The sequence below is a fragment of the Alligator mississippiensis genome, chromosome 3, assembly GCF_030867095.1.
Source record: "Alligator mississippiensis isolate rAllMis1 chromosome 3, rAllMis1, whole genome shotgun sequence".
In the NCBI taxonomy this organism is placed as follows: Eukaryota; Metazoa; Chordata; order Crocodylia; family Alligatoridae; genus Alligator; species Alligator mississippiensis.
The window spans coordinates 300947977-301509388 of NC_081826.1; the positions used below are offsets into that span (position 1 = coordinate 300947977).

The 561412-nt window shown below is 53.2% G+C and overlaps 8 protein-coding genes and 1 long non-coding RNA gene across 31 annotated transcripts in view; 5 read left to right on the forward strand and 4 right to left on the reverse strand.

Moving 5' to 3' along the window:
- Positions 1-484: 484 nt before the first annotated feature.
- PIGO (phosphatidylinositol glycan anchor biosynthesis class O) lies at positions 485-14112 on the reverse strand. Of its 2 annotated transcripts, XM_059725347.1 has the most exons (11): positions 13858-14112; positions 12933-13408; positions 11591-11734; positions 10862-10985; positions 10131-10290; positions 9543-9716; positions 7253-8807; positions 5898-6101; positions 5402-5595; positions 4923-4993; positions 485-4501 (listed from the first exon to the last, which is right to left on the reverse strand). In XM_059725347.1, the coding sequence occupies exons 1-11, from the start codon at positions 14097-14099 to the stop codon at positions 4381-4383; spliced, it is 3465 nt and encodes a 1154-aa protein (XP_059581330.1). In that variant the 5' UTR covers positions 14100-14112; the 3' UTR covers positions 485-4380. The 2 variants fall into 2 exon arrangements, with proteins under 2 accessions (XP_059581330.1, XP_059581331.1); XM_059725348.1 differs by lacking the exons at positions 485-4501; positions 4923-4993 and having other exon boundaries at positions 5462-5599.
- Positions 14113-14172: 60 nt separating this feature from the next.
- On the reverse strand, positions 14173-20876 carry STOML2 (stomatin like 2). Its single transcript, XM_006277840.4, has 10 exons — positions 20743-20876; positions 20503-20625; positions 19359-19458; positions 18100-18158; positions 17258-17359; positions 16393-16527; positions 15680-15824; positions 15190-15269; positions 14719-14847; positions 14173-14396 (listed from the first exon to the last, which is right to left on the reverse strand). Exons 1-10 carry the CDS (start codon positions 20785-20787, stop codon positions 14265-14267), a joined length of 1050 nt encoding a protein of 349 aa, XP_006277902.2. The 5' UTR covers positions 20788-20876; the 3' UTR covers positions 14173-14264.
- A 611-nt stretch (positions 20877-21487) lies between these two features.
- Positions 21488-58514, reverse strand: ATOSB (atos homolog B). Of its 6 annotated transcripts, none has more exons than XM_059725354.1 (11): positions 58458-58514; positions 57683-57709; positions 32973-33070; positions 32152-32353; positions 28876-30189; positions 28012-28070; positions 27648-27753; positions 27288-27446; positions 25504-25572; positions 24906-25111; positions 21488-23824 (listed from the first exon to the last, which is right to left on the reverse strand). In XM_059725354.1, the coding sequence occupies exons 5-11, from the start codon at positions 30022-30024 to the stop codon at positions 23671-23673; spliced, it is 1902 nt and encodes a 633-aa protein (XP_059581337.1). In that variant the 5' UTR covers positions 30025-30189; positions 32152-32353; positions 32973-33070; positions 57683-57709; positions 58458-58514; the 3' UTR covers positions 21488-23670. The 6 variants fall into 6 exon arrangements, with proteins under 6 accessions (XP_059581337.1, XP_059581332.1, XP_059581334.1 ...); XM_059725349.1 differs by having other exon boundaries at positions 27648-27756; XM_059725351.1 differs by lacking the exon at positions 58458-58514 and adding an exon at positions 58371-58448 and having other exon boundaries at positions 27648-27756.
- Positions 58515-86877: 28363 nt separating this feature from the next.
- Positions 86878-387557, forward strand: UNC13B (unc-13 homolog B). 3 transcript variants are annotated; one of them, XM_059725356.1, is made up of 40 exons: positions 86878-86993; positions 134914-134943; positions 138614-138713; positions 142936-143053; positions 144716-144839; positions 156878-156951; positions 160679-160736; positions 189483-189705; positions 193273-193398; positions 208848-209183; positions 210327-210417; positions 265141-265187; positions 271348-271426; positions 273593-273667; positions 274191-274410; positions 289711-289938; positions 290089-290230; positions 301597-301766; positions 306975-307090; positions 309241-309404; positions 312644-312794; positions 314103-314171; positions 316215-316304; positions 319980-320114; positions 321001-321134; positions 321974-322059; positions 334133-334259; positions 341274-341370; positions 342747-342890; positions 343081-343158; positions 343442-343519; positions 351218-351306; positions 356795-356947; positions 360340-360463; positions 372531-372587; positions 375885-375965; positions 376514-376661; positions 381041-381133; positions 384209-384368; positions 385630-387557. In XM_059725356.1, exons 1-40 carry the CDS (start codon positions 86972-86974, stop codon positions 385913-385915), a joined length of 4923 nt encoding a protein of 1640 aa, XP_059581339.1. In that variant the 5' UTR covers positions 86878-86971; the 3' UTR covers positions 385916-387557. The 3 variants fall into 3 exon arrangements, with proteins under 3 accessions (XP_059581339.1, XP_059581340.1, XP_059581341.1); XM_059725357.1 differs by lacking the exon at positions 372531-372587; XM_059725358.1 differs by lacking the exon at positions 193273-193398.
- A 1639-nt stretch (positions 387558-389196) lies between these two features.
- On the forward strand, positions 389197-390589 carry LOC109283741 (uncharacterized). 3 transcript variants are annotated; one of them, XR_002091009.2, is made up of 3 exons: positions 389197-389272; positions 389649-390004; positions 390425-390589. It is a non-coding gene; the product is annotated as an uncharacterized LOC109283741 (long non-coding RNA). The 3 variants fall into 3 exon arrangements; XR_002091011.2 differs by having other exon boundaries at positions 389218-389300; XR_002091012.1 differs by lacking the exon at positions 389197-389272 and adding an exon at positions 389312-389414.
- An 18186-nt stretch (positions 390590-408775) lies between these two features.
- On the forward strand, positions 408776-480349 carry LOC102571860 (phospholipid-transporting ATPase ID). Of its 7 annotated transcripts, none has more exons than XM_059725370.1 (28): positions 408776-409004; positions 422987-423065; positions 431123-431181; positions 436521-436634; positions 441067-441165; positions 441614-441675; positions 442905-442977; positions 443120-443190; positions 445118-445200; positions 448482-448640; positions 449199-449287; positions 454283-454479; positions 455163-455371; positions 457183-457226; positions 458818-458983; positions 459796-459984; positions 461747-461862; positions 463547-463711; positions 464068-464179; positions 464594-464699; positions 465074-465221; positions 465957-466140; positions 468201-468424; positions 470755-470838; positions 472674-472919; positions 473734-473872; positions 477838-477968; positions 478968-480349. In XM_059725370.1, exons 2-28 carry the CDS (start codon positions 423023-423025, stop codon positions 479181-479183), a joined length of 3528 nt encoding a protein of 1175 aa, XP_059581353.1. In that variant the 5' UTR covers positions 408776-409004; positions 422987-423022; the 3' UTR covers positions 479184-480349. The 7 variants fall into 7 exon arrangements, with proteins under 7 accessions (XP_059581353.1, XP_059581355.1, XP_059581348.1 ...); XM_059725372.1 differs by lacking the exon at positions 408776-409004 and adding an exon at positions 410940-411039; XM_059725365.1 differs by lacking the exon at positions 408776-409004 and adding an exon at positions 412933-413072.
- A 3137-nt stretch (positions 480350-483486) lies between these two features.
- On the forward strand, positions 483487-522114 carry RUSC2 (RUN and SH3 domain containing 2). 6 transcript variants are annotated; one of them, XM_059725359.1, is made up of 12 exons: positions 483487-483602; positions 510355-512276; positions 513048-513788; positions 514272-514430; positions 515300-515443; positions 515810-515886; positions 517573-517747; positions 518138-518243; positions 518860-518906; positions 519637-520510; positions 520879-521046; positions 521280-522114. In XM_059725359.1, exons 2-12 carry the CDS (start codon positions 510455-510457, stop codon positions 521458-521460), a joined length of 4494 nt encoding a protein of 1497 aa, XP_059581342.1. In that variant the 5' UTR covers positions 483487-483602; positions 510355-510454; the 3' UTR covers positions 521461-522114. The 6 variants fall into 6 exon arrangements, with proteins under 6 accessions (XP_059581342.1, XP_059581346.1, XP_059581347.1 ...); XM_059725361.1 differs by lacking the exon at positions 483487-483602 and adding an exon at positions 484563-484688; XM_059725360.1 differs by lacking the exon at positions 483487-483602 and adding an exon at positions 493016-493317.
- Positions 522115-522533: 419 nt separating this feature from the next.
- CIMIP2B (ciliary microtubule inner protein 2B) lies at positions 522534-543643 on the reverse strand. Of its 2 annotated transcripts, XM_059725374.1 has the most exons (8): positions 543557-543643; positions 535027-535159; positions 526022-528246; positions 524942-525183; positions 524178-524335; positions 523727-523868; positions 523414-523623; positions 522534-523069 (listed from the first exon to the last, which is right to left on the reverse strand). In XM_059725374.1, exons 3-8 carry the CDS (start codon positions 526087-526089, stop codon positions 522981-522983), a joined length of 909 nt encoding a protein of 302 aa, XP_059581357.1. In that variant the 5' UTR covers positions 526090-528246; positions 535027-535159; positions 543557-543643; the 3' UTR covers positions 522534-522980. The 2 variants fall into 2 exon arrangements, with proteins under 2 accessions (XP_059581357.1, XP_019346543.2); XM_019490998.2 differs by lacking the exons at positions 526022-528246; positions 535027-535159; positions 543557-543643 and having other exon boundaries at positions 524178-525028.
- A 64-nt stretch (positions 543644-543707) lies between these two features.
- The window catches only part of LOC102575206 (receptor-type tyrosine-protein phosphatase kappa), a 78847-nt gene continuing 61142 nt past the window's right edge, over positions 543708-561412 (forward strand). The window contains exons 1-2 of the mRNA XM_059725373.1: positions 543708-543796; positions 544537-547472. Of these exons, the coding sequence (XP_059581356.1) occupies positions 547361-547472 (112 nt within the window). The 5' untranslated portion in view covers positions 543708-543796; positions 544537-547360. The remainder of the gene's footprint in view (positions 543797-544536; positions 547473-561412) is intronic.

The following is a 561412-nucleotide window of genomic DNA, read 5'->3' on the forward strand; positions in this document are numbered from 1 at the left end:
CTGACACGTCCCTTCTCCAGGCTCTGCAACCTGCTCAGTGTGTCAGACAGGAGCAGCCAGGCACCGAGTCTGGCCTGTGCGGCACAGACCCCGTGAGCAGGGGCTAACCCAGGCCAGAGCCCCTTCGCCTGCCACAGTTGGAGCCAAGCTGCAGTAAGGAGCCTTTTCACAATCCCGTCACGGTTCTTCTACTGTAAATGCAGTTGTGGGGGCAGTTAGGTTGGGGGCAGCAGGCTGTGCAGCCTCAGGGGAGCCCCTCTTCCCCCAAGAGCGCCCACAGCCATGCTCCTGGCCCCCTCACTCCCTGCTGTCTCCCCCCCTCCAAGCAACACAGGACCTTTGTGCATGCAGCTGCATTGGTGAGGCGACCGCTGCACACCCTTCCCTTCACCTCCTTTGGACTGTGCCCCCTCCCCGCGAATAACGCCTTGGCCCCCTGATGGGCAGCTCCCAGCAGACCCAGTAGGAAGATGCCGAGTCTCCCTGCTTTTGATCTCACGTTTTATTTGCAACGATTGAGTTTGCAGCAGCACGGACCCAGGCTCACTCGGTTACCTCTGCTCCTGCTGGAGGGCAGGTCACAAGTGGGGGCCCAGCTGCGGGGAGCCAGGCCCCAGAACCATGCGTTACCCAACCTGGATCCGTGTAGGAGATAGCAACAGTCAAATGCCTTAAGCAAACTTTCCCCACCACTGACTAAATTATTCGGGAAAAATTAAATAACCTTAGTGATAATTACCCTTCTCCAACCCCATCTGCGAGGATCTCCATGCATTTTACAGACGATTCTGCCTGACGGCACCCCTTGTGAGGTAGGTCAGTAGTATCCCCATTTTACAGAGAGGCAAAACTGAGGCACGAGAGGTGAAACGACTTGCAGGGGGTCACAGTGACTCAGTTGCAGAGCTGGGAATGGAGCAGGGCCTACCAATGTCCCACCCCTCCATCCAGAGCACAAGCCAAAGGGCTCTGGAGGATGGAAGCAGCCCAGGGGGAAGCCCGGATGGGGCAGGTTGCAGCCACCTCGCCCAGCCAGGACCCTCTCATTGGCAGACACAGGAATCACCTCCCCCTAGGGGGTTTGGTCACCGCAGGAGCAAAGGAAGGGACAAGCGGATACTGAGAGCTGCCCGGGAAAGCGCAGCCCCTCGGCAGCCAGCTGCATGCAGAGCTCTCAAAGTGCGGCAGAGCAACAGGGAACTCGAGGCACGCAAAGGCAGAAGCAGGTGCCCTGTGCTGCTCCCCAGCCAGGAGACGAGGTGACTCCTGGTCCCTAGCTGTGGACTTTGCGCACTGGCCTGCCTGGCTTCTCCCTGGGGCAGCAGCGGCCAGGCGAGCACTTTGCAAAGATGGTCAAACCATTTCGCAGAAAGAAATGAGCAGAAGGGAAGGGGCTGAGTGCTGAGATCCGCCACCCCGGGGAATCAGTGCAAATCTCAGGCCTTGGTGCCATGAGCCGGGCAGGACAGAGGCCTGGGGTTAGTCCTATTTGGCACGGATCCCAGGCCTGCAGGGGAGCGGGATCCCTGCAGATTTGCAGGCTGTACAAACTAGGCACGCACCAAGACCGCCCAGCCATCCCTGCTGGCAGCTGGGCATGCACCGGGGAGGGGCTGCGATGGAGTCATTCCTGTGCAGATGGACAGAGCCCGCCATGGCCAGGCAGGGTCACTGCCAAGGAGCATCCGGCCACCCACTACCAGAGCAAAGCGGGCAGCAGTGGCTGGGCCAGGACTGGCCCTATTCTGCAGACACCGGCAAGTAGCAAACTGAGGATGTGAAAAGACCCTTCCAGCATCACCGAACGGGCTGAGGAATGCACTGAAATGCATCATCTAGCCGCGACTGCAGGATCCAGTACAAGCCCAGCCCATCTGGAGAGCCCAGGACAGGCTGTCCCTGCACCCCAAAAACAGGGGGTCTCTGCGAGCGGTGCCTTGGGGGACAGCACACAAACACCCACAAGGAAACTGGGCCTTGCCCCGAGTCCCCACCCACTGCCACCCCTGCCTGGGGGCAAGCCTGGCTCTGCTTGGGGGTCTCTGCAGGGAGTTCTCCCCGTTTCAGGGACAGGTGAAAGGTGGCAGTAGGACAGCAGCAGCACGATGCTCTGGGGGATGCTCAGCCCTGCCTGTGGCTGGCCCACTGCCCCCCTCCTCTGCATGTCAGCCCCAGAGCTTAAATCAGCAGCGCAGCCAATTTCACGGCAGCAATTGGCACCCTGTGCCCCCAGGCTCAGCGGAGACTGTCTGTGGTCTCCCAAGGCAGCCAGCAGGCTCAGGGGGAGGCTAGGCAATAGCACGAGCAACGAGTGCAGCCTTGGCTCCTGGTGTGCTGCACAACCACCGGGCTTTAAGGCCTTTGGTGTGGAAGCCTAGTCCGCCTCTCAGGAGGGACTGGCTCAACCCCATTCAGCTGGGGGCTTCTTGGCACGACTGCAGGGTCTAAGGAGCCCTCTCTGGTGAGGGGTCCCATTACATTGATGGGGAAACTGGGGAGCCTGAGCTCCCATGTCAGTGCTCATACCCCTAAAGAGCCTAAATGTAACATGGAGTTTAAGAGTCCAGGTCAGTTGTACAGGACTCTCCCCCAAGCCAGGGGCGTCGAGAGAGCCTGGGACATGGCACCTGCTAGCAAAGCGGTGGGGACAAGAACAGGGTCTTGTGGAGCCAGGACTTCTGGGTTCAGCCACTGTTTCCTTATGTGGCTGTGCCCAAGTCGCAGCTACGCATGCCCTGGGTGTGGGGTAATCCAGCCCTGATGGGAGCAGGCGCGCTGGGGGCAGTGCTCGCTCACATGTGCCAGGTGCCCCGAGGTCCCAGACCCAGGCCGCAGAGGGCTTGGCCGTCTAATGAAAGCCTTAATGAACAGGGCTCCGAGTTGTGCTGGGAAGGGGAGAGCACAGCACAGTCCCGGCAGCAGCAGGGATGTCAGGCCAGCTACAGCCTCAGAGCTCCCAGTACCGTCTGCTGAGGCTGGGCAGAGGTCAGGCAGCAGCTGCACATAATGACAGGAGCTCCCACACTGCAGAGGAAGATGCTCAGAGCAGCCCCTGCTCACCCCATGCAAGGGCTGAAGGAGCAGCTGGGCACCGCAGAGAACAGCCCCGTAGCAGGTGAGCCTGTGCATTGCCTGCCAGAGGTCAAGTGCAGAGCTCAACCCCCTTGCGAAGAGCTGAGCACTGTGGCCACGGCAAGAGGGGCCCCTTGGCTGCACCACGCTCGTGGGCACAGCTGTGGAGCTGAAGCCAGACCTGGCTGGTCTCCCCAGCAGTGTCAGCAAGTCGTGTGCAGGGTGGGCCAAGTGGGCAACTCCATGGGTCCCGCCAGCAGAGACAGCCCCTTCCAAGCCCTGTCCTGCCCTGTGCAGCTTCCAGGATCGTTTCCCCACTACAGGGGGAGATGACCAGGGCCAAGAGCACCGAGGAGCTGTTGCAGGGCTAAGCGGAGAGCAAAGTGCCACCTCTGGGGGTAACAGCATTAGCAGGCAAAGGGAAGGGGTCTGGGGGAGTTGTCTGGGCACGGGGGTAACAGCCTAGCTTCACAGCACCCAGGAGCTCCCTCTGCTCTGACAGACCAGGCCAAGCCCTGCCAGAGAAGACCCCAGCCCACCGCTGCCTTACTCAGGCGGATATGACTTATCAGACAGCCCCGCTGGGGGCTCTAGAGCTGGGGGTTGGGGCTGGTTTGGGATCTGAGGAGGTGGAGAAGGGGTCGCTGGTTCAAAAAGGGCCTTGCCCAGGGCACACTGGCCTCGACCCGGCTGTCCCCTCCCCCACCAACTGAGCTGCATCTCAAGAAGCAGCGCCACACAGACCATGGTTGGGCCCTGCCACCCTGTGCCTCCTCCAGCTACAAACCCATGCACACACCCATGCACACAGACCCAGGGGTGCACACATGCAGAGCCCTTCCACGGGCTGAGGAAGACAAGGAGGAAAGGGGCTGGTGGGGGCAGAGCTCAGCCCGGGCAGCAGACAGGGGTGGCAGTCTCATAGGAGCAGCTGCTGCCCAGGCTGGGGAAGCAGTTCCCAAGCTGCATGCGCTGCACAGGTCCCCCTCTTCAAAAGTCTGGCCGGTCCATGGCGGCCACTGCAGGCTGCACTGCCCCTCACTGATCAGCTCAGGGACAGGCTTGATGTGTCCTTCCCCCACCCAGCTGGCCCCTCAATCACCAGGGCAGACAGCTGGCCTCCAGCCCCAGTGCAGGGGGCAAAGACACCCAGCTCCATGTTCGCGGACTCTGCGAGCGAAAGCCGGCCTGCAGCCCCCCACGGCAGGGAGGCAGGAGCAGCCAAGGCTGCCAAGTCCCTGCAGGCCGCACACGGCAGGGAGAGGACAGATGCACTGGGCTCCCTGCTCCCTCCCGGCAGCTCAGCTGCTACCTGGGCTCGAGCTGCCTGTACCAGGCACTGACGGCACAGTCCACGCGCAGCACCAGGGAGATGCCCAGCAGGAGGCAGACGTAGCTCACCACGAAGCCCAGCGCCTCGAAGAGGAACCTGTAGGCAGGATGGGGACAGAGATGGCATTGCAGCCGGGACCCTGTGGGGGACATGGCCTCCCCGGCTCCCTCCACCTTGGGGGCACGCAGCCCTCTAGCACCCAGAAGCATGCAGCCCCCCAGCCCCACGGACGATGGGAGTGCAGCCAGGGATGCAAGACTATAGGAGCCCTACCAGCTGCCCCACCCTGCAGGCCACGGCCCTCAAGGGCTCATGGAGAGGTCACTGCTCAGCCCTTGTCAGTGAGCAGCAAGCGCACCTGGGAGCTGTTCCATAAGGGTCACTCGTTTCCTCCCCAGCACTTCTCCCCTGATGGGGAGACATTCCCCCACCGGAGCTATGGCTTGCAAGTGTTCACCTCCCACCCCCTCCAGAACAAGGGACCGACCCCCTGCCCAGAGCAGCCTCGGGGACTCACTTGGGAGCAAAGACCTTCCAGACCATGAGATGCCTCCTGAGGATCATGGCGGTGCAGACACAGGCCAGGAGCTGCCGGAGGAGAGGGAGAGGTGGTCACATGGAGGAGCCTGTCTCAGCCACATCTCTGCCAACCGTGCAGAGCCCTGGCTGCCCAGAGCCATTTCGGATGGGTCACGAGGAGAGCCCGGAGCCAGGCTGGGCTTGAAGCAGTGGCAGGAGAATCCCCCTGCCGAGGTCAGGAGCTCAGCACTACCCGAGCACTCCTTCCGCCGCTCCCACCCTGTAGTCTACCACAGCTGCCATGCCTCCAGGAGGTATACCACGGCTCCCCCGTGTCCTTGGGCCCCAGACAGGCTCACAACCACCTCATGTGCAGGCAGGCAGCAGGTCACTAACTCTCTGGACCCCACCACTTGGAGACTGCCTTCCTCCCTGACTGCCCCCTGCCCAGTGAGTGGGGCTTGGCCCTGCCGATACCTGCATGCCAAGGACAAAGAGGTACTTGAGCCCCAGCTGCAGCAGCATGGCCGAGAACCTCTCCGGGGCTTCCCGCAGCCTCATCTCCATGAGCGGCTCCTGCTCCTCATCCTGAGGGTCCTTCTTCAGCCTCTTCCGCCGGGAGCCGGGCGTCTCACACAGGAACGGCCAGAGCAGGAGCAGGGGGCAGCCAACTACCTCAAGGACAAAGACACAGGGAGTTGGCAGGAGCCCCGGCAACATAGGGGTCTGCAGGCCAGGGCTGCCGTCCACCACTACCAGGGTCTGATGGCACCTCGGACACCAGCCCCTCCCAGGACAGCAGCGATGTGCAGCTCTCCAGTTAATCTGCAGACTCCTGCTGGGGGCCCAAGAGGACCGTGCCCCCGCCACGTCCCGAGCTGCGTCCTGCAGCACTGAGCCCAACAGCCTACCTGGGAGGCTGGGAAAGAGGCTGAGGTCCTGCTCCCCAGCGCCCAAGAAGAAATCCACTTACCTGCAAAGAGGATGTGGGAAGCAAAGGTGTTGGCAGCCACCAGCAGGGCAGGTACCAGGTGGGTGGCATGGTCCTCATGGAAGCCCACGAAAGCCGCGTTCCAGTGGATGGTGGGGAAGATGGGCTGGTGGCCTGTGGAATAGAAGAACTGGGCGGTGGCAAGGACCCAGGCGATCACTGCGTTCCAGGGGACCACGAAGGGCTCTGAGAGAGAGAGAGAGAGAGAGAACAGGGTGAGGAGCAGGCCTCGTGATGCTTCCCCAGGACCCCCTAGCCCAGACAAGGCACGTGCTAACCCCTTGCCTCACTGCCAAGGGCTTCATTGGAAAAGGCATTAGCACCGTCCTCGATCGCTGCACACGCAGCTCACATAAAGGCTCTGCGGAAAGCAGATCTCGCTGAGCAGAACTGGGCACTGCCCCACGTTGCTACATGCACTAGATTAAAAGGCACTGGGAAAACCAGGCTGGGCGGGCTTCTCCCAAGGCTAATGGGTCAGGAAGCCTAGTAAGACTGGCCTGGACCCCAAAAAATAAAAGCTGCCATGTGCTGGGTCAATCCCTAAGTCCAATTTGCCCCACCTCCTGTGTCACACAGCAGCAGAAAGAGGAGGCTGGAAGGGAAAGACCAGGGTCTGACCAGGGTTTTCCCATTTCTCTCTCCCTTGCAGCCTCCGGCACTGAAAGTCTGGGAAGCTCTGATGCAGAGCCCATGCCCCTCACTCCTGGGCTCAACAGCAAAGGAGGGCTGGGATGTACCAGAATTAAAGTGACATGGTCAGCACGTTTTCCTATGCAGTGGGAACGTCTTATCTTGTGGTGGGAACACGGATGACTGTGGAGACAGGTGACAGCTGCATAAAGGAGGGACTGAGGCCCCTGGATCCCGGGGCCTTACGACACTGGCTGTGTGTATTATAAGGGGCTCTGGGGGTAATAACCCTAGCTGAGCTTGTGCCACTAAGCAGTGGGCCTAGGGCCGTAGCAGGAGTCTTCCAGGACCAGGCACTGGTACAGCATCCTGGCATGATGTATAGATGACCCAGACAAGGGGAGTGACACCACAGTCCCTCTGCTCACCTCTCCTTCAAGAAAGGAGATGAGTCCAGCCCAGGGCATCCAGGGCCCCCCAGTGGTCCCTAGCCACCCAGTCAAGGGGCTATAAAGCTCTCCACAGCCTGGGAGGCCTGACCCACGCTGGGGCTGCTCTCACAGCCACAGGACCCAGCTCAGCACAGCTGGGGCTCCCCTTCCCTGCCTGGGAAGAGGGGACTGCTGACACCACCTGCCTGGAGTGGAGCCCTCCTCGATTCCCAAGAAAGGCAGCTGCCTGGGCGATCCCAGCACCTGACTCACCCGCCTCGCCGGCCAAGCTCATGGCAGACACATGGAGCCGTAGCAGTACGAAGGCCTCCAGGAAGAGGAGCAGGAAGGAGAGGCTCATGCGCTCGCTGTGCAGCAGCAGCAGGAAGAAGCCCAGCAGCGTGAGGGTGATGACCAGAGCGGCTGAATACACGCTGCCCAGCCCATAGGCAGCCACTGCTGCCCACCGACTCCCACCCTCCAGCCGGCTATTCAGGGACTCCTGCATCCTCCGGTAGATCTGTGAGATGACGTGCAGCAGGTCGGCTTCGGAGCTGGGTGCCCCCTGGTAGGGGGTCACGATGGGTCCAGCTGTGGCCCGATTGTCCTGGGCGAACACCGTCACCGGCTTCCACAGCACCAGCAGCAGCCCAGCAGCCACCAGCCCGTAGACGGCACGAGGGAAGGCGACCAGCGCGACCTGCACCAGCTCCTGCAGCTTGCCCAGCGTGTCCTCAGTGCCCGAGGTGACGGCCCAGTAGCAGGCAATGCAGAAGGCCGTCAGCGGGAAGCCCCAGCGTACAAAGAGCACCAGGGGGCTGGTGCTGTTGAGGTTGCCGTAGTGGCGCAGCCAGCGCCGTACTGCATACACCAGCCCGACCAGCGAGGCTACGCACAGGAGGTAGCAGAGGTTCTTGGCCTGGGGGCTGCGCAGGCTGGATAGCGGCGCCAAGCAGGGCGAGGGCTGGCAGTACGGCACCTCGTCGCGGCACTGGTGGAAGAGGCTCGAGAGGCGCAAGCAAACCAGCAGGGCAGCCAGGAGGCCTAGCAGGGGCCAGCTCTCCTTGTGGCAGGAGAGGGAGCCTGGGGGCTGCTTGGGGGCATCTGAGGGGGTGCTCAGCTGGCCGTCCCAGTGGAGCTTCCCCACCCACAGCATGGCCAGGGAGGCCAGCAGGAAAGGGACCACCCGGGACTCGGCTATCACAAAGCTGTCTGAAAACATAGCGCCGCAGCGGAGGGCCAGGATGCCCAGAGGCAAGGCCGGCCCCAGCCATGCTCGCAGCCTCTGCCACAGCCCCATGCTGGCCACCGGTGGCCGGACACTTGCCCGATGGATTCGCCGCGGCCGCTGGCTCCACCAGTGCCAAAAGAAGCCCAGCTGGGAGGCTGCGGCTACCCATGACACCACCAAGACGGGGTCCAGGTCCACGCGGGCCCATCCCAGTAGAGCAGCTGCCAGCAGGCCCCCAAACAGCGAGTAGAAGCAGTGGTGGTAGAAGTCCAGGGCGTTGGCCAGCTCAGAGGCGACGTAGCAAAGCAGGCAGGAGGCGGCAATGAGGGCACAGCCGGCCACCATGCGGAAGGGGTGGAAGCGGGCCCAGGACGCCGTGCAGACAGCCCGTGCCTCCCGCAGGTAGCGCTGGAAGTGGCCGCGCAGCCGCCCCAGCTGGGCCTCCAGCTCTGGTGACGCCAGCAGCCCCTCCTGCACCTGGGCCAGCAGCTGGGCATGTTCCTCTGCTGCTGCGGTGAACAGCTCCTTCAGCTGCTGCAGCCGGTCCCCAGGCAGGTCCTGGGCGGCCAGTGCATAGGAGTCCAGGAAGCGGTCCACCTGGGGAGATGGGGTCTGTCAGCACAGTCGCAGGGGCACTGGCTCCCTCCTGCCTCCCCCAGGCACTGTACTGCACCCGATGCATCATCAGCACCTGCCCCTCAGCTGCCCAACCTGTCCCTATGCAGTCCCATGGAAGCTGGATCCAGCTTGGCACAAGCATCCTGCTCCCTTCCAAGCCCCAGCCTGTAGGTGCAGGACACATCTTGTTCCCAGGCACAGGGAAGCACACATTTGAGTGAGCCCGGCTGCCTCCTCTTTATTGCCCTACCAAGCCCTGCGCCAGCCACATGCTCCGCTGGCAGCCATTAGCTGTTTCCTTCTAGGTCACCGATGACATCCCCAAGCAGCGTCAGGTCTCACACCCACCCCTGCGGGACCTGCTGGAAACTCCCCATGCCAACAGCAATGCCCCAGTGATATCACTGGCCAGTTGGTCTACCAGCTCTCAGCCCCTTGGACATGGGCTCTGGGGATATTTTACAGTCTAACTACCAAGCACGTCTGAGGCAGGCACCTTCCAAAAGGTGCTCCTAACAGCGCGGGGTCCAAAAGTCTCCTCCCAGCAGAAAGCGAGAGGAGCCACCTAGGACCATAATAAGAGCAGGCGCCAGGATACCTGGGTTCCAGCGCTGCTGCTGCCTCAGTGACCGTGGGCAGGTCTGCGTGCCTGTCACCCAGGCACTGGGGTGGGGAGAACAGCGGGTGCACGATGCAAGATGATCCCTGCCCTACCTGCTTGGCATTGACATGATATGCTGCAAGCTGGCTGAGCGCAGCGGTGACAGCGTCCCCGTCCCCCTCGAACAGGTCAGCCATCACCTCCCCGATGCTGCTGTAGGGAATAGGCACACCCAGCAGCAGGGCCAGCGTGGGCACCAGGTTCACCTGTGGGACAGTTTCCGGCTCCTGAGGCAACAAGAGAAGGGCATGGCTGCTGAGCACGTCCACGGGCTGAGGGTGCTGGTGGTAGGTTCATGCTCAGCATCCCGAGCTGGGACACCCCTGATGCCCATGGTGCTGCACCTGCGGGTCCACACCGGTGGCTGGCAGGGCCTCAGGGCAGCTCCCCCCTGCACAGGGCAGATGCGGGGCAGCTGGAGAGCAGCAGAGGGGCTCAATCCCTGGAGATGCTCCAGAGGGGGAGTGAGAGTCACAGCCAACACATACCTCCCTTCCCCTCCCAAATCATCCCCTGCAGCCTGTGTGCGGAGACAGGCTGTGCTACCTGTAACAGCTCCATGACCCAGGGCCACAGCCCTGCTGGACACTGCCTGGCAGGGCTGGGGGCCTCAGGGTGTATGGATGCTGCCCTGCTCTCACCTCTGGCGGGCCAGCTCGGAAGAGCGGCGTTTTGCTGTACACGAAGAGCGCCGCGTTCACCTCCTTCTCACTGTCTCCCCCGTGGTCCCCAGTGTCTGTCATGCCGTGGTCGCCTGCCACCAGCAGCAGTGTGTCGTTCTCCAGATGATCCACCAGCGAGCTGTATGGGAGAGCAATGAGCCATCACCACTTCCCACGGGAACAGCGCCATGGGTCCCCAGACCCCAACAGGGCCCCAGGACCCCTGGGTTCTCTCTCTGCCGTCAGCCTCTGCACCAGCTGTTGCACCCGCTAGCACCGGCTCCACAATGCTTGTGCTTTCTGGGGGCCGCTCCCACTGCAGGCATGGAGAAGCCAACTCCATACACCCTCCCGCAGGCTCCAGTTCAGACCTACAGCTCTAGCGCAGCCCCCTCCCCTGGGCAGGGTCCTGGGACAGCAGGCCAGGACTGACTCAATCCCCTGTGATTTAAGAGCATGCGGCTGACTGAGACCCCGTTAGAGGCAACCCCAGGGCTGTGTGTATTGCCATCGGGGGTTCTCTGCTGCAGCACGTGCTCCCTTCTCCTCAGCCCACAAAGGCCACCCAGGCTCCCCATGAGACCACCAGCTGCCTCGTGCAGGCTCCATGAAATGGGCTGGGGATGCAGAGACCCTGTATCCCCATCTGAAAATCAGGGTCCTGAAGGCACCAGGGTGAGCTGGCACCCCCTCCCCTGGCCTCTGGTCACCTGATCATCTCGTTCATCTGGGTCAGCTTCTTGGCCATTTCCGGGTGGTCAGGCCCGTGCTTGTGCCCACAGTGGTCCACGCCCAGGAAGTGGGCGATTAGCAGGTCCCAGTCACCTCCATCCACTACAAAACGAGAGAGGGGGGCATGTGAGGTGGGGGGCGACCCTCTCCCACCAGCTGGGCGCCCCCTGTCACCCCCAGGCTCTTGGGACAGGGGCAGGACACCCAGTGTTCCCCACTGAAGGGGACACCCACGGGTGCTGCGGCTCTGGCTGGTGCCTGGGCACCTTTGCCCGGTCTCTCTTTGCTGCCGAGAGCTCTCCAAGGACGCTGTGACCCCTGCTCTGCATTCAGGGAGTGCTTGGCGCCTTGTGGGAGCTACCGCAAGCCCCACAGCAGCAGAGGCAGCCCCCACCCCACTCCTTTCTCTTTCCTCCTCCAGCGTCAGGAAGGGAGATCGTTTTAAAGACAAACTCAATCTCCCTCTTCCTGCAAGGAGCAGGCACCCAGGCCCCTCGGGCCATCACGTCACGCAGGTGCAGAAGGAACTGCCCCCTCCAAGCCCAGCTGCAGGCCTCTCCCAAGCCGGGAGCAGCACATCCCTCTCAGAAGAACACGGCAGCCCCCGGCCCCCATAACAGACTCTGGGCAGGTGGGTCACCCCCAACCCGGGCCAGGCTCGTCACCCCACGCGGGCACAGCCCCAGCCCCAAGGAAGAGGCGCTCACCTGTGGTGTAGAGGTGCTGCAGGATGCCGTTGTCCACGGTGTGCAGGTCCTTCACGTTGAAGGACGGGAAGAAGTAGGAGCGAGAGAACATCTTGGGGAAGAGCCCGTCCCACGTGTCGTCCCCCATGAACACCACTCTCCTCCCTGCGGAAAGGGGCAAGAGTTAGCGCTGTGACCTGCAGGGCGCTGGGACGCTCCCCACCCTCCCGTGCTGATCCCAGGAGTCTGGAGAGGCCCAGATCCGGACAGGGACCCCATCCCCGCCCCAGCCCGGGCTCAAGGTCAGCAGCACCCGAGCTGTTCTCCAGGCCTACGTGCAGCCAGCTGGGAGAGCTCAGCCCTGTTGGGCGCACGCCCAGTGCAGCACAAAGGGTCCCTCTTATGGGCCATCTCTGCAAGAGGCCACAGACTGAACACACCAACGGACACCCGTGATTTATGTAGTTGTAACGAGGCAGCTGCTGGGCTCAGCGCTGTGACAGGCCGGGCCAGACCCTGCCCCAAGCATCAGGTGAGAGATAACAGAGAGATGGGAGCACCGAACAGAACCAGGGGCCTCCCCCAGGCTCTGGGGGTCTCCAATGCTCCTCTCAGGGAACTTCCCGGGGGCCCCCGGCCCCTTACCCAGCCGCAGCAGCGTCTCTGCACGGTCACAGCCTAACGCGGGGTCACCACCCTGCGGCCCTGGCTGCACCCGACTGCCCCAACACGAGGCCGTGCGCCTGGGGCAGAACCTGTCTGTGGCACGAACCCCGCCACGAACGCATGCGGAGCCTGAACGTGGCTGCTGCAGCAAGTCACGCCTGAACTAAAGCACTGACGGCCAGACCCCGCGAGACACTCAAGTGTGACCCCATTGCACCCTGCTCGGGCCCCTGGAAGTATCGAGGGGGGTATCTCCCCCTGGCTCCTGTCCCTGATTTCATCTCCCGGCTCAGAGGTCGGGGTGGGAGGGACCAAACCTATGAGCCCATCACGCAGGGGGAAAGGACTGCACCTTGACGACTAACAGCAGCAGAAGTGTGCCAGCAAAGCAGCTTTCTCCCAGACAGGGCACGCAGCCATGCATACACGTGTGTACAGATATGCACATGTGCATGCATGCATGTGCACACACACGCATCTGTACACGCACATGTGGCTATGCGTGCCTGCATATGAACGTACGCATGCATGTGTATGCACACACGTACCTATGTACAGCAATACGTGCCCGTACGCGCGCACACACGTGCATGCACGCACGCATTGACACACGAACGCGCGCGCGCGTGCAGATGGGCGTGTGGTTCGCACAAGCGCCTAGGCTGGCGGGCGGCTGCCCTCGCGGCTGCACACCCACCGTTGCGCACGAGCTGGGCCAGCAGGTTGTCCTCGCGGATGGCGTAGGAGGCGAAGTTGCTGCCGACATCGACGAAGGTGGGCAGGGAGCCGGTGGTGAGGCCCTTGATGCGCTGCATGGTGGTGGTGGGCGGGTCGGCGCGGAAGCGGTAGAGCCGGGCGTGGCGGGGCCGGGAGGCCGCCAGGCGGTGCAGGGCGCCCAGCTTGTTCTGGTAGGGCCGCGGGCGCGGGCGCGCCGCCTCGAAGCGAGCGAACTCGAAGGCCAGCGCGTCCACCAGCACCAGCACGGCCCGCGCGAAGCGCCGCGGCAGCCAGCACGAGCCCGCGGCCGGGGCGGGGGCGGGCGAGGGGGCGCAGGCGCTGCGCTGGGGCAGCTCCACCCGCAGCAGCAGGAACCCGCTGGCGAAGAGCCACAGGCCGGCCAGGAACAGGCAGCCGGCCCAGGCCAGGAACAGCAGCACTGGGCAGCGCCTCATCCTGGGGGAGGGGGCGGGGGTCAGCGCCCTGTTCTCGCAGCAGCGCACCCCCAACCGCAACTGCCCCTCCTGACAGGCTCCTCCCTCCAGGCCCCGCCCTGTCCCCAAGCCCCGCCCCTCGCCCTCCAGGCCGTCCTGCCCCTCCCCCCCTCAGACCCTTTCCGTCCCCCAAGCCCCGCCCCTCCCTCCAAGCCCCGCCCCTCGCCCTCCAGGCCCTGCTCTTCCCCCGTCCTGCCCCCTCCTCCTTCAGACCGTTCTTCCCCAGTCCCCCAACAAGCCCCGCCCCCTCCCTCCAGGCCCCGCCCCTCGCCCTCTCAGCCCTGCTCTGCCCCCGTCCTGCCCCTCCCCCTTCAGACCCTACTCTTTCCCAGTCCCCCCCAACAAGCCCCACCCCCTCCCTCCGGGCCCCGCCCCCCGCGGGGCTCCGCCGGAGCAGACCCCCCCCCTCACCCCGGCACCCGCGGGCGCAGCGGCGCCACCCGGAAGCGCCGCCGGTCACGTGGCGCCGCGACGAGTCGCCCCCCGCTCCGACAAGAGCGGCGCCCGCGGAGCCCCCGCGCCCCCTGGCGGCCGCGCCTGGCGCTGCAGCGCGGGAGGACCCGGCGCGCCGCCACGTGGGGCCGAGCCCGGCCGCGGGCAGCTCCGGTTCCTTCCCGTGGCTTGTCGGGGACAAGCAGCTCGGGCTGCAGCATCCAAGCGCGCGCCCAGCATTGCCGGGGCAGAGGCAGGGCTTGAGGGCAGGCAGACAAGGACACCGACCCCAGCTCCGCTGCCACTTCCTTTATTACATGATTCAATCCAAAAAAAAAAGTCAGGAAGGAAACACAAGAGAGTGTTTGAGGGGAGGGCGGGTGCTGCTAGCTGGCCTGGCGCTGCTGGGACTCGGGTAGCTCCTGGCTGGGGGGCTCCGGGACGTCGGAGGCAGGCAGCGTTGCTTCCGGGGCCTTCACAGCGTGCGGCTTGGTCAAGGCACCGTAGATGCCCAGAGCCTAGGGAGAGGGAAACAGCCGTCGGGGCAGAAATGAGTCCCGAGGAGAGGCCTGGCTACCCCTCGCTCGGGCATCTGTGGTCCAGGAAGGCCCAGCCTCGTGCCTGGGGCAGGGCAGCAGCACGGGCCTGGTGCCCAGCACGCCCCAGAGCCTGCAGCTGGGAGTCCACGCGGCGGCAGCTGAGCCAGGCCGTGGCGACTCCCACCCAGAAGCCTCCTGCTCCGAGCCTCGGGCTAGCTCGTTCCCCACGAGGATGCGAGGCGCCGCGTTCCCACAGCTTCCCTCCTTCCCCACCCACGTGCCGAGGCTCGGCCGCGCTGACCTGGGTGACCATGCTGGTGATGTCGCCGGTGTTGGCGGGCAGCAGGATGGTGTTGGTGTCCTTGGCCAGGTGGGAGAAGGCGTTCACGTACTGCTCGGCCACCGACAGGGAGGCGGCCGCGTTGCCGTTCTGCAAGGGAAGCAGGGCAGGGTCATGTTCTGGGGAAAAGCAGCTCCTCCGACGAGGGCGTGAGGTGCTGGCCAGCCATGCTGCAGGACCAGCGCTCCTTGCTCTGCCCCAGTCGCAGCGCACGGGAAGGTGAAGCCCCCACGTGACTTCGCTGCATGGATGAGGGGGGCATGGCCGAGTGGCTGGGAAGCCGCAGGCTCGGGATTCCTAGGCCAAGGAGGGCAAAGGGACCCGGAAAGGGAAAGCCGGGTAACCCCCAGCCGATATTAGCAGCCTCTATGGACCCAGCACGGCAGCAGCCCCCAACTTCCTCACCTCCCTCCACCAAAAACACACACTCACGTGTTTTGTCAGTGCAGCCGCCAGGAGTTCAATTGCCTCAGCCTTGGCCTTGGCTCTGACCAGAATGGCGCTGGCCTCTCCTGGGAAGGGAACAGGACAGAGGGGGAATCAGCAGGGGAGGAAGCACCGGCGCAGGGAGAGCCCTGACACCCCTGGAGCCACTGGCAGGTGGCTGGGCCCTGCCCTGCAGAAGGGCAGCATCCGGCTCGAGCCAAAGGAAAGCCCAGGCCACAGCAAGGTGAGGTGCCCGCTCCGTGTCTCAGCAGCACCAGCCATGCACAGGCTGCATGCCCTGTGACACCAGGCTCCAGTAAGGCAGGGGCTTGGGGTGGTGCCTGCCAGGGACCCCGGCTCCATCCCCACCCAGGCATGTGGGAGAACCTGTTGCTGCAGGGAGCAGGTCTGAGCTCCCCCACCCTCGATGGGGCAGCCCCGTAGGCTGCCCAGGGTATTATAGAGCCCCTGCTACACTTCCAGCCTACGCCATTACCAGAGGCTTTGTTGATTTGCTCGGCCTTCTGGGCCTCGGAGGCCAGGATCTGCGCCTGCTTGTGTCCCTCAGCCACGTTGATAGCAGACTCCCGCGTCCCCTCCGATTCCAGCACCGTCGCCCGCTTCCGCCGCTCTGCCTCCACCTGCGAGGAAGTGCTGGGGTTGGTGGCTGCAGGAAGCGCGGCTCCCCCTTCTTGGGGGAGGCAGGGGTTGTCTCCCTGCAGAGACCTGCCGCAAGCAAGGCGCAGGAGGCAACCCTGGGAGGGACCTGGGAAGCCCTGGGCAGGCCAGCCTGACAGCCCAGGCACTGCAGTGAGGAGCAGCCGAGCCACTGGCGCAGCGCTTGCTGTCCAGCTCAGCCTCGCTGCTGTATTCTCACCTCATGCAGTGGAGAGTGAGCAGGCAGCTCATGCTGTAGGCTGCACCCGTGATTTCAGGCTGGGTAGCACAGGGCTCTGCAAGGGATCAGGGGGCAGCTTCCTGCTGCCCTCGAGGGCTGCTCCTGGCACACTGCCAGCCTTCTGCCACCAAGGGGTGCTGGCAGGCACTCACGGCACCAAAAGCCACATGGCAGCAAGCAGAGCCACTGCTGGTTTGCTGGGACCAGTCAGAGCTGTGAGGGCCCACTTCCCCAGCCCTCAGGGAACAGAAGGTGCGGTCGTGGGAGCAGAGCTAGCTCTGGCTCCAGCACCTACGTGCGCAGGGGCTGACCTGCATTTGCATGGACTCCTTCACGCGGGGCGGCACGTGGATGTTCTTGATCTCGTAGCGCAAGCACTGGATGCCCCAGTCATCTGCAGCCTGGTTGATGGCATCCACGATGCCGGCATTGAGGGATTCCCGTTCCTGGGGTTGCAGGGGCAGGCAGGGAAAGCCAGGTGAGAGGGGCAGGGGGAACCCTCCAAACTGTCTCCCAGAGGCCAAACACAGCCCTGAGGGGGAAGGGGAGGGGATCAGAGGCAGGACTGACTGCACCTTCCAGATGTCTCCCATGGGGCCAAGGCCTCACTTACAGAGGGGCTGGACAGTGCTCAGCAGAGGTACCACTAGACATAAATGAGTCCAGGCCTGGACATGAAGAGCCCAGGGCTGAGACAGGCATGCCTTGCAGTTTTGCCACCACAGCCCGGCGGGGCCCCCAGCTGAACATCAAGAATGGCACCCACTGCACAGGAGCCCCCATGGCTGGGCCCTGCCAGGGCACACAGACTAGCTGGAAGGGCCCCAGGGAAGCAAGTTTTGATGCTGGATGTGGAGGGGCTTGGGCGCCTTCCACCTCCACTGGCCCTAAGAACACTGTTGGGCTCTGCCTCACTTCCCTGGGACCAGATCCCTCCTCCCAGCAGGACAAATCACCACCAGGGACACTTAGGGGCCCAGCCTGCAGCAGATGGGTGCAGCTGTTTCTGCTGCCTCCATACAGACCATCCCTGCCCCACTGCCACCTCTCTCCAGCCTCACAGGCCAATGGGTCTCAAGTGCACACTGCAGCTGGGCTGGAGGCCGTCATTCAGGACTTAGGGACACTATCCAGCTCCCTCCCACCCCTGGGCCCAAGCCCCAGCCCCCAACTCACCCGGAAGACTTTGTCGAGGGAGATCTTGCCCAGCTCAGACCGCATGGTGGTCTGGGCCAGCTGTGTCACAGCATACTCAGGGTCCTCCACCCCATAGCTAGCCTGGAACGGGAAGGCACAGCACTCAGTAAGACCTTGCAGGGAGGGGTGTTCTTAGGGCCCGCCTCTCCCCAGCAAAGGCAAATGGTCATGCCAGGGCATGGCAGGGAGATGAATGCAGCAGTGCTCAGACAAGTACGGGAAACAGGCAGCCCCAGGAAGGCATATGGCAGAGCCCTGGCCCCAGAGCGGGTGTCTACTGGACTCACAGCAGCAATACCCAGCTCTGCCAGCCCCCTCCATGCACAGCGAGTGTGGGCTGTCCCCAAGAGCAGAGCAGCAGGGATGGCAAACACTGCCCGCTCTCCTGACCTCTACTAGCTGCTGAGGGCCCACAGATGGCTCAGTGCAGCACTGGCCAGCCCATGCAGAGGGCTTGGACCGTTCCCCAGCCCAGCAGGGAGCGTGGCTGCTGCTTCCAGGCTAGGGCAGGAGATCTGGTCCAGGACATAAGGGGCAGGGGACACTGGCCCCAGGTAGAGTCCCCACAGAAGATGAGGAGAGGAGCATGTGTGGCCCCCCTTCCCCATGCAGGAAGCTGGGAACAGCAGCAGATTGGGTGGGGGCCTGGCCCCAGCCTTCCCTCCCCTACTCCAGGCCTGGCTCCTTCCATGACCTCAGTCCCCCTTGCAGTCCTTTGCACAAGGAGCTACAGCAGTGCAGAACAGGAGGCACAAAGGAACTCCCCCAGGCCCAGAGCTGGCTACGTGGCCAGGCCGACCCCACAGGAACAGGGCAGGTACCTTGTAAGGGTCCATGATGCGCAGGTAGAGCACACCATCGATCTGCAGCGTGACGTTATCTGCAGGGAGAGAGGGAAGCAAGTGGTTACTGGAGCAGGCGATCTTCTGACACAGTCACACATTCATCAGGGTTACACACTTCTCTTCCCTGAACCGGCTAGGGGCAGCTTGCAGTAAAGGGCCAAGTATCTTATAAACACGGATAGAAGGTTAAAATAAGCTCTTTATGGTGTGTAACAAAACCTGCTCCCATATGTCTTTCCCCCGTCATGTTTCTCCCTCCCCCTGCAGCTCCGGCTCTGGCTGGGGCCCTACTCCAGCTGGGGCAGGGAGCATGGAGCACAGGCTGCCTCTGGATCTAGCTCAACTACACAGCAGTGGTGGCAGCTCTGGCTCTGGGGCCAGGGCTGAAGCTGCCACCAACGCAACAGCTGCTGTGTGACCAGGCTGGAGGCTGCACATGCTTTGTGCTTCTGCCCCCGGCTGCAGCAGGGGCTGGAGTTGCAAGGGGAAAGTAACTGGTGGTGGGGGAGGGGGGGATGTGGGGAGAAGGCAGCAGCAGGAGCCAAACAGGGGGGAGGCAGTGGGGGGCTCAGCAAGTGCTGGTGTCTGAGTATGCAGGCACCGTGGGGAGGGACAGACATCAAAGAGCACAGGCATGGCAGAGCAGGTGGGAATGAGGACAACTGGCGTGGAGGGCAAGGAGAGAGGCAGGGGCCAGAGGTGCCCTGCCAGCAGGTACTGGGGGGACGAGGTGCCAAGGGAAATAGGAGACAAGGGGCAGGGCTCAGGCCCAGCAACAATAAGCCTTGGGAGTTTTTCGCTACTGACTCCAGGTTGTCCTTTCTACATCGCACCTGGACGCCAGAAGGCTGACCGCTGGCCCCAGCCTCCCAGCAGCCTGAACCCTGCACCAGGCACCTGAAAACATGTCCTCAAAACAGTGCCATGCTTCGCAGGCCCTTGGTGGGTGAGTGCTGGAGATGCCGGCTCACCTCCCAGGGACCAGTGGGGAGGAGTGCTCTGAAAGGTCAAGAGCTCGTGGAGAAGAGTAGGCTGAGCGCTAGGGAGGATCCAGCAAGGTGACAGCTGGAGATGGGAGCCCAAAGGGCCGTGCTGTTCTCTGCACCTTGAGCTCTACAAGGTCAGATTCAGACGTGCAAGGGTGGAGCAGCCTGGACTTGCCAAGGATACACCAACCTCCCCCCCCACCACTCCCTTGGCCCTGGAGAGGGGAGGGGAGGGCCGGTGCTGCTCACCCAGGGTGACAGCCGACTGCTCCGGGACATCGATGACGATTTCCTTGAGGCTCTGCACGTAGCAGATCTTATCCAGCACCGGGATGAGGAAATTCAAGCCCTGGAAGGGAGCGGGGAAGTGGCAGTTAGAGCCTGGACCGCAGCGTCAGGGCAGACGGTGACACACTTCGGAGCCAGGGATCATCGGGGGTCGTGATCTGTTGAGGTCCCTTCCGACCCTAGTGTCTATGAATCTCCATCGCCACCCGCAGCTGCACAGCAGGGCAGACTCCAGCGTGGGCAAAGCACCTGCCCCAGGCACGAGGCTGCAGGCTGGGCTCAGCTTCCCACCTGCTGCCTCTCAACCCTTACGTCCCCTACTGAGAAGTCACTCCTGTGCTGCTGAGACCACGAGGAGCCCAGAGGCTGAGGACTCGGTTTAACCAGCGGGCAGCGGGCACAGCGGAGGGCAGGCAGCCGGCAGCAAGCGGCGAGACGAGACGAGACTAAACCAGGTGTCAGCAGAGAGAAGCGCAGCGAGATCGGGAGCGCAGGCAGGAAGCGCGACGCCCCACAACTGACCTGGCTTGCACAAGCAGCTAATGTTAATACCGTGCAAAGCGCACGGATGCGTTAGCACAAGCTTCACCCACAAACAGGGTGGGGATGGGGGGGGAAGCCGATTCCGCCCCGATCGGTGCTGATCGCGCACGGTCCTGGGGTCGGGAACGAAGCGCGGCCTGCCCGGCAAGATCCCGGTGCAACCGGGCTGCGGTAAGGGAGCTGCAGGGAGGGGAGGCCGCAGCAGACGGGGTCTCTCCCTGGCCAAAAATCCACCCCGGAGGGAATGGGGAGCCCTGGACGGACGGGACCTGGACGACAACCAGGCACCCTCCACGGGGCAAGGGCTGGGCCGCATGCAGAGCGCAGGATGCGGCCCCCCCGGCCAGCGCAGGCGAGGGGGGCTGGCCTCTGCTCCTGTGGCAGCAGCCCCGCATCCCAGCCCCGTCCTGGGCACCGAGACGCGTGCGAGGATCCCTCCCGAGGCAGCAGGAAGCCTCAGGGCCGGCGGCGGCGAGGAGGGGCGAGCGGCAGCAGGAGCCCGAGCCCGAGCTCGGCTGGCGGGGGGCGGACACCGCAGGTCCCGGGCAAACCGGCTGCTTACGGGGTCCAGGATGCGGTGGAAGCGGCCCATGCGCTCCACCACCCAGGCCTCCTGCTGCGGCACGAACAGCACCACCGTGTTGAAGGGCAGCGCCGACATCGAGGACACCGCCCGCCGCGGGCTCTGCACGGGGGGAGGAAGGAGACGGTGCCACGGTCAGGCTGGGTAGGACCTCCGCCACGACCCCCACCCCCACCCCCACCAACCCCTCTGCCCCTCCCCCACAGCCCCACCCCTCACCCTCAGCAGGAGCCGCCCGGCCCCGAGCGCGCCCCGCGCCAGCATCGCCGCCTCCCCGCGGGCGCTTGCGACCAACGAGACAGCGCCTAGAGCGACTCCCGCGCGCGCGCGTCGGAGCAACGTGCCCCCCGCACACACTTCCTGTCCGCGCCGGAAGGACGGAGCCGGCAAGACCGCGGTCGGTCCGTCCCCGAAATGTGTCCCCCTCCCCCTCCCCCCGGGCACTTCCGGTTCCCCTGGTGCGACCGTAATATTCGTCCCCCCCCACCGTGAAATAAGTCGCTGGTTAGGCGTTCCGCGGCCGCGCGGTAGCGAGCAGCCGGATTGGGCGGGGGGCGGAGCCAGGACGCCGGGGCGTTTCCCCGCGCCCAGCTGCAGCCTCAGTCTTCCCATCTGTGTAATGGGCACAATGAGCCTGTCCTGTGTACGCGGGGGCGGTTAATCCAGCCCTGCGGGGCAATGGAGCAGCTGCACACAAGGCCAGCGTGCATAGTGGCAAGACAGGGGAGGCGGCGGTGCCGCATGGGACAGACGCCGGGATGGAGGGACTCCGCGGCTGGGGGCAGCGATGCCCGTGCTCCGCTACGGGCACTGCCCAGGTTTCGGGGGCAGCTGCATCAGGGGCAGCCCCACGCTCCGCTCTCTCCGCTGCAGCACCCCGTCCTCAGCCCCTCCGCACCCCTGAGGCCGGGAGGGCGCACGACGCGCTCAGCCCCCCGCTCGCAAGCACGACGAGGCGGCCGGGCTGTTTCCAAACGACCGTTTATTAAATTAGAAAAGAAGGAGGACCGGGGACAACGTGACTTTTTTATTTGGGGGGGAGGGGGGGGTTGGGTTTTTTTTATTATGTTCAAGTTTCTGCAACCGGTTGTTCCCCCACCCCGGGCGTGAGACGGCGAGCGCCGAGCGCCGTGGCGAGCGGGAGGGTGGGGGCGGCCGTGGCAGCCTCCCCGTGAAATGTGGACAGCAGCTCTGCACTGAGGTAGCTGGGACGGAGCCGCTCCCGCCCTCCATGGGTGGGTGCTGGGCCCGGCGGCTTCCTTGACACGCGCCCCATTGCTTGGGGAGGCAGTGGACGTGGGGGGACGCGGTGGCCGACGGGCGGGTGCTGGTCATGCTGGGTTAAAAGCACCGCTCCGCTCTCCCCCCGCAGCAGCGGGACTGGGGGGCGAGGCGGGGACCGCCTGCATCGACCCCGCGGCACGGGGGTGCAACGCTGGCCCAGTGGGGCGCGAGAGCTGTGGCCGAAGCGTGGAGGGACGGAAGGAACGACTTCTCTGCGCTTCCCACCTCCACCCAGGGCTGCAGGAGCTCCCACCCCCGGCCCCGCTGGGGAAGGGACCCTTCCCCTTCCCCTTCTCCCCCTGCAAACACCCCCGAGCCCTGCGAGGGGACCGCCGCTCTTGCATCTCTGCAAGCCCACGGGTCAGCCGCTCCCACCCCCTGCACACTCGTGCCCCTGGCACGCGGGGGCAGGACAGGCCTCGGCAGCGCTCGGCGGGTCGGTCGGTACTGCCGCAAAGCCCGCTCCTCCAAGAGGCCCCAGCGCTGCACCCCAGCCTGCTGCCAGCCTCCATGCGTCTCTCCTCGCTCCAGGTCCCGGGGGGCTGCACTAAGGTCCCCGGGTCGGCCTCCTCCCGCCAGCTTGCCCCACAGGGCAGCACGGGTCCGGGAGGGTCCGTCTGACCAGGGATTCGCTCGGCTCCCTGCAGAACGGGCCAGGCCAGACGCTTCCCCGCCAGACCAAGGGGAAACCTCACCCCTGGGCAGAGGGAGCAGCGCAGCTGCCTGGCCCCTGGCGGGGCAGACACCCGTGTGTCCTTGCCCCTCCACCAGCCCACCTCCCACCCCCTGACCCGTCCTAGCAGCTGCTGCCCAGGGGCCAGGCCTGCCCTGACCGCTCCATCTCATCTGTGCACCGCGCCCGGCTCTGTGGGTCTCGCGCTGCAATAACCAGCAATGCCCCTGCCCCAGCTCCTGGCCTGCTCCGTTCAACCTGCAGCAAACGCTCACTCCAAAGCCAGCGGCGCCTGGCATGCCCTGCCCGGGGCAGCCCATCCCCTCCGTGCCCTGGAGATGGTGTCCTGTGGGGACAGAGCCAAGGACTCCAGCCCAGCAGCACCGTGCACGCCCCTTCTCCCCACTCCTTCCGGCCTGCTCCTGCCCTGCCCTTCTGGTCTGGACTCAGCCCCAGCTGCCTCAGCATGGCCCAGACCCGTCAAGACAGGGCCCAGCAGCTCTCGGCCACTGGAGGGGCTTCTGCTCCAGCCCCTGCAGCCTCCCTGTTTCCCGTAACAGGACCAGGGCTCAGGAGCGCTGCAGGCAGCGAGGCAGGAGAGGCCCCCTGCCTTCTTCTGAGACGCCTCAGCCGCGATGCCACCCCGACAGCCCAGCGCTGGCTCCCCGCACCCTGGTGCTGAAGGGGCCGTGCCCCATGCCCCCAGCTCCCTCCCTCGTGGCACTACAAGGCCCCTCTGGGACCACCTGTCTCCTCGCACCTGTGACAGCCTGGGCCCAGAGCTGCCTCCCCTGCAACAATAAATACTAATAAATACTGCACCCCAGCTCCCCGCACTGCCCCTTCCTCCCCACAGCGGAGAGTCTGGCCTGGTCCGAGCCCCCCATCCCAGCAGGGCATGGCGTTGCGAGAGACCTGGGGATGTCTCCAGCACTGGCAGGGTGAGGAAGGCAGCACCCTGGCAGCCATCTGCACTCTCCCACGTCACCCTGACCCCTCCATGCTCACCACCGTGCAAAGCCCTGGGGTCACTGGCAGCCAGAGACCGCTGCCAAGGCTTGCTACCCCCACAGCTCGGTGGGGCGGGGGTGAAAGCTCCAGGGCTGAGGCTGAAGAGCCGTCTCTGCTCTTGCCCTTTACTGGTCTCTACAAGGTGCCGGGCACAGAGGCCCGGGCTGGCCCTGCCCCATTCAGGCCCGAGGAGAGTAGCAGGGGTTCCTTGGCATCTCAGTGAAGGATTTCAGTTCGTAGGGGATGCCGGAGTCGACCTCGATGGACTTGCGGGAGAAGAGCAGCCGGATGTCGTCGTGCAGGTAGATCTTCCCTGACTTGGAGCTGTGAAACCTATGGGGAAAGACGGGTTGAATATGCTGAGCAGGAGCCAGCAGTGTGCCCTTTGTTGCCCAGAAGGCTACCGGCATCCTGGGCTGCATTGGCAGGAGCGCTGCCAGCAGGTCAAGTGCAGTAATTCTTTCCCTCTATTCGGCACTGGGGAGGCCACATCTGGAGTCCCGTGTCCAGCTGTGGGCCCCACTACAGTCAGGAGGTGGACACATTGGAGAGAGTCCAGTGGAGGGCAATGAAAATGGTTGTGGGGCTGGGGGACAGGACTGGTGAGGAGAGGCTAAGAGAAATGGGCTGACTGAGTCTGCAGAAGAGAAGAGCGAGGGGGATTGAATAGCAGCCTTCACCTCCCTGCCGGGGGGCTGCAAAGAGGATGGAGCTGGGCTGCTCTCAGTGGGGGCAGACGACAGGACAAGGAGCAATGGGCTCAAGCTGCAGCAAGGGAAGTCGAGGTTGGATATTAGGAAAAACTTCCTCACTAGGAGGGCAGTAAAGCACTGGACCAGGCTCCCCAGAGAGGTGGTGGACTCTCCATCCTTGGAGGTTTTGAAGACCCGGGTAGACAAATTCCTGGTTGGGATGATGCAGTTGGGGCTGGTCCTGCTTGGAGCAGGGGGTTGCACTAGAAGACCCCTGAGGTCCCTTCAACCTTCATGGTCTATGATTTTATGACAAGACCCGGCATGGGCAGGCCCGACCCCGCCGTGCAAGGTGTGGGGGCAGATGCTTCCACTCAGCTGCCTCGCAGGGCAATGGCAAAGCTGGGCCCCCCGTTTTGACTGGACTTGACAGCAAGACAGGGTCTCACAGCTGGGACCCCTCATCTCCTCGTGGCACGCTGCTTTCCCACTAACCTGCGCCATTCTTCAAGCCAGCCACTACAGACGCCAACCCCCGCCCCAGGCAGCATGCCTACAGCCTCAGGGGAGATGGCCACCCCCTGATTGACAGCCGGGCGGTAGGGGAGGCTGTGGGGAGCAGAAGGTGGTGGGGAGCAAGGCGAGATGCTGGACCCTGCTCCTGGAAGTGCTGGGAGGCAAGGGTGGCCATCCCTCCCACCACCCCCATCCCCGCCCCTTACCTCAGGTGCATCAGGTAGCAGAGGACCCTGCGGGGGGGGTGGGCGCAAGCTGGGTCGCTGGGCACCGCACCAGCCCCCTCGTCCTCCCCCACGGGCACCAGGAAGATGCGGTGGCGCAGGAAGGTCATGTGATGGGCCGGCATGTCCTGGAAGTCGTACGTCACCAGGAACATTTTCACCACAGTCTTGTTAGGGTTAAATAAGGTCTGGAAAAAAAAAGTGTGTGTGAGGGGGAGAAGGTCAGGCAAGGTTGGGGGCGCGGGGGGCAGGGAGTCAGGGGCGGGGGGGGTCTGGGCCCCTGGGGTGAAGAGCGGGGAGTGCCGGGCTGCTGGGCAAAGGGGCACGGGCGTGTGAGCAGGTGCCTGGCTTCGAGGGGCACGGAGCAAGGGACGCAGCTGCAGGGCAGAGGCTGCAATGGGGCCTGCTCCGCACCGGGGCGGGAGGGAAAGAGGCTGGGCTGCCAAGGGCTACCCGAACCTCAGCACCATGCCCAGAGAGGCTCAGCTCGAGGCCCGAGCTCTGGCCACGCGCCAGGCCAGACTCAGCCTGGCAGGGGGATGGGATGCGGCCGGTCTGACCCCCCGACGCCCAAGCTCACCACTTGGATGGTTCCAGCTTTGGGCACGCTGTAACCCTTCTTTCCCAAGGCTTCCAAGTCGATCACTCCCTGGAACGACAGAGCGGGGAAGATGGGGAGGGAGTGCCGGGCCGGCAGCCTGGCCCCGACATGCAGCCGACGACAAGGGGCAGGTGGGAAGAGGCGGCGCTCAGTCCCCGCCGCATCCCTGCAGCCAGGCCCCCACCTTCCCATGCAGGGCAGCACCATCGCTGCACGTGCCGCCTTGCTCAGCACAGCACAAGTAAGGGATGCCCCCTGTCCCGGCAGGAGCCGCCTGCCCGGGCGGTGCCTTGGCCAGCCGTGTGTCACCTGCCAGGGCAGCGGGACTCCAGTGACACCCCGGAGAGGAGAGCAGGCAGACACACTCCCCCAGGCCTCCCTATTACAGAGCACTCTCCCCACAGAGACCCTGCTCGGGTGTCTGGACCTCTCCCTGCCGAGAGCCAACAGCTTCTCCTGCCATCTCGGAGGACCTGCTGGCTCCTAAAGCTGAAGGGGAACCCCGCGTCTCTGAGTCTCGGCGTGCCTTGCTCCAGCTGGCTGGTGCCCAGATACCCAGACTGGCCAGAGGATGAGACAAGCCCAGCCCAACAGGACCATGGACCAGCCTGGCTGGCAGGGCCCTCGGGAGGGCAGGGCTACTCTGAGTCCCTGCTCCAGGCAGGATCTGCACCGGTGTGTCTGATGCATCTTTAAACACCTCCAGGGCTGGAGACTCCCAGCCTCCCTGGGTATCTGCCAGGGGGAGAAGGCTCCCCTTCATCGACAGCCTGCATCTCCCCTGCTGCAGCGTAAAACCCTGTGGTTTCTATCCTCTGCGTAACCTCCCTGCAGGGATTTGCAGCCTGGTCTCAAATCCCCCCAGAGCCTTCTCTTCTGCACGCTCAGTCACCCGCGTCTGCCTGCCTCTCCCTGTATATTGGGCTTCCCAGGCCTCTAGTCACCTTGGTCCAGTCCACTTGATCAGTCTCTGCTGGACTCGTTCTCTGGCCTCACTAGCCTCATGCTCGAGGGAAATCTACCTCTCAGCTTAAAAAGGTGAACTTGGGAACAACAGTTCGTAAGCTGGCTAAACACTGAGAACTGAGGATAAACAGACATGGGATTTATGGTCCATTATATTTTACCCAACTCTTGACCCTCCTCCCTTCGGAGAGGCCTTGATCTCCCAGCAAGCAGCTTCTTTGCTTCTGCTAACCGTGTGCGTGCTACCCCTGGGCATTTCTCTCACCCCTTCCCCTCTGCTGTTTCACTCCACTGTGATCACAGACCCGCGGAGGAACGCCTGGCATTTGAAAGTTGGTCTGACTTTAACCCAGCGATGGAGCTGATCCAATAAAAGTCACCACCCTCCAAAATCCCTGCCTCTGGTGTAATTTCTGGACCGCCACACCTACAACGTCACTCTTATATTGCAATTGGGTCAAGTCTTTCTTGCGACAGGTGCCCCAAGCTGGATTCAGGGCTGCAGGCTCAGCGCAGGGACTGGACCCCTCCTGACAGCCGTGTGAAGCCTCTCCCCTAGCTTTGCAACACAGCCAGAACATGAATGACTCCTGGCCAAGGAACGAATCCCACAACTGCAGGCGCTTCCCTGGGGGTAGCCGGGAGGGAGCGGAGTCTGCTGAGACAGGCAGGTGTGCTTGGCCGTGCCTTCACGTTCCCCAGAGCCGGGCTCCATCTCTCAGGCCTGCAGGACCTGGCTCTGTCCCAGCCGATTCCTTCAGTACCTGCCTGACCCAGCCCCAGCCTCGGCAACATACCAGGAAAGGCGAGGGCGCGCTGTGCTCCGAGATGTCGAAGTAGGTGACGTCGACGGGCAAGGTGGCGTGCTGGGGGCAGTATGAGCCACTGGCCCCGATCTCCGCCGTGAACCCTTCGATGCGGCCCGACGGTGCAAAGCGTCCCTTCAGGATGGACTCCTGCAGGGTGGGGGGACACAGGCAGCCCTGAGCCCCTGCAGCCTGAGAGCTGCCCGCTACGAACCCCAGGCCACGGTGGAGACGCCTACGCCAGAGGCTGCCAGCCCCAGATGGCTCTGATGCCCCTGCCAGGAGCCCTCTTGCCCTGCCCCATCCCCAGCCAGGGGCCTGTCGGGTGTCAGAGCCTGCCGGTGCACTTACCTCAAAGTTGCCCAGCAGGGCCCGGCTGATGGAGGTGGCGGCCCAGGCAGTAGGGGAGGGCCGGGCACCCACGGGCCCCTTCCGGAGGCTGCTGCGGAGGTGTCTCCTGCTGAAGATGAGGCAGCGTCAGAGCCAGTCCCTTGCCAGCCGGCAGCTACGGGGTCCCGCGGGCGTGGGCAGGGGGTCTCCTGTGCTCTCACCAGCCCCGCATCCCCTTCTCTCCTGCGTGTAAGAACCACCCGCCCGGCTACCAAAGGGGTCCCTGTCTTGGGAGCCCCAGCAGCCCAGGTGCTGGGACCCCCTGCTTCCCCCTGCCCGGCTCGGGGAGCTTGTGCAGGGGGAGGAGGCGGCTTGGGGCACTCACGATTTCAGGCGCAGCCTGCTCTTCACCCGCCGCCCGACCGTAGTGCAATCTGCAGAGCTCTAGAGACGAGAGACCATGGGGCTGCATTAGGGGCAGCGTGTGCCAGTGTCAGGGGGGCATCTCCAGGACAGCCTGGCCTGTGCCCTCGCAGCCAGCTCCCACCCAGCCCTGCCTGACTGCTCCTGGCACAGGAAACCCTTTCCCCAGAGAAGAAAAGCACACGTGTGTACACGCATGCATACGCACTCCGCACCGACACAGATTCGCATGTGCGTTCACGCACAGAGTGACACCTACCCAGAGGCTCCCAGCCTGGATGCTCCCCAGTCCCGCGGGGTCCATATTGAGCCCCGCTGATGCCCGCTGGACCCGGGGCTATGGCGCTGTGCCCACCTGCCCCCATGGCTGCGGCCCCAGGGGCTGGTGAGGGGGCAGGACGGGGGCTGCCGGTGTCCCCTGCACAAAGGGCACTTGTCCTTTCAGGCCTTTTCCCCTTCTGGAAGCCACACAAAAGGGGCAGCACAAAGCAGAGCAGGGAGCAGCCGCGTGACAGGGGTGAAGCTTCTGGGTGGCCGACAATGGACCGGGGCAGGGGCCGGGGCCAGGGCTGTGAAGGGGTCATGTCAGGACGCACTGCAGCACGGAAGAGCCCTTGGAAGGGGCAGGTGCACCCCGACTTGGGTGCTGGGGAGCCCAAGCTGGCAGCGAGCAACCCCAGGGAAGTGCAGTGCGGAGAGCTCCACACGCCTCCCCTCCCCACTGCCGCCCTGACACCAGACAGCTAAAAAGCCCTAGGCAGGAGAAGGGTCTCCCCCACCTCCCATCACCGTCCCCTTCCGAGTCCCTCCCTTGCAGCCCACTCACCTTGGCCCCGGGCAGCAGGTGATTCCAGAAAGGGGCACCCTTGGCATCGGTGCTGCGGCCGGAGGCCGGGACCGGCGGGCAGAGCGGGGCCCGCTTCTTCCGTGCCGGCGGGGACAGTGCTTCGTCCTCCGAGCACGAGTCGGCTGCGCCCTCGCCAGCCGGCAGCAGCTTCCGCTTAGCCGCGCAGCTGCCCCCGCCCAGCCGCCCGCCCGGCGTCTTCTCCGCCGAGCCCAGCCCGTTGTTCGCGGGGCCTGGGGCTACCGGAGGGGTGCCAGGCTCCTTGTGCCCGTTGGCCGCGGCCGGCGGCTCCCCTTCTGAGCCGGCCCCGTTGCTGCAGGCAGGGCTGCTCCCTGGCTCCTCTTTCTTGCCGCTGCCGGTGTCCACCCAGGGCTTTTGTGCAATACGGTGCAGGTCAACGTCAAGTAGGGTTTGGCTGCTGGCTCTGTCTGCCCGCGGGGCCCCATTCTCCTCCGCCGGCTGCTCTCTGGCTCCGGCTGGGCGCGGGGGCTCGCTGCTCCCCGCAGAGCCACAGTCCCTGGGGGCTGGGCAGCCGTCTCTCATGTGCAAAGTGCTGCGAGTGATGTGCGGTGGCTGGGAGGCGGTGGCAGCCTCCCGCCGTCTGTCCTCTGGGCAGGCCCGGGAGCCGCTCTCCCGGCACCCGCTGCGGCCAGAACTGCCTTCGCCCCTGTGCTCCACCACGCGCAAGCCGCTGTGGGAGAAGTGCTGTGCCGAGCCGCAGAGCGACAGCTCCTCCACCAGCAGCCCATCCTCAAAGGCATCGTCCTCCAGCGTGTCCTGGCTGGGCCGCAGCTCACCAGGGACCCCGTCCCGCCTGCCCTCTGTCCCCGCGGCCCCCCATTGCGCCCGCTTGGGGTCCCGCGTGCTCTCCGGAGCCCGTGGCTCTGTGTACCCCCTCTTGACAGCTGCCCGCCCGCCGGCCGGCTCAGAGGCACTGGAGAGGTGTGAGAAGATGGAGACCTGGTAGACCTTCTGGCGCTTAATCTCCGTCTCATTGTAGCCCATCAGGAGGCCGCGGCGCGGGCGGCGCTCGGGGGCTGGCTCCAAGCCCGCTTCGCCACCTGCCCGCGACAGCCCCGCGTCCTGGCTGCGCTCTGGGGGAAGGGGCGTCTCCGCGTGGATGTGCCGCATGGAGCCTCACTGGGCCGGGCGCCGCACTGCGCCGGACACAGGAAAGCCCATAAAGCAGCAGGGAAGGGGTGGTAAAGTGCCACGAGGTCACGGGGGCCTCAGACCACCCCCGGCTCAGCAAGTCCGGATGAGGCTTTGGTTACGGAGCACGCTGCAACACCGCATCTATTGGGGGAGAGAGGGGAGAGTTAGCTCCTGAGATCCCAGGTCATCTGCTTCAGGCTGTCACTGGGGAACCGAGCAGGATGCAGCCCCCAGCCCTGGTGCCAACCGGCGCCCCAGCCCCCTCTCCCTGGGAGAAGCAGGGCAGGCCTAGAAGCAGGGAGCCATCCACCCGGGGAAGGGGAACGCAGAGGGAGAAGGGCAGGGTGCAGGGATCCCACCTCCAGGGTCCGTGTTGCATCCTTGGCCAGAGCCCTGAGAGCCAGGAAGAGGTGCGGAGCACCTTGCAAGGCCGAGGCCTCAGGGGACGAGCCCGGACATGCAGGGGGAAGGGACCAGGTCTCCAAGAGGGAAACGCAAACAGGACGTGCCCAGGCTGGCCCTGGGAGGAGGTGGGCGAGACTGCCCCAGGGGCGTAGGGATGCCCTCTCCCAGGGCAGGCGGGCACGTTCCCCAGGTAGCAAGACCCTGGGAGCTGGTGAAAGGAAGTGCGCCGGGAGGATCCGGGCCATCGACTCCAACCACAGGCTGCAGAATGAGCGCGTGGACGGACAGACAGCCGCCTGGGCTTCTCTGTCATTGCCACCCCGGCCTCAGCCCCTGGCTCTGAGCAGCCTCGGGGTTTCCGGGCACAGTGCATTTTCCACAGCTCTGCCCAGCCCCGCATGAGCTGTCTCCAGCAGCGCGTCACCCCCGCCCTGCCCTGGAAGGGTTGCACAGCCAGCCTGCTCGTGCTACATGGCTGAACCCGCCCTGCCCTGAGCATCAGCCTGCTCCAGCCTAGATACCTGGGTGCCTGCCCTGCAACTCTGTCCTGGCAGCCATGCCCTGGCCTCCCCATCAGGGTAGAGTGGCTTTCTCCTGGCCCCATCCCTATCCCCTGAATGGACCCTTTTAGCCACCTCTTCCTGCAGGGAGGTGTCTGGGATGGAACAGAACGAGCCGTTCCACGTCACCCCAGAGGAAAAGCCCTCTGCTCCGCTCAGCAGGCAGCTCTGGGTGCCTGACGCCGTGCCAGCCTCTGCCCCAGGCTGCCCTGCCAACCCGAGGAAGGAGAAGCACAGCGATGCAGCCACATAGAAATGATGATGACCACACATGACCTAGGAAGAAGCCTGTGCGCGGCTCACATCTGCCCTGCAGGCAGGCGGGCGGTATGCACGGAGCTGCCGGGAAGCAAGGGCCGAGTGGGGAGGATTTGGGTGCTGGGCCCAGGCTCTGCAGAGCCCAGCTCTGGTCCTGCCCCTCTTCTGCCAGGAGCTGGCGAGGTGGGCAGGCAGCTTGCGGTTTGAAGCCAGAGCCCTGGCAGCGTGCGGGAAAATGCCAGGGAAGCGGCTCGGAGTTAGTGGAGGAGCTGAAGCAGCGGGGATGGCACTTGGTCCAGTCGGCCTGCATAGGGAAGGGAGGCTGAGGTGGCCACTACGCCACGCTCCCCACCTGTGCCGTAACAGGATGCCCGACAGCTCTGTGCTGGGGGACCTGGTGCATGGCACTGCAGGAGCCGTGCGGGAGATGCCCGGTGCTTGTGAGAGGCGCCGGGCTCCCAGCGCTGCATCTCTGGCTGGGAGAAGGCCTGGAAACCCGAGCTCTGAGAGGAAAGGAGGCGGCTTCTGCTGCATACGGAGAAAACCCACCAGGCAATCTCGGAAGGGCAGAGCACTGGGAAAAGCCCAGCCCTGGCACTCCTGACTCCTGCCTGATAGTGGTGGGTTTCTCAGCAGGTCCCAGGGGCCGCAGGGCTCCGTCTACAGGCAAGCTCCAGCCAGGGCGAGACCAGAGGGGCAGAGTCATGGGAAATCAGCAGTCACGGCTTCTGGCTCGTGTCCCTCTGCCCTGTCCCTTGCCCGGGGCAGGCCCCGAGGCTTTGTCCGTAGTGTGCAATGAAAGGTTCGAGCAAGCGTCTGAAGAGAGGGCGGCACCGGCCCCCAAGCCTCTGCTCCCGGGGACGGAGGGCTGGGTACTCACCACTCCGCAGCCGACCCCCTCGCCGAGCCAGGTAGCCCTGGTGGCCCCGCAGCACACGGTCGTTGGCACAGCTCGCCGGAGACACCTGCCACCCCGGCACCCCCCAGAAGCGGCGTGGCTGTCGGGGAATGGCTCCCACCATCCCGGGGTTTGCGGTCAGGCTCCTCGAGGCTGTCGCTGGCTGTCTGGCCTGCTCTGCGTGCTTGTGGGGAGGAGAGAGAGGAAGGGAGGTGAAAGAGGGCCGATGGCGCTCTGCACCCGGCGGCGCTAGGAGAGGAGCAGGAGACACAACCCCTGGCTGGACCAGCAGCCGCTCGCAACGTCAACACCCAGACCCGTGGGCAGCCCCCAGCCCTGCTCACCGGTAATGGCAGCCTTGACCCCTGGAGGCGATATCCTCCTCCCAAGGCTTCAGCTGGGATTCATGGCCACTTCCTTCCTTAAGCTTAATCCTGGAGCCCGCGCTAGCCAGCTCCCTCCCCACGCCCGCCCCACGGCAGGTCCACAGCCCCAGGCTGGAGGGACCCAGGAGGCAGGGAACCAGGATGGGAGGATCACCAGCAGCCTCGCCAGGATCTCCGTGTCCCCAGGCAGGGGGCCGGGCTGGAGACCTGCCACGAAGCGCTTCTTGGCTGGCACGCCGCACCCCCAGGACAGAGCCTCAAGGGTCAGGGGACTGCCTGTCACAAGAGATCCTGTTGCCAACACCGAGGCAGGCAGAGACAAGAAGCCTCTTGGTGCAGAGGCCCGGCAGCCCCGCTGTGACAGATCCCTCCCGGCTCCAGCCGGGGCCAAGACAATAGTCCTTTGTGAGCGCTCACCTGCTTACGGGTGCCCTTCACGTGCCGGCGCCGCACGCAGCATCCCCCCAGCGACGGCTCATGCGATCATGATCCCACTGGCATGTCAGACGTGGCACCTGCGGAGAAGGACGGCAGAGTCAGGCCCATCCGGCAGCTCCTTGCTAGGCAGGGGATGACCAGAGCGCTGCCACTACCCACACCCCAAGGATGCCCTAGGGTCCAGCTGGTGAACCGCCCTTGCCAGGCTGGTGTCCTGACGTCACCTTCCACCCTTGCCGGTAGGCCGAGGGGTAGGGAGGAGAGTTATCCTGCCTCCTGCAAACCTCAACTCGCACGCGAGGCCCAGCCAGCCTGGCGTACATACACGCCTACCTCTAGCCACCTCCCCCGGGGGCCCTGGCACGCACAATTTCAGACGGGATGGGCGCACCTGCATGGTGCCCTGCCCAGCCGGCAGGCAGGCGAGGAGCGAGAGCTGCACCCCGGCCTGTGCTGGCGACGGTCTGGCTCTGACCCCTGCTCCGCACAGCCCCCGGAAGCCGTGAGAACCGGCCTCCCACCTGCAGCAGGGCCAGGGGCTGGACTGGGCCAGGCCACTGCAATGGTGTGAGCCTGGTGAAGGCGGCACGTTATGGTTGCAATAGGGGCAGCCTGCTTGTGAGCGCCGGCTTCTGTGGGCAGCATCCTGGGGCTGTCAGGCCCCTGCAGGATGTGTCTGGAGGGCAACACCAGCCCCCACGCGCTGCCCCTGGGGCCTGTCCCTTCCCAGCTGCGGCTCTCGCGTGGCACCGTCAGAGCCGTGGCTCTTTCTCCTGCCGAAGCCACGCAGGGGGCTGCTCCCTCGCGAGCACAACCTGCCCGGAGGGGCACCGTCTTCAGGCACACGACAAAACCCCCGTGCTGGGCACGACCAGGGAGGCTCACCTGCCTGGCACAGTGGTTCCCCGGGGGCTCCTGCAGAGGAGGGATAAGGCTCCAGGACGCAGGCATGGAGCTCCCAGCACCCTGCAACGTGACTCCTGCCCCCTCCGGCTGTCCTGGGGGGCTGGGGTTTGGCTCCGGGGGTTTCCTTTTCTCAGCAAGGAGTCTCCCCCGGGGGCTGCCTCTCCCCCCAGCGACCCTGCCATGGCACTTGGCTTTTTACGGCACCCGGCTCCTCCCCGCAGCAGCCTGTAACCCTTATATAGCGAGCGCGGCGGGGCTGGACACGGGCTCCGGGGGCTCCCACACTCCAGCTGCCCTGACAGGCAGGCAGGGGCTGGGAGAAGGCGGCCAGGACTCCCCTCCCCTCCCCTCCCCTCCCGAGACAGGTCTGCTCTGAGACCCGAAGCTGGAGCCGGACCCGGACAGACGCCGGCCCACCCCCAGCACCTGGACGGATGCCAGCCCACCCCCAGTGCCACGGGGAAGAGCTGGCAGGTAGCGCCCCGCCAGCTGGCTCTCCTGCACCCCCAGCGATCCAGGGCTGGGGGGAGCGAAGCCCTGCGTCAGCCCCAGCTCGCAGGTGTCACGATTTCATGGGGGGCGAGTCTCGGCTGTTGCCCAGCTCGGGGGTCCGGACTAGGGACAGGACTCCTTGGAGTCGGGGTTGAGGGGAGAGGACGGTTCACTGGTCCAACGCTAAGGGGCCGGCGGTGGGGCCGGAGCAGATGCCCTGTGAGGACGTTCGCGACCCTACGGCTCTAAACGGGACGAGACGGGGAGCGAGAGCCCGTGGTGTCAGGGCAGCAGCCTCGAGGGGCTGGCAGGCCCCAGGACAGGTGAGCTCGCGAAATCCAGACCCAGGCTCACCTGGTTTCTCCTCCTGGCACAAGACGCTGAGCATGGGGGGGAGCAGGGCCCACGGGACCTCGGCCGTCCAGGAGTCCAGCCCGAGATACCCCGCGGCACGGGAACAGGAGGGTCCGACACCCAACGCGCGAGGTCCTGTGACTCCGCAGCTACTGGACGCGGCCGCCGGCACCGGAGGTCAGAGCACCCTGCATGCCCGGGCTCCCGGCGTCTAGCTCCCGGCTCGGCCCCGTGCAAACCCCCTCCTGCAAAGCCCACCTGCAGCAGGGAGGGCTTCTGACCCGAGCTTGGAGAGGGCACTTTGCACATGTTATGCTGCAACGCGGGGGGAGCCGCTCTTTCCTTCCAGCCAAAAACACCCCGTGCCCCCCCTGCCCGTGCCCTCCCCCTTCCCCCACCCTGCTCCTGAGCCCCTGCCCCGTCTCCGCGTCCAAGCCCACCAGTTTACAGGCCCCGGGAAAGAGCAGTCAGAGAACGGAAAGCAGTTTCAAGTCCTTCAGGACGACCAGCCCTTTTTGAGAAGCAGCCAGCTCCCCCCCACACCCGGCCGAGCCCTGCCAGCTCAAACCCAGACCAGGAACCCGAGAAACCTGCAACACGTAAGCAAGGGAGAGGGGGAAAGAAATCACGCTCGGCAGCCGCTGGCGGAGGGGACCGCCCCAGCTGGGGACAGACCTTTGTCTCCGCTTTCCTGTCTGCAGCTCGCTGGGTCTTGCCTGGCGGAGGAAGAGGAGGGCCGTGGGGGACAGCGAGCAAAGATAACACCCCTAGCAGGCATGTCGCGGCCAGGCGAAGCACTTGGGAGCCCAGCCGGCGTGAGCGCTGCAAAACACGGGAGGCAAAGGGAGACGCGGAGAGTCGGAGCCTTTCGCTGGAGCGCGGCCGCGGACCCTGCACGGGAATCTGGCGCTCGCGAAAGTGGGAGTGCGACCGCGCTGCACGCGGCGAGAGCACGGCGCAGCCCGGCTGCCCCCGGTCTCCGCTCCACCCCTCTCCGGACGAGTCCCGGACCTCTCTCTGGCACCGCTGAGCCGCGATGGAGACCCTGCACTGGCCCCTCGTGCCAAGGGACGGCGGTCAGAGGGAGCCGGTGACCCTCGCGGTCCGGCCACGCCAGAAGGGCTGAATGTGGACGGGGAGCGGTGAGACGCCGGCTGTTTCAGGGGAGAGAGGCGACTCCCCCGGCTTGCTAGCGCTGCAGATCACACACACGTGCACACATGCACATGCACACACACACACACGTACTCCCCCGAGCGGGTTGCTGGTCCTGGGCTGACATGCGAAGGGATGGGAGTCTTCTGTCAGAAAACAAAGAGGCAGCCAAGCTGGGGGTGGGGAGGACTCTCCCTGCAGCTCGCTGCACGCTGCAGGATGCTGGGGGTCTCCGGTCCGGCCACCTTCCCCATCGGGGCAAGTCCTGGCCGCGAGCTCCCCGTGGGACGCCGCGCAGGGTACACCCCGCGGTCCCCGACCCGGCGCAGAACGGGTGCTGGAGGAGGAGATTTGGGCCTAGGACAACAAGGGAAATGAGCACGGGCACGGTTCCACCCCCGGCCTCCTTTCTCCGGGCTGGTCTTTGTTGCTAAATGAAAGAAAAAGCTGCCTCTTCCCCCTCAGAGCGCTGCGCCAGCCAGGCCGATGCAAGGATCTCGCCAAGGTCAGGCTGGCGCTGCCTGGCAGGGACCCTGGCAAGCTCTCCCTGGCAATGCCCTGTCTCCGCTGCATTTCCACCCCCGGGGCCGGCGGGCGGGCAGGCGCGGGATGAAGCCCTGCACCACGGGTGCGAGCCCCGCGCCAACGGGCTTGGAAAAGCTTCCCGGCGAACACCTGCTGGGGGTCACAGCCACACACCTGCACACGCGGGACTAGCCGTGACAGCCCCCTTCGCGTGGGGTGCAGCCCCGCTGCCTGGCCGGACCCTCGGGGTGGCTGGGGCGTGAGGGCAGGGGGCCGCCAACCTCCCCTGCCCCTGCCCTCCTCCTTCCATCAGATGCCCCCCGCCAGCCAGGACCGCAGCCACCCCCCATCGACGCACGCTCCCGTTTCACCCCACGTCACTCCATCGGCGCCCGTGTCCCCCGACCTGTCAGCCCCAGCAATTCCCAGCACTCCCCGCAGAGCCGCTGCACTGCCCCAGGCTGCGTCGCTTCTCCGGCGCCCGGGATGCAGCAGCGCGAAGAGCAGGCCCCGAGCCCTGGATGCAGGAGCAAGCCAAGGGTAAAAAGGCTCATGCACATGGCATCGGCCCCGTGGGAACCGTCTGCCGTTCCTGCAACCTGTGCCGTCGCAGCCCGCTTCCTCTTCCTGCGACAGGCTTCAGGCGAGGCCCTGGGTGCCTGCCGTCAGGCCAGCAGCGCTGCCCGGCAAGGCTGCAGCCTGCAGATAAGGCTGCCGCGGCTGCAAGGACGGCTGCAGGGACGTCCGCGTCTCACCCGCCCCCTGCCCGTGCGACACGGGGGAGGGATGTGCCCAGCACTGGCAGGCACACCGCGCCTCCCTGCCTGCTGCAGCTTGGCAAGCCTGGCTCTCGCCGAGCCCAGCGCCACGACGCTGGGTGGGCAGGAGCCCCGTCTGTGCCTGCCTGTACCCACTCTGCACCTGCCCAAGGAAGGGGCTTTCTGCTGCCATGAGCTATGCAGCCAGGAGGACAGGGCCTCCCCCCTGCAGCCTGCGGGACCCGAACCTCCCTGCCGTCCCCATCCTTTGGCTAGTGGGAAACCCACCGGCGAGGCACGTGGGCCCAGGCCCGGCAGGAAGACGGGAGCCTGGAACTGCAGCTAGCAGGGGGTCTCCATGCACTGGCCACGCTGCTCTGGCCGCCCCAGCAGAGGCAGGGCCCAAAACGGCTCGAACGCGTGTCCCCTCCACCCCCAAACCGCAGAGACGAACGCAGCCTGGACGCGCCTCCGCAGCAGCCCGGGTCCCATCCAGCGCCCAGACTCAGCAACACCGCTGGGGGGGCGCCCAGCTCCGACCACTGGACCTGCTGTCGCGAGTGATGCAACGGGGACGCGCGAGTCACGCAACCGATGCCCAGAAAGAGGGTTAGGTAACAGCCCGGAAGGGGAAGGAGAGGAAGCAAAGAGCCCGCACGGACCCGGGAAGAGACGGCCCGGCTGCTGGGAAGAACAGGTGCCTGCAATTGCGAGATGCTGAGTACGGGACGGACGGTCAGGGCTCTGCAGCCACAAGACCGGGGGTCACACCGAGACTCACCCCAGTGCACCCACTGCTGGGCCTGGAGGGAGGGCAGAGCGATGGGCAAGGCTGGCAGGGAAGCGGAGACAGCCAGAAGCCAGCGTGTCCTTGTCCACCTGGGCTGGCCAGGCCACGGGTGGAAGACGCGCCAGCTGGGGGGATCCGGGGAGGGAGCAAGCCCAGAGCCCCCTGCACGCAGGGCTGGGTGCAAGCTCCTCCCTGGCCCCGCGGCCCAGGGCTGGGATTCCCTGCCCACCACCCCCGGGCAGCTAGCATCACCCCCAGCCTCTGCCTCCTCCCACGCGGTGGCATCCATCCACCCAGGAAACGGCCCCGTGGCTGCAGACGTCGGAGATGCCTTCCCTGCGGAGGCGGGAGTGCTTTCCCTGCAGCCTGAGCCCACGCTCCCCCAGCCCGGGCATCCTGCACCTCCCGGCCCCCATCGGCCAGCTCCTCCCCGAGCCTCGCCACCCCCAGCCGTCCCCCACGTCCCCCGCTGACTCACCCACCGCCTGCCTGAGTCACTGCCTGCGTCACCTGCCCTGACCACAAACCGGGGTGTGCCGCACGGCCAGGGCAAAGCCACCGGCTCCAGCTGGCAGGCGGCGCCGGATCCCCCCTCGTTCAAAAGGAGCCGGGGTGGCCCCAGGCAGAGGATGCCCCTGGCTCGAGTCCTGGCCCGGTGCTGGAGGACTGCAGGGAGAAGGCCCAGCGCGGCGGGGGGAATGGGGGAGGCAGGGCTCCCGGCACCCTCCAGGCCCAGAGCAGGGGCTCAGCTTGCTCTGCCTCCCTGATGGGCACAGACCGCAGCGGGTGCTGGAAGCGCCGAGCTGTTTGCTGGGCGAGATGGAGAGGCCCCACTGGGCAAGGGACAACGTGGGGGCTCAGACTGAGCTTGGGTCTTTGCACCAGCCGCAGCTCCCGCGCAAACGCAGGGCCGGGAGCTGGAAAGTGCCACGCTCCAAGCCTGACGGCGCAAAGTGGGGCAGACACAGACCCGTGAGGTGGGGGGGGTCCTGCGGGGGGAGAGGGGCATGAGGCATACGCCGAATGGAGCTGTGAGCTTGCACCCGTGCGCTTTGCTTCTCGTCCTCCCAGGGACGTGGATGAAGCAGGGTCTGCCCCATTCCCCAGCCTCCCCTGCCCCACGCACAACAGCGGGGGACCCTGCAGCACAGCTGCTTCTTGACCACGGGACGGGTCCAAAGTAGGCCTCACAGTCAGCAGCCAGGCCCTGCGCGTACAGCAGCTTCCTTCCCTGCCGAGGAGAGGGAGCCGGCTTCGGTCAAGCATAGACAAGAGGGGCTGGAAGGGAGCTCAGGAGGTCACATCCAGTCCAACCCCTGCTCCAAGCAGGACTAGCCCCAACTACATCCTCCCAGCCAAGGTTTGTCTAGCCAGGGCATCAACACCTCCAAGGATGGAGGTGCCACCGCCTCTCTGCAGAGCCTGTTCTAGTGCTTCACCACCTCTTCGTAAGAAAGTTCTTCCTAATATCCAACCTCAGCTTCCCTTGCTGCAGCTTGAGCCCATTGCTCCTTGTCCTGTATCTGCCCCCACTGAGACCAGCCCAGCTCCATCCTCTTTGCAGCCCCCCTGCAGGGAGGTGAAGGCTGCTGTTCAATCCCCCTCGGTCTTCTCTTCTGCAGACTCAATCAGTCCAGGTCCCTCAGCCTCTCCTCACCAGTCCTGTCCCCCAGCCCCACAGCCATTTCCATTGCCCTCCACTGGACTCTCTCCAACGTGCCCACATCCTTGCTGTAGTGGCGGGGACACAGCTGGACACAGGGCTCCAGATGTGGGTCTGTGCAGCACATTTGGGGATGGCACATGCTGCACTTCTAGCTTTCTCCTGGGTAAAGAATCTGCATTCCCACAAAAGCACCAACTTGCCATTGATCACTACAGAGATCTGCCAGGAAGAGGACAAGGGGCACAGCCACGGCCAGCTAACGCACCGACAAAGGCTGGAGGCATGGCTGGGGTCACTAGGACAGACACGGGCCCCAAATACCGCTCATCACATCCCACGAGACCGCAGGGGACAACAGATCGGGCTGCAAAAGTCATGGTAGCAAAGCGCCAACAAACACTAACCCACAAAGCCAGAAGAAGCCCGCTGCCTTTACCGACGTGCGCTGCCTGGTGCTCGAGGCAATCGGTGGAGCCAGGCACTTCCTTCGTTTGGAGGAAGAAGATCTGTTTCCCTCCTCCATTCCCAGGTCAGCAGCAGCGCCGTGATGTGCCGCAGACCTCGTGTCCTGGCTGGTTGCATTCGCCCGTGCACCACCGAACGTGCAGATTGAGCTGGGGTGTGAACACCAAGCACAGCAGCAGTTTGGGGGCACTCCCTGCGTAGACATGCAGGCATCCCGGGATCCGAGCGCTTGCACTTCGAGCTTATTCCAGAATAACTCCTGGCACGAACAGGCCCGTGGGCTGCTACCGGGGGGACAGAGGCACAGACAAGAGACTTGACCATGGTCACACTGAGCGTAAGTGTCACGACCAGATCGAATGCCAAATGCACTCTGAGGAGCACTCATAACCTGGCCAGGGAAGGACAGACAAGATGGACCAACAGCTCCCAGACTGGGGAAGGGCAAAAGATAGTTCCCTGCTAAAATGCAGGGTAAGGAGGTGGCACCAGGACTCCTGGCTTTCAGTCCAGGATCTAACTCGAGCATTTTGAAGGGATCCGGCCTCATGTCCCCAGGAGGGAGAGTGGCATCACCCTGCAGGCATTTCCCAGCAGGAAAAGCCAGAGCCCACGAGACAGAGATGGGCTCAGGTCATGCACAGACCATGGAAACTCATCATGTCACCACAGGGCTGTCCCTCGTGCCCAAATCCTAACCCGGGACCCTTTGGCTCCTGGGACACAGCTTGGGCAGCGCCAGCCAGACCCCACGTGCTTGGAAATCACAGGCTTCAAGCTGCAGCGGTTAGACACAGCCAACTGCAGGGGAAACCCTGCGTGTTTTCTTCCCCTCTTAGATTGGCACATGTGCAGGTCTCAGCATGTTGCTTGCGCTACGGAGGCTGCTGCCAACAGACGAGGGGCGGAGGTCTAGGGGACAGACGAGGCTGCCGATGCCGGGGAAGGAGCTGAGGAGCGCAGGTGAGGCGGGTTAGCAGGACACTTCTCCCGAACCGCTCGGCAGTCGACGGTGCTGCCGCGCCGATCGTTAGGTTCCAGAGTCAACACCCACTAGGATGAACGGGGACGCGATGGTTTCACGCCGAGCCTCTGGGCTGGCTCTCCTTTTGCTCCGTTCCTGCTGGAGACGCCCCGGTCTTCCCTGTGCTTTTGGTCTACCCGATTCCTAGCAAAGCTGTGCAGCCTGGAGGCTGCTCTAGCGTGTGTCCTGGTGGCTGTCCAGAAATGCAAGGCAGCTAGAGAGCGGCGTGTCCCTGCCATCCTCTGCCAGGGACGCGGGGCTGGAGAGGCAGAGCAAGGCCAAGGCAGCAGCTACCCCTGGTCCAGGAAGTCCCCGTCCACCGAGGGTGTTCCTGGAAGACCATCTCCGCCTCCTGGGCAGGGCCCCGGCCGAGAGGCACCCTGCTGCCCTCCTCAGTCTGCACGCAGCCCCCGCCCAAGGTACGTGCACGGCTATTTTTGCAGCAGCCGGGGCTGGAAATGCAATTTCTTTGTGTGAAAGCCCAGAGGGGGAGCAGAGCTCTGCGGCAGGGAGAGAAACTGCCGGCCTGGGAGCCCTGTCAGCCGGACTGCCAGCTCCTCTCTGGCCAGCAACAAGCCCAAATCCATGTGTGCTAAGAGGAGGCACTAGAAGCTCTGCCTTCACAGGGGCACGTCTGCCAGCGAACCCCCTGCACCAAAAACCCCAGGCACCCCGATGTCCTGGCCCGCACCAGCTGAGCTGGACGGCAGAAGGCCACTCGGCCTTGCTCCTTGGCTGGCTACATCGCCGGTGCCCACCCGCCAGCTGTGCCCCACGTGGCACTCCCAAGCGCAGGCACACGCACAAGTGGTCACACGAAAGCGACGGGAATTTTCCTTTCCTGCCCGACGGCCGCGTGCGACGTCCCTGGAGTCTCCCCCCACGGCCTCTGCTTGGGTTCCCCGCTCGGTCCCCCTCCCACGAGCTGCCTGGCCGGGCGGGAGGTGGCCCCAAGTCGGGTGCTGCCTAGAGAAGGACGTGCCCCCCCACCCCAGACCGGGCCTGCTGCATCCGGCTCCACTGCTCCTCTTCAAGGTGATGCCAGGGTCAGAGCCGCTTGCTGCGGTGGAGACACCAGCTCGGATGCAAGCCTCGCACGTGGGGCTGAGGGCCCACGGCCGACACCACGTGCCTGGGTTTTCTCCTCCAGAAGCCCGCCCGCCCCGCTCCCCGGGTCACCCAGCGCCTGGCTCCTGCCGCCCTCAGGCCCTAGGAACACAGGTCGCTGCTGCACTTGTGCCACGACACCCTCCCTCCTCTGGCTCCGGCCCAGGGTTCGAGTCCCACCTCCTGCCCTGTGCTCAGTGCACCTCTTCCGCCAGCCTGCTGATCTGGAAGCGTGCCAGCGACGCCGCCCTGCCCCGCTGACTCACCAGCCCCTCTCCGGCACGTCAGGCCTTGCTTCCCCTTCGTGCCGTGCCCTGCAAACCAGCCCAAGAGCTCCCACCACTGGGAAGGAGAAGGGGAAGGGGAAGCAAAGAACAGCGATGCCCCATGCGTCTGCCCAGGGCAGATCGGTCCAGCCGGGAACCCGACTCCTGGCTCCCAGCCTGCTGCCCAGGTGTTGTCCCAACCCTCCCCTTCGTGTCGGGGTCTGGCACCAGTCTACCCCAGACTTCCCAGGAGCATTTCCCAATGGACTATGCCGATGTCCTCTCTCCCCACACCAGGTCCTGGAAGCCTTGTCCCCCACTTTCCCCCTGGAGCGTGGCCTTCTCTGCAACGGACAGCGGGACATCCCCGCTGCCTGCCACAACAGCACCGCTACGGCCAGGCTCGCCAGCCAACTCCAGACCCCAAAAGCCCTCCCGTCGTGGACCACAGCCATGTCATTTAACTCTTTACGGACCTGCATGCACAAGGCTATACAGAAGCAAGCAGGGCTACAACACCTGCAGCCTCCACGCACCGCGCCACTCTTCCAGTGCCAAGCTGGTTTGCAGGATGAAGGGTTGAGCGGGGCGCTCTGGCCTGCTCCGGCCACCCCCAATCGCGCTCGGCCGGAGAATGCACCCCAGCGAAGGAAGCCAGAGGGCGAGAGGCCGGTCCGCCGCCCACCCGCAGCATCGCGGTGAGGGCCCCAGGTACAGCCCTGGCTCAGCGCACATGTGCAGAGCGAAGACAATGAGGAGGGAGGCACCGGAGCTCGCACGGCAGCTCAGGGAGGCGAAAGCTCTCCCAACCCCTTCCCCAGGGCCCGGGCAGAGCACGGCAAGCTCGCGCCGGTCCGAGAAGGTGGGGAACGGGTCATGTATCAGTGCCCTGCGGGGCACGTGGGGGCCGTGCCCTAGCCGGTCCCAGGGTCTTCCCCAAAGACTCTGCAGTGCTGGGAGGACTGGAGCGCAGGCAGGGATTTCCCCACACCCCACGGTGGGCGTCAGCCCGCGAGGCACAGCTCCCTGCCCCCTGCCTGGCTTCGACTGCCCGGTGCTGGCAAGGTGGGCACAGCGGGGGGTACCCCACGGCGACACGGGGGGCAGGCGGAGAGGCTGGCACACAGCCACAACCTGCCAGCCCTGGGGAAGGGAGCCCCCATCCACCCACCCACCCACCCCCCTGGCCAGGCTGGGGCAGACAAAGCCGGGCTGGGCTGGGGTGGGGGGCACGGCTGTCACCAGGATCCGGCCTGGAGCCCCTGCGGTGGCTCAGCCCTGCAGGGAGCGGGGAGAGGGCAGAGACCTGCGGCAGCCTGGCAGCGCCCGGGGCCCGCACTTACCCGGCAGGGGGGCGCGGGGCTGGCAAGCGCGCAGTGGTGGTAGTGGTGGCACTGGCCCTGGGGGAGCCCTGTGCCCGGCTTGCGGGTGCTGCTGCAGCCCAGGCCCTGGGCCACCCGCCGGCCACCTCCCTCTGCTCCTCGGTGCCTGCGGCCCATTTCCTCCCAGCTGATGGAGCCGGCTCCCCGCCCGCCTCCACCCATTGGTGCCGGGCGCCCGCTCCTCCCCTCCGCCCGCCCCCTTGCACAAAGTCCGGCCCCGGCTGGGGGAGGAGGTTGTGCAAACGGGGAAACTGAGGCAGGGGGGGAGGGGGAGGAGCGCTGCCCGCAGCTGCTGGGCCAGCAGGGCAGGGGGGCTTGCAAAGGGTTAGGCAGCTTTCTTGCAAGCACAAGGACCTCCTGCACGTGCCCCCTTCCCCACCTATCTGCTGCCCCTCACTGCTGGGGGGGCGCTGGGGCAGAATCGGGGCCTGGCACTGGGCGGCACCCAGCTGGGAGTGCGCCGCCAGCACCGGGGTCCTGCAGGGATGGGCATGCCATGCCAGGAAAGCAGCAGGACCCCCACGCCTGGGGGACCTCGCATTGACCGGCTGCAACACGCCGGCACACGGAGCCCTGCAGCACCCCAGCTCCCCGGGGCCAGGCCTGCTCTACCCACTGCTGCGGCAGAGCTGCCTGCAGGTGCCGGACCATTGCCGGCCTCGGGCAGGGGCAGGAGGAAGAGCTGAGACCGCGGCCCCGCACAACCCGCTCCACTGGGAGCAGCAGGGAAGGAACAGCGGGTCCTGGGTGCCCCTACGTGGCTTGGCATTACCAGGTGCCCAGTCCTGGGGCAGCCCGCCGCCTTGGGGGCTAAGGGAGGGGACGTGAAGCCTTTTGCTTGGAGGTCACAGGTCGGGATACGGCTACGGACTGCTAGCGGCCAGCAGCGGTTCGGCAGCCCCCGTGCAAAGCCACGCAGGGCTGCCCGTGCAGCTCCTTGCACAAGAGCGATGGGTTGTTGCTGATCCCATGGGGCGCTCGCACCACGGGCTAGACCCCACGCGGCCTCTCTCGGGGCAGGGCCCTGCCAGCCATGTGATGCAGCCGCTGCATCGTGTCCACTTCTCCAATCTCCACTCCTGCGCCCTCGCGGACCGCGGAGGGGCATCAGGCGCGATCCCTGGCACCATCACGGCAGTGGCGATGGCTGCTGGGGCCTGGCTGCGCTTTGGCGGCGGCGGAAAACGCTGCAGCGTGCCGAGAACTGAAAGCAGGGGATGGGGGCGAACCCGAGGCCTCTACCTAGAGAAGCCAGGCGCTGCGAGCGTGCGAGGCGTGTCCTCACATGAAACTTCCTCTCCGCCACCAAGCAGAGTGTTTGCCACAGCACAGCACGTGAGACCTGCCGTTCCCTGGGTCGGAGCACAGGTCCGTCGTGCCCGGTCCCCCGGCGGCAGAGAGCGGAGGCTGGAAGGGAGAGCAACCGGGTCTGAGCCGGGTTTTCCCCCGTTCCTCTCTCCCTTGCAGCCTCCAGCATCGAGGGTCCGGGCAGTTGTGATGCAGAGGCCGTGCCCCTCGCTCCCTGCTCCGCAGTGACCGATGCCCCTTTCCTCCAAGCACGTGTCCAACCCTTCGGTGGATCAGCTCCCACCACATCTGGTGGCCGCCAGTCCCACGCTTCGATGACACGCTGTGGGAAGAACTTCCTGGGGTTAGTTTTAAACGGACTGCTGCTGGGGTCATGCTGTGACCCGCGGTTCTCGTCTGGTGGGAGACGTCGGTAATAAATCCTTCAAGCATTTCTTTTCTAAACTGACCGGGCCTGGTCTCGAGTCTCTCCTTGTGTAGAAGCCCCTCCGTAGCCCTCAGCATCCTTGCCGCCTCCCTCCAGACCTCCTCCACTTCTTCTAGATCCTCAGTCCAGGAAGCAAGGGCCACACGATGAGCTCAGCGCCCCGTTCAGTCAGGGCTGAGTTGCCGCCTGCAGCACACGCAGGGCCCCATGCCCCTGGATGCTCACGCCAGCACTTTAATGCAATATTCTGCTTGCTGCCAGCTTAGCCCATGACAGGCTGCTCTGGAAAGCCTCCTTGCCCTGCAGGGCTGGCACGGGAAGCGCGTCATCCTGGACTCTAACCTCCAAGGCTCGTGCATCAGGAGGGACAAGGTCCCACTTCTTCCAGCCAATGTTGGTGCAACCAGCCAGCGTCCCGTGGGCCACAGCCAGGATCACACGGGGGCTTGTTGGTGGAAGCTCCGCAGTGAGCAAGGCACCCAGAGGCGAGGAGAGAGTGGCACGCCCACCTGTCCCTCAGTACCCAGCTCCAGAGACCTCGGTCTTGCTCCGTTCGGTGTCTGCAGGCCCGGCAGGAGACGCTTTGCACCTGACGTCGCTGGAAACCGCACCACCTCCCGTCGGGCTGAATCCGTCCTGCTCAGCCTGTCAGGTGCATGGCGCGGGCTGCGTGTGCCCCAGGTGAGGCGCGATGCAGCACGACCAAGCCCAGCAACGCACAAGAAGCAATCCCAGCGGAGCAGCGGTCAAGAGAACCACGTCCCAGCAGCCGGCAGGGGTTGGGATTCCCAGGTTCCCTGCCAAGAGCAGGGCAGGGCCGTGACTAAGCAGAGAGAGTCCACCAGCCGTGGCCAGCTTCACGGACCCCTTATAGTCAATCAGTAATCAAAGCTTATGAGGCAGAAAGGTCCCCCACCTTGAGAAGCTGCTGCCCACCCAAGTGTCCTGGCATCTTCCCCCGACGTCAGACCTGACGGCTGCAGGGCACTGCTCTTCCCCCCGCCTCTCTCTGCGAACGGTCCTTTCCGTTGCCCGTGATGGAAAACCCCATTAGCACCATGCGGAGACACCGTGTCACTGGCAATACGCAGTCCCAGCTGTATTTCCCAGGGCACGCCACATTGGATTATGTTCATTATCCTTGTCACTCGATATGCAGCCTTTTCATTTCCTTCCTAATGGATGTTGGAGGCCTACCAGATTCCCAATTGGCCCAGTTCAACCGAGTCCCCTGGTCCTAGGAAAAGCCACAGAAGCCAGAACAACGTCATCCCTTCTTGGGAGTTGAGTGGCAAAGACTCCCCCATGGATAGGCACAGCCTAGGACAGAAAGGGACCCCTTGCCCTGGGCAGCCCGTCACGCTGGCCTTGCCTTTGCTCAGATCTGGGGGTGCAACGTCTACCATCACTATTGCCTCTGGAACTGCTCTGGCCTCAGCAACTCTGGGAGCCTTGGCTTTGGGGCAAATAAACCCTCGCCTGCCCCCAAAACCATTCCCTAGAAACCCCCTGCCTTGCCCCCAGCCAGATACCCATGTTAGCAGCATCCTGGGGGTCCAGGAAGCATCGCTGTTTGGGCGGATTGTGTCACCAGCATCATGCTATAAAGGCAGAGCTCAAGGAGTGATGGTTTCCACAGTACGTGGCTCCTACTGGACATCCCGACAGGCAGGCTCACAGGAAGGAGACAGAGGGGCTATCTCCTCCATCCTTCCAGAAAGGCTTGCTGCACAGACAGGAGAGAGGAAACATCCCCTGGGAACGAGCCCATCAGGCCCCAGAGAGTGGGAGCACTTGCAAAGACGAGCAGGAGCGCTGGAGGATGTGCTGGCACCTCGAAAGCTGGGCCCCAAAGAGCCGGCGGGTCTCAGCCCCGCTCCTCTAGGACCAGTCTGCATCACAGGAGCCAGCGGCACTGCTGCCACCCCCACGCAGTCTCAGCGGGCCGCAGAGTGAATGAACTGCCCCTGCACGTGCCCTCAGACCCTCCCCCTCGAGTGCCCCATCCTGACCTAGACACGAGGCTAGGGATTTCATCTCCCTGGTCGCGCTCCCTGTTTTGTCCTAGGGAGCCGAGACCAACGGGCAAAAAAGCCGTAGTGTGGAAAGGGCCTGAGAAACGCTCTCTCCGGACGTGGAGGGGAGACCCACAAAGCCAAGACCGGGGGGAAGTCTGCGTTCCTCCCGTCTGCGATTAAACCAGCCTACACACAACACCTCCGGACCCCACAATCTCTCCCCCGGTCCCCAGCTCAGCGGGGAACGCAGGGGCAGACGTTACAGGTGTGCTGCCGGATGCACCCGCCAAACGCGCGGCACGTTTCCTCGTGCAGGTACCAGCCCCCGGCCCATCTCCGCCATCCCCCCACCTTGCGGCTGCGTTGCTGTCGAGGCAGGCGTGATGGGAGCTGCCCCCTCGCCGTTCTCCCCAGGGCGGATGTCAAGCTGTTCTTCCCGACGACGGAGGATAACCTGGTGCCCCGCATCTGACGGTACGTGTAAATACCGGCGCTCCAGAAGCGGGATGGGGAGGCACATACCCTACATCACCAACGCGTCCCAAGCTTGCCAGGGCTGCTATGATCTAACCCACTCCCAGGTGGGACTCTGCTGCTTGCCTCTCCCCAGATGCTTATTCCAGCACCGAGCGTCCAATTCCTCCTCAGGTTTTTATTACGGCATCGCCCAGGGGCCCCGGCCCAGATAGCGTTTCCGTTGTGCCGGGACACAAGACCACCCGAAGACCTAAGAGCTCAAGCACACAGGAGAGAAAGAGGGCAGGAGAGGGCAGAGGCACAGACAGGGGACGCAGCTTGCCAGGGGTCAGGTTATCATCGCTGCTCGTATTGCCGTCAGGCCTCAGAGTCACAGACCAGGACCCTGCCGTGCTAGGTGCTGCACACGCAGGGGGAGCGGTGGGGGTCTCTGGAGGGTTTCAGGCAGAGGCTAGATGGTGTCCGCCGTGGGTCAGGAACGGCGCAGTCTCAGCAGACTGCAATAGCTAGCCCGTGAGGTCCCTTCTCAGCCTGGGATTCAATAAAAATTCAGAGTTGTTTTAAAAAGGATGGAGGGTTTTGAGCCTGCGAGAGCTGCAAGGCCGAGCCAGCTCAGGGTCAGGGTTGACGGTAGTTTTACTGAGAGACGGGACAATGGGTTTGTCCGGGCCGGTTTGCACAGGGCTGATCCTGCCTCAGGCGGGGGTTAGACTAGACGTGACCTGTGCAGCTCCCGTCCAGCCCCATCGCTCTAGGATTTCTATGGTCGGCAGCTTTGGCAGGTTGCAAAGCCGCCCGGACCTGGGGTAGCCGTGCAAACCGAGCCAGACTGTTCCCAGAGCACATTTGCAAGGACATCCCTGCTGCTTTGCACCCCAGCTTCGTGGCAGGGACCCAGCGCAGCCACGAGCCCCCGGCAGGGCCAGCCACGCAGAAGAGAGCACGCCACGCGGCCCGTGCAGGCGCTCCCTTGCGCTCCTCCTCCGGCTCAACCCCGGGCACGGGCGAGAGGACAACGTGCGCTCCATCCCACAACGGTCCCACCCTGCTGCAGCTGCCCATGCCTGGAGGGCTCCGGGCGGGTGTGCTAGCTCCTTCCCACGCCTGGTTGAGCCGGGCGCGGGGCGACAGCACCCAGCCCGCTGGATCCTTCTGATCCCACCGCAAGGTGCTGCCCTTTTGCCAGGTGCCGTAGGGGACAGGTCTGCAGCAGGTGTGTCGGCAGGCCCGGGGCAGGCAGGGAGCTGCGCGGTCCATTCCCCTGGGCTCACGTCCAAGGCGTTAGTCAGATTACAGGAGGCAGCGCCGGCCCCTACAATCACGACCGTGGTGAAACTCTGACCCGGTGCTATTTGTGGCATGGGCAGGCCTGGCTCGGGCTCTACCCAGCCGGAGCCCTGGAAATATTTAACCCTGTCTGCTGATGCCGGGGCAGATTGTGCGCTGCAGCCGGGGCAGCAGGGGCAGGGCGATTTGGGGCACCGAGCCTCCATCGAATTGTAGCATCCGAGAGCAAGGAGTGCTGCTCCGGAGGCCACGTCCAGTCCAAGCCTTGCCTAAGGCAGGATCAGCTCCGTCCAAACCAGCCCGGACAAACCCACTGTCCGGCCTCCGAGCAACACGACACGACCCCAGGCATTACACCCGATCCTGCAGCAGGGAAAGCAGGGGGGCCGCGGCTGCCAACCTCCTGCTGCTGCAAAGGTTATTCATGTGCACTCAGCAGATCCCAGGCAGAGGAAGACAAACCCCCAGTCCAAACCCATCTGAGAGGGGGGGGAAATTCCTTCCTGACCCCAAATACGACAGGCGCCAGGTGCCTAAGAAATGGGAGCACCAGGCACTGCTCGAGGAATTGCACGCTGCCAGCTTTTCCCAGGGTTTGCGCAGGGGTGAGGGCACGCAGGGGACGGGCTTCATTCTGCCCGAGGCTGATCTCCGAGCAGGCCTGGCAGGTGGCAGTCCCACTGGAGCCAGACAGCCACAGGCCACTGGCAGTGGAGCGCGAGGCTCCCCTCGGCCTCCTTGCCGTGTCCGGCCGCAGACGCCCTGCGAGTCCAGCCCGCGCCGTCCCCTGGGGTGAGCAGAGGGGCCGAGCCCTGGCAAGGAACGAAGTGCCAGGACGGGGGGCGTGCCGTCCGCGCTGCCGCGGCCCCGGCGAGTCGTGGGCAGCGCTGCCCTGGGAGCACGCTCACGCTCGCCCTGGCCGCTCGTCTCGCATCGGAGACTGCAGGAACAAGGGATCCTCCGGCGGTCCGCAATGCGTTGCTGTAGCAACCCGCCAATGCCGAGCTGCCTCCCTCCTTTGTCTCGGCCGCCAGCCCCTCCGCGTGCCCCTCCGCGCCGCCATCGCTCGCCCGCCGGAGAGGAACGGTTGGGATGCGGTCCCCTCCTGCCCCTTCGCAGGTGCTGCCCGAAGCAGCGCATAGGGGTGCTGCTGCTCCCGCCAGGGCATCGGGGCTAGCTCAGCCCTGACACGCGGCAGGGCACCCAGCACTTTGCAAATGCCCTCGTGGGCAGCGGCTCAGATAGCTCAACCTGACGGTTCCTACAGCACGTGCCAAGGTGCCCCCCTCTCCGAGTCCTCCTGCACGTCCCAGGAGAGACGGGTGCCCCTCAAAACCGCGCTGCAGCCTGTTAAACAGCTCCTACGTCCCGCTCCGGAGGCAGCTGCACATCGGCGGGGAGCTCACCGAATCCCACGTGCGATGCCGGAGCAGCGGGTCTGTCCGACAGCCCGCAGCAAAGCATCCCGCACGGCCTCTGGCGCGTGAGCTCAACGGGAAGAGTTTGTGCGGTGACCAGCTTCGCTCCCCCTTCCTCCTCGCAAGCCCGTCAGGCGAGATGCCTGACCCCATCGCAAAGGCTTGATGGTCACAACCGAGGCCTGGGAAGCCTGGGGCCTGACCCAGGATGGGCCGCTGACCTCCAGCGGGTCACACGACGCCGTCAGCCACGCTCCGTAACAGGCTGGGGCTTGGGACTACAACGCCGGCTGGGCTGCGGGTTCGGTTTGGACCCAGCCCCACCGAAAAGCAGCAGCGCAGCAAAACCTCGGAGCTGACAGAGGGAAACCTTGGTTTGCGGCACGCTCCACAGCTAGCAGAAATCCCCGAGGCAGTGCACTGCTAAGTGTTGCAGGCCTGGGGCTTAGTCATGTTTCCTGGAGGCCTCATCCTGCCTCAGTCTGCGGTAAAGCATCTGCACCCGATCCCCCGAGCTGGTCAGAGCGGCCTTCGTGCCTTCCTGGCCCCTGGGTCTCAGCACCCAGGCAGCCTCCCGACACACAGCTCCATGCACGCTGCACACAGGGCTGCTTTCAGCCTAGACTGCGGTCCTCGTTGCACCCAAATCCCAAGCCCATTAAATTCCTTTGTGCATTGCCAAGAGCCCCTGGCATCCAGCGCTGAGCATGGGGCCCCGGATCTGCATTCAAGCAAGAGCCTGGAGGCCTAAAATTAGGCCCAGCAGATGATCCACGAGGATTCAGTCGTCCCACCGGTCTGGAGAACAGGGCTTGCCAACACCCAGCCCCCCAGGCAGGGCAGGGCAGGGCAGGGCCGGACGGGGTGGGAACCCCGGCACCTTGGCGCTGCAGAAGGGGATGGTGCTTTCCTAGCTCCTCTCATGGGAAGCAGAGGCCTTGCTGGATGTCTGAGTGAGGGAATGGCAGACAGAAAGCCTGTTTTTCCAGGGAGGTGCCTGAAAGCAGGAGTGAGACAAGCTGCCTTCTGAGCCACACATGCCCACGCAGTCACGTGGTCCTACGAGGGAAGAGGGGGCTGGAGAACATCACCGCACTGGGCATGCAGCAGGGCCTCGGGCAGGGGTGGCCAAGCCCTCCCCGGACAGCCCAGGAGGGGAACGGCCGTCAGCCCCTCTTTGCTGACGTGACTGGCCAGCCCCTCCGGCACCAGGTAGAGCCTCACGTGCCTCCCCAGCATGGCTGCGGACGAGTCTTTTCTTCTTGTGCCCCGTCACCGTGCTCCCAAAACAGGCACAAGCAAGCTAGAACAAATGAGGGAGATGGAGAGACCGAGCCAGGCGTGCAAGCGCTGCAATGCTGGGCAGCAGCACACAGCGCCCAGACACAGAGGGGTGACCAACCCTAAGTCAAGCAGGGCTCTCTTGCAGGGTCCAACGGGGCGCAGAACAAGGGTTCGATCAGGTCCTAGCAGCTCGCCCCTTCTTGCCCCTGCTCCAGGTATCCCTCACCATGAATCAGGGAGCCCTGGAAAGAGAAGGACCGGGGCCCCAGTGCCAGGCAAAGGGGAGAGAAGGTGTGGGGAGAGAAGCAGAGGCATCCTCCAGCCCACAAAGAGCAGCAGTGATGGGAGCTGATGCAAAAGCCAGGGCAGAAGGCTTTGGGGTGGGGAAGGTGGTGACAGGGCTGTGTCAGCAGGTGTGCATGGTAAGGGGAGCTCTGCCATCCCACAAGCACGTGCCAGCATGCGTGCCCACGTCCCTGGACACGTGGGGGACCTGGGAGGAGCCATGCCTTCACCCCGGGGAAGGCCGCGGTGCCGTGCTGTGCTCCGGCATCACGCCAGAGACTGCGGACGGGTCCCTGAGCCAGCAAGACGTCCCTCACCTTGCTCGGGGAGGGCTAAAGGGGACGAGGGTGCCCTCACTGGCCCCACCTGGGCGGTGGGGCAAGGTGTCAGGGCAGCAGAGACCTGGAGGGTGGAACTCCCTCCTGTCCCTGCTGGACCGGCAGGAGCATGGAGCCGAGAGGCTGGCACCAGGCCTCACCTTGGGTTCCCGAGAAGCCAAAAGCTGGAGTGGATGCGCTGGATGATGGGTCCTAGGCAGCAAAACCCGGCCTCCGGCTGGTTGTCAGCCGCAAAGGGGAAACCCAGCAGCAGCCGGAGCCGGCCTGTCACAGCTGCCTCCTCGGGCTCCTCCCTTCCTGGCTGTAACTGCAGCTTGGTGTGGACTTGCCTTTGCAGGAGCTGCCTTGCTGGACTTGAGGGTCAGGGGGATCCATCTCTCCCCCCTTCCTCTGGCGTCCCCTTGATGGTCCTGCCCCTTCTCCCCTGCCTGGCCTCCAGGGCTGAAGGCTGAAAACTGCCTCCGAGATGCTTCAGAGGCCTCGTTCCAGCGAAGCACGCAGGTTGCACAGCTGGGGGCCTCCCCAACCGGCAGTCCCCGGTCTATCCATCGCGCGGCAGGACTGCTCCCGTCCCGCCAGCTGGCTCCTGGTTAGGCTGGTGGTCACTGGAGTTGCTCCCTGAAGGCGTCCACAGAGGCTCCGAGCAAAGCTGCCATCATCCAAGCAGCTGGTGAGCACTCACCTCCTCACACCGCTCACCTCTACGTGCCCCGTGTGCCCCTGAGACCCAACCAGCTGAGGCTGCCAGTCGCCAAGCAGACCATGCTTGCATGGGAAGCTGGACATGTCCCAGCAGCCAGAGAAAGCCCATGGGGGTATCAATCCCTGGCCTGCTGCGGGGCTTCCCATGAAAGCAGCCCATAGCGTGCCTTAACACACCAGGGCCAAAACTGCAATGCTTTGGGACAGGAAGTGAAGGAAAATCTCTCCCGACAGGGATGGCTGGAGAATCGCTCGCAGGAAGAACGTGATTACCCCAGCTGGAGTTTGCTCAGGAAATCCGGGGTGAGGCATCACCTCTTGCCTAAATACTACCGCCTCATCCATAATTGCCGGCCAGGACCCTGAGGCTGGACTGAAGGCAGCAATTTGCTGCTGAGAGGTGTTACCCGCTGAGTCACCGGCACCCCTCCCGGCACCACCAGCGTCCGCGCTGCAGGTCTCCCACCCGCGTATGGATCCGACACGGACCTGCTTAGCTTGGGAGCGGTGCCAGGGCCCCAGCACAAGGCAGCAGGACAGTTGTGAGGATGCCCAGGGAAGGGCAGCGCATGCAAGGTCAGCCACTTCCCACCCTGGAACATCAAAACCAAAAGAAGCCGAGAGAAAGAAGCCGATGCCCGTGGACCACTTGGTAATGGCAAGGCTGCCGGCCTGCTACGACGGCTAGCAATGACCCCCATCTGCACACATTGGTCATGTCCGGTCTTAGAGAGTAAGCCCCTTGGGGCAGGGACTGTCCTTGGATGCTGCCTAGCACAGCGTGGTCCTGGCATGACCAGGCCTCCCGGGCACTACGTTAATACATGTTATAAATAGCAAGAGCTACCAGCCCTCATGATGCAGCAAGAACCAGGGGGGGAGGGGAAGGGACTGCAGAGGCAGAAGCCGAGCTCAGCCCTGCGCGTCTTGGACCAAGCACCAAGAGGAAGTGGGCTCCAGCTGTCCAGCTGGTAGTCAAGGAAGAGACTGGAGCCAAAGAGCACCAGCTGTCCCTTCTCTGGAGCAGAGCAAACAATATCCCTTGACCCAGCACCCAGACGTCAGAAGCGCCTGGATGGCTTGGAGAAGACAGCGATAGCAGTGCAGCCTGCCGGACCCACACAGGGCAGAGAAAGCACCGGGAGAGAAGCAGAAGCAGCCTGAGAAGCAAAGGAAGGAAGCACGTGGTGAAGCCGCTGCAATAGCATCACTACGAGGATGCCAGGAGCCACGTGAGAAACAGAAGGCAAAGGGCTGCGACAGGAATAGGCCAGGGGGACCTGGCCAGTTTCATGCAGCTGGGGAGGGGGACACAGGGCAGGTGCAGCGTGCCATCCTCCAACAGCAGAGCCCACGTGGGAGTCTGGCACAGAGCAGGGAAAGCCAGAGAGCTGATATGCCATCCTCCTCACCGACAGGCCTTAGCACAGCAGTCATACCCCAGGGTTCACAGGATCCTGGAGCAATGGGGCTGGAAGGGAGCTCTGGAGGTCACGTCTAGTCCAAGCCCTGCCTGAGGCAGGATCAGCCCTGTGCAAACCAGCCCAGACACATCCACTGTCCGACCTCCGAGCAACACAACAGAGTCCCCCTGACAGCACCAGGCATCACACCTGACCTTGCCACAAGGAAAGCAGGGGGGGCATGGCCACCACCATCCCACTGCAGCAAAGCGGGGGTCATAAACAATCCAGAGACCCCAGGCAGGGCCGTGTCCCCGCTGCAGAGGAAGGCAAAACCCCCCAGTCTGGACCAGTCTGAGCAGGGGGGTAAAACTCCTTCCTCCCCCCAGTGCAGCATCAGTCTGACCTTCAGCAGAGGAGCAAGACTGTCTAGCCACGACCCTCCGGCTTTGATCCCAGCAGGAGCACTCGCACAGCCTGATCTCAATCTCTTTGGCTGCAGGCCCCAATTCCCACAAGCCCCTGCAACTGTCCTGAATGCTCACAATTAAGGGGTCTCATTGCACCTCAGCTGATGCACGATAATCACCCCTATGCTCACTCCTGCTCCACCACGAGAGCTAAGCCAAGGCCCCTCTGCTCCAGTCCAGGCAGGGGTAAGCTGCTCTGGTTTCTCTCTCCCTGCAGACTCAGGCATTACAGGTCTGCCAGCAGCCGGAAGGTGTCTGGGAACTGCAGGCTCAGAGCAGCGCTCCCATGACAGCGGGAAAGGAGCCTCCCTGAAAGGGGAAGAGAAACAAGCTGAGTCAGCGACAAGCTGCAACGCAGCCGCAACCGGGCCCTGGACAAAGCAGGCACCGGGGAGAAGCTCCAGCTGACGGGTTTGTGCAGCAGCGCAGGCTCTGGCGTGTGCCAGAGCCAGGATGGGCCAGGCCAGGAGGTTTCTGAGAGCAGGCCAAGCACGGGGAGGCATCTCCCCTGACCCCGCACCCTTCTTAGCTTCACAGAGGCATGGATGGATGTGGCACTGTGCTCCCCATCCAGATGGAGCAAAACCAGCTGCTTTTGCTGGTCTGTCCGCAGCCCTGTGGGGCGACTGGATGCCGTCCACTCTCTGAGGCCGGGCCAGGAAGAGGAGAGCTGCCAGACCTTCGACTGCACGTCGTCCCTGCTGGAACGGAGCAGTGCTCTGACCCCCCAGCTCCTCGCACAATGGGGGGCTGCCCTCCCCTTAGGGTGGAACTGTGGCTTGCAAGGCACTACAGGTCCCAGCATGCAACGGTGCCTGGGCCAGCTGCTCAAATACAGGGGAGCAGCATTGCATGCTGGGACTGGTAGTTTTCCACAGGGCCTCTTGCAAGACACAGGGCCCTGCTACAACAGACCTAGCTTTGCTGCTGTCCTGCGAGCTGGAACGAGGCTGAAAAACCTCATTTCCATCATGAGCCGCCTTAATCCTCCCGACCCAAAGCCCTTTATAACGCACCACATTAGAGCCTGGCAACATGGGAGCCAAACAGGCAAATGGCTCCTGTCTAGCTCCAGCGAGGAAACCCTGAGCACAGCGTTCCAGGACCCCAGCCCAGGTTCAATGGCGCAGGCAAAGGCTGGCACCTTAGCGCCCCTGGATCTGGAACATGCTCTCCTCAGCTTGCCACAACCCAGGCTGCTCCCTTTCTGCACACGCACAAGCTGACAATCCCCAGGGGCTCAGCCCCTCTCCGCATTCAGGGTTTCCTCCTGACACAGCTGGCCCCCACATTTCACTGCCTCTTCGTCCCCAAGGACAGCGCAGGCTCAGTCAAATATGTTAAAAGCAGACCCAGGTCTGCACTGCAGTTCTCAGCAGGGTGCACTGGAAAGGCATCACCAGTGATATCTTTACATATTTAAAAAGGTGCTATGATAAAAAATACACATACACACAATATATATACATACACACACACGTGACTGATACAGTAGTGTCCAAATACGAGAGGCTGTGTATACACATACACACACGCATATATAAAACCTCTCACATTTGGACACTACTGTATCAGTCACACACACACGGCAGGGGACAGAATGATGCATCTCCCGCTCCTGAAACTCGGGTCTCACGAGTTAAGTCAAGTCCTACGGGAAATGGGACCCACTGGATTTTTCCAGCCCAATTTTAACAAGGTATTTAGGCACTTACAGTGATTTTCAAAGACCCCCCAGGTGCCCCAGCCCCACTGAGTTACTCAGGGCACTGGGAACCTATTTAGGAGCTTCTGAAGAGTCCACAAAGCATTTATCGGCGCTACTACCTGTATAAATAGCTTTACAGAACTGAGCTTCTGGGTGAAGAAGAGCACTTTGTGCCCAAAAGCCGGTGCAGTATCCCTCCAAACCACTGCTTCTTGTGCATTTCCTGGATCGCCACAGTCCAACCCTGCTTAAAAGCCTGCCCCTTCAGTGCTACCATTCCAGCCCCCGGGGGCGTCGATGCACACGTCCCCCCCGCAGCAGTTTCCCGTGGCAGGGGTGGGGGCCGAAGAGCCCGGCAGCCTGGAGGATGTTATCTACCAAGACAAACTTCCCGGTGCACTCTTGCCCTGAGCCTGTCTGGAGCGCCCCGCTTCAAGGGCCTGGCGCAGCCTCCACAGGCCCCTCGGAAATCACCAGGGGACACATTTCCACGTCCTGGTTCCAATCACCGCTCAGCTGGTGACAGCTCCACGGCACCACCAGCCGAAGCAGAGTCTGAACGCGTGACCTGGAGGAGAAAGATCCCACCTCCCCACCAGTACAGGCAGTTTCGGCTGGCTGGGCCAGCCCCAGCCCGACAGACCCACATAGTTAAAGGCAAGTCCTGCTCTTACCTGCAGGAATCAGATCCGCAGACAGCGCTGGAAAGAGAAGGAAAAGGATGGCAGAGGCAGGAAACACCGGCAAAGTCCTTCCCACACCCACACCCACACCCACCACAGCCTCGGCTCCCTCCTGCCCCCAAACTCCCCGGCAGGCGCGGCACCCCCGGATCCGCCCCACGGCCCGCGGGAGCAGGGGGAAGGGGCTTGGGGGGCACCGCGGCGCACGCCTCTCTCAGACCGTGCCCGGGGGCACCGTAACCACCCACGCTGACGTTCAACCCTCAACGCTGCCGACTCCCGGGGGGGGCGGGGGGGGCTGGGCGTCTCTGCAGGGTGCAAAGAGACGGGCAGGGCAACGCAGCGCACAAGCACCAGCCCCGGGTCGGGGCGTCGGGGAAAGGGGGCACCGCTCCAGTCATGCAAGTGCGGGAGAGGGGCCCGGCGCCCCGGAGGGAGAGCTCAGGGCACGAAACCCGGGAGAAGCGCCGGGGGGGGGGGGGGGGGGGGGGGGGTTGGGACCCCATGGAGCCCGGCAGCCCGTGGACTACAAGTCCCAGCGTGCACCGCGGCGCGCGCCGGCTGCTGCAAGGCAGGGGAGGCGCGATGCATGCTGGGACTGGTAGTTCCCCGTCCCCGGGGGCTCTGCCGCGGCCCCCCACTCGAACGCGCACCCCGAAGGGAGACCCCCGCGGCATACGTCACATCCATGACGCCACAGACGTCACGGGGCACGGCCATACAAGCGGCCGCGCAGCCACACGGGGCGGGCCCCGCCGGCACCCACCGGCGCCCGCAGCCGCTCGCCACCTCCTGCCGCCGCTTCCGGGTCCGCCTCCCGCCGCGGCCCCGCCCCCTGCCGCTCATTGGCGGGCCGGTGAGGCCGCAGCCAATGGGGGGAGAGCGCCGGCCCGCCCCCTCCACGTGCGGCTGTGTGATGACAGCGCGGAGGGGCGGGGCCCAGGGGCGGCGGCCGCTGATTGGCTGCATGGAGGGGAGGGGCGGGGCCGAGGTGGCCGCAGAGGACCCCGAGTTTCAACGTGACCCTTCACCTCTGACCCCTCCCCCCATGCATCTGTCTGTATCTCTGCATGGGGGTACACACGGCGATATAGAGATACAGATCAATTATATTGAATAAAATACACATCAAATACATAAAGGTAGATATAAAATATAGAATATATATATTTATATATACTATATACCTACAGATGATACATTATACATATGTAATATGATATTTCTATGTCATGTATATCATCACTAGCGCTACAGATGATTATACATCTACCTTTATCATCTCCAGCGCCACGTCTCTGTCTCTGTCCCTATATATGAGTATATACCTACCTACCTACCCACCTATATCATTGATATATGGCCTCCAGCTCCATCTAGGCCTCAGCGCTAGATAGCTCTGTATCTCTACACGCACCTGCAGAGGTGGAGACGGCATAGCCAGGTAGGTGCACAGTCGCCTATAGACGTACAGAGATGATGTCGATTCATAAACAGTCACAGGGATGCAGAGGTGGAGGTACCGAGAGACAGATAAATAGATCGATCGATCGATTCGATTAAGGCGAGGTTGCCTTCTGGGCTCTTCACAGCCCTGTAGGGAGGTAAGCGGCTCCAGGGAGCTGGCCTGCAGCAAACGAGGCGCTGCCTCCCCTCCCCTGCCCTCCCCTCCCCTGTACAGATAAGAATAAAACATTGTTCAGCAAAACTACCCTCACCCCTGACACAGCCCCATCACCCCCGACCCTGCCCCAGGGAAAACAGGGGGGCCACCGCCTCCAATGTCCTGCTGCTGCAAAGGGGTTCATAGATGCTCCAGAGACCCCCACTGCAAAAGAAGACAACCCCCCAGTCTGTACCATTGTGACCAGCGGGGGAAATTCCTTCCTGACCCAAATGTGGTGTCGGCGGGTGCATTGCATGTGCAATTAGCAGAAATAAACTGGGGTGCAGTTCACACCAGAGTCAGCCGCTCCTAGGTACGCCGTCTGCACGTGTGCCGGGGACCGCAGCAGTTTGAGCCAGGGCGAGCAGCCCTAGGCTGGCAGGGGGTCCGTGGGGCGAGCTGTGGGTGGCAGCAGCGGGCAGCGGAGGGGCTGGCTGGGGCACAAGGGTGCTATGGTGGGGGCTAGACGCCAGTCAGCTCCCACACTGTAGCACCCCGATGCCCCCGCCAACCCCGGTCACCGTCTACACGTGCATGCAGGTGAAGTAAATTACTCCACTGTAGGATAGTGCTCGTCCTGGACGGTACTATCCCACGGCGGAGTGGATTGCTTTCGTGCATCCTAATCGTGGCGCACGTGTAGATGGTGACGCTTTACCGCGGAGATCTATATACACGGTGTGTATGTATCTCTGTACTAGCCAATTGCCCATCAGGAATGACGGGGGAGGGAGGTCAGGGTTGGAGCGCTGCCACCCACCACCCCGCACCGCTGCTGTCTCCCAGGAGCCGGCGGATTAGCTTGCCCCGCCGTCCCCCTCCGCCCCCTCGGCCAGCACCCCATGCCGCCACCGCCTGTAGGGAGCAGGGCTGGGGGGGGGGGCGGTGCCCCCAATCCAGCTGCTCTGTCCCTGCTGTCATCGGCGCTCCGCCGCACCGCCACCTCCTGTCCGGAACACTCTTGGAGCACTCTGATTGGTTGTTTCAGACAACCAATCAGAGTGCGAATAAAGCGTTATGGACAGACAGACAGACTAAGGCTTTTATAATATTAGACTATATGAATATGGATTTAAATATAGGTTTCCCTCGCCAAACGCTGGGCTTAAGTTTCTGAAAGTTCCCGTGGTTGGCAAGACAAAAGGCTTATGGGAGAAATGGCAGGCGGCGGGCTGATGCGCAGCCACAGAAAACCGTGGTTACTCCAAACTGTATACCGTGGTTGCCAAAATGGTATCTAGAATATTAACTGTGGATACTCAAAACCTGTATGAGTAGGAAGGAAACCTGTATCTGAAGCTGGCTGTGTGTGGAGTCTTCCTTTTCTTGGACCCTTGCACGTCCGTGTCTACTCCTTATCTGTATTCTGTATCTATACATGGTTATAGATACAGATACAGACACGCTTTGGTTCACCTACAAGGTGCACATCTGCCCTGCTTTCTGCTGCGAGTAGCTGCCGTATGGAGCCCATGAGGGAGGGCGTCGTCCTCGCCTAGACATTGGGACCCCTGTGTCCATCGCAGCCCAGCCCGCTGGGGGACCCAAGCATGTCTCCGTCCTCCCCTGCAGCAGCCCGTGGCTGTTTGCTGCGTGGGCAGGGGAGGGTGTGCGACACCCGCCGCAAGTGGCCTCGGTGCTGCTGGGGCTGGTGGACGCTGGGATGCGCTGGCGTGGCGCTGCTCCGTGGCACTGCCAGCTGCTCTGTCCAACAAAGCAGGGCTGGGGCACCGGGATGTGATGGCCCCTCTGCAGACCACCTCCCCGCTTTGTCTTAGAGCTGTTGTTTCCCCGTCCCTGAGTGCAGGGTGGCGGCTGGACATGTGCTGCCTACTACGAGGCACCCATGTGGGGCTTGCAAACCTCTGGGAGGGAGCCCAGGAAGGGGAGGGGGCATGGCATAAAGCCTCACAGCAGCTCCAGAGGGGTAGCTGCACGGACCCCAGGAGTGTCCCCTTGCAAACGGGGGCGTGGGCTGGTGACGTGGCCTGTTTCTGGGCTGCGTGGCCCTTGGGGCTTCCCTCGGACGGGCACGTTTGGCTGGCTGCCCCAGCAAGGTCACCCCGGGGTGAGTGTGAGCACGCGCAGGGAGCTGCCGCGGCCTCTCCTTGGGGTGGGGCACGAGCTGCTCAGCCAGTTTTGCAGCTTGCCCTCCTCCCTGGATGCAGTGGCCCACGAGACGTGGGGCAAGAGGGCTGCCGAGAAGCACTTGACCACGAGCTGTAAAGAGGGCAGAGCCCACCGTGGCCTGTCCCTTCGGCCTGGCCTCCTGCTGCCGATGTGCCGGTTAAATAAACCCCCTGGGTTGGGGTTGGTCCATGGGTAGCACCCTACCACGGGCAGGAGCACTGGTATAAAGGAGCTGCGGGCACAAGCAATGCCCCGCCAGGCACTCTCCCATCCGCGTCGTGCTCGCACCCCCTTGCTCCAGTTCCAGGCTCACTGAAGTCTGGGTCTTATCCCTCCCCGAGGGGAGAAGGGATGCAGCTGCCTCACTTCTCTCCATCTTCTTCTCCGCAGCGTTGTCCACAAGGGAACAGGCTGCTTTCCCGCGAGGTCTCCAGCACTGGAACGACTCCGCCGCACGCTCGGACAAAGCGCAGAGCCACCTGCGTGGCTCGGACACACCTGGAGAGAGAGAAGGGCAGCCCCCGGGCCCCGGTTTCCCTCCCTGAGCTGGAGGGCAAGGCGCTGGGGCTGGAGCCTGCCTCCTGCTTGCTTTGCCTGTTTGGCTGCAGCGCTTTTATGGTGAACCCAGGCCGTCCCCGCCCTGCCCAGTGCCGCACTCCCAGGTGTGACGACCTGCAGCTCGTAGGGGGACACTTGGTCCTTGCAGTCTGGCCACCCCTGGAGTACGATTCGTGTCACGGTCCGTAGCTGCTCATGCAATGCTGCGCTGTCCCGTACTGTCTGGACGCTCTCTGGAGACGGATGTATTGCAGTGCATTGATAGAGTCCGTCTCTGGCTGTGCAGAGCTGCACGGGGAGCGCTCTGGAAGGCAAGCCCTGCTCGGGGAACGTGCCCCTCGCGGTGACTTCCCTGGGCAGCACCTGATGCTCGTGTCATAGCACCGAGCACCAGGGGCTGGGATCTGTGTCCCCTTGGGCGGGTGCTGGGGCTGGGGGTCCCTGCATCTGCACAGGGACAGTGGCAGCAGCCCCTGGCAGGCCCCGGGGCAGTGGGCTATCGTTGCCCCAGGTCTGCACCGAGCAGGGGTGCCTGGATTTGCTCCTGGGAAGGGAGGGGGAAGCTCGTCCTCAGCTCTGTGGGGGCCTCTGGGGCAGGTGTGAGCTGGCTGCAGCCCCTTCCCTGCCCTGCGTTTGCTCCTCAGGGTCTGGCCCATCTCTGAAGAGCCCCTGCCTGTGAATCGCAGCACCCCACGCTATCCGCAGACCTCCGGGCACCTCGCTTAGCAGGTCAGCATCGTTTTCACAGAGGGGGAAACTGAGGCACCCAGGAGCAGTGACGTCCTCGAAAGCCTCCCCACTGTCAGCTCAAGTCCCAGGGTGGTGCTCTACCCTCTGGAGCACGCTGCCTCCTCGATCCTGCCCCAGGCACCCTACAGAAGGGGGCTGGGAAGCCAGACCCAGGGCCTGGCTGGGCGCAGGGCTCAGGGGTTAAGCCCCAGGCGACTGGCTTTAAGGATCTCCCCTCTGCGCACGCAGCTTGGCAGCGCTTAGCCCACGCAGGGAAGAGACCTGCTGCCCTCCTGTGCCCAAGCAGCAGAAGCACACATTTTTTTTCCACGTTCCAGGTCAAATCAGCCAAATCATCTCCAAATCATACTGGATCGCTCCACGAACCGCACCGGCCGAGCAGGCAGACCTCAGCTGTTCTCAACACCATGCACGGTGCTACACCTGGCGAGCATCCTTCGTCCCAAGGTCTCACCCTGGGACCGAAATCCACGGGCAGGCATCCTACGTGCAGGCTCGACCTCACCTTGCACCTTGGCTCTGACCCAGGGCAAATGCTGGTGCCTGAGAGGGCAAACCCTTGGCTGGGGAGCTCTGTCCTGTTTCCAATTCCCAGGGTCCAGCCTGGATGTCTTGGGACTACTCTGATGCCCACTGATGATAAACAGCTTTGGGTTCCCACTGTGGGGGGTCTGTCGGGATCGCTGCCCCAGAGGTGATCCCCTCGCTGCTCCTTCTGTGCAAGGAAGGAGCTGTGGGAGAGCCCCTCGTTGCAGGTCATTGTCCCTGCAGTCTCCCAGGGGAGAGGAGGTCAGTGACCTGCTAAGGGCGATTCCTTGCTAGAAAGCAGGTGTGCCCTGGCCCAGGGGAGCTGAGACTCGGTGAGGTGCTGGTGCAGACAAAGCTGTTTGCAGCATTCGCTGCACGAGTGGGACGAGGTCAGGACTGGGGGAGCCCAGGCTTGGACCTGACCTGCTCACCCAAGTCACAGCAGCCGCCAGCACCAGGTGCGAGTCACCACTGCTACGCCTGTGCCAGGTGACGATGCTCCTTTCCCTCCTGGGCAAGACCGAGCTGCTGCAGCCAAGCGGAGCAGCTGGGGAGCGAGGGGCCTGGGGACGGGACCTGGAGCAGCGTCCACGTGGCTGAAGAGCGACGCATGGGGCGATTGCAAGGGCAGCGAGGGGACAGCGTTGGGCCTCCTCTACCCTCGGAGCGGTGCTGCTGCGGGTTTGCGCTGCCGGCCTTGCCCAGGCTGTTCTGGAGGAGCTGCCGGGTCACCAGCCACTGGCCTCAATAGCTGATGCATTTGGGCCAAACTCTTGCTGCAGAATCTCCCGGAGTGGGGGAAGAAGGCAGGGCAGGGTGGCACCTTAGAGACTAATAGGTTCACGAGTCGAGCCCCCACCCCAGGGTGCCCGATGAGCACAGCTGCAGACTTGCAGCTGCTGGCTGATGTGAGATGGCCTGGGGGGCAGGATCTCAGTCTGGTTCGTGTGGACAGGTGTCTGCACCAGACAGTTGTAGCGTCACAGAGCCGTGGGGCTGGCGGGGAGCTCCAGAGGTCACAGCTACTCCAAGCCCTGCCTGAGGCAGGATCAGCCCTGTGCAAACCAGCCCAGACAAACCCAGTGTCCGACCTCTGAGCAAAACTACTGCCAACGCTGACACAACACCAGACATCACCCCCGACCCTGCCACAGAGAAAGCAGGGGGTTGCAGTTGCCAACGTCCTGCTGCGCAAAAGGGTTCATAGATGCTCCAGAGACCCCCACTGCAAAGGAAGACAACCCCCCACCAAATCTGTACCATTGTGACCAGCGAGGGAAATTCCTTCCTGACCCAAATATGGTGTCGGCGGGTGCATCTGCATGTGCAATTAGCAGAAATAAACTGGGGTGCAGTTCACACCAGAGTCAGCCGCTCCTAGGTACGCCGTCTGCACGTGTGCCGGGGACCGCAGCAGTTTGAGCCAGGGCGAGCAGCCCTAGGCTGGCAGGGGGTCCGTGGGGCGAGCTGTGGGTGGCAGCATCGGGCAGTGGAGGGGCTGGCTGGGGCACAAGGGTGCTATGGTGGGGGCTAGACGCCAGTCAGCTCCCACACTGTAGCACCCCGATGCCCCCGCCAACCCCGGTCACCGTCTACACATGCATGCAGGTGAAGTAAATTACTCCACTGTAGGATAGTGCTCGTCCTGGACGGTACTATCCCACGGCAGAGTGGATTGCTTTTGTGCATCCTAATCGTGGCGCACGTGTAGATGGTGACGCTTTACTGCAGAGCTAGTTAGCCAACTCTGCAGCAAAGCACCCGTGTCGTGCACCCAGACCCAGAGTACAGGCCACTCCTCTCTCCTGGGGAGCCAGCAGCAGGGCGGCTGCCTTTCCCCTGGAAGGGGTGGGGTTGGCCTTCCTACCTGCTGTTGAAAATAAACGAAAGGAGCTGATAAGGGTGGGTTATGACCTGAGATAGCACCTGCCAGCTGGCAAGGGGAGCCACGTGGGGCTGGGTACTTATGTCTCCACCTGTGCGAGCCCCACCCGGCAGCCCCAGGTGAAGCCAGGTGCGGGCAGGCATTGTGCATGGGACAGCAGCGTGCAGCAAACATCTGCGTGACGTCAGCCCGGCCCTGGGGTGAAGGAGGGTTGGCAGACAGAGGCCACACGTTGGCAGGCAGACTTGGCAGGAATGCCTCGCGGCGCACGGGGCTGTACCCTGCTTCCCTTCCAGGATGCAGCTGGGCTCGTCTCACGGTTGCCTGGCCCCGGGGTCCTGCTGCTGTTTGCCCGTGGTACTTCCAGCCAGCTTGTCTCCAGCCACCGCTGCCTGCTCCCCCTTGTGCTGCTTCTGAGGCCAAGCCCGGGTGCTTAGCATCCACCTCCACGGCCCCCGCTCTGCAGAAGCTGGAGGCAACGTGCTCTCCGCCACGGTGGGGATGACGGATGGGTGGAGATGGACAAGGCTGAGCCAGGGCCGCGGCTTTTTGTGGCATCGGCCAGGACTTGCCTGTTGCAATAGCCGAAAAGGAGGGATTCCAGGCACGGGAGAGTGGCTGAGCTGGGTGTGGGGGTAGAGAAGGGCCTGGCCCCGTGTCTGTAATCAGTCAGCCCAGCACTGGGGTACCCGCCTCACCTCCCAAATCAACCTGCAGCTGTGGCGGTGTCGGCTGCAGAGCCCAGCCAGGTGAGGTCTTGTCTTTGTGCAGGGCGGCTGGGGGACGGCTGGTGACTTTGGCTGCACAAGGGGCTGTTGCTCTCACCAGCTCTTCGGCACTCCTGGCACCGTCCTGCGTCCTCCCAGACGGATGCACAATGTGACAAAGCCACAGAGCCCTACTCCTGCATCCACTGCCTGTGGGGCCCACCGGCTGGGTCCTTCCAAGCACCTGGCACCTTGCCGGAGAGCAGAGCCTCAGGGCTGGGCTCAGGCCCTTCTCCCTGGCCATGCCCCTGCGCCGTGCGGTGCTACTGCCTGCCAGCGGCAGGTGGCAGCAGGCTCCAGTGGATGGTCCCCATGCTGCGGCTCGGGGACGGCTCTGCTCCGGATGGTTTCCTTGCCTGGCTCAGTTCACCTGCAGCCCAGCACGGAGCCCCCCTGCGTGTGAGCAGGGGTGCACACAGGACCGGTGGGGAGCTCCCTCTCCCCTGGCCAGGCTGGTCCAGATGCCCTCAGTCCCTGCGGCCCCCCACTTCACATGACTCCCCTGTGCAACCCCAGTGCTTCACCTGAGCCAGATCTCCCTGCTGGGCCCAGAGAAGGGCCCCATGCACTGCTGGCCACGTGCCACGATCTCTTCACCACGTCGGGGAGATTACCCGGAGGTGTCTTATCTGCAGACATTGTCCTGCTTCTTCCCATGCCCAGGAGGAGACAGCCCCTGGTCTTTCAGTCTGATGTGTGATGGGACATGTATGCCTGCCTACGCAGCTGCCCTGGCACAGGTCCGAGCTGAAGGATGATGAAGGATGTGACGGTGGCAGGGGGCCAGAGCCCCCCAGTGCAGAGCCAGGACTGCGCTCTGAGGGCCCATTGCCATCACAGCCTTGCTGCAAAGACAGCAGCCGAGGCTGGGGAACAGGCTGGAGCTGCTCCCTCTCCTTCCCATCCCAGTGCGACCTGCTGCCTGCCCTTGCAGATGCCTTTTTCCCCCATGTGCAGGGGCTGTGAATAGGCACCAGCCCCACCCTCAGGAGGAGGCCATAGGGAGAAGCACCAGAGCCTTCAACTTGCTGCATGTTCCTAGCGGGGAAGAAACCCAGGACAGCGGGAGCTGCTGAGGGAGGTGGAGAGGGCAGGAGGCAAGGAGGGGCTGAGCCAGCTACCGCTAGCAATAGGGGTTTGGTCCTGGGGTCTCCCCAGCAGAGGAGTGATTGAGTCTCATCACCCCTTGTGCAGGGCAGGCATGCTGTATGTAGCAGGGCTGGGCAGAGAAACTACCTTTCCATGCACACGGCTACATGAGCACGTATGCCTGTGCTAGGGTTAGCAAGCTGGTCACCTGACCGCATATTTCTGACCTGTCAAAGGTTATAGCAATTTTACAAAAAAATTACACTTTTTGTAGTTTTCTTGACAGAAATACGATTTCTTACTGGTTTTTGACACATTTAATGCAAAAATTGTGCTTTTTCTGTGTATTATTTGCACCTATGGACAATTTATTGCAATTTTTGACTGATATTTGACTGGTCTATTGACTGAACTTTATTTGACCAGTCAAATACCCAACCCTAGCCTGTGCAAACACTGACATGCATGCACACCCAAGCATGCATGCGCATGTGAATACTTACATATGAATCAGCCTATGTGTGCTCACACGCTACAGTGGAGACCAGGGGGCTTATGAAACACGGGGTCTCATTATGGGTCTCAACCACGTGATCCATTTTACCTTCTCTGTCTGGGCACCGGTGCTCTGCCGGCTCCGCTCCAGCCTTTGCTTCCAAGTTGTAGCTGCCCGGGCCCTCTGGTTCTTGCAGCTCCCTTGCACAACGCTGCTGCTCGCGGTACCTGACACATCCCTGTGAAGGCTGCTCCCTGCAATGCAGTGCCACAGAGGGGCTCTGGATGGGGCAAGGCAAGCCCCTCTTCTTGGATGCTTTGGTGCTGGTGCCCGGCTTGGCAGAGGTGCCCACGTGATTGCTCTGCTCTTCAGCCAACACGCTCAATCCCCTGCTTGGCTCCAGAGAGGACTGAGGATTAAACCTTGCAGAAATCCCTGCCAGCTGTGGGGCAGGGGCTTCCTATGCAGAGTGGGTGCCCAGGAGAGTGGGGTCGTGGGGATGGGGCTCAGACATTCCCCTCACAGCCCTGGTGCATTGGCAGGCTATGCAAAGCCCCCTCCCAGCATGAAGCCAAGCCAGCCCTGTGCAATGCTGAACAGGTCAACAGGTCCTGGGAGCTCACACTGGGGCAGACTGGGGAGGTTTGGGCTCTCTTCCTGTTGCTGCTGCTGCAACGTGCTGTGCTACCCCATTAGGCATGGAGGCAGGGTGCAGTGGGGGGCACAACGTGCTGACAACACTGGTATAGAGCCCCGTTTCCAGTGCCAGGTTGTGCCCCTGAGGCAGAAACAACTTCAGGCAGAAAACTAGAGCTGTGGGGCTGGAGGGGAGCTCCAGGGGTCACATCTAGTCGAACCCCTGTCTGAGACGGCATCAGCCCTGTGCAAACCAGCCCAGGCAAATCCATCATCTAAACTCTTAGTAGAAGTACTGTCAGCCCTGACACATTGCCAGACATCACACCTGAACCTGCCTCAGGTAAAACAGGGGGATCAAGAGATCTCAGGTGGAGGGCAAAACCATCCTTAGAGGAAAGCAACCTCCGCCCGCCCCAATCTGTACCAATGTGACCGGGGGGGAAATTCCTTCCTGACCCCAATACAACATCGGTCTGACTGAGCTGGGCAGCAAACCCCCAGCTTTAGTCCCAGTAGGCTCAGCCGGGTCACGATCCCCAGCCTCGGCTGCACCCAAGCCCCAGCTGGGTCTGAGCTGCATGGTGCAGGTGGTATCATCACATCCAGTGTGGGAAAGTCACGTCCTTAACTCAAGGAGAGCAGGACTGGCTGCATCACGGTGGGGGCAAGCCAAGGAAGATGACCCCTGCTAGGGATGTGGGTGCCCAGGGGAAACTCAGCCCGGGGAAAGTCCTGCAGCACCTCTACAGGGAACCAGGGAGCAAGGTAGAGCCTCTAAGAGAGCTCCATGAATGGTGCCAAGAGAAGGCAGCTCCCGGGACGCCCCCCAGGAACATCTCGGGATGCCAGCGCTCCCAACCAGCGTCAGGGGTGCTGTAGCCAGACACCAAGGTTAGGGAGTGACCGACCTCTCCAAGGGCATGTTCTGGCTGTCAGGAAGTCACAGGAACCCAGGAGAGGCGAGCGCTGTGGGCCACCCTGCCCTGCCCTGCGCTGGGCTGAAGCAACCGGTCCAAGGTCAGTCCTTCTCCCCCCAGACTCAGCAGAACAGGCTCTGCTTCCTGGCAAGCTGTGGAGCCCCGGCTGCTGCTGGGCGCTGGTGAGGGCAGAATGCGTCCTGCATCCGAGCCCTGGAAACGCGGGGGCAAAGCTGTCTACGGAGTGCCCTGCAGCTGCCTTCAGGCACGCAGACACCATGGCCTTGAGAGCAGCCACATAGGGCACCCCTGGGGTGCCTCGCTCCTGGGTTTGGTGAGGGCAAGTGGAAGAGGTAGATGGGGCCTGTGCAGGAGCAGCCCCCCGGCACTGCTGAGGGACCAGGTCTAAGGGCTCATCTACACCACCGCAGCAGAGGGGCTGAGCACACCCTACCGAGCCGTGTCTGCAGGTGAGCTCCATGCCCAGAAGCGCGTGCCGGGCTCATCCCTGTGTGCCTGCGCTCAAGCCCCCCGCCCCGACGCTGCTCCCTTCCAGTGCCAAACAGAGTCCAGGGTTGGGAAGCAGGCTCATCCCACCAATGCTAATGGTCCTGGGATTTCAGCTATAATCATCTCTTCCCGTTTCTAGGTTCTTCCAGCTTGAAGCCAAGCCAGACCTCGACTCCAGCAGGAACCCTTATCACAGTTCCTTGAATATAAACAGTCCCGTACGTTCCCGTCAAGTTGGCTCCAACTTTTGCTGACGTTGATAAAGTTTTCCTAACAGCTGAGTCACGCTTTTGTACAGAGCAGAGGCCTCCAAACATCTTGTGCCCTTCTCGCTCTCCTTTGTCCTGCTTTATCATTAAGAAACATGGCCTGGGAGGCCAGGGTGCTTTCCTCGTTAGCTTTGTCTACCCTCCTTTTCCTGGATGGCTCCGTAAGGCTGAAGAGCTCTGTCTGTTATACTAGCAAGAATACAAGTGGCGATGACTCTGGGGAAGTGGGAGTTGTTAGGTGCACTGTAAATCTGTGCTTTTTATTTGCTTGTTTAAATCTCGCTTTCCCTCAGAGGTCCAGCAAGAGTGGAATTCATCCTGTGTAGTCGTCTTTCAGGAAGCTAATCAGAAACATCCTGATGAAGAGTTCATGAGTTTCTCTTCTTTTAATGCTTCCCTGGGCTGCGTCTCCGACTTACCGATCGACGTACTGGGAGAAATCCCTCAGGTGTGCAGAGGCTGGTGCAATGGCATCATGGATACAGAGGTGCTGTGTGAAGAAACCACAGGCTCCTGCATGCAATGCCCCACTTTCTTCTGAGGAGCATGTGGCACACATCTCTGCTGGCTGCATCCCACTGCTGAAGAAGGTGATACCTGCATCTGCTCCCTTATATAGAAATGAGCTGTGCCCCTTGACTCCCAGGTGGATTATTGTATGGCCACATTTGGACAACATTATGCCAAACAATGTGGCAGGCTATGAAAATGCTCTTCATAATTACTGATTTCTTATGTTAGGGCAGCACCAAGAAGCTGAGCCCCACTGGGCCAGGCATTGTGCAGACATGTGCTGATGTTTGTTTCCAGGAGAGGATTAGTAACCGACTGGATAACGTGCTTTGGTTCCAGAGACATGAGCTGGCTCCACAACTGTGCTGAAGGCTGTTCCCGGTGAATGGATATCAGACCATTTGGGCTGGGGAGGTAAAAGTGGCCGGATGCAATTCTTTGCTAGCCACCTTGGTCCTTGTCTGCTGTTGGCTACAGAAACTGGCCCAACGGGCTGTTAAGTTTGGACTAACATTTGACCCTTTCTTTTGGACTCGTTTCAGAGATGTTACCATCCAAGGGTACTTCCAAGGGAAGTGGTGATGGCTCCTACCCTGGGGGTCTTTAAGGGGAGGCTTGATCTCTACCTCATTTTAGCCCAGTTTTCTCTCCTGCCTATGCAGGGGGTCGGACTTGATGATCTATAAGGTCCCTTCCGACCCTACTTCTGTGAATCTATGAATCCACGCATAAGACCAGAGACAACATGTGATTGCAACAGACAGGGGCACCAGGTAGTACCGGAGAGACTTCTGTGATCAACAGGACAGGGTGTCGTCACGGCACACCAGCTGCTGAATCACCCCTGACCTCGTATTTAGGAATCTGGCATCAGGAATAGTTTGCGATGGGCTTGTTATTTTGCTCTTGTCCCAAATATGGAATCCAACTTGGCTTGGAGATAAAGATAGATAGATAGATAGATAGATAGATAGATAGATAGATAGATAGATAGATAGATAGATAGATAGATAGATAGATAGATGAGGCACCTACTCAGGCTCCCATATCCCAGGATGAGTCCTGACACTCAGCAAAGTTCTCCGCGCTCAGGTTGACCCCATCCTGCCTGAAGGCAGATTTCATATACAGCTGGGCTCAACCCCCAGGACTTTATGGTACAATTTGGTTGGAAGCTCAGCTAACCTGTTTGGACGCAGGAGGTAAGACGGCTGGTCTCTTCCAGGAGGTTAGAGGGGCGCATCGACTTCAGGAAGTTTAGATACTCTAAGAAGTCTCAGCAGTATCTTGAATGATTTATTAACCTGGGAAGTAATTGTATAGGAGCTCAAGTTTTATAAAATCTTCTACTAACACAAATGCAGTATAACAAAGCACAGTTACCAAGCTATGATTTATCACCCTATTAACCACCATCAAGATGTCGTGTGCACTCCTGTGATCTTATTGATGCATTGGGTCTGCTAGTAAGCTTTCAGATAGTTTTGTAGCTCAGTTTAGTATTTCCCCAAGCAAAGAATGGGATACAGGAGACATAGATTCATAGATGCTAGGGTCAGAAGGGACCTCAATAGGTCATCGAGTCCGACCCGCTGCATAGGCAGGAAAGAGTGCTGGGTCTAGATGACCACAGCTAGATGCCTATCTAACCTCCTCTTGAAGACCCCCAGGGTAGGGGAGAGCACCACCTCCCTTGGGAGCCCGTTCCAGACCTTGGCCACTCGAACTGTGAAGAAGTTCTTCCTAATGTCCAGTCTAAATCTGCTCTCTGCTAGCTTGTGGCCATTATTTCTTGTAACCCCCGGGGGCGCCTTGGTGAATAAATCCTCACCAATTCCCTTCTGTGCCCCCGTGATGAACTTAAAGGCAGCCACAAGGTCGCCTCTCAACCTTTTCTTGCGGAGGCTGAAAAGGTCCAGGTTCTCTAGTCTCTCCTCGTAGGGCTTGGTCTGCAGGCCCTTAACCATATGAGTGGCCCTTCTCTGGACCCTCTCCAGGTTATCCGCATCCCTCTTGAAGTGTGGCGCCCAGAATTGCACGCAGTACTCCAACTGCGGTCTGACCAGCGCCCTATAGAGGGGAAGTATCACCTCCTTGGACCTATTTGTCATGCATCTGCTGATGCACGATAAAGTGCCATTGGCTTTTTTGATGGCTTCATCACACTGCCAGCTCATGTTCATCTTGGAGTCCGCTAGGACTCCAACATCCCTTTCCACCTCTGTGCCACCCAGCAGGTCATTCCCTAGGCTGTAGGTGTGCTGGACATTTTTCCTCCCTAGGTGCAGCACTTTGCATTTCTCCTTGTTGAACTGCATCCTGTTGTTTTCTGCCCACTTGTCCAACCTATCCAGGTCTGCTTGCAGCTGTTCCCTGCCCTCCGGCGTGTCCACTTCTCCCCATAGCTTTGTGTCATCTGCAAACTTGGACAGAGTACACTTCACTCCCTCGTCCAAGTCACTGATGAAGACATTAAAGAGTATCGGTCCAAGGAGCGAGCCCTGCGGGACCCCACTGCCCACACCCTTCCAGGTCGAGACCGACCCATCTACCACGACTCTTTGGGTGCGACCCTCCAGCCAATTCGCCACCCACCGGACTGTGCAGTCATCCAAGTCACAGCCTCTTAACTTGTTCACCAGTATGAGGTGGGATACCGTATCGAAGGCCTTCCTGAAGTCTAAGTATACGACGTCAACCCCTACTCCTGCGTCCAGGCGTTTTGTAACCTGGTCATAAAAAGAGACTAGATTAGTCAGGCATGATCTACCTACTACGAACCCGTGCTGGTTTCCCCTCAGAATAATTTTTCCTGCCACATGTTAAAACCGTGGAGATTCTCCTAATGTTTTCAGATACCTGAAGTTAGTTAGCTGTCGAGAGTTCAGCTGCAGAAGAAAGGTTTGGATGGCAGTTCTGGAATGAAGCAGAGCGAGAGCGAGCAGTACTTACAGGTAATCCCATCTCCCTTAAGCTAATGCTAATAGATTTCTTCGCTGAGAGTCAGAAGGTAACTCTGGTGACGTATCCTGGTCCTGGATGAGTGGATGCTCTCTGAGACGAAACCTTGCTGCGGTCTCACTGTTCTCTGTGCTCAGGCTCCATTGCTTTGTTCTGTGTCTGCGGTAACTTGTCTTTTAGCTTTGATGCATGCTTTTTTGCAATGACTGAAAATTACAGACACAAAGGAAAAAACATCCATGCTGGCTGCTCAGTTGAGACACCACTTTCTGGTCTCCTCCAATATTCCTGGTTCATATGAACAGAATAAAAAATAGGAGCATAGGAAGAAGGCAGGATCCAAGCACAACTATTGCATGGGCCCCCAGACTCTGCGTTGTTGAAGGCTGCATTTGCCAAAAAGCTTAAGGACATACCTAATGGGTTTACATTTGAATAGACTGAGGCCTTTTTCATCTTTTTATGGGGAGGAATGGCGGGGAGAGATTAGCACTCTCAACATCCTACAACCCACCCTAACAGACGGTCAAGGGGCTGTCGTACTAGAACTGATCATCTCCACAGGCCACACATCCTGACTGTAGGCATCCAAGGTAGGAAATGGTGCCTTTAACCTTTGTGTACTGGATAGCAGGTACTTACTGAGGGTAAGGGTTGTAATGTAGGCTTGTGAATTACAGCTGGTTTAGATATGCAATTCAGCCTGTTGCTCCAGGGCTGTAGTCCTGCTGTACCTACAGAAAGGGCTGTCCAGGATACACTGTGGGTCTAAAATACACCAAATGCATGGACAGGCCCAAGATACATGGATGCACACGAGTCTAAGACAGCTGCTATTTCAGGGCATCCACATACCAGCCAGAAACTTGGACATACTGGCTGCATCTGGTTAGTAAGAAGCAGGGCAGTTTGCAGCTGCCTTCACTCATAGCTTGATGATCTATTGAGGTCCCTTCCGACCCTAACATCTATGAATCTATGAATCTATGTAGCCTGAGACTGCCAATTGCAGCATGCAACGAGCCCCAGGCTTGTTGGTTCGCAATAGAAAGTCCCATGCTGGGATCTGTAATTTGCACACACTGCACCTCATGGGCTTGTCCTGTGGTTTGTAGGTCGTGTATGGACTGCAAACTGCCCTTGGGTAACCACTGGGTCTGTATACTTCACACTTTGCTGCATGCTCAATGACAGGATCTCCAGCAGGGAATAAGCGGGCCCGTGCTTGCAGCAATCAGGCTGGCTGCATCACAAAAGGGTCAAATGCTATTGACTCCAACCTGAATAGCTGGAAGTCTTTCCTCTCCCAGCAGTCGTAATGGAAAGGTCAGCTCCCACAGAAGCTGTTATGCAAAGGGCCTTTGCCAGGATGAGAGGAGCTGCTCTCACTCCCCCAGCCACCGTGCAGGGGGACCAGCAGTCTAAAAGCAGGCAGGCATCTCGGTGCCGTCTGCATACCTTAGATACCTGTGCAGCCACACTTGAAAGCAGCCTACCTTGCAACATGCTTGTCGGTCCAGCACCCCCGCAAGGAAAGGTAGTGCTGTTATCTTTATTTTACAGGTGAAGAAATGAGGTATGAAAGGCAGATCCAGGTTGGTCCTGCCAGCTTCTCCCCTTTGGCATTATAACTCCTATACAAGTTGGGTGCCTGAGCCCAGGACATGTAGTCTAGTGGTCAGAGCTCTCAGATGAGGACTGTCCCTTGCTCTCAGAGTGCCTCTGTTTCTTGTCCAATGACTAATGTAAAACAGAGACACAGGGGGTCTTCCCAGCCCTGTGCCTCTGGCCCCATGCTTGGCTTCCCAGCAGCTCATCTTCTTCCACATGACTATTTTAGAGCCTAGTGGTTAGGGAACACACATCTGGGAAGTGGACAATGTGGTTTCAATCCCCTCAGGCTGAGATATGCCTAGCATCTGAGCCTTTCTCTTCCTGAGCAAGCCCCTTAACTCGCAGGCTTCACGGCAGAAGGTGGGCAAAGCAGAGCCCAGTGCAGTTGGCATGTGACGGGCATGCACTGAGGATGCCTAACAGATCAGACCCCTCCAGGGACTTGGGCAGTTTAGGTGTCACTTCAGCACCAGTCTGGATCATGATGCAACTTAGGCAGGAACCAGGTACCTAGGATTGCCTAGGAGCACGGTGAGAAGCCCAGCATCAGCACGTAGAGAACTGAGGAGTCCAAAGGGTGGGGGCTGAACGAATGCAGATGCCTGACATGCTTTGTGGCTGCTGGAGTGGAGTTCACCTGGATTATTCTGCAGCCTAGACACCTAAAATCCACCTCAGTCCCATTCAGGTACTTCCAGAACAAATCTGGATCCAGCCCAAAGGGACCAAGTGATTCCAATCGCTCTTTGGCAGAGCAGGGAATTGATTACAGGCCTGGTGCTGTGACTGATGGACCACCCCTTTCTTCCATCCGTCCTAAGTTGTCAGGCCTGAAAACATCTATGTGAGAGCTCTGGAAGGACAAAATCTAGGCCACTATCAGAAGTCTAGCTGGTCTGTCAGCCAGGACTGCTCTCTCATTCGGGCCTACTACTATAAGGATTTCACAGTGTCCTCTGCAAAGAGCTGCCTCTTAAATCCAGTCTTCTGCTCCAGTTCCAGGGGTGGTAATTACAATCTGCCCCCCAGCTGTTCCAGGTGTGCACACTATCCTCCACGACCTGTGCTGAGCTGTTACACAGGTGCCATTTGCTACCTGCCGTGATCTGCCCCAGAGGAAGCTGCACTTCAGGGGTTGGTGGAGTGGTCCCTATGGTGGAAGAGCTGGGGTGTATAAGGCCTTTGGCTGTTGTAGAAATGTAATATTTTATTATTGAACAAGGGAGTAAAAATACCAGAAAAGCATGCTTATTATCTCCTTCTTTAAAGTTTACTGTCACGGTTGTTTCCTAAGATTTCTCTTATCCTAGTTGGAGTTTAGTCTACCTTCCGCATTCAATCCCTGCCAAGTTTTATTTGGTAAATATTTTTTTTTTTAACTTAGAACTTAATAAATAAAACTGCAAAGCACCCACCAGGTCTGAAACAACCTTCTTGTCAACTGTACAACAGGAAAATGGTTTAGCCAATCTAAACACTTTTTGATTTAAACTTTTGCTTTATATTACATGCCAGGTTTCGGCTTGAACCGTTTTGTAATGATAGAAATTATAAACCACCAAACAGGGAGGAACAGGAGACTGAGGAAGTTGACCTCAACCCTAATATAGCTGTGTTACTGCTCTGTTAATGGAGAAACGTCATAATTATGTAGCTATAAAGCAGCTGGTAAATGGAGTGCATGGAAGTCACCTATTTATAACCGTCGTGCTCAGCAACAGCTGATTCCATAGCAATGGCAGGAGTCTGGCTGGCCAGAGATAACTCATTTTTGGTCCATAAAGAAAGTGAATCAGACTTTGCTCTGGGCTTGGTATCAGTAAAGAGCCTCATGATTAAGGCCAATCAGGTTGGGGGTTTTGTACCGTGTGCTTTGCAGTTTGTAAGTGAAGGGCGAAATTAAACACTCAGTGTAAGCAAGAGCAGCTTATCTGTTCCTAAAGCACATCTGGATTTGGTCTCTCTCATTCAGGGCCCAGCATAATAACAGCTATGAGGTGAGGCTTCTTGCGTGATCCATCCCTGGCTGCAGGATGGAGCTTCATAGCCTAAGCTGTCTTATAAAGCAGCATTCATGCTAGTCGTTATGGTTGCAAAGAAATAAAATGGATATGAAATATATAAGAAATGAACGTACAAACCAAACATACATTATCTGTGATTGCATTCCTGAGTCTGCACAGACCTCATAGCTATAGCTTCCAGTGGTGTGAGCTGCCTGCCTCCCCTCAGTGCGGGTGTTAATTTTGAAATGTAAAGATAACAGTTAAGCATCTCCTCCTTACCTGTTTCACAGCTGATCACTTCGGCAGAAACATCCAGCCAACCTGTTCCCCTCTTCACCAGCCATCTCAAGCTGCTTCTCGTTCCATCCCACATGCCAAAAACCCCAGCTGAGCTGACTTCCAGCTTCCCCCCCATGAACCTTACAGTGCAACTAAGACACAGCGATAACTGAACATATGGGCGAGCATAAAACAAATTGCATCTTATTTCAACTTGCTGAGGGGTGGTAGACCAAAGAGTATTATATTTTAGTATTTAATTCAGTAAAAATCCTCCATTTTATAATGCATATAAACCAGCTACACAGGATTCCAGCCTTGTGCAACAGAGGACTCTGAAAACTGCAGAATTTAGGTTTAGTTTGTTTCAGCTGAATAAACAGGGCTTTGCTCATAGCTAAGTGGTTATGGAGCATGGCTTATCTCTCAGTGGATGTACGGATCAAGAGTGGGAAAGATTTCAATTACGTAAGAGGTGCTTCCAAGCTGGGGAAAAGTCCTCCCAGAAGAAACCCTTGCTTCCTCGATAGCAGATTTGTGTTACTATATCCCATCAAGGCTAAGCTGGGATATTATTTAGGGTTTGGTTGTTTGTTTGGTTTTTGGTTTTTTTTTGGGGGGGGGGGTTGCTATATAGTTTATCTTAACACTGTACTGGCTTTTATAAATAGTTTTTCCTGTTTTCTTTTGTTTACTTGTTTTACAAGTTATTTTTGCTCTCTTCTGTAAGCTGCCCTGAGTCTTTGTTTGGACAGGTGGCACATAAATCTAATAAATACACCGATCACTCTAATTTGTATGAGAACAAATGCCAGGAAGAGAACTGAAAACCGCATTAGAACACGATGCATTTTGGAAGCAAATATTAAATAGACAGGTAAAGCATCAAGAAGGTAACACTAGGGCATGAGCATTACTTCCAGCTCCCCAAACTGCTCCTCAGTACTGCTTTGACCCCTCTTTCAAAACCCGTGCTATGCAGAGGCTGGGGGAGAAGAATGGTCTTTGGACAATGCGTAAGCATTGGAATGAAGAGCCCGTTTGAAGCCCTGATGCGTTTGGTATCCTCTGCACAGATAAAAATGAATCCGCATAGTGCTGTTGCGTCTAAATGGACCTTGTAATTGCCTGGAATTTATAGCAGCTATCATAATCCCAGTTACAGCTGTTACTGCTGGTGGTGATGAACGTAGACCGTGACATCGCCTCATTACAGAGCGGTTGTACTGCAGCGCGGTGGTGATTAGTACAGTGCTAGCAGGACAGCATCCGGCTGCTGTTTATTTGTAGGACAGAAGCTCCCTGTGCTCGGCACTGCACAAACCCAGCAAACGACAAGCCCTGTCCTACAGTATCTACAGTTCAAGTTGTGGCAAGGCCCAGCTGGGTCCAGCAAAGCAGGGGAGAGGGGAGGGCAGTGCTAGCAGGACGGTGGGGCTATGCAGACAGGTCGTGTGCTCAGGGTTTTCTTTTTCAGCAAAGCAGGAAAGGCAGAATGGAAAAAGCACCTTGGGTCCCACCCCCCACTCTCTCCCCACAGCCTCCTGCAGCAGGCCACCAAGCCACCACCACACCAGCCACTTCAAAGGAGTTCAGCTGACGGCAGAGGCAGAGGATCTGGCTCCTTGCCTCTACCACAGGCAGGGGCCAGGTCACAAAGGCCATTGCTGAATCATAACTCCCACTGCATCTGGAAGTTAATTGAAACTCAGTGTCTCATACAGCTCCCTGATGGACTCTGCCGTGATTATGTGCAGCTGAAGAGGAGGGTTTAGTGCAGCTGGAACTCAGCCTTCCCCATGCTACAGCCTGCTACCGCCTACTACTACATCTAATAATATAATTTAAATCACCACAAGGTCATCTGCTGTCACTGGGAGAGCTCTGTGTGCACTGAGTGTAGTGTGGGAGCAGAGGGGCGCTCCCTCTCCCAGCTGCCCTGACATTAGCACATACTGCTGGTGCCGTGGGTACTGAGCCCAAGTGCGTACATAAGACAGCCGAAGTTCCCCATCCTTTTTAGGTGCCTCTGATAATGGCACTGGCTCCTTTTACCCCACCTTGCTTGCTGGGCCAGCAGGGACTCTCACCTACACCTTTTCCCTTAGAAGTGCAATTACAATTGCTGCGTTGTCACAGCCGGCACGGTTCTGTCCAGCAAGCACAGTGACAGTGAAGGATAATCTAAAACAGTGTCTTGAGATCCTCTCAAGGGCACACAATGTTAGCATTTGATGTGTGCAAATGTGATTCACAAGATAAACTCAAATATTTCCAATAGCAGACAAGGTTCTTTGGGTAAATCCAATATCTTTTATTAGACCAACTAAAATAGTTGGGAAAATTCTTCTTTGCAAGCTTTTGGGTACATTTTCCAATAGGAATCTGTAGTGTTAAAAGTCTTCTGACTGGTTGTGATTCTCCTGAGTTCTTTTCAACAGAAGGATTGCTCTATTTTTTTCTGTAGTGAAAAAAAATGAGTGAAAACTAAGAACTGGCATTTTCTGAGGGATGCTTGAGTCTGAAAAATTGAGAACTACTAAAGTATGGGATCAGTAACTTCCTTTCCACGAGTTACTCTTTTTTTTCAAGAGTTTGGGGTGGGTTTTTTTTTAACAGTTCAGCTTTTAGGTTGTTCCTGTGTGCATGAAGTCAGATACTGTTTGTGTTTGCTTACATGATTTTAACTATTAAATGAAAGGGATTTATGTTCCTAAATCAAAGCTTGAAAAACGAAGACATTTGTTGCTGCTTAGATCTCTCATTCTGAACAAAAAACAGTGTGCCGAGCTGCGGTTATTAATAATGTTGGAGTCTCTCTATCAGTCTGTGGCTCACGACTGTGGCTTCTGCAACACACTTGAGTTCGGTTTAAGTGAAGCCAGAAGTATCGCTGCAACAACACAGACCCAGGGCTGCCCATGTTTTTATCCAGACTTTTGCATGGGTTTTCCAGGCTGTGTTGAGCCCTATACTGCCACAGCTACCCTGAGGTGGCTAGATTCAAGCTTGCTGGGATGTGTCTAGACAAGCTGTAGTCACACCTTTACTGCAGCATAGATCTTCCCTTAGGATGATGATAACCCAGAGCTGTAATGTCACAGTGATCAGTGCAGTATGAATTACAGGTACAAAAATACACGCAGGATGTTGTGTATGAATACTCCAACAATATCTTCTGCGGCCTTCTCACAATGGCAGACTCCTGTTTTTGCTGTTCCCACATCAGAAAGAGTTCCCTTCCCTTTCATTCTGGGCACTGTCATATCTCAGGTGTCCGTGCACGTGGACATTGCGGATTGGCATTGCTTCAGTGCCAGGTTGACTTTGTACACCTCGCCCGTTCATCAGCGAAGTAAATACAAATTAAAAAACTGTTTAGTTAAGAAAATACCCAGGTGGGCAGGTAGCATGGGCTTTCCAACAGATTCTTCTACAGCTTTCTCACAGTGTCAGGAGGACTTGTATCGCCCTGCAAGTATGTTTAACTAAGCAGCTTAATATCATAGGTTCACCAAAACATTACCACTTTGCTTGATTTCTCAGCCTCACCGCTGCATTAATTCTAGCTTTGGCTACACTGAGCACACACATTATGTTTTGCTCTTTTTTAATACTCCAGGATCTGGAGCTAGGGTTTTCTCTTAACTCAGAAACCAAGTGGAACTGGCCTAACACAAGCCTAGAGTGCTGCAGTAAAAGCATGGGGCACTCTTTCTTTTGATGCATATTCTCAGCATCGTGCACGGTGTCACAGATGTCACTTGGGGTTATGGATGACCTTAGGGCACTTTTTCACATAGGCTGGGGTAGAAGGCAGGATAGGATAGCACCTTAGAGACTAATTGGTTCAGAGAGGCATATGCTTTCACAAGCAACAGCCTACTTCCTCAGATACTCTAAGCTGGGGTGGTAAAGCTGGTAGAGAGCTCAAATTCTGTTGTGGGTGATCAGTAGAGATGTGCCACACCTGCTGGTTTAACGTGGTTGGTGTCATATCTTTGGGCTTTAAAAAACCTTTGACCTGGTGTCCCATGATATCCTCATGGAAAAATTGGGCAACTGTGGCCTCAACTACTCCGCAGTCCGATGGCTAGGGAACTGGCTCCGAGGCTGGACTCAGAGGGTGGTAATTGAGGCACCCAGTGACTAGTGTTGTCCCCCAAGGCTCCGTTCTTGGACCTGCACTCTTTAATGTCTTCATAAACGCCCTGGACACTGGTGTCCAAAGCGGACTGGCCAAGTTCACTGACAGCGCTAAACTCTGGGGAAGAGTGTCCACATTTGAGGATAGGTTGGTGATCCAGGCCAACCTTGATAGGCTTGCAAGGTGGGCAGATGAAAACCTGATGGCATTCAATACGGGGAAATGCAAAGTGCTCCACCTCAGGAATAAAAACCTGCACCACAGTTATAGGCTTGGCAATGCTACACTCACTAGACGATGACCGAAAGGGGCTAGGGGGCCATGACTGACCACAAGACGAACATGAACCACCAATGCAATACCGCGGCCGGCAAAGCGAACAAGACTCTGACTTGCATCTACCTGTGCATCTCGAGCAAGACCCAGGATGTCATCCTCCCACTATACTCCAGCTCGGTGAGGCCGCAGCTGGAGTACCACATCCAATTCTGGGCTCCACAATTGAGGAAGGATGTGGAGAAGCTAGAGAGAGTCCAGAGGAGAGCCACGTGCATGATCTGAGGGCAAGAGAACAGGCCTTCTGAATAGAGGCTGAGAGCCATGGGACTCTTCAGCCTGGAGAAGTGCAGGCTCAGGGGGGACCTGGTGGCCACCTATAAGTACATCAGGGGTGTGCATCAGGATGTGGGGGAACACCTGTTCACTAGGGCACCCCAAGGGATGACAAGGTCCAACGGTCACAAACTCCTCCAAGACCGTTTCAGGCTGGACATAAGAAAAAACTTCTTTACGGTCCGAGACCCCAAGGCCTAGAACAGACTGCCCCCAAAGGTGGTGCAAGCACCTACTCTGGATACTTTCAAGACACATTTGGATGCTTATCTTGGTGGGATCCTTTGACCCCAGCTGACTTCCTGCCCATGGGGCAGGGGGCTGGACTCGATGATCTTACGAGGTCCCTTCCAGACCTGATGTCTATGAGATGTATGCAGTTCACGTAAATCTTGTGAACTTTAACCGTTAAACCTTCCACTCCTTTGGCTTTGGGATTGTTTGAAATTCAAACCTCAGACAGAATTTCACTATAACATTGGATTTCAGTAGTAGGAGCTGTACTAGTCATTGTCTCTGGTCATATTCACAGCCAAGAACTACCTTCCCTGTGAAGTTCATGTAGATGTGTTAGGGTTTGATTAATATGTTGCCTTTGTTTTGTTGACCTCTGATTTTTAATTGCTTTTCTAATTTGAGGATACAAAGATACAGTGAAAGGTAAACAGCAGCAGACGGCAAGACAGATTAAATATACAAAGCCCCTGCCTGTTCCCACTGAAGTGAATGGAGATTTGGCTTTTAAGTAGGAGCAGAATGAAGCCCACCTGATACGCTCTTGCAGCTGGAAAGCTTGTTAGTTCTGTGCATGTATTAGCACAATCCTCTCACAAAAGAACACAATAGAAATATAATCTGTACACAATGTGTTTTCAGCAGAGATGGGGAAGCATTAGTGCTGGTGTACAAGGCACTGGTGATATCTCATTTGGAGTCCTGTTTACCACTCTGGCTGCCCACGTTGAAAATGCGTGACTTCCAACAGCAATAGGTGCACGCAGGAGCTGCTGGAGTGGTTAGGGAAATGGAGAGACTATCTTACAAGAAAAGAATAAGAGAGCTCAGCTTGTTTAATCAAGGAATACAAAGCTGAGAGGGGAAATGATTGCTCTCTATAAATGCGTAGCAGGAAACAGGAAGGAAAGAATAAGAAAGATTAAAGCTAAAGGGCAGCTTTGGCAGAAGAACACTTGGGACTAACCAAGCCATGAATACATTTCATCTGGATATTACAGCAAGGTTTCTAACCATTAGAACAGCCTCCCAATAAGAGTTATGGCGGCAAAGAAACCGAGACCCCCCCCATGGCTGGTTTGAAGGTGGAACTTGGTGGGTGTATGCAAGATTACATAACATGGTTGCTGGCAAGAGCAGGAGGTTGGACTCGATGACCCAGGAAGTCTCTTCCAGTGCTATGATCCTATAATAGCATTATCATAAAAATAAGCCATCCCTGGTATGTTAGAGGCACCCTTGGTAGAGATCCTCAAAGTCAGATTGGAGAAATACCCATTTGAACTATATTGAAGCAGCTCACCGCTGCTTTCAGCTAGCCACAATAATCCCATCTTACCTCTTACCTCCTTCTAGCCTCTATCTAGCACCTTGCCCCCAGAAGGATCCTAAAACTGTTCCTAAAACTGTTTGCTTTTTGCTATTTCAATTTCCTTGTTACAAATTTTCTGTTTCCAAAATGCAGGTGCGTACTTAAAGCCCTGTTCTCATCAGTGGATGTAGTTAGGAGTGATTCAGTACCTTCGTTTTGTAACAAAGCTTCTCCGCTCCCTGCCATTGGCATCCTTTACTTTCTGCTAGTAAAAAGATCCTTCTCTGTTATCAGATATGTGCATGCATACTTGTGAACTTGATGTCTGCAGCCAGTTGGGAGCAATGTACTTAACAAACAGTTACCATTTCACTATTAATAACTACAGAACTGTTCATGTGACGGGTTTGTGGTCTGTGTATACACACTACCCATTGCCTGTACTATTCCAGTTGCCACAACACAGTGGCCCCAAGACAGTAGTGTTGGTAAGAAAGAGCAATGCCACGGGACTATTTCCATGTAACTCTTGCGTTGGGAATGTAGTTGTTGTAGCATTTCCACATTATTTGCTCGGTGTTGCTGACATGAAATCAGGCCAGAATGAAAGGCCATGATTCTTCACTGCTGGCTGTGCATCGTGCATAGCCAGTCACACCTGTTCGAAGCAGATGTAAAATGCTGTCATTCAGACCTGGAAGCACTTTGATCCTGCCTGCTTTTAAATAATGATGCAACGGACAAGGCCATGGAAAAATCATACCTATAAAGTTTTGAGGGCTATGCCTGTCCCCTCCTCACAGTAATAGGTATGTAGACTTATCTCCATACCTGGAGGCACAGAAACTGCTGAATACAGGTTTAAAACAGGGATGGGGGAATGGATGATCAGTGCCCCCAGCTTCTGTAAGAAACAACGCAGCAGAGCTACCGTGTAAAGCCTGTGGAAGGTGTGATTAACTGGGAGAAGGTGTCTATGGTATGGTGTAAAGTATGATGTGAAATGCGGAGTTTCCCTGTCTGGTTTTGCATCTCTGCCTGTCTAAATACATAGCACTAAATTAAAGGAGGCTCTAAAGGGGGGTAAACAATGGAGCGTGAAAGACCACGACACAGAAAAGACAGTCTCAGATGCGTTGCTTCGATGGAAATTAAGATATCACTGGCTGAGGTGCCAGTGGGAAAAGTTCCCTGCTTGTCACCATCCCAGGTCTGAGCCTGGCATCAAAGGAGGCCTTAGAAAAAGGGAAGGGGGGTGGTGAGCTAAGTAATACCATACGTATAGGCTGTTTATTGTTTGTACATGTTGCTCTGCGTGCTTTGTACCTTGTAGGGATGAATCAACAGCGCTTTGCGTTGAAGATATCAATTCCTTGTTCCTCCCAACTAATGCTGTCACGAGGTGTGAACAAACAAAAACTTCAAGCTGCTTTAAAAGGGCTAAGAGGACTTGCTGTTCAGGAGTGCACATCAGCCACCACGTCCGTCCACTCCTATTCCAGTTTAAGCATGCTAAACAGCTGTCGCTTTAAAGGGGTGCAAGGCAGGTTTAAAGTTAGGGCGGTTTTGTTCCACTGACGCCCGTGTGTACATAGACAGACACGCGGTTTAGACAGCCACGTCACGGTGATGAGTGACTGTCCACACTTACCAGCTCCCGAAGGGAAACTTCTGTAGGGTTCGGTCCCCAGTTGGACCAGCTGAAGAAGTAAGGCTGGTGCCAGGCGCTGTGCCCTGGTCCTGGTGTGAGGTTGGTGGAAGGGTGCACAGCCAAGCCAGAGGAGGTAAAGAGCCAGTGGTTGGGGCAGTGGGGTCATTTCCTACGGGGCTAACCTGCTCCTCATGGTGCTGGGAACCTTTATGTGGGGGGACGCGGGGCTCTCTGTGGCAGAGAGGGAAGGGACAGTCCCCCTTTGAGGATGGGGGATGTCCCTCGGACAGGGTGGGGCCTGGGGCATTTCCAGGGGCAGGCTGCGATGTTTACCGCGGGGGCAAAGGCAGGGACGGATCTGCGGACGGGGCGGGCTGCAGTTGCACCCTTGGTCCTATAAAAAGGTATCACCCCAAGAGATCCTCGCCTCTGGCTCAACGACTCATTGCAATCTACCCGATTCCTCCTAAACTCTTCATTGCGCAGGCGGTAACGACCATCGCGCCCTTGTTCGTAATGGTTGGACGTGCCCCTCCTCAAGCGTCCTTTCTGCTGCGGGCCAGCGAGCGCCCCCGGGCGCCCGGGCAGGATGCACCCGCGGGGCCTCAGCCACGGCCGCTCTTCCCTGCTTGGAGGAATTGAAAATGAGGGATGAAGGGAGCTCAGGAGGCCACTTCTATCCAGCCCCTGCTCCAAGCAGCACCAGCCCCAGCTCCCTCACCCCGGGCAAGGCTTGGTCTACCCTGCGCTTCAACCCCTGCACCAATGGAGACTGCCCCGCCGCTCCGCTGGGGGGGGGCAGCTGTACCACCTTCTAGTGGGGGGGTAGGGGGCACTTCCCTGGGGGAAGGGCGCTGGGGGGGGGTTCCTCCAGGGGAGCAGGTCAGGGGGCATTCCTCTGGGGGGTATTTCCCTGGGGGGGTCAGGAGGGGCATTCCTGAGGGGAGGGGGCTGGGGGGGGGTTCCTGGGGGGGCGGGGTCAGGGTCAATGGGGGGGGGGTAGTGCCTGTGGGGGTCGGGGTCAGCGGGTCACTCCCATGGAGGGGGCCGTTCCCGGGGGCACGGTGTCAAGATCATTCCGGGGGGGGCGGGGTCAGGGTCCCTGGCGGGCGTGGATTGGCGGTGCCCGGGGGGGCGGGGTCAGGGTCACGCCGGGGGGCGGTGCCTGTGGGGGGCGGGGTCAAGGTCCCTGGCGGGCGGGGATTGGCGGTGCCCGGGGGGCGGGGTTAGGGTCACGCCGGGGGGCGGTGCCTGTGGGGGCGGGGTCAGGGTCCCTGGCGGCCGGGGATTGGCAGTACCGGGTAGAGGGCGAGGTGAGGGTCCCTGGCGGGCGGGGATCGGCGGTTCCTGAGGGGGCGGGGTCACTGGTGGGGGGGCAGTACCGGGTGGGGGGCGGGGTCAGGGTCCCTGGCGGGCGGGGATCGGCGGTGCCCGGGGGGGCGGGGTCAGGGTCACGCCGGGGGGGCGGTGCCTGTGGGGGGCGGGGTGAGGATCTCCGGCGGGCGGGTATCGGCGGTGCCCGGGGGGGCGGAGTCAGGGTCAGTCCGAGGGGGCGGTGCCTGTGTTGGCGGGGGCGGGGTCAGGGTCCCCGGCGGGCGGGGATTGGCGGTGCCGGGGGGGGGCGGTGCCCGGGGGCTCCTCCCCGCGGTGCCGGTGATGGCGGCGCCGCCTCCCGCCCGGCCGACCCGCGCTGCTCCGTGAGGCGGGTCCGGGCCGGGCCGGGCCGGGGTTGCCGGGCGGCGCCGCCATGTCCCTGCTGTGCGTGCGCGGTGAGTGCGCGGGGCCGGGCCGGGCCGGGCCGGGCCGGGCCGGGGTGCGGGGCTCGTGTGGTGTTCGGGGCGGGCGGGCGGTGCGCGGGGAGCGGTGCCGGGCTGCGGGCGGGCGGGCGGGCGAGGTGTCCCCCCCGGTGCCGACCACCGGGAGCCGCCGAGCGGTGCGATGCGGTGCGGTGCGGGGAGGCGAGGCGAGGCGAGCGGGCACCTCGGCGCCACGCTTCCTCGCCGGCCGGCCGGGCGGGCGGGCGGGCGGCGGTGTGCCCACTTCCGCGTGCGTGCCGCACACCCGCCGCTAGCTGCGATCCTGCCCGAGCCGAGACGCTGGAGAGGCGCGCGTGTAACTGGCACGAGGACCGGAGCCGCTTGCCCGGTGCCAGCATCGCCGCGGCGACCACAGCCTCTCGAGTACCAGCGTGTCAGCCCTCGTGGCAGACGTGACATCTCCCAGTTATTTGCCAAAGAAAACTAAATCCCGACTTGCCCGCGAGTGTGCCCGTGTGAGCGTGTGGCTGGCGTCGCGGCCGTGCCCGTTGTGCCCCCGCGGCTCCGCACCGTTGCGCTGGCTGCCCGTCCGAGCTGGAGCAGGGAGGCCCTCGCTGCCGGGCAGGAGGCTCGTGTCTTTGTGAATGAACCGGCCGGCGCGTGCTTTCCCGCTGAAGCGGCCCCCGAGGGGCAGTAAAACACTCGCGTCTCCAAATCGCGGGTTGTACTAAGCTCTCTCGACAGCCCCTTTGATTTACACGCTGTGTAGGACGCTCTCCTGACGGCCAGTCGCTTCCCAGCCGAAACGCGCAGCTCCTACCACATTTCACCGCGATAAAACCTGATCTGGCCTGTCTGATGCGGTCAGGCAGCATAAATAAAGATTAAAATGGGAAGAATAAAGGTGCTCAACAGCGGTATAAAATCCCTGGGCGTTCATGCAGCCTTTATTTGCAAGCCTGCACACGAGTGTGCACACGTGAGCGTGCAGCTGGCATCGCGGCGGTGACCGTTCGGTCTCCGCGCCGCGACGTTGGCCCTGTTGCTCTGACTCCTGCGAGCCCCGAGACGAGGGGTTTTGCAGTAATTGGAGCAAAGGGTCGGATGTAGTGTGGAAATCCACAGAAAAGCCCAGTTTTGCATTTGCTTAAGCGCGTGCGTAACTGTTTGAGGATCAAAGCCTTAAATTGTACCGTTGAGGTCATGTTGGCCTCTGGGCTGTTTAAAGGTGTGAGAGGTTTGCCAGGCATGAAAATGTGGGTAAGGACAGGAAAAAAACCCAAAACAGGTGTGGCCAGGCTGTTTTGGGGTAAATCATGAATTTCCCTTTGTTTCAAATGTGTGCTGTTGTAGGAGGCGGCTATCTTAATTTGTACCCGGCTGATTTAATTGCTGGAAAGCAGTGTTCCTCGTAAGGACCGTTTAGTATCATTAACTTCAGTTTTGCAGCTACAGTTCAGAACGTGGATTTGGCTGTAATAATTGGTGTTCTTTCCAAGGACGTCTCTCGTTAGCGGGTCATCTTCACGTTAAATCGTGTTGTTTCATGTTCAGTTGTAACTGTTTTCTCCTCTCGGAGAACAAACTATGCAGATTTCTCTCAGATTTCCATCTCCAGTTTCTAATTTTATGCTCCTTTGTGCCAGGTAGAGATGCCGTCTGCCAGAATCCCTTCTCCTGGGTCTTGCCTTTCTAGGAACAAGGCTGGATCTCCTGTTGTGTTTAGTGTCCCAGCCTGAAGATGGAGGTGGAAGTGGGGCTGGGTTGGAGTTTTCCTGAGTGTTGCCGGCTGTCCGCTGCAGGTCACAAATATTGTTGTAACCTCCTCGCTCATTCGTCACGGCTGGCAAAGAAGTTCCTTTTGTGCTGCGCTGCTGTCACTTAAGCTCTTCATTAGATTATATCCCTTGAATGTAGCCCCTCTGCCAGCTGTTTCCGAGGTTTTCGTAAACTGAGGCATTTGCTTTGGTGTATTGAATATATGTTTGTTAGCAGTTTGGAGCACCACTCCTGTGGCCCATAATGTTTCCTCGGGTCTCTCTTCCAGGGGTGTTTTCTTGACTGGACTGAGTCTGTCATAATTGTGGTGCTTACGTAGGAATCGGGCGTGATGTGCAAATCCTGTAAGTTGCAGTAGACACTAAAAAGTCCTGGGCAATCCTCTAGAAATACTTGAGGAACATGCCTTCTAGGGACCAGTTTGAAGCTGGCCTGGAGTTCGTTAAAAATAAATATCCTTGCGGAAGCCTGAGGTGGATGAGATGAGAGCCCCAGTTCACCGCTGGATGGCTGTTTCTCTCTGTTAAGTCCAAGGAGCAGGTTTTCAACGCAGGTGGTGCTGTCCACCCAGCACCTCTCCGTGAGAACTCTTCTAAGCATCGCATCCCCAATTCGGGACTCGGCGCTAAACTTTGTGGTACCAGCCTCTGGCCCGTCTGGAAGGTCCCACACAAAGACCTGAGGTGCTGGGGGGATGCCAAGGGTACAAGTACATTTTTCCGTCTCCCTTTAAAGTCCCTGATTACAGGGTTTTTCTCCTCCTGTTTTGCATACCAGAAGCAGAGAGACGGATTCTGGGGACCAGTGTATGCTTGGTGGCTATCCTAACTTTGAGGCACCCCTCCTGCCCTTTCATCAACAGATATTGAATTTTTGCTGTAGCTGGAGTACAGTGTACTCTGCTTGTATGCATGCTAGGTAAATGCATAATTTGCTTAATCACATAACACAAAGCTATTCCCATTTTTTTTCTTATTGCTGTGTAGTAACAAACGTCGATTATCTGCAGAAACCATTTATTGCACGGCATCTTTCAGCTCTGCTGTCTGCTTTGTAAGTTGTACTTTGCAGTCGGTTAGTTTAGAAGCTAGCTAAATGTGAAGTTTACAACTAATTGTGCTCGTTTTAATTGGGTCTGAAACGGCACGGGGAAGCAGCTGGCAGAGGGCTGCTCTTGGAAGCCTTGAGGAGCGTTAGACCTTTTGGGGGGAAATGGTCCGGTGCGATAAACAAGGCTGGCTGAGTACACAGTGTTGTTTGTACTGCCTGCATGGGTATTGTTTGCCTTGCCTCTGGCAAATGCATGCTCCAGGTACATGTGTAGCCTTGCTCCTAGTCCTGAGACTGTCAGTGGTTCCCAACCTTTTTAGGCTTCAGGTACCCTTTGGAAAGTGCCAATTCTTAGTTTTCACTCTTTTTCTTCCCTCTTTTTCAGTAAAAAAAAAAAAAAATTAATAGAGCTGTTTATCTGTTGCAAAGAACTCAAAGACCACTACTGTGGGTTTCTGTTGGAAATTTTGGGTTTATTCTGTTTTCCATGTTTGTAAACCTAACATTGGCTAGTACTAGCATGTAGCACCCAACAGCACCCTTTAAAGGGCCTCAGGGCACCCCGGGGTGTTGTGGTGCCCTGGTGGAGAGTCGCTGGGCTATGCACATAAGCACAGTATGTTGTGCTTTGTGTTGAAATGCTTGCTGAGGTTGGCACTACCAGTGGCGTGGTGCACTAGCCTAGGTGGCAGTGCCTTACTACATGCTTTCCATACCAACATATCCAGCCCCTGTCAATAGCTGTATCTTCTGAAGCTGCGTTGCTGCACCAGGTCCCTGCATCTCAGCCCCTTATGGCATATGTATGCTGCAGTCGAGTGCCTGATTACACACGGACATACCAGGCTAGCTTTAAACCAGCTGGCTGGAGTAACCGTTGTAGTGAAGATGCTGGCACAAATGGGGATTAGCTGCCTCAGTACTAGGTTGGGTCCTGGGACCTGTGTGTTTTGTTTCTTGCTAGCTCAGCTTTACCTGCATGTGTGCTACAGTTTTGTAGGCTCAGAAACGAGTGGGAAAAACGGCTTCTAATTTGCTAACTCTCTGAGTTCATTTAACTCTTTCCTCCAAGAGCAGCCTATCATGGGCCAGCTGAAGTTGAGACCAAAGTCTTGGCAGTCCTTTGTACAATTTATCTGGAGCTTGAGGCAATTTAATGTCTTTTTTTTAATAACCCTCACCCATTCTGGGAAATTCTGTTATAATCCTGCCAAGTGGATGAAAGCTCCTTTTCAGTTGCTCTGTTTCTGTGATTGTAAGGTCACTCCCTGGTGAGCTTCAGATACTAGTGCCCAGTCTTGTGCTAGGTTTCTCAAGGATAAGGTGCTATTCCATACCCTTCGGATTCCTCTGCAAGATGGTTTTGTAATATCATACACTGGTGACCGTGCATCTACGGGCCCTTTCCATATGTCCTGTAGCTTGCCCCTAACGTTCTTGGCCTGCCCAACACTGTATCCTAAGACTTCAGTTTGTTAAGAAATGCAGTTAACAAAAGGAGTCTGTCCAAATGATGTCCAGTTACAGCTTATGCTATTATGACTTGGCTGCCTGAGATGAAAGCCACATCAAGGCTCATTTGGGTAAAGCCAAGATTGCCATCACTGCCCATCTTGGATGATTCTATTCTACGCACGTGGAAATGTTTCCATGTTGCTGCATAATGTTTTATGAAGTATTATTGTTCAGCTTCGTCTCCTTGAGCAAATCATAAAATCATAGAAAATGAGGGTTGGAAGGGACCTCGGGAGTCATCTAATGCAGCCCCCTGCTCCAAGCAGGACCAGCCCCAACTACATCATCCCAGCCAAGGCCTTGTCTACCCAGGTCTTAAAAACCTACAAGGATGGAGACTCCACCACCTCTCTGGGTAACTTGTTCCAGTGCTTCACCATCCTAGTGAGAAAACCTTCCCTACTATCCAACCTCAACTTCCCTTGCTGCAGCTTGAGCCCATTGCTCCTTGTCCTGCCATCTGCCCCCGCTGAGAACAGCCCAGCTCCATCCTCTTTGCAGCCCCCCCGCAGGGAGGTGAAGGCTGCTATTCAAATACCTCCCTAAATCTGCCCAGTGCCCTCGGCCTCTCCTCTCCCCGAAGTCCTTCCAGGCCATGCATGCTCCAGGTCTCATTTCCAGTAGGGGAGACCTACCCTTATGGAAGTTAGTTTAATTTTGGGATGTCTGTTGTTCCAGATTGGATGATCAAGTTTCTTAGATGCTGTTGGAGTAATTTCTTGTGGAAGTGTTTGCTCTTGAACGTCCAGTCATATGTTAGGCAGACAAGTTCTTTGGGTGAATCTGATATCTTTTATTAGACCAACTTAAATAATAATAATAGAAGATATCAGATTCACCCAAAGACCCTTGTCTGCCTATGTCCTTAGACCAACACGGCTACAACTTACACCCCAGTCATATCTTAGTTTTTTCCATGCATGCAGCCCCTTTCAGATCCCTTCGTGTTCTCCTGATTGGCATTGACCTTATTTACTCAAATGCAACAAAATTTAACTTAATTTGAAACCAAAGCCTATATTTTAGAGCATTTAGATGTTGAATTTTCCCAGTGAATATAGGGCCTTTAACCTGCTGGTGACAAGTAGCTGCGAGATTAATGGAGTGTCTGATGGCAGATGTCCAAGACCAGCGTTCCTAAAGACTTTTCCCTGGATAGCTTGATTACCTTCTCTGTTTCTCCTGAGAAAAATAAAACCCTTTATGATTTAGTGGTTTTAGTGGTTTTTCATTTTCCCTTGAAAGGAACTGAGGTTAAAGTTTATAGAGGGAGCTGAGGTACCAGCAGCTATTAAACGTGGATGCAGGGGCGTTCTGCCAGAGAGCTGTCATAAAGTAAAAGAAATCTGAGACCCACCTGAGATCTTGGCCTCTTTGCGACCTGAATGGCACATGCAAGAATGGAGAGCTTGTGAGATGAATGCTTGAACAAACGTCTGCAAGTGAGGCATTTCCTTCACATTGCCATTCACTAGTGCTTATCTGGCAGTGCTGGGGGTTCAGGTTTAGACTGAATTGCACTTTTTCCTATAAAAGTGTCTCGGGTAGGGGGCAGGGGGTGTGTGATGCTTAGTGCAGCGGGTTTGATCCCGGTGGGCATCGTCAGGGGACTATTGTAATGCAAATAGTAATTGGTACGTGTGCCTTTAACCCCCTGACAATTGCATCATGTAGTCGGTGTGTACCAAACAGTATGCAGAGTGGTTTCACGTAATTGTTTGTCTGAAATGCTGGCATTTTAAAGAGAATTTCACCACGTCCTTGTCAAGCAGCAGACATGGAAAACAGCTGAGGCCCTGCCATACATACCACTGAAATTAGTTGGCATGGGGTGTGTTTAGGTACGACTAGCATGTCAAAATGAAAGGTGGAGTTGAGAAGAAAGTTGTGGCTCGCTGGAATTACAGTAAATTGCTTAATTATGCTGAAGGAGAATTGATGACTAAGAAAAGCTGGGTGGGAAGGGCCTTCATCTTACTGAAACCCCTGCTCAAGACAGGATCATTCCTGAGATGGTTCAACCATCCCATCCAGTTACTGGTCTAACCTGCACGTAAACTCCTGAGGATAGAGGTCCCACGGACTTTGGGTGGTTGGTTTTAGTGCTTAACCAACCTCGGAGTGAATGTTCTTCCGTATCCCATCTTCATTTGTCATGTGGAAATGTAAGGCTGTTACCCTTGTTTGATCCTGTGAGTGCATCACTCGCCCACCTTCCTTATTCAGGCCAGATAGGTCTGTCCTGGGTTTCTGGCCAGTTTATTTTTTGTGGGGCAAACTTATCCCCACAAGAAAAAAAACCCAGGCAAACGTGCAAAGGAACAAATAAACACGTGGGCCAAAACCTGCAGTCTTTCCTCAGAGCCTGAGAGAGCGGCCCAGGCGCTGTGCTTCTCCCGAGCACCACGGCCTTCCCCCTCCTCTCTTCCACCCTGCTCCTGGAGCTGTTAAGCCTCTTGGTGGTCCCCCCCCACCCCAAATTGCAGCTGCTGTCAGACTTCCAGCCAGGCGGACTATTGACTGCTGACGACCTGCACCTGGGTCTCGGGCTTAGCACCTCTTTACACACCCCTGTGATCAGACAGAATAGCCTATTGCCATCCTCTTGGTAGCCCCCAGTTGGGTATTTGAAGACTAATGAAATCCCTCCTCAGCTGTATTCTTTCTGGACATTTTTAATCTCACTTCTCCCAACCTCTTCTTGCAAATCATCTTTCTTAAACCTCTGCTGTCTGCTGGGCTCTTCCTAGTTTCTCCTTATTCTTCTTGAAATAAAGTGTCCCCAACTGGATATGGTACTTCCCTTGGCTTGAAGCAAACACTCCTGAGCATTCGTGAACTGTAGTAAGGGAGGAGTTGTAAATGCGATGTGTACATGCAGACCGCCCAACCAGAGTATGGTAGTGGAAGGGCAAGTGCTTGAAGATATCCGTGAACGTCAAAAGCAAATTGGAATCATTTGAGGCTTTAGCTACTGATTTGTGCTTTTGACTTTTGAAGATACTCTTGATCCATAGACTATGAAGACACCTTTATTTAAAAACACTGAAAGACGATGCTTTTTGTTTCGGACTCATTCTGTAAAGAATGAGTGGTACAGATCTGAAGTTAAGGAAATGGAGAGTTTCGGACTAAACTTGATCCCGTCGTTGAGGGTCACAGTAATGATTAGCTAAATGTCTCTTTCAATTCTTAAAATATTTGTGCGAATGAATGAACTGTATAGAACTGAATTATTAGCTGGGATGAAGGAAGAGGAAGTTCAGAAGCTGGCGTACAAGAGTCCAAAATTTAGCATTTTTATTAAACTTGGAAAAGCAGACTTTTTAAAAAAGCCATCCAACTGAAAAGATGGGAAGTAGTAAGAGAAAATAACCAGAGTGGTGTGCGGCAGCGGTTACAACCAACATTGTGAAATTGGAGGTAACTGAAACAGATCCGTGTGCTGAGAGCAGAAACAGAGGGGCCAGGCGGGTGAAGCATCAAATGGCCAACATGTTTAAAATGACGTTTTAACTTCTTTTTTGGCCTTTTTTCTTTTCACTGAGAAGTGAGTGAGCTTTGTGTAGAAAGGAATGGAACCGGTAAACAAGAAATGGAAAAGCCACAAGCAAGGGATTAAAAGTAGTGAGCATATAAGGCTAGATTAAAAAATCCTTGATGAAATGCACCCGAGATAAGAACTAAAGGAAACTTGAGGAATCTGGAAGCTTTTCATAAACCGTAATTTAGAAGTGACTGAGTAAAGGAAAATTGTAGTATCCAAAGGACTGGAAGGAACGACCAGGTGACAATGAACTAGAGCCTGGTACCTGGCAAAACTCCTGAAAATACAGTAAGGGGATGTGTGTGATTCTTAAAAGAAAGGTCTAATTACTCGTGTATTAAATAACTTTTCAGGCAAATCTGATGGCTTTGGTTTAATTCCTAAATGTAGTCTCTCAAGTTGTAGTCTCTCAGGGTTGTGCTGTTTGGTTGTTCAAAGGATGGTTTCTGTGAAGTCACTCGGGGTGCGTAGAGATGTTCAGGGGGTTAGGTTGTGTTTAAAAAGGGCCGCCTGTCGAACATGGTTCCCCCACGTGCGGACCTTACACTTGAATCCCCACTTAGGTCTATCGAAGTGTGAACGGTACAGAAGTTCCAGGAAGGTTAGACTGGTCAAAAAATGGGCGACCTGATCTAATTTACCTGTGCCTCAGGGGTGCATTAAGTTAGACTGGGTACGGCTAGACTGATCTAACTGAACTTCTGTACACGTTCCCAGCGCAGCCTGGGGGCTGAGAGCGCCCAGCCACTGGCCCCAGCCCCAGGGCTGTACTTTTCCTCTCCCTGCTGGACCCCCCCCCAGCACTGGGCTATTTTTAACCCCATCCCTCCAAAAATAGCTTCTGATGGGATGGAGCCCCCACGAAGCTGCCAGCCCCCCATCTTCCTGCCGCCTCCCCAATATCTATACGAAGCCTCAACAGAAATATCTGCTTACTACTTCCTTGCTTCCTGAATTAGGTGCCTCCATAAACTGGCATGCTAGTATTTGGTGGGGGTGGTGTGTGTGATATGATTAAACATTTTTGTTCCGCGCATCTAACTTCTAGGAACTCTGAATATTAGGGGAGATTGGAGGGGTGCTTGGTTCATCCGCAGGCACCTGTGGGGTGTTTTTAATGAGATAAGGGTAGAAGCTGTTTCTAACCGAAACAAATAATTTAAATCTTTTCATGCATCTTGCTCAGTACTGAAGTGATTAGTTGCAATTGAGGAGAAACAAATCCTCCTGGCTTTTTACAAATAGTATTTCCATAGAAGAGTTTCATATTTCTACTGAGTTTTTACTGTTTAAATACAAAAGGTCTTGTACTCTCCCACTGAGAGCGTTGTGCCTATGTGTTAGGTTTAGTCTTCCCTTGGTGTACTTTTTTTGTACTAGCTTCTGCTGTATCATATTTGTGAATGTTGAATGCAGTGGATTAAATGTTTTTAATCCCAGTGAGGTCTCCTGGATGTCTTGCTAGCAACTCAGTCTTGTCTAAACTGAACATACTTCCTCCTGTCCTCTTCCCCTAGTGACAATGCCCCAAAGCAGCCCCAGTTTTTCCCATTTGAAATTTTTTCTTCCTTTTTACTCCACATGAACATATTTTGTAAATTCCTGTTGCGGCTTCCTCGGGAACATCACCAAAACTCATCTTCTCACAGATCTGAATTCTTATCCTGAGCAAGTGTTCAGAACGTGATCTCGTCACAAACTCCTTATTCTGCCAAAGCAACAAATGAAGACGTTGTGGATGCACCCCTGTTTGAAATGCTCGCACCTGATTGACTATGCTGTAGTGTGTGCCCCATGGGACCTTTGCTAGTCCTAGCCCTGGTGACTGCTGGGTGGATCAGTTGGATCAATTCCATTCTGCCCACTTCTTTCACCCCATAAAGATGTAAGCAAAGGAAGAAACCAAGTAAGAAGGTAAATATACTGTAGAGTGGTTGAAAGATGCCACCAAAAGTAGTCATCTCCTGCAGTGCCTCATAGATTCATAGATTCATAGATGTTAGGGTCGGAAGGGACCTCAATAGATCATCGAGTCCGACCCCCTGCATAAGCAGGAAAGAGTGCTGGGTCTAGATGACTCCAGCTAGATACTCGTCTAACCTCCTCTTGAAGACCCCCAGGGTAGGGGAGAGCACCACCTCCCTTGGGAGCCCATTCCAGACCTTGGCCACTCGAACTGTGAAGAAGTTCTTCCTAATGTCCAATCTAAATCTGCTCTCTGCTAGCTTGTGGCCATTGTTTCTTGTAACCCCCGGGGGCGCCTTGGTGAATAAATCCTCACCAATTCCCTTCTGTGCCCCCGTGATGAACTTATAGGCAGCTACAAGGTCGCCTCTCAACCTTCTCTTGCGGAGGCTGAAAAGGTCCAGTTTCTCTAGTCTCTCCTCGTAGGGCTTGGTCTGCAGGCCCTTGACCATACGAGCTGCCCTTCTCTGGACCCTCTCCAGGTTATCCGCATCCTTCTTGAAGTGTGGCGCCCAGAATTGCACGCAGTACTCCAACTGCGGTCTGACCAGCGCCCGATAGAGGGGAAGTATCACCTCCCTGGACCTATTTGTCATGCATCTGCTGATGCACGATAAAGTGCCATTGGCTTTTCTGATGGCTTCGTCACACTGCCGGCTCATGTGCATCTTGGAGTCCACTAGGACTCCAAGATCCCTTTCCACCTCCGTGCCACCCAGCAGGTCATTCCCTAGGCTGTAGGTGTGCTGGACATTTTTCCTCCCTAGGTGCAGCACTTTGCATTTCTCCTTGTTGAACTGCATCCTGTTGTTTTCTGCCCATTTGTCCAGCCTATCCAGGTCTGCCTGCAGCTGTTCCCTGCCCTCCGGCGTGTCCACTTCTCCCCATAGCTTTGTGTCATCTGCAAACTTGGACAGAGTACATTTCACTCCCACGTCCAAGTCGCTGATGAAGACATTAAAGAGTATCGGTCCAAGGACCGAGCCCTGCGGGACCCCACTGCCCACACCCTTCCAGGTCGAGACCGACCCATCTACCACGACTCTTTGGGTGCGACCCTCTAGCCAATTCGCCACCCACCGGACTGTGCAGTCATCCAAGTCACAGCCTCTTAACTTGTTCACCAGTATGGGGTGGGATACCGTATCGAAGGCCTTCCTGAAGTCCAGGTATACGACATCCACCCCTCCTCCTGTGTCCAGGCGTTTCGTAACCTGGTCATAGAAAGAGACTAGGTTGGTCAGGCACGATCTGCCTGCCACAAACCCATGCTGGTTTCCCCTCAGCATAATTTGTCCTGCCGGGCTCTCACAAATGTGAGCCTTGATAATTTTTTCAAATACTTTACCAAGGATGGAGGTGAGACTGACTGGCCTATAGTTGCCCGGGTCCTCCTTCCTCCCCTTTTTGAAAATGGGGACCACGTTAGCCCTTTTCCAGTCCTCTGGGACTTGGCCCGTGCGCCACGAGCATTCGAATATTCCCGCCAGTGGCTCTGCAATGACGTCGGCCAGTGCCTTCAGCACCCTCGGATGGAGCTCATCCGGGCCTGCCGACTTAAAGGCATCCAGTTCTTCCAAGTGACTCTGCACCATCTCAGGGTCTACGCATGGCAGTCTGGCGCCTTGCTGCTGCCTCTCTACAACCCCAGTGAGAGACTTGTCGTGCCCCTCGCTAAGGCACTGAGGCAAAGAACTCGTTGAGGAGTTCAGCCTTGTCCCCCCGTCTGTCACCAATTGTTTCTGCCCATTTAGCAGTGGTCCTATTCCTCCCTGGGCCTTCCTTTTACTCCCTATGTATCTAAAAAACAATTTCTTGTTGTCCTTTACTTGGGTTGCCATCCTCAGCTCCATGGTAGCTTTGGCCCGCCTAACTGCCTCCCTACAAGCACGAGCAGAGGAGGTATATTCATCTTTAGTGATCTCACCCTGTTTCCACTTTTTATGTGCTCCCCTTTTGGCCCTTAGGCTGCCCTGGATTTCTCTGGTCAGCCATGGAAGCCTCCTGGCCCCTTTCCCTCTTTTGCCTCGCTCGGGGATCGTCTTGGTTTGTGCCCAAAGGATCGTTTCCTTTAGGCACAGCCACCCTTCTTGGGCTCCCATCACTTCAAAACTCCTACTCTGCAGTGCTTCCTTGACTAATCGCCTGAGTGCAATGAGATCAGCTTTCCTAAAGTCTAGCACTTTCACCCTACTAGTTACCTTACCCACTCGCCGTCTTATGTTGTATTCTATTATTAGGTGATCACTGTCTCCCAAATGGCTACCGATCTGGAGGTCCCCTATCATGTCATCCCCTGTTGCCAATACCAGATCCAGTATGGCATTCCCCCTAGTGGGACCATGCACCTCCTGTGTCAGGTGGAGGTCCTGTACACAAGTTAGAAACCTGCGTGAGCGATGGGACCTTGCTGTCTGCGTCTCCCAGCAGATGTCCGGGTAGTTTAGGTCCCCCATGACTACCGCCTCTTTAGCTTTTATGGTCTCCGAGAGTTGCCTCAGGAGCCCCGCATCTATTTCTTCCCCTTGGTGTGGGGGTCTGTAACAGACCCCTACCACCAAATCCCTTTCTCCTTGCCCCCCCTCAGTATAAATTGGCATCTTTTTCATTCCTTGGCCAAGTGTTATGGTGGCTTAAGATATGGAGAGGAGGGTAGTCTTTTTTTTCTTTTTTTTGGGTGTCTCTTACACTGCCAAAGACCTTCATGACTTGTACTTGATCGTTCTGTTGTCCTCCTCCAAGCGTTGGAATGCAAGTCAGATACACTGCAATGAAACCTACTTATTAAACCAGTCAAATAATTACTCTCTTGGTCTTCTCAGCTGCTTCTTCCAAAGAGAGCAGGGATCTGAGCCAGTGTGTACTTGTGGCATCCTAACTCTACCTCTAGCTTGCTTTACTTGGATAGGTTTGGCCTGTGTCCTGTCCACAGTTTGGGGCTCACTTTAGCCAGAGAAGAGAAGGGGAGGGGGAAATGGGGTAAGCTGCAGTCCAGCAGGAAGAAAATGGTAAAGCTGTCCTGCTTTGCTGCTCCTCTGAAGTTTGAAAAGAAAATGGGAGCAACAGGAAAGAACTTCCAAGCTACCTATAATCTGGGCTTTTCCCTGTAATAAGGATTCAGGTCTCTATTTGATTTCCCTCCTTCCTCCTGCCTTGCATAGAATATAAGGCCAAAAGGAACTATTGGATCCCATAGTCCAGTGGAGACTAACCTTTTGGGCGGGCACACCATAAAATAGCTCTGCACTCCCCACCCTGAATGCCCCTTTGATCCGTTCCCTGTGCCTGATCTGCTGCTTTGCTTTCTGCTTCCTTACCTGTGGTCCATGCCTGATGCTACTTAGCTTTTTGCTCCATGCTCCATCTGCTGCATGCCCTGCTTTGCTGTGTCCCACGTGCAGAGGTTGCCCATACCACTTGTAGCACTCATGCTGCTGGCTGGCCACCCCTGCCCTAATCTCCAGTATTACCCAGGCCACTTCCTTAAATCACTTCCTTAATTTGTTTGTTCAAAGAAATCTTCCACAAAAGCATCCAGTTTGGGTTCGAAGACATCCAAAAAAAAAAAAAAAAAAAAAAAAGAGCGTTGGGGGGAAAAAGTATGCCATTTCTCTTGGGGAATGTGATCCAATGGCATATCACCCTTACTACTGAAACACTGTATTTTTTTAATTTCTAATTTGAATTTGTTTGGTTTCAACTTCAAGCTATTGGTTCTTGGTAGAGGTACTTCGGTTCGTATTATATCAGCACCAATAAAAGGAAAATTGACATTATCAGCAATTGGCTTTTTTTGGCGGATGTGGCTGATAATGTTGCCGATAAATGCCGTGCACACGCGCTCAGCCGCAGCATGCACATGGCCAGGAGCACAGCTGGCAGCTAGGAGAGCAGAGTCCGGCTGGTAAGTCTGTGTGGGGGAAGGAGCATGGGGGGAGCGCAGATTGAGGCCCGCATGATTAGTGAGGAACTGGGGCAGCGGCAGGCGCTGCACAGCCGGGGCAGGGTGGGGCATGGGATGTCAGATGAAGCCACGGGTGGCTTGGCTGGGGGCAGGGGAGGGGGAGGAGGCTCCCGCTGCTGCACACACCCTCAGGGGAGGTAGGGGGGTATGTGCCCCCCCAGATTTGTGGACAGAACGAGGGTGGGGTGGGGTGGTGCTGGGCTCTTCCTGGCAGGGGGTGCTGGACTGGGGCTGCAGTCAGCGTGGGTGGTGGTGGAACTGGGAGGAGGGCTATGGTGGAGGGGGACTACAGCTACCCCAAAATTCACCATAGCCCCCTGTAGTCCCTCTCCTAGTGCTGCTGCCACCCACCCGGAGTGCAGCCCCAGTCCCGTGCCCCCCACCAGGAAGAGCCTGGCGCTGCCCCCAGCTCTGAGCGGGCAGTGGCAGCCTGTCCTCGCCCTGTGCACAAGTCCAGAGGGAACATGCCCCCTATATCTCCTCTGGGATTACACACAGCAGCGGGATCTGCCTTTGGTCCCCCCTCCTCCCGTGCTCCCCGGACGATCTGTGCATAGCTCCATCTTGTGCCCTACCCCTCCCCTTCCTGGCTGGGCAGCCCCTGCCCCAGCCTGACTCCCTCCTTCACCGTGGGGGCCTCATCTTCCCCTCCCCTCCGCCCGTTTCCCCTCAACAGACTGACCAGCCGGATAACAAGCCGCTGGGCTGCATATTGGCAATTGGATTGGTATTGGCTGATGTGGCTCGTTCATCGGTATTGACCCAAAAAATCTTCATTGGTGCACCCCTAGTTCTTGTTTATGAATTTTCCCACCAGACTGAAGAGCTCTTCAGTACATGGTATTTCCTTCTTTTTAAAAGTATTTGAAGGTGGTGCGAATCAAGTCGAACTCTGCATTACTTAGTGCAAGATATGTTCTTCAGCCTGTGAATAACTTTTTGTGGCTCTCGGCTGTTTTTGTTTTTCACATCCTGTGTAAAATATGGACACCAGACCTGGTATCAGTGGTCTAGCCTTGGTCTCAGCTGGAGTGTGCACACGCATGTGCACATGCATGCACCTCTCTTGTAGGTATTGCCTGTGCTCCTCCTTGATGTATATACAACCTTGTGGTTGGCTGTATTTAAAATGCATTTTGCCAAGTCATCCAGGTTGTTCAAGACTGCCTTGTCCCCATTGTTTACCATGCCACCAATCTTGGTAATACTCACAGAATTTTTTTTAAGTGGCAAATTTAGTTGCATTCAACATGCATCTGGAAGTAACAGGCTTAGCCCTGCTTCTGTGCAACTGTACTAGAAACGCCCTTGCCTCCCCACCCCAATTGATGGGTAATTAAACGTCTCTATTATCTGGTTCTTCTTCTTTTCAGAGTAAGGTTTGTTAATATTATACGGTGCAAAACTTAATTTTTTTAACTTTATTTTTCATCAGCATATCGGGGTGCCAAGTGCAACAACTTCCTACAATCCATTGCGCTTACTACTATGGTATAGCATCAGCCTGATGCCATAGTGATCTCGGTGATCCTTCCCCTATCCAGTCTAATTATGGTGTCCTCCAGGAGGTGAGGCATAGTCTGCACCTGGTCAGATCAGCTCTTCAGACTGTTCCCAAATCCCCACGTGTCTGCTGGTAACTCGCTGTGGAAATGGCTTGTGTTGTGTCTTGTCTTGTGTGTCAGGGTCGACAGTAGTTTTGCTTAGAGGTTAGATCATGGATTTGTGTAAGATGGTTTGTTTAAAGATGGTCCTGCCTCAGGAAGGGGTTTGGACTAGATGACGTCTAGGGGTCCTTTCCAGTCCTACTTGTCTATGAATCTCGGAGTGTGATGGGTGGAAAGGAGCTCAGGAGGTCACATCTATCCAACCCCTGCTCCAAGCAGGACCAGCCCCAACTGCATCATCCCATCCAAGGCCTGGTCTACCTGGGGATTCAAAACCTCCAAGGATGGAGAGTCCACCACCTCTGGGTAACTATGATTGTTACGATTGTATAGGGTCCAAAGGTGACAAACCATAGGTCAAAACTTGATTGCAGAATACTAGGCAACAGAAGATGGCTAGTCACTGCTGGTGGGCCCACGTTTTCTGCCATAATGTGGTGAAGCAGACCACCGGAGATTTGGGGTAAGCTCGATGGGAGTCAACACAATGCGGTGCAGCAAGAGGGGAGGGGAACTCTTGACTCACTACCGCTTCGGCTGAATTGAATCACAGTGAATTTGTGGCATCATTAGAAACTGAGCCACATTGCTCATTTTGGGAGCCACAGAACAGCTGGAGGCTGGTCGAGTCCCCGAGACAAACGCATGGGTTGTGCACGGTTGCGTGTCAACCATTCCAGTGTGAGACGGATGCGCCCAGGCTGGAGAACAGTTTTCTGTTACCAAGCAGCAGAGAGCTGAGGGCAAGTAGCCAAAAAAAAAGAAGTATTGGATTCCTAAGTAGATTCAGCAAGCTTGCCAAGCAGGTTGTTGTGGGTCTTGGTTTTTGGCAGCCGATTTTTATCAGCGAGGCAGGGTGTGAATGTCATCTCAGTAGGTATCCACCGAGGGAGACATTCAGTTTCCGAGTTGCAGAGACATTGCAAGGATGGAAGGAGCATACAGCTGATATCAGTGTTCAGCTGAAGGTGCCCGTTATGGCCATAGTGGGATATAACTGCCACACCAGAATTTAAGGTGCCCTTGGTGTTGGAAAAGACCTGGGACGGGGCACCTCGGTGTAGACGAGCCGACGGGTTAGCGTTTCAGGCAGATCATTGATGCCTATCTTGAGAAGAGCTGGCACGAGAGCCAGACCTCGAGGCCTGCCATAGACTCGGGGTTTCCAGCAACTGCTCGAGTCGAGCCCGTACCAGCAGCAACTGCATAAAAAAAAATTACACAATGTGAATGAATCTGCTGAAGAGTGCTTTAGATCCGGAGTGCTCAACCTCTGGCCTGTGGAGCCATCACATCAGCATGGGTTGCCAATGTGAGACCTCAATCATAAGTACCATGACTGATAGGCAAGTAGCTTGTCTGGGCAACTGGTAGCTACTGTTGGCAAGACCTGTTGGGGGGATTGAATATTCCCCTACGTCTGAGCAAACCCTGAACCATGACATGGGGTGACAGAGGGTTGCACGATGCAAATCTTTGCTTGGTTTTAACAGGGCGCTCATTGTTGATGGGTGTCCCAGTTTTGGGAATGCTCCCTTGTGACGTATTCTTGTGTAAAACTGCGTGAGCCAGGCTCAGGCGTGAGGACCAAGATGCTCCAGGGACTCGGGTGGAATATCATGCTTTGGGGCAGTACCAGTTTTCATCCAGTCAAGTTTGTGCACTTCCAGCTTGGTGGAAGTGCTGCCGTTTGTCGTGCGCTTGTCGCTTCGTGCCCTCATCCAAGGGGCCTTTCTGACTTCAGTAGAGAAGCTGTGGCCTTGTTAGATGGGATTACAAAGAGACTTTGCGAGTTGGAGGTCCCTGGATGACTCTCAGGGAACAAGTAAGAGGACTGTTTTTCCAGCTTGGTCTGTTTCCAGCGCATGTAAAGTTTTTAGATAACTTTACTACTTCCCAAAAGATGTGAAAGGTGTTGCTTAGAAACTCTACCAGTGGGGTCTGTTATGTCTGGATCCAAGACTTTGGATCTACTGGTGGAGCAGCATCATGCACTGTGTCTTCATGCAGGGAATATACATTGAATAGAGTCCAGGTTGAATGGACACGTGCAGCTGGAAGCAAAGCATTGTGCACCGACTGCAAGCTTCTGCTGTGGGAGTCAAATGAGGAGGGATCACAGTGCTGCTGCCTTCTGCAGCGACAAAGCAGGCCTCAACCATTTCAGCTGGGCTTCGAGACACTTGGAACATGCATCATACACCCTAAAATTTGGGCAGGGCAGGCGAAATGTTATACATATGATATTGAAACTAGAACAGGCTGCGAGCAGTTGCACATTAAAGGTTTAATATTGCCTCTGACCTGCACAGCTCTGATTTGCCTCTGGAGGGCTGATAAGGCATAAGTTTGAAATGCTCGTAGCTCCCTTAGCTCATCTCTTCCCACCTTTAACACGTGGACACTTTAGTCTTAAGTGTGTTTAACGTGTGGGAAGGGTAACATCTATCACCATGCTTAATTAATGGGTGGAGGTCAGTATGGATTAATGATGTTTGGTGCGGAGTATGGGGAAATAATCAAGGATGATGAGGCTGGCTAAGGAGAGCTTTCATCTTGCACAACAGAAATCAGCGGAGGAATTGTGCAGCCATCTAGCTGACCGAGATGTGTTTCTCTACCTGAATTCATGGAGAACTACCAGCTTGTTACATAAGGTCCAGACAGAGACTCTCTATATCAAGTCTTGATTTAAGCACATCCTTTCTCCCTGTGGTAGGGGTTGAAGTTGCCAACCTGTGCTGCCGAGTGATTCGAGCCCCTAGGGCTTGCTTGAGGGCCTATACATATAAGTGATCCAGAGATGAATGATTTGCATAGGGTTGCAGAAAGTGGAAACTTTAAGGTGACAGCAGTGATTTCAAGCATTGCCATGCCATTTGAAGGGTAAAACCTACTATTTAAAACCTCTCAGTGCCAAACAGTTGACTCAATGGCCTTGTCCAACTGCTCCTTGTCCCTGGCGAATGCCTGTGCCACACACATGCTCCAGCGCATGTCGGGTTACCCCAGGTGGGATAGGGGAGCCTGGGGCCAGCAACTGTGCTGGACCCAGCAGCCTTACCCGGAGTCCTGGGGGCCAGGGAAGCTGGTGCCGCGGCACTTCTGCAGCTGGGAGCTTGGCCGGCTCCGGTTTTGGGCAATGCACGTTGCCGTCATGTGTGCCGTCCCACTTATTTTTCCGTGCAGGCTTTTTTGACCCTGGGTTTTCCCGGGGTCCCCACATCAAACTCTTTGTGTTCCATGGAAGAATAGGTTATCTGACAGTGTGGTGTTGGAAAAAGCCAGTGTACACCAAATGTGGAAGCAGTAATTAATGCCCATTCTCTGGCCTGAGTAGGCCATGTTTGTTTGCCAGATGCTAGAGTACCGAGTGTGAGTTTTAAAATGCAACTTCCATATAGGAGCAAGGCCATGTAGAAGACAATAACTAGACTATAAGGATGCCATTACAAGAGATGTGAAAGGGGAATGGGATCTCAGCTGAGGACTTGAAGCAGGAACCAACTCCTGGCAAGGCCCTCCCTCGGGAGGTCGCATCTAGTCCAGCCTCCTGCCCAATGCAGGGTCATCCCCCGCTAAACCATCCTAGAGAAGGTTTTGTCTAACCTGTTCTTAAAAACTGCACAAGCAACGCTTTTGCACAGCTACCAGGCATAATGCCTGAATATCAAAAACACCCTAACTTGGCCGAGGGAAAGCAGGAGGCTGTGGGCACTGCCGGCATCCTCACACCGCAGGAGTGAGAACAGTTGAAATTAAGCTCAAGAGAAACAGCTTCTCTGAATAAATTGGACTAATCTTATACCAGTGAATTCTCCCCCTGTGATCCTCCTCCATTCAACTGTTGTTTAGATATACCTCAGCTATTGCTGGGAATGAATTCCCAATGACAGTCCTGTATTAGCTCGACTACTGTTTTTTGCCCAGAATCAGTTTTAGGTTTACTAATATATAGTTATTTAGGGTCATCTCAGGCTTTTAAAATATTGTTGGAACAGTGTTTTATAAGTGTTCTGAAATCTCTCTTTTCTTTTGGGTATTTTGATATTGATTATAAATTATATATCCTTGGGCAAGGGATCTCTAGCTAACTTCTTTAAGTCTTTTGGGTGAAAGTTGTCTCGGTCTGCTGACTTAAAAATGCTTGTTGTTAGTAGATATTTAACTTCCTCCTTAGCTACTAATGTAGTGCTCCACCATCCTCATGATATAAGCACATCATCCTGCTGCTTTCCACATACTGGACAAATATTTATTGAACACTTCTGACATTTCTGCATCATTTAACAACCTCTAGTTACTAACTGATAGCATTTTGGAAACAAAAGAGGTGTTTTTCTTTTCTTGACCCTGCGAGCTGTGGATAAAACGGGATACACACCCCAAAGTGAATTGTGGTGCACGTTCCAGTACAAAAGGGGAAAAAAAACAACCAACCCCTCTGCAGTGCCTTGTGTAGGACAGATTTCCAATAAGGTGGCACTGGTATAAGTCCTTATGGAGGTACTTTATCTAACAACGTGTGACACTTCTGCAAAGAGCTGCAGATGGCAGCTTGACAAGCTGCATGGTGAGTGAGTATCATCGGAGTCACTAATCCTGTTCTTTTGGCTTGACTGCTGATAGATAACAGACATCTCAGCAGTACCCCAGCCTGTGTAGGTGCATTGATCCACATGCATTCGAGACCCTCCACTTCTGAGTCATAATGAAATGGACCTTGTGCTCTTAGCTGTTCCCTTTCATGTCAGGCCTCTTCACCTGGCTTTTTATATATATTATTTCTGTGTCCAGATATATATATATATTCTCTTCACCTGGCTTTTATATATATATAAAAAAAAATAAAATAAAATGCAAACACAGATAATCTTGCCGGGGAAGCTGAGAAAGCAAGTCCTGCTTGCAAATGGAAAATCTTCCATCCTTAAATATGCTGGATATTGCAAGTGTCTGCTAACAATGGAAGGTGCATTTTTCTTGTTTCAGTGATAGTGAAGCAGGTAGGTGCCCTGGCAAACATTCAGGGTGTTGGGGCAGGGCTTTCAAGGGGGAAGCCAGAGGGGTTGAACACTGCAGTGTATTGGATGTTGGACTCCCCTGTTTTAACTCTGACAATCCCAGCCTCCATTTTCTAGTCTTTCAGCATGCTGTATCCTTCCTTGTTCTGCCAGCTTGCTTCTTGTTTAGTCTGTTCATTGAATCTCTGGGTTTTCTTTCACAAGAAAGAGGTTTATCCTTCTGTGTCATCTCCATTTCCACTGGAGAACATGATATTGTGGGGCTGGTTTTATTTTGGAGGTTCCCCCGATTCATGTAGGTCTCTTACAATTCCTGCAGTTCGGCAAGAAGCTTTATACGGAGTGGGCCAAGCTGCTTGGGGCAAGGTTTTCATTGACATGAGTTGCATTCTAGTGGAGAGAAACTGGAACAAGTTTGGAAAGCTAGCCAGGAAATCCTTTCTTTGTTCTCTGCTGTTACCTGTCAGTTCATTCACTGCCCTAAAATGGTTCTGAGCTTTCATAGGCAAGTCTTTGTCAGACACGAGCAATGGACTGGCAGACAGACGTTTCTGCTGGTCCATTCCTAGCGCTGATGAAGTAGGTTGTTGCCTTTGCAAGTTCATGCATCTCTTAACCAGTTAGCTTCTAAGGTGCCGCGCTGCCCAGCCCTCTGCCTGACGTCAAACGAAGACAACTAATCACCTCTACGTTACATTAAAATGTTATTAACCCAGATGTGAGAAGCAAGAATTGTTGTGGGTGACCTCTTTTAGTAGACCAGCTGCACAGTTGGGATGGACATAGATGAACCTTCAGCTATCACAGGACCCTTCCCTTATTGGGTGAGTAACTTGAAATGATCATGGATGTATAAATGGAGATACGCTGGAAGACCTAGTGCCACAGGTGTGTGCTCCCTCAAGCACTGGATAGAAGTTGTGGCAAAGCTTGTCCTCTTCTGTTTGTCAGCCTTTCCATTGCCATTGGCCGTCTCCATTGGCATTGCCTTTCCTATGCTCGGTGTAGCTGTATTGTCCAGGGATCACCTGGGCTCTGGTGCTCTCCGTAAGTTTGGATTTTGCAGCAGGGGAGCTGCAATGAATGCTGCCACCACTCCCCAGCCACTAAATTTTTGGATCGGTGAGGAGAGCCATGGGCTGGATGACATGGTTTTGCAGGCTGGAGGTTGTGACCACAGCTCTAAAGCTCTAGTGTCGCTGTAGCAGCTGCCACCAAGCACTAGAGAGAGTCCCCTGGCATGTAAAGGAGAGGAATAGGATGGTGCATCCACCCCTTCTGTCATGCCGCACAATCTCCGTGCTTGTCAGAAGACAGCACATTGCCTGGCAGTCTTGCTGCTCGACTGCCTGCCACTTCCAGCAGAGCAGGCTGGACCCTTTCCAATGAAACGGGTACTTTGAGGAATGCTGTTTTGTTGACCATGAAACATTTTGCTTGAAGCGTCTTGAGCTTCATGCACTTACTTTGAATTAGGATTAGCAAGTCAGTCAATTGACCATTCAAATATTATCAATTGACTGCATATTTTTTTGCCTGGTCAAACATTATAGCAATTTTACAAAAACTACACTTTTTTTTTTGTTTGTTTGTAGCTCTTTTGAAAGAAATATTTTTTAAATAGTTTTTTGACACATTTCTTAATGGAGACTGTGTTCTTTCTGTATATTATTTGGACCTTTTGGCAATTTATTTATTTATTTATTTATTTTTACAATTTGTGACTGGTCAATCGACCAAACTTTATTTGACCAGTCAAATAACCAACCTTACTTTGAACTGTAGGCAGGGCTGTGGTGGGAGTCTGTGAGGTTTGATTCAGTCCTGGGGATCCTTGAAGCCCCATGCAGCTGCTCACTCAACCTGACTCTGCTTAGGTGGCTTTAGGGTCCAGGACACTTTTTTGCTTTGATGGGGGGAAGCTTTAATTTGAACTGGATCAAAACCAAATTTAAAAGGAACTAAAGTTCCTGTGACCTAAACCCCTGTGTGTTTGGCCAGATCTGTTCCCATCATCTGGTTACGTGTGTTGTAATGCACTAAAGTGGTGGTTGCTCAACTTTTTTGCCCGGCCAACTGGATGGGCGATGCCCAGTCTCTCTTTGCAGGCCAGATCTGTTTAGTGGGGGCAATGGGGGCCCCATCCAGCTGTGCTGGGGGGGTATTTTGGCCCTATTCCAGATGCACAGTGGGGTGTGGAGAGAGTGGGGATGACCAGGTCCTGGTCCAGCTGCATGGGGGGGAAGGGGGCATGGCCTGACCCCCTGGGGAGAAGGGAGCATAGCCCAAAGGCACGTGTCAAAGGGAATCCCCGGGACCAGGATGAAAAGGTGTTTAGCACCTAGCACTGTCCCACATTGTCCTGTCGTGCATCATATCCGTGACACAGTGCTTTCCACCAAAAGTGTACGGGATTTGCACCTGGGTGGGAGAGCTGCTGGCATTGGAGCCACACTTCTGGGGTCTGAACTTTTCAAAACTGTGTGAGCGTGCCAGTTCCACGCTCCCCTCCTGTTCACGTCTGGAAAAAAAAAAAGTTTGCAACACGAGTTGTGACAGCTTGGTGGTGTTTTACCAGGCTTGGACACTCCAGCATTTGGACCCCAATAAACTGAAATTTGTTGTGCCTTAGTCGCACTCGAGTCTGTGATCTCTCTATGGATGTTTAAAAGATCAAGGGAAAAAAATCAGATATAAAAAATTAAGTTTGTTTCAGTAGTTACCATTCCACCATAATTTATGATATGCCATCACTATGTTGTGAGAAGACAGGGGAGTGCTGTGAACTCCTTGCAAGCAGCACTCCTCAAGGATAGGTCTTGGGACTAATCCTGTTTAATAAGTTGAGGAGCCTGGCTGGCACTGAAAGTAGGAGAGAGCTGCTGACACTTACTGATGGCATCACCAGTATGGAGGGGGAATCGGGGCATTGCACAGGGAGTGTGAGACTGCAGTAATAGAGGTGGGATGGGGTTCACCTGCACAAATTGCAAGGCCGTGCGTGTAGAGACTCGTAACGAGAATTTCTGCTGTCAGCGGGGAACATGTCAGCTAGAAACATCGGGGCTGGAGAGAGACTTCGTTGTAGTAATTGGCCACAGGGTGACATGAGCCACTAGAGCAGTGCATCTGTGGAGGGTGGGAAGCAAATGTGGTCCTAGGATGCATCAGATGAAGTATTTCCAGCGGAGGGATGGAAATGTTAATGCCCGTGCCTGCACACGGCGCTCGGGGCACGGTCACCTGTATCAAAGAAAGATGGATTGAGACTGGGACAAAGGCAGAGCAAAGCTGCAGGGGATCTTCTGGGGGCTGGAAGTCTGTCTCACGAGAGGAAACTAAAAGTTTAGCAAGCGAAGCCTGAGAGGGCACGTGCCTGCTATCTGGAAATCTTTCCGGGAGCTGGGGGGGATTGTGTGTAAATGATAAGAATGGGAAAAAGGGTGTTTAAAAGGACAATACTAGTGTAAGGAAGGACAGCCTGTACCTAAAGGAACCATGACTACATTTAGGCTGGTAATTCAACTAAGGTGTCTAAGGTATTGTATGACGTGGGTCCTGTGATAAGGGGACTGGACTCGAGTGACACGCAAGGCTCCTCCAGTCCTACAATTTTTAGAAGCTTTAAAACCAAATCAGTGAAACCGTCTGTGTGGTTTCTATAGCACAGTCAAATGCGAATTGCCTTGGGCAGGAGTTTGCCAGACAATTAATTTAATAACGGGAGAAATACTTGCCTTGGCTTCTGGTTTAGGTGTAAAGTTTATTAATAAACATCCTGAGGTCTGCAGACAAAGCCTGCAGAGATGTGTTTGTTCTGGTTAGTCATTGATTTTATTGCTAGGCCAAATGGGGTTTGACGTAAGTGCAGTTGTCCTTTCTTGTTATAAGGAGGATTTATTGTACCAGGGAGCTCAACAGGTTTTGGAGGGCAGTCTCGGCTGCCTTTTTCCTGGTACTGAGATTCAGTTATAACTCGCTAGGCTGCAGCCGTGCAGGGCTGAAAGGCAGCCAGGGGATCGGAAGATGAAGTGAACGGGAAACGCCGCGTGACCCACGAACAAAAGGCTGTTGAAAGCACTTGTGAAATGGTTCAGATGCTTTTGTGAAGGATTTGCTGGAGAAGTGCAGTTTGGAGAGGTGTTTCTAGCTGAAGTGGCACCGCTCTTCCGTTGCGAGGCGTGTGCGACGTCTCTCTTGTGCTTGTGCATCGCTGTGAAGTCAGATTCCCTCCCGAGAGGGGGTGGCCTCCTGGTTCGGCGTGGATGTTTCTATAGCCAGTGGCCCACGAGGCGGCGACGTGGCTGCCTGTCCCTTTCTCTGTCTGAAGGGACTCAGCACACGTTTTATAGCAGCGTCCCCCCGCAATGGCTTGAGCCACCGTCCAGCGCCCCGCTGTGCACTGTAATGAAAGGCTGTACGTGTGTCAACGCACGCTGCCCTGGTCAGCACGTCACGTGGCTATGATGCACGGTGTGCGTGCATAATGTATTTGTATACAGTGTGCACACATCAGAGGGGGAAGTTCTGTCACGTAAGCCAGAGAGAGAGATGCAGGCAGTCATTGCTAATCGTTCCTTCAAGCGGGGATAAAGTTTTGCTGCATCATAGGTTCAGGTTTAAAAAAACAAAACCCTTCAGTTTATCTTGTGTGACCCCCCCCATATCACACAGGCCATTAAATAGCCCGGCTATCCTTGTTGCACCCGAGAGCTAGTACTTGGTGAATGCATATCTTCTGGGAAGCAAAGTCAGTCTTGATTCCGAGATGACAGAGAAGTGAGCTTGGTCACCTCCTTTGGTTTGCTCTAACGGGGTGCTGTTCTGTACATTTAAGAGCCTGTCCTTTTTATTTCTCACCTGACTGATTTATTTACTTATTTTTGGCCTGGCCTGCTTTCAGGTGTTGGCTCCTAGGATGTCTCTGCATTAAAAAGCTCCCTAAATATCTCGCCTTTTCACCCCATGAAAGTCTTGGATACTAATTAAGTCACCTCTCAGTCTGCTTTTTGTCTTTCACTGAAAGGCTTCTTTTTTTTCCCCAACCCTTGACTTTATCACCACTTTCAAGGCTCTTCTCTGCAGTCTCAATCTTTTCAACATCCTTTTTTACATGTGGCCACCAGCACGGGATGCGGTGCTCCAGGGCTTGTCGCCAGTGCTGTGTATAGGTATAACATTGCCGGTCTACTCCAGGTTGCTACCTACCCCCAGAGCAAGGATCACATTACCCCATTTCGGCTCTGCATCGCACAAGCGTGCAGCCTTCTCCATCTCTCCTGCGGCTTCTGCGGTCCAACTCACTCAGTCAGCCTGTTTTCTGGTCTTTGTTTGCAAAACTACCTCATTTAGAAGGGCAATATTGAGTCTGAACATGCCAAAGGGGCATTAGGGGTTTGGGTTGTAGCCGTGTTGGTCTAAGGACATAGGCAGACAAGGGGCATTAGCTCACTTCAGAGGAAAAAACTTGTTCTGATTTGTAGACTTAGACTTCTCTCTCTTCGTTTTGTGAGAAGCAAGCGTTTTTGATGTGATCTTTCATTGCACCAACTGTATAGTTGGGAGAGATGTTTAGACCAGCTTTTGGGCATCAAGTGTCATCCTTCCTTTGGGCCAGGGGAAGGGTAGCTTACCTGAAAGCTTGTTTTATGTCTCTCACACTAGACATTTTGTCCGATTAAAAGTGATCGCCAAAGAAACCCCTTGCTGCTTCTATCTTTCCTGGACCAAAACAACCCCAATGCTACTTTGCCAGCATGGTACATCACCCCTATCTTGATCATGAGGGCTTCAGTAAGAGATGATCAGATGCTATTTTTCTCGTGGTTGTGCCTAGGCGCTCAGTACGGGGGCACGTCCCGCTGTACTCGGCAACACGCAAACGAGGTAGTGCCTGCTCCAAAGAACCCGCCATTGAAATGCAAGTTGGGAGAGCAGATGGGTCAATGACTGATGAGAAGAGCACAAGGAAACCATGCTGATGGCCATGAAGTTGTCAGGAAATGGCGGCGGCACATCCATCTCCCGTGTTAAATTTCCTGCAGGTGCCCCGGTCAGGGGAAGTGAGGTGGCTTGGGCCTAAAGCAGGTTCCTGGTGTGCTTGGAGCGCCGTAAAGGTGTGTTGGGAGGAGCGCCGTTCTGAGTCCATTCGGCGCTAATCCCGTGTTTCATGGGCCAAATCCAGCAGCCGTTTGAGAGAACAGCTCCCCAGTCTTCATTTCAGCAACTGGGTCCCAGCCACCAGCCGGTGGGATATTATAGCTGGTTAGTCAGCTGAGCGTGGGGGAGGGCTCGTTAGGACGATTTCTGTGATGGAGGAAGGTTTCTCACCTGTCCTTCTGAGCAGGGTTTTTTCAGTACACCTGCACGAAGCCACATTTCCCCATTCCTGCGATGCCTTGACAAGAAGCAGGAGCAATCGTGGCCGAGCGCCTTTATCAATATTTACTAAATACCTGGCTTTACAAGAGAGCCTGGAGTCATCCAAAGGCCATTTCTAGGTGGCTTTTGAACTGCTGGGTCTGTGATCTGTGCCGGGAGAGCTCCAGCTCCGCACTGGTGACCTGTCGTTCATTTGTGCTCGAGCCCCCGTGCTAGCTGTAACGCTCTGTGTTTTATTATAGTCAAGCTGACTGCCGAGGTAGTTTCCCAGCACGGATGTGTTGTGCTTCAGGAGAACCAGAACAATTAATATGAGCCTCCCAGAAGACTTGAAGTATTGTGGCATTGTTTTCTGCTGGATTTTCTTGCGTCCTTTCGTCTGCGAGAGGCGGTGGAGATTGCAGCCTGTGACGTCGGTGGTTTGCAGGGTCTCGCGTGACCGAGATTTGCGTGATCCTTGGCAGTGGTTCCAACGCATGAGTCATGGTTGGGTGGTTCGGGAACTGCTTGCTTCCTACGGACTTTTCCCTTCAAGCTTTTGGAGCCAATTCCTGTCGTGGACGTTGATGCCCAGGTGGAGACCATGATGTCACTTGTTCTGACGCTTGCCAAGGTTTCTCATTGGTCAGGATCAATTCCAAATACCTTCATATCTTGCTTGCGTGCGTCTTTGTAGCAAAGGCACGTCCTGTTGGGCTTGTTCCTGATGACGTTATAATTTAGACTAGGCTGCTACTATCGGTCTTTCTGCTTATCCCCTGTTCATTGGAGGCAGGGGGATGTGCAGATGCAGTTTTCTCCCCGTGAGTTTTTCATAATAAATAAAAATAAAGGTGTTGTGTGTACTCTGGCGGGTTCATTCATATTTACTGGAGGAGCTTAAAAGTTTGCATGTTTGTAGTGGTGTATTGAAAAGAAAATGCACGCCGCGAGGTGAGATACGGTACCTATGTGGCTTAGGAAGGCGGGGAGAGGCCCTCGGCACTCTGGCTCTGCTCTGGAGCCATGTGCTCAGTGCTGTGAAAGACTCCAGATTGCAGGCATAAAAGTGAAGGAAAGCCTATGTATGTGTTCCTCTGGTCTCCTGCTCTTTTTGCTGCCCTAGGGGAGGGATGGTTATATTGGCTTGACATCTTGGTGCTGCTCTGCTTTAGCAAGCATCCATTGGTCTCGGTGTTCTCCATGAGACCTGTCTAACAATGGGTTTCAGCATGGCTCTATATGGGATTACTACCCTTCTCCTACACTGGGAGCTCACAGCAGCTTTGTGGTTGCCAGATCTCAGAAATCATTCTCATTGCAAAGGGGTGAATTGAATTGAAGAGAAGCGTTTGAGGACTCCATAACTTTGTCAAAGGCCCCTATGCCATTTGACCAATTACTTTTTAATGCTGAAATGAGTCTTTATTCCATTTGTCTTGCATTATGCTGGTTGTTGGTTTGTTTTTGCATACTGGCTTTCCCTAGAGGTTAGTTAACGTGATACCTAATCTTTGCACTGGAAGACCAAACGAAGACCAAAGCTGTGGCCATTGGTAGGCTGCAATGGCATCTCTTCAGCGGTCTGTGGACAGCTATGTGCTTCAGCCCATGTGTGTATGTGCTGTAGAAAAGGAAGGGGGAAAGATATAGTTTAGATTCCTCTCAATTATTTTTCTAGTCTAGCATGCATGCTTGCCTGTTACAGAGATACTGGGAAAGATGTGCCAATATATTGCCTGTGGTAGCTGTGACTGCCAGAATGGGTGTAGGTTTGGGGCAGTCCCGACGGTTTGGCTGGACCGGGCGCCCAGGGACAAGGAGAAGATACCAGGACTAGCTGTGCAAGGGGACCAAGACAAGGAAACCAATAAATAGGGTAGGGACTTGAAGGTCTGGAGCAGAATATTTTGGCTATGCAGAGCTCTGTGCTGCTGTGGTGAGAGCGCTCCTGGGACCAGAGCTGGCTCATTGAATGGGGTTTGCTTTTGGGGCACAGAACTGTCCAAAACAAATGGATTTAGAGAGAGCCAGATGTAGAGCTCTCCTGAGAAGGTTGTAGAGCACAAGAAACGACTCATTTTGGATATGAACAAATTCTGGGACAGCCAGACTTTGCCATCCCAGCCGTCCTTTGTACAAATAATAACTCATGGTATTTGGGGACCGTTGCACACTTCCACAGGATGTTGCACACCCTATTGTTCAAATTCACCTTTTGTGTTTGGGCAGCCGGGTCACCTCGTCTAGCGGTCTGCCTGTGTTCCCAGCGTCTGGAGGATTAATGTCTCATCATCTCAGTGATTGCATTAGATTTTGTTCCTGTCCTCACGACTCGGTTCAAAGCAGAAACTCCTGGAGCGAAATGCATCAGTCGAGACTCGATCTCGACCCCGCAGGAAGAAACGCAGAACTCGTCTAGATCTGCTTTTCTCACTTGTTCTGAAACTTTCACATATTGGAAATGAGCATTTCAGTTTGATAATATAGGTCATCTAGAGTGCAGTGAATTGAGTAGGTGGAGCGGAGCTACTGCTGTATGGGAACCGGGCAAGCCTGCTGTTGTATTATTCACACAATCATAGAGAAATAATGCTGGCAGGGCCCTCAGGAAGTCATCTAGCCCAGTGAGGGCCAATCTTTTTGGCCGGTGTGCCAGAAATAAGTCCTGGACCTTCCCTGTGTGCCCCTCTGATTCCCTTCCCCTGCTCCATCTGCTGCTCTTCTTTCTGCTCCCTGCCCCATCTGCTACCGTGTTGCTTGTCCCATTTCCGACCTGCCGTATGCTACACAGAGGCTGCCCATGCCGCTTGGTACCCGTGCTGCAAGTTGGCTGCCCCTGCTTGAGGCAGTACCAGTGGTGGGCAATGATTTGGGCTTGCAGGCCACGTAGGGAGTTTTAGGGAGCTAGTTCTTTCATTCTGTCCTCATCAATCGTGCTTTGCTGGGCAATAACCATTTTCTAATTCGTCCACCTCTTTCTAGAAGCAAGGGGTCCAAAACTGAACCCGGCACTCCAGGGGAGGCCTTCCTGGTGCTGAATGGAGAATTAGGACTTTTTATTCTTTGATAAAAGGAAAGGGTGGGCACATGGCTTTAACGTGTGGGTGTACATTTGCTTCCTCAGCTCCAACTCCCATCTATCCCCTCTTCTCCCTCCTCCTGCAAAAAAGGTGAAAACACCTGGGTGAAGTTCTCTTGTCCGTGCATCATCTTGAACGTCAGTCTAGATTTCATAGATGATTGACTGTCTTTCTAGCCTTAAAATGCATTAGTAGAAATCTCACCAACTGGTTGGTGCTTATTGGCCAAAGTCGTGTAAAAAGTCAGGCTTGGAAAAAGCTAGTTCATGATCCAGCAAAATGCATAGCGGGGTTTTCTCGAGTGGTCATGGAGTAATCAATCACTTAATAAAGATTTTATTCTAATAGCATAACTAGTACACATGTGCAATGTAAACTATTTGGCTTCCCTTCCAAACCTCTGTATAACCTCCCTTTTATTTGGTGAATGATCCTGACTTTCATTGCCTACCAGTTTGTTTGGAAAGTTGAACGCCTTTGTGATTTCCCTCCCCATGTGGTGCTCGGGTTTGGGAAGAGCTGCTTATAACGTATCCCCACGGATACATTATCGTCTCAAATCCCTCCCTGAAGTGCTTTTGTTCCCTGCAAAACCTTGAAGACTTGATGTGCCCTGCCTAGCCGCCTGCCAGTTTTCACTGGTTTTATAATTGGATTGTAAGCTCTCTGGGCAGGGACCCTCCTGTGTTTGTCGTGGCTAGCCATGGCAGGAGCTCCCGAGAGCTCCCTGGTAATACATTTGATAAATATCGACATCGGTGATGTATCTTGACACAGCCTTGCTTTTATGAGTCATTTTGTTCTCTGGTTTGTTATTTTGCTTTTACTGTAATGTGAGCTACCCTGAGCCTTTCTTGGCAAGGGCAGCATAGATAGATAGCTGCAGAGATGAACCAATAAACCTGAGTAGCAAAAATTCTGTACGAGGGCACTGCTGTGGAGCCTGAACCAGAAGCATTGACGCTCTTTAATCCGTCAGCTTTATTTTTTGTAAATACATTTTGAGCTGGTCCTTGGAGGGGAAGAGGGAAAGGACCCTCTGCCCCAGGGAATCGGAGTGAGCGCTTGTGTCATCCTAATCCTTGCAGCCCTGAAGAGGTTGCAAATCATATGAGACCCGGCTGATGAAATGGTACTTGAATTTGGGGTTAGTTTTTTAGCCTGTGTTTAGATATTAGGCATGTGATAGACTTGGGGTGGGCAACTGTTTTGGCTGGGCGCTGCTTCATGAATTTTGATGAGCTGTTGAGGGCGGCACACACAAAATTAATGGTGAAGATATCATTTTAACAAATGATAGATAAACAAAGTTTATGCTTACAATGGAACATCTGCTATAAAATATTCTAATTTTATTTCAAAAAATAATTTTTGTCCTGATTTTGTTTTTTGAGTAGGGTATTGCATAGGAGATCCAAATAAAGTCTCTTCCCCAAGGAACTAAAACCAGCCAGCAGGACACTCGGCCAGAGGAGGACGCGCTCTGCCACCTCCCAAATTGTAGGGGAGCTCCTGCCTCGGCCTGCACCCTGACATACCCCTCGAGAGCCTCCTGCACCCCAAACCTGGTCCCCCCACCTGTTCCTGTCCGCACGTAACCCTACACAGCCTGGGGAAATCCAGCAGCTCCCTCCAGCCTGCCTTAGCTCCCCAGCAGGGCCATGCATGCTGCACCCACCCCAGCTCGGAGGTCCCCCTTCCCCCCAGGAGGAGCCCCAGCCTCAGGGCTTTGGGGGCAGCCGCAGCTGGAGGGAGGAGATGGGAGCCAGGCTGGCTGCAGTTGGGAGGGGCCAGGTGTCTGCGGGCCAGATAAAATCGGTGAGCCAGATCCTGGACCGTGGGCTGTGTTTTGCCCACCCCTGCACCAGACAGACATCCCCCTGCCCTGGCTTTCCACAGCTGTATTGGCTAAGCCTCGCTTGGTGCTGGTCGAGTCCAGCTGTCCCAGGATAATGCTGCTGGAGAGACTTGGCAGTCTGGTTTCTCATATCGTTTGTGGGAAAGCAGTTATTCAACCACTACACGTGCATACTTTTCCTTTTCCCTTCTTTCCTCTTCCCCTCCTGATCCTGTTTGACGAGTAGCCGGGGGACTCCAGTTCCACCGCGCTTCTGTTGCACGCACACCTGCTTCTGGTCTGCTTTTGTGTTCAGTTCCTGTTTCCTTCGGTGCTATGAACTAGTCACTTATCTTCTTCTAGATCACATTTTCTCCACGTGTGTAATCCTACTTCCTAGCCCAGTGCATTAGCTGTCACGTAAATGAATGTAATGCAGAATTTCCTATCGCAGTATTACTAACAGAAGCATTTTTCTGCAGAGGAAATCCTACTTCTCATTTGGCTTAATGACCGATCCAGAGAGATCCTGGGGTATTTTTAGAAGGGTTTTGGGGATGTATATGGGTGAAATTGCAATTATCAGTTGTAAGTAGTAAAACAGGTTCCTAAATGGATCTCTAGTGTCCTCCCAGCTTTCTTCTTTGTAGAAGAACTGTTTTTAAATAAGCCAATTTACCATATGCTGCAATGATGAGAGCCTACAGACACTTCCTGAGAAACCTTATCAGTTTTGCACCGAGCAGTGCTTGAATAGTGGGAATAACAGCAAGATTCACTGATATGTTCTCCTGGTTAATTTAACCAGCAGAAGGCTTCAGTTACATAAGTGATGGGCAGGAGAGTTACTAGATCAATTGTTTTAGGCCTCAGCACCCCTGAGAATACGCTAGCTCTTAGTCTTCACTCTTTTAACTACAGAAAAAATAGTGTTTTTTTCTGTTGCAATGAGTTTGAAGACTACAGTAGGTCACAGTGTTTTTGGCACTATGGGTTCTTATTTTGAAATCTTCGGTTCATTTTGTGAATCCTGTTTGCAAGCCTAACAGTGCTAACATTGTGTGATACCCTTGAAAGCTGAGAATCACCATACTAGATCTTTCTCTGCAAACGACTTTTAATCTGTCTTTGATATTGAGAAGAAATTGTTGCCTCCATTTCAGAACCTGGAATCAGCAGCAATCAGTGACGAAGAAGTAATTAAGCACAACTTATTTGTTAACAAAGTTGTGTTTGTCTGATACCAACTATGCAGAATACCACCTTTTTTGTAGGACCCTTAACCTATGCACAGCTTATTTCATGGTTTCCATTTCTTGCTTTTTATTTTTATTTTATTTACTTAGTCTCTTTTCCAGTCTTGTCAACACGCAGCATTCAGAAATTGAGTGCTGCCCCCCTCCCAGTCTTAAGATTTGTCTAAAATAAGATTAATCGGGCAATGAACAGTGGCTGTTCCCTATAACTTGTCTTCTGCTTTTTGAACTTCTGGAGCAATCCTGTTTTTCTTTGCAGCTACAAGGGCTGGAAACTTACTTATTAAAATAAAAGCTGAAGTTCTTGCTTGATAATTCTTGGAGCAAGGTATTGTGCGGTTCAATGATAATGTCGCTTTGCCTGTGTTGGTCACTGGTGTTTCTGCGTGGGAAAAGCTGGGCCCGGACAGAGATGCTAGTTCTCTTTCGAGCATCTTTTCTAGGAGTGGAGATGGCAGCGCGTGCTATACCCGAGATGATTGACTGCATGTCCTTAGTCCCGGGCAGCTTTTAAACTCTCTGAATGGAGAACGTCTTTCTGTGTGCCTACGAATCCGTGATTTACAACATGCGTGGCATTGACACCTTTTTGCCATGAGGCATTTGCTGAAAAATAGGAGTATTTGCTTTAAAATTTATTTCAAAGTAATAAAAGGTGTGCTATTCATAATGGCTAATTAACACCAACAATAGAAGGACGACAATGTACCTTGCAACATGTGTGAGGAGACACCTTCAAAACAAAATGGAAATATAATTAACAAGGAAGTTACTTGATCCATTTGGGCTTATCGGGGAAAATTGCTTTTAAACATGTTCTTGTAAAGACGAGAGCTGAAGGGGTATCCTGACCTACTACCATCCCAAGGAGCCTTTTTCAGCCCTCTAAAGGTTAATCTTTTCAAGAAGAAATGTTCTAGGTGTTCTTGGGGCTGGAGCCTGAGATTTGAGATTTGCTTCCAGTAGCAAAACTAGACACTCATGGGAGTTTCACATAGACTTTTGGGCCAATTTTGAAAAGCTCTTGTGCTGTCCAAAGTACGCAGCACTGTCCAAAACTAAATAAATTGGAGGAAGGGTGTAGGGTGGCAATAGATAAATAATTTCATTGCCGGTGGACATGAAAAATGAGATGCTGTGCCTTCTGAGCAGACTGTGGGGGAGAGGTGATTTATTTTTTCTTTTTGTTTGGAAATTCATCACTCAAGTACAAAGTCTGTTCTGTTCAAAAAGTTGTGTTTTTTCCTAGCTGAGAATTTCTAAACCTTGACTTTCTGGGAGTTTAAACATTTTGACAGTGCTCAGAGCAAGCAAGTTTTTTATCATAAGATCTTTGTGCTAGTAGGGTGCCAGGACTTCCGTTTCTTGCTACACGGGTTCCTGTTAGTCCAGGGTCTTGGTTTGATACCCAGCCTCTTCAACACTGGGACACATCTGTTCAAATTTTAAACCAGTTTCTTTGACCATTCTCCATGTTTTTAATGCTATTTGAAAAAAAACCCCGTATAATATACAGTATTAGAGTGATGTTGTAGCTGCAATGGTCAAGGAACTATGCAAGAGGGAAGAATTTGCTAGGGTTATATTTTTTTTATGGGGCCAACTGCATAGTTGAGAGAGAGTTAGACAAGCTTTCAAATGCAAGACTTTCTTTTTCCGGTCGGCCGAAGGGATGTGAAGGGTCCTGAAGAAGAAGGTCTTGCATTTGAAAGCTTGTCTAACTCTCTTCCAACTATACAGGTCGCCCAGTAAAAGGTATTGCTCTAGGAAATCATGCCCTCTTTAATATACAGTAAATTGGTACGGTCTGTGTGCACTGAAGAGAACTGATGGAGCTGAAATTCCCAGACGCAAGCATCTTAAATGAAGGGAGAGGAAGAAAGGAAAAAGGAAATGCATTCAGTGTGGAAGATGGAGTGTGGTAGTGTTACTGGTGGGTGTATGTATGCGGGGTGTGTGTATTTTCAACAGGTGCCACTACTGGAACTGCCTTACAGGGAAGTGCTCATTATGGAGAATATGCTCAGAAGGGGTTCCCTGCTGCCTGTTGAAATGCTCCTTGCACTGCTCTGCAGTCTGCATTTTTGGATAGTGTGTTTTGGTGGCTGCGCGTCTGGACATAAGCATTGCTCTTAGCTAAGGAAAGCCAGTGGAGGGAAGCCTGATGCTTATAGGAGTAGCGATGACATTGCAGATGGAGTGAAATCCAGATCTAAATTACTGCAGTGTGCGTGTGTGTGTGTGTGTGTGTGTGTGTGCAGCAAGAGATACGTGACCAGGCTTTCATGCTGGTGCCCTGTGTAAAAGCATTATTATTTTTGGGGAAGAAGGGAATTTGTGCAGAGCTTCAAGGTTTGAATAAAAACTGATCCCAAAAACACTTTTTCTGGTGCTTTGGTTCATGTTTTTTCTTGGCTTTATTTGAGACCACCCATGAAACTAGGTATCTGCCCTCCTGCTCCCCAGTACCCACTCCTGATTTTTAGGTACGTTGTCGTCTTTCGTATGACAGACATAGGTTTTGCTGTGCCGTGGGGTGAGTGACCAGCTCCATAATCGTGTGCTGGATTTATTTAGAGTGTAATCTTTTGGCCATCTGCTCGTGCTCCTTCGGTATTTGCAGCCTCGTATTCTGCAAAGCAAATGCTGAGGATGAGCTTCCACCTGAAAACCATCTGAACAAAAAGCCTGTTTTCCATTTAGCTGAATAAGAACATATTCCTGATCAGAGGCCACAATTATGTAAAGAAAAAAAATGCAGTTTTGAAGGTGAGGTTAAGAATAATTCAAAATTAATGGAGCTGGCCTCCAATCTTCTTGACATGATGACTCAGAATACTTTCAACATGTTCTTCTGCATGCCTGATGGAGTAAGACCTGAGGTGGGGGCTTTTAAGACCTTGTTCAAACCACTTTTTGTTAACTTTTTGTCTTGTATCAATAGACCTCTTGGCTGTTGGACTCAGGAAGGTTTCTAAAGCCTGTGAAAGCTTTCAGCAGACTCTTCACATTGGCTCGAGTTGTACAGCCTCTGGAATACCTTGTTTAGGAAGCTTAAGTGTTTGACAGGGTTTTAACTCTGTCATCATCTTTGGCGTTTGAAGAGGCTGAAAAGGGCACTCCAGTTAATATTTCTGGAGGGGGATGTTGAGGGGCTGCACTTACTGCTGGTTTTGCCAGCTCCTAGGGCCTCGCTTGGCACAAATCTATTGTCTTGCGAGACAGACAGGTGCCTATTTAGGGTAGCGTCCATTTTTCAGTCCCCGTGTCCTTCCTCCTCTATCAGTGTTGCAGGAGACGTTATGATTATCCTTGAAAATGTAACTTGGCTAGGTGCATTTCTTGTAAGCGAGCCACGCTGAGTGACCACGTACAGGCATTGGGTTTCCACCGGGAGAATCGCTGTGGTCCAGGTAGAAAGTACGAGCATGGGAGGGCGTTCGTTCAGTGTCTCCTGGAAGGGGTCCTGTTAGATCTTCCCGTCGGACAGCTGAAAGATCTCACCTGCGAAAGAAACTCTCTCGCAAGAAGCAACGCAGCTAGAAACAATTTCCTGTTCAGGACTAGTACATTTGCAGTCCCTGGGACTGAATGCTGCATGGTCTCGGCAGTAACCCTGCGGGAGGCATGTGCGCGTCTGTCTAGATAATACCCAGATCTTCCACACAGCAGTGCAAAGCCCTTTCTAGGCCACAATTTCTGCTTTCATTTTCTATAATTTATTTTCATCTCTCCCCTTCCCCCATCCCCGGACGGAGCGTTGCAGCAGCATCGGATTATTGACATTCAGTGAGATTTAACGTTTTCTCTGCCATTCAGGAGATGTCTGTGCTGCCAAGTTTGCTGGGAGCAGCCCTTTGAAAACTAATAGGATTTAACCATTCCAATTAGTTTCAAAACACTGCTTCCTGAGAGCTCAGAAATGACTCCTGGGTAAACGACTCTTTTATGCCCAAGCAGGGAAACGATGGATTTTGGTTTGGTTTCTAATGGATTTATTGTACCTGTAGTGCTCTAGGAGCAGTCAGGGAAGTCTGCTCATTAAAGCTCTAAAAACTCTTTAAAAATGCATATGGGAGTGCTTTTTTTGTTGTGGCATAAATTGAAATCGCTGAGCTGTGCCATTGCAGGGGTCTGCCCTTCAACGCCAGCATCAAGCTAGGAGCAGCAATTCTTCTTATTCTTGCAACAACACAACAGGTGCCCAAGTTTGGGGTCTATGTTTAAAATTCCTTTGTGGTTTCTAAGTCTTTGCTGCATCATAATTTTTTTTTCCTCTTCTGCCTACATTTTTGTTAGGTATTTAGTGATTCAGTGGCTTCCCAGAGAGGCAGAATGAGGGAGGCCACATCTGGGGTCCTGTGTCCAGCTGTGGGCCCCGCTACAGAAAGGATGTGGACGCATGGAAGAGAGTGCAGGGGAGGGCAATGAAAATGGTTTGGGGGTTGGGGCACATGACTGGTGAGGAGAGGCTGAGGAAACTGGGCTGATTGAGTCTGCAGAAGAGAAGACCGAGGGGGATTGAATAGCAGCCGTCACCACCCTGCAGGGGGGTGCAAAGAGGATGGAGCTGGGCTGTTCTCAGTGGGGGCAGATGGCAGGACAAGGAGCAATGGGCTCAGGCTGCAGCAAGGGAAGATGAGGTTGGATAGTAGGAAAAACTTTCTCATTAGGAGGGAGGTGAAGCACTGGAACAGGTTACCCAGAGAGGTGGGTGGACTCTCCATCCTTGGAGGTTTTGAAGATCCAGCTAGACAAAGCCCTGGCTGGGATGATGTAGTTGGGACTGGTCCTGCTTGGAGCAGGGGTTGGACTAGATGTGACCTCCTGAGCTCCTGTCCACCCTCATTCTATGAGCAGGTTGATATGGAAACAGGAATAATGAGAGAGGCTACAATCCTAGCAGAGGAGTGATTTTAAAGGTCGTTTACTCTCCTCTCTGAAGCATTCGGTGATTACCCGAAATGAGTTGTCCTCCAGCGGATGAGCAATGCCTGCTGTGTTGGGACTGGTTGATGGATTGTCAGCAGTTCAAGCTGATTGGGTTTTGAAAGTGTCCAGTCCCCATTTCCAGTCCTGGCCTCCACTCCTGGGGACCTGACCGCGCGACATGGCATGTTCTTGCAGACCTGTAACCAGGGCTGACATCCCAAAGCCTCGCATGCTATCTGTGCACACTTCCCTCCAGCATTTCCCCTCTTTGGGGGCACACTCATATTGTTTCCCTCCTTGGAGAGCGTGTCATAGTTGAAGTGGGTGATGTGGGGCTCTGAGTGAGGTCGTATTAAACCCATGCCTGCTCATAGATGGTGCAAAATTACATATTTAAGCAACGTTTTAAGATCCTCTTGTTCTATTTTCAGTGTCCTGGTGATTTGCTTAGGGTCAGGGGGGAAAGGGTCTTTGCTGTTCCTCCTCCTCCTCCATCTCTCATCTCTTTCTGATGGTGACATGGTTCCTGGTTCGCAGAACCCCTCTGCCTTATAAACAGACTGTTGAGCCCCAGGGTGAAACCACAGGACCTGGTCATGTGCACTACACGGATATCTCATGAGATGTGGGTACAAGTGACTGGCAAGTCAGAAGTCCTGAGGTTCATAGGTGTTAGGGCTGGAAGGGACCTCGAAGATCATCGAGTCCAGCCCCCTGCCCCAGGGGCAGGAAGTCAGCTGGGGTCAAAGGACCCCAGCAAGGTTAGCAACCAAGCATTTCTTGAATAAGTCCGGAGTAGGTGCCTGCACCACCTCTGGAGGGAGTCTATTCCAGGTCTTGGGGGCTCGGACACTAAAGACACTTTTTCTTACGGCCAGCCTAAAATGGTCTTGTAGGAGTTTATGACCATCAGTCCTTGTTTTTCCTTGGGGTGCTCTGGTGAACAGGCGTTCCCCCAGATCCTGATGCACACCCCTTACGTACTTATAGGCAGCTACCAGCCCCCTGCACTTCTGACACCAATGTCCACATCGTTGATAAAGATGTTAAAGAGAACCGGTGCAAGGACAGAGCCTTGGGGGATGCCACTGGCCACGGAGCGCCATAGTGATTCGCTGCCATCAACCAATTCCCCAGCCATCGGACTGTGGTGTAGCCGAGGCCACAGTTAGCCAATTTTTCCATGAGGAGGTCATGGGACACCAGAACGAAGGCTTTTTTAAAGTCCAGGTGTATGACATCAATCTCTTCTCCCTTGTCCAGGTGATACTTCACCTAGTCATAGAAGGAGATGAGATCGGTCCAACAAGACCTACCTGCAAAAAACCCATGCTGGCTATCCCTCAGGATGCTGCCCTCGGCCAGCTTCTCCAGAAGGGACTCCTTGATACTTTTCTTGAGAATCTTACTGCGGATTGAGGTCAAGCTGACCGGCCTGTAATTCCCGGGATTTACTTTCCGCCCTTTCTTGAAGATGGGTGTCACATTGGCCTTCTTCCAGTCTTCAGGTACTTCACCTGAGCGCCACGGATTTTTGAATATTTTTGCCAGTGGTTGAGCTATGACTCCTGCCAACTCCTTGAGTACCCTAGGGTGTAGTCTGTCAGGACCAGCTGACTTGAAGGTGTCCGGCCTCTCAAGGTGATCCTTTACGAGATCAGCACTGATGCTGGGTATAAATACACCCTCACCCTGGCCGTCCCACGTCTTGCTAGGCAGGGCGGACCCACTGGACTGATGAAAGACTGACACGAAGTACCCATTAAGCTGATTGGCCTTTTCCTGGGTGTTGGTTATCAGCTGTCCCATTTGGTTCAGCAGGGGTCCAATGTTACCCTTGCTTCTTTTCTGACTGCCTCCCTACCTATCTGAAAATGGACTTTTTGTTATCCTTGATATGTGAAGCCAGATGGAGCTCGGTTGCAGTTTTGGCTTTGCTGGCTTGCTCCCTGCAGGTACGGACCAGTGCTGAGTACTCCTCCTTGGTGGTAATTGCATCCTTCCATCCTTTATAAGCCTCTCTCTTGAGGCATAGGGGGTCCTCGAGTTCCCTGCTGAGCCAAGGGGTTGCTGTGCCCTTCTGCTATCCTTCCTCTGAGACGGGGTGGCCATCCGTTGTGCTGTCAGGATTGCTCCCTTGAGCAGCAACCACTCCTCTTGGGCTCCTCTTCCAGTCGAGTCATGGTCCCTTAGGGCCTCGACAATGAGCCTCCTGAGCTTGTCAGAGTCAGCTTTCCTGAAGTCAAGGACTTCTGCTTTGCTGACTGACTTGCCAGCTTTTCAATGGATAGTAAAGGTGGTTAGCTCATGGTCACTATTACCCAACTTCCCATCAATTCTTAAGTCACTGACTATGTCATCTCCTGTGGCCAGTACCAAGTCCAACAACGCTTTGCCTCTTGTCAGCCCATAGGCTTCTTGAGTTGGGTAGAGCTTGTCCACGCACGTAAGAAAGCTTTGCAACCGATTGGATTTGGCCGAGTGCAGTTCCCATGAGATGACCCAGTAGTTGAAGTCCACCGAGAGCGTGGAGCCTCGGCCAGTTCCCTGGCGAACTCCTGGTCCAGCTCTTGTTTCTGGTTAGGAGGTCTGTACTAGACTCCTATCATGGTGTCCCATGAGCCATGTTCTCCATATATTTTGACCCAGAGAGACTCCAGTCATCCCTCCTGGGTGCCAATGTCAATTTGGAGGGACGTGTAGCTGTCCTTGACATAGAGAGCTACACCCCCACCCCTTTTTATCTGCACGATCACACCTGTACAGGGTATAGCCATCTATACCTGTAGGCCAGTCATGGGTGGAGTTCTACCAGGTCTCCGTGATCCCTATGAGATCATAGTTATTCTTGTTTAGCAGGAGGACCAGTTCCTCTTGTTTATTCCCCAAGCTCCTGGCATTGGTGTACAGGCAGGCAAGTGTCCCATTGGGGGCCCCTGCCTTCCCCACAGATAGATCCAGGGCTGGGGTAGGGGTGGGCTCCCTTAAGTGCCTTGGCCTGTTGGATTTAAAAGGGTTGCTCAGCGGGCCAGCAGTGGCGGTAGTCCCCCCTTTCCCCCGGTGGAGCAGGTCAGCTCGCCTGGCTGAGAAGAGCCTCCTCCCCAGGGGAGAGAGGTGAAGACCGTCCCTCCCCAGCAGACCACCACCTCTCTCACCAAAGAGCAGGCTGTGATCGTGGAAGCCGAAGCCTTCCCCATGACACCAGCGTTGCAGCCTTTGGTTGAGTTCCTCGACCCGTCTCTCCCTCCTCAGCCCATGACCCACAACCGAGCTGAGCAGACGGCATGGATGACGTTTCCCGTGTTAACCCTCCACAAAGAGAATTGCCGCTTCCTTGATCTTACACGTAACAAACCAACTACACGCGTGCCAGTTCGTACTGCCTTTTGCTGCATGCAGAGCAAGGTCAGGTGCAAAACGGGAATTCCTACAAATGATGGAGTGAACTTTTTACCACGGAAGAGAGCAACCCTGCCAAAGTCCCTGCCTTTCCAGAAGTTGGGCAGATTTTCCTTACCTAGACTTGAAATAGTAGAACCAAATTCTTGTCTTGGGCTTTCCAGGAGTCCCTGCAGGGAGTTATCTTGATTCCTTGGCCCGGCATGCTGCATATTGGTTGGTACCGGTTGTTTCCCAGCATCAGCATCCAGGTTCTCCCTCCAGTGAGCAACATGGGTTTTCTATCGGACACCGTAAACACGCGGCTCTTGCAGGCTGTAGTTGTCAGTAGGCCCGTTCCAGCTTCTCTTGGGACATGTCCCTGCTGTCTACCTGGAAGGTGAGGTGCAATGAGGCATATAGCCATCCTGTCCACATTACAGGCATTTCTTGTTTTTATTTTTTTTGCTTGTAATGTAAATTGTGTGTGTTTTTGTTTTTTTTTCAAGTGGTGAGCTGAATCTCTGGCATCCCACCCTTATTTTATAAAACCATAGCGGGGAAAAAAGCCTGGAAGGAACTGCTGGAGGTCACGTCCAGCCCTTTGCTCAAGATGGGATCAGTCTGGTCTAAATCAGACCAGTCAAGTGTTTGTCTAACCTGCTCTTAAAAATGTCCAAGGATGGAGACTCCACAACCTCTCTAGGCAATCTCTTCCACCGCAGACACAAGTTACAGAAGATGCTGTGTTTGAAATGTCTTCAGCTGAGCCCTCATGCAATGAGGGTTCAGATTGTCGCACAACTGGCTGTTTTTGAAGTGGTCTGCAGCTGCGCACTTTTGTGTTTGGTCACAGCTGTAGACCACTTCCTGTGGCCAGATCGGGCGAAAATGGTCACTTCTGTTTGCGCCTTTCTAGTGCTTGATCACTCTCATGGTGCAAGTTCTTTCTGATATCCAACCTATATTTCCCTTCTTGCAATTTAAGCCTTGCTACTTCTTGTCTTGTCCCCTGTGGCCGAAGAGAATAGGTTTTCATTATCCTTTTCAAACACTCTTCTGGTATTTGAAAACTGTTATCAAATATCCTCTTGGCTTTATTTTCTCCGGGAACTGTAATGCCTGGTCTTCCAACTCATTCTCCTAAGTGTTTTTTCTAGACTTCTAATCACTTTTGTTGCTCTTCATTGGATTTTTTTCCAGTCTGTCCACTTCTCTTTTGAGGTATAGTACCCGAGACTAGACACAGTAGTGCAGGAGAGGCCTCACCAATGGTGAACACAGCAGAAAAATTGCTTCCTGCGACTTGCAGGTGACATTTCTATTGAATACAACTCAACGTGCTATTGGCTTGTATTGCAAAACAGAGTGCCCTTTCGGCTTGTATCTGGCTCATGGTCTACTGTAATCTCCCGGCTCTTTTCTGCAGTATTGCAGCCTGGTCAGCTGTTCCCCAGTCTGCATTTGTGCATGCACCTCTTGCATCCCAAGTGCAGGACGTTGCATTGGTCCTCACTGACTTTATTTGATTATGCGTGGCTGTTTGCAAAAGTACCAAGAATCCTCTGATTGTCCTTTAGACAGGTGTTTCTTGAAGGGTGGTGGTTGTGGTCTTTTGGCACAAGTGAAAAGGTCTTCCCTCCTTCATTTCTCAAGCCATTTTGACTCTTTCCTCCTCCCTCCCCCCAGCTTGTTAGATATGTTTTCTTGTATGTGCTATATGGCATTTCCACTGGGAAAGCTAATGGGAGCCTGGAGATGTTCTATCTCAGCACTTATGCTCTGTAATGTTGTTAAGCACATAAGCCTGCTAATGTATAATGTAAACACAACTCCATCTAGTTAGTGAGCCCTTTTCTACTGGAGAAATAACTTTTGGGCGCTGTCCATTTGATTGATGGACCTAGCTGAATGGATCGTTGCTTTGACTGCTGTTCTTTAAATCGCATCCATTAGACAGATTACCTGTTTCTTCAAGTTCACCCTTGTATTTTTATATGTTGCTTTGACAAACGAAATCACCTCCAAAGAAAGCGAGCAAGAAACTCAGTTCTTCCAGACTTACACGTCCCCAAACAAAGGCAGCATTTGAACATCAGCTTCCAAATAGGCAGGTTTCACATCAGTGGATTTACATTTTGGCTTTGAAATAAGGACTTGGAGAACCATCAGATGTACCATGCTGATATGGTTGAAAAGGTATTGGGATTTTCCCAGTGGAGGAAAAGACTAGGGGGGTCATGAAGAACACGTGCGTTGCCATAAGCAAAAAGAAACTAAGGAAGCTGAATCTCCTCAACGGTAATGGGCAGGAGGAAGTTTAACGACCGGAGAGAATATAAAAACAGATAAACTGGTATAAATAACATTAGGCAAGAGAACTCAAATGATCGTAAGTTGATAGATGACTTTTGGAAAGTGAACTGGCAGCCAAAATGATGTCTGTGGACTCTGTACCAGTCTACAAGCAGGCATGCAGGTGACTGTTGGCAGCTACAGGGGGACCAATAAAGGCAGAGCATCCTCGCCGCTCCTGATGAACGAAGGATGAGATTGCACAGATACATACGTACTCTTGCGTCAGGCCAAGGCCGGTTTTTGTGTATAAAAGTCAGCTTTGACAACGTAAGTAAGATGGAAGGGCATGAAATTAATTGTGATGAGATCATGTTATGACAAGTTAAAGCACCTGCCAACCAACTGAAGGAAGCAGGCCAAGATAAATGAGTATAAATCTGCTCAAAGCAAGTGGCAAAGAGACCTTAATAAATGATAGCAATATTTTCAGGTGAACATGGGAATGGCTGCAATCTCCAAACAGGAATTAATAGACTGGATATTATCAGTAGAGGTGGACATGGATGGGTCCTCTCCCATTTTTACTTGGTGCTGTCATTGACTTTGTGGTGTGCCAGACCTTTGGCACAGAGACCGGGATTGCTTCGGTAGGCAGAACAGTTGGAAATCCAGATTTCACTGATATGTCTCCTTAACGCATCGTTAAATTATGTGCAGCAGAAGGCCGACGGCTGAGACAGCTGGTTGCAATCAACAAGTCGGCCAGGCTTGGTTATGGAAGTCGATAGCATCGGGGGGGATTTTGCGGTTTACATATTTGAAGACGTCTCATTTTGGTCTTCTCTTTGCTGCACACCCAGTTCTTGAATGGTTTCCTCCTCGGTTGTGGTTTCTAGACATCCGATCACTTTAGTTATCCTATTGCTGCTCTTCAGTTGGCTCGCGTTGTCCTGCGGTGGGATGCCCAATACTACGTGGCTCTCCAGCTAAGGTCTTGCCGTGCTGAATAAACAGAAGGATTATTTTTCATGTTTTACATCCAATACTCCTGTTTGCACACTGAAGGTGTGCCGCTGGCTTTTGCACAGCAATATGACACTGATACACGATCAGCTTGTGTTTATAACCCTCAGGCCCCTGCACAACTGCCGTCAGTCGGTGCTTGTTCTGCGTTCGGTGCGGGTGACCGTTCCTACTGAAGAGTGGTGCTTGCCCTGGTTGAATTTTGTTCTGCTGTTTCAGATTCATCCTTCAATTTGTCAAGCTTCGTTTTAAATCATAACCCTGTGCTCAAAGGGCTTGCAGGCTTTCCAGCTTGGCATTGTTTGCAGACTTAATAAGTGTACTAATCTCTAGTTTATCGTCCAGATAATTAATGTAAATAGTGCTGGGCCCAGGACAAAGCTCTGTGGATCCCCTCTTGATGGGAGCAGTTGTGCAGTGGCTCGCTGGAGTATGGTTTAGTTGTGTTATTCCCCTTTAGACCAGGGCTTGGCAATATTTTCTGGCAGGAATGGCACAGCTCGGGTCTGGGATGGGCCAGCACTAGGGCACGGCAGCCTCCATCGTTTCTCCTTGCCACCTGGCTGAGGTGCAGCGTGGCATGGGCATATCTTCCCCAGTTCCCCCTCCAGTGATGCCCCTGCTTTAGAGCCCAGCTGTGACATGGCAGGGGTATAGCCCACCCTCCCTGTCCCCCAGTGACAGCATGGCGCCGGGAGGACCCCCATCGCAGGGCGGCATGGGCAGAGATGCCCGCGCTGCCAGGCTGCTGTTGAAGCCATGGCTGTGCAAGTCTGATCCAGCCCAGGGGGTGTAGGTTGCCAACCTCCTACTGAAATGTAGGTATGCCGCGTCTGCCGAGCTTTCTGTACCATAGGGCCTGTTCTTTTACACCAGTGTGTCCTGAGTTTTTTTGGTCTCTTCCACGGTGCATGCTGCTTTCCCGTTTTTTTGTCCTCACAAGACCAGATTTTGCCGCTGTCCACTCCTGGCTTCTCTTCCCCCTGGTGCCAGCTGGTTTCTGCAGTCCACCGTAGTGAAACATGTGGTCTGTCTTGCTCTTTTGTGTGGAGGTAATCTCTGCCGGGCTGACTAGTTATGCACTTTTTCTAGCTGCATCAACAAGCAGCCCATGCCCTGTCCTGGGAGCTGGGGGTGACTGTAGACATGGTACAACCAAGTAGGAATAGTGAGCACTATGTGACTAGGCATCTCTATGGGCCGCATCTGTGGGGGATGTCTGGGAAAAGACAGCTATTTTTTTTTTAAGTCTAGTTTTGTGCCTGGACCAGACTAAACCTTCAGGATTGTGTTTTTGAGAAAAAGATTGGTGAATGCTGTTTAGAAATAACTGGAGCATCCTGTAGACCTCCAGTCTTCCCACTGAGCCTGCCTCCAAACTTTTAATATGCCGCTTCATCAAAACCTTAAATGGGAGGTTTCATCAGAACGGGCATCAATACATGTATCCTGGGATGGGGGGCTTTTAATTGCAGCAGCTCTCCAAGCTTCTCTAATTAATGTGCCCGCAGCGTCATGTGTATTCGGTGTCCTGCCTTTCAAAATAGCTCGTTCGAGCTTTAGTTCAAGCACCCCCACCAGCATTTTGAAGCACGGGGATGCTGAATACACGTGACACAGAGGCTGGAGTGTGCTAATTAGCACCCTCCAGCAGACTCCATTTAATCGAGTCGGCGCCGATGTGTGCTAATTAGCGCGCGTCATACCAGCGGTCCATCACGTGCATAGGTGTGCGGTGTTCTGACCGGCTCTACCGTGAGTATCCCTGCAGTTTGAGAAGTGCTGTATTGGACACGAAACGTTGCTTTTCTTCAAGGAAATCGGCTCAGAACAACAGAATGAGTTTGCCTGGGTTCAGGTCCCCGAGCAGGTACCAGCGAGGTTGCCGCTCGCCTCGCAGCATGGGCGCGTTTCATTCAGACCGAGCGAGAAATGAGATTCGGCTCGGCAGGCTGCAGCATTTTGATGCGTTAAGGCTTTTCAGTACACAGTTTGCTTGTTAGTTTTTACCGCGTTCCTTGTCGGACCTTTCCACTGTTCCCGGGTTTGTGTAGCCTACGTGTTTGATGGAGAATACCGAAATGGCAGACTGTAAAGCAGAAATGGGAATGGCGCTTGGTTTGCAGAAATCTGACGTCTGACTGTTGCATTTTCAGGTTTTCCGTCGTGGTCTGCCTGCAGTGAGTTGGACTGGTGACTTGCAGAGTCTTTCCTTGGGGCTCGCTGGGGGCTGTTCGGCAGTGGCATAGGGAAAATAGTGGAGTGGGGGGTGTGGAAAATAAGTATTTTGTGTGTGTGTTGGGTTAAGTAGGGGAGCATCTTACATTGGGGTGGAGGGTACAAGTGGGGGTGGGATGCATGGTGCCAGGTTGCCTGATCCAGCTTCATGCACTTTTTTTCTTTCACTCTTTGTGTTGGGGTCCTTGGGAATCGGTTTAACATTTGTTGAGGGGAGGGGGAGGAGTTGGTGTTTTTGGGGTGAGGGGACTGGCGGCCACAGCCCCTCGGTCGGTAGGGGAGGGCGTGCAGGCTTGTTGGGGGCCAGGAGGAAGAGTCTTGTGTCTTGATGCCAGCGGTGGAGTTGGCAGGAGGGTTTGCTTGTGTGGGGGTTTGGGCAGGGAGGTGGTGCTTGGAGGAGTGGGATAGGGGGCTGGTCTCTGGGGTGCGTTTGGGGGAATCCCGTCTGTGGGTTGGTTGTGTCGTAAGATGCTCTGAGCCTTTCAGACGAGGCAGGATATAAATCAAATAAAATGTTAATGTTAAAGCTCTTGACAAGAGGGCTGAAGTTACGTTATCACCATGATGGTCTAGGGAATGAGAGAAGCAAATCTCTTTGCTAATAACTTTTGCTGGATCAACTATGCAGGTGGGAAAAATGTGAGACGAACTTCTGGGCACAAGGTGCCCTTCCTCAGGTCTGTACCTGCCAGCTTGGGTAACATTTCTGCCAGCTATACGGTTGGTCCAATAAGGTATTACCAAAAACCCCTTGCTGCTTGCTAAGTTCTTTACAGACATTAAATAATCCTCCCCAAACCTCTCTGTTGATATCCTCTATGTGCAGAGGCAATCAGGGGCTTGAAAGCATGCATCTCTCCAGGTGCGGTACGTTGTGAAAGGTGAGATTTGGGACACGAGGATTCCTGGATCCCAGTTCCGTGCTGTGAATGCAGACCGCTCACGGCAGTGCAGTTCTTGCAGTAAACCTGTACCAGGGCACAGTCGCTAAATGACTTCTTTTTTTTTCTTTACAGTAAAAAAAGCCAAGCTCCATGGACCCCCAGGTGAGTCAGATTTTTTTTTCCTGGCCTCAAGCAATCCCCATTAGCATGTGGCCATCCCCACTTTTATTTTTAAGGCTGTTTAATAGTCTGTTCTGCTCACCGTGCATGAAGGTAAACATTACAGTACCGAGTGTTTCCTTTTTACTTTAATGTCTTTGTCAAAGGTTGTACCCGCAAACTGCATATTCTTTTCATCTTTGGGGAGAGAGGACACTTCAAAGCTATTTCACTGTTGTACTAGCGGGGAAATTAAATGGATGAAAAGCTTGAGCTAACATATATGGAACTAGGATTGTTTTTTGGTGCAGCATTTGTTAACTGTCCAAGGTATCTGTATGTGCTCCCTTTCTTCCCATAGTCTCCTCCACGTTCCTGATCTGATTTGGATTTCTCAAACTCTTGTTTTCGGATAGTTGGCATGCCCAGGGCAGTGTGCGTGCACTCATCTTCCTGGCTTGTTGCTTGGATCATGTCAACCCCCTCTGGCTTCCTCTTTTTATTGCCCAGCTTCTTGTCATTATCTCATTGACAAGGGCCTATCAAGGGCCTTATTTGTCTGCTTTGTAAACATTTTGACAGCTGCTCTGCGTGGTCACCGTCGGGGCTGCCAATCAAGGACAATTTTTTTTTTTTTGTCAGTTTACAAACTTTTTACTGATGACAGCTTTTTTTTTTTATTGAAACGCGTTACATAATGTAAATGTAACCCATCTATTCAGGCCTGGGACAAAGACCAGGTTCAAAATTAGGGTTCAATACCAACTGTGGTATAAAAAAAAAAAATTAAAAGGGTTGTCAGTAAAAAGTTTGCAGATTTATTAGTAAAAAAAAAAAAATGTTCTTTGGTTGGTAGCCTTGCTTGATTTTTGTAGCAGTGTTTATTTGCATCATGCGGCCCCCACCACAGAGGTCCATTACTTGCTTGCACATCCTGTTGCCCCCAACTGTTCTGCCCCCTTTCCAGCAGCCTTACCCCTGCTGGCCCTGCCCGGGCACGGATCCCCTAAGAAGGACTGCTGTCTGTCTACCTACCTGTGACACAACCGTTGCAGGCAGGCCACGGGATGCAGCAGCACGTGGCTGGGGCCTGAATGCTCCTGTTCAGACAGCAGATAGTACAACCTGCTTTGTCTGTCCTTCAGTGTTTGTCTCTGAGAGACCTTCAAGCAAGGTCCAGGTTGCTTAGGTTATTTTTTTAAGGACAGGGCAGTGCTTTTACAGAGATCAGGCAGGCATTTTTAGCCATGTCTTCGTTAAAAAAAAACCCCAAAACAGACGGTCCATACATTTGAGGACAGTTCTACCATCTTGATCCTCATTCAGTTCCTCACCAAGCCCCTCTTCTCCCTTGATGCCTGCCAGACTGTGTGATGACTGTGGCAGAGTAGGTGATGAGCTTTGGCTGTTCTTCTTCCTTCCTTTTATTAGCTGTACACCACTCCCATCAGTCCCCCTCACCCTTCCTCTGCCTCAGTTGCCAACAAAACCTAAATCACTAGCCTAACAAAATTATCACTGTCACGTGTGTGTTGCAGCCCATCCCCAGCCCTTTGTGTGTCTGTAGTGTGTCGACTCTCCACACGGGGCTGCCTCTACATACAAAACCCATTGCAAGGGGGCCCTGACCCTGCTTGCTGCCCTTGGGTGCTGCTGTAGAAATGTGTAATTCCTCCGACATGCCAGCACTTGGGACCACTGACTGAGGGCCAGGCTACTGTTGTGCCGAGCCCTGCATACACGGTGCTAAACTGCCCGGTGCCCCAAGAGTTTCCATAGTCCGCAGGCACCAGAAACTTAGAACCACAGAAAATGAGGGTGGAAGGGAGCTCAGGAGGTCACACCCAGTCCAACCCCTGCTCCAAGCTGGACCAGCCCCAACTACATCATCCCAGACAAGCCTTTGTCTACCCGGGTCTTCAACGCCTCCAAGGATGAAGACTCCACCTCCCTGTGCTTCACCACCCTCCTGGTGAAGGAGTTTTTCCTAATATCCAACCTCAACTTCCCTTGCTGCAGCTGGAGCCATTGCTCCTTGTTCTGTCGTCTGCCCCAAAGAGACCAGTGCCTTGGATGAACAGTCCATTCATCCAACCTGTACTTCCTTAGCTTGTTTAACGTCCCCACCCAAAGAAGGTTCCTAGTTGTAAGTGCTTCCACCTGCTGTAATCAAGCAGCAGCAGCACCACGCTGCTCGTGACATGGCTGTCCTGTGAGCCCACACCTGGTCAGGGACGTGCTGATGCCTTTGTCCCAGTCCTGATGCAGAATGGACCATGCTGCTGTTCCTGCTGCAGGGCATCCATGTGTCCTGTAGCCCACTGCTTCAGGATGCCCCTTGCAGTCTGCTGGGTCCTGGAGCTTGGTGAGATGGTTCCCCCCCACGGCTCCAAAAAATAAAAACCAAAAACAACCTGAGCGTGGGAGGCCAGATCTGGCTCGTTTAGTCCTGTGTTATCTTGAGCTATCTGACAGCTTGTTTTCCACAAGCAGGAGTTCCTGTTCATCGCTGACTGCAGCTTGCTGAGATGTTTGGCTGGATTCTGGCTCTGCTAGTGTAGCTGGGAGTGCCAGCCTGCAGTTTTGTTATGAATCTGAACAAACACGCTATGCTCAAATTTCCTCCGTGAGCAGATGTAGTGGGGACACTTGCTTAAATCAGGGCTGTTGTCCAAGTGCATAGCCTTTGGGCTGGGTGAACCTGCAAAAGGTTAAATCGAATCCCTTGGGCTCTTGCTTGGATGCCTCACCCCAACCTCCCCTCCACAGAGCCTCCAGAGCACCAGGGAGTCCCAGGCACTCGGTGCAGCAGTGGCGGGGAGGTCTGTGGGATGGGCTGGAGCTTGCCCTGGTGCAGCCCCTGCACCACGTGGCCCTAGGCTGCTTGGAAGTTGGACAACCCTGGCTGAAATGTCTCCTTTCTTTTGAAAGAATACGTGTCTCGTGTGAAGCTTGGCATGCCCGATGGGAGTGCCCGAGACCTTCGTTCTCCGATTGCTGGATGTTTAAACTTTTCTATCTGCCTACACCCAAGCTTCCTTCCTCTGTTACTAGTAAAGAATAACTAGCACCTTTAGAAAAAAGGAGTGGTTCGAACTCAGGCTGGGGGGAAATAGAGCAAGGTAAAATTACCAAGTTCTTTGACATTTTTTTTTTAAACACCCAAACTATCACAAGATGACAATGTAGCTTTTAGTTCAGCTGCCTTACCTTACTTCACTGACGATTTTTCTTTCTTTTTTTTTTGCTAATTTTGCTGTCAGTCATAGGTGGTGATCTTGGTCCAGAAAGTGCAGGCTGTCTCATTCCTTGTGTGCACCTTTATTTATTGCATCTATTTAAGGGTTGGACAATGGTCCTCTTCTTTGACTCTTTCTTCCCCACCTGTCTTTGTACAGGAAGTCACTTGTTCTGGTTTGCTCTTCAGGATTTAATATATATATCTATTACATTGCTGTAAATTGATAAGTAGTTATTCTCACTTTTAGATGGGAAGAATTGTTGTTTGCTCACCTGTGTATCTTGCACCCGAAGAAATTGGGGATAGCCAAATAATGCACCTGCTGGCTGCATTTCTAAGTGTACTGTATATTAAGTCAGGGTTTTATAGTGTTGCTCTTGTGAAATATGGTGATCAGTACCACCAAGTAATATTTGCCCTTTGTTTGTTTAGATAAATTTAATACATACGTGACCCTGAAAGTACAAAATGTGAAGAGTACGACAGTGGCAGTGCGAGGGGACCAGCCTTGCTGGGAGCAAGACTTCATGTTGTAAGTACAGTGTTAACCAGCAACTAAATGTGTATGAAACACTACTGTGATTTAGTGGTTGCGTGTACAGACCTGGCTGTAGCATCCTTCTAAAGCTGGGAAATTGAGCACTTTGAGCCAGGACCTGTTAAATGAAGTCTGTAAGCGCCTTATGCGTCTGTTCAGATGCACGTGCTACAGCAGACTTGTTTATTGCATAGGCTGTATAATCTAGATTTTTTTTTCTGTGAAGCAGTCTGTAAAATGACAGACCAGCAGGTTGTCTGCTCTAGGACAGAAGTTCTCTTTGCATCTGGGGAGGGCAAATCCATGGACTAATCTGCTTGACAGGTACCAGGCTGACTGTCTAAGTTTCTGATCTTGGGTTTTTTCCCCAAACTAAGCCAAGCAGGAGTTCTCCGAGCCCTCAGTTTTTTCACACCATCTGTAGGTGAACTATGTTTTGAGACTAACCTACCAGTGCTTTAGGATCTGGGAACAGGTTGTTTTGTGTCCTTCCTTGGTGGAGTCAGCAAAGGAACTGTTAGAATAAACTACAAATCTGTTCCAGCATCTGTCATTTTGGAGAACTTGGCTCTTTAGCTTGGGACAGCATTACACCTTAACCTTGTGCCCCAGCGTCCTAACGTGTAGGATGGAGCTGGTGTGAGCTGTTCCCTGTGTGTGATCTGTCTGCAGCATGAGGCTTTACCAGTATAACCACACAGACTACATTAAGAAAGATTGGTCAAGTTGTATGTAGCCTCTCTGATCCCCAGGGAATGGAACCCCGTTTCCCAAATCGCATGCCCTCACTCTAAGTACCTCCCTTGCTGCCTTGTGGATGGGAGAGCCTGGGTGGATGGACTCAGTTCCCAGCCTGGCCAGGAGCTGGGGAGAATATTCAGGTGTCAGTTTTGGGAGTAGTTTAGGGCACCTTCACTTTGGACAAACAGCTTTGCCTCTTGCCAATCCCACTCTCTCTTTGCTTGTGATCACTACCAGCGCTGTCTTTGTGCAGCTGGGAGCCGAGACGGGGCTGTTATGCCACTCCATCATTAGTTGCTAGGGACTAGGATCAGCTACCATTCTGCTTTCATCTCTGTGCTTACTGAGCAACCTTGCCAAGATGTTCCCAGCCTCACCTAGGTGACAGAACAGAGGGTCTGATGTAGGTTTTTAATGAGTGTATCCCACGTAGCATAAAGCAAGAGCATTGCACTAGCCACTGTATGCAAGGCTGACCCAAGAGAAAAACCTTCTGTTTGCATACCTGTATTGCTGTTTACCAGCCCAGCGTCTCTAATTTTCTGAAGCTGGGTGAAGTGTATTATCAACACTGTAGCTGCATGTCCCAAGGGGAGGCCGCCTGCAAAGCTGTATATGCAGTGTTTACTTAAACAAAAGATATAATAAGGGGTAAAAAGCAAAAAATCAAAGGTACTTTTTTGGCTGGTAGATTTAGTCTGAGCTTTTAATAGTTTGTGCTGCTGTACAGCTCCTTGCAAATGGCAGAGCAAGTCAGCCTCCAGTAAGCTCGTGCGTGGGATGTTTGAGAGGTGTTTATTTCCCAGACACATTATAGCACTTCCACTTGGGTTGCGGGAAGCATCCTCGAGCTCTGAAGCAGCTTTAAACTACTGGATCTCTTCAACACAGCAGAAACTGTTCTAGGACTACAAATGTTTAATACAATTATCAACTAAAACCAAAATCTTCTTATTAGCCCTAAAACAGGCTTTCCAATTTTGAGTTAAAGGTTATAAGAAGAAAACAGTTCCTATTGGTTTAAGGAGAGAGAATATTTTTTGGTCTGCTTTCTGGTTTGAAGCAATTCTTCTTCTAACCAGAAGGTGGAGAAAGGGAGATGCAGATGAAACCATCCGCACATCCGCGGCGGCAGAAACTTCTCGTTAAGATAATTCATGTATCGGTGCTTCTCCAAATTCTGAACACACCTGCAGGGAGGGTTTGCATTGGATAAAAACTCTCTGAAGAGGCTCAGAGAAGTAGAAGAGCCACCTGTAGCTTGGAAGCCATGATCTGAGCATTGCTGTAGGGAAGCTTTCTTGTTCTTCAAATGCTCAAAGGTGCAGCAAGCTTTCTCTTTGTGCTGGGAAGCCCTTGATGTAGGACAGGGAGCCTCCCCACAAACGTTCCCGGGTGCAGCGTACCTCCCAGGAGAGGTGCATGCAATTCTCCACAGGTCGCATGTGAAGCTGTAGGACAGAATCAGCTCTAGATGCTAACTTCTCAAGAAGGCAAGGCAGAAGATGGCTTGAACTAAGGATATGAGTTTGGGCAGGAAGAAGATTAATTATGAGATTTATTCCTTTATTCACTGGAAGGAGGTCGTAGAAATCTTATCTGTACCATTGATCGCAGAGGTCTTGGCTTGGCTCAGTGGGCAAATATGACACAACTTTCATCACTGCAGTAGCGAGCTATTGACCAAAATGCCGCAGCACCCTGGGGTGCCCCGAGATCCTTTCATGGGTGTTGCAGGGTGCCATACAGTGTTGACACTGTTAGGTTTACAAGTGATGTGTAAAGTAAGCCCAGAGATTTCAAACAGAAATCCATAGTTGTGTCTTTGAGTTTTTGCAACAGAAAAACTTCCCTATTTTTCTGTAATCAAAAGAAGAGTGAAAACGAAGAGTTGGCATTTTCCATGGGGGCCTCAAGTCTGTCCAGGCATGCCTCGGGTCTCAAAGGGTTGAGAACCACTGCCGTCCTGGCTGAGAGGCACGTGTCTCCTCACTTTGAGAGGAGTGAATGGAGCTGATTCAGGTATGCTGGGAGGCTGACTATAGTCATGTCACCCTCTCCTCTATACTTGGCTGCTGCCGCCACCAGAACGTCCCGTCACAGGGATGCTGTCAGATCATACGCACATTTGCAGGGTGCCTGATGGCTCCCCAGAAGCTTCCTTTTGCTCAGACAGGGGCCTCTGCTGGCAAACAGAAGGGCTTCTCCTGCTGTGGCAGGGGTCTGAATGTGGACATGCTTGCTGGGCTTCTGCTGGCAGAATTGTATAGTGGAGCCCAGACCTTTATCCCAGCTCAGGATCCCTTTCTGGCTAGGAACAGACCTTGCATTTGTGCTGAGGGTAAGTTGTGCCTGTGGCTATAAACAGATGTCACCACGTGAAGCAAATTGTCTGTGCCAGGATGTGTCCAAGCACAGCTGATCTGCTTCACTGGGAGATACAGATGTGATGCTGGGCCCCTTTCGCTCCCCGGCTCCAGGGACCCATGCTGTGGGACAGCTGCAGACAGGGGAGCTCTGGGTTCACCGCTTGCAGACATGCTGTCTGGGAATACACTAGCAGTGTTCCCCCCCTTTGTAGAGGCGTACCCTGAGTCGGGGCACGGCAGCATGCTATAGGTGCTGAGGGTATCCCCTGCTGGGGGATTCCCAGGGGCTGCCTCTGCAAACAGGTGGACCTGGGCAGGCACTTCCAGGGCTTCAGGGGCCTGATCCTGCATGCCCAGGAATGGACACTCCTAGGCTAAGCCAGTTTGGGCCCCTGAAGCTCCAGGAGCGCCTGCCTGGGACAGCTGGAGAGTACATAGCTCTCGGTTGTGTGAGCTTTCCTGCCGTAAAGCAACCAGAAGTGTGCTGCACAAAAAGGCACAATTTTGTACTGCTTGTGTCGCAGCCATAAATTTGGGGCATCAATTTTGTGGTGCAGCAAGGGACACAGGCCTCTTTGCTTGGGACTGGCATGTACACACATCACCCATCCAGTCAGGGCTTTGCAAGTGGCTGAATGCACAGTGCTTCCCTGCCATTGTTTCAATCCTGGTTCAACCATTCAGATGGACTTTGATATCCCATGACAAACTGTTAAGACTTTATCCTGTGAACCTTTTTGGATTTATCCTGGCATAATGAATGTGGCTGTCTGAATGATTACGCTTTGTCCTGGGTTATGTAGCCTCTGTGGGCATGGCTTCTGGGTCATGTGGAAGTTACCAGATGGTATCTCAGGTTTACCAGACAACGACTGGATTTCAGCTGGAAGAAATTTTCCAGTCTTGTGTGGAAAAAGTGCAGGTACATAACTTCTTCCAAGTGTGTTACCATTCCTACATTTTTTAAATGAATATGGCTGTAACTAAAGGCTATTTTCCCCAGTGGAGTGGTTCATTTGCATGTGAATGGTTGTCCTTCAGAGTAAAAATTGAAGTTTCCAGCTGCTTCCTAGTTTTTCCTCAAGTTGGTTGTTTTCTCCTTGCAGTGAGATCAACCGGCTGGACCTGGGCCTCATTGTTGAAGTGTGGAACAAAGGGCTGATCTGGGACACAATGGTTGGGACTCGGTGGATTCCACTGAAGACCATTCAGCAATCGGACGAGGTGAGCAGGCACTTAACACCGACATGGCATTTCAGATCTCTAGCATAATATTTTTCTCTCCTAGCCATGTCAGTCACATAACTACTCTATATTGGAGGCTTCTCTGAGAAGCTGGGGAGAGCATGAGGACCTATATTCTTGGACTGCAAAGGCCACTGACAAACAATATTGTATCCCTTTAGCTGTGTTTGACAGAAGCAAGCATATAAAAATGACTTAATGTCTGGAAAAAAGGCTCTTTGGGTACCTGTACATATCGCAAGGTTTAATCCTCATTAAATTAAATAGATTTATCACATTTTAATTTTGTTTATTTTGGAGCATTGCATCAGTGTTTGCACGCACTAGGTTTTTGAATGAATTGAACCTGGTCCCCAGCTGGCACCTCAGGAGAGCGGGATGGTCCCATGCTTCATCCTCCTGCCCTGGGTCCCCCACCTCATGGCCTGCCACGTTGCTGTGGGAGCAGGGAGCTGGCACATGGCACAAGGAGAGAGAGAGAGAGGAAAAAAAAAAAGCGGCAGCAATTTGAAGGGGTGAACTACAAAAAAGTCAGTGCTGTGTGGTGGACAAAGAGGTTTATTTACATGTCTTTGAATGCCTTTGTGTTTGCACACAATGAATCCATGGGCAGGACACTTTAATTTGCGGCGGGCCAAACTAAACTATGTCCGAGGCGTTTTAGTTTCATGCACAAGAGACTTTTAAAGCATCCAGAAAACCCGCTCGTGCAAACTGTTACGCTGTTGCAGTGCAAGAAAGGGCAAAAAAACATGGTGTGTACAAATGTCTTTTGAGAGCTGACTTACAGGCCACTCAAATACTGGCTCCTTACAGTTAAAAATATTGCAGCCTACCTTGGTGATGTCTAAAAGCCTTTGTACTAAAGATAGGGTTATTATGGCCCTTTTAACAGAGATGCATTAAGTTTTCAGTCCCTGGCTTGAGGACTCAGCCACTTAATATTGCTTTTACTATACTATTGTTAGTAGTGGGCACCCAAGTTTCTTTAAATAAAACTACACAACATAGTCATGGTGATTTGGAAGATATGGGAATTCACAAACTCTTAACTACTGAAGTCAGAAGTTCTCAAGGCTGGATTGATCCTGCTTATTCATTTTTATATATCCCATTTTAATGTTTCTGGATATTATTTAAAATGCAGCGATGACTGAGTTAGACCTTATAAAGCAGGAAGCAGGCATTAACTTTGTCAGGCAAATTAAATATCCACAAGGAGATGGGAGGGAAACCAGATCTCTGGCCTCGCAAATTGGTTCTGGCTAAATTCTCTCGGGAGTCCTGACTGGTTGTTTTGAATACTTCACGCGAACTTCCAGCCAGCGGTGAATAGTTTCACTTCCGTTCCAGTTTTAATTTTCCATTTCCTGATTTTGGCGGAGGTCTGGAAATGATCCTGTAGAATCCGTTTATGCAAAGCTCCAGAAATGTATTGGTGATGGGAATAGTGAAGAGAATAACAATGGGCCTCTTTTAGGAGTCAAGGCTTACTAGATTGTCTTGCTAATCTTATTGCTCCTGTTGGGTTGTCCTGGGACTCGTTTCGCTAACAAATGTCTAACAGAATTCACTGTGAGGACGGCTACCTGGGTGTAGGAACAGGCCCAGAGGGTTTTATATATGGCTTATGACTTGCAGGAGGGCCCTGGGGAGTGGTCTACGCTGGAGGCAGAGGTGGTGATGAAGCACGATGAGATCTGTGGGACCAGAAAACCAACTCTACATAAAATTTTGTTGGACGCAAGATTTGAATTACCTTTTGGTGAGTGTTTTTGCTGAAAGCTACAGTGGGAGGGAAAACACTTGGTCTCATTAGTCTCTTCCTGAAATACTTCAGTGCAGGTGAAACTGGAGTTATGACTGTTTCCGTGTTAATCCTTCCTTACCTAGATAGCTAACCTAAGGGGGATTGAATAGTTAACCTAAGAGGCATTGAGGGTCTCTGTGCTGGCAATCCTTAGCTTTGCATCTGCTACTGTGAGCAGAAGTGCCAGACGTTTCAGGAGTACGTGACAAGGTATTTCTGAAGCAGGGAATAGTCATTTCAAATCAAGTTTTTTTTCATTCTGAATGTTTCAGAGAATTCAAAGAGATGTTACACCATTTTACCCTAGCAGCAGCCAGTCATTTAGGGTCTTCAGGCTCATTCCCGTTAGGAGGAGGAATTGTCAGTGGAGTCAGATGTTTCGGGTTTGGTTTTTCTGCAGTCCTGTTGACTCGCGGTGAACGTACAAAACCCTGTTTCCCAGAACACAGCAGAAATGTAACGAGAGCAGTGTCTTATCTCAGAGAGATGAACTCCTCCTCTGTTCAGCACTTAACTCCCAAAACTTAGCTTTCCCTCCTAGCCTTGCTTCCAAATGCTTGCTATGAACCTTACTTTCTGCCCTTTTTTCCTCTGCTTTTCTGGATCTTTTTGCCTGTTTGGCCCCTGGCACATATTCATTTATAAGTGCAATGGGATATGATCCCCAGTCCCAACAATCCACACCTGCATGGCAGAAGTGATTTTTTTTTTTTTGGGCAGATCAGGATTAGATCCTAATTGCCTGTGCAGGGGGACCCTGAGATCATGATCCTGTCCCCCTCCCCTCCCCTGGCAAGATGAAAGCTGGGTGCCTGCAGGGCTGGGGCTGGGGCCAAGGCTAACAATCAGCTCTGGTCAGGCACCGAATGGTCTCCAACTGACCCTGGTGCAGTCCAGCGAGATCCTGGTGCAGTCCCAGGCCAGAGCCAACTATTGGTTGAAAGTTGGTCCCGACCCCAGCCTGCTTCTCTTTCAGTCTTAAGGCACCACACAAATCAGCTATAAAAACGTTTTACATCCTATGTAAATGGATTGTGTTGAATCGGTTTATTTTGAGGAACTACCCCAGTTGTAAAGCTGTTACTGTACGCTGACACAGAAAAACTAGCTTAGGAAAGGCTCAGTCACTTAAGTGGCCAAAATACACTTGGGACTTTCACTACCTCCTTCTCAAACCTTTTAGCAGCTCTCGGGAAGTCTAGGGGCTTGGAGCTGCCATTTGCATCTTTGGTTAATCAATTCGACTGCTAAGCATTTTAAACAAATGCATTTGTGTAGAAGCTGATCTTTGCGTTTCTAGTTTTACATACCTCTGCTGCAGCGAGCTCCCCGCTGGTCTGAGCAGCCCCCCTCTTACAGTCAGAGCGGTTGTGCAATCTGTGCGGGCCCGTGGGGCGCCTGGCTCTTCAGTGGAACGCCAAACCTGGAAAAATTGCTGGCCAGGTTAGGCCGAATGTTATTTCATGTCCCTCCCTAGTGTGTAAGCAGGATGTAAGATTTGGCCCCGAGTTTAAGAACCATGTAAATGCTATTTTTGGTTCTGAAAGCCATATCAGAGTCACTTGATTGTGTGCAGATAGCTGGATGATGCAAAGCAGACTGAACACAGTGTTTTGAAATTTTGCAGTCGGCATTATGCTCTGATTTGGGAATCCCAAGTGAGGCTGATGAGACCTGCCCATCTTCTTCATCTAGTAGTAGCTTCTCTATGTGTGAGGTTGAGCCAGGAAGGAGTCTGTCCTTTTCCTATTAAAAACTCATCCAGAGACTCACTTCTGCCAGTTCCGGCAAGAGAAAATGTGTTGCTTAAAACAGCCTTGTAAATAGTAGCCACGTCCATTGATCTTCAACCTGATCATCCTGCTTGTATCTTGTATCCCTTATCCATGCCTCAAGACACAGGCGAGTTAAACGGGGATCTCCAGGCCTGTGTTTGGGAAGTGTGTGGCAGAATGAGGGCACTGCTGCGACGTCGGACCAATTGCATTAAACTTTGTGGGATAAATTAATCTTGTTTCAACAGAAATGTTGAAGACAACAGTAGAGAGAGACTCGGTTTCCCTTGGAAAAATCATAGCCTTCTCTAAGGAACGTGAATTTAAAAATATGTCAGTTGAGGCTGTTCCCCTCTGGTTAGGTTTTTTCCCCTTTTGTCTTGTTAGTCTTGCCATGGGTGATTAGAAAAGGGTGCCAAGGGGGGAGCTACGTTTGGTGCAGGGCACAAGTCATTTGCTAGGAGATGGTTAAAACGATCTCTGCTGTGGCATAGCACTGTCTAGTTGTCCAGACTTTTGGCTTCTGTTTTTCTCCCCCCTCAAGCTCCCACATAGCCAGGAGGAGAGGGAGGACTAAACCAACTCACCGCGGCAGTCCCTATGTTTGCAGCTTTCTTTGCAGAGAATACCGCGATTCTGAGAACAGCTCCATGTTTCCAAGCGTTATTTAGGAATCTGTATATCGCATTTCCTTCCCCAGGTGAAGACCTCCCGAATAGGATAAAATGGACAAGATGGGTGTGGTACGTGTGTGTGTCCACGTGTGGTTTTAGCATGCTTGCTTTCTGAGTGTAATGCAGTAGAATTTGAACAAAGCCGCTGGTTAGCGATTTCCAAGGACAGAAGATGGAGTGTGCTGTGCTTTTGTTGGGCAATGCTTTCTTCCTTTTCCGTCACTTCTGCTCCATTCCCCATCAGCTGCGTTTAGAAACTGCACATGAACCAAAGAGGCTTGACTCCACGCACCCTGCACACTGCTGGGTCTTCCTTTCAGTATTATGGAAACGCTGCCTTTGCTTAACACAGAAGGAATGCCCTCTTTCCCCTTCCTCCGTCCCCCAACAAACGTGTGAGCCGCTGCTGTACACAAGATGTTTTCCATGGTTCGTCTCCACTCTCTCGCACTGCCATTCAAACGCTTCGCCCTTCCTCCTGTGCATGCTGTACCCCGGCGCCCATGCCTGCTGTGCACATGAAGTAACAGCTTTTTGCTTTTGTCCTCTCAGGCAGGGCTCGGGCTATCTTTGCTCAGTTCTATTTTGAGCACTATTTGAGCACTTTTCTGCAGGTTGGCCTATAAGGCCATTGCTGAATTTGCCTAGAAATGGTTTCCTGGCTTGTGAGTGCCCCATTGCCACCTCTGTTGCACCAAAGTCACCCTGGTTGAAATGCTGCCGCTCAAGTCTGACTCTGCTTTCTTGAAAGCGAATGAAGACGAGCATACACAGTCTGGCACTGACTTGCCCGCAGACACTGTTGGAGGAGGAAAGCTACACCCCCAGTTATCAGCTGTTTTGAGACTTGGCAAATTTGTCAGGATCTGGCCTTTCAGGACTACGTTATGCTCTGTGACAACTTTCCCACTGCAAAGGAAAGATAGGCCACACAGCGAGGAAACCATTATGGCTGCATCAGGAGCTCTTCAATGAGCTGCAAATAATCATAAGAAAAAAGGTATAAAAACCAGACTAAGAGAAAATGAATAAAGATGCGTATAAAGGAAAAGCACAAGCAGGGAGAGAGAATCAGAAAGGCTAAGGTGTAAAATAAGTTTCAATTATAAGGGACATAAAAGGCAATATAGAAAGGCTCTAGGAATATGTTAGAAGTAAGAGGAAGATGAAAGAAAGTGTAGTTTATTGCAAAATGGGAAAGGAGAGCAAATAATAGATAATGCAGGGGAGACATATATTTAATGTCTCCTTTGCATGAAAAAGGCTAATTGTGACCAGATCCTTGCATCCATTTTAACAATGAGAAAATGGCAAGCCAAAATATGAGGACAAAAATGGGTAAAAGAGATCTGTAAAAGTTTAAATATGTTTAAGTTGTCAGGGCCTGACCAAACTCGCCCTAGAGAGCATAAGGAATAACCAGAGTAATTGCTGAATGGTCAGTGCTTTTTCTAGAGGACGGGGTGATTCCAGAGATTGTCTGGAAGAAATCATTAGACAATCACTTCGAGGGTTTCTATTAATTTATCTTAAGGCTACAGCTGACCTTGGTATGCTGTTCCTGACAAACTCATTGCATTTTTTTCTTATGGGGTAATTGGCCTAGTGCATAAGGGGAAGGAGATGTGAGATATTGTGATTTTTAATAAGGCTTTTGCTACTGCACCAGCCAGTCTCATAAGCAAGCTAAGGAAATGAGGCCGATATCTAATCATCACATGGTGCATGCAGAAGTGGTTGAAAATGATAGTCAAGAGTAGAGAGAGGTAGTTAGCTGAGTTAGTCTGAAGTCCGGGTAGAGAGATGCACTTTTTACAGACCAACTAAAGTAGACCAATTAAACAAGCTTGTGCTCTGTTTACACACGCTCTCTCACACTCAAAGAGTAGCCGTTGATGGTTTACAATCAGATTGGGAAGGCATTTCAAGTGGGGTCCTGTGGGGGTCTGTTCTAGTCTATATTTGCATGGTGAAACAGCAGGTACGCTTGGATAACTTGCTGATGGCACCAACTTGGCATGGCTTGCAAGTCTTCTGGACGACAGCCTCAGAACTCAAAATGGTCTTGACGTTTGTGACCCAGCCTGAAGTCATCTGCACAGAAGTCAAAGCCAGATGCAAAGTGCTGTACTTACGAGAAATTTTAAATGCAAATTAAAAGTCCAAACACCAATTAATTGACAAGGCAGAAGGATTGCAGAAGAGTATCTGGAGGTTAAAATTTGAGTCATGGTGATGTGGTAGGAAAAGGTGTTGAATCTCATCTAGGATGTATTAACAGAAGGGTTTATATGTAGACACGGGAGGTAATTTTATTTTGCCAGCTGGAGAGTCCTTGGGTGGAGTATTGTTTAGTCTGGCCCCCAAGCTTTCAAAAAGACCAACGGGAAAGTCGAGCAGAGCAACAGGAGCGATACTGTTGGGAAACGTGACGTGGGGAAAGGTTGAAGAAATTGGATTTCTTCATGAGAAAAAGAGCAGCTGTGGGGAACGAGGGACACCATAAGCCTGATGACATAACCATTTGATGGAGCATAATGATCGCTTGCTCTCCATGAGCCCGGCAGGAGGAGGTAGGCAAGTGCAATTTGCAGAAGGGGAGGTTTAATTTGCATATGGGGGGGAAAAAACTTTTGAACTATTAGAAATGAGACTTCTCTGGGAATATTTTTTCATTGGACCAGCTGCAGAGTTGACAGAGATATTAGACAAGCTTTTTGGCACAGTGTCCTTCCTTAGGCCTGGGGGAGCACACATGTAGCTTCAGCTAAATACCAGGTAGAACAATTGCTCTCGTTTTAATCCTGTTCTATTAATGAAAGTGAGCACTTCCCAGGAAGTGGGGAAAGAAGCTCTGGAGCAAGGAGAAGTTATCAGAAGTAGTTAAGAAACACTTACTCGAGATATGTCTAGGTATGTAAAAGTATACGGTCGTTCAAAAAGGAAGGGGCTGTTTAACTCTGTAGCAAAGGGGAGTAGCTTAAAGGATAATGAGCTAAAAAACTAAAATCTGAAAACTGCCTTTACCCAGCAAGGCGAAAGATTTATATGCAGTGAAGAGAAACCCAACAAGGACAGTCCACCAAAGAGACTATCTTTGGACGAGCCCCTGAGTGCCCTGCACAAATCTCCTGCACCACTAAAGGAAGATAGATCCCCACTGACTGCAGACCTGCTATGCTCTAAAATGAGCTCTCAAAGAAAAGACAGCTATAAAACAGAAGGAAAAAAAAAGAAGTCCTAACATTTGTTTTAAAAAGGGTAAGATTTGATTAGTATATAATTTGATAATAAACTAGTGGATTATTTTTTCAATATGTTAAGATTTCTTACTTGGTTTCAGCCCATTATTAAAGGAACTGCTGTCATCAGTTCAGATCAGAAAAGATTAAAAAAATAAAACTAATTCAATTCTAGATCAAATCAGCACTCAATGTCCCTGACTCGGGCAAAAATGGAGAAGCGATCCATTAGTTTCATAAATAGGCTGACATTTTTACAGAGTGCCAGGATGCAAACCAGGCGGCCCCCCGCGCCACCAGAACTACTTTTACCTAATGTATTCTGTACACTAATGGATGCAACTCCCTCTGCAGATTGTAGGTGGAAATGAACAAGATGAAAGTCTCTTCTCTCTTGCTCCTTATTTACCGCAAAGTCATAATTGTTGCCAATAAGTCTCGTGGGCATTCAGAGCTTCTACTTACCTGGGCAGCTAGTTCAGCTGTGGTACATTAGGTGACTCACTTTGATGGCCATGCTATTTCTGATAAAGGCATTAATATTTTACCAGGGCAGATTAGTTCATCCCCCTCAGACCTAATTATATTGGAGTGCAGTTTTTTGACTCTGAGTACACCAAAGACAGGTCACAGAGACAGTCCCACTTTTTTTTTCCTCTGTTATATATGCAGTATCTTACAAAGGAACCAAGTTGGCTAGAGTTGCAAACACTCTGCAGGGAACAACTAGGATCAAGAGTGACCTAGATAGCCTGGAAGAATGGTTTGCAATCATGACGTCTAACAAAGACCAGTGCAAAGTTCGGCACTTCACAGAATAATGGCATGCACAAATATAGACTGGAGAATGAGTGGCTAGACTGCAGGGAAGAACTTGGGCTGTCACAGTACACCATCGTAAGCTGAATATGAGCCAATAATGTGCCCTATCTGGAAGAAGAAAAAAAAAGCTAGCAGCATAATGGCTTGTATGAAGATGTGTTGCTTGCAAATCAAAGGGAGTGATTCTTCTGCTCTATTCACAGAATCATAGAAAATGAGGGTTGAAGGGACCTCAGGCAGTCATGTCTAGTTCAACCCCCTGCTCCGAGCAGGACCAGACCCAACTGCATCATCCCAGCCAAGGCTTTGTCTACCTGGGGCTTAAACCTCCAAGGATGGAGAGTCCACCACCTTTCTAGGCAACCCATCCCAGTGCCTAACTACCCTCCCTCTTAGTGAGAGAGTTGTTTCTAACATCCAACCTATAAGTCAGCACTGGTAAGGTCTCACCTGGAGTCCTGGGTTCAGTGTTGGGCCCTGCACTTCAAGAAGGAAGTGGACAATTAGAGTCCAATGCAGAGAGACCAAAACGATTAAGGGCCTGTGAGGCAAGATCAGTGAGGAAAGACTGAAAGGGTGGGGGTTATTTAGTCTGAAGAAGAGAAGACTTGGGGGAGGGGGGAGGGGCAGGAAATTTGATAAGTCTTTAACTTCCTGAAGGGCAATTATAGAGAGGATGGAGATGGGTTTTTCTCTGTGGCCATAGGGAACAGGACCAGGAGCAAAGACTTCAAGCTGCATTAGGGGAAATGAAGTAATGGAGTTGGAGATGAGGAGGGACTTTCTGACTAGGATGGTGGTCAAGCACTAGAACAGGCTGGCTCCCTAGAGAAGCTGTGAATCTCCATCCTTTAAAATTTTCAAGAGCAGGTTGGGCAGACACTTATCTGGGACAGTTTATAGATTTCATAGACATTAGGGGCTGGAAGGGACCTCATGAGATCGTCGGGTCCAGCCCCCCACCATAGGCAGTAAGTCAGGTGGGATCAAGTGACCCCAGCAAGAAATAAATCCAGCTGTTTTTTGAAGGAGTCCAGAGTAGGTGCTTGCGCTACCTCGGGGGGGTTTGCTTCAGACCCTGGACATGCACACCGTAAAGAACTGTTTTTCTTATGTCCAGTCTAAATCAGCCTTCCTGGAGTTTATGACCATTAGACCCTGTTATCCCTTGGGGAGCTCTGGTGAACAGCTGTTTTCCCAGGTCCTGATGTACCCCTCTTATGAAGTTGTAGGATGCCACCAAGTTCCCCCCGAGCCTTCTCTTCTCCAGACTGAAGAGTCCCAGGTCCCGCAGCCTCTCCTTGTACAGCCTGCCCTCCAGGCCTTGGATCATATGAATAGCTCTCCTCTGGACTGTCTCAAGCTTTGTCACATCCCTCCTGAAGTGGGGAGCCCAATACTGGATGTAGTACTCCAGCTGTGGTCTCACCAGGGCCGAGTAAAGCAGGATGATGACACGGGGAGCTAGGTCAAAGGCCTTCTTGAAGTCCAGATAAATGATGTCCACATCATCTCGCTTGTCCAGGGCACATGTTACCTGGTCATAGAAGGAGATGAGGTTGGTCAGGCAAGGCCTGTCAGTCACAAAGCCATGTTGGCTGGCATTCAGAAGCTTGCCTTCTGTCAGTCTGGTGTTGATGGATCCCTTGACAACTTTCTCAAGGATTTTTCCAGGGATGGACTTAAGACTGATTGGTCTGTAGTTCCCCGCGTCATCGCTCCTCCCTTTCTTGTAGATAAGGACCACATTGGCTCTTTTCCAGTCATCTGGGACCTTGCCCAAGTGCCATGATTTTTCAAATATCTCTGCCAAGGGGGATGCAATGATGTCTGCCAGCTCTTTCAAGACCCTCAGGTGCATTCCGTCTAGGCCCGCAGACTTTTGAATGTCGGTTCTCAAGGTGTTCCCTCACCTGATCCACGTCAGTTTTGGGCCCAACACCAGCTCCCAAATTGGTTTGTGCCATTTCTGGTAGTGTGATCCTCCTGGGAGGGTGAAAAACCGATACAAAAAAGTCATTTAGGAGGTTGGGCCTTTCTTGGGCATCTGATGTCAGTTGCCCCATTGGATCTCTCAGGTGCCCAATACTGTCTTTGTTCTTTTTCCTACTTCCCACATATCTGAAGAAGGACTTTTTGTTGTTCTTGATCCCCGTAGCTAGCCTAAGTTTGGTTTGTGCCTTGGCATTTCTCGACTGCTCTCTGCAGGTGAGGGCTAGTGCAGAGTAATCCTCTTTGGTAATGCTTCCTGTTTTCCAGCTGGTATAGGCTACTTTTTTGAGCTTAATGAGGTCCAACAGTTCCTTATTCAGCCATGGGGGCTTCCTTGTGCATTGACTGTATTTCTTGCGAGAAGGGATGACTTTGCCCTGTGCTTCAAGGATTATGTTTTTGAGCGATGACCATTCCTCATGTACTCCCTCTTCTTGGGGGGGGTGGGGGTGTACGGCCTCTGATTGCCTGACTGACCAGTTCTCTCAGCTTGCAGAAGTTGGCTTTTCCAAAGTTAAGGACTTCTGTTTTACTGAGGGGTTTGCCTGCTCTTTGGTGAACTAAGAAGGTGACTGATTCATGGTTGCTGTCACCAAGCTTCCCCTCGATCTGCAGATCACTCACCAGGTCCTCCCCTTTGGCCAGGACGAGATCCAGCAATGCCTCTTCCCCTAGGCAGTCCGAAGACCTCATGTGTTAGGTAGAGGTCACTGATGTACGTGAGAAAACTATGCGACCTGTCAGACTTGGCCATGTGCTCATCCCAAGAGATGTCAGCAAAGTTGAAGTCCCTCATGACGATCAAGCATCAGGAGTGTGAGGCTTCGACCAGTTCCGTATTGAATTCCTGATCTAAGTCTTCCTCTTTTTGAGGGCGTCTGTTGTATACTCCTACAAGTAAGTCACCCTCCCCACGTTCTCCTCGTATCTTGACCCAGAGGGTCTCAAGACACCCTCCCTGGTTTGGAAACTCAATCTGCAGGGAGGTGAGCTGATCTTTGATGTAAAGAGCCACACCCCCACCCCTCTTCCCCACACGGTCTCTCCTATACCAGGTGTAACCCTCTACTGCCACCGATCAATCATAGGTGGAGTCCCACCAGGTCTCCGTAGTTCCTACAAAGTCATAGTCATTATCATAGGAGAAAGGGAAGTTCCTCATGCTTGTTTCCCAAGCTCCTGGCATTTGTGTACAGGCAGTTGAGTCTGCCATGTGAAGCCCAATGCTTCCCTGAGGGGTTAAGAGGGACCTTTCCTTGGGCTGCTTTAGTCGAGGATGTTCCTGCCTTGATCATGAACTAGACCTTGTGAGGCCCCTCCCAACCCTATGTTTCTGTGATCCTATATTGGAGAATTCTGGTTTGTCTCAGGTCTGAGTCACAGATCATATAATTGGATTCCTATATGCTTGATCATTCAAGCAAGTGATGCCCTCCAGCCAGATTTCATTTAAATACTAGTCCAAATGCCTGTGGAGATAATTTAGGAAACTGAACTTATCCTGAATAAGCAGCCTTGACTGGCTTTATGGAATTCCAGGCCTTGTGGAAGGCATGCTGATGTCTTGCCTTCTGACAGGAACATGTCTTCTAAACAGATTTTGACAAGAGGGCAGCAATGCAGCAAATATCAGAAGAAGCATCTACCTTTTGTATGTATTTATTATTATTAGAGAGCAGTGATACTTATTGACGTGTTTCCCAAGGAAGAGAAAGCAGGCTCTGGTTCTCCCTCATAATGCAGAATGAATGAGAATGTCCTGGGAGACGGTATCAAAAGCCTTGCTAAAGTTGCGGTATGTCACCTACTGCTCTCACCCCACCTCCAAAACCTAAGCCACTGATGTGGAAGCAGAAAATGAAGTTTGTTAAGCATACCTTTTATCTGATAAATCAATGTTACCTGTTCCTTATTACCTTGTCTTCTAGGTGCCCTGATATGCTCCAGTATCTTTTTGGGTATGGCCTATCTGTAATAACTTGGTTTCCCTTTTTTTTCCCGTTTTTAAAAGATAGGCGTTGTTGTTGCCCTTTTTTGGTCTTCTGAGACCTCAAATGACTTTCACAAGTTCCCAATGATAATAGCTGATGGCTCCGCAATTCCTTCAGGCAATTTTTTGAGTCCTTTCTAAGTTGACTGTCATCTGGTCCCACATGAAAATGTCTGCTGACACTGGATTTATGACCTAGATACCTTGTTCCAGGCAGACTCAAACCCTCATACCAGCCATGCCCCCTCCATTCAATAATAGGCAATTTTTATTGATATACAATGATAGCACATAAGAACCATGCAGGCAAGACCAACAAAATAACCTCCCTAATTATATCTACCAGGCCTAGAGCTGTCACAGAGGGAAGGTATATCTGGCCAATACGTGGCCAATGTCAGATGTTGGCACCCTGGAGGCTGAGGACCAAGTCCCTTCCCCCCACCGGTGGGGTGGGTGAGATGGGCTGGTGGTGTGCCCTTTGTCCACAGTGTTTGGGTTCCCCCATTGGGGACCTTTTGCTGCTCTGAAATCTCTCCTTTTATATCCTTTTGTCCTTTCTGATGACCCTTTATCTCTGGATATCATTGATTGGTCTCCCTGTGGTTGTCATACTGTCCACGTTCTGTCCTGTCAGCACGTGCCTGTGTTCCAACAAGCCCATCACATGTGCATATCTTCATTTGGGAGTTTCTGGTCTCTTAATTTGGTCTGTCCACCAGAACCCAAAATCCCAAGGGCTCTGCAGTTGGGCACTGTGACCTGGTGTCAATGCTGCAGAGCCCCTTGTATCTGTTTGGGTACACTGTTCACATTATGAAACAGCATGGTACATGTCTTCAATTTCCCAGCCGGTGTGTCTGCTGGCTTCAGACACAGTGGTCCTTGAAGGAATCTTTGTTACAAACAGGCTTTTAGAAACCAGTTAACCTCTGCTGTTGCCCTGGACCATTATTCTAATGCAATATCTACTTTACCTACAACCCAATTCCCAAAAGCAAACCTCCTAAATATTATTTTCTAGTCATCAATATCTGAAGGTGTTCTTTCGGAAAGGGAGAGTTCAAGTCACTGTTTTCTGGAAGTCGTACCGCTAGAGCAGAGGCCCTTGTTTTCCTCAGGTTGTGTTACCAAGTGTGTAGTTTGTTCATGATTTTAGTGTCCTTTCTAGACTACTTGAGCTCAGTACAAACTGGGTCAGATTCTCCTTTTCCTCTCTGGTCTGTGTGTTTGGTTAACTAGATATGAACTAGAAGTAATGTTCTCCTCTCAGGCAAGCTAGATCTGCTGTTCAGAACTTGTGTTTTACATTTGATTCTGGTATCAAGCATTCGCTGAGTCTTTCAAAATTAAATTCTGCCTGGCTTTGTGGTGTGCTCTAAAATTGTTCTTTTGGTCTGTTGTCACTGCTAAAGTTTGTATTAATAGTAAATTATCTCCAAGTCTTGCTTTATAACTAAATCAATGCCAGTAAGTCATGCTTTTGCTGTTCTTCTAGATATCCCTGAGGAGGAAGCCAGATACTGGACCAAAAAATTAGAACAGATTAATTCCATGGGAGATCATGATGAAGTAAGTATTGTACTTGAAAGATGTTGGTCACTGAAGTAGGAGTCTAGCCTAAAATTTCCCAGAACATAATATAGTGCTACTCTGAATTTCTATAACAAGTAATTTTAGGTAAAAATTTCCTTCAGTATTCATTGCACTATCCTTCTGAACCATTCCCTTTAATTTTGTGGTGTTAATGCTAACAAAAGCATGAAGCTTTTCATCGTTAGATGCATTGGAGTGTGACAATTCTGAACGGAGATTCTTTTTTGTGTACATAAATTTTAAATTAAAGACGCATCACTGCCTACTTGTCGTCGGAGCGAGGCAGCTCCTGGCAGCAGGGCTTCATTAGGTTCTGTTTATTTAAATCCTGAAAGAAGTATTTTCAGTTTCTTAGCTTGTGTGCAATGCAGAGTGAGGAGACTTTGGCCTGTTGTTCTGGAGCTAAAGGAGTTTATTGGATCATGGTTTTAGTGGCTTGTTATAATTTCATTAAAAACTTCTCAGATTCTTCTGCTTTCCTGTTTTGTCTGGTAGTGGGGAGGGGGGAAAGCCCCTTGTTTTGGATTTGAGTACAAGGTGGTGGTGGGGGGAGGTGGGGACAAGCAGCTGCTGTGACATTGGTTGCAATTGTGGCAAGTGGTAATGTGGGGGCCAAGGTGAGGCTGCCTGACTCCCCAGCCATGCTATCCTCATTACAGTGGCGACAGTGGGGAAGAGCACCCTCCAACACTTAAATTATGTGCATGGAAAATTAAGAAACTTATACATTGTTCATATATAGAATCTAATTATTGGCAGGGGGAGGCGGGGGTTGTCTTAAATTTCATGTAGTCTTGCATTTGGGTAAAAATATGGTACCTTCACCGAGTTGTGAAATGAAGTCTGTCTGGCTCCCTGAAGGTGATAGTCATGTTCTTAGGTGAAGGCTTGCATTTCTTGCTCTTAAACTTTGTAACCTAAGCCAGGGGAATGTGAATACAGTGTTAACCAGAAGCATAATAAAGCCCCTTTCTTCACCAGTATAGTATTAGTTTTAAGTAGTGCTTATGGTATGAGAAGGGTTTTGAAGTGTTGGAGCAGCATGTACTTCTAACAGAGTAATTATTAATCAGGGTGCTGCAGCAATCTTTTTAAGGATGTTGTGGGGTGCTACACAGTGTTAGCACAAGGGCAAACCCAGAGAGAGTTTCATAGTTGGTCGGGTCAGAAGGGACCTGAGCAGATCATTAAGTCCAACCCCCTGCCATGGCAGGAAAGAGCACTGGGGTCAAACAACCCCGGCTAGGTGTCTATCTAGCCTCCTTCTGAAGACCCCCAGGGTAGGAGCCAGCACCACTTCTCTTGGAAGTTGGTTCCAGGTCCTAGCTGCCCTGACAGTGAAGTCGCGCCTCCTGATGTCTAGTCTGAATCTACCCTCTGCCAGCTTGTGACCGGTATTTCTAGTCACTCCTGGCAGTGCTCGGGGGAACAGGGACTCCCACATTGCCTGCTGGTCCCCCCTGACTAGTTTGTAACAGGCCACCAGATGCCCCCTCAGCCTTCTCTTGTGGAGGCTGAACAGGTTCAGGTCCCGTCGCCTCTCCTCGTAGGGCCTGCCCTGCTGCCCCTGACCATGCAAGTGGCCTCCTCTGGCCCCTCTCCATGCTGTCCACACCCCTCCTGAAGTGTGGCGCCCAGAACTGGACGCAGTACTCCAACTGCGGTCTGACCAGTGTCACGTAGAAGGGGAGGATCACCTCCTTGGACCTGCTCGAGATGCACCTTTTGGATGCACGACAAGGCGCGGTTGCCCTTCCTAACTGCGTCCCCACACTGTCGGCCCATGTTCATTGTGGCATCAATGATGACTCCAAGATCCTTTTCTGCCTCTGCGCTGACGAGAAGGGAGTTCCCCAGCCTGTAGGTCTGCTGCTGGGTCTTCCTCCCCAGGTGCAGCACCTTGCACTGGTCAGTGTTGAACACATCCTGTTCTCATCCGCCCACCCCTGTAACCTGTCTAGGTCCGATTGCAGCCTATTCCTCCCTTCTAGCATGCCCACTTCCCTCCACATCTTAGTGTCGTCTGTGAATTTGAATAGGGTGCTTCTTACCCCCTTGTCCAAGTTGCTGATGAAGATGTTGAACAGTGCGGACCTGAGGACCGAGCCCTGGGGGACCCCACTGCCCACATCCCTCCAGGTCAAAAACTCTCTGGGTGCGGCCCTCCAGCCAGGTAGTGACCCATCTGACTGTGTAGGCATTGACACCGCAGCCCCCTAGTTTTTTAATGAGAATGGGGTGAGAGACAGTGTTGAAGGCCTTCCTAAAGTCCAGGAAGACTACGTCCACTGCTACCCCTGCGTCCAAGGATGTCATGACCTGGTTGTAGAAGGCACCAGGTTGGTCTGACAGGACCTGCCTCGAATGAACCTGTGTTGATTTCAAATAGGGATTCAGAGTGTTAAATCATTCTGACCTGTTGTGATCTTTGTGGGGTTTTTGCAACACAAGAATCTTTCTCTTTTTTTCTATGGTCAAAAATCAAGGATGTTCTGAGGGGTGCTTTGAGTCTAAAAAGCTCGAGACCTGCTGCTCTAACCTACCTGTGAATTGTCAGTCATTCACCTTGCAAATGGACAAAGCCAAGGCAGATGTTTGTATCAGGAGCTGTTTGACCCAATCACAGAGCAGTATTTACCTGGAGTAAAATGGCTTGAGTTGCAGCCTCTTCTGACTTCAGGCAACATTTCCTGCAAAAGCTTTCAATCCTCTTTAATATCTGTGGATCAGGTGGAAGTCAAACCGCGCTGCTTGACTTGTCAGTGGTAGTGCTGGGATGAGCGCCTGCTTCTGGATGTAGGTCCAAAGTTGTGGGCTTCAGCCCTCGATTTCTGGTGCCATATGCTGATGTAGTGTGTAGGTGTCCTTTGGTGCTTCGTCCTCACAATTGTTTCTTGATGCAAGAGCAGCCATGAATTCGGAAGAAACCGTCCGGGTCTTCCAGATGTCTTGCTCACTCATCCAGTGGGCTGATAATCTCTGTTCCTTTGCTTCTCAGCTGAAAGCGTCCTGTGTGTTCAGTGCCCCCTGCACTCTGAATTAACGAAGCATCAAGGTTTCAAAGTTTGCATCTCCTGTACTGCTGAGGGTGTGGGTTGGTATCATTTTGCCTGTTAGGATTAGTTCTTATTCTTCCATCTCAACCCTTGAACAGACCCCGGGGTCATTTTGTAGGATTGCAGACTGGTACAGAAAATCAAACTCACTTTCTCTGAGAAGTACTGCTGCAGTCTGCAGGCCAACACTTTCAACCCTGGGCTTGGCACTGAAATTCATGCTCCAAAATCCAAATTCAGGAACTTTTTAAATGGCTTTATTTTGAGGGTGTTGCATGCACCCACACTCCACTGAAGCCATTGGGAGCTGCCGGTGCTAAGGACCTCTGAAAATCAAACCTTTTATGACTCAGGCAACTAATTTTAGGCCCCCAGGTTTGAAAATATTTGTGTTTTGAGCTTTGAAAGTGGAGCAGACTTTATCTAGGCCAGGTGTGCAGCAATTAATAGCTATACTGGCATGCAACAAAGTGAGATTTTTTTTTTTTTCCTGGTTCCTTTTTCGGGAGCTATTAACTTCTGCTTTGAAAAAAACGACACCTGTAAATACTGCCGAACTGTAGGCTTGTTGCCGCGTTTTGGAAATTCTGTTTCATGAAGTTGTGTTCAAGTCTCATCAGCGTGTGCTTTCTCTTGTGTTCCCGCAGTATTGCTTTACGGAAGAAGTCCAGAAGAAACCATTGCCCTCTGCTGCCTCCCAGTGTTGTAAGTAAGATTTTCTCTCATTTAGGGCTCTCTTAGTTCTCATTTCCTTCTTGAGTTAACCCTGGCTGGTGCATCTGGACAGTTTTTTTCCTGTTAGCGCTGCAATTAAGAAAAGGCAGCCTGGGTGCAGAGGGTAACAGTTAGGTCTGATTCAAACCTCGCAGTCTTCGTAAGCGAAGAACTCAAAACACGGGCTTGTTCCCTAGAGAGCTCTCTCTATGGTTTAAGCCTTATGAGATTAAAGAGTGAAGTCTGATGCAGCCTCTAATCCATCCCTGCTACCAGTGCATTAGGTACGTGAGGTCCCAATGACCTTATGTCAAGACTTCTGCAGTACTTGTGAGTCCTGGGAAAATTGGAGGCTTTATGGAGCACATTTCAGCCTTTGTGCTGGGTCTTCCTCTGTGTGTATAGCTCAGTCGGACAGTTGATAGTTGAAAAAATGTGACTTTTATGGCTTGTAAATGGTCTTTTAAAAAAGAGAACACCTGGAGCCCAAAGTTGCCATATGCCTGTTAAATTGTAGCCAAATTTTCTGTGTCATTCCGAGCGTTTTATTTATTCTCAACAATATTTTTAACGCAGATGCAGAAAAAGTCATTCAGTTATATTCAGCTTGTGCCTTAATGTGTTGTTTTGCATCTTTCTTTACATTTATAAAAGATTGGATGAGAGAAAGTTGAACTCACCTTGTATATTAATCGTTTGCAAAACATTGCACTAAAAACCGTGTTTAAAAACGTGGAAGGGAGGGGATGTCTGTCTGCAGTAATTACGTTGAGGTGACAGCTGAGTGATGCATCCTCGTATGGTCTCACCTGGTTTTTTGGCAGCACGTAATAATCTTCAAGCTGCAAAATTTGAACAAATCTGCTGTTCTCAGCTTTTAAAATGCTATGATGAGTGTTATACCTTTTATAGGTCATTTATATACTAGGCTGATTATAGGATCGCTACAAAGCTGTTGACATCAGCAAAATGATAATTGCTATTTACCTTTTTTTGGACAGGAGAATTATCTGTGTGTGGCTTAATCATTTTATCTTTCACATCTCTGGGAGACTTTGAACACTGAGCGGTTAGTCAGCTTTTCCCAGGTACTGGAAGACTTCTGGGAGGATGTACAGAAATGTCCCAGCAGCGGTGCCCAGAATATTACCAAGCGCACCTCTTTAAAAAATGAAACCAATTCTGAGGCATACAGGCAGGAAAACACTTCTGAAAATGGCTGCAGAGATGGAAGGGGGCAATTAAAATGTAAAGCCAACTGAACAGACATTGGAGACACTAAAATATTTGTGTTATGCTAGGGTGACTCAGCCACAGGGCTCCAAACGTCAAAGGATCAAAGAGAAGCAGTACGAGTGTAAATGGCTGAAGGATAAATGTTCTTCCAGTTCTTTATTGCTCACTCTGTGCAGCCAGAAAAGTCATATCAAAGAAGTTTCGTGGTGGTTGTGAAAGGCTCATTTTTTTTTTTTTTTGGTGTTCCTGGTCGATCTCTGTGTGCGAGTGAATGAGGAGGAATATTGTCCGTCCAGGAAATAGCAGCACCTGTTTCTACAGCACCGGGTCCCCAAATCTTAAAGGCCTAAGGGCAAGCAGCCCCTGCTTGTTGTAAACTCGGGTTGTGTAAATCAAAGTTATAACAAATGAAAGTGAAAGCGTTCTTCCTGGCACTCCTGCTAGCAGCTCTAGGAACTCCTCTTTTTGCTAGAAGGCGGCTTTATTTTGTGTGACAGTTCATGAGAGGGTTTGATGTTCGGTTGCAAATTGTTTTCCATCTTATTTAAACAGAAAAATAAGCTGAGTTATGTAACATGTCGTTTTTCCTTTTTCCCTTGAAATGATGGTGTCTGGCTGCCTACTGGCCATCTTGCAGCATCAAAGGAAGTATGTGCTAACAATCTCTAAAGGTCAAATGGTTTTATATTGCACGAGCATTAATTTTGATTTGGTTTGGTCATAAAAAGGATTCGTTAGAGATGTGGCAATTATAAATTGGATTACAGCAAGTGGCTACTCTTTCTGAACTAACAGTAAATTTTCTGTGGCATCCCCATGTACTCTGGCACCCACGAGCACTCGGTCTCTGAAAGCCAGGCGAGTTATGTGGCTAAATATTGGGATGAAGCAGTAAGGTAGAAAAGGCGATGATGCGCTTGTCTCCAGTGAGGCGGTGGCTGTGGTGCTGTTCCTGGAGTACGGGGAGTTTGATTTGCACGCAGGGCTCCTGCGCAGCTCGGGACTTCCTGAAATGTTCTCAGGCACCCAGACGAACACTGAGTATTGCGTGAAGACCAGGGATCCAATTCCCTTATGAAAAGGGCCTTCCTGAATTTGTGGATTTTGCAGATTCCACAAATTCCTGGCATTGCCTGTAAAATCTGAGGAATTTGTGAAATCCATGGTGGGGGAACTCGCCGAGTCTGCGGCAGTGTCCTGGAGCGGGGAAGGGGAAGAGAGAGGGGGTTGCCCACTTAAAGGGCTACTGGCAAGGTGGCTGCTGCTCCTTGCCACTGATTGGCTGTGAGGGCTGCCTGTCGTGTGGCCCTGCCCCAATCTCCAATTGGCGGTGAGGAGCAGGGTGAGCGATGGACAGTGGTAAGGGGTGGGGCCCAGACAGCCACTCAGTGGTGGGGGCGGAGTCACTGGGGCCCCTCAACCATTCAGAGGCACGGGGGACCGGGCGCGCTCCACTCGTGCAATGGCTGGCCAGGTCTGCGTTGTGCCCATGAAATCAGGGGTGCCAGCCCCCCTGAACTAGGTAGGTCTCTATATGTATAATACGGGATACCTTCTCTGAAGTTACGTCACTTAACATGTAGAATGCATATTCTTATAATTTAAAAATATATCTAATTATTTTGAAATGAATCTAATAAAAAGAGCCCACAAAATTTAGCACTCAGACTTCTTTATCCTGAGTGAACTCCGTGATAAAACTGGAGTCTCTTGTGCTTTGTAAGGATGTAGGGGTCGCCATACCGGATCAGACCAATCATCCATCCAGGTCGGTATCCAGTCTCTGAGGATCGGTGGCGGCAATCTCTCGATTCAAGCATGATCTCTTCCACAGTTCACGGTCGGATCTTGAGGTAACTGAAGAGTCCAGTCCTTGAGCCACAGACCAGTCCCCACGTTGCAGGTCTGTGCACAGGGAAGCGTAGGCGGTATGTTGGGATTTCTCTCCGCTTCCTTCCGCTATACTCTTTGAGGACAAGGCACTTCACCTCGAAGTGGGCTCCTGCTTGCTTGAGGTTGCAGCACCATTGGAGTGGGTTAGCAGCCAGCCCAACCCGCCCTTGCAGCGTTTCTTCTGGTTCCCACGAGATTTTGGCCTGCAACTAAGCTGGGAGTAGAATACTTGCTTTGGGAGTCAAGAGCTCGGCATTTGTACGGCAATCTTGCCATTTGACGTGGAAGATTTTCCAGGGGCCTTGTTGGTGTTGCCTCTGCAGGCTCTCGATGCCGATGGTTAGGTTACCCACATTTTGCATCTGTAGAGGAGAGTGGGGATGAGCACTGCGTTGTAAACCTGTATCTTAGTGTTTTTTCCAGAGATTGCAATCAATTAAAAAAAACCAACACAAAAACACCATGCCAAAGCATTTTCCCAAAGGAGGTGCTTGTGCACCAGATCCCGCGCTGGGTCTCCTGATCTGAGAGTAGCCAGCACCAAATGCTTTAAAGGTTAGGGTCAGGATATTCACAGTAGGCACAATGATCCACTTCAGCAGTGTCATTCCTCATATTTACGACACTTGTTTTGGGCATTGAAGCTTCCATAGAACGAAAGCTTACTGACAGCTCTTGCACGGTTCACATTGGAAATAACAGTAGTTAGATGTAGCTGCGTCAATGATAGCTAGGCTGTCGAAAATAATTTAACCACTCGTCGTACTTCCTCTCCAATTAATTTGCAGGTTGCAAGTCTCTTGGTTGCAATGCGCGTGGGGTGATCAGAGTTGTAGGCTTGTTTCCACAGAGGTTTCCTTTACCCCTTTTACTGCTCTCTAAAGGCTACATACAGTTGCATGCAGCTTTCTCTGCTCTGGCGTGGGGGAGCTTCTCTCCAGTTCACCGCATTGGTGTGAGGATGCCTCAGAGCTGCAGGTAGTACCTCCGGGTAACAGCGGCCTTTTCCCGTTACTAGGGTCACCATGTTCCCAGTTTTTTAAAAAAGGGGACACCTGTGTTTGGCGAGGGGGGGATTGTAGTATGTGATTCACAGTTGTAGGGTCCGAAGGGACCTTAGCAGATCATTGAATCCGACCCCCTGCCTGGGCAGGAACGAGCGCTGGTGTCAGACAACCCCAGTCAGGTGCTTGTCCAGCCTCCTCTTGAAGACCCCCCGGGTAGGGGAGAGCACCACCTCCCTTGGAGCCCGTTCCAGATTCTGGCATCCCTTCCCATAAAGAAGTTCTTCCTGATGTCTAACTTGAATCTGCTCTCCGTCAGTTTGTGGCCGTCGTTCCTAGTTACTCCAAGGGGTGTCCCAGTAAATAGGAGATGCTCTATTCCTTGCTGTTCCCTTCAATGGATTAGTAGGTGGCCACCAGATCGTCTCTCAGCCTCCTCTTGCTCATTGTGATTGTGGGGGGGCAGTGATATGCCAGTGCCCTGCCCATGCCGTTGCCCCTCACTCCTGACCCACAGCCCCTTGCTCCCCCCAGCTTGCCCCTGCGAGCAAGGCCACTGGCCCCTGTGCTGCCAGCCTGGCCACACAGCTTCCCCGTTGCCCCTAAAGGACCCCTGCCACCTCCTTCCCCTGCTGGAGGGGTGGGCTCCTCTTCGCCTCCCTGCCCCAGCCCTGCTGCAGCCCCAGTGCCCAGACAGCTTCCCCAGCACCAGCAGGTTCCTGCTTCCCCACCCCATCCCCTACACACACGCGCACACACACACACACGCGCGCGTGCGCACACACCCCCCCCCCCGGACAGTCTCCAGGCCCTGGCCCTCCAGTCCCCGCTCCCCATAAACTTACCTGCATCCAGCTGCGGCAGCCGCTCCCACCACACTGCCCTGCTTCATGCTGGCCACGTGTGCCTGCGTGCACACATGCATGTGGCATCCCGTCTCCAGTTGCCTTCCCCCTACTCCCCCCAGCAGCTCCTTGCTAGGGCAGGCCTGGAAGTGCTGGGAAAAACTTGGATGCTGAGCAGAGCACGTTCCCGGACATTTGTTTATAATTTAACAAGCTGCCTCAACAGATTGGAGGACCCAAAAAGGGGACATGTCTGGGAAAGCCCAGAGGTATGGTAACTCTACCTGTTACTGGAGTGATGCCAGAGCAGCGCGGCAAAGGGCAGGCCGGAGCATCCTGCAGGTAGAGAGAGAAGCTGTGAATCGCAGGCTGCTGATAATTAGGCAAATGAACAGCCCCTGTTAATGAGAGTAGGGACAGGCAGCAGAGCTAAGTGGCTGCGAGAGAGCAGCTGGCTTGGCTGCCAGACAGTGCAGAGGGGTAGCTTATACAGAGGCAGAGCTGGGAGACGGGAGCGGGAGAAGGGAGGCTTGCACAGCGGTAAGAGAAGCCGCCCTCCATGCCTGGTTCTGAGGAGCAGGGACCAGAAGTGGTGGCTGGAGCTAGCAGGTATACAATATGTACCGAGCTCTTGGGCTAGAGAGTCGCTGTGGCTCTGGTCTTGCTCGGGGAAGGAGCTCTGCAAAGATCCACAGTGCGCTGAGGTACTCCAGGGAGCTAGTGAGAGCTAGCTGGTAGGCATGGGGGTGGGGAGGATATGCTTTGTGGTGAACGTACCCAAATGAGGGTTAGTGTTTTACTCGAGTGTTGTGTTTTTGGTCAACCCATGAGGTCTGGGCATGGTTGAAGGGGAGGAAGGAGCCTACATGGAGGTATTCTGGCTTGAGCTGCAGGCGGCCCTGGTGTAGACAGATTAGGAGAGCACATTGGCCAAGACCAGTAGGGAAGAGCAGTCTAAAGAAAGACTGGATCAGATGTTGAGCAGGGCACAGTGAGGCACCTAAGCAGCCTCCCAAATGCATATTTTTTTCACCAACAGGCATGGCAAGAAGAGACGGAGGTAGCTGGAGAGCCAGGGCGGGTGAAGGCAGGATTACGGTGTCTTCCAGGGGTGCTGTAGCCATCCTGCTGCACAACCCCACAGTTTCCATCTATCACCGATCACCTTGTGCATGGCCATTCCCCATTCCTCGTCCTCCCCAGCACGCTGCTTTCTGGTAGGGAGTGCGTGCTGCTGTCTGGATCCGAGACGGCAGGAGCTGGGCTGGGTGAGGGAGCACTAAGCAAAGCTGGGCACAGACACCATCTTATTGGGCCCAAGCATTATAGTGTCTGCAAACCTGGGTTTCCTTCAACTGTTTCTTTTAAAGAAGTGGGTTGTTTTTTTGTGTTTTTGTTTTTTTTCGGTCCTATTTTCCTTGCAGCAGAGTTCAGCTTGTTCCTGTATTTCCAGACTTTATTGACTTGGGCTAAATTTGAAGAAACCCAAGCTCTCAATTTCCTAGCACTTCAGTGAGGATAAATGCAGTGCCCATGTTCTGTTTTTTTTACCAATAAGCTGAAATTGCCAGTACAGATCAGTAAGTGAACGTAGCCTTTGGTGTCTGGGGACGCACTGTGTTTAAGCACAGTAGCGTGCATGGGACTTTTTGTTGATTACTTTAAAGTTTATTGAATCATTGGAAGCCAAACTCATTTAGTGTATTAGAAGACTAGGATTTATTCTCCATGTATATCCAAAATTGCTGTGAGCAGTGCCAATTCCCATTATAATCCATCAGTGAGTCATTCTATAAGTGCTTCCATGCTGTCTGTTTCCAGTCAGAATCATAATGCAAACAGGCACTGGAAAGGCACTGCGCAGTTCTTTAGAAAAAGGATTTGGCTTTTTCCATTTAAAAATAAATAATATCTGTGTCCAGGGAGCTCATGAGATGAAGTTCAACCTGCATTTTGCAGCATGGGTCTTGCCAAAGCAAGCTAAATGCTGCCCAGTAGCAGGTCTGGGAACAGGGCAGGGGTGCAACCCTCTCATACCTATTTCTGCTGTGCCAGGGAGCAGGGGAAAGAGGGGGGCCCAGTGTTTGTGGCAGCGTTTACCCCCTGGGCTGTGGAGCTGCATGAAAGCAGGGACCCTGGCCATGCCCCTGCATCACAGCCAGACTGAGGTCACCCCGCTGGGACACCCCCTTTGATGTTGCTGGGTCACACGGTGACTTCTGTCCCTTTCAATCTCAAGACTTGGTGGTCACGGCTGATATCATTATTTGGAGGGTGCTCGTTCTTCTCTCTGCTCCGGGTCCTCGTCTAGTTGGCATGACTTTGACGGGGCCTGCAGCTCCCGCATGCATTTCTTGCCGTGTGCTTGGGCCATGGTCCGAACTGTAGGTCCGTCACTCGCAAACTCGAAATAATTAAAATAACACACCCTCCGTCTCCCTCGGGCAGACGTTTTTGAGGCAGTTCAGCGTAGGGGTCTGTTAATGTCCGCACAAGATCCCACCTCTTGGGCCGTTCTCCCTTACGCCAGGATGCCCTGCGGATCCACATCCCACTACTGTCCTTCTCTGCTGGGGGTGTCCCTCGGAGAAGGGGGGACTTCTGGACCTGAGCTGGTATAACTGGACGCGATGCTTCTTGTGACTGCTGCCGCTTTTCCAAGAAGAAGCCAGGCCAGCCTCTTCCTACCCCCGCAGCAGTCAGCGTTTAAAACCAGCTACGGGAAACTTTTAGTTTTTCCTGCCTGTATTTTTTTTTAACTATGTTTTTCTCTCTGGAAAATTTCTGTAGTTAGTTGAATTTGGATTATTGCTTTAAAGTACTCATGGCTAAAGTGTTGCTAATTTAAATTGGCCCAATATTTTGAATGTTACCTTCTTGCTGCTGACTGGTATCCAGCCCACATGAATTTGATTATGCTGATCTTCTTGAGAGACTTTAGTGGGGGGAAAAAAGTGTGTTTTGCAGAAAGCACAAGAAGGAGTCTTATCTATGTCTTCTCTCTGCATAATGTTTTTTTTCAAAAGGCCGTTAAGTCCTTTATTTTAAAGTCCCAACAATTTAAGTAATTGGTTTCCTAAGTGCCTTACATCACTTCTAAAAATGGGGTTTAAGCTCCTAAAACTGTTGCAAATGCTTTTGACAGTGTTATCCATAGGGCATAAGAATATGTTTTAGTGGCCTCTGAGTAATTGGAGAGGAAGAGAAATGGAAAATGTGATAAAATGCACTGTAGGTTTACCAAAGAGAGGTCATGCCAGACTAATCCGACCTATCTCTGATTACTGCACCTCCTCTGTCCAGAAAAACACTGATCTCATCTTGCCGGACTTCATCCAAACATTTGATACAGGGACACACACAAAATTACAAGTCTACCTTCACCAGTAAATTGGGTAGGAACTGGGTAAGGGGAGCTGGTGACCTGTAGGTGAAGTAGTCCTGTATTCAACTCGCAGTAGCTATCAAATGCTCTGATCCATCTTGATCCACATAGTTCATTGTCAAGGATCGCTCCCCATTACATGGGGAAAGTGATCTGGTAGACTGGAAACCGTGTGGCGAGCCACAAGCATTCAGCACATGGATGCTCTCGGAGGTCCCACGAGCTTCTCCACAGTTTTCGTGGCTCTGCCTGGAGACCCAGGGAAGTCTGGCTTTCACCAGAGCTGTCAGGGCTTCTGCGCTTGTTGATGAGTCCTTGTTGAAGTGAGGCTCCCAGGGCTTGCATACTTCCAGCTCTGAAAGCAAGCCTCAAACTCTTGCTGCCCAGAAGCTGCAGATCATGCAAGCCCCAGAGTCCTGGTGATGAGTCTGTCCTAGCGCTGTAGACCCTGCAAGTACTGGGTGCCTCCCTCACCCCGCCGGGGATCCACAATGGGGGCTTTGGGAACCTGGCCGTTCGCTTGTCAAAAGTTCATCAAACCCTGCTCAGTGTTAGAGGTGTCTGTCTTGGAGGGGACTAACCTACCTCTGAACACTTTTACGTAAGGCCACACTGTGGTCAGTCAATTATTCACAGAGCTGCTAAAGCACTGGGCAATCCTGTAATGTGCCGTAGTTGCTGGAAGATGGCATTGCTCTCCCTGCTGCAGAAAGCCTTTGACTCCAGAAGCATGCAAGCCAATTCAAGGATATGTTGGCGTCTTGGGGTAGGTCTGCAGCGCAGCGTAGAGAAACCTGAGCTAGCTAGCTAGCTCAAGGATCAGTGGCAATCTAGCCACAGCAGCACAGAGCTCAGCATGAGCTTACATTTACCCTGCTTTTCAGGTGACCTTAGTGTGGGTAGCACCTAACAAACAGGCTGCAAACATGTATTTTGTGGTGGGATGAGCTGTGCCGGGATGTGACCCTGGGCGCACATCTTCAAGCATGGAGCAGGGAAGCCTGGTCCTCTGTGCTGTGCCTGCAGACACCTGGCCCGGGAATTCCCCTGCAGGCGTGGAGCAGGAAAGCCAGGGGAGTTCCCACCCCCATGCCTACGGATGCACTCCCTGCGTTGGGGCCTAGCACCGCAGCATTGGACCCCTGAAGCCCTGGGAGCACCTACCTGGGGCGGTGGAAGAGTGCAGACAGCCTTGGGCTCTCCATATTCTCATGCCATTAGCAAACAGATGTCTGTGGCAAAAAAGTGACTGGAAGGGGCCATCTGGGCCAGGAAGTTCAGCCCCAGGATTCCCCCAAATCACTGCTGCAACCTTTTGCATGATTACCAGGCAGAGGTGGTTAGCTGTATTAGCCTGAAGTCCGGCAGAAGGCAGGCTGGGGCGGCCCCTTAGAGACTCCCTGGTTCAGGGAAGTATGAGCTTTCATAGGCAGCAGCCTGTCTCATCACATGCTAGGAATGGACGAGAAGGCCCCAAGTGGGAGATTAAAGACACTGTCGGTGCATTTACGTTCAGATGGTCCTAAGAACCACATCAAAGTAGTGTTTAATTGCAGAAGTAGTTAACCTTAAAGATGCCTAAAGTGGTGCAGGTGGAGCCAGGCTGGGATGTCATTGAGCGGCCATGGAGCATAAGCAGAACCCTGAACTTGGCTTTGATCATCTGAGCAACGGAGCGACTCTCCTCCCAAGGTTGGTTTCCCAAGTGCATGCCAGTGAAAGTTTGCACGCGTGGAAACTCCACACTGAACGTTTAATAATCCTGCTCAGCAAGCTGCCGACATGAGAGCATTAAGTATTCTACCGAGAGATTGTACGTTGAATCTGCTGGCATGATCGTAGATCACGTTGTCGGATGCTTGGCTCCAAGGAAGGCTAGAGCCATTGTACTACTTCTGGTGCTTCATGCCCGAAGAAGGGCGTTTGTGCCCGAAAGCTTGCAAAGAATGTTTTTTCTAACTATTTAGTCTAATAAAAGATAGCACATCTACTCAAAGAGCCTTGTCTGCCCGTGGCCTTCGACCAACACAGCTACAACCAACAACCCTCAGATTTAATTTGTCAGCTGAGAAGCAAGTTCTGCTTTTACAAATCCTTGGATTCAGGCAAACCCCGCTTAGTGCTTTTAATTGGGACCTGAAAAACTGAGTGTGAAGCAAAATGAGCATTAAGCAAAAGCAGAAGTTTTTGACAACCCAAGATAGTAACCGCAAGTGTTTTTAATGACCCACAATGGTGACCACGAGCATTATAATGAAATTTGCCGAGTGCTAAGTGGAATCGGGCATTAATTTAAAATGAGCGTTATAGCGAAATAGTGCTAAGCGAAACAGTGGTAAGTGGGGGTTGCCTTTGTAGACTGAGAAAAAGAATTGAAGATTCAAGGCTTTAAAGAGCCCCATGCAGCCTACTTATAGTCCTCCTCTGCAAAACATTGAGAGGCACGTGGATGAAAGGGGAGATGGAAAAGAGGCAGATGATTATGAACACGCCGAGATAACAAATCAAATGCTTGGAAACTGAATTTCTGCCCTGCAAACGTGATTTTTTTTAAAGGACATTTAAAGCCAATATTTCCAACTGTTTTGTGAAGTGGGAGCTCTGCAAAACTTCTGTTTTCAGGAGTGCAGGACTGCTCTGCTGTGGGGGACTCTGACATTTCTAAAACAATGTTCTCCGAGTCACCTGTAAAGTGACCGCTGACCCCTCGGGGGCCATGGAGGGTGACACAACCATCTGGGTGGTAGGTGCTGATGACTGGAAGACCCTTGGGGGCTAGGTGGAGCGGCGAGACGTCTGGCAGGTCACGAGCCTAGCCTGCCTGCTTGGCTTCTGGCTCAACTTGTCGTGGAATTGAGACTTTCCCGAGGAACGTTCTGGTTCTGGTGGAGCTACAACTTGTGCAGGAAAACTTTTTTTTGACAGAAAAGAGCCGAAAGCCCAGAATCGCAGGACGATGTGTTGCGGTTTGTGACATCAGTAGTTTTGTGGAGGAACTTTGATATCCTGAATCATCATCTCTGATGCAAGTTGTTGTTATAAATGAAAGCAAGAACAGGCGATGTGTGGAAGAACTAGCTCTCTAACAAGATGCAACGCAGGATTATATTCGTGACTAGAGTTGGACAAACTCAGGGGAATGATTCACCACTCCATTTTCTGAATAAAACCCTTAGAGGCCCATTGCTGGTATTTTTGTTCCCTTCTTATTAGCCTGCTTATGATCATTCAGGTGACGGAGCTGTTCAGAGGGATGTTGTTGGAAAGCCAAGGCAGCAGGGATGTTAGCACGAGTGACCGCTCAGATCGGGCATTTTGGAAAGCTCGTTTTCTTCGATACCCTGAAATCGTGCACGTTTGTGGATGTTTGCAAGCTGAGAAAGTGATTCCTTCTATTTGTAAGGCTTCCCTTCCATAGTTGGGGTAAACCCACCCCCTGATGGCACACAATCGGACAGGTGCCGCTCTTGTCCAGAGGGCTAGTGATGGGGTGGGCAGATGCTTGTCACCGGGCTCTGTCTATTATCAGCCGTGCTGCTGCGTTTCTGTAGGCCAGCCTAGTCTGATGTCTTGGTACCATCTTTCTTGGGGGGGGCCCTATTCTTCTTTCCTGGCCCGCAGTCTCTTGTTACGGACCTTTCTACGCAGTTTCCTTCTCTTGTTAGAATGTTCCTATGGTATTTTCCATCAATTCGGGCCTACTTCTTATCTTCTGAAGCATCCCTTCATTGAATCTTTCGGTGCTCAAGGGAACAGTGTTCTTCTGTAGCTCATCCTGAAAGCAATTTTTGCTCCAACTCCTTTGCAAATGTCTAGGTTTTACAGCTCTATGTTGCTATTGGCTAAGTCAATGCTCTTAATAACTCTGGTGACATGCATAGCTCGTCAAACTGCGCAATAAACAGATACTCATAGGTGCCATTTTGCAAACAAATTGCAAGCTAAAACCTGTTCTTAAAACTTCTGCAAATGAAATATTTTTCTCTTTTAAACACATGCTTGTGAACAGAAACAAGACTCGGCTGTGACTAAATTGCTTACACGTAGCACTAGACAGTGTATTAATGCATATTGCCCTCCTGGTTCTTTCTGCTGGGCTTTCGGGTTAGCGTGTTGTTTGGAGGATTCGGAAACTGGTCTTCGGGCAAGTATAAAAGAATGGGTTTATATTTTTTTTTTTGTGCCGGTAATTGAATTTAATTGCTCTTTATTTTCTTACCAGTCTAAATTATACTGATGTTAATGAATTGCTGCTAACATTTAAACACAAGAGCCATAAGCATGATTTTCCAGGTTTTTGTCTTGCCAGTCTGTTGCAGTTAAAAATGAAGAGACCAAATTTCATAGACGTCGATACTTCTACCGTTGTAGATCTTCTTTCTTTTATACGTAAAGACTAGCAGACTAATATATAATGATCTGCTGTAGTAAAAATGGCATCTTTCAGCTCAATAAAACCCTGTATTACTTGTTAATTGACCGGATAGCCCAGGAGTTGGGGAGGCAGATGACGTTAGTGCTGTTATGAGCATTACCGGCATTCTGTTGTCATGGAGAAAAATTAATTGATTTAAGCTACTGATTTTTATTTGTACTTGGGGTTTCGTGGGCTCGGAATATTTTTAAAGGGTATTCCTGACAGTTTGGCAATCGTCATTGGCAGTCGCTCGATTCGAGGATGATCTCTACCACAACTCATGGATGGGCCTCGAGGGGACTGAAGAGCCCAACCCTTGAGCCCCAGAGCCGTCTGCGGAAGTCGCGGGTCTTTCTGCAGAGAATTGCAGGCTTCAGGCTGGGATTCCTCCCCTCTTCCTTCCTCCATTCTCTCTTCTTAAAAAGAAGAAAAAAAATCATTTGCTGGATGCAGTTATGCAGTCCGGAGCGGATAAAACAGCCTCGGTTTAGAGCGCCTTTCCTAGCCCCTTCCCCGTGTGAAGTGAGCAAAGGGGACCCTGACTAGTACCGCTCAGTGGTGGTAGCAGCTGCTGAACTGCGCCGGGGTCTCAACTCGGGGGCAAGACGACCATCAGGGTGCCACCACTTGCGTGCAGATCAGATTCGCTGGTCCGTCACCATCGGGCTTTTGGAGGTTGGGGTAGAAGCGTGTCGCTTCCTGTGTGCGACTCGGTTTGACGGGAGGAGGCTGGTGCATGGACACAGCGACCACCTGGTCATGGCAAGGTGGAGATCTGGGTTCATTGGCAAGGGAAAGCCCTAGATAACAAGAGACCTCTCTCTTGCTGCTGCCGCCTTCTGTCTTTGCAGCCGTTGAGATCCGGACTTCATCTTCTGCCTGATCTGCTGCTGAGGATTTGGGGTTGGAGCCTGGTTTGTCTGGACTGTCCTCTCAAGCCTGTTCATCACAGGTGACTCTGCCAGGAGTGTGGGACTCCGGGCAGCCGCTCTCCATCATTGGGATGCACAAGCCTCTCCATTACTGTGAGGTCTCGGTCCTTGGAGAGGAGTTTGGTGATAACTGTTCCCCGGCTTGAGACTCCCCAGTGTTTGGGCATTGGGCTTATTCGGGTCAGGGTAATGCAGTTAGGAAGGGCCCCTAAATTTATGCTGAAAGCATGTTCACACTTCAGATGAAAAGGTTAGGCTACCCCCTGCCCCTACCCAAAAGATAGGCCAGACCGTCAAACTGCAGAGCAGTTAGTAAACTACCCAAAACAGCCCCTCCACCTCTCCTTGGCCGCTTCTTCCCTTCCCTTGCCCTCGTCTGCTCTGGCCACTGCTGCTTTTCCTCCTCGTGACTTGGCGAGGCTCTCGGCCCTTCACGCGGGGTGCTTGGGTGTTGGTGCAGCCGTGATGCTTTAGGGGAAACCATGGAAATAAGGAGGGATCTGATGGTGTTTTTTCTCCTTCCTTCTGCAGGAGGGAAGTGAGGCCTGTGGAAAAGAAAGTGCGAAGTTAGTCTGTTGGCTTTAAGCCTTTCTCCTCTCTAGATACAGGGGCACGCTCCATCACTTGAGCCTATGGCCAACGTGTCGTGGTGGCTGTTTTTAGGAAGCAATAATACCGGTGGGCAGAGTGCAGGTGTTTCCCTTCATGGAGAACATGTGCATGGTACTTCTCTTCCTTGTGAAACCTTTGCCTTGGGAGTCATTATTCCACCGTGGTCTAGACTCAGGGGCTTGGGTTTGGCAGTGCTGAGCATCATCCTGTCGAACACTCAGGCGTCGCCTGTAGATTCACACACCTGAGTGTGACACGCACGTTCCCTCCGCAGTGCATGGGGACTGGGCTTCCTAGGGGCAGGGGTGTGTAGCAGGGGGAAAAGCGAGGGCAGCTGGGAAGAAGTGCCAAAGGGGGGGTGTCTGACGTCCTGCCTCTCTCCGGGGTGTCATGTCGCCGTCTGGGAGCCCTTCCTTGACCTGGGCACCGGAGTTGCCCTTTTGGGGACAGACTGACCGGCTCTCGCTTCTTGGTTGGTGCTGCCCACCGCTTTTGTCAGCGGTCTCCAAACATCGCTGGCCCTTGGGCAGCAATACCAAGCAGCCTGCGGGACCTCCTACGTGGCTCCTGCCGTCGGCCTGAAGAGCCACGTCTGTAGGAAGCCGGATTTCTAGTGACCACGAGCAATGTTGCCTGCAAACTGCTGGTAGGAGATGCCGATGGATGTGATTACGTAGGGTTTGAAGCGCTTCTTCAGCTGCGCCCTCCTTCACTTGAGCAGCCTTAAATCGACTTCTCCCAGGAGCTGGCCCTAACCACCAGGCTGGATACTCGCTTTCCACCCCTCTTTTTGAAAGCTCTTCTGTTGTGGGGTCAAGGACATAAGATCCACGAGTTGTGCGAGAGAGCAAGACTAGCCCAGCCACGAGGACGCTCCTCTGGAAAGGAGTCTGTGATTCTTGTCCTTGTTCTGGGGGTTACTTGCTGCATTTTGTATTAGTCCCCGGATAAAATGCACAAGCCGTGTTGGGAGCAAGGACTGGAATAACCTGTAACTGGCTTGAACTTGATGGGATCGACTTGTCTAGTTGATGAAAGCGCGCGTGGAAGGCATTTCATTTTTTGAAAGGGAGGAAGGGGGTGTGAGGTGTGAAAGCCTGGCGGAGATGTAGAGAAATGTGCCAAACTTTGCTTTCTGCAGGGTGGCATTTTACAACACCACCCAGCGTGTTATGACTCCTGTGCCCACACCGTACTTGTCGTCTTGATCAAGCAGTGTCTGCTTGTCGCTCCGGCGTGCGGCGTAGCCCTCGCACAAGGGTTTGAATGATTTGGTAGTTTGGGCATAAACGTGGACCGCAGTCAGCGGCGACTTCCCGGCAGAGCGGAGTGTAACCCAGCTACTTCCATACGCCTGTAAATAGTCATGAAATGCAATGCAATGCTGAGTGGCACTTCAAATTAGGCTGCTTTAAGTCGTCGCATCTTCTGCTGCCTTCCTGGGTGTCTCTGCTGATCGTGCTCTACTGATCCGTGCCTGACAGTGTGAAACCGTAGGAGAGATTTTCCCCTGAATAGTTACATAATTGAGACACAAAGCAAGCATATGTTGTGCTCGGCAAACTGTGGGAAGCTAGATATATTTTATAAAATGTGTTGGTGACAGAAATGCTATAGCTTTCAAGACACTAGACTCCTGGCATTGCCTAGTCCTTAATTGGAGGGTTATATTGAACTTCATTTGTAGAAGAACTGCAGTTTTCTCCAAAATTACGTGATAATCTAAATGCACGTTGTTGGGTGGTTTTTTTAATTAAAGCCTACACCGTAGCTGGCCTGTTTGATTGGTCTGTGTTACCTGTTTCAGTATTCAATATGTGTTTTTGTTATAATATATTTCACCTTAAGATTACTTTCATCTGGTGTTCGCATGTTTTTCTGAGTTGTAATTGTATATCTTCTTTGTGTCTTTGTCTTTGTACATCCTCTTCATGTCTAACCGGCTTCAAAGACAGTGATGTTGCATTTTAGCAAATTTCTAACCTGTTAAATAGAGCTCAGAAATGTGTCAATTCAAAGGTGCCTTGCGAGGCATTCATCTCTTTCAGGACGAGATGTTGCGCTCAGTTTTGTTGCATTATAATATATAAAAGGACATGCAAAGACTTTAATATTTTTCTGCTATCATTAACCTGCAAAATATCAAGAATGTCAACCTGGGTCGTCTCTGATTATGCCAAAGGACCCAGCTGTCTGAAGTTGTCTCTTGCATCTTAATCAGAGCAGCAGATGTGTTGAATCCTTACCAGACTCGTCTTTTTATGCAGAGAGTTCAGCATTGACGCGAAGTTGGGTTTTAGCAAAAATAAACAAAAGCAAAGATGAATAGAGTCTGGATAACAGCCCCTTCCTTTCTCACCTCCTCATTATCTGTTGTTGGCTTCTGCAGTATTGTGTTTGCTAGTTCTCCATTGTTACAGCATGTCTAGGAGAGGCAGGACCTGAATTTTTATGCTGGAAAACAGAAGAAAAACTACCTTTTCACATTTTGAAAAGCACACAAGCCAATTAGGCCATTATGCATTGGAAAGAAGCAATGTTAAAGTGCTTCTGGAAATGCCTAGCGTAGTGCTTCTCAACCAAGGTGTCGTGGCACCCTAGGGGTATCACTGTGTGCTGTGCAACGTTAGCTCTGCTAGGTGTGCAAACACGTCACAAGTCAAACCCAAAGATACCCGTTGTGGCCTTTCCGAGGTCTTTGCAACAAAATAATTGCTCTATTTTTCTGTAGTTCAAAAGAGGAGTGAAAGCTAAAAGCTGGCATTTTCCAAGGAGCACGCCTGGAGATTGGGGGCGGGAGGTGCTTTGATTCTAGGAAGGCTGAGAGCCGATGGTGTAACACGCACAAGACTATGTATTGTATAAGGACTTGTGCCAAGATGCGATGGAGATGCTAACAGCGGGGTTGGGACATCCCATGCACAATGCTCCGGGGCCGTGTCTATGGCAGCTGGCAATACCTACTGCCCAAGAAAGCACCCTGCCCGTCTAGCACTTCTGGGCAGTGGCCCTTGCTGTTTGGTTTTTAAAGCTGCAAATAATATAGACCCTTCCTATCCAGGGCAACTACTGTAACAGCTGCTTGCAGTGGGGGTAAACTGCTGACTGTTCAAGCTAGTTTCAAGAGTCTTTCAAAGCTATTCTTCTTTCACCCCCTCCCATGTAGGCCAGGTTCAATGAACAGCCTCATTTTGAGGAAAGAATGGTACCAAATTTGGGGGCTTGCTGGGGCTTATTTCAGCAGGCTCCCAGGGATTTTACCTGCATGTTCCAGTTTGCTTTTTGTAATTCTGTGCATGCGGTTTGCCGTCAGATGCCCCACATCTTTCGGATTGGTCCCAGGAATTAATTTGTTAATAATGTACGCGTGGATCTGGTCTTAGACTGGATTAGCAGCCGGCACGCTGAGTGCAGTGATGCTGGGTACAGCAAGCGGTTCACAGGTCCTCTATTATTTTAGCAACCTTCCTTTCTGCAGACGCCTGCCTGCCCATGTGCTTGGGTCACTGCCCATTGATTTGTGACAGACTGAGCCACACGAACCTTTCTTTCTAGCGGCACAGATTTATTTTTTCCTGACAATATTTAACCAATAACTAGGGCCTGCCTCATTAAGCTGCTAGGATTCAGGACTTCTGGGTTTTATCCCCAACTGCTCTGTGGCAGACTGCCAGTTTATGAGCTGGCTCTCAGATTTATAAGGAGACATCATTACCCTGCAGCGGTAGAAACCCTCCTTTACAAAAGAAGAAATACCTGTCTCGGCTCTGCCTGTTTCTCGGTCTTTTCCTTTTTGTGTATTTCCTCCTCTTGGGCTTTCTGTTCCTTTTTTTGTGCCTCTGCTTGGGTACAGATGGACATGTATCTGTATTATTGGATGTAATAGTTTAAGCTGTTGTGCTTGAGCATCAGTAATGGTGTTTCATTCCGGGTTAAAATGATTTAGCCAATTTATTGCTACAGGAGCATTCAGAGGTAACAGTTATTGGAGCAGGTGATGTATACATACCCCATGTCGCAGGCCTCCCTCCCCTTTCAAAGTGGTGGAAAAGTATGTTTGTCCATAGCCTGTCATTGAACCACAGACCATGAGGGTGGAAGGGAGTGCAGGAGGTCACATCCAGTCCAACCCCTGCTAAAAGCAGGACCAGCCCCAGCTACATCATCCCAGCCAAGGCTTTGTCTACCCGGCTCTTCCAAACCTCCAAGGATGGAGAATCCACCACCTCTGTGGGGAGCTTGTTCCAGTGCTTTGCCACCCTCCTACTGAAAGAGTTTTCCCTAATATCCAACCTCAGCTTCCCTTGCTGCAGCTTGAGCCCATTGCTCCTTGTCCTGCCATCTGCCCCCACGGAGACCAGTCCAGATCCGTCCTCTTTCATTCACTTTCCCTTCATTCAGTTCATTCTCCTTTTTTCTTTTCCCCTCTTATCTTTTTGTCTCGCCTTGCTATTTGACTTCCTTCTGCTATGCCCCACTGCTTTCTTCTCCGATGCTCCTTTATACTCTATCCTTTCTTTTCCCTTTCCCCAGGAATAGGCTCGCATACCCATTAAATGTGCCGATGAGGCCACGTCTGTCTGTCCTGGGAGCAGGCTGGATGACGGTGGTGGCACATTTTCCTCTCTGGGCCTGTGATCAGGGACGTGTGACGAGTGGGGGTACAATTTGGCTGCCCTTAGCTTGCTGCCATGATTCGGTTAGTAGAGGACCATCGCTCCCGGGACAGATGGTCAGCCTGACTACCAGTGGCCAGAGCAGGTCACTTTCTCTGACCCTTAGATTCAGATCTGTTACCGGCCAAAGAGACTCTGAGCGCAGATCTTAATTATAGGATCCGTCTTTTAGCAGGTATAACATTGGTTTGTAATATTCCCTGCATCTGCCCAGCAGTTCATGTTCACAAACAGACACAGTAAAATTTAAAAGCAGAACTAGGGTGAGGTGCGTGGAGCGCCAGCCCCTCGCGGGGATGGAGAAGGGGTGCCAGCACATCTGGCTTGATGGCTGTCTGGTGCCGGACAGTCTCTGTCCGTGGGGCCAAGCTGATGTCTCTGGTAATGTGATGGTAAAACATGGTACCGTGCTCAGTGTGTATTCAGTCAGTCGTGTACTTGGTAACAAAACCCAGTGTGCATGGATTGCTTTCAACCCCGGAGAGATGAGGAGGAAGTGAGCTGGTCCTCCTCAAGCAGTAACAGCCGTCGATGAAGCTTTAGGTGGCTTTACCTGTTGAAAATAAAGGGTGTCATTAGGGGACTAATCTGAAGATATTCAGGTTGTTCAGATGTACTTGAGTGGTTAATTTTGGCCTGCAAAACTTGAGCAACTGATGGGCAAGGGGGAGAGAGCCCAGTTTCACTGTTTGGGTCCGTGTACAAGTTTGTACACAAATACCAGAAGACGAATAAAAGCGCACTTACATAAATCAGTTGTTCTCAAGTTTTTTATGGACTCGAGGCATGCCTCATTAGACCTGCCACGTCCCTCTGTAGATTTTATGAATCGAGTGGCACCAATTAAAAAATAATGTGTATGTATATTATATATTTTTACAAATTATAAAATATTTATGACCTAAGAAGTGCAGTATTTAGTGCTGCTACAAAGCGGTTAGGTTATAATCAAGTTGCCACTCCGATCATAGAAACATGGTAGTTTAATCAGCGCGTGTGTGTGTGCATTACAGTGCTTGCCCCATTGCAGAGGGGCTTGGTTTGGCTTTGGCGGTGGGGGATCATTCAGGCAGGGGTCAGCTTGTGCCTGGGTTGATCTATTTAACTCATCTGCTCATCTCCGTATACATTGTGCCACCACTCACGGGATCTGAGGCACTCCAACACCCTGGTTGTGAATCGCTGGTGTCGATGCAAGGTTTTTGTCAACACTGATTTTGGATGAAATGGTTAATGTTCTGGTTGGTCTCTTCATTGTTTAGATAAAAATCAGTAAAGAGTCTCTACAAAAGCTTGTTCCTAAATCACACCGTCTGCTTGAATTCCTGTAGTTGTGGTGGTTTGGTACACCACTGCCTTTGGATGCCGTCCAGTTTTTGGGGCAGATGAGGGAAGTGAGGAGGAAGGATCTTAATTTTCAGCTGAGCACATGTGACCTGGAAATAACTGACAACTTCAGAACAACTTAATTGGTTTGCACCGCACCACTGCCCATTCATTTCTGTAAATGTTAGCCTTGGATTTTGGACTGCAGGGTGTGCGCGCGATTCACACGTTGCTGCGAGGCATGGACAGTTGTCAGGTCACATACCTGTAGTTGTCAGTAGGTTCATCACATGCTGACCTCTGGTAGCAGCGTGGTTTGGAGGAAAGAGCACAAAGCTGGGAAGTCGGGGTTGTTATCCTGCTTGACCAAGACTGTAGACGTCGAGACTTAAGTCTCTTTTACTCTCTGCCGTGGTTCAGCCATTCTGAAGTGGAGACGCTTGTGTGTCTGGGTAGAGACCATGACCTGGGTTGTTCCTGTTGTATTGTGTTTGCACGTATGAAGTGCTGTTTCATAATAACTTGACTCATTACAATAAAATGGAGACAAGATGCTGCTCAATATAGTTTGCAAGCAGAGAAGCAGTTCTTTATGAATCTTGTGTATGTGGCACTTTCACCTGCAGATCTCAGACCTTTTATGCATCTTTTAACTTCCTTTATAAATGGGAGAGGGAAGTGGAAGCACTGGGCGCCTTGGGGAGACCCAGATCCAGCACCTTTTGCCTTCCACCTGTGTCACTGCTCCATCAAATGTCATGGAAGCTGTGGCTGGATTCCTGGTTTTGTGCCCGGGATGTAGGAAGCACAATATTTAGTGCTGCTACGAAGCAGTTAGCTTATAATCAAGTTGCTGCTCCGCTCATACAAATGTGGTAGTTTAATCAGCCTAAATGCATCGTGACCCGAAGAGTGGCTTATGAAGACACTGGAGAGGTAGGCCAGGAAAGATATGGAAAGTGATAACGATAAAAGCTGCCTTTGTTTTCAAGCCTTGCAGAATCTAAGCCAAGTACATGACAGATGCTTCCTCGGTTTATTTTTTTAAGCCTTCTCCTTCCATTCCTCCTCTTTGCTGCCGTTTGTGTTGCTCGCAGGCACCTGGAGCTATTTCGGATGGGGAGAGCAGCCGAGTATGTAACCGTTTAACTTCATGCGAGTTTGGTGGTCCTGTAGCACAGCAGCGTACTCCAACAAGGGGAGAAGAGGAATATTCATGCATATAGGGGATCTCTTCTCTTCTCTTCTCTTCTCTTCTCTTCTCTTCCTCTTCTCTTCTCTTCTCTTCTCTTCTCTTCTCTTCTCTTCTCTTCTCTTCTCTTCTCTTCTCTTCTCTTCTCTTCTCTTCTCTTCTCTTCTCTTCTCTTCTCTTCTCTTCTCTTCTCTTCTCTTCTCTTCTCTTCTCTTCTCTTCTCTTCTCTTCTCTTTCTGTCTGTGTTGATGAGATCTTCATGTTCCTGTGTGTCTTGTCAGCCTATTCTGTCTGTGGTTTCTTCTTGGCTCTCTTGCTGTGGCCAGGTGTTGTGCAGTCTCTTCTTATTCAGGAGTATCAGCCACAGACTTGGACTATACTTATGGTCTGCCTGTCCACCCTGTTAAGTTAGCCACCACCCTCAATAGATGGACGGACGCCTGTTAGAGAGCTGGTAAATGGAAATGACCGCGCTGGATGGAGCCGAGTACAGACAAGTGCCAAATCCAGCCGGAGAAGTCAAATGCGCACATACAAAAACGAGAGCTGTTACAGCACAAAGGTGTCTGGGCTTGGGGGTTTTAGCAGACCGCAGAACAAAGGAGTCGACAGTGGTATTCCTGCAAAAAAGACCAGTCTCGTTCTGGGTGGGTTGTATTAACAGCGGTGTTTGCATGCAGGACATGGGAGGTCGTTATTTTGCTCCGCATGTTGCTGAGAGACTAGAAAGGCAGGGTGAAAGACCTGGGTTTGTTTCATTTAGAAAAGACCGAGGAGATACAATTTTCAATAAGAAAAGGTTAAAGACGGTGGGCACTTGTCTTGCAAGTCAGCATGGAGCCTTGTTGTCTTATGATTTACTGACCTGCCATTTCTTTAAGCTAGCGACATCCTTCTGAATCTGTTTCAAGCAGGACAGAAAAGCACTGGCCTTCGTTAAAAAGCCCGTTCTTGTCAATGGATATCAGAGTGGTATTTCGTTTTCTAGACATGATGGAAAACAGCTGTGTTGTCAGTGCTGGCGTTATCTGCCGATGTCTGCGTTCATGTGTTTATCCAGCAGAAGGAAATTTATGGGACTTAGCACCAGATATTGCAAAGAGCAGCTCAGGATGGACAAGAAGGACAGAGGCTTATTTATGCTTCAGGTAGCGCCTGATGGTCTGGGAAGGGGTCAGCTTTGGATGCTGCTGCCTGAGTGCTACGCTCTGTTTTAATACTTTCCCTGTTTTTGTAATGAAGATGTTCGGTGAACACGCAGGCTCCCCTCGGGCCAGACCCTGTCATTCTGAAGTGAGTGGTGGAAAGGGCTTGCTTGTCCGTGAAGTGGAGGGCTAGGAAGGGGCAGTCACAGAGACGGTGAATGCCACGAGCAAAAGCATCAGGTAGGATCACAACAGACAGACTGGTTCTTGTGGACTGCTGCCCCTTTAGCAACAAGGAGAAATACATATATTTCTCCTTGTTCCTGCAGGCAGGTGTGTATATGTGTGTATATATACACATGTACGAGGCCCCAGGTGATGCTAAATATATATTTCTATAGATATATCTATCTCTCTAGATAGATCTCAATCTCCTGCCAGTTTAACATGCTGCCCTTTGCAAGGCAGGATCCAGCTCGTAAGACGGATCTCAGCCCTGACCCTCGAGAGGCTACAGCAGTCAGTGCTGTGTGCATCTACATCTATATCTATAGGACACACCGCACTGACTGCTGCACACATATACACACACATACAGCACCGACTGCTGTAGCCTCTCGAGGGTCAGGGCTGAGATCCGTCTTAGGAGCCGGATCCTGCCTTTCGAAGGGCAGCATATTAACCTGGCAGTGATCCCCCAGGTGATGCTAAATCAGTGTGAACTTCTGGGAAAAGCCCCCATTCTTGCAGGCTGACCTGGCCTGAGCCCTGCGAGGAGATGGGATAAACCTTCAATCAGAAGAGCGTGCTGATTAGTGCATCACTGTCCTCCGTGGACGTGGATCGAAGGAGCGATGGCCTTAGCTCGCAGCAAGGGTGCTGTGGGCTGGATGTGGGCAGGACCTCCTTGGTTCTGAGATGATGGAGCTGTGCTGGGACATGGATCTCGAGTGAGGACAAGGGACTTCCTCCACGGGACAGCTTCAAGTGCAGGTTAGACGGACATTTGTCTGGGATGGTTTAGACAGGGACGCTCCCGTCTTGAGCAGGGCTCGGACTAAGTGACCTCCTCAGGGCCCTTCCAGCATTGTTCTGTTTCTGTGAATTTTTTTTGTAGCCAGCTCTGTCCTCATGAGCTGTAACGGTGGTGCTGTTGACCCTCCAGAAGTTAAGGTTTGTAAAGCAATGCTTGCCCAGACGTGGACCTGACTAATAGGGCAGCAGGGGCAATAATGACCTGGAAAACCACTTTGAGACCAGCGTATGAGGAGCTCTGGTAGTCTGCCCCGTGGCACACATGGCCCCAGGGCTTTTTGGGCTGCAGTTGGTTCAGCAGGCCCGTCCCTCCAACGTGTGTGCACGCTCTGCTGTCTCCTGTCTTGCCTTTGTCACTCTGGAGTCCTTTTCTGTTTGTAAAACCTTACTGTGTGATGTGACTTTGTCCATCGCTTTACCGTTGTATGTTGACTGTATGCATGAATATTCAGTTCTCTAACCGAGGAGAGCATGCTTTTGCCCTTTTCCTGCAGTGTGATCTCCTTGATCTACATAGCAAGAGACTGTTTTTATCCCCTGAGACCTTTTCTGGTGTATATGGAGTTTCCTAAACCAGGGGATAAAACAGTGGGTTAGTCTTTTTACCAGTGCATGGTATTCTGTTTGGTGTACTGACTTTCCAAGATCAGATGAAAATACAGCTTTCCTCTTTAGAGGCCATAGTATATCATCTGCTTGCAGAAGGCCAGCGCTTTGTTACCCCGTTCCTGTGTGTGTGTGTGTGTGTGTGTGTGTGAGGGCTATCGTGCTGCAGTAGAAGTATTAATATTTGTCCCCTTCTGTTGAAGCGATAGTGCATCTCCAGAGCTGCTTCTGCAAGGTGTTGTCAGTCTCCTCTTGTGATGAACTGCATTTTGTTTCTAATATATCCAGATCTAATACACTTGTGTCACCACTACACACTGTTAAAAGCACTCTAGTCATTTTTTCTGGGGCTGTAATGCATACTATAACCCCTGGGAAAGCCTGGTTGTGGTACCTATCCTCAGAGCGAATAGTACCTTTCTCATCGAGTCGTTTCACTGATTAAAGAGGGACTGTTTTGTGGAGTGCTATTCTACATGAGAAAGTACCTAAATGTGGCCAAAAGATATTGGTATGCCTGCTACCATGGTTAATACCTACTGGCATATGGCAAGTGCTCAGGAGGCTCGTCCAAGATGCAGTGTTTTTGGTTTTTGGCCCAATGTTCCCTGTAAAGTAGGGACTGCTTCTTTAAAGATGTCATCCATTAAAGCATGTTAAAAGTTGGCATCTGAGAGGTCGTTCCCATGCTATGCATTAGTGAAAAGTTTCAAGAAATCCTGCCATCGGGATTTATAATGACTTATGTAAATGCACGTGATTCATAATTTTCAACTACAATTTTAGAAAAACATAATTTATAATGCCCAAATTCCAGCTATGGCTTTTTGTGAAAGTAAAACATAAAAAACAAGCCACAGTGAGGCCTGCTGTTACTGCGGACAAACCCAGAGCGGGCTTTGGGAGACGTGTAGGCAGAGTAAGCTTTACCTGCCCGCGATTGTCGGCGTAGGGTCCCAAATACTGGTGGCATGGGCTCCTCATCACTGGGGGGCACTTGCGAGGGTTATGCCACGTTAAACCAAATTTGCATTCAGAAAATGGTGGGGGCAGGGGATTTGTTGTGAAAAGAAACCCCCTACTCAACATGAAATTAGATCTGAGTGAAGTATAGAAGTGTTTCCGTAATCGAAGCTATTGCATGTGGAACCACTTGTTTTGGCGTGAAAACCGTGGACAGTGGCAGCACGCAGTCTGTGGTGGTGACACGCACCGTCAGGACAGCCCCTCGTTATCCTTCGGGGCTGGTTCCCACTGGGCTCGATCTGCTGTGGGAGCCACCGGCGATGCTTCAGGCCCCAAGGGTTTGAGGCAGGACTTCAGAGGCTCCTGCACCTCTGCAAATCGAAATATTTTTTTCATGCAGTGCTGCAGCAATGGAAAACCTGCTAGCCGTGCAGTATTTTTTTTTTGAGCAAAATCATATAAATTTATTTTATATAAAATAAATGTTATCAGTATAACTTTTGTTTAATGCCTGGAGACCAACAAAACCTGCACAGCGTTAGACTCCCAAGAAGCAGGAGACTGTACACTATCTTCAGCACGGACAATCAAATTGACGTGATGGCACTTGAGGGGTGGAAGCCCGACCGGATGAGGATTTCGGCTACGTGCATGGACACGTTCTCCAGTGGAGCTGGTTTGATCCTTAGGCTATTGCTATGACTTTATATCATAGCAGAGGGGGCCCGCACGGTTTCATTACTGGCCAAACTATCATGTGCTAAAAACAGCTGAAATAAAAAGGGGAAAAAAAAAGCTTCATTGGGAAGCATGACCTGCACCTAATATTTTTTGCTGGAATTAAATTTGCACAGAAAACGAGCAGCGTTTGCACTGCGTTCGTGTTCGGTCCCAGTCGACCTGGGCTGTGCCGCGTGGGGATGATTGAGGCGTTCGGGAAGTATTGGTCCCACTCCTCAGACAGCGCTATAATTTGATTGTCCTTCCTAGACGGGCTCGCGGTGCTGGTGGTGGGCATGGTGAATAATGGCTGATGACGATGATGACGTGTTTTCTTTTCCATCGAGCGCGTTAGCCGTGCACCTCACCTCCCTCCTCGCTGCTCTTACTTATCGACTGGAAACTTGCAGAGATCAATGGCCAGTCTGCGTAGCCTCGCAAAAGCTTCGCTGCTTAGGCTGTGAGCAGACCGAAGGGGAAGGTGCCACCACGACTTCTCTTTGGGAAGGGTCTTTCATGGGGGAAGCGCTATACGGGAAGGGGTGCTGCTTTCATTGCCAGGGCCTTTACAGGACCGTCAGCCATCTATGTTCACTTCTTAATGTGTCTAAATTTTAATCATCCACTGTAGTTAGTGACACGTGTTCAATGTAGGAATTAGCGCAATACGAAGCAGTAATGTCCAGAGACGAGCAGAGCTGGGTGGTTAGCTAGCTGATCTTGACTTTCTTTACTAGCCAGTGTATTATCACTTCTCAAAAACCTCTGTAATGGGGGCCTCGACCCCCAGTTATTTTTGAGGAGCGAGACAGCTGAGTGGCTCTTTAGCTCACGGCGCTAATTAACACCAAGGTCACAGGTTTTATCTCTGGTCAAACTAGATGATCTTGTGCGGGTTTTCCAGCCTTCTCTAGGATTGGGGGCCAGCTGAGAGTGAAACAGGAGCAGAACCACAGCCAAGGAGGGTGGCAGGGAGCTCAGGAGGTCACATCCAGTCCAACCCCTGCTCCAAGCAGGACCAGCCCCGACTACAGCATCCCAGCCAAGGCTTTGTCTGCCCGGGTCTTCAACACCTCCAGTGATGGAGACTGCACCACCTCTCTGGGGAGCCTGGTCCAGTGCTTCACCACCCTCCTCGTGAGAGAGTTTTTCCCAATATCCAACCTCAACCTTCCCTTGCTGCAGCTTGAGCCCATTGCTCTTTGACCTGTCATCTGCCCCCACTGAGACCAGTCCAGCTCCATCCTCTTTGCAACCCCTTGCAGGGAGGTGACGGCTGCTATTCAATCCCCCTCGGTCTTCTCTCCTCCAGACTGTCAGCCCACTTCCCTCAGCCTCCCTTCACCAGTCCTGTCCCTCAGCCTCCCAACCATTTTCGTTGCCCTCCACTGGACTCTCTCCAATGTGTCCACATCCTTTCTGTAGTGGGGCCCACAGCTGGACACAGGACTCCAGATGTGGCCTCCCCAGTGCAGAATAGAGAGGAAGAATCACTGCCCTCCATCTGCTGGCAACGCTCCTCCCAATGCAGCCCAGGACGCTGGTAGCCTTCTTGGCACCAAGGCCACACTGCTGGCTCCTGTCCAGCTTCTTGTCCCCTGTCCCCCCCCAGGTCCTTTCTGCAGAGTAGTAGCTCTATGAGAAAGCTGTAAGCCACTTGCCTAGAAGCAAGCTGGGAAAAGAGAGATACTGAGGGCTGGTCTTCCAGGGGAAAGGGGTCAAAGAAGAGCTTCAGCCAAGCCAAGCAGGCTGTTGCAACCTCCCCTGCTGAGAGTAGGGCCAGACAGCAGACCTAAGGGGCTTGTAAGACTTCAAAGGGCAGCTTACAAAACGGCTGTCTTGGCTGCAAGGCCGTGCAGAGCCTGCTGGATTAAGAGAAGTCAGCCACCGAACTGCGATTCTGCTTGGCAGCGGACAGACAGCGGTGTTAGTTTGAAGCCAGGTTAGATTTGCACCGTATAGACTAACCAAAGTTAGTTTATATAACACATGAGCTTTCGGGGGCTGGAACTCGCTTCATCAGATGTTGGGAAAGGATGTGCAGAAAGCATGGTGGAAGGAGAGAGCACTTACTGGAGGCTGGTGACAGGGAGAAGCCCAGATTGACTAATGGAGACCCCGGTGCCGGGCTACTAGAGCAGGGACCAGGCGATGCAAGGGGAAGGAGCTGTCCTAGAGGTCGGCAATGTCACCCTCTTGTAGAGAAATGAAAAGTTTTCTCGTACAGGTCAAGTATTTTGCAGTGCCTAAGCCGGCGCTGCTATGCAGCAGAGGGAAGCACATTAAATGCTTATGTTAATGATCTTTTCTGCTCCTCGGTGAGTACCGTGCGTGGTTTCTTTTCATCAGACATTAAATGAGAGAGAGAGAAAATAACCCCCTGTAGACAGACTTGTCCTTGCTTTGGCGAGCCTGCTTTTCTGATGGCTAGGTTTCCATTACAGTTTTTTGCCAACAGCAGTAATGAATCCAAGAAAGTCTCTTACAATGAAGATGATGTTAATCTCCTCTTTGGTAGCAAGACTTGGAGAGTAAAATAAGCAAACCATCTTTTTCAGGGAGGTAGGGAATGACAGTGAGAAAGTAAGGTAATCATGGCTATGTAGGATATGAATTGGGAGGCCTGTTCGGACCACGGATTAGGAAAGGTGCCTTATTTTAAGGGCTTTGTGCTTAGAAGTGGAATGGTCTCCGAACCCATCCAGATGGATCGGGGGGCTGTGCTCTTAATGGCTTTTGTTTCTCAGCCTTTGAAGACCCTGACAGTGCCGTGGACGATCGAGACAGCGACTACCGCAGCGAGACGAGCAACACCCTCCCTCCTCCGTATCACACGACTTCCCAGCCCAACGCCTCCGTGCACCAGTTCACCGTGCCGTCCCGCCTGCAGCAGCAGGGCGTCTTGCGGGATTTCTGCCACGACTCCGTGCAGAGCTACGACCTGGATTATCGGGAATGTGAGGCCATCAGGTGGGTGCTGTTTTCAGAACAACAGTAACTGCCTCTTTTTTCACTAAACTTTCCCAGTTGAGCCTGAAGGTGTTATGGAAATGAATGAGGAGCAGCCTGGAGACTGAGTGCCTTGAAGGAAGCACTTGTGAGGTGTCCTCACCCACGTTCTGTACTTTTCTCCTTGCAATATCCACTTGCAAACCCAAATGAAGCAATAAAAGCAGATGTCATGAAAGGGAAAAAAAGAAGGGGCGGGGAGGAGGCAGAACGCTTCCAGTTGTGATGCTCTGACAGTCGGGTCATGTTGTGTTTCAGAAGGAAAAGAAATGGCAGAATTATCCTCTTGTGACTTCTTTCATTGGAGGCAAGTTCATCTTGTTTCCGATTAGCTGTAGTTCCTCTATCAGGCCTGCACACGCAGAGCATTCACGAAGGAAGCCTTTGATCAGTTTGTTCTAGCTGTTATACAACACTGCTGTGTAAGACGGGCTTTTCCCCTGTCAGCTCTAGGACAAGAAGGGTTTATTCACTTCATTGTTTTTTTTTTCAAGATCTTTTTTCTGTATCAGTTTGTGATTGTTTCTGCGTCACAGTAGAGCATAATAGTCTCCCTGTGGGATTTGACAATAAGTCAGCAGTTTTAAAATTACTTCCACCCTCTTTACGTAATCGAATGAACAACATTAAGTGATGCAGTAGTAACTTGCTAGGAGCCCCGGCTCTGGATCATGGCCCGTTGTGTTGGATGCCGTTAAACACGTAACGAGAATACGGTTCCATGGGTTAAATGCATCTAAAATAAAGATGAGACGATGGATAACTAAATATAGTAGATGAGCAGAGGTGGAGTACAAGAAAAACACTGAAATGGTACTGGATAGCTTGATAAGCAGGGTCCTGGAGATCTAGGGTGCGACATTTTGGTGCATGTTGGGACAGCCCGAGATGGGAGGGTAGTCACTCAAACATCTCTCCAGAAGGGAGGCAGAGGCACTGTGTCTGTCCCACTCCTTCTACTTCCAACCCCTGATCTGAAACTGCGAATACCAGTAGTTTCAAGTCTAGCTATGACCTCAGTTTGTTGCTGGTAAATGGCAAGTTTTCTTTAACTTTCTTGGCTTTAATATGGTCAGTCCACATCTGAAACCTTTGTCGTGTATGAATTTTTTTACGGCCAGGTCTAATTCAGCTTGCATTCCTCACTGGACTTTCTGGGGTATGCATTTTTAGTGGCACAGCTGCATCACTAGCCATGCGGTGTACTATTTTTAATGCTTTCTAAGCCATTAAACATACTGACTAATTTTTTACTATTATCTCCTGCATCCTATTCAGTAGCTGAATTGTACAGATGGGGCTCCCTTCTCAGTTACTGCAAACTTTTATTGGCATCTGTCCCCATACAGATATGTCAGTAAGGCAAAGCTCTGCATATGCTCATTTTGTGTGTACACTAACAAATCAACTGATTTTAATGTGTTAGGTGCTCACAAGTAGGTTTTTTGCTTATGCTAGATTGATTAGATTGCACTTCGCTCCACGAGCTGTTAATGCTGGAGGCTGCAAGTGAGAAGAACAGCGGGGGAAAAAACCCTGGGCAGATCCAGTATACCCAGTTCACTCTCCCTTTCAGCCTCTGCTCTCTGGCTCTGTGTGGCATGGGATACTGGGCATGATACACCCATGGTCTGACCCAGAGAACAGCAGTTTTTAAGGTCTCAGAGCATACGTTCTTATATTCTTTGTAGACCCTTGGCTACTAAACGTGAGCCTTGATAAAGAATGCCATTATCAGTCATTTCTCCCCTTGCTGTACTTATTGTATGCTTACAATTTTTTTGTTTCCAAACCAAGTGATGCACTTTTATAAAATAGGTTGCTTTTATCTTCCTTGACGTGCTAACCTAGGGATGTGATGGATTCTCCATCGCTTTTAATTTATGCAAGTCAAGATATGCTGCTGCTCAAACAAATAATGGGCATGGTGCAGATGTTATCAGGTGAGGGAATTACGCTTACCTTCTTACATCTGTATAGCCTCGTTGCTATAGAAATCACAAGTGAAAGACAAGCCCTGTTTCTTTCATTTATGAAGTATAGTTTCTGCTGCCCGTGTAAAGATCTGGTTTTTGCAAAATCCAGTCCATTTAAGCCGTTGTGGGTAGAGATGAATTCAAGATTTGTTTCCTTGTTTGCACATCCTGGGTATCCACCACTTCTCCCCACTGCTATCTGTCCCCCTGCTGCCCTCCCCGGCTTTGTGGGCCAGATCTGGCACGCAGGCTATAGGTTGCCAACCCCAGGGTCAGACCAGTTGGTCCATCCAGCCCAGTATCCGGTCTCAGAGGGTGGAAATAGATGTCACCTTTCTGCCACCGTAAACATTTTCATGGTGGCACAAAGGCCAAGCAAACAGATATCCATACCCCTTGCCACACCACAAATGCTCAAACTTTGTGGCCATGACGCTGTGACAAAGGTGGTATCAATTTGTGTGGCTCTGTCGCAGCAAACCTCTGTTAAGGTTATGGCAGGAGAGTGCAGTCAGCCCGGAGCTGCCCGTGCTCTCCAGCTTCAGCCCAATGCTATGCACCCATTACTGCTCTCAGGATCAGGCCCCTGAAACCTCAGGGTCCCCTGTTTTGGGTCCTGGGGCGCCTGTGACGTCCTGGAGCTGGGTCTGCCAGTCAGCCGATTTGTGATCCCAGCCCTGGCATCGCAGCACGTGTCCGGCTCGCGTTGGTGCAGCCTCTGCAAGCAGGGAATGCGTTTGCCTGTTGTTCTGCAAGATCAACCGGCAGGACAGTGTGTTTAGCAAAAGGACGTGGATGAGCTGTGCTGTAATGCATCCTGGCTCAGTTGATTCACTTTATCTGGCGACATCTATTTCTAGCCAGACAGCGGCAATAATGCAGTTGTAGAAGGCATGCACGTGATCAGGGCACATCTCAAAGTTCAGCGGCCAAAGTTGCTTTCGTTTCAAGAGATCCAAACCCTGGTCAGTCTGACCGCTCTTTCTGCCATGCAGTCCACCCTATTTTCTAACTGACTTGTTCTCAAATTGGCAAGAACATCGGCTTCATGGAGCAGGGCAGGATCCCTGGCTCAACAGCCGAGCTGCCAGGCAGACCGCCCAGAGCCTTTGACCCTGCTCTTCTGGGTCCTTGGGTCCCCGACAGATCTGCGAGGACACACGGGGAAGGTTTGCTGGACCCCCTGTCCCTTTGGTTCAGTGGAAATTCAAACTAGAAGAGTTTCAGATGAAACGCTTTGGGTTCAACAAACTGGGATATTCCATCAAAACTTTGACTAGAACATTTCCTTTCCCCTCCCAATGTTGACCTTTGTGAGGGTGATTCCTGTAGGGTGCGGATGTGGATCTTATCTACCTAGTGTGTTGTTTGTTCCCCCCGCCCCCTAAGGCTAGCCATTAGCCAACATCATCTTCCCAATAGCCAGGCCAGCTTCATGAAGTAGCCTACCTCTTCTTGTGTATTTTTGAATTTATTTGCAGTATTTGGTTTGGAAGCATTATGTAACTATGTTCTCCATGTCTCCCTCCTCCTTCCTTTCTTTATTTCCAAGGCGATATGATAGTCTAGACTCCACTGTGAGTGGCCGAACTGACCTAGAGTCTTCATCTGAGTCTAGTCAAGTGACAAGTCGCCAGCACTCGCTGGGGAGCAGGCAGTCTCTAGATTTGTCTGATAGGTGGGTTAACTGCTTTACAGCTTAAGTGTCTACTTTCCTTAACCTTGGTGCTGTGAAGTGGTCTTGTGATCCGTTTCAGCTGACTTTCACTGTTTGCATGCCCTTGCTGTGTTTTAGCTATATGGTGGTTTAACGCCGGCCTTGATAGCCTTACTTCTGTTCTGTTCCAGGTGCTGTACTTGATTACTTTCTCCTAAAAAAAAAAAAAAGTACTGAAGTTTTTGTGAAGTACCGGGCGGGGGGGAATGCTCCTTCTCTGGGCGTTTTGCTTGCATGTAAACACGTGTTGATGTTGGTCTGTTCCAATCATTCCTGAAGTTTGCAGCCCGTGGCTCTTCACACATTCAGATGGCACCCTTGCCTTCAACTGAGGCTTGTGTGCATCGAATCCAAAGGCTGGGGCTGGCCAGACACAAGCTCCCAAGCTGCTATCTTTTGTAAAGACGCCCTGTGTCTGTTACTGGCTTTACGTTGCGGTTAGAAAATAGCTGCTGTACTTCTGATCCAGCCTACGCAGCAGGGCTCACTTCAGACACGAGGCTCTTTCAGCCTGAGATCGGTTCATGTACGATTTATGAAGAGTGCAGGTCTTGATGACACGGTGGCAATGCAATTGCCTCTTCTCCTTCCTTCAAGTGCTTGTCATAGGTATGTCTTGCGGGGGTTGTGCACGCCTCCCTTGCTCTCCAGCAAAGGAGACTCCTTGTCTGCGCGAGTGTATGTGCATGAAATGCTAGCGTGTCCTGCTCCTCGGTAGTCTATCCTAATTGCTCCTCAGTCCTCTCGACTAACTTTGCCTTTGGCTTCAGACAGCTCCTTCTGCCACAGATTCTGAGAAACACTCAGATTTATCTCCCGCACCGCTTAAAATGGGATAATTCCTGCCTCAGATACCCAGACAAATGTTTAATCTGGTGCTGGTCAGTCTTTTGGCCCTGTGCTACTGGATCTGGTCCTGTGATGCCTCTGTGTGGCTCCACGTCTGACCTAGCCTAGAGGGTTATGCCGTCCAGCCCATTCCTGTGCCAAGGTTTTGGACCTTTGGGCAGCCCCTTAGGCCGGGTGACATGGCTTTGTGTGCCAGATCTGACCTGTGGCTGGGGGTTGAGCATCCCTAGTATAAACTTCAGCCCGTGACTTCTGGTGCTGGCCTGTACGGACACAGAGAACAATTGATCGCCATCCTCTTTGTACAAGCTCTCTCTGTATGTGCACACGGTTCTCAAACCCCGCACTTACCTGTCCCTTCTGTAGGTTACATTATCCCAATTCTTCCAGCCTTTCTTTGTGTGTCATCGCTCCAAGGCCTCTAATCATCTGTGTTGCCCTCCTCTGGACTCTTTCCAAACTGTCTACATCTTCCTTGAAGTGAGGGGCTGTGAACTGAAGATGGTACACCGGGAAGGCCTCGCCTGTGCTGAAGGGTGGAAGCATTGCTCCTGGTGACTTGCAGGCAACGTTCCCATTAATGCAACCCAGGTTGCTGTTAACTTCTTTGCCACAGTGCTGCGCTGGCTCCAAGTGAACTTGCTGTTCTCCGGACCCCGCCAGGCCTTGATAGCAATACTGCAGCTGAGCCAGGCGCTCTCTGTTTTGCATTTGTGTATTTGATTGTTCTTTCAGAAGTGGAACAATTTTGCACTTGCGCTCCAGCAAAAGTGGAACAAGTTTGCACTTCTTCTCAGTGAATTTCACCTGTTTTTCAGACTATTCCCCCCCTATTTTTTCAAGGTCCATTTGAATCTTATCCCCCTGCCAAAGTATCTGGGACCCCTCCCAGATTGGCACAACGTGCAGATTTCCTAAGGGCACTGCTCCACTCCATCCTTCAGGTCATTCACGAAGATGTTGAACAGTAACAGGCCCAGGACGTCCTTGGGGGGACTCCCCGTGATGCCTCCTTCCAGTTAAATGTTGAGCTACTCACCACTACTTTTTGAGCATGACGATTCAACCAGATGTGCATTTGTCTCGCAGTAGTTTGATATCCATTCTGCTTCCTTAGCTGACTTATCACCAGGGGTCTTAGTCCACAGGCAGAACAAAGCAGAAAATCTCCATGTAAAAGACACAAAAACTTGCATTTTTCCATGACCGGCTGAAAGCACAGCAGCTTCCCACTGCGGGCGGTGCTATTTCTGCTTTCGTTGTATTAGGTTGTGCAAAAATGCAGTTTTCCAGGGTGAATGGAAAACTAGGATCTCTGCTTCTCCTGTATCCACGGGACAGTTTCATACGGCTCATGAAGCCAAGGTTGCATTGCATCCATTGCTCTCCTGCTCCCATCCATACGGCCCACCACCTGTCAGAGAAAGCAAGCAGCTGGGTTATGAACAGCTCACTCTCGATGCATCCGTTTTGGCCATTATCTTTTGCCTTGTAGTCATCCAGGTGCATAACGAGCGATTCCTTGATGAAATGTACTGGTGTCTTATTGAGATTTGAGCGGCTGGTCCAGATCCATAGCTGCCTTGCCTCCGCCCGCCTTTTTCTTCTCTTTTTTTTGTTTTTTAAGATGGGTCCTGTGTTTGCTGTCTTCCTCTCTTCTGGACCTCCCTGGACCCTCACAGACAACATCTCTGCAAGAACTTCAGCCAATTCCTCGAGTACCTGCGAATGAATCTCGTTAGGCCCTGCTGATATGAAATCATCCACTTTATCCAAGTCATTTTTAACCTGTTCTTTTCCCACAGGCACAGCTCCCACCCACTGTCCTCGATGCCAAATGTGCTTGTCCTGTGCCAGGTGCCTCTTTTTGTGAAGACTGAAGCTTTTATTTAAAAAAAGAAAAATGGTATTAAATGTTTCTCTGCATCCTCCATTATCAGCCTCGCAGCCTTTTTCTGCCCATTATTTGTTTGGAAGGTTACTAATGACTTTCTAGCAGTCTCCTCCCCCCACTTTTCTTGGGTCATCTTATGCCAAGAAAATAAATCAGAGTTCAGATTGGGCCTTGGCCATGCATCTTCCAAGAGGTTAGTGAGGTTTTGAGCTTTTTGCCACAAAGTTTCAGTAGAGTATCTCCGGGCTTCTTTCTGCAGAGAGCCACGTCTGCTTTTTAGGCACTTGCATGAGCTATTTGTTGCCATAGAGCAGGTCTGTGCTTCAGACGAAGTGGATCTCCGATTGCCCAGGGTCCCCCATTGGTCAAAGCACTCCTCATTATGGCTCGGGCACTCTCTCAAGATTTTGTCTCCATTCCCAGACACCTGCAAAGCTGTACCTGGAACTCCAGTCTGGTCCTTATCAAACACTAAACCACTGTTGATGCTTCCAGCTTAGCCGGTGCATTTGGGAATGGGGTCTTGCAGTGTGTTACCTAGAGCTCCAAGGTCCCGGCTCATTGAATCATAGACAGTGAGGGCTGGAAGGGAGCTCAGGAGGTCACATCTCGTTCAACCTCTTACTCCAAGCAGGACCAGCCCCAACTACATCATCCCAGCCAAGGTTTGTCTGCCCGCGTCTTCGAAACCTCCAAGGACTCTGAACTGTGTGCTGCTGTGTGCACACAATGACGTGTGCACGTGGACAGGTGCTCAAAGGAGAAGGAGAAGGACCTTGGTTTCCAGGCACTGGAGCCCTTTGCAAGTGTTATCCAGGTGCACGCGCCATGCCCTGCACCCGTCCTTCCCTGTAGGGTTCTCCGCGTTTTACAGAGAGGTGAAACTGTGGAGGGAAAGGTTTGCCCCGTTGCTTATGTCCACAGCGTGGAGCAAAAGGAGGAGCAGGGCATGTATTGCAAGGTCCAGGTAGTGCTAAGGCAGAAAGTCTCCAGGCTCCCGTGCACAAGGCGCCTGCCTATCTACTGTGGAGTCATGCATGTTAGCACCCACGCAGCAAACATCTGCTCCATAATTATTATTTTTTAAATATTGTGACTTTTATGGCACATTGTGATCCATGCCACTTCTTGTCCTTTGATTTTAAGAAACGTTGGGAAACGATGACCCTGCAGTTTGTTTTTATCAGTACCATTTGAATGTCTTTTCTGTTCTGTATTTTTTCTATGCATGCTTGCTGCTGTTCCTGTTTTCTCACTGAAAAATGTTTTCAAACTTTTTCTTCCCTCTCATTCCCTCCTTTTTCTTTTTCCTCTTTCCCCGTTTTATTTTCTCTCACGGTCGTCTCAGTCAAGGATCTCTAGTTAGAAATGAAAAAGTCAGGATCATTCCATTTAATTCGGAAGTGGCAGAAGAAGAGCGGGAGAGTAACTATGAGGAGTTAGGAAAACTGCTAATAGAGGACTTCTTAGAAAAGAGTCACAAAAACTGGCAGGAGACCAATGTAAAGAGCTCCCGTCCTCTCTCAAAAAGAGAGAATTTCAGCCTTCACGAAAGATCACCATATTGCCAGAATGTGTTCTTGGAGCCAGGAATTTTAGATATTCCTAGATATCCTCAGGAATATGACACAATAGATAGGAGAAGGAAAAAAAACCTAAAATACAGCACTTTAGAAAAGAGCGAGCAAATCAGCCTTCACAACGATGGAAGGTTGGAGTTTCCTGAGGACGAAGCCGTCTCTTTGAATGGGGAGGCGCCTACGCCTGAACCTGATGATGTCTTCTCAACTTATGATCAAAGTGCAAAATATAATGGCAGCAGTGAGAGCACGGAGCTGTTACCGGGATATCCAATTTTGCGTCCGTACAAGAATGGCTTATTGGTCAAGAGTGGCAAGTGTGTCAGCAAGCAGGTGGCAGACGGTGACTGCGCTGGCCCAGCGCACTTGGGTCGCTGTGAAGAAGCGAGACGTCCAGAGCAGCCAGACAATACTTTTGTACCGTTGGATGTGCTGGAAGAGCTGGACAGCAGCGCTTCTGATGAGTTTCAGTATTCCTCGGTTTCGGATGACGAAGCGGAGGACTTAGCTGTGCTGTCACAGACGTGGTGCGAGTTGGGCCCTTCTCCTGCAAAAGGCTTACCCGACGACTGTGCTGCACATCCTGCCTCTCGGTTGCAAAGGGGCGGCTGTGGCAAAAACCATAAGACCAAAGGAGGCAAGCATAGCTACTCCATGCAAGACCTGACGCTTTCTCCTGTCGAGGAGCCAAGCGAGGAGTATGTCGATGCAATGGATGAGCTGCAGTGTCTGGTGGAAACGGTATCTGAATACTTGGCTGAAAAGGAGGAAGAGATGAGTAAATTTGGTACCCTTCCGAAAACGAAGAAGCCTGCGGAGAGTGCATCGCTCAAACTGCATAACGTTGCTAATCTGATAGAGGCGAACGTGTCCCCTGAACAGGCGAAACCTCTTTGTACGGAGGACAGCAAAGAGAGCAGCAAGAACAAATCGGAGTCTCTCCCAGACCTGACGAGTGTCAAGAATACAGTCAATTCCTTGTTCAGCTCCTTTACGGAGAAGGTCGGCTCGGGCACAAAGCACCTCACAGCCTCTGTGGAAAAGCTTGTTTCCTCGGGACCAGAGAAATCAGAAACTTTAAATCACCCTGAGGGTGGCATCTCAAGGATATTTTCTAGCAAACCTAAATCTGACAATGCATCTGCAGAAGCGAAGGGAGAAAACAAAACTGATGTCAGTGCTTCAGTCTGCTCCCAGATGAGCAACGACCAAGGGGCGAATCATGAAAATCACCGAAACCGAGAAACCACCGCAAAAGATAAAGTTTCCATAGGTCTTCATGAGTCATTCGAGCATACTGCCGGGGGCCAGCAGTCCTCATCACAGAGTCACAATTCAGTGGTGAATTCAGTGTTGGGGATGCTGAATCCTTTAAAGATCTTCTCAGAAAAAGAGCTTCCTAAAAGAGAGGAGCAAGCCAAAGAGGAAAGTCATTTTGCAAGAGCTTGCGAGGCAAACAGGAGTGAAAGGTCTGAAGAGCCTGCCCGTGCCACCAGGAACAACCTCGTTCCCGAAGCAAACTGCAGCAAAACCAAGAGCGAGGCAGAAGAAGAGCACTCAAGTAGCAATTCGGTGTCCTCAATCTTTGGTAAATTTACCAACTCGGTTAGTTCCTTCAGCTTGAAAGCAAATTTTGACAGTCTGGTAGCTCCCAAGCATCCAGGTGAGGTGCAGAAATCGTCAGACTTGCACCACGTTGCCCATCAGCCTGACACGCCTGTACAAGAGTGTACAAACCCCCCAGGAGACCCGCGTCCTATGCAAGGTGAATCGGAGAGCGGAGAAAGTAGAAGTAGACCACGTCCTGCAGATGAGGGCAATACATCCAGTCATTTTTTCAGTCCACTGAAAAAATCCTTCAGCCAGTTGTTGCTTCCGTCTGCTGAATCAGTGCAAAAAGAAACCGTGCTGGGACTTGCACACGAGCACGTCTCCAAAGATGACACCCCACGCCCCGGTTCATCCGGCGACGAACACGCTTTCTCTTTCCCTGGGAAGCTGCAGATTCCTTTTCTTAGCGGTTTTGGGTTTTCAGACGATCCAAAAGAAGGAGAAGGCATGCTTCCTTCCCTGCTCAAGGTGTCTTCTGCAGATCACCCAGCAACTTCAGATCTAACCAGTCAGCGGGGGTTTCGTGATATGCCGCCTTCAGCTATTAGTGGTAAACACACGAGTAGTAATTCAGCAAATGCCTTCTCACGAAAGTCTAACTCGGGTCTAGGTATGCCAGAGCGTAAAGGGGAATCTGTACAAGTAACTGGCCCTAAGGCCAGTCGTTCAGACATGCAAGGGTCTGGGAGCAGACCTCCAGAAAGTGCCTCGGTCGGTCTTAATGTTACACACGTGCAGCGTGGACCTAGGGGTGCTCGGGAAGCGCACAGAAACATAACGCAACATCGGATGTTGTCGGCAGGGCTGAACTCCTCAGACTTAAATGCCACTTCACCTCAAGGGGTGGATTGGAGAGAGGTTAAAATCAGAGATGAGCTGCAGAAGGAAAACACACAACAAGGTTTACTTTCGGGGCTTTTTCGGTTTTCTTCTTCTGAGCACTTGCCCGGTAGTCAAGAGCTGAATGTCAAAGATGAAAGTGACAGCCAGAGGAACCATTCATCGAGGTTATTTTCTGGGTTATTTAAGTTTGCATCACATGAAGATGTGTCTGATTGTAAGCAGGATAAGACCAAATCAAACATGCTAGGCCTCATGAAGTTTTTTGATAGAAATGAGGATTCTAGCTTAGAAAAAAAATCCAGTAGCTCAGATGCAACGTCTGGTGCTCAAAGTAGCACGATGGAAAAGCAAGAAACTTCTGGCTTCTTTAAAAGTTTCATGTCCAAACCGAAAGAGAAACCGGACGATGTGAAAGCAACTGATTCTTCCAAGACCAGTGACCATTTGCCCAACACAAAAATAAGCAGAATGGATGAACAACACCTTCCTTGCTGCGGGCAGTCTGGATCTTGGGATCCTCTACGTTTGCAAGAGAAGGTCCAGGACTTATCTGGGAAAACTATCATTGGTAGGAACGACCCTTACCATGATACGAGATCGAAAATGTACCAGACTCCCTTCAGTGAAAGAGCCATTGAATTTCTTAATTACTCTTTACTAAATGGTGACGCCCAGAACATATTGGAGCAGCTCCCGACTTGCGAGGAAACCAGAAGTCGCTCCGGCTTTGAATGGGAGTACGATGTGGAAGGATTTTCTGTGGATGTCGGTGAAGCACCGTTGCCAGTTTATTACGTCTTGAACCAGAATCCTGTTCCACCCGCTCAGGTTTGGCACTGGCCCGAATCTAGCGACACGGTGATGAATCTGTGTAAAAAGGATGGCAACGCAAACGTGATGGACTGGACCACCAGTGCAAATTTTGACAGGCAGAGTTCAGATTTAAGTGTAATGTCATACGAGTCATTTGACCAGTTAATGTTTCAAGAAGTCTATTCAGAAGAAAATGATGTGTGGGCAGCCAGTTCTCTCAATGGAAATTATAGTCAACTTCCAGCTTTTCAAATGGACTGCAGCTACTCGGAAGAGCTGCCTATGGACTTAAGCTGCTCATCCGGCGGTGATGGGAACATGTGGACCTTGATTGACCAAGAGTCTCTGAGCGTGGAAGACAACTTTGTCTATTCATCGTACAGTCAGGAGTACCAGAACTGGTTGACGTTGCTTGAGCGTGGTGTATGGTGGCCATCAGAAGATGGTGACTGTGGGTATTACATGTACAGCGATGGTCAGTACGTCTATTCATTGCTCACTGATCCTACTGGACAATGCGTCTACGTGTGTGCCCCCGAAGCCTACTGCTACCAAGAATACTGGGACTCTGAGTTTCAGGTGGGCTCCATCCCAAGCTCTGTGTTAGAAGACAATACAATTGCTGTTTGTGGGTTTAAAGTCCCTCTTGACAATGAAGACGAACTCTTTTGGTTTGCTGAAGAACAACCGCTAGATAATTATCAGACAAATAAACCTCTGGATTTGTCTGTAGCTTTGCAAAGAAGTGATCAGCTAATGAACATGAACTTGGAAACCTTCTCACAAATGTTTGAAGAGTCGATTTATTACCAGAGAGAGCAGCCATTAGATTTTTCAGGTTATAAACTTCAAAAACTCAAAGTAGACTTCGGACCTGAAAAGGAAACTGAGTATTTTTCGGAGGAACTGCCCCTAACCCTGGATCTCAGAACACGTTCAAAAGTGTCGCCGTCTTGGTTGCTGAATGAAGAGGTCCAGACTAAAGAAACGGTCAAAACCATCCCTGTTACAATGGCTGGGAGTGGCTTAGGATTTTTTGGCTTCCATAGTCTCAAGTCCTCTTCTAAAACAGTTGAGCCTTTTGTACGTGCTGAGTGTGCAACAGAAGTTGACAAGATTGAAGAAGACAAAAAGCCAGCCATGAACAAAGTCGCCTCTTTATTTTCTACTTTGGGTGGTCTGATTGGAAAGGCGGCTGGTTCTGACATTGAGTCGTTGGACGATTCTGCCAATAAGAAAATGGATGCGCAGTCAAAATTATTGGGACAGAAAAGTGATGTTTCACTGACATCAAATAGAAAATTAGTGGATGATGCACACACCGGGCAGAAGTTTCCAATTAAGTCTGAATGGGGGAGAAATGCTGCATCAGAACTTGGTAACTTGGAGTCTCTTAGAAATGAAAAGCCTGAATTTACTCAGAATAGAAATATCCAAATGAAAAAGCAAGGATTAGCAACATCATCTTCTCAGTTAAGCCAAGTGGCTCCTGAAAGCAAGCTCCACCAAGCTGATAATGCCATTAAAATGACTGCAGTTTCAAGTCCTCTCAGACCCCAAGTAGGCAGTGATGCGCTCAAGAAGCCCGAGGCAAATCGGACCCAGTCTGGCACCGAATCGGAGGACACGCTATTTAAAAGTGCTCTGAAACTCTTTAGTCTGGGAGAAGACTCTTCTTCGAGCTCAACGCCCGATAACGCTCAGACAGCGGGGTTTTTTGATTTCTTTAAAACGCAGGTGAGCAAAGCACCACAGCCCCCTCCACATTTGGAAAAGAAGGAAAACATCCCTAAAACTGAAAAAGTACTTCAGGAGCCAAAGGAAACTTCAGGCATTTCATCGTTATTTGGGTCCCTGGGGGATCTCTTTAAAGGAGATGCTGCCTCTTCTCAACCAGCAGCAAATGCTGCAGCTCCACCGAAAGACAGGGGAGCTCCCGCTGAGTTGAGAGAGAAATTTGGGAAGTCCGGCAGGCAGGCCAGCACCAGCATGCCATGTCTGTCATCCTCTGCGGAAGAGGTGAGAGCACGAGGTCTGAACAAGAAGCTCTCTGCTAGTTATAGCACCCAAATGGGTGGGGAAAATGCCGAGAGTCCACACACGCTTCCTGAAAACACGGCCCAAAAATCGGCATACGCCGGTCCCAGAATTGGTCCACAAAGTCAGCCCCCTGCACAGGACAGTGCACCAGTTGGCACACCAAAGCACCAAGAAGACCATTTTAAGGGTGACGTGCTTGATGAAGCAAAATCAGGGAAGCCAGATCAGACACCCAGAGAATCAGGATTTAGTTTGCCTTTTGGGCTGTCCAGTACCACCACCTCCAAACCGCAGCAAGGACAGTCGGCTAGCAGGAGCATATTTTCATTCTTTGCTGGATCGGACACGCAGGCACCTGCTGATCATCTCCCCAGCACCAAGCAGCAAGACACAGAAGGGCTATTTCAGCTTCCCTCCTTCTTTTCAAATAGCTCGACCGCCAAGAAAAATACACCTCAGAGCAGTTCCAGCTTTAGCCTCTTCAGTTTGACATCGTTTCTGGATGAAAAGCCACAAACCACGCCAGAAAAAAGCACTGAAAAACCTATTCAGCAACCAAATGCAAAGCCACTTATGAATGAAGGTGTTTCCATTGACTCTGATAGCAGAGTTGCCAGACAAAAAGGCACAGACCATAAGAAAGAGGTTGCTGATATCGTGACAGCAGTGACCGGCGGACAAGAGACCTCTAATTGCCCTAGGAGCGGCAACGAATTTGCTCTTCCTGTAGCAGAGCAAACCGAGTATTTGCTCGGGGTGGGAAGCGCCGACGAGCCTGCGAGAGCTGCAGTAACTCGTTCGGGTTTTCGTGATCCCTGCTTTCAAGGTCCAGAGCTGCAGGAAAGTGGGGGGTCTCCTTCCCCAGGGCAGAAGCAGCATCTCCCGGACAGCACAGGGCAGGACCGGTACGCTGCGCCTCCCTCTGACGGGAGAGAGCGTTCCTGTGCCGAGGAGCAGGCCTCTGCAAAGGCTTATGATGGTCTAGTCTTGAATGGCAAAAGCGACTCCTCAAATCTGAATGACTCGACTGTTACTAGCCATTCATGCAAGGTGGCAGTCTGCGAAGAAACAACAAATGTGCCTGAGCCGAAGTTACCGAGGCAGACCCATGGGGCTAAGTTGCAACAGGTCCAAGAGAAAAAGCCTTTCCCCAAAACACCGGATGCACCTCTTTTCCCAAATAAGCCTAAGGAGCCTGAGAGCGACAAGTCGGTCCTGGATTCTCCAGCTGAAATGTTTTCAAGCTTCATGTCGAAAATGAAACCTCCAAAATCCCTTTCTGGTTTCTTCTCCCAGCCTCCGGCTCCAGCTGCGCCCAGCGCTGAGCAGAGGAGCTCCTCGTTTTTTGGTTTCTCCTCTCTCCCGAGCGGGCCAGCTCCATCGTTCACTGGTGATCTCTTTGGCATCTTTAAAGGCACAAAGGAAGCACCTAGAGAAGATGTGCATCTTAAACCTGCTGCCAGAGCTCAAGAAAGCACCATGGAGTTGATTCCTGCCGAAGATTTGCAAAAGCCAGAAGAAATACCCCCCGCCCAGTTGTCTGATGTAAATACCAGCGCTTCTCCGAAGCAAACTCATGCTCGCTGCTTAGGAGAAGAGAGCCTCGACCTTTATTTGACTGAAGAAAACGAGGGGCTTGCAACCAGTCCAGAGCAGCCTCAAATGCAAGCTTCAGAAATGTTGGTTTCAGGAGAACATCACACCCCGGAAATTGTGCAGTTGAACGCACATGCACAGCTCTCTGAGGAGGAGCCTGGGCATGCCGACTTGTGCCCTCCACATCTGGATCATGCAGTTGGCATGGAAGAAGCAATGCCAGCTGACCAGATGGAGCTCAGTTTGCACCAGTTAGATACAGCCCTTGCAAACGTTACAGAAAACCAAATTGCTTCTACTCACGAAGCAGATGCCAGCTCCTCTCTAGCTGAGCACACAAGTAGGATGCAGCTCGAACCTGCAGCTTTCACTGGTGAAGCAGATACAGACTTGTGCCAGCTGGATCCAAGGAGCGCACGCGACACACAACAGGTCACCCCAGAGAGTCGGGGGGATGCTAATGTGACTAGCACCCTTGAACCAGAGCTTAGTGCTCCAGGTGAGTGGGGTGCTCGTTTCCTGCCTCCAGATGTGGCGAGGTTTCCTGCCGAGGAGAGGGAGCACATACCCATTCGTGACGTGGCTGCAGAAGGAGCCGGCTCCAAATGCAGCCGGCAGGAACCGAGCAAACCAGCCGCCGCTCCTACACATGGAAGCGGCAGCAAACCTGTGTTCGAAATACCCGCTATACCTAGTTTACCAAAATTTAGTTTCATGTCATCGGCTGATGGTGGAAAGCCATTTGGGGCCTTTTTCTCACAGCCGCCACCTTCTGCAACTAAACCGGGGGCTGAGCCAGGTCTCGTGTCCAGTTTTAAGAAGTTTTCCTCAACCTTGTTTGAGGGAGGTGTTGAAGAGAGAGCGAGTAGGCCAGACGGTGTCCAAGGAGCTCTCTTTGGCAAGCGGCTCGATTTTTCTTTCCCTTGGCAAAAAGACAGCAAGGAGGCTGGCGTGAAGAGGGACACCGAGGTGCTACCGCAGGCTTCATCGAGACCAGACGCCGCGGTGCCAGGAAGAGTCGGTGCAGAAGAGAATTGGGAGCCTGTTCTCCCAGCTCCACTGATGGATCCAGATGTGGGCTTGGGCTTGTCTTTCAAGCAGGCTGGGACAGCGACCCAGGAACGGTGCGAAGAGCCGCGCGGACCCGGCACTGCTGAGGAGTCGAGCGCAGAGCGGGGGGACGATGGTGCTGGGGAGTCTGCAGAGCAGCAGAGCAGAGTTTCCAATCAATCCCCTGCTCCTCCAGAGGGAAACCAGCCGGAAGAGTTGACACGCGAGCAGGGCCAATCAGTACAAAACGAGAGTGATTTTGTCTTTTGTCCGAACGCAGCAGCCCTCGGCTCTGGAACGCAGCCAGCCGATCTGAATAGCATGGGACCGCTGAATGAGAACAGGCCAGTTACAAAAGAAGCATAATAAATGGTTTCAAGCAATGGACCATTTATAATGCACGTCTCCCAGCAGTAGCTATCCGGTTTGGTGCTACTGTTCCTAGTCCAATCCTACCCCTAATTATTAGCAGTGGTTTGTAGCGTTCCTAGTAGTTGACATTAGAGGATGTTAGTAATTTGTAGACACTAGATTACACAGCCAGCCCTAGTATCATTTTCTCAACTTCCTCAGCTCTGCTTTGTCTTTCTAAGAATGTAATTAGCTTCCCTGTGCACTCGTTCTGCTCTGTCTCTGTGAAAGACTTGCTTTGAGCGCTGCTTTCAATTGTCTTTCACAATTTAATTCTGTGTGTGATAAACGTCTGGGTTTGCTTCCTTCGTTTTGCTTCCTTGTTTAGTGATGATCGCATTGTATTTTCTTTTTAAAAAGTAACACTTGATAATACATCGGGGAAAATACTGAAATTATCTTTTAAAGCAGAAGTTAGGCCTTTTAATCATATGAGAGAAGCGTAATTAGGCATTGGAATAGCTATTACTGAAATAGATAAGCTGCTTTCAGGTCACTTCAAGCTTTCAAATGTTCCCAGAGGTGGCAATGAAGGTATTACAGGTTAATGTTTTAATACGTCAGCCTCGGTGAAGCCTGAACACAGGCAGCGCCGGGCGGTGCAGGTTGCTGCTAAATGAGGTTTGCAGTAATTTGTGAATCCCCACTTTTCCCCGTGCATTCACCAAATTAATGATGCCTTAATTTCTCAAGATTAGAGATCTGCTCAGCTTGTGCCAGGGGGCCGTAAAAGGGAACTCGCCCTCCTCGTGTCCTGTATTTACCTGCGCTGCGGAGAGGACATCGGACTCCGAGGCTGCTCATTCAGTACCAAAGTCTTGTGAACAGTTTAGCCTGTCTGAGATGTCCTTGGTTAGCTTCCAGCTGCCCAGTTCAGGTGTTTGGACCAGTGATTGCCAACCAGGGTGCTGCCAGGGGAGTGTGTGTGTGGTGGGGGGCGCTTTAATTGGAGCGGCCCCAAGAGCCTCGCTAATTAAAGGGCCCAGAGCATCTTGTGTATCGGCGTCCCTGTGAGCTTTAGACAAAGCGCCCCCGCCACCTTTTTTTAATGTGGGGGCACTGATGCACGAGACGCCGAGCGCAGTAATTGCCATGCTCCAGCAGACGCGATTCACTGGATCTGCTCTCCTGGGCTACAGTGACGGCGTTGGAGCAGCCGCGCTGCCCGTGCACAGGCATCCACTGTGTTTTCAGACACGGCTCCCAAGATAAACCCAGAGACTTCAAACAAATCCATAGTTGTGTCTTTTTGAGTCCATTGCACTAGAAACGCGTCTCTATTTTTTCTGTAGGCAAAAAAGAGGGAAAACTGAGCTGATGTTTTTGAGTCTGTCTGGGGGACAGGCTAGAGAGCCACTGGGTTAAATAAGGTTTTGTCTGGGTTGGACAGGGGACGGAGAGAGCCTTGCTTGGACACCTGCAGGGTGCTGCCCTAGATGACCTGTTGAATGCCATTCCAGCCATAATTTTCTTTGAGGCCATGACCATGATTCGTGAGCCCAAATCACTTCCCACAGTGAATAACTGATGTTTTGTCCACCATATTGAGGCCAAAATATCCTTGCCCTAGAGCAATAATTCTCAACCTTTTTGGACTCGAGGCATCCTTGGAAAATGCCAGCTCTTCGTTTTCACTCCTGAGTGCAGAAACAGAATAGAGCAATTCTTCTTTTGCAAAGAACTCGGAAAGATCGCAGCAGGCCAGGATACTTTTGCCAGTATGAACTCCCATTTGAAATCTCTGGCTTAGTCTTGTGAATCATGTTTACACACCTAAGCACGCTCGTTGTGCAGCACCCTGTGGCACCCTTGGAAGGATCTCTGGGCACCCCGAGGTGCTGCGGCGCCTGCTTGGGAATCTCTGCTCTGGAGGGCGGAGCAGAGCCGTACACGCAGGTGCAAGGCACTTACTAATGGTTTCTGCAGGAGAGCTTGACCCTGAAATTTCCACCACAGCACTTCTTTTTTTTCCTGTGTAAACTTTAAGAACGTAAGACTGGAATGGGCCTCTTACTTCCTTGCTGGGTTTTTTGTTTGTTTTTTTTTTGACGGAGGCACAGCTCTTCAAATAATGGCATTAGACTCAGATCTAGGAGCTACTTTGACTAAGAATGGTTGTCCTTCTACACATGGCAAGGGGCAGCAGTCTTGCCCAGCTGGTATTAATGATAAAAAATGACTGTACTTTTTGCAGCAGCAGCCAAGTGTAAAAAGGCTGCGTGACAAAACCTGCCAGCAGGAAAAATAATAATGAAGCAAAGAGCATCCAGAATAGCGGAAGATGAGCACTTATTGATAATTCCCGTGTTTACGTTTCTGCTTCTATCCAGCAATTCAAATACCTTCATTGTCAACTTCTGGCTGAATTTCTGTAGGAGAGGGGAATATTATATTGCTTGGATGACTGCTGCTACAATTCAATGTATGGTGGGTGGATTATTGTATGCAGTGTACGGGTAGGCAGTGCATTTATATTCCTGCTCTTGTAGTCTTCAGCAGCCCCTCGCAGTCCAGGGGTTCTCGTAGGGCTTCTAGATAACTCAGTAGGTCAGGTGTCGTTCCAACTAGCTCAGGGATTTCAGCTGTTTGATATCGGGATTTGATAACAAACTAGAACATCAGTGAGGTTTGGTCTAGGTTCGTCGTGGTGATAACGTCTGTACAGCATCACGCTTACTGTTTTCAGGGTTTTTCTGACATGTTCATCTCCCACTCTCTCACAGTCCTGCCGGCAGTAGTAGGTATGGCTCCTCGTGCAGCGTTAGCCAGGGCAGCTCTCACCTCAGCGAGCCGGACCCCTGCCAGGAGAGCGCCCACGGCTCTGAGCAAGAAGAGGAGCCCCGGGAGCCGGAGTCGAACCCTTCCTACCGCAGTCCTGGCACTTACCAGAAGGATGGCCAGGAGTGGCACAACGGGCAGGAGGAGCCCAAGCAATTTGACAGCCAAGCAGAGAAGGAAAAAGTTTGCGAGAAGGAAGAGAAAGTTAAGGACCCTTCCACACCCAAGTTACCTCCCGAGCTTGAGAAACCCCAAGCTGCCAGTGCAGGACTTGCCGAGAGGTAAGTGGTGAATGCAGAATGGCAGTAGCACTTTTTCCACCAGTCCCATGTACTTGCTAAACTCTTTTTTAAGTCCTTTGTCTCCTAGGGCATGCCTGTTAGATAATTGCACTGGCTTCTTCCTCCTAGATCAGCAATTTGCTTTTCTCAGAATAATTGACCTATACTTTTTTTTTTTTTAATTCTGACTGATAAGTCCTATGTTGTCTAGTGTCCAGCACTTCACAGGCCGGTAAAGACGAGGCACTTGAGCCAAACGTTCGTTCTCTTTAGAAACTCAGGAGGTCCTTTTTTTCACATGGTAGCTGTTTCATGCTCTTGCCCCTTATCCCGAGCTGCACTATGTAGGCCTCTCTCTTACCAGAGCTTGTTTGGGACTGTTAATTGTCTCCTGGAAATTTGTAAGCATCCTCAGCTGAACCTGCATTGTGCTGCATCAGGAAGGCTACCGGCATCCCGGGCTGCGTTGGTAGGAGTGCTGCCACAGATGGAGGGCAGTGATCCTTCCCTTCGATTCAGCACTGGGGAGGCCACATCTGGAGTCCTGTGTCCAGCTGTGCACCCCCCACTACAGAAAGGATGTGGACACATTGGAGAGAGTCCAGCGGAGGGCAATGGAAATGGTTGTGGAGCTGGGGGATAGGACTGGCAAGGAGAGGCCGAGGGAACTGGGCTGACTGAGTCTGCAGAAGAGAAGACCAAGGGGGATTGAATAGCAGCTTTCACCTCCCTGCAGGGGGGCTGCAAAGAGGATGGACCTGGGTTGTTCTCAGTGGGGGCAGATGGCAGGACAAGGAGCAATGGGCTCAAGCTGCAGCAGGGGAAGATGAGGTTGGATAGTAGGAAAAACTTTCTCCCAAGGAGGGTGGTGAAGCACTGGAACAAGTTACCTAGAGAGGTGGTGGACTCTCCATCCTTGGAGGTTTTTAGGACCCAGGTAGACAAAGGCTTGCCTGGGATGATGTAGCTGGGGCTGGTCCTGCTTGGAGCAGGGGGTTGGACTAGATGACTAGATGAGGTCCCTTCCAGTCTCATTTTCTATGGTTCCAGTTCCTTTCCAGTAACTACAGGTTTTGTGCAAATCTTTTTCACCTTGTACTTTGCTGTTTCAAAAGTTTGTTTTCTTGTTCTTCATTTTTAAAGGTACCTTGATGAAAATGAAGCCCCACTTTTCCCTCCAGCACGAGCTTACTGGATTCGAGCCATTAATAAAGTGCGAGTGCAGCTTCAGGAGGTAGGGGCACAATGGTGTTTTGTTTCTCACTTTTTCTGTTCTTGATAACTTTTAGTGCTTTGTCTGAAAGCTTAATTTATCGTCACTCTTGAGATGCACCTGTATTGGTTTCATTTCCACAGCCAGGTACGTGTACTGTAGGAAGCAGAAACCTGTGTGCAGTATTGATGATCCTGCGTCAGTAGCTCAACACTCCAGATGGTGTTTAACGTGGGCCTGGAGCTGAATAACCAGGAAAAAGTTTCAGGAACAGTAAAACTACTGGCTCATTTGTATAACGCATTTGAAACGGATGGGTGGACACGGCTCTAGCTGGCTTGGAATCAGTCATTTTAAACTCTTTCAAATTCATACTGGTTTTCAAACCAATGTGTCAATCTTTTGTTAGCCTCTGTCAGAGTTGATGATTTATTTTATAGCGTGAAATTGTTCTTTGAGAAGCTTTTAGTCAAATGCATTGTAACTGTTTACTGAAACAAGGATTTAGAAGGGGGTTTGTGACCTACGGCGTGTGGGCTCCACGTGGGGACAAGCCAGCCCAAGGTGGCAGGGGTCAGCTTCAGGGGCAGTCTCTCTTTGGCCTGTGCCATGTATTTGTCGCATGCGGCTGAACCCTTACGCAGTGTCCCGCAGGCAGCCGCCCAGGGCTGTTCTCCCATCCCATTACTGCAGCCTGCACTTCCCTGTAGTGCAGAATTTGGGGCTACCAATTGCTATTGGTGATGGAAATTCCCTGAAATCGGTGCAGTGGTAAGTGGAGGCTCCAATAGGGAGGCATCGGAGAAGATTTTGGCACAGAGCTGGGGGAGCTGTGTAGGGGATCGGATGGTCACAGCGGCAGCTGGGTCTTTAAGGTTGCCAACCCCTGGTGTAGAAGTAGTGAAGTATTCTGACATCTCTGAAAATGTGAGCTTTCTAAACCTTGTTACTTGGCAGTGTAAAAGGAAGAGACTGCACATGTTCTTTGTCTATAATACTTTAGTTTGAATAAATTACTCAAGTGTCTGAAGTGTGCCGAACCAGTTTGCAGGAAGACTTGCAGGCTTTTGTGGATCTGGGTTTCTGCACACCCAGGGGACGTGGTGCGTTTTCTTTTCTGTAAGTGGTAACCTGCTGCCTGAGGATGCATGCATGCACGCCATGTCTTCCCCGTACGTATGATACCCTTCTCGGTGCCCGCTAGATGTTACAGTTGCTTCCACCCGCCTGAAGGCTTTGACTGCTCTGCAGTAACATCTCGTGTAGGATATAGACCAGTTGCAGACCTCCTTGTTTTGTGCCTCTTCAGCTGTGGCAGTACAGGCCCATGTCACTAGAGGGGCCATTTCTGCCATGTGCTTCAGAGCTTTTTCTTTAGTGGGTCTTGGACATAACTAGGATTCCTTCCTCACCGAATAATATTTGCCATCTGCATGAGCTTTTGCTATGTAAGGTCAGAGAAAAAGGATCACTTGGGGTTAGATAAACTCCATTTTTAAGCAGGACGGGCTTCAGGCTGTTGGGCATGTTTAAAACTCCTAACGCATATGGGCATGCACACAAGATTGAATTCATACCTTGTTTTTTCTGCTGATGTGGTCTGCAGACGTCTAGGGGTGCTGACTCCAACGCTGGTTTTGGTAACGTAGTAGTGTGTATGTTGGGCATTGATCTGAGCTGGCAAATTCATTTCACATAAACTGCTGAGCTAGGTGTAGGGACTTCTGCTAATGGTCTAGGTAGGAATTTTTACCAATGATAGAGACAGAAAGCTCCTTAGTGCTTATAAATCCCTCGAGCCATCTAGCCTCCCACCTGAGAAGGGATTAGCACTCGTGCAAGTATTATGCATGGATCCTACAGTATCATGAGTCAGTGAAAGAGTAACATTTTAATTTAAGATTTGATCAATTAAAAGTAATGACTAAGTATGCACGTTATAGAAAGAAAAATGCCTTCTGGCAGCAGAGGTTTTTGTCTCTGGTTGTTGGCATTAGATGCATTTGAATAGGGGCACAGATAAATAAAAAAATTGTGATTTGTTCCATCATTTGTTAGCTGATTGGTCTCTGCAATATTGCAGCCATCTCACGAGAATGAAGCTTAATTGCCTCTGGGATCAAACTAGGATTTTGAGTCTTGAAGGGGCTGTGAATGACTCACTGAACCATCATCCTCATATACTTTCCCTCTGCAGAAGATTAATTGCAGTAGGTTATGCCACAGGAGCTTTGTGTGGTGGGCAGGGACAAGAGCGTCCATTAACAATAGCTCTTGCACATTAAATTCACGCTCTGCTTAAATCCAAAATAATTTTCAAGTGTGGGCAAGTCTAAGTGAGTTTTGAGTTAATGAAAGCTGAGCCCAATTTCTTTTCCCCCCTTTCTGTGCTAGTCTGTACATCTAGCAAAGTTGTTGTGCAGCTTTTCTATTTATTGTATAATACAGAACAGCCATTTCATACTTGTAGATTTTACTCGAGTGCCAAAAGCGCTGTTCAGAGTCCTGGACGTGGATCTTCAGATCCTGAATCTCTGTCCATTTTTCTAGAGCTGCAACTTTTGGTAGGAAGCTGTAATGTGAAATTTTCTTCTCATTTTTTATATACAAGGTTTACATTGATTTATTTGCTTTTTATTCATACCCAAAGGAATTTAAGTAACTTTTCCTTTGAATTTTTTGTGTGTGTGATGCAGTTTTCTACAAAATAGACTGGCTTTGAAATCTTCATCTCGGAAATTAAATAGTCGCATTTCTGTTCCGTCCTGTTCAGTAGTCCAGGAACAAGAAGGGTTGTTTAGCTTGGAGCTGTCCAGCTCCGGAGCAGCTGCAGGCTTCCCGGGCCCTCGGGGCTGGCGGCAGGTCATGGGAGCTGGAGGAAGGAGGGGACCCTGGAGACTTCGGCAGAGCGACGTGGGGAGGGACATTTGGACTGGGAGCCTCGAGTCAACGCCTCCGGCAGCCCACAGCCTGCCAACTGGACAGTCGCTTAAATAGCATGAGTCCCCTCTTGGATGCATCTCTGTGCCCATCACCGTTGTCCTGAAGGTGATTAGTGACCGTTCTTCTTTGGCCTTCTTGGGATCAGCCTTATCCTCAGTCTTGTTCAGACTCTTACAGGGTATTTATAATTTTTGAAAATTAGGCCTCTTTTCAGGGTACTCATGATAAAGATTTGAGATTCTAACTTTAGGCACTCATATTTTTTTTAAGTCTTGATGTGAATAAACAGCTGGAACTCATCATCCGTTAAAACGGGAATCTTCTTTCCCCCTCATATTTTGGTTTCATGTATACCGTGGAATTAAACACCTTCCTGCCCTATGGATTGAAGCTGCCATCTCAACAGGTCATCGACTCCGTCCTTCCTCCTGCGCCTGAGGCAGGATGAGTATATCGTAGACCATCTCTGGCAGATGTTTTTAAAAACCTCCAATGAAAGGGAGTCCATGGCCTTGCTGGTCAGAGAGCTTGCTCCATGTGGTTTAACCATCTTTAGAGTTAGGTATTTCTAGTATTTAATTTAAAGGGTCTTTGCTTCAGAGTAAGCTGGTTGCTTTCACTCTTCCCCCTGGAGTTTTTCAGACTAATGAAACTAAAACCTTTCAATTTTCAAACTGTTGAAAACTGCTCTTCTGTTGTGCACCCCCGTCCGGAGATGTCATCTAGACCCTATTTCCCCTCTTAACTCTTTTGTCCCCCTCCCTCTTCCCCTACTTGCTTTATGCCTCTCCCATGGATCATAATCTTGGTGCGGTGCAGAGGCCTGTCTGCTCCCAGGGACCACGAGAGCGATGCTGTCTGCAGGGCTGTACTCCTAGTAGGGTCACCCTTGGTGGCAAGGTTGAGAGCAGACTAACAGCAATCCAAGAACAAGTCGTCGAAGGCAGAGCAGGCAGATGAAGAAAGCATATGTCACGGTGTCTGCAGAGGTGTACGCAGGCTGCCGTGGAATAGAAACCTCTGGTTGTCTAGGTTTCCCTGGCCATTGGATTAAGGTTTCTTTTCCCTGCAGTCTCACGTGGTTGCTGATGCTGTGTCCCCAAGTTAAAAGAAGGCACAAGCAGACATTTTTCTTTAATAGGCGGTCTTGTGGCGATTGGCGAGTGGCAGTGGGGCCAGGTGCTGGTGATTTCTGGTGGCCCCAATCATGGCTGTACCCGGAGGTGATGATTGTGGGGTGGTCATTTGCACTTGGAATTAGAGACAAACGTGCAATTCGGCAGCAGAGTCGTGACTGAGCAGGCCTGTTTAGGATCCGCTGTGCTCACCTCGTATGGGGAGGGGGCTAGAAAAGGTGCCCTAAGCGGTCTACTCCCTTCCTCCATCTATATTGCAGTATTTCGTATCTTATGCTTTAATCTAGAGTCAGCATCCACTGTTGTATGGATGGGGATCTCTGTACCATCAACCAGTTGTCTTTTAGATCCAGGATAACTAACCCCTCCATTACTGATCTTGAATCCACTGATCGGTATGTCATGCGTGCCCGCTCAATTGAAGAGCACCAGGTTACTCTGATTTGCTTCTGTGAGGTGTAGGACGTGCTTGGACTCACTGTGCACGCCTGCATGTACATTCATGTGCCGTAGTTACTGCACGTTACGTTTAGTACCTGTAATAACTCCATGCACTGTGACTAACTGGTGCTACTATGCAGAACATGCCTTTTTAGTGATGTCATTGTGCAGTAGACTAAGTCTGCTGTACATTAGCACGGCTTGTGCACGGTGCCCTAATGCACGGTAGAATTAGTTTACTGCACATTTAGCATCTCGTGTAGATGCACCTGCTGCCACCTTCACACAAACCAAGATCCTTTACCAACCTATCCTGAGCCACCCAGCTTCTCCACATATTGCAGTCAGTGGGCAGCCCTTGGGGAATATTGAGCATTTCCCCTACCTGGGTAGCAGGTTTTCCCCAAAAAGTCTAGGAAGCCGAAGTAGATGAGCAGTCCCCCAAAAAGTATGTGATGTGCCAACAGCTTTGCTTTGCTAGCAACCTGTACTGAAGTTTTTTAACGGGTCACCTGGAAGTGAGGAATTCCCTAGCTCATTCCTAATCCACTGACTCTTCATAGTACAGTGACTGATGGTTTTAAGCTTGGCGCCTGTGTGATGTTTAGCTCCTCTTTAACAAAAAAAAAAAAAAAAAAAAAATGGCAAATGTCTTTTGCCAATGCCATGAAGATGAGTAAGCTGTGCATTTCTGAAGCATCCCACACATCAGCAGAGAAATTAAATTAATTTCAGTTCTGAGAGCGTGCTTTTTCAGAGGGTTGCTATAACGTTCTTGTTCACGTGAAGGATTTCATTACCAGCCAGCAGACCTTGTTCTTTGCAAGGCACCGTATCCAGGAGGGTTTCCTCCAGTCTTGAGAAATCTCGCTGATCAGATTATGCCGCGCTGGGATGACGGTCTGTCGAGCGTTCCTCTACTTTACCTTTGTCAAAGATGCAGCCGGTCCAGTGGAGAGAACAGCTTGGTCTTATGCCTAAAACACAAGACCAGGGCTCTAGTTCACACTGCCTGTATGGCCTTGGCAATTGCATATGTCATTGGTTGTTCTACATCTTAATTTTTGTGCATTTCAAATACTTACCTCCCAAATGAAGATCTTAGTGTTATTCTTCACAAGCACACTGTGATGAATGCTTAGGAGGCACTTGGAAACCAAAATAAGCAAGTATCTAGGCTTATCAATCCTGATCATACTCACCAGATCACGTTCACGCTTAGGTGTTTTCTAGTCTTCGGTGCAGCCTCTAGCATGCAGTTATTTTGCAAAGGGACGTGAGTAACCTGTATCCATTATTTCTTTTCTTTTTGCTGGCTGTTCATGCTTCTTGGGATTAAATTATTGAGGTGCTCCACTTGGAGGAGGAGATCAGCTTTGTCTCATCTCTTGGCTCTTACCAGCAAGCACAAATAACAGCGTTGTCCTATAGGAATAGAAAAATGTATTTATTCAGTTTTTGTCTTTAAGCTCTTTGAGTACCTACCTTTTGCTTATCTGCCTTAACTGAACTTCAGCACCAGCAAAAGGATGATTTTCTGCATGGAGATGTGGGTGATGTTTCTGTTGGTGAGAACAGTGGGACCATGAATCGCGTTGCCTGGGGAAGTGGTGGGACCTCCTTCTTTGGATAGGCATCTGCCTAGGATGGTTTAGATGTGTCCTGCATCAGTGCAGGGGGTTGGATGGGAATCCAGAAGATCCTTGAGGTCCCTTTAATTCATGTGGTTTTGTGCATACAACTAATGCTGTCATGAGCTTGCGCAGCTTTGGATGAATTCGTCTCTGAGCAAAAGTGGAATTGAAAAGTAAGCATCTTCCTAGAGTAGCCTTCTGCCCAATAGCCTCTTATCTGGACTAGTCAAGCAGAAACCTGCTTAATTGGTAGGAGGATTTTCCGTAAGCTTCTAGAAGTGTATTAATGCACCAGCAGTTGCTTCTGATTTCCTTTGATTTTTCTTACTTGGGACAGAAAACATTGAACATCAGCATTGAAATGATGGTTCTGAACATCTTGGCCCAGTGTCTTTCATAGTCACGGAGGATTATATTTTACCATGTGTTATTTGTTAGAACGATGTACGTTGGATGAATTCTTGCACTGAAATATTTTTGCTTTTCTTGGTGAAAATGCTGCGTATAACTGTCTTTCGGGGGAAACGTGCTGATGAGTCTCAGAGCAGGACAGCCTCTTTTGCATAATTGTCCAGGTACGTGCTCTAACTTGTGGGCATGTCTGATTCTCCTGAGCTTTCACTGGAAGGCTTTTTGAGGACGTGCTACGTGGAGAGTGCACTTCTGCCCTGCTTTCCTTGTGCCACCACCCAAGGGGATAAAGGGCAGTGCTCCTCAGTCGGCCTCACCACTTGGCTAGAGGCAGTGCTACGGACGGCCTCCTGGCCTTGAGTCTTAAGAAGCCTGCTGAACCCGTATAGTTTGCCGTCTTTTCTGTCCTTGCTCTCTCAAATACTTTTGCCTTCCCAGGAAGTGTGTTTCGAGAGTGCTTTTTTCTCTCTGCAGTAGCCCATAGCCTTTCAGGGTGGCATGGTGCCTTGACCTGATGCCAGGCCCCTCCGTCTCCTTCATGATGATGTCCCAAAGGGCTTCTATTTTGTGTCTTGTGGGCAAAGCTTTTGGCTGCCTGTCCCGCTTCTCTCTGTTTGAACTCGCCATTTTTTTCCCTTATACTTTAGTGGATGCTAGAAGCATCTTTTTTTCTTTAATCAATGGCCTTGCCTAAAGCCACCCATTTTCTGGGCTTCTGGATTTGCTGTTTGCATAATGGTCTGAGGCCAGCTTCTGACAGCTATACGCAGCGTTTTCTGCCCGGGGGAATCCCATATCCTTCACAGCTGCTCAGGCTGTCAGTTCTTCAAGTTCAACACCAGAAAAGGCTGAGACTATGCTTGAGATATTTCTGCACAGCCAGTCGCTTGGTTCTGTGTCTGACCTGAGGGCAAGTTCTTGTCTAGCCACCAGACGCCCCTAGCACTCGGAGCAGAAACGCCTCCTTTTTGGATGCAACCAAGACCATACGGCAAACTCCTGCATCTTGGCACCCCACGGTCAGGATGCTAGATATTGCTGTCTGCTTGCTTCAGGTCTACCTAGCAGGCGTCTCCAGTCCTTCCCCACAGTGTTGGAAGGTCAGCAGGCATCTTCTCACCTGACAGCCCTAAGGCCTGTCTGGTCTGTCCCCAAGCGAGGGGTCCAGGTCCACAATGGGATCTGAATCTTGTCCTCACGTTGCTAACGAGATCATCCTTTGAGCCTACAGAAGCACATTTCCACCTCCATCTCCCCGTGAAAATGGCCTTTCTGGTAGTGATTACACTGGCCAGAAGGGTGGGCGAGATCCTAACCCCTCCGTCTCTATACCACATTTTTTCCAAATAAGATAACTTTAACAATTCAGCTAAAGTTTCTTCCTGAGGTTGTCAAAGACTTTGATTTGGAGTCAAATGAAAGTCTGTGTTAACCTCAGGCAGGAACGTGGCTCGAGCCCCGCTAGCCGACGTGGCTCGAGCCCCGCTAGCCGACGTGGCTCGAGCCCCGCTAGCCGACGTGGCTCGAGCCCCGCTAGCCGACGTGGCTCGAGCCCCGCTAGCCGACGTGGCTCGAGCCCCGCTAGCCGACGTGGCTCGAGCCCCGCTAGCCGACGTGGCTCGAGCCCCGCTAGCCGACGTGGCTCGAGCCCCGCTAGCCGACGTGGCTCGAGCCCCGCTAGCCGACTTGCTGATGGTATTGCCCACCCCACGCCCCCTCCCGAAGTCCCACTCATGAACAAAAGCTTTGCCACAGGCTGGATGTTGAAAGCTTTGCCCTATTACCTGCATAGGACCAAACTGTTCAGCAGGTCACCAGAGCTCTTTGCATTGGTGACAGATCTTAAGGTACAGAGACATCAGCCCAGAGGTGGTCTGGACCTTGGGTGTTAATAAATGTATGCTATGAGACTGCCCAGATGGATCTGCCACCGGGGATGTGGGCATCTTCCCTCAGAGCCTGTGGTATTTCCGTGGCATCCCAGTGTGACTTCGTTCCCCATGAATGACATCTGCAGAGCAGCCATTTCCAGGTCCACACACCTCTTCACGAAGTATTGCTGTCCTGTGCAAGTCTCTGGGACAGACGATACAACTGCAAACAGCTACTGTAGGACTGCTTTGCCAAAGGCAAGTCTGAGACCCGCTTCCAGGTACATGTGAGCGCTGTTTAGGTGTCACCCAGTAGAGAGAAACTGTTTACTCAAGAGAGAAAATGAAGCTCCCCACCAGTTACTGGGGGTCCTAGAGATGCAACTTCTTCCCACACGTTCGGATCCCATCCTCCTGGCCCTGTTCCCGGGCTGGTGTAATACAGGACTCTGCATTTGAGAGGGAACACGTGAACAGGAAGTGTGTACCGCCCGTCATCCCCTTTGCATGGGGTATTTGGAGGGGAAGGGCTAGCGTGCGGTCTGGTAGCGCTGCAAAGGCAGGACGTCTGCAATCAAAGCTCGGGGTGAGACGCATCCACAAGTGAGAATGGTGGTTGTGGTCCGTGCATCTGGAAGGACTTCAGTTCCTGGTAAGTTAACTTAATTTTCCTGTTAGGCTACTGCGTCTTCGGTTCCTAGCTTCCTGTCTGATGGCAAGGTAAACAGTGGCTACCTTTCTTCTCTAAGACTGGAGTTATTCAGCATCACAGCTTTACTACACCATTTTCACATGTGTGAAACATTATACATCTGCTATGCCAAAAATAACAGCTGTTTAACTTGAGCGCAGCAGTTCAGATCATGCACCTGGTGCGCGCTTTATGTCCTCGTGTTGTTTTGTGTGTGGCTGAGAACAGTTGTCCAAACTTTCACATGATGACACTGTTGTAACAGAACTGACCGTGCACATGCGCGCGCGCACACACACACACACACACACACACACGCTTTTGTGCTTGGTTGTGTCACACTTTGTCTTATTACCATCCAAGGACAATTGGGTTGTATCGCAGTAAATGTCTCTTTTTACCTCTGGCTTTAAGGAGACTATTTCTTCCCTCCTTCTAGCTCCTTCTGGAGGTGCCAAATGTACGAACTGCTACTCCAGAAAGGACACGAGTGACTCAGCCTGCCCTGGTCTGGGTAGATTTGTGACGGAAGTACAGATGGCACATGTCTGCAGTCACTTGTGCTGCCGCTTCTCAGTTTGCAGTAGTGCCATGATGAAAGGTGTTTGTGCCCGAAAGCTTGCAATTAAAGACTTTTTTTTGCAAAAATCTTTCTGGTCTAATAAAGGATATCATCTCTACTATGAGTCCTGATTGCCTTTTCCTTTAGACCAATACGGCTACCACCTGGATACCTGACAGTGGTTTCATAGTCATTTCTTTGTTCACTATTGGTACTGATACAGAAGTCTTTGTTGGGAAAATATAAAAACTTGATGTCTCTGGAGGCTCCTTCAGAGCAGCAGTTCAGACTGGTGGATTTGTCTCTCTTTAGAGCAAACTCCAAGCTGTAGAAGCCCACCCGAAATACTGGAAAAGGCAACCTGCAGTATCCTTTCTCTTTGATTTTTACAGTCTTCAGAAGGGAGCAGACTCAGGTGCCCGGGGACAGCTACAGTCTCGAGCAGGGGTTGAGCTCTCACCTCTGGAGCAGCAGCGAGACATCGTAGGTGCTCTGCCACCACACGCCTGCTCTTGGGGTACGAAAGCCCAGTTAAACCAGGGGCGACTGCAACTCCGGAAAGGCTGAAGTGTCCCGATATCTGCGCACCAGGGAATTCAGATGGATCCATCTGTGGCTGGAATAAATCAGGCTCAGAACTGGGGTGCAGCGAGAGATGTAGGCGGGGACTCCTACTTACAACATAACCCAGCTCTTAAAAATAGAGTTGGCTCTCGGGAGAGCCAGACTTCACACTTATTTTTAGGGCTCTGCGTGGGAGTAGGGGAACTTTCCCAGTTTTGCATATTGCCGAAGCAGTCTGTGCGAGGGGATGGCACTGTGCTGATAGCAGCGGGCCTTGGGTTTCTGAGCATGAGGCTCCGAGAGAGACAAGCTAACGAGGAGCATTTGAGAGCGTCGGGGAAGAAGCATTCGCAGTTAACGTGCTAACAGACGCTCGAAATAATGTCATGCTTATAGGTTCAGATGAAGCCTGTAGCTAAAGCAAAAAACTGCTTGAACATATGCTGCCTTTTTGTCAGTTAGTGCCATCTCTTTCCTTTTTTTGCTGTTTTCTATAGTTATATCTGGAATATCACTGCTGACATGTTTTATGTGTAGGGGGACATCACACGTGCATTTCTCCCAGTCCTGCACAGATTTCTGATTTGATCAGGAGCCGGTTGGGTACTTCTGGTACTGTGCATCTTGGACTTAAATAGTTAGGAGAAGAGTGACTTTTTTCCCCCTTCATTATTTATTGCAAAAGTTGCAGCTGGAGAACAGGAAATGATTAATAATCATGTTGAATGTGGGAGTGCCGAGGCTAGGGTCCCTCTGTGCTAGAGTCTGTCGATGCACAGAGCAAACTCACAGGAGCTTACAGTTTAAATAGCTCAGAAAGGCCAAAGGGTGGTGGCTAGGGTTGGGGAGAGGAGATGCAATATAAAAGCAGATTGCTCCAAGTGATGGTGGCACTGGGCTGGGGGTGGAGACAGAGGATGTGGGAGTAAATTAGGAGGACATTAGCTTCAAGAGGCAGGGACAGAGAGGAGTGAAACATTGGGAAGAGAAGGGAAGGAGGGAAAGTTTTGGGGTGAGGCTAAATTGGAGAGACTGATGGAGGGCGGCAGAGGGTTGGGGCAGGTGGCAGGGATGGAGAAAATGCAATCAAAGCCATGTAAATACGTACCCTTTAGTCCTGGTGGAGTTGCTGCTGTAGCTGCTCTGCCAGCTTCTTGAGCATCCCGCTGGTGCCTCCCTGCTTTGTCTTTCGGAGGATCGGTGTGGCCCACGGAGGGAGAAGAGACCAGCTCATGGCTCCTAGTCCTGGAGGCATTGGGTGAACCGTGTGACCCTGGCTGCAGAGAGAGGTTAGTGTGTGCAATTAAAGTCTGCCATTTTAGCAATGCTAAATCTGGATAGGTCCATATACAGGGTTTTCATAAAGTCCTTGAGCACTTTTAAACTTTAACTTCGGTTGTCCACGAGGACCTTATGAAGACCCTGTATCCATCCCGCAGTTTGAGAGTTTGTTAAAGAGGACTGCTCCTTTTACTGCACTGAATAGAGTGAAAATCCTGACTTGCGATTACCTACATAGCAACAGAAGTATCATCACTTTTTATACAGGGACCTAAATTTGTACGGTTTAACGGAAGTAAATAGCATGGTCTGTGCCACAAAGACATTACACAAATTGCAATCAAATACACGGATGTGACAGCAACAGCAGGTGACGGGCCAAGAATAAGTCAGCAAGATGTAAAACACTGCAGATGTTGCCAGCAGGAAACCTTCCAACCAAAATGGGTCCATTCATGTGGGATAGATGACATCTGGATCCACTACCCTGAGACTGAAATGCTGTCTGTCTTTGATAAGGCAACTGATCTTCTCAACAAAGGTCTACTCTAGATCCCTTCTATCTAGGTGTAAAGTGGGAAATTCTTTGTTAAAATGGAAAAGGTTACTAGAAGAATTGTAATAGATTCCTTCAAGGGTTGGTATTGGGGTCATTCCTATTTATAGGTCCGTTAATCACCTTGGCGCAGGAAGCCGACCCTACTGGTTAAGTTTGCTGGTGAGACAAAGTTAAGAGTTTGGTTTCTGTGGATGAGAACTAGGATCCCAAAGAGGAGGAGCTGGAAGACTTTGAGGGCCGGAGCAATGGAAACAGGTTTAAATTCAACAGCACAAAATGCAAGATTGTGCTCTTGGGGAACCAGTAAGGGGAGCTCTGGCTACAAGCTGGCACGTGCAATTGGAAATGAGTTGGAGAAAGACCTGGGTGTCCTGGTCTGTCACAGGATGGTGGTACAGCTATGCACGAGACAGTGCCCCGGAAGAAGGAAATGAGATGCCATGTGGTATCAGGTGATGCATTTCCAGTCGACGCTGTTGATCGTTAGCCAGAAATGCACCAAATTCATTGAGCTGCATCTGGCTCCAGGGACCTGCCTCAAGCAAGCATCACTGGAGATCTGCAAAGCAGCGAGATGGAGCTCTCCTCCCTCTGTCCTCAGGACGATGGACTTGGCAATGCGCTCGTATTTATTCTGGAGAGTCGGTGCCTTGAAGTCCTGACTGGTCCTGTGCTTCTCGCATGCAGCGCATCCTGGATTTGGATAGACACCTTGTTTTTGGAAGTCGGGATGAAGGAGAGAAGATCTTTCCTCGTAGTAACGGAGCAGCAGCCTGCTCGTTCTGCTCCCCCTGCATTGTGCGCTCAGGGTTACCTACACTTTTGCGTGCAAAAAGCTTCAGTGGCAGGAACTGGTGTTACTTTATTTCTTCACTTATAACACTCCCCCTTCATTTCCAGTAGCTGTTTTTTGGGGGGGAAATGGTGTGTTATATTTGGGGAAACATGGTAGCACTCTGTGACAGCAAGTTTTGCTGAATCCCCACTTGTGGCAATTCACAGAGGCCCTTGAGAAGGGTTACTAGCAGTCACTGGCTGTCTTATGGTGGGGACAGACGTTACCTTTGTCCCAGGGAAAGTCCCAGGATTGCACAGACATACTTGGCTGTTATCTCACTCCAAGTCCCTCTGAAGTGTGCCAGATACAATGCACTAGGATTTCCCCCAGGATATCCTGTTGTCTGTCTGTACAGTGCTTGCAGGTCATTCCCGGGACAAGGCGGTCCGACTGCTCTGCTCTCGCTGGCTGCCTCCTGGTGAAAGAGCAGCGATGCAGCGTGGACGGAGCACAGGACTGTGCTGCACCGGTTTTAATCCGAGTCAGATCCGGGGACAGTCAGTCCCTGGTCAGGTGAGACGCCTGTTTACAGGCTCACTTGCCTCTGTACGTTCGTACTATCTACTTGTCTTCTTCTGCTTCATCCCTCTCGTCTTTGGAGAAGGAAGAGAGACGGGTGGGATGTGTGCCCGTACACAGAGGAGGCTGACTTTGTTATAGTGCCAACGTGGTAATGCATCCTCTGCAGGACTTGGCTTTTGGATGCAGTTCTGCAACCTGATGCTAGAGATGCCCGATCCCGCAAGTGGCCATGCGTGGTGGCACTCACAGAGAGCAGTAATTATTAGTAAGGAATATCTTTTTTTTTTTTTGGAAGGGAATAGTCAGCAGGAACAGACGAGCCCTTGATAGAAATAAAGACCATGTTTTCTGGCAGATGTCCAGGTGGTAAAGATCTCAGAAAACAGAGTCTAGCGTGTAACAGGTTTCTTTTGCAATGCGATGATTTTTTCATGGTTTCCGAGTGGACTTCAGTTGCCTGTTCAGCAAAATATTTGCACCTGAATTTACATGAATTAAGTTTCTGGTCTTAATTCATGGAAAATGTTTTTTTTGGGGGTGGGTTGGTTGGTTGTTTTTAAGAGGGTTTGAAGGGGCTAGCATAGACGGTCACACCAGTGCTGATGTGGTAATACTAGAGCTAGCCAAGCAGAAGGGCACTTGGGGACTTGGACTGAACCAGTCAGTCTCACCTCCATCCTTGGCAAAATCTTTGAAAAAATTATCAAGGCTCACATTTGCGAGAGCCCGGCAGGACAAATTATGCTGAGGGGAAATCAGCACGGGTTCGTGGCAGGCAGATCGTGCCTGACCAACCTAGTCTCTTTCTATGACCAGGTTACGAAACGCCTGGACACAGGAGTAGGGGTGGATGTCGTATACTTAGACTTCAGGAAGGCCTTCGATACGGTATCCCACCCCATACTGGTGAACAAGTTAAGAGGCTGTGACTGGGATGACTACACAGTCCGGTGGGTGGCGAATTGGCTAGAGGGTTGCACCCAAAGAGTCGTGGTGGATGGGTCGGTCTCGACCTGGAAGGGTGTGGGCAGTGGGGTCCCGCAGGGCTCGGTCCTTGGACCGATACTCTTTAATGTCTTCATCAGTGACTTGGACGAGGGAGTGAAGTGTACGCTGTCCAAGTTTGCAGATGACACAAAGCTATGGGGAGAAGTGGACACGCCGGAGGGCAGGGAACAGCTGCAGGCAGACCTGGACAGGTTGGACAAGTGGGCAGAAAACAACAGGATGCAGTTCAACAAGGAGAAATGCAAAGTGCTGCACCTAGGGAGGAAAAATGTCCAGCACACCTACAGCCTAGGGAATGACCTGCTGGGTGGCACAGAGGTGGAAAGGGATCTTGGAGTCCTAGTGGACTCCAAGATGAACATGAGCCGGCAGTGTGATGAAGCCATCAGAAAAGCCAATGGCACTTTATCGTGCATCAGCAGATGCATGACGAATAGGTCCAGGGAGGTGATACTTCCCCTCTATCGGGCGCTGGTCAGACCGCAGTTGGAGTACTGCGTGCAATTCTGGGCGCCGCACTTCAAGAGGGATGCGGATAACCTGGAGAGGGTCCAGAGAAGGGCCACTCGTATGGTCAAGGGCTTGCAGTCCAAGCCCTACGAGGAGAGACTAGAGAAACTGGACCTCTTCAGCCTCCGCAAGAGAAGGTTGAGAGGCGACCTTGTGGCTGCCTATAAGTTCATCACGGGGGCACAGAAGGGAATTGGTGAGTATTTATTCACCAAGGCGCCCCCGGGGGTTACAAGAAACAATGGCCACAAGCTAGCAGAGAGCAGATTTAGATTGGACATTAGGAAGAACTTCTTCACAGTTCGAGTGGCCAAGGTGTGGAATGGGCTCCCAAGGGAGGTGGTGCTCTCCCCTGCCCTGGGGGTCTTCAAGAGGAGGTTAGATAACCATCTAGCTGGGGTCATCTAGACCCAGCACTCTTTCCTGCCTATGCAGGGGGTCGGACTCGATGATCTATTGAGGTCCCTTCCGACCCTAGCATCTATGAATCTATGAATTGTTTTATCTGTTTATTCTCATAGCATGTTTTTTAACTTATTTTTTGTAATTTACTTCTGCAGCCTGCACAGAAAACAGATTACCTTATAAAAATGATTGCCCATCTCTGCAAACATGTCTCCATACTTCTCATCCTTCTTTGTTAATTCAGATTTATTTTCCTTCCGTATTAACACCAGTTAATATCCAGTTTTGTTGCTTTAGTTTTGTATGCGTCCTTATGAAACAGCCGATGTTTACCAGGACCATGTTAAACTTTATTCCAAATTATTTGAATCATACATTTTTAATTTGATCTCCTTGTTTTCATCATAGCAAATTTGAAACACATGCCCGTGTTTTTAAAAGGATGCGTCTAGTGGGGATGCGCAGGACTCTCAAGTGTTTGTAGGCAAGCTGGTGTACTGTGTCTGAAATTTTTGCTATGCCTGATTCAGATGGTAAGCCCTTTAAAACAGGGCTCCATGTCTCCTGCGTGTTGTATGTCCGTAAATACACAACTGTTTTGACTTATTGTAACAGAAACCCCTGCTCCAGGGTCATAATCGTAATAACCATTTTATGCACTAGCTACTAGGAGCATTACTCCTTCCATTTTATATGCCAGGGAGGTGGACGTATTCAATGACTTGATAATATCAGAATAGATTCAATTTACTAAGTAGGGAATAAGGCAGGGATGTTTCAGTATGCGTGTCCTAATCTGCGTGCATTTAGGTGAACCATGCTTGTTTTGCTATCTGCAGAATTGCCCAAGGGACTAATCAACTCCTTTCACTTATTTATTTCATTTAGTTCAGCTGTTTAATCAGAATCAGGTACGGAAAATTGTCATGCATCACCTGCTAGTGTTGGGTGCCTGCCTGCATTTTATGAAGTAGTTTTCATTGCTTTTTTCAGGAGCAGACCGTTGCATTTTTCATATTACCGGTAGATTATATCCTGTTCTGGGAAGTAGTTGGGCTGGTTTGCAAAATTAATGTTGACCGGCAGTGTGAGACTCGGGTCCATTTGATGGAGCTTGTCAAATCCCTGTCCTTGAAGTGTGAAAGCTGTGTCTGGGTTCGGTATTATTGGTGTGATAGTTGGAAGTGGCTCTGTTTTAATGTGACGCTGCATGCGCCCTCCTTGTTTTAGTGCATGCTTTAACACGATCCATAGAGAGAGAGATGCAGAGAAATGTGTCCGAGTGTCCTTTGCATGATTAACTTTCACCAGGTGCCATCTTCCAGTGCATCTGCCCTCCCCATGAAACCATTTCGTCCTACACCAAGGGCCAAGAGTGTCTCAACACAACGCTAGAGCCTGTAGGGATGTCATTCAAGGAGGCTGTTGGCCCCTGCCTTGTTCTTGCAGATGTATGTCTGTAGCAAACTAGGCAAGAAGCTGCAAGGGAGAGAAAACAGTTCGGCAAAGAGCTGAACATTGCTCTGGAGCCTTGCTTGTTTGTGTCATGCTGGGTCGGTCGCTTGAACCCAGTTCTTCATTGGTGAGCACTGACATCCCTGGGTTCCCAACTGGGGACCTGGGGTTCGAGCATGTGTAGCATCAGCTGAAGTCACTGGGAGCCAGGCTTTGAACATGCCGAGCACTATACAATAATAATAGAGATGTAGAGGAACAGGGCTGGAAGGGAGCTCCAGAGGTCATGTCTAGTCCAACCCCGTCTGACAGAGGATCAGCCCCATCCACACCATCCTATGCAATCTGTTGTCCAACTTTTTAGCAAAGCTACAGTCGATCCTGATGCAACGCAAGACATCACGTCCGAACCTGCCTGGGGTAAAGCAGAGGGACTCCGGAGCCAAGGTCTTGCTGCTGCGAAGGTTGTTAATAGACACTTGAGAGAGCCCAGGAACAGGCCACCCCACCTCCCCACCCTGTCTGCACGTATCGGACTGTGGAGTAAACTTCCTTCCGGACCCGAAATGCAGCATTGGTCTGATCCTGATAGGGGGCAAGATGCTCTGGCTGTAAGTCCCAGCAGGAGCATTGGCACAGCCCAGGCCTTGTCCCCATCTCCAGCCTGGGCTGCAGCCAGCATCCGATGCCTCTGAAGAAGGCTTAAAACCCCCCTGATGCAAGTAGCAGCCACGAGGCAACCAAGCCCTCAATATCCTGAATCGTTGGGCATTTCTGACATTGAATCTGTGTGTCGGTTCCTGGGGGACAGTGATGTTCCCTCATCTTCCCGGAGTGTTGCAAAAAACAATATCAGTAGAGTTTGGAGCACATGGGTATAGGGCTGAGTGCCATCAAAATCCCATGAACTAATGACTGTTTTTGGAGTAGGACTTGAATCTTGTACGCTAAAGCTGAAGGCCCTGCATCGAACCAGAACATGGAACGGCTTCGCATGCATTGAGCATCGGCACCGACCGCTTGAAACCAAAGCGGTCTTACAGATGCATTGGCTGGCTCAAAGATCGGGTGCAGAGAGAGATGTTGGTGATTCTCTCTATCTCACCTAATGCTTGCACGGCTCCAGACTAGATATGAGGAGCCTTTCTTTGTTTTCTTAAAAAATGTTTTCTCTCTTTCCCATCTAAACTTCTTGTTTTTAGGTCGGCCTCTGTGCGGCTGTGAGGGATCTTCATGCAAGCCTTTCCTGAAACAGCCGTCAGCCTTGTTAGATGAGAGCAGTGGTTCCCAACCTCCTCAAACTCAAGGCGCCCAAGGAAAATGCTAGCTCTTAGCTTTCACTGATTTGTTTTTCGACTATGGCAAAATAATAGAGCAGTTCTTTTGTTGCAGAGAACTCGGGTTTACCTCGTGAGTCATGCGTAGGTGTTTCACACCTACCTGTGCTATTATTGCAGAGCACCCTGGTTGAGAATCACTGGATTAGATGCATTTGGAGATCCAAGGGTGACCGGCAACACGCTGTTAAACACAACAGCTTTGGCAACACTAAGTGCTAAGCTGTAGGTTTATAAAATGTAGTTCATTTTCCTAGCCGAGTCCTATTCTAAGATTTTAAGCTTCGAGGGGAGGGTGTCTGTAGCATCCCCTGCCTGAGCTCCTTGATCTTGGGAGCAGCATACATGACTTATTTTACCACATCTTGTCCTGTGGCCGCCGTAACCCGCTGTGAAAACATGGGTGGCGGCGATTCACCCTGACCTTGTCCAGTCACCTCTTCGAAGTGGAGTGTAATTCAGTCTTTATTTTTTTTTTCTCGTGCTCATCTCTGCATATGTACTCAGAATTTAGCTGCTTGTACTTCATACGGCGAGGTTGATTGCATAATTAGACGTGTCGTTGAGATGTTAATTGCAACGTTCTGATCTCGTGAGCCATCACTTCGGATGTCCCTAAAAGCGAGGTGTAATTTGAACGAGGAAGCAGCAGAGGGAGAGTGTTCTCTGCAGTAAATGCTTCCTTGCTGCTCGTGAGCCTGAAGCCATGCAAACCGGGTCTAATTGAAAAGTCGTTACTGGATTCAGGCTCTCTCAACAGGTAAACTACATGGGGTGGGGGTAGGTGAGCAGAAGGCAGCGGGGGAACGTGCTAGTGCCAGTCCGCTGGGGAAGGGATCTGGGCAACAGTGATGCAGAGAGGCACCGTGTTGGTGTCGGGTCAAGCGGGGAGCGATGTGTGCTCTGCAGGGTCCGTCTCCGTGTAAAGCGATGGGGCTCACGCTGCACGGTACCCGACTACCTGTTTCTGTCCAATAATAGGAAACAACCTGCTAGCCCCCCGTGTTGAGACCTGTTCGCACAAGGGGAGAAAATGTGATATCCGAGGCTCTATCCCATTTCAGGATTTTTCTCCGAACAACAGACCGAAGGGGGCTGAGCTGCGGGGGGCACAGACTCTGCCTTCCCATCCCGTCTGAGGAGGAGCTGAGCATGCTGGGCAGCAAAGCCAGCGTTGAAGGCGTCTGGGTCATTCACATGCACAATGTAGAATAAAACCGGCCTGTTGGCGCAGTGCAACGGAGACACCGTTTTACTTCTGGTAAAAGCAGTGGAAGCGTCTGAACGCTGCAGGGGACCAAGAAGATGGATTGAGTAATTAAAATTCAATAATGCTTTATTAAAAAGGATGCTGTAGGAGTTTGCATATTAGCAGTTGTGCTTCTCCCTTTCAGGACTCGTGAGCACCCTGGACTAGCTCCCTGGTCTGCCTCGGTGGGTAACCTCTCCTCAGCCTCGAAGTAGCTCAGATGCTCTGAAGGAAAGGGCAGGAAAGCCCACAAGAGCATTTGCGGGATAATCGCATCTGATCCCTATTAATTAGAGGTGTGGTTAAGACACGAAGCAGAAGGTTTTCTGTCCCTCGCAGAATTTGTTAACATGACCTATGTTAGCTCTGCATAGTGTTATCCATCAGAGACATGATGGTATGGTCTGTGCCCTACTATTAGGAACAGCTGTGGGTGGGGAGGGGGAATATCAGTGTGACCTGAACGTGGGGGCTAACACAGCAGCTTTTGGGTATGGTAACCCTCTTGCACCCCTCCACGGCAGCCACCGCTGCTGCTCGCCCCGCGCCCCTGCCCCGAGTGCTGCGCTCAGCAGTGAGAGGCGCAGGATCTTGGGGGGACCTCCACTCACTTTAAATCAGCACTTTGAGCTTGTGGCCCTCTTGGCCATGCCCAGTTATAGGAGCACAGAGAAATAGGGCTGGAAGGGATCTGCAGGGGTGTAAAATTCCTTCCCGACCCCAGATATGGTGGTCGGTCTGACCCAGACCAGAGGGGCAAGACCCTCTAGATGGGACCCTCTGGGTTTAAGTCCCAGCCCAAAGCGGGTGTCCCCTGTGTGCTGGCCACACTGACACAGCCACAGCAGTTCCCAGAAGCACAATACTACTGGCAAACCGTGGCCCAGGGCACAAGCCATACCAGTCATGTCTCTGGTGGATAGTGAAAAAGTCCAGAGCTAAAATAGTTGCCACTTCCACGTGCCCAGGGGGTGATGCTCAGGAGCAGGGAGCATCCCGCTTCCCAGTTGCGCGTGTCCCCAGGCCATGCTGGTAGCCAGCAGTCGTGCAACCGGGGTCTGAGAAATGTTACGCCTCTTCCCCTAATTGCACCACCAGCCGTGCACGGTTGACGTGGCAGGTCACGCCATTTGGGGAACGGGGCATAATATTCAATTGCACGATGGCCTTGACGTCTGCCGGCAGCCTGTGATGCCCATTAAATGTTTCTCCCCTTTTGAACAGTGCTAAATCCTTTGCCTCAGCGGTGTCCTGGGAAAAGGAGTTTCATAGCTGAATTGCGTGTCGTGAGGTCTTCCCTTGTATTGGCTTTGATTTCGCTATCTTTGGTTTCAGCAAATGTCCTCATCCTAGTAGCAAGGCACTGGGAGGCCAAAAAGCTCCTCCTCTGCCTTGTCTGCACCATTCGCTTCCATTCGATTATTGTCTTGTACCTTTGTAACCGTGTCCTTTTGCAAGTGAACCATCCCTGTCCTTTCACTCTCTCCACATACATTTTCCATACCCCTCCATCGCTCTTGCTGGGCTTCTCTTAGCCCCTGTTTAGTCGTTGACTCAGATTCCCCTTCTCTTTAGTTAGGTAGAACAAGCATTTTTTTTAAAGGAAAGGCCCATCAGAAGGTCATTTCTTCCTTTCCCAGATCTCTCTAAAGCTTCAAACGCTGTCTCTTGCCAGCCTGCGTGGTTGTCGCTGGGTACCCGTTCCTCGTTTTCCATTTCCAGCCTGCACGCCGACGTCGGCTCTCTCCTGCCCCAAGATGAAACAGGAGCTGGTGCTTCGCGCGATGCCTTTGTGGTGCTTAAAACACACCTGAGTCTTTTATTCGACAGTGACCCCCCGAGGTGCCGACAGAAATCCAGGTGGTTGTGGAGCTATTGAATGGCGGTAATGAAAAAGCTGTAGTCTCGATGACTTCCATTCGTTCAACGGGAGAGGGCGGCGTGCCAGTTTAAGTCTCTGGTGTTTTCGGCTGTCCTCCCTGGGGCGTGACGTTGCACGTGACCTCGGACCACTGCGTTCTCCTGCTCACACTCATGGTGGAAATGAGGTTTAACCGGTCCAACAGCCAGGTGTTTTCTGGGGCAGGCCAGAGATGGCTGAGGCTGCTTCTCCTCCCCTCCCCTCCCGTTCCTCATGGACATCCCCGAGGAGAAAGCACCGAGCAGGATGAAGGATTGCCCGGCACGCTCTGTCTGTCTCCTTGGCCAGGATCCCTTGCAAGCGAGGATTGCCGTGCATGCGTGTGGCTTATTGTCTATTCACATCGGGCAGGGGGAGGTTCTCGTGTGCCGCCGAGGGCTCTGTTGGCAGGGACTCAACCCGCCGGTGATAAGTTGCACATCAATTATATATAGCTATGCTGAAGTCGTACTTAATGCAGGGCCAGGCTGCTTTGAGCCTCCACGTGCTGCTCGCTATCTCGCCTTGACCCATTTTTTTTTTCTTCTCCCTTTGTTCCCCCTTTACTGATCCCTTAGTTTCTCCATCACCTCTCACTTGGGAGCACAGGGCTAGAGATGCGCTTGTCTCCCATCCTTTAGAGAAGAGGTGTGTGCACAGCAGCTCTCCTTGAGGCTTGTCCGTCTCCCCATGGCTAATCCACTCGGGCGCTTCCCGGGGACCGCCGGCCTTTATAGTTTTATCAGCAGTTCAGTGCTTCGTGCCGTAGGAAGTTTGGAACGAAGCAGAAAGATAACGAGGATTTTTGTTTAACCAAAAAAAAAAACACCCCCCGAGAATAATGCGTACCTCAGACTTCAAAGCATTTGCCCTGTATTGCTGAGCTCTGCTTTATCAGTTTTAATAATTCCCTACTGGCTCAGCCTAAAATTAAAATCTATCGGTGAATTAAAGAACACTGTCAGAGGTGTTTAATTTTGTAAGTGCAAGTTTTATTGCTCTTCTGGAAGGCAGATCACTGAGCGCTCCCAGGCTGGTGGGTCACATCCGAGTTGCTGCTAACGTTTTGTGTCTGGGAAGCTATCCACCGTGTCTAAGGGGGTGCGGGAGAGACGTAAACCCCTAAACCAACTGATAAAGGAGCCAGCCTGGCTATCGGCAAAGCAGCTTTATGTGATCTGGGAGAAGCAGTCTCTCCGGCTGCCCAGGCACTTTCTCCTCTGTTATTTCATAGCCACTTTTACTGCTGAGGCTGCTTCTGTCTCAGTTTTTCGTTGAGCTGTTTTTAGGGCTCGGTGTTTGCTAACTCTCGGTGTTCGCTAACTCTCATTTCTCAGTTCCTTGCAGGTACTATTGTGTCCCTTGTACTCTTGCTTGCGGTTACCTGAATGCACCTGCTGGCTCGATCCATGAGCAGCGCTGCTGTTTTAAGACAGTTGGGAGGTCATGGAGACCACATTTCACGTGCCTGCACTTGAGGATTTAGATTGTAGACGCCATTCTTCTGCTTACCCCCGTCCCCTTCGTATCTCACGAGCCCTGCAGGGAAGGGATCCCTGCTGTTGTCTCCCCGCTGCACTTCAGAGCCAAACACACTTTTATGTAGGGAATATAGGGAATGAGGACCCAAATCTGAACTGAACTTGAGTTGATGCGAGTGACCGTATGCTACTGGGACCTGTGCTCTTTGTGCCATAAGAATAAAGAAATTGTATATCTATAAGCTGAAGCATTTAGAAAATACAGGTAAGACAGGTGCTGGACAGGTCTGCTGATAGTCAGGTTGCTCAATTATGATCTATCATGCTGCTGGAGAGAGCTGCTTTCATCCCGTCCTCGATTTATGTATGCAGAGCTTCGACGAGGTGAACAGTTGCAACGCCTGGGTTGTATCTTTACTGGGTAGTTTTGACTGTGATGTGGATACCTTGATTTGGCACTTCAGTGCAATCCCACGTCTTGTAATCAAAGCCCTTGGTAGCGATTGTTCCCCTTGCAACCGGACTCGGGAGAGCCCCGGAGGCATCGGGGCCTTGTTTCTTGGTGCTGCATGAACATGTAGCAAAAGACACTGGGCCAGATTTGTCAAAACATTGAGAACAGGAGCGGGACGCTGAAATGCTATAAGATGTGACACGGCGCTACAGCCCCGTCCCCAAATTTGCATTTAAGCACCACAAATAGGAACAGAAAGGGTGTTGGAGACTATGGATATGGGTAACTGCATTAGGAGCACGTACGTGGCTGCTTAGCCTGGGCTTGTGCAGGATCTGTGCGTTATCAGAATAAACCACGATGATGTTGATGTCAGGTAGCCAACAGGCTTCCTAACATGGCCATTATCGGCTGGCAGATTGCTGCAGGCACGGCGGTAGGGAGTAGGCGTTGTGAAGGACTTGGCAGGAGATCAGAGCAGGGCTTAGTCTGGTAGGTCTGTGTATGGGAAGGAGCCAACAGAAAGGAGCACAAAGGTCCTCTTGGGAAGGGCGGTGAAACGGATGCTCGTAGTGCCAGGGCTTCAGGAAGGGGCAGCGGTTCTGGGTATGGGAGAAAAACAAGCAGCAGGCGGATGAGCGAGCGAGAGAGCTTCAAGGAAGTGGGGTCTCACGAGTGCCAAAGCGACTTGGACACCTCGCAGCTTTGACTCGTAATTGTGACACGTTTCCAAAGGCGGGCAATGGGCAAGATCGTTCCGATCACAACTGAGGCTAACGGGGAAATTTGCACAGCTCCTTAATGCGCCCAGCTCCAGAAGGTGTTGCTTAGGGGGAGTGCCAGAAGTTCATAGAGGCTGAGCTGGGGCAGGCATTTATGTGGGCTGGAGGGCCGCTTAGGGAGGTTTGGTGAGGTCCCCCGTCGCCCTGCCCGCAGAACCGGTGCCCGGCGCAGGGACGTGTTGGCAGCGTGTCCTGGCTCTGCCCTGGACCCCAGCCCCATGCTGTCTCCAGCCCACGTGCCACAGTTTGCCCACCGCGGGGCTAAAAGCACAGGTAGGAGCCTGCGTGGGATGCGGGAGGTGGGGCATCTGGTGGAAGAGCAGATATGTAGAAGTTGCGGGGAATGGGCCTGGCAGTGGGCGAGGGAGGCAATTCAGCAGCGGTGCTTTGAACGGACCTGACAGGTGTGTGGTTGGAAAGGAGGACTTCTTAAATGGGGCGCTCCTGCCTGCTCCCGGCGTGAAGGCCTGCCCGTCCGTGGCGCAGCAGGGAGTAACGTCTCCGCGTTTCCAAGTCGGTCAGCCGTGGCTCCTTGCTCTCCCGTAGTATTTATTAACAACACGCAACTTCTTTGAAAACGGGAGACGGCAAACATGCGTCTGAGATGCTGAATTATGACTTCCGACATAATTGATGCACGGTCTTGTACGGGAGCCTGGAGATGCTTTGTGCGACTGAGCAAGGGTGACATTGCATCCTGCAGCTAAAGTCTGGGTGGGTGGAAGATGGATCATTAAAATAAAAAAACTCGGGGGAGGGGTGGAGAATTTTCTTGGAATTAGATAATTGCCGTTAGCCCCAGGCGTGCGTCTGTCCCTCCTCCCTCCAGTTTCCCGGAGCTGCCACGGGCTGAGCCGGCGAGCGCTTCCAATGCATATCAGCCCGCCGCGCTGTGCAGCCTGCTCCCACGGTGCCAGAGGAGCGCGTTTGTTTTCCGTCGGACTGGAGCCTTCGCTTTTTATTTCCCTCTGCACGGATAATAAAGTGAAGAATCGTTTCGAGTCCAGGAGTGTTGGTGTGTGAGCGAGGGAGCGTGCGTGCGTGCGTGCATGTGTGTGTGTGTGTGTGAGGCTTTAGGCAGGGAGCAGCTGAAGAGGAGGAGTAGAAGGAGCAATAGCTGCACAGCTTTCTCTCTCTGCCTCCTAAGTACAATATTTTCTGTTGAGTCACAACTGAAGAGACAGGTGAAGTTCAGCCGTGCTCGGGACCGGCTGGAAAAGGGAAGGATGAATGATGCTGGAGAGCAGAGCAGCTTCTGCTGAAGAAACCTGGGAGCCGACAGGATCCGCCGGGTTTCTGGCTCGTGCGTTCGTTGCCTTCTGCTGCGTTTCACTCTGGATTTGGAGCAGCTGTGTGCATTTACAAAAATGCCTTCAACTTGCCCTCGTTCCTCCTCTCGGCATCGCTGTGGAACAGGATATTCCAGCCGCTTTTGACGACCACCTCCTTCGCACAGCCTGTGATGGGGCACCGAGAATAAGTTAATCACCTGCCTTGCCAAAGTTCGTTATCCAGCGAACCGGGGACGAGAGCAAGGCTCCTTCAGGACCTCGGAGAGCGAGCTGTTGTGTTCTGTAGTTGTCTGTTTCTAATGCAATGCATTTCCTTTTCCTTTTCACTTTTTATTTGGGTTTGAAGCAGAAAGGTAAGTGATTGGAAGGGGTGACGATGCTAAGGAGAAACTGCAAGTCGTCAGAAGGCAGTGAAACGTGTGGGGTCTGAAGGGAACGGGCAGTATTTGGGGGTAATATAATTTGGGAAAGCTCGTGGGATGCAACACCTGTGCACGAGCAGGAGCATTCGCTGCGGTGCGTGCACTTGTATTTGAGTTTCTACACGCCCATCTCCCAGACCTGTTTGCTCTAGCACTGCTGTAGTTGAGGTTGTCAGCATTTACCCTGCGTACTTCTGAGTTAGGAGGGTTTTTATCTCAGCTGGAACTTGGCACCTAAGGTTTTTAGTGTATTTATAATGGGAATTTGTTTTAGGATATTTTAAATTTGATCACTTGAGAAGTATATGGTTTGACAATAATGCACATCGTGGTGCAAATACCGTTAATAAAAAAGGCTCCTTTTGCTCTGAAAATGTTGATGCCATTGGCCTGGTTTTGTGCTGAGTAGCTTGCGAGCTGGCAGGATGAAATGACTGGCATGTAGGAAGCAGCAAGGATGCCACGCAGGCTTATGAATAAGAGCAGATGGTGTGACAGTTTCAGATATCTTCTCACTTTCTCGTTCTGTCCCTTGTTAATTTGGGCAGCTCCCTGCTGCGAGTGTAGAAGGCCTTTGAGGGACTTGGGAAGCGACGGCAGTGCTTTCTGCCTGCCAGCCATGAAGGGCAAAGCCTTTTGAATGAAGTCTGAAGCGAATCCCACTTTTTGGAGTCAGTGTTCTTGGCTCCGCTTCTGTGGCATCAGCTCGAACATCTCTCAGCTCCTCGTGTTACCTTTTTCTTTTTTCCCTAGCTCATCCAAATGCCACCGAGTGTTTGCTTTCTTAAACCGACAGGCAGTGCCAACGGGGGATGTCTTTGCCCAGCCCGGCCCCTGTAATGAAGAGCACATTGCAGCTCCCCTTGCAGAAGAGCGGCCGTGCTGGGTCAGGGACTCTCCGACATAACCTGCAGTGCTCCTAGTGCTGCCTCGATGCCCAAGTTCGCATCTCCGACTTGCCTCACCTGGGGCTAAACAGCATTGCACGTCGCTTCCAACTGCAGTGCCTGTCCTTACTGAAAACCAGTTCCCCCCATCTTGTCAGCGAGCTACTCCAGTTCATCCCTTTCTGGTGGCTGGTTTCAGCAGTGCAGAAACCCAAACTGTTCCCCTCCATTCCCTGCATTGCAACTTGGATTAAAAGTGGGAGGAAAGATATGGTATGCCATGCTTCAGTTGCTCATTTTCCTCGAACCCTTCTGTAGCTGTGCCTGCATCTCTCATTGAAGAGGTACCTAGTGCATTCAGCGGCACGGCACGTGCACGGTACCCCGGTTGTAACTGGGACGTTCAGAAGCGGCTTGAACGACCTCTAATTTCGGCACCCCAAATCTCAAAGCCAGACACCTCTTTGGTCCGTTTTCAGTGTCATTTCCTATCACCAGAAAAGTTAGCTCTTGCTTCTGGCTTGTCAGCCTCTCGGCAGGAGTGGTTGGTCACTAGGGTTTTGATCCAAGTAAATCTGCTTGGAAGGAAAATGCTCCAATCTGGTTATGTGACAGTGCACCTAGGTTGCCATTTGGATTATTTGAGATGCAGTCCAGCTGTGTGTAATATTCAGTGCCACGTAGCACGGAGGTCCTGGCAGGAAGTCGGGTGATGAGCTTAGTGCCCCCCATGACTCCGCTGCCGGAGCTCAACACTTGCTGCTACGCGGCGCAGCGGTTGCATCGGGGAGCAGGAATAAATGACCCAGACCTCTCTCCTGTCCTAGGGCAGCCGGCTCTCCCTCCTGCCTTGCCACAGCACAGGGTCTTCTCACGGGTGCTGTCCTGCCTGGGGTGTCGTTCACTCGCAACTGGAGCTGAGCAACCAGGCTTGCGTTTTACTGTGGCACTTCCGAGCAGCCCCCAAATCATTCCTGCTTTCCAAGTGCCAGAAAACCCATTTCTCTGACTCGGTGTCCAGATGCTTTGCTTTCAGCTCCCAGCAAGCTGGGGAGTACATCTAGTGTTTTGCCATTCCAGTGTTTGCTCCTTCCAGCCTTGAATGTGCAAAAAGTGATGGTAAAAGCACATGTGTGCAGAGCTAAGGGCTCCAGAGCGAGGAACTATCGGAGGAAAGATGATCAAGTGGTTATGCAGCGTTTTTCGTACCAGTGTTTCTTAATTACATGAGAAATGGGATGAAGTTAAATAGTGCAACTTTGTAATAGTGCTTTTATCAGGCTTAGCATAACTTCATTGCCACTTTGGTGCAGGTACGCAGAGGAGACTCTTGCATAGCACGGGGGTGTTGGTGCCTGAAGAAGGGCGTTTGTGCCCGAAAGCTTGCAAAGAACAATTTTTCCAACTGTTTAGCTGGTCTAATAAAAGATATCACATTTACCCAAAGAACGTGGTCTGCCTACTATAGCACCGGACTCTGCGCCCAGTAAATGAACATATGCAGGAGACCTGAGGTTTTTTTGGAGGTGTGCAACTCAACAGCAAATGAGCTTTTATCGATCTTTTTCTCCTCAGTGAGAGCCATTTACCTGCCACATCTCATCTATCATATGCTTCGTATTTGCCTGTGAAACTGCTCCAAAAAATTCTTCAGCATCTATTATTAAAATTGGGCAGGGAGGAGGAGGGGGAAATCCTTTTTTTCCCCTCTCCATTGACCCCCAAACACAAAAACCTTTGGAACCACTTTGTGTCTCACCACAGCTAATTCATCCCTTGACCAAATGCCCGGTACGTCGGTGCTGTGAGCAGGGAAAGTTTTAAAGTTCTTGGCGAGTGCACGCGAGGGTTCAAATGGGACCAGTCTTGTACATCTGACCATACCAGTTGCTGTAGCTCTTGCGGTGGAGCAGAAACTCCGATTATTAAAAAGGAGCCCATGTGTGCATAACCAAACTGTGCATCACGGTCCCGGACTTGTGGCACGGCTGTTTCCATGCTTTGTGTGCAATTGTCCGTTGTCCTGGTTTAGCTTCGATTGGAAGGACTCGGGGCACGTTCCCTTTTTAATACATCTGTGAAGTGCAGCGTGCATCACCTTAGAAATAGGAGCATCTGTGGCTGGGGGTTCAGGTTATGTTCGGTCTTTTAATCAGAGAGCTGCTGCTGCTGCCGCGGGTCCAGGCTCACTCGGCGGTGCAAGTTTCTCGAGTACTTCGTATTACAGCGCCGGAGTGGCCATTTCAGCTAATCATCGGTAATAGGGTTTGGGAAGGGGAGCATTTGCAGCAACAAGCAAGGTGTCCGACGATGCCTCCCTCAAGCGCCGTCTGACCGAAAGCTAAACCTATTCTTGTTGATTAAAATGCAGCCCGCCGATCTCCGGAGGCGGTGCTGCCGAAGCTGCTGCCTGCGACTTCCCCGTCGCTCGCTCCGGCGCTGCAGTTGGCTTCCTTTACTGAAATCTCCAGTAATTAATGTACTTAAGGTGCTGCAGAAATTCTCGGGAAGGATCAATGTTGCAGCATGTAGAAGAATGTCGAGGGCAGTTGCTATGGCAGCCTTAACTGCGAATTTCTCTCCTCTTGTTTTAATGTCAAAACCCCCCGGTTCCCATCGCCTGCCTTGCAGCTTCTGGTGTTTCTTTCACATCTGGAATTGAAAGCCAACTTTCTCGGCCGCTTCTCTCCAGGGCTGTTCTTTTGTCAGTGCTAGGACGGGCATGGATGGATGGACCGGAGGGGTGCAGCCAAAGCAACATGTGAGCGCAGGTTGCAGCCAGCTGTTCTCCCCTTGGAGAGCGCTAGGCCTGTGCTGTGGTGCAAATTCATTGAGGATGAATTGAATCGCTGTCTGTATTCTTGCTTCCAGAATTACCGCGCTCTTGTTTCCCACTCCACTGTGCTCAGTGCTGGTGTCCCCGGTTTCCAGCCCTCACCCTGCCGTTGCTGCTCCCCGGGAATACACACACACACATTCGGGGAGTCTTTCACAGCTGCAGATGGGAACCGCTTTCACTTGCTTCATGCGCATTACCTTGCTTAGCTTCCCACGGTTTTCCTGGTGGGTGTTGTGGGCCTCTTCACACAGCAGTGCGTGTGCTCCCTTTGCTTGACCTGTGCAAACAGGAGGTATCGCTGAGTGGGTTTTGCAGCCTGAACACCCCCAAAAAGCAGCCACTATTGGAGTCCGGTTGAGTTTAAGAATGAAATGCAGCTTTTCTTCCAAGAAAAAACAATGCATAAGGATGTCTCGGCCTCATTGAGAGAGGCCTCCAGAACTTACTGAAGTAGGAAGGTGCAAGTCCTTTCTTCCTGGAGACTGGGAGCCAGATCCAGAACGGCCTCACTGGTGCATCGTGTAAGGCTTCTGCGCAGCTGAGCAACAGGCTCCTTCATCCCGGTAGGTGAGGTCAGGTTCCTGTCCAGTGGACGGAGAGAGGCGGGCACCTCCGAAGGGTGATCCAGAGCATGGAGGTGCTGAGTGGGGAGCTGCTTAGAGCGACCCAGCGACAGTGCTGGGCACAGGCTGTTTCTGAACCCTTGCTCCCACGCGGAGCTGTGCATTGGGTGTGTCTGCCATCTTCCCGTCCCGAGAGCCTGATGATCGCTGAACAGAGCGGGATGCTCACCCTATAGTAACACCACTGAATTTGGTAGGATGCATAGCATCCTTGGCTGCTGTCCCTCAAACGTGAGGGCACCGACACAGGTGCTGCCCGTTTCCTTTGCACCGGGTTGTCTTGGGAGGTGATGTCGTCTGTTGAGTAAAATGCTCAGCTAGAAATGAATTACCCCCGACCTTCTGTTCAGTGAGCTGCAAGGGTGCTGCAGCTACAGACTAATGAACTGACAGCAAATTTCAGCTTGCTTTGATTTTTTGGACCTCAAAAAGTAGTCAGTAAGTCAGCACGGCCATCGTACAGTGAAAGCAAAATGTCTCTTTACAAACATGTGCAAAGATTCTTCTCGCAGCCTTTAGGGCAGGGGCGGGCAATTCTTTCAGCGGGAGGGTGGCTTAACGAGTTTTGGGGAGCTGTCCAGGGCGGCAAGGGTAGCCCCATGCCCTGGTCGCCATCTCAGGACTGAAAGTCCCTGCCCTTGCCCCCAGAAGTACTCCTTTTGGGACGGGGGTTTGCCATCTTGGAACCGGAAAAGAACATGTGATGTACTAAAAATCAAACCTTGACAATAACACATTTTAATTTTATTTAAAAAAAAACAAAACAATTTGTCTTGATTTGTGCATTTGCATCGCGTATATATAGAGGTGACTGCATAATAGCTCAAAATGAGGTTTTATTCTTGTATATTGCTGGGACTCACCCCACCACCACCCCACACCCACTCCGGACTCGCCACGGCCCTGACCCCAGCCTGCCCCGGACCGCCTGCCTGTGACGTGTCCTCTGCCCCCTGGGCACGCAGCCGGGCTGGGGCATCTCTGTAGCTGGACTGCCTTTTTGTAGGCAGCCCAGGCAGCCGTGGCTCCTTCCAGCTGCCCCAGCCCCACGGTACCAGTGGGGACCTGCACGCACTGCCCGACCCGGCGTGCCCTGCACCTGCTGCAGACTCGCCTGTGCCAAGCAGCGGTGGTGACTGGACAGAAACATGCTCAGCACAGGGGAAAAGTGCAACCCCACCCCCCTTATCGCTGCAGGGCCCTTCCTGCTGCAGCCGCTCGGAGCCCGCGCTGGGCTGCCCTGTGTCTCCCCCGCCGCCGCCGCCACCACCTCCAGGCTGCTCAGCAGGGTCGTAATGTGGAGCAGCCGCAGGGCAGCCCAGCCGCTTTCCTCCCATGCTGAGCAGTGGTTTCTGTCTGGCTGCTGCTGCTGAGTCTGGACGAGCGAGTCCGGAGCGGGTGCGGGCACGGGGCGGGCTAGTTTGGGGCTGTGCACTTGGGTCCCCACCGGTACCGCGGGGCTGGGGCTTGCGGTGGTGGCAGCCAGAAGAAGTTGCTGTCACGTGGGCTGCCTAGAAAGGCAGTCCAGCTGCGGAGCCACCCCAGCCCCGCGGCATGCCCAGGGGACGGCAGGACTCACTATGGTTGGACGGTGCCTGGGAAAAGCCCCTTTGCGGGGCGAATCTGGTCCACGGGCTGTTTTGCCCTGCTTTATGGGCAGGCAGCTTTACATGTCCCAAAATACATGGAGTTCACATCTGTACCTGTTCATGGCATCTGGGTTTTGCACCCAGGAAGCCACAACTATCTTGATTTCTAGCTTTCTTCCTACCTACAGAGAGGGTGCCAGTCTATACAGCGTCTCACTCCTTGGTGAATTAAAACTGCCTTTAACACCAAAGGCAACTTAGTCTTTACTCAAGGGACTTGAGGTAACTCTAAGTCCTGGACAAATACAACCTGAACACATGCTATTTCTTAGGGCAGAATCATAGACCGTGAGGGTGGAAGGGAACTCAGGGGGTCACATGTAGTGCAACCCCCTGCTCCAAGCAGGACCAGCCCCAACTGCATCATCCCAGACAAGGCTTTGTCTACCCGGGGCTTCAACACCTCCAAGGACAGAGACTGCACCACCTCTCTGGGGAGCCTGCTCCACTATTTTACTACCCTCCTCATGAGAAAGCTTTTCCTAATATCCAACCTCAACTTCCCTTGCTGCAGCTTGAGCCCATTGCTCCTTGTCCTGCCATCTGCCCCCACTGAGACCAGCCCAGCTCCATCCTCTTTGCAGCCCCCCTGCAGGGAGGTGAAGGCTGCTATTCAACCCCCCTCGCTCTTCTCTTCTGCAGACTCGGTCTGCCCATTTCCCTCAGCCGCTCCTCACAAGTCGTGCTCACCTTGGGGAGCAATTACAGAGCAAAGGGATGAAAGTCTCGCTTTGAACGGACCAATGGCCTAAACACTTTCATTTGATTAAACTGGAACCACATTTTCCCCCAAGAAAGGAGTAGAAAGATTTGCAATGGGGGAATAGCATTTCAATGCTTCTAATAAGTGCCGGATGGGTAGTCTGTTGGAAGGCACGTGCTACATTTTTGGTATGGACGCGAAGTTGAGGTGCCAAGTTCCACCTTTACCATAACGGGATTTGTACATTGAAATGGTGATGCAACCTTTAATTATGACATGCTAAAGCTGTCTGAGTAATAGCAAGATGAGTGTTTGCAAGCACCGCTTTGTCCAGATAAAGGAATACTTCCCAGTGTAATTAAATGGGAGGTTATGCACAAAAACAAGGCAGTCTCATTGGAAGTATTAGAAGGTGGCTAATAAAAATGTGGAGAATACTGCCTGAGAAGTAACCAGTGCAGTTAAGGCAGATGTGCTTTGAGACCGTGTATTAGGACTGTGGTAGCCTGGGTGCAGCGCATCTTACAGAGCTTTGGATAGTTGCTCTGTAAATGCAAATAACCATTCAGCTTTTTAAAGAGATGCCTATTGAATATTTCAGTGAACCTTGGGTCTGGCCCTTGCATCCTTGCAAAGGCTGCCGGGGAGTTCAATATACCTTTGATGAGACTCTTCTTATCCTGTTGCATAGTTGCACAGTGAGAACTGTCTGGCCCCCGGTCCTGGTCCTGGGATGCTTGCACGCTCGGCTCTGGGAGCTGTGGAGATGTAGCACACGCTAGTCTCCAGAGAGGTCTGGGGGTGTTGTGCTGCAAACGCCTTCTTAGAAATTTGGGATGCAAGAACTACTGATCACACTATGCAAGCTGTTTTATCTAACCCTGCTCAGCCTAAATTAAAGGTCAGATTAAACCAGGGATCGAGTCCCTCGATGTGGACTGAATCGTACAAATGCCAGGGACCAGAATAACTTTGTGCTGAGCTCTCTGGATGGTGGCTTGCTGCTTGAGTTAAGGTGTTGAGCAGCTTGAGTTCACTCTGAGGGTGGAAAAGGTTTCTGACTTTACCTCCCCTGGCTTTTGCTGAAGAGTTTGAGATTATCCATGCACCCATGCCATTACGGTAAGCCTTTGTGTTCAAAATCAGCGTTAGTCCTAAAGCTGCGTCACAAAGGCTTTGTATGTGATAAAATTTCCAATAATTAGGCTGTACGCAGTGCTTATTTCAGTGCATCATGGATTTATTTGTGTCTAAAATATTTTAGACTCGGGACTGCATAACTATTAGCAAATGAAAGGCAGGTGGTGTAATGCATCCCCTGCAAGCAAGCTCTGTCCCGGCAGTCCTGGTTACAGCACACGTCTGTGCGAGGTGAGGGTCCGGGCTGAAGCACTGTGCTCTGCCGGGTGCTGAGGACGTGCTCTGCCGCTTGTGCACCGCTCGGCAATAGCCAGCAGAGTCTCGACCATATCGTGCGGAGCCTGTTTCCCTGTTTGGTGGGAAGGTTCAATCCTGGATATCTGGAAGACTGGAATAAAAATGGCACTCAGATCTCCACCCCACCGGCTCAGCCTGTAGATGTGCTGCGTGCCGCATGCATTAAACATGGGTTAACTAGGCAGCTTGTTAGTTTTGAGAGCTGCTTTAGTGTTCGTTTCTAAATATTAAGATGAAAATATCCAAATCATGAAAAGGTTTTACACTCTGCTCTGACATCCAGCCTTGCTGCCACTTTATATCACTCTCTGCAATTCCCATAGGATTGCTGATAGCGAGCCAATTTATCCTTGATTTTTGCTTCGCTTTGAAGCAAGAAAGGAGGAATCGCATGGCTCTGGGGGTGGGGGGTGGGACTGCGGAGAGAGAATACTTAATATTTCATGTCAGAATCTGTATTCAAAGGGGATAATTGCAGAGAGCATCACTATTGAGAGCTCAGATTAGACGGCATTGCAATTCTGGTAGTGGAAAGGCAGTGGTCACACATTGACTGATCCCAGGGGGTCGTTTTTATTCAGTATTTTACTCCCCGATGGAGAGAGAGTTGGGGGTGAGGAGGGACTAAGCTGCTTTAACAGAGAATGATTGATCCAGAACTGGTTTTCAAGGTAAAATAGGTGGATTGGGACAGGGACTTTCAAAAGAGCAGGTCCTCTTTCTGCCTGGTGTCAATATTTAGATTTCTTTTTTTTTTTTGGTTACCTGCTTTAAATGAACTCTTTCTCTCTCTCTCTCTTTCTGACCAGAATTCAATATTCTCCCTCTTTGGGTAACTGCTTCATGAAAAGAATAAGCCCGGGATGTGCGGGTGCGCTGGGCAGTGATAGATGTATGCTTGTGCTGCTATATGGCACTATGAAAAGACACAGGTGTAGCTGCTGATGATGTTTGCTAGAAGTAGATTGAAAAAGCCAGGAAATGAGAGTGCTCTCCTGCACCGGAAATCTGTTGTAAAACTCTTGGCCAGGAAGCAGTTCAAGAAGCAAAGGCTCCAGTTCTGTCTGACGGGGAAAATTAAAAGGCTTCTTCAAAGCCAAGTCGACGAGATCACGATGAGTCGGGGCCGCCACCACCACCACCAGCTTTCTCCCGTGGAAATTGAGACGGACGTGGTCGTCTGTGGGATCAAGAGGAAATCCACAGGTCCTGAATTTCCTGCTCCTGGAGGGGGCTTTTCCCAGGACAGGAGAAAAGGGCCCGGGGAGGTGAGCGACGTCTGCATCGGCGAGGTGGAACTCAATTGGGATGGCTACGTAAAAATCCCGTGCTCTGTTCAACAGCATCAGCAGGATTCGGAGGGCAAATCCTCTGCGGGTACTCTTCAGCCTGTTAGCCAGAGCAAGGGGCTGATATCAGAAGGGCAGGACATTTCTGCTCTCAGCATCACCATGAGCTGGAGGGAGATCGCGGAGAGAGACGGGTTCTATCCCCAGGACCAGCCTCCTGCGTACTATAGGAAGAGCCGGCTGGCACGAGACTGCTCTGTAGATGTGGTCGAGTACATCGTGAAAGAGCTGCAGGGGATCAGCCGCATCCAGACGGAGATTGCAGAGCTCCGAGAGCACCTGACCTTGATAAAAGGCTCCGTGGATGAAGTTTCCAGCTGTGTCGATACCGTCTTGAGCGAGATCGAAGGCTTGCAGGGTGGCTCTGCTGCCAAAACCTCTCTTGCTGCACAAGCCAGGGAGCCATCCAGGGATGCACGCAAGGAAGAGCCAGTTCTCTATTTCTTTGGCATCCCAGAGCAAGATGGTGAAGACACAGCAGAGCTCATCTACAGCTTCTTGTCCGAGTACCATTGCTTCAATGGGATCCAGTGCAGCAAGTTCATAAAAGATGCTTACCGGTCAGAGTCGGCAGCAGGCAGACAGGTAACACCACGACCAGCAGTCGTCGAACTTGCCAACTCTGAGCATAGAGACTTTATTTTGCAGAAGTCAGTTGTCTTGCATAGTGCGGGGGTCAGGATTGCTACCACCGAGGAGCAAAGTCAGCAGCCTAGTCAAAGAGGCCATGGAGCAGATTTGGTCCCGTTGCAGACGGGTGTCAAGAGAAATCATCGGACCTCAGTGAACCTCGAGGAAGAGACTCAAAGACCAGGTGGAGATGGATCCCATCAGGGCAGGTATAAAAATACAAGTAAGAGAGCGCAGTGCGCAGCGGAGAGGCTTGGCTTTGCACCAAAGTCGAACTTCACTAAGAAAAGCAACTTGGTTTCTGAATGCGAGAAGACAACGGAGCAGGTCGTACAAGTGCTGAACTGTAGTGATGCATCTTCCCAAAAGGATGACTCCTCTCCGCCCGTTCCTCCTGCTCCTCGGGAAACTCCTCAGGTAACTAGCTTGCCCAAATTGAGTGAAGGACCTTGCTTACACTCCTCAGAGTCCTCCACCCACGGACATACTTCATGTGATGGAAAAGAGCTTCAGCTCGACTTTGAAAGTGCAGCGAAAAACTGCTCTTCCCCTTTAGAGGAAAACAAAGCCGGGGGGAGAACTGCGGGAGGAGGGGAAACGAACAGCGGTGCCGTGCACGAGTTGATCCGCACGGAGCAACTAAATCTTGTGTTGGAAAATCGCTCTAGCGGAGTCGTGGCCGTAAGCCAGGTTCACGCTGTGGATAAGTTGGCTGACAGCAGTGACAGTCTGAAAGATCTGGTCCAAATTGATCTGAACGACCAGGATCAAACCGATCAGGTCTTTAGGGACGTCTTGGAAAACTCCCAGTATTTCCTTGAACATTCCCGGGAAAACCTTGATCTTGTGGACGTGAAATTTTACACCAATAAGCTTGGGAAAGCCATTAATCACTTTAGATCTGCCCTACAAGTGGTTTTTAACAAGCTGGAGACGAGCGACTCTGATGTCCTTCTGGAGAACGACAGCGGCTACCAGATGGAAGATGACCCCACGCTGATGCTGGACAGCACCGGCACCTGTGGAAGTTCAGATATCTTTGCCGAAAGCCCCCCCAGTCAGTCCTCGGAGAGCCAGACCAACATCGCCGCGAACAGTGAACCTGTTGTTCAGATGCAGTTTGTTCCTTCCAGTCTTCCCCCTGCCCCTCGCGAGTCTCCTGCCTCCCCTCCGGCGCTGGGTTCAGACGCGGAGGGCTGTGCCGGACAGACGCTACCTTCTGGGGAAGCGGGCCTAGATGTTGCTCTTCCACCTGAGCAAGCAAAAGAGTTCAGGCCTATGAGCCTCGAAAAGGTGTGTGCGGAGACCATCTACCTGAACAAGTGCATCAACAACTTCAAGAACGTGCTGAGGGAGAAGAGGCAGATGCGCAGGAAACTTATAAAGGAGCTGGCACAGGACGCGAGCTGGACTTCCACCGAGGAGATGAACTCAGGTACCTTGAAAGGTCTTTTGTGTTGAAAGCAATTGTCTCGAGTATCTTCTTGCTTTGTCTGGATAGATAACGGCCCACGGAGTGGGGTTGAGAGAAATGCCGCACGGACCCCTGAGTAAATGGTTACAGGTGCAAAGGGTGCACATGATACTGGGTGGGGGGGAACAGACCCCAAAACAGCATCCAACACGTGCAGTCTCTGCAATACTGTCTTACTGGAATTGCTGGAAAAAGCATAACACAAATTAGCAGGCTTCACATCTTTCTGAGAGCTTTGTCACGTCTCTCCAAAATAGCTGGTGTTAATTCTTTTGTCAGTTGTGATCTGCTTCTTTCCCAAGCTACAGGAGTTACAAAATCTGATAGAAAGGTGGGTTTGTTTTTTGTTTTTTAAGCTGTAAGTAGCTAGACTTGCCCAACTCAGGAGTGAAGCTTTTGAGGACTGAATGAATGCACGCTTCTACACGTGTCTCCATCAGTGAAAAGTGGAATAAAAACACTTAATGAACTCGTAGGCTGCTGTACTAATAGTCGAATCATAAATGAAGTCGAGCCCACGTTAATGTGTGATATGACTTTGCACTTCTTAATGCTTTTGAGAGAGATTCATCTATGAAATGAGGCCCAAGGGAAACTTTCCACTGTTGCCAATGAGTTCAGCTCATCTACGCTAGCGGTGCTGGGAACCCTACTGCGGACCGATCACTGAACATAGCAAACGCCGTAATGTTGTTTGATTTGCTTTGATGCAGTGTTAATGCCACGGATAGCTGCCAGCCACGAGTCTCTGTGAAGGGCTTGCTGCAGCTGAACTGGTAGTAGTGATCAGAATTAGCATGAAAATTCGTTATATAAAAAGCCTTGATGATTTTTTTTTTCTTTCTGCTTAAGATTTTAAATATAAGCTAGTAGCAAAGTGTTGAATAATTAGAAAGGGTCTTTAATCATAGTGCCCCCTTCGCATTTGCAGAAATAAGCAGCCACATTTGCATAAATCACTAAACGGTGCTCAAACCTTGCAACGCACGGTGGGTGGATCTACATGTTCATTAATGCACAGGAACTGGGGTGCATTAAGTTTAGTACCTGTAATAACAGGTACTAATTTAGTTCACTGTAATTATGGTGCATGAAGTTTAGTACCTGGAATAGCAGGTACTAAATGTGCCAGAATCAGCACTACTGTACATCAGAGCAAATGAATCTACTGCGCGTTAGCACGACTTTTGCCAGCTGTGCTAATGCCCAGTAGAATTAGGCCAATGGGCAGTAAGCGTCTTGTGTAGATGCACCCGCTGTGTCCAAGTCTCTGCTTTTTACACGTGGCCTTTCATTTCAAATGGCTCTGCAGCTACGGGCGTGTTGGTGAACTGCGGAGCAAAGGTGTCTCTTTGTTCCAGAGGCTGGTGAAAGCAGAGTGTTTCGGAAGAAAATTGTGCCGTGCCTTTTTGTTTCCTCTCTGAAAGTCTCATAATTCAGCTGCACTCGTTTAATTTTCTTTCCATTTGTGGAAAGTCATAAAAGCTATTCAGAATAATCAGTATGGAAATTAATGCCATTTCTCCACCAGACGTGTTCTCATCTTTTTTAGTGCGTGTCTGTTGAGCTGTGTTTTCCTAGATAGAGACAGGTCTAGAACTGCAGAAAAACAGCACCCGAAGGGCCTCAAAAATCGAGTCCGGTCCCATGGCCGAGGCAGGGCCATCCCAGCTATGCATCTTAAAAAGTTTGAATGATGGAGATCTCCCAAGCGGTCTAGGTAATCTAACCCACCCTCGGAAAGTTCTTTCTAATGCAGTATTGAACCTATATCTCCTGTTCCCTGTGGACCAAAAGCACTCGACTGCCATCCTTTTCATGACCGCTCTTTTTGTATTCAGAGGCTTCTAATCTGCTCTCGTCCAAAATAAATCAACTTCCAGGTTCTTCCAGGCTTCTCACGTGTCACGTTCCCAGACCTTTCATCACTTGTGTTGCTCTCCATTGGACCCTTTCCAGTTTGTCCGTGGTGTAACTAAAGCTGGGTGACCTGGGCAGCATCCCCAGGCGCTGGCGTGGCGGTGCATGGATGAACTCTTGCTGCTGCGGCCACACAATCCCTCTGGGCAGCATGGTGATAGCTGGAAGTTGCAGCTGCCGATGGTGTCCAGATTACTTATTACGCCTTTTCAGTTTGTCCGCACGCTTTTTGAAGTGCAGTGGCCAAAACTGAATGCAGGTGATGCTCATTAACGTCCACTATAATCCCGGGGCCTTTTTGGCAGCATTGCAGCCTAGCCAGTCGCTGCCCTTTGGGAGTTTGTGTGTTTGATTAATGGTCCTTTCTGAAATGGTCTTTTTGCACTTGTCCTTGCTGAAATGCACCCAGTTTATTTTAGCCCACTTCTCCGGTTTATCCAAGGGCATTTTGAATCCTAATTCTTTTCCCCAGCATCTGCTAGTCCGTCGAGCTTGGTATCATTTGTAGTTTAACTGGGTGCACATTCATTTGTATCCTTCGGGTCATTAATGACGGTATCAAAGAGGTCCAGACCCAGGGCAGACCTCTGAGCAACTCCATTTCATAACTCCTCCTAATTAGACACTGAGCTGTTGCCTCGCTGCTCTTTGAGCTTGCCGACATAACTAGTTATGTGCCCCCCTTGCAGTGGTTCCCGCTAAATGAAATATCTGAGTTCATTTTATGAGTATTTTGTTGGCGACAGTATCAAAAGCCTTGTTAAATTCCAGGTATATCACAGCTGCTGCCCTTCCTCTATCGACAAAACTCATCAACTTACCATGAAAGGAGATCATGTTTGCAGGTATGATTTCCTCTTGACAAATCCATCTTGGCTTTTGCTTATCACTGTGTTTTTCTAAGTGCTTACACATTGATGCTAAGCCCAATATCTTTATTGAAGTTTGACTGGCCTGTAATTCTCTGGAATCTCTGATTTGCCCTTTTAAAAAGATTGCAGCTCATTGCCGTTTTCCGTTCTTCTGAGATCTTGCCAGAGTCCCACGAGTTGTGGGTCGGTATTTGCTTTCTGTGTTAAATACCTGTCTCCAGGATGCAAAAGCCAGGGTAGGGTTGTACCTTAGAGACTAACTAATTCAGAAAGGCATAAGCTTTTGTAGGCAAGTCGGATGTTGCTTACAAACGGTTATGCTTCTCTAACCAGTTATTCTCCTAAGGGTGAAGTTACATGTTACTCTTGGACCATCCGAAGTGCATTCAAAACCTGAGCATCTGCACATTGAAGTGCGTTAGCTCATGCTAAATGCCCTTTGAGCTCTCAGAGTGATATCACTTCAGGAGAGGGTTAACTGGGCCGTGCTGCCTAGCTCATATTAGCGTAGCTTCAGACCTCTCCACAGAAATAAAATGAGCAATTTGTAGTCCTCCAGCATCCCAGGATACACCACTCCCATCCTCCTCTTCCAAATAAGGGTTGAAGGGACCTCAAGGGGTTGCATCTAGTGCAACCCCTGCTCCAAGCAGGACCAGCCCCGACTACATCATCCCAGACAAGGCTTTGTCTACCTGGGGCTTCAACACCTCCAAGGATGCAGACTCCACCACCTCTCTGGGGAGCCTGGTCCAGTGCTTCACCACCTCCTCATGAGAGAGTTCTTCCTAATATCCAACCTCAACTTCCCTTGCTGCAGCTTGGGTAGAGCCCAGGTGCCCTGGCTCTTAGCCATGCCCCTACTCGCCAGCTCTTTCGTGGCAAGTCAGAAGTGTAAAAGCAAGGAACGGTGCTAACCCTCAACGTGCGACTGCTCACAGCACGTCCTAGCTTTAACACTGCTTCACACGCCACAGCTTTAGTGTGGGAAACGTGTAGCGTGCGGTTTCACCCCAGTAGTGCCCCCCGCCCCCTCTTCTGCGCGGCTTCAGACTAACATGGACAACTCCTCCTCTTTTCCAGTGATGCAAAACAGGCTGATTTTTATATTGAGAACAATTCACTGGCTGTAGAATTAATTCAAACAAAACTTAGTAAATTGTATTAGATTAAAACATTAGAATATTTCTAATGTGCCCTGGACAGGTAGTGTTTAATACATCGTTAAAGGGTGCGCTCGGTAGTTGTTGGAAGATGATCAGCAATATCTGCTTGAAAAAAATATATACAACTTTTAGTGCCTTGAGAAATTTTTCATTTCTCTCTTACTTTTCTGGATATTTCTGAGGCACAGCTTCCTCAGACTCTGAAAGCGCAGTGCTGGGAGTGCATCATCTATTTTTTTATTTTATTATATCTAATTTTAGGTCATGACTAAAACAATCTTCAGCTCCCCTAGTTTTACAATGTGCAGCCATATAACTGAAACACCCAAATGGTTTCTGAAGTGCTAAGAAACACATAAGGACGCAGTGTGCATCTCATAGGAGCGTGGCAGGATTACAGGCACAGCAGAACATCATATAGTCGAAAGGGAGCAGAGAACCGTAGTCATAAAATCGTGGAGAAGTTGGGCTGGAAGGGACCTGCAGATGCCTGCGGCAGAGTCGCAACCATGCCATACACATCCATTGTCCAACCTCTTAGTAAAACTGTCAACCCGGACACAACACAAGGCATCACGTCCGAACCTGCCACAGGGAAAGCAGGGGGACCACAGCAATCGATGTCTTGCTTCTATATAAGGTTGTTAATAGATGCTCAAGAGATCCCAGATAAAGGGTGATGCCCCCAGCAGGTAGAGAGGAAGGCAGCTCCCCCTCCCCAATCTATACCAGTTTGACCACGGGATAAAATTCCTTCTTGACCCCAAATTTGACAGTTGGTCATGGAGGGGGAAGACCCCCCAGCCAGGACCCTCCAGGTTTGAGTCCCAGCAGGAGCATTGGCACAGCCCAGCCCCATCCCCAGCGCCTCGGGGGGAGGCTTCAAAACCCCCTGATGCATGGAGCAGAAAAGGGGTGTGGGGGGGCAACCAGCACAGCCCAGAAGCCTGGGAAATCCTCATCACAGATTACAGGCATCGCTACACCCAGATCATCCCCGACCGGCGGCTGCCCAACCTCTTCTTGACACCTCCAGCACTGGAGAGTCCCCCTTCCCTAGACGGTTATTCCTCTGCCTCGCTGCTCTAACAGTGAAGTGTTTTCCTGATCTCCAATCTCAACCTACTTTTCTGCAACTTTAAGCCACTGGTCTACTCTCTGCAGCAAGAGAGAAAAGGTGCAAATCGAATCGGAGCTCCTGGGCCCTGCGCTGGTCCTGATGCTGCATAGTTTCCACTCTTCTCTGGTGCAGTTTCTTTATCTGTAACATGCAAATACAAGGGGGGTCGTACACGGTGAAGGGGTGTCAGTATTTACACTGCCGTTGTCCTTTCATTGCCCTTTTCCTCCAAAACTGTTAGGTCAAGAGTCCGCCTGAGCCTGGAGGCCTGTTAGGTTAGTGTAGTTAAGGCACCAGCTTCTGTAGCTGGGGCACGCTAGGGAATGATTTGACACCCCACCTGAACATCAGTGCAGCTTGGCGGGTCGGATCCAGCCTCCAGGCTGTAGGTTGCCGTCCCCTGGTCTAGCGCCTAAGGGCAAAGCTTAGCCTTAATGCAACACAGCAGAGAAAGCCAGTGCAGGGGTAGGCTTACTCGAAATGGAGCTGGGGTGGGGGAGTGGGTCCATCTCTAGTACTTACATTTAGGCTAGGCACGAATGGATCAAGGAAGCGGCGAGGAAGCAACATTGGCTTTTGTAGTCGCAGAAGCAATAAGGAAGTTACTGCCCAGGGCTCCAGAGGTAGGATGAGGACAACATTAATTGTTAAACCCATCATTAATGTAATTTTTAATTTAAAATGAGGCTCATCTGGCATTTATTTCCCAAGAAGTGTTGTGAGGTAGCTGCTTAGAGATGCTTTGGTGGGATTTTTTTATCTTTGTTTTGCTCTGTTATATTTAGAATAGATTTCTGGGTGAGACCCTCATCATATTCCAAGTGCAGTGAAATTTGCTTTTCCACCTGAAGATGCCTGTTGACATCTTATTTTAAAAATAAAATGCATTTTTGCAGCCTTTCAGTTTGTGGGTCAGCTCCAGCAGTAACCTAATTTTTCCTGCCTGCCTCTGCCCTTGAATAATATTTGGTGATCTCCTAGGTTGAGTTCACAATACTTAATAAAAACATTTGGCAACTCCGTGACAAAGGGCCGCATAAATAATCTGGAAAGCATGCATTCATCTGTGTCCTCTCATGAAGGAAGAATTGGTACAAAGGTTTAAATTATTTATAGTTGTATACAAATGTAAATTGCCTGAACAAGAGAAAGTGTGACAGATGTACCTGAATAATTACCGTATTTAAACTGAATTAGAAGGAAAATAAGAGGGTTTTTTACAGCGTGTCCTTCTAGGTGTGGCTGGTAGCATTGCCCTATCCCAAGGTTTGCTGACACTGCTTGTTGCAAACCCCACTTTTCAGTTGCCTATAGATTTGCCAGACTTTAATCATTAGGGTTGACACTTTCTAAACTAGGAGCAGACTTTTGGAGAATCAAAGCCAGACTGTTTAGACAATTTTTAAAGAATGAAGCCAGTGGAAGACACTGGTGTTGGTGGGCTAAAAGATTTGGGCATCCTTACTTTTGAAAAACCGGACTACCTGGCGAGTCAGAGCTGGTGTTTGAAATGTTTTGGAAGAAAGAGGGCAGCAGACGTGTGTGTGCAAATTTAACTGGGTGTAAGGCGTTCTGCGTGCCCAGTAGAGACTTGTTAGGTTTTAGCTGCTAAGTGAGCTAAAGATTGTGTCCACGAAGCGTATTCTAGCCTAAATTCATACTTCATATGTGGTTCTGAGTTGCACCAGAGCTAGTTTGAGCTGCTGAACCCAGTGCAAAGAGTCAGTCCATTGCGTTCTCAGTAAGTCTGTGCTGGGCTCAGGCATCCTGGAGGAAGAAGCCATTTAATCTGAGCACAGTGGGGACGAGAGCCAGATCTGGGGGAGAGGGGAGGGGAATTGGGTGGGAGAAGGATCTGTGAGGCCTGAAAACTAAGCCTGGCAGCTTTTGGGATGGGGCAAGTAGTAAGGCAGAGGAGGTGGGACAAAGCTTGGGTCTCGAGACTGAAGCAGAACCAGTGGAGGAGAGGTGGATGCAAAGAGCCAGGCGGAGGGGGAGGACTGGGGTTGGCTGGGCAGACCGAGGCGAGGAGTTTGAGGAGGGATAGGGAGACTGGATAAGGGGCCTAGATAAAGCAGGTAGGGAGCCAGCTAGTTTGGAAGGGGAGAGTAGGACTTGCTGAGCCTGGAGACTCAGGACAGCTGAGGAGAATGAGACTGATGGAGACAGGACAGGGTGGATGGGGAGGGCACAATGTGTGAGTTTGGAGGGAGGCGGAAGATGTCTCAGCCATTAGGCTGCACCTGGATCGAGAGCTTGGCACGGAGCCCTGAGCCTCGTCGTTCCTCTGCTCTGTCTGCAAGGGGCTATGAAACCCAAGGGCGATAGTAGTCTCTTTCCACCGTAATGCTTGTGCAACTAGAAGGCAGCAACCCAGTGTGGCTGCTTGCTCTGTTCAAGGTGGAGAGATCCATGCAGTGGATTTAAAGGTCCCAGCATGCCTGACACTGCAGGATGGGGGTATATGTATTCTTTGTCTTCAATTGGCTTGTTTTAAAATGTGGAAAATGGCCCATGCAGGCAGGAGCACACAGTGAAGGGACATCAAGCTTGAAAAGGGAAGTGCTTGAAAGTTTGGACATGTGAGAATTCAAATTGTCCATGCAACCTTAATTCTGCCCTCCCCATCCTTGACCCTTGCGTTTGCAGCATGTGCACTGGGGCACGGCCATTAGTTGCATGACCACATGCTGCTGTTCCACAGGACTCCAGTCTCATTTGTTTTACAGGACAGACCTATTTTGGGCATTAATCAGGTTTGAGTAGTGAAGGGGACTGTTGCCGGTAAGACCCCTGCCTCAGTTCTTGCAGGGAAGGTGTGTGTTGCATGAAGCATGGGACTGCAGGAAGAGAAAGGAGGTTTCATGGTCAAGGCAGTTGAAAAACAAGATTCTGTCACTGTCTCTGCCACAGAGTTCCCATGTTGATGGTGAACAGATCATTTAAACCCTACTTTTTACATGTGGTCACTGGTTGCATGTTCCTCATTCCAGTTTCCTGATGTGAGCTCTTGAGGTCTGAGTTTTCCAGAAGTGCTGAGCATTGTGAGCTCCAGGTGATCTAACTGGGGAGCTGCACTTTCAGCATCCCAAGTGTTACCTTTGATTAAGCATAGTGAAAAATTGGTTCCTACTTATCTTGGATTGGGCACCCACAATTAGTGGATACTTTTGACCTTAATTTTTGGTTCTCTGCTCTCCACCTGTAAATTAGGGTAATACTTCTCAGCTCAGTCAGTGATAAATGGTTGTGGAGCACTCTGATATACGTGATGAGGTAAGCACTGCAGAGCAGCTTGCGAGGAAATTATGTACAATAAGATGGCACATGCATTGAACAGTAAGCGAGGAAAATATTGCATAGGTGCTCATTAAAGATGCACACACAAATTCAAATAATCTGGAAGAATTCTTCCAGATTTGTTCTCATGGTAGAAAAATGTACCCAGAGCCACATGTACAGACATTTGAATGCTGAAGCAGTGAAAAGTGGAGACCTTGCAGTGCTGACATTGTGCAGATGGGGCAGGGGACACCCTGTGCACACATCTCAGTATGCTCTGCCGGCTCCCTTAGTCTGCCTGGCAATAGATGGCAGCAGTATATAAGGCAGATCCAGAATCCCCAATAAGTCTTAGATTTTGTTGCGATTCTACTTGTCACTTGCATGAAATGATTTGACTTTTTAAACGACTGAGTTAAAGTAGCTTGTCTGTTCTCATAATATCTTAGTGAGCGCAGATGTATAATTATCCCTATAGAGAGTAATCTCATGTATTGGTTTAATGACTCAACTGAACAGCTCTAGTTGCTATGAGGACTTGACTTGAACACGATTCTGTCAGACCGGTACAGGCGTCTCCATTAGAAGAGCTGTGAAACATCTGAGTAGCTAGCATTTTCAGGGTGATCGTGTTAACCAGAATTGCATGCAACTGCTAAGAGTTGGGGTGACGCTTGCAATAACTGCATAACGGAATGGCCTTTCATTATAATCACTTTTATTTTCTTTTGGGGATATGAGCTTTTACTGTAGGAAACCTTTAGATTTTTTTCCATGAAGTAGAGTACCTGGGTTTGCCAAATCCAGAAATGGCCTTTAGAATAGCGGTGGAAAAGACCAGATGCACACCATGGAGGCAGGCATTTTTCTGGGAAGAAGCAAGAAGGTAAGGGGAGGGAATAAGGAAGACTGGTTTGTTCAAATCCCGTGTTGTCTGGGACACGTATGGAGGGAGCAGAATTCAGATGCACCTTTCTGTGATGACGAGTGCAAGGTGTCCTTGCCTGCGTGAAATTCTTGCACTCTGTGATAAATGAGGCAGAAAAATGGTGTCCACCCAGAAGTTGTCAACTTTTTGATAACGTTAAAAGAGAGAGGGTACCACAGCTGAGCTTTAAGCCCACCATTATGTGGACATGGGAATATCGCACCCCAACATCATAACCTTTTCCCATCCTACCTCTTTTGGGAAGAGTCTTACCCCTTTTTGGATAGTAGCTGCTATCTCTGCCTAGGGACACACTGCTTTGCTGCAGATTCTGAGTTCTGTGACGTTTCCAATGCATGAAACGTCCCCAAAATATACCGGTTGCTCAGACTGAGCTTCCTTCTGGGAAGCACGCGGCCCTTGCTGCACGCCTCGCTGGACATGCGAGTAGGGACTGACGCTCTGTTCCTAGTAGCCCTGTGAGGTAAGTGTCCCTGGTTATTGGAGCTTGCTAGCATTGTTTTCGGGAGAGGGGGACAGGACGAGGGGGTGGGAGAAACGCAAGTAGGAATTGTTGGGGCAGGCTTGGAAAGAAAGATGCTGCAGCACTCGCACAGGTGCGCCTTCATGCGTGTTGGTTAGCCGGCTGGCCCCTGTCCTGGGTTGTTCCAGATGGAGTAGATTTGCCAAAGTCTGGCAGAAGCAGCTAATGTCTCCCGTTGAAACATGGTCCTCATGGAAATAAGGAGGTCCAGCCATAGCTAAATCAAGGAGGCTTTGTAGTGCCACTGCAGCCAGAACCCAGTAAGTAACCTGATATCGGGGGGGGGGGGGGGAGAGCAAACCCGGAAAGCATTCAGTACATCATTTATAAATGGGGCAGGTTTCCCCCGTCTTGTTTTCTCAGTATTTGGCTTTCTGTAGAATGGCCGACCCCAGAAGTCATCCTCATCCTAGAAGTACGTTGTTTGCAGAATAAGGGCTTTGGGACCCTTGCCGAGGGTGCCCTGCTCCGGGTTCGCCTGGCCGGCACGCCTGCAAAGCGCAATAGTCTAATTGTGAGGAGAAATCGAGACTCTGAAAAGCGCACGAAGGGCGAACCAGAAGCCTTTCTCTTAGTGAAACGACTCTCGCGCGCGCGAGCCCCTATGCTATAGCTGTAACAGAAACAGATCCTAATTTAGGTAAACAGATCTTAATTTGCAAACTTTCCAGGTCCCTAAAACCTCCCTGCCCCACGAACCCTTCTTGGAGTCTCCACAAAGGTTTGCTCCGTTTTCACCAAGTTGATGGTTGAAATCTGCTCTGTTAACGATGTTCCTCTCCTTCCTCTTTTTCTTTTTCTTTGCAGAAGGAAGTAGAGGAGAACTTCAGGTTGTGCATATATACCTCCTAACGACGTGTCTCCTTCCCCGACGCCCCAGTGTGTTGTGTGTGCATGCCCCGTCCACCTCTACCAAGCTGCTTGGGCCGAGGCTTGAGATCCTTCCTGAGTTTAGCATGTTCTGTTTTTCGGAGGAATTGCTAATACTGTGTATGAGTTACGAAGAGTCTGTTCAGTGCGGGTTAGCTTTCAGCAAGGAAAAAAAAATCCCATTTTGAGCAGTTTCTCTTTTCCCCTCCCTTCGGTGCTCTGTGATCTCTCTGTGCGAGTGCAAGTGCCACATTAGCAAAGGGTAAGTGTGTTTGATGTAAAAATGGTTTATCTCGTGTTTTCAAGCACTCCACTTACGTTCTTCTCTCCTTCATTAACAAAATGCTTTTGGTCTCCAGTATTTCCACTGGTAGCTTTTTCTTTTCTGTTCGTTTCTTAATTATTTTCTGCATAACCGTTGCATTTGGAGTTGAAACGATTATGAGGAACTACGGTATTTGGGTCAGGCGATGCTCCAAGAGCTAGAAGACGAGTTTGCTGTAGATCCCTAAGCTCATTCCTTAACGGCAGCATTATTTTCTGTGGAGTTGTAAGGAGTGTGAACAAGACAGATCTGCCGTTGTGACCTGGATGTGTGCGCTGACGTGAAGGAGTTTGTTCTCCCGGCATGGCACCTACCCCAAATCTGCATTGTTGCTTGTACTTCGATCACATGGACTGTCTGGTGTTAGTGGTGTCATATGTCCTTGAGAAATGTTCCCCTGCCCTGGGCATTTATAGTCTTTCATTGAGTGAAATGGTAATATCGTGGTTTGCGTTTTGAAACTCATCCAGTGTGAAGGAATTCTGGCTCATTCGCTTCTCACTTTTTCTCGAGTCTGTGAACTACCTGGTTGTTGCTTTGCGTGAGTTTATCTGGAGTGAAATCAGCTTCCGGTAGTACTGTGCTGTGAACCCGTGAACCTCGTGTTTTGTTGTTTCGGCTTGAAGGTGGGACCAGCTGACTACGACGGCACGGTTTCACAAATTGCGATGTGAGCTTCAAGCCGTAGCTCAGTGACACATCAAGGTAGTTCACGCACATGGCTTTTAAATGCAGATGTCTCTCCAATGACATTCTCTCTGAAATTACAAGCGTGTTCATGATCTGTGCTGAATCCTGTCATCTTCATCTTTCCGTGCACACACGTGTCCTGCCTGTTACACTACTTTGTCTGCCACGTGGAAACTTTAATTGCCTGAATTTGAGGTGTTCAGTGATGGCCCCTCGGATGGGAAACCTTTTACTTGGTTGCTTCATCTGATTCTATTTTTCTTCATTACAGTTGGGTTTTATTGCAAACCCAGTGGGCCTGTAGGAATTAATTGTCTTTGGCTTGATGCAGCTTTGGACATGATGAAATGTAATGTGCTCAGATCACTAGATCATGATTCCTGCCTAGTATAATTATTTAGCTCCGTTGGAGTCTTCCCGTGCCTCTGAAACATCAGTTCTCGTTGGGTCTGCTCGGAAGTTTAGTGCAAGTATTGCTAGACGCTCTTTTCTTATCAGCTTGGTCCAGATTTGTATGAAAACAAAATTGGATATTACAGTTTCTTTCAGTTTTAACCATCTGTCATGGCATTTGCACTTGAGTGGGGACACTTCTTTTTTTTAGGGTTGTTTATTTTGGTGCCTCTTAAATAATTACATGATATTTTAAGCTTTATGCCTAGATACCTGCTTTCCATTTAAGCTGATAACATGTCCAACACGCATTTTTTACAAAAAATAAAATGGTTTTAAAAAGCACTTTCCCCTTCACCCTGGTCGCTCTGTGGTTTTATATATATATATATTTTTTTTTTAACTTTTCATTTGTTCTACACTTGATGTTTTTGGCAGCTATATATACATTTATTTCTTTCACATGAAATTTAGCTCTTTGTACAAAAGCACATAAATGTTCCTTTTATCTTGCCATTGAAACAGCTCTTTTTATTTGTTTGAAATAATTTGCAATCTAGCATGAAATGCTGTCGGATTATTTTGGAATAGCCATGTCACGTGAGTGGTAATCCCAGTCCTTGCCACACCCAAGGTATGTTCCAAGGTCCCCGGGGCTTTTTGGGTAGGTTTCCGTGAGCCTTTGGCCCATGCTAAGACTGATACTAAATTTGAAGTACGGGGCTCTGTTAGCTTTGCTTCATTATTCCAAAATATGACCTGTGTTTTTGTGTGGTCATTGAAGTTCTTCGTTAATGGTGGTTCTTGGTTAGTAGGAAAATCACTGAATTATGCCTCAGACCTTCGCTAAACCCTCCTGGGAGCAATGCGGGCTGCCCGCTTCATAGTAAGCACTGCTACTACCGTGATAGTAAGTGTTTTGCTGGACGGTTTCCAAGCTTGTAAAATTATCGCTGCCAGCACTGGAAGTATGTACCCAAATAGGGCTGTGACACTTTGAGTTTCCTTTCCTGCAATAACAACCACTAATGGGGCACTGGATATGGTTTTGCACATGAATACAAATGTGCAAAATCAGTGTTAGCTCAGCACAGGTAGGGCACGATGCCAGCTTCTGGGCTGCATGGTCCATACTCCCTGTGCAACCCAAGGAGCTACAGGAATGGTCTCTCGTGCCTTACTGGGACAGTTAAAGGAGCAACCTGCTCCCCAGTTATTTTGTTTGGATGCCTGGATTGAGGTTAGTGTAGGGCTTTCTCTTTGCCTGTCTTCCCTGCTCACGTTGGCAGAGCGATGGCGAAAACATCAGCTGTCACCCTGAACGCTTTCTGCATCCGTCTCTCGGTTAATCTGATGTGCCAGCGTGACGCATCCTGGACTGGGAGTTGGACCTGGCTAACTGCAGTCTGTTCTCTGAGCTAACCGTGCTATCTGCACACCCTGCGAGCTCTGCGCTGGCCCAAGGAGCATCGCCCGGGCCCATCGTCTGCTGCTGAATGCTCTCGTTTCGTGATGTGCAGAGCAGGGGAAGCTCTCCTCTGTGCTAGCAGCATGCCTGTCTGGCATCCCTTCTCTCTATGGCAGGATACAAGATGTCCTGGGGCTGCACCGTGTTTACAGTCCTTCTGTCTTCTGCTGATTCCCAATGTGGGCATCGTAATTTATGGAGCCCCAGGCTTCTTGAATGCACATGGAAGTGGTACGTGGGTCGCAGGTCCAGCACTATATCGAATAATACCATTCATAAACTGATCCAGCTCCAACTTGAACCACGTTAGCTTCTTGCCCTCTCCCCTCCCCTTTGAGGGGGTGGGCGTATGTTATGAACCGTCTTGTAATTTCCAGTTTAAATGTATCCATAGCCAATTTGCACCCATTGCTTTTGGACCACCGCAGTGGTTCTTGTATGAGGACACATCCAGTCTGAAATTTTCTTTCCTGAACATGTGTGATAGCAATTAGACATGCCACTCCAGTTGAGGTCTCAGCAGTGCCCTGGACAGGGTCATTAATGCTTCCCTGTCTCTACTGGAAATACCTTGCATGATGCATCCTTGGATCATATCTGCCTCTTCATGGCCACATTATTTGGTAGCTTATAGTCCTCATCACTGCAAATATTCATAGGCCGTTGTCTCCTCCCTTGTTTTCAGCTCCTGGTTTACAGAGGAAACACTGGTTAGTCCCCAAGAACGTGACCTTGAACGCTGTGCTATTAAATGCCATCCCTCTTCTACCTTTCCAGTCCTTGAGGTCATCTATTTCTTCCTGTACATTATCTTGGTCCTCTCCTATATTGGCAGTGCCTGCCAGCTTTGGTTTATCAGCACATGCCAACTTCTTCTGCTGAGGGTAATAATTAACACGTTAAAAAGCACAGTCCCACAAACGATCCTAGTGCTAATAGCAAGAACTCTGCTAACGGCCCTTCTCCTTTTGGAGCTGACTCGTCTTTTCCCTTCTACCTAGCTGTTTGCCCTCCTCCAAATGTTCGTACGAATCTCAATCTTCCCCACTTTAACTCGTGCCCCAGGAGGCATTTTACTGATGTCCAGCGAGATGAGTGTTGATAGGTGCTGCGTTCCCTGTTCTTCCGTCGTATTGCACAAATTTCCAGCTTGATGAACTCACTAAAGGGACTTGTTATGCGGCTTGTGGTTTTCATGCCCGGCTCTTTCCGAGCCCTCGGGTGGGGATTAGCTGCTCCCTGGACTTGAGCCCATCAGTCTCTCGAGTTGTGCTTTCCCCGGGATTGGGTTCATTGCCATTTCCGTCAACTCGTTCTCATTATCTGCCTTTGCCTCCATGTTCGACAGCATCGTCCTTATTGAGGACTTGGGCAAAGCAGGTGTTTAGATTTGGGGCCACATCTGGGTGGTTTTTAACCACTGCTGCCTCCTTGCTGGTGCACCGCTCCTCTTTCCGTTCGGTGTTTGCATTAGTCTGCCCGAGGAGCCTTTTGCTTGTTTTAATTCCCGTTGTGGTGCCTGGCCTAAACTGACTTCTGGCATCTCTTGCTTTCTCGCTACACTGTTTTTCGACCTTCAAGACGGATCTTTCTTTGCAGATCAATCCTCTTATTTCCACTCCTGGCAGGCACCCTGCTTATTCCCAATATCTTTTCTGGAAGTGCTTAGTCATCTGAATGGCTCTGAAATCCCTCCGAGTGTCGTTCAGAGGCTTTTCCTCTTGCTTGTAAATATGTTTAGGGAAGTATCAAGATTCTGGACAACAGTTAATTGGGCATGTTAATTTTGTGAAGATGAAGCATTTAATTTGGGGCATCTCCAGCAAACCAAGCAAATCACTTTCACAGAAAAGTACGCTAAGAAGTAGTTACCCTCAGTGATAAACCAGGGCTGGTTTGTATTTAATATCTTCAGCCACTTATTCCAGTGGAAGAAGCTGCTTTTCTTTCCCTGTGTTACTGCAATCAATGTTTTATAAATTCAGCTGGGTGTGACATTTTATAATTATCTTCTTTTTATCCCCGTCTCTGGATGCTAAAAGGAAAGGTTAGAGACTTCTTCCCTTCACTTCTGGACTCAGACTTGTTCTTCCAAAGGAAAGGCCATTTTTCACTGTTCCCACGGTCTCCCATCCCATATGTCCCTGTTTTTTCTTGCTTAGCGCGGAGGGGCAGGGGGACGCCGGGCTCCGACGAGGAGGTGCTGGTAGTACAGCTTCACATGGGATGCTCAGTGACCCGTGCAGAGGACAGGAGGACGGTCTTCCATGTGTATGGATACCTGAGGACATGGGAGAAAACCTAATATTTTCTAATACCCTTGTATATCTAGACTTCTGAGGTGCTGAAAGGTCGTGCCCACCTCCTGCTGTCTCTGGTCCTCAACACAACTGCCCAGATACTCGCCCAAGCCCAAGCAGGACTGTAGCTAGCTCAGTCCGTAACAGATGAGACTTGCCTTTTTCTTTTTTTCTGCTGTCCTCTGTAGTTTTCCATCCATTGTTAGACTGACAAGTATTCACTGGCAGATGCCCCTTACATTTGGTATAGGAGTCCTGGAGTGGATACTTGTCTGTAGGGAAAAAAAGTTGATTTATATTTGCCTCTAATTGGAGACCTCAAATGGTAGGGGAAAAACCCTAAATGCGGTAACTTTGTTCAAATTGGACTCTTGACTCTCTACAAATGCAAGGATGCTAGTCGAGATGAGCCTACTCTTGGATGTCCCGATCTCGTTCCCATACCTCAGAGTGGCTGCAGGAACGAATACATGAGCCACGGGAGTTGGGATAGAAATCCCAGAGATCTTCTGGTTATCGGTAGAGTGTAAACCGTTTCTTCTTTTTTGCACAACCAACTTGTTGCCTCCTGAAGGGACAGAGTAACTATGTAAATCCTAAGTCTCAGGCTGTTCCATTCATCAGATAAATACATTTCCATTTCAGAAAATCTTCCAAGTCAAATGCAGTTTTGCACACGGATGTCTGACTAGCCATGTGTAAGAGTGTGGCGTGGCATGACGCGTGTCAGAGAGTTGTGAGGTCCTTCCCGGGTGCTGAGGCATTGCAGCTCTCCTGGCGCCGTGCAGGGCATCCCAGACCAGTGGGTATCCCGGCATATGGTTACAATGCCTTTCTGATGGGCACGAATAAAGGCCAGCACCTCGATAGATCACTTTGCAAAGTAAAGGGAGTTCACTCTGCCTGTGACCTCACATCTGCCCTTTGTTCGTTCAGTTCTTACAGCTGGATTCTGTATTTATAGCGTTAAGCACGTAAGTGTGGTCATGATGGGCTAACACAGGGGTGGCCAGCCCGTGGCTTGCATCCCGTAAGTGGCACGGGCAGCCTGTGTGGTATGTGGCAGAATGGGGAGGGGGCAGGTTGGCCAGGGAGCAGAAAGCAGAGCCGGCAAGGGCAGGGGAGTAAAGTGGCCCTTGAGGAGGGTGCGGAGTTCATTTGTGGCACACCTCACAAATTTGTTCGTTTGTGGCCCACGCTGGTCTCCGGTGCGATAAGGGCTTCCCTGGTTGGATAGAGAAGGCCGGTCCGTCACCCGAGACTCGTTTGGAAAGGGGAGGTGCACTGAACAGGCTCTTCTGTTCCTGCTCCGAGGTGTTGGACGAGCTCCTGTCCGCCGCGCGCGGCCCCACGAGCTGTTCTGCCGTCTTGCAGTCGTCTGAGGTTCTGCTAGAAATGGCGTGTGTGTGTGCATCTACCCGCATGATGTGTACTTCGTTTGGTTGATCTTTCTCCCAAACCATGTCCCGCCGACCTATTTCTGGTCGTCTTATTCTGGAAACTAACTTTGCCTTTTGTCTGTTTAAGGTTCAAGATGATGGAGATCCATCAAAGCAACCTTGGCTCAAAGGAGGGTAAGTAGGGAGCTCGAAACTTTTTCCTTCTCCAAGTACTTGTTGCGCTGTATTGTATCTTACTTCACGTGAAGTTGGAATCACTTTGCAGGTTGTGGGTTGCTCACAGCGTTTCTCTTCAAACGGATCCATTGGATAGTAAAATGACTAGATCTCCCCCAAGTATGGTGTGCTCATGTGTTTCACAACATCCTTTAAATTGAGAGAGCTGATCAAGGCAGAGTGTACCGAGCAGCTATTCAGGAGAGCTGAGATCAAGAGCAGCACTGGAAATGCTGTTCCTGATACCCAACGTGCCAGATATAAGCATATATAATAATCGTCATTAAGAATCCATGCTATGCTGTAGCGTGGTTTCATACCGAGATCCTCGGTGAAGACTTTGTATGCCGTCTCATTCTCCAAGTCAGCCAGTCAGCTGGCAGAAGGGGAAAGGAAAAAGCAAGAGCTCAGAATAAATGCTGAGCTTCGCTTTTGGTTTAGATTCTTTTTTTTTCTCACGGCTGGAAAAAATGGAGTTAAAGAAGTTGGGGAAAGTCTCCTGTCGTTGAAGTAATTATGGCCAATACAGCATGTGAACAAAACCAGGGGAACTCTGCAGGCCGTGCCGTGTTGTCTTGTAAAACAGTGATCACAGCACCCCTTTGGTAATCGGTCAGCACGAGATGACGTGCCATTTCCGCGTCTGGTGCTGCTCTAGCTGCAGCCACCGGAGCCGACAAATCCCCGTTTACATGTCAAGTCAGCACGATACTTTGCATAACGTATGTCAACACTGTGGCTTCTTCTAAACACATTCAAGTTTCTTTGGAACAAAAAGGAGGATGCATTTGATGTGCCATTGATTTTGTGCCCTGTATCTGATTAGGGCCGTGTTGGCTGCGCTTGGTTGTGTTTGAACGCCACTGGCTCTTGGCGCTTGTGCGCGGTGCACAATAGGCGCTGGTCCGTAGCAGTAGTTGTTGTCCTGAAATCTCAGCGTGCCATTGCATCTCCACCTGTATAGATGAGATCTCATAAAGGAGATTCCCAAATTGAACATGAAGTTAAACGGAAGGCAGCTTCATTTCATGGCTCTCTGCATTTTAGTAATTTGGTCGTGTCGGCAGTGCTGCGCAGAGCTTCCTGCCACACCTGCGGATACCTCGTGCTGCCTAGCAACACCACGCTTCCCGCGGGCGCTCACGGGCTGCTGGAGAACTGGCAATTAGCAGCAGCAGAAGATAGCAATTTGTTCGAGCTGTAAACAACACCTTCTAGTCCCTTTTTTAACAAGGAGTTAGTATAATGAATGTATCGGTTCACACACGCACGAGATGATTTACTGGCCTGACAGATGAGTAGAACGATATTTTTAAATGGTGACTTATTTAAAAATAATGTTCATGGCAAACTTATTTGCTCTGTTCTACAAAAACTTGTGTTTGCTTCAAAGGGGGAAAAAAGATCATTTATTTTTTTTTCACTACGTGAAACGCAAGAGTGTGGTTCATTGGATGAGATTTAATTGAACGGTTAATACTTTAAGATAAGTTGAAAATACATTATTTTCAGTATTGGTAGCCCCACACCAGATATTATGCAGCTCGTTATATTGAAGTGCAACCAGCCTTAAGTGTTCAGTTGGAAAAGCAAAGTTACAGTATCCTATCCGCTGCTTGCTAGCATGTTAATTTGATTAGTCATTACCATTGCAATCAGTTATCATCCACTCAACCTGCATTTTGCTCTCTCAACTCTTATTTAAGACATGAGGTGCACCTCATCATGAGGCTTGCACTAATAGGTAGACATACATTCTTCCTACGCGAGGATATTTCCACCGTAATATAGCCATTTACTGCAAATGCTTAAAAATAGTACTTCATTTCAGAATCTGGTTCATCTACAGCACAGCATAACAGGCAGTTTTAATGCAGATAATCAGACACCCCAGTTCTGATCCCCTCTGCCAGCCCCTCACTCTGTAATAGCGCCACCCAAATTGCATTCAGTCCTATTGTGTGTGAACCTACTGTGTGCACCTTGGGCCTTGGACACACGTTACTTGTGTAGTGCAATCTGTGCCCGTACAACACTCCAGAAAGGGAGCGTGCACACGTTCAGGCTGTTTGTAGCGCTGCCTATATTTTTGTCTGAGCAATGGGCATTTGGTGAGCTGGTGAGAACTGGAACAACAGTGCAATAAGTCCCACTACTGGGTGGGCAAAGCACTTCGTTTCAAGTCTGAACTTGCCTAGCATCACCTTCCTGCTGTCAATCCTAGGCCAAGGAGCCCTTCGTGAGCAAGCTTCTGTTCCTCACAGAGGTATTTAGAGGTGACTTTATCAGTCTTTTCTGATGAAGCAAAGAGACTGAGCTTCTCAGTCCCCTCCCTCGGTGTTTTTGCCAGCGCCCATCTCTTTTTTCCTTCTCTTTATAGTGTGGATGCCAGAACTGGACCCAGGGGTTTAGAGCAGGGGTGCCCAACTCCTGGCCCAAGGGCCAGATCTGGCTTGGAGTGCTACTGGCTGGCCCGTGGGGCTCCCCCGGGTCCGGAAACTTGCCGGCCGGGGAATGGTGGCGTAGTCCCTCTCTTGTGTAGCTTTGGTCTCTGTCCCTTGTCCCTCCCCAGATCCGTGGGGACCTCCGAGCCCGGTGCGCCAGATCAGGAGCCCGGCCCCACTGTGCAGGACTGAGCGGGGCTGCGTCGGGCCCCAGGACTCAATCCAGCCTGTGGCCTGGCTCCGCACCACTCAACTGGCCACGGGGCTTGAGCACTGCTGTTCTGGGACCTGTTTGGTCAGTTCTCAATTTGTAGGTGAAAATCACGCCCTGCTTCTATTCACTGCTCCCTGGTTACACAGCTAAAGAGTCTGTTGGCCTTTTTTATCACAAATATGACACCAAGTGTTGGCGTTCGGTTGCTTATCCTCTGGCCCCCAGACACTGCTCAGGGTACAGTCCCTCTCTGCTGTAGCGCTGGTCTCCATCCCTTGCTCCTTGCCCCGCTATCTTTGTGTTCAGTCGTACGTAGTGAAGGGCTGTGCAAACAGGCCCAGCTTCCCAAGGGATGCAGACTTCCCTGGCTCCTTATTTACCATTCTGCCAACCCGTGTGTTGCGTGCAAGCTTTCAGCATTCATTTTCTTGTTACTTCCAGATCATTGATGAAAACATTGAGTAGGGTTAGGCCTAGATTTGGTCTCTCTAGCACCTCACTAGGAACACCGGCATTCAGTGATGGTTTCCTATTGCCAACTGCTGGTTGAGATCTTTCATCCAGGTCTTAATCCATCCAGCATGTGCTTTGATGCTCGCTAGCGCTAATCATTTGAGGGCAGGACAAGGAGCAATGGGCTCAAGTTGCAGCAAGGGAAGTTGAAGTTGAATATTAGGGAAAACTTTCTCACGGGGAGGGTAGTAAAATGCTGAATAAGTTACCCAGAGAGGCGGTGGACTCTCCGTCCTTGCGGGTTTTGAAGACCCAGGTAGACAAAGCTTGGCTGGGATGATGTGGTTGGGGCTGCTCCTGCTTGGAGCAGGGGGCTAGACTAGATGATGGCCTCCTGAGGTCCCTTCCAACCCTCATTTTCTATTACTTCTGTGATTTAATTGAAATGCTGTGAAGTTCAAGATGCTTGCCTGGGATGGTTTAGTTGGGGCTAATCCTGCCTTGAGCAGGGCGCTAGACTAGATGACCTTGAAGTCTTTTCCAGTCCTACTTTCCTACGATCCAAAGTTAAATTCTTTCCAGAAGTCTATTAGATCTATTTAATTACACTTCTCAGCTAAATTTTGTGATCTCATCAAGAATGATGGCAGTGCCGTTTCAGGACACTTTGGAAGAAAAGTCAAGTAAGTATGGGGCTGTGGGGTATCACTTACTCATTGTCCGTGGAGGCTTGTTGGTCCACCCTAGATTTTCTCTGTGGAGAGAAGTGGAGCATTCACTTAAAAGTACTGGCTTTACATGAAATTTGGTGAAAGCACATTGAAGCTGAACGACTGCGTGCTTATATCTTTCAAAGTTAACATACTGCCTTCACCCTGGGTTTTAGCCGATGATTGCAGTGAATTTACTGAGCCATTTAACTATCAGTCACAAACCGGTCTTTGAGCACAAACTTACATTTGCCTAACGCTATCACTTGAGAGGATGACCCAAATAGATTTCTTGCGACTGTTTTCTGCATCAAGGGAAATGGACTATAATGTTTAATTCTGCGAGCTCTAAGTGTTGCCAAGGAAATGGCCCTGGTCTCCATGGAAGGAATTCAGTCATTCACTCCATTACCAACTTTACTAATGGCTGGCTGGCACTTAAGTCAGGGGGGGTCTGTCATGTTTTTAGCTATTTCTGGAAAACAGATTTTTTTTCCCCCAACTACTCCTAACCAGGTTTAAGATGGAGCTGGACATATCTGTTAAAGGATGCAGGCCGTGTGGTTGCACGTTGCCTGCAATCGCAGAGAACTGGACTCAGTGACCCAGGGGGTCCTTTCCAGCCTTGTGTTTCCATTTAGAATTACAGACATGATCAAGGCATGCCTTCTGTTGATTAAAGGAAGTCCGTATGCCAACGGGTATCAAAGTTCATTTTCACAGAGGAAAATCTTTTATATTTTGCTTTGAAATAAAATCTTTGCATCTCTTCCGGGTGCTGTTAATTAAACACCTTCTATATTTTGAGCTGCTGCTGCTGCTGCTTCGGCAGTCCCTCGCAGTTGAGGATGATTGTTTTCCACACAGTCTCATCTGCCTGTCCAAAGGTGGCTGATGAGGCCAGTCCGGGATTGACAGACTCTACTGCAGCTCAGACGTGTGTTTCTGTGTGGGCTGGGTGGCACTGGACTCTTGACTTTGTTTGCCAGTATCCTGGTTGGCATGACTCTCCGTGACCCCAGCGGCCCCATGTTTGCTAGGTCATGGTAATAAAATCAAGTCTTCCCAAGGCTGCTGCTAATGTTCGGACTCTGGGCAGCATAAACAAGCGCCCACCTGAAGAGGGTATTAAATCTCTTCTCTTGTATCCCCCAATTCGGATTGCGTTGCAAAAATGACGTGGCCCAAGGCCTAAGACTAAGTCTTCTCTTAGATTCAAGGGAGTGGCAGTGCATTAAGACCCGCAGTCTGATCCTACCCCTCTTTCGATGTTTTCTCATCTTTCATCTTGTAGTCGCAATGTAGCACGGTTCTTGTCCACTCGTTACCAGCAAATAAACAATTCCTCATTAAAACTGACTTCTTTGAGGAATATTGAGAAGAGCACATTCTCCAGGTTTCCAAAGGGGCTTCACGACATAAAGCATGCTAGAGGGAAATTGTAGATTTAACTTCATCAAAAGGAGGCAGCGTGCATCAGATTGTGTGCATAGACGAACCAGGTGCCCTAAATTGAAGTGGTGATTTTTTTAAAACACCGCTTCAATATAGGGTGAAGTAAACCCCGTGTCATGTATGCCCTTGTCTTACGTGCTTCTCCAGCGGCAGGGAGGGAGAGCTGCCGGCAGGCGGAGCAGTCCCTGGGCAGCACCCACCTGCAGGCACCTGGCTTGGGCGGTCCCAGGGGGTACCGTAGCCACGGAGGGAAGGACCAGGTCCCCGTGCAGCTCATGCAGGCAGGCAGGCTCCAGGGAGGAAAAAAAGATCAGGCTCACCGCGCTTTTTTTTTTTTCTTTTATCTTCGGTGGAGCCTGCCTTCCCGGGCTGCTGCCAGGCTGCCTGCAAGGGCTGTACGGCAGCAAACTAAAGCTCCTCAGAGGTGTTTTAGTTTGCTGCGCCTCAAAGTCATTTAAGGCGCATTACACCGCCAAATGTGCTGAAGCGGCTGGAATGAATGCGTAGTACGCTGCCAACGTGTGCAAACACCAACACCATTAAAGCGGTACAAAAGCTTTTAACCCACTTTAAAGTGTTGTGCATACATGCCCCTCATTTAGTCTACACACGCCCCAAATAGTCAGCACTGATACATTCCTTGTGCTAGGGCCTCACGTTTTCTGTAGGTTATTGAGTTTAGGATTCATATATCAGTTCATTTAGCTTCATATGCGTTAATTTAAGTTTAGTGATGGGTTTGCAGAAGGCAGAGTTTGGTTTCTGTTGGATTGCAGGTGTCGGACTGACACACTTGTGTCATTCCTATGACTTTGCTGACGTTTTCCCTCCTGTACTTCCAGGCCTGCGGGTGGTCTCTACGGCATTGACAGCATGCCCGATCTACGCAAAAAGAAACCGGTTCCGCTTGTCAGTGACTTGGTAAGAGGTTTTCTTTCCCCATGAGTACAGTAATTGCTGTAATGATTTTTTTCCCCTTGGGGTGCAGTGATGTTCATTGTTACTTAAAGTGATTGTAGGTCTCCTATTAATTTAAATAAGCTCGTATGATGATTTTATCAAACTGGCAGAAGTTACTCCTGATTAATTGTGATTAGAAAATCAATGGCTTGTAATTCAGCTACACGTCTATCTGTATAAACACTGAATTATCTTTTTCTGAACACAAAACATTAACACTTTCTGTTAGGAGTGAACATGGAAGTGGTTTGCTTCTCACCAATCACTTTTTTTGAAAGCCAGCTTTTTCGTAGCATGTGCCCATGTATACTTTATTTTTAAATCCATATTTGAAACCCTGGTATTTGGGCCTGCATTCTGGTATTTAGCTCATTACTGCACAGAGTCCCAGCAACCTTGCTGTGAGCAGAATGTGTTAAAAATTAACATTTTGCTTTGAAAAATCTTGATCAGAATGAAGCCTGGCTTTGCAGGCACTTTCTTGTTTTAATTTATTCAAGGTAATTTATTGCAGTAATCTTTTTGATTAAAAATTAGGTCGGCTTTTTTCCCCACTGTTGCTCTACTGGCTCTAAATTATGGTGACAAAAGTAAAAATGCTGATGATAATATTTGGGTGATATAACTGGGTGATAAGGAAATAGTAGAAGAAAATAAATGTGCCTTCTGTGTCAGACTCTCTGCACAGGCATGGATGGGCAACTCAGTTTTTTTTTTTAATTTCTATCATTGTGACCCCTTAATTTAGCATTAAATGTTCCAACAGCGACCATTAACTAGTGTAATCAGCTTTCTTGCGTTGACATAATGGCACGTGAGTTTAACTTAAGTCCACTGTGTTGGCTTTGTATTGCTTCGGTCTACCTACCTGTCTTCCTACCTACCTGTCACGGTCCAACTTAGAAATTGTGTCTAAAGAAGGTTGCTTAAGAAGTTGCCAAACTGTATGCATTCTTATGGGAAGACCAGATTTAATTGTCCGCTCATTTGAGAAGTGTCGTGTATGACTTACCAACTGCTTGTATCCCTGAAATCTTTGTAGTCACAAAATTAACCTGTCACACTTCTTTTGTATTCCTTCTCTTTCTCTATCTGCAGGCCATGGTAAGTGGAGATTTAAGTTGTCCACCAAGTCATCACCAAAGCCTTTTGTTTCTATTTTTAAAACCATAGGCTCCTTCTGCTATTGTGTTGGGTTTTTTTTATTTGCAGTTCTGTAGAGCCACCGTGCGAGTGCAAACAGAGCTCTGCCCCGTCAACCACATCACTGACCGAATGAACCTTTTCAATCCCGTCTCAAACAGCATAAATCGGAGCAAGGCATGTCTCCTGAGAGGGTTTGCTGGCTTCAGGAGAGCCAGCAATGTTGCCTTTCATTTCCTTATGACTTCATGCAGCTGGAGTCACTGGCTGAAGGCTATAAGCTGCTCTTTTAGCCTTCCAGATATCACTTAATGCCAGTGGTATGTGCTGAAAGAGCAGTAGCCTAAGACTGCAGACCTTTTGCTCAAGGTGTGGAGGAACTACTCTGAGAGAAGCGTTCATTATGATCAGTGATGGCTGCTGAATGTGGCACGCAGATGCATTCAAACACATGCTGCCCTTCCCACCTCGCCCAGCCCATTTATTTTAATCCCTCCCTTCCCAGTCTTGTCCCCATCCAGCTGTCCCTTCTTGGGTTCCTTGTATGTTATGAAGTGGATCATTGAATTTCCTTTTCAATGAATGAACTTACACGTAGAAGCTGGGGCAGGAGTTGAGAACATTGTATGTTGTGAATGGTAATGTTTACTATCTGCTGTCTGGTGCAAGGTTGAAGGAGAGTCCAGTTTTCACCTGTGGTTCCTAGATGGAAAATAATAGAAATGATGCCGGAGCCAGGTGCATTGAGGCAGACCGAAACAAGACGGGGAAACAGGCATTTAGGCTTTAAAAGGACACATCATGCCTCTTGCTGGGGTAGAAGAGATGACTTTTAAGTCAATGAAACAGAGGGCTGGTGACTTCTGTTCACTACTGGCCTGACAGTGCCTTCCCTCTTGCACGTGTACAAGTGTGTGGCATGAGTGGAACTGTATATAAGAGATGCTAAATAACAGCTTGGTATTTTTTTCCATCTCCTCTCAGTCACTGGTTCAGTCCCGGAAGGCTGGAATTACCTCGGCAATGGCCACGAGATCATCTCTCAAGGATGAGGAGCTGGTAAGTAGAGTGGCTGGTTTTCCAGGGACTGCGGTGACATGGGTTTTGGTCCTGCTTTTTCTGGAGTCTGCGCCCAGTGTTGCAAGTCTCTGCATGGATGCGTGGCTGCAAGGCACCCTGCATTACCTGCTTTACAAACCAACACACAAACAAAGCTGCCATGTCCCAGGTTAGAGCGTGATGATGGTATTTAAGGGGCTGAGTTGTGAAGTACTAAGAGACGATAGGTAGAACTTGGTGCTGCAATGTGCCTGTTACCTACACACCTGGTTATGATTATGGTTTATATGCAAAGCTGATTTGAAAAGCTGTTTTCGTGCTGGTGCTGGGTCCTTGAGTGAGCAGGCCTAGCTACCTCACGCATAGCTCCATCTTCATCGCATGACAAGCTGTAATTTTTTTGGTTTAACAGTAATATGTTCCCTGTCAAAAGCGGTTCCTTCCTCCCAGGAGAAAACAGTTGTCTTGCAGGTTTATTATCTCACCCTCAGATGCTGATTTGTGTGTGTTTTTTGTCTTTCAGAAATCTCATGTATATAAGAAGACACTGCAAGCCTTAATTTACCCCATCTCCTGTACAACCCCTCACAACTTTGAGGTGTGGACAGCCACCACCCCCACGTACTGTTACGAGTGCGAGGGGCTCCTATGGGGCATTGCACGGCAGGGCATGCGCTGCACTGAATGTGGGGTCAAGTGTCACGAGAAGTGCCAAGACCTGCTCAATGCTGACTGCTTACAGAGTGAGTGGCTTTTTGCTGTAACCTGTCGATAGCAGGAAGGTGCAATTGCTTTTAAATGTTTTCACCAGGCAACTCAGGCTGAAGCCTTTTCATGGTCAGTTTGCTTAGATCGGTGATAAGCTTGGGATTTAAATCTCTGTGTCTACTAATAACACTTCACGGTTGCTGATTATAAGTGAGACTTCTGAAACGGTGCTCTGCGTTGCTACTGGGCGACTACCAGGCTCCTGCTTCCACCTGCTTCCATCTTTTAGGTGTATTCTCTTTCCCAGAAGACTGATGCTTGGGTATGTGTGCACAGCTTGGGAAGGCCATTTCCTCTCTCTGCCTCCGTCCCAGACTTGCAGATTGGGGAGTGGGGTTTGAGGATGAAACTGCATATGTGGAAAGACTTCAGGATCGAGTGCAGAGAGCCCCGTGCTGCGGTCTGGGTGTGTTCTGACTCACTCGCTCCCCCTTTGCCCCACCAGACAAGTCACGGCTGCTCTCCGCCTGTTTCCTTTCTCATCTTTAGCTCACCTTGTTTCGACTGTCAGCTCCTCTGGAGTGGCTGTTAGCTCCTCTGCTGTGTACACGGCGCAACAGGGCCTCAAGTCTTACAGTCCAGATCCACAGAGGTATTTAGTGACCAAACTTGAAGTGAATGCCTGAAATGGTAGTACCCTACAGCAATAGGTGCCATGTAGGTTGTGAAGGCTCAGAGTCACAGACCACGAAGGCTGGAAGGGACCTCAGGAGGTCGCATCTAGTCCAGCCCCCTGCTCCAAGCAGGACCAGCCCCAACTACAGCATCCCAGACAAGGCTTTGTCTACCTGGGTCTTCAAAACCTCCAAGGATGGAGAGTCCACCACCTCTCTGGGGAGCCTGCTCCAGTGCTTCGCCACCTCCTCGTGAGGAAGTTCTTCCTAATATCCACCCTCAACTTCCCTTGCTGCAGCTTGAGCCCATTGCTCCTTCTGTCATCTGCCCCCACTGAGAACAGCTCAGGTCCATCTTCTTTGCAGCCCCCCTGCAGGGAGGTGAAGGCTGCTATTCAATCCCCCTCCATCTTTTCTTCTCTAGACTAAATAAGCCTGTTGTATCTCAGTTTATTTCTGCAGTATTGCATGTCTGAACAACCTTTTCAGACCAATAAACAGGGCCAGGAGCTGATAATGTAAATGGGACCTAATATGAGCAAAGGACATGTTTAAAGGGAATGAAAATAATCCGATTCTTTGCATTTGGTGAACTCCAATTATTGTTTTTATTACTCTCTATAAATTATTTCTCAGGATGATTTGTAATTTGGAAAAACTAATTTAGATTGACAGTAAGATGCCTTCAAAAGGAAATGGGGTGAAAGTGTTGCTGATCTCTAGGGGGGCTGGGCCCTGTGAGAGGAGAGGGGGGTTACTTGAATACAGTTTCTATTCACTCTGGGTTTCCCTGGTTCAGTTTGTTGCTGTTCCAATTTTTCTGCAGTTTACCATGCAGCACTGATAATCAGGCAGATGGTCCTTAGTATTAGAGAAGGAAAACCATTAAACTCCTTGCACCGTTAAACCTTGCGCACTCCAGTATACATTACAATGCATAAACATGCTTCTTGTAGTATTTTATTGCAATGCTAAGGAGAGTCAGGAGGAAAATAGGTACCAGACACAGGGATATGGAGAAGATTGAGCAGTGCCACTGTGGGGCATTGGGACTAAAATCCATAAGAGGAAGCCTGGATCTAAGAAATGTCTAGTTCTTAATGGAGCAGAGGAGAAACTTCCTCATGGCATTGGTGCTACCAGTCACCCACTGAAAGCTGAACGCTCCTGTGGTCTGTGGCTTTATTTTCAAGCTGTGCAGTGGTATGAGGGGAAAATGCGTTGCAAGGGGACAGCAACATCTGACAAGACAGTCGGGAGAGAAATGTAGAGGGCGATTTCCTGCTGAGAACAGGGAACAATTGACTGTACAGACTGAGAGAAGGCAGAGCAAGGAGGAGGCACCCCAGAGAAATCAGTTTGTGGCTCTCAGTGCTTTGCTGTGTAGATGGGCTGCAATGAGTGTGCGCATTTCCACTGGAAGCCTATGGAAGGGCATTGGCCAGCCCCGGGGAGGTATTTTCTACCCTTGCAGATTTCAGCCTGGAAGAGAAGAAGAAGATCAAGTGCATTTAAAAGGGATATATATTTCTGAACCTTGGAAAGGAATTTAGGTGAAGCTTTTAAGGAATGAGCAAAGGTCCCAGCTGGTTCATTCGCTTCAGATCCACATGTGCAATTCCTGGAAGAAAAGCAATAGTTTGTATCGCTATTGGCTAGAAAATGATATTTGGAGATTTGCTTTCAGGAATTGGCTTGTAGGTAGAGTAGATATTGCATTAGAACAACAGTCTAGGGCAATGGCAAGGGCTAATTGGTTTCTAAAAGCCTGTATGTGACAGTTTTACAGCCTTCAAGGCGGACTCCGTGTCCGAGGCCAACGGACAAACAGGCTAGGAAATCTGCACAGTGTTTCCTGAAAACTCATAATAAAGATCGGCTTGCCACGTTGGAGCCAGGTCACAGTGCCCAGCTGCAGAGCCCACGGGATTTCCAGTCTTGGTGGACAGACTAAATTAGGCAGTTGGGGTTGCCCAAATGAAGACACTGGAAAATGACCAAATTAAGATGTGTGCATGTGATTGGTTTGTGGAAACAAAGGAATATGCTGACAGGGCAGAAGGTGGACAGTATGATGACCACAGGGAGACCAGTCCAGTCAACCATACTTGGAAATGAAGAGTCGTCAGGAGGAGAAAAGCGTACAGGAGGAGGGATTTTGGAGCAGCGGGTGGTCCCCAAGGTGGGATCCCAAGGCCACCATGGACAGGGGGCATGCCACCAGCCTATTTCGCCCACCCCACTGGGACCGGTCCTGCTTTGAGCAGGGGGTTGGACTAGATGTGACTTCCCGACATCCCTTCGAACCCTCATTGTCTGTTATGTTGTCTGCCTCGCCTGCATTACTTTTCTCTGCTGTCACTGTGTACCAATAAAAATAGCCTATTTTCAAATGGAAGAGGATTTGGTCTGAGGATTTGGGTCTGCCCAGAACAAGGTATGTAGTGTCAACACCCATCAAGTACATCTGAGACTTTGTACGTCCCTAGGTGCCTTAAACTCCAAAAGAGTAGGTTTTCCTCTGAGCGGGGGGTGTTTTCCTGTCAGTTTAGAGGAGCCCGCTCGCCAATGTAGTAGTTCCACTTCAGTCCACACGAGTCTTCAGGGGAAAGTTGTATTTGTGTAAAATGAATTTGCAGTGATCAGGATCACAGCACCGATTCCATCGTTAGGCTTCAGATGCTACCTTCAAATTGTGAGTTGCCGTTTGGGGTTTTGTTCTTGTGAACCAGACTGTTCTATTTACGTTGGTTGTGTACTCGAGTGCTTTTCTCCATAGAGTAGCGCAGTCTTTATTCTCGAGTCTATTTTAGAGTTGATTAAATTTAGTTATTTTCCTCCACTGAGACTTTCTCACTCTAGCTTCTAGGAAGCTGAATATTTGGTACAATGAGCAGATGCGGTTTGCACCTAATCAGTGAATAAAATTTAGTACACTTTGCAGCTCTGTTGTAATGATGAAAATTGAACATAGCCCTTGATATAATAACTGGCATTATTTCCACACAAGAGATGAGTGAGCCAGAAAATAGGTTATCAATTTATATTTATGAGATCGCTCTAAATGCTTCTCAAACAGCAGTTTGAAAACACAGATGCACATAGCTGCTGCCTTGAAGATGCATTACCTAAGATGACAAATGATGTACAGGAGATAAGGGAGAAGAGAAATACCATCATACTTAAAGGGTTATTTATTTAATCTGCCATTAACCTTTAAAAAAAATCCTCTTGAGTCAAAACATTACAGATGAGCTGGCTTCTTGAAGGCATTGTGGTAAGTGAGGTAGTAGTTGGAGACTAAGGGGACAGTCTGAGTAACGATATTTATGGGTCAGTGTAGAGGGGACATTCAGATGGAGTTAAAAGATGATGAGCACAAGACAAAATGAAGGTTGAAGGGACCTTAGGAGGTCACATCTAGTCCAGCCCCCGGCTCCAAGCAGGACCAGCCCCAACTGCATCGTCCCGGCCAAAGCTTTGTTTACCCGGGTCTTCAAAAACCACCAAAGATGAAGACTGCACCACCTCTCTGGGGAGCCTGCTCCAGTACTTCACCACCCTCCTCGTGAGACAGTTTTCCCTAATATCCAACCTCAACTTCCCTTGCTGCAGCCTGAGCCCATTGCTCCTTGTCCTGTCATCTGCCCCCACTGAGACCAGCCCAGCTCCATCCTCTTTGCAGCCCCCCTGCAGGGAGGTGAAGGCTGCTATTCAATCCCTCTCGGCCTTCTCTTCTGCAGATTCAATCAGCCAGTTTCATAGTTGGTTGGGTCAGAAGGGACCTGAGCAGATAGATTTCATAGACATTAGGGCTGGAAGGGACCTCGGAAGATCGAGTCCAGCCCCCTGCCCTTGTACAGAAACGACAGGTTGGGGAAGAAAGGGGGGGGTGTTGCACTTTGTCAGTGAGCAATATACATCAACCCTCATCAAGACAGAATCCGAGGCTGAGGAAGTAGAAGGATGGTGGGTTAGGCTACATGGGGGGCAAGGAGAAAGGGATTTGGTGGTAGGGGTCTGTTACAGACCCCCACACCAAGGGGAAGAAATAGATGCGGGGCTCCTGAGGCAACTCTCGGAGACCATAAAAGCTAAGGAGGCGGTAGTCATGGGGGACCTAAACTACCCGGACATCTGCTGGGAGACGCAGACAGCAAGGTCCCATTGCTCACGCAGGTTTCTAACCTGTGTACAGGACCTCCACCTGACACAGGAGGTGCATGGTCCCACTAGGGGGAATGCCATACTGGATCTGGTATTGGCAACAGGGGATGACATGATAGGGGACCTCCAGATCGGTAGCCATTTGGGAGACAGTGATCACCTAATAATAGAATACAACATAAGACGGCGAGTGGGTAAGGTAACTAGTAGGGTGAAAGTGCTAGACTTTAGGAAACTTGATCTCAATGCACTCAGGCGATTAGTCAAGGACGCACTGCAGAGTAGGAGTTTTGATGGGATGGGTGCCCAAGAAGGGTGGCTGTACCTTAAGGAAACGATCCTTCGGGCACAAAGCAAGACGATCCCTGAGCGAGGCAAAAAAGGGAAAGGGGCCAGGAGGCTTCCCTGGCTGACCAGAGAAATCCAGGGCAGCCTAAGGGCCAAAAGGGGAGCACATAAAAAGTGGAAACAAGGTGAGATCACTAAAGATGAATATACCTCCTCTGCTCGTGCTTGTAGGGAGGCAGTTAGATGGGCCAAAGCTACCATGGAGCTGAGGATGGCAACCCAAGTAAAAGACAACAAGAAATTGTTTTTTAGATATATTGGGAGTAAAAGGAAGGCCCAGGGAGGAATAGGACCACTGCTAAATGGGCAGAAACAATTGGTGACAGACAGGGGGGACAAGGCTGAACTCCTCAACGAGTTCTTTGCCTCGGTGTTCCTAAGTGAGGGGCACGACAAGTCTCTCACTGGGGTTGTAGAGAGGCAGCAGCAAGGCCCCAGACTTCCATGCGTAGATCCTGAGGTGGTGCAGAGTCATTTGGAAGAACTGGATGCCTTTAAGTCGGCAGGCCCGGATGGGCTCCATCCGAGGGTGCTGAAGGCACTGGCTGACGTCATTGCAGAGCCACTGGCGGGAATATTCGAATGCTCGTGGCGCACGGGCCAAGTCCCGGAGGACTGGAAAAGGGCTAACGTGGTCCCCATTTTCAAAAAGGGAAGGAAGGAGGACCCGGGCAACTATAGGCCAGTCAGTCTCACCTCCATCCTTGGTAAAGTCTTTGAAAAAATTATCAAGGCTTACATTTGTGAGAGCCTGGCAGGACAAATTATGCTGAGGGGAAATCAGCACGGGTTCGTGGCAGGCAGATCGTGCCTGACCAACCTAGTCTCTTTCTATGACCAGGTTACGAAACGCCTGGACACAGGAGGAGGGGTGGATGTCGTATACTTAGACTTCAGGAAGGCCTTCAATACGGTATCCCACCCCATACTGGTGAACAAGTTAAGAGGCTGTGACTTGGATGACTACACAGTCCGGTGGGTGGCGAATTGGCTGGAGGGTCGCACCCAGAGAGTCGTGGTAGATGGGTCGGTCTCGACCTGGAAGGGTGTGGGCAGTGGGGTCCCGCAGGGCTCGGTCCTTGGACCGATACTCTTTAATGTCTTCATCAGCGACTTGGACGAGGGAGTCAAATGTACTCTCTCCAAGTTTGCAGATGACACAAAGCTATAGGGAGAAGTGGACACGCCGGAGGGCAGGGAACAGCTGCAGTCAGACCTGGATAGGTTGGACAAGTGGGCAGAAAACAACAGGATGCAGTTCAACAAGGAGAAATGCAAAGTGCTGCACCTAGGGAGGAAAAATGTCCAGCACACCTACAGCCTAGGGAATGGCCTGCTGGGTGGCACAGAGGTGGAAAGGGATCTTGGAGTCCTAGTGGACTCCAAGATGCACATGAGCCGGCAGTGTGACTAAGCCATCAGAAAAGCCAATGGCACTTTATCGTGCATCAGCAGATACATGACGAATAGGTCCAAGGAGGTGATACTTCCCCTCTATCGGGCGCTGGTCAGACCGCAGTTGGAGTACTGCGTGCAATTCTGGGCGCCGCACTTCAAGAGGGATGCGGATAACCTGGAGAGGGTACAGAGAAGGGCAGCTCGTATGGTCAAGGGCCTGCAAGCCAAGCCCTACGAGGAGAGACTAGTGAAACTGGACCTTTTCAGCCTCCGCAAGAGAAGGTTGAGAGGCGACCTTGTGGCTGCCTATAAGTTCATCACGGGGGCACAGAAGGGAATTGGTGAGGATTTATTCACCAAGGCGCCCCCGGGGGTTACAAGAATCAATGGCCACAAGCTAGCAGAGAGCCGATTTAGACTGGACATTAGGAAGAACTTCTTCACAGTTAGAGTGGCCAAGGTCTGGAACGGGCTCCCAAGGGAGGTGGTGCTCTCCCCTACCCTGGGGGGTCTTCAAGAGGAGGTTAGATAGGCATCTAGCTGGGGTCATCTAAATCCAGCACTCTTTCCTGCCTATGCAGGGGGTCGGACTCGATGATCTATTGAGGTCCCTTCCGACCCTAACATCTATGAATCTATGAATCAAAGGGCAGGAAGTCAGCTGGGGTCATAGGATCCCAGCAAGATAAGCATCCAATTTGCTCTTGAAGATGTTCAATGTAGGCGCTTGAACCACCTCCGGTGGCAGGCTGTTCCAGACCTTGGGGGCTCGGACAGTAAAGAAATTCTTCCTTATGTCCAGCCTGAATCGGTTGTGGTAGTAGTTTATAACTGTTCGACTTCGTCATCCCCTGGGGCGCTCTGGTGAACAAACATTCCCCCAGATCCTGGTGGTCACCCCCGATAAACTTATAGGTAGTCACCAGATCACCCCTGAGCCTGCGCTTTTCCAGGATAAGGAGCCCCAGGGCTCTCAGTCTGTCATCGTAAGGTCTGTTTTCCTGACCTCTGATCATGCGCGTGGCTCTTCTCTGGACTCTCTCAAGCTTCTCCACATCCTTTTTGAATTGTGGAGCCCAAAATTGGACGCAGTACTCCAGCTGCGGTCTCTCCAAGGCTGAGTACAAGGGGAGAATGATGTCCTGGGATTTGCTTGAGAAGCATCTATGGATGCAAGCCAGTGTTTTGCTCACTTTACTGGCTGCAGCATCACATTGCAGGCTCATGTTCATCTTGTGGTCAGTCATGACCCCCAAGTCCCTTTAATCCATAGTGCTAGCCAGCGTAGCACTGCCGAGCCTTTTAGCTTGCTGCAGGTTTTACTCCCAAGATGGAGAACTTTGCATTTTTCAGTGTTAAACACCATCAGGTTCTTGTCTGCCCATTTGCTGAGCCCGTCCAGGTCAGCATGGATCGCCCTCCTGTCCTCAGGTGTGGATGCTTTGCCCCAAAGTTTGGTGTCATCGACAAAATTGGCCTGTCCGCTTCTGACTCCAGTGTCCACATCATTAATAAAGATTTTGAACAGTATGGGTCCAAGGAGAGAGCCCTGGGGGACCCCACTGGTCACGGCACCATGACAATTGACTTCTGTCAACCACCACCCTCTGGGTCCTGCTGTGGAGCCAATTTTCCAGCCAGTGGATTGTGGAGGACCCAAGGTGACAATTGGCCAGTTTCGCCAAGAGGTGATCATGGGATACCAGATCGAAGGCTTTTTTGAAGTCAAGATATATGACATCAATCTCTTCTCTCTTGTCCAGGTGATAGGTCACCTGGTCGTAGAAGGAAACGAGATTGGTCAAGCAAGACCTACCCGCAACAAACCCGTGCTGGCTATCCCTTAAGATGTTGGCGTCGGCCAGTCCATTAAGGATGGCCTCTTTAATAAACTTTTCTAAGGCCTTCCCTGGGATAGAAGTCAGGCTGATTGGACTATAGTTAGCCGGATCCACTTTCCTCCCTTTCTTGAAGATAGGCACCACATTGGCCTTCTTCCAGTCTTCGGGCACTACATCAGAGCGCCAAGAGTTTTCAAAGATCCGCGCTAGAGGCTGGGCTATGATGCTCGCCAGCTCCTTGAGTACCCTGGGGTGAAGATTGTCAGGGCCGGCTGACTTGAAGGTATCCAGATGTTCCTTCACGAAGTCAGCATCAATGGAGGGCAGGGGATCACCCTCAACCGGACTTCCCGGCCCTGTAGCAGGCATGGGCGTCCCATGGGACTGATGAAAGACTGACGCAAAGTACCTATTTAATAGGTTGGCTTGTTCCTGGGCGTCAGTTGTCAGTTGCCCCATCTGGTTCAGCAGGGGTCCAACGTTGCCCCTGCTTTTCCTCCGGCTCCCCACATATCTGAAAAAGGACTTTTTATTGTCCTTGATGCTCAAAGCTAGCTGGAGTTCAGTTGCAGCCTTGGCTTTCCTGGTCAGCTCCCTACAGGACCGGACCAGTGCAGAATAATCCTCCTTGGAGGTGACTCCCATCCTCCATCCTTTGTAGGCCTTTCTTTTTAGCCTCAGGAGGTCTGCTAGGTCCCTGGAGAGCCAGGGGGGCTGCTGTGCCCTCTTGCTGCCTTTCCTCCGAGATGGAGATCATCAAGTCCGACCCCCTGCCGTGGCAGGAAAAAGTACTGGGGTCAAACGACCCCAGCAAGGTGTTTGTCTAACCTCCTCTTAAAGACCCCCAGGGCAGGAGCCAGCACCACTTCACTTGGAAGTTGGTTCCAGATCCTAGCCACCCTGACAGTGAAGTAGTGTCTCCTGATGTCTAGTCTGAATCTACCCTCTGCCAGCTTGTGACTGGTATTTCTACTCACTCCGAGCAGGGCTTGGGGGAACAGGGACTCCCCCAATACCTGCTGGTCCCCCCTGACTAGTTTGTAACAGGCCACCAAATCCCCTCTCTGCCTTCTCTTGTGGAGGCTGAACAGGTTCAGGTCCCATCACCTCTCCTCGTAGGGCCTGCCCTGCTGCCCCCGATCATGCGGGTGGCCTCCTCTGGACCCTCTCCATGCTGCCCACATCCCTCCTGAAGTGCGGCGCCCAGACCTGGACACAGTACTCCACCTGCGGCCTGACCAGGGTCGCGTAGAGGGGGAGGATCACCTCCTTGGCCCTGCTCGAGATGCATCTGTGGATGCACGACAAGGTGCGGTTGCCCTTCCTGACCGCGTCCCCACACTGTCGGCCCATGTTCATTTTGGCATCAATAATGACTCCAAGATCCTTTTCTGCCTCCGCACTGACGAGAAGGGAGTTCCCAGCCTGTAGGTCTGCTGCTGGCTCTTCCTCCCCAGGTGCAGCACCTTGCACTTCTCAGTGTTGAAACCCATCCTGTTCTCATCCGCCCACCCCTCTAACCTGTCTGGGTCTGATTGCAGCCTAATCCTCCCTTCTAGCATGCCCACTTCCCCCCACATCTTACTGTCATCTGCGAATTTGGACAAGGTGCTTTTCACCCCCTTGTCCAAGTCGCTGATGAAGATGTTGAACAGCGTGGACCCGAGGACCGAGCCCTGGGGGACCCCACTGCCCACGTCCCTCCAGGTCGAATAAGACCCGTCCACCACCACTCTCTGGGTGCGGCCCTCCAACCAGGTAGTGACCCGCCTGACTGTGTAGGTGTTGATGCCACATTCCCCTAGTTTTTTAATGAGAATGGGGTGAGAGACAGTGTTGAAGGCCTTCCTGAAGTCCAGAAAGACTGCGCCCACGGCTACCCCTGCGTCTAAGGATTTTGTGACCTGGTCGTAGAAGGCACAAGGTTGGTCTGACAGGACCTGCCTCGAATGAACCCGCATTGGTTGCCCCTAAGCATGATCTTCCGGGCCGGCCCCTCGTGGACATGTGCCAGGATAACTCTCTCAAAAAGCTTCCCCAGGACCGAGGTAAGACTAACTGGCCTACAGTTTCCTGGGTCCTCTTTCCTCCCCTTTTTGAAAATGGGGACCACATTGGCCCTTTTCCAATCCTCCAGCACCTCGCCAGAGCACCACGAGTGCTCATAAAGCCGTACTGGGGTCCCGCAATGACCTCTGCTAATTCCCTCAGCACCCAGGGGTGGAGATCGTCAGGACCTGCTGATTTGAATGTGTGCAGCCCCTCCAGAAGTTCCCTGACTAGATCCTCACTGACCCTGGGCCTGGGTGCACCTCCCCCAGGGCCTGAGGGGGTCCTAGTTGGGGGGATGACCAGGTCCCCACTCAGGGCCAAGAAGGGACCAGGTCCCTTCTTGGCACCAAGGGCACACTGCTGGCTCCCGTTCAGCTTATTGCCCACAGTCTCCCCCAGGTCCTTTTCTGCAGAGCTGCTCAGCCCGTCACCTCCAGCCTGCACCGGTGCATGGGGTTGCTCCATCCTAAGTGCAGGACTTTGCACTTGTCCTTGTTGAACCTCATGAGATTTCTTTTGGCCCAATCCTTCAGTTTGTCTAGGTCTGTCTGAATCCTAGCCCTACCCTCCAGCATATCTACTACTCCCTGCAGCTCAGTGTCATCTGCAGACTTGCGGAGGGCGTGCTGCATCCCATCTACCAGGTCCTTGATGAAGATATTGAAGAAAAGCAGCCCCAGGACTTCACTTGGTACTGGCTGCCAAGTAGACATTGAGCCATTGATTACTACCATCTGAGCCTAGCAATCCAGCCAGTTTTCTATCCAACAGATGGTCCCTACTTCCTCAGCTTACTTGCAAGGATGCTGTGGGAGACCGTATCAAAAGCCTTGCTAAAATCAAGGTCCACATCCACCAATCTCCCCACATCCCCAGAGCCAGTCATCTCATCATAGAAGGCAATCAGGCTGGTCAGGGATGACTTGCCCCCGGTGAATCCTTGTGGGCTCTTCCTGATCACCTTCTCCCAGTGCTTAGAAATGGATTAGAAAGGGCACTAGCTTTGCCCTTTTCCAATCATCTGGGACCTCTCCCAGTCGCCAGAAGTTTTCAAAGGTTACAGCCAGCAGCTCTGCAGTCACATCAGCCACCTTCCTCTGCACCCTCGGGTGCATCGTGTCTGGCCCCATTTATGACCAGGACTCTTGGTATCTGAGCGGATGGCACCGTGCCCAAGTCAGCTGTAGGACGGCTGCACGCATTTCGGGTTTCTAGCACTGCTTTGCCTCCCAGAGCTTAAACTAACTTTCAGAGTCCTCCAGATTTTTTTGTTTTGTTTTGTTTCCAGACTGGAAGCCAAGACTGTTGTTTCTGAAGAAGCAGCTTCTAAGACTTTGATAATGTTACAGCCCCAGAAGCTGGCTCTGAGGATGGATTGTTTAATGTGATGGATATGTTTGCAGCATGACAAATGTTTCGGTTCCCATGCTGAGTGGTGGTTATAGCACTACAAGCTGAGCACACACTCGCTTCCAGAATTTGGTATTGGGAAATATTTGCACCGAATGAGTAAAGATCTCTGTATTTTAGACTTGAATGTCTATTTTAAGTTCCAAGAACAAATAATATCGAAGCATTATCCTCCCACCGAACAGCTGTCTTGTACACTGTCAGTACTGCATTCTTCATTTTTTCCTTATTTAACTGCCAATATCCTTAATGTGTTATGAGTCTGCGGTGATCTTGGTTCCAGGATGGTGAATCATCATCATAGCTAGATTATTTTTTTTATTCCTCTCCTGCATCCACTCACACAGTGACCAGTGCCATGATTCATTTCAAGAGGCAAGGATTTCTTAAGGCGAGATCTTTTTTTGGACCAACTGCATAGTCGGGGTAGAGTTGGCCAAGCTTTCGAAAGGAGACATCCCTTGTCGGGTGTCTGATGAGGTCAGAGATGGTTTTCAGTACTGATGAGAGAGGATGTCTTGCATTCAGAAGCTCATTTCACCCTACCCCAACTATGCTGTCGGGCCAGTAAAAGATCTCACTCTCAGAAATCGTTGCCTCTCGCATAATTTCTGGACCATCGTGGCTACACCATCACTTCGTAGCTGTGTGCTGCATGGTCAGGGATTGCCTCTGAAAACCCCGGTGAAGCTGCTTTCGCTTGTGCCCCCGGCGCCTGAAAGTTTGCAGTTTGTTCCGACCTTCCATGAAGTCAGCAGGCTGTCGGTTCACGTTAGGTTTCAAGACCCCAAACAGTTGTGATTGAAAACACGGTCCAATTCTGTGTTTTGCAGCTACCCAAGACCTTTGTGTAGGCGCACGTAGGGGATAGAGAGTACGTCTCAGGGCTGAGTCTTGTTATGCTGCGGTAGTGCTTTGTGTTTGAAGTTCAAAGCATTGCCCTAAGGACCACTTCCACTTCACTCCCGTTTGGTAAATGCTAGGTCTGTAGTGGGACAATTGGCTGATACGAGACATCGCTTTGGGAGGAATGTGAAAAAATGCTGGTTCTTCACCAATGAGGTGGAGACAGCTGGGATTGCATAATTAATTCACACTTTATTTAATTTAATCTGCAACCAGTGATTGGATGCTCTGAGGCTCTGTCTCAGTAAAGTCTTTCTTGTACTAAATAAAATGCAGGAGAATAAGCCTCTAGGAAGTACAATGAAAAATAATTAACAGGTATTGGAAAAGTACGGTCTGTTTTAGAGCAAGTCTCACTCTGAGAATATGCCTCAGTATGCGGCGTCCTTAACGAACCCTTGCAACTCCGTGGATTGCAATCTATTCCAAGGAAATACATTTTTTATTCTTCGTAGGACTGGGGAAGTTATGAGTTTCATGTTTTTACTGCAGTGAATTTCAGGTGTTCACCTGACAGCTCTGGGAGCCAAAGCGTCTCTAGTCCATTAGTCAGTCGCCTTCCTGCTGAGATTGCTGGGTTTTTATGTGCGCACATTCCTATTGTTCATCTCCGTCCCCAGCCTCTGAAAGTTTTACGTGATCCAGAATACCCGTGTTATATCAAGATCATCACCTGTTTGCTTCAAGAAGAGCTTGGCTAAGTTTCACATTAACAGGTGTCCTTGTCACCCGCTGGCTTTCTCCAGGCGTGCACCAGCATCGATTTAGCTAAACGAACATTTTAAAGCAATTTAGTTAAAAGCACAGGATTTTGCACAGATAACGTACCTAAGGTTGAGTGGCTTATTGCTGCTTAAGCAAATCCAGTAAAAACGAAGCAAGCTAAAGCAATCTGGCTCTCAGATGGATCTGAATGCCCACAGAGGGTGTTGTGGTGATCTGACTGCATCTTGTAAAAACATGTCCCCAGTTGAACCTCTGCAAATGTTAAGTCTAGACAAAGGCTTGGATCCACTTACTTGCTGCCTTATATCACAGACTCATAGAAAATGAGGGTTGAAGGGACTTCAGGAGGTCACATCCAGTCCAACCCCTGCTCAAAGCAGGATCAGCCCCTACTAGATCATCCCAGACAAGGCTTTGTCTACCCGGGTCTTCAACTCCTCCAAGGATGGAGACTGCACCACCTCTTCCAGTGCTTCACCACTCTCCTCGTGAGATTTTTCCTCCTAATATCTAACCTCAACTTCCCTTGCTGCCCATTGCTCCTTGTTCTGTCGTCTGCCTTAAGGTATACTAGCTTGTTAATCACATTTTTTGTATTTGTTCCCCAAATCCAATGTTAAAACTGGGCACTGAATTTTCATGAGCCTTTGGCATGACTAAGAAAAGGTAGTTGGATGCGGTAATTCCCGGGAGCATTGCCACCCTCGTGTGCTTATAGGAAGCTTTTGGTTTGCAGGTCCGATCTCCGGTTGCACTAGGTGATCTCTTGGGGTCCCTTCCAGCCTCACTTCTCTATGAAATAGGTTTGTGGAGGTGTACAGATGTGTGCAATGTGCCTGCTTTCCCAGTGTAGATGGGTACCTTCAAAGATTTTGTTCTCATGCTGGCGCCATGCATTTGTGACCGGTGCGCGGTATGCACTACACTGGCGCCCTTCTCTCTTGTGGGTTTAGGTATCTCCCCTTCAGTTTCGTTTACTGCCTTTCAAATAGGAATTGCTATAGCAACCTATGTCTCAGAGGGAGGTTTTGGAAAGTTTAGGCGGTTTGCATGAACTTAAAAATAAAAAGTGAAATGTACCTGTTTTGAACGATGGGACGTTGGAAAACAGGCTTGCTTCATTGCAAATCTCATCATAAGTTTTGGATCACACGTGAAATCCCACGCGGAAAGTGTCTAAAGGGGGATGAAGTTGCAAATTGGATTTAGAGCAGAAAGCGTTTCTCTGCAGAGGAAACGCATTTCCTATCCATCTCTCTTGTGCCTTAGTGGCAAAATTAAAATGTTTTCTGGAATCCAGGGCTACAGCGTTTGCTACTTGAAGGCGGTGTCTGACTGCACTCGTGCAGCCTTGCTGTAAGTTATTTGCATTACCCGAGAGCCTCGGCCGTTTTTTAGGATGGTATTGTGCCGAGCACTGTGTGCACACAGAGCAGACAGTGCCTACCCCAGATCTGGCAGTGCAGGGTGAAGGCGAAACGGCAGATGGAAGCGAGACAAAACTGGCTCGCACAGTGGAGGTTCACCGCACCAGGCACCTAACCGTGTCAAGTATTTTCATAGAGTTCACACAAGTTGAGTTTTAAGGAGGGCAGCGAGGAATTTCTACAGATGTGGCCCTGCTTAGCTGTGACCTTGTTAGTGGTTGAAATGGGATGTACATGAGTGAAAACTTCAGTCCGTTCAGTGGGAAGAAGCTTTGTACTAGGGAAGCTAGTTTTACAATGACAGGGTTGAGTGTCACTTAACTTTTATATGATTGCCTCTGTGTTTGCAAACTTTTGATAACTCATTCATACCTTGCTACACCCAGGAGCGGCAGAGAAGAGCTCTAAACATGGAGCCGAGGATCGAACCCAAAACATCATCATGGCCATGAAGGATCGGATGAAGATTCGGGAGCGGAACAAGCCAGAAATCTTTGACTTGATCAGAGATGTCTTTTGTGAGAGCAAATTAGCCCATGCCCAGCAAATGAAGACTGTGAAACAGAGCGTGCTCGATGGCACCTCCAAATGGTTGGCTAAGATCACTATCACTGGTAGGCGGGCTGCTCTTGGGGTGAAATGGAGGCTGTAATTGGGGTAGCATCCTGGTTTTGCAGCATAATGCATCCCGCTGCTCTCGCACAGTAAAGACGTGCAGTCTTTTAGCACAGCGGGCTTACAAAACATTTCTTTTTCCCCTGCAGTGGTTTGTGCTCAGGGTCTGCAGGCCAAGGACAAAACCGGATCTAGTGATCCATATGTGACTGTTCAAGTTGGCAAGACAAAGAGGAGAACGAAAACCATTTATGGCAACCTGAATCCTGTTTGGGAGGAGAAATTCCACTTGTAAGTGCTCACTGAATGCTTTTATCCACCCTTCTCTCTTTCTTTACAATATATTTTATTTCTGTCTATTTTACTTCCTTTGCCAATGCATGTCACTGTGCCCAGTATTGTAACATCCATTCCTCTGTTTTTCTTCTACATGGAGTATGTTCCTGTTTAGGGGAGTCTTAATTATGATGACATGCATGCCACCCACAGCCGTGTTCCCACAACCTTATCTTCGCTGCTTCTTTAGCCTGTCTATCGAGTCTCTACTTTAGCAAGTTTTGCGTAGAGCGTTATTATATAGACATTCACAGTGGGAAAAGAAATGCCTTAATCTGAAGGTCTTTCAGGTGCTGAAGGCGACACAGAAAACACAGCTCAAATATGTTTTTGGGGGCAAAAGCTCAGGAAGTTTTATTGTCGTCGGGCAGTGCAGCAGTTGGTTTGATTAACAGCCAGTCTAACTTGGTGAAGTTTGCCCTGGACAGGGAGCGACGCCATATGTTGTTCACACTCCCCGAGGTCTCTACAAGGGACAGGCCTCCCAACTCCTGTATTTATACTTGTGGACCCCGTCTCATGCCCACTCTTTCTCTCTGTCTCAAGATGTTCATCTTAATCTGTTTTGTTTGCCAAGTTGAAGCACCTGTACTTCCATTAGTAAGTTCTGCCTTTTTACGTGTGTAGCTGCTCCCTTTTTGCTCACCGGTACACTTTTTTTTTTCTTTTCCTTTTTTTACTGGCACATCCAGTGGTCAGGAGGCCCCTTTCTCCCAAACTGCTTTTCGGCACCATAGCTTAGCATAACCGTGGCCTGGCACAACCAGAATGCCTACCGTCACTTCTTGCAGCTGCACCTTAACAAGGTTGTAGCTCACTGCGGTAGTAGCTTGTCACTTAGTTGTACAGCTATCTGTACCAGGGAACTCCTCGACTGGTAACTTGAGGGATTATCTCTTTACAAGATAAGCAACCTATTTTAGGCAAATCCAAAATAAAGGCTTCAGGCACAGTGGCTTATATAGCAAATAAGGTCCAAAAGCTGAGGAATTTATTAGACTAGGAGTAAGTCATTGAGTTAATGAGAGACACCCTCAAGTGATCGCTGTGCTCATTGTAACTGATGGGAAAGGACTAAAAAAATAGTGGATTGTAAAGATCCTGGAAGTTTTTTTTTAAACCAAAAGCTGGTTTCCTTCCGACCGGTGTCCCACCGGCTGGTCTCTCTCCACTCCCTTTTTCCTCCTTTTTTACCTTCCTCCCTGCTCGTCCCCATCCGAGCCTCTGCATGCTGTGACTTGGTCTTTATGTTGTATTTCAAAACCGAATACGTGTGCACCAGAGCTTTTGCTACCTACCGTGTGCGATAAGATTTGTTTTTTTTCCGAAATAATTAAAATATTGCAGTGCTCCCTGTTATCGTGATAAAATCTTTAATTTTTGTCCAGGCTCCTCAGTCTGAGTTTAATTAAGTTTACAACTATTGCCTGGAAGTAAACCCAAGTTAGCGTTGTAATAGCTTCATAATCAAAACAGCAATAAGTCTGCTTATTCACGTGGGAGTCCTTAAAGCCTTGGCTCACCACACCTAAGCAGTTACCATGGTAGTTGCAGTGCATGCCACCCCGGGTTTAAGAAATACAACACATACAGCACTAGAGAGAGACAGCGCAGTCGGATAAATGTCAAGATTTTATTGATGCTACTCTGCAGTTTTATGAAAAGACCCGTGATTCAGCAAACGCCATGAAAATTGATCTCAGTGTTGACTTGACTTTAAGTAGTCAATTGAGAAGGTACCAAAAGCTATGGAGAGTTTTGCAAGAAGCCGAAGAAAATAGAACGTAACCAGGGAAGATAGCAGGATTTAAAGGTGCAGAAAATGAACCGTGCCAAGGTCAAGGTGCCATGGTCTGGGTGTCGCCTTGGATGGCAGAAGAGACGTTTTGCTTTGCTTGGCACAAAGGCACCGGCCCTTCCTCCAGTTGTTATATGAATCACAGATATGTGCTCTTTCTGTTCAAAGTTCATGGTGACTCTGAGACTGCTGACTTTTTTTCGGGCTGTCTGGCATTGAAGAGAGGGTAGCAAAGCTACTGGACTTACCTCCAGATAACTTGGCCAAAAATAGCCTTTACTGAGAAATCTCTGTCCAGGAGAAGCTGGCTTGGAGAGAGAGCGTTTTAGTTGGTTTTTAAGAAATAACCTTATTATCCAGGTGACAAAAGCTGCTCGTGGCTGTTGTTTTTAGGTAACCCCTCACAGTCCTGTCCTAAAAGGCGGTGGGTCTGAGAGACCAAAAGGCCTTAGTGGAAGAAATCAAAGAAGATGGAGAAGCCAGGTCAAAGTTGGCACCTGGTTGGTGGCTGCACTTTCATATTGGTTTTTGCTTTCTGCTTGACACATGACACGAGCTCTGTCTAGCTGTCCTAGGTGGCTAGCGGTCATTAGCTGGCTGACTTTTCAAAGGCCTCTTCATTCAACATGATCACAAATTGAATGCCCATTTAAAGAGTTGTGATAAAGCCAGATGTCTATTTATATCAGAGGTGAATCAGTTAGCCATGAGGGTACAGTGCTAGGAAGCATGTCTAATGACTTGTAGTGCTGTTCACAGCTACTGGCACTATAAAGCTCATGAATGTGTTTAGAAATGCAATTGTGAAAGCTGTTTTTAAGACTGCAGTAGCCATTCCCAACACGGTTTCTTCAGGCTTCTTAGGTGGAGGGAAGGAAACATGCATTAGATGAAACCTTTCTCTTTAAAGGTGACCTTGCTGCTTACCTGCATGTTTCCTTTTCTTTGAAACTGCGCCTGGCAATTAAAGCCCAGTGTGGCAATCCAGGTTTGGGACCATATTCCTAGAAGAAACCCTAGCAAGCATTTTGAGTCTGTATTAGCAAAGCAGCTACATTACCACGTACTAGTGGTTAGGTTCATGCAGTGCATTTGCAGTTGCGTGAGCAAGCTGTTTTGCAAAGCATTCGCAGTCAGCATGTCCGGTTGTTGCCTAATGGAAACCTGCTCTCGCTACCTTCGGTAGTGTCCTAGAGAAGTGGGGCTGGAGGGGAGCCGCAGAGGTCCAGCCTCTGCCTGAGGCAGGCTCAGCCCTGTGCAAACCATCCTGTACAGCCACAATCTAAACTCTACCTAAGACGGCCCTCGGCCTTGACGCAACATAGACCTAACACCCTCATCTGCCACGGGGAAAGCAGGGGACCCGCAGCAGTCGTGACACGTTGTCAGTATACACACCAGAGGTCCTGGGTCGAGGGCCATGCCGCCCAGTGCAGAGGAAGACGAACCTCCCCGCTCCCAGTCCTTTCCAGTCTGACTATGGGGTAAAATGCCTTCCTGACCCCAGATATGGCAATTGGTCTGATCCTGAGCAGAGGGGCAAGACCCTGTAGCAGGAACCTGTGGCTTTGGTTCCAGCAGGAGAATCATTGCACCCCAGTTGAAGTCCCCAGCTTTAGTTGTAGCCAACACCTAATGCCTCTGGGGATGCTTAAAAATGCTATGACACACATCGCAGGAAAAAAGTCCGGGGTGGAAGCCACCAACAAAGCTCAGAAGCCTGGAAAATCCCCAAGGTAGAATATAGGCATTGCTACACCTGGATCATCCTTGACCGGTGGCTCTCCAACTTGTCCTTGAACGCCTCTGGTGATGGAGAGTCCTCAACTTTTATTCAGATCATCTATTCCACTGCCTCGCTATTCACACAGTAAAGAAGTTTTTCCAGTTCTCCAATCTAAATTTACTTTGCTGCAACTTCAAGCCATTGGTCTGCATCCTTCTCTCTGCAGTGAGAGGAAAGGTGCTTTCCCTCTTCTCTATGGCAGCCCTTCCAGTGTTTGCAGGCTGCTCTCATGGCCCCTTTTAAGCACTTTTTCCACGAGCTGAACATGCCCTGCTCCTTCAGCCTCTCCTTTTATGACTTGCCTTTCAAGCCCTTGAGCATCTTTGTTACCCACCTCTGGACCCTCTCCAACTCTCCCACATCCTTTTTAAAATGTGGAGTCTGGAACTGCACCCAGTATGCAGGCAGGCCTAACCAGTGCCAAACGGAGAGTCCCATGGCATGCACCGATTGCTTCGATGGGTGCAGCCCAAAACTGCATTCACTTTGTGTGCAGCTGCATCACGCTGCGGGCTCCTATTGAATCTGTGATCTGCCGAGACTTCCCAGTCCTGGGGTCAGCCAGCTGTCCCTCGTTCTGTATTTTGTGGTTTTGATTTACTCTCCCCAAGATGCAGCACCTCTCTTTTGACCAGATTGAACTGCACCCTGTTAACTCCAGCCCAACTTTCCAATCTGTCATGGTCTTTCTGAATTGCACTTGCATCCTTCAGTGTGCTCACATCTTTCCTAGGTAAAAGTCCTGTGCAATTTAAATTGGTATTTAGCAAGTTGTATTTTAATGGAAATAGAAGGCCTGTAAGGATTGCTCTCCTCCTTTCTGCACAATTCATTTGACTGCAGATCTTTGGGGGTAGGGGACTTCCTTTTTATGTGCACAGTGCCTGCCACAAGGAAGCCTGACTGGGACCTTGGGCCCCTTCTACAATCCAAATACAAGTGGGGTTTTTGTTTCATCCAGTGCAGTCTGAGGCAGGGCTCTAGTTCTCTTCCATATTACATCTGTTGGCTTAAAACTCTCCAGGAGAAAATACAAATTTCCCAATGAATTCCTTTTTGCAAGGGCTGTGGCCAAACACTCACCTCTCTAAGCCACAGTAGCACCAGCATAAGTTAGGGGAGATAAGTATGCAGGTAAGAAGAAAGAGGCTTGGGCTTGTCAAGATGCTTTAAATTGTGGGTTGAGACTAGATCTCAGGAAAACTCCCTGCTAGAGCAATGAGGCAGGGGCGCACCGCCTGCGCGGAGAGCGGGGCAATCTCCAAGAAGAGGATGGATAAGCATTGGGCAGGGGTGGTTTGGGAGCAGCACTCCTGTATTTGAGCAGGACAGCCCCTGAGGTCCTCCCAGGCCTACGATTCTGCCAACCCCAGGCTGGGAGAAGTTCATGCCCGTTAGGGATGGGCTCTCTAGAAGACGGCCCTTATCCAGCCTGGCTGCCCTGCATTTCCTGGCCTCGAAGTGAAGCGAACCGTTGCTGTAGAAGAGAGGTTTTCCATGGAGGCTGCATTGTCCTGCCCAGCTGTTGGAGGCTGAATGATGGGTGTGAAATCATTCTGCCTGGAACAGATGACATTGTCGCTGGACACTTCGTACGACGAGTGTTTGTTCCCTCCGTGCAGAAGGGTAGCTGAGTTAGAATAAATGCAGTGCCTCCTTCCAGCAGCTAATCAATATTATACTTGGACGCACGCAGCCACAAATAATACGGTTCATTAATGCTAATCCTTTGGGAACAGCACTACTGGGTAGCTAACGACGGTGGTGTCACTCGACAGCTTCCGTTCAGTTCCCTAATCTTCCTTTCAGCAGCCGGGGCTATTATCACGCTCAGCGTCTCTCAATAAGCTCTGTAGTTACGTGCGATTGTTCTCCCGAGTTATCCCCTTCTGAGACGATTGCATCTGGAAATGTCAGCGGCGCTCTGATGTCTGCCTGGTTTCTGTCGTTCGGCTGCATCTTTGATGGCTCTGGAGCCTTTCGGTTTTGCTGGCTTATCCCCATCTGCCCGGGTCTCTGGGCTGCGCGCGCTGAAGCTGGCAGTACCGTGAAATCGCACTTGCTTTCCCGGCTCAGTGACCAATGTGTAGCCTGGATCTGAACAGCGAGGTGGATGCCACACAGCGAATGCCCGGGAGGGATCTGGGATCGTGTCCTTGAAGATTCAAGTGATTCTGACCATTTGCTTCTGCCCTCGTACTTTGGGAGGCTGCAAGAGTCGCTTGTATAAGCATGTTGCGGGGGCGGGGAGCGGCCCAATGGTCTCACTTGCTCCTCCGCGCCGCGGATCTGCTTTCATGGCTCGAACGGGGGGTTTCTCTAGGTTCTGGTTGAATAAGCAGCTGCTCAGGAGGCGACGGCAAATGCTGGCTGGACCCCAGAGCCACCGCAATCCTTCCCCAGGTCGTCCACCTCTCTGGTCTTTCCTTCAGCATCGCTGTTTGAGGCGTGCTCTTCCTCTCCTCATGCGTCTCTCTTCTTTATATACCTCCTTTCCAGGGACCACGTCCTCCTGCTCAGTTCAAATTGCCAGGATGACTTGCTGAAGAGCCAGCTTTGCCTTCGCCTGGGGTGTCTCCAGCCAGTCCCATGTTCCAGGGTGTCTCTGTAGCCTTCCCTTTCTGCCCTCCCCATCATTGCTGACATCTAGACTAGTTAGTTGGCCTCTGCCATGCGGAGACCTGGTGCTTCGGGCTGTGTCCCAGCCCTCCTGCTTCTTCCTCTAGCGCTCTTCCTAACTGTGTGCACGTCATCACCACTTTGGCCCAGGCCCTCATCAATGATCTTCCAAGGTCCCTTCCAGCCCTAATGTCTATGAGAAACCTTGCATCTTAGTCGAGAGAGACGCACTGCAGCTGCTCACTTTCCGATCCTCCGGACAACTGCCGCTGCCCCTCGGAGCCATTCAAAACGGCTGCAAAGATCATTTTCTTGCTCATTTGCCTTTCTGATTTCTGTCATCACCACGCCCCCTGTGCTCCATCGGCAATGCCCGTCTTCATCGTTTGCTTCTCGTGCAAGCACTTCTCCCTTCCTTCTGCACTGCCTCCGTCTGCAACATGGTCTCTGGACTAGACACTAAAGCTAGTACCAGTTCTCCTTCAAATCCCTCCTTGCACTGGGATGCCTGAGGGAAACTGTTGCTGGAGGGCAGCTGTCAAAATGCTTGCTAGGCACTTCTGATATTTATTTTTGGTTTTTTTTTTTTAACTTAAAAACATTTGAAAGACATCTAGCTGCCCTGTTTGAGTCCGTGAAAGTACTGCTGGTTCTTTGGTCCTTCCCCCCTGGCTCCCGTGTTTGCTATGCATGCTTGGTGACTCCTGTGTTTAGGAGATGCCAGCTCTCCATAGCCGGGGTTGCATCTTCCTCTGTTTTGTAGGGTCTTGAGCCCAAAGTGATCCTAATTCTCTATTACTGAGCTTCAGATTACAAAGAAAGGATAAGCATTTCCTTCATTTATCAGGCTTTTGATTTGAAGGTTGGGGTTTAGCTGATTTCTGAGCAACTTGCTAGCAAGTCCAATACAAGGTAGAGTTGCACACTACAGCTACCCTGCCTTTCAGTGGGGTTAGCTTGTGTGTGTCACCTTTCCTGGGGGGTTTGTCTGGGGAGGGGGGACATCATGACATCCCTGTTCTGAATTTGGCTGCCCAAAAGTAAAAGCACTGCGGTTGTCCCTGCAGACTCGGGCAGAAGCAAAGCCTCCTGGACCAACTGAAAGAGATCTTGAAACTTGTGCTCTGCAAGCTTCTGCCTTTAATCTCAATTGTGAGTCACTTTGCAGTCATTTGTGAGCTGCCAAACACATAGGGTGCAGCAACGTGTGTGTGGCAGCAGTTCTGCAAAATGATGTTAGCATCCCACTTGGCTCCGGAGTTGGTTTTATGGCTTCGTTTTGCTCAACTCTATTTGCAGTTTAGAGTTCGTCTGTTAGTCATGTTAGATGCTCAGTCAGGGGCTTAATGGTTACAGGAAAACAAACCAAATGCGATTGTTGCTGCTGCTACCTGATGGAGTGTCTTACCGTCCCGCCAGCTAGAGAGCTTTTCCTTAGGAAGCAGGGTTAGGATCATAGAAAATGAGGGTGGCAGGGAGCTCAGGAGGTCACATCCAGTCCTGCCCCCTGCTCCAAGCAGGACCAGCCCCAACTACATCATCCCAGACAAGCCTTTGTCTAGCCAAATCTTCAAAACCTCCAAGGATGGAGACTGCACCGCCTCTTTAGGCAACCTGTTCCAGTGGTTGCTTTTTCTCTTCTCTCATTGAATGTTTTCCCCTGTCTGGGTTTTTGTAGCCACTTTTTATTGACTTTTTCTTTTAATTCAATCATACAATCGATATGTTATTTCACATCTGCCACTAATAAAAACTCAACAAATTTATGTCGTCTATAAAATAGAGTGGTTGGGGGGGAGAGGGGACGAACCCAGTGGTGACCAAATTGTTAGCAGGTGTTCAGTGGCTGGAGAGTGTATTTAGAGATGAGCTACTTCTGCATGGAGAGGGTCTTGGATGCCAGTAGAACATATTAATTAAATGTTCATAGGATTGGGTTATGATGTTTAAATTGCAAAAGCTAACGTTGTCCTTCAGAAACGTGGTTGAATCTCAAAGTTTTGGCCGTTCCAGCGTGGTGGTTTCTGTGGCAGGCATTGTGATGCTGGCTTTTAGTTTTGGACGGAGAAACAATTTGCCACGTGATCAGCAAGGGTGTAAATTTGACACATAAGTCACTCCGTACTAGCTGACTGTGCACTCTCTTATGCAATGGTGAGTACAAGGTAACTTACCCCGTAGTGAGAGTAGGGCACGTTACCTTGCATTTATCATGTATTAAATGTAGGGTAGATATTGCAGAGTGGCTGCTGTATTGCAAATCTGCACCCTCACTTCCTTATGATGATGCAAAGGTGAATGCGGTAGCCTTGAGCCATATCTTGGGCTGTTTGTTGGGTGCCTTCCCTAGCCTCAGGAGCTGAGCTCTGCTTTGCACAAGCAGCAGAGGACGTGTGAAGTGCAGGGAGCTGCACAACCCTCCCTCAGAGACGTTAGTTAGTTGGAACAGAGACGGGTGGTCCAGTGGTGCCACTGACACTTCCCCACGTAGCCGCGTCGTGTCCTAGCCAAGGGAAGACGTGCTGCCGTTAGCTGCTCCAGAAAAGTGGGGCGCTACACTTTGGAGGTTCAAAAGGCACCAGTGGGTCACGCTAGGTCTGAGCAGCTTGAGTAGTTGCCAAATGAAGGCAGGACCTCTGAGCAGTGGGAGCGTGGGGCCAGGATTGAGAATCCGTTTCACACGGGGCTTGGCCCCAAACAGTGTTTCCAGTGGGAGTTGGCTCTGAACATGCTTGCAGGTGCTTTGGTAAATCCTGCTCCCACCTGTTGGCATCTGTAGTCACCTAAAAACCCTTGAATGTCCAGGGCTGTGGGCAATGCAAGGGTATTTGCTATTCTAGTACTTCTTTTATGATGACTCTTTCATTCGGTGCTTCTTCTAAGGCCTCCAGATAAGACATCACAGACAATCAGGGTGGGAAGGGAGCTCAGGAAGTCACATCCAGTCCAACCCCCTGCTCCAAGCAGGACCAGCCCCAGCTACACCATCCCAGACAAGCCTTTGTCTACCTGGGTCCTAAAAACCTTCAAGGATGGAGACTCCCACCTCTCTAGGTAACTTGTTCCAGTGCTTCACCACCCTCCTAGTGAGAAAGTTTTTCCTAATATCCAACCTCAACATCCCTTGCTGCAGCTTGAGCCCATTGCTCCTTGCCCTGTCGTCTGCCCCCACTGAGACCAGCCCAGCTCCATCCTCTTTGCAGCCTCTTTGCAGGGAGGTGAAGGCTGCTATTCAGTCCCCCTTGGTCTTCTCTTCTGCAGGCTCAACCAACCCATTTTCCCCAGCCTCTCTTCACCAGTCCTGTCCCCCAGCCCCACAACCATTTTTGTTCACCTCTGCTGTACTCTCCAATGTGTCCACATCCTTTCTGTAACTGGACACAGGACTCCAGATGTGGCCTCCCCAGTGCCCAGATAATGCCGCGCACCAGAGGAAGAACCTGTAACATCTCTATAGCGGACATTTCTAAATACAGGCCCAGGCTTGGGCTGAAGGAAAAATAAAAATAGAAGAGCATTGACAGTGTTTTCTGCAATCCAAATGGGACCTGGCTTCAATAGAGGGGAAAAAAAAGATCATGGCTTGTGGCTTTTTTATCAGAACAGTAATATACCGAGCAACCTAAAATTGCCGTTACATCTTTGCCGTGCTTGGTTTTAATTCCCCATTAGCTCCTGGGTGTGCGTATGCCGTTTGCAGGGATGTACAGGTGCCTCGTAACCCACCCTAAGCCAGGGGATGGGAACGGGGGGACGGATGGATTCGGGGTAGGCCACGAGTCAATGCCACGGTGACTGCCACGCCGTAGTGACTGGCTTAGCAGATCTCGTCTGACCCATTTCTTCGTTTGTGCCCTGTTGCCTAGCAACAGATGCAGCATCTTTAAACAGCCTCGAAAAGAGGCCTTCAGCAAGAGTTGCCATGTTTTCATATTTTTTTCCAGCGAGGCCGGGCGTTTGTCGCCGTTACGATGAGCAATCGCCCTTGTCGTGGTTTCACGAGAGCAGTCGGATTGCGGGATCATGTCACGGGTCCTACAAATGAGCAAGGCTCTTGTAACGAGAGAGCTCATCTCGAACGGTTTCTAAACCAAGAGCCCTTTTATGTCCCTGCCTTCATTTAATTGTTGCGCAGGCCACTTTCCTGTCTCGCCGTTAGGATAGGCAAGACTTCTGCCCCCGCAGGGCCCTGACCGTCCCCGAGTTGTTTTCAGAGGAGATGTCTGCAGTGACCCGCCTGCCGCACGGCGTAGCTCTTGGTAGGAGCTGAATAATAGACGTACTCAACTCTAATAATTAAATACTGGCTTCATTAGATCTACTGTATCCCACCCCGGCCTCCCACACACAGGCAGCACGATAACATCTATCTGATTGCTCTGCTTTGTACATTAATACACTGTTATTTTTCTGGTGACATGAAAGCCTCAAAACTAAGCTAATTGCCTCTGCTTGAGCTATTTTTAATTGTTTGCCTTGCCACAGCGCATCGTGGACCTGCATCTCCTTGCACTAGGCGCTGTGCGATGAAGAGCGCCTGCCCTGCGGGGCTTGTAGTTTGGGACTAGCGAGGGGTACGAACCGATGGCAGAGTCCCAGGAAACCTCGGGCACTTTGGTGGCCGGGGGGCTCAGCCTGCCGGGAAATTGAACCCTTGCTGCAGTTCTTGCAGGCACCCGGCACAGCAGGGATTGGAAGGAGAGCACGAGGGGTTTGGGCAGCTCCTGAGCAAGAGGAGCAGAGCGCGTGACGAGGTTTTAACAGACGAGAGCCGGAGCCCGGGTCCCAGTTGGGGTCCTGCTCAACTTGCGTCTCGGCCTCTGAATTGCTGCTTGTAACCACATTGCCAGCCCACGTGCAGTCCCTGCTAGCAACCCTGGCACGAGCCAAGGCCCCTATTTCTATGGTTAAATTGTAGTAGAACGCATTAAAAAGTTCTCCAGTTGGGCACGAAACATTGTGAGCATCGCGCACCCTTTCCCCATCGTCTGCCAGTGTGAATAAGCTTCTATCAGACGAATAGAAAGGGAATTATCCCCTTGACTTGCCTGTTGTGTTGTGTTGCTCTTTGGATACTGTGCCTGGCTCCTCATCTGATTGCTCCTGTCTTGTCCCCAGCGAGTGCCATAACTCTTCAGATCGCATCAAAGTGCGGGTCTGGGATGAGGACGACGACATCAAGTCCCGGGTCAAGCAGAGGCTGAAACGCGAGTCGGATGACTTCCTGGGGCAGACCATCATCGAGGTGCGCACGCTGAGCGGAGAGATGGACGTGTGGTACAATCTGGGTGAGTAGCTTTCCAGCGGTCTCGTTGGGCTTCCCGGGGCCCGTTCGAAATCGGAGAGCTCTTCACCGGTGTCTCCGGTGTAGTTTGCAGAGTGGGTGTGCCCGTGCGTGAGGAGGGCTCTGCTTAGTAGGGGGTTGTGGGGTTGCATGTTCTCCGGTGGAAAAATCCCGTGTTGCACCATAAAGGCAAAGCTGTCTCTCTTCACTTGCATTGTGAAGTCCTGGGGAACAGTGTCTGCTGCAGGGAGCAATGCAGGAAAGGGTGTGGGGGACTTGACCCATTCTGCAGAGCTTCCTGCCTGTCCGATGTGTGCTCGTTCGTATGCTGGCACAAGCGCTCCATGATGTACCAGGACGTGCGAGGGCATGGCATCAGGCCGTTTCTTTGTCCCAATCCTTGATATCACACTGCGCAGGGAGGAGCGATAAGCAGCTGTGCAATGCTGAATCGGCAGACGTGATAGTAACTTCAGGAGGATAGCAGCCTTTTTTTTTTCTTCCATCGATGGTTGCACAGGCAACTCTTCAGCTGCAGGGCAACACTGCCATGGAGAGAATTACAGCCCTCCCCACAATTGCAGCTAGCTACCCCTCGCTGGTCCCACTCTTGTATGGAGGTGGGGCCCTATGGAGAGCGCAGCTCTGCAGAGCGCAGAGGCGTGTTGCATGCCGGGGCGCGGATGCTCCACCACTGGCTTTATCCTGGAAGGAAAGGTGAAGCAGGCTGTATTTGGCCAGCCTCGTGGCAGGTGGCCCAGTGTGGGGACCCCGGGGAGGTGTGATGGCCCCTGACTGGTGGCCTTGCAGCCTGTTTTGAGCTCGTGCCCCAGGCATCCTGTTGGTTTGGTCAGATCAGTACTTTTGTTGTGTTTTCAGTGGGATGGAAGCGGTGGCAGCATCCTCCAACCGGGGGGTGCAATGGGAGGTTGCTGGGCCTCTGGCATCCCTCGTTGCTTCATACCACCCCTGTCTGCTCTCTGGCTTGCTCGGCTGAACCCGGAGGTTGGAGACAGCCGAGGCGATCTGCAATCTCTGTTGTTATGCTGGTGCTGCCAGCTCTCAAGGCACCCAGTGTGGGAGCCGGGTCTCCGGAGAGGCCGTGGGAGGAACAGCTGGTTACTTGGCTTTGCAGGTGAGGGAGGGGCAATCCTTGGGACTCTCCTCTTGGTTGAAGTTTTCTTCTGGGTTGCCCCTGCACGCCCGAGTTGATCACTGTTCTTTATAGCTTTGTGGGAGATGTCGGTGCGATTCCTCACCCTAGACCCACTCCTCTGTCCTGTTGTGGAGCTGATGCACTTGCAGGTGAGAGGTTTTCACGTGGCTGAGCATGGGGGCAGGCAGAATATCTGGGGCATGGGCTAACGTGGCCTTTGGCCTGTCAGTCATCTCTTGGGATTCACCCCAAAACCAAAAACTTCAGTCATTTATAGAATTGTCCTTGGCCTGTAAGCAAAGCGGGTGCGTTTCCATCCCGATCTGAGTAGCTGTGGCTGGAATGAGCTGATTTGTTTGTCTCGGAGGAGCGAGCTCCTTTGCAATCCCAGGAGCAGCAGCCGGAGGCAGGTGCTTCCCCAGCCGGCTGGACCCGTGTCGGGACTAAACGCAGGCTCTCCATCTCTGCAGCTGATAAATGAGCATCTGCTCCCAAGCCAAAAGGAAGCAGGGAATCTTTAAGGCTCACGCAAGGACTCGGGCAACCTTGAGAAGGGACCACTCGCACAAGGGCAGATGTCGTAAAGCAAAGCTTTGAGGAGTCGGTAACCTGGTAGAGATGCCAGTTTCCCACATAGCCTGTCGAGAACGGCAGGAAACGCTGGCAGAGAAGACGCAGGCGCTGACCGAAAGCTGCCCGCAGCCCGGACGCTGCAGACTTCCACTTGCCCTCGTTTTAACAGTCAATTAATCGAGCAGGATGGGGGGAAAGGTTCATGCCAGAACAATCTGCGGGGGTGGAGAGAAATGAAACGGTTCGTTCGGTTACATAAGTCGGTGTGAAAGCCGCTCCTAATGGGCTCTGACAGAAGAGGAGTTGGAGGGGATTGCGGCCGCTCCGCTGTCAACGTTGGGAATCTACAACGGCACCTCGCGCGTCGCGGCCTGAGCAACGCCAGCGTGGGGAGGATGCTTCGGTCCTTGCCTGGTCCAGCCTGGAGATGCAGACAGGTCTGGGTGATGGGTTGCTGAGGCCAGAGCAGACTTTGCGTTGGGTCTGCAAAAGGCAGGCAACCGCTCTGGGTCACCTTGCTCGCTCGGAGCCCGTTTGCAGCCTGGAAGACTTGAGCGGGGGCATGTTACCTCCAGCTACACGACAGCGACGAAGATGGCAGTGACTTGGGAGCGATGCCCTTGCCCACGAGCACGATGTGCTTCCGTGCTTAAGCATTTAAAGACATCTCTAATTTTAGCCTTGCTTAATTTTAGTCTTCTGCTTGTGCAGCAGTATTGGAGGAACGTTCCTGCTTTGTTTTGAGGGAGAGAAAAGCCTCCGTCAGACACAGCGGTTCTGTCGCAAAGCTCTGGGCGTGTGTCTGCGCTTGGGATGGGCTAGCTTGCCAGCCAAGTATGTCTGATGCTCCGCTAATTTGTAGTCGGGAACACTTCATCCTTCCCTTTCTCGGCTCTAGTACTGGAGCGGTGCCAGCGGCGTAGAGCTTGTTTGCCTGAATCCATGGAGTTACGTGAATCCGCGAGTTCCCCGTCCATCGACGTGGGGCTGCGTTACTCAAAGCACTTGCCGCCCTACATTAAGACAGTAACTATAATAAAATCACATGCTTCAGATGACTGGGTGAAGCTCTGTAGGAGCAGGGGCTGGGAAGGAGGGTTGGTTTGGGGTTTTGTTTTTTGCTCCTTGGGCAATTGCAAGATGCTTTCTGTGCAGTTTTCCACCTTCCTGTGAAATGCTAGGAATTGGTCATGGCTGGAGACGGGATGCCAGAGGGGTGATGGCTGAAACAGGATAATGGGAACCGACAGCTTGAAGTTGCGGCGAAGTAGGTTTAGGTTGGAGATCAGGAAGTACTTCTTGCTCTTAGCGCGGGGAGGCAGTAGACTTAGACGCCCGGGGAATTTGGGGGCTCTCCATCGCTGGAGGTGTCCAAGAAGAGGTTGGACTGTCACTGGTAGAGGATGATCTGCCGGGGCTTTAAAGCTCGAGGTTTCTGGCTAGAAGGTCTTGCTCCTCTGCTCGGGGTCAAACCAGCACTGCTTTGGCGGCAGGAAGGCATTTTACCCCCTGGTCACATTCCAACGGGCCGTGCAAGTTGTCGTCTCCCTCAATAGAGGGGCGGGACCCTCGACCTGGCACCCCGAAACATATATTAACAACATGTTTACAGAAGTAGGTAGCTGGCTCTCGTGGTCCCCTCCCTTACCTGCGGCCTGTTTGGGTGCGATGTCTCGTGTTGCGTCAGGCTTGATGGTAGTTTCACTTCCGACCCTAACATCTATGAATCTATAAGAGGTTAGATTGTGGATTTGCATAGGATGGTTTGGATAGGAACCATCCTGCCTCAGGCAGGGGTTGCACTAAATGACCTCCCCGAGGCCCCTTCCAGCCCCATTTCTATAACATTTCTATGAACCTGTGCTAAAACGAAGCTACCATTGGAGTTCCTCAGGCTTTGATCATCTAACAAGTCTTCATTAGTGGTGCAAGAGGAAGGAGTGGGAGTGTGCTGACAAACATTTTCTGTGGACGTAAAGTTGGGAGGCACTGATAATATGGAGGAGAGCCAGAATATTGTCCAGGAAGAACTAGATGACCTTGAGGACTTACAGTAGAGAGAAAATTAATGGCATAATAATAGGTTCTTGGAAACGATTCCTGCTATAAGATGATGGACGTATTTGGAAATAACAGGGCAGCAGAAAGACCAAGGGTGTATTATTCAATTATAGGATAATTGAGAGCCACCGATGTAATGCTACTGAGAAAAAGGCGCATGCAATTTTAGGTTGTTTAAGGAGCTATATGTCCAACAGAGCTAGAGAAGTATTAATTCTCCCGGTAGGACCTCACCTGGAGCGTGCCGTACAATTCAGACCACCTGCGCTCAAGAAAGGATCAATCCTGACTGGACTGGGTGCAGAGATGGGCTACAAGGGTCATCTGGAAAAGAGAGAGACTATTTTACCAGGAGAGATTAGAAGATCTGTGCTTGTTAGTGTGTGTGTGTGTGTGTGTGTGGTTATTATTATTTATGATATGCCAAGGGTTTAAATATCAGGGGTGAAAGAGAGCTGCTGAAGTGAATGGAGAGCATTAATACAAAACCTAATGGGTGTGAACTGGTCTGGACTAAATGTAGGTTGGTTTTTAGGAGGGGATTTCTGAATATCAGAACAGCGAGGTTCTGGAACAGCATCTCTGTACGAGTACCGGGGGCAAAACGTAACTTGTTTTATGGGGAGCTCGATAGCTGGAGAACAGAATATTGCATTTGCGACAGGGTTGCCTGTAGACGGGGTTTTATCATGTGATGCCTGATGGCAGGGAATTGGATCCAAGGCAGGAGGTGCTTTCCAGGCCTGTGCTCGGGCGCTATGCAGTAGACCTCCTCTCGAGTACAGAGGTATCATCTGCGAGGTTGCAATGTGAAAGGACTTCTTTACGCAACCACCACCGGCTCCTGTGCTGGGATGTGTAGCCCCCACAGGCCACACATTTGTGGGCTTGGATGTGTTTGGCTTTCAGCTGAGACCTTGGCTTTCGTTACCCCTGGATCTACCCACCGCTCTCCCGTTAACCTGGAGCTCCCCAGCTCTTTGCTCGTTGCATGCATTCACCGTCAGACCTGCAGACTTGAAAAGGAAGGGGGTCTGCTCCTTCCCTGCCTGTCCTGCTCTGACTTCCTGCGTGGCAGCGGAGCGACTCTGCTGTGCCAGCATGGCTGGAGGCTGGGCTTTGCAGGGTGGTTGTGAGCTGAGTTGTGTGCTCCTGATGTTTGCACAGGGGTCTGCCACTGGTGTGTGCTGCAGTGCAAACGCACCCCAACCCTTGTGCCCACTTGGCAAATGCAGCTTTGCATATCATTTTATATTTAAAATGTTGTATTCAAGGGGTTTTAAAGCATGTAGCTGGCTTCACATTCGGCCTTAATTTTCAAGGGTGTTGTTTCTTTCAGCAGGTTGTCATTCTATCGTTGCAATGGCTGGCTTCCATGTCTAGTAGAATACATCTTTAATTGCTGCTTGTTTTTCCTTCTAGAGAAAAGAACTGATAAATCTGCGGTGTCTGGTGCTATCCGGTTGCAAATCAGCGTGGAGATAAAAGGAGAAGAGAAAGTGGCCCCATATCACGTTCAGTACACCTGCCTTCATGAAGTAAGTATGCCGGAGCTGGGTGACAGCATTGCACTTCTCCCGGTGGAGGAAGGACTGGTGCACCGCCGCTCCTCTTTCCACGTGATCCCGTATGGCTGTGCTAAGCCATAGGGTCAGTAATGCTCTACCTCTCCTAGTTTAAGCAGGAGGAAATTACTGCTATACTGTCTTATTAAGTAGAGCAAAATTAGTTCTGGCAGATGGCAGGGCCAGGAGCAATGGGCTCAAGCTGCAGCAAGGGAAGTTGAGGTTGGATATTAGGAAAAACTCTCACTCAGAGGGTAGTAAAGCACTGGAGCAGGCTCCCCAGAGAGGTGGTGCAGTCTCCATCCTTGGAGGTTTTGAGGACCCGGGTAGACAAAGCCATGGCTGGGATGATGTAGTTGGGGCTGGTCCTGCTTGGAGCAGGGCTTGGATAGATGTGACCTCCTGAGCTCCCTTATTTTCTGTGATTCTTTGATTCTATACATTTTTCTTTCCCTGGGATTTTTATGCAGAGTAGCAACAAATCTGCCAGCCAAAGAGTGCCACAGATTCATCTCTAAACGCTCTGTCAGGGTCTTGCTTTTCGCTGTTGCTCAGCCTGCATTATGTGAAGCCTGGGTGCTTTTATGTACAAACTTTAATCTGTCCAGCTGTAACTATAAGCATGTTAAGGGATATCAAGATGTACTGAGCGTGACCTGCTTTCAGAAGCCAGAAAAACTGTGCCCATGTGATGGGTCATATGTGGCACGTAAGGTGATTTGCAACTAAATTTTCTTCTTGAATGTCTTCAGCGTTGTGTCCTTGGAAGTGAAGCCGCTAGGTGCCATGCAGGCTCTGGCTATTTAAAGCTTGCCCCACACTGCTGCACTGATGTATGGCTAGGGGCCGCCTCGAGATCGGAGGATATCCAGTGTCCACAGATGTAAAGTCCGTGGTTTGTGTTGATACAGGAAAAAGTGTCCAACTCTATGAATTTTTGGAGAAAAGTCATGAGAGTGACTGAACGATAATACAATATGTAGCAAGAGTCTCAAGGAGCTTGGTCTATTTAGCTTGTCAAAGAGACGGTGAAGGGGACCCAAATTTCACGGGTCCCTCAGTCTCGCAGGTAAAGGTGCAGCATGGTCCAATGGCTGGAAGCTGAAGCTAGATGAGTTCACATAAGAAATAAGGTGCACTTAATGAAGCCCTGGCACATTAAGAGATCAGATAACGTGTTTTCATAATGTTTTCTGGCCCCATCTATTAATCCTAAGGCCATGGCAGGACAAGGATGTGAGATGAACCATCCGACTTCAATGGACTGCTGAGCGGGTGCTAGGATCATGCCCTTGGGTGTTAGGCTTTTTTGTTCATTGACAGCTCCTTGCCTGCTGAATGCGGTAGGTCATCCTGTTCTTCACTTTTCCAAGGCTGCTGCTTTTAATCATTTCCTCTCTTCCATTCCCTGATTCTGGGGACCACAGACAAAACAGGAGATGATTTACACACACAGTGATTAGATCAAGATAAATCATTGGTTAAAGCTGAAAGGTCTGTGACTCGTAATTAAATCATAAGATTTTTTTACGTCACTTGCTTCACTTACCAAGGAAGTGACTGTCCCTGAAGACTTCTGTGTCTGGATGAGAGGTGAATTGGAGAACTGCTCAGAAGAACTGAGCGTGTGCTGGTTCCTGCACTCCAGCTGTGCAAAGAAACCTTCCCGGTGTGGCTGGATGAGGTTAGGAGGCATGGATGGGCGATTGTCATCTTAGAAATCATTCCCTTTTTAAGATTAAAATCATCACAGGGTTGGTCAACAACAAATACACAAACAAACCTGTTACCTGTGCTAGTTTATCAACCTTGTCCATTTTTATCCTTGCCCCGATGTACATGTTTGAAGAGACCAATAAGTTTGAGACTGCACTGGTGCAAGAAAATTCTTCTTTTGCATCGCTTACCTGCTCCTTACTCCGAGAGTGACGGGCGTGACAGTGAAGGGATCCTGTCAAGGATGCTTGGAAAGAAAACTGAGTCGAGCAAAAAAAATAAAATAAAATAAAGATGCATTATAGAGGATGCGTGTTATAAACTTTTTCTCTAGGATGGTTCCAAGCCAGTCAACTCTGCATTTTTGGAAATCTTAAAGCTGAAGTTCATTTATGTTTGCATTTCAGAACCTCTTCCACCATCTCACTGATATCCAGGGGAATGGAGTAGTGAAGATACCTGATGCCAAAGGAGATGATGCCTGGAAGGTGTACTTTGATGAGACAGCCCAAGAGATAGTGGATGAATTTGCAATGCGTTACGGCATAGAGTCGATATACCAGGCTATGACGTAAGATCCCCTTCACATCTCCCCGATCCTGAACTTCTGTGCTCACTAACTGATTTCTTCTCCTGGGCCTAGTAGATAAGACCCTGGCTACCTTGCATGTGAAGTGGGGACCTGTTCCCCACCTGGGGTGGCAGGGACTCTCTGGTTTTTGGACTAGAAAGCCGCTGAAAATCCTTCCAACCCTATGATTCAGTTCAAGAGTTCCTCCTCTGTTGGTTATTCAGTATTGCTGACTGTCCTGGCTCAAGATTTCCCCACTGGCTGTTACATTTTGGGGTTCTTGTGTGTAGGAAGGGCAGTCTCTCTCTGAGACATCATCTTCCTCAAAGGCTTGAAATCAATGTGTGAGGACCTCCAGGAGAACCATAACTAATAGACAGCCCTTTCTACTGGGGCTTTAATCTGAACAGCTGTATCTGTGCTGTTGATGTAGATAAGCATGAACTTGATTCCCATCAGTGAATCACTGCTGCAAGATGTTCACTTTTCCTGGTCATTGCACAGGGAGGTGTTCAGCTTGCCCACTCACCCAAATGAAAATGCCTGGGGAGTGAGAGGAGACCGTGGGGAATGAAAGCATTTGTGACTCAGACTTAACACCTCTGCTCTGTCACTGCCATGAGAAACTCCTGCAAGGTTGCGCCTGGCCAGGACGAGCAGTTTACGTAGGAGGGTTTGACACGGGAGACGGCCTGGGTTGTCCTGTTCGGTCCTGTCTGGCTGAAGGCCTTCCCTAGCTCCTAAACTCTGCCAGGGGTTTGTAATGAACTCATTTTTTTCCAGCAGGGAACCTATTGTACTGCATTTGCTTTCTGTTTTTAGTGAAATATTGAAAGAGGCAGATTAGCTTGAAGAAATTCACCTTTGAAGTTGGAGTTTCATTTCGGGGGCTTCCCGAAGCCCTTGAAGGGAATGTAATCTCCATGCAGATATCTTCGCTGTCAGCTGTGCCTCAAAAACCAAAGCAGGAGGGAATTACTGACATGAGAGAGGCACTGGTCAGGTCACGGGCGCTCGTGGCTGGTGTGCGATATCCAAGGATTAGTGGGAGCGTCTGCATTTCATAAGTTGTGCTGCCTCTTGAGAAGTGACAGAAATTCACATCAAGCCCAGACAGCATCTCTCCAGGGACTGCTTTTGGGTTTCATGTATTTATTTTATTTTTTAGGAAGAGTGGAAATAGTTTAAGGGGTAGGGGGGGGCATTCTTCAATAAACGCACCTGCGAAGGGCCCAGATGAAGCGAGGCAGGTGATTATGTGGTGTGTCTGTCTAGATTTTCAAGCTGTGGCATCCAAGTGTCTAAGCTGCCTGACAGCCTGATAGCTCATGCTGTGGCATTTGTTTACTGGCTTTTTTTTTTTAAGTATTCCCTGTAAAGCTCTCAGCGAAGGAGAGCGGGCATCTATAATGCAGGTAATATGGGAGTTAGTGATGCTGTTCCCTGGGGAGGGCGAGGGCGAGGATCTGCTTTCTGCTTAAGGAAGCTCTTTGGAGTTTAGCTCGCAAGTTCCAGGAAGCTTCTTGCACAAGGGAACTTGAAACATTGCCCAACTTTTCAGTGTCTTCCTCTATTTGTTGGAATTAGCCTTTTTTGTCATGCAAAATATTGTCCGCCTTAAGCAATGATTTCCCTTATTTATAACAGATTTTCTTTGATTGTTTAATCACTCCGCCAGCCCAAATGCTGCTGGAATAGCATTCGGATTTCCTGCAGGAGGTTTCCTTGCACATTCATGAGAGCAATTAAATGAGAAAATGCAAATGAGACCAGGCACTTCCTGCAGGATGGCAGGATTAGCCCCAAAGAATTAAAGGAGAGAGTGATCTGTACAGCACAAAGATACTGGGATACAGATCCTGCTGCGCTTGGGAGAGGGCCTTGGCGTGTTGCTTAGGAAGGTGCTGCCAGCCATTGGGGGGAACAGTGGAGTTTCTTTCTATCAGATATTGCTTCCCAGAATTGTGCCCTGGAGCAAGGGGATAATCTTGGGTTCAGACTTGCTGGCAATACACTGCCGAGTTGAGAGGCTCTTCTTTAGCTGGAAGGATTTATTTTGTTGTCATCTGTTCAAGTACCATATTTACTTGAATTCAAGATGACCTTCCTCCCCCTTAATATGGTGGGGGGACACCCCTCTTCTTGGATTCGAGTATGAGGTGATTGGGGTGGGGGTGGCAGCTGCTGTGCCTCCAGCCCTGATCCAGGGTTGGAACTGGAGCTACAGCTGCTGCCTCTACCTCCTCCCTGCAGCCTTTGCTCCCCTGCTTGCCCCCCACCCCTGCCTCTTGCCCCCTGCCCCGTCTTCCCACACCAAAGGCTGGAGCAGGGCTGCAGCCAGAGCAAGGGTAAGCAGCAGGGGAGCAGCTTAAGGGAGGGAAGCGGGGTGAGAGGTTGCAGGGGGGCGGGCAGGCACAGGGAGGGGGGAAGGGGTGGGGACAAGGTGCAAGGGGGCAAGCCCCGCTAGCTTCTTCCCTGCCACCGCTTTCCATGCTGCAGCAGTGGGGGGGAGAAGGGAGGGGGGAAGATGAATTAAAGATGATCTTCCAATAGTTGGATTCTACACTTGGAAAATTATAACATTCATACATGTTATAGAATCTAATTTTGGGGGGTTAGTCTTAAATTCAAGGTCATCTTGGATTTGGGTAAATACGGTATTTTTGCAGAAAGGCTTAGTATAGAAGGAGGTTCCCCTATGCTATTTAGTGTAAAATCCCCCTGTATAGGTAAAATTCTGGATGAACTGTATAGCCACAATCGCTGTGGTCCTTAGAGGCATGCATTGCTTCTGTTACGGGTCGCCCTGTCCCTGGGGCCCAGCAATAACCTTGTAAGCTGTACGCCTCGCTTGTAGGGGCTGCGTAAATCATGGAGAAACTAAATAATTTTCATGGGTTGGTCGCGGCATAAATCGCGAATTCCGTGGATATTTCCTGGATGTGCTCAGTGGCCCCTCCCCCTGGTGCTGATTGGTGGAGAGGCCCTGCGGGGGGAGGAGGGACGAGGAGATGGCTGCCATCTTGTCTACTGCCCTTCATGCCGCCCTGCCAGCTGGCACTGTGCCCCCTGGGCGGGCTGCGGGGCTGGGCCGCAGCGACAGTGCAGACCAGTGCCTCCCACTGGGGAGCCAGCATTTTATTTTTATTAAGTTTTTTCAAGTTGGATTCCCGAAATCCGTGGAATCGCAGATTGATTGAGTCGACCCTTACTTGTGTCTTTTATCTGCGTCTGTCCAGGCATTTTGCATGTCTCTCCTCCAAGTACATGTGCCCTGGCGTGCCGGCTGTGATGAGCACCTTACTGGCCAATATCAACGCGTACTATGCGCACACGACTGCCTCCACCAACGTGTCTGCTTCTGACCGCTTCTCAGCCTCCAACTTCGGGGTATGTTCAATGGTAGCTGCTCTACACTGCAGTTATAGCCAAACTCACTTGATTTACTTGTTTTTCGTTGGCATCTGACTTCCAATAAATCGCTCATCCTGGTTAAGGAGCATTGTGTCCAAGAGCTGTTTTGAGCCAGGGAATGCATATTCATGAAGCTGGAAAACAGTCGTTGTCATCTTACTCGCGTATGTCGGATATTAATCAGTGTAAAGCATTGTGATGGTGGCACTCTGTTCCAATAGCACCAGAGCCCAGATGGTATGGAAATGAGCACGTTATATTAAACTCGGTGTGCTTATGCTGTTGATGATATACACTGCGTGAAGGAACGGTTTCAGAACTCGGGTTGAAAACAAAAGAGCTTTTTTTTTCCAGTCCCGTGCTTGGCGCTTGTGTAACTCGGTTTCCACTCGAGCTTTGCACTGGCTTAGTAAGACATGAATGAAACTGTCCAGACCCCACTCCCCCTCCCATTCAGTTGTTTTCACTGTGATATGCAGCACTCTTTGGGACTTTGAGGACTAGCAGAGTAGACTTTGGTATAGCCCAGGCTCTACTATATGCTCCGTCCCATGTGGCTGAGTGGGAGAGAGTGCAGTCACGAATGAACCCAGCACAGATTTGAACTCAGCATGGAGCACAGAGACTGGTAAATAAGTATAAGTGTGTAGGCATTTTGCTTGCTTCGCTCGCATTAATCTCATCTGCTATCCCTATGTATCAATGAAATTTGCTTATTATCGAATGGAAGAAGTTGTGGTCGGATAAAGAAAAGCTGTGCTGGCCCGGAACAAGGTTTCAAGACTGGGTCGTAGGTCCAGTGCCAACACGAGCGAGGTGGAGAGCCTCGGAGTATAATTGTAATGCCTAAATGACACGAGCGGGGTCTTGTGTCACTGCTGTGAATCGGGTGCTTCTGTATGTGTTGCTTTGTCTCGGAGTACGCTGCTCTCCTTAATGTTGTCATTCTCTGTCCAGTCTTGGGAATAGTGAACTAATTCTGGTCTTTCAGTCTGGCTGTTGAATGGTACGTCTGTCTCCGAAGGGATGAAGGGGGATTTTTCCACCCTTCCTAATGTCATCCTGGGATTATTCCTGAGGCCCGTGCAGCACTGACTTCAGGACTCTAGAAAAATATTGTTTTCTTTGCAAGGTTGTGTGATAGAATATATCCATCGCTCTTCCTCCCACACTTCTGTGACCCGACACTAATTCTCTGGCATTGTGCTGGTTATTTTAAGTGTTCATTGGATCTAATTTTCAGATGGAGCATAACACTTATTACTTTTCTTCTCTGCTCAACAGAAAGAGAGATTTGTTAAACTTCTGGACCAGCTGCACAACTCTCTTCGGATTGACCTCTCTACGTATAGGGTAAGTGGAGTACTTTTGGCTGCTCAGGAAGAGGACGGGAAGAGTTCAGAGCCTGGGTTTTTCTCTAGCACGTGTCACTATTTTAGACAGAAGTCCTGACTTCTGGAAGCATGGGCGCCCACTCTTTTTTCCTTTTGGTTAAAAAGCAAACCATCCCTTTTCTGCCATTTTAGCTCCCTTAAGTTTTTCCAGAGTAGTTTGAGATTCAGAACTATGTCCACCTTTGCTCCTTGTGTGACAAGCTGCCATCCCGAGTTAGTGCCTTTGAGTTGAATGCCAGCAGAAGCCCTGAGCTGGAGTCTGAAGGACGTACCTACCACAGGAGAGCAGCTTAGTGCTGCAGCCTCCTGTGGCAGGGTACAAGTCTGTGAGTGAGCCCAGCTGCAGGTCTGACCGGAGTCTGAGCTGCATCCTTTGCCTTCAGTCGGTAAGATGTGTTTGCAGGCTCAGACCCCTGCAACCCCTCAGACAGGTCGTGTGTGCAGTAATGGTTGCCTCTGCTGCTCAAAGAAACCTCCCTTTTAAATCCACTTCACTTCTTCTTGCTCTCTGTTTAGCTGGAAATCTTGTCCTTTCCCCTTGTAGGCACCTGCATAGAACAGCCGTTGTTCATTGCAGTTGGGGCATCGGTGGAGCTTGTCATTTGATGGCCCTAGATCGCTTATGATTTTTTGTCCTAGATAGCCCTTAAGCATGGTGTTAGGCACTTTTCTTGCTCAGGATAGTTGACTAGGACCCCTGTCAGACATGCAAGTAAAGGTGCAATGGGATCTGATGTGTGCACCTGGCCACACATTCAGTTAATGGCATGTTAGGAACCAGTCATAAAGTTACTGCACACTTTTGTGGAACAACTTTGTGGCTTGTTCTCTGTTTTATGAAGCCATGAATTGCTTTACTGTGTGGCTGGCTCACAACTTAACATGTCATTAACTGGTCAATCACATGTTAAGTGTAATGTGCATCGGGAGCCTTGGATGCATCAGAGACTTGATTTAGCAAGGGCAATGCATGTGTTCAGCCTGAGCAAAACCAGTGGTTGCAGCACATCCTGCAGTTCACAGTGTAAAACCAGCCACTCCATGGTCCCCACAGCAGGGCAGGGTGCAGAGAACAAGATCTGCGGTCTGTTGTAATGTAGTTTGGGATGGAGTTGCAGGCACGACCCTAGTAACCTCACACCTCGGGCTCCATGATCCAGCACAGACCACGCCTGCGTTGCGGTTAGTGAGGAAGGCTTGGAAGTCAGTATAGTCAACTGCCACTTACAAAAGAGCTTTGGAAGACCCTGTTCCCCTCCCCTCTGCTCCCAGAAAGCTGATTTCCAGCAATGCTGTGTAGTATCTGCAGCATACTATAGGAAATACATGTACACTGAATTGTAGTCTCTCTTGTTTGTGCTCTGAGAGAAGGAAGCTCTTTTGATGTGCTCTGAAGTGCTGCCTGTACATCAGAGGATTATCATCAGGGAGCCCCGTAACTACAACTAGTGGGGTAACACTGTTTATGGGTAGGCAGAAATTAGTTAATTCTTGCACGAAATGCAAGCCTGGTCTGCCAAAAATGGCAGCAGAGTATGCGCGTTGTGGTAAAGTGTGATTAGCTCTAATTTGTATTGATGAGTCTTGATTGCAATAAATGGGCTCCTAATTAATTGTCCCCACCAAACAGCTGATGTTCTTTCTAGCTAGCTCTGATGCAAGTGATTCTCTTAGTCAGGTGTTGGGCATGGCACGTGCTGTGCTCACGGGCCTGTTGTTCTGGGATGCTTGTCGAAGTTCTGCTTGCTAGTTTCCATGTGCCAGGAGGAAATGAGCATTTCGTTTTGGGAATGTCCTTTCTGCCCGGTGCGTTGAGCCGCTCTTGCCCCTTCAGTTTACAGTGCTCGCCATCCCGTGCTGGTTGGTGCCCGGAGTACAGGAGAGAGCATGCACGCGCTGTTGTCCTGACCAGGGAGTTCACCTGCACGTGCCTGTTCTTCTCAGCTATTTGTGCGGGCTGTGAGTAGCTCTTTCAAACGTGGTTTCCTCTTTGTGCCCACAGAACAATTTCCCAGCCAGCAGTCCTGAGCGGTTACAAGACTTGAAATCCACAGTGGACTTGCTGACCAGCATCACCTTCTTCCGAATGAAGGTAAGGAAGGGGCGGGAGGTGGCCTGTACTCATAAAAGAGAGCGTCGCAGTGAACATCTAACCCATCGTGCCCATGCCTTACATGTATTAGGCACTTGGAAGCAGGGAAAAAGCAGCATACATCTCTTGCCGTCCAGATAAACTCTTATTGGTGTTTCACAACATCCTCAACTCTTCAGGCAAAATCGATAATGTTCTTTCATCAAGGTTTTCATATCATAGACACTGCGTACAATCGCATTGGGAGGCATGTGTTGTCTCTTTGAAGGTAGCTTCTCACACATTCACTTACTTAAAATGATAGAAACTCCTATAGAGCCACATGGAAAAAAAAATCAATAAATAGCAATTAAGTTTGCAGCAGAACATCTCTTGACTGATAAATATGTTTATAACTTGTAGTAGCTCTCATGTAGCAGCATCCCTTGAAAGAAAGCAGTAGAGTCAAGATAACATTTTTATTAATAAAAAGATCCCTGAGCTGATACTTAAGGTCGTTATGCAGCATTGAAACATGCTTTTTTGTAGTTGCATTTTGTTTACCACTACGTCAGGGTGTGATTTTTGAGATCTTCAACTCTTCATTTCTGTGTTTTTAACCTCCTGGTTTTTATAAGTTCTGTAGAAGGCGAGTACACTGTCACTTGCTAATCTTAATCCTTGCCCGTTAAAGCAAATGGATTTATCATTTATGGAGTTACAAATCATCCATTTCATCAAGCCTCACTTAACCTTCCTTGCCGAAAAACAAAGGAACAAAACTTACCACGCTGCTTCCTCCCAGCCCTGTGCTCCTGTTAACTCCTTTTAAATGTTTACTCTGTTTTGCAAGTCCTCAAAATGTGAAAATTATGCTTCCTGATTCATAAGGCTAAGAAGTTAAAAGAAGCTGGAATGCAGAGCAATAGCAGATTTGTCCCAGGATAGCATCTCGTCCTAAATAATATGCCTGCCAACCCTTGTAGGTCAGGAAGGCAGCATGAGTTTAGTTAAAATAATGAGTCTGTAACAAAAGACTAGGTCTACAAGAGGAGAAGGGGTATGGCAACGTGTTGTAAATGTCTCTGTCAGCAACTTTAAAATGTGGATTAGAGTTATCGGTGAAAGATAAAGTTTAAAAAAACCGTTATTGTTTACTGGAGACTCTGCCCATCCGGTGTCATGAGCTCTGATGGAGTGTCCCCGGGAGCTTTCCTAACAACAGGGAAGACGGTGAGACCTGGGACACGAGCGTTGGAGTCTGTGAGCTTCACTACAGCTGTGTGTGCCCTGTACTTGTGCTGCTCCCAGTGTCGCTTTAGATAGTTACCTGACCCCCAGCGCCAGTTCATGTTCACAGCCCTCCAGCGAGGGAGATACACATCTGTCATCCTTGCTTCACAGTTGCACTGAGCCATGGATAAACCAAGGCCAGATACCTAAATCTAAACCAGATGTCTAAATGGGATGTGGGGAGATTTGTAGGTGCTTAAATCACAAAAAGCAATCCAGAACCTGCCTGCTCCAACAGCCACAAAACTCATTAGGTGCCTACATGCATTCAGCCCCTCCTTCTCATGCGGTTCAACAAGGACAAGTGCAAAGTCCTGCACTGAGGAGGGAGCGATCCCCTGCACCGGTGCAGGCTGGGGGCGACGGACTGGGCAGCAGCTCTGCAGAAAAGGACCTGGGGAGGACAGAAGACAAGAAGCTGGACAGGAGCCAGCAGTGTGCCCTTGGTGCCAAGAAGGCTACCGGCATCCTGGGCTGCATTGGTAGGAGCGATGCCAGCAGGTCAAGGGCAGTGATTGTTCCCCTCTATTCAGCATGGGGGAGGCCACATCTGGAGTCCTGTGTCCAGTTACAGAAAGGATGTGGACACTGGAGAGAGTCCAGTGGAGGGCAACGAAGATGGTTTGGGGGACTGGGGGACAGGACTGGTGAGGGGAGGCTGAGGGAACTGCGCTGATTGAGTCTGCAGAAGGGAAGACCGGGGGAGCCTTCACCTCCCTGCAGGGGGGCTGCAAAGAGGATGGAGCTGGGCTGGTCTCAGTGGGGGCGGATGGCAGGACAAGGAGCAATGGGCTCAAGCTGCAGCAAGGGAAGTTGAAGTTGTATAGTAGGAAAACTTTCTCACTAGGAGGGAGGTAAACCACTGGAATGGGTTACCTAGAGCAGTGGTGGACTCTTCATCCTTGCAAGTTTTCAGGCCCCAGGTAGACAAAGCCTTGTCCGGGATGATGTAGTTGGGACTGGTCCTGCTTGGAGCAGGGGGTTGAACTAGATGTGACCTCCTGAGGTCCCTTCAACCCTCATTTTCTATGATTTGGGACCTGAGCCTAAGCTACCATGCCTATGTGGAGCACCCCAAGGTGAGCAGCTGCATGTCTCCTCCCCCCTCTCCCCACATCATAACCTCTGTTACGATCCTCCTCTGTGATGGAGCAAGACATAGTCTTTGTCCAAGCATCTAGTAGGTGCTGGTGCGGGAGAAGTTCTCTGAGCCCACCTAACACACCCGCGGCGTTGAACTCGGCACGAAGCACAGGAGCCACAGTCGTTTCCCTCGATAATGCGGCAGGTGGAGGAGGAAGATTCTGGGCTGTCTCGGCCTGAGGAGATTCAAACTAGCATCTTGCACGTCTCAGGCTGCCCGAACCACCAGGCTTGGGTGGGGAGTCTGCAGCCCTCCTATTGAAGCTGGACTCTGCAGCCCAGAGAGAGCCTGGCTCTGGTCTAGTTGATCAGGCAGTTGCCTGGGGATGGAGCCCAGGGCTCTGGTCCCTGCTCTTCAGATTATTTCTGTTTCTCCAATTGTCTCATATAACCTGCATCAGCAGCCCAAGGAACGGGACTCTACTCTCTCAGCTGAATTTCCACCAGCTGGGCTCCCTCCTGCACAAGCTTTCTGGCCCCACGGGTCTTGGCTGCACAGAGCAGGAGGAGCGCGAGGGGTCCTCCGCCCACACGTCTCACTAGCCTGGTGAATAGCGCCCTTTTTGGAGGTAGAAATGTGGGCTGAGGAGAGCCTGGAGCCCACTGCAGTGAGTCCCTGGGTGACTGTGCTGTCACATAAATGGTGGGAGACCGCACCAGGTCCTGAGCTCTGCATTTACCCTCAGAGGGCTCCGGGTGCCGGGTGCACACCCGAGAGGCACATCCTGTGCAGTTCTCAGTCCGATGCTGAGCAATGGAGAGGGACGGGAATCCAGGCACACGCCTGTGTTTCCTATGGGTCCTTGCAGGTTCCCCTTTCAGCCTCCTTCTCCCCGTGATACGGAGGTACCGAACTAGGTGCATTTAGTTTCAGGGAAGGGAGCTGAGTGGGGTGGATGGAGCGAATGATAGCAATTTTCAGTTATTTGCAAGGCTGCCATACAGAAGAGGCAGAAATGTCCCTCTCCCTTGTCACGGGGGCAGGACCAAAGCAGTAGGTTCAGTCTGAAGCAAAGCAGGTGGTGATTAACTTTCAGAAAAAAAATCCAACTCGTGCGAAGAGCAGGACAGAGGAAGCGATTGCTCAGGAGGGTCCTGGACTCTCCTTTGGAGGTCTCCCAGAAGAGGCTGGATAAGGATGGATTAGAAATGGCACGTCCTGTATTCGTGCACTGCACTGGATGGTCCTTGAGGTCCTTTCTCCCCTTATGTTTCCGTAAACCATATCTTGTGATTAACTTCAATCCTGCTTCCTCTCAGGTCCAAGAACTACAGAGTCCGCCCCGAGCCAGTCAAGTCGTGAAGGACTGCGTTAAGGCCTGTCTCAACTCGACCTATGAATACATCTTCAACAACTGCCACGAACTGTACAGCCGCGAATATCAACTGGATCCTGTGAGTAGCAGACAGATGTGCAGAAATCAAGGCCGCCAAGTGACTTGAGTTAATACAGTGAATATAATTACTGGAGCTTTCCTAACTTCCACGACGTCTTGTGGCTTGCAGTTTTCCAAATGCAGTTTCATCCTAGCCAGTTGATGAGCATTGATTGGGCTTTGAATGAAAGAAGATCTTTATTTTCCAGTAACTAATTGCTTTGCAGATCACTTCTGTGAGAATCAAACATTTATTCCATGATTAGAGCGGATATTTGAAAGGGGAGATTTGACATCATGTTCCGTAAGCAACTGCTAATTAGAACAGATACTAGGCTAATAGAGAAAATTGGGTTAACACGGCATACACTTGGTGCTAGATGCTTGTTGCATTGAAAATTGGGTTAACACTGCACGCACTTGGTGCTAGATGCTTGTTGCATTGAATCTCATTTATGATGGGGGGGTTGTGCTGCGGTTGCTGATCTGTACAATAAGCATCAAGACCTAAATTGTTAAGTTTCCACTTGCTGTAGCGCTTTCTTTTTGGCAGGATGCAGGCGGGTGCGTTTCTTGTCAGCCCTGGTAGAGAAGTAAATATCAACCATGCAACTGGAAAGTTCAAGATATTCTAGGTTGGAAAGTGTTAGCAACAACTTCATCAACTTGCCCCTGCGTCAAAACCAGAGGCAATTTTTAATACCAAGTGCCAGACTTGCCCTTTAGCAGCATGACTGGTATGCCAGGATGTTTGTTCTCCATCAAGTGACTTGTCAGGAGGGAGACGGGATGTTGGATCCTTCGGCTGGGGGTGGCATATGGAGCGCACATGAAACAGGCGGCATGATGAGAAGTCGTCGTCTGGTTTAAACTCAGTACTTAGTTTCCCGTGGCTTCCTTTTCAGAACAAAAATCAGGATCTCCCTCCAGAGGAGCAAGGCCCCAGCATCAGGAACCTTGATTTTTGGCCCAAACTCATCACTCTGATAGTTTCCATTATAGAAGAGGATAAAAACTCATACACCCCTGTCCTAAACCAGTAAGAAGTCTCCATGTCCTTTATGGCTCGTACTAGAAGTAGCCTCGTTGTTTGTTCTGCCTTTTGTGTCATTTGTGTATTGATAGAGAACACTTATCTTGTCTGTCTGTCTTTCTGTCTTATTTGTCTCTGTCTATATAACTAACTTTTTGCTTGGGATGGAAGAGTTTCAAAAAGTTCAGTTTCGATGGAGTTTGTACCCCTACACCTTGCTTATTTCAGTCCTGAGCTCGGTGAGACACCTGAAAACGGGGTGAGAGTTGTTTTTTCTTGTGCAGTTTTCTGGGGTGCACTTTTGAAACGTGCACGTTTGGTGACAGCGTTTTGCACCGGTTTTGGAGCACCGCGTTTTGTGCTGTACTGAGATATTGCAGCGGGGCGGTTTGGGAAAGGGGACCCCTGAGGAGGTGAAAGACAGACATCTGATGGCCCTCTGTAGGGAGAGGGACAAGTTATGGTTAGGGATTATGGTTTTTAACATTGCAGAGATACCCGATTAGTGTTGGCAATGCTGTGCAGTAATCCCAACAAAGACTAAGGAGTCACTTGTGTAAGGTGGAAAAGGAAGAGGTGTAGGAGGGAGAAGCATTGTGAGCTAACACGGCAGGGAATTGCTGTATGTAGCTGTTTTCAAAACCAGGGACTGCGTGGCTGGCATCTACAGGCCCAGAGCAGTCTTGGCAGCGGAGGTATTTGCAGTGTGGCTGGCACCGTGTCTCCTCAAGATAAAGGAAATGTCCTCCCGGTTGAACTTTTCAGCACATAGATTAGCTCAGGGCTGAATGACATCGCCCCTCGTTGTGCACCCCACTAACGCCTCTTCCACATTGCTCACTCAGGTTTCCGCAGGAGCTTGCTGTTGGGAAGATCAGTGCCGAAGTCATGTGGAATCTGTTTGCCCAGGACATGAAGTACGCCATGGAAGGTGAGCGTCTCCAGGGTCTTTCACCGCTGCCAGACCACCTCTAAGGATTAACCTTTTTATGTTCCCCTTCTGTACGAACAGGACTCGAGGCAGAGGGTTACACGGTGATCCTTCCATACCACTGTCTAGAGTAATTTTCCGGTAGACATCAGCAGCACAGGTCACGGAGCATTAGGAAGTGCAGGGATGGCTACAAAGCTGCCTAATCTCTCCAAGCCTCGGTGGTCAAAACCTCCTAACTGTCACCCGAAATAAGTGGAAGCTTATAGTTAGTTTTCCTGTGCCGGCTGTGGGCACCGGAGCAGCATGGCCTCACTTTTGCTCCTGGCTCTTCTCTTTGCAACTTGCTGGACAGAATCGTTTGGAGCTTGCAGCTGACGTGGTTTAAAACTGCTGCTAGTTGCTAAAATTAGTTTGCGGCTGACACTGCTGGAACAGACGCTGCGCGCCGGTGGTTTCCTGGCATAGCAAGGGTTTGCACCTTCCTTGTGCAGCAATCTGCAGTGATCTCCATCATGCCTGTAGAGGCTCCTACCTCAGGAGGGTCCAGACTTTGCCCAACTCAGCTGGCAAGCTGTCAAAATGTGAAAAAAGGGCATAAACCAGGGTAGGCCTGAGCCCTCCCATCTCAAAGGGCCACGTGGTCATGGAGGCAGCTGGTCCCAGCATGCCGGGCTCCATCTCAACTCTGTCCGGCTGGTTGGGGAATCTGTTCTTGGTGTGAATGCTTACCGTGCTTGGGACCAGGAAGGTGCCATAATTTTGTCTACCACAACTCCAGTCTGTTTGTCTGCAGGCCATCAGGTAATTCTTAAATGCCTCGTCCGTGACAAGCAGCTAAGTGTAAAGTCCATTCCTTGATCGTTCGCCTCTGGTCAGTGAGAAAATCCTCTGGCTTGAATCAGTTGTAGGGGTGTTGGAGTAATACATAAGATACCGATAGGCTCCTTGGTCTCCGTCCCCAAACTATCAAGACCGTCTTGTCGGTAAGGAAGGATTTTACCATCCCCAGAAGCTCGAGTTATGCCTGGAAGAGCCAGGCCGCTCCAAGGCAGATGTCTCATTCCAGTAGTTGATTTTGGGGGCAGCTGAATTTCATTAGCTCTCGTTAGGGAACAGTCTTGCACAGCACAGCCTCCCTCCTGTGGGTGCAAGAGCAGTCCACCCCCACTGTATGATTTGACCATGCTGGGAGTTTGGTTTGCTTCAGCATTTAACAAGCCAGGTCTTTAATCCAGAGCTAATTGTATTAAAACGGAAGGTTCCTGGATCCGCTGTCCCTGAGGACCACGTGTGCTGCGCTCAGTGCTCCTAGCACACTTGGTACATGCAGTTGCTCTCAGTGTTTTGCCCCAAGCCTGTTCTGCTTTTCTCTGATTCAAGTGAGCCGGCTGCAGCTGGAGAATTGACAGCCCTGCCGATGAGGGCTGTGTTTATCCACGCTGCCGCAGCACAGGGCAGGGTCACCGTGACACAGGGTAGAGCCGGGGGAGGCATGCATCTGGGGGCAAGTGGGGGAGGTTTGCCGTCAGGCTTGTGTAGCGCCCTGCTGCTTGGCTGAGACAGCAGCTGGTTGACAGGCAAGAGCAATCATCTCTTCCCCATCACACTGCGCTGTTTTGGCTGGCCGCTTCCCAGCTCCTTCCTGTTTGCAACCACTGACCGTGCCAGGAAGGCAGGCTGGAAGGGTGCTGCTTTGTGCTCTCCTGCCTCCCGCTGTCTTGCTCTCTTCTCTCCCCATAGCCCCTTTACCACCATCCCTCTCACACCTTCTCTGGCTGTTCCCATGTGCTCATAAAACTGCTGAGCACCTGTCTCCTGTTGCATCCCATGTTACTATGCACCGGACATTGCCTCCCGTGTGTCACCATCAGCTTAAACTTGCTGTGGCCTAAAGCAAGAACTTTGTTCCTTCTGAGCCCTGCCTCTCCCTCGTTCCAAGTCTCTTGCTGACGATGCCATCCTCCTCCTCTTGAAAGCCCCAGACCCCTTAGCTGCCGTATGCTGAGCATACGGCATAGGGTAGTGGCCGCATCCTGTTACGATGTCCCTCCTTTCGCTCCTGCCCGTCACTGAAACTTCATTGATTCCCATCTCGGCCCCTGCAACTCCACGCTTTTTGCCCCTCTGCCTTTCGACTCTGCCCCTCCGTGCTGCTTCTCTGTCCTGATGGTTACAGTCCTTGTCCACATCCCGGTCAGTGCTGCTGCTGCTCTTTCCAGACTCCTCTTATTCCTTCGCCGTGCAATCAAGGCATAGCTGCTATAAATTGCATTTCTAATTATTACACGACTTTGACTTCGGAGCTGAATCTCCTCTGTGAATCTTTCCAGCAGATGGTCAGTGCCCTGGCTAATTCTGCCTCCAGCCCATGACTCCAAAGCCTCCTAACTATGACTCCTACCAGAGGGTAGGAGGGTATTGCCTTGTGGGTTTTCCCAATGTGTCCTGGCCCCGTTCTTGCTGTCCTTTCAGCTGCAAGTTTCTCAGATTTGCTCTGTGTCTGGTACCACGCACCATCCCCCAGGAGCACGGGAATATATAACAAGTGCTAGCAGCAAGAGGAACGTCGATTCAGAGTTTCCATTTATAGAGCAGTTTTGGGTATGTCGTGACTTGTGAAGGAGAATCTAGCGGACTGAAAAGGATTTGCCGGATGAGGAGCTCCAGGACGTGCTAGATGGGGCAGTTTGGTGTATTTGCACCTGCTCAGTTCCCAGTAACATGCCAGTTCGTTCCTGAGACTGGATCTTTGCAACTCTTTCCATGCAGCAACTCCGAGTCTAGGCCAATGCGACTCTAAATCCTTTTTTACTTCCTAGAAACCTACAGTGCTTCTCCCCTGGGCCCCCCACCCCCAACAAGTTTTAAAATAAGTGAAAGCGTCATTACTCTTGTTGCCTTTCTTTTAAATTCGGGTGTTCAAGTGAGATCATTTTTGTTCATATTTGCTTTTAATAAAACATGCAATGAAGTCATATAAGGACAGATTTTACCCATCTCGGCTGTGGCACTCAGGTGTTTGTAATAGCTTAACCTTGGTTCTTCCTTTCTTTCAACAAAGCTGTGTCCTGAAACCAAACTCCGCGGCATTATCAGTATCTGCCAAACTCTTGCTCTTCTCCAGTGTGTCCCAGGGCTGTGTGCATTTATTTATCATGATAGAGCAGCAGCATCTTCCCCCAGCACAAGCCAAAGCATATATTGCATAGGAAATAAATGGGGGAGTGAGGGGAGGGTATAGTGTGTGTGCATGTGTCCACCCTTGTGAAGGTAATTACTCTCTCCTAATTGTTTTCATCGTGTTTTTCCTTGTGTCTGTTCCCAAGTTCTGGACAAAATGAGCTCGTTCAACTTGCCGAGTGGCAAGTTCCTGCCCTTTGGTAGTCTCTAGCTGCACGTAGGTAGAGAGCTGCTTCCCTTGCTTTGACCCTCTGAAAAGTAGTTGGCTGTAGTGTACCAGTGGCCTTGCACTGGTCTGAACTTGACCTGTCAAGATGGTCCGGCAAAGCTGCTTATGCCACAGGAGGTGGGAGAGCTGCTGTGAAGAAGACTCTTCTTGCCAGCTACCTCCAGCGCTGGCTCGATGGTGATGTCCAACATCCCGAGTGATTCGCAGTGGGACCCCTCGTTGGGACCTGTGAACTGGCCAAAAATAAACGAGATCCCCTGAGCTAGCTGCCTGGCCAAGACGACCTACGGGTTTCTGCTTCTATGCAGTGCTGTTGCCTCCTCCTGAACTGGGACAGAGGCAGCCTGAGCATTTGTTTCCGATGGCATTGCCAAATACGATTCAGTGTAGAAACAGCCTAGCGCCTGACTCTGGCTGGTTTTGAACCATTTCAGTAGTCAAGGCCAGCAGCGAGGCCTCTGCTGCCAGTCCTGCCAATGGGCTTTCGGCAGAGGGTTCTGGTAGGGATTCGAGTTGCATTGATTTCCCTTGCAAATTTTAGCACCTTTATGTGGTCCCATTATTGTGGGAACCCAGCACCACACAGTCATGAACATAATTATCCTCTTGGCACCTCTGAGCTGGGGAAGTGCTGTTATCCTCCCGTTTATCAGCGGGAGAGCAGAGGTGCGAAGTGCATGAGGACTACATCCAAAGAAGCACTCAAGCGCTTCAAAGTTGCTGCACCTAAGTCTTGCAGAGGTCTCTCAAATCCTGGGCTGGTGCACACATCTGTGCCATGTCCCCAAGCTCACTGTCTAAGGGGAACCATTGTGGGCTAAGTATTTTATATAATACTCAGAAGGCGGAAAAACTGGCCTGGTGAAAGGCTGCTGTGTTTGTGCCCTTTGAGTAGTGAGGAATTAGGTGAGCATAAAGCGAAGTTATCAAAAGTCTGTGTTTTTTTTTATGGAGGCTAATTTTAAGGTGCCGTGGTGCCTAGGTGCTCTGGGCGCTGCAGATGACGGGGGCAGGATGCTGGAGAGATGGGTAGAAGACCCCACACCTGAGTGAGGGTAGAAAGCTCACTCTGCTCCCGGTTGGTTAGGTGCTTAAGCAAGTAAGTTGGCACAGGTTGGGGCATCATAAAAGTCAGAGTCCAGTGCCAGGCCCTGGGGGCACTGAGATGGGCCATGCTGCAATTGAAGACAAGAGGTCATTTTCAAAGACCAGCGTTGCATCGTAACGTGCAGGGATGTGGGTTGAGGATTTGGTGAGATTTATTCCTTCTTTGACATCCTCGCTTGCTGCCGCAGGGAGGGAGATCTGCTCGGGAGCAGCACGAGAGAGAAGTCACCTGAAAAGCGGGGCGGGAGGGAGTGTTTTGTGTGCACAGAATAACATGGAGAAAACGTACGTGCTAAATGTTGAGCGCAAAAGGGATGCGTTGAGGAGCCCTTTGCACTCTTAACGAAGAGGATTCTTTGGCAGGAGGAAGTAAGACGTGACAATTGGGAAATCCCAGGCTGCTTTAAATGCCATTACATGTGTATTTCCGTGGGTGTCCTTGGGTTGAAGAGTGGTTGCAAAGAGGACGGAGCTGGGCTGGTCTCAGTGGGAGCAGATACAGGACAAGGAGCAATGGGCTCAAGCTGCAGCAAGGGAAGTTGAGGTTGGACATTAGGAGGAAAATCTCATGGGGAGGGTGGTGAAGCACTGGACCAGGCTCCCCAGAGAGGGGGTGCAGTCTCCATCCTTGCAGGTTTTGAAGACCTGGGTAGACAAAGCCTTGGCTAAGGATGATGGAGTTGGGGCTGGTCCAGCTTGGAGCAGGGGTTGGATAGATGTGACCCCCTGAGCTCCCTTCCATCCTCGTGGTCTGTGACTGTAGTATCCAACCTTTGGAAAAGGTTGTGCTGGGATCTAGAGCAAAAGACCGAGGAAAGATGCGACTGAAATGTCATTGCTGGGGCAGAAGCCATGGCATGTAGTAGCATTTAGCTTGGGGGACACACATAGGGAGACCTTTGATTAATCAAAATAATTGAACTATTTTTATTTTTTAATTAACAAAAGTGAAGTTATGGATCTTTCTCTGACTCCAAAACACCTTTTTAGACCAATGGTTCACGGGGGCAGGAACTTGGAGGTGAAATGATGGTCAGGCAGGAAGTGGATTCACCTGTGCAATTGCCCCCGCTGTTGGAAAGATGCTAGGTCTCAGCACCTTGGCGAGCATTGCTCGGCACCGGAGACTTTGTTATAGTCTCCACAAGTGTCACGGTGTGTTAGGAAAGAATAGCAAAGATTAGCTGTTATCCTGTCTTAAAGGAAACCAGGGTTTGTGCTGGCTATGGTTTTCCAAGCATCATTTCTCCAGAGAAGGATCCCTTAGGCTTGTTCCATCCATGGCTGTTTCTGGTCTAGATGGTAAATTCATGGGGGAAATGTATAGAAGGCGGTGATTTGAAATACCCAGGATATAATGCTCACCTCCAGCTTTACCCTCCTGGAAAACTGGCCACTGTCTTGCAGCACGGCTCAGTGCTGGTCTGCAGGGCTTTCTCGCCTACACAGGGAGGCGGCTCCACGATGCAGCGAGCGCAGACTCCAAGCCACGCGGGACTCCAGCTCTTCTTACCAGCAAAGCACCTGAGAATAGATAGGACAGCTAGGCCAGCCAGGAGGTACAGTGCCTGCTTCGTTCTGGGCACGTCCCTTTTGGGTAGAAGTAGCTAAGTTGAAGGTCATTTTGATACGAGCAGAGAATGAAGAGACCGGGAAGTCCTAGCTGATAAGGTGGAAGGAACTGAACATGAATCAGGTAGGTAGGTAGATGGATAAGCAGGCCGGACTTGTCCTATGGAGGATGAGACCTCGCTGTGTGCATGCATTTGGAAAGTGTAAGCTCCCAGAAGGATGAGCATGGTGCAGGGTCTCTGAGCAGGGAGTCCACGTGGAATAAAATTAGCAAAGAAATTCTAGTTCAGCCATCAAGAAAAGAGACTTATTAGACAGCGAAAGGAAGTGGAAGCCCAGCTGGCCGTCTCGAGCACGAGCTGGAGGTCCCTGCACCCCTCTGAGGGAAGGGGTAGAAGCTTTTAATAGCTCTTTTCCAGCTGCAAGATGTTTGTGTGCTTGTGGATGACATCTGCAGGGGAAACGAGACCTTTTGTAGAACAGTTGTGGTTGGAGGGGAAAACACAGCCCTTGCTGGAAAAGAGCCGCGTGATGCCACCGAGCTCTTTGCAGTTCAATAGGTTACCGAGCTGAACGGAAATCCACGGGGGCTGCCAGCTCCGAGAGTTTTCCCACTTAACACATCTCAGAAGAGGTCGAGGGGTTTGCTCCACCGTGCTGAAACGCGGGTCACCCTCGGTGAAAGGCTCAGGAGTTCGGTTCTGCCTGAAGAGATACGCTGGTGCTTTCTGCAGCTGCAGGCTGTCCCCGTATTGCTTTCAGTAGCTTCTGAAATCCTTCCCTTGTATAAAGGACCGAGGAGGCCAGCACGAGTAGCAGGTCTCCGGGTGGGAAGGGCGGCCTGAGGTAGGCTGCGGAAGGGGCGATGGTGGGTCTGGGTTCATCGGTTTTCTCTGTTCCCATCCAGCGTTTCTTCCTGGCGTTCACTGTTGTCTCTTCTCTGTCCCAAGCCCCACCGGTCTTCCGTGTGCGCAAAGTCCTCTTTTGCGGTGGTGAGTTTTCGTTTTCTTTGTGCCCCTCTCCCTCTTGGCATAGGTTGCAGTAGACGCCAGTCTCCAGGATCCTGCTTCGGCTGCAGCTACGCACCTTCCTGCTGCTCATCCCGGGAGCGTTTTTATCCTGGGCCATGCATTCTGCTGCAGGGAGCGGACGCGTTTGGAAGGGACGTCGTTACATGACCCGGCTTCGTTTTAGCTTCTCTGCTTCTAGCATGTTTTCTTCTCTAGCTTAGTATAATTTCAGAGCAAGCAGATTTGATCTTATCCTCCCTGGCAGCTCCTCCTGGCGCTCACAGCAGCTGGGGGGTCCTTCCCTGCCCCTTGCTTGCACCCCTCCAGAAGCTGAGTGCTTAAGCACCCCAGCTCTTCCCATCCCTTCTGGTTTACTCTGCCCAGCCTCCCTTTCTCTGCTGTCTAATCCTTGACTAGCCTAGCTAGAAGAGTCCTGATTCCTAACATGTGCCTTCAAAGTATTTTTGTTGCAGTTCTGTTCATTTGGAGTCATTAGGGGCTGTGGCCAAATGCTGCACCCAGGGTTAAACATTGCCCTGCCATGTTGCCTATTATATTATGTATAAGTGGGCGTAATAAGTATGTTCAGTGCTTTGAGGAGGGGCTCTATGCTGCAGCATCCCATTCCTGTTATAAAAGTATTTATAACCGAAGCTTTCTTGAGGCTCAGGGTCCGTGCTCACTAGGTAGGGAGGAGGCTCTTCTGGTTTTGACGTTCCCAGATGGTTGCAAGAGAGTTGGAGAGGCTGCAACAGAGATCCAGATGTATGTTAGTGCTGGTGGCCCTCCTGCAGCCTGTGGGTGTGAAGGAGGACGGGACCTTCTCTGCCTTATTGGGCTGGGATGTCATGGGGAATTCTCGGTAAAACCACGTGGGTCCTCTGAAGGGTGTGCTGGCAGAGATGTTGGAGGATTCGGGCCTATCTGGAGTGCCAGCTCCCCGTTACGATGTCAGGGTGGCGTTTCCAAGGGTCTCCCCAGAGTAGTCCTGCGTGGGTTGTTCTGATCTTCCCACCAAGGTGCACGCTGAAGTTTATGGACTTGTCTTTTGAAAGTGCAGCCCAGGATTGAGGAGGTTTTTGAGCAGGATGAAGGCCTTAAAAGTCCTGGTCAGGTCCCTGGCTTCCACAGGGACATGTTGTTCGGGGGTAGTAGGGAATAGTTGGTCCTCCCTCAGCAAGAGCAGGCTCCCAACGGTGGAAAAGGCGAATGTTTTCCTTGTGTGGATTGCCAAATGACATCAAGTTAAAGTGTGTGCAAATGGGTGGGGTAGGGGATGGGGACACTTGGTTTGTTCCCATCCCACGGTAAGCGGACTTGACCAGGGGCAACGTCCCTGTAATGAACCGGCTAATGGGTGGCACCTCCTTCCCTCTGAGCCCAGAATAATTGGTTTGGCTGTCAGCAACCTTGGCTAACGAAGGTGCTGCACACGCGATCTGGGGCTGTCGGAGGACCCTGCACCCAACTTGCAGCCTCCTCCTGTGCCACCCTGCTCCTTGGGACCCATCTCTCCTGGCATCAGGTGAGTCTGCTTCTGATTGCCGGGCCCCGAGCATGAGCCGTGTGTGGATACTCGTTTGAAAGCCAAGGCCAGACTCTTTTCCAGTGCTGTTCTCCCACAAGTCAGGATGGTACGAATGAACGAGGGGGAGAACAGCCCTCTGCTTTGTTTCACCATTGCCACAGGTCGAGAGACGCCTGGAGCCCATCTGCTCTGCCCCTGCTGCGTGGTGTCTTGCTATAGCTTGGAAGAAGAGGTGTCCGTATTGTTTCAGGGCGGGCAGGGAGCCAGCGTGCTTTTTGATCGTGCTGGAGGGAAATGGCTTTTTGTGTTTCCTGCTTCCTCTCATCTCCTGCATACAAGGAGAGGTTGCTGAGAGCTTGGTCATGCCTTCCTGACCCTGGTGGGACTGGTTTGGAGAGATGTTGGCCTTGCCTAGAGAGCATCACGTAGTCTTCCCCGGTGTTCCTGCATCACGGTAGGGCAATGCGTTTGGACCTTGTCTCTCTGCCAGAGATCCTGGTTCCTCAGTGTCTAGGACACGAGAGGTCTTCGACTTACCAAGTGAGATCAGAATAGTCTTTTTGGGACTATTGTTTGTTTGATTTCCCTCCTGAGCCCAGGTGTGCACCACCAAAATAAGCCCACTTGCTCCAACTTGGACACACCAGGGCTTTCTCCGGTGTTGGAGGTTGTTCCAAGCTCTCCTCGGTTATGGCAAAGGTCTGCAGAGCTGCCGGTTTTCCCCAGCTCAGGAACTTGAGATGTGGTTTTGGAGACATCCTTTTCAAATGCTTTTGCAAATTTCTGACCGTCAGTCCAGGAACCTGTGGATCTTCGGGGCGTTGGTTTGCACTCAGACCTTGAGCGCCGACTCTGTGCCGCCTCTTGCAATTTCCGACAGCCAGCACCTTGCCGGGAGCATTTTCGAGTGTAACCTGCCCGATACTGCCTGTTACACAGAGACGGCACATGGTAGGAGCCTCACCCCACATCTTCCGGCTGAAACAGGCTTTCATTGCAATGCTTGCTCTGTCTCGTGGCCCGAGCTGCTCATAAAACCACGTATCCCTCCTTTATAGGCAAAGTTATTGATCTTCCATCTCAAATACTTGTCCTCAGACGAGGCTTTGCTATTTACAAAGTCGTGCAAATCCAGAAAGGAAGTCATGATTTCTGGATTTCATGCAAATCCAGAAAGCTGCATGATTTCCTTGCAGCCTTCGAAAAAGGACTTGAGGGCGATGCCCCGCTCTCTCAGAGGCAGGCTGGCCTGGTGAACTGACAGCCGCTTCTGTCCGCAGGAGCGACTCGACTCTCAAGCAGAGCCCTAGTGCCACCACGCAGCAAAATTAACCAAGTCCTCGTTGCCCGTGGGTTTCCTTCCTCTCGCAAGGGACACGGGCTGCACGATCACGACTCTTTGTTCCCGGCCTTAATGTTAAATTTCTCACGTAGCTCTTTGCTCCTGCAGCTATTGCCGAGAGGGCGGGAGCTCATCCGCTGCGGAGGGAGAGCGTGGGGCACGTCTTTGTGAGCACTAAGGCAATAACAGCCTTATTAAGCTCGAACACGAATGTGCTCCTTTCTCAGTGCCCCTTGAAAACAACTTTGGGGGTTAACGGATCGCACGCAGCCTGGCGTGCGAAATCGGCCTCCCCCAGAGATTTGCCCATAGATTGACATTTCAATTTCTTCCCGAGGAACTGGATGTTTTGGGGTTTTTTTCAGTATGACATCTCTAGGTCTGCTACTCGTTATGAATCCATCTTCTCCCCTTAGAGAACAAGTCTGTATTAGTGCGAGGAAGGTTTGTAAAGCTCGTCCCTTGCTTGCGTTGCTCTGTGACGTGGCAAAGCTCATCGAGTTGCATGTGGGGAGAATTGCATTTTTCATGGGATTAGCTGGAGGTGTCACCGGGCGGCTGCATGTCCTGGTAGCAGCGGCTTGGACGGCAGCGCTGACCCCTGCCGGTGGCGGCACGGCCAGCTGTGGTGGCAGCTGTTTTTCCCCCTGCTCCTGCAAAGAAGGCCGCTTGGTCCCCTGAATTGTACTACTGGGAATAGGTAGCAGCACATTTCTCCTTTCTCTGTGCTGATCCCGACAGAAAAGGACGTAAATACGTTTTGAAACTCCTGCAGAAAATATCACCAAATTTACATTACAATAAATGCTGGGTTTGTGCCTGGAGACCTTGCCCATCACGGTCACAGAACCGCTTAGAAACGTTAGGACCGTGACTGCGGATGTCATGAAAAGCCACATATTTAAATGCCTGGCGTCTGCCGTGTTGTGCTGCTGTCCTCTGTGAGCATCCCTCTTATTTGTGGCTCGTCAGGCAGGGCCTGGTCTGAGCTCAGTTCAGGTAATGGAAAGACCCCCGCTGATCTTAGTAGGCTTGGATCCAGCCTCACTCAGAGACTGACGGAGACAGACCCGCGACCTGGCAGCTGCATTTGTGTCTGTGGACAAGATTTCCTGGAGATCAGGTGTAAAAGGGGAGAGTCTGAGGAAGGAGTCAAAGTGGTGGAAGTCCCGAAGCAGCATGCAAACAAAGTGCAATCCAGGCAGCGATTGCAATAAGGCACATGCCTGCTAAGGGATCTTTTAATTGCCCCCTCCTCTCTCCAGCGTAGGAAGGGGTGACCTCGAGCTGGGCACTGCCTCTGGGGCAGGCTGTCCATACCGTAGGGTCTGCGGTGCCGATGGCTCTGTCACCTGTTGACCTACAGTAAGTACCAGAGCCGCACCCTGCTGAACCGGGGGGTGCCAGAGCTCGCGCTGCCTTTACCGCGCTGCAGGCAGCTGGGACCGAGGCTGCAGGGTGGGATAAACTGCTCGTGGGAACTGGTGAGAGACCCGGTGCAGGAAATGCTGTGAAGTGGGGATGAGAGGGACTGAGCCCCGGTTAGATGAGTGGTGTAGGTTATACTGCTTTCGTGTCTCCTTTCATCAGCGCACCTGACGCCGTCGCCGCGGCTTGTCTGGATGGAGGGAGGAATTGCTTTCCCTGGAGCTCTGCCCGCCCCTTGCCCGCCCTCCCCATCCCCGTGCCAGCAAGAGCTCAGCGCTACTTGACTGATCCCAAAGTGGCTCCACTGCTCCGAGTCCCCCTCGGCACCCCGGTCCCTCGCTTCAACTGTTCATTTCGTAGGAGGTTGAAATCCAGGATAGCTCATTTTAAAAGGACAGGCCATAAGCAATTGCTCTCCGTTTATTACCATGACTACCAGAAGCTCTTCAAAAATAGAAGTGTTAGAGGGAGCTGCACAAATAAACTCCAGAGCTTGACCTGCTCATTGCTGAACAACCCCGAATTGTTGCAGAAATCCCAGGCCACTTAGATCTTGTGGCTTTGTGGAGACGTGGTGTCCTAAACCCAGAGCGGGCTGAGGGAGACCCTGCTCCTCTACCCGGCGCAGCTAATGGCCTAATTTCAGACCTGACTGCCTGCTTTCTTCCCCACAGAGCACGAAAAGAACCGGCTGTGCAAGAGCGCGGACTATATGAATTTGCACTTCAAAGTGAAATGGCTGTACAACGAGTACGTCCGGGACCTGCCTGCCTTCAAGGGGAAAGTGCCTGAGTATCCAGCGTAAGTGTGTTGTATCCACTGTCATAAGTCCTGTTGCTTGCACACGCTCGTGCCTCCTTCAGTGGGTTCGCTTGTCTCTCCCATAGCCTTCTCCTGACTTTCCATCCCTTTCTGCCTCCCGTGCACTACGTGGACAGACAAAATTGCTCTCTCCCAGCTCTCTCTGGTCCTGCTCTTTCCTTTCATCCATCACCTTCCATTTGGTGCAGTGTCTCAGATCAGTCTCCAGGAAAAGCGGTCATGACCAGAGGTATCCCTGGCACTTGCACACTTACGGGATGTTGTTTGAATCAGGTCGGTGGCCTGGGCAAGCTTGAGCATGCAGGCAGTTGTGAAATGCTTGGCCTGGTCAGATGACCGTGGCTTTTTCCAAGGATCATTTGGGTAAATATTTGAAACCTCTGGCAGAGGAGGGAGTCCTTGCTAGTAGTACTTCTTTAACAGGCACTTTGCTTAGTGATGCACTGCTGGCATCTTAGATCTGGGTGCAGTAGCACCTGCCTTTCCTTCCCTGAGCCGAGCTCTCCTAGGTCTCTGCTCCCCTGCAGCAACCCTGTCCTCCTCCCTGGGCCGATGTTGGTTCTTATTAGGAGAGCTGTGGGCTCTGGCTTGTACCTGAGACTTGTCATGCCTGCGGGCAGCACCATGGCATTAAATGCTGGAACCTAAGATATATCGTGAATGCGGTACTTGGTCTCCTTGCAGGTTGCCAGTACGGCATCCATTTGGACGCTGGCAGTTTGTGTGTGCCTGGTCTAACGTGTCTGACTTGGGACATGTGGCGTAATGACTGTTCCCAAGGTCTGTAGCCCAAATCCAGATTATTAAAGCAATGGGAGGGAGTGTGGTGGGTCCAGGGCATAGGACTGGAAGTCTTGGAGGCTTGCTTTTTCCTCTTGGCTCTGCCTCTGCATCACTGTGACTTTGAGAGAGTCATTTTGACTGCTCTCTCTCTTAGCTTCCCCATCTGTGAAATCAGGATAATGATGCTGAGCTTTTTTTTTAGGGAGCCCTGCAGTCTGGGGATGGGAAATGTTGTCTGAGTGTCATTAAGTCTCAGTACAGATAGTCTAGCTCGCTGGCTGTCTGTAGGGTGCCCGTTACCGGGGTGTACCTGCGCCTTCGTCAGCATTCTCTGCTGCTTAACGATGCTAAAATTTAAAGCCTTAAAAACATAACTAACTACATCTTAAGACTGTTTCAATCACCTTGCTCACCTGTCAAAAATATCCCTGTGGCGCCAACCATAGCAGCGGGTTAGCTTCCTTAGACACTAATTTGCTCAGTCACGTACTATTTTTAAACACCGCCATGCCATTAAATGCAGAATTCTCTGCTTCAGCTTGAAACATCAGTAAGCTTCTCAAGACGAACCCAAATGCCATCGTCCAGACAGCAGCAGAGACTTCTGCTCTCCTGAATAGGCAAGGGGCTAAGTGCAAACCTGTCTAGGACCCGGCGGTGCGAGAGAAGACCTGGTTCTGGTTGCAAAATCCGGTGAAGGTTTCCAGGTGCTGACTCCTACATTTCTCACTTTCTTTCAACTCTCCAGCCTCACTTTCTGAAACTGCTTCAGCAACATAGCCAGCAGCCGAGCAAAGGAGCCTCCACCCGTCCTTGTCAGCTGAAAGCTTCGAGGGGCCAATTCCCCAAAAGCAGTACATTTTTTTTTTTTTTGTCCTTCAGTTAAAGAACTGCTTACTCCGTCTCCTTTCAGACATGTTAGCTCACATCTGGTAGCACTGTCGTGTCAGACTAGACATTTTTGGGTAGTCCAAGGCATTTCTGTCTTTCTGACTTCCGGCGTAGACGGACTTGCTGGTGATTTCAGTGTCCAGTGATGCCAGTGTTAAGCTGTTAGATTGCAGCCGGTAGCTCCGGGTGGTCCTGTAGCTGCACAAGTGCAGCAAAACTGTTGCAAGTTGGCCCCTGTTAGTCCTGCCTGTTCCTACAGCAGGATAACGGGTGCATCGTAACAGGTGACTACATCCTCTTTGAAATCAGTTAAGAGTCGTCTGTCCACAACCCGAGTGCACCAGGGGAACAAGTACTCAACATTAATAGTAGGTTTGGCCTCATCCAGAAAGCCCTGCCTTTGCTTTCCTGCCTGTTGTTTGAACGCACAGTTGATGTTGCTTAGGGGTGTCTTTGTGTGTACCCAGGGACTTAAACACGTAAGCATCGTGTTTCTCATGGAGCTCTGGCTCAGCAGCAGCTCTGCAGAGCAGGACCTGGGCCGGGGGAAGTGGACAACAATAAACTGGACAGGAGCCAGCAGTGCGCCCTGGGTGCCAAGAAGGCTACCAGCATCCTGGGCTGCATCAGTAGGAGCGCTGCCGGCAGATGGAGGGCAGTGATCCTTCCCCTCTATTCAGCACTGGGGAGGCCACATCTGGAGTCCTGTGTCCAGCTGTGGGCCCCCACTACAGAAAGGATGTGGACACATTAGAGAGAGTCCAGTGGAGGGCAACGAAAATGGTCGTGGGGCTGGGGGACAGGACTGGTGAGGAGAGGAGGAGGGAAATGGGCTGACTGAGTCTGCAGAAGAGAAGACCGAGGGGGATTGAATAGCAGCCTTCACCTCCCTGCAGGGGGGCTGCAAAGAGGATGGAGCTGGGCTGGTCTCAGTGGGGGCGGATGGCAGGACAAGGAGCAATGGGCTCAAGTTGTGGCATGTTAGTCTAACTGCATGGTCAAGCTGCAGTTTGCAGAGGACGTCTGCCTTGTGTCCTCTAATCGAGTCAAAAAAGCACCACTTTCACCTGCACATCACAAGGCAATCATGGGAAGAAGGGTATTCGCTACTTAACAGCAATTAAAACCCTCCTGTCTGAAATGAACTGAGTTTAAATAACTTCAGATGCAGTTTCTTCAACAAATATTTTTAAATACCTTCCTTCATCCCTTGGGTCAGGGGTTAAATGTCTTCTGTGATCAGGGAGTGCTTCCCTGTGTCATTCACTCCCTGGGCACGAGGGCCAACCTTTGCAAAGACTATTTGAATGGAGAGGAATAGCTCTGCATTTATGCTCTAATTGGAAGTTGTTTGGCCCAGTATGCGTGGGAGCCCATGGAGACGACAGTACTTATCTACAACTATGTAATTAGGTGCTTCAAAGTGGTGCCAGCTAAGGATGGCACAGAGGGGAGTGATTTGCATTGCTCCCAGATAGTATTTGCCCCCAGAGTGACTGCAGTTCATGACCCAAGTACTTCGTTTTGCATCCTGAGCATTTTCTTAGGAGAGCTCTCCTGTCGGCTTTCTAGGGTCTTCCCTTGCTCTTTGCTTAGGCAGTTTGGTCAGACAGTGAAGCCATTGCATGAAAGCAGATTGATTGATTTATTAGATGTATAAGCCACTCTCCCCTGGAACAGCTTGGGGCAGCTTAAAGTATGAGAGCAAAAAAACACACACGCACACAGAAAAAACCCTTAGAAAAATGAAATAAAACATTCAAATACAGCAGTGCAACAAGCTTCCCCTGGCAATCCACCCTGCCATCCCTCTGTCCGCTGCCCCTCTCCTAGGAGGGACCCCTGTTCCTCTGTCCCCTCTCTTACTGCCTCCCTGTAGCTGTCCCCCTGCCTCACTCATCCTCCTCTTCCCACCGGAGATGCACATTATTCCATGTCAATGGTTATAGCTAGCAATGCAGCGACCTGCCTCCCCCATCTCCACCTCTGCTCGTGCAGCCCCCACCCCGAGGAAGCCACAGGCAGCCTGTGCCCTTCCCCTGTCCAGCTCCGGCAGCCGTGCGGTGCTGCAGTGGGTCCTGGCCCTTTTCCTCTCTGGACTTAGCTTGCAGAGCGGGTGTTTGCAGGGGTGGGTGGCAATGTCAGCAGAACGCATCTCCCACCGAGCTGGGCCCTCGCTGCATGCTGCCCAGAAGCGCTTGGGGGCCATGCTGCCCCATTCCTGCGGGGTAGGCTCTGTTCTGTGCCCCAGATGTGAACCGTGCAGTCGGCAGGGGCTGGTTAGTCATCTCCCCCTCTCCTGTGCAATACCCGCCAGTTGTGCAATGGGCCCTCGCCCTGCCTCCTTCGTTGAGCTGGTACGGGATGGGGCAGTGAGCAGCTAGCATCTCGGGGTCCTGGCGAGAGATGGGGGGCTCCTGATGGTGCTGGAGCTCTTGGGCCAGAAATGAGTTGTGCTGAAAAAGCAAAGTTTTCATTAGGAAGAAAAGTTGTTCCCAAAGTTGGAGTCCTACGGCACGTGCCAGCCTGAGCCTCTCGGCAGCGTTGCTGGGGTGCAGAAAGCTCTCGATGTTCCCGTTGTCGTCTCGGTCGCGTGTTGCGGCTACAGACGAGCTGCCGCTGGCATTTAACACGGTGCCAGTTGTCGTCGCCAGCGTTAGCTTGAGCGTGCAGTAGATTGCATAGCACGGAGGGTATTTAAGGTCACCTAGTGTGCTTCCAGTTTGCGCTCGCTCATGCACACACACGCTTGCTCACACTTGCTCTCGTCTGGCACATTATTTCGCATCCTTTTCAAACTCCAGCAGCCCATAATTAGCACCATTTGTCTGAGCTCGATGGTTTGTTTAGTGAAGGTTGCGCTCTGTTGTGCAGCTCTGAGTGTTGTTTTTTTTTCCAGGCACGGGCACCTTTTCCCCTGATTTGCAAGCGGCGTGTTTGGTAATATTTGGAACCGAGATTTGCCGCAGCTGCGGTATTTGAATACTTGCATACAACAAAGCAGGGTAATGAATTCTCAGCAGACGCTTCATCCCACTGAAACCTTAAACGATACGCTGCTGCTTAAACACTGACACAAAGCCCTCAAGAAGACGGAGCACAGGGGGTCTGGCTCTCCCAGGATCCATGTCCTGTTGTTGGCCCTCTTCTCCTCTTGGTTACGTGTTCAGATCCAGCCCATCTCCGTAACGATCATAACATGCACTAGAGGCCCTTGGCTACCTCCACATTCTCCATCCATTCCCATCTGTTATGTGCCTTCATCCATGCCCATAGTGCCTGAAAGCTTTAACCATCTGGACATTGTCCGGTGCGGTGAGCCAGGAATCTAGGCTGGTGCCAAGCAAATCGCAGTCCAGGGACGCAAAGGAGATGCCCCGGTCAGTCAGCTCTGGTCTTTCTGGCCAGTTCTGTCCTGATTTAAGCTATTTTCTTGCCTTTTCCCAGATGGGAAGCGAGGGGAAGCCTGCTGCCTTCTTTCCATGCTCTGTCTGCTCCTTCGATTCAGAGCTGTACTTGCTGGCACCTTTCACCAGTGTTAAATTCACATCCGCTCTTACTGTATTAAAAGATCATGGAGCAGGTCATCCATCTCTCTAAGCACCTAGATGATAACAGGCTGATCAGGAGGAGCCAGCATTGATTTGTCAAGAGCAAGTCATGCTTGACCAACCTGATTTTCCTTCTGTGACAAGGTGGGCTTTGTGGACGGGGGGAGAGCAGTGGATGTGATGCACCTTGACTTCAGTGGGGTTTCTGACACTGTAACCCATGATGCTCTTATTAGTAAGCTAAAGAAATTGCTGTCTAGATGACACTACCGTAAGGCAGGCACGTAACTGGTTGGATTGTGTTCTCAAAACGTAGACATCAACGGCTTAATGGCCAAGGGTGATTGAGGTGTCAAGTGGGATTCGCCAGAGGTCAGCCCGGGGCATAATACTGGTAGTGATTTGGAGAGTGGGACCGAGTGCACAGCTGGTAGATTTGCAGATGACACCGATTTGGATGGACTTGCAGATGCTTTGGAGGGTGGGATTGGGATGACACTGATAAACTAGAGAGAGAGCCCACTAATTGAATGGAGTTCAGTAAGGACAAATACAGAGTCTTGCACTAAGGGAGAAATGCTCTCGTGCACAAGCACGACTTGGGGAATGACTGGTTAGTTAGGCTGTGGCAGTGCAGCAGAAGACCTGGGGATTATAGTGGCCTGTGAGCGGAGTCAGACTCAGCCGTGTCCTTTTGCTGCCAAAATAAAGTGGGGGGGTGGTTTGCACTAGCATCTTGGGCTGTATTAACGTGAGCATCACCTGCAAGGCAAAGCAAAGCCTCCGCAGGAATACTCTGTCTAGTTTAGGCATTTCAAGAAAGATGGAGACGCATTGGAAAGAGTCCATCAAAGAGCAACAGAAATGATTTTAGACGTCTGTGTTGGAAATATAACATGCAAGGAGAGGCCGGAGAAGAGAGATGCGAGTGCGCGTTGGCTTTAACTGTTTGCAAGTACAAGAAGGGTGGTTGTCAAAGAGGATGAGGTCAGCTCTTGTCTGCGGCCGCAGGAGAGAAGATGAGAAGTAGCGGTCTTCAATTGCAGCGAGGGACGTTTGAGTTTAGCTTTTAGGAGGGACTCTGTAGCCCTGGGGGTCAGCTAGCGCTGGAACAGACACCGGGAGAGGTTTGAGTGCGTCTGTCGGCAGAAGTGTGGATCAGACGCACTTGAATGAAACAGTACAGACAGGGATGATCTGCCTGGAGCAGGGACTTGGACTAGTTGGCCTCCTGCATCTCCTTCAGCCCTATTTTTCTAAGGCTCGGTGCTCGATGGGCACTGCTGGTCCCCTGTGCCTGGGTCCCCACCGAGGGATGGCACAGTGCCACCACTCAGCTGTTAAGCTCTCGTTACACGAGCATCCTCCTAGTCAGGGTATTCCCTGAAGGTAGAGGATGACAAGCTACCCCAGAAAAGACCCCCACTCCTCCCTTTCTCCACCCCTGCAGGGTCCCATCACTTGCAAACACAGTGATAGGCAGCTCTCATGCACCAGTGTGAGCGGCGTGCCGGTGCACTCGCATGGCAGCTGCCCTTGGAGAAGTGACCAGGTGGGAGCGTGCAGGTAATACTCGGACCAAACCGTGAGGAGGGTGCAGCTGGGCCTCTAGCACTGGACCAAATGGGGGTGCAGTCGGTGACCCTGCTGCTGTGAAGTTCTTCGCATCGCCGAAGCGTCTGTCCCGCTCCGCACGGACGTCCCGAGGTTCGTGTCTGTGACCGCATTTCTCGTGGTAACTCGCTCTCTGTCCTTGTCCCTGCTGCAGGTGGTTCGAGCAGTTTGTGATGCAGTGGCTGGATGAAAACGAGGAGGTTTCCTTCGAATTCCTCCATGGAGCCCTGGAGAGAGACAAGAAAGACGGGGTACGTAGGTCCCTCTGCTAAGTCGTAACTGAGCTCTTCAGTGTCCGGGAACGCAGCAGAATTACTGCGGAGTCAGAAGCTTTCCTGCAAGCCCAGCCTCTTTGGTGTGGTAAACAATTTGGAAAACCCTTTATCTTGGGTCTTTGTCCCTAGGGCATCTCGAACCGTTTTAACCTAATGGGGAGATCAGAGCCGGGCACTTCACAAACTCTTCTTTTTGCTTCTGCTGATGTTAAAGCTCTATCAGCAAGTGACCTGATATTCTCCCATCTTTCTATGCCTGTAAGGCACATCATTGAAGCACAAGACACTAGATGTGTGTAATCATGGTGGGGAGAGCGCCCTTAATCCATCTGCATAGTAATCAGATCTTTTTTAGCCTTGCAGAGTATTCCCACGAGGCGGTAAAGAGGCTTCCAGGTGTTTCAAAGACTCGGCATTTAAAGCCTGCTTCAGTTTCAACGTGATCACTTGCTTGCCTTTCCTCTTTTTAATATAGAGAACTTCATTTTCTTTCCCTCCTCTCCAATTAAACTAACACATGTCATCCAAGGCATCAGCAGTGCATGCCGCTCCCCAGTTTTTTTTAGTCATGGTCTGTCTGATCTGGGCCAGTGCTGTCACGAGGAGTTAGGAAAGGTACATCTCCATCCGGGTCCCGGTATAAATCGATGGCGATTGCCTGTCCAGCTCCTTGGGGCCCGCCGGAGAAGTCGCTAATTCTGGAGCGAACGAGTGCAGTGAGGAAGGAGACCCGCTCCTACGCGGCAGACAATGCTCAGATGGCAGAAGACACATGGGAGACGGTGTTTCCATTTTGGGCTTTTTGAATGACCTATAGAGGCTTTTCAAATAAAACCCAGGAGCAATCTAAAAATACTAAATTCAAACGTAAAAACACAGAGGAAATCCTGATGCTCGTTTAACAACTCGGTCATTAGAGCACACGGGTTCTGGTTTGTTAATTTTCTGCTCCTTTTGCGTGGGCGGTGTCTGCATTTCCGTGTCTCCAGCAGCATTGTCTGAGGGGGGACTGCATTGCCCACGTGTCGTATGACGTGGACCACGTCGGATGCACGTTCTTGGGAGCGTGTGCAGCTAGATCATGTAGTCTTACCGACGGGAGGAGGCACAAGCTGCCGTAGTAGCCTGCAAAGGTGAAAACTCCTGAAATCACTGTTTGTAATGAGCCCCACACCTGGCCAGAAATAGCAAATTGCTATTTGCCGTGTAGTAGATTTAATAGACCCCCCGCAATACCTTTAGAAATCAGTCAATGCACAGATCCCCCCCCAGAGAGGTAGAAAGACTTGTAGGAGATGCTGGCTGCCCCCCGCAGATCGCTTCAAAGGGGTCAGCGATTGCCGTGTGTTCAGTTCCAGCAGACGTCGGAGCACGCGCTGTTCTCCTGCTCGGTGGTGGACGTCTTCACCCAGCTCAACCAGAGCTTCGAGATCATCAAGAAGCTGGAGTGCCCAGACCCGGTCATAGTTGCTCACTACATGAGGAGGTTTGCCAAGGTAAGAGAATAGCATTTAGCTCTTCATCTGCTCCCACCTGCACAGGAGACGTCTTAAAATACTTGGGAGGATCCTGTCTCGTCTCTGTTTGGGGCTTGATTTTCCTTGTCGCGTGCTGCAGACCTCCCGCTGCCGCTCTCGGCAGAGGAGGGAGAGTGACGCTGTCGGTCTGTGTCTTTTGTCTTGGCAGACGATCGGGAAGGTGCTGATGCAGTACGCCGACATCCTCTCCAGGAGCTTCCGGTCCTACTGCTCCAAGGAGAAGCTGGTGAGAAACGTCTCCTGTGTTTTGTGCTTTTCCTCTTTGAAACCCAAGCGCTGTTGAATCGTTCTGTGGCAGCCAAACAAGAGCTTGCGAGGGGTCCTCTTGCTAAATTTGAGTGAGTGGAGACTGGGAAGCTATAACATGCTGCTTTTGAACGGCCCCAGGGCTTTGTTTGCCCATTCCTAAAACAAAGGGACTCATAAGCACGGACTCGACCCTCAACAGGATGATGGAAAGCAATTGTGCGATCCCCCCATCGTTAACAGGGCTTCGTTCTTTCTTTCAGCCCTGCATCCTGATGAATAACATCCAGCAGCTGAGGGTACAACTTGAGAAGATGTTTGAGGCCATGGGTGGTAAAGAGGTAAGTGCAGCTGGCTGGCGATGCCCCCCCCCATAACTCTTGCCCTACTAGTTATTCTAACCATCGTGGCACCACGAAACTGCAGTCAGGACTGAGGCACATAAGTGTGAAAGGGCACACTTCTGGAGATGTGATGTCTGGTGTCACACAAGCCGCAGCAGTGGTGGTTGCGAGCAAGAGCGGAGGAGGAAGGAACGGGGGAACTAATAACAGCACGCACTCGTGTGGCTGCAGCAAGGAGGCTTCAAGCCTGGTTTTAAATGAGATGCACATGTCAGTGAGCTATCCACCCATCCATCTGTCCGTCACGGGCATAAGCCATTTTGAGTAGCACGTAAATGCAGGCCAGTAGCTTTGCTTGGAATAAGTGATCAAAAGGTAACGTATTTCACACACATGAGTGTGGTGTGATACAGTCCTGCTTGCTCTTTTGAGAACTGGGGCCGAGTTTCTCAGCACTGCTGCATTTCCCAGTTCCTGTGGGAGACTTTGGGCAGTGTAGCAGGTTCCAGGGAAATGGAAAGAATTGTGTTTCCAGACTTGCTGTTTATACCGAGGGTGGCTGGCTATAATCTGTGTGTCTCTCTCTTTCCCTCTCATTGCTTTTCAAGACTCGGGATGCTGAAGAAAAGGAAGCTGCCGATGTTAGGAAAACAATTATTTTTCTCAAGCCTGAGGGCATTTCCCGCTGTTGTGATGTGGTAGACTGCTCTAGTCTGAATGCCGAGAGGCTAACTCCATGGTGGCATTTCACTGAAATGCAGCTCAGCTTTGACTCTGATCTGCTGGTCCAAGCGTCTCTGGTGCTCAGTGGTGTAATTCCAGCAAGTGACAACCGTCCTCTTTCCCTGGCTGAAGCAATGGGGAGCTAAAAGGTTTGCTCCCTCCGCTGAAATGTTCCAGCAACCTTGCCCACGTTTAGGCCTGCAGCCAGCCTTGAATGTCAGCACGTTGATGGCTGCTGGCTGTATTTCCCCCCACAGCCTCACACCTGTGGTGCAAAGAGTGTAAATAGGCTTAAGAAGGTGTTACTCGCACATTTTGGTTTCTAATAAGCAACCTGTGCTTGTCAAGTGACCTCACAAGACCCTGGGTTTTGGCCTCTGCTCTTGTCTTGCAAAAGTGCTTCTGCATTTGGCATGTAATAGTTATTGGATCACGTGGATAGGCAGCAGTGGGGTAGCTTGTGCTGCGGCAGTGCACGTCTCCAAGCTGGACTCCTGCTTTACCCTCCTGGCCCCACAGACCTCCCCCTTTGACTGCCCAGCTTTAAGAGGTAGGCTGGGGAGTGCTCTTGGCTAAGCCAAGCCCACAGCTTGGGGGGCTAGGGCATTTCTATCGGAAGTGTGAGCTCCAGGGTCAAGCCCTCTGAGTGAGGAGGGGCCGTGGATGCGGGTCTCGCTCTGTTCCCCTGAATCAGAATGAAGTGCTGGCGTGGATGCAATGAAGTGGTCGGCGATGCCAGTTCAGTCTCTCTTCCAGGTTTATTGCATGCACAAGCCATCCCACTGCTCAAGCAAAACCCCAGACAGCCGGTAAAGCTGTTCTTTCACCAGCTTTCCAAATGACGGCACGAGGACTCATGTATCTAGGCATTGTCCCGGCACCCCTGGACCCGCATGGTCTCCTCTGGCTTGCTGACACTTCCCCAAGCTGAAGTTGTTTCCTTAGTCTTTTATACCCTTTTACAGCCCTCGTCTGTAAAGCACTTATGCTCATGCCGTAGCTCCTCACCAATTACCTTTTCCAGGGGCTCTTTCCTCATCCATCTGTCACTGCCACCCTCAGCCTGTTTTGACCTTCCTTCTCCCGCCCGGGCTATCCTTGGGTCTTCTGCTTCTCTGTTCGGTCTTCTTTTCCTGCGTCTACAGCTGTCTGCATTTTGTCTTGCCTACAGCACTCGTAGCTTCTGTGCTTAGTTGCCTCTGCGCTCATTTTGCTTTCAGCTCGTGGTGTCTGTTCAAAGGAAGGGAAGGAAAACAAACGGCATCACTTATACCAGGGCAGCTTTTCACGCCCCCAGGGCAAGTGGCCTAACCAGGAGGCTGTTCAGCTAAGAAGTGGGGAGATTCTCTTCCTTTTCATCCTTCTCCTCCTTTGAGCATGTGCTAGTTGTGTTTTTTGTGACTGATGCCCAGGCTCACGGGGATCTAGACGCTTCTCTGAGGGGAGCAGGATCCCTGCCGAGCATGAGAGACTGGAGTGGATCCCCTCTGGGCATGTTCAGAAGAGCAAGGTGAATTGCAAAGGGGGGGAAGAGCTAACATCTGCTTCGGTGGCCCTAAACGCCCCTCGTGCAGCCGCCATTGTTGGTATCAGCACTACCTCTCTGCTTAAAGGGGAGCTGGGTGTGGGCCTTTGTGCTTGGGTGCCCACACTCAAGTGGCTCTTGCTGCACCTCCTTTTCACTGCATCGTGGTGTAAGGAAGCTGTAGTCCGGCTTCACCCAGAAGCAAAAGGCCGTCCTTGCAGAGGTCCAGGTGTTTGGCAAGACCCCCCTGCTCTGCACGGGGCAGGTGAATTCCCTCCAGCCTTTCCTTTTGCTGCATCCGGCCTCTGGTCTCCTCGAGAGGTGATCTGTCAGCATTACCCCGGCGTCCAACCAGGCGAGGAGACGGGCAGGGAGCTCAAGGGCAGATCCTGCGACTGCCCAGCTGGGAGCTCACGAGCCTGGTGTCCGGGGACGGGTGCGAGAGGCCATTTTACATGCTGTCTATTCACCTTGCCCAGCAGCCACTGCTCACCAGACATGCTTCATTTTAGTTGTGCCAGGTGCCCGAAATGGCTGGCATCACCAGGTTTTCCTCTTGGCATCCAGTTAGTACTCTGCTGCCTAGAATAACTCCTTGCTAACCCCCCCGCCGTGCTGTTAGAGCAAACGTGGTGTCATCCCGGTTCGTCTAGTGGCTACCGTGATAGTGATTAGACCTGGCTACTGGCTCTCACGTAGTAAGATGACAGCCCTGAGAATAGAGCTGCCGACATGCGAGTCTCCATCTAGGACCCAGTTTGTCCTCCTCTCCCTCAAGGTGGATCATTTCTTATTGCCCTTTCCCACGATGCGTGCAGTCTGTGCGGTCCCTGCGTTGTGCAGCCGTTGACACAGACGTGTAACCGTTGCCCTCTTGCTCGGATGAAAGCCAGCCGCGGAGCTGTTTTGCTGTAGGAATAAGGCGGCGTCACAGGAAGCTCTCTTCGGTGCCCTAGGGAAGTGCATACTTTTTTTGTGCTACCCGGTGCATTGTAGAGAGGGACTAGCACCGGCATGGCTTAGTTGTGTGACTTCACTAATAGAAGTAGGAGCTGTGCATAAACCACACAAGGGGCGTTAAATTGAGAGACGAATCCTGGTTCCATGCTGCTAGTCTCACGCATTTTTTTGACTGCATTGGCCATGTTTTGCTCACTAATCCCTTCTCCATTGGGAGTACTTCTCATGCCACAAACCTCTGAATAGCTTTCAAGTAACAATACCAGCCTCCTACCCAGTGCTTTTCCTCAGCAGGTCTCCAAGCAGTTCTCAGAAGAGATTGGCATCACCCTCCCCATTTATAATGGGGGTGGCAGGCAGGGAGCGGGCAGTGGGCACTGGGCACGCTGAGCTCACGAACTGCGAAGTGAACGCGTACTTTTACCCATGAGAAGTGACAAGGGAGGGTGCACTGTTTGCCTCCAGCCTTCTCCTGCCTCTGGCAAACCACATCCCAAAGGCTCCCCAGCAGCAGAGCTGGGATCGCAACCTGCCCCTCCCGAGTCCCAGTTGCATGCTCCGTGCAGGAGCCTGTGCTGCCTGGTCCTGGGCTCCTCCTTTCCTCGGGAGCAGGAGACATCTGGTCTGTGTTTCTCGCCTTGGGAGAGATTTGTCTGTGGAGTCGCGACTGATTGACAGCTAAGCTATTTTGGATTCTTTTTTTGAATTTTTATGACTCCAGACTCCTCCCTTTTGAGGTTTTTTGATCTTACAGGGCTACCACAACCAGGGTGGTTGGTGGAAGGAGAAAAGAAGTACCGATGCAGCTGCTCAAAGCACTCACAGATGTCTTTGAAACTGGTTTTATTTCTCCCCCACCAAGCAGCCATTTCAAAATGACATGGGGGCAAAAGCTCAATAGATATTAGTGCCCTGATGTAAATACTGCCCGCAGCCCAGGTGAAAATCAATGGGCAATTGGTACCTACAAGCTCTTAAAAATATGAGCCAGGGTTACAAGTGTTATACAGCTTTATGGCCAGGCATGGCTCAACTTTGCAATAACTTGGTTAACTCGCTGCTTAGCCCCAACCTGGCATTCGGCAGGTCAAGAAGTAAAGCCTCCCTACCACCTATGCTGTCGTGCGTCTAACTTTCTCCGCTCTGGACCTGGCTCTGGATCAGCACGGACAGCTGACAGTGGGCAGCATAATCCTTTCTATTTTCATTAACCCAGGATGACTCCGTGCAGCCCACTTGCTGCCTTTCTCCGCCTTTCACGAGTTATGAAATCATCAGTAGGTTTGCGAGAGGAGAGCTGACGTACTACACTGCCCACTACCCAGTCCTCTCCGTGCCTCAGATGCCCAATTAAAAAAGTGTAGAAATGGGCTGTTTCTGCAAAGCCCAAGCCTGCAGGGTAAATAGCAGAGCTGAGAATTATTTAGCGAACCTGGAGAAGAAGCGATTGAGTAGCAGATTTGTCTTCCTCCAATTTTATGCCTTCAGCTATTAGCTAAAGCTGTGGAGTTAATGCTCCAGTAAACTCTCTCTCTAGTGCTCAGCTAGATTTATCCCACATCCGAAATCCTCGCTTAGTCACTTGAATGACGAACCCTGGGATAGCTCAAGAACAGCCGTGTCTTCATTATACGAGCTTTTGGAAAGTGTTCCCAGGGTCCAGGCTCCTGCCAGCAGTTTCCCCTGTAGTTTGTCAAGCTCCGATCATGTTGACACAAGAATGAGGAATGAACGGGACTGCCGGGATGGTTCATCGCTGATATGCTGCTGAAAGCACTGAGAGTCTCTCTGGGAAGGTCCCGTCAGTCGCCGGTCAGCTGGAATTAAAGCTGCCAACATCACGCTGTCAACATATGTATTAAAGGTAGAGGGGGTTTGTGGCTCAGACGCTGCACCAGGACTCATTGAAAGCAGTGAGCACTTCCCGGCCCTGCTGCTGACCTCACGTCAGCCTGGAGCAAGTCGTCAAGGCCAAGGTCTTTAGAGGTGTTGAGGTACTGGGGTCCCACTAAGGTCCCTGGAGAGCTTGGAGAGCCTGGACCCTTGCCACAGAGCTTGGGTTCCTCGTTTCTCTTGAGATGCATGCTGCACATCTCAGGTATTTTTATAGTACATGTAAATCCTTCAGCAAGACATTATGGAAGGGCTGGGTATCGTTTCTGTGAGAATCCCAGCATTTGTTCAGGGGTCGTAGACAACACATAGCATGCTCCGACCCATGCTTTGTACATGGGGAACCTTTTGGTTAGCTTTATTCCTGTGCACCGTGCTCCGCGCACCCAAATGCAGGGATCAGAAAGCTCCGTTAGACGCCTGCCGTCCCGCTGCGCTCCTGCCTCCAGCAGAAATGCCACGGTCATGATACGCATGACAATGAAGACAACTTCCTACGGTCCTGCCCTGCTTCGCTCCGCCAGTCGGTTTATCGTGCAGGCCTGTTACCGCTGATAGCTGATACGCTTAAAATTCATTGGCCGAGCTGCAAAGTAGACACAGCTTCATTCAAGCACTTTTATCGGGTCTTCGCCACATGGGCAGAGAACAATTTTCAGGTATGCTGAACGCCTCTGTGAAGGTCTATAACTTGTTCCTAATTCAGGTCCGTAAGTAACAGAAGCAGGCACCTGCCCTGCACCGTCCTAATGGACCAAAATCACATAGCAATACTTCTCTGCAGTTTGCAGCCAGCCAAGGAAACCTAATTCTAGGCATGAGAGAGTAAGCAAATGCCTTGTGCAGACTCTTTTTCCGTCTGCCCTATGAACAGCTGTTCAGAAAAATCAGCTTCTCCAGGATGACAAAGGACTTTGCCGTCACTGCACTGAGACATTCAGCCGCAGAGCCAGCTTTCCTTCTGTTATCACTTAGCAGCTACTAATGTGTAAGAAAGAAGAGGCCAGAAACCTTTATTTTAATTGAATGTCAGATGCAGTCTTATTAATTGCACCTGAAGGAGAGGGCCGTCAGCCCTGCGGGGAGCGGACACTGTGCTGCATAGCTCCAAATTTGTCTGTCGCTTCTTGGCCAGAAGCACTGGGAAGGATGCAGCTCGTGTCATGGGCAGAGGTCTCCCGAGCCGTCCTTTTCTGGCCACTCAAAGGCTGGTGTTGATGGGATGTAAAAGGAGATCGGTGTCCCGCTTGCGTGGCTGGAGGGGAAGGGTCATGACTCGTAGAGTAGGAAGGAGAAAGCCAAAGGCATTAATCTCACCTTCCCTTCTAACTTTTCATGGCTAAGATAACTCATTCATTGCACAGTTCATAAGCTCAGTCCTCCCGGGTGCTGCATAGCATCACTCTCACTGAGCCTGACCCAAAAGAGCCTGTGGCTCCAATACATGCCCAAGGAAAGACGGCACAGAATATAAGGAGCTGGGAGGTGATCAGTACCAGTCTCTTCAGCCTTGCGTTAACCCCCTAGATCAAACGGCAGGATATTTGCTTGAAGTGTCCTGGTAAGTCTTGGAGAGTGAAGCCAGGGTCTCCCCTAGCAAATGGGCCAGGCTGTGAGGAAATGTTGGGTGTTGTAGGTCGCACGTGCTGAACTGCAGAGCCCGTGTCTCGTGCACGTCCAAGATGCAGGTGGACAGACCAGTAGCAACAAAAGCAGCTAGTGGGAGGCTGTAAGCGTATTTTTTGATTGCCTATAAATCCCCCCCGCCATGAGCTCTGTTAATTGGCATGATTAGGCCAGCAGATGTGAAGTGATGTTCAGTGCTGCCTGCATGGAGTTAGTTACGAAGCTAATAAAACTGGAAATTCATTCTAATAAAGCAGCGACTCTGTGCGAGCAGTGCTTAAATCACTGTAGCATCGCTGCCACTGAACCTGACCTAAAACACCCTGCAGCTCCAATACACATGCGAGGCCGGTTGTGGGGCTTTTATCAGAGCTGTTGTTTCGATTTTCTTGAACACTGATCTAGGAGACTGCTCTGAGTACTTCCAGACACTAATACAGTCTGGGTTCCCATGCCAGCTTGCAGAAGAAGGCATGAATCCCACTCTAAACCTCTGTAAAGATGCAGAAGACCAGCGGGGCTCTAGTAGCAGGAGCTCCTATGGCATCCAGCCCCTGCCTGGTGCGATGCTGGAGATCCAAGCGCTTGTCTTCCAGCCTCCCTACTGCTGTCCTACAGAAGTCTTGCACTGGTCAGGCTGAGATGCTAGGCTTCAAATTCAGAGGCTGGTGGCTTTTTTTCTTTGGACCCAGGATTGTGCCCACAATGGAAGGTGCCCTGTCTTCCGGGAGCATCCCGAGCCCAAATGATCACAAAAATGCATTATTGCCCTGCTGAAATACAGCTCCCTGCTTCAAATCCAAGCTAGGGAGAGGCAGAAACGTCATTCGAAAGACTTGCACGGGCTAAACTGGGTCAGACAGTTTCTATGTGCTTCCCTCCCATGTAGTACGCGGCGGCTAGTAACACGTTGCAGAGCAGCAACCTAACTTCTGGCTTCCAGATAAACCTTCTCCTTTTGCTTGCAGCTGGATCCAGAAGCAAGCGATCATCTCAAAGAGCTCCAGGTGAGACTGAACAACGTTTTGGATGAGCTCAGCGCCGTGTTTGGTAACAGGTGAGTGCAACCAGCGTCCCTAGCCTCAAACCCATCCTTTCCTTCAGCTTCAGCTGTACCTGGCGCAGGGAGTAATGTGTGTGACAGCTGCACGGCACTTTTTGGTTTAAGTATGAGATTCGTGGCCTCTTGCATGCTGAGATGGCATGAAGAATCGAGACAGCTTCCTGAAAATGTTTATCTGTTTTCTTCCTTGCTCTGCCTGGCAGTGTGGCGTGAGAATCTCTGAACTGTGAAAGGGATTTGGATCACATATTGATCTCTTAAGTCCCTGGCTGAAATGCACCTGATCTTTATTACCCTGAATCCAATTTCCAGTTCGATATGCAGCTGCTGACACTCCTGTTTCAACATTGTGCTATCATATGAAACAGCTGAGTGCTTTCTGATCCCAAAACGAATATTGAAGAGGAAAGGAGCCAGCTTAAATGCGAGACTGACAGCGTGGCCCAATACTCTGTTGCTGCAAAGGCCATACATTTTTATAGGTTTTCTAGAGCCATTAATGACACAAGCACCACAGTTGCTTGCCAGTTGCAATTAAAAGTTTCGTTTCAGCTCCTGGATATGGTTTGCCTGGGGCGAAGAATGTGGCTCTGCTATCATAACTCTACACTGAGCCAAAAAACATAGTGCTGCGGGAGAAAAGACTGGAAGTAGGATGATCCACACCTGGTCTTTGAAAATCTCCACTGTGGTTGACTTCTTTCATCTTTGCCCCATGCAGAGTTAATGTAGGCCCACACCACAGTGCAGCTTACAAATGCACTGTGGGAATATAAAAATCACACCCGCTTATTTTTTTTTTTTTTCTAGCCTATGGATTTGCACCATTTATGGCCATAAATATCTTTGTAGGACTTGGGCATGTTGCTGCATTTTCAACATCCTGAACTAAGAGGGTCGTTCCACTGGGCTGTGCCGGTGCTCCTGCTGGGACCCGAGCTGGAGGGTCCTGGCTAGGGTCTCGCCCCTCCACTCAGGGTCAGACCGATCACTGTATTTAGGGTCAGGAAGGAATTTACCTTGTGGCCAGATGGATGTGGCACTGGGTGGGGGGCAAAGGGGGTTGCCTTCCTCTGGAGCTGGGTGTGTGGTCCTCTACCTGGGATCTCTTGAGTGTATTTTAACAACCTTTTACAGCAGCAGGACATTGCCACCGTGGCCCCCCTGCTTTCCCTGTGGCAGGTGTAGGTGTGATGTCTTGTGCTGTCAGGGATGACAGTAGTTTTACTAAGTCAGATAATGGATTTGCTTGGGATGGTTTAGACAGGGCTGATCCTGGCTCAGGCAGGGGTTGGACTAGATGTGACCCCTGGAGTTCCCTTCCAGCCTTATTTCTCTACGGAGTTTAATAACGGATGGCAGGAGCAGGAGATGGAGAGATTCGAACACACATTGAGCCGAGACAATAGCAGTCATAATTAGATGGAAGGCGAGTGAGAAAACCACGATTATTGAGTCAACATCCTTATTGGACACCTGTCTTCACGGTGCCAATGTTACAAGACAATTAGGGGATATCTTGGCATATGCAAATGTAATTTGAAGAGATTATGCAGTATCAGCACACACCCAGGGGAGCACTTCAGAGGCAAGTGCCCGAGAGATTAACCAGCCAGGCGGGTGCAGCTGCCTCGTCTACTCAGAAGCAATGCCGGAGAACTAGAAGTGGAGCCGCGGCCTCCCGCGCAAGCAGGGCTGTCTCTAAGGGATGCCATTGCGTGAAATAAGGCAGATGTCCCAGCTAATACTGAAAGCATTTGCAAATGGCAACTCCCAGGACGCCTCCCTTGCCGTATGCTGTGGATCTGCCGCTCTCGCGTCACGCGGGGCAGTTGCGTCAGCTGGGAGAGCAGTGCGTCTCCGAAATTCCCTGCTACGGTCGTGTAAAGAAAGCGTCAGAGTGGAGCATTTTCGGCTGCAGAGCCTTAACGAGCGTGTTCGTGGCTGCTGCCTGGAGCTAGTCAGCACAGGGCGGGATGCCAGAGCAGCACTTCCCTTTCTAGGTCTCTTCCAAGCCTGCCTCTCTCCACACCTATGCATTCCCTTCCCGATCCCCTCAGCCTCCGACAGCGCAGCGCAAGGTGTGTTGCCTGGGCCCAGCAAGAGCAAGGGGAGCCCTTCAGGGCAGCTATGATCATCCAGCACAATGACCCCTGGGACCTGGGCATTGATTCAAGGGGTCAAGAGAGAGTTTTATCAGCTGCAGCCCCAGGACTGGGGAGCACTGCCCTTGCTGTCCTTAGCCTCCAGGTTTGCTGTACCCTTGTCCAAAATGAAAATGGGAGAAAGCTCCCTGACACTCGGTGAGCTTGTCTGTGCTGCAGCAGTAGTGTGTCCTGGCCTGGGCCTGACCCACGCGAAGTAGCAGGCACGTTCCAGACCCAGGAAGAAGAACACTAGCAAACCTACTTGGGGCTCGACCCTGGCAGATCTGAGAGCAGGGGCTGGTGGTGACTTGAAGCTGGAGGCTCCTGGGCCGTCCCCCTCCACTCAGGGTTGGACTGAAGCCGCATTGGGGTCAGGAAGGAATTGTCCCTCCGGTTAGATTGGTCCGGACTGGGGGGGGGTGCCTTCCTCTGCCGCGGGGGCACGGCCTCTGCCTGAGCATATGTTAACACCCCTTGCAGCAGCAGGATGTTGGCTGCGACAGCCTCCCTGCTTTCCCTGTGGCAGGTTCGGTTGTGATGTCTTGTGTTGTGTCAGGGCTGACTGTCATTTTGCTAAGAGGTTGGACAATGGATTAGCCTGGGATTGATTTGGACAGGGCTGCTCCTGCCTCAGGCAGGGGTTGGACTAGACGTGCCCTCTGGGGCTCCCTGCCAGCCCCACTTCTCTGTGACCGTGAGCCTGGAGCAGCCGCACTAGTGCACAGGAGTGTGCCTGCAGACTCCAGCACGTGAGGCGTGCACCCACCCCTTGTGCCAGGCCCTGCTGCTGTTGGTGCAGTAAAGAAAAGCCCTGACGAGTAATCTCCACGGTCAGCACGGCGTTCAGGCGATGAGCTCCTGGTACATAGATGCATATGAAAGGGGCCCTGCTCAAGATGAGCAAGCAGCAGAGCTGGCCTTCGAGGCGGGCAATGTGATCGGGGGGTGCCACACCCACACTGCTACCCCTTTGCTCAGGGGTGTAGCCCCCCCTGCCAGGTACCCGTTGGGGGGTGGCAGAGCAGAGGGAGTCCAGTCCCCTCCCTTGCTCCCTCCCATCTCCATGGCCTGAGCCTCCCTCCCTCCAGAGCTGGGTGGCTTCCTCGCCCCTCTGCCTCCAGCAGGAGTTGGAGGGCTGCCCTCAATAATTCATCTCCCAGCAGTAAAGGCAGGTGGGGGAGAGGTGGCAGAGGTGGAGGGAGCATGTGCCAGCATGGGTAGGCAGCCACCCACGTGGTAGGCATGGCACGGCACGGCTGACCAGCAACAGAAAGGAAGCTCAGGCCGAGTTCCTGATGCTGCCTCTGCATGAGTGTTTTCCATCCCTTGATGGTGCTCAGGACAGGTGTGTGGTGTCCATGGGGCCCGCTTTGGCCCTTTCCAAGCCTTGTACATGTACTCCAGCCACCCCGTGGGCAGAAGGTCACCCTGCTGACGGCCGAGCTGTGCAGAGATGCTGGTGCTGCGCGACCACCCTGCTTGGCCTAATGTCACGTCAGCATTTTACATGCAGGGAACACACCGGGGTTTCCAGAGGCAACAAGGGAGCTGTAGCAAGACTTACCCCAGCTGCAAGGATGGTTGCTGTGTCCTAGCCTACATATAGGAGGCTCATTGAACAGGCTAAAATCACGGGATGCAGGTTACACGCTTCAGTCAGTGCTGGACACTTGGTAGCCCTGAAACTGGCCAGGCCCTGTCCCATTTCAGGGTTGCCCTTAGGAGAAGCATTGCCAGGAGCCTCAATGAGGTGTGAACAGCTGAGCAGAGGCTCAGCCCAAGCTCTGAGTAACAGTGTAACAAGTCTTGGAGTAACAATGTAACAAGCATTAGTGACAAAAAGCTGAGAGCCAGCAATTCCTGCAGAAATTAGGCACAATTTAAATATTGGCCAGCTGAAAACGTATCCGAGGGGGCAGGCACGCAGCCTTGGGGGCCAGGAGCTTTCTGAGCTCAGTGACTGATGTGCGTGGTGGTCGCTTCTGCAGTGTTTTCCTGTGGGTTTGTCAACCTCTGCTGCCCAGAGCCAGCGCAGCGAGGGGCCTGGGCTGGAAGAGTCGGGTCCCCGGGGCTACGGGAAGCAGCGGCTGTTGGAAACGGATGTGGATCATTTCTTTATGTGCAGCCAAGCCGATAAGGCTTCTCCCAGCCTGGCTGAACTGCCTGGGTACCCAGAACTGCCTGCTCTTTGGCGCTCCTCATTGCTGGAGAGGCGAAGCGAGTGTGGAGGCAGCAGGCAGAGGAAGGAACCTGGCTTGAACACAGTAGGACGTGACCAGGTAGTGGGAGGGACCGGGAAGCTGTGATGTGCTGGTTGTGGGCGCTCGGGAGAGCGTGGTTGGAAAGGCCAGGGGGCACGAGGAGAAGTGGGTAGCAGGAAGAGAGGTGTATATGCCTAAACAGCAGAGCCGCGGCCCAGCTACAGGCGTCCGGCTGAGTCAGTCCCATAGACGATCGGGCCACCTACTCAAAACCAGGTTTGAAAGCCGGCGTTATGCCCCTACGGTTTGAAATCTTGGCCGCGGTTCCTAGCAAAGACCCACGTGATCGTCATTTAATTAAATACCTTGTTGTCAGCAATAGTTCCTTTAAATGTCAGAGCCTTTCCCTTCCTGTGTGGAGTTGGCCTTTTGGGAGGCTCTGCAGCCTCCCGTGTTTTCCATGCGGCTACCTGCGTTTCCTGTTGACTGCAGAAGCGTTGGCCGACATCGCTGACGGGCTTCTCACGAGTGACTTCCTAAGGGAGGTGCGGCTGGGTCGTTACCTGCCTCTTGCTGGGAGCTGGGGACAGGAAGGCGGGTGCACTCCCCTGGCATGCTACATGTCCCTTCTGGAGCCTGGCCGGCCCATGTGGACACTTGTGTGTTATCCGTATAGTGCAGGGCCTTGCTCCAGGCAGCACCTGCCCTCGTGTTGTCGGCGCTGCAATGGGACGCATGCGTCTGTCTGCAGTGTTTCCTGATGACCACAGTCCCAGATTGTCACTGCCTGTGGGGCCCTGTTCCCTTTATGGAGAGACAGTGCCATGCTTTGAGTTGGAAGCCACGGCAGACCTTGCAAAAAGAAAGGGCACTTTGGCAATTTCTAGTTAAGTGGATGAGTTGCCCTCCCCCATCGGCACTCCGCCCGCAGTACGGAGAGGCTGTGGCTGGCGCCTGGTGCTGCGTGCAAGGGCGTTTAGAAAGGACCTGCTGTCAATATGAGCATTGGCAGAGAAACAGAGAAAGCATCTCTTGGAGAGGAGGGACGCATGTACACTGAGTGCACAGTCTGCAGGGACGTGTTGGGTTACCGCGTGCAGCCCCTGAATAACGACTTGCCTTGCTTCCCTCCAGCTTTCAGACCCGCATTGACGAGTGCGTCAAGCAGATGTCGGACATCCTTTGTCAAGTGAAGGGGACGGGCAATATCCCTGCAAACGCCCGGAACACGGTGGCGCAAGATGCAGACAATGTCCTGAGGCCGCTGATGGACTTCCTGGATGGAAAGTAAGGAGGAGCATCCTCGTGCTGCGTCTTGTGCTGCTATACAACTGGCCGTGGAGGTGGGGAAGGGAGCCTTCAACTTCCTAGACAGCTCCTGAGAGCTCCCTTCTGTCTCAAAATCCTGGTGGTGGGTTGAGGCGGGTGGGCTGCTTGTCCCAGCCGAGGTGATGACAAGACTCGAGTTGGGGAACGGTGCACATTCCTGCAGCACGCACAGCGCGTGTAGCTTGTGTTTGTCAGAGAGACTGTTTTGCAAGTTGGATTTGTACGTGCTTGTTCCAGCTGTGCCTTGGCGCAGGTGCTGAAAGTGACTGCTCGCGTCATATTTGACATTGGCTGTTCTGTCTTAGTACATGGAAATTGCTTCTGATTCATCTGGTGAGACGGCTTCCCCTTCTCACTGACAGCCAGGGAACACGGGCATCTTAACGACTTCTCTTCTCTTCTGACCGTAAAGAAAGTCAGTGGCAGAGCCAAAATTGTGTTTTTTTTCCCCTCCCTTTCTCCCTGTCCATGTCTTCTGACTTCCTCCCTCTTCCAGTTTGCACCACAGCTGGGTCCTGCCCCAGTTCAGTTGGCTGCAGCAGACAGATTTCTGGGGGCTGATGTGGGAGCACCACAAAGCAGCAGAAGTTTGTATGCATACTGTGGGCACTTCAGCAAGTGCATGGTCCTGGCTCTGCCATTGGCTTCCAGCGGGTGTTGAATAACACGGGGCAGTGGGTTGGGTCTTGTCAGACCCTGTGGATCCATTCAATCCATCTCTGCCCTTCACCGCAGCAGGGGTGGCAGGGGAGATTGAACACAGCTGCTTGATGGTGCAAACGCAGAGAGAGTTGGAGAAGGCAGGGGTAGCAGAGAGTACAAAGGAATATATCAAGACATTTCTTGTGTTTCAGAGGCTGGGGGTGTCCAGGGAGCTGATGAGAAGCATGTAGGAGGAGGGCTTGTGATCAGCTTTCAGAGTCTGTACGTTGGACCAGGCGGCCTTTTGCCATCCCCCACAATCTGTTGCATTCCCTCATCTCTGGAAATGGGCTTTGCCAGGTGGGGATACTTGGCCTTCTCACCGGTGCTGATGCTTTTCATCTTGCCGCTGCTTTAATCTATGGTGTCAGGGCAATCTCCATGGCCAGCCTTTGGAAAGAGAGAGCTGAGCTGCAGAAGGATGGCGCGACAAGCCTCCCACACTCACTGCAGCTGAGGACGTATTTCTTGGGCCACGTTCAAAACGTAACCTATTTAAAGTGATGCTGAGCGTCGACTTGCCCTTTGACCAACTTTCGAAACCCAGGTACAGGCGAAGAACCCTTGTGCCTCGACTAGAGGCATCGATGCTGAGGTTGTGGAGTTGCAACAGCTGCATGCTGAGCATCTCAGCTGCGAGGAGGGATGGAAACAGGGAGGGTGTCTGAAATCTCCCCTTCTCCCTGCCAGGTTTGGGCAGCCCCAGGTTAGGAGTTTCTGTTAGTATAGGAGTTGCAGTCAGAAACCTTCCCTGAGCTTGACTGAGCAAGACCTGGACCCCAAGCTGGGGAGAGGAGGAGCATCCCGCCCGTTGCTCAGTAGTCTAGTTGCCCAGGGGCTGGCAGACCGTCTTGCTTTCTGCATTTCATCTGTTAACTGCCAAATGCACAAACAGCTTATTTACCCGACTCCTTTTCAAGTCTGGGCCCACGAGGGTTTTGGTGTCACTGCCTGGGGAGCCTTGTCACGCTCAGGGCATGGACAGGCGAAGCAGTTAAACCCCTTTGCAAGTCCCGGGGGGCTTCCTGCGGTGCGGCTGAATCTGATGCACTTGTTTCATGCGTCTGCTCCCGTCCAGCAGTAAGTGAGGCTGGACTGCAGTCATTTCCACCCAGTGAGACTAGGGGATAACTTATTCTGGTTCAGTTTCCTTTACTGGGGGTTGGGAGAAGACAGATGAGACCAGTACACCAGACTAGCATACTCCCAAGAGGTAAGTGTCCTCTTCTCCTGTAAGATACTGCAGTTGTACATCTGTCTAAAACTTTTGAAACAATCCTGAAATCTTTTCCTTATGGCTGGAGAGGAGAGCTGTTGCCTGCCTGTTCTCCACCTTCCAGTTGTAGCCTGGCCTCGGGAGGATGAGAACGAAAATCCCAGCCAGGATCAGAGCAAGCATTGGCAAGCAAGCAAGCTGTGTGATTGTGACTGGGGAGGAAGGGATCTGCATGCTTCTGGAGGATGTGAATGCAAGGCAGGGAGTCAGAGGCACTCGGGTGGTTTAAGGGGGTATAAAGGGGATGGGATCAAGCGTGAGAAAATAGGCTGTTGGGAAGCATTCATCCTGGCTGCTCTTCTAGATCCCACGCCGGAAGCGTGCACATGTTTGAGCGTAGGTTTCTCCGAGAAGCAGAACGATGACGGTGGAGAACAGGCATGCGACTTGGCAGCTTCCCGACACGGGGACCCTCTGGGAGGGGTGCTTTTGAAGTGCTGGAGACAGGATGTCTCCAGAAATTTGTGCTTTGCCCTGAAAGAAGCTGCCAGTGCCTGGCAGGGCTTTGCAGAGCCCTCCTGTTAGAACCAACTGTATACATTTTCAAGCACTAACTTCATAACCGGTTGGCTCCTTTGATAGCTGGATAGACATTTGTATGCCCTGATCATTATATGCATGGCTGGTCTAAACTTATTGCATGGTTCACCCATCAGATGTGTGATATACGTAATGTGTGGCAGGGGTCTGACTGTTGGTTTGGCTTTGGAGATGCTGAGGCACAACCACAGCGTGTTGATGGAGCCGCTGAGGGGGACATAGGGCAGGAGTCGGCAGCCTGCGGAGCCAAGAGATGCAGCTCGTGGAGCAGGGGCCTTGCCTGCACTGCCCCATGGCTGGGCAGGGGCGAGAAGCAGTGGTGGCAACTGGGCCCTGGCACTGGCCCGCTTCAGCCCAAGCTGGGCCATTGCAGCGTGCCACAAACCTTGCCAGCTGCTGACACAGGAGGTCGCACTAAGTGGTCACAATGGTCTTGTTTGGACTTGAAATTGTGTCCCGTCCTTCCCTGGTTAGGAGATGAATGCTCTGGAGCTGGGCTTTATTTGCAAGCCCCCAACCCGGGTGTTATTTGGGATCTTGGCCAGCTTCCGAAATGCAAATCATAAATAAGAGTTCAGCCTCGGCTCGGCAGTGCAGTAAGTGCTCATCTCGCGCGTGTGTGCCAATGTCCTCCGAAGGGAGTGGGAAGCGGGTGCTTTCCATTAGCAGCAGTGTGGCAAGGGAGCGGTTCTCTTGCCTGAGGCATGGGAGAGTCACTAACGCTGTTTGTCTGACGAGGCACTGCCTCTCCCCCGCGCTCCCAGTCCCCGTCTCCTGCGGATCACGTCCCCGGCGCAGCGTGGCTTAATCAGCTCTCCTTCTCTCCCTGCAGCCTGACGCTGTTTGCGACGGTGTGTGAGAAGACGGTGCTGAAGCGGGTGCTGAAGGAGCTCTGGCGCGTGGTAATGAACACCATGGAGAAGCTGATTGTGCTGCCTCCGCTCACAGACCACACGGTAAAGCACTCCCTCCTTCCCGACTCAGGGCAGAGACCACCCTCGTTCCTCTGTCTGGGGTCATCCGTCCAGGGGGTCGCGCTTGCATAGGTGCCTGCTCTGTCGTGTGGGTGACAGAAGGGAGGAGACAGCCGTATGCCAGCACTGGGTGGCTTCATTTGTGGTGGGTGTTGAGATGCTCCCAGCACTGCCAGCTGAGATGCCAGAACGACTGTCGGGTATGAGACCATGCCGGACAGAAACCAGGTCAGGGCAGCACCTTGGAGACTAACTGAGAGAGGCAACAACTGGCTTCATCACGTGCTAGGAATGGACTAGCAGAAAGAAAATTGTATATAGAAAGATTAAGGATGGGGGATGGGTCCTGCAAGGAGAGGTAATAAATGGATTGATTAGGTCAATTAAGGTGAGCGGGCATTTGACAGCTGGAGTTACCACCTAGTCCAGGCAGTGGGACAAGATCCCCTCTCCCTGTGGAGAGCATGCTTAAAACCCTCCAGTCTGTGGGTGATTTAGGATTAGTATGGGGTGGTTTAGATTGGGTTGGACTAGATGTGGCCACTGGAGAGGTGCCTCCCAGCCTGACTTTTCCTGAATTTCTAAGATTTCTAGTTCACGGTTTTGCATTCACGTTGTTTTTTAAAGTGCTTTTTGTTCATGACAACTCCCCCGAGGTCAGGGACGGGAAGTCCAGCGAAGTGGAAGGTTTCTGCCACGGGCTTGGGGGCATTTTTGGACACGATGGGCAGGCAGGGGCCAGCAGTCTTCTGCAGAGAGCTGCGCCCCAAAGGATCTAGTGACTGGTGCTGGCTTCGGGGGCTTGGATGGACCACATGACCACTGCTCCTTCGGCGGCTGAGCACTTCTCCTATTAGATGTGGCTAATTTGGGATGAGTCGTTAGTGATGCTTCAGACTATCATCCCAATGGAGCGAAGCAGCGTTGCTCCGTCTCTGGGGAGTTGTTTGAATCAGCCCCAGGATGGGCTCTGATTTCCAAAACAGCCTGTCATGTAAGTGTTCATCTGCAGGGACCACTTAGGCTAGTGGCAAGTCGGTGATGGGAAGACGACCCGTCTCCCAATCCCAGCGAGCTGCGGCGCCGGACGACGTTCCAGGTCCAGAGGCCCAGCTGCTCCCGGGCCGAGATCCCATCAGGAGCCCACGGGACTCCTGGCTGCAACCTCGCGTTTGGAGTTGCTGCAAGTCCTCCCAGAAGCAGGACTCTGGGCCTCATGGCAGCGTGATGCGCTTTGATTTGACCGGCAGGTGGAAAGGCGGCTCTTCTCATTCCTCACCGGCTCTCTGCTTGTGCGGAAAGACGACTGGGGATGGTGCAGACTTGCAGGCTGCAGCCGGGTTAGTTGTTCTCCCCCTTAACGGTCTGTTTAAACCTGGAGCTGCTGAGATGCCCCGTGATACGTGAGCTCTTTCAGAAGCCTCTTAGGAACTAGGAAACAAGTCAGGAGCCTCAAACACCTGTTTGCTCCACACTTATTTAAGCGATTGTTTTTAAATCCCTTTAATCCGTCTCGGGGATTTGGGCACTGCCCTTAAAAGGGGGAAAAGGGCTCACTTCCTGGGAGAAAAGAATGCATTTTCCAGCCAACTTCTACACTACTATAGGAAAGGAGATTTAAGGAAAACTGTTGACACCTTGCTGTTAGAGCTGCTTTATCCCTTCCACATGGAAGCAATGGAAAGAGGGTGGGGAGAAAGCTCTCCTAAGGAGGGCAGGTAGAAGGATCTGCTTGGGGCTTTTACACTGGCAGCCTTTGAAGCTCCCAGGCGATGTGGGATGCAGGTGCCTGACATTGTTTCCCTGCAAAAAGCAGCCCGTCACTTGAAAACTCCCCCAAGCAATGGGAGGTCACCGTGCACTAGCCCCTCTGTGCCATCACGTGTGGTCCCGTGTTACCTCCGTGATGGCACCCTTGAAAACGGAGCAGCTGCTGTTCGGCAAGGGGCTGCACTCCAGCTGCACCCGGTTCTGGCCCAGACTCTCTTCTAAACCGTGGTCTAGAGCAAGCTACCGGAAGAGAGATGGGCAGAAGTAGTCCAGACACAGATCAGCTGCCAGGGCCCCATGGCAGAGCAGTCAAGGCTGGGAACAGGAGAATGCGATCAGAATATAGACATGGAGGGTGGAAGGGAGCTCAGGAGGTCACATCCAGTCCAACTCCTGCTCCAAGCAGGACCAGCCCCAACTACATCATCCCAGCCAAGGGCTTTGTCTGCCCTGGTCTTCAAAACCTCCAAGGATGGAGACTGCACCCCCTCTCTGGGGAGCCTGGTCCAGTGCTTCGCCACCCTCCTCGTGAGAGTTTTTCCTAATATCCAACCTTAACTTCCCTTGCTGCAAGTGGAGCCCATTGCATAAGTGCCCAGCCCCACAGGAACCAGATGCCCCAGCCTGTGGCTGATAGGATTTGAACCCGTGCAGGGAGACTCCAGTGGATTTCCAGTCCCATCCAGAGCAAATGCACCAAAACAGACATGTCAGAAATTAGGCCAGTCATGGACTCCCCAGAGCACCACTCCCTTGGGCCCTGCAGCCTTCTCCAGTCTCTTGGAGCTTGAATCCATTTGGTCTCCAGCCTGTCGACATAGACCAATTGGTTCACTGTTTGCTCCATAGCCCGGTCCCCTTTCCTTGAGGGTCTGCTTCCAAACACCATGAGCCCATTCTCCCCCAGTGTGCAAGCTAGTTGGGGAAACAGAGGCATGCTACCCAGTTGTAAGATAAGTGCATATAACTCAGAAGTATCACCAACAAGATAGGATGGGCCCCCAAGATCCAGTGGACACAAACGATCTGTGAAGAAATTAGGAGAGTTTTAACTATTAGATTCTGCAGTGGTCTTCGGAGCACAGTGCTGGGAACAAGGGGCCTAAATTGCTGCAGGCGGGATCTCAGCAGGCTTCTGGAAGGGGCGGTGTGACTGGTTAGGGGTCCAGCTGGTGTTGCATGCAGGTTTTTTGTATTTGGTGTCCCTGCAAAGGGTCTGAAAGGAAGCTCTGTGTGGAAGGGGTTGGGTAATCCCACGCTCCGCGGCTTCTGCCTTCGGGGGCCAGAAGGGTCCCCCTGCTTTCCTCCCGCTGGATGCATACAGCCACAGTGAGCTGTCAGAGCCCTGCTGCGACCCTGCCGCCGTCATTGCAACAGCGAGGACTGGTGCTGCTGCTCTCACCACCCTGGGAGCAATAGCAGCAGCTGTTGTCAGCACAGCTGGCCTGGAGTGGATGTCACTGGCGTGCAGTGGCAGCAGCAGCAGCTGCCGGCAGAGGAGGCTGCCTCCGGCTGATGGGAAGGCTGCCTGGACTTGGGGGGCTCCTAACAGCTGGTGCTGCCCTCTCCCTTGCCAAGAACAGGCAGAAGCTGTCAAATCCTCCCCGTCCCCCACTACCCACAGGGTGTGTGCAGGGGTGGGGCTATTTTGACAGCTGCTGCTCTTGGTCTGGGATCCAGCTCACTGGGGGCAGGGGGGAGCAAGGAACAGCCCCTTCTCACCCATGTGCTGGAGAAGCTCCCCTCTGAGGTGAGGTCCCTTGGAGGTATCAGGGTCCTAGAGCTGGGGGGCTGGAAGGGGCCGGTGGGGGTCACATCTAAGCCAACCCTGGCCTGAGGCAGGATCAGCCCTATGCAAACCAGCCCAGACACATCCACCATTTAAACTCTTCGTGAAACTACTGTCAACCCTGGTGCAACACAGACATCGCACCTGAACCTGCCATAGGTAAAGCGAGGGAACCACAGCAGCTAATAACATTTCAAAGAAACAGGTCGTTAATAGATGCTCGAAAGATCCCAGGCAGAGGCCATGCCCTGGTACAGAGGAAGGCAAAACCCTCCCCCAGTCCGGACCAGTCTGACCAGGGGAAAATCCCTTCCTGCCCCCAGTGCAGCATTGATCTGACCCTGAGTGCAGGGGCAAGACCCTCCAGCCAGGACCCTGTGGGGTTGGTTGAGCAGGAGCATTGGCACAGCCCATCCCCATCCCCATCCTGGGCTGCAGCAGCACCAGCGCCTCTGGGGGAGGCTTCAAACCCCCTGACGCATGGAGCAGAAAGTGGGGGGTACAACCAGCACAGCCCAGAAACTTGGGACATCCCCATAGCAGAGCACAGGCATCGCTGCACCTAGATCATCGCTGCCCAGTGTCTGTCCACCCTCTCCTTGACACCTCCAGTGATGGAGAGTCCCCACCTTCCCCCACTGGTGTGCATACCCCACTGCCTCCTTGCTCTAACAATGAAGAAGCATTTCCAGATCTCTAATCTAAACTGACTTTGCTGCAGCTTCAAGCCGTTGGTCCACATCCTCCTCTGCAGCAAGAGAGAACAGCTGCTTTCCCTCTTCTCTATTGCAGCCCTTCCAGTGTTTGCAGACTGCTTTCATGGCCCCTCTCAGGTGCCTTTTCTGCAAGCTGAACATGCCCTGCTCCTTTAGCCTCTCCTCTGACTTGCCTTTCAAGCCCTTGAGCATCTTTGTCACCCACCTCTGGCCCCTCTGTACCTTCTCTACGTCCTCTTTAAAATGTGAAATGCAGACCTGAATGCAGTGTCCAGGTGAAGCCTCGCCACTGCCGAGCGGAGAGATGCTGTCACCTGCTTTGTGCTGCATGGTAGCGCTGCAACATGTGCGTGCCCCCTTACCGCTAGAAATGAATGTGTCCATAGCCTTAAAAGCTAAAAATCTCTTTGGTGAACTACATGCTGGGTCTGGCTTGGGGTCAAAGCAGTAGCTAAGTTTAAGGCTAGGAAGGGATTTTTCCACAGGTCAGGTTGGTTTATTTTGCCTTCCCTTCACGCTAGTGTCTTCCAAGCAGGTTTTAACCCAATGGATTTCCTGCCACTGCAATGGCCCGGCATTGGCAGTGTCCTTCTCTCTTGCTCTTTCCCGGTGACATGCAGTTGGGTTTTTTTATCGGGTGGCAGCTGGAGAGTTGGAATACATGTTCATATGGAAACCGGATACCTGCGTGCAACGGGGTCTCAACTTGCAGGACTGGAAGGGGCCTTTTAGGTCATCATTCTTAATCATTCATCAGCCCCTCTGGGGTCCTTAGCAATGGGACTTGGGGTGGGTGAGGGCAGATAAGATGCAGGAAGCAAGCCCTGTCAACACGACCATCACTTCCATTGCCACCTGGGACCCACCATAGCACACTAAGTCCTTCCCAGTGGGGGAAGGTGGGGACTCTCCATCAATGGAGCTGTCAAGGAGAGGGTGGTCAGACCAGGTCAGAGAGCAAACTGAAGGCATCAGCTCCTCCGCTGGCATCCACCGAACCCTGAGCGGCCCTTGGGAGGCGAGACGAGTCCCTCCTGTCTCTTATATGCACGTGTCCTGTCCCTTCCCTGCTGCCTGCCTTCTCTTTTGGCAGCTGTTCAGTAAGCGTCTGGCTCGGCCGGCCAAGACTCGCCGCGCTGGGGATGAAATTGGCTCCGGTGAGGCCGGGATTTTACCTTTGGTCTGGATTTTACCTTTGATTGCGCTACAGGTTTGCCAGGTCTGCAAGTGCCTGGCAAGGCTCGTGCTGTGGCCACGTGTCTGAGGCTGAGACTCAGCATCGCAGGCAAGCTGCACTTTTTTCCCTTTGCTGGTTTTCCCCGTCCCGTTGTCTGTTCACCTCGTTTGCTTTCAGGAGAGCAGGGGCAAGACCGGCAGCAGCTCCAGCCCACCTTAACGAACCCTCTCCCTCTTCCCCCCCAAACTCTGCAGTTTTACTGCCGTCTTTTATACCATCTAAAGGAGGGTCACAGGGGAGCTTCCCTGTAACATCTCTGCTTCTGCCGGCTAATGAAATAAGGGCTCCTGGTGTCAAAAAGAAAGCCTTGCCTTGCATTTTGTTTCAAGTGCTCTCAATGTTTTCATTCTCTTTCTCTACCTCTGATAAAAGTGGAAAAGGCTTTTAATGGAGGCTGTTACCCTGAGCCCAAGCAAACTGACGTCTGTCCTGAAACCTCTGAAGCACACCTAGCTCTCGGGTGTTGTGCAAGGATGGGGTCACACTCACGCCTTCTCCGCCCCGAGGTCCTATCCTAATTCACGCAGTGCTGCATTGCGCAGGAGGAGAAACCTGGAAGCGTTGCCCCTTTTGTCCCTTGCTGCGTCTGCAGGATTACGGCAGAGCGTGGCTCTTTGTGACGAGGCCGGCCGGGCCGCTCCAGCCCGTGTCGGCTGTAACGGCATCGCAGCAATCGTGTCGCTTCTGTGCCTCGAGGACAAGAGGCAGCAGCAGGTGTCCTAATAATGCGCTCAAATCACCGGCTCAGAAGCCGGTGGGGATTGAATTTCCATGGATTTGGAGATCAATGGCAATGCGAGCCGCAGTAATTCAGCGAACCGTGCACACCTCGCCGCTTTAACTAGAGATCAGTGCTTTAATTAAAGCCTCAGTCTCTTTTGCATGAGTAGGTGGATGAGTTTCAGGGAGTCGGTGTTTTCAGGTTGCTGAATCCATCGTGTTTTCATACCAGCGCTTGATGCACGCGCTCTTTTCTCCTGTCCCGCAGTAGCCTGAGCCTCTGCCTTTGGCTCAGAGGCGATCGGGCCAGTCGAAAGATGCGGGACTGAAGCATGGACCCCTCCTCCAAGCTCTCTGCTTGCTTTGCCCCGGTGTTCGCTCTGTAGCGGACAGGTGGAGCGCACTCTGTTGATACGCGCCCTCGCAGCGTTTCCTTTTCTGCCCTGGAGAGACTGCTCTTGGCTAAATAAGAGTGTGATCCTGAGTTAGACGCAGGCTTCAGGCTGTCCTGGCTTCGGGCTGTGGTTGTACCTGTCCCTGTCCCCTGGAGCGCATGCCAGCGCTGCTTTCATGGTCAGCAGGAGAAGATGGGGCCAGCAGGAAGGCTGCCAGCACCCTCTGGCTATTAGATGCATCCTTTCTCCAGCACTTGCAAAGGGCGCAGAAGCCGCAGCCGGCCCCTGCAAACACATGTGGGAAGGCAGCTTGTCCTGCTTCAAGCCAGATAATCTAAACTAGTGTTTGTGCCCTTTCAAAAAGGACGCTGCGCTGTCCAGGTCCCTTGCAGAGCCCCTTCCAAATGAGAGAGGAGTCCAAATATGTATGAAAGGTTTCCTTCTTTCTTTTGTTTTCCTCTCCCAGTCCAGAGCCCAGCTTGCCCTTGCTTGCTGGAGCAAGTCGCTTGAAAAAAAACCCCCTTTGATCTTAATGATTTTTAACCTGATTGTATTAGCTAGAGGCTGCTGTTGTTAGCTAGTAAAGCCTCCCGAGGGAGCGCACGCACTGCCGCGGGCGATCAAATCTGACGGTTATTGGATCTGGGCGTTGGAGCACACGCTGTGCAAGCTGCCACGGCCCTGAATTAGTGTTGCTAAAGCCCTGGGAGGACATAACATCTGAAGCACCTATTGAGATGCTCCAAACTGAGCGTGCAGATGTGTATCGCTGATGAAGTGCTTCAAAAATGGCCAAAGCTTTTAAAAAACGAGGGACGTTTTTGAAATCTCTGCCTCCTTCAGCAGACCCCAACGAGGGGTTGCGTGGTCCCGTAGTGCTCCTCTTCCAGGACGGCGGGGGAGCACGCTGCTGCCGCCCTGACTCGGGGAGCGCTCTGGCGGGGGCTGCCCAGTGGTCCAGGTCCTGAAGCACTCCCAATTCGACGCCCGCTGAACCAGGGTGGGATCGGGGCACTTCACATGCGTCTTAGAAACGAATGAAGGATTCCTCATGACAAAACTGCAGCATCAGTAGCTCGCTTCGCTGGATCTAATCCGTCTGTAGGACAGTTAAGTTTGGCTGCAGTCTCCCAGGGGTAAATTGACATGCTTCCTTCCACTTCAGCTGTGAGCTGACCGGACCTGGGGATCCTCCCCTGAATAGGGGTGGGTTTTCTTTTCTTTTCTTTTCTTTTCTTTTCTTTTCTTTTCTTTTCTTTTCTTTTCTTTTCCTTTTTTTTTAAGGCTAGTTAAATCCTGATCAGAGATTGTCAAGGCTCCATGAAATGAGCTAGAGATATCTTGTGGGTTTGCAGAAGGTGCGGTGAAGAAGGCAGCATCTTCATAAAATACTGGGGATGTTATTGAGCCTTAAATCTGCAGCATCCACCACTGATGGAAATGCTGTCCGTCGTGGCCTTTGCCTCTTTCCCACCCCCACTTCCCTCTGAGTTGCCATAGTCATTTCTGCTTTGGGAAATTATCTGGAAGAAGCTTTGCATCCTGCGTGAGAGGCAGCAAAGGGTGCCAGAGGTAAAGCTGTGAGGTAGTTCGTTGTATTGGTCCAAAGTCAGGCGAGAGGCACAGCAGGGTGGCACCTTGGAGACTGACTGGTTCAGCGAAGCATGAGACTTCGTAAGCAAGAACCTGCTTAATCGGATGCTAGGAGGGGGCTGGTAGACGTAAGGGCTGCGACAGGTGGGTGGGTTGTGCAGCCGTTTCTGTCTACCAGCTCGTTCGGGGAGGTTTCACTGAGCCTGGGGCGATGCACGTGGTCCGGGTGAGCTCTGGGGCGTTTGGGGGCAGCTGGAGCACCCTGCTTATGAGAGCGGCAGAGGGCAGGGGCAGGCGCTGTGCAGAGGACTTCATTAGGCAGCCCTCCTCGATGACGAGCCCTTTGCAACAGCAAAGCCGTGTTGTGCTTGCACATGTGCTGACGGAGATCGGTATTGATTGATGGAAGTGGTTCGTAGCGGGGAAGGAAGACCAGAGGAGGTAGCTGAGCTGCTTTGTTCTGCCAAGCAGATTGAGTCACTGGGTATTGCTGAGTGTTACAGACCTGCCCTATATAGGAGCCTGCGGCACGAACATGACGTGCCTTGTCTGGCTCGTGGCGTTCAAACGCCGATTTGAAAATACCACAGGAGGATGAAGGCACCCAACGGCCAGGGATTAATATTTAAATCCCATTTAAAGTGTCTTGTAACCTGCTTTGAGAGAGGGGCTCTGCTCTTCTCCCTGGTTCAGCGCGCATGGACTCTGTGAGAACCTAAGTGCAAAAATGAAAGTGTTGTCTTCGCAGCAAGGGCACGCTGTTGGCAAAGGCGACCGGCATCCCAGGCTGCATCGGCAGGAGCGGTGCCGGCAGATGGAGGGCAGTGATCCTTACCCTCTGTTCAGCACTGGGGAGGCCACATCTGGAGTCCTGTGTCCAGCTGTGGGCCCCACTACAGAAAGGATGTGGACACATTGGAGAGAGTCCAGCGGAGGGCAATGAAAATGGTTGTGGGCTGGGGGACAGGACTGGTGAGGAGAGGAGGAGGGAAATGGGCTGATTGAGTCCGCAGAAGAGAAGACCGAGGGGGATTGAATAGCAGCCTTCACCTCCCTGCAGGGGGGCTGCAAAGAGGATGGAGCTGGGCTGGTCTCAGTGGGGGCAGACGACAGGACAAGGAGCAATGGGCTCAAGCTGCAGCAAGGGAAGTTGAGGTTGGATAGTAGGAAAAACTCTCACCGGGAGGGTGGTGAAGCACTGGACCAGGCTTCCCAGAGAGGCGGGGGACTCTCCATCCTTGGAGGTTTTTAGGACCCAGGTAGACAAAGCCTTGTCTGGGATGATGTAGCTGGGGCTGGTCCTGCTTGAGCAGGGGTTGGACTAGATGCGACCCCCTGAGCTCCCTTCCAGCTATCATTGTGATTTCTGCAAAAAACAACCAGTCTTGCACAGGATCCCATGACTTGTGCGGCATTTATGGTTTGCACAAGAGCTTTCAGTGTAGCCACGTGTGCGAGCTGCAGGCCTTGCCCGGGGGCATCAATCCTTCACATGCACATGCTCTGCCTGGTATGTCGTGGGTGGGATTTTTGTTTGGGAGGAGGTCATCATTTTAGCAGTATCCACGCAATTCACACGTGACCCTATTTCTGGCAATGGCCTGTACAGGTATGCAGCCCTCGGTCGTTTCTCTAGGAGTCTGAATTTAATCTGTTCGAACAGCAGCTGTTCGCTACTAAGCCCATTAAAGCCTCCCATTCTGCATCGGGTTCATTTTAACAAGCACAAAGAGGTGAGGAAAAACCGAATGCCAAATGATAGCTCTAGAAGGAATCACTCAAGGCGATATCCATCAGTCTGAGTCACCGAGTCGTGTCTTTCAGGCTGAGTAATGTAGGACATGGCACAGTTAAATATAAAATACCTTGCGGAGCATGCCAAGTGTGGGGCGGAGGCTGCTCTCTTGCATGTTGTTTGCACCAGTGAGGTCCAGAGGCCCTGGACTGGACAGTCGGGATGTGTGGAAGATGCTAAATGCTCATAACGTTGCTGCCCCCACTGAGACCAGCCCAGCTCCATCCTCTTTGCAGCCCCCCTGCAGGGAGGTGACGGCTGCTATTCAATCCCCCTCGGTCTTCTCTTCTGCAGACTAAGCCCAGTTCCCTCGGCCTCTCCTCATTAGTTTGTGCTTTCCCTCAGAAGGGAAAAGTACAGTCTCAGCATCTGTGCCTCTGTTGCATGAGTTAGCAACAGGGGCATGGCCCAGTGGACGTGATTCTGCTTTAATCCTGGCAAAATGAATGAGGACACGGCAGTAAAACCTGGGGAGCCCACTCGAGCCCCAGTCTCCCATGCTGGGCATCCTCCATGTGCAGACAGACCCAGCTCCTGCTTCTGGGAGATTTAAACTGGAAAGACACCATCGGGGAGGGGACATAGAAGACGAACTGAGTGGCCTGGCTGGCAGCAGGCATCGGTTTCGGCGTGCTCTTGTTCGCGCTCGCTCCGATTTACTTGCATTACAGAAAACGTAGGGCGTTTGGCTTCGGTGACCTGCAGGAGGGAGAAAGGGAGGCAAGGTGGAGGGGCAGGTAGGAAAGGGAAACAGCCCTTCCCCATCGGCTCTGCCTGCTACCGAGTCCTCCCGTAAGCAGCACGTTTGGGGGACCGCCTGAGCCAGGCCTGGCCTCCGCATTCGTCTGTCGTGTAGCGCAAGCTCCTTCAGGCCCGTGCCCAGCTGAAACCCCCTTGGCCCTTTTGGACTCGTGTCTGGTGCTCGTTATGAGCATTACTTTTTCACAAATTAAATAGTCCCTTCTAGCTGTCGCTTCCAGTCATCGCGAGCCAGGAGCCTCTTGCCTACTCTTTAGGGACATCTGTCCTGATGCATCTGTGAGGCCTTGCTGAGCAGGAGGTGACCCTTGATCAGAGAAGGGCAGACACTTCTAGCCTCTGGCGACCAGCCTCACAGCCCGGTCGAGTTAGCTTGAAAGAGCATGGTGGAAAGCAGAAGCTCCCAAGGGAAGAGCTATTTGGGAGCGAGGCGGGCTGGACCCGTCAGGTTTTCCACGGAGCCTGTGTGACAATCAAAGGTAGGAGCAGAGGACGGGAAAAGGGAGGGGATGAAAGTTAAACCATCCCCTTCAGGCACTCTGCAAAAGACTCTTAGGAGGGTGTTTGGCAGCTACAAGCCTTGCTGATCTTGTGTTGGCCATGGATACCCAGGCAGCAGTGAGATGCAAGAATAGGAAGATGCTGCGGCAGGAAAAGGGACGACACCTTTGCGGGATACACTTGCAAAACCTCCCCGTCCTGCGGCCTGCCTGGCTGGCCGTCGGCTTGCTTGCTTCTTTCCTCATTGCTCAGAGCATCAATGAGCCATAATTCAGGGAGCGGGGACGTCTGGGTGGCAGTGCTTTCATTCTCGTGCACAAGGGACTGTTGAAATGTGTATTGCACTAGGCGTAGTCTGTCTGCAAACACGCTGAGAACGGAGCAAGCCGGCTCTTGGTGTCCGCTCCGCATGCAGCTGACTCTTGCATCTCTCTGCCCATCTACCAAAGGTTATGGCGGTGGTCTCAGCTTCCCGACACCGCTGTGCTCATCGATCTCTAGGTCTGCCTGTAACTGTAAAGGAGAGCTCGAGGTTAAACCTGCAGTGTGCTTTCGCACATGTGCCCATTCCCCATTCAGCTGGGTTGTATAATTTGTACAAATAAATAGACAAAAAAGAAAGAAACCTGCCATGACCTGTACTGCTTTGTTTCATCAGTGGACCGGGTTGATTTTTTTGCATCTGTTTTTGCTTTACATGCTCCCAATTTTTATTGATAACCTCTCTCTCCTTTTTTCTCCCCCACTCCTCTGTCTCCCTTCTTGCAATCATAGGGTACCCAGTTGATTTTCAGTGCTGCTAAGGAACTGGGACACTTGTCAAAGTTGAAGGTATCAATGTTGTGTGTTATTGGCTTGCGGTTCTGTCTCTGTGCATAAGCATGACAACACAGTAGTGCGTAGCATGCATCTTGTGTGTCTCCCTGTCTGACGGGCAGCGCGCTCGTTTGTGTGTAGTGAGCGCACTGTAGACTTTTTGCTGCTAATCTGAGCGCTGAGACTTGTGTGTTTTTAATTGTATTGTGTGTTTAATCAGGAGCCTAGTGATTCACTGCAAATAGGTGAACAGTCAGGAATTCATTTTAAAATGAAAAAAGCAAAGAACACGGAGGATTTAGCCAACTTCCCTGCCTACACGGCGTGCGACGGAAATTGCAAATGCTCCTCTGACCTCTTTTCTAGTTGTAATCGGCATCCGGGGTAAGTGGATGCGATTGGAGCATTAGCTATTGATGAAGGAGTCGTTTCCGAAGTGGGCGCTCAGCTTCTGGAGCAGAGCTCCCGTCCATCAATTCCCACTGCGTGGGCTCTCTGTAGACAGAAGCTGGCATTTAGGATGAAGGCCGTGCTGATGTGCTTTGATGGCACCTTGCTGACGGTGCCTCGCAATGAGTCAATCGAGCAGTAATCCCCTGGTCACGACGAGACCGATGTGAAGAGGGAGACGCCTCGTGCAGGATGGGTCCTGCTGTGTGCAGCTGAACTTTTCTACAGAATAGCTGCATACACGAGGAACTGCGACATGCAGGCCTGTTGTCTTGTCTCGTGCCTGCATTGCATGCATCTGGACACGAGACATTCACAGATCGAGGCCGCGCCGCTGTTTCTCATCTCCAGCGGAGTCTGCGCTTGTCCTCGCAGCCGCGGTGATGTTCAAGGGTCTTTCAGCCGCCCGAGTTCAGAGCTCTGGTTCCTGCGCTTGCATCTCTGCTGTGCAAGAAGCCAAGTCCCCGGTAGCTTTGGTTGCAGGTTTCCAGCAGACGAGCAGCAGCTGAGCTTCGGAGAGCTGCTTGACAAGAGGCGGCACGGCACGGCACGTCTCTCCTTCTCCACGTGCTCGGGTCACATTGGGGTCCTCTGCAGCCCATCGGCTGGATCTGGACTGAAGTGCCAAGATGTGCATTGAAAAGCAAAGCCAAGTGGCTTCTGTAGTGATCCCCTGAGACGATGAATTTGACCAATGGGGGCCAGTGACTTTCCTTGCTGTTTGGTTCAATATACCTGGACCCGATGATCTGTAAGGTCCTTCCAGCCCCTAACATCTATGAAACTGCGTGTTAGTTTTCTCCTGCAAATTAACGAACAAGCTAACTGAAACTCAGCTGACAACTCGAACGTCTCTCCCAACTATACAGTTGGTCCAAGACAAGATATCGCAAAAAACCTCTTGCTGCTTAACCTAAACGAGGGGAATCTTGCTAACAGTGAATGATGCGGGTAGGAAATCCATGACAAAATTAAAATCTCATCAGCCCTTAATGTTAATAGTAAACTCAACAATTGATTGTGTTGTTAATGAAATCAAGACTTAATCAACAGCTCAACTGTTCTTGCTCAAAACGATAGGATTAGTCTTACTGGTTTGAGGTCTGTGAAGCGCTCCTGGCTCACGGGACGCGGCCTGCCATTACTAGGCTCCGCTGCTCCCCCCCTGAAATGGCCGCGATGGTGGGGAGGATAAAAGAAGGCAGATGCCTGGGGAGCGACATCCTCCGGTTACTTTTTGAGTGTCGCTATCAGAGCTCTCGAATCCATAGTACTTACATGGAGTTTATGCCAAATAAAACCATCTGCAGAGTGACGTGGTGAATCACAGACTCATAGAAAACGAGGGTTGAAGGGACATGAGGTCGCATCTAGTGCAACCCCCCTGCTCCAAGCAGGACCAGCCCCAACTGCATCATCCCAGACAAGGCTTTGTCTTAAACACCTCCAAGGATGGAGATGCCACCACCTGTCTGGGTAACCTGGTCCAGTGTGTCACCACCCTCCTCGTGAGAGAGTTTTTCCTAATATCCAGCCTCAACTTCCCTTGCCGCAGCTTGAGCCCATTGCTCCTTGTCCTGCCATCTGGAGCACATCCCCAAATGACAGTGCGGCCTGTATCAGTAGCTCGGACAGCAAGAGGAGGAGAGTGTCACGAGTTCAGCGGATAGGAGTGTCAGCCTCCCAGGTTGGACTCAAAAGCGTGGGGAATGGAGCCACCACCCGACAAGCAGAAATCCAGCCCTGTCTGGGCAGTACAGATATAGGAGGGGTGCCTGGGGCTCGAGATGGATGGCACGCTTAGTCTGAGACAGCTGCGCAGAGACAGAAGATGTTTCTTCCTCTGCGTGCTGGAGTGCAAAGTCGCATCCGCTCCAGTTGAGCTACTCCCAGCTCATAACAGCAGCGGAGGAGAGTCCACGCTCCCCAAAGGGAAGCAGCGTGCCTCTGAGTTCAAATAAATAGCTAGCGATGCCAGCTGAAGGCCGTCTGCATCTTGCCCGGAGAAGAGAGCACCACGCGGCCTTGCCCTGCTGTTCCCCGGCACCGGAGCGCTCTGCTTTGGGGCGAGCCAGAGACTGGGAATCTGTTAAAGGGCAAACCAATTAAATGCTTTAATTGTATGAATGCTAAAGCTGGAGCCAGGCAGGTAAGCAAAGCCTGGAAGTTTTCCCTTTACAAACAAGACCCGATTTCCTCCCCCTCCCAACATGGGGAGGACCCGGTAGCTGCCCAGTTTTCAGTGGGATCTGTTGCTTGTCAGCCCACGTGATAATTAGTCCCGTCGAGCCCTTAAATGCGGGTGCGGGCTCCGCACTGAGGGTTGAAGGTCTCCACCCCAAGAGTCTAGGCCTTGCAGCGCGTTGCTTTCCCTGCAGCGGGTTGTGCAGCTGGACCTGCTGTGCCGAAGCAACGGCCCGTGCCATTGAGGGGTATGAAAGATGCAGCATGGGCAGTCCGGTTGTCCTGTCCTGTTTGTGATCTGCGAGCTAAAGGTTTTTCTCATGAAAATACGGAGTTTTTTTGTGTAACTCGTGAGCGAGAAGCATGACAAACCTCTCTCAAGATTTCTCATTGGAGACACGAGGCTGCAGAGAAAAAGGGTTGGATTAAAATGAAACTGTCACTTTTCATTTCATCTTCACTGCTGCTTTTGCATAACAGAAATAGAGAAAGCATTTTAAAAACAAGGTTAACAAAGGAGGACTCTGACATTAGAGACTCCATCCACCTTTCGGAGACAGCAAGGCCTGGGCACGACGGTCCCCGCGTGCCTCTAATGTGACTGGCTTTCCGGGGGACCTCTCTCCCTCCTACCTTGTAGCACTATGTTGATTTGTAAATCTGGCGGTTGTTTTTCAGGATCACATGGTGAGGGAGGAAACCAGAAGTCTCACTCCGAAGCAGTGCGTGGTTCTGGATCTTGCTCTGGACACCATCAAAGTAAGTGAGGCTTCTTCTCGACACTGCCCAGCGCGTGGCCCATGCATTAGTCCGCGTGCACACCCGCGTGCTGTTAGACAGACAGAAGGCGCGGAGTTGGCTCAGTGCTGCCGAATCCATTGCATCGGCCTCGTGAAAGGTCCTGTGCAGCCCTAGCGTCGGGAGCTAATGCTTCGTTGCTAGCGGCGGTCCGTGCAGCTGCCGCGCTCAGGCAAGGACAGCCAACCTTTTTGGCAGGCTTCATACCAATGAAGCCCCTCGCCGTTCCCAAGTGCCCCTCCGATCCCCTTTCCTGCCCAGTCTGCTGCTGTGCTCCCTAACCCCCCCGTGATGTGCTGCATGCCACACGCGTGGGCTGCCCACGCCACTTGTGACACGTGTGCAGTGGGTTGGCCATCCCCATGCTAAGGACTTGGATGCTGCCGCAGAAGCTGCTTTGGGAAAGTTTGGGCTCTGTCCGTGCTCCAGGCCAAGCAGCCCAGCTGCGGTCCGTCTGTTGCTGGGGGCAGGTCTTTTTGACCTTGTTGCTTCTCCTTTTTTGCTCTTAGCAATACTTCCATGCTGGTGGGAACGGTTTGAAGAAAACCTTCTTGGAGAAGAGCCCGGACCTGCAGTCGCTGCGCTACGCCCTGTCCCTCTACACGCAGACTACAGACACGCTCATCAAAACCTTTGTGCAGACTCAGACGGCTCAGGGTGAGGCTCCTGCGTGTTGTCGGTGCGGTCGATGCCGTGTCAGTCGGCGTCTTGCTCATCGCCGTGTCTTGCACTGCCGCTGTGAGCAGAGCGGTTGGCGGTAGCACTTCTGGCAGCTTCGGCACGCCTCTTTGTTGGGGGGATTCCTGCTCAACATGTGTGTTTTGAGGGAAGAGAAATATGCAAAAGATGTAAATCTTGGAGGTTTTCTTGCCTGCTGCTCACTTCACAGCCAAGCTGTCTGCATTGCTGCTGGGGAGTGGCCACGGGGAAGGGAAACTTGGAGTGCCAGCTCTGTGCTGTGGGGTGAATCTAGCCAGGTATGGCCACAGGCACTCGCCACCACCTGGGTCATAGACTGGTCTGAAGCAATCCAGCCAGTCCTGGCTAGCTTGATGGCAAGGCTGGGAGTCACCAAGCTGTATGGTACCCTTAAAAGGAACCTTTTGTTACCAGATTAACGCAGCTGAAACTGTTTGTGTGCAGAGCCAGTGTAGGAAACCCACATACTCGGTGTTCCCGGGTCTTTAGTGTTGGAGGAGAAGATGCATCTCTAACACAAGTCACTTGCTAAGCTGCCAAGGGTCGTCTTTGTGCCCCTCTGCAGCTTTGTGACACCGAAGCTGGAGACAACGCTGCAGGCCTGCGTAGCAAATGCCAGGTTAGGTGAAGCCCGTATGTTCAAGGCCCGAGTTTGGAGGTTACTAGATGCACACTGAGGGTGGGTCCTCTCTGCACCGCGGTGTTAGAGCTCTGGCCCCGGCAGGGTTTTGCACATGATGTGTGCATGCTCAGGTCCCAGAGTGCTGTATAGGACCCCTCGCCATGTTCATCTCCCTCTGCTGTGCGGGAAGTCCAGTCCAAATTTTTTTGACAGACTTTACCCACTCCTCTCTCTCAGAGGAACGTGGCTACTGAGAGACAGAAGCGAGAATCCCTTCAAAGTCGGGTAAAGTGTCTTTCATCGCTTTCCCTGGGGCTGAAATGCACCCACGTGTAGCACAGACCCCTCCATGCTTTTGAGGTCCAGCACGCGAACAGTTCCCAAAGTCGGGGCTGAGTGCGCCCTGCCGTAGCTCTCTTCCTGCAGCTCAACAATGACATCCAGTGGCCAGATGGGCTCGGCACAGCTGTTCCCTATTCAAGTTCCTTCCACGGGGTCTTTTTGGAGAACTGAAACCTCCGGTGGTCCAACCAAGGGTTGTTTTTTTTTCATTGAGATCCCCATGCATGTGTCATGACAAAAGCATGTCCCAGGCTAGCAACACGGGTGACGAGTCAGCACCCCAAATTATAGCAGCGTTTGCAGCCCACGCGCCGCTCGATTGCGGCAGGGCGTGGGACAGCGATGGCATCGCCGTTCCAGGCTCGCTCGGGCCAAGCTGCAGCGGCCTAGAGTGACGCGAGCCCTGAAATCACAGAAGCGGCAAATGCAACACGGGGGAGAGAGAATGGGATGCGGGACTCTTTGGCACGAGCTGCCGACGCCACGCGCGAGATGACGGGGTTTCTGAAGCAGAGCAAGAATAGCCCAAGCAGCTACAAGATGGATTGAAAAAAAGACACGTGAAAGGGGTAGAGCTGCCCCTGTTCCAGGGCATAAGGTGCCCTCGCTTTAAGGGATAGAAGAGGTTTATCTCCTACCTGCCTGGCTCAGAGGTCTCCTTCCCTGAAACCCCCAGTGCCAGGTGACTTTGGGTGCAGGGGTCTGGACAGGGCCAACCCCAGGACCGCTCCTCTGTACTGTAGGGAGCTCTCTGCGCCAGGAGCCTTTCGGCTTGGGGAAGAGGTGTATGATCCATGTCCTCTGCAGACCGGCTCTCAGGAGCAGCGTTAAAGGGGCTCTGAAGTGAATCCCCTGGTCCTATTTGGCCTCAATTCACATCTGGCTGCCGTGAAGACGACGGGGCTGACAAAGCATTGAGATAACTGTGGGCAGCAGAGTGGTTCGGAGGGGCTGGAAACACCAGGGCTGACGTGGGCTTTACAGCTCTCCTCGAGGGCTCGCCCCGCGTTCGGACACGTCCTCCCCCGGCTCACAGGAGGGAAGGGCTGCCCAACAATCGAGCTGGGGGTCTGTGTCCCCTGCCAGCTCTGGAAAGCCGGGCATGGCAGTTTCCAAGCCACCCCTTATTTCCAGCCGCTTCTGACTGCAAAGGCTCCCATGGCGCGAAGCCGCTCGTGCGGCGCGGTCTGCTCGGCACGCACGGCTCAGTCGGGACGGCAGCCCGTGCCACGTCTGCTCTTAACCTGACCAGACGCTCCTGCTTTCAGAAACGGCATCGCTTCCCGAAGCCCGGGCTGGCGCGGTCGCTCTCTGGGGTAGTCTGTCAAGAGCTAGAATATATGACTTGTATTTGTCGAAGTGTCACAGCTAATTGGATTGTAATTCACACTCTTCTCTCTTTATCCTGCTTGCTTCTTGGCTTTTGAATTCATGGCTCAGTGCATGACGGGAAAGGTATTAGGTTTACCGCTAATGAGGACGTTCTTCCTGATAAGGGTATGTTCAAGACTAATGTTGTTACCATAACAACATTAGCCAGCTGCAAACTTGCCTTGCTTTTTGAAGTCGTCTCACCTGTGCTCCGAAGCCTGTTCCAGAGACTGTCCCTTGTAGGTCCCTGCAGAACCCAGCTCTTATGAAATGCTTGCACCCTACGGAGAGGAAAGGCGTGGGTTGTGTGCCGCAGGGGTCCGTGCCCTGCCCGCGGGCTCCCCGGGAGCTTGAGATTTGACTTGTGGGAATGTAAAGTGTGTCCTGACAACCAACAGCCTCTTTGCTACCGGCCTGCCCCTACCCCTGCTCTGCACTTTAGATCCTCGCATGTCGAATGTGAGACGTGCATGCCATGATGCGTGGTAGTGCTTGACGTGAGCTTGCTGGTGCGACTGAGCTTGACACGTGTGACTGCGAGGTGGAAGCTCGAAGTCCCGGCATTTGCCTCGGTAGAATAAGCTTGCACATCCCTGGTTTGGTGTCTGTTGCACATTGCCCGGAGCTTTTTTCCTTCCCTCTTATTTTGGATGAAAACATGTCTGCAACACGTCGCCTGAGCTCTTACTACTTCAGTCTTACCTCCTGGCATTACAGATCTAGCAAGGTTTCCAGGCCAAGGCTTTAATTCTTTGTCCATCAGCTAAAAAAGTGCGAGGGATAGGGAGGGGGCTCATCCTGAACACCTACTTCTCTGCCCTTTACAGACACTCCCTGCTCCCTCCAGCTATATAAAAAGGCATGGAGTTGAAGTGGGCAAAGCCCCAAGCTGCAGCAGAAATAGTAGCTGCATTGTACGCCTGCCTCTTTGCAGCCTGTTGGGAGACAACCCAGCGGCTCTGCACGGTCAGGGGACGTGTAGTGCTACCAGCCCGTGCTGGGTAAATGATAGCCTTCTGTCGCAGCCCCGGGGAGGATCGCTTACACTTCAAAGTCCAAGAACATATGTCGACATGACCTGAGCCCCACGCGGTCCCTCTCCTGTGCCACACAATACACGCTTCAGGAAATGGCTTGGACCTGCTTCCAGCCTCCTTTTTTTTTTTTTATCATGACGGCTATTGCCGCCGGCGAGGTCCCCGTCCAGCATGTGCGTGCTATCGCGCATGAAAACATCTAACCGAATGTTTTGTTCCTGAATTTCAATCGAGCACTGCGAGGCTCGGGTAACCCTTACCCCACGCTCTGACCTGCTCTGTTGAAACACGCTACCTTTTTCCCACGCGTGAAACTACATCTTGTTTCTTGCTGGCTACCGGGTGAAGAGAAGTTTCCAACGGGCTTGTAAATGCCTCGCTTCTCCTGTAGCCCCGCGTGGCTCGCAGCGGTCTGAAAGGAGACGGGAGTGGGAGCTTTTACTTGGCGTCCAAGGACAAACTGCTCTTTTTGGAGCAGCGGGGTTGCCAAATTCAGTGTCCTGTGACCTTCCCCCCCTCCCACCTTCTTTCCACACCTTCCCTGCTCCTTCCATTTGCTGCTACAACCTGGGGAAACCGGTGCTTGCTTGGCTTTGGGTCATGGGAATGCTGGATGCCTGGTTCTGAGATGCATGCACACGCGCGGTGGCTTGGTAGGAGCCCGGAAGCAGCGGGTTTCCATGAGAGCCCTTCGTCGGCTCCTTGGGACACTTCAGAAGCCATTGTAATCCTTCCTGATGTTAATTCTCAGCTCTCCGATGATGTCTCACCTACTCCAACACGTCGTAATGTTGTTTGTGCGTGTTTGGCCTGCCGGCGTGATGTTAGATTGACCAGGGCATTCACCTCCTCCTCGCTGTGGCTGTAAAGAAGCTCGGGGTGGTGGAGGGGTAGACACCAAAGGTGGGGGCCAGGAAACTGTGACCTTCCTCCCTCTGATCGTGTGTGTCCGTGTCTCTCACCAGGGTCCGGCGTGGACGATCCAGTGGGCGAAGTGTCCATACAGATTGACTTATACACGCACCCAGGAACCGGCGAACACAAGGTCACGGTGAAAGGTAGGGTAGAGCCAGGAGGCTTTGTACATTAGATACCGGGGACGATCGTGGCTCTGCTGCGGTGATGTCACGAGTCCCACCTTTCAATGAAACAGCATTTCCTCTTCTTAATCCCTAAGATGTTTGCCTTTTTGATGGCTGATGAGCGGATGCTTTGAGCAGACTGTCCCCAGTGCCTCCCAGCTCTTTCCCCTGTGGTTTCAGCTCATGCAGAGCCCGTCATAACATTGGCATCGTTTGGGTTGTTTTTGCTCAGATGCATCACTTTGCACTTATCTACACTGGATTTCACCTGCCGTTGACTTGCCCGTGGCTCAGTGGGGTCGGATCCTTCTGTAGCTCCTCGCGGTCTGCCTTGGTCTTTTCAACTTTTGTATAATTTTGCGTCGCCCACTAATTTGGCCACCTCGCTAGTCACCCCCTTTTCCAGATCCGTTATGAATATGTTAAAGAGCGCTGGTTTCAGCGCAGATCCTTGGGGACCTCCCTGTTTACGTCGATCCCTCCTGAAAACAGACCGCGTATACTTACTCTTTGCTTTCTATCTTTGAGCCAGTTTCTAATCCGTGAGTGGACGTTCCCTGTAATCCCATAACTACCAAATTTAATTAAGAGCCTCTGATGGGTGCCTTGTCAAGGGCTTTTTGGAAGTCTAAATATACTATGTCAACTGGGTCACCCTGACCCACTTGCTTATTGACTCTGAGGCCGGCAGCGGGTGGGTGAGGCATGATTTCCCTTTGACAAATCGTATCGATTCCTTCCCAGCAAGTCGTGTTCATCCATGTACTGAACAGCTCTTTTTTTATTATTATTATTATGGTTTCTACCAGTTTTCCAGGAACAGAAGTTGGCCTCCCCGGCCTGTGGTTCCACACGTCCCTCTAGACCCTGATTTAAACATTGGAGTCACGCTGGGAGCTCTCCAGTCCTCTGGCATTGAAGCTGTTTTTAGTTGCTTCATTTGGGATCTGGATTTATTTAGTCTGCAGAAGAGAAGACCGAGGGGGATTGAATAGCAGCCTTCACCTCCCTGCAGGGGGGCTGCAAAGAGGATGGAGCTGGGCTGGTCTCGGTGGGGGCAGATGGCAGGACAAGGAGCAATGGGCTCAAGCTGCAGCAAGGGAAGTTGAGGTTGGATATAAGGAAAAACTTTCTCACTAGGAGGGTGGGGAAGCACTGGAACAGGCTTCCTAGAGAGGTGGTGCAGTCTCCATCCTTGGAGGTTTTGAAGACCCGGGTAGACAAAGCCTTGGCTGGGATGATGTAGTTGGGGCTGGTCCTGCTTGGAGCAGGGGTTGCACTAGATGTGACCTCCTGAGCTCCCTTCCACCCTCATTTTCTGAGTCTGATTCTTAACTGTAGCATGCTCAGTAGTTTCTGATCTGAGCTCCTTCAGGACCTAGGGTGAATGCCCTCAGGTCCTGGTGATTTGATACTATTTAGTTTAGCAATTTAATCTACGACCTCCTCTGTTGAACCTCAGTTGGGTCGGCCCCACTGACCTGTCCCTACAGGAGGAGGAGTGGGCCTGAGAGGGAGTCTCCCTAAGATGTCCCGCCATGAAGACCCATGTGGAGGATGCCTTCAGGTTCCCAGCAATGGCCTGTCATCCTTTCATGCCCCTTGGACACCCTGACCATAGATCTCATAGATTGCAAAGGGCCGGAGGGGACCTCGGAGGATCACAGTGCCCAGCCCCCTGCACCAAGCAGGAAAGACAACTGGGGTCAAGTGACCCCGGCAAGGTGACCGTCCGGTCTCCTCTGGAAGATGTCCAGGGTAGGAGATTGCACCACCTCTGCAGGGAGCTTGTTCCACAGTCTGGACACCTTAGTTATGAAGAAGTTTTTTTGTCCTAAAGTTGAGCCTGAAACAGTCTTCCAGGAGTTTGTGACCATTACTCCTGGTTTTCCCCAAGGGTGCCCTGGTGAATCGGCCAAATGACTTCCTGGACGGTCTTTAGCTTCTAGTGGACTTAAATAATTTTTCGTTGTTACATTTTGTGTCTCTAGCAAGTTTCTGCTCACGTTCCTTCGTGACGTGTTTTATTAGCATATTATGTTTGATTTGCCAGAGTTTATGCTCTCTTCCTCGTTAGGATTTGACTTCCACCTGTAGAAAAAAGCCTTTTTCCTGCTTCTTGCCACTGCAACACAGCCATTACACCCTGCTGACTGGCTTTTGGTCAGCTTTCCTTTTCTTTTGATTTGCAGTATGCATTTGCATACAGAGACACACGGGACAGGTGGGCCTTAATCCTAATGCAGGTATGCTGCAGCCCTTCCCAGTCTCACTGGGCACAAGGCAGGTGGCCACAACACACATCCAGAGCAGTGATTTCCCAACCAGGGGACCTTGGATTTGACCTGTAAGATTTCCCAGCCTATAACCTGCTCACCGCAAAGCCTTGCAGGGGAAATGGGTCTTGCAGCTGTGTAGAGAGGGGCATATTCTGGACACTGGTGGGCTGGGTGCAGCAGAAAAGCACCCTGAAGTTGTGGACCTGGGAGAAACCAGCCTGCCAGTGGGTGCAGCTCATGAGTGCCTTGCTGATGCTGGCTATATCGCCCCGTGCTATGATAGTGCAGTGCTTTTCCATCACTCTGCAAGCCCAGGCTGCGATGCATTGGCTGCTGCATCTGGGGCTCTCGCACTGGGAGTCAGCAAGTCTGCACGAAGGTGCGTTGTCAGAGCAGCACGTCTGAAGCTGTACAAATGCCTCCTTGCTGCCTGACTTCTCCCTGTTGCACGTGCTGTCAGCCTCTTGCTTTCCTAAGTACCGAATTCCCTCCAGCAGACGTTAAAGCGTGAATAGAAAGCACTCCCTTTGTTCAGCATGAAAACACCCCGCCCCCTGTCAAAGTGCAAGACCGTAGCACTTTTTGGAGCAGATGCTGTGAGCCATGAAATACGAGTGCTTGGGAAGCCCGTCCCCCAGAGCGTTGCTGCGTGTGTCCCTGTCACGAGTACATCAGAGCTAGGCGCTGTCCGGTGAATCTGAGACAGCAAATGCAAAGAGAGCCCGTCCAGCCCTCCTGGCCTCTGACTTGTGATTTTCTTTCTCTTCACCAGTCGTGGCAGCCAACGACCTGAAGTGGCAGACGTCTGGCATGTTCCGCCCCTTTGTCGAAGTCACCATGATTGGACCCCATCAAAGCGACAAGAAGAGGAAGTTCACAACCAAGTCCAAGAGCAACAACTGGGCTCCCAAGTACAACGAGACATTTCACTTGTAAGTGCACGAGACGGGCAGAGTGGCCTTCTGGGAAAGCCGGAGCACAGCCCACGTGTACATCAGGCGTGGGCGGGTCCGGGGCGTCGTGCCGAACTCCAGCCGGGCCACGAGCGCTTTGAACGGTCGCTGTCCACGGGATGGCGATCGACACGTGGCGCCTGCAAAGAGCAGCCGTCTATTCCTTGTAGAAACGCACCTCCTGGGCATCCCTGCCTGTCAGTCGGCTATGCTACGATGCATTATTTTAATGAGCTTCATAGCCCATTGCTGGAGTTGAAGCTGAGAGTCGCTAGCATGAATAAATCCAGCTCTGTCCCTTAGTTTCCACCTTGACCCGCTGCATGGGGCAGCTTGCTCGGTCACCCTGTTTCCAAGGATACCATCTTCTCCCCTTGCTAGATGTGCCGCCGTTCTGGACGCTGATCGCTGGCCCTTTTTTGTTTGGCTTTCACTAATACAAAGGGGTCTTCCCTTGAAAGCTGCAAAGAACAGCAGGCTTTATCTCCATCCTGCTGCCTAATTAGAGCGAGAAGGGCTAGAGGTGCCCCTCAAAGGCCTTTGAAAATGGAGCCTCTTGTTCTTTGCTGCTCTGGAAGCGCAAAGGCCCTACGGGCTTTTTCTAAGCAAGGGGGTTTTGCTGGCTTTCACTTCTAGAAACACCAGGAACGCGAAGCTCCTTCCTGGCGCTGCTGGAGGTCTCGGGGGATATCGCCCACCGCCTGCAAGGGGAGGTGTGGCGCTCCAGACAACGGCCACTTGGCTCCAAAATGAGGATCAGTCAGTAAAATGGAAAAGGCCTCGACAAAACAAAATGCTGGGGTTTGAACAGGCTGGCCAGAAAATCCCTTCTCTCCTTTCAGTCCTGGGGTGGCTCTTGCACTTTTAAAAGCATTTCTCAAGTGATCATAGAGTCTCTCAGGATAGACAGGACCTGCATTTTGAACATGAGCATCAAACGAAAAAATGAAGAAGAGCTTTAAAATAGAGGTTGGCTGCCCTGACCCATCCTTTTAAAAAAAACCAACCTTGAGCCTTATTTTGCAGTATTTGTTATAGTGTCCTGGTTTTGAAGGTTTTCCTTAGAAGTGCAGTTTCTCGGGTTGTTTTAGGGCCCTAAACCTTGCATGACAATACGGTGTCCAGGGTGACAGATCCAGGGGCTGTCCCCTGAATCCTGCTGGGTCACTTGAACACAGCGTCACTGAAGGTGGCAGTAAACATTTTGTTTTAATCCATATCCCATGCATGTCGTTTGCAGCATCCTGGGAAACGAAGACGGCCCCGACGCCTACGAGCTCCAGGTCTGCGTGAAGGATTACTGCTTTGCGCGGGAGGACCGGGTGCTGGGCATCGCTGTGATGCAGCTCAGAGACATAGCGGACAAAGGCAGCTGCGCCTGCTGGTGCCCGCTGGGGCGCCGCATCCACATGGACGAGACGGGGCTCACCGTCCTGAGGATCCTCTCGCAAAGGACCAACGATGAAGTGGCCAGGGAGTTTGTGAAACTGAAATCTGAGTCCCGCTCCACGGAGGAAGGCACCTGAGCTGGGCCTGGCCACGTCCCCCCTCCTCTGCCTTGTGCCAACATGTGCAAGTGTTCAACCATTTTTCTTTCTTTGATTCCATGAGGTTTTTCACGTTGTCTTTGGTCAGCTCCAGTAGTGCGTGTGTGCTGTGCAGGGAACCCCTCCACCCATCCCATGTGGATTATTTATTTTTCAATAGCTGGGTCAGATGCCCGAGAGATGGAGACGCGTTTTGTCTTGAAGAGGCCAATTCTGCTTTTGTGGAAGTATGTTGTTTGCTACCAGGGGTGGGCAGGCTGGGGGTGGCGAGATGGGGCACTGTGATTTTTATCCTCAAAAGCTGGCAGATGTTAAGAAGTTTCTTCGAAATCAAACCATGGAAGAAACCCAAGCAGCGCGTAGCAGGAGGAGAACAATGATTTGGGTTTGTCTTGTCATCCTGTTCACATATCCTAGAGTTTCTGAAGGATGTCCTTGTGTGGGGAACGCCGATACACTCCGGCACGACTCTCGTGCACCTCAACGCCTGCCAAAACTACCTGCACGGGTCTCGGACTGGGCAGGTTGAGCGACTCCCTGACCCAGGATATGCTGCCGAGAGCACGGCAAGGACCAGCAGGTCAAGAGCACGGGGGCTCGGGCAGCTGCCCAGGTGAGGGCTGAAAAGGTGATAAGTGTGGCGCTGATCACGGCCGCCCTGCTGATGACTGTGGTGGCTCGTGGAGAATGCAAGCCCCCCTGCACGGTGCCGGGACCGCTGTCTGCTGCAGGCTGCTGGATCCCGAGAATCGCGCTCTGGCTACTAGCGACATCTGGAACGGGCGTTGTGGCCGCAGCGAGTTTTGTGGCTGCTCTTCACGTATCTTTGAAATTCAGCGTTTCACTGCCAGTTGTTGCTCTTGACATCATATGTGCGGGAGGTCGGGGGCTGAGCTGAATTGCTGGATTCCCACCGTGTCTTGTCTCTGTGGAGGGTTCCTTGCTGGGGAGGCAGCGGCGACGGTCTGCCCGAGGGCAAGCAGCCAATATTGCACAGCCGTCACCGTTGCACCCACGCGTGCCAAGGGCTTTACTCCGAATCATGAAGCTGCCTTTGGCCACACGAGGGATGGTTTGTCTAAGTAGGATTGTCCGTCATTTTGTGTATTCATGTCTCCCCTGGAAAGATTTTTGCACTAGAGTAGAGGAGGGTCCAGCTTGCTTTGGCAATGCGAGACGTCGCCTGGGTGCCAGGAGCCCGGTCTGCCTGAAATCCCTGGACTGGGAGAGCCAGAGCAGCAGCGGCACCCGGCGGCGTGTCCTTCCTCTTAACCGCAGCCGTCGCACGCTGGACCCGGAAGGGGGAACGCACCGGTCCTTGCACACGACGTACCGTAGCACAGTCAGGACCTTCGAGGACTGCCTCACAAAAGGTGATTCCTTTTGTAGTTTATTTTCTATTTTTCTCTGACACTTGTACAGCTGTACGATACGGATCCTGTACTACACGAGCCTGCTTGTAGAAATCTCGGGACCTGCAGACCCGCTTCGCTGTCGTCGCCGGTGTATTATAACTGCGCTCTTCAAAACGCCGAGCTATCCTTCTGATTTTTAATCATTGTATGTGCCATCGTAGCGGGAAATGATAGGACAGTCTTTAATAAATTATCTTTTAGCAGTACTGGGTTCTTAGTGCAATTTATTTGTAGTAATCATAATAACGAATTCAGAGGCCTCGCTGTAGTCTTCCAATGACTCCACCGTTTCCAAACTCCTTTAGCGTCTTTGCAGCTGCAAATCCTCAGCAAAGACTTGAAGCTGCAAGTGGTGATCCCGAGAGCGATGGAGAAACCCAGCTCCCTCCCGGAGCAGAGAGGGAAAGAGAAGTCCCCTGACACTTTCCTCTCTTCGGGGTGTTTAAAACAAGATGCACTGGAGCCCTTCCTGATGCTTCCCTTGCCGCACGTGTGAATAGAGACGTGCAAGTCGCTGGTGTTTTGATTTGCTAGCAGTTCTGGAAAATTGAAGAGCAAGTTTTTTTTTCCGTGAACTGTAAAATATTTAGTAGATTGAACAGAAGGGATGATGGGGTCTGTGGTCTTTTAGGTGTGGTTTCCTCTGCTGTATCTCTTTTCGAACTGGCTAAACTCCCACGTGGGCGGTTGGTGGTCGTGCCCCCGTGCCTTTGATAGTGATGGCTGCACGCACTATAGACAGTGGGCGACTTGAAAATGAAACCAGAAAAGAGCGGCCCCACGTTTCGGCATGACTTTCCCTTGCAGCAGCTTCAGTGCCATCACCGTGGTTGCTTTATGACTTTCCCCAAGAAACCCCTGGGAAACGAGAGCGCCGGTCTCCTCCCTGCGTGCTGAGAGAGTGGAGAATCGCAGGATCGTAACGAAGGGGGCTGGCAGGGATCTGCATCGGCCCTGTGCAAGCCCATCACCTGTGCTCTAGTAAAACTGCTGTCAACTTTGACGTCACATTTGAGCCTGCCACAGGGGAAGCAGGGGGACGGGACCGCAGCGGCCAACGTTGTTAACATATACTCTAGAGACCCCGAGCAGGGCCGTGCCTCTGCTGCAGAGCAAGGGAAACCCCCCCAGTCTGCACCAATCTGAATAGGGGGGAAAAAGGTTCCTTCTTGACCCCAAATAGGCAATTGATGCTGACCCCGAGTGGAGGGGGAAGACCCTCTAGCCAGGACCCTCCAGCTTTAAGTCCCAACAGGAGCATTGGCACCTGTCCCCATCCCCAGCCTGGGCTGCTGCTGACACCCGCTGCCTCTGGGGAAGGAAAAGAAACCTTCCACCCTGGAGGAAAACGAGGGAGAAGCTGCAAGGTTGATCATGTCAGTGGTTTTGTTGCATTCAAACCATTGTCCACATTGTTTGCAAAGCTCTTTGCGGTGCCTCGGAGCTGCCCAGCAAACCCTCCCGATGGCTCCGGTGCCGCACGCCGAGAGCCAGCTTGAGCCGACGGTTGCGGTCAGACGAGCCCGGATCGGTCGTGCGAACTTGAGCTGTCGCCTGCAGCTGCGTCTCCCCTCCCTCGTTAGTAGTGCGAGCGTCGGGAACGCTTGGGCTTTGATCCGTGCATCCTGACGAGCCAACCGGCATGAGTTTAAAATGCTGCTTGGCTCCCCTTAGCAATGTCCCTGGGCAGGAGCCGGCAACGCTCCTCTGCCCTGAGCCTTTGGGAGGAAGAGCAGCGTAGAAATTGAGTAAATAATTAAACGCTCGTGTGACGCCTTGAGCTACTGCTGCAGCGAAGGGAGGTCCAGACAGCACTTCTACTGGCAGGTCTCCGAGCCCTTTCCCAGAGAGGTCTCTGCCACTTTCCCCATTTCATTGATGAGGAAAATGAGGCACCAGGGAGGGATGCGATTTGTCCCAGGTTATCCAGCAGGCCAGTAGTAACCCAGGTTGCCTTCCTCTGTCGCAGGGCGCGTAGTCCTCTCTGGAGTGTATTTCAACAACAGGGCACGGACAGGCCTCGGTGCCGTGTCTTGTGGTTGTGCGGCAGGGGTGATTGAGTGGTAGGATAGACCAGGATATGTCCGGGCTGGTTTGGACGGGGCTGATCCTGCCTCAGGCAGGGTTTGGACCAGATGTGAGCTCTGGAGGTCTCTTCCAGGCTTACTTTTCTAGGAGTGCAAACCAAGGGCTTGTGATGAACCTTCGGATCAGGCAAACCGTTGGCACAAAGGTGCTGTGGGGATTGCTGTTTACACACGTGTCTGTCTGGTCATCTTCTTGCTTTGTCTTTTTAGGTTTCTGCTCCTCCCTGGAGGCCTGTGAACTTGTCCTCTCCTCCTTTTGCTGAGCCTTTTGTGGAGCAAAAAACTCTGCAGTCTTTCCTTGTCGCTGTGAATGTGAAGCTGCTAATGTCTGCATTTAAGCAGATGTCCTGGGACGTGCCCCGTGAACGAGAGCGAGTGTGCGAGCGTGTCTGTGGGACGCTGCTCCCCCATCCTCCCTGCCCAGCGCTTCTGCAACAAGGACGTTGGTCCCGAGATCGAATCTAAATCAACTTGGCTGCAATTTCAGGCTGTTGCTTTGCATCCTGCTCTCTGCAGCAAGGGTGGAAAGTCTTCTCTGTCTTCGACAGCCTTTCAGGGATTTGAAGGTTTGTACCCTGCCACCCTCCATCTCCTTTCTTCCAAGCTTAATGTCATTCTCTCAACTTTTCCTCCTCCCAGCTGCTTTGTCCTTTTTGTCACCTGCCCCTGGACCGTCTCCACCTTCTTCATATCCTTCTTAAAATGTGCACATGTTTTACAGCACACCGTACTCTGCGAGGCCTAACCAGCACCAAGTTAAGTAACACTGTCCCCACCACTTAATACTTCACCACACCGGTCACTGCTGCCTCAATGCACCTATGGATACAGCCCCGAACGACAGCTGCTTTTTGGGGGGGACGGCATTGCGCTGCTGACTGCTGTTTAATCTGCAACGCGCCAAAGCCCAAATCCTTCTCGACATCGCTGTTACCCAGCCGGTCGTCTCCCATCTTGTCTTTGTGCTTTTGGTTATTCTCCCCCAGGTGCAGCCCTTTGCATTTGCCTCCGCTGAACCTCATCCTTTTGTCTCGGGACCAGCTCCTCCGTCTGTCAAGGTCCCTCCCTTCTCCAGCGTTTGCAGCGTGTCACCTGCAGACGTGCTCAGGAAGCCCTTGGCGTCTGAATCGTTAATAAACATGTTTAAATCACATTTTAGTATGCGGTCTTTGCTAAGTCTCTGCCTCTTTCTTGCCTTGCTCTAGTCTGGAAAAAAAAAAAAGGCTCTTAGGGGCCGTCTCCGACGCCCTCCAGCTCTCCCGCGGCTTGGTCCGGGCACGCGTCCCGTTTGGGTTTGGATGCTTTGCTTTGCAGCAAAATGTGGACTGGTTTGTGTCATGCTGGGCCTTTGAGGGGATGCTTGGCAAGGTGGGGACGGGCATGTAGTCTCCGTGCGTAACCCCGTGGTGCGGGGGAGGCAGTCTCCCTTGATACAGGGGTTTTAGCGCCAACACCTGTTTCACGCTTGATCCCTGGGAGAGCTGCACATTTTGGCCCTTCCACCTATTTGGTTTCAATACTTTTCTAAGCAAGTTTTCAAGCCAAAGTCTTCCCCTTCCCCACAGCCCAGGTCCACCAGTAATCCCAGCCTTGTGCTGGCCAACTGGGCAGAGAGGTGGCTCTGTGAGGTTTGGGCTCAAGGTAGTCTCCCAAAAAAGCTTGCTCAGCTGCTATCCCTGGCTGCCCCCAGAAAGGCCAGGGCTTGAGGCTGAATGGGAAAGAGGGCACGAGACAGGAGCAGAAAAGGCTCCTTCAGGAAAGGGAAAGCCTGCCGGAGGTGGGGATCGAACCCACGTTGCAGGCTCCCTTCGGAAAGCACCAGCTCTTCTCGACTATGGAAAAATAGAGCAATTCCTGTGTTGCAAAGACCAGGTGGGAACATCTTTAGCCCCCTGGGTCCTATTGCAAATCTGGGTTTATCTTGTAAATCCTGCACTGGGGGTTTGCACACCTCGCAGTGGCCCCCGCGGCACCCTGGTTGTGACTTTCTCTAGAAACAACGCCCGGCACCTCTACACACCTTGGCTTCGGGAGCTCTCGAACTATAGGCTTGATTTTGGTAAAACTACAGACCAGTTAAAGCCAGACTCTAACATCAACGAATTAGTGGCCAAAAATATAACGAATGCCAGTCGGCACGATGTCACGGAGCATATGCTCACAAAAATGTATATATATTTTTTTTCTTTGACAGCATTGCAAGTCTGGTTGATTTAATAAAATTGTTGTTCAGACATCTGACACAAGTGCAATCTTGGTGAAAAGCTTGCATTACGTGGAAGTAACAGGGCGTGTGTCCGGTGATGTCGAAAGTGGCTCGCTGCCAGATGGCGAACGCTGTTGTGGGAATAGAGAGCGGGGCTGTTTCTGGTGGGATTTCCCAGGGGTCGGCTCGTGGTCCAGCGCTGCGTGACATGTTTATGACTGATCCAAACAGGGATAGGGATTTGTGGCTGCTAAAGTTAGCAGATGATGCAATGATGGGAGGGCAGAAAATAACAAAGGGACAAATTGGCGCTGTGGATCGGTGCCGGCTGCCTGGCAAAACTTGCGTCTATTTATTTGCTGCCCTTCCCCGTAGAGACTCGGGGCAGCTCACAGGAAGAGAAAAGAACAACTTTAAAAGGGCAACTAGAAGATCAAACTAAAATGGACCCATTAAATGACAGCCCAGCCTAGCTGTGTTGGCCAAGTGCCTGCCCGAATAGGAAAGTCCCGCAACACTTCTGAACGATGTCCGAAGCTGCGAGCCATCACCCTTGCACGCCTGCCACGTGACCGGTGGTGCTCGCAGGAGGTCGCTCTCTGCTGCCCGTAGGGGACGGGGAGAGGAGTCGGTCCCTTTTGTGTCCAGGGTCCAGACTGTTTAGGGCCTTTTAGGTCCTCGAGCTGTGCCTGGAAAGCGGCTGGGAGCGAGCGCAGACGCTGGAGGACTGGAGCGACGTGCTCCTGTCTGAAGGTGGGCTGCTGCGGTCCAGCCTCCCGACGGTTTCGTGGGCAGCCCCGTGCAGAGTGCATGGGTTGTAAAAGGGAAATGTTTTGCACCGCACCAGGATGGGTTTCTCCTGCAGCTAAAGGCAGAGTGGGAAACCGGAGAATCGGGAATGCGAGCTGGACTTCCAGGCCGGGCGAGTCCGCCTCGTGAGCGAGCTGCACGGTGCCATGCTTCAAGCATTGCAACTTGTTCCCCTTGCTGAAGGGAAAAGCAAGATGCAGCTCTGAGCGAGCGCGTGGTTGATAATGGGCTGCTTTCCAACACTGCTGGCAAGGGTTTGAGCGATGAAACCTCTGCGTGGCTCTCCAAGAGCAATGTGGACTTGCCGTGGCTGGGGAGGTGGGGGGGTCTTCCTATTTTAATTAGCAAACTGTGGGAAGTGGAGGAGCCTGCTAATGAATGTGCCAAGGGTTTGCAGTTGGGAGGTGCTGCCAGTACAGAGGAGGATCGGGGCCTCCCATCGAAGAGACTGGATGAGCTGGAGGACTGAAGTGAGAGGAATGGGGTAAAGTTTAGCGAAGTGCAATATCAGAACTAAAAACGGGTATTTCTGCTGCGAACGGAGAGCTCAGCAGTGGGAACGAGAGGAAGAAAAGGGCCCGAGTGCGCTACTTGTGCCAGTCACGACCTGGATCTCACCCGCTGGTGCGACGTAGCCGTTAAAAGGCAAATGCAAGTGCAGGGATGCATGGAGAAAGGCGCAGCGCATAGAGAGAGGGCAGCATTTGTGCCACTGTGCAAAGCCCTCTGCAATTCTGCGTACCGTCTTCCTCCGCCAGGCCTTACAGGAGGCGAGTTAAAACATGGATGCAGAGAAGGGCGATTGGCGTGGGAAACATCCTCGCCCGGAGAGAGGTTCTGGGACAGCGGCAAAAAAACCAGGATTGAAGACGGAGCTGGATCCATTTATGAACGGGGAATTCGCTCTCATACCGTGGCCCCTTGCCTGTCGGGCTCCGGAAAGTTTATTTCCCCTGAGCTGCAAATGGCTTTCACTTGTTTAATTTTTCTTCCTCTGAAGCATGAGAGATCAGCCACGGCTGGAGCCAGGGCACTGCTGGGGGCGGAGGAGGGACACGTGATGGAGCGAATCCACTTGGGACCCGGCTTCATGTGTCCTGCTCCCAGGCCTTTGCCAGACCCTGGGTCAGGAAGGAGTTTGCTCCCGGTTAGAAGGGCAGGGACCTTTGCTGGGTTTTACCCTAGTCTGTAGCTCGGGCCTTATTTGCCTGCTGGGACCCCTGGGATGATGCCACCTAGTCCGTTCCCTGCCCCGGCAGCAGCCCTGGGCGTTGGTGGTGGTTGCTCCTCTCCGACTGTGGTGCCAGTCTTTGGTCTTTGGCTAGCGTCTCCCACGGCGTTCTTGCAAGCGAGCTAAGGAAGTCCAAGCTGGATGAAAGGACTAAGGTGGATAGAAAACTGGCTGGATCATCTGGCTAGAGGGTAGTAATCCATGGCTCGATGTCTAGGTGGCAGCCGGTATGAAGTGGATGTCCCGGGGGTCGGTCATGGGGACGGTTTTGTTCCATGTCTTCACCAGTGACCTGGAAGATGGGATGGACGCACCCTCTGCAAGTTCACAGGTGACACCAAGCTGGGGGGAGCAGTAGATACGCTGGAGCGTCGGGCTAGGATTCAGAGAAACTTGGACAAGTTGGAGGATTGGAAAAGAAATCTCATGAGGTTCAGCAAGGACAAGTGCAAAATCCTGCACTGAGGAGGGAGCGATCCCCTGCACCGGTGCAGGCTGGGGGTGACGGGCTGGGCAGCAGTTCTGCAGAAAGGGATGTGGGGGGACAGGGGACAAGGAGATGGAGATAACCCAAAAGTGTGCCCTTGGTGCCAGGAAGGCTACTGGCATCCTGGGTTTCATGGGTAGGAGCGCTGCCAGCAGATGGAGGGCAGTGATTCCTCCCCTCTATTCAGCACCGGGGAGGCCACATCTGGAGTCCTGTGTCCAGCTGTGTCCCCCCCACTACAGAAAGGATGTGGGCACATTGGACCAGTGGAGGGCAACAAAAATGGTTGTGGGGCTGGGGGACAGGACTGGTGAGGAGAGGAGGAGGGAACTGGGCTCAGTGGGATCCTACACGTGTGCAGAGCCTGCTCCAGTACACTGGAAATACAACACGTTGGAGCAGACTCGATTAATCAAGTCTGATGGGCCTGAAAATTGAGGCGCTCTGGCGGCTTTCTGCATCACGTACATCAGTGTCGCCGCATGCCTCTGCACGGAAAAAATGGAGGCAGCGCACGTTGAAATAAAACACATTTGATCAGCTTTCGTTTAAAGTGCACCACCTCCATTCAGCGCAGGGACATGCGGTGATGCTGACGCATATGATGCGTGGGTGCTTTTAATTAGTGCTGTTTGCTAATTAAAGTGCCCAGTGCCATGTCCCACAGCATACATAAAAATGCCCATTGAGCCTGCAGAAGAGAAGACCGAGGGGGATTGAATAGCAGCCTTCACCTCCCTGCAGGGGGGCTGCAAAGAGGATGGAGCTGGGCTGTTCTCAGTGGGGGCAGGTGGCAGAAGGAGCAATGGGCTCAAGCTGCAGCAAGGGAAGTTGAGGTTGGATATAAGGAAAACCTTTCTTACAAGGAGGGTAGTAAAGCACTGGAACGGGCTTCCCAGAGAGGTGGTGCAGTCTCCATCCTTGGAGGTGTTGAAGACCCGGGTAGACAAAGCCTTGGGTGGGATGATGCAGTTGGAGCTGGTCCTGCTCGGAGCAGGGGTTGGACTAGAGGTGACCTCCTGAACTCCCTTCAACCCTCGTTGGTTGTTATTCTGTGACTTCTGGGGACTGATGTTTGGCCTCGGTCAGGCTTTAAGCTTGTTACAGGGTATCTGAATAGCTAACAAGATGCTCTTGGTCAGACCAGGTGCTCTACCAGGCCCTTCCCGTTACAAATGCTGTGAGTCTGAGCGCTCGGGGACAGGCCAAGGGGGGGTTTGTTCTCGTTTGGGCTGGAGCAGAGGTAGGTCTCAGCTGTCAGCTCAGACACAGCGCTTAGATTCATGCTTTTGGGTGAGAGCACCCAGAGGCTGGGGAAGAGGAGAGACACGAGGACTGGGGGAGGGGGTGATGATGAGGCACCTGCTCTGATGTGAGGAAGGAGCAAGTAGGGAGGGGGCTGGAGAGGGCAGGGTCCTGGAAGACACGAGATTTCGGGTCGAGTTGATGATGATGCCGAAGGTGGCTGGCAGCTCAGCAAGGAAAGAGCAATGGTTCTGAGCTTTGCGAGGAGGAATTGCAAGAGCATTGCAAGAGCATTGATGAAGTTCATTGGGTGCAAGCTGCCTTGGAGAGCATTTAGGGAGGCACTGGAGCAAAGGAGCCCTGGCTGGTCATGGCAGACGGTGCCTTCAGCAAGCTGGGCCAGTCGCTGCAGAAACGCATGCCCAAGAGACAGAGGGGGTTGCAGCATGCTTGTGGTGTGCCTATGCACGGCACTCCAGGCTACGTGGCCGCTGCGTTTTGCAGCAGTCCCTGGGGTCTGTCTGAGGCCCTGCCTGGGGAGAAAGCGGGCGCGACTGGTGGGTCGTGCAAGAAGAGATCTTTCTCTTCCCGCCTCTGGTGCCTCCAGAGCCGCAGGTTTCTGACCCTCTTGTTCTTCCTTTCTTCCGGTTTAGCACGCTCCCTCTGCTCCACGTCACCGGTGCAAGGGTCTGAGCCCCATGGGCTGTCTTCAGCAGCTTCTCAGCCGTGGTTTATCACCCGCGAAGTGTCTTGGGCATTGTGCGCAGAAACGCACTGCGTCCGAGTCCTCCAGGCCCTGGCTGTAGCAGGTGATCACATCGGGTATTCCCAGGGATCAGTCTAGTGAGCCTGGTGTTTGGTCCCCACGGCTCCTGTTGAAGGCTGCCCCAGAACCGCACTGCTCAGATGTTTGGAAACCATCTGATTTCCAACCTACATTTCTTCATGGCCAGGTCAGGCCCCTTGGTTCTTGTGCTACCATCATTTTGTCATTTAAATAGATCATTTCCCTCTTTAGTGCTTAGCCCTCGTTTCCCCTGACAGTGTTGTTGTCAGCAGTCCCTGATGCAAGGATGACGGTCTTCCAGTCAACAGGAAAGTCATCGGTGAGTCTGTGGATGGATGGGGAGATTTGATCTGAGATCCCCAAGTTCAACTGCAGATGTGGCAAGTAGTTCTGGGAGGAAGGAGTGAGCCCCGGCGGTGTCAGCAGCACGTCGGCTGCCGCGGCTCCCCTGCTACCTGTGGCAGGTTTGGGCTGTTAGGTCTACGTTGCGTCAAGGTTGAGGGTAATCTTATGCAGAGTCTAAATTATGGTTGCCTGGGCTGGTTTGCACAGGACTGATCCTGCCTCGGGCAGGAAGATGGACTAGATGTGACCCCTGGAGCTTCCTTCCAGCCCCACTTCTCCACGACTCTTCCCTTTGCCTCTCATGTCTGTTCACCTCCATAGTGAGGTGAGTTTACTCAAAGCGATTGATGCCCTGTACATCACAGTGCCATTGGGGATTATTCAGTGCTCAGGTGTCCCAGGTATTGACATTTATATCTCATTTCTTCAGACTGGCCTTCAAAGTGTCCTTGAATCTCTTCTGTTATCCGTCTAGAGCGGTGACCGCTGGTGAGCTGGGAGTATAGGACTTGTTTTCAGAGCTGGCTGTCGGGCCTCTTTGGGACATGTCCTTCCAGGACATCTTGTACATGCATTAACAAGGCTTCAGCGCTGGCTGTGTTCCCTTGAGCCCAAATGTTGGCATCCCTTTGATCTAGATATAAAGAGGGAACTTATGTTCTTTTAGCTCTTGTTTTGTTTGCTCTTAAGTCTGTACTCCCTTAATCCTCTTCGTAGCCCCTCTCTGCTCCTGTTCCAAATTCAGCTCCTCGTTCTTGAACGTGGTTGCCTGGAGCAGATGGAAGTGCATTGGTGGGGCCCTCTCCTCCCTGCTTGACCTGTGGAAAGTTAATGGGTGTTTTTGATTAAGCTGTGCCCGAGGGCTTGTTCCCAAAGTTTTGCATAAGTTAAACCCTTACCTAGGACGGTTTAGATGGGGCTGGTCCTGGCTGGAGCAGGGGGTTGGACTAATGTGGCCTCTGGAGGTCTCTGCTCTGGGACACTAGCTCTGTGCAATGTTTTAGATGAGCTCTCGCTAGCGTCTTGTACAACGGCATCAATACTTCCTCGTCTCCCCTGGAAATACCCTGCCTGATGCATCCTAGGGTTGCATAGGCCTTTTTTCATGGGGACATCACGTTGGGGGGTGTAGTCTTCCTGCGAATGGGTAACGCACCCAGCCATTTTCAGCTGAGCTCCCAACTTACAGCAGACGTTCTCGCCGTTGGTCCCACAGCCCGTGACCTTGCTATGTACGACTGAATTGCATCTCGCTTCCTCGAGGTTATCCCGCTCTGTCTGCAGGCTGCCTCCGTTCTCCTCTGTACAGATCACACCTCCAGGCTTTGTGTCCTCAGCCAGGTTAATTCATCAGCACACACTCTTTGTGCACGCTCTTTTAGCTAATGAAAACATTAAATACACTCGGTCGTGAGACCAATCCTCAGCGAACTTCACTAACGACTGCTCTTCAGCTTGATTGGCTCCTCTTCGAACACAACCGTTCATCATCGCCCCGTCAGCTGGTTCCTTACCTTCTCACCGTTCTTGTAGCAACTTGCCTCTTCTCCAGCTTATCTGATCATTTCCCAGGAGGTACCATGTTAAAAGCTTTGCTGATGTGGAGGTAGGTAAGAGCTACCTCCTTCCCTTGGTCTAGATCGGGGGTATCAAACTCATCTGGTCCTATGGGCTGCACAAGTGACGTGGGGCTGGTCCACGAGTACCAGGGCTCCACAGCCCAGATTTGGCCCATGGGCCCTAAGCTTGACACCCTTGGTCTAGAAAATCAGTCATCATGTCAAAGAATGGTATTGGGTTACTTGGTTTCATTTGGGTTTTGGGCCTCATCTGGATAATCTTTCCTCGTTGCCCACATCCTTGTGCCATAGCAGCCCACTTCTTCTTTCCTTGTTCTCTTTATTGTTGCGGCAAGATAATGTACCACTATTTCCTTTAATTTTCTGTGCAAGGTCTAACCCCGCCAGTCTTGTGGCAGCCCTCCCTTCATCCCTGCGCTTTCTGACCTTTGAGGCGGCGGCGTTCTTTGATCGCTCCCTGCAACTGGAGCTCTTGCACATGCGTTGTCCATCTGCACATCGGGATCTTCCCCTTCTTTCCCCCCTTCCTCAGTTGCACCTGGTTTGTGACCACAGCTGAGAGGAGCAGAGGCACGTCCTGCCCTATGTCCCCTTAGTGCAAGGCACAGGGAAGTGGGGCTGCAGCGAGCAGAAGGTCTCTAACTGGGTGCATGAAATATATGCACACCCAGCGTGACCACGTGCATATGGACGGGAGGTCCCAAAGACCTCCAACTACTGGTAATGCCTTCCTCTACCTCCCATCCCGGTCTGCTTGGATGGTCTGCACTAGTGACAATTCTTGCACGAGCGTTTCCGTCTGAGGTTGGGGGTGCCCTTTGCACGGGATAACCCGTGCGGTTGGTGTGCAGAGCAGCCAGGTGCCCACTCCAGTGGGCTCAAGAGTTTGCTCAAGAGTCGGACTGGGATCTGATGATGCTGGAAATGCCCCTTTCAATCTCAACCACTGCTAAACGTGGCCAGTTCCTGCTGCTCCCGGGCTCGGCCCTTTGCTTCCCATATTTGGTGCTGCTTTTTTCTGCGCCTTGAGTCAAGCCTGGGTCAAGTCTTTTTGTTCCCGTCCAGGAGGAAGTGCGGGAGCATGATCACCATCACGGATGTAAGGAGCCCACACAATGGGGACCCGTGGGTTGCTCTTTTGGTTTCACAGGCAGGGAGCTTGCATAGTCCTGCCCTGGGAGAAAAGAAAGAGGAAATGTGAGCAGCGTCTGGGCGTTGGGGCAGTTCCTGGTCTTGCCCTGAAATGTCTGTGTTTTCAGCTAGCCTTGCAGTGCTTTTCACAGGCAAGCGCCCCTCCAGTGTCGGCGCTAGCCCCCGGCAGGTGGGGCAAAGCTGCCGTCAGCTAGGTGAATCGCCCCCACTGAGACCAGCCCAGCTCCATCCTCTTTGCAACCGCCTGCAGGGAGGTGAAGCTGCTATTCAATCCCCCTCGGCCTTCTCTTCTGCAGACTCAGTCAGCCCATTTCCCTCCTCCTCTCCTCACCAGTCCTGTCCCCAGCCCCCCGACCATTTTCATTGCTCTCCACTGGACTCTCTCCAATGTGTCCACAACCTTTCCATAGCGAGTGACAGAGCCTCCTGCGAGTGAGACACAGCTGCAGAAGTCGCAGGTCTTTCTGTGGGGGAGAGCAGGCCGCAGGCTGGGATTCCTCCCCTTGTCTTTCCTCCGCTCTTTCTTCTCTGCTTCAAGGCAAGATGCTTTCCTGTGAAGACTTGCAGTCCTGGTAGCACTTCCTCTGCTCCTCCAGGATCTCGGGAGAGATCTCTCTGAGCTGGGAGCAGAGCACTTGTTGTAGGAGTTGAGAGTCGGGCATCCGCACACGGTGTCCAGTCCGGGGAAGTTGGTGCCCGAGGATCACTGACTGGTAACGCTGGCTTCGGCAACGACGCCAGTGTTTGTGCCGCGAGTTTCCCATCCGATGCCAAGAATTTTTCATAAGCATTGCTGGTGATACCTCTCCTGGCTCTTGGGGAGATAACCATCGGTCACCCACGTTTCACTCCTGTTGAGGAGAGTGGGGGTGATGATTGCCTTTTAGACCTGCATTTTCGTGACTTTCCAGAAATTTGCAATCACTACTGGATGCATCTACATATATGCTTTAATGCACATTAGCCTATTTTAATTGGCATTAAAGGGTCACTGAAAAAAGTGCTATTTTAGTTATGTGCATTAAAATTGCTTAATGTGCATTAAGCATCACTTAAAAACTGTGCTCTTTAGTTAATGCGCATTAAGACAGGCTAATGTGCGTTTTCCTCGTACCTCACAATTTGAGGATCTAGATTGAATGCACATTAATTAAAGCACATTAGTTAATGCACATGTAGACGCGTCCAGTAAGGGCAATCAGATCTTGGACAGTCTGTCCTAGCAGTCAGAGGTGGGGCAATCGCCAGGGACGCAAACCACTGTAGTGATCAATCAGACAGGGGACAGCAAACCAGTCCACCAGAGGCCACGGCAAGTTTGTGCCTTGAGGCTGAAAACAGACAGGTTGGATGGATGTCTCCCAGGACAAAGCCTTTTATCCTGGGATGCTACAGAGACCCCTGTGATCCCACATTAAGTACTTGTGAAATATCCAAAGTCACACTTTTCCCTGGGGCAATAGTGGCTAATTGGAGTTAATTGCCATTAAAGCTTTTTGTGTAAATGAAGGTCCATTCCCCCACCATAGCCCTACCCTTCAAACCTCTGTTTCTTACCCTAAATCAGTTCTCCAAGGATGTACGAAGTCCTAGTAGTGCAAACAGGATGTTGTAGCCATTATAAACCAGAAATTATGGGAGAGGGAAGGGTTTCTTAGGGTAAGATCTTCCATTGGACCAACTTCATAGTTGGGGCAGACTTGGACAAGCTTTCGAGTGCGAGATGTTCTTCTTCAGGTGTGACCAGTACGAGCCGAGCCTGGCCTGGTAAGGAAACGGGTGTGGGAGAGGGGACAGAAACTGCCCGGGGTAGCAGACTAACAAATAACAGAGGAAAAGAAGCTGATTTGTTTTCTTCCCAAGTTCATCTTTAAAGGTGTTAGGTAGACTTCCCTTGAGCACAAGGATAGTGCGGTCAGAGAGGGAGAGGTCCAATGGGTGTGCTAACGCTATCCCATCTACGCAGCTGGTCCAGTAAAAGAGATCACCCTAGGAAAGCCTTGCTACTCGGGCCTAGTCCTGAATGACAGAAGTATTGGTTCTTCAATCCCTTCATTAGGCATCTGTATTCTTTCTCCTTTCCTAGACTTGGCCACCCTGGATAGGAAAGAATTCATGTTGTTCAATAGGAAAAAACCTCCATACTCAAGTCTTGCAGCCAATTTCTTCCTAGGAGACGGCCTTGGCTCTAGGATCCCATTGTCCCACATATCTGTGAAGAATGAGAGAGAAAGTGTGCTAACGCTTTTTCCCGGGACAATGCCGCGTAACCCTGCAAGTCGCTTATGATCACTCGGTTTCATCCTAAGACAATGTTTTCAATGTTGTTAGACTCCAAATGGCCCTCGGCAGACTCCAGGTACCCCTTGTTAGACTCAAGACAACATCTTCCTATAACTCCTGTGACTTGCTTGGCACCCCATTAGAAAAACTAACTTATTTCAGTGCTTCCTCCCTTGCAAAGGGGCCAGGAATTGGTGGCAAGGGAATGGCCAGGCAGGGACTGGGCCTCAACCTGCATTTGTTGGACCAGCGATGTGTGTAAAGAGCTGTGCCGCTCCTTTTTTGTCCTGGGTTTTGACTGGGATTGATCAGGCCTGCCTCAGACAAGGCATCTATTTACTGCCTAACTGTGCTCCTCACCCTGTTTCCTGCCCCGCTCGCCCTCCTGAGCGGCCTGGGATGGCGGTGTCCTTCCCTTGCAAAGTTGGTATTCATAGAAAATGAGGGCTGGAAGGGTGCATGCTGCTGCTGCATGTGGCTGCTTTTTGATCCCTGCATGCCAGCCTAGGCTTCATCCCCCAAACTGCCCCAATGAGACTACCTTGTTATTATCCATGTCCATGGGGCTGCTGGAAAGAGCACAATTCTCCTTGAGTTAATGAATGCAATAACTCAAAATCAAGGGCTGGTACCCCTGCCAGCTTTGCACTGCGCAGGAGCGGGAAGGTACTGTGGACCTGAGGGTCAAGTACAGCTCCGCAGTGCAGCGCAGATACCTCGGCAATGAGTGCCGTCGGCAGGGCTGGAAGAGCAGTGCAAGGAGCGGGCACGCACGCGTCGCTGTACACGTGCATCCTCTTAAGCAAGGAAAGAGCCACGCTGGTCCTCAGCCCACCATCCCACGATTTCCCCAAGGCTATTATGACTGTATGCTGTGCTTCCCCGGGATGCAACAACCCATAGGAAGTGCGACACATATTCATAGTGGCAAGCCTGGAGGAACCGGTGGATCATATATTCTGACCTCTCGTATGGCGCAGACCTTGCGTTGTCCCTTAGTTAACCCGGCACGGAGCGCAGTCGCTTGTGCCGGACTAACAAATCCTCCAAAACGGCATCCCCGCATCTGTTTGAGGACCTCAAGAAACGGGGACCCTGCCGGTTCCCCTGGGACCTGGTGTCCATGGTGAATTGTCTTCGTGCTTAACAAGTTTTGCTTAGTTTCCAAGTTGGATTTTCTGCCTTCAGGTCCCAGCCCCTGGCTCACGCTGTGTCACTTCGCAGGGCTCTTTGGTTACCAGACCCAGCGGAGACGGGTCCGAATGTCCTATACGGGGCCAGGAGAGCTCTGCTGGGGGAGCCGGCTCCAAAGAGAGCAAACGGGTGCAAGGGAAAATGCATTAGTCATGGCAGCTCTGCAGCTTGTGCTGCTTTGAGCTTTATATACATGGAATAGACTGGGCCAGATACCAGGGGGTGGCTTCAGTCCTGTTTGGCCTGGGGAAGGAGGGTTCACAAAGCCTGCCTCCGATGAGCCCAATCGATGGACCTCCTGTGAGCACGTCCACGAGCAAATCCGGCCCACGGGCCTGGGTAATGCCCACGGTGCTTCTTGTCCAGCACCTGCAGCTACTAATCGGAGATGCATCCACTTCACGTAGACGCTGCTTTACCTGCTTTTTGTCTCTGCAACCTCCAGCTCCAGCAGGGTCTGCAGGCTCCTGCAAGGCGTCGGGCAAAGAAAACCCTCTTTTATTTGCAACTCGGGGGCAAAGATTCCCAGACCTATTTGTCCTGGGCTTGGGGAGAGGTTGGCTGCAGGCCTGTCTGGAGGACAGATCTCTGGGGGTTGCTGCATCCAGCAGCACCAGGGAGTGAAACTGGAACAGCAAATAGAAAAACAACTTTCCCATATCTTTTGAAGTCTTCCCAAGGTGAGCTCAAAGCCAACCCACTTGGAAAGTGGAGTGGTTTGGCGGGTTATAAATTCACATTCCTGACAACTCCCTGCGAATAGACTGGAAACGAACTAAGGCAAAGCTGGAAGAGATCAAAGGCGTCGGTAAGTAGGGCACCCATTGCAGCGAGCCTTTATCTTCCCTGAGAGCAGATGGGAGATAGCAGGTATGTTATCTTGCACAGCTCGGGCAAAGGTCTAGCTTCCCGGTCTAGCAAAGACCAGCGGCCAGAGCCTTGTCAGAGTCAGGGTCTCCTAACGGGGCAGCGCGTGATCTGCCCGCTGGAGAGGAAAACACAGCGGTGTTCAAAAAAACAGGGCAAATGAACCAAATAAGCCCTTTGCTGTGCCTTCCTCTCTTAAGAATAGCCCGTATAGGTGCAGGTGTCGTTGTTGGATTCACTCCTTGCTCCTCCCTTTGCAAGATGCTTCTTCTCTGAAGCGCTGGGGCCTGTGGGTGCTTTTGGGAGCATCTCATCTTATTTTTGTTTCCTGCAGAAAGCGGTGCTGGACCGGGGAGAAAGCGAGAGAGACAATTCAGATGATACTATTGCAAACCCTCTAGATATTATAGTGCTGCTGTGTCTCTCTTGCTCACTGTCACTAAGGTGCAAAGACAAATGTAGTGGCCAGACTAGGAGGGGAAAGGAGCCCTTTCCGCGGTTTTCTTGTGGATAAGCAAGAAATGGCTTAAATCGGCTCTTCTGTAGGGGGTCCCAAGTGAACGCTGCTTTGGGAAGCAGATGGGGCTGGGACCGTGGCATGTGGCGATGGGATGAGGATCACCTAAATGTGGGGAAACCTGAGCAATGCGTCTTTCTCCTCCCCTTTGCTGTGCTGGTGGACTCTACCGAGAAGTTTTTGAGTTGCGGGGCTAATGCCTCCAGTTTGAAATCTCCAGGGAGCCGAGTTTACGGGGCCTGCAGTGACCCGCCTCCGTGGGAAAGTGCATCTGGAGCCAGTCCAGACTTCAGCACTTGCAACGGGCAAGCTCAAATCTGGAGCCAGCTGCATTTCAGCAGTGTGATGATTCCCATACGCTTTGTACAGGATGTGGGCCTCGATGGCCGCTTTATCCCAGCATCTCAGCAGTGAAGCCCAGGCCGTCGTGGCGAAGAATGATATTTAAGTCCATTTTGTGCCTTGTCTGACTGTGTTATGTCTTGTCGTTGTGCATGGAGCTGGAGGTGTGCAATAAACACGTTGGGCAAAAACTCCAAGCTCATACACCTTGGAAGGTGATTGGGGAAAATACTGTTTGTAAGACACGCATGCACTGCACATGGTACCACCCTTGGGCAGCACTGGCATAGGCGGACACCCGTCATGGTCGCACTCAGCATCCCGTAAGTTTGTTCTCTGCAGCATCTGTTCGGCGCTCTGGAGTGGTCTCCTTCCCTACCTTCAGGCTGCTTCTGGAGCCACATCCCTGCAGCACAGCGGGTGGGATAATTAGCACGGTTACGTACCGTCGTCCTTGCACCGCCTGCCCGCCGTGCCTCCTGGCTTTCCTAAAGCCGAGCATGCTGCTGGGTGCGCTCATGCTTCCCCATCAGTCCTAGGATAAGGTTGGGTCTCGACGCCGTCTCCCATCTGTCTGTGTTGCATTGAGTCCTCCTGTACCAGGACCAAGCGTTTGCCTCTGGCAGGGCGAGGACCACGGTGAAATGTTACTGGAGACCTTTCCTCCTGGCCAGGACCTTGTGCTACGCCCAGGCTCGGGGCGGCTGAATGTCATGCAACAGGGTCTGAAATGGGCCTGACACCATCAGTGTGTAAAAGGAAGGGCGGGCGCTGTGCAAAGCCCCGTGCAATGCAGGACAGGGGAGCGGCTGGGTCCAGAGCTGCTGTTTCCCCTTCCTACGGCGCACTCCTGGTCTCCTCCGCTCACTCTGCAGAGAGTGCAAAGGGGACGTACCAGGAATCGAGGCGTGTGTGCATCCTTCGCAGGAAGGATCTTCCCCTGAAGCCGCACGGGCGCCCTGCCTCTTCCTGTCATTGCCGTGTCATGGCCGAGCCCTTCCTCCTTTACTGTAAATGCCAGTCTTTCGCGCCATCTCCTTGGCTCTTGCAAGGCAAACGCGCGTTCGCCTCTCTCTGCAGTCCTGGCTCCAGATCACTGGGCTCCTGCTCAGCTGATGTTATTTCTGGTTGCATTTCCAAGAAAGCGGGGAGAGGAAACCAGAATTGTTCCTCAAATTCCTGAGGGCTGACACACCGTGCCGCACGGCAGGGAGAATGGAGCCGCTCAAGGGAATGATGACATTTCCTTCCTTCAGGGATTTCAAACATCTGTTTGGGATGGCGTAGGGACAGCCCAGTCTGCATCGGTGCTGGGAACTGGAGTTGGGTGGCCCTTGAGACCCCAACCCTGGGCTTTTGGGACCCCTGACCTTTGTGCACGTGTCTCTACAGAGCCATGCAGAAGCGAGGCTGGAAGGATCTCCAGAGGTCACCTAGTCAGTGTTGCCCAAATACAGGCAATTTGATTTGGATATCCAGGCCCAGGTAGCCTCGGGGGCAAGCATTTGCCTCTGGGACGTGTCCCCTGTTAAACCGGAGCCTGGCTGGGCTGTTGGGACCGTTGGTATTTTTAACCAAAGTGGAAGAGAGTCTCCTGTCTAACACCAAGGGTCTAGCGAGACTGCTGGAGGGGGTCGGCTTTGCTAGAGTATGGATTAATACAACCACTGCTTAGTGCAAATCCTAATTTGACAGTGGCCATGCTAACAGTGTGAGCCGAAGCAAGCCCCAATGCACACGGAGACAAGCATACTGCGTACGGCTTGCACAGGTGTGCTGGAAATGTCACTCGCTTGTTTTAGAAGAGCCTCCAAGGCTGACGGCAAGAGCATGAACTGATGAGACCGATACAGAGCATCGAGACAAAGATCATCAGTCCACCTAAACTCTACTTCTCAGTCCTTTTTGCAACCCACCTACTAGATATCATGTCACCTAAATGTGTTTTAGTGACTGGTGAAAGTAGGATGTGTCTGCTGTACAGACAAGGTAAGCACGGTGCATTAAAAGGGGCCTGGGATCCCCAAATACTTTGGGTTTAGGGGTTATACCATGCTTGCAAAAGACTGGGCGGGGGGTGTGGCGGGCCAGTAGGGGAGCTCCTGCATTGAGCCTCCCACCTCACCATGCCCGTCCACCTGCCGGACTCCACGTGTCTCTCCAGGCGCGCCTAAGCCCTGGCAGATCCCCTTTCGAGCCCCACCGCAGAGTCCGGGGATAGCGTGTGCTGCCACCACCCTGAGAAGGGACTGTCTGGGGCCTGTGTCCTCGGGGAAACACAGGCCTAATAGTCGTATGGGTACTCAACCCAGTACAAGAACTTGGGGCTCCTCCCCAAGTCAGGGGCCGAAAAGGATAGTCTCCCCTAGTCCGCAGACCCAAGGGGCCTCCTAGGCATAATTAAATCCACCCCTCAATAAGTCTCCTACACCAGTCACAAAGGAGAACTTTATTGGTTACAGAGGGTAGGGTTAGACTAGGGTACAGGGTAGAGCAATATCAGAGAAATCCCATTGAACAAACTCCTGTGGCTGGGGTAGCCTTTGATCTCACATCTGAGTTACTGCAAGCTGTATATCTAGTTGGATCTCAGGTAGCTTACTCACAAGTGTCATCCAGAGGCTGATAGATTTCCTCTGGAGGCAAGCACTTCCTTGATTGTGAGTTTTGGGAGAGAGAGCCAGTTTCAGATGGTACGGCTCTTCTTTGTTCCTAAGTATCCATCATGGCTGCTGCCCCCTCCTCCTGGGCTGTCCTTAACTTATATACTCCTTGTGACCTCACTGACCTGGTCCAATGGAGGCCAGCACCTGTTGGCTGTGAGCCAACCAATTTGAAATGCATCACTAGTTGCCGGGCAGACTCTAGCCCACCAGGAAGGAAGCCCCTCACCCAGGTATGTGATGCCAGTCTCGTAGGCAGAGGGAGCAGGTTTCCCCCCTCCCTCAGGAATGTACCCAGCTCAGGTTACCCAAAGAGATAGGGTAAGGGTATGTATCCTCTGCTGGGCCCATCCTCATCACAATTGTCACAGAGCAGAGTTTTTGGGAGAGAAACAAAGGTGGCTTTCTGCCACAGGGGGCATCACTCCCTCTTACAGAGGAGGACATTGAAACATAAGCTTTAAGTGACTTGCCCAGGGCCACAGAAGGAGTCTGTAGCAGAGCCAGGAGCTGAACCAAGATCTCCTGAGTCCTAACCTAGTGCATGCAGTGTAGAGCTGACTGAGATATGAATGGGGGTAGGGTTACTCCGGGTTAGTTGTCTGTGTGCACACTCTTACCCCGACGGAAATGGGAAGCAACCTCTGCAACAGAGGTCCAAGCTGCCCCATATCAGCTTTCTCCATGCTGGGGTAAGAGCAGTTACCCCAGGAGAGCCCTGTCCTCCTTTGCCCCATGGCAGTTTGTCTGCCTGGAGCTCTCCTGTCGACGGGGATGCGGTGTAACAGCTTTGCCGGTTGTTGGGAGCGCAGGGCAGGAGGAGGCTGCTCGGGTAGAAAGTCAGCGGGTTTTGCCCTGCGTGTGCGCCCTGCTTGAAAAGGGCGCCGTCCCCTTGAAAGCCTGTTGCAGGCCCATGCCTCTTGGACGTGCATGGTTGCGTGGAAAGACCTGACCGTAGAGATCAAAGCTTGCAGTTTGGCACTTGGCGGCTCCCCTGGTCCAGGCCCGGGGGGGGGACGAGAGAGGCAAGCGGGGGCAGAGCACCGTAAAACACCCGCTCGCATGTTTCTTGTCCCAGGGCTTTATCCTGTCGCCCATCGCTTAGTCTTAGCCCGACCCTCTCCAGATGTGCTGCAGCTTCCCAGCTGGAGAGAGCAGCAAAGGAGCCAGGCAAAGACACGGGTTATATTCCCCTTGCATTGCAGCAGCATCCCCAGGCTCCCGGGCGGGATCAGGCCCCGTGGAGCTGAGTGCTGGGTGGACCTAAAGCAAAAGCTGATCCTTGCAGAAAGGTTGCCTAAAGCTTAATGGCTTTTTGTTGTTTGTTTTTGGCTGGTATCAGCAAAATACTCTCCTTTCTGGCCTTGCAGGGATGAATCTCTTCTCTGTCCTGGGGAGCGAACACGGCCTCCTTGCAGCCGCTCGCTTGGCAGCGCTGGTGTATTTTGGGCAGCGTTTCCCTGAGGTGTGACAGAGTCCTGCCCCCGCTGCATACGTTATTAACACCTGATGTCACACACGAGTCCAATGATCAATCGCTTGATATTTACTCAGTGCTAGATGGTGCCACGGTCCGCCCACAGAGTCGGGAGTTTTGCTCCGGGGGTGGCGTTTTTCCCTTTCCTGCGGCTTCTGCCGAGTGCGGTGCCGTGCTGCAACGTCGGGTCCGAACTCCGACCCCGTCCCCTCCCGTCTCACCTGCGGGCCTGGCAGCGCTGCCGACGAGCGCCGGAGGAGGTGGGCTGTCTGCACGCTGTCATCGTCTAGGGGGTTGGAAGAAGCCTGTCTCCATGCGGTGCCCACGAAGAGCCGCGTAGTGCTCCCCTTGGCAGAGCAGGAGGCCCCGGGAGCAGCCAGGTGGGTCGAGTCGACCATACGTGCAAAGGGCTTGGCTCTAATTCCCCTGCAGGTAATTCAAGCCTGGCCATTTCCGGGGCTCACGCAGGCTTTGGTCTGGGGCCTGATGCAAAGGGAAAGGCCCACTGGCCTCATGGGGCTTCGGTGAGGTGGGTAAACCCCGGTGCCGTGCAGAAAGCGGACACGCCGTGGGGACGGGCTTCCCTGCCCCGCACCTGCGGGAGGTGACACCGGAGGCCTGGTGCATAGCACCAGGTGTAAAATTGAGACCCAGGGGGAGATTTTGGGGGGAGCGAGATGCTTTCGCCCGATTGCACCGCGGGCACAGGGCAGGCTGCGGTCTCTGGCCCCGATCCGGCCACCAGCTTGACCCCGAGTTTGTGAGCGAGGCGGGGTGGTCTCCGAGGCATCCCCTGGCTGTTGTCCCTGCGGAGCGATGACTCCCCAGGCCGAGTCCTCGCGGGAGCTTTGCAGAGGGCACGGGAATTAGGTCCCTCGGTGTTGGCTGCAGTCGGTTTTCATGGACCAGAGCTGAGTTCCCGACCTCTCCTCTGAAAATAAGCTGAGCTCGACAGGTGGAGAAGCAGTGGGAAGCCCCCTCCCCGACGGCGAGGTGAGGATGCAGCTTGCTGCAAAGGCGACCGGAGCAAAGCAAGCTGCGATCGCTTCCTTCAAATCAAGTGGCTCATTTCTCTTCCCCATGGAAGCTCCCTGGTTTCTTGATGTGCTTTTTACTTTTGGTTTTGAGCCATCAGCTCGGTCGTGACCTATGTGTCATCTTGCATCAACTCTTCCAAGTGAACTCCCTTCTCTCTGCTTTGGCCAAAGAAAGGCAGAGAGGGAGGGAGACAGCTGGGCGGGTGATGTGATCTGATGTGCTGTGACGCCGGGCTCCTCTGCTCCTCGAGAGGCTGCCTCTGCCCGTCGCACGGGAAGTGGCCTGTTCTCCCCGGAGAAAGTTATGCAACCTCGGGCAGAAATAGCTCTGCAGCACGGAGCTGCAAGTGCTCTGGTGTTGGCTTTAGAGGTTTTGCTGGAGCAGACCCGCCGAGACATCAGCCTGGCAGCCTTTCCTCTGCTCTCTGCATAGGCCTGGGGTCCCCTCGCATCGCTGGGACATGCACGACCGTGGGGGGGACCCGCCAGGAGAGCCCCCGGGGACTGGGGACGTGCAGGGCTGTCCCATCTGCACTGGAGCCCCTTACCCCAGAGAGCCCCGAGATGGTGAACTGAATGCGGCCCCCAGAACCGGGATCCAGGAGAGGGAAGCCACCGGGGATTTGTCTGGGAGATGGCCCGATGCCACAGTGAGGGGCAGCGGTGGGATATCCTAAGATAGGCAGTGGAGCCCTTTCCTTGTGTTGTTTCCTCCAGGGTCAGTCTGGAGTTTAGCCGGTCTCTTAGGAATTGCAGGAAGCCCCCGCTAGGACCCACCTGGACTTTACCCCGTTCCTCCCTCTGGGCCGTTTGACTTTCCTTGCACGGCCTTCTGCAAACAGGTGCCAGCTGCCGTTGTCATAAAGCATGTCGCTGTGTCCCCCACCCCCTGCTCGCCGTGCCCTGCCTACAGGCAAGCAAGAGTTGGGTTCGTTTTTCTCATCGAAACCCCCCCTCTGCATCATTAGGGGACTGGACTCGATGATCTTCCAAGGTCCCTTCCAGCCCTAATGTCTATGAAATCTGCGTGCAGAAGAGCTGCCCTGGGGTTGCTGCAGGGGATGGATGAAAACAAAGCATCGGCTAATACAGGGGATTTGGTTGTGATACCCGCCTGGCGTGGGGAAAGTGGGGAGTAAAACACCTTGCTTGGGTGCAGAGCTGGCTGCCCCGGGCACAAAGCCACCTGCGCTGCAGAGGACGGTTCCCTCCTCCTCCTTGTGCTGCAGAGAGGAGGACGCGGACCAATGGTTTGAAGCTGCAGCAAAGTTGATCGAGTTTGGAGATTAGGGAACACTTCACGGTGGGAGCAAGGAGGCAGTGGGAGAGATGCAAGGGAAGGTGTGGGCTCTCCATCGCTGGCGGTCTTCAAGGAGAGGTTGGGCACAGGGCAGGGGTGATGCAGGTGCAGCGATGCCTGTGCTCTGCTACGGGCTTCTGGGCCGTGCTGGGTGCCCCCCGCTTTTTTGCTCCATGCATCAGGGGGTTTTTAAGCCTCCCCCAGAGGTGCTGGGGGCTGCTGCAGCCTGGGGTGGGGATGGGCACGTGTCAATGCTCCTGCTGCCACCAGCCCCGCCGGGTTTCTTCTACCTTGTAGTGGAGGCATCACACATCAGGATGTTACCTGCCTGGATACTGCAGCATGCAGGTGTGCAAGAGCACCTCACACCTACCTCCACAGATGTCCCAGCTCCAGCTGGCAAGTCCTGGGGGGATACAGCAGAAGCTGCTTTCTCCAAATCCCTGTGGGAATCGTGTCTTTGCAAACACCCTCTGTGAAAGGCTGCTGCAGCGCAGAGCCTTGCACGGCCGTGTCAGGCAACTCTGCTGGGTGTCTCTTGCGGCAGGATGAGCTTTTACTCAGCTCTCCCCGTGCAAAACTGCCCCCAGCGCTTCCCGCCTGGGCAGCGACGGTGACTGGGAAGCGTGCGCTGGGAGCTGGACGCGGCGTCCCGAGGCTGCTGGGGCTGGGTGACTCCTCTGTGCTGGAGGATGGTGTGTGTCGAGTAGCCTGAGAGCAGGGTAAAACTGGCCGCTGCTCGTCGGGGGTAACGGAGACCAGCTGGGGGTAATTGGGCTGCTGGTAGCCAGGCCCAGCTGGGGATGAAGGAGCCGGCCTGCAGGCCTGACCCATCACCTGCCACAGCCCGGGTATGGGCAGCAGCTACCGGGCTGTCGTGTGTGGACATGGAGTCCCTGGCACATCCCTATGCCACAACACGGCAGGAGGGGCAAGGTCCGTACAGCAAAGGCAACCGGGAGAAGATGCACCCGAGGCTCGATGGGAGGCTTCCTGCTCAGCAGAGCTGAGCGTGGCCTTGCAGGGAGCACCGAAAAGGGGACTGGTCCTCGCCAGCCCCGAGCAGAGGAAAAGGCAATGCTACAAGGATACGGAGAAGAGCCACGAGGAGCTGCCTGCTGATGCCAACGGCCCTGCAAACTTGACCCAGCGACCGCCAGGTGCAAGATAAAGACCATTATGCAATAGCAAATGAGGGCAATAAAGCCTGGTGGCCCGGTGCTGGGAGAGACGGAGACACCCAGAGCAAACGGGGAGCGTTCGAGAGCCTTCGAGCGGTGCAGAGCCTGTGGGGAAGGCTGGCCGTGGGGTCGCCAAGTCTCAAACCAGGTGGAAATGCACCTGGGGTGACGGTCTGCAGGGCTGCTTGGAGACCGAGAGGAAAAGTGATGTTTAGGATGGGATTTACAAGCCATAAGCAGGAGGAAAAGCTCCCAAGGGGACGAGGCAGGGCTGAAAGGTGGCTATGGAGTGAGGGGCCAGGCTAGAGACAGGGCATCCCTCTCCAGGGAACTGATTAGAGCCATCCCTTCTTCCTCCTCCTTTGCAGGGATTTCCCCTTCCAGAGCAGCCAGCCTGGCTCTGGACATAGCCAGACATCCCCAGAGTAGGGACCAGCGGTCTGGGGGAAATCCCGACCGTGCCCGTGATAACACGGCATTACTATCGATGCTCCAGACACGCGTGCTCAACCGGGCCGGGGGAGCCGCTCTCTCGACGCCCGTGGGGAAAGCGCGTTGGAGGGACCCGAGATAAAAACGCATCCCTCGCCCCGTGTCGAGGAAAAGCAGCGGGAGGAAGCCAACCCGCGCCTGCTGCACTGGTCAGGGCCCTTTGGGTTTGAGGTTGGGTAAAAGGAGAAGGACCCTGAGCAAAGAAGGAAATAACAAGGCTGACGGCAGAAGATATAGGAAGAGGGTATAAAATAACAACCGAGCGACGAGGAGGGAGGAACTCTGCATGCCCTCGTCCTAAGCGTGGGTTGAAATGAAGGCAAGAGAAGGAGAAACGACCCCCCGATGACTGCCGGTGGGACCCCGGGGATGGAGAAGGAGCGAAGCCGAGCAGGGCAGGGCCCGGCTGGAGCGGCCGTGCGGGAAACGAGATGCCAGGTGTGCGGGGCTGTTGTGGGTGGCGGGCACGGGGATGTCCTGGCACAACACGTTGCTCCGTGAGAGCGACACGATGGCCTGGTCCTGCCCACTCCATCCTGCGGCGTGTGGCCGAGGGGACGCTGCCCATCCCTGGGCACAGAGATGCACAGCTTGTGCCAAGTGCCTGGCTGGAAGGGCCTTGCCGGCCCCCCATCGCCAGGCTCCATTTGGGGATCTCCTTTGACTGAAAGCGTCGGGGACTACTAATATTTCACCACTGGCCCCATGCAGGAGAATGCAGCCTGGCAAATGCCTGGGCACCTGACCCCCCGAGCCCCTTGTCTTTCAGAGCACCACTGCTCATCAAATGCAGTCGCTTGGGGCTTGCAAAACCAGAGCCCCGCAGTGTACCGGGCCCCGTGCACATGCAGCAGGGAGATGCAGCCGGCGCCTCGGGGATGGACCGGAGGACGGGTCGGTGATCTCCCCGCCCGGCCCGGCAGGTGCAGGCAGGTCTGGAGGGGGGATCCCTGGTGCGATGGCGGTGGGGGGGTGAAGCAATGGGGGGCTGATGAGGCCAAGATGGGCAGCCCTACGGCGAGAGGGCAGGGAAAGGGCTGGCAGAAGGGTTTTTGCAGGGATGCAAACCCCTCGTGTTTCAGGGCTGAAAACCCATGATTTCCGTGCAGAGCGAGGGGACCCCTAACTGCCCCTTGCACGGTGGGATCTGCAGTCCCCTGGGCCGGAGGCGGTCTGGACCCCGAGGACGACTCGAGCTCCCTTGCAAGTTCCTCCTTTCTCTTCCCCTTTCTCCGAGTGGCGCCTTTCCTCCTTCCATGTCATTTTATGGCCCTCCAGAGCGATGGCCACCCTGGGCATCCCGGGAAGCTGGGTGCTTTGCTTTCCTGGCCCCCCGCGCTTCACAGCTGGCGTTGCGGTGGGTGTTTGGAAATGAGCACTTTCCCTATCCACAGGAAACAGAAAAAAAAAATAATGCCAGAAGAATTTGGCCGGTAGCCAGGGCCGGAGAGGGAAGAAAGCAGTCGGGAGTAAAAGTAGCTGCTAGGCTTTCCCGCAGCAGCTGGGCAGCTGCATGTTTTAGGGGCTCTGGCTGGACGCTGCCGTCCTTGCACCCCGGCGTGGAGCGGCCTGGCTGTCCTGCATCCCATCTTCCCCCCGCGAGCCCGAGAGGAGCGTGAGCAGCCCTGGGGAGGAGTGTGCCGGCGTGCTATGGAGGAAGGCAGGGGCTGGGCGGCTGGGACGTCGACGAGCCCCCCCGGGTAAGGTTTAGCACCCGGTGTTCGCCCGCCTGTGTCCCTGCCAGCTGCAGCGGCAGAAAGTGGGTGTTTTCAGGCACGCAGGTCCTATCCGGGGAGGACTGGGCGTGCAGCGCTGATGGGTGGAGGGAGCTGAGCCCTGCGTGGTTTTTAAAGCCAGGCAGCTCAGGGTGGGTGGGGGGCTTCGGACGGCTGGCACCAGCTTGTGACTTGGAAATGCAGCAAGTAAGGGGCTGGGTTGGTTTCCTGGCAGTCCTACTTTCTTAACCGGCTGCTCTTTGCAGGGCAGCGCCCCGGGGCCGGCCGGCCCCTCTGCTCGTGCTACCGATGCCGAAGGAAGCTCTTTGGGTGTGTAGGGGCTGCTTCCGCCCGCCCCGCCGGGGGCTGGGTTGCAAAATTTCTCACAAAATCTAGGCTGACATCAGCTAAACCCGACCCCGCCCAAGGCAGGGAGGATGAGCTTGCTGCGTCTGAGAGTCGAGGAACAAAGACTCCCTTCTCGGCTCTGCCACAGGCTTCCTGTATGACCTTGGGCAAGTCACTTTGCTGCCTCGTGGCTCAGTTCTCCACCTGCAAAATAGGGTCGTTTGGGCTTAGTGCCACCCCTTGGAGAGCATGGGGGGAGAGCGAGCGTGAGCGCTGGCTCCGGCTGGCTGAGGCCCTTTATCGGTGAGCTGTGGCTTGTATTTTTTTCCAAAAGGCCCGGCATTTGCAAACCGGTGTGCCCGCAGAGAGAGAAGCGAACCTCCCCTGACACCCGGTTTGCACGGCGCAGCTGCCCATCTAAGCGCTTGCACGAGCATTAGCTGGCACCATTACTAGGGGGCAACCGGCCTGCTACTGCACGGGGGTGTCTGAGATCCGTCCCCTGATGCCACTGGGTGTGATACCAGACAGCCAGCGTTGATTGGGCAGTATCTGGCGAGAGCCACTGGTGGGAGGGATTGATGTGCCCATTTCCCAAGCCTCAGTTGACCTCAGCTGAAGTTGGTAGGGAACTGGCCTATCCTGTCTAAACCCCCAGATTTTATCTTGGCTGCCACCAGGAATGAAGGCTCCCAGGCCGTGGCTTCAGGCTCTTGTTCCTCTTGTGATGGGCTGTAGCCTGGATTGGGGATGCCACGGTCCATGGGCTGCTTTAAACCCCTCTTAGGCAGGCAAGGTTTTTGGAGTAGAGGTGATATCTGTTATTAGATCAGCTGAGTTGTTGGAAAAAAAGTTCTTAGCAAGCTTTGTGCCCGGAAGCTTGCAATTAAAGATTTTTTTTTTTTTTGCAAAAATCTTATTGGTCTAATAAAAGATATCATCTCTACCATGAGTCCTGATAGCAAGCTTTCCGGCACAATCTTCCTTCCTCAGGCGTAGGGAGTCTCTGCTGGTCTAAGACTGAATGAGAGAAACTAAAGGTGTAGCAGGATGTCACTGAAAATATAAATCGGTAGAAATTAGAAAAACAAAAGGTAAAACAGGGAGAGGAGGAGGAAGAAAGCAGGTGGAAAAAAGCCAAAGAGAAACATAACAGAGGCAGTAATACAAGGTAAAAAAAGAGGCATCGATGAGAAAGGAAGTATATGGAGATCATGAAGACGAAGGGCAGAAAAGGAGGGGAGGGGAGAAAGTTGGGGGAAAAGAAGAACGTAAGAGGTCAGGTCTGGCAGGTACCCGGTGAATCCGATGTCCGGCAGGTTGTAATGTGTCATAAATCCAATGTCGATATTGAATCCGTGGTTTTTAGTATCCAGTAGATTTCTGAAGTGAAGTTCGTGGGCTTGTCTGCGAAAGGTGTTTTGTAAGGTCCCTGTGAGGATGAGGACTGCGAGATCAGAGAGGGAGTGGGTGTCCCGTGAGGAGCGTGCACGCACAGGTAGTTGGGTTTTTTTGTCTTTGGTGGATTGCCGGTGGGCGTTCGTTCTGGGGTGCAGTGGTTGCTTAGTCTCTCCTACACGTTTTCCATCAGGGTATTTGGTGCACTGGACAGAGAACATTTCTGGAGGTGCAGGTGTAGGATCCAGGGATGGTGATGGTGATGGCTCTGTTGTGAGGTGTAGTAATGGTGGGGTGGTGGAGATGTGTTGGCAGGGTTTGCATTTCTTGTCCTGGCCTGGTCTGGATCCATTGGGTATAGTTGGGGTCATAGGGAGTTTGTGTCTGGTGATGAGGTTAGCAAGGCTTGGTGCTACGTTTGAAGGCTAGGATGGGTGGTTCTGGGAAGATCTCTTTAAGACGGGGGTCTTCTTCTAGTATGGGTTGCAATTGTTTGAGGATTTTCCATATGGGTTCTAGGGAAGGGGGATATGCCATAACTGACGGTGTGTGGTTTGTGGGGATTTCCTTTTTGTACTGCAGCAAATCTTCCCGTGGTACCGGGGCGGTCCTTTCAAAAGTGCGATGCGTCCTCTGGAGGAGCGTCCTTCTTGGCTGAAGGCCCTTTCGAGAGTGGTGAGGTGGCGATCACGGGTATTCACCTCGCTGCAAATTCGGTGGTATTGGAGGGCTTGGCTGTAAATTGAGCTTTCTTGGTGTGTTTAGGGTGAGTGCTGGTTCTGTGTAGATGGGTATGTTGGTCCGTGGGTTTCTTATATATGGTAGTTTGCATTTTGCCATCTTGGATATTGATCATGGTGGCCAAAAAGGAGCATTCAAGTGATAGTCTGATGGAGGGGTGACGATTGTTGAATTTTTGGTGGAAATCAATACGAGACTGCAGGGTTTCCATCCAAATGATGAAGATGTCATCTGTGCCCATGGTCTGGAGGAAGTGTTGGTTCTTGAAAGTAAAGTTGTTGTGTATAAGGATGTATATGAATTATAGTATAGTAATATACTGTATAGTATAGTATAGTATATGAGTTCGGTGATATCCTGAGGTCTGGACTCAGAGTTGTAATCTCATTTTGTAGATACGTGAGGCAGGCTTGGATGCCATCCCGGTGTGGGATGGATAAGCTAGTGACATCCGTGGTGACTGGGAGCGTATTGCTGGGAAGATGGTCTGTGTTTGAGTTTTTGCAGGAAGTCAGCTGTGTCTTGGATGAAACTCGGTCTTTGGGTGACGAGCAGTTTTAAGATGAGTTCGATGAAAGCTGATATTTCTTTGTTAGGGTCCCATGGTTTGAGATGATAGGTCTGTTGGGGTTTCCTTGTTTGTGGATTTTAGGGAGCAGGTAAGAAGTCCCTGGATTGGGTAGTGGAGGGATCAAGGTCTGACGTGTTTCTTGCAGCCCTGATGGATATGATGTGATGGTGGGTTTGAGTTTTGAAGAGAAAAGGGGAGTAGGGTCTTCCTCGAGTACTTTTATGGTCGGTAATATCAGAGTTGTCCGCTGGCTTCTTTTACGTAGCGTGTTTCACCGAGCACGAAGTCGGAGCGGTGTACGGCATTGCCCTCTTGGATGTGTAGTGGTCGGTCAGCCATCGGGCAGGTCTGGTCTTTGCGTGGAGGGATTGTCTGTGAAGACTGGCGTGCTGTCTCATAGCTGGAAGCAAACGCAGCCCTGCCCCAGCATCGTGGCCTGTGCTCTGCTATGGCAATGCAAGGAGCTGGCTCGGGCAGCTGACCTCGCTTTCCATCCCGGGCGTCCGCCCTCTGCTCCCCGGAGCTGTCTGGCCTTCGCGCTGCTGCTTGCTGGGATGAAAAGCGCCCCTGCCTTCACCCTCTGTCGCCTCGAGGGCAGGCGGCTACTTCTGGCTGAGCTCGGGGCCGAGAGGAGAGCACGTCGGGCCATTTCCGTGGGTGCATCACGGCCGGGGAGACACCGAGCGCTTTCCCTTGTGACTCTGGATCTCAGCTGGCTCTTGCCCAGCATGGACCTGGAAGCTGTCCGTGCCTAGGGTTGAGGCTGTCATGGTCCTCCATCGTGGAAGCCGTTCTTGGGGAGAAGCTGGCTGGCCCTCGCCGGGCTGCATTCAGGGCACGATGCCCGCGCTCTGTACAGCAGCGGGAGGAGCGCTGGTCTCTGATAGATAGTAAGCAAACAGCACTGCAAAAACCCCAGTGCTCTGCATCCTCAGGGGTTGGGAACTGCACCTTTAAGTGACTCCGTTCTCCAGACACGAGCAGTTTTGGGGGAGGTTGTCGCAGAGGCTCATGTCAAGAGGAGTGTCCCAGGGGTCGGTCCTGGGGCCGGTTTTGTTCAATATCTTCATCAATGACCTGGCAGATGGGATGCAGCGCAAGTCTGCACGTGACACCAAGCTGGGGGAGCAGCAGATACACTGCAGGTTGGGTTAGGATTCAGAGAGACCTCGACACATTGTGGGATTGGGCCAAAATAAATCTCATGCGGTTCAACAAGGACAAGTGCAAAGTCCTGCACTTGGGATGGCACAATCCCATGCGCTGGTGCAGGCTGGGGGTGATGGGCTGGGCAGCAGCTCTGCAGAAAATGACCTGGGGGGACGGGGGACAAGAAGCTGGACAGGAGCCAGCAGTGTGCCCTTGTGCCAAGAAGGCGACTGGCATCCTGGGCTGCATCAGTAGGAGCATTGCTGGCAGATGGAGGGCAGTGATTCTTCCCTTTATTCAGTGCTGAGGAGGCCACATCTGGAGTCCAGTGTCCAGCTGTGGGCCCCACTGCAGAAAGGATGTGGACACATTGGAGAGAGTGCAGCGGAGGGCAATGAAAATGGTTGTGGGCTGGGGGACAGGACTGGTGAGGAGAGGAGGAGGGAAATGGGCTGGTTGAGTCTGCAGAAGAGAAGACCGAGGGGGATTGAATAGCAGCCGTCACCTCCCTGCAGGGGGGCTGCAAAGAGGATGGAGCTGGGCTGGTCTCAGTGGGGGCAGATGGCAGGACAAGGAGCAATGGGCTCAAGCTGCAGCAAGGGAAGTTGAGGTTGGATAGTAGGAAAAACTTTCTCACAAGGAGGGTGGTGACGCACTGGACCAGGCTCCCCAGAGAGGTGGGGGAGTCTCCATCCTTGGAGGTGTTGAAGACCCGGGTAGACAAAGCCTTGGCTGGGATGACATAGCTGGGGCTGGTCCTGCTTGGAGCAGGGGTTGGACTAGTTGTGATCTCCCGAGCTCCCTTCCACCCTGATTGTCTGAGATTCGATTTCCTGTTAAGTCACGGCTGAATCACGAGGATCCCTCGCAGCACCACAAACGCGGGAAGAGCCCTGACCATCACAAGGTGCCACGAGTGAAAAGACGGCGTGAGCGGGACGACGGAGCAGGCAGAAGCTGCTCTAGACCCAACGCGGGGGAGGCAGGCGCAGGTGCGTCGCTGGAGAAGGCCGTTAGGAAGCAGGCATCTTTCTGGCCGGGGCAGGGGCCCAGGCAGGTGGTTTTCAGTTAGTTGAGCCAGAGACGACTACGAAATCATGTGTCAGAAATGCTGAAGTGTGTGTAAATATGAAACCCGAGGCAGACGTTTCATTTTTATTCAGGAACGGAAAACCACAGGAGCGCTGTGAGGCCCCGAGTCGTGGAGGGCCGCTGGGAGCCTTGATAAGAACCCAGACCATTATTAGAAACCGGAACAAAACCTGAAGTCTGTGGTTTAATGCCTGCTGAGGCTGTGGAAACTTGCCAAGACATGGAAGTTGCTTCATGTGCAATGCAACTCGTGGAGGGTGGAGGCTGTCCTGGCCCTGCCGATGCGATTCTCAATCACAACCCCCGAAGAAAAGGGACCTGGGGGATAAAGGCGAGCCCCGGCTGCAAAGGTGGCTACCAATGCAGCGCTGACTCAAACGAATTGCGATGCCGCTCAGCCGGTGGGAAAGGAGGGCAGAAATGCAGCAGATTTGTTCCCCTCTGCAAGAGTGTGCCAGCGCCAGCAGCGCGTTCTCAGTGCGGACACAATAGCGGTGACAGCGATGCCGCGGTCCTGCTGCTGGGCCTGAGGCAGGTCCGGATGCAACGTCCGGTGCAGTTTTGCTCAGAGGATGGACAACGGATGTGTCCGTGCTGGTTTGGACAGGGCTGATCTGGACCAGATGCTACCCTTCCAGCCCCGTTTCTCTACGAGTCGATGACAGCGCCATTAGCCGGGAGGAAGCTTTTTTTGTAGGGGCAACGGACACGGATGCAGATCTGTTTTATAGTAGAAGGTGACTGGACTTTCGACCTGAAAGAAAACAGGTTGCTGCTGCTTGTTAATGGAGGTGGGCAGCCACGTCTGTCTGCAGTGGGGCACGAGGGAGGGCAAGGCGGCACCTTCGAGATCCTGCCGTCGTAGCTCCCGATGAAGTGGCTTGCTGCCTGCCAGCACGCATGGCTTCCTGAGCCTGGTAGCTGTTAGCCTTGAGTTCCCACTGGTGCACAAGCCGTATATTGGGTTTTGGGTCAAAACTGGAGACCAGCGACTTATATGCATTGCTAACAAAAGAGGAGTGTCAACAAACACAAGTAAAGGAGGCAGCTGCGAGCATGGCACTTGGTCATAAAATGGCTTGTGTCTTTGTTTGGAAGGCCACTTCTAGCTGAGAGTGAGCATAAGCCACTTGCTACTACGGCCGAAAATGGCCTTGCAAACAGCCTCTTAAACTAAACCCTAAGGCTTTTTTTGTTATAGCTTCAAATGAATATAAAGCTAGGAAAGATTTGGTGGTTACAGGTCCAGTTCCTAAAGTGTTTGACAAAAGTGGAGCGCAGTGAAACGCAGAGCTATGTACTCTGCCTGCCTCATGTTGATTCATACACAAACACACACGAAGATATATATGTGTGTGTGTGTGTGTGTGTGTATACACATAGAAAGAGAGAGAGAGTATGTGTGTACGTATACATGTGTGTGTGTGTGTGTGTGTGTGTGTGTATACACATAGAAAGAGAGAGAGAGTATGTGTGTACGTATACGTGTGTGTGTGTGTGTGTGTATACACATAGAAAGAGAGAGAGAGTATGTGTGTACGTATACGTGTGTGTGTGTGTGTGTATACACATAGAAAGAGAGAGAGAGTATGTGTGTACGTATACGTGTGTGTGTGTGTGTGTGTATACACATAGAAAGAGAGAGAGAGTATGTGTGTACGTATACGTGTGTGTGTGTGTGTGTGTATACACATAGAAAGAGAGAGAGAGTATGTGTGTACGTATACATATGTGTGTGTGTGTGTGTATATACACATAGAAAGAGAGAGAGAGTATGTGTGTACGTATACATATGTGTGTGTGTGTGTATATACACATAGAAAGAGAGAGAGAGTATGTGTGTACATATACATGTGTGTGTGTATATACACATAGAAAGAGAGAGAGAGTATGTGTGTACGTATACGTGTGTGTGTGTGTGTGTGTGTATAATGCGTGTGCACACACACGCACACTGTGTTCTTGTTCTGTAACATTTTTCTCACTTCCCTGAGAAAGCCTTACTCGAAGACACTTGTGCCATCTAGGTGGTTGTACCTATTCGATCGCCTTTTGCTAGACTTAGTACACGTGACACAGTTGTGTCTGACGGTTGGCCACAGTTGAGTGGACTTGGATTGAAGGGGTTTTCAGTGCAGCCTGGGTTTAGACACGTCACCGTGGGTCCCCGGTGTCCCCAGTCAGATGGGTTGGTGGAAGATGATGTTCAAACTGCTGCTGAAAAGGGTTGCTGTTTATCAGATGCTGCTCAGAGTGAAATGCCCGGCTCGCACCACTGAAACATCGCTTGTCACCACCATGCAACTCCTGCCCAGACCGAGGTCCCTTCCACCCTAAACTTCTGTGAATCGGGGAATAAGATTAACCAGAAGAGAGAGCTGACACATCTGTGATGCTAGAGGAGTGTGCGAGTACAGGGACACGGTGGGAGTTGATGACTGCCAGCCGAAACAGGGACCCACGAGGTTGTTGTGTGACTTTACAAGGCTATTTCCTCAAATGGGCCCCAGCTTGCAAAAAGACGGGAAGGACATCAGGGTCACAATCTCTCTGGTTTTGCTTGAGGAGGTTGGTTTAACAACAGCTGCAATTAGTTAATACAGCGGAGGGAACAGGCCAGAACTGGTGCCCGGGCTCCGTCGTGACACTACTGGTATTTCAAGTGCAGCCAGCAAACCCAAGCAGCGGAGCAAGGCACCTCGGAGACTAACCAAGCCCAGTTAATCAGTCTAATTAACAGGCCAGTTATAATAAGGGTTCGCAGTTGTGTGCAAGAACGAACGGTGTTGAAATGCTGCCCAGTTTGTCTGGGAAAGGAAGAAGCATTGTTGGGACTGGTACCACACCGCTCTCTCTGTGGTTCTCTCATTCTCTGGGTGCGTCTACACATGCACTTCAGCACGACTAAATTTAATGTGCATTAAGCAATTTTTGGCAGATGTTGGCTCTAAAGTTAGTGCCAAGTCCTGCAGCCCTGCCACGTGCCCCTAGTGGCTGGGAAGACCCAGCACTAAAGTTAGTGCCAGGTTGCATCTACATGCGCATTAATGCGCTTTAACTAATCGCGCCTAAATTTGCCATTTTTAATGCGCGTTAAGGGTGTGCACATGTAGATGCGTGCCCTTAATGTGCGTTAAATTAGGCTAAAGCACATTAATGTGTCTCGTGTAGATGCTCCCCCTGTCCCCTCCGATCTCTTTGCTGTGGTGTAGAAAGGTTTGAGGCGCGGTGTTTGAGGTGAAGCTGCATGGCAGAAAGCTTTGAGCCTTGCAGCTGGCTGACGTGCCCCTACGTAGACAACCCCCCCAGGGGCAATAACCTTGTCTGTTTGCCTGCAGGAATTGCATGGACTTGTGCTGAAGCCAACTCTGGGGATGTCGCTCTTTGGATGGAAATTTGGGAAGAAGAAATTCAAAGGTGAGTGAGCTCCGGCAGCGCTGCCCAGGTCCCGGGGCAGCACTTCGCCTCCCCAAGCAGCTCTGGATGCTGAGCGGATGCTTGCGTGCAGGTCTCACCCCCACGGAGCAGCGCTTTGTTTCCGTTCGCAGGGTGCGGTTCTCCGGGGCGGGGGCGAGCTGTGCATGGAGCCCCAGGGCACCGGAGGAGGGTTAGACCAAACGGATGCGCTGGGAGATCCTTGGCTTTGCATCGCTTTGCATGGCGCTGCCCCTTGGGTTGGTCCTGTGGCTTTGGCCCTCCAGCAGCCAGCCCCAAGAGCCTGGATAGCGCCGATCCTGCCTCTGGGCTCTCTTCCCCAGGGAACCTGGCACCAAACTGTCTCCGCTTGTATGCTGCCTTCCTGTTTTGCCTTGCAGTCGAAGGCAGCTTTTAGACCCAAAGCACCTCTCAGACCATGCCAGCTCTTTGTTTTCACTTGGTTTTTGACTGCGGAAAAAATAATAGAGGTGTTTTTCAATTGCAAAGAACTCGGAAAGACCACAGCAGGTCTGAACATTTTGGACCTGCTGGATTCCTGTTTGAAATTTCTGGGTTTATCTTGGGAATTGCGTTGGCACGGCTAACGCTGCGCGCCATCCCTGCAGCACCTTGAGGCACTATGGCACTTCCAAGTGTTCCTGTTTGGGTCGGTGTGGCTGTTTCCCTACCCCGGAGGGGCAGCACGGGGGTACCCGTGTTTCACCCCGCAAGCCGGATGGGACGGGTGTGTCTATGCCACCCCCCTCCCGAGCCCAGGGCTCAGCAAACTCGCAGGCTTTCCTAGGAGAAAAGCAGCACTCTGGTGTGGCCTTGCAGGGACCCTGGCACCAGATACTAGACCCACCTAATTGCTGGGTTTAGGGGCACATGCAGCAGAAATGCTTGGGCAGGGCTGGACTCTCTGGGATAGTCCCCATCTTGACAGGGAGGCAGCACAGACATGCTCGGAGAGGCTCTAACATCCAGGATTTCACCCAGTTCGGGACCTTTCCAGCTCCGGCACCACGGCATCTAGGCTAGGCACCAGTGTGTGCGTGCATCGTCGCTGGGAGCACCCAGGCTTGGATACGAGCGCTCTTCTTAGTCCTGACCAAGCAGAAGGCTGCTTTTTCCATGAGCATCACACGCGTTGTGTTTTCTGATCATCGTCCCGGTCCAGAAAGAGGATTTTCCTGCTCAGGGTAGTGCCGGTATCTGCTCCTCAGAGGGGCAACGCTGCAACCGCATGCATCAGCTTGTGCGCTGCACGAGAGCAGAGGAGCAATCGGAGCCCGCGAGAGAGCAAGGAGCAAAATTCACGGGGAAAGAATTGAAGTGGTTCTGAAAACAATGGGCATGGAGAGCGCCAAGGATTAAGAGCTGAGCCAACAGCTTGATCTTCTTTTAGCTATAGATGTTTAGTCCTTGCACTTCGGAAGAAGTTTTAAGAGCTTCCTGATGACGAATGCAGGGCATTTTCGAGGAAGCCTTCCCTTTTTCTCTTTACAACTTCACAACTTCCTGTTTTTTCATTCCTCCCAGGTTCCGCTCAGTGATTCTCATTGAATTCTGGGAAATTAGGAGTGGAAACTAGTCTTGAAAGAAGAGGAACAGTGTTTACTTTTACCAGGAAAAAACAAACCAAGAAGTGTTTGAAGGTTATTGTTGGAGCCGATGCAAAGCTCTGGCTCCAGTCGCCGCACCCAGCGCGCGTGGCGGTGGCTCGGCCCTGGGGCTGCCTGGTGAGACGGTGCAAGCCCCTGTTAGGTAGGAGGTTTTGCAAGGGAGGATTTCACTGCTCCAACAGTAAAAGAGCTGCAGGTTACAGACGGGGAGATTAAGTCATTGTTTGACCAGTGATCAGCAGAAAAACTAATATTTAAAGAAAGTGTTTACTTTTTAAACTCCTGGGTAGAGTTCCCCTTTCGCTGTCACTGATGTGACTCCACCGAAGCCAGTAGATAGATGTAGGATGTGCTGCAAAGTCCAGGTCGTGCGTTTGGGCAGCAACGTGATTTCTGCTATGCGATGAAAACGGCGAGGAGCAGAAAGACCCGGTTCGTTAGTCGTGGGCTGACGACGTGGTCACGAGAGGGAAAGCTGCGCCGGGTGAGGGTTTTCCAGGAGCGACGGGCAGGTCGTGGTTAGAGGAAGTGGTTGACTTCTCGTGTGAATAGAGATGGCCTGAGTTGACACATCTCGATGACGGCGCCCGTCAGCTCTGTGCAGAGGCAAGCTCCACCCGTGCCTCCTCAACTGGGAGCTAGCAGAGCTCATCGGTGCGTGTGCAGCGCCATGCCGTGACAGATAACACGCGTGTCTCGGTGCGGCGTTGCCAGGGAGCGGTGTAGACAGCCCCCCGCAACGGGACTGAGAACAGAGTCTAGGCTCCAGAGCCAAACGCGCAAGGAGGGCAGTGATTAATTAATACCTGTGACGCTGGCCTGCACCCGATGGGAGCTGCTAGCCGATGCTGATGGAAAGGAGCCCAGGTTGAACGCGAGTGAGTTCCCGCCGGCTCCGAGTGGGTCCATGTGGATTTTGAGAGAGGAAAGTGCCTGGCCCCATGTCCAGAGCCAGCTCCATGCTGATGTACAGCGCGGGCGCTGGAAACACGAGTCACGTTTCTACTCGCAGCAGGTGGGAGACTGGTTTTCATCACAAAAACATCATTTCAATAGGTTGGGAATATTTGGGGACACGATCTTCATTTTGACAAGCAGTCCTCTAGGAAGAATCATTTTGACTCCAGGAAAAACATGTTATTTTCATCCTTTTCAAATGCTGCTTTGACTATTATTTGAATCGGGTTTGCTGACGTGTTGGCTGCAGAAGCTGTGCGCAGCGTGGGGCGGTGTCCAACCATTTCAGTGCAATGCACATGGGAGGTGCATCCCGTCTAGCAAAGACGATGCGATGCTTCAGTTCGTGTGAGGTAGCAGCTGCCTTCCTGAATTTTAAAATAAATAGAATAGACTATTTCAACCCCTCCTCCTGACATGCCAGCGTTTAATAATGCGTGACACACTCGGTGTACACTCAGCTCCATCCTCTGAGTCGGCGGTGAAGAGGTTGAATCGTACCGGGACCAGGACAGGCTCCTGGGGACTCCCGCGCGATGTCTCCTGCACCCCAGACGAATCCAACATCTAGTAAAACTCCTGTCAACTCTGACATGACGCACGGTATGACTCCCAAACCCGCCATGGGTCTTTGTGCACGAACAGCAAGAGCTCGGTGTCACGTTGACGACTTGCGTTCGTCTTGGAGTCGCTAGTGACTCCGAGATCCCTTTCCATGGCCGTGCTGCGGAGGAGGCCTGGAAGCGCGCTGGTGATTCCTTCTCCCCAGGGGCAGCACCTTGCATTTGTCCTTATTGAACTGCATCCTACTCTGTTCTGCCCAGCTCTCCAACCTGCCCAGATCCACCTGGGTTCATCCCCTACTCTCTGCTGTCTTAACTTTACCCCATCATTTCGTGTAATCTGCAAATTTGGGCAGAGTGCTTTCCACGCCCTCGTCCAAGTCACCGACGAAGACATTGAAGAGCATCAGTCCAAGGACCCCCACAAATGTGATCCTTAATAATTTTTTCAAAGGTTTTCCCAAGGATACAGGTGAGGCTAACTGGTCGATAGTTACCCGGATCCTCCGTCCTCCCCGTCTTGAAAACAGGGACCACATTGGCCCTTTTCCAGTCCTCTGGGACCTGGCCGGAGCACCGCGAGCGCTCGAACAGCCGTGCCAGCGGGTCTGCTGTGACACCGGCCAATTCCTTCAGCGCCCTTGGGTGAAGTTCATCCGGCCCCGTCACTACGTCTGAATGAGCTCTCGGTGGGCTGGCGTCCCTCCTATCTGCAGTCCAATTGGGAGATGTGTCCTGATCCGATTTCAGGACTACAGAGGCAAAAAACTCATTGAAGAGCTCAGCCTTGTCCCCCCATCTGGCACTAATTGCCCTAGTTTGATCTGTAGGGTCCGATGCTACCCTGCGCCTTCCTTTTGCTCCCTGTAGACCTGACGAAGGACTTCTTGTTGTCTTTAATTGTTGTCCTCAGCCTAAGTGCTAATCCTGCGTTGGCCTTCCTGTCTGATTCCCTGCACGTGTGAGCCAGGGAGGTGTACTCCTGCTTGGTAGCTACCCCCTCTTTCCACACCCTGCTTGCCTCTTTTTTTGCCCCAAATCTTTTCTGGATTTCCCAGTTCAGCCAAGAGGCTTTCTTGGCCCCTTTGTCCCCTTTGAGAGACGCTGTCAAAAGCCTTACTAAGTGGCTTAGTAGCCACTAAGTAGAATAATAAGCCACTTAGTAGCCACTAGGTAGAATAATATCACATCCATCCGTCCCCCATCACCTAGTCATCGAAGGAAAACAGTCTGCCTAGGCATGATTTGCTCTTGATAGGTGCTTGATCAGGTCCTTATAAATTAATCAACGGATTCATCGTTTGCTGCAATACCTTTCCAGTTATTGAAGTCGGGCTGGTCTGTAATTGTCTGGATCTGCCTTGTTGTATATTTACTCCTTTCCAGTCTCCTGGGACCTTGCTTGGCCTCTGCGAGTGCTCAGAGACAGCAACTGCTTGAAAAGCACTTTTCTCTAAAGAACTCAGAAATGCTTGGTGACACATTGCTGCATCTTGCACCAAATTACAGCGAAGCACGAGCTCCCGGCGTGGTGCTAGGGATGCATCGTCAGGGTGCCGTCATCTGTGCTTTTGCTGCATTCTCGTTATTAGATGAAGTGTATTTCACTAGTGAGCCCACGTAGGTTTGAAGTGCAAGTGCAGGAGAGAAGCAGATAAGGGCTTTCAGAGTCATCTTTCTTCCTGGCGATCCTGGAAAGCTTGGCAAGTCAGGGACTAGCATCGCATTTTGTATTCAAGTTAAACATCGACTGTTGGCAAGAAGGAAATCGTTCCCATTTGCATGCAGCTTGCTCTAGGGAAACCAATGTTGTTGTGCATCTTGTATGCAGATACCACTGATATATAAGGAGAATTTCCTGGTGCATTCAATGCCCTGCCCAGAAGTGTGTTAAAACATTGTCTCTGTGTTTGCAAATTCCAGCGATGAAGTCTGGGCTCAGCTTGGTACCAGGCATGTACATAGACACCCCCTGACCCACGCAACTTGCATCTTACAACCATCTCCCTCTCTCTTCCTCCTCGCTTCCCGGAGGAGCGATGGGAAAGCAGCACTCCCGGAGGCTTCTTCCTTCATTTTTGTTAATTAAGGGCGGTGCTTGGATATTGCAGGAATGGTCTCCAGGTAGGAACCGAGGGACCAGCAGGTAGGAGTCATAGGAAAGTGGGGCTGTCAGGGATCTGCGGAGGCAGCATCAGCCCTGTGCAAACCAGCCCAGATGAACCCATTGCCCAACCTCTGAGCAGAACTACAGAGTCAGCCCTGACTCAGCCCCAGGCATCACACTTGTCCCTGCCGCAGGGAAATCAGGGGGCTGCCAACATGCTGCTGCTGCAAAGGGGGTTCAGAGATGCTCCAGGGAGCCCAGGCAGGGCCGTGCCCCCGCTGCAGAGGAAGGCAAACCCCCCAGACTAGGGGGGAAATCCCTTCCTGCCCCCAATGCAGCATTGGTCTGGCCCTGTTGCAATAGGAGTGGGGAAAAAGTTGCTCCCCGGCTCCATGGGGCATCCAGCAAAGCCCAGAAGCCTGGGAAAGCCGTCCACAATCACAACTCGAGGCTTGTGACTTCCCCAGGAGAGGCTGAATGAAAGCCTCTTCCACCCTCCCCAGGGCTATTTGTGGGGCTTCAGGCTAACCCGGCTCAGGGTGCAAGGATTGTCCCTTGGAAAGCGCCGAAGAGCACGTAAAGCAAAGTCCTCCTCAGTGCCTGAGCGGGCAATGGGCCCTTTCAGGGACAGGGAGATCGCTCCGTGCAAGTGCATTACCCAGGCAGCGCCCTCCAAGCTGAGCCGGGGCCTCGGCCAGACCCGCGGCGTCGGGCTCGAGCTCTGGAAAGTGGTTTCTCTGCGGCCGCACCCTTGGCAGCTGCAGAAACGAGCCCCGCGCCACTCCCGGGGCCCGTCCAAAGGCCGCACTCTTGGCTCTGCTGCTTCAGCATCCCTCAGAAGCAAGTTTCCAGGCTCTGCAGCCAGGACGTGGAGCCTGTCTTTCACGAACGATTGCCACACAACAGCCCTAAATAAAAAGGGGGCCGGCTGGCCGGGAAATTACATTTATAGCTGCGTTTTGGATGTTATTTCATCCGGATGTTGTTTTGTGGCTTTGCTCCTAAATCCGTCTGCCTGGGAAAGCAACTGTTTTCCCAGTGACTCCTCGTTCTGGTCAGACCGAGGTCTGGCACGCGATCAGGGTGACGTGCGCGGAGCGTTTCCACGGGGCGCTGGTCTTTGCCAGCTATGAAGCGGTCACTGGAGGCACACGGCCCGGTGTGGGGCCTCAGTGCTTCTCTCCAGTGACTCACGCCGAAGGGAAAAAAGTTTGCTTGGAGCCGATGGGGCTCCCGGGAGTGGAAATCCTCGTGCTGGAGCGGCGCTCCGCGTCCAACCGTTATGGCTGCATCTGCGAGCACGCATGGTAGAAGCTGGCAGCTGCAGCCGAAATGTTTTGAGCTGCGGTTTCCATCTGTGGGGTTGGAGGGACAGCAAGAGGTTTCAGTAGCTGCGGTTAGACACTGGTCCTGCATTGCCTTGACTCTTGTTGCTGCTTCAGGAGGTGCTGGAGGACGTGGCTGGGGCGTGCCATGTGGAGCAGGTCCCAGTGCCTGGACGCGGGCAGCGACAAGTCTTGCAGCTCCCGAGAGCTGAGTTGGACGTCTCCGGGGAAGCCCCCGTGCATCCTTCAGAGGTTGCACCTGGGCCTGCTTCCTTTGCAGCGATCTGCAAGCCACTGCAGGGACCCTGCCTTCTGGGCACACTTACGTGCAACGTCCGGTCGTCCCCTTCCAAAGTCACACGCAACACGGTGTCTAGGCGTGTGTCTGCACCGCGGCAGGGAGAGATGGCGAGGGGTTTGGAGCCCCCTGAATAGTTGGGTGGGGATTGCAGGGGTCCCTGCTCCGGGAAGAGCCAGGCACAGTGAGCCCTTCTGAAGGGACAGGGTTATTTTGGGCTAAGCCCTCTGGGATGCTTCACCTGGCGCTGAGCTCCTTGCCCAGCTGGACAGCTGTCCAGCTGGACAGACCCTGCCTTTTGCTGGTGGCCGGCGCTGCTGGGGTGTCGCATCTCTGACCGGCTCCTGCGTGTGTGGTGATGGTGCCGCTGAGCTGTGCGGCTTGTGCTCAGGCTTGGGGGGATCGGGACCCCTGGGTTTCCTTCCTGTCGTCCCTCTGACATGCAAGTGTGTGGCTGGGCTGAGCCACAGGGTGCTCTTGCATTCCCGGGCTCAGCAAGTGCATGTCCATGGGCTCGTGGCAGCGGGTCTGGTTCGCCATTAGAAGTGGGAGCTGGATGCCAGGACCCTCCTGCGGTCAGTCTCCAGCTTTGCTTGCATTTTAGGCAAGTCCGGCTAGCCCCACTGGGCCTCAGTTTCCTAAATGGTGCAAAGAGGCAGAATATTTGCCCAGTGAAACGAGCACAAAGATTCATGAATGCATATTGGAAGTGGTCTGAGGTCCTTGCATTGAGCCTCTGGGCTAGCCAAGTCCTTGCTGCGTTGGGGTGGTGATGCCCTCCACTGCCCAGAGGGACGGGATTGCAAGGAGCTCACGGCATCACTGCAGAGATTTGATGGAGGGAGAGGCAGTTCAAGGCTCATTTGTCTAGTGTTAAACCTGACTCCCCGAGGGAGATGGGATAAGCAGACAGGAGGATTCACCTGTTACACTCATGCTAATTTTGGCACCACCATGAAGGAGCGTGTTGGTCTGCGAACTCCTGAGTGCTACAATCCCAGCGCTCCGGGTGGGAACCTGCCGCACGTCCCCGAGCCCGGGCATCATCTCTCTGGGCTTGGGGATGTGCAGCAGTTCCCAGTCTCTCCTTCTGGCTGCTGCTTCGCTTGTGCATGTATTCATTGTTATCCAGTACATCCTAATTTCCCTGCTGCAATCTAATGTGTTTCCTCTTCCCTACAGAGGAAGAGAGGCAGCTTCAGGCAAACAACCGGGACTTCAACCTGCAGTTCCAGTATGCTGTAAGTAGCAGCCCCGTTTCGTGCAGAGCAGTGACCGGGTCCGCTCCTCCCTTGCAAGTGTCCCTCCGGTCCTGTTTGTGGTGTGCGCGAGGTTTTGTTACAGTCGGGTTGCTTTTGGGAGGAAGGGGAGGGGACCTTACTGTGGGTTTGGAAAGGACTGTTGTAGAAGATGCTTCTGCTAGGACCGGAGCAGAGGGTCCTGGCTAGAGCGTCTTGCCCCTCCGCTCTGGGTCAGACCGATCACCATCTTTAGGGTTAGGAAGGAATTTTCCGTCCTGGTCAGACTGGTCCATACTGGGGGAGTTGCAGCAGGGGCACGGCCTCTCAAATGTCTATTAACATCCTTTTACAGCAGCAGGATGTTGGCCGCCACAGTCCCCCTGCTTCCCCCGGGGTAGGGTTGGGTGTGATGTCTTGAGTTGTGTCATAGATGTTAGAGTCGGAAGGGACCTCAATAGATCATCAAGTCCGACCCCCTGCATAGGCAGGAAAGATGGCAGTCTTCTGCAGGGTTTAGATGATGGGTTTGTCTGGGACGGTTTGCACAGGGCGGATCCTGCCTTAGGCAGGGGTTGGACTGGATGTGATCCCCGCAGCTCCCTGCCAGCCCCGCTGCTCTAAAGTGACTTGCAAGTCCGAGCGGTGGCAGGATCTGGCCCCAAATAAGCAGAGGAAACTTTGCCTGAAAAATGCTGCTTTGTTGGAAGCGTAGCTTTCCAGGGAAATGTTGCTCTCCACGGCTCCTCCAGCAGGGATGATGCAGTTGGGCTGGTCCTGCTTGGAGCAGGGGTTGGACTAGATGGTCTCTTCCCACCCTCATTTTCTATTATTCTTTGATTCCTGGCCTGGGTTCGGGGACCCTGACAGCGGTTGCATGAAGCTGATGTGGCTTTGAGTCCATTTTGGTGATACCAGCCACCCAACAGCATCACTGAAACTTATTGGACAGAGTCGGGCAGCAGCGGCCGGGGTCCTGGAAACACGGTGCATTAGTGGCTTTCTTTTAATGAAAACTTCACAGCAGTTGTTTAGCGGCAGATTTCTGAACTGGACTGAAAGCCAATCTCAAAATGCTAGGGTTTCCCATGAAACGGGTGTTCAGCGTTTCGGCTGGCTCCTGCAGCGAGCCCTGTCCCGGCAAAGGAACCGGGTGCTTTGTGGTGGCTCGGCTTTGCATGTGAAGCAATGCAGAGGATGTGGAGGCTCCCTGGGGGATGCAGCTTTGGCACAGTGGTTGTGCACGTAGGTGTTAAGTGCAGAGAGCTAGATGAAGACGATGCTCCACGTAAGCCATAGGAAGCTGGGGGCTGCAGCGTGCGCCTGGGTGACCCGGGAGCGGGGAGGTTGGGATGGGGAGTCCGCTTGCACACGGGCGTGGGAAGAGGCATCTTCCTCCAGCCAGCTGGCTGCTCCCATGTGTTGTGAAGTGGGAGGATTGATCCTTGTCCAGCCCATCCTCCTATCTCTCCACCTTCTCCCCCAGCTTGGAAGGAAGATAATGGGTGTGTGTGTGATGGATTAACCCCTACTCCTTCCTGGCTCCCAGCAGATGTGCTGCACATCTGTAGATCTAGGGGCGTGATGTCCTAAAGGTCAGCCAGGCCGGGACCGTGTAGCCTGGCACCTGCAAGAACCGGCATGCCGTGGCCTTCTGTTAAGGTTTGTGGGTGCGGCAGCTCCGTCTTGCTGTCGTCTCCCTGCCCTCCACACGCCAGGCACCAGCCGAGGTCCCAATTCTGCAGCCTGCATTGCGGGAGCTGCAACTGGATTTTGCCTGGTGCCTGCCAGGTACTGCCCTGCCAGGTCTGTGTGCATTTGCAAGAGCTCGTTCTTCTTCCAGCCCAGCAGCTTTGCTCTGCAATTCGGCACGGCTTCAGGGCCATGTCACTAGGGCTGTGCATTTGTGCAAACAGCTCTGGAGTTGGCTGCCGGATAACAGGAAAGGCAAGGCCAGGCCTGAGGACCAGAAGCGCGCCGCAGCTCCATCACGGGGGTGGAGTCCCTATCCTGCCCGCACAGCGTCTGTCCCCCCCATGTTGTCTGTCTGTCTCTTTGTGCCACACCGGTCAATGCCTCTCTCGAAGGCATTGCCTCCTGTGATGCAAACAGACGCTGCCTGGGTCCGAGCTGCAGATGGGAGGTCTTGTCTCTTGCAGCTGGACGTGGCCCCTGCACGGCCGTTCCAGGGGGAAGCCCGGAGGGTCTGCCCCGTGGACCCCTGTCAGCTTGCCCATGCTGTCCCTAAGCAATGCTCCTGACTGTGTGCCATCCTCTGCCCTGTGCTAAGCCGGGGAGCCGGGTCCGGGTGCGCCCTGCTCAGCGCATGCAGCAGGCGCGGCGCCGGCAGGACTCCTTCCACCCTGGCAGGAGCACGCTGGGGGCATGCACGCTCCACAGCACCCAGGTTGGTGGGGGGAGAGGCCGAGCTGCCCTTGACGTGCATCTGCATCGAGTCTTGTGACTTGACCCAGGCACCACTCTTCTTGCATCGCAGGATCAGGACCTGGCCTTTTTCTTTCTGCAGAAAGCGAGTGCCTGCTGTGCCCTGGGTGCAGCATCAAGGTCGCCTGCGCCCTGGGCCCTCCAGGCTGTTTTCAGTCTCATGCTGTTGATTTTTAACTTGGTTCCTGGTGCTTATTCTGTGTGCTGGGCTGGGCTGGGAGGTGCGTGACCTAGGCACTAAAGCAAGCTGAACTGCAGGGTCCGCGGGTTCAGTTTGTGGGAGGACGCTGACCGTGCGGCCGAGGGCTAGCTGCGTCCCTTGGCCTCCGTTCCCCTTGCTCGGTGTCATTACAGTAATGATATTTGTCTGGGAGGGCGGTTATGCACGCCGGGCTCTGTTTGCAACCTGCCTGGAGAGCTGCAGGTGGAAGGCACCCTCACCTGTGTACACAGATGCAAATGCACTTTCCTAGAGACTCTCGTGGCTCACAACTGGGTGTAACTCGGTGCCGTTGGGTATTAATGGGGTCAAGGATCAGCGCCGGGCGGGCGGGCGTGTGCATCACGGCCCTAGGAAGTGAGTTCGAACGACAGATGAAACCTGCTTCCAGGGTGAGGCCGGTCTGAGCTGCTGACCGTTCAGAACAGGCTTTGCTGGGGGCGTTGACTCTCCCTCCGGCGGTTTCTGGGGTACAGGGCTGTTCCGGTCCCCGATTCCCGTCTTCCTTGCAGGATCGAATCCGAGGTTGCATGTGCGGGGTGCTATGGGCACGTCCCTTCCCACCCTCACTTTCTGAGTCCGTGTGTCGCCAAGGTGTCTAAGCCCTGACCTAGGTTTCTTCCCACTCCCTGCATCCTGCCCTGTTACCTCCACCTTTGCACCATGACAGCAGTCAAATGCACCTTGTGCTGCTGCCACAAGGAAGTCCACGTTTATTTGTGCAGCGAGCAAAGGTGGGAGTGACTCAGTCCATGCCAGCCAGGCATGGGGGGCGGTGAGCGTGGCAAGGCTTGTGAGCCAGCTTGCACATGGTCCCAGAGGGAAACTCTTGTGAGGAAGTGTTCGGAGCCTGCCCCGGGAACGGGGTTTTTACATGCTTTGATGGCAATAGGAAAGGGAGCGACTGGCGCTGGTTCTCTTCCGTGGCTGCTTTGACAGACAGTGGTGCAGGAATTGAAATAAACTGCTCGTTTCCCAGTGTCGTGGTGTGCTGGAAACGTGGCCCTGATGGGAGACGCTTGCTCACGTGCTGCAGCACACAGGTTGGAGGTGGTGGCTTAGCAAATGCACTGGGCACGGTGTGTGGAGCCCCAAGCCATCAGCTCCACCCTGCCAGGACTGCCCAGTCTCAGCGCGATGACTGTGCAGTGATGACCAGGGATCCTGGTTTTCTCCCATTTGAAAAAAAAAAAAAAAATCCCAAATTTTCTGATTTAAAAAAATAACCCCAAATCCACACTTTTCCATGATTAACATGAAACACTACTGCATGCATGCATGCATACGTACACACCACCCGCGTGCCCTGAGAATGAGCCATCTCTCCTGTCTGCCCTCAATGCAGGGCGGGATGTTATGTGCTCCACCCCATCATCCTGGCCCACAACATGCCCCAATTTTTGGGTGCAAGCCGGTCCCGACAGTGCCCCCGTGTCCCGATAGAGCATCAGGAGCTACAGGAGAATGGCAGCACTGCACTAAAGTCCTTGGAGAGATGCCAGTCAGCAGACACGTTGCTATCGGTGCCCAGGCAAGGGCTTGGAGCTTCTCCATAGCAATGAGATAACGCCGGAGCCGTGAAAAGGGCTGATGTTTGGGTTACCCCACAGCAGGGCTGTTTAGCAAGGGAGCTGATGAGAGGTGCAAAGGCCATAGACATCCAACCTGCACGCCCTGGAACAGGAGGGGAGCCCAGCGCCACGGGTCGGGGCTGGTCCCCACTGCACAAAACCAGAGCCCTGGTCCTGAGGCTCCAGGGGAGTCCCTCTCCTCTCCAGATGGGTTCCCTGCAGCTTTTGGCCCTTCTCCAGTTCGGGGAACATGCACGCTAGGACAGGACGACAAGCCCTGCTTGTGTCCAGCACACGTCCTTGCCGGGCCCTGGACCAGAGCTGTCCAGAAGGGCCATGCCTGCCTTGCACCGGGCTGGTGTGCGCTTCCCAGGAGCGGTGGAGCGTGCGTGCATCTCGGTGCCTCTTGCATTACACCCTGGCGAGGTGGCTGAGTCCTGTCTAGTCCGCTCTGCCAGGGTGTTGGCCTGTCTGTCTGCTTGGTTGGTTTGGAGCCCTTCGTGTGTGTGTGTGTGTGTGTGTGTGTGTGTGTGTGTGTGTAAAGGTTTGGTAAATTAACTTGGAAGAGGGGGTGTGTGTGTGTAAGGGCTTGGTAAATTAACTTAGATGAGGTATGCATGCATGCATGTGTGTATAAAGGCTTGGTAAATAAACTTGGAAGAGGGTGTGTGTGTGTGTGTGTGTGTGTGTGTGTGTGTGTGTGTGTATAAAGGGTAAAGGCTTGGTAAATTAATTTAGATGAGGTATGCATGCATGTGTGTATAAAGGCTTGGTAGATGAACTTAGAAAAAGTGTGTGTGCACGCATGTGCACATAAAGACTTGGTAAATGAACTTGGACAAGGGAGGTATGTGTGCGTGTGTGTAGCCATACCTGCCACTGCACATGCACACGCACACACTGTTTAACGCCCCGGTTCCCGGAGGAATCTGTGTGTTGATCACAGCGGATCCCGAGCTGCCAGGGGAAAGGAAGGGTTTGGAGTTGCTGCTGTGCACAATGCTATTGCTAAATATAACCGAGTGGAAACCCCCATTGAAATGGGCTGTGCTGCAACTGCTTTTCCTGTGCCCCCCTCCCATGCGTTTGCTTTTCTGTTTCCGCAGAGCAATTCCATCAAAACCTCGAAATACAACGTCTTCACTTTCCTGCCTCTCAACCTGTTCGAGCAGTTCCAGCGAATAGCCAACGCCTACTTTCTTTTCCTGCTGATCCTGCAGGTAGGCGTTTTTGCCCTCGGCTCTGAGCACCGCGGGGCTGCGGGTCCACGTGGATTAAAATGCAAACTGCGTCTGAGGGCACCCCAGTGTCGATGTCAAATAGGGGAGCAAGGGCAGACGGTGCAACTGCGCTCCAGTTCCCGTTCCAGACACCGAGGCCTTTTGATGCACTGGGTTGAGGTTTCAATGTCAATATTTGTCAAATATTATTGTGCCCATGTCCCATCTGCTTTCTGCACTGCCCCTTTGTACACACGGGTGAGTAGAGCCAAGGGTTGCTTTTGGGTTTGCAGTTTTGAAGCCCCGGGTAGACAAAGCCTGGGCTGGGAGGATGCAGCTGGGGCTGGTCCTGCTTGGAGCAGGGGTTGGACTAGACGTGACCTCCCGAGTTTCCTTCCACCCTTGTTTTCTATCATTTTAACTCCCCTGCACGCCAGCTGCTGCCTCATCTTTTATCCTTATCTTTCTTCTTGTTCAAAGACAAATGGCTGGTATTGCCTTGCACTGAGGGGGCACGGAGGGAGCCAACTTCACAGCCATTACCATCGTCACAGCCACATGGAGGGGAGCAGCACTTAGAGCAAGGGTTGCAGCTAATTGACACAACCCTGGGGAGAGGGCTGGCAGGGGGTATAACTGCACGCCGGCACGTGTAGCCCATAAGTTGAATCCACCATAACCTGAAGATGAGCCAAGAGGGTGCTCTTGTTGCAAAAGAAGCCAACAGCATATCCTGGGTTGTATCGACCTCAAGTGTCATTTGCAAACCAAGGGCAAGGATCCTGCTGCGCTATTCAGCCCTGGGAAGGTCTCACCTGAAGTCCTGTGTCCGGTCTCGGGCCTTGCACTTCGAGAAGGATGTGGATCGGGTGGGGAGAGTCCAGTGCAAAGCGGCAATGATCGTGGGCCTGGAGGCGAGACCGCGGAGGGGAAGCTGAAAGAACTAGGGCTCTTTAGAGTGGAGAAGAGACAACTGCAGGGTGGGGGGTGATAATATTCCTCTCCTACCTGAAGGGCAATGGCAGAGAGGATGAAGATGAGCTTTTATCCATGGCTGCAGGAGACAGGAGTAGGAGCAATGGCCTCAAGCTGCTGCAGGGGAAACTGAGGCTGGAGGCGAGGAGGAGCTTTGTGCCCGAGGGTGGTCAAGCATTGCAGCCAGCTGCCTGGAGAAACGGGGGCATCTCATCTTGGACATTTTCAAGAGCAGTTTGGGCGGATGCTCGCCTGCAGGATGCTCCTGCCTTGAGCGGGGGCTGGACCAGATGACTTTGTGAGCCACCTTCCCGATGGGGCTGTGATCCTGTATAGCAGGGGTGGGGTAGGCGGAAATCCCATTGTCGAAATCCATGGCTCACGTTGGCCCTGGGCTGCCCTTTGCCCCTATCTGATGATAAAGTGCCTCTTCCTGAAGGCTGTGCTTATCTCGCAAGCCCTTATCAGGCCCTCTGCCCTTTGGCACGGTGCTAAAACAGTGCTAAGCACCATGAACTTTGTTGCTATCAAAGATCCTCATACCTTCAAGGGACTGATTATGTGGCCAGGTGCATGATTTAAGTTTAAGCTTCATTAGTCATCCAAGTGCAAACAAGCCTGGAAAACCCTCTGGATGCATTGCCCTTTTCCAGGTGTCATAGGGCTGGAGCCTGGGCGAAGCCACGATGGTCCAGGAAACACCAGGCAGGCAAGGGGATTTTTGGTGCAATACTTCCCTGGACTGACTGTATAGCTGCGTCTCTGTGCAGTTGGTCCATAAAAGATATCGCCAATAAACCATTGCTTTCTATACCTTGACAGCTCAAAAATGACGGTGCAGAACTTCACTACATTTTTTTTTTTTTTTAAAACCTCCCCTTTTTCCAGGAGCAACGATAAGAGATTTGAGCCAACAGAGCCTTTTCCAGGAAGTTACAAGAGCCTGAAATTAGAGTGAAAATCCTTCTTCAGTCGTAAGAGCAGCATTGCTGCTATATTACACCATGGCAGGGTCTTTCTGTGGACTGGATTGATGGTGTTTATGGGGTCCGTGCCTTAGCAATATCTTTGGCTGACCAATTTAGGAGAGAGCTGTTATAAAAGAAGTGTGTGCTGCTCTGCTGCCTTGATATCCAGATGGACTCATAAAAGCAACTATTTTTTTATGTGTAGTTTTGCCCTCCCTCCACTAAAGCAATCGGGTTGTGCAGCCACGCTCCTCTCGCTCCAAGGACCTTGGCAATATTCATAGGATCTGGAATAGGACAAGGTGGTTAGAAAGCCGGCTCCCCAGCTGCAGTTCCCCCCTGCTACGAGCTTGTCTTTGCTGGAAGTGTGTATGTTTTAGCTCTGTCGGGACAGCTAACACGGTGCAAGTCCCTTAGTGTAGACACGATCATACTCCTGTAAAGGTGCTTTGCACCATTAGGGTTTTTTACAGGTAGGAAAAGAAATAGCAATATCAAGATAGGCCTCCTTTGCACTAGGATCACTGCACCCTTGCTTTCTTCTGATGCAACTGTCTTGGTAAGGAAGAAAAATCCCACCCCCACTTCTCCCCATCAGCTGCTGGTCCCACCGGGGTCGGGTAAATGTAGGTGAGAGTCAGGTAAATGTAGCCTGATGATCTACCTGCAATAATTGGTTGGGCCATTAGATGAACATGAGCAAGACTCATAAGAGCATATTAAAAACATAAGACTTGTGTTTTAGTGGGTCAGATTGTGGGCCCAAACTCCTGTTTTCTATAGGGGCAGAGAGTGGAGGCTGGAAGGGGGAGCGAGCTGGGTCTGAGCAGGGTTTTCCCCTGCTCCTCTCTCCCTTGCAGCCTCCAGCGTTTAGGGTCTGATGCAGACGCCGTGCCCCTCGCACCCTGCTCCAAACTCAGCAGGCCTGAAGTTCCCTCATGTACAGCAAAGTCTCTTAAAAAGCAGCCGCTGGGAACCAAAGGACTATCGCCGGCTTCCCGGCCCCGAGAGGCAGCAGCTGGCCCTTTACAGCTGTCATTTATTGCAGTGTTTAGACTAATTGCCCTTATTCCTCTTAAATACTCTACTGTGCTACAGATGGGCTCCTGCCTCTCCATTTCCTTTTTCTGACGGATGGGTTTTGCACACACCCCCTTACAAAGCTCCCTTTGCTAGCACTGCAGCTATACTCCTGCTATCCCTATCCATAGGAAAAATGACAAAATTCAGTAGCCAGGGCCCAAAAAGTTGCTTGGAGAGAGACCAATGCCTCAACCCACATGGTCTATGGAGCTTGCCTCTGGTTGGCGCCGCCCTGGGCTGCCCCCGAGTCAGCAGATGCATCAACCTGTAGTGCTGTGATAACCCGAGACCAACACCCCTCTCCTGCATTTCCCTCTCCTTTCCCAGCCCTTGTTCCAGCTCTTCCGTGCCTCTTGGAGAGCTGTGCACCCTAGACCTTAGTCTCCTTCAGGAGGCTTGTCCTTAGGTCCCCCGAGTGCGTGTCCCCCATGCACCGGCAGCTTTGATATCATCCCGGCTTGCTCTTAAAATGCATCACGAGTATGCACCAAAAACCAGAGGCCTGAGATCAAAACGAGCTGCCTCCACTGACACAAGCTTTGCCCGCTTCACGGGCAGCACAGGAGAGCAGGTGACTTGTGTTGCTGTAAGTGCACAAACGTCCTGCACACTTGGGCACGATTGATTGTGTGGTTGTCATAAGATCACGAGAGTGTAAGAGCTGGGTCAGAGCACAGGTCCATCTCTGTCGCGGAGGCTGAAGGGAGGGCGATTTCCTGCTCCTCTCTCCCTTGCAGCCTGCATTGAAGGTCTAGGAAGCTCCGATGCAGAGGCCGTGCCCCTTGCTCCCTGCTCCATAGCTCCCGGCGCCTCTTTCCTTCAAGGACGTGTCCGATTCCTTCGTGAATGCGGTTGCATTCATGGCTCCCACCACATCCAGTGGCCGTGAGCTCCATGCTTTAATGACACGCTGCGGGGAAAAAAACAAACTTCCTTTTGTTGGTTTTAAACTTTAAAATTTTGCCATTGACTCTTCTTCGCCGTCCTGTCTCAGCCAGCCCCTGAGATGCCTCCTATCCCACAGCCCTTCTCAGATGTTTGCTCCTATTCTCATTCTCTCGGCGTCTCTTGAGATCTCCTCAGGCCTTTTTCCAGCCAAAAAATGTACCCTGGCTCAGGAAAAGCCAGCTCCTGCCAACACCGGTCCCAGACAGCTCTGTCTTCAGGCCAGTGTGAAGAGACACGAGGTAGCTGTAATGCAAAAAACAAAGTGAAGGAAAACTCCCTTTCCCTCTGGAGGCCCCTGTTTTATCTCCCGAAGGAGCACGGGCCAGGCAGTTTTCCCTTTGCTTCTCCCAGGGCGAGAGGGTCTCCATCTTCCCCTTGCAAGCAGGTGATGGCAGGGAAGGGGTGATGCTTTCCCAGCCAGCTTTGCCCGTCTTAACCCTGCCCGTCTCTTCCCGCAGCTCATCCCTGAGATCTCCTCCCTGGCCTGGTTTACGACCGTGGTGCCCCTCGTCCTGGTGCTGGCCGTGTCGGGCATCAAGGATGCCATCGATGACTTCGTAAGGCGATGGGAGGGGGAGATCGCTGCCTCCCCATGCAGTCGGTGGAGGGGGGGTGGAGACCCAGCCTCTAATAAACCCCTGGGTTTTCACAAGTGCCACGTGTCCAGAAGCTCCCCCCAACCTTCATGGGACTTGCTGAATTGGGGGTCTTTGTGTGGATGCAGGCGTCTGAGCGCGTGCATTCGTGCTCGCCAGGTTGGAGATGCCCCTGGGAGAGGGAGCGGGGTCCCCGATTCATGGGCCCAACGGCACTGGCTCTCTTCAAGTGCAGGGAGTTATGGCAGGAGTCAAAGTGCATCGAGGATTCGATGGGAGGAAAAGTACCATGCAAGAGTGGCGTGTTCCTCTGGGAACCCCAAAACGGGCTGCTTTACCTCCCACTTGCATGCATTCGGGGGCCAAGAAGTGTCTTCCCCACTCCCTGATTTGACTTTTGCCTTTTCAGAATCGGCACAGGAGCGACAATCACGTCAACAACCGCCCGGTGCAGGTGCTGATCAACAGCAGGTGAGGCTTGCAGCCGATGCTGTCCTTGGGGCCACTGAGGGAAGTCTCCTACTTTTGCAAATCCCCCCCATTGCATCGGCCCTTGAGGGGTCTGGCCAAGCCCCAGCTGAAGACTCGGGAAGTTTTGTCCTGGGGGAGGCCGTTCTCGGCCTCCCTGGTTAGAAACCACCTCCCTTGCTGCAACTTGAGACCATTACTCCATTTACAGTACATCTCAGAGACACCAGACTACTCCTTGCCGTGTCCCACGTGCCTCTGTTGGATTAATTTCTGAGCGTTCAGAGCAAGACGTGGTCAGCGAGCAAGGAGTTTGGTATTAAACTGACAGATGCTGTGGATGGATGGAAGGAATGATAGTGACTGGTGAGGAGAGGAGGAGGGAAATGGGCTGGTTGAGTCTGCAGAAGAGAAGACCGAGGGGGATTGAATAGCAGCCGTCACCTCCCTGCAGGGGGGCTGCAAAGAGGATGGAGCTGGGCTGGTCTCAGTGGGGGCAGGTGACAGGACAAGGAGCAATGGGCTCAAACTGCAGCAAGGGAAGTTGAGGTTGGATATTAGGAAGAACTAATATCCAGTGACCTAAAACAGGGGGGTCTCACTCTCTCACTCACCCCAGACTGGACCTGGGCTGCAGGGGATCCTTCTCAGCTGTGGGTGCAGCAGGCCCAGGGCTGCGTGGCAATGTGGAGCGGTGCTTGGGTGGCTTCTCGCATCCGGAGGCACAAAACTGTGTTTGGGTGGCAGGGGGCTGCTACGTTGGCGCTGTCCATCACGGTCCAGGACCCCCAAATTCTGCAGCAGGCCTCATTGCCCAACTTCCAGGCGCCCACTGGACTACTGGTAGGCCCGATTGAACAACTTCCCAGGCTGTCTGTTTGCCATCCCTGGTCTAAGTCCATCGGCCCAGGTCTGCTGTGGAGTTTTTCCAGTGTGAAGGTGACCAAGAGCAGCGGTGCAGGACTGCGGGCTCACCTGGCCACATTGCACTTGCTCTTTTGTACCTGCTCGGTCCTGGCAAGAGGCACACACGCCAGTTCGGGTGTGAGCCCTGCAGGTGCCAACAGGCAGCTGGGCATCTCTGCAGGCTGCTCTCAAGCACTGGTCCCAGTATGTGCCCGTGCAATGTGAGCTCTCGAGCACTGGTCCCAGTATGTGCCCATGGGCTTGGAGATCACCCGGCAGAGGGTGATCCAGGCTCCGCATGACACCTGATGGGGACTTTCTTGCAGGTTGAAGGAGGATAAATGGATGAACGTCCAAGTCGGGGACATCATCAAACTAGAGAACAACAACTTTGTGACGGTGAGTGACCCCCCAGGAGACAAGTAAGCCCGGGGGGGGACAGGACTAATAGGTTCAGAGACTCTGATGTGCAGGGGTGCTCTGCCTTGAGTTTACACCCTAATGCCCCAGGAGCTCACCCCCCTGCTTTGTCTGTGTCCAGGCTGACCTGCTGTTGCTGTCGAGCAGCGAGCCGCACAGCCTGACGTACATCGAGACGGCCGAACTGGATGGGTAAGTGCTCCTGGCCTCAGCAGAAGAGGATGGGCAAGGCTAGGGCTTGCATAGAGAGCCTCAAGGCCCAGCTATCGCCGTGTCCTGAGCACCATCCAATCTCCAGCTGCTAGCTTCCTGCTCTGATTTGTTTTTATCAGCAGGGCAGGGTGACCCTGGTTGCACAAGCCAGTGCATCACGGTCGTGTTTGCTAGCTGCAATGCCCTTTCCACCCTGCTTCTGTTGCAGGCATGCTCTGTTTTCCAGCGGGAGGACGTGGTATGTGCAGTGTTATTTTTGCTGCTGGTGTGGTCCCCAGCCCGTGCACACATCTCATCCTCCTCCAAAGGATTGCATCTCATCTTGGCTTGCCCACCAAGCGCGCTTTGAGCGCTCGAGGGAGGCGCGGCGGTTCAGCTCCAACATGATCTGTGCGCAGGTTGCAATGGATGTTGGAGGGCATGCCTCGGAGTGATGCCAATAGCCCTCATGGCCACAGCTTTCCCACAAGGAGTGACCCTCTCGCAGTACCTGGTGCCCGCACCTGCTTTTCACCAGTGGCAGGAACATCAATTACTCTAATGACCCTCAGCGTTAGCTTAAAACATGTGGTTCTTCTGTGCACCCCAGCCACTGTCAGCACTGAGGTCAGGAGCTGCCGGTGTTACCCACGTGCCCACGGTATGGGGCTGTGTGTATAAGATGCAAGCTCCCACGTGCCCTAAGGCACATTTCATAGGATCACAGATACTGAGGGTGGACGGGAGCTCAGGAGGTCACATCTAGTCCAACCCCTGCTCCAAGCAGGACCAGCCCCAACTACATCATCCCAGACGAGGCTTTGTCTACCTGGGTGTTAAACACCTCCAAGGATGGAGAGTCCACCACCTCCATTTCAGTGCTTCAACACCTGGAACGTTTTTCCAAACATCTAAACTCAACCTCCCTTGCTGCAGCTGGAGCCCATTGCTCCTTGTCCTGCCATCTGCCCCCAGTGAGACCAGCCCAGCTCCATCCTCTTTGCAGCCCCCCTGCAGGGAGGTGACGGCTGCTATTCAATCCCCCTCGGTCTTGTCTTCTGCAGACTAAATCGGCCCATTTCCCTCAGCCTCTCCTCACCAGTCCTGTCCCCCAGCCCAACAACCATTTCCATTGCCCTCCACTGGACTCTCTCCAATGTGCCCACATCCATTCTGTAGCGAGGGGCTCGTTTCGATTCTTCCCTTCCCAAAGGCCTGCCGGGAGTCTGGGGCAGCACTGGCTGATTGGGAGCAGTTGAAATCACCCTCTTCTTTTGGGCCAAATGCTGCCCTCTCTGAACTTGGCCACAAAGAGGAAGCCCCAGCCGTGGAGGCTGGCCCTGCTCCATCTGCCCAGAGGCTGGGGCAAGACCAGGGCGAATCCCACCCCTGGAGGCTGCTGAGATCTTCCTCCTAGCAGTGCCCAAATCTGTGACTCTCTCACATAAATGCTGGGGTTAGAGGGAGATTGAGAGCAGAGATGGTGGGGTCCATGGCCCATCTCCATCACCTCCCTGGCTGGGCAGCCCCAAGGCTGCAGCATCTTCTGCAGGCCCAGAGCGACCAGCCCCTACAGAGGTGCCCGGATATCACAGGGCTGAGCACCTGAGTAGCTTGGGGCTCTCCCGGGAGCTGGTGCATGGGACCAGACTGCTGCTTTGCAGTGCTGGGGTGAGAAATGGGGTCCTCTGACCACGGTCCTCTGGCCATGAGCTCCTGAGTCCTCTGGTCTGGGGAAAGAGCCACTTGAGGCAGCAGCAAAGACTGGTCTTGCACCTCTTATGGCCAGGCAAAACAGCCGGTGGTTTGCGCTGTAGTCCGGAGAGGCAGCTGCCAGGCTCGGTGTTGGCCCCAACCCGCTGGAGGAGCAGGGAAAGCCCCGGTTGTGCAGGCATCTGACTGGTGCTTTTGTCTCCTGGGATTACAGCGAAACCAACCTCAAGGTGAAGCAGGCGCTGACGGTCACTGCGGAGATGGGAGAGGATCTTCAGAAGCTGAGTGATTTCAAAGGTGAGTGCCCATGGCCGTGGAAACCTCCACATCTTTCCTAGGACGCTGAATCCCAGACTAAAAATCACAGGGTCCTAGAGCCATGGGGCTGGAAGGGAGTGCAAAAGTCGCATCTAGTCCAGCACCTGTCCAAACCAGCCCAGACAAACCCAGCCCCTAAGCAATACAACACAGCCCCCCCGACACAGCCCGGGCATGACGCCCGACGCTGCTCCAGAGAAAGTAGGGGGCCGCGGCTGCCAACATCCTGCTGCTGCAAAGGATGCTAATAGATGCTCCAGAGACCGCAGGCAAAGGCCGTGCCCCTGCTACAGAGGAAAGCAAAACCCCTCAGTCTGCCCCAACTTCACCATCCTAGCCAAGTATCCACCTTGAAAACTCCCAGGGATGGATACTCCAGTGTCTCTAGACAGCCTGCTCCAGTGCTTGACCCTCCTCAGCGTCGAAATGATCCTCTTCATCTCCATCCTCAGCTTCCCCTGCTGCAGCTTGAGGATGTTGCTCCTAGTCCAGTCCCCTGTGGTCACAGAGAAAAGCCCACCTCTATCCTCTCTGTCATCCCCCTTCAGGGATCTGTGATCAAATCCCCGCCTCGGTCTTCTCTTCTCCACATTAAATAACCCTGGATAATTAAAATAACCCTGGATCATTCAGCCTTTCCTCATGAGCTGCCTCCCAGGCCCCTACTCCTTTTTGTAGTTGTGGTTGGATGATCTCCAATCTGTCCACGTCCCTCTGGAAATGCAGGGCCTGAAACTGGATGCGGCGCTCCAGGTGCGGCCTGAACGGAGCAGAAGAATCCCTTCCCTTGACTTACAAGTGACAATCCTGTTCATACAACCTGGCATGCTGGGTTGTATTGACCAAAAAAACCCCAAAACAAAGCCGTTTTGCCCTCCACTGCCTGCAGCTAATACAGTGGAAGCGCAGTGAGCTACAAAACACGTCCCTGCCACGTTGCACATCCCCTGGTCCTTTATGTGGGGCAAACAAGAGGCTTGATCCTACTGGACAGGCATTTGCATCCCAATGGCCACAGTTAGCACCACCTCCTCCAGGCCCAGAAGACTGTAGAAGCAATGGTCAACGTGCACGGCACACTTCCTTGGCTTTGCTTTCTCCAACTTAAATGTGTAGCATCAGGGCTTATAAAGCATCTGTGCCCTAGCAAAAGAAAGAGGCCAGTGCATGCATGGTTCCCCTTCCACCCAGTCCTCGGGGCTCAGGTGCTCGTACACGCCCTCCCTGCAAAGGCAGGACATGCTGGGTTTTTGGGCAGGGATGTTAAACTCACTTCCCCTCCTGGATCACTAGATTTGGGCTGAGTTGTGCTTCGGGCCACAGCAAACAGAAGACGTGCCATTTGCTGGGTCGGACCCTTGGTCCGTCTTGCCCAGTCGCACGGCGGCAGAGAGCGGAGGCTGGCAGGGAGAGTGACCTGGGTCTGACCAGGGTTTTCCCCTGTTCCTTTCTCCAGCATTTAAGGTCTAGGAAGCTCTGATGCAGAGGCTGCATCCTTCACTCCCATGTTAGTGCAAATGCAACCGGGACGGGTGTGAGCTGTGTCACTCCGACCTCTCTGGGAGGGGCTCGAGGGCGGCAGCAAAGCCACGATGGGCGTGCATATGGAGAGGGCGGGACGGTGCGGGCAGGCGCCTGTAGGGACTTTCCATGAGCACGGGGTTGTCAGGAAGTACTTGGAGATAAGGAGGGGAAAAAGGAAATGAGTGTTTGTGAGAAAAATGAATGCTCCTGCTGATATATGAGCAGTGCTGTGGAGTTGGGCTGAGAGAAGCTGGGATCATCTCTGGCCGTACCGTGCAACGGGGCTGCCAGCCAGCTCGCGCCCAGCACCAGGATCTTGCAAAACCACGTTCTCGTGCTGCGTTTCAGTTGCACGGCAGCGCCGTCCTCTCCACATCCCTGCACTAAAACCTCTGAAAACCAGAGACAACGGGCTGCTGTGGCAGCAGTATCCACCCTCTGTGCTGAACCTGCGGTGGTCAGTCTTGACCGTCGCTTTGCTGAAGTGACCCTGGGGTCTAGCCGAGCTGCCATGCTGAACTTGAACTCAGTCGAGGCAACTATTGTGCTGCTGCAGCTTGATGAAATGACACTTCTCCACCAGGATCATCTGGCTCAGCCTATTGTTCAGCATCCTACAGCAGTGCAAATTGGGGAGAAGTAGGGCCGGAAGGGATCTCCATTGGAGTCCAAGCTCTTCTCCAATTTGTTTTATTTTAAAAGGCCATTTAGTTCAGACGGGTAGAGCACGCTGCTAGCAACCCCATGGTTGCAGCATCTCTGGTCAGACTAGATGATCCCTTCCAGCGTCACTTCTTTAGGAAAAACGTTCTGCGAAAACCCTCTGTTATTACCTTGCTGTAAATACTTCCATACTTGTAATGTTTCCCAGCCTTATTTATATTTGGAAGAGTGCCTGGAATTAGCTCTAGCCTCGCTTTTCCCCAGCTAACCTCGGCGCAAGTACTCCAGTATTTATGCAGGTCTTAATTGGGGGGCTTCCCAGGACAGGAAGAGAGCAAAAGGCTGAGCCGCTAATAAAGGCAGAGAATCAAAATGCTTTATGGGGAGCCTGGTGTGCGTTGGTGCTGCGCCGGTCCATGTAGAGGACTGTTTGCAGCGTGATGGGTGTCCTGTGCTGTTAGGTATTGGGAAGCGGGAGACGGGAGAGGAAGCAATACGGCGGGCTCAGTCAGCTCTCGCCTGCCGTGCCTGGGTGGCATGGTCTTTGGCAGTTTTTGGGTGACATGGGTTCATTTGGGAATCCAGTAAGTTCCTGCGGGTTACTGTGCTCAAGGCAGGATTTGCTGGATCCTTGGGTCGCAGTAACGATCCTTGGGTACCAGCCACAGCCTAAATAGTCTGCATAAGCCGTGCCTGAACAGAAGCATCAATTTCAGGAGAAAAATATCTGGTCTTGATTTTTGAACCCTCTCATGATGAAACTGCCCCGTGGTTAATTGCCCTCAGGGTTACATTAATACACTTATCTCTACATTAGTCCGGCTTCCCCTCCCGGATCTCAGCTTGGCTTTGTCTCTGCTGGACGGTACAGCCCTCTTCCTTTGCGTTTCGATTCCCGGTGCAGACGGTGGTCACCCCACGGCCGTCTCCTTGATGAGTTGAATAGGTGGAGAGGGTGTCTGCATTGCACAGGGCAGTGTTGTGCGGGGATACCTGGGCAGCCTAAGCTCAGAGCTCTGCTCATGTTCAATAGCCAAGCAACGCGCCCATTGTCCGTTGTCTTCTACCCGCAGGCGAAGTCAAATGCGAGGCGCCCAACAACAAACTGGATAAGTTCATGGGGACTCTGACGGTCCACGGCGAGAAATACGCCCTGGACAACGAGAAGATGTTGCTGCGAGGCTGCACCATCAGGAACACGGAGTGGTGCTTCGGGCTGGTCATCTTCGCTGGTAGGGGGAAGAGCAGAGTAGAGTAGAGCGGTGCCCTGCAAAGCACAGAGCGACGCGGGCGCACAGCTCCCGGGGGAGGGAAGAGCCGACGTGCCCCCTTTGGGAAAGCTGTTTGCACCGGGCACAAAATCACGTGTCAGGGCTGGTCTTGCTGTAGCAGCCCTCTGTGTGTGCCCTGCAGTAGACTGGGGAAGGGGCAGGAAGCAGAAAGCAGAGCAGTAGATCGGGCAGAGAGCGCAAGACAGGAAGCAGACAGCAGAGCAGGGAGAGGGCAAGGTTTGGCATGGCACTTGGGGAGGGTTTCGGGGCCAATTTGTGCCTCACCTGCCTGAAAAGGTATTAAATGATGCATAGTCCTGCTTTGAGCAGGAGGTTGGATTAGAAATGACCTCCTTGCTCTATGCCTCTACATCTCCATCTGTATTATGGGGATAACAGCACATGCAAAGCTGTGAGGGTCCCTTGCGGTTTGCAAAGTGCCCGGGAGCCATGGAGGGAGGTAGCTTGAGCTGGGCTGAGCGTGACCAGCGTGAATCACAGCTGTGTTTGCTTTTCCAGGGCCAGACACCAAGTTAATGCAGAACAGTGGGAAAACAACATTCAAACGGACGAGCATCGATCGGCTAATGAACTTCCTTGTGCTTCTGGTGAGTCCTGCCTGCAGATGTGCTCGGTGCTTAGGCATGCCCCTGCCCCTCCTTACGAGGACACCGATAGCGGCTCTCGAGCCCGTCGCAAGCCCTGGAAAGGCTCGGTCATTAAATCAACAGCGTCGAGGCCCTTTCCTCTTGGCTTTTCATCTCCTGTGCTATTGCTCTGCGGGAGTCCCTTTGAAGCCTGCCCGTGCCATCTCCCTGGCGGGGTGGGTGGCTTTCAGTTTAAATCAACACTAACGTTTCCTTCTCTCTTTCCTGCTTCCTTGATATCTTCAGCGATGGCTGCTCTGCTCTCGGTAATCAGGTTGGTTCACTTGCCTGGCACTCTCTGCTTCTCCGTGTAAAATACCAGGGGCTCAGTAATAACCCGAGACTGGCACTTTTTGCCAAGCGGCATGTTGGGAAGCATGAAGCTGCTCACGTAGGGTAGTCCCCATTGATGGAAAGTGGAGAAAAGGACCTGGGGGTGACAGTGGACAATAAGCTGGGTATGAACCAATTCATCCTAGCCCACATCTGCAATAGCAGCTTCAACCCGTGCCTTTGGCAGCATGCCCTGGCCCACTTGTCTCTCTCGGCAGTAAGCCACGACTGAAATGACAGCACACCAGAGCTCAGACCAGCTACCTCAGGGCCATTGCAGGGGTCTGCAAATCTTGCGACTACCTGCTTTAAATCCATTGCTACGCAGCAGCTCCAGTGGTGCGGACACCTGGTCCCAGCTGCCGCGGCTTCTTTGCACACGATGGTAGATCAACCCTCCACCCCACTTGTAGAAGAGCTCCTGCTTAAATGTGGCCGAGTTGGCCCCTCCACAAGACCTTTGCCAGCAGCTTTTTTTTTTGGATAAAATAGCTTTTTCAGCTACAAACACAGGGGACTAGATTCTGGGTGTAAATCAGTGGTGTTTCTCCAGCTGAGCCTTGCCCAGCTCTTTGGGTCTCTTTCCTTCTCTAAAAGGACTCGGGAGAGAAGTGGAGCCTGTGCCTTGGCTTGCACAACTCCCCCCGGATGCTTGAGCTCAGATTAATGCATCTCTGGCAGCGGGTCCTTGTCCTTTCTGGCGTGAGGCGGCAGCTGCCATATGTTCAGGACATGTCTGGAGCGTGTTGGGGGCTGGATAGCTCGCGCTGCTGCTTGTCAGGGCTTTGTGAATGAGGATCTGATACGTGCCGGCCCCAGGCGTAGCACGGGGGTGGACTCCGGTAGTGACTGCTGGATGGGGACTGAAGGGGGTCACATCTCTGTCAGCACAACCACCTGTTACATCAGGGTGAATGCTGAATCTGTGGGAAACGCGCGGTCCCTTCAGCCTGCCCGTGGATCAGAGTGCCTCTGCTCTTCTGCTTCTCAGCACCCATGCATGGTTTCATGCATCCTTTTCTGGTCATCCATTTAGCACGGAGCAATCCCCTGCACTGGTGCAGGCTGGGGGTGACGGGCTGGGCAGCAGCTCTGCAGAAAAGGACCTGGGGGTGATAGTGGGCAATAAGCTGGACAGGAGCCAGCAGTGTGCCCTTGGTGCCAAGAAGGCTACCGGCATCCTGGGCTGCATTGGTAGGAGCATTGACCGGCAGATCGAGGGCAGTGACTATTCCCCTCTAATCAGCACTGGGGAGGCCACATCTGGAGTCCTGTGTCCAGCTGTGTCTCCACCACTCCAACCACTACAGAAAGGATGTGGACATGTTGGAGAGAGTCCAGAGAAGGGCAATGGAAATGATTGTGATGGAGTCTCCATCCTTGGAGGGGGTGCAGCTGGCCTAGGCATTAGCGTGCACGGTGCTAGCTCAGGTGTCCGTACACAGCATGGTTCTTGCACTGTGTGTGCACAGACCCCGGCGTTATACAGCTTGCACATCCCTGGGCAACTGGCATGGGTCAGACATATAGGGGGAAAGGAGGGGACTCTATCCAAAGTCTTTAAACACACAGCCTGTGTGACAAGCAAGAGGACAGGTGTATTATTCAAGCCAAGCAACCTGGTGGGGGGCAGGCATGTGACTTGTTAAGTCCCTGCTTGCCTCATTTTTGGCAGCGAGGCTGGAGGTGAGAGCTTCTAAGACGGATGCACAAGTGAATATCGGGGCTTCCCGAACATGCAGGATCCTTGCTAGCAAGAACACAATGTGCACCCCAAATGCCAGGGAGAGACAGCAAAGGGGCACAATCAGCAACAGGCCATGAGGTGGTGGCAGGCCAGAGGTGGGAGAGGTGTGAAGGGCCAGCCTAGATCCCTTGGGGGTGCTGGCAGTGGGAAGGAGGGATGGGGCCAAGGTGGAGCTGCTGGTTGCGATGCTAATTGTGGAGCCCAGAAGTTTGCCTTTGCTCAGGGGTTAACCCGTCCTCTTCCACTTCCACATGGGCCTTTTCTTTCATGCAGCAAAAATGCAGCAAGCGGATGCTCACTGCATCGTCCTGGGTCCTTTGAGACTGAGGCATCAAGTCTTGCCTTTCTCTCTCTCGGGCATTTTTAAGGCACCTGGTACTTGGTTATTTAAGTAAAACTCAGTTCTTCAACCCCCTGCTGCTAAGCATTTCTGCTCCCACAGCCAGCTCCTTCCCGCTCCAGAGGGGAAGCAGCATCCTTGGACAGTGGAGATGGACCCGCAGAGTAGGTAGCAGGTTGCACTGCAAAGCCTGGATAATACACAGTGCTGCCCTTTGCTGAATCCAGCTCACAGCTAAACATAATCTTATTGCAGGTGAAACCCGCCTGGGTCGGGCCAAATTGCAGGAGGGGCTGCTCTGTGTGCAATGGTCTGTAACATTTCCAGGTGCCAAGTAATTATTAAGCAGGGCCTGCCATCCCTGTCCCAGTTAAATGCAGCCCCTTTTGTGCTGCGAGTGGGATGGGGCAGAAGCACTCAGGCCTTCCTCCTGTTTGGGAAAGGCTCGTGTGCGGCTCCGATTGCAGCCACGGAGGCCGCGAGGGAAGCGCAGTCCTTCCTTGAGAGCCGAGCTGGAAGTTCGTGTTCTGCAGCCGGGGACGCGCCGTCCGGCAGGATGGAGCGTCCTTCGTGCGAGGGCTGTGCACTTGCATCAGATAAAGGGCGGCTGTTCCACCCCAGCCCCGCGAAGGAGCTGTCTGGTAAATAGCTGTCTGTGCCAGCTGCACGTGCCTGTTTGCTCTAGCGAGAGGAGCAGGACTCCGCGTACAAATAAAGGCATGGAGACAGTTTCAGGTCACGGTCTGGCATTCCTGCTTCGCTCTCAGACGTCAGCGTCTCTCGGGAGCGGTCTGGGAATGCCGTGTCCCACAGGGAGCTGTGCTGGCAGGTGTTGAGCGTCCTGCACTGGATGGTGCCACTGCAATCAGGGCAGGCAGTGTCCAATGTTGCACCCAGACGTGCACAGCCCTTGCTTTGCTGCAATGCACGGCACACACAGACCCAAGCCACTGCCTTGTCCCCCTAGCAGACACGAGGCTTTGTAGCTGCCGGGCTAACAGCTCCCTCACGCCTCTGCATGATTGTTAAAGCAAACGTAGCAGGCCGCTGACCTCTGCCCAAGCCCATGCGTCACACGCCCACGTAGCACACCACGGGTGTGAGCGGGTGGACACGGGGAGAGGCTGGGTAGCACTTGTGCTCCATCGCGTGAGTGCTTCAAGTGGCACCTGGTGTTTTCCTCGTGAACGCCGGCGTATGAACGCACAACCTGCTGCTTTTAGCACCTGCGTGGGAGCGGAGCAGAAGGTGTTAGGGGAAATGAGGCTTCTTTTATGGCACCCGTCAACATGATCTAACAACACCTCCCAATACATCTTGGAGGAGGAGAAATGCTGCCTGCCTTTCACAGGCATGGCAAGCTGTACCTGGAGATGGCGACTGTCCCATGGTGATGCAGGAAGGCTGTGGCTGAGCTGGCAAACACATCCAGATCTCCAAGTCCAGTGTCCTGGGCAATAAGCCACCATTACCCCCATAAGCCTCTACGTAGATCCCCTAAATAGAGGCAAAAACAGCCAACACCCTGCTGCTGCAGATGCACACCCGAGAGCTCCCTTTCTGCAATACTGTGCGTGTAACTCGTGTTACCAGTCACACTTAGCAATGGACCCAAGGTTTTTTTCCTGGTTCATGTGATGTTACAAAGGCCAGCGGCCCATGAACATTTCACTTACGCCTTCAGGCTTCCCTTTTCTGTCACCTTCTAACTGTCCTTCATTGACATTAATGCTTCTTGCTTTATCCATCCCTCTTGATAAGGTTTTATTGGTCCTTTCACATTGCCTTTGCCCGGGATGGGTCCTTGACCATGAAAATGTTTGCTTGTGCAATAGTTTTTTGGGGCTCTGCTCGGACGTCCTTGGACAGCTCCCAGTTTCTATTTGCCCTTTGCACTCTGGAAATGACGCTTCCAGTCCGGTATGCCAGGAATCGCTTTCAAATTTGGGAAGTGGACTTTTTCAGAGGTCAGAGTGTTTGCATTGCTGGTAGGTGCTGTCTTCTGTTTGCACGAAGTAAATGTAATCAGATTGGGATCACTGGTATCTAAGCAACCATTGAATTCCGCCCCCCCCTTAGTTTAGCAATTAACTCTGCTTGGTCCCTTGGAACGAGGGGCTCCGATATTGAGTTGAGCGCAGGACGTTGCATTCAGAAATTCCCTTCTTTAGTTTCTAAGGAAGTTTTGCATCAGGCCACGTAAGGCGTCCTGCAAATGGCCGGGGGGAAGTGGTCAGTGATCGCAGCTTTTCTGCCAGCCCGCTCCAAGCAGGGGTGTAAGGAGCAGCGTGCCCTGCGACGTAGTGCTTTGCAACAGCTGCTTGCCGTGCTCTTCCAGCATCCCGAAGCGCCCCGGGTTGAATTGTCCGTCATGCTTTGATCGAGGTGCAGGTAACAAGGTCTTTGGTGTGAAGTGCCGTCAACCCCGTCTTTGCTCTCATCCTCATAAAACAAGTTGCCTTGTTGTCTCTGTGGCTTGCTGTGATGAACACCAGGCCCGTTTTGCTTCTGCAATGAATCTCTTTCTGTCATGCAGATCTTTGCCTTCTTGGCCCTGATGTGCTTCATCCTGGCGATCGGGAACGGTATCTGGGAGCACGACAAAGGCTACTACTTCCAGGTCTACCTGCCGTGGGCGGAGGGTGTGAACGCTGCTGCCTACTCGGGGTTCCTTATGTTCTGGTCCTACGTGATCATCCTGAACACCGTGGTGCCCATTTCCCTCTATGTCAGGTAAGTGGCAGCTTCCTGGCTTCTGCTTTACGTGGCGGAGAGCTCTTGCGTGCCCGAGCATGGAGCAGCGAGCGGCGTTTCCCTGCGGTGCACAGCATCAGCCCCTTGCGATGCTTGTAGCCTGACCCCAGGGACACGTCATCCCGCGGTGCACAGCATCGGCCCCTTGCGATGCTTGTAGCCTGACCCCAGGGACACGTCATCCTGCGGTGCACAGCATCGGCCCCTTGCGATGCTTGTAGCCTGACCCCAGGGACACGTCATCCTGCGGTGCACAGCATCGGCCCCTTGCGATGCTTGTAGCCTGACCCCAGGGACACGTCATCCTGCGGTGCACAGCATCGGCCCCTTGCGATGCTTGTAGCCTGACCCCAGGGACACGTCATCCTGCGGTGCACAGCATCGGCCCCTTGCGATGCTTGTAGCCTGACCCCGGGGACATGTCATCCCGCGGTGTGCGGCATCATCCCCTTGCGATGCTTGTAGCCTGACCCCAGGGACACGTCATCCTGCGGTGCACAGCATCGGCCCCTTGCGATGCTTGTAGCCTGACCCCGGGGACTCGTCATCCCGCTCCGTCCTGACCGCGATGTCCGACTGCAGCCGCTGGCCCCAGCGCCGAAGCAAGAGGGACCAGCTCTGTGACTCACCCGTGTCCCCTCGTCTCCCCTTCTCCCTGCCAGCGTGGAGATCATTCGCTTGGGCAACAGCTTCTATATCGACTGGGACCGGAAGATGTACTACCCGCTGAAGGACACGCCGGCACAGGCTCGCACCACCACGCTCAACGAGGAGCTGGGGCAGATCAAGTACATCTTCTCGGACAAGACGGGGACGCTCACCCAGAACATCATGGCCTTCAACAAGTGCTCCATCAACGGGAAGTCCTATGGTACGAGCAGCCGCTTCCTCCCTCCCAGCGCGCTGGGTTTTCCCCTGCTCCTCTCTCCCGTGCAGCCCCCAGCATTTAAAGCCCCTTCCAGCCTTAATGCCTATGAAGTCTATAAGGTCGAGGCAGCTGGGACGCACAACCCGTGCCCCTCGCTCCCCTGCTCAGTACCGACCGATGCCCCTTTCCTCCAAGGACGTGTCCAGTCCCTTGGTGAATCCGGCTAAGTGGTTAGTTCCCAACACATTTAGTGGCCACGAGCGCTTCCCTTTAATGACACATTGGATGAAAAAAGAGCGGCCTGTGGTTAATTTTAAACGAACTGCCCGCTGGTTTTGTTTCATTTAATTTAAGCAGAAATAGCATGTGGTCTGTGGAAGAGAGGACTTACCTATTTATTAGCCTTCCCAATGCGGGTTCAGGGTGGCTTACAGAAGAGAACGAAGTAACATATAAAACAAGAAAAACAGGAGAAGCCAAATCACTTATAAAACTAATTGGGCTGTGGCCGTGCTCCTGCTGGGACTTAAATGGGCCTGGCGAGAGGGTCTTACCCCTCCGTTCAGGGTCAGACTGACGTTGCATTGGTCAGGAAGGGATTTTTTCCCTGGTCAGACTGGTCTGGACTGGGGGGAGGTGGGGGTTGCCTTTGGCTGCCTGGGGTCTCTGGAGCATCTATTAACACCCTTTTATATCAGCAGGCCATTGGCCGCCACAAACCCCTGCTTTCCCTATGGCAGATTTGGTTGTGATGTCTTCTGTTGTGACAGGGTTGATGGCAGTTTTATGATGAATTTAGATAATGGATTTGTCTGGGATGGTTTGGCAGGGGTTGGACTAGATGCGACTTGGGGAGTCCCTTCCAGCCCCACTCCTATGATTCAGTATAGAGCAAGCAACCTTATAGAGCAAAAATAACCTAGAGAGCAACCCCCGTCTAAGCAATACGGGGAGTAATTTGTTATAGCAGGCTAGTTAACCTGCTGTAACACTATTAATCAAAGCCCCCCAACCATTTCCATTGCCCTCCCCTGCACTCTCTCCAATGTGTCCACATCCTTTCTGTAGTGGGGGCCACAGCTGGACACAGGACTCAAGATGTGGCCTCATCAGTGCTGAATAGAGAGGAAGAATCACTGCCCTCGATCTGCTGGCATCGCTCCTACCAATGCAGCCCAGGATGCTGGTAGCCTTTTTGGCACCAAGGGCACACTGCTGGATCCTGTCCAGCTTCTTGTCCCCTGTCCCCCCAGGTCCTTTTCTGCAGAGCTGCTGCCCAGCCCATCACCCCCAGCCTGCCCCGGTGCAGGGGATTGCTCCCTCCCAAGTGCAGGACTTTGCACTTGTCCTTGTTGAACCTCCTGAGATTTCTTTTGGTGCAATCCTCCAATGTGTAGAGGTCCTAGCCCTGCTCTCCAGGGTATCTACTACTCCCCACAGCTTGGTGTCATCGGCAAACTTGCTGAGGGTGCATCCAGTCCATCTTCCAGGTCATTAAGGGAAGATATTGAAAAAACTGGCCTCAGGACCGACCCCTGGGGCACTGCACTGCACCGTATCTTTTGCAGGTGGAAGTCACTTTATCTCTCCTTGTTATCGGCCCCTCTTCATTCCCATGCAGGGACAGGGAGGTTACCCTGATGGTCTTTCCCATTTTAGATGGTGCAGCCCTTGCAGTCACCACTCCTTGCTACCCGATCGTGTGCTTTTGTTAGTACCTTTTCACTTGGCCCAAACTTTAAAGCCACTTTAACCAGTGCGGAGACTCAAAGCATGTATGTAATGAGTGACCACCGCCTGTTTCTAACCCGCAGGTGATGTGTACGACCTGATGGGGAATAGGATTGAGGTTACCGAGGTAAGCAACGAGCTGCCCACGGGCTCTGTGATCCCCTGGGCCTGCCTGCCTAGAGGCTGATGGGCACGTGCCATGTCCAGTCCAGATGCAACCCCAGGCTCTGGCATCTGGGGCCAGGGAGCCCTCCCCTGACAGGTGTAATAAGATCATCAGAGCCTGCTTTTGAGAAGCTGACTGCCCATGGCTCCCCTGCCTTTCTGGGCATTTTGCTGGATGCTCAGGGTATATTATGAGCAGGACATTTAGCACCTTCCCTTCTGGCCTGCCTTCCTCCCCTTGAACGGTGCCTCTGCCCCTCGCACACTAGATGCATCTGTGTGGCAATTAAATTAACAAATGATAAGTGTGTGTGTGTGTGTGTGTGTGTGTGTGTGTGTGTGTGTGTGTGTGTGCTCTGATCCCACATCCTGCTCCATGCACCCATTTCCAGTCATCCTTTATTTTGCTCTTGGCACAGGAGGTGCATAAATAACTTTCGGCAAACCTGGCGGCATGCCCTCCCTGCTCTGCCTCTAGACCTGCCTCTCTCAGGCAGCAGCATCTGAAGGGTTGGCTGGTTTAAGGGGAAAATGCCTTTCTCTGGCCAAGCCGCTACCCCAGGTGGGATGTGCTAGGTCCCTGCCCCCAGGCAAACACCGGCAGGTCAGAGGCCAGGCACTCTCCTGCATGTCCAAGCTCTACCCTGCATCCTGGCAGGGGACGTTGCTCGTCTGGTCAGCACCGCGTGCCAGCGCAGGCTGCTGGAGCCGTGAGTCACTCTCTGGAAACTCTGATCTCAGCAGAGACGGGGCTGAAGTGGGGTCGGGGCCTGGGCAGGCTCCTGCGGTGCATTCCCCTAGTACGATGTCACATTTGGGACCCACGTGCTGGCTGTTGCTCTGCTGGGCCCTGCTCTGGGCTGGGCACCTTTTGTGTAGAAACGGAGATGGGCTAGGGGCTTGGTGCTGCAGTTTTACCTTTTGCAATCAGCCTGTTCTCCAGGCTGGTTTGCTCCCTGCTCTGGGAAGGCAGCACAGCATTTCCCTGCTCAATGAGGCCTCCACCGTCTGCTCCTGGCTGCAGCTACTGGGATCAATAGCATGCTGCCTCGGAGCAGGAACACACCCCACAGCGGTTCTTCACGCACTGTTTAGCTCCTATAGCCGGTGTCCTACAAGAGCAACTCCCAGGAGCGTGGTAGGGTGGGGAGAAGCACCTTAGGCCTCTGCTACGTGTGACATGCATTACACAATTAACTAGTGAATTACAGAATAAATTTAGATCAGCCACAGGTGCAAAATAATGATCACACAATTAACTGGCAATTTAATTGGCACTGGCACATGCAAAGGAAGACCAGCCACATGTGCAAAGTAATGATCATGCCATGAAAATGGCTGTCCAGCTACAAAAAGAGACAACCAGCTATAAAGTGAGTGCCTGAAAATATGTAATAACTCTAGAGCTGGTGTCCATTCGGCTTTCATTTGACCGTGTAGCAGGGCCCCAGGATGAGTGATTGCCACAAATACATGGGAGGAGAGGAGTTACTGGGAGTGAAGGGGGTACGGGTGACACGTTGCAGCGGTGACGGGGATCCTTCCCTCTACAGGAGACGGAGAAGGTGGATTTCTCCTACAACCCGCTGGCCGACCCCAAGTTTGCGTTCCACGACCACAGCCTGGTGGAAGCCGTGAAGCTAAATGATGCCCCGACGCACAGTTTTTTCCGCTTGCTCTCGCTGTGCCACACAGTGATGCCGGAGGAGAAGGTGGAAGGTGAGGCTCCCGGAAAGCACCGAGCTGAGCAGCCATGGTCCTTGTAGCTTGAAGACTGCAGTGGGTCCTTATAATGTGCAAAGGACTTGCATGCTGGTAAAGGATAGAGCACAAGAGCCTTGCACTCCCTGCGGCTCCTTGTGCAAAAGCTGGACGCTGCTGCACTCGCAGCTACAGGGCGCTTGTACACGTGACACAGAGCGCTTGTACATGTGACACAGAGACCACGTGAGCAGTGAGATAGTAGCAGTGCTGGGAATGAAGTTCTGCCCTGCTTCCCTCCTTCACACAGGAGCAATGCAGGCTGCAGCTCGTTAGACAGCGGCTCGTTAATCGTACTGAACCAGTGCTCCAGGTGGGGGCTGTGCCTATCTTCCTCAGCTTCCAGTGAAGGGGCTCTCCCGCCCCTTCTTCCTCAGCAAAGCACATGGTAGCTAGATTGGCCCAACGAAGAAGATCAATGAAAGGAGAGTGGCTGGCAGCGGGCAACTAAAACTGAGGACAGGACACAACCCTGGTGGGGAGCACCATTGGGTTGGGGAGCAGTCCTTCAAGAAAGGAGATATAACCCCGGAGCAGAGGCTAGGAAACAACCTCGAAGAAGGGCCTCTGGGGTTTAACAGCTTCCCCATCCTAGCATGCCTGGGTGAGTGGGGGGCACAGAGAGGTGGAGGAAGATGCTCGTTAGTGCTACCCTAGCAATAGGGCACAGCGCAGGGATGGATGAGCAGGAGCCTGAGAGCTTGAACTCCCTTGGTGTCAGGAGCAAGTCCGCGCCCTCCTGACAGTGCTGTTTCCCCTTGGCCCGGCAGGTCAGTTGGTGTACCAGGCCCAGTCCCCCGACGAGGGAGCCCTCGTCACCGCCGCCAGGAACTTCGGTTTCGTCTTTCGCGCCCGCACGCCGGAGACCATTACAGTGGTGGAGATGGGGGAGACCAAGACCTACCAGCTCCTGGCGATTCTGGACTTCAACAATGTGCGCAAACGGATGTCGGTCATTGGTACGTGCCCCTGGTTGCGTCTGTCTGCTTTCTGGGTGGCGAGTCCTTGCCCTCGTGGGTTTTCTAGGAAGGGGCACTCGGGAGAGTCGGGGCAGGTAGATGCCACAGGGCAGGCACTACACAAACCCTAATGTGGGCAAGAAAAGGGATGTCTCAGGGGCTGGCCCTCTGTGATGCAGGTCTTCATTGCAGAGGGGTGGAGGCAATGCATCTCACCTTCCTCGCAGCAAAGCAGCCCTTATGCTCAGAGTTACAGCGGTCTTTTCATTTATTTTGTCCGAAGAGGCAGAGGTAAACTTCTCTGCCTTGTGCCCTGGTTGTTGGGATCTGAGCAACCAGGCAAATGACCACTAGCAGCTACACAGTGGAGAAGACATAGGTACATGTGCTAATGGGTGGGGTGGATGCAGATACCCAGCGCCCGTCCTGCAGTCGGGCAAATTCCTGATTCTGCCCACAGACTTCTGCATCTTGGGGCTTTACACATTTCAGATTTCAAACTGTTTTGTATCCCGCCCCCCACCCTCCACCATTACTTTGAGATCATAGCAAAGTAGGGTTGGAAGGGACCTGCGGGGTCACAACTCGTCCAAGCCCTGCATGAGGCAGGATCAATTTTGTGCAAACCAGCCCGGACGAACCCGTTGCCCAGCCTCTGGGCAAACCTACAGAGTCTGTCCTGACACAGCCCCAGGCATCAGACCTGCCCCTGCCCCGGGAAAGCAGGAGGGCACAGCCACCAACATCCTGCTTCTGTAAAAGGTTAATAGAGGCTCAAGAGATCCCATGCAGAGGCCGTGCACCCACTAAAGAGGAAGGCAACCTCCCCCAGTACGTACCAATGTGACCAGGGGGAAAATCCCCTCCTGCCCCAATGCAGCATTGGCCTGACCCCGAGCGCAGGGGCGAGACCCTCCAGCCAGGACCCTGCGGGGTTGGTCCCCGTAGGAGCATTGGCACAGCCCCATCCCCAGCCTAGGATGCATCCAGCACCTCTGGGGGAGGCTTCAAATCCCCCAACATGTAGAGAAGAAAGGGGATCAAATGGCTGCTTGGCCAGTCCAACAGGGAAGAGGTGAACTCTGGGACCGTGACGTGTACCTGGGGGCATTGCACCAGCGGTGGGGGTCATGGGCCTGTACCCCGCTCTCATGTGCTAGTCACCGACATCCGGACTGAGCCTGTCCTTGGGATCAGCTTAGCAGAGACGAGGGAAGTGGGGACCCCCAGCCCTGAGGGGGAAGGTGCAAGGACTCCCCAACATGGGGAGCTTGTTCTTTGCATTCAGCTGCAAAAAACCTGAGCAATGAATCTGGGAGCAGGAGGAGAAGAGACTCGAGCAGCGTCAGGGAGGGAGCAGTCCCGGGGCAGAGGGGTGCAGATGCACCAGGGCTTACTGTGGGCACAGACTTTGGTAGCATGGTGAACTGGCTGCCTGCACAACCAGGGCCTGGAGGGCAGGCTGGCCTGGCGTCCGGCTGTAGACGCCCTTTCCTCTGTATGTTGCCTGCAGGGTCTGACAGGGCATCTGCTCCGGTCAAGAGGAGCCGGTGCGGGCTGGGGCCTGCGGTCTGCCGGGCACCTCTAGAGAGGAGAGCAGCTGCCCCATTCTCCATCCTGTGCAAACTAGATGTGTCCCTTGGCCCCTGACAGGCTGAGCACCCACGGCAGAGATGCAATGCCCCTGGGCTATAAGGCGAGTACCGCTGATCCCGCGTGCCAGGGTCTGGGGTTTCTCAATCTTTCTCCCCATTGCTTTTAGTGCGGAGCCCAGAAGGCAACTTGACCTTGTACTGCAAAGGGGCTGACACGATCCTGTACGAGCTGCTGCATCCTTCCTGCGGGGACCTCAAGGAGGAGACCACGGAGCACCTGAACGTGAGTGCTGCGTGCGAGGGGACCCCTCGGCAGCTGGCGGGCCGGCCGGCCGGGCATCCCCTCTCTTCGAGACTCTCGTGGCTGGGAGTGGGTTAGCAGCGAGGCCGACCGAGCTCTCAAGCAGCCTGGAAGGAGCCCCTCGGTCCTCCTTAAGGGCAGGCTGGTCTGCACACACTCGGGAAGCAGCTGAATAAACATCGCGTGCGTCTGGGCGCTCACGCAGCAGCGTCTGGAGAGCTCAGACCGCAGATGATGGGTAGCGAGGCTGTCAGCCTTTCCAGATATAGCCCAGGCCAGGGGCAGCCTGAGATCTGAGTGGTGTGGGGGGCTGCGTGAGATGGACCGCGGGGCCTGACCGTCGCCCTTCAGGGTGGGTCCTGCAGAGACGAGGGTGGAGGCGGCACCAGGCAATAAACCAGCTTCCCTTTCCTCTGTCTGGAAAAGCTGCAGCATGTTGGCAGGGCGGTGCAGAGCGTCTTAGCTCCAGGCTCCTGGTTTCTCTCAGGGCAGGGTGACGGGCTCTCCAGCCCGAACCGTTAACCAGGGCTCAGTTCAGGTTGCATCTTTTAAGAGCACGCTGGAGAGCCCGTAAGCCACAGTGCCGAGGCTGAGGACCAGCCTGCCCAGATTGCAGCACAACAGGGCAGCGGGACATGTATTCGGATGCGTGGGTCGTCTGAATTGTGGCTGGCACGGAGCCCCAGAGCTTCAGCAGGCTCGGTGGGGCGCACAGCCCCTGGCAGCAGAAAGGGGTTACATGGGCACATTACATGATCCCGAAAGCAGGTGGCATGGGGCAGCTGTAGCAGATGGGGCATGGGCTGAGGATACAGCATCTGCCTGGGGCAGCTGCCCTTAAGCTGTTCCCACACTGGGGGACCCACGAGGAGGGTGATGGTGGACAGACCAGTCCTTGCTCTTGCAGAGCGGGGGAAAAAGGCATGCTTCCTGCTGGTGTTGGGGTCTATATTTCCACGGTGGTGGATGTGCCAAACATGCAGCTGCTGGCATTGAGCGTGCATGGAGGGTGACTGCCGCGGCGGACATGCAAGACACCCCATCCCACTGCTGTGTTTGACTGGATGATCACACGTCCATCACCGTTGCAATATGTCCCCGCTACCCCCTGCACTCCCGGTCACCCCTCTCCTCCCGTGCATTCGTGACCCCTCTTCTCCCCTGTATTCATGGCAATCACTCACCCTGGGGCTCTGCTACATGATCAAATGAAAGCTGGGTGGGTAGAAACTCAGCTCTAGAGTTGTTAAACATTTTCAGACACTCGCTTCATAGCTGGTTGGCCCTTTTTGTAGCTGGACAGCCATTTTTAGGGTGTGATCATTACTTTGCACATGTGGCTGGTCTTACTTTGCACGTGCCAGTCTGAAAACCTTGAGGGTGGCTCCCCTGCCTGCATGGTAACACAGGTGCCTTGCCAATGGAAAATTGCTGCAGTCAGATTTGGGAGAGCCTGTTGGGATGTGGCCACGTGTAAACGGTAGGCTGGCAGCAAAGCAGGGAAACAAGCTGTGATCTGGGTCAGGTGCAGCTCTTCACTCATTCCCTGCAAAAGCCTTGGCAGCTGTTGGCAAACACAGGAGGGCGTGTAGAAAGCCACTCTGTAAAAACCAAGTAGGAAACTGGGCTTTGCTCTGATGTCTCCCGTCCCTCTGGCGCCTTGCAGGAATTTGCTGGGGAAGGCTTGCGGACGCTGGTCGTGGCCTTCAAAAACTTGGAGGAAAAATACTTTGAGGACTGGATCAAGCGGCACCACCAAGCGAGCACAGTCCTGGAAGGGCGGGAAGAGAAGCTGTCCAAGTTGTACGAGGAGATCGAGAAAGACTTAATGGTTGGTCTTGCGTGTGGCCTGGGCTCTGCCCTGGGGAGCTGGCGTGTTTGGGCACCGGGACTGTTTTATTGCAACTTGCACGGGTGTCTGAGCAGCTGGGCACTCCTTGCAAATCCCGCCAGGCCATAAGGGATGTAGGGGTGGCAGCATATGGAGGGATGTACCCAGGGGGGTTGAGCGAGCCAGGGAGCTGTCGGGGTGGGCCGTAGCCCGGGATGACCAGCCTGCTGGCTGCTTTTGGTGCATTTGTTGGAGTTGCTGGTGGAGAGGAGAGGGCAGGTGGGAGCCCTGCACCGCTGCAGCGACTGCCCGGCCATGCGGGAAGGCTCATCCTTTCTCTCCCGCTCCCTGCTCAGCTGCTGGGCGCCACGGCCATCGAGGACAAGCTGCAGGATGGGGTCCCGCAGACCATCGAGACCCTCAGCAAGGCCCACATTAAACTCTGGGTGCTGACCGGAGACAAGCAAGGTAACAGGGCCGTGGCACCCGGTGTCCCCCACTTCTCGCTCGTGTCCTGGTTCTGCCTCCATCCCAGACCCCGCCGTGCTGGTATTTCCTTCCAGACAGTGGGGCCGGGCAGGCGGGGAGGAGAGTCGTCCTTGGGCAGCAGGGCAGGAAGCCTCACTGCTTCCAGACCACGCGCCTCTCTCCCTCGTCCGCGCGTGGCAGACGGGGTCTTGCCTTGACGGTCTCCTCTGACAGCCCCGGCACGTTGGCTGCGGGGACTGTACCGTGCTGAGTCTGTTGTGCCGAGACCCCACTCTGTCTGCACCAAGGGGTCTGCATATCCTTGCCCCCCACCACGTAAATGGGGTGCATTTGGGGCCATCAGGGAGCTGGTTCCTTCCTGCTGGTGCATCCCTGGGGTCCTTGTGTTCCCAGAGACGGCGGTGAACATCGGCTACTCCTGCAACCTGCTGTACGACGACATGGCCGACATCTTCATCATCGAGGGCAGCACCTCCAGCGATGTCCTCACCGAGCTCAGGTAGGTGGCACGAGCTCTGCCAGCTGGCGCGGGGCTTCGGCTTCGGGGTGGCAGCTGAGGCTGCTCTCGCCTGGTCTTCCCTCGTTTCCCTTCCCCTGGCGCAGCTTGCTGGTGTAACCGTGAAGTCGGGGCTGGGTCTCGCTACAGCATCCTCTGGATGTGATGGGCCCTTGGGGGGATTTTAGGGGGGCTTCTGCAGGGTCTGATCTGATCCAGCTGTGAAAGGGCCCCAGCTGTGGAGGGCGAGTTATTCTGGTACCTCCTCGGGTCAGGCACATCCCGCTCACCAGCCCAAGCCTCCGCGTTTTCCTTTTGCTGTAGCTGGGATTTGTAAAAGCCAAGGGCCTTTCTGTGTCCGTGCTCGCTGCCTTTAGGGACGCCCGGAAGAAGATGAAGCCTGAGTCCTTCTCGGAGAGCGACGAAGCGAATGTCCAGTTTGAAAAGAAAACCAAGAAGTCGTGCATCCTGCCTGAGGAGCAAGCCAACGGGGTGTACGGCCTCATCATCAATGGCCACAGCCTGGTGAGGATGGTGAAGCATTGCCGTTAGGAGCTGGGCACGTGGGGAAATGGGAGCATGGCTGCAAATTGGCCCTGTAGTGTGCGCGACAGCTACTTCCAGACGAATGCTTGAGCTTGGCTAGGGAGGGACGCAGGCAGGAGATGCAGCCGATTGCACGGAGCCGTCCCGTTCTCCGGTAGCCAGAAAAAGCAAAAAGCAAAGGGCTTTTAGCACCAGCAGTGTTTGCCCTGGTGACCGACGTCGCTTCCCAGGGGGGCAGGTTTAGTCCCCTTGCCCACGTCGAGGATGGGTGGTCCAACATTGCAGAAGTTGTGGGATCTCCATCGAAATAGTCCTTCTCTGGAAGTTTTCAGGAGCAGGTTGGAAAGACACTTGGCTGGAATAGTTTAGTCAGGGGTGCTCCTGCCTTGAGCAGGAGCCTTGTGATTTTGCTTCCTGCCATGGCCTCGCCGAATTCTTTGCCACAGAAGTATTTTCCTTGCAAAATTTTCATTGCAAGTATTTTCCTGTAGTCAAGAAACAAGTGAAAGCTCAGAGCTGGCACTTCAGAGGCATTCCTGAGTCCAACAAGGGTGCCTCGAGTCGATTTAAAGGTTGAGAGCCACCGACTTAGATCCTCCGGGCACCGCGACTGGCTTGCGCTGCGCTGGACTTGCGCTGCTCGGCCCTGTCCCGTGCCGGGAGCTGGCCAGGCACCTTCTTGAGAGCGTGCTGTCTCTCTCCTTCCCCATGCAGGCCTATGCGCTGGAAGGGAACCTGGAGCAGGAGCTGGTGCGGACGGCTTGCATGTGCAAGGTGGTGATCTGCTGTCGGGTGACACCGCTGCAGAAGGCGCAGGTGGTGGAGCTGGTGAAGAAGTACAAGAAGGCCGTGACGCTGGCCATCGGCGACGGAGCCAACGACGTCAGCATGATCAAGAGTAAGTGAGCGGCATGCAGCACCCGTGCCTGGCCAGGGGCACGGAGCCGCTGTGCATTCAATAGGGGCTTGCACCCGTGCTGAGTGGAGTGGGGTCTGCATGGGGAGGTCGAGATGCCTATGTTGCCAGCTTCTGAAAGCAGCATTTCTTGGGGATATTCTTGGGGGGTTGGATGGCAAGCTCCTTGAGGCCACGGTCACGTCTGTCCACGTGTCCAGACAGCCGCGGGGGCCATGGTGCTGGCTGGGGCCTCTGTGCAGTCCTGCAATGCAAGCAGTGGAGGATAATACATCCTGGGGGTGGACGAGCCTAGTGAGGAGGGGGATAATGAGCAGCTTTTATGTCTGTAAATAGTCTGTGTGGTCCCGTGCGAACGTTTCAGTGCCCCCGGGATGCTCTCCACCACTTCCTTCCACGCTGCAAACTGCTGCTTGCTGGTCCCAGGGCGGTTGTTCTTTATAGGACGCCTCGCTACTTCCATAGCTCTACGAAGAGCTCCCATAACTAGGTTTAATTCAATTAAGATAATTCAGAGGGGCGTCCTGCTAATCTCCCTTATGACGATTTGCAAAGAAATTGATTAACTGGGGTCTTTTAATTAAGAAAGAAAAGGCTAAGTAGGGAGCTTTGCGGGAGAGAACTCGAGCCGCCAGTCAAGAACGAATAAGGGAAAGTGTATGTGATAATTAGAAGCAAACCCCGCCACCATGGGTGGATTGGGATTCGGGGATATTATCAACTCGTTATCCCACAGAAGACCCTGCATCCAGCCAGCCAACGGGAGTGTTCTCATTAGCTAAACTTGTGCAATTAGCTGTCGCATTCAACTTGCATCCACATTTAATAAAGGCAACAGTGCTCTTCAAAGGGACATGATTGTTTAATGACGGGATTGAACTGCGGAGGCTGAAGGAACATGCAGCGACTGCCGGGCTGGCTTGTAGCACGGGGTCTGAACAGCTCTGCGTGGACGTGGGGCTTCAGGACGGGAGGACGCGAACACACATCGCATTTAAATAAAAGTCCAAGGGACTTCTCCAGCCAGGGCAGTGAAGCTGGTTTGCTGCTAGAAACCATCAACTATCAAGGACAGTGTTTGTTGTCAACATGGATGGATGCAGGCTTTTGAAACGGGGGGTGGCAGATGGGGTGCATCATCAGATAGATCACAATGCACATTGCTTGCCAGCTGAAGAGAAACTAGAAGCTTTAGTTAATATGGTAGGCAGGCAAACTATATTATTCAGTTGAAAACCCAAACCAAAAAACCCCAAATATAAGTGGTGGAAAGCGCACTCATTTGCTGGAGTTATATGTAAAGTTTTTAAAAAGAACAAACTAGGCAAAAAGTAGTTAAAGGGCGTTGTTTCATTAATCTTGGAGCTGTTATAGTTAAATGTAAATCTCTTACTGAGGTTCATAAAACAAAACCTAGCCTTTTTGAGCATCTTGACAGGGTTGCCTGTATGTCCCTGTCTGTCTTTTCTACACCTGAGTTAATAAGGCCACACCTGAGCGAAGGATTTTAGCTAGAGCTAAAACCAGTCTGCAGGGTTATGAAATAGAGATGAGACGTGGCCAGGAATGGCTAACAGATAGCAGCCCTGCAGAGGAAAGGGTAGTTTGAATAGTGCAACATCAAGACCATGAAAAAGGAGAGAGGGGCATTATTAACACCTGTGGAGGGGAGAGATTACCAGGAATCATGGAGACCACCAGGAGCCCTGAAGTCAATCAACTCCCTCAGCACTGCCTGAATAGAGATGCCACTACCACTGCCACTGCCAGGCAGTTGGTTTTAAAGTTTGGGTAGAGCAGGAATGAAAGTTTGGGTAGAGCAGGGGATCCGCCCCTGCAGATGTGAATGGGGTGAGTTTAGACAGTGGTGCTCTGTCCTCGCTGCTGTGTTATAGCAATGCTGGAATCGGCCCGGCTCCAGCAGCGACCCGCGAATGCTTTGGAGGCGGGTGGCCGGGCCCAGCCCCGGGCAGACCTGCTCGAGAAGCACCAGCGCTAACAGAGCTCTCCTGGTAACGGTGCGGGTCGTCCTCTCGTTGCAGCCGCCCACATCGGGGTGGGGATCAGCGGCCAGGAGGGGATGCAAGCTGTGCTCTCCAGCGACTTTTCCTTTGCGCAGTTCCGCTACCTGCAGCGCCTGCTCTTGGTCCACGGCCGGTGGTCCTACATCCGCATGTGCAAGTTCCTCCGGTACTTCTTCTACAAGAACTTCGCCTTCACGCTCGTCCACTTCTGGTATGGCTTCTTCTCCGGCTTCTCTGCACAGGTAGGTCAGCCAGCTCCCTTCCCCGGCTCTAACAGACCATGGGGAGCATCTTTTTTTGTTGCCTTTCTGCTTAGGGTCAGACCAATCCTGCCTGGTCAGACTGGTCCAGACTGGGGAGGTTTGCCTTCCTCTGCCTGGGGTCTCTTGAGTGCATATTAGCCCCCTTTGCAGCAGCAGGATGTTGGCGGCCGCGGCCCCCCTGCTTTACCTGCAGCAGGGTCGGGGGTGATGCCTGTGGCCGTCAGGGGTGACTGTGTCGTGTTGCTCAGAAGTTGGACAGTGAGCTTGTTTGGGGTGGTTTGGACAGGGCTGATCCTGCCTCAGGCAGGGGCTGGTGTAGCTGTGACCTCCGCAGGTCCCTTCCAGCCCCGCGGCTCTGTGATCCTCTGTATTGCACTGATGGCGAACTCACTGGCGCTCAGATGCGTTAAGGACCGGATGGTTTGTCTGTGGATGTCTTGCACACCACTCTCTCTAGAAGAGGTTTGGGGCAGCTTACAATAAAAACCTGAGAAATGATGAGACAGTTAAAAGCATTAAAGCAATGGGTAATAGAACAAGCTGCCCCCAGACAAGGTCCCAAACCCCTCACCCTGCTAAAAGCAGGCAGGTACCGAAGGAAACTGTGATTTCTAGTTGCACCAAATGCAGCCACGAGACCAGGGCAGGTGCTGCTCACCTGTCTGCATTAGGAAGTGTTTCTGGTGAGGAAGTCCTGCCTTTGCTAATGAATTTCTCCTGCTGATGTTTGTGTGCATCCGTTTTCTTCCATTGCCAGAAGCAATGAAGTGTTACCAGCCTGTTCAGAGCCTGGTGAAATTCCCACCTCATCTTCCAAGGTTGCACATAAAACTGCCCCGTGCTTGTGCAATTTGAGGGTGCATTGGAGGGCATGCTTGCACTGCTTCCAACACGCTGTGCGCACGCATGCTGGCGTGTGGGATCCAGCATGCCCAGGCTCTCCCCTGTGATGGATCGCTCCTGCCATCCAGTGGCTGTGACTCCGTTCTGCTGCTAACACAGGGTTTAGCTCAACTTTACGCGCAGGAAAACATCGATCCAGATGAATTAGTGCTGCCATCAGTCTGGATAGACTTTCTGGATATTTTTTTCCAGATAATCGAATGCTGCTGTGTGAAGTGCTGAAAGCTGGACTTTAAATAGTGTGATGTGCTGCCCATAGAAAAAAAAAAAAGAGAGAGAAATAAGTATAGGTGCCTGTGTAGTACTTCACCCAGGAGAACTTTTACAGACTTTTCTCCGATGCCCGATGAAGGGTGTTTGTGCCCAAAAGCTTGCAATTAAAGAGGTTTTTTTTTGGGGGGGGGGGGTTGTTTTTTTGTTTTGTTTTTTTTGCAAAAATCTAGTTGGTTTAAAAAAGATATCACCCTCTACCATGAGTCCTGGCTGCTCTTAAAATCCCCAAGCACTATTAAATTTATGACTTGCAGGTCATCTTGATGACCAGCCAGGCTCATATGCCAGCAGACCCAAAGTTGATTAACCAGCAGGTTTTGTATTAACGAAGGTAGATGCCTTTGTTAATACAAAACCTGCTGGTTAATTGACTTTGCAGATAGTCTACTTTCTTCTCACAACATCTCTAAGAGAGGCTCTGGATTGGAGAGGCGGCTGCTTCGGCTGGTCACACAGCGTCCAGGGGCTGGGCAGCAACCAGGGGGATTAACAAAAAAAATGACCCTCAGCTTGGCTTTTCTTGGTGCATGAAGTCTCCTGGCCAGATGTGGTGAAGCTTCTAGCAGCGAGCTCGGGATAAGAGGGTATACTCTCAACCCGCTTCCTATCACCACCCTCGTGCACGTGCTCTGTGTGTGTGTGTGCACATGCATTATAGAGAGAGGAGCATAGCTGGCTGTGGCCAGTAACAAGCCCTGGGAGCCAGACTGGGCTGCTCAAACGGCCTTGCCCTCACTGATGTGAAACCCGTGCACTCCTCGTTGTGGTGCTGGAGACACGAATCCCTCCCCGGTACTCTGAGCCGGTCTGCAGACTCTCCCGGGGCACGGGGCATCCGCCTCGCGTGACATCAGGGGTCCTGTTCTGGGTGCGGGGATTTCCTTGGCACGACTGCGATCGCCTCCAAGCAGAGCTGCCCGTCTGCTGGGTGTCAGCCAGTTGCTCTTTACTGGGCTCGTGGGGTGTTTCGCTGGTTCACGGTTTGGGGTTTTTTTCCGCTGGTCAGTTGGGCTTTGTGGTCTGTATTCACAGAGGGAAATGCCGGAGCGGGGTTGTAGTTGCGATGGTCCCGAAATTACGGCAGCCCGTTGGTGACCCTTAGCTAACCCACTGCTCTGCTTTTCTCGCTCTAGACGGTGTATGACGAGTGGTTCATCACCCTTTACAACCTCATCTATACCTCTCTCCCGGTGCTAGGGATGAGTCTCTTTGACCAGGTAAGGTTTACTGGGAGTAGCTGCAGTGCTCTGGTATAGCAGTGCCCCCAGTTCTTCAGTCCAGCTCCACGACCAAGGCCGCGGGTGCCTAACACAATTGCCGCGGGGTGATTTACCCCAATGTTGTTCCATTACACGATTACGCCAGCTGCTATTAGAGCCCCGGGCTGGTAGGAGACGGGGGAGCCACGCTGCATTTCCCCAGAGCTTGCTGTGAGTGCCTGTGCATGCAGCCAGCTCTGGGGAGGAGCCTGCAACTACCTAAGTGCATGCTGTGACTGTGGGAGAGGCAGTGAGACCCGCATGCTGTCCTAATTACACCAAGAGCCCTGGCATCATCAGCCCTGCATGCAAAAGTCCAACAGGAGTTGATGGGAAATAATGCATGTGCTATTCATCCCTGTTGGGTGAGAATTGTACCCCTGCAACGGGTGACTCAAAGGAGATCTGGAAAACCTGCCATGTCCGTTGTCCTCTTGAAGTCCTATGGGTAGGAGGGAAGATGGCACCTTAGGGGTGTGTTACACGTTACACTTGACACGTTAACTGCACTTAAACTGCTAGCATCTGGTGTTCGTTCGAGTAGGATAATCCTTGCGCTCTAGTAAGGCGGTACAGTGATGTCTTCTGGGATCATCTAGTTGTATTAGGTAACACGCCTCACCTTAACGTGGGGCTGCTCCCTGGAGATGATATAATCCATTGTGGTCTCAGGGTGGGACCCACAGTCGCTGTTTGTGGGTCCCGGCCCCAGGATTTGCCTAGGAGTCTTCAGCCTGCTCTGGGGGTCCCTGGGCTGAGACCTGAAAATCAGCTCATATTTGGGTCTCACCCCTGAGCCAGCTGGTGCGGAGCCAGGGCTAAGCCCCAAAACTCAGCTGACTTTTGGGTGTTAGGCATGGGGGCCGATTCAAGGCTGCAGTGCAGTGAAGTGATCTAGAATTAGATGCAATGGTTCAGACCTCTTTCAAAGTCATTTTAGCTGCTGCCTAGGGTCTAAATACGACCCGTGCTAAGTGTAACGCTTGACGCAGCCCCAGGAGGCTGCCTGGTTCAGACGGGCAGGAGCTGCGGGAGGCAACGACCGGCTTTGTCAGATGCAAGTCCTGCAGAGTGACCGGCCCTGTCCCACGCCCCACCATCCAGCTGCATCTGTCTGGCTCATGCATTACCCCAGGAGCTGTTCAGGAAATGCTCAGTTTTCCACAGTTATGCTCATAGGAGGTGACCCCCACCTCCCTGGCCACTGTTCTTGGGGACCCCTGCCTGCTCAGGCAGCACCGGGCCAAGCCCGTGGCCAAAGTCACCCTCCGTCTTTGATGGTGCCTTTCTACCTCTCTTCCTCTTTGGCTTGCACCCCAGACAGCCCCTCAGCCTGCGACCCCGGGCTTTCAGGCTCCCAGAGCAATGCATGTGCTACGGCCAGACCAGAGAGGTCTTAAACCACCACTGCCCTGAGGCTGTCGGGGGCCCAGAGGTGACCAGGGGGTGCCCAGGCCAGACCCTCTAGGTTTAACCCTTCTCAGACATGCCTTTTGTTGCTGACTTTGCCCAGCAACGTGTCCGTGGCTCTCCGTTACAGGCCAACCTGCGTGCCGGCTGTGTGCACCGGGGCTCCCAGCACTCAGTTCTGGGCAGCACCGGCCTCCACACTGCACAACCCAGCCTGGTGCCTGGGCTTTTGACTTCCTGCCATGTTTGCCGGAGCAGTGGGTGCATTATTGCAATGTGGCCTCCGCTGTGCATGGGGTGTTTTCAACCCCTCCGATGTGACGTGGCTGGTCGGCGGTGTCCGTGGGTCTGGGCACTAACCCTCTCCCCTGATCTGCTCCCAGGACGTGGACGACGGCTGGAGCATGCAGTTCCCCCAGCTCTACACGCCCGGGCAGCAGAACCTGTATTTCAACAAGGTGGAGTTCATCAAGTGCATGCTGCACGGGGTCTACAGCTCCCTCATCCTCTTCTTCGTCCCCTACGGCGCCATGTATGACACCATGCGGAGCGACGGCAAGGCCGTTGCTGACTACCAGTCCTTCGCCCTCATGGCCCAGACCTGCCTGCTCATCGTGGTCTCTGTACAGGTGAGGCTGTGCCCATGACATGCTGAGGGGGGATTTCATAGCTCCCTGTAGGGAGGCTGCAAAGAGGATGGAGCTGGGCTGGTCTCAGTGGGGGCAGATGGCAGGACAAGGAGCAATGGGCTCAAGCTGCAGCAAGGGAAGTTGAGGTTGGATATTAGGAAGAAATTTCTTATGAAGAGGGTAGTAAAGCACTGGAACAGGTACCCAGAGTGGTGATGGGATCTCTATCCTTGGTAGTTTTGAAGACCCAGGTAGACAAAGTCTTGTCTGGGATGATGTAGTTGGGGCTGGTCCTGCTTGGAGCAGGGGTTGGAGTAGATGCGACCCCCTGAGGTTCCTTGCAACCCTCATTTTCTATGATCCTATGATCTCCAAGGTGTGCGTACCTTCCTCTTTGCAGCCAGGTCTCATCAGAGCTTGGCTGGGGCCCACGCACAGAGGTGAGGCCTCAAGTTGGGGCCAGCTGAGGTCTCTCCCTTGCTGCCGAGGGCAGGATGCAGAGCAACAGCTTAAAATTGCATCAAAATAGGTGTAGATAAGACTGCAGGACAACTCCCTTCCTGTCCGAGCAGGGGGGCAGTGGCACAGGCTGCCCAAGGAAGGGCTGCGATCTCCTTCACTGAAGGTTTCCAGGAGGAGTCTGGACGAGTCTTGGGTGGGGAGATTTAGGAGCACCCTCCTGCATCTGTGCAGGGGGCTGGACCACATGGCTCTTGAGGTCCCTCCCAGGCCCCGGGACCTGCCAGACTGGATGAGACAGGGTACGACATGGATGAGGCTGCTCAGAGCACAGTGCATTGCTTTGTCCCACTAGATCGGGCTGGACACTGCCTACTGGACAGCTGTGAACCAATTCTTCATTTGGGGCAGCCTCGCTGTGTACTTCGCCATCACCTTCACCATGTACAGTGACGGCGCGTACCTGATCTTCACGGCCTCCTTCCCGTTTGTTGGTAAGCCCATGGGCTGGTGCCCCGCTCCGTGTTGGATTTAACGGGGTGGAAGGGTCTCCAAGGGTGCAGAAGCAATGCCCTCATCCAAGCAATAGCATGCCTGGGCACTTAGCTCTCCCTGCCTTTACCCAACAGCAAGCATTCATTTTGAACAGCGCCTTCCTGGACAGACCCATGGCCAGGCCTTCCCTTTCCTGTCCACATACTCCCTTACTGCCCAGAGGCACATGCATATTTTTATCAATTAAAAGGGAACTAGAAACTTTACCAATAAGCCTCTGGCCTTGGGCTGTATTATTCAGTTTAAAATCAGAGCAAAAACAAATATAAGATTTATTGGAGTGTGCATTACATGGCTACATCCTGTAGCACGCACACAAACCACAACACGCTAGGCAAAAGTAATCCCAATATGTTGTTTTGCAAGCCTTGCAGTTGTTAGATTAAATAGGCATCTCTTTTTCAGATTCATAAAAGAAAATCTAGCCGCCTTGAGCATCTTGACAGTGCATCTAATGCTTCAGTGGAAGTTATTTCTATCCTTGAGTTAATGTTTTTAGTTACAGTTGAAAACAATCTTCAGGGCAGTGAAATAGGAGCTACGTGACCAGGAGCAGCCAACAGACAGCAGAATTGCAGCAGAAAAGTTAGCTTGATAGTTGACTGTCAAGACCATTAGCAAGGAGGGGGGGGTGTTAACACCTACGGAGTGAAGAGTTCAGAAGGGATCAGGCAGATAAGAATGAGCTCACTACTGCCTGAATAGAAATGCCACTACCCCTGCCTGGCAGTTGGTTTTCAACACCGGGTGAAGCAGGAGTCAAAGCAGGGCGGGGATTGTACCTTTGCACCTCCTGGACCCACCTCTGGACCCTGTAGAGTGATTTTGCATGCTGGGATTTTGAACATGTTCAAAATGTGAGCAGTAGCATGGAGAGGAGCTGGGCCGTGAGCAGGCGGCCAGCTCCAAAGCTCTGCGCAGTCATGGCACTCAGCTGGGAGCCCCGTGGTCTGCTGGCGAAGTCATGTCAGGGCTCGGCGGGAACCGATGGAGCATGGCTCACTCCATCCTTTTAGGATGAGCTGTTCAACCCAGGCCCCTTGGCCCTTTGCCTTCCCTTACCATGCCCTCGCCTGCTTCCCCACTCACTCCTGACTGTTGGTGCTGGTTTGGTTGCAAAAGGGGTGCTACTTTGGACCCACTGCAGCCCCCTTTGCAAACAAACCCGCTTGAAGCCATTGTAATGCAGGCATTTGAGGCCTGGCCCCTGTGGACCTGGTCACTTGAATGTCCACAGAGCGCAGAATTTGGCCCCCTGACCAAGGCCGCTTAGCTGCGCTGCTTCCCGGCCATCGCCTGCTTGTCCTCCCATGAGCTCCTTTCTGAGGGGGCTGCTGCTGGTGCTTTGGTGTAGAGGAGGAGACGGCAGCCTCACAGTGTTACCAAATTTGCCCATTACTTTGGGGTGTGCTCATTTATTAGGGATACTTTCTAGGGTCTTGGTGATTCTGTCAATGTGCTGCTTGTGTTACTATACGGAGCTGTATTTCTCCCTTCTGCAAGCCCTCACCCCCAGTGGAGCTATCTTGCAGGACTCAATCTCAATGGGACTGGGTTCCTCCAGTCACCAAATCAGTCATACACACAAACACACACAAATTAACGTGACACGCCTGACCTGGCCGGGCTGATCAGCATGGACAGGCTGACACCCTCATATGCCAAGAATCAGTTCATAAGAGCAACAATAAAATACTGTCAGACACAAGCACACAGGTGAACAGAATCCCTCTGAATCCGGCTGGGTGTCCAGCTGACACCCTCATGGGCCAGCATTCAGTTCATAAGGGCACGTCTGAGTCAAACTGGGTCAATCAGCCTGTACAAGCTGATCCCCTTCTGTGTTTCAAACTCAGCACGTCCCAATCTTTGGCCTCTTGATGAGCAGACCCCACAATAATTTGGGCTTCACAGGGATCTTTGCTTAGGTAAAAGAAGCGTTGCTGCAGAGCACAGGAGGAAAGAGAAGCAGAGAAGGAAAAATATACCCAATTACTACCAGTTTGCCTATAAAAGTTATTTATTGCTAAGCATATGAAATATATAATGGTACTAGTAGTAATAGACATGCAAAAGAAAAACAAGCACAAACAATGACAATACTACTCTGGTTTCACTAAGTATTTGGGGAAACTTAGCTCAAGCTTAACTAATACAGTTCAGGTTCAGAAGTTTATGCCTGGAGAGAAGAGATAGAGAGTGAGTGCTGGGATCTCACCTAGTCCAAGGTACTCAGGCTGCAAAGCTGACAGGCACAGTCCGTAGCACAATCCTTGAAGAGAGAGACGATCTGTTCTTCCAGCGTCCCAAGAACGACAGGGGATGGTGTCAGCACAGGAGTTTTCTTCTTCTTTCTTCTTCTCCTTCTCCTTTCCTCCTCCTTCTTCTTTTCTTTCTTTGCAGCACACACACTTACAGATTTTTATACCCTCAGTTCAGCTGCTTCGAAGCACCCTCAGTAGTGTAAATCATTGTATTTCTATTGACAAGGGGTTATCTGGTTTGGACCATCTAAGGAAACTGATTGATAATCAGGAAACACTTAAGATTAGGGAGTAACCCAAATACTTGGGAGCCAGCTTGAGATTCCTATGGATGGCAGATATCCTGATGGGATATCTCATGGATTCTTCAGGAACAATAGATAGCTTGCAGCATCAGGATTTGGGATTTTTACTTGTTGTGCACAAGCCTCAGCTTAGCATGACTTTTCCAGATCTTACTATTGTCTTTTAACAGACTTAAAGCAATTATTGGAGTGCTCATAACCTTTTGTGGAGAGGACTCCCACCAGCCGTCTCGGGAAAGATACGACAACACCTGGGATTAGGGCTCCAGCAGGCTGGATGCTGTGATGAACCCTTAACCATTGTTCAAATGTTGCCCGTACCCCCTCGGACTCGGTCTCTTGCCTCAGCATTCCCTAACCCGGCAACCGAGTTTTAGTCAATCAAGTTTAAATAGGCCTCCCATAGTGGGACCGGGGAATGTACGGCCCGAGATGCCTATTAAACTTAGAGCTGTGTGTGTGTGTCTGGGGGGGAAAAGTCCTTAGCAAATCCAGATTAGAACTGGTCTGATAAATGCTGAGCTGGGTGTGTGTGAACATGGGTTGATTAACATTGGAAGCACAGATTCCCCATCATGCAGCGCTCTCCTGCTTCTCTGGTCCCAGAATTCACTGCAGTCTCTGCTTCAGGCTTTCTGTTCTCCATCTCCCATGTAAATGAATGGTCATCTGGTTCCATCTCGGATGCAAATGGGACCTAGGGCAGTTGTTTCACTCTTGTCACCCTTATCTGGTGAGGTTCTTAGGTGTGTCTCTCGCTGCATCTTAATCAGGTTCGTTTAGGTGGGGGGGGGGAGTCCTTTGTGAGTCAGACAGACTGCATCCTGTGCCAGGGCTGCCCAAGAACACAGAGCTGAGACATAACAACAGCCCCTCTCCACGTTGCAGCTGCCCCGATGCAGCTGCTTGCGCCTTTCTGCCCATGTCGGTTCCCTCCCCGGGGGGTAGCAGCTCCCCCAGAGAGAGGTGCGGGGCTCTGGAGGGCTGGGGTATTTCGGGCGGTGGTGCTCTTCCCTGGGACTGGGGGGAAAACAGTGCCGTGGCTTGTGGCGCGTGGGGCATGGGGGGCTGAGACTGACAGCTCTGCAAAGGAACCGATGTGGACTCCAGCATGCAGCTGGATTCCCCTCTGCCTCCTGGCACCCGGCGCAGTTGACCTTGGCATGCAGGATGCTTCGTGGCACCAGTGGGGCTCGTCCTGCTCGGAGAGGACTGGCGAAAGGGGCTCCTTGGGCCTGGTTTGATGGCAAAGTGCTTCTCCATCCTGATGGCGGGGAAGGGGGCCTGGAAGCTGCTGCCTGTGCGGGCGTCATTCACGGCGCTGCCGTCTTGCAGGTACCGCCAGGAACACCCTGACCCAGCCCAACGTCTGGCTGGCCATCTTCCTCAGCATCATCCTCTGCGTGCTGCCTGTGGTCGGCTACCGGTTCCTGAAGGTGCAGCTCAAGCCGACGGTCAGCGACAAGGTAAAGCGATGGCTCGGCAAACCAGGCAGCTCCCTCCTCGCCACTGCCCCTTCCCCTTCCCCTTCCCGGCCAGGCTCGGTGCCCAGGAGCTGGCACGACGCAGCCCGGGGCATCTGTGCTGCCCGGGGTGGGCTGGAAGGAGGAGCGGGGGGTGGAGACGCCGCTCAGGCCTCCTGCAGTGACGCGGCGCCTGCCTGCAGAGCCCCGGATTAAATGGAGCGTGGAGGCAGCGCTATTTTTAGCTGCTGGCTCTCAGGGCTGTGGCTTAGTGACAGCACCAGCGCGCTCCACAGCCAGCCCAGAGGCCCGGGGCTGCAGGCCTGGCCTGGCAGAGGCTCGGCTCGGCTCCCAGGAGCATGCATGCATGCACATGACTCCTTGGGTTTTGCTGACTGGAGCCAAGTCATTGCTGCTGCTGCTAATGTTCACATACATGCACATACAAATGTAGGCCTGCATGCAGATATGTGTGTGTACATGTGCACATATGTCCATGCACACATGACCCCCTGGGTTTTGCTGACTGGAGCCAAGTCATTGATGCTGCTGCTGCTAATGTTCACACACATACACAAGTGCATGCAGGCATGTATGCATGCCTGTGCACACATATGTGCACATACATGCACACACACGACCCCTTGGGTTTCTCAAAGCCATGGACTGGATTGGACCCCAAACCCTGCCCAACCAGCGCCTGTACTGGGCAGGTTGCTCCAGCCCCCCGGCTGGTCCCGGGAGGGGTTGGGGACCTGCAGTGCCCAGATCAGCCCCGTGCTCAGGGAGGCACTTGCAGTTGGTCCAAACCCGTTGTCCACCTTGTTAGCCCAACTATGCAGTTGATCCTGACACAGCACCAGGCATCACACTTGAACCTGCCGCAGGTAAAGCGGGGTGCATTTCGTTGCTCCGTTCTGACGCGGTCCCCGGGGTGTCGCTGGGCAGTGACGGCCAGTCCCCGCAGCTCCCCTGGCTCAGCCGGATGCTTTCTAATTCCAGGTCGTACAGAAGATAAAGGAGTATAAGAAGCGGCCCCTGCCCCCCTCGCCCAAGAGGCGCCTACGCCGGACCAGCACCCGCCGCTCGGGCTATGCCTTCTCCCACCAGCACGGCTTCGGCGCCCTCATCATGTCGGGCAGGAACATGCGGCCAAAGTCGCCCTTTGGCGTCACAGGGACGTTTTCCCCCAACAGCGAGAAAAACCGACACAAGTGAGAGCCAGGAAGAGATGCCAGCTGGGCTCTGCATAGCTGCCCGGACACAGCCCTGCAATGGGGATCAGGGCCTTTTCCTTTCATCTGTGCTGCTCTGTGACTTGTGCTCCCAGGCCGAGGGGCACGGGGGCAATTCTGCTCCTGCCGGCCTGCAAGGGGTTGGAGCGCGTGGTGCAAAGCTGGGTGCGCTCACGAGATCTCCCGTGGTGCCATCCTTTCGTCCCTCGATGCAATACCTTAGAGCACGGCGATGCTCCGGGGGAGGGAGGCTTGGTGTTGGAAACTCTGCCGTCCCCACGGCTTTGCCTCTGCCGTGAGCGATGGCAGGGGGATCCCTGGCCCTGAGATTCAAGCCCTTTGCTCCCGAATGGTTGCATGGCAAGCCTTGGTCTGTGCTGGACCTGAGCACTTTGGAGGGCACGGGGCAGGGGATGACCCCCCCAAGTCAGTCCAGTGTTGGTCCCTGCTATATGGCCCTTGTTCCACGGCAAAGCTCTTCATCCCTGCACCGACCGGAGCAGTGACGTCCAGGTGCAAGGACTTGTCACCTGGGTGTCCCAGCTGACTCTCATGGCAGGGCAGACCCAGCCAGGGTCAAGTACACCTTGCCTTGGGACTCTCACAGGGTGGCACTGGGGCATCGGAGGGCAGAGACTGCCCCGCTGCTGCAGGGCTGGGTTGGGGGCTGCTCCTGTGCAATGCACGGGGTCGGCTTGGTGGTCTTCTGCCCTCGCCTCTCCTGAGCAGCAAGGGCGAGAAGGTGCTCGGGACCAGGAGCAATGCAGTTTCCCCATACCCGCGAGGATCTGCCAGCTCTTTTGGTCTTGCATGCGTGGGTTCATCCACCGTCAGCTGGGAGGATCTCCAGTGCACCAAATCACCAGCCGAAAAAGAGGAGCTGTTGAGCGGTTTGGCTTGCGGTGGGGTCCTGGCTTCAACGGTGACCCTGTGAAGCTGCTCGGGCACTAGCTCCCCTTCGGTTTGGCTCTTGGGGACCCATGTGTGCAGGCAGACGGGCGTGTTGGCGTGGCAGCTTGGAGCGTGGTCACTGTGCCGGCCCGAGCAGCCCCGCGTGTGCCAGTCCCGAGCTGTGATGCACTCCCAGCATCGCATGGTGTTTTGTAGACCTGTTTTTTAACAATAAATCATGACTGATGGGACGAGTAACCCACCTCCCAGCTGTTCGTTGACAAAGGGAGCGGGCTGCAGGGGTCCCCGGGAGGGGCTGGATGGGAGCGGGGTGCTGTAGGGTGCAGGGTCCTGGCCCAAGACCAGCCACCGTGGAGGAAAATGGCAAGAAACCCGGAGCCGTGGGTTCAGACAGGGTTTGAGACTCAGCCCGGCGCACCTGTGGGCTCGTGTTTTACACTGCCGTCATGCCGGGGTTTTCACATCCGTGTGAATTGCGCACGTGTGTGCCCTGCTGTGCTCGGCCACGGCAGCCGTTTGTGCAGGTTTGGAGGAAGAACGGCTTTGCTTTCCAACAGGGCTCCAAGGCCGCTGGTGCAGGGCCTGGGGCCGCCTCTCATCCCTGCCACAGTTCACTGCGTGTCCTTGGTCGTGCCGCTGTGCGGCCATGCCCGTGGGCTGGCCTCCCACACTGAACCCCAGCAGCCACAGCTGGGAACTGTGGTCCAGGTCCTGGCACGAGCCGAATCTTACTGCCCCCAGCTGGCCCAGGACCAGGGGGTGTTGGGGATGGCCCTGGGGCAATAGAGAAGGGCAGGGAGGGGAGCATGGGAACTTGGAGCAGAAGGGGCGTGGCCTTGGGGAAGTGGGTAGGGCCACTCGCAGCCTATCTGTGGCTATGGGGGCCAGGTCTTGCAGATGTTGGATGGTGGGCAGGGCTTGCAGCCAGGCCCCGCCCCTGGGCTGCAACATAAACTGTGGGCTGCAGGGGACCTGGGGTTTGCTCAATGCACCTCGTTACCACTGCATTGCCTGTTGCGCTGCCCACTACACCACACTGCCATTGCGTTTGCCTCCTCGTTGCCTATCGCACTGCCCACGGCACTGCCCCCTGCATTTCCCACTGTACTGCCATTGCATTTCTAGCTGCATTGCCCATTGCACTGCCCTGCAGCTCCAGGGTGCTGCACTGGGGCCCTGCCCCCCACAAGCCTGGACATAGTTTGCCCTTGGCTGGGACCCCCTGCATCCTACCCGGCGTCAGCGGGGCCCCACGCGTGTCCGGGACAGCCCAGGGGAGCTGACGGTTGCGGGGACGATGGCCTGGGAGCCAGAGGCAGGCAGGTGCCACAGAACTGCTCTGCTCCGACGTCTGGTGTCGCGTGAGGAGCGTGTGATCCTGTCCTGCTGCGCGGCTGCCTCGGCGGCGAGGATCGGTTACTGTCTCCTAGAGATGCGGGTCAGGTGTTGCCCCGGGACAGAAGCCGAGGGAATGGGAGCTGCCCGGGCAGGTGCAGGCTTTGCCAGGGCCGGGCGTGACTAACAACCCCGTGGCTTCGAGGAACGCAGGTTCATTATCGATCAGCGGCTGCATAATGTATTTTAAACATGCCCGTTGCCCGTGTTGGCACCTGCATGCATTGCAACTTGAATTATTCAGGGCCCTGCAGCACTGGAGGAAGAGCTGGACCCTCGGAGGACTGCTAGGCTGACTATTCATCCCTCTCGGATCCACCCAGAGCTTGTGGCCCTGTGCCCTCCCGGCTCTCCCGGCGGGGGCCTGTTGCTCCTTTGCAGCCTTGTTTATTCCCGGCTCGGCTGCTGTATTTAAAGCCAGCAATCCCGTCCCGGCTCAGCTCGCTTTGGCAGCCTCCCCACGCTCAGCTCTCCTAGGCTGGCCTTGGCAGGCGGCTCCCCCCTGACCCTCCGCACGAGGGGACCAGGGCTGTGCACGCTCGCTTCCAAATGAGGTCCGGGGACTCTGGTGATACTTGTCTCTCGTCACCAGTGATGCATCCTGGGGTTGCGCTGGCCCTTTCCGTGGCTTCGTCATGTCAGCGGCTCATGGCCCTGACTGTGCAGCTGAGCCATACCCGTGTGGCAATGATTCAAAGCGATAGTCTGCACCTCTGGGTTGCTGAATTGTTGGGCTCGGTGCTTGCAGCCACGGTGCTGCTCCGGCCTCCTCTCCAGCAGAGAAACTCCAAAATCCCATGGAGAGGGGGAGAGGCCGTGGGGGCAAGGCTCTCCAGCCAGGACCTTGCGGGGTTGGTGCAGCAGGAGCATTGGCACAGCCCAGCCCCAGCCCGGGCTGCAGCACCCAGCGCCTCTGTGGGGTGGGGGGTGGGGGGGGTGCTAAAAAAAATCCTGACCTGCAAAACAGCAGCGAGAAGGCAATCTCCTCCAGCTGCAAGTTTCCCTTCCCCTGGCTGGGGGGAGGGCAGAGCTGCCACCCCCCCAAATCCCCCTTCCCCAATGAACTGAGCCCCTCCCGAGCCTTGGTTTTAAGGGCAAGCTCATCTAAAGCACTGGAGGATGCAGGTCTGGTTGTCCAGCGTGGTCCGTGGCTCAGCTTGTGGCCCTGGGGTCAGCGTGTGCCCCTTGCTGTCATGCATGTGCAAGGGGGCTGGGAGCACTGGGATGGACGCTGGCCGGGCAGAGGATTTTCTTCATCCTGTCCTCCTCCCCAGCGCCCGGCCCTGAATCCCCCGTTGGAGTTTGTTGCGTGTACCCTGGCTCATGCAGGGTTGGAGGCCGAGAGACTTGTAGGGCATCTCCAGGGAGGTGGGAGCAAGCGGGGTCCTTCGCCCAAGCCCTTCGACCTGCCCCTGGAGTGAAACGGTCACCTTCGCGGGGCGAAAGCAGGATTTGGGGCTCTGCTCCGGGTGGGAATTGGGGCTGCTCGGCCCCGCGGTGTAATGAGCTGAACCGGCCTCGAGACGGCTGCTTTGGGGCTCTCTCCTCTGCCCGTGTTCGTGCAGCGCCGTGCACGCAGCCACCGGCCCTGCCTCCCATGGGGACGGGTGCCTCCACCCTGCATCTGGAAGGCCCCGGCGGGGTTGCCGGGCCTGCGGCGAGCAGCCTCTTGCACAGCCTGGAGCTGTTTTTAAACCAGACAAATGTTGGGGCTGAGCTCCCTTTTTTTAGCGCATTCCTGCGTCCAGGCCGGCGGCTCCAGGGGCGGGCGTGCGAGCTGGCCCGGGCCTGGGCCCGGGTACTCGCAGGCAGCCGGTCCGCCTGGCAGGCAGGGCTGGCGCGACGTGGCTCGCTGCGCGGCCTGGCTGGGGTGTGCATTGCTGGCGTGCCAGGCCCCAGCCCTTCCCTTCCCGTCCCGTCCCGTCCCGTCCCTTCCGGAGTTTGGGTGGCTCTGGCCGTGGGCGCCTCCCTCTGCATTCCTGCCGGCACGTGTCGTGTCGGGGGCAGAGCTGCGGCTGCCCGGAGATGCTGTCGCTGCGCCGTGGCCCTGTCGGGACCAGGGCGAGGAGTGGCCCCTGAGAGCGTCTGCGCAGGGGTAAGTGGCAGGGGAGGGGCCCCTGGATCCGCAGTGAAGCCAGGGGCTGTGCGTGGGTGCGAATGCCTTGTCCCGGCAGCACCCCCTGCCCCCGCGCTGCTGGCTATATCCCCATTTCACAGGCGGTGAAACTGAGGCACGTAGCGGAGAATCTGCGGGGCCCTTGGAGCATCTGGCTGGTTATTTCCCTGTTTCACAGATGGGGAAAACTGAGGCATGTGGTGGGGAATTTGTGGGCCTCTTGGAGCATCTGGCTGGTGATACGCCCCTTTTGCAGGTGGGGAAAACCAAAGCACGTAGTAGAGCATGTGCGGGTCCCTTATGCCTATTTCACAGCAGGGAAAACTGAGGCCCGTAGCAGCGAATCTGTGGAGCCCTTGGAGCATCTGGCTGGTTATTTCCCCATTTTACAGGTGAGGAAAACTGAGGCATATAGCAGAGACCTGTGGGGCCCTTGGAGTATCCGGTTGATGATATGCCCATTTCACAGGCAGGGAAAACTAAGGAATGTAGGAGGGAATCTATCAGTCCTTTGGCACACCTTGCTGGTGACGTGCCCATTTTACAGGCAGGAAAAGCTGAGGCACGTAGCAGGGACCTGTGGGGGTCGTTGGAGCATCTGGCTGGCTACATGCCCATTTCTCAGTTGGGGAAAAGTGAGGAATGTAGAGGGGAATCTGGGTCCCCCGGGGGTACCTGGCTGGCGATATGCCCATTTTACAAGTGGGTAAAACTGAGGCACGTAGCGGGGGCTCTGCATCTCGGCTGGGTGATTTAGAGGGGCCGGCTCCACGGCCGGGGGCTGCCCCCAGACCCCAGACTGGGATGCAGGGAGCAGGGGATGGGGACAAGGGGTCCCCTGTGCCGGGGCAGGGCACTGCTGAGCTGTCCGCAGCCCCCTCCCCGGGCCGGGCTGGGCCGGGCTCCCGCCTCCCTCTGGCCGCCGGGGCGGAGGCAGCTCCTTGCCGGCTGCAACTCGAGCCGCCTCCTCTGTCCTTCGTCCTCCTCCTCCTCGCCCGCTGCTCGGTGCAGCCAGGCCCGGAGCCGCCCGAGCGGGTCCCGCCGTCCCCGCATCACACCGGGCAGGTAGGAGCTGCCCCTGCCCCTGCCCTGCAGAAGGCGCCCATGTCGGGGTGCTGCGATGGGCAGGGAGGGGCCTAGCCCTAGCCCGGCTCTGTCCAGCCCCCGGGGTGGGGAAGGATGCTGGGCCCCATCCAGCCGGGCACCCAGGGAGGCTTCCCCCCTGGGTGGGGTGGGGTGGGGTGAGGGAAGGGCAGCTGCCCCCCTGCATTAGCCAGGGCCAGCCCCAAATGCAGACCCCCTTCCTCAGCCCCCTCTCCCAGCCCCGGGAGCCGGGTGGGCATCGCTCCGCGGCAGCCAGGCCAGCTCTGGGGTCAGCAGCTGCGCAGTCCGCGCCCCGGGGCGCTATTTCGGGGAATGGCCCTGCCCGGGATTAGTCAGCCCAGTTATGTGATCGGGGTTAAAAATAGCCCGGAGCCCTGCCCCGAGGCTGGCCGGCTTCACGTGGGGGGATGGGACCAGAGCGCCTGTCTAGATCTGCCGGGGCTGAGCAAGGGTCCCCGAGGCGCGTCCTGCCCGCTGCCCTGAGGTGGCAGAGCCCGGCCCCAGCCCCAGCTGCCGCAGCACGCGGTGGGACTCCCGGGGCAGCAGCCTGCCCCCCGGTTCTGTCCAAAACTCCCGCGTAACCGCCATGACTTTAAACGCCCGATGGGACTATCCATCCAAACACGTGGTCCAGGAAGTGAAGGGTTAATATTGTTACGCAGCCCATTCCCTATTGGAGTCTAGCTCCAGCTGGTTCTTCCTTACTGGGGCTACTGGGAGGGGGAGAGTTCAAGGGCAGGGGAAGCAGCTGCTTGCTCAGCCCAGCTCGAAAGGCCGATGTGGGCTGCGGGTCTGGGTGCGAGTTCTCTCCTGTTGTGCACCCCGTGGATTCGTGGCCACAAAGAGCGTGGCCCTGCAGCCTCTGCCTGCGTCTGGGCTGGTCCCTGGCCTTGCTGCCGAGGGGGGTCGGGGGCTCCGGCGGTCTCTGCTTGGCTTGTGTGGAAAACCGCCGGGAGCGGTGACGATGCTGGCCGCGCCGTGGAGGGCTCTGGAAGCTGGCAGGCTCGTGGCTGCTCCTGGCTGGGCTCTGTGCACCCGCCTGGGCGAGGGGCCGATGCTGCTGGTGCAAGCTCTGGGGAATGGGAAGCCGGGGCCTTCCCAGTCCCCCACCTCCTGTGTGTGCTCATGTGTGCGTGCATCCGTGCACCCCACCGGCAACAGCGTGTCCACGGAGGATGCTGGCCCTGCCTGGCCAGGTGCACGGCTGCCGCAGTGCTCCACGCTGGCTCCGTGCTGCTCGGCACCTCCTTGAGTGGTGGAGCCTGCTGGAGGTTTACCTGCCGGAGAGCCCGTTCACCGCCGGCGGGTCTGGCTGAGACCTCGTTGGCGAGCTCGGTGTGGCCTGTTGGAGAGGCAGCGGTTATAAGAGTGCTTAGCCGTGGAAAGGCGTGCTGTTTGGGGAGGTTTTGGGGGGTGAGCTCCATGACCGGGAGCTGGCACGGAGCAAATGCAGGGCCGAAACGAGTGCGGTTGTTCCCCAGGCAGACACGATTCTTTGGGTCAATCTGATATCTTTTATTAACCAGGTCAGAGTTGGAAAAAATTATTTTTGCAAGCTTTTGGGCAGGCTCTGCATCGCTGCGGTCATGGCTGGGCAGCTGTGTCCAGAGCTCTGCTCCGGCTGGGCACGCGTGGGGCCGGGCCTGTTGGTCATGCCGGGACGATGACCCTAGGCCCCCGGGATTTCCAAGCCCCGTCGCGGGCTGGAGGGAAGCTGCGAAGGACACGGCAAGTCATTGCTTGCAGCAGCAGATGATAAAGCAGGCGTGGGGGTGCAGGTCTTGGGCTACCCACCTCTCTGCAACAGCCTTTCCTGGATCCGAACACTGCTGTCATGTCTCCTCTCCATGTCCGAGGGCAGCACCTTCGAGGCATCCTTCAAAGAGGCAGGAGCTTTTGTGGGCAAACTGATGAAGCAGCATTTCATTAGCCTGGGATGAAACGGGTTGTTGCTTGGGAAGGCTCCTGCCCTTCTGAATCAGTTAGTCTCCGAGGTGCCACCCTGCCCTACTTTTTGCCCCGGTTCCAGGCTTGCTGCTATTTGCTCGCTGGACGCCCTCATATTCGCCCAGGTCTCGGTGCCCAAAATGGGATGGTGTCTTGCAGCCGAGGCCTGGCCGGCGGGGGCCGTGCAAGGATTTGTCCGCATGCCTTTTGCGTGACGCCAGCTTGTCCCTCCCGGCCTGGCACCGGCTCTGTTTGCAGCAGCGTGGTGTTGACTCATGTTCTGTGTGTGATCCCCCTAATCCCTGATCTTCCCTCGGAGGCTCGGGTGCTGCTGCAGCCCGGGCTGGGGATGGGGCTGGGCTGTGCCAATGCTCCTGCTGGCACCAACCCCGCAGGGTCCTGGCTGGAGGGTCTTGCCTCTGTGCTCGGGGTCAGACGGATGCTGCATTGGGGTCAGGAAAGGATTTGCCCCCTGCTCAGACCGGTCTGGACCGGGGGGGTTTGCCTTCCTCTGCCGCAGCCCCTGTCTGGGCTCTGGCTGCTGTGGTCCCCCTGCTTCGCCTGTGGCAGGTTCGGGTGTGATGTCTGGGGCTGTGTCAGGGTTGACAGTCATTTCGTATGATGGTACGGGCTGGTTTGGACGGGGCGGATCCTGCCTCGGGCAGGGGTTGGACCAGACGTGACCTCTGGAGCTCCCTGCCAGCCTGTGGCTCTGGGATCCTATATTTCCTCTGCCGACCCGCTAGCTCACTGGCTGCACCCCCAAAGTGCCACGTGTGTATTTCAGACCAGTCGCCCCGTGTCGAGATCCTTTGAAAGCTCGGTCCTAAGCCCCCTCTTCCCCCCAGAGCAGTAGCCCCATCTGCTAATTTAATGAGTCCTCTTTATTCTGTCGTCCAAGTTAATTAATGAGGATACTGAACAGCTCCCGACGCAAGGCAGGACCCTGGCACCCCACGCGGTGCAGTCTTCTGGTCTAACGAGGAGCCCCAGACTCCTTCCCTTTGAAGGCGGTGTTGCAACCGGGTGTCCATCCGCCGGCGGTTTTGTACATCCACAGCCCGCGCGATCAGCTAGGCCACGTCTCCCCGCTTGCTGATGAGGACAACATCTGGGACCGTGTCAGCAGCTTTCCCAGCGTCCCGCTCCATCCTGTTCGCTGCTTCTCCCCGGCCCCCGAGGCCTGTTACCCTGCTGCAGCCGGGAATTAGGTGGGGCAGACTTGCCTGCCCTTTAGCAACCCGTGTCGCTGCTTTGCTTAATGCCGTGTTATTGCCGAGGTGCCTACAACAAGCTTGTGCTGCACCTGCCCACATGGTAAGGAGCTCAGACGGGCGATACTAATCCCTCGTTCTCGTGAGCGTCGCATTCACTCCCACGCAGTGGAGCAATAGGAGACGCACAGGAATGCACACGTCATCTCTGAAATTAGATTGTAACCCTTCAATTAGAGACCAGACCGGCACTGAGGGGCTGCCCTGCCCTGCCCTGCCCTGCCCTACGTGCTGCCCAGCTTCACCGAACCACCTCTGTGCTTACGTTAGCAGAGCTAGCGCTCGGTGCGTTTCCACCTGCGGAGGTGAGCCTGGAGTGTGTCCCCGTGGGGGTGACGGGGGGCAAGAGGCTGGAGATAACCCAGCAGTGTGCCCTTGGTGCCAAGAAGGCGACCGGCGTCCTGGGCTGCACTGGTAGGAGCGTTGCCACAGATGGAGGGCAGTGATTCCTCCCTGCTATTCAGCACTGGGGAGGCCACATCTGGAGTCTGGTGTCCAGCTGTGGACCCCCACTACAGAAAGGATGTGGACACGCTGGAGAGAGCCCAGCGGAGGGCAATGAAAATGGTTGTGGGCTGGGGGACAAGACTGGTAAGGCAAGGCTGATGGAAATGGGTTGATTGAGTCTGCAGAAGAGAAGACCGAGGGAGGATTTGACAGCGGCCTTCACCTCCCTGCAGGGGGGCTGCAAAGAGGATGGAGCTGGGCTGGTCTCAGTGGGGGCAGATACAGGACAAGGAGCAATGGGCTCAAGCTGCAGCAAGGGGAGTTGAGGTTGGGTATTAGGGAAAACTGTCTCACGAGGAGGGTAGTAAAATAGTGGACCAGGCTCCCCAGAGAGGTGGTGGACTTTCCATCCTTGGCAATTTTTAGGACCTGGGTAGACAAAGCCCTGGCTGGGACGATGCAGGTGGGGCTGGTCCTGCTTGGAGCAGGGGTTGGATAGATGTGACCTGAGCTCTCTTCCACCCTCCTGGTCTGTGATTCAGTGGACACGCATGCAGCGTCGGGCTGAGCCTGAGCGCGGGGGCAAGACCCTCTAGCCAGGACCCTCCAGCTTTGATCACAGCAGGAGCGTTGGCACGGCCCAGTCCCCGTCCCCAGCCTGGGCTGCAGCAGCACCCAGAACTGTTGAGAGAGGTGGAAAGAAGCTCAGCTCATTCTGGCCCTCATTGCGTGGCAGCTAATGGTGTCGGGAGGGGTGTGTAGGTTGAACCTCACTCTCCCCAGTTAATTTCTACCCCGCTGCGACTCCCTGCTATCCCTAAGTGCTTTGCAGGCATCACTCGATGTACACGCTCTGCAGAGGCTGCTTCCCCAGTACCTCGGCGTAGCTGCGTCTGGGTGGAGGCTGGAGCAGCAGCATTGCACAGCCGTGCTGAGCGGTAAATGAAGCAGACCGTGTCCCACCGGGGAAGCCTCCTGCAGCTGCCAGCCATCATAATGCTCTTTGCTTTCCATGAGCCCGGTGCCGGGTATAACCTTCTTGCGGAGTCTAGAAAGGGCCTGTGCCTAGGTGCACGGTGCAGGCCGGTGGGGGATGCTCCACGCCGAGTCTGGCAGACCTGGCACGCTCAGGGATGTCAGAGGAGCCAAGAGGAGGGCATGTGCCTGCTCCCCCAAGCCTTGGGGCTTACCTCCCCTCCCAGAGAATAAGGCTTTCCCTCGTCTGTGTCCTGGAACGAGAGGGTCTGCAGTGTCCCCCACTTGCGATCCCCTGGGCTGTGGCGTGCACTGGGTCAAGCAAGGGCATCTCCTCATCCCTGGGCTGTTCTCTTGCTTGCCTTGTCACCCCTCATCCACCTCAGTCTCCACGACCTGCAGTTCGCACGCAATGCAGGCTTTCCTCGCCAGCAGCCATGCTCTGCAGCGGGAGGGGATGTCACTTCGGTGCATGTCCCGGGCACCGCAGGCAGGCCCCCCGCCCCGTGCCATAAGGGCTGCACGTGTGCAAGGCGCTGCGGGTGCAGGCAGGAGCTGTCTCGAGCTGTCATCTGCCAAGATGAAACCCCCTCCCCGATTCCTGGGTCCTGCCACAGGGGTGACCGAGCGGAGCAGGGATTCCCAACAAGCAGGGTGTCGTGAGGTCCTTCCAGGGGTGCTGCAGGGTGTCTCGCCGTGCAAGCATGGTTAGGTGTGCAAACAGGCTTTGCCAGATAAACCCAGAGATGGCAAGCAGGAATGCAGAGTTGTAAAACCGCTCTCCCTCGCTGGGGCTCGCTGAGTGGTTTGCAGCAAGAATCGCTCTAGGAGTTTTCTGTAGTCGGGCCGTGAGTGAAAACGAAGAGCTGGCATAGTCCGAGGGTGCCTCGGGTCGGAAAAGGTTGAGCGTCGCCGAACGAGGGTGTGCAGCTCTGTGTCACCTTTCATCCTTGCTCTGCCGGGTGGAACGGTACGTGGTACGTGGTCTGCCACTGTTCACGGCTCACTTTGCCCCTGTTCTAGGTACATAGGGTAGCGCCCATTGGTTTCGGGCTCTCTGCAAACTCAGGCAGCAGCTGCTGCATCGGTTAGCCTCAGGCCACTGCGCCATTCGGTGTTTTCTTTGCCGGTGTCATGGGTGGAGATGGAGTTTGTCTGATAAATTGCTCTCTGATCTTGCAATTTGGACGCCACCTCGTTGCTGCTACTGCCTCTCCCGGGGGTCCAACTCCACTTCTGAGAAAGGCCATGCGGCTTGGGATTGGGGGCACGGGTTACTTTCCTCTGTAGCAGGGGGCACAGCCTCCTCTCGTTGTCTGGAGCATCCCTGAACCCCCTTTGCCACAGCAGGATGTTGGTGGCCGCAGCCCCCTGCTTTCCTGGGGGCAGGGTTGGGTGCGATGCCAGGGGCTGTCAGGCTCAGTGTAGTTTTGCTCAGAGGTTGAGCAACGGGTTCGTCTGGGCTGGTTTGGATCCATCCTCAGGCTGGGGTTGGACCCGATGTGACCTCTGCAGCTCCCTGCCAGCCCCACTTCTCTGCATGTGCACCTGTGTGGCAAGGGCCTGTGTTCGAGTCCTGCCCCAGGCAGGATGTTGGATGAGCTGCTTCATGCGAGGCCTCAGCCCTGCCACGTGCGGACACCAGCCTCCCTCGGGGTGGGGGTCAGAAGCGGGGCGCTCCTGGGCGCAACATCCCCCGGACTGGAGAGTCCCGAGACAGGTTTGGATGTGCTGGTTTGCCCTGGTGACAGCGCTGGCGTTGCCCAGCCCTGCAGGGAGCTGACATCGGGGGGTTCATGGTGCAAGGAGACGGCAATGCTGGGGCCATGCCGATGCCATTGTCGGGGTCTCCTGTGCAAGCCTGGTACATCCTGAGCCCGTGCAGAGAAGGGCAGTGGTATAACCAGGGGTTCCCAGCTCCAGAGCCTGTTTGGGGAGCTGACACGAGAGCGGGAACACCTCGCAGACTCGGGGGTCAAGGGGGGAGCCTGGCAAGGCCCAGGGGTCCCCGCCACAAGGGACGGAGCGGAGATCCACGCCGGCCTGCTCCAAAACACAGCGCTGCTGACTCATCTCCCCGGGCCCTGGGGACTGGGCCGAGGCCAGCGCGGAGAGGGTCAGCCCTGCCAGCTCCGTCACGTGGCCGCCAGCTGAGTGCTCCCAGCCCGGGAGACGGAGCTGCCCGTGGCTAGGCTGCTCCCCGCGTGCACGGGGCCCCGGGGGCGCCCCAGGCAGGCAGATGTGCCCAGCTGTGCGCACTGCTGCAGCACGAGGCTGGGAGCTTGCTCTGGAGGGGTCTGAGCCTTCCTGGGGGCAGAGCTGGGGGTGCAGGTGCAGCCACCCTCCCTGATGGGGCAGGACGTCTGCTTGGCACGAGCCCCGCTGGCCTGGGCCTGGTGGAGCGGAGGGGTCGAGAGCAGCCCCCAAAATGGGGTGTCCACCTCTCTCCAAGATGTGGGGCCAGGTGGGACGGGCAGGATTTGGGGAGCAGGGATGGGCGAAGCAGCCGAGCAGAGGGATCCCGGCCGGGTGAGCTCTCCAGGTCAGAGGGTGCTTGTCCCATGCTTGGCTGGTCGCCCCCCCACATTTCTATGCTTGAAGCCTCCCCCAGAGGTGCTGGGGATGGGGATGGGGCTGGGCTGTGCCAATGCTCCTGCTGGCACCGACCCCGCAGGGTCCTGGCCGGAGGGTCTTGCCCCTGCGCTCAGGGTCAGACTGATGCTGCATTGGGGCAGGAAGGGATTTTGGTTTGAACTGTGGGGAGGGGGGTGGGATTCGCTTTCCTCTGCCCGGGGTCTCTCTATTAACGCCCTTTGCAGGAGCAGGACGTTGGTGGCCGCGGCCCCCCCTGCTTTCCCTGCGGCCGGGTCGGGGGTGATGCCTGGCACCGTGTCCTAGTTCGTGGCAGCTAGACGAAGAGATTAGGAGATGGATGTGTCTGAGCTGGTTTGCACAGGGCTGATCCTGCCTCGGGCAGGGCTTGGACTGGATGTGACCCCTGCAGCTCCCTGCCAGCCCCACGTTTCCATACGAGTGTAGGTGTGAACGGGTTAAAGCCCGGGACCGGGGCTGGGCGGCAGCCAGCGGCAGGGCTGGCAGGGCCCCGGGGGCAGGCAGGGCACTGGCATAGTTTCCACTGGGCTCGGCCCTGGGAACGGGTCTCCTGGGAAACAAACGCTGCTTGTTCTGTGCTGCGCTGCGCCGTGCCGCGCCGACGGGGTCGGGGCCCCTCTCGCGGGGTCGGGCTGGCCCCGTGAATGCCAGGGGGCTGTGGGGCAAGGGTGGGCATCGCTGAGGCTCTGATGCTGTCCCGTGGCTGCATCTCAGCTGGTGCAGACCACCCCCCTTATACTCCTGGAGAAGGGTAAGGTCCAAGCCTGACCCCACAATGTGGGGGTGTCCTGTGCAGCTCATGCCTCCGTGCGGGACAGGACGCTGGCCCGTGGACTTGAGAGCCTGGCTTCCAGCAGGGCTCCTGGGGCTGGCCGTGGGGCGATGCATCACCTTCCTCCGCTGCATCACCCCAGAGCTGGATGCATGCTGACAGGGTTGCGGGGAAGCTGCTGCAGGAGCAATATGGGGTGCAAAGGGGGGCTGCTTCGGGAGCTTTCCCCGCCTCTCCCCTTGGTCCTGCCCTGTGGGTTGGCCTGGCCTGGCTGGGGAATCTGGAGCGGGAGCATCATCTGGAGGGTGAAACCCCGGACCTGAAGCCAGCCCTCTCTGCCCCTTCCCCTCCCACCGGTCCCGGGGGGCCGAGCGGAGCGTGGGGCTGTGGGCAGGCCGGCTGCCTCGCACGGCACAACGTCACCGCAGCCACCGCCGCAGCAGGGCCGCCTGCTCTGCGCAGCCCCTCTGCATTGCCAGGGATGCAGCCGTAGCACAGGCAGGGAGGACCAGGGACGGGGAGAAACCCGCTGTCTTCGGGGTCCCGGGAGGCTCCAGGGAAGGTGAGGTGGGGACGGGCCTGTGGGGTGCATGGGCAGCCGGGTCCGGGGGGGACGGGGGCTGTTTGCTGGGGTGATGACAGCTGTGTGCTGCATCCCTCCAGGTCCAGGCTTGCTTTCCCCCACCCCGGGAAACTGCAATAGCTGTCAGTGCTGGCGCTGCTCGGGGTCAGCCCCCCGGGCTGGGGGGCAGCTCTGCAGAGGCCTGGTGCGGGGGCAAGCACACTGCCCTCCATTGTCTGCCATGACAGCCTCTGGTTTCGGGTGGGGGGGGCTGCAGCTCAGCTGGGATCCGACTGCCAGGCAGCGCTGCCACGAAAAGCCCAGAAACAAAGGCGTCGGGGAGGGGAGAGGGGGCTGCTGTCTGTCTGCTGCTGGGGGGTGGGGGGCTCGGGGGGCTCTTGTGCACGCTGCATGCAGTCGCTGGCGTGCAACACGGCAGCTCGGTGCGAGCAGGCGGGGATCCTTTGTGCTGCCCAGGGTGTGTCTGAGATGGCTGCAGGCATCCCTGCTCCGGAGGGGAGGTGAGGTAGGCTGGTTCCCAGGGGCAGGGCTGGGGGTTGGGGCCAAGCTTGTGCTGAAATCCTTCCCACCCCCTTTTCATGCCCCCCCACCGCACCCTTTGCTGCAAGAGAGAGACACGGGCGGCTTCTTTCTGTCACGGCAAAGGGAGACAAAGGGAAGAAAGCTCTGCTGTTTGGCAGGGGGAGATGGGGGCTGGGAGGAGGATGCTGTGTCTCGAGGGGCTGCAAGGGACCCGGGAGCCGCTGGCTTTTCACCTGCACCAGGTGCTGGGGGGCGGCAGGGAGGGCCCAGGTCCTGCTCCGGCTCCACACCGCAGGGAGAGGGGCTGCGGAGCAGGTGCACGGCAGGGGCCGGGGGACCCGCGGGGACAGTGGGCAGGGGGATTTTTGTCGGGGTGACCTGGGCTGGGCCAGTCCTTGCAGGCCTCTTCTGTAGCCGCTGGCCGGAGGATCCATTTTAACTCGGCAAGCGTTCAGCTGGGCTCCCCTCCCTCCCTCCCTCCCTCCCTCCCAGGTCTCCAGGCTGGGGAGCAAAACACCCCCGGCGCCCTTCTGCTTCAGGCTGGGCGAGCGTGCACCTGTGTAGGAGGTGCAGAGCTCTGCCAAGGCAGGACAGGGTCCCTCTGGAGCTGGCCGCTCCCTGCCAGCCTAAACCGGGGCTGCATCGGGGTCCCTCGTAGCTGGCTTCACCCCCTTGGCAGGACAGGACATGCCAGGAGGCACCGAGACACCGTCCTGGCCCCTGAGATGTTTGCAACAAGCTGCAGCAGAAGCTGCAGAGGATTTAGCCCCAGCTGGGTACCGAGGGCCCTGCCCAGGCCCTGCAGGAGGGCACCTGGAGGCTGCCCCGAGGGATGATGCTTGCATGGGGGCTGGGACGGCCATGCAGGAATTGCAGCTGGCCTGGAGCCTGCACGTGCATCCCGCTATGGTGACGTGGGGTGCGTGGTGCTGTAGTGGGGGATGCAAGACAAAGCCTCCGCCCCATGGATTGTAGGAGAGGAGGAGGAAGGAGAGGAAGGTGCTTCTTGGGACCGTCAGGCCTGAACCGCCTCCACCCCCATTGCAGACAAATCGCTCTAATCCTTCCACAAGCTGGTCCAGCTCCATCTCAATGAGGGGGTTTTGCCCCAGCTGCTGTGGGGACCCTTTGGCCTCCCACTGCCATCCATTCCTGGCCACCCTGTTCCCATCGGGCTGGTGTCAACAGCGTCCCTGAGCTACGCTCGTCCTTCTCCCTCGGGGGTGTGCACCCCCAGGGCATTTGCAGTGAGTGAGCAAACGTTCCCCAGGTTTGGTTGGGATCATCTCCTCCTTGTCCCGTCCCATCTCCCCCATCTTGGCAGCCTGCGTCTGCCTCCTTCCAGTCTGAACGAGCCTGTCTCGGAGGCGGGGGACCAGGCGGAGGTCTCACCAGGGCCTTAACGCTCTCCTATCCCTTCTGGTAATGGGAGGCTTGCAGTCCCGCTAGGGTCGGCTGGTAGCCCCAGCCTTCCTGCTCCTCTGTTGCTTCTCCGCTTGGAGGAAATAGCTGGTGCTGGTGCCTTTCCCCCGTCCCTGTCCCCCCAGGCCTCTGCACGCTGTCCTGAGGGGGGTCCTGAGCTGCCTCCTGCTTTGTGCGTGCAGAAGGGAAATGGGAAGTGAAGTGGGTGCCAACCAAGACTGCTGGACACCTCCTGTCAAGCTGCTGGGTGTCCCGTGACACAGCCCATGCTCTTCCCTGCGTCGTTCTTGTGCATACCGTCTCCTCCAGTGCATGCGTGCATCCACGTGTGCGTGGACTCCATGTCATGTCGGACCTCTCTGGACTTCACATCTCCAAGGTGGTTGCCCGCAGCTGGATTCACAGCCCTGGCCTCCAAGCCTTGCCTGGTCCCGTCCAGCCCTGTTCTCCACGCTGCTCCCCCACTTTCTGCGATCCACCCGGCCTCTGCCCCACGGGCAGCGTCCCACAAATTGAGACCACATTTTCATTGCGTGCTTTGGGCCACACCTAGACTAGCTTTGATTTCCAACCCACCCCTACTGCAGCCTGACTTCATGCCTCCTCTGCTCATCCTCTTGTAATTATACGGCTGGAGAACTTAATTATTTGTTGTTTATTTCCTTAGCAAGAGTCCAGCCTGGGCAGGAGGCAGGGCAGGGCGGCACCTTGGAGGCTAACTGGTTCAGAGAAGCACGAGGTTTTGTAGGCAGCACCCGGCTTTGTTGTACCGCTTGGGGTTTTGCCCATCTCCCTTTTATCCCTGCACTCTCTAACCTCCGAGATGAAGCTTTCTCTGCTTCTCCATTCCTCATCGGCTCTCCGCTTGTTCTTAATAACCTTTTGGCAGCGATTGTTGCTCCAGTCGGGTCTGGAGCCCTTCCCTGCTCCTTGCTTCCAGACAGCTTTGGCACATGCAGTGTATATCCCAAGCCTCTCCAAGAGGTCACCTGTGAACTCTTTTGTCTGGTTGACTTGGCCAACTAGTTCCCTTTTAACATCACGTACTTGGTTGCAAGCCTCCTTGTTCTTCCCACCCTTGAATTCAACCCGAACTCATGCGTGCTCAGCCGATCCAAGCTTATTCTCTGTGGCCATCCCTTCCGCAACGCTCTCACCGCCGGCCAAAGCATCCCTTCTTGGCTCCATGTCTGGCTGGGAAGAGCTGGGCCCTGTTGGTATCCGGGGAGGTCGTCTCCTGTAACGACCTTGCTCTTGGTTATTGGAATTTCTTTCTGTGTCAGCGTCGCGGAGGCCTCTGTCCTGATCTGACTCCGCACTTCCCCTTCCCCGAGATGATGGTAACCCAGGCACATCCGGCCCCGCGCCTGCTCTCCCTTTGCATTTCTTTGCAGTTTCTTGCATTGTTTCCGGGGCTGCATTGCTGCCTCTGTCATTTCTCATCCCCGGGGAGTGCCCTCCCTCTCCGATCCAGTCTGACGGCTCCTCCACCATGTTTCTGCTGCCTCCGATGCCCAGTCTCACCTCCTGAACTGGTGGGCTGCGCTCCTCTGCCGGGCGCCCTGGCTCCTCGCACTAGGGCGCTGCTATTTCAGCTAGGTTTGCTAGCAGCCTGCACATGGGCCTTTCATGGATGGTATCCCCTCCCTGGCTGCAGCTCTCATCAAATCAGGGCTTGTTTTCCCCTTGCTATCCATCGATCCCCGAGTGATCTGTCTCTACAGCATCTGATGCAAGCAACCCTCTGCTCACAAAAGCTTGTGCTATCCATCTCTAAGTGATTTAGTTTGGAAGGTGCAAATCCACTGTGCCCTCTGCCTGACTGACATGGCATCCATCTGCTACCTTCCCTCCCGCTGTCTTTTCATCGCCAGCACTTCGATTCCTCTTCATGTGTGTGCAAACCTGGTCATGCAGCTTTAATGACTCCTGGGCATGGAGGTCATGCAGCATTAATGACTCGCATTGGAGGAGTCTTTCTTCCATGCTTTCCTTGCACCGGTCTTTGAGGCATCTTTGTTATCTTGTCATGCCTTCTCCTCATCGTCTCAATCAGAGCAGCGCCCACGTGCAGCGGTGGGGGGTAAAGACAGCAATACGCGGTGCGTGGGGGATGTTACCCTTTGGGGGAATTAGCTTTCGCTGGTGAGGACAGTCGGCCGCTCTTCACTGTGGAGCAGGGATGGCTGCAGGGTTAGGGTGAGAGATGCACCCCCTGCTCGTGCCAGCATCTCCCAGAAGACTCAATCCCCTCCTAATTTCACTGGCCAAACTGCATCCCACCACGAAGCATCTCAGAGGAATTTGGAGGAAGTTGGACACGATGTTTCTAGACTACGGCCAAAGTGGCCCTGGGCTCTTCTCCACACTGGAAACACCAAGTGCCTGCAGGTCTCTGGCTTTGCAGTGCTAGGTTTCTTGATTAGCAGCTTATGCAGCCCTGGCACCCGAACCCTAACCCTAACCTTTATCTCCCCCTGTTTACAGAAGAGTCAACAGAGATTGAGTGAGTTGCCCAAGGTCACGTAGAGAGTCAGTGACAGAGCCAGGAGAGGACCCGGGTGTCCTGAGTCCCGGCTGTGCCCTCACTGCAACCCATCCCTGCTCTAGTTGGCTCCACGGCAAGTAATAGCAACGTGCCGGTGGCCTTGCACCCTGCAGCCGGAGGTGCCAGCCTGGGGCAGAGCACGGGTGAGGCCGAGAGGCTGTGGGTGGGGGAGAGGATGTACTGGTTAATCCTGGTGAACTGCAGCATCTAGCCACATCAAAAAGCTTGGGCTGGGCAGGGAGTAGAGTTCGCCGTGCTGCAGCCAGCCCTGGCTGGGATCGGGGCCGTGCATCGCTTGTGATCCTGTAGCAAGGTGATTGCTTATGTGCCTTCTCCATCTCTGAGTCCATAATTTTCCCTGGGAACTGCCCTACGACCTTGCTATCTGCAGCCGTGAGTGACCGGCTCCCCGTTGCGATGTTCCCCTGGGCCCCGATGTGCAGCCCTGACCCTGCGGGCTGGAAGATCCACCCACCCTCCCCATTGCACGGGGACCCATGCACGCCTCTCCTGCTAGCACACGTGGGGCATACCGGGTATGCCGATGCCAGATCCAACTGCACCAGGGCAGGGATTATAAGTTTGCATGAAGGCCCCAGCTCCACTGTGATCGGCGCTTCGAAGGCGACGTGGTGGAGCCTGGTAGGAAGTCTCTGCCCCTCCCGCATTCGTGGCATCTGCTTCTGGAAAAACCCGGTCCAGAGCTGTTGCACGAGCTGCTCTTGCCCATCGCAACTCTGTCCTCTCTTTCCCATCTGCATTGCACAAAATGCTGGGGCCGCGGGTGGGGTGGATCCTCGGTGCAGATTCCCAACCCTTTCCAGGAATGGAGGAAGCAAGGTCCTGAGCTCAGAGGTTAGACAGGCCTGTCAGGTACTGGGTGATTATCACCCCCGGGCCAGGGTAGGATGTCTCCCCTGAGAATATCTTCCAGGGCCTGGCCTAGTGTATGCGTGCCCCATCCTGGGGACAGTCCCCGTGGGCTTCCTCCACATTTGCCTGCTTGCATAAGTGCCATCTTCATCCACGGGCCGTGGCAGACTCATGTGTGCACCATCAGCACAGCATCCCCCCCCATGCAGGGCCAGGTCTGCGGGGTGCATTGCTGTGGTTGTGCCCCTCTTTAATACCTGCTCTAGCCAAACTTTAAGACCATCTCCCTAGGAGGGGCAGTGGCGTTTCTATTCAGGCGGTGCTGAGGGCTTCCCTTGACTTCACGGCTCATTGTCATCCCCATGATTCCTGCTAATCTCTCTCCCCCTGCAGGTGTTAACGACTCTCTCTCCTTTTTCCATGGTCTTGATTTTCCGCTGTTCAAACTAGTCTTTTCTTCTGCCGTTGTGCTGTCTGTCAGCGATTCCTGAGCGGTCTCTTTTCCATTTCACAGCCCTGCAGACTGCTTTGAGCTGTAGCTAAAAACCCTTAACTCAGGGGCGGTCATACAAACTCAGGTGCATGAGTGAATATTAAAATGAGTTAATAAAATGACTGACAGTGAAATATGGGAGACATTGTCAAGAAGGCTATTTTTTTTTCTTTTGTTTTGCTAATGTGAATAAGAGAAGTACATTTAATGATAATAACAAGACTATTGAAACAATTCTTATTTGACTATTTTTTGCTTGATGGTGTTTTAAAAATGTAATATATAACTAGCAAATGTGTGTGCATTCCAGTGCAGTTATATTTGCTTTTGCTCTGCTAATCAACGGAAAGAGGTAGTGCCAGGCCCCGAGTGTGTTGGCAAAGCTTGTAGTTTCTCTTTCACTAGAGAAAAATGTGTTGTGTCCCACGGTGATACAGCACACGGTCTGCACGCCCCTTTTTGAAATCCTAGAGCCGCCCATGCCCCTGCTTTTATCTAACCCCTTGCAGACGATCCTCGTTCAGCTCCTGGGCACGGTGCTGGAAGACCTGGGGAGCGCGGCCGTGACCTGGTTCCTTCTGCACGGACCGGCGTGGGCAGCCGGCTTCCCCGTGGGGCCCGTCTTGTCCCCCAGCGCTGCTCTTCGTATCCTCCTGTTTCCCAAAATGCGTTCCCACCATTTAGGAGGATGCTGTTTCCTTCAGCCCCCCTCAAAACTGACAGCTGTTGCTTATAACTCCCACCCTCCTGGTCTCCCCTGGCCTCATGCTCTCCCCTCTCTCTGCCTGTCTGCGTCCATCCGGTCTGTTGTTGCCATCTACCTGGATTCTGGTTTTTGCTGGGGGGTGCACGTGCAGCACCTTGCACTGTGGGCCTGATTTCTGGGTTTTTAGGCTCGACTGCAACACGACAATGCAAGCACGGGCAGGGGGTCTGCCCGGGGTCTGGGCTAGACCTGATGAGCTGCAGGGAGGAGATGGGGGGAGCACGGAGGGCGCTGGCGTGTGGTCACAGGGCCGCTCCTGTTTCAGGGGCACGTGACACTAACACTTGCTAATCGACTTGTTTCTGTCCCCACGGGGCCTGGACAGAAATGATTAGGGGCCTGGGAGGCACGATTGATAAGGCAAGGCAGAAAAGTAGGGTCTGTTAGTCTGGAGAAGAGACGACGGAGCGGGGATGTGATCACAGTCTGCAAATCCCTGAAGGGCGATGATAGAGGCTGGAGACAGCCTTTTCTCTGCGGCTGTAGGGGACAGGATTTGAATCAATGGGTTCAAGCTGCAGCAGGGGAAACTGAGGCTGGAGATGAGGAGGAACGTCCCGGCTCTGAGGTGGGTCCAGCATTGGAGAAGTTGCGGGATCTCCGTCCCCAGAGGGAGCAGGTTGGATGGGATGGTCAAGTCCGGGGTGATCCTGTCTTGGACTAAATGGGACCTCATGAGGTCCCTCGCAGCCCTGGTTTCCTGTGATGCCACGGTGGTCGCTCAGGGCCCGTAGGAAGATCTCAGCCGTCGGGGTGTCGGACCGCCCCGGCAGGTCCTGGCTCTGGATGGAAGCTGCGTGCTTGTGACCTCTTCCCGCTCCTGGGACCTCGGCGGCCCGGCCATCCCCTGTCCTTTCCCAGAGGGTCGAGCACAAGATGAGGCTTGCTGCACCTCTGCTATTCCGTGGTACGAGCCTGGACACACGCGCTTACCCCGGGGTAAGTGAAAGCTGGCCTGCACCCACACGACAGGGCTCCGGCAGAAGATTTCAGCCTGCTCCTGGAGACGAGAGGAACGTCCTTTGCTCTCAAGCCCACCCCCTGGCTTGTGGTGCTATTACCAGCTCATTAAATGAACTAATCTCTAAGGTCCTGGATCTTAGCTGGACTTGGGGACTTCATCTCCAAAGCATTCACAGCAACGTGGATGGGTGCAGGTCCCCAACTGTGGGTCTGGGGTGAGGCCTCCAGCCCCTTTCCCCAGGCAGCGGGGGGATGCACCTTTCCCCAGGGAGGGAGCGTGAGAAAATCCTCCCGGGGACAGACGTTGCTCAAAACCATGTGAATTGCTGCTAAAGGGCCTGGTGCTCCCCAGCTCTCAGCCTGCTCCGCCATGCCCCGGGCTGCAGCACAGCCCTGCACGCTGCACCTCGTCCTCGACCGGCGCGGGAGAGCTGGCGATGGATGCTGCCGGGTTGCATGCCAGCGCCGGCGCTGCTCTGCATTTGTCCGTGACCCAGAAAAGGGGCATGCACCGAAGTGAGGGAATTGGCAGCTGGAGTGATGGAGGGGAATCGGAGCTGGCAAGGCAGTCCTGGGGACTTGCCCTGGCTGGAAATCACAGCAGTCTGTGGCACGGCTCCAATTTAGCTGCACGGGTCAGGAAAGACATCCGGGCATCACCGGACTGCTCCGTGCCAGGCTCTGGGGGGACACGCGGCTGCAACGGGGCAAGCAAAGCTATGCATTTAGGGGAGGGATGGCGTGGAAAAGATCCTCCAGTCGGTACCTGAACCTCAGGGAAGCTGTGTGCCCAGGTAGCAGGGGGGTCAGAGAGAGCAGGGATTACTAAGAAGGGGATTGTGAACACCGCTGAAAATGTTGTGATGCCTCTTTATAAATCCACGGGGCATCCACGCCTTTTGCATCTCAAAAAGGAGAGGGGAGAACTGGAGACGGGCAACAAGGATGCTGAGAGCTGCGGAGGGAGACTAATGTCATGGGGCCAGGCCCCGTCAGTTCGGAACAGGGATGCTTGAGGGAGGACATAAGAGTTTACCGAATAGTAAACGGCAAAGAGAAAGTCGCTAGGGATTTATTACTGCCACGAGCATGAGTCACGACATGAAACCAGTAGCAGGCAGTTTAAAATGAACCAAAGGCAGTTCTTTTTCACCCAGGGTGGCATTAAAGGGTGGGATTCGTGGCCACCAGATGTGGTGGGAGATGTGCTGGGAGCCAGATTCACCAAGGGACTGGGCACATCCTTGGAGGAAAGGGGCACTGGTCACTATTGAGCAAGGAGAGGGGCACGGTTTCTGCAGCAGACTTTCTAGACCTTAAATGCTGCAGGGGAGAGAGGAGCAGGGGGACATCCCTGGGCAGACCACAGTCGATCTGCCTTCCAGCTTCTGCTCGCTGCCGCCGTGGCATGTGGGAGATGGGGCAAGACGGACCTGGGGTCTTACCCCATCCGGGGCAATTTTATGGGTCTAGAAACAGCTCCTGTATGAAGGGGAACTAGAAACGCTGAGATCATCAGTGCTGGAGAGAGAGAGAGAGGGAAGGAGGGAGTGATGGAAACCTCCGAAGTAGCCTGTGGTCCGGGGAAAGGGGCTAGGCCGGTCTGCGCTCCTTGTCTCACGACGTCGGGAAGGTGGCATGCGTGGCCGGCTAACGGAGCTGGTGTCCCGCTCTGATGCATTGGCCGGTGCAACTCCACGCTGTGCAGTGCTGGGGCCGATGAGCTGGGTGGGGCTGGGACAGCGACGTGGGACGGTCCAGAGCCGTCATTGCAGCCCTGACAAAGCAAGGCAGGTCCCTGGGTGCAGATCATCGCACCCCCTTCTTGTGCGGGGTCTGAGACATCTGCAGCAGACCGGACCCAAGGAAGCGGGGTCCGTGGGTCCGATCCCCGCCGGCGGTTCCTGGCTCTGACAGCCAGATGCTGGCAGCAGCGATGCCTCCCCGACGCGAGCGGCTGCGGATGGCAGCGTGAATCCCACCCAGCAGGCTGGATTTTCAAGCTCCTTCGGGGACAGCTCCCTGCTTTCACTGATCAGATGAAGTTCACTGCATCTGAAAACTTGTGCTCCTTGTATACATCTTATATCGGGTTAGTCCGTGCGGTGCATCTCTACCCTGCCTTCTGGCAACTCCCTGCTGTCAGGGCTGTCACCGGGGTCGCTGGCTGCTCCAGCCCCCGAGCAAACCTCGGATTCAGGGTCTTTCAGGCAGAGAATATAGGACCGCCGTCATTGCAGCTGCCTTTTCTGGGCACGGTGAGCTGTTGTGGTTTCCCTTGTCCAGAAAGGATATTGGGGTGTGGGGGATGCGCAGCAGGGCAGTCAGGGGCTGGGGGATGCTCTTTGCTGGGGAAAAAAATGGGGCTTGTTGGCTGTAGAGAGAAGAGTGGAGAGGACTGAGCTGTCCAGAACAGATGGATGGCAGGTCCCACCGGCTCTCTTCTGGGCCTGGCACCGTTTAGCTTGTCTGGTTGTGACCGGGATGCAAGAATGACCGGGGCTGGTTTTTCTTCTGTATCTTCATCAGTGACCCGGAAGATGGGATGCAATGAACCCGCAGCAAGTTTGCAGATGACACCAAGCTGTGGGGAGTAGTAGATACGCTGGAGGGTTGGGCTAGGATTCAGAGAGACCTCAACAAGTTGGAGGATTGGGCCAAAAGAAATCTCATGAGGTTCAACAAGTCCTGCACTGAGGAAGGAGCAATCCCATGCACCGGAGCAGGCTGGGGGCGATGGGCTGGGCAGCAGCTCTGCAGAAAAGGACCTGGGGGGGACAGTGGGAAATAAGCTGAATAGGAGCCAGCAGTGTGCCCTTGGTGCCGAGAAGGCGACCGGCATCCTGGGCTGCATCGGTAGGAGCGTTGCAGCAGATCAAGGGCAGTGATCCTTCTCCTCTATTCAGCACTGGGGAGGCCACATCTGGAGTCCTGTGTCCAGCTGTGGGCCCCCACTACAGAAAGGATGTGGACACATTGGAGAGAGTCCAGTGGAGGGCAATGAAAATGGTTGTGGGCTGGGAGACAGGACTGGTGAGGAGAGGAGGAGGGAAATGGGCTGGTTGAGTCTGCAGAAGAGAAGACCGAGGGGGATTGAATAGCAGCCTTCACCTCCCTGCAGGGGGGCTGCAAAGAGGATGGAGCTGGGCTGTTCTCAGTGGACAAGGAGCAATGGGCTTGAGCTGCAGCAAGGGAAGCCTGGCCTGTGGGGCACGGGGTGGGCCGTTGTACCACTGCTTGACATGGGTCAGATCTGGGCTCAAGTCTGCGTGTTGCATTCCAAAGAGGATGGTCCAGGGAGGGTCCAGAGCAGAGCAACACAGGAGATAGGACCTGGGAAGCCTACTGTATGCGGAGGGGTTGCAGGCCCTGGGAACATCCTGCCTGGGGGAAAGGAGGTGCGGGGGCCCTGATAGCAGCCTTCGGTCTTGGCAAGGCATCCACAGAGAAGAGGGCGAGTCACTCTCCTCTTGCCTCTCAGCAAGCACTTCCTCGCGGTCAGGGCCGTGAGACCCACTGCCGGGGCGGGGGGCGGGGGGCAGAGGAGCCTGTCTGGGCTGGGTGAGGCGCAGAGCAGCTGCATCGCTGCAGGGGTGGAGTAGGAGAAATGGGTTGCACCCGGCCTGGGCAGCTGTGCTTGGCAGCGTTAGGAGGAATAAATATCTGCATGACGACCATGCAGTGTGAGCAGGTCATGGAAAGGATCGCATCAAGTGTCTGGCTTTGCTCGCGGGGCACGGATCCAGTGGATGTGGGCCTGAGCTGGCCTGGAGATGCCTCCGTCCCTGAGACAGCGTTGAAGCTTTGCACGCCCCTGTGCGTGTCAGCTGAATGCACTGCCGCTCCCTTCCTGCCTTTGTCCTGCTGCTTTGAACCCACGGGCGACTTGCCCTGGGTTTCTCTCTCATGCAGCGGCCTTTCCTGTCCCAGTGCCGCAGCCGGGAGGTCATCCAGACCTGCCCTCTCCTCTCCACCCTCCGGCGGGATGCTTGGAGCCAGCAGCGCTCATGTTAGGAGGTCCGGAGATCCCCCCCGCCCCCCGTCCCACTCTCTAGGATAGGAAGGCGTGGGCTGGGCAGCACTGGGAGGTGGACGCATCCCACAGCCCCATCCCCATCCCTAGCCAGGCTCCTATTTCGACCTGGAGGAGGTGGGGGAAGGGTTAAGCCATTCCCAACTCCCCCCCCCCCACAACAGCAGGTGAAGGGGAAACCCTGTCGCAGTGAGTTCCCAGGGTATCTTCTGCAGCAGCTTGCGGGCATCTGCAGCAGAGAGGGGTCTAGTCCTCCGGCCCCTTCCCAGGCTTGGCGCCTCGGCACGGCTGCTCTCAGCAGGCCGTCTCGCGCTGAAAAGCCCTTTTCTTCCCATGCAGAGGCAGGGGGGAGGATGCTGGGCCCTGGGCACTGCGCCAGCTCATCCGAATGGCTCACTGCACAGCCGGCGTTGCTGCGATGGAAGGTGTCTCCCGGCCTGCGCAGCCCGGCTCCTACTTCTGGTCCCCGCACGGCCTCCGTGGCCTGCCAAGGGGCAACGCTTCCTGCAGCCACGGCCCTCGGGGAGGCGAAGGGCAGGGGAGCGGGCTCTGGAGCCGGTGTGGAGGCTGCGAGCGCCTGTGTGCAGCACGGATGATGCCGTGTGCAGCTTTGCATCATTTTCAGCGACTGCGGCTCTGCAGGCACAGGCTGAAGCTGGTGGCAGAGCTGCCATGAAGCCCTGCCATGCCTGCCCAGCCCCATCCTCCACCCCAGCCCCTTGCCTGAGGCCGCATGTTCCCACCTGTTGGCCTGAGATGCTCCTCCAGAGCATCCACGCCCCTTGCAAGGTGCATGCATGTATTTGTGCGTGTGTGTGTGTGTGTGTTGTGGGGGGTGGGGGCGGTATCTCTGTATCTCTGTTGCTGCAAGCTCTTCAGCTCCCTGGAGACCTCCTTTGTTGTCAGCTGAGAGCCGTGTCTTCCCTGGCCTCTTGTCTCCAACTTGCAGGATGCTATTGTATATTGTCAGCTGCCACCTCCTCCCCACCCAGACACGGCTGCATTTCATGCCTCTGCAGAGCTTGCACTGTGCAGCGCTGAGACTTCGCTCCCCACTGCCTCTGCAGGGAAGGAGCTAGGACGTGGTTTTAAGGAGGAGCTGTGCCCGTTCACGTAGCAGGGGTGGAAGGAGGACGGGGCCCGGCTGGGTGCGGTGGAGAGGATGTTTTCAGCGTTGCTTCATGTGTCAAGGGGTGTCAAGCCTCCCCCAGAGGCGCTGGGTGCTGTAGCCCAGGCTGGGGATGGGACCTGGGCCGTGTCAATGCTCCTGCTGGGACCCTGGCTGGAGGGGCTTGCCCCTGTGCTCAGGGTCAGACCCACGCTGCACTGGGGGCAGGAAGGGATTTCCCCCCTTGATCAGACCAGTCTGGACTGGGGGGGGTTGCCTTCTTCTGCAGCGGGGGCACGGCCTCTACCTGGGGTCTCGAGCATCCTTTGCAGCAGCAGGATGTTGGCCTCCCCTGCTTTCCCTGTGGCAGAGCCGGGGGCGATGCGGGGGGCTGTGTTGGGGTGACGGTGTCGTGCTGCTCGGAGGTCGGACAGTGGGTTTGTCTGGGCTGGTTTGCACGGGGCTGATCCTGCGCCAGGCAACGCTTGGACTAGGCGTGACTCCCACAGCTCCTTTCCAGACCCACTTTTTGGTGGTTCTGGGATTGCAAGCTGGAGATGCAGGGCCCTGGCGGGCTTGGATAGCCCAGGATGATACCCCCCTCGCCCCTATCCCGTCGTTCACTAGCAGTACTCCTGTTAGCAGGGCTGAAGCGGCTGCGGTGGGTTTTGCCTGCCCTCCTGTTTGCTGGGCCAGGTGCCCAGTGCATCCCTGCAGGGTTTGTCTCCATCCTCTGCATCGTTGCTGCTCCCCTAGGACCAGGCCCTGGAGGCCAAGCTGCCCAGGGACCCCGAAGCACTGGAGGGATTAGCTGGCCATGCTGTCCTGGGGGTGCTGCGCACCTGCAACTCCAGACTGCATTTGAGGTCTGGAGCTGTCTCCTGCTACAGGTCCTGTGGGGTTAATCTCAGCCTCGCTGGCTGGACATGGCTAAGCAGGATCTCTGCACACAGGATCCCGGGGACTTCCGACCCCAAATGCTTCTGCCCTGTGTGATGGAGCTGCTCCGAGGGCCCAGACCTGCCCTGCATCCTGGGTCCTGGGTTTGCTATGACCTTAGAGCTCGGTCAGACCCACGGAGCAGAAAGATGCTGTAGAAATGCAGCTCTCTCAGCTGCCGCGGCTGCAGCAGCGAGCACCGGCTGAGCTCGCCTCGTTTTGCAGCAGGGATTCCCACCCGACCGTATCCGTGTCACAGCCCCACTTCTCCCCTGGTGCAGATTTGCTTCTGGTCATTGAGAGCATGTATCTGGGGCGTGGTGGGAGAGGAGCGGGTGCCCCGTGGCTGTGAGTCAGAGCCGGCGTCTGTCTCTTGGCTCGTGCCGCGTTCCTGCCAAGGGGTGAGTCACGGAGCCAGAGGCAGCCGAGCTGGAAAAGGCTGGTCAGGCCCCGCGCCTGGCTTGCATCCTGCTCATCTCTGAGCCTGAGTGCTGCTGGGGCCCTCTCCCGATGGAGCGTGGGCCCGTGGGATGATCTGTGTCAGAGCCTCGTGGCTGGGCTCCCGGGGACATGCCTGTGTGTGCCACACCTGCGGCGTCCGCTGGCAGGGCTCGTGTTTCAGCTGGCGCCGGCTCCGGGGACCCGGTGTCCTGGCTCAGGCATGTTAGGGGTGGGAAACCACACCGCAGGCTCACCCCGTCGCATCCCCTGCGCGGGTCCTCAGCCCTCTTGCTGGGTGCTTGTGCCACCTCTGCGCTGCTCGGACCCCGTCCTCATCCAGCCGCGGCTTGGAGCCCTCCAGCAAACAGACCCTGCTGCTGGGGCTCTGCCAGGCTGCCTCATTGCCTCCTCAAGTCTCTGTCTGCCTGTCTGTCTGTCTGCACCTCTCCAGGGAAGCAATCCCACCTCCGCCGACTCCTTTTCTGCCATGTGTCAAGTGTGGGTTGTTTTTTTTTAAAGCCTCCCCCAGAGGCGCTGGGTGCAGCCCAGGCTGAGGATGGGAGTGGGCTGTTCTGGCACCATCCCCGCAGGGTCCTGGCTGGAGGGTCTTGCCCCTGCGCTCATGGAGGCAGGAAGGGATTTATCCCTTGCTCAGATTGGCACAGACTGGGGGGTTTTGCCTTCCTTTGCAGCGGGGGCACGGTCCTGCCTGGGGTCTCTCGAGCATCTATGAACCCCTGTGCAGCAGCAGGACGTTGGCAGCCGCAGCCCCCTTTCTTTCCTTGGCTCAGGGTCGGGGTGATGCCTGGGGCTGTCAGGGGTGTTGGTGTCGTGCTGCTCAGAGGTCAGACACAGGGTTTGTCCGGGAGGGTTTGCACAGGGCTGACCCTGCCTCAGGCAGGGGTTGGGCTGGATATGGCCTCTGGAGCTCCCTGCCAGCCTCAGGGGAGACAGCCCAGCTCGGGGATGGTGCAGGGCAGAGGGGAGGCTGGGCTGTGCAGTGCATGGAGGGCACATGGCTGAGGGCTGCTGCTGGCTGTCTGGGGCTGTGCCCCCTCCGTGCACTGGTCCTGGCATGTTTAGGATGCACAGGGCTGCTGCCCATCCGTGCTACTTCCCCACGCACGTCCCTGGGGTGCACTGGCCTCTGCTCACTCCAGCAGCTTTGCCATCCAGCCTCCCACCCTGCACTCGGCCTGGGCTGCAGTGTGTCCTGCAGGGAGCTGGGGGGAGAAAGCACCCCCAGCCATGCTCTCCCCTGGGGCATTTGCTGGGGATGGAGATGCCTTGGTTCAGGTGAGCCCCTGGGGGCTGGGCAATTTGCTGCTGGGTGCCATGCTCCGAGCCCAGGCCGTTTTGGGCGCGTGGGGTAGGATGGTGGGTCCGTGCAGCAGCACCAGGATGAGAGGAAGCAGTGAGGGTTCGGGCAGCTGACGGGCACTATATGGCATGCCTGTGTCAGGGGCACCAAATGCCTGTGAAATGCAGGATGCTGGTAGCCTTCTTGGCACAAGGGCACACTGCTGTCTCCTGTCCAGCTTCTTGTCCCCTGTCCCCCCAGGTCCTTTTCTGCAGAGCTGCTGCCCATTCCGTCACCCCCAGCCTGTCCCGGTGCATGGGGTTGCTCCATCCTAAGTGCAGGACTTTCACTGGTCCTTGTTGAACCTCAAAAGATTTCTTTTTCAGTCCTCCCAACTTTTCAAAGTCTCTCTGAATCGTTGCCCTAGCCTGCAGTGCATCCACTAGTCCCCCCAGCTCGGTGTCATCCGTGAGCTTGCCGAGGGCGCGCCGCATCCCATCTTCCAGGTCATTGATGAAGATATTGAACAAAACCGACCCCACTTGATACCGGTTGCCGATTAGACCTTGAGCCATTGATCACTACCTGCGGAGCTTGATGATCCAGCCCGTTTCTATCCACCTTACAATTCATTATCCAACCTGGACTTCCTCAACTTGGCTGTGAAAATGCTGTGGGAGGCTGCAAGTCATCTTGAATTTGCTGAATTCTCCAGATTTCCCTCCAGTCTCTACCCTATATTTATAGCTGTCTCAGTCTAAATATGCTAATGCAAGTTCTCTGGTTGGTTTTGTTGCACTGAAACGCTGGGGATAGGACAGACCCAGACGTCTCGTGGACTTGGAAGGTGTCAATTAGTTGGGATTTATGGGGCAGTAAAAGGGAGGGTTTCTTATCTGCTTCCCTCTCCCTGTTGTGCGATGCTGTTCTGCGCCGCCCTGTTTCTCCTGTCCTTTATTTCTCCGACAAGGCTGTCTTGTTTTTTTTTTACAAACAATTAAAGAATCTTTGTAAAAAGGCATCAATACTAGCAAAAAGCACGCTCAGTTACACCCGTCACTGCTAGTGCTACTGATGGTTTAAGATGCAGCTGTGGTATTTGGATTACTGAAGGCACCGTCTTTCCTGACAAGTAGCCGTACAGGCCTTGCGCTCTGCTGACTGTGATCTCAATGCTGCTTTTTTCCTTTCCTTTACTGACCAGCCTGGCTCACTCTCCGGTCACTCAGAAACAGGATTTGGGGCTTTCTGCTTGAAAATGACCCAGGCTGGCAACGGGCTGCCCAGCACTGGCTGCTTGTGGTGGGTGCCAAAGGGCTGGGTGCAGCCCGGAGGGGAGGCTGCAGGACCTGGGCGTGTTTCACGATATCTGCAGGGTGTTGGTTGGTCTAAGGACATAGGCAGGCAAGGTTATTTGGGTAGATGTGATATCTTTTTTTTAGACCAACTCATTAAGGGATTGGACACATCCTTGGAAGAAAGGAGCCTTGGTAGTTATGGAGCAGGGAACGAGGGGCACGGGCTCTGCACCAGAGCTTCCTGGACCTGCAATGCCGGAGGCCTGTCCCCAGAGGTGACCCTGACCCGCTGTGTCTTGTGTCTTTGCAGGTGCGGGACCCCCCCCTTGTGAGATGTGCTCCCCCCGTGCTGCCTGCACGCCCCACACGCTCCATGGGTAGTGCCGGCCTGGCCACTGCCCCGTGCCGCCATGGATAGCCCGCCCAAGCTGACCGGCGAGACGCTCATTGTCCATCACATCCCCCTGGTGCATTGCCAGGTCCCCGACCGGCAGTGCTGCAGTGGGGGCAAGCGGACCAACCCCTTCTGCCCGCCGGAGCTGGGCATTGCACGGGCCACGGCCTTGTCGGACCGCGACCTCTCTCAGGCCGACTCCCTGGTCTACAGCAGCCTGCTCCAGGCCGCGGAGGTACCGGCCGAGGCCGCCGAGAGCCAGGAGGGCAAAGCCAGGGACCTCGCTGCCCCAAAGCGGCACAACCCTTTCCTCCTGTGCGACGGCGACGACCGCGGCCTCTTTGGTGATGACGGGGGCCAGAAATCCTTCCACTTGCACAGCTCCCTGGTGACCGGCAAGCCGCCCTTCCACCTGCACGACACCGGGCCCATCGTGAAGCCGTGGCACGCGGCCAGCCGCGCCGGCGTGGTGGACGGGCAGGAGGACAGGCTGGCGGGCGACACCGCCCCAAAGCGGCACAACGCCAACCGGTGTCGCATGGCTGCCGAGCGCATGGAGCTGGACGAGTGCCCCTGCCTGCGCGGGGGCCCCGCCGGCTTCTCCTTCGATCTCGGCGATGCTGAGTGGGGTCCCAGCGGCGTGGAGGAGCCGGCCGGGAACGCCGGCGCGCCGCGTAGCCGGAGCTGCAGCTGCTCCAGCGCGGAGCTGCAGGCCTGCCGGTGCTACAGCACCTCGAGCCAGTCGGAGCTGGCGGACCAGCCGATGGGCTACGTCAGCGACTCGTCCTGCAACAGCTCGGACGGGGTGCTGGTCAACTTCAGCGCCCTGTATCACAAGATGAGCGGGCACTCGCGCTCCAACCTCAACTCGGCCCCGCTGTCCTGCGACTCCTCCTTCTGCAGCCACTCGGACACGGGCGCCTTCTACCTGGACCTGCAGCCCTCGCCCACCGAATCCAAGATGTCCTGCGAGTCTCACGGCCCCGACAGCGGGGGGAAGCCGTGCGGCTGCCGCCACGCCGCCTCCCCGGTGCTGGATGCCAACTGCAACTCCTACCACCTGCCCTGCGAGCCCTGCGCGGCCGACGGCTCCGACCTCACCTCCTGCTTCCAGAGCCAGGCCCGGCTCGTCGTGGCCACCCAGAACTACTACAAGCTGGTCACGTGCGACTTGTCTTCCCAGTCCTCGCCCAGCCCAGCTGGCTCGTCCATCACCAGCTGCTCCGAGGACCACACCAAAGGCAGCCCGGCGCAGCCCACCGAGTACTACTTGTTCCGGCGGCCGGAGCTGAAGCCGGAGGAGGGAGGGAAGGGTGCGGCGGCAGGGGAGGCGGAGGGCAACGTGATCGAGGGCCAAGTCTACGTCAACGTGTCGCCGCCCAACCTCAACACCGGCCGGCAGCGCTCGCGGAGCTACGACCGGAGCCTGGACCGGAGCCCCACGAGCCGGCTGGGCTCTCTGGAGCGCATGCTGAGCTGCCCGGTGAAGCTGAGTGAGAGCCCTGCGCTGGCCCTGCAGAGCTCCCCGCCGAAGCGCGTTACCTCCTTTGCCGAGCTGGCCAAGGGCCGGAAGAAGAACGGGGCTTCCCCGCCGCTTCGCACCAGCGGCGACTCCTCGCTGGAGTTCTCCCCCATCCCTGAGTCGCAGCGCGACGGCCCGGCCTTCCCCGAGGACAGAGCCCGGCGCAGCCAGAGTCTTCCACCCTTGCCCTTCATGCACGGGATGCACCGCAGCTGCGAGGGCTACCGCCTGGACCATGCCTTTGAGGATGGCCTGGTGGCCGGTGCCGGCCAGGACGCGAGCACCGGTGACATGCTGTCCAGCAGCCATGGGGCAGGTGAGTGAGTCTCTAGCGCCAGCTTCTTGGGCAGCCCGGGGGACCTCGGGGTGGATGGTAAACCTTGTCTAGCCAAGCCAGGCCAGGCCAGCTGCATTGCTTCCCCTTCCCCAGCTGCGCCCACCCCCTGCCGGGCTTTTGGCACCGGGATGCTGGCCCTGTGCTGGGCAGACGTGGGATGGGGCCCGTGGCCTAGGTATCCCGTGTCACAGTGCAGCAAGGAGACGTGATGGTCCCTGCACCAGGATGCACTGACTCCTGCAGACCGCAGCCTTGCTCATGCAGCCCCGTGCACTGCAGTCGACTGTCCCACCCCTCTGCAGGGCTCCCACAAGCTCCTCTGCACCCCTAGTGCCACGTCTCCCAGGCAGGACTGGCTGCAGGGCCCCGCTCCCTGGACGAGAATGTCCTCCCATCGCTCCTGTACCAGCCTGTGTCCTAGGGATGGATCCGGTGGCTGGGGCTGGATGGAGCCCAGCCCCTGCCCCAAGCATGTCCCTTGCACCACCAGTCTGGCCTTGTTGCCCCATCTGCCCATGGGAAGGTGTCCAGCAGCAGGACAGACAGGCCCAAGCATCCACATCCAGCTCCATCCCTTGCCGTCTCCCCACTTGCTCTGCCTGGTTTTCTCTTTCCATCTCTCCCTCTCTTGCACCATCTCTCCCTCTTTTGCACGGGATCAGGGGGAGATTAACCCCTTCCACACTAGTACGAGCCGGGTTGCGGGCTGGCCGTGCCTCTGATGCTCGGGCCCCTGGCCCTCTCCCACAGGCGGTGGCACGGACAGCAAGCCCGTGGTGCGCTACAGCAAGGACCAGCGCCCCACCACGCTGCCCATCCAGCCCTTCGTGTTCCAGCACCACTTCAGCAAGCCGCCCAAGGCCCGCGGCCTGCACAGCCACTTCGCCTCCAGCCTGTCCCAGCTGTACAGCTACGCCGGCAGCCGGCCCGCCAGCCAGCACGCCTCCTCCGCCTCGCAGTCCTCTGCCTCGGCCACTTCGGCAGAGCCGCCCGCGTCCGTGCCCGCCGGGGCTCCCAGCCACACCGCGCCGCTGAGCCACCGCTCGGCCGATGGGGCCGTGGGCCGCGGCGACAAGAAGACCGCCCCAGAGACCACGCGCCCGTCACCGCTGGGCAGCTACTCCCCTGTGCAAAGCCACGTGCCTTTCTTCCAGAGCGCCGACTCTTCCTCCGGCTCGCCCGGCGCCGAGACCCACCCGCCCCGCAGCCAGTCCTGCCCGCTGTCCGCCAGCCTGCTGCCCACCCGGGCTTCCCCGGCAGCCACGGCCACACCGCCCTGCCCGGCCGCGCTGCCCCGCGAGAGCCCCAAGCCGGTGCCCAAGGCAGAAGGGCCGCCAGAGCGTGGCACACCAGTGTCCGAGTACCACCTCCACGGTGGGTCCGTGTTGGCTGGGGGCGGGCCTGGGGCCTCCACAGAGCCGTCCTGGAGGAATGGCATCGAGGCCAGCGGCTCAGGGTCTCTGGGCAGCCTCGCAGGGCGGCCCCTTAATGGTACGTGCTGTGCATCCAGCTTAGAGCTGTCACCGGAGGCCAGGCCGGCTGGTGGCAGTGTCCCCCCAACGGTGTTGCTGGCTGCATGGCCAAAACAGGTCTTTGCCCCCAGCCACGCAGGAGCTGGGAGCAGAGCCTGCCCAGGCTCTGGGAGCGAGGGTCACGCTCGAGGTCTGGCGGGTTCGGTGCTCTCCCTCTGCCATGGCTCGGAGGCGAGAGACCGGGCGAGATGGGCTGGCCGTAGGTCTGACCCAGTCCGGCTCCTGCGTTCGTATGCATGCTGTGTCCCCCCAGCCTGGGAGGCTTCCCAGGAAAGGCCCCTCAGGCCCTTGCTGCTGGCTGCAGCCTCCGGCAAATGCACTAACCCCTCGGAAACACTGTTGGCCCGTCACTAACTTGCTGTCTCTCTTTCTGTCTCTGTCCTACCTCCTCCTGTCTCTCCCCTCTCCCTCCCTGGTGCCTGGTCCCTTTGCGCGGCGCTAGCCAACCACCTGTCCCCTCAAGCACTGAAGTGGCGGGAGTACAGGCGGAGGAACCCCCTGGGCCTGGACCGCGTCTCGGAGCCTCGCCTGCCCCGGCGCATCCCCGGCTTGGAGTTCTCTGGCACCCTCAACCCCAGCCACGGGCACTGCCGGCTCAACGGTGCGCCCCTGTCGCGGCCCTTGACCTGCCAGGCTGGACCGCCGCCTGGCTGGGGCACACTGCCTGCCCCAGCGGAGGTGCCGGGGGTGTGATGAGTGTGCCAGCACTCGTGCTGGGGGGGGGAGTCGGACCGGGGGGGCTGAATGGCACTGGGTGCTCAGAGCCTATATAAGCCCCTGTGGCCCAGCTGAAATGGCTGTAAGGAAAGTGCCCAGCCCCTGCCAGAAGCCCATGGGAGCTGATTGCAGCCACCTCCTTGCCCACGCGGCTCTTCGAGGCAACAGGTCCCTGTTGTGCCAGATGCAGGCCGAAGGTGGGAGGTTGTAGCCCCCGGGGCACCTGGCTCTACTGCAGTGCCTCACTGGGCTGCACAGTGCCCCCCTACCCTGTGCTGTGCAGCCCCCAACCCAGCTGGGGAGAAGCAGGTAGAGCAAGCATGCCCAAGCCCTTCCAGCTCCCGCGATGCATGCCCCGACCCTGGGGAATGCACTGAGGTGCAGACTCGCGCCGCATGCTCCCTTGGAGCAGAGAGCATGCATGCCAGCCAGGCTTCCTGGTGCTGGCGGTGCCGTGCTGCAGGCTGCTTCCGTGGGTTGCTGCTGTGCTTGGGACCCACGGCCCTGGGCTGTGTGGGGTCCCAGAAGCCCTGGAGAGCTGCACCCGCAAGGCTGTCTCTAGTGTTGGCCTCTGCTGCAGCCCAGGAGACGTGCAGCCCCCCACAGCGCGTCCTTGTGAGGCTGCGCCAGCCCTGGGGGAGGACGAGGGAGCAGGCTGCTGCAGGGGGGTTTCTGGGAGGTAGGTTAAACTAAGACCCCCACCCAGGCCGCACTGGCAGGTCTCTGACTGCCCTCCTGTCTCCGGCCCCGCAGGGCAGTCCATGAAGCAGCTGCAGCTGAACTACACCGACTTCTTCCCCGACTACTTCTCGCTGGCGGAGAAGCCCCCGGCTGAGTTCTGCCTGTCCCCCGATGGCAACACCGAGTCCATCTCCATCGATCTGCTGCAGAAGAAAGGTAGGAGCTGGCCTGGCTGGGACAGGGTGGGCTTTGTGGGGGGTCCCTGTGTCTCCCCTCTCAGCCCCCCCAGCTTGCCATGGCATTAGACTGCATATGGGAGCAATACCCCCTGTGCAGCCCACTATGCCCAGCATAGTCCAGTCCATGGCATGGTCTTGTGGTGCAGGGAGGGCTGATGGGGGTTGGATGGGAGCAGGGCGCTGGCTCTGTGCACAGGGCAGAGCATACGTTGGTCCCCTCGGGATGCACCGACACCGGCTTCCCCGTGCATCTGGGTTGGGACCAGCGGGAGCACCGGTCCTGTCCTGGGCAGCCTGGCCTGGCCCCCGCGCCCAGCTTGCCCTGACCTGGGCTGTCCCGCAGGTCTGGTGAAGGCCATCAACACCGCCGTCGACCTGATTGTGGCCCATTTCGGAACCAGCAGGGACCCGGGAGTCAAGGTAAGGCCGTGGGGACGTGAGCCCAGCCTTGCTCCGGTGTGAGGGGCACTGTCCTCAGCCCTCGCCAAACTCCCTTTGAAATCCTAGACCTGTGCCTGAGACGTCCAACCCCTGCCTGAGACGGGATCAGTCCTGTCCAAACCAGCCCGGACAAATCCCGTCTCCGACCTCTGAGCATCACCCTGACACAGCCCCAGGCATCGCCCCTGAGCCTGCCCCAGGGGAATCGGTGGCCCGTGGCCACCAACATCCTGCTGCTGCAAAGGGGGGCATAGATGCTCCAGAGACCCCAGGTGGAGGCCGAGTCCCTGCTGCAGAGGCAGGAAAAAAGCCCCAATCCAGACCAATGTGATCAGGGGGGAAATCCCTTCCTGCACCCAATGCAGAATGGGGCTGAGCCTGAGCACAGTGGCAAGACCCTCCAGCCAGGACCCTGTGGGGTTGGTGCCAGCAGGAGCATTGGCACAGCCCAGTCCCCCAATGCAGCCAGTACCCAATGCCTCTGGGAGAGGCTCAACCCCCCCCGACACACAGAGCAGACCCCCATGCCATGTGTCTGCAGTGCTGGCAGGCCATGTGGTGGGGCGGGACGTGGGACCTCCTGGGTACAAGCCAGGGGGTGTGACAGTGATGTGTAAGCCCCGTCGGGGATCCCCACCCTGTGTGCTGGGAAATACAATCCCCTTTTGCAGGGAGGAAGTCTCGAAAGGGGCACGGCTCCCTCCCTTGTCACTGTCTGAGCGCTGTGCCCCGTCCCAGGCGCTGCATTCGGTATTTCCCGCATGGGCAGCGCTGCCCCGTTATTACAAATATGCCTGTGGGCGGCCGGCAGTGGTGAATGGAGCAAGTGTGTGCTGCTGCAGCTGATGGCTGCGGGGCTCCTGGGGGGGTTCACTATCCCCAGTGCTTTGTGGGGCCGCCCCTGCTGGGTTCCTTCAAGGGTTAGACCCCGTCCTGGGGTGACTGCAGCATCCCCACTTCTCTGTCATTGCTGGGTGCCGAGCCTCTGGTGCATTCAGCCTCATTTTAGCAGGATTCCCATGCATTTCTGGGACCCTGCTATCACTCGTGCTTGGAGCAGATGGGCCAGAGACCCTGGCTCCTGGTCTGGGCCTTAGCCCCCATGCTCCCCCTGCTCGGTGCTCAGACAGGGCATCACGAGACAACGGGGAGTCTGAAGGAAGCAAGGGGCTCCTCTCCCTGACACGGGAAGCCAGACAGGTGAGGGGGCTGCAAGGCAGACGGATAGGCAGCCAACCTGGGCCCCCGACGGTGCCCAGGGGAGCTGTTCTGCAGTGCGGGGAAGGACAGACCCGTGCGGCTCCCAGCCCTGTGCTTGTAGCACGAGGGGACCTGCCACGGGCTCTTCTTGACCCCAGCCCTGCAGTCAGGTGCATCCCTGCCAGTGGCAACTGCTGCGGGCCAAAGGTGGCCTGGGCAAGCAGGAGGGGGTCTGCAGTCCTGGGGGTCTGCTGCCCCCTGACACAGCAGGGACGTCACTATCCAGCTGCGGCTGTTGGGGGAATGGTTCACCTCCCCAGCATCCCCTGGTCCCCTCTCCCACCTGCCCCCATGCCCGTATTCAGGCGGCTCTTGGTGCTTGGGCCACAGGTGGGGAAGGAGAGCTGGGGGCCTGGGAGGGGCCAGAGCTTGCTTGTGCTCACCCTCGCTTGCTTTTGCTGCCAGGCCAAGTTGGGGAACAGCTCGGTGAGCCCCAATGTGGGGCACCTGATCCTGAAGTACCTGTGCCCGGCCATCCGGGATGTGCTGAGCGATGGGCTCAAGGCCTACGTCCTGGACATGATCGTGGGTCAGCGGAGGAACATCCCTTGGAGCGTGGTGGAGGCCTCCACCCAGCTAGGTACCGCTGGGGCAGGGGGGTGCTGATGCCGCGGGGCCAGGAGCCCTCAGACCTGTATCATCCTGGGGCCTGTCACCCTCCTGCCGGGGTGCCAAGTGCTCCGTGGATGACGGGGCCCGGAGACGCGTCGCTCCCCCAGGTCCGTTATAACCGTCCCTGCCAAGGCTCCCTGCAGCCGGGCTGGGGAGGTGCCGGCTCACGGTCACGACAAACCCTGGGTGGTGGCATTGTCTCGAGGGTCCCGGTGCCCAGCCCTGTCCTGAGCACTGGGGTTGGCATGAGCAGGGTCGGGCACATCCCCTGCTGGGCTGGGGCTGGGGCTGGGGCTGCCGGGGGTCCTGTCCCCGGCCCCGCGCAGACCCCTGGCCCAGACAGCTCCCCTCTCCGCAGGCCCCTCCACCAAGCTCCTGCACAGCCTGTGCAGCAAGGTCAGCCAGCACACCGAGCTCACCAGCCACTCCATGCGCTTCAACGCCTTCATCTTCGGACTCCTCAAGTAAGCGGGCTGCGGGCACCGGCTCCGCTCCGGGGCTGGGGGTTCCCTGTCCCTCTGCCAGCTGCCTTGGCACTGTGCTTGGGATGGGCAAGGGGGCTTCAGACACTGGGCAGGGAACGGGGGAGAGGGCTCTGCTCCCAGAGCCGGTGCAGTGGGGATGAGGCCCAGGGTGGAAATTGAGGCATTAAAACCTCTCCACCCTGCCGGGCTGGCTGGCCAGGGCTCAGCAGGGCTAGCCGGGCTTTGCACCACTGCTACACTGAGTGCATGCATGCCTGTGCGTGTATGTATCTGTGCACACGTGTGTGTGTGTGTGCGTGCGCACATGTGTGCATCTGTGCATGTCTGTGCATATGTGCACATGGGTGTGCGTGCATGAGTGCACATGGGTGCATGCACATGCGCGTGTGTGCACATGGCTGTGTGGGTGTGTGTGCATATGGGTATACGTGCACACATGGATATGTGGATTTGTGTGCACGTGTGTACGTACGTGTATATCTGTGCATGCATATACATGTGTGATGTGTGCACGTGTATGCTGGCATTGAGGCGTGTGCTTCCATGTGGGGCTTGCAAGGATTGCATCAAGGGTCTTGTGCTTCCTCCCCTGCAGCATCCGGTCCCTGGAGTTCTGGTTCAACCACCTGTATAACCACGAGGGTAAGTGGGCAGGGGCAGCCAGCGGACAACCTCCCCCCACCCTGGTCTCCCTCCCTGTCAGGCTCCCAGGTTGGCCTGGCCTGGCCCTCCTGAGCCTTGGCCAGACACGAGTGTCACTGCTCAGCTGGGGTCCAGCAGAGGCCTTTGCAGAGGCCCCCAGATCCCCAGACTGTGTTTCCTGGTTGATGGTCCAGCTGGCCAGCAGCAGACCACCGCAGGGGACCCTGCCACCCCACAGCACCATGCAAGGCCCATCTCCTGCCGGCCGTCAGCCCCCCAAGCCCAGCCTTGGATTCCTGGCTCTGAAGTGAGAGCAGAGACACCCCAAGAGCTGGGAAGCCAGTGGGGTGCAGCAGGGCCGGGCTGTGCCTCAAATGCACCCCTCCACCCCAGACCTCCATGAAGGGGGCATGGTTCACCTCCCCTGGGCTAGGCTGCTGGGTCCTGCCTGCCAAGCTCCCGGTGCTGGGAGGATGCATGATGGCTCAGCATGGGGATAGATCCAGTGCATCCATGCACTGAATGGGTATCGGGGAGACTGGTGGGGAGCTATCGCACCACTCAGGCTGATGCCTTGTGCCCCTGGCTCCCGGAGTTGGCACAGAGAGGTGGTTTTGGGGTGCAAGGAAATGCACCGTGGCCCATCGGCTGTGGGTCTGGGCTCCTGTGTCCCAGGCCACGCTGGCTTCCAGGAACAGGGTGGAGAGCCTGACAGCCGTCTCCCCTGCAGACATCATCCTGGCGCACTACCAGCCGACTGGCTTCCTATGCCTTTCGCACGGCGTGTGCCAGCCGCTGTTTGAGGAGCTGCTGCTGCTGCTGCAACCGCTGTCCCTGCTGCCCTTCAGCCTGGACCTGCTCTTCGAGCACCGCCTGCTGCAGATGGGCAAGGAGCAGCAGCAGCAGAAGGAGCTGCTGCGGGTCAAGCAGGACCTGGTGCTGTCTGCTCACTCCACCCTGCAGCTCATGCGCTCCCGGGCTGGAGACGACTCTGACGGCTGGAGGGCTGCCCCTGCCCGGCTGCCCCTGGAGCCGGTGGGCGGCAGGGAGCGGGCCACAGGCGTGGGGGCTCCTTGTGAGGAGCGGGAACCAGAGGAAGAGAGGAGGAAGGCGGTGGAGAATGCGGGCGAGAGCAGGAAGGACAAGCAAGCTGGCTGGTGGTACCAGCTCATGCAGAGCTCCCAGGTCTACATCGAGGGCTCGGCCGAAGGCTCCAAGTTCCTCCGCTATGAGAGGAGGAGGAAGGGGCTGGGGTCTGCTCCCCGCCGGGCCCCACCACCCCGTGAGGGTGTGGTGGAGGGTGCTGAGGCCTGTCCCCTGGCCGAGGCCCCCCTGGAGAGGCGTCCCAACGCCACCCTGCAGCCCCCGGAGGAGGCTCGGGAGCGGAGCCGTCCTTTCTGGATGGGCAGCCCCCCGGACTCGGTGCTCTCAGAGCTGAAGTGCAGCAAGGAGAAGGAGAAGAAGGAGAAGGAAGTCACGGCAGCCCCGGGGCCAGGGGCAGCCCCCTCCGAGGGGCCCAGCACTCCAGACAGCAGCCTGCCTGTGAAGTGGGGGCACCTCTTTGGGGCCAGGAAGGCGCAGAAGGAGTCCAAGCAGCCCAACAGGTATCCAAGTCCTAGAGCTGTGGGGTGGCGGGGACCTGAGGAGTTGTATCCAGTCCAAGCCCTGCCTGAGGCAGGATCAGCCCCAGGCAAACCCACTGTCCGAGCTGAGCATCACGACACTGTCACCCTGACACAGCCCTAGGCATCACCCCCGACCTTGCCCCCGGGAAAGCAGGGGGGACCTTGCAGGTCTGAAGCACCACTATAGCACAACTCCTGTCCCTCCCCTCCCCACATGCCCCCGCCCAGAGATGTCCTTTCCATCCTCCTCCCCAGAGGTGACCGCAGCCCCGGGTGCAGCAGTCCCTGCCCTTGTGGCCCGTGGGCTTGGTCAGGGTGGAGACGCTGACTCTGCCATCCCTTGGCAGGCTTCCCTCCGGCTGGCTGAGCCTGGACCGGTCCGTGCTGCAGCGGGTGGTGCAGACGGTGGGGGCCAGCATGTGGAGAGATGCGGCCCCCGACCCTGGGCAGGTCCCAATGCCCGCCGTGGAGCCCAAGCAGCTGCCGGCCCGTGGCCTGTCCCCGGAGCTGTCCTGGTGAGTGGCATGGGCACGGCACGGGGTCCTGGGGCTGGGCACGATGCCCCCAGCCCGTCTGTGCTCTGGGGTGGGCAGCTGCACCCTCGGGCAGGTTTCACGGCTGGGGAGCAGTCTCTCCCTGTCCTGGGGGCTCCAGTGCAATGGGGCCACTGCTCCCGGGGTCAGTGCCGCAGGGCTGGAAGATGAGTGTGGGGAGCCGTGACCAGCCCTGGCCTCTCGTCTCCCCGCAGTGAGGTGAAAGCCCTGTGCCACCACATCGCCACCGAGGCCGGGCAGCTGAGCTTCAACAAGGGCGACCTGCTGCGGGTCCTCGCCAAGGTGGACGGGGACTGGCTGCGCTGCGGCCTGGGCGCCGACACCGGCCTGGTGCCCATCATGTACGTCACCCACCCAGAAGACGAAGACTATTGATGCTGCGAGGGCGCTGGGCACCGCGCCCCCGGCTCCTGCTGGGCTGGGGCAGGCCGTGCTGCCGCTAGCCCCGTATCCCCCACCCCATCCCTGCCTCCAAGGGTCCCTTCCCCTCCTGCCCCATGGGGCTTGGTGCCAGCCGGGCACGTGGCTGGGCCCCACCGTGCATGCAGCCCCTGGGACAGCCCGTGCCCCTCCACCCCACGCCGTCTCCAGCACCCCTGGACCGTGGACTCGGATGTAGCAGGAACCCTGGAAGCTTCATACCGGGGTCCTGGCTGCCTTCAGCGGGGCTTTGCCAATCTCAGCCCCGTGCCACGGCGTGGGCATGGCCCTGCCCGGCACAGTTTGGGGCATTCTGCACCAAGGGTCTCCACGGGCAGCCCCATGGCCTCCCCGGCTGCACAGCATCCGTGTGTGCTGCCACGTGAACCCAGCACCACGTGTGGGACCACACCAGTTGTCCATGCCACGTGGCTGGGCACCACCGGGGGCAGGAGGGGAGGTTACAATGGGTGAAGGCAGGTGGGGACCAGCATCAGGGGACGGGGGGGATCTTGGTGGGGCCGTGACCAGCCCTGAGTGGCCGTGGGGGTGGTTTTTGGTGTTGCAAGGAGCCAGGGGATGCGGCTGGCTGGGGAGAGGGAGCAGGCATGAGCAGCTGGGGGGCAGCTGGGGCCTGGGTTGGGGGAGGGAGAAGGTGCTGATGGGGCGGGGGCTGGGCAAGGGAGGAGGGAGTGATGGGGGCAGCTCCCAGCGTGGGGCAGCCCCCGTGGGGTTCTGGTTTTGTGCGTGGGGCAGTGCAATGGGTCCCCCCCTTGCCTTGAGCTGGTTGGGGGGGCTGGGGGGTGGCCTCCATCCATTAACCCCTTCCTGGCCATGAGGTCGGGGGGAGGAGTGGGGGGGCATGGATGGGCAGGGGCAGTATTAGGCAAAGCCGTGCCAGTATTTGGTGCCGGGAGGGGGGTGGGTGGGGGGGGGCCGCACGGCTGCCTCCTGCTTGTACATGGCTGCCGCGGACGTCGCACCATAGCTACTTTGTACTTCCCTGGTAGGACCACGAGATGTCTCGCCTTTATTTATTTCTTTATTTATGATGCATATTAATAAAAAAGATGCTGACCAGGCTCTCCGCTGGCTGCTGGCTCGTGAGTCCCACCCCATCCCGGGGGCTCTGGTCCACCCCCCGCAGCAGCCAGGCTGGGGGTGCCATGGCCGGACAGGCCAGGGGAGGGTCTTTGCTGAGATCCAGGCCGCCGCCGCAGCCCTTCAGCCCTGGGGACGGCTGGAGAAAGGCTGCAGCTGGGACGTGCCAAGGCTCCCATGGCCCTGGCTGTGCCCTGGCCAGCACCAGCAGGCTGCAGGGATACAGCCCCCACCCGCCGTGCACGGCCCCAGCCTGGTCTCCGGGAGCGGATGCCCGTGTGCGTGTGAACCCTGCAGATCACGGAGGGCAACATGTGGGCCTTTATTCCCCAGCATGTGTGGGCCAGGCTCAGCACCGTGCTCTGCCGGGGAGGCTACTCCGGCCGCTGCTTCTCCGGGAGGCCGAGGTGCAGGGCATCGTGGGTGAGGTGGCCGTAGGTGCGGCCAAACTGGAACTTGTAGCCTAGGGACCAGAGGAAGGAGCTGTGAGCTGTGCCCGAGGGGGAGATGAAGCAGATGCCTGGAGCCTATGGCATGGGGCTGTCCCCGGGGTCACAGCCGGGCTCAAACCCCTTGGTTGCAAGACCGCGGGGTTGCTCTGCCCCTTCCCCAGGCTGCAGCCTCTTTGCATGGGGCTTGTCAAGCTAAGCATGGGGTTGCACGAGGAAACGCTCGCAATGGCGAGTCCCAGGTTGCTTAGCTCCAGGGTCTGTGGGAACAACCCAGCCAAGCTGAACCCTGTCGGAGCCCACTGCAGGTGAGGGATGGGTCCTGGCGGGTCCCTTCCCCATGCAGCCAGGTGCTCACCTGGGATGTACCCGGTGTAGTTGGGCAGCAGCCCCCCGGCTGCGGGGTAGGTGCGTCCCAGCGGTGGGAGGAGGCTGCTGGTGCCCATGGCTCTGGGCTTGCTGCCGTCCTTGCGGGACATCCGGGCGAACTCCAGCAGGGCACGGTGGGTGGTGATGGGGAAGCCGGCCCCGATCAGGAAGCGGGCGCGGGGCACGAAGCCGGTAAAGCCTGCACAGAGCACCAGGGTGATGGGTAGGGGCTGCTCCCCATCACGTCTGGTTTCCCCTTCCATGCCTGAGTGGGGACAAGGCTGCATCGCCCGGGGTCTCACCTGAGATGAAGTATTTGTGGGGGTTGTCGTCTTCCATGGAGTAGGGAGAGCCATGCGGGGCCGCGGCTGCTGGGAGCGGGGCCATGCCCATGACCGTGGGGAGCAGTCGGTGATCGGAGCCGGGGATCCCAGCCGCAGGCTCCTGGTGGGAAAGGGGTTGTGAGAGCCATGGGGCGAGGGAGGGCAGCCTCCAGGGCAGGCCGGCATGGGGGAACCCACTGGGTGGGGGCATAGACACGGTCCCGGGACCCCCTTACTGGGGCAGGCATCGGTGCAAACAACCAGCCCCCTGCCCCCTGCCCCCTTGGCTAACGGGTAGGGACTTCATCCCAGGTCTCTGGAGACCCTCAGGGCTCGTCCAGCCCTGCTCCTGGCCAGCTGATGGGCAAGGGCAGAGCAGGAGAGGGCTCCCCTGGAAGCAGCAGGTGCAGGCTGCTGCAGTGAGCCTTACCTTGCTCCCCTGTGCGGGGTCCAGGCAGGGCTGGCAGGCCCTGGGCTGCTCCTGCCCACCCCAGGATCTACGCTGCTGCCGGGCGAAGTCGCTCCTAGCTTCCTTGCAGATCTCCAGGTAGGTCTTGGCGAAGAAGTGCTGGGCTCTGGGGATGAATCCTGGGCACCACATGTCCGGCGCATAGAGAAGACGTGGCTGAATTGCATCCTGAGCCCCAGGTGCAATGGGGACAGACTGGGTGAGGTGGGGGAGGCAGGGAGAAGCCGGCTCCATCTGCCTGGCCGCAGGAGTGAAAGGTCCAGGTGTGGCCGGACTGGGCTCCTGCCAGCGGGGTGGGTGTAGGGACCCTCCTGCCACTGCCCTGCCCCGGGTCAGCCCCAAGCACCCCCACGGGGCAGCCCCATGGGGGGTGTTTCCATGGGAGACTTGAGACGGGACTAGGATGCCAGTCCCGGTGCAGTTAGGGGTGCAGGGGCAGGTGCCCGTCGTTCTTACCGCTCTTGCCGGATACCCTCGCGGGTCACGGGCACTGGTCTGGCCACGTGCAGCTCCTTGCACCATCATGCAGCGTCACACATGGAGTTGCCGTGCTGCCGTGACAGCAGGCAGGACATCCCACCCCAGCTTGTTCGGCTGTGCCCCTCCTCTCTGAGCCCAGCAGCCCCCTGTGCACTGGTGCAAGGCAAGGGAGGGGGCCTAGCTGAGTCCTGCCCTGCACCCCTGGGCTGGGGGGACCCTCCGGGGAACCTGCTCCATGCCCTTACCTGTGTATCCCGGGATCATGCTGCAGCTCACTGGGAGGATGCCGGCCCCCCAGCCGGCTCTCGGCACCTCCAGCAGCTTCTCCTCCTGCTCTGGGGGCTGAGCATTGCCGCAGGGGCCCTGGGTCGGCTGCAGCACCAGATGTGGGGAGCGGGCAACCTCGGGGCAGGTGAGGAGCTGGGAGGTCAGCTTCCCATATGTCCGGCCCAGCCTGAACTTGTACTGGGGGCAGTACCCAGCGTAGCTGCAAACAGCACCGGCGGGGTCAGGCTCGCTACACGCACAGCACCTCTGCTTCCCAACGGGGAAGGTGCTGAGCTGTGTCCAAGCCCCAGACAGCCCCAGTGCAGCCAAGTGCTGCCCTCCCAGGTCGCCAGTCCTCTCTTGGCAGGCTGGATGCAGCCCAGCCCCAGGGATCAGCAGTGCAAAGCAGACACCTTGCTGCAGCGAGGAGTTCCCCAGATCAACCTCCCCTTGGGGCGCTGCCTGCATCCCGGCCAGGCTGAGGGACCCTGAGAGGAGCTCTGAGCTCCCCTTTCTGCACCCCAAGTTGTGTCAGGCTGCTGCAGGATAAAGTCATGCCAGGCTGGACCCCGAGTTGCCCCCCTGGAGCAGGGGTCTGGGCCCATTTGGTGTGCACTCCCTGCATTGCTTTGCCCCCTGCTACCCCTTCCCACGTTCCCTTCCACCTTCACGCCCTTCCCCTTGCCCCCATCCCTGGTCTCTGGGCTTCCCTGTGTGTCAGCGGGCAGCTGGGCGTGTGGGTGGTTGTCATGGACGCCTGTACACAGATGCACACAGCGTTGCTGAGACTTGCTCCAAATGCAAGGGACGGTGCACCCCGGCTGCGTGTTCCCACCCCACAGTGCAGCCGGGGACCTCTCCCTCCCCCCAGAAACAAAGCAGGGTGCATGGGAGCCTGGCCAGCAAGTGGGGCCCTGCGGCCGGCAGCGACAGCGCTGGGGCAGGACAAGCCAGGGCATGCATAGGAAGCAACTAGGGGGGCCAGGCACAGAGCCTCTGCCACAAGCCACGAGCCACATACATCCTGCTGCGGTGCTGTCCTGGTGCCCCTTACTCACCCAGGGATGTGGTGGGGGTCCGGTGTCATCAGCACCTGGCTGATTTTTGGAGCGAATGCCGTGGCCATGGCTCAAGGGTCTCAAAATCTGGAGTGAGAGGGAGTCGGAGCCACGCCGAGCGCTGGCTTCGCAGCAGCTGCGTTTGAGCTGCAGGGCAGGGCTGTCCCCAGGAGCCGGGGACACCGGGGGAGGAGTCACGCGGAGCAGCCTGTCCCCAGGGACTGCCCTGGCAGGGATGAGCTGGTGTCCCGGGGACAGGCACAGCTATGGGACATTGCAGGAGTCTTAGGCCAGGCAGCCCAGAGGGAGAGCCGGCACGTGGCTGCAGCAGATACCCACGTCGCCCACCCCTCGTGCCTCCCCTCTGGTCAGCCGCAGGCCCCTGGCTGACCGCTGCCGGGCATCACCTCCTTTCAAATAGGCAGGGTTTGGTCCAGAGGGAATTAAAAGGCCAGCCTGTAATTAAGGCCAGTCGCTCTGGTTTTGTAGAAAACAGGGCTCGCGGTTCTACAATTTCTGGCTCGGGAGACAAGGACAGATCGTGATGCAGCCGCCCCGCCGCATCTCACCTCCCCGCATCCTGCCTGAAGGACCTTGCATCGCACTGAACTTGCTGAAACCTCCCTCGCGGGATAGTGTCCGTGTGATCCTGACCCGGGATGCGACGTCCAGCCGGTGAGTTTCCCACGGGCCCCACGAGTATCATGTCTTGGGCCACCACCACGTAGCGCTCCTGTCCATGACCTGGCAGGAAACGTGCCCTCCTTCTGGATGATGTTGGCAGCTGGCCCAAGCACTGGGAGAGTGGTAAGTAATGAGCATAGAATAACTGGTGTCACTGGCACGCAACAACATGGATCCGCATTGGCGTGGCCACGTGCGGGGCTGGACACGCCGCCGGCACGCCGAGTGCAGACACGCTTACAGGCTGCGGGCTCTGTTTTGGGAAGCAGGGACCCTGACAAGAGCACGGGGGACATGAGTTCCTCTAGGATGCTGTAGCCAAAAAGGCTGCTACTGGATAAACTGGGATCACTGGTCAGAAGAGGAGTATTTTGGCTGCTGCTGGGACTGGTGCTGGAACAGTGTCTGGCCCTGGTGTTACACCCCCAGAAAGCAATGCAGTCACCACTCCAGGTGCTTTCTGCATAAGTGCCGAATTGAGGGTTGCTGTGCACGTGCAGCAGTGCCCCAGCTCAGCACCCGTGTCCCACCACAGCGGACCAGAGAGGAGGCAGGGCAGTGTCCGGACACCAGCTCTATCCCCGGAGGGGCCTGATGCAGAAACAGGCTCTGAGCCCCGAGCTGCACACGGGGAGCACTGAGTCCAGCTCCCAGGGTCACATCAGGACAGGGGCACGTGTGTCCTGCTCCTCAGGGGCAGAGCATATCCCCCTGCACCTGGGTCCTAATCCAAATTGCTTGAGCTTGTGCCAGTAGCTCAAGTATCCTCCGTGCTGCTCCCCTGGCCCCTCGTGTCACAGCACCAGTATTTCACCTGCCTCTTCCCAGCTTCTCCAGTGCCCTCCACACATGCTTATACCCCCAGTTGCTGCTGTCTGTCTGTTTAAAGCTGAATGATTCATTCATTCATCCAATCTCACATCAGCAGAGAGTCCTGAGCCATCATGGTATGAACAACATTGCCCTGGGAGGGGACAGGGAGCAAAAAGCAGAGTGGGAGAGCAGGCAAGGGGCACTAGTAGGGAGCAGAAAGCAGAGCAGCAGATTGTGTAGGGGAAGGGGATCGGAGTGGCACCAAGAAGGGTGCAGGGCTAATCTGTGGTACGCCAGCCAAAAAGGTGGGACCTCACCGCACTAGGATATGCTGCACTGCCTCAGTCTCTGCTTAACCCAGCGACACTGTGCGTCTACATGCGCGATTAATGCAGTTTAGGTAATACACGTTAAATCTAGTACCAGTTGCGTGTCTACATGTTCATTAATGTGCTCATACTGATGTGCATAAAATGTAGTACCTCCATTGTGAGGTACTAGAAAAAGGTGCATTACCTTATTTTAATGTGCATTAGTGAAAGCGCACTGTTTTTTGTGACACTTTAATGCGCATTAAAGTGCACATGTAGATGCGCCACATTGATCCTCTGTGCAAAGTGCCAAAGCCCTTGATGGTGTATTTTGAACACGATAAAGCAGGTGGGGATTTGCTCTTGAAGATCCACATGGACTGCTTGCTCGGGATTAGAAATCATATCCTAGGATTTCTGCCAAAGAAATGGAAAAGGGTGAAATTCGATTGCAGTGAGACAAACATTGTATGCATAATATAGCCAGAACCGGGGAGCTGCGAATCAATTGTGCGTGAATTGAAAAGGACCGTTTTGGGGTCCAGCTCTGTCTGTTACAAGCCCTGTGGTGGCTTTGCCCAAAACTGGATTTTGGGGGTTGATTTCACTGATTTCAAGGTTGTTAAAATAAAACCGTTTGTGGACCTCCAATGTTGTCTCTCCGTGAAGAAAGAGCTCCTTGTATAGAGCAAAAAAGGGAAAATGTTTGCAGAAAACCCTGGTGGGAACAAAGCCCTGCATTTAAAAATCAATCAAAGCCCTGTTCTAGACCATTCTGCAACTTGGCAATTCGAGCCACGGGGCAGGAGCAGACACAGAAAGTGCAGCACAATGAAATGCCTGATAGCTGCAGACACGGTAATGATCGGGACTGACGTGCGGGGCTGTCTGCCCTCCTCTTACAAGGCCTCTCTGGGCCCGAAGCAAAATAGATGCCTGGGGCTGCTTTGATCCTTTCAAGGGCTGGAAGATGAAGCCCCTTGATGCACACTGGGTTTGTGTCTTCCAGAAAACAGGTCTGTTCTTACAGAGAAACTGCTGGAATAGCTGCAGAAAAATGCTGCTGGAAGCAAGGCCTTATATTTAAAATAATGCACAGGCCTGCTGTATGGCATTTTATAACACGGCAATTGGAGCGACATAGGCCCTGCTTGCTTTTTTTTTTCCATTGGTGTTTTTGAGAGAAATAAACCCTATTTCTACCATGAAGTGCAGAACAAATTGGTTTAACTAGCTCCACTCAGTTGGACCGGGAAAGGCTTGGTTTTTTAAATTTCAGGTAAGTCCAGGTGCCGCTGTCTGCCGTCAATACCCTTGCTATGGCCATGGGAGTAAAAGGCATGTCCTGCTAATATTCGAATGAAAACAGAGAATAATTAGCAGAGATAATACTTAGATAATACAGATAAAATCCAGATAATAATAACAGAGGTAATACAAATTCAAACCAAGATAATTAGCAGAGGTAATACTTGGGTAATATAGATAAAAACCAAAATAATAATTAGCAGAGGTAATACAGATAAAAACTGAAATAATTAGTAGAGGTAATACAGATAAAAACCGAGATAATAATTAGCAGATAATAGAAACAGAAATGATAATAATTAGCAGAGACCTGCTAATGTTTGAATAAAACCCTTGAAACAGCTTTTAAAATGTCTCGTTTCTATAAGGTATAAAAAACAGAGTTAAAAAATAGCTTAATCACAAAACAAACAAGGTCAATATGAAAAACTCAGCCATAAATGGCCGGCTTCAAGGTCTGATGCTTCCCAGTGCAAGGCTCTTGGAAGACGTGGTGGTGCTAACTGGAGCTCCTTGTTTGTGGAGCGTGAGCATTTACACTACAGTGAGCAAAAGGCAGCCTCGCCACCCACACTAATTAGGTATCTGTTCAACCAGAACTGAAAGGCCAGGAAGTACTAACTAGAGGTGTGAAAAGCCGATTGAAACAAAAAGGTAAACAAGAGTATTTAAAAAAAAAAAAGAAAGAAAAAAAAAAAGAAGAAAACTTTCGATAGTTTCAGCCTGCTTTTGCACACCGAATGCTGTCGCAGGCTGCCCTGGGGTTGTGCCAGGTATATAGCGATCCAGGTGTATAGCTATTTTATTGCTTTTCTTTATGCATGTGGCATTGACATTGCTTTGTACTGGTCTGTTTTTCTAGGAAGATTTCTAACAAGTCCCCTCTTGTAGGGGTTCAAGTCAAATGACCCCCTGCTGCTTTTAATTATCCAAGGAATAAACTATTAATAAACCAAGGAATAAACTAGAGGCTTGCTGATCTGCTTCTGGTGATGGGCAGTAAAGTGTCTGCATTCACTTATTGTCTGAAGCATGCCCCCCCCCCCCTCCCCCCCTTAGTTATATAAATCTAATAGGGATTTCTTAATAAACTTTTTGGATATTGTGGCTACGCATTATAGACCAAGGTGGACATTTTTTATAATGTAATGTCTTTTATATGGCTTTACACAGGGAGGAAACACAGCTAGAACATTATCAGGTTTGGCACAGCTTGCAGAGATGACCTAGTATAATCGGGGCCTGAAGCCCTTTACTTCTGATGCATCTTCCCCTGGCTTCAGGAATGCCATGGTGCATGTTTGCCACCAGATTTTAGGTCCTTTACATATGCCTGAGCTTTCCTGTTGCTGTGGATCAAGAGACTGTCATAACTTCTGCGTCTCTTCCTCTAGTGCAGACACCAGCTCATTGCCAGGTGCAATGGTGACCTCCAGGAAAGGCGTTGGCAGCAGACACAGCTTGCGTTTGCTCAGATACTTTGGATGTTAGTCCTGGTGAAAAAATCATTTTGCAGCCTTCGGGGAATGTGGCTCCCTGAGATGGTGTGCACTTCAGTTTGTGTGCTTTAGTTGCAACAAAAAAAAAAAAAGAAAAAAAAGGCCGATGGCATATACTAGATTCAATTAATAAGGCTTGTTTCTAGCAAGTCAAGGGAAGTGATCCCTGCACCCTGTTCAGCATTAAGGAGGCCTCACCTGGAGTCCTGTGTCCAGTTTGGGGCACTGCGCTTCAGGAAGGATATGGGCAACAAAAATAGAGAGAGGTCTGGAAAAGATGATTTACGAGGAAAGGCTGGAAGAATGAGGATTATTCAGTCCGAAGAAGAGAAGGCTGAGGTAGGGATTTGATAACCATCTTTAAATACCTGAAGGGATGTAATAAAGAAGGTGGAGATCTAGACTTCTGTGACTGAAGGGAACAGGGCAAGGATCAATGGTCTTAAATTGCATCAGGGAAATTCAGAATGATAGACAGCAAGGGCTGGAAGGGAGCTTGGGAGGTCACATCTAGTCCAACCCCGGCTCAAAGCAGGACCGGCCCCAACTCCATCAGCCCAGCCACGGCTTTGTCTACACAGGTCTTCAACACCTCCAAGGATGGAGACTCCTCCACCTCTCTGGGGAGCCTGCTCCAGTGCTTCACCACCCTGCTCGTGAGAGAATTCTTCATAATACCCAACCTCGACTTACCTTGTTGCAGCTTGAACCCCTTGCTCCTTGTCCTGCCATCTGTCCCCACTGAGAACATCCTCTTTGCAGCCCAACTACAGGGAGATGAAGGCTGCTATTCAATCCCCCTCGGTCTTCTCTTCTGCAGACTCAATCAGCCTCCCTCCTCCTCTCCTCACCAGTCCTGTCCCCCAGCCCCACAACCATTTCCATTCCCCTCCACTGGACTCTCTCCAACGTGTCCACATCCTTTCTGTAGTGTGGGGGGCCCACAGCTGGACACAGGACTCCAGATGTGGCCTCCCCAGTGCTGAATAGAGGGGAGGAATCACTGCCCTCCATCTGCCGGCACCGCTCCTACCGATGCACCCAGGATGCCGTTCACCTTTTTGGCAGCAAGAGTGCACTGTTGGCTCATATTTGGCTTCTTGTTCTCTGTAATAGGCCAGGCTCAATATTGGGAAGAACTTTTTCAGTCTGAGGCTGGGTAAGCTTTGAAACAAGTTACCCAGAGAGGGCCTGAAATCTCCATCTTTGGAAGCTTTTAAGAGCAGATTACACCCTGGTCTAGGATGGTTTAGACAGGGATGATCCTGCCTGGAGCAGGGGTTTGGGCTAGACAGGACGCCCTTCAGGCCCTATTTTCCTATGTTTCTGTAGTGATGTTTTCAGTTCTGTTTATAATGCCCTTCCTAACGATGACCAGCATCTCATTGGCTTCAACCTGTCACTGCTGGAATTATGAAACACACGTGCCGCTGGCTCAGTCTTGCGAGATGGTCCTCATGCTGCCGTGGTGGTGACTCACGTAACCCTAATGCAGGTGGTCTTCTGTAAAGGTGATGAAGTGTTTTTTCCTGTGATTAGGAACATGGATGATAGGGGTCCAGAAAAGCCTGCTGCCATCTGATCCAGGTTGGGACAGCACAGAGCAGACATATGTACTTGTGCACCTGCTCGTTTGCATGTTGCATGAGGAGCTCCCAACCATCAGGGATGCTGCTTTAAACAGCTGTCTCCAAAACCAAAGGCCTATCCAGGTTTTGGGGAAGGGGAGTGAACATCGCTCTGCAGGGAGTTACCCTGGACCTAAGCACACATCTTGGGTACGGACTGGGGGGTTTGTCTTCCTCTGTAGCAGTGGCACCATCTTTACCTGGGGTCTCTTGAGCGTATTTTAACCCCCTTTGCAGCAGCAGCATGTTGGCTGCTGTGGTCCCCCTGCTATACTTGTGGCAGGCTTGGGTGCAATGTCTGCTATCCCAGGGGCTCAGTTTAAGGCTTGACTGGCACGCTGAGCTGGGCAAGTGCTGTTCTGGGCTCACCAAGTTGTTCTTCTCCAGCTCCTCCATCCCAATCTGCTGCATCCTCCACTGCAGCAGTCCTGGGACAGGATGGGGCACAGCCGCTCGTGCCCCGGGGAGTGGCCCCCTTGCAGCATTTCAATGCAGTTGGAGTTGAAATGTTCTTCTCCAGACTCATTTGGGCTCCCAGGGCCTGGGTGTAGAAGCTGCCCGGGGAGCGCTGGTCTGTAGATGGCAGCACACGGCTCCTCCAGCATCCTGTCAGGGACCTGCGGGCCAAACTTTCCTCCAGCGCCCCATGAGTTAACCCCATGGCCTCCCCAGTGCCACTCGGAGCCCCTTCCCCAGCTGCCTGCCCGATCACTTGCTCTGCTCCCTGCCCTGCGTTCCCCTCCTGATCTACTGCTCTGCTTTTTGCTCCCTGCCTGCTCTGCTGCTCTGCTTTCTGCTCCCTGTCCTATCTGCCGCTGTGCTGTCTGCTTTCTGCAGTCTGTCTGTGCCACTTGTATCACCTGGACCATAGGTTGGCCCCTGGAAATGCACCAACGAGCCCGATCTTGGGCATCCTCCTGTGACCACACTCAACTCCTGATGTCTGGAGACCTTGAGATGCTCCTGGAGCAGCTTCCAGGGGATTTGGGGGCTGGAACGGGTGGGTGGGGAAGGGGCATGGGAGCACTTGCTCCTTCATGGGCTGGGGACATACACACTGCCCCTTTTCACAGCATCAGGTGATGGTCTTGCTAGCCTGGGGACCATCCTGCACTAGGCCCCTGAAGCCTTGCCCTCCCTTCTGGGATCACGCTGTTGTTGAGGTGCTCAGCGGGGTTTGGGAGGGTTCGTGGCCGACCTCCTGCCTCCTGTGGCTCTTCGGGTTTAGGCTGCACGGGTCGGGTGCTCTCGGAGGCCGTTGCCAGCAACCAACCTCCTGGAACCCGGGTGCAACACAGAAAAAAACAGACTTAAATTCATGTTCGCTGGCGAAGCCCTGAGAAATGGATTGTCTCGTAGGACAGGAGCTAGTGGGTCTGTGTAGCCACGGGCCAGTTCGGCAATACCGCCCAGACAAGAACAAGTGATGATTATGTGCACTGACACCCCCCAAGTCACTACGAAAGGGTGAGTCTTGCAGCCCCTATATTTGCAGCTGAGATGCCCCCAGCCCTGTGCCAACTCCTCTCTCTCTGTTGCGATCGCCCTTTTTACTTATCTCTTGGCCAAGTCCAGACACCTGCAGCTCTCCCCTGCCATGGTTGGACATCTAGAGCTCGCTACCTGCTGAGTGTCTTGGCTAAGTGGCAGCTCTGCAGAAAATGACCTGGGGGGACAGGGGACAAGAAGCTGGACAGGAGCCAGCAGTGTGCCCTTGGTGCCAAGAAGGCGACTGGCATCCTGGGCTGCATCAGGAGGAGCGCTGCCAGCAGATGGAGGGCAGTGATTCCTCCCTCTATTCAGCACCAGGGAGGCCACATCTGGAGTCCTGTGTCCAGCTGTGTCCCCCACCACAGAAAGGATGTGGACACATTGGAGAGAGTCCAGTGGAGGGCAATGAAAATGGTTGTGGGGCTGGTGAGGTGAGGAGGAGGTAACTGGGCTGGTTGAGTCTGCAGAAGAGAAAACCGAGGGGGATTGAATAGCAGCCTTCACCTCCCTGCAGGGGGGCTGCAAAGAGGATGGAGCTGGGCTGGTCTCAGTGGGGGCAGATGGCAGGACAAGGAGCAATGGGCTCAAGCTGCAGCAAGGGAAGTTGAGGTTGGATAGCTGGAGGAAAAAGTCTCATGAGAAGGGAGGTGAAGCACTGGACCAGGCTCCCCAGAGAGGTGCAGTCTCCATCCTTGGAGGTGTTGAAGACCCGGGTCGACAAAGCCCTGGCTGGGATGATGGAGTTGGGGCTGGTCCTGCTTGGAGCAGGGACTGGATTAGATGTGACCTCCCGAGGTCCCTGCCACCCTCACTGTCTGCAATTCTGTGATTCATTGCAAAGGGCAGGTGGGTCAGATCCTGTGTCCACTGTCCTGCCCTGCAGGCCTGTTTGCAGTCCTGCACGTGTTGTTAAGACAAAGTTACACCAAAGTCACGGGGCAGAGGCCAGTCCTCACCTTGCAGCGGTGACCCCCAGAGACAGCTGCAACCCTGCACATGGCAGAGCTGAGCTCCCAGTGCCCGAGAAACTTTCAGGCATGGGCAAGCAGCCCCCTGACCTGGAAAATGTTTTTGATGTCTTGGCTACTCATGACTGCCCTGATTCTTGATGAAAAAATTGTTCTTTGCAAGCTTTTGGGCACAAATACCCTTCTTAAGGCCTAGGCAATGTCTGAGTCACCAGGTCATCTCCTTTGGCCAGGACCAGGTCTAGCAGAGGTTCACCTCTGGTTTTTCTTTTTAGTTGGTCTAATAAAAGATATCACACCTACCAAAATAACCTTGTCCGCTTATGTCCTTAGACCAACATGGCTACAACCAACAACCATGGTGCTTGATGGCTTTTTCCTCTATGCCTTGACTCATAGCTTGTTCTAGCACAGTCTTCTCCAGACTGATCCACACCTACAAAGAAAGGCAGTTTAGGTCAATGTGTGCAGTGTTAAACACAAATAGGACCCTTCTTTACAAGTACGCTTCTTATAATAATGATATTTTTAGAGCTATTTGGACATTCAGCTCACAAAACATGAATGTCCACAGGGCACCCCATTAAAAGTGACACCCTCTAGTTTGTATGCTATGAATGGGGACCTTGTAGTCCAGTGCAGAAGTGGATGGTGTGAGCATAAAAAGTTCAACAGAAATGGCCGGTTCCAACGGCTGTTCCTATGATTTTAATGGCGACTGGATCAAGCCCACGATTGAGCTATTTGTAATGTACAGGCATAAGGGGCAAGTCTCCCACGTGCCTCGTCTCTTAGTCTGCATGACAAAAAGGGGTAAAATGTGGCCAGACATTGCATAGGGTCAGGCTTGGGTTTGATCTCACCCGTGACTGGCCTGTGGGATGTGATGGGATTGGAGACTGAGTACATAACAGTTGTATTCACGTGACTGACGGCTCACCGCCTTCTGAAACGTGAGAAAGGAGACAGAGGCCAGTCTTACAGGTTTCAGATAACGTTTCCAAAGGCATGTAAAGAGGAACACTTTTCAGAATGTTTTATCCCAAGTTTGTAAGCACTTATTACCTTTCATCCGTCGCAATCACAATAATATCCCCCTTTGCATCATCCTTCCTGGCTTGGTCCACATATGATGACAGAATCACAGACAAGGAGGGTGGAAGGGAGCTCGGGAGGTCGCATCTAGTCCAACCCCTGCTCCAAGCAGGACCAGCCCCAACTACATCATCCCAGACAAGCCTTTGTCTAACTGAGGATAGAGACGCCACAACCTCTCTGGGGAGCCTGGTCCTGTGCTTCACCACCCTCCTCGTGAGAGTTTTTTTCTTCATATCCAACCTCAACTTCCCTTGCTGCAGCTTGAGCCCATTGCTCCTTGTCCTGCCATCTGCCACCGCTGAGAGCAGCTCAGCTTCGTCCCCTTTGCAGCCCCCCTGGCAGGGAGGTGAAGGCTGCTATTCAATCCCCCTCAGTCTTTTCTTCTGCAGACTCAATCAGCCCATTTCCCTCAGCCTCTCCTCACCAGTCCTGTCCCCCAGCCCCACAACCATTTTCATTGCCCTCCCCTGCACTCTCTCCAGTGTGTCCACATCCTTTCTGCAGTGGGGGCCCACAGCTGGACACAGGACTCCAGATGTGGCCTCCCCAGTGCTGAATAGAGGGGAAGGATCACTGCCCTCCATCTGCTGGCAGCGCTCCTACTGATGCAGCCCAGGATGCCGGTAGCTTTCCTGGCACCAAGGGCACACTGCTGGCTCCTGTCCAGCTTCTTGTCCCCTGTCCCCCCAGGTCCTCTCTATCCCACAAATCCAGGGCCAGCATCAAGCTCTCAGTCATGGACCACGGACTCAGCTTTTGCTTTTCAGGCCCTGGCAGGTTTTTGCATTCAGTGTAGCACAGGCTTAGGGCCCCCTGCGCCCTGTGCTTGTCCCTCGCCCAAAGCTGCTCTCTGCGCTCATCTCTAGCTGTTCGCTGGCTGTCTGCAGCTCTTGCCTTTGCCTCCCAGAGCTGCGACAGCACCTGCTGTTCCTCTGCTACCGGAAATTGAGTCATGGTTTCCTGCTCCCCTCAGCCCAACTTTTGCTTAAACACCCTGCCCAGGGAGGCAGGCCAGCTTCCACACTGCGGCCGCTGCTCTTTGACATGGGAAACCACCCTGCAGCAGAGCTGTACACCTTCCCCCAGCACAGGCCTGCCCCCAAGACCACAGGACCTGTCCCTGTCATTCTGCACTGGTGGGAAACAGCTTTGCATTATTGCACATGCAGTCATTGAGATCTGGTGATGCACGCTCAATAACTAGGGTTGCCGTAGCCCTCTGGATGTCAGCGGTCCCCAGCCCTTTGTTGTCTTGCCTAGCACGACTGCAAGTACAGCACCGCCCTGCTTCGCTTGCAAAGATCCCTGGCAGAGGGGATGTCTCGGACCCCAGCTGGACGTCCGTCCCCACAGAGGGGATGCCATGCAGCTGACCCCGTTCTAGCATTAGGGTGAGCTGAAAAAGCCTTTCCTGCCAGTGCTAAAGCATCTCATGGGCATCCAACAGGACGCCCGCACCCACACCATGGAGGATGATGGGGACAACTGGGCTTTTCCCTGTGAATATAGACGGCAAAAGTCAGGTGTGTGACTTGGAGGCAGGCTCACCTTAGTTGCTGCTGTTTGGAGCAGGAATTTGCACACCCAAGGAGGGGCTCTGCAACTCATGGGCACCGATTCATGGATTTCTAGGCCAGAAGAGCCTTCGAAGCATTTAGCTGGACCTCTGCCCTAGTCCTATGCCATAAAATCACGCAGGGTCCTGTACTGTGCTGCAGCTCCTTTGCATTTTCAGAAAGGAGCATCCAGTGGCGATTTAAAGACGTCCAGTGAAAGAATTCACCAGAGCCCCAAGTAGGTGGCTCTAAGGATCAATTACCCTCATTTTTCAAAATTACATTGATATCATTTAAATATATCCAAATTTATTTTCCCCAGTGACTAGATTTTGTCATGTCGTGGGACTGAAACCTGCAGGGTCCTGGCTGGAGGGTCTTGCCCCCTGCTCAGGCTCCGACTGCTGCATTGGGGGCAGGAAGGATTATCTCCCCCTGGTCAGACTGGTCTGGACTGGGGGGGTTTGCTTTCCTCTGTGGCAGGGGACACGGCCTCTTGAGTGTCTATTAACAACCTTTTATAGAAGCAGGACATTGGCTGCGGCGGTTCCCCTGATTTACCTGTGGCAGGGTAGGGTGTGATGTCCTGTACTTGTCAGGGTTGACTGTAATTTTGCTAAGATACTAAACAGTGGATTTATATGGGATGGTTTGAATCCCACCTCAGGCAGGAGCTTGGACTAGATGTGACCTCTGCAGCTCCTTCCAGCCCTACATTTTTATGATTTCTGTAGTTTTCTGGTATGTTAAAGATCTGTGTGATTTGCTCTCTGGCAAATTTCCCCCATGCAGATGCTAAGAGAAAACAGACCGTGACCAGTTCATCTCTCTTTCTCTTGAACAAGCTGAGTGAACTCTCTAGGCCTTTCGCTATTAGGCAGATTTTTCAGATTGGCTAATTGTAGTAACCGTTTTCTGACCTACTTCCACTTTGTCAACATCCTTTTTGAGTGTGAACATTCAGGCGATATTCTATATTTGAGTCATGGTATTACAAAAGAGAGAATACCTCTGCCCTACCTCTGCGTGCTAGTCTTGTGTGTACGTATCTCAGCAGCAGACTGGTTTTTTTAGACAGAGCATTGCCTTGAGAAGTCATGTTGTCTTCCATCATCCCCTCCAGGGCCTCTCAGCTCACGGCTTTCTAAGATACAGGATCCCACCCTATAGCCCTGGCCTACATTCTTTGTTCCCAGAATGCAATGCTGCATCTAGAGGCACGTCTACACGTGCATTAAGACTCTTTTTCTAATGCACATTAAATTTGGTACCTCCAATGTCAGATACTAAAAAAATGTGCATTAGGCTGCCTTAATGCCCAGTAACAAATGTGCATGTTTTTTAAGTAACACTTATTACGCAGCAGCCTATTTTACTGTGCATTAGTGCAATTGCACTTTTTTTATGTGACGCTTTAATGCGCAGTAAAATAGGCTACTGTGCACTAAAGTGCACATGTATATGTGATCTAGGGGGCTTGGCTATTACTTCTAACTGGGGGCATCTACATGTGCATTAACATGCTTTAGTTAACGCACATTAAATCTAGTACCGCTGGGCATTTTTACATGTGCTCCAGGGGGCGTGGGGGGTGCGCTTTAATTTGTGAGTCGTGCTAATTAAAAGCACCAGAGTGTCACGTGTATCAGTGTTCCCATGCTGGAAAATGGCAGCAGGGTGCTTTGAGCTAAATCTCATTGAACGAGCTTTAGTTCAAAGCACCCCACCACCATTTTTCAGTGCGGGGACGCTGATACATGTGATGCTGGAGTCTGCTGGAGTGCATTAATTTCCACGCTCCAGCAGACTTGATTAATTGAGTGTATTCCAATGTGCTGGGTTTCCGGCGCTTCGGAGCAGGCTCCCTGCACATGTATAGAAGCCCTCCATTGTGGGGTACTAGGAAAATATGCATTAGTGTGAGGTGGGCAATTATTTTGGGCAGAGGGCTGCTTACTGAGTTTCAGCAAGCCATCGAGGGGCACATGACAGGCAGCCCAAGGCAGGTTAATACTCATTTTCTAAAATTTTTAGGGACCCCATGGGCCAGATAGAATGGCCTAGCAGGCCACATCCGGCCCCTGGGCCGCATTTTGCCCACCCCTGTATTAGCCTGTCTTAATGCACTTTAACTAAAGAGCATGTTTTTTAGTGACACCTTAACGTGCATTAAAATAGGCTAATGTGCACTAAACTGTACATGTAGATGTGCCCAAATGAAAGCCAAGCAGGATCTCAGCACACAACAGAACTTCCTTTTCTCCTCTTCAAGCATGAGGCTGACACCTGGTAAAAGGCCTTGGGTGGGAGAACAGCCTCATCATGTGAGAAATCTTGGCTTTGACAGACCCAAACAAACCAGGCCTCCAGACCAGGGGATGGGCTGTCACTTCAGCGGGGGGAGGTTACAGGTTGAGAAAAGCATCTGAACCTGGTGGCTTCTGCTGCCCCAGCTCTGAACAGTGGCATTCACATTGCTCTCCAGCATCTACTTTCTGCGCACTTGATGTGTTCTGCCTTGGCATGCTGCCCTGCGCCTTCCTGTTGCTCACAGCACTTTTCTGATAAATCTCTGCAAATGGAACTTCCTTCCCTCTCTACAAATAGAGGTTTTTTGTTGGGGGGGGACTTTAAAGAAAGGAGAAGGAGGCAGGCCTAGATGCTGAAGTATCAGACTCCTGCTGGCGCATTTTGCATCGGGCTGTTCATCGCATTAGACCCATTCCTTCTCTCACCCTCTTCCATTGAGAGAGTGGTGTACTTTGGTGGGGTTTTTACATGTCTGTGCTGTGCTGTGCTGTGGGGGTGAGTCAGAAGTGTCCCTGGCACGTAAGCAGTATGCATCAATATCTGTATCTGCCCTGACCTCAGTTTGTTCCCCGGCTTGGTACTGAGTCCCTCCTGCCCTGGCACAGCAAAGCCTTTCCTTCGTAGTAAAAATCTCCATTGTATGCTGCAGCGATAAGGACTGAGATCTTGAACTTAACATCCTAGGAGAAGCCAGAGCAGAGAGTGGACGACTGTTTGAGCCCTGTTCTCAAGACCTGGGGGCTGTCTCTCATATGATCCCTTGGCCCTGGGAAGGACTCTCTGAAAACATTTGCAGCATGGTCTCATGGTTCTCCTTTAAATCCTTACATGGAACCCTCCCTTGCTGAGATACCTACAAAAACATCTGACAGCGGTTAGGTTACTGGTGCAGTGAGACCAGTTCCAGCCACCTTCAGGGCTAGGGATATGCATTCAAAAAACCTGAGCCTTAATTGATTCAATCTTTGCAGGTCAGTCTAACCTGCAAAGCTTGAACTGATTTGGACGTGGATAGACATTCCCTTTTCATTCCAGAAATGCAGGAATATATCTGCAGTGGTTCAAGCTAGGAGCCGGGGGCACTAGAGCCATTGTCCCTTCCCTTCCACAGTGCTGAGCGGAGGGGTGATGTGGTCAGGCCCTGCAGGATGCTCTGATTAGGGAGGGGTATAAACCCCCACCCTGGCCTGCACCGTCCCAGACTTCCCCACTAGCTGTTCAAGGGCTAGGAGTGTTGCCAGCCCCCAGCCCTGGGCTAGCACTCTGAGGCAAAGGGGGAGGGATATGCAATGCATGCATCTGTTGATGGTACTGAGCTTTTCAATCTCCCTCTTCCTGTCTACAAACCTGACAGGGATGCAAACCAGCAGGGAGGCCAATAAAACCACAGTATTATCATCCCATCAGCCAAACAAACCTCTTTTCTTAGTTCAAACTCTTCCTAAACAGCTTTTTCCAAGGAAGGAATGGAGGGACATTACCAGCTGCCCTGTTGATTAGCTCCAAAAAGCCCTAAGCAGAGACTGTCCTGTCTGCCTGTCCCAGTGAAACTGGAGACACAGACACCTCTCAGCATTAGCTAGCATACCACATGCCTAGGGTCCGTGAGGCTGGGGTCCGTGCTTTGGGAGATGGGAGGGGGGAATCCCTGCTTGAGCAGCGTGGGAAGCCAGGCAGACCCGGCTGTGCCTGCAGTCTCCCTTGGAGCTCTGGCTAGGGAGCAGAGAGGCAGGCTAGCCTGTTCTTTGGAGCAGACAGCACAGCCTAGCCCAGCCCAGCTGCAAATCATCTGGGGTGCTGGGGGACTCTGGTTTAACTTAAACCAGGAAGGGGTCTGGGGCAGACATTGCATCAACCTTTTTGACCCAAGTCAGTTAAGTCTGATACTACATCCAACCAGGTTTATCTTAAACCAGTTTCAGCCATTTTGAAACTGGTTTATGGGCACTGAACGTATGTTCTGTTACAGGTTTAAACCAGTTTCTGATCACTTAAACCAGTTTATGTGTAATGTCTGTCCCTAGCCCAGGTGGTTCCCTTGTTCCTCCTCTTTGGTCTGTCTCTATCCCTCAATTATCTTTTGCCCTATAAGTAAAATGTGAACCCTTTGGGGTAGGGATTCTTTACTGCTGCTGCTTGTGCAGCACCAAGCATGGAGGAATTCAAGGCCACCACTATGTGGCATTATGCTGATATAAATACAGCTGATATCAATATGTGATACCCAGCCATGCAGATTCACCATTTTCCTTGGGAACATTTCCCCTCATGTGAATTCAGACACCAGGCCCTACAACAGCCGCAGGCATTGCCATGCTGCTCCTATCAGCTGTCAACTGCAATAATAATAATGAAAGGTAGTGAAAGGAAGTTTCCTGGTCTCTTTTGCACAGTCAGAGAAAGTGCTTGTCTTGCCTTAATTCACCCTGAGAGTCTCTAGAAGTGTCAGGAATTAAATGCAAATGTCCCAAGACCCAGTCTGGTACCTTGAGCACAAAGCTGCCATTTGTCCCTAAACAGCTGAACTGAAAAGCTGCCACTGTTCAGATCAAGTGCTAGTTTCTGCAGGCTGGAGCCAACCCAGCGTGGTTCCTCTTTGTGAGTCCTCCTGCACTCAGGGCTGTTGCAGCAGAACTGGCTAGTGATAGGGAAGGGGTTTACTTTAATGCATCTTGTTGTTGGGTTAGGCTGTACCCAGGAGCTGGGCTCGCCCTTGTGAAACCCCGTCCAGTGAAGGTAGGGAGCTCCAAGCCTGATTGCAGACCTCCCTTACCCCCTGCATCTGGATTCCATCCAAACAAGGTATCCTTAAGGACTTGGCCCAAGTTCTTGATGAACATGGGCACACAGTTTTCTTAAACCAGCAAATCTCCTACCCCAAATGTTTCCTAAAATCTCTAGGATGGGAAGCATCCCTTTGTATTCTAGGTGTGAGACATGCCCTGGTTTGTAATTCTGGAAAAAATGCTGGCTTGTAGTTGTGGAAAAAAACCCTCCTCTCCCTGTGTCCCTGTTCTGAAACAGTCCAGGCCCCAACCCCCTTTCTGATTCAGCTACCTGGTCACCTAGGCAACCAAGTCTGGTCACCTAGGGGACTGGGCTGTAAAAATTCCTAAGGGAGGGGGAGCTCATTCTTCCCTTTGTCCTGGAGCAGGCATGTTGGGAAGGGGAAGTCAGTTATCTTTGGGAACAGAGACACAGAAGGATGTGCCTCCATGAGAGACAAACTATTAGGAAGATTTGTAAGTAGAAATCTGGAATTTGGCTACTAGTTTAGAACTAAGTTTTCAGCCACGTGTTAAAAGGGCCACATGCCTGTATTTGAAAGGCTCAATTTATTCTGTTTTGCTGAAGGCATTTTTCTTGTAATATTTCTCTGTCCTGTACCTCTTCCCCATTCTCTCCCTCTTGGATCAATAAAAGCTATCTGTTACAGCGTGCCTGGCTGTGAATCTCTGAGAGGAGAAGGGTGAGACAAGACTTTTTAGCTCCCTTTGCTTGGCTAGCTAGGGTGGGCATCATGTTTTACCTTCCTCCAGTACAGGAGGCTACTTTTGAATGCATCAGGCTAAAAGGAGCACTCCAAAATACCATGGTGGGCTAAGCACCCCCAAGGTTTGCAGGGTCTGTGTACCTCAGGTTGCACCGAGCCCCGACAGACTCCAGAGCCCGGGTGGTGGCAGCAATTACCCCAGGCTTGCAGGTGTGCTCCAGGAAGGGGGTTGGCTGGATGTAGGAGCCCCAGGGGAGACACCCCAAGCCTGGTTTTGGTTGGGCACAGTGAGGCAGGTGGCTCAGCCTAGTAGCATCCCCTACTGTCTTGCCACAGTAATCACCAAGAGACAAAAGCCATAAGGTTGTTTCCTCACCTCTTTATTTCCACAGTGAGGCAGATGGAGGTCACAGTGACTTCTCAATGGCCTTCCAAATAACCATGTGCAGATGGGCTATAACATAGCCAAGGTGGACCGATCTCACAGGGAGGCAGGAGCAATCCTGGCAGCATTGCTGAATAAGGGTATCTGCTCCGGGCACCTGTGAAATGGGCACCAGAGCTCCATTCAGTCATGAGACGTGATGCCATTTCTGAAGCTGACCGATCAGATGAGGTACGTGGAAAAATGCTGCTTCCATTACTTCTCCTGAGAGTCCACCATCCCCTCTCTGAATGGACAGGTCACTGCAGTTATCCGTACTGGACGGTGGACCGCCAGAATAGCCTCACCTTCCAGGTGGTGGGAATTACTGAAGTGCGCTCTTGCCCTTCCTTGCTTGTCTGCAGTGCTGCTTGCTGCTGCTGTTTCATCCCAAAGGCAGCTGTTTCAGCGTCAGGTGAAGGGAGCCTTGTAGTTTAGGATCAGTCGAAGAACCGGAACAAACTATAAAAAAGCAGCTATTTGTAGGAGGAGAGCCACTCCCTGCTGTGCTCAGCATGCACAGATCTGTATCTCTCCCACTGCAGCCTGCACTAATTATAGCCATGTAGCTCCCGTGTGCTGCCCCAGCCTGCAGGGACTAGTTCCAGTCCTGAGCAAGAAACCCCCCTTTTGTCTGCAGTTCTAGCAAAACCAAAGACAAAAATAGGGTGCAGCAGGTTGGGCTGGTAGAGAAATTCCTATGCAGAATGTTGGCCGGGTTTTTAACATATTTTCCCCCATTTTTCATGCCTTCCAGGAAAAGTTAGGATTTTAACTGAAAAAAAAAAATGCATAAAATTTTAGGCTGAAAAACCAAACTCTTTCTGAGGGATAGGAAAGATTTCTATATAAGCTGCCAGGCTGTTACCCTGGACTTACAATGCAGGTTCCTGATTTCTGTGGGCTGGGCTAATTACAGATTCTGTCTGCAGGGATTTCCATGCGGGCCCTCCCAGGAGCAGAGATTACAGTTCATTATGGAAGATGAAGCCTGCCGAGGGAGCCTGGTCCAGACTGGAGCACGGAGTAGCTCTAGCTCCTACAAAGCATTGTGGCAGCATCTACCAAAATACTTGTTTTCAGTTTAGCATCCTCAATTCACAGCGTTTTAGGGGAGAGACCTTATTCTTTACTCCTAGAATAAGGTGGAAACCTTATTCTAGGAGTAAAGGCTGGAAAATGGATCTCCCTGGGGGCTTCTGAGCTGTGAGGACATTAGTGGTGGGTGTGCACGGCAGCAAATGTACAGCTGTGTGCAACTGCTGATGCAGCTGAAATACACGGCTGGCTGCAAGCCAGGGAATCCTGGGCCTGTGGTTAAAAGCACAAAAAAAGAAGAAGCAGATCACAAGCTATGGAGCCCGCCGGGAAGGCTGGGAAGGGATTTTAGTTCTCCAAACAGTAAATAGATGTACTTCCTCCCTGCTCTGGGCTTCAGCTGGACGAGCGAGCAAGCGAGCGATCGCACAGGCTGCTCAGAGGAGGCGGCGTTGGTGGCAGCTGCAGTAGGAGTTACTCCGTGGATGCCATGAGCTAGGCTTTCTAGTCATCAGACTCCACTGGGATGAGACGGGGTAACTCTGTGTCCCTCTCTTCTTCGCTGATGCTTCTTGGAAGGATCCCTCTGTTCCCCTCGTTCTGCAATGGCTCTTTGCTGCTGCTCTCATCCGCTTTTGGTCCGTGTCAGTTTTCAATGCCCTTTCTCCCCCTTCGAAATCACTGTGGATGAGCAGAGCTGCATCCCAATGGCTCTTGCTCCCCACAACGCTTGCCTGTTTTCTTCTGCCCCTGATCATCTGCTCTCAGAAGATACTCAGTGACATCTAATGACCTGTGTGCCCTTCCTCAGTATGTGTCAACTTCTGCTCAGACTTCAACTTTTTCTAACTGGCCTCATTTGTTTCAGAGTCAGAGACAAGTAAAGCAGGAAAGGAGCCCCAGTGGTCACATCTAATGCAAGTGCTGCCTGAGGCAGGATCAGCCCAGTCCAAATCATCCTATACAGCCATAATCTAAACTCCATATAAGACTACCCTCACCCTGACGCAACACAGACCTAACACCTGAACCTGCTATGGGTCAAGCAGGGGAACCACGACAGTCAATGTCCTGCGTAACTAGGACATCATCTACTCCAGGTGTAAGGGATTTGACAGGTCGGATCTCCCACCCATCAAGCTGGCGCTGTAAATAGGTAGAGTTTATGTTCCTGCTTATGCAGGGGGTTGGACTCGATGATCTATTGAGGTCCCTTCTGACCCTAACATCTATGAACCTAACATCTATGAATCTTGACCTTGACAAATTGGAGCATTGGGCACAAAGGAATCTCATAGGGTTAACAAGGACAAGTGCAAAGTCCTGCACTTAGGATGGACCAGTCCCATGCACTGGTACAGGATGGGGACCACCTAGATGAGCAGGCTCTCTGCAGAAAAGGACCTGGGGGGACAGGGGACAAGAAGCTGGGTAGGATCCAGCAGTGTGCACTTGCTGCCAAGAAAGCTACCGGCATCCTGGGCTGCATCGGTAGGAGCGTGGCCAGTACGTCTAGGGAAGTGATTCTTCCCCTCTATTCAGCACCGGGCAGGCCACATCTGGAGTCCGGTGTCCAGCTGTGGGTCCCACTACAGAAAGGATGTGGACACATTGGAGAGAGTCCAGTGAAGGGCAGCAAAAATGGTTGTGGGGCTGGAGGACAGGACTGGTGAGGAGAGGTTGAGGGAAATAGGCTGATTGAGTCTGCAGAAGAGAAGATTAAGGGGGGATTGAATAGCAGCCTTCACCTCCCTGCAGGGGGGCTGCAAAGAGGATGGAGCTGGGCTGTTCTCAGTGGGGGCAGATGACAGGACAAGGAGCAATGGGCTCGAGCTGCAGCAAGGGAAGTTGAGGTTAAATGATAAGGAACACTTCTCACCAGGAGGGTGGGGAAGCACTGGAACAGGGTCCCCAGAGAGGTGGGGACTTTCCATCCTTGGAGGTTTTGAAGACCCGGCTCAACAAAGCCTTGCCTGGGATGATGTAGTTGGGGCTGGTCCTGCTTGGAGCAGGGGTTGAACTAGATGTGACCTCCCAAGGTCCCTTCCACCCTCCTGGTCTGTGATTCTGTGTCTGCGAGCTGTGAAGCACTGAGGTTTCCTTTGCAAGTCTTACCCTCTTGACTCTGTGGGGATTTGGTATTTGAGCAGTGGTGCCATAAAGCTTTCCAAAACACAACAGGATTCAAAGCACCGAGCTTCAACCATCTCCTGGACAGGGTTCTCACACGACCTGGCCGTTGGGACAGGTCATCTGCTCTTGAGTCCAGGGCTCAAGCTGTACCGTGGCCCAGAAACCTACACATTTGCTAAAATGTGGTCCATCGCTGGCAGCATAACAGCAGGTCCAGCTGCACACTTTCACTTGAGCAGATGCCTTGGTACCTAGGCTGAGGGCAAACAGCCCGGCCCAATGACTAGCGATACCGTGATCAGCAGTTACTGCCTGTGAAGACTGCGAGTGTGTCTCAGAAGTCAGCACAGAGCAGTGAAGTTACAAAATAGGCGTGAAGCCACCCGGTGCACCCGAGAGAGGAACGAGAGCGGCTCTGACGCCGCCAGGGGTTTCCATCTCCAATGAGGAAGCCTCTTGCACCACATGCAGCGCTGAGCGTCTGTTTCCTCTCTCTGCTCATTTCTCGCTCCTGCCGAGCTCCCGCAGAAGCACTGAGAAGGGCTCGGCGCGAGGCGGAGGTCACCCCTGGGGCTGCGCACGGCCATGGCCCTGTGCGGGCCAGCTCTGGCCATGCTCCTGGCTCTTCCGTCCCTCCTGTGTGCGCAGGATCCCGCACTGTCCAGTTCCAGCAAAGTGGAAGGAGTCAAGAGTCCAGGTAGGACCTGATTCGGGGTTGCTGCTCACCCAGGAGCTGGTCCCAGGAGAGGGCTGCACTCCGTGGCCATGCCAGAGCCTGGGGGGCTCAGGCGCCAGGCAAGGCGTCGGGGGGAGGCAGCAGGAGCCACACGACAGCCAAGGCCACGCGTGCTTCTGGGCTTTCCCGGGAGCTGCAGGCAGGGCAGAATCCACCCCTGAAACGGAGCAAGCAAGCCGTGCACGTGGCTTTAGAGCAGCCGACGGGGGAAGAAGTTTGAGTCCTGCCCTTGGGGCAGGTTCAGTGGGTTTCTGCGTCTCTGAACGAGGATCCCACCAGCCACCCTGAGCACTTCTCTCATTCAGAGATGCATCAACTGTCCTGGAGAGCCTAGAGCCGGGACGCGCTGGCTGTACAGAGCCCATTGCTCCCTTCTCGCTTGCTCACGGGAGGGTGTGGTGCACGTGGCCGAGCGGGACTTCTTGTAGCCGATGCAACTTTGCACCACAGCTTTCTGTTGGGCTGGCAGCGTCCCATGCAGAGCAAGAATTGGTGAAGACTGCCAGGGGTAGCATGCCTAACCTATGAGTCATTCTCTCTGCTGGAAAATGTGGTGTAGAGAGGTCTTCCCATAACAATAACAGGCTTGTCATGTGCTCTGTGATGCTTATCTCTTGTGGCTGCAGAAACCCTTCTTTTGCATCAAGGGGTGGCTTTTATTGTTCCCTTGATAGAGCAGGGAACTGTGGGTGTGAAATGGGACGGGAAGAGGGTCTGTATCGGCCTGTGCTGTGCATTGAGAGCAGCTGGGTGAGCTGCAGACATCTGCCAGCAGAAATTAAGGAACCGAGTGGGTATCTGCACATCAGCAAAGTGGAAGCAGCTCAAGTTCCAGTCTTTTATTTGTGGTTTGTTTCCATAAAGGCCGTGACACATCTTATCTGCCAGAGCTTTTCTGTATCAGCTCCGTCTCTAACTCGTCTCAATACCGTTCATGACAAATGGTAGCTTGTCGCGCCTTGCTGCCTCTCGGCAGAGCTGGCTTTGGACTGAGTTCGTGGAAAATTAACAGATTTAATGCTGTTTGGGAGATTGGACTCCGTTCAGCCTGGGTGAAGACCCAGTTGTGACCTTTTGGGCCAAGTGAGCTGTGATTCACAGGCCGATTCATCGCAGGCAGATGCCCACCTGGCAGGTCATCCAGCTGCAGTCTCAGATGTGTTGGCATTCGGGGGTGATGGTGCAGCGAGGACTCAATGCCCTTCCTTCAGTTGAGGCCAGAGCCCGGGGCGGTACATGCAGGGACCTGATGCTGTTGTTTTCCAGGCTATAGCTCCCCTGCGGATAAAGACAGACCTTCCTTCTCCAGAGCTGTCTGAAACCGAACCGACAGCTCACTAGACAGCTCTTCTCAGCGACCCTGCTACCGTGGGTCTCCCCGACTCACTTACAGAAGGCAACAGACTCACTACACTGGCCCTGGTGCGATGCTGAGGGCAGGATGCTATCGGTATCCCAACGATAAGGGCTGTCCCATGCGGTCTGTTCTGGGGGGGCTGCGAGGTGGCAGGGTGACTCCGGGCAGGACTGAAGGGCGATTCCTAGACAGGGAGCCCCGTCTCTGGTTTCATAGGCAGACGGCTTCACTGAGGCTGTCGGCTTTCACAAAAAGAGGAACTAGGACAACGGCGCTGCCGGCCGCACCCAGCCTCGGGCAGCCTCGGTACGAGACGGGGCCAGCCTCGCTCCATGCACCAAGGGGCCCCTGCTCAGTGCATCTATTTGCTCAGTGGGGTGGGGGACCCCAAACCCCAAGGCAGCATTGCAAGGGGCCAAGGACAGCCCTGTGGTGCAACGGGAGAGTGCATTAGGGCTCTCCCTTCAGATAGCATGTAGGTTTGCTGCAGGGAACTGGTCCCCGCAGGACTTTGGGAAGCATCCCACGTACTGGGCTGGTGGGTGGGCTCCTCATCCTTTCCGTAATGGGTGCTGGGCAGTTTGGAGCTCAGTCCTCTCAGCATGGCGGGGCAGGAGCAGGGAGGGTCTGGGCTGATGCCTCTTTTCACTCAGGGGCAGGTCCACAGAGCAGTTGCAGCTGTAGTAACCCTAATTCTTAGAAACCCTAAAATTAAACCTAACTCTAGTTTAACCCTAGTTTTAACCTTACTAATCTTAACCCTAACTGTAGTTTTAACCCTAGGCTTAACCCTATTAATCTTAAGCCTAACCCTAGTTTTAACCCTACTATTCTTAACCCTAACTCTAGTTTAAACCCAACTAATCTTAACCCTAATTCTAGCCTTAATATTTCAGTAGGCAAATTGTAGAGGGAAAACCCTTGCCTGGTCTCCAGTAGCTCAGCCCTCCCCTGACTTCTCAGCGGTTTGCTTTCCCGCGTGCCCTTCACCCAGTGCTCCCCCAGTCCTGGCTGGCTCAGAGAAGCGATGGGGCCCCTGGTTTGGGGCGCTCTGCAGGGAGGGCTGTCCGCACTGGGCCCAGCATTAGGTAACTTGCACATCACGTGATGAAGGTGCTGCGAGCGCTGTTTTGCTTTGTGGGAGAGCAGCTGCAGGGACAGGATGTGGCTGCGTGTATGGTTCATTTGTAAACCAAAGAAACACTTCTCTATTCTCTCTCTCTTCCTTTGTGCTCTTGAGGGGAGGGTGAAGAAGGGGCACTTTGTCTCTCGGTCATTGTGCTCCAGATGTGCTCATGTCCTGGCTCATTCACACCTGTGGGAGGACCATTTGTGTCTGGAAAGGTAGCAGGGGCCACTCATAGGCTATGTCTTTATCCCAGATTTAATTCCAATGATCTGTACTCTATTAACATGTCTCTTGTTAGCCCAGCTGGGTTCAGAGCAGCCACCTGAGGATACTACCAGAGCTAACAGAGGAATTGCATTACCGGCTGAGTTGTGCTAACTGGACCGGTAGCTTATGTTCCTTGTAATGGGCTTCTCCATTGAAATTAAAAATACAACTACACTTGAGCAAAAAGGGTTTTTTTTTTCTGGTGTAACAGAGACTCCAGCTAGATGCAACACAGGAATTTTTAACAAGTAAATTGTCTAGTAAAGACAAGCCCTAAATGAGGTGCACCCAGCAAGTGACTGCGAGCAGGAAACACTGGTTGCAAGTTGAACAGTGTATCAAGATGCCACCCCCAGCCCAGTTTTATAGCTGTCATTTCCGATGGCAAGGGCTGGGGACTGAGAGGGTGAATATCTCGCTCCTCATTTCCAAGCAACAGAGAGAAAATATTTTTAAAGCAGTTTCATTTCCTCCTAGCCTGGCACAATAACTTCCTTTGTTTCCTGCCAACCCTGGTCTCTCTGTTTCTTCTGCATTTTTACAGTTACAATGAACTTTGTAAATCTGTCGTTGCAGCCTCTATCCACACCCGTCCCTCCTGAAGACTTGCTTCTGTTGTATAACTTCGCAACGATCAACCCCTCTACCCTACCTAGGCCCACATGCATCGTTTGAATTGCTTGGGTGCATTTTCTATGGGGGGGGGGAAATTGTGCTGCCTTCATTCATACTAGTTAACACACAACGAGGCAAAGTCCTAGTATGGATAACAGAGTCTGTAGCTCTCAGACTGGTTTGCAGGTTGAGGTGAAGTGTTTGCCTGGAGTTGTTCACTTCAGTTCAAACTACAACCTTGTCTTCACTTGGACGTGGTCTCAGGCTAGTTCCTGTTGGTTGGATAACACGAGGGATGAACGCACCTTTTCCCGAGTGAAGACACAAGCCCCCGACTGTATAATTAAGTCTATCGGATGTTGGTTGCTCCTGTCCTCCTTTACCCTGTAGTATGGCATAGGCTCACTCTGTCAAGTGCAACCATTAGATTGGCAGGTCTTTGAGACTGATATGAAGTGGAAGTCTTCAGCTTTGTAGGAAGACATGAAAACTAGGGAATTATTACAGCACCTCCATGCTCACAATTGGGATGGGAGAGGAGTGGAGACAGAGGGATGGTGTTTGCTTTCATTGCCACGTGCCCCAAGAGATGAAATTGAGGTATTCCAGCAACGTGGACCTTGGGCTGTAATGCAGCAATGGGGCAGAGTCACACCAGGGAGGCTGCAGAGATGCTGGGTGGTCTTCAGAGCTTCCTTGCATTTGATACCAAAACTCGCGCTGACTTCAGTGGGCTCAGGGTTTTACACACTTAGGGGCAGAGCAAAGGGCGGGGGCATCTCTGTTTTCACCCCTGCATTTATTTCAGAGAGACCGTTCATTTCATTCTGAACTTTAAAAAAAGTTCTGTGCGTGCTGTAGTGCTTTTAGCATGCTTCGCAACCGAATAAAGATCTTATTCAAGACAAGAAAAACATGGCTGTTATTTCACTGCATCTGGCAAATACAATAACATCGAGCCACGAATAAGGGATTCAGCGTTCTCCATAGGTGCCTCACTATTAAGCGTGATAAAAGGTGCTGAATTCGCCCTACCCAAACGTGTTTTCCGTGCTGAGACGGCATAGTTGACGAGCTCTTTCCTCCAGCCGGGGTGTGAGGGAGGGGCTGTGCGGGGCCGTGCACGGCCACTGGGGACTTCAGGGGCTTTGCTTGCAGTGCAGGTGTGACAGGAATTAATGCTGAAACAACCATTTTCTCATTACATCCTTCCAGTTACTTCCAGGGTTCGCAGCACTGCAGACCTTACACCTTTCCCCTTTCTGCTGGGGATGTCACCCCCACCCCCACCCCCTCTCTGAGGCTTGGGGAGTTCATCTCCATTTGCACAAGGGGTGAACTCCATCCTGATGACACTGGCATTTATATTCTGACTAATCGGCACCAGTGTACAAACTTCACCACAATTAACATTGCTAATGAACTTAGCCCGGAGAGTCCCCAGCACCCGGCAGAAATGGAATTCCTGTTTTGTCGACATTTGATAACGAAGGACAAACAGCCTGGCTCCATTCAGAGATCAAGCTGGGACCCTGCAACACTTCCACAAGGGAAATAGTGATTTTCAGATCTTTCACCTATTTCATACATGGAGCTCTGCAATAAGAAAGGGGCTCAGTTTGGACTGCAACAGCCTGTAGCTTTGTCTTGGGCGTGGTGTATTTGGTTGTAGCCTTGTCTTGAGTAGCATGTATTCGGCTGTAGCTTTGTCTTGGGTGTATTCAGTGCTGCTGCTTGCAGCTACGCCGTGCCTTGTGTGCTCGGAGCTGCACAATTGCCCAAGCACATAGTTTCCCGGTGCCATCTTGGTTCATCCACTACCCGCACCTGCTCATCAGAACCAGAGCAATGGATAAGGGTGCCGGAGGTGCTGTGATTCAGTGCTGCAATACACCAAACCTCTTTAGGCCTGCGGTAGCACCAGCCATGCCATGACCTGGAGGTAAGAAACAACGGTGCTTCAGGTGCAGGTGCTACAAGCACTATCTCTGTTGGCTTCCAGTAACCATTTGGCCCCATGGCTAGAGGAAGTGGGTCTCTAACCAAGGCTGGCAGAAAAGAAATGGTGCGCTCAGATGCAGTGGCTTAGGAAGTCTTAGGAGAAACAAAGTCAATCTTAACTTTGTCCTCAGAGTCCAAGAGGGAGACAAGGCTCCTCAGGCCTTCTGCCTGGGGTGCCTCACTGATCTGTGCCTCTATTAGAGGTATGGAGGGGACACGAGTGACATTCAGACTTTCTGGCTAAGGTCTGGCATATTGATAGGGCCTCCTCTGCCATCGCAGCCGTGCGGCCGAATGTCTGCCGTTCCCAAGCTGCCCCAGTGGTGGGACAGGAAGATTAGCGAGGAGAGGTCCCGTCTTTTGTCGGACCAAATGGTGTCGCTGGGAAGGTCAGGAGACAAACCGTTGATTTCAAGTGCCCTTCCTCAGGTCTGGAAAAGAAGCAGGCACAGAGCCCAAGCTAAAGACAAATCAGAAGAGCCACTGTAATTAACTTCATTTGGTTAATGACTTTAAGTGAAGTGGGCCATCAAACCTGTGACGTTTGCAGAGGAAGAGGCGAGAGATAAGTTACAAGGAGACATCATATGAATGCCGGCTGAGTCCATGATTTGGGGGGCTCAGTTGTGAAGTCCTGTTCCAGGGCCCATCTCACCAAGGCGTGGTGTGGGCTGTGTCTGAGGACGGGGTCTAGGAGGGCAGCCACCGTGGCTGTTTTGTGAAAGTTGTTCTCCTACTAGGGGACTTTGGTCCTTTTCATCCAAACTGCCACTGGAGCAATCATCTTTCTTCCTCCTCTCCTCAGCTCCTCTCATTCCCTGTTGTTCTGCACATGGCGGAGGTAGTTCCTGTCCTTGCTGTGTGTTGTTCTTCATCAGTCATTACACATAGCACTGTTTTGGCAAAGGCGGTAGCTCTGTGCACCCGCTCGAGGCACCGTGCTTGCTTTCGGGGCAGGTTCCTGCTCAGACCGATAACAGTACCAGCCATGTAAGCCGCTAGTGCTGTCTCCGTCCTGGGCCAGTCTAATGGCCCCACAACTGTGGGGCCACAAGACATAACATTTTTGGCAGCAAGGGTGGGATCTTCATTTGCATTGACGCCTGGAGCCACAGCCTAAGTCACCCAGAACTGTACCTTGCATTTGATAGCTTCTCTCACTTTAATCCAGCTATGTCGCTGATTCAATTCAAGATCTCACCTACAAAAACCCATGCCTCTCCCAGCACCGTAAGAAAATCCTTTCCTATTATTAGATCTGTGCATGAGAGAGACTACATACGACACCCGGTTAGTGTCACGTAATGATAGTGGAAAAGTGGGCAAGAGAAAGCACGTTCCTTTTTCCGTGGGAGTTCGTTCTGGAGCATCGCGGCGGTTTGGATTCACCCACGCAGTTTCCATGAGTGCATGTGGTTCATTGGGTGAGAGATATCTCATGCTTTGGAAGATCTGTGGGTTCAGATGCTTATGTTGTGGGGGTGTTAACAAGGGCAGCTGGGGTGATGTGTTGGTAGGTTTTTGCATTTGGTGAGTTGGCAAGAGCTCCTTATTGCTAGTGGCAGTTAGGCTGCGCCCATACCTGTGTATACTCCCCCGCTTTCAAGAATAGCAGCCCCTCCTCTTCCATTGAAATCCCAGCTAGAATACACTGGGTGCGTCTACGTGGTCATTAATGTGCCCTAGATACTGCACATTTAGTTTAGTACTTCCTTAATAAAGTACTAACTAAATGCGCAGTACCTAGAGTTACTGTGCAGTAGTGCCGGCTCATGGTTATATATTGCTGCTTACTGTGCATTAGCCTCATAACACTGTGCAGTAGGCTATTAGTATGGTTTGTGCTGTGATGTGCTACTGCACAGTGTTATGAGGCTAATGCGCAGTAAACATCTTGTGTAGATGTGCACACTGGGTGCAGCTACATGTTCATTAAGGAGCTTTAGGTAATGTGCATTAAATCTAGTACCTCCATTGTGAAGTACAGTACTAGAAAAACGTGCATTAGCCAATTTTAATTTGCATTAGATAACGAGCAGGTTTTTTTTTGTGATGCTTTAATGCAAATAGGCTAATGCGCATTAAAGTACATGTGTAGACACGCTGTCTTCTTAGGCCTAATCCCTCAGCCTGGACCACAGGCTGCAATAGCCTTCTTCAGGCCCCTGCCCCTCTATGAACCTGGTCTTCCAAGTAGCCCTTTGGTTCCCTTTTTTATTCAGTCCCCTTTTGCAGAAATCCTGTGCTGTGCCCCTGCTGTGTCCACTGGCACGATTTGCCCACTCCTGCTACAGCTCCCTTAGAGTCCTGCTTGCAGTGGAGCTGGTCTCCAACCCACCATGCTCTGCCACCACCCTGTCTTCACCCAGAAAGCTCACTTCCTAAGACAGAGCCTTTCAATGAGTTTCTATTGCTGACTTCCCCCTGGCCAGAAGAAACCTGGGGCTGGTTTTTCAACCCTGTAAGATCATTAATCCATCTGAGTGGGGCCTACAGGCTCAGGAGAAAAGGAATTGACTTCATATAGACACCCTCATAAAACCACCAATAAACCACTTAGTTCAGATAAAAAAGAAATGAGATTTGAATATTGGTGTATTCTCATAGGAAATGTGTCAGCAAGGATGACTGTCTGTTGTCAGTTGATTCTATGGCAACTGTCCCTGGAACATTGAAACTGGTGATTTTCAAGTGCATGATTCCTGTGTCCAGCTGTGGGACCCACTACAGAAAGGATGTGGACACATTGGAGAGAGTCCAGTGGAGGGCAACGGACATGGTTGTGGGGCTGGGGGACAGGACTGGTGAGGAGAGGCTGAGGGAAATGGGCTGATTGAGCCTGCAGAAGGGAAGACCGAGGAGGATTGAATAGCAGCCTTCACCTCCCTGCAGGGGGGCTGCAAAGAGGATGGAGCTGGGCTGTTCTCAGTGGGGGCAGATGACAGGACAAGGAGCAATGGGCTCAAGTTGCAGCAAGGGAGGTTTAGGTTGGATATTAGGAAAAACTTTCTCACTAGGAAGGCAGTGAAGCACTGGAACAGGTTACCCGGAGAAGTGATGGACTTTCCAACTTTGGAAGTGTTTAAGACCTGGCTAGATGAAGCTTTGGCTGGGATGATATAATTGGAGCTGGTCCTGCTTTGAGCAGAGGGTTGGACTAGATGTGACCTCGTGAGGTCCTTTCTAACCCTCATTTTCTATAATTCACAAGGTAAACTCAGAGGGAATCAAATAGGTCCATAGTATTAACAGCATTCTGTCCTGTTGTGGCCTGTCTGTGATCTTTGCAACAGAAGAATTGCTGTTTGATTTTTTTCTACAGTCAAAAAAATGAATGAAAGCTCAGAGCCATAGGTGACTGGTAGGGAGTGCCTGGGGGGGCACATGCCCCGACCTGACGGGGCCAGTGCCACCCTTGATGGCTGACACCGATGCTGTCGGCAGGGCTGGTGCCCACCCTGCAGGGCCATCACCATTGGTGGCTTCTGCGGGTGCCTCCCCAGATTCAGGAGGCATCAGTCACTCATGCTCAGAGCTGGCATTTTTTGAACTGTGGCTTGTGCCTAAAAAAGTCAGACGTGTGTGATATGCATGAAGCTTGCTTAATAATTATTTTCCAACTATTTGGGTTGGTCTAATAAAAGATACCAGATTCACCCAAGGAACCTTGTCTGATATGCGTGAGCCATTTGCGTGTAGGATTGCTGAAGCTGCATCACTACAGCTTCCTCTGTGCCATGAAGGGATAGCTGTTGCATTTGGTCATTTGCAGATGCAATTACTGCTAGCGCAGGAACAAGTGTAGCCGTTACATGTGTGCGTTTCGGTCATACACTTCTCTGCAGTTGCCTAGTTCTGAAAATGGGATTAACAGCAGCAGGATAGCATCTCTGTTACGATCAGCCAGTGGTTGGAATAACTTCAAACCAGTATTAAAACCACATTTCCACTAGCTCTGCTTTCTTCCCTGCACTGTTTCAGAGGGGTGCTAAGTGCATTGAGATGCATTCAACCACTGACAAGTGCTTTACTTCTTCAGAGTACAGAAATAATCTAAGGCCGCAGACCCAGGTCCCTTCTCCAGCTGTGCTTAGCAATTACTCGCCATGCTAGTCAGCTAGTTTACAACATGTTGGTTTGCAGGGGGTTTTTTTCTTCTTAAATGCAGGTTTTATATATCTTGTGGCTTCACTGTGCTGGGGAGTTTAAACTAGTCCTGAGGGTAGGGAGCACCATGCATACATGGCTGATACCTTTGTCGTTCTGAGCAGGGGCCCAGGCAGAAAGCAAATGCAGTGGCTTGAGCCAGCACACAGTTACAGCATTTAGAAAACCAGTACTACATATAGTAGCTAACAACGAATACCTCACATCCCTCCACCCTACTCAAAAAATGTGACATGCTTGTAAAAGATAACATGCAAAGATAACATAAAAGGTGCAAAAACATTAGGTAGCCTGACTGTAGGGTGGAGGTTACCAAGGACTTTCACATAAGTTGCATGTATGACTAGTCTACCTCCTGCATGTATGACTAATCTACCTCCTGACTAGTCTACTGCAAGTCAGTAACTGGTGCAGCAATTCTCAACCTGGGTGCCTGGAGCTCCTTTTAGGGGTGCTGCGGGGTGCCACACCATGTCAGCACTGTGAGGTGTAAAATCATGATTTGCAGGGATTTCAAATAGTGTTCTAGAGTGTTTCATAGAGTTCACAGACATTAGGGCTGGAAGGGACCCCAGCGGATCATCGAGTCCAGCCCCCTGCCCAAAGGGCAGGAAGTCAGCAGGGATCATAGGATCCCAGCAAGATGAGCATCCAAATGTGTCTTGAAGGCGTTCAAAGTGGGTGCTTGAACCGCTTCTGGAGGCAGTCTATTCCAGACCTTGGGGACTCAGACAGTAAAGAAGTTCTTCCTTATGTCCAGCCTGAATCGGTCGTGACACAGTTTGTGACCGTTTGATCTTGTCTTCCCTTGGGGCGCTCTGGTGAACAGATGTTCCCCCAGATCCTGATGGTCACCCCTGATAAACTTATAGGCGGACACCAGATCACCCCTGAGCCTGCGCTTTTCTAGGCTAAAGAGCCCCAGGGCTCTCAGCCTGTCATCGTAGGGTCTGTTTTCCTGACCTCTGATCATGCGTGTGGCTCTCCTTTGCACTCTCTCAAGCTTCTCCACATCCTTTTTGAATTGTGGAGCCCAAAACTGGACGCAGTACTCCAGCTGCGGCCTCACCGAAGCTGAGAACAAGGGAGAATGATGTCCCGGGATTTGCTTGAGAAGCATCTATGGATGCAAGCCAGCGTTCGGCTTGCTTTACTAACCACAGCATCACATTGCAGGCTCATGTTTATCTTGTGGTCAGTCATGACCCCCAAGTCCCTTTCGTCTGTAGTGCTAGCCAGCGTGGCACTGCCAAGCCTATAAGCGTGCTGCAGGTTTTTCCTCCCAAGGTGGAGAACCTTGCATTTTTCAGTGTTAAACACCATCAGGTTCTCGTCCGCCCATTTCCTGAGCCTGTCAAGATCCACCTGGATCACCATCCTGTCCACAGGTGGGGATGCTTTACCCTAGAGTTTGGTGTCATTGGTGAACTTGGCCAGTCCACTTCTGACACCAAAGTCCACATCATTGATGAAGATGTTAAACAGTATAGGCCCAAGGACAGAGCCTTGAGCGACCCCACGGGTCACAGCACACCACAACAATTGGCTCCCATTGACCACCACCCTCTGGGTCCGACCACGGAGCCAATTCCCCAGCTAGCAAACTGTGGTGAGGTTGAGGCCGCAATTAGCCAGTTTAGCCAAGAGGTGATCATGGGATACCAGATCGAAGGCTTTTTTAAAGTCACGATATACAATGTTGGTCTCTTCCCCCTTGTCCAGGTGATGTCACCTGGTCATAAAAGGAAATAAGATTGGTCAGGCAAGACCTACCCGCAACAAACCCATGCTGGCTGTCCCTCAGGATATTGCCTTCAGCTAGTCCATTAAGAATGGCCTCTTTGATAATCTTTTCCAAGACCTTCCCCAGGGTAGAAGTCAGGCTGATGGGGCTGTAGTTTGCCGGATCTGCTTTCCTCCCTTTCTTGAAGATAGGCACTACATTGGCCTTCTTCCAGTCTTTGGGCACTTCACCAGAGCACCAGGAGCTCTCGAAGATCTGTGCTGGGGCTGGGCTATGATGCTCGCCAGCTCCCTGAGTACCCTGGGGTGTAACCCACCCGGGCCGGCTGACTTGAAGGTATCCAGCCTGTCAAGGTGTTCCTTCATGAGGTCAGCTTCGATGGAGGGCGGGGAATCTCCCTCACCCAGACCTCCCTGTCCCGTAGCGGGCATGGGTGTCCCATGGGACTGATGACAAACTGATGCAAAGTACCCATGTAGAAAGTTTGCTTTTTCCTGGCCGTTGGTTGTCAGTTGCCCCATCTGGTTCAGCAGGGGTCCAGTGTTGCCCTTGCTTTTCCTCCAGCTCCCCACATATCTAAAAAAGGACTTTTTATTGTCCTTGATACTTGTAGCTAGCTGGAGTTCCATCAAAGCTTTGGCTTTCCTGGTTCACTCCCTGCAGGTCCAGACCAGAGCAGAGTATTCCCCCTTGGTGGTGGTTCCAGTCCTCCACCCTTTGTAGGTCTTCCTTTTAAGACTAGGAGGTCTGCCAGTTCCCTGGAGAGCCAAGGGGGCTGCTGTGCCCTTTTGCTGCCGTTCCTTCGAGATGGGATGGACTTTGCTTGTGCATCCAGGATTGCTCCCTTGAGGAACAACCACTCGTCCTGAACTCCCCTCTCCGTTGGGTTGTGGCCTTTTAGGGCCTCTCTGACAAGCCTCCTTAGCTTGTCAAAGTCAGCTTTCCTGAAGTCAAGGACATCTGTATTGCTGACTGACTTGCCAGCTTTACAGCAGATGGTGATGGTGATCAGCTCATGGTCACTGTCACCTTCCCTTCAATCGTTAGGTTAAAAGCATTCTGCCCTGTTGTGCTCTTTCTTCATCCTTTGCAACAGAAAATATCACTCTATTATCTTCCTGCAGTCAAAATTCAGGTGAAAATTAAGAGCTGCCATTTTCTGAGGGGTGCTTTGTGTCTAAAAAGAAAAGTTGGGAACCATTGAACTAGCCAACTGAGAGATCCAGGTGTACCACAGGGGCTCGTGCTTTCTTCGGATGATGTGATGAGGGAAATGGGGTGTTGCTCTGTGCTGCCGGAGCAGAGGATGGCAAGGGATCTTTAGTGTCTGGCTGCTTAGTACCCACCATCGAATCGTCACAACCAATGCTTTTAACTGCAGGAGGTTGAATTGTGGAAACAGGATGTCTAGGGGAGCTTTCTCAGGCTTTCATATATATTGTGGATATAACTGGTCTCTGTCATGTGGAGGGTGGTGGAGTCTCCATCCTTAGAGGTTTTTAAGACCTGGGTAGACAAAACCTTGGCTGGGATGATGTAGTTGGGGCTGGTCCTGCTTGGAGCAGGGGTTGGACTAGATGTGACCTCCTGAGCTCCCTTCCAGCCCTCGTTTTCTATTATTTTCTCCAACGAGTCCCAACAACGAGCCGTACCATAAATGAAAAGAGCCCATAACCCCAGATACCCATGCTTGAATTCCCTGTACTTATTGCATACCTTCAGTACAGGCTCTGGGCTCCACTATTTGGGACTGGACAACAAAATGACTGGTCTTCCTCCAGCACCTTCCTCTGCTGCATTTCTACAGTGACTGTCCTCTGTGCACCTGGCTCGGTACCAGTCTGCCATGCTACTTTCTCTTGCCCACTTTTCTACTGTTCTCATGTGAGCCTAACTGGGTGCTTAGATGTAGTCTCATGCATGGATCTGATAGTAGAAAAGGATTTCTTATGGTGCTGGGAGAGGTGAGGGCTTTTGTAGGTGAGATCTTGGATTGAACCAACAACATGGCTGGGATAAAGTGAGAAAAGCTATTGAATGCAAGGTATTCTTGTTCTGGATCACTTAGGCTGTGACATCAGGCACCACTGCAAATAAAGATCCCATCCTCACTGCCAAAAACAATATATCTTGTGGCCCGAAGGAAAAGGACCAAAGTTAATGTTACAGGGATCACAGAGTAGGAGGAAACTGCTAATGTCAGGAGAAAGGAGATCAGGACAAGAACCAGTGATTTGGGACTGCTTCAGAGAGGAAGGGCTGACATTTGCACCACATCCTGCCCAAATCAGAACCTGGGCTGCTGCCCTGGTCAGCCTGCCCTAGGTGTGCGGTTGTGTCCAAGACTGGGAGCTGTGGGAGAAAGGAGAGGATGGGATCAAGATATCCCCAGGGCTGCAGATGTTAGCAACAAGGGGAATGGTGGTCTGGCAATGGCAGAGAAAGGGGTGAGCAGAGAGAAAAGATGACGAGGAGCTCATCTTGGCCCAGATGCTGTTTGGCATGATGGCAGGACACACAGGTAAGCGGTGGTTTCGCATGCAATACATAGGTGACTGGGCTCTTACTCAGTGCAGTCTGAACCACTGACTCACATGGATCTGGTACCGTCAAAGTCACTT

Excerpts from the sequence above, each read along its gene's own strand:
- UNC13B (XM_059725356.1), top strand. The coding sequence starts at position 86,972 with ATGTCCCTGCTGTGCGTGCGCG. Across the intron at positions 134,944-138,613 it reads CAAGCTCCATGGACCCCCAG|ATAAATTTAATACATACGTG; the intron begins GTGAGTCAGATT and ends TTGTTTGTTTAG. Across the intron at positions 289,939-290,088 it reads GGCTAAGATCACTATCACTG|TGGTTTGTGCTCAGGGTCTG; the intron begins GTAGGCGGGCTG and ends TTTCCCCTGCAG.
- LOC102571860 (XM_059725365.1), top strand. The coding sequence starts at position 412,980 with ATGACTGCCGGTGGGACCCCGGGGATGGAGAAGGAGCGAAGCCGAGCA. Across the intron at positions 448,641-449,198 it reads CGGGCTGGTCATCTTCGCTG|GGCCAGACACCAAGTTAATG; the intron begins GTAGGGGGAAGA and ends TTGCTTTTCCAG. Across the intron at positions 468,425-470,754 it reads TCTCCGGCTTCTCTGCACAG|ACGGTGTATGACGAGTGGTT; the intron begins GTAGGTCAGCCA and ends TTCTCGCTCTAG.
- ATOSB (XM_059725349.1), bottom strand. The coding sequence starts at position 30,024 with ATGCGGCACATCCACGCGGAGACGCCCCTTCCCCCAGAGCGCAGCCAG. Across the intron at positions 27,757-28,011 it reads AGCAGGCTGCGCCTGAAATC|CAGGAGACACCTCCGCAGCA; the intron begins GTGAGTGCCCCA and ends CCTCATCTTCAG. Across the intron at positions 25,573-27,287 it reads GCGCGCCCTCGCCTTTCCTG|GGAGTGATCGACTTGGAAGC; the intron begins GTATGTTGCCGA and ends CTGTCGTTCCAG.
- PIGO (XM_059725347.1), bottom strand. The coding sequence starts at position 14,099 with ATGCTGCAGCCCGAGCTGCTTGTCCCCGACAAGCCACGGGAAGGAACC. Across the intron at positions 13,409-13,857 it reads CTGCGCCCGCGGGTGCCGGG|GATGAGGCGCTGCCCAGTGC; the intron begins GTGAGGGGGGGG and ends CCCCTCCCCCAG. Across the intron at positions 6,102-7,252 it reads GAGCTTGGCCGGCGAGGCGG|AGCCCTTCGTGGTCCCCTGG; the intron begins GTGAGTCAGGTG and ends TCTCTCTCTCAG.
- RUSC2 (XM_059725359.1), top strand. The coding sequence starts at position 510,455 with ATGGATAGCCCGCCCAAGCTGACCGGCGAGACGCTCATTGTCCATCAC. Across the intron at positions 515,887-517,572 it reads GCAGGGACCCGGGAGTCAAG|GCCAAGTTGGGGAACAGCTC; the intron begins GTAAGGCCGTGG and ends TTTTGCTGCCAG. Across the intron at positions 517,748-518,137 it reads GGAGGCCTCCACCCAGCTAG|GCCCCTCCACCAAGCTCCTG; the intron begins GTACCGCTGGGG and ends CCCTCTCCGCAG.
- STOML2 (XM_006277840.4), bottom strand. The coding sequence starts at position 20,787 with ATGCTGGCGCGGGGCGCGCTCGGGGCCGGGCGGCTCCTGCTGAGG. Across the intron at positions 19,459-20,502 it reads TCCACCGCATCCTGGACCCC|GGCTTGAATTTCCTCATCCC; the intron begins GTAAGCAGCCGG and ends GCTCCCTTCCAG. Across the intron at positions 16,528-17,257 it reads CCCTCGACAAAGTCTTCCGG|GAACGGGAATCCCTCAATGC; the intron begins GTGAGTTGGGGG and ends CTGCAACCCCAG.
- CIMIP2B (XM_019490998.2), bottom strand. The coding sequence starts at position 524,741 with ATGATGGTGCAAGGAGCTGCACGTGGCCAGACCAGTGCCCGTGACCCG. Across the intron at positions 523,869-524,177 it reads ACCCCGCACAGGGGAGCAAG|GAGCCTGCGGCTGGGATCCC; the intron begins GTAAGGCTCACT and ends CTTTCCCACCAG. Across the intron at positions 523,624-523,726 it reads CCACAAATACTTCATCTCAG|GCTTTACCGGCTTCGTGCCC; the intron begins GTGAGACCCCGG and ends TGCTCTGTGCAG.